The following is a 510,000-nucleotide window of genomic DNA, read 5'->3' as shown; positions in this document are numbered from 1 at the left end:
AAATCTTAACACAGACCACTCAAATACATCACTGATCGTTTTGTTATTTAGTCATAAGTTGTATGCTATCTATGATTCTAAGGTCTTTGCGCTTAATTGGAGAACGCAAATTGTATTTGGGGTCCACTCCTAATACGTGAAAATCTTTTGGTTTGTTGTTGGGGGTTTCTTAAATGATGTTGATTGATCTGTTATACCACCACAGTACCTCTGGATAGAAAAATCAGCTACCTAGAAAAATGATGCTTTCTCCTTCCTCAAATAACCATGTGGAATGTAAGTTCCCTAAGGACTGGGGCCATCTTGTTTTTGTCTTTTTGTCCTTCACGCCTGGCACAGTGACTCTGACTCGTGCACGCATAAACACCCAAAGCCTCTGTGATTACATCATTGTCGGGAAACTCTCAGTGTGGGAACTCACCGGAGTGACACAGACTGCAGCTCATCTATGATTTAGTAGATAAATCCTCAGTAATTGCTTGAGGCACACAGAGTGAGCAGCCCACAGTCACACAGCATCACATTTGAACCTGTATCTTCCTGACTCCAAGCTCAGCAATCTACTATTTAGGCCAACTAAATATTCGTTGAATTGCTTGATGATCAATCCTATGACTGAGCCCAATGAAGGATGATTTATATATCAATGTCAATTTGAAGTGGAAGGTTCTGGTCTATTCAACAGTTTTATTAAAGACTTCAATGAAGGTACAGTCAGAAGATTTTTCCAACTTTCAGATAACAGGAAGCTGGAAGGAATCACTAATTGCTTGGATGAGATAAAGATCCAAAGATCTAGACAGGCTGGAATAGTCTAGAAGAAGCTGACAAAATGAAATGCTCTTTCTTTTTAAGGCTCTGGGACTGAAGTCAAGAAGACCTGAGTTTAAATCCAGATCAGATATTCATTAGTTGTGTGACACTGGATAAGTCATTTAAAACCTCTGTCTGGCTTAGTTTCCTCATCAGTAAAATGAAATGGAGAAGGAAATGACAAACTGCTCCAGGATCTTTGCCAAGAAAACCCCAAATGGGGTCACAAAGAGTTGGACATGACTCAACAACAACATGGAATATACACGCTAAAAGAGATGCCCAATTGCCCTTAAGATAATTTTGCGTTATCATTATATTTTAAAAGCATATTAAAAACACACTTCACACCACCCCATAATTTGACCCTTTCTTCTTCATGTGACCCCAAAGTCCTGAAACGGATCCATTTTCAAGTTACCTAGTTTCTGATGGCTCTGGTTTATTTCCATTGTGACAATGCAGTGATTACCACACACACACACACACACACACACACACACACACACACACACACACACACACTTGTTTCCATTTCTTCCCCAATCCCTCAGCTCCCATGACATAGTAATTGTCTCTGACGAGGAGGAGCTAAATGTGTGACTAGGCAACTACTCATCCCCTAGCACACACATAGGCGTGTCAGGGGACACTCTTGGGACTTCACTCTATGGTTGGCCTTGTTGGCTTCATCCATCAGGATGCTGAGATTGAGATGTGCTTATGTGTCTCAGTCCTCTGGCTCCCTCTCCTCCCCTGCCCCTTACCCCCCCCCACAAGCCAAACTTGCTTAATCCCTATGTCCCCATGGAGACCAGAGAGCTTCACTAAGTGTGGTAGCACCTCTCTATGACCCTAACCCAAGTAGAAGCTCCCCTCTCGGTTCTTTTGTTGTTGAAATTCCTTTAAAGACAGGTAACTAACACCTTTCAGTCCTTAATTAAAGGGAAGGCTTAAACTGTAAACACCCTTAGGAGAAGCCGCACAAGGTCTTAAATTCATAGGAAGGCATAAAATGACTTCTAGCTCTGTAAATATTGTCCAGTCCCCCCATCCCCTAGGAGAACGCAAAGCTTTTTTGCCTTCAAGGCTTTGAATCCCTAACACTGTGCTTTCATATACTAGATGACTGGTAATTTTTTTCTTAAATTGAATCAAATCTTTTCTTGAGGACAGACCATACCTACCGTACATACAAACAGATCATTTTAATGTTGCAAGAGAGCCTAATCCCTAGCCAAAGCATGATTGCCCCTTTTTATATATTATATATAATATATCATATTATGTATAGTATACAATATAAAATATTTATATATATAATATGTGTATGTATACATATATACACATAACATAGACATGTGTATATAATACACATATAGATATATATGTATGTAGTCTGACAAGCAGCCATTCAGCCTCTACTTGAAGATTTTCAGTGAGCACTAATAAATATTAGTTGATTGACTTACTGATTGACTGATGGAGAACTCATTGATTTCTGAGGCAACAAAATGGCACAGTAGGTAAAATCTCTCCCTGGCACCCTGCTTCCGTTTCTGTGCCCTCTAGTTCCCCTTCAGGGCCCCTTGTGCCCCCAGGGCTCTCCTGCTGGGAAAAGAAAACAGACAGCACCATCTTACTATAGTGCGAGGGAATTTCAGGGAACAAAAGATAGTAATGGAGGACTGGTCAGAGAGGACCCGGGCCTGGCAGTGGGCAGCTGCCTGGGCATCCCAGGACTACCTGTCTCTCCCCAAAAAGAGGCTTAAAGCCACCAGGAAAAAGACAACTCAATTTAGGCCACATGTGTATACTACTTTAAGCTTTAGAAAGCAGCTTTACATGTGTCATTTCATTTGAGCCTCACAAAATCCCTAAGAGGGAAGTGCCATTTTTATCCCCATTTTACAGATGAGGAAACTGAGGCAGACAGAGGTAAAGTGAGTTATCCAGGGTCACCCATCAAGTAAGTGTCTGAGACAGGATTTGAACTCAAGGCTTCTAGTACCCTATCCATTACGCCAGAGGTGTCAAGCACCCAGGTCCTACTGCCTACAGTGCTCCCTGAGTGTGGCCTGAACAGATTAAAATGTAATTGGGAAATATTTAACAAAATTAAAATAGAATAAAACTTTTTTTAAGGACAGCTAGGGGGTGCAATGAACAGAATTCCAGCACTGGAAGACTTCTCTTCCTGAGTTCAAAACTGGTCTCTGACACTTATTAGCTATGTGACCCTAGGCAAGTCACTTGACCCTATTAGCCTCAGTTTCCTCATCCGTAAAATGAGCTACAGAAGGAAATGGCAAACTATTCAGTATCTTTGCCAAGAAAACCCCAAACAGGGTCATGAAGAGTAAAGACTAAAACATAGACAATGTTAATGTGTGGTTTTCTAAGTCAATATGTGCTGCAGAATCCTTCTGTAAGGCTTAATGGCCCATTTCTATTTGATATTGGCACTGCTGTATTATATCACTTTCTTTTCCTTAATACGAAGTCACAGAATATCTGTGCTTGCTCTGAAGAGGCAAGCAGGGCTCCTCTATTCCATCATCTCACACAGCTAGGACCAGGCTCACCAACTTCCTACCCATGTGGTTTGGCAGCCCACCATCCTATCCCAGGAGTGGGCCTTCATTGGCCACTGCCCCTACCCCACCCCGGACACTCACTGTAGGTGAAATCTCATGAGTACAGGTGATGGGGTTCACTGAACTCGGATCAGTTTTCAGGCATTCAACCAAGGCTATAACATATTATTCCCTATTATTGCTCCTGTTTAGTCCTCTCCTATGGCGTGACCCCATCACCGCAGAGTCACAACCTTCTTTATCTCTTCCCCTCCACCAGAATCAAGTCTTGGGTTGAGCTATGACCTTTAGCTCCTTCTTTCTTTTCTGGCACAGGTTCCAGGTACACACCTATTTGGTTTCTGATCAAAATCACAAGACCTTGGCCGCCACCTCCCTCACCAACCCAACTGTTTTCCTCTTGCCTTTTCCTAGGAAGTTCCACAACCCTTTTGAACTTTTCACATAAAATTTACAAAAATATACACCATCAAAAATCAGAATTAGAAGGGACCTCAGAAGGCTAGTCCAACCCTTACCTGAAAAAGAATTCATTCTATTATGTAGTCAATAAGGGATCATTCAGCCTTAACTTGGGTAACTGCTTACTCTTTCCAACTGCACTTACTGCTAAGGACATCAATACACGGCACATAGTAGGTGCTCAGTAAATGCTAGCTGACTGACTGCTCCTGCTGTTTCTGAGAAACTACCCTAGGATATCATGATTGGCTCTCATCATTAGGATTCCACTATGGCTTCCCATGGTAGGCTGCCATGATGGGTTCCTGTCATAAGCATGTTCAGATGAAAGCAGAAGAAACGGGATAACAGCAGGAGGAGGAAACTCACCCAATCTCACCACCCTTGGACCTCTAGTAGGACTGATCAGTGTCTCAGAGCGTTAGGAAAAAATATCCTCAACATGCTAGACAATTTAACGCTTTAGTTTTAACTTTAGTGCCTGATGAGGACACCATTCACTAACTGGTGACTTCCAGGTGTTTCATTATCTTTAGTCATATAATCTGAAGGCAATGGAGCCAGAATGTTGACACTGAAAAAAGAACAATAGAATACTACTACCTTTTAAAATTTTTTAATATTTTATTTTTTCCAATTACATGCAAACACAATTTTTAACCTTTGTTTTTTACATTTAGTTCCAGATTCCCTTCCACCTTCCCTCTCCTCTCCCCTCATTGAGAAGGCAACCAATTCAATAAAGGTCATACATGTGCAGTCATGCAAAATATATTTCTATATTTGTCATGTTGTAAAATAAAACAGACAAAAAAACAAGAAAAATAAAGAAAGTAAAACAGCAATATGCTTTGATCTTCATTCAGATGAGTTCTTTCTCTTAAGGTAGATAGCATTTTTCATCATAGTTCCTTCAGAATTGTCTTGGAATGGGACAGCTAGGTGATACAATGGATAGAGTACTGGCCCTGAATTCAGGAGGACCTGAATTCAGATCTGGCCTCAGACACATAACACTTACTAGCTGTGTGACCCTGGGCAAAGTCACTTAATCCCATTGCCTAACAAAAACAAAAAAACAAACACAATTGTCTTGGATTGTTTTATTGCTGAGAATAGTTAAGTCACTCATAGTTGATAATTATATAATATTGCCGTTATGGGATATAATATTCTCCTGGTTCTGCTCACTTCACTCTGTATCAATTCATATTTCCCAAGTTTTTCTGCAACCATCCTGTTTGTCATTTCTTATAGCACAATATCATTCCATCACATACCACAGCTTGTTCAGCCATTCCCCAAAAGATGGGAATCTCCTCAATTTCCAATTCTTTGCCACCACAACAAAGAGCTGCTATAAATATCTTTGTACATATAGGTGTTTTTCCTAGTAGTGATTTTGCTGGGTCTAAGGTATGTGCAGTTTTATAGCCCTTTGGGTATAGTTCCAAATTGCTCTCCAGAATGGTTAGATCAGTTCACAACTCCACCAACAGTGTCTCAATTTTCTCACATCTCCTCCAATATTTGTCATTTTCTTTTTCTGTCATATTAGCCAATCTGATAGATGTGAAGTGATACCTCAGAGTTGTTTTAATTTACATTTCTCAAATCAATAGTGATTTACAACATTTTTTCATATGACTATATATGATTTGAATCTGAGAACTGCCTGTTTGTGTCCTTTGACCATTTATCAATTGGGGAATGACTCATATTCTTATAAATTTGACTCAGTTCTCTAAATATTTGGGAGATAAGGCCTTCATCAGAGAAACTTGGTGTAAGTTTTTCCCCAGTTTTCTGTTTTCTTTCTAATCTTGGCTACAATGGTTTTGTTTGTGCAAAATCTTTTTAATTTAATGTAATCAATATTATTCACTTTACATTCTGTAATGTTCTCCATCTCTTATTTGATGATAAATTCTTCCCTTATCCATAGATCTGACAGGCAAACTACTCCCTTAATTTGCTTACGGCATCACGTTTTTACACTAAACCATGAACCCATTTTAACCTTATTTTGGTATACAGTGTAAGATGCTGGTCTATACCTAGTTTCGGCCAAATTGCTTTCCAGTTTTCCCAGAAGTTTTTGTCAAATAATGATAGCTCGTCACAAAAGTTTGGATCTTTGTGCTTATCAAACATGAGGTTACTACGGTCATTTCCTACTGTGTATTGTGCACCTAACCTATTCTACTGATCCACCACCCTATTTCTCAGCCATTACCAGATTGTTTTGATGCTTACCATCTTGTAATACAATTTGAGATCTGGCATGGCTAGGCCACCTTCCTTCGCTTTTTTTCATTAATTCCCTTGATCTTCTTGACCTTTTATTCTTCCAGATGAGTTTTGTTATTTTTTCTAGCTCTATAAAATAATTTTCAGGTAGTTTGATTGAGATGGCACTGAATGAGTAATTTACTTTACACAGAATTATCATTTTTATTATGTTAGGTCAGCCTACCCATAAGTAATTAATATTTTCCCAATTGTTTAGATCTGACTTCATTTGTGTGAAAGTGTTTTGTAACTGTATTCACATAGTTCCTGGGTTTGTCTTACCAGGTAGACTCCCAAGTATTTTATATTGTCTGCATTCCATTTTAAATGGAACCTCTCTTTCTATCTCTTCCTGTGGACTTTGTTGGTAATATACCACAAACTTTTTGTCAAGAAAAGTAGCTTTAGTGTCAGAAACTTGATCACTAACTTGCAAGCTGAGCTTACTGAGTCACACCTTTCTGGCCTCCATATCATCTGTCCACTGTACCAATGTGGAAAATATAAATAGTCCATGTTGCAGAAATATTGCGGAAGTATGGGGAGGAGATTGGACACTTGAAGTAAAAAGCTTATTCAGTTTTCTGTCATTGCCTTGCTCATTATGGAGTGAAATACTGAGTTTATTTGACCCCATATTTTGGGATTCCTGAGCCTGAGATCCTCTTCAGAGATAATGTCAGCTTAGTGCTGGGGTTCTTAACCTGGGCAATGTGAACTTGTCGGGTCTTTTTGCCCCTGATGTTCTTGGGACCCTCAATTTTATGTACTTCTTTGTGCCTTAAAAGACTAGGTATTATCTGAACCTTGTATCCCTCTCCAACATCTGGACGTTGGATTGTCCCAGGGCTGAGAGGCAGAGGCAGAGACAGGTGCTTCTGTGTATGTGGTGAGAGAGATTGGTAGACATTGGGAATTCAATGGATGCAAAGTGACGCAGAGTGGGTGCAGAAGAAGGGAATGTGTTGCTAGTGCGGAGAGAGGGTTTGGCTGATAGTAGAGAATAGGCAGGGAAGAACTGTTGAGACAGCAAGCGGCCAGTTCCTGGAATGGACTCAAGGAAAACTTTACCAGTCAGGTCTATGGATAAGGGAAGAAGCTGATGAGGCAGACAACATGTGAACAAAACAAAATAGAATAGACACAAGGAGGGTGGGTGATCAGGACAAAGTTCTGGGAGGGGCTCCTGCTCCTGGCTCTCCCCTTACCCAGGCAGATTCGTTCTTAACATATGGCTATCCCACCAAGTACAAGCTCTTGAAGTATCTACACATTCAAAGAATAGGTCAACCTGTTCTGTGGGTGGAAAATCCTTACAGTCAACTGCTAGACACTTCATCCTCCATCTCTTTCTCTCTTCTGCATGTCTACCATTAAGAAACTCAGTCAACACAACAGCCGTGTTTCCATTATCCATCTTACTGAGCCATGGAGGTGGCCACATCTACATGTCACCGTGGCACAGAACCAAACAAAAATTAACAGCCAATGTTTTTAACCAAAGCCATTCAATTATACCCACTTAAATCTGATACATCTGTTCCAGAAAAGGTCACAGGTCAATTTCCCAAATTCTGAGTGATTTGAGAAGATCTAAAGGATTTCACAGGATTCAATTTGTATTGGATTTCAGCATTTAAACTAGTTGGAACTTCCAACAGCTACAAGACTGAAAAGAGATGAGATGCAAACTATTTAGTTCAAGATGAAAATTCACTAAACATAAACAACTAGAATTAAGAATAAAGGGGTAGATTTTTATCTTGATCTGGAGGTTAACGACCCTAACTCCTCTCTAGGATTTTGTCTACCATCCCCCTAGCTGGGGACCTTCCTTCTCTTACCCCTCTCCTTTACCCATCCCTTTTGTCTTCCCCCATTAAAATGTGAATTTCTGGAGAGCTAGGGTTGTTCTTTCTAATTGTATTTAGAGTCCCAGCTCTTAGTATAGTGCCAAGCACATAGTAAGTGCTTAATTAATGCTTGTTAACTAAGTGACTGAAGAGGGAAAAGGGTATGAGAAAGAGATTCCATTTTTACTTAGGTTCTTTGAATCTCCATGTCCACAAAATGATTAGAATATAAACAGCCTACGGGTTTTTCTTTATACAGAAGTGGAAGCAACGTCGATTGAACATTTGTAGTTGATTCTCCATGTTTCAGTAATACATATTTAATTTCCTACGTAATCTAGATAAGTTTTAAAGCGTTAAGGTATCATTGTTTTCAAAAGAGTTTAATTATTTACTCTGGGCTTTGGATTTCCCATCACATTTAAATTGCTGTATCATAAATGACATGTGCCAGAGTAATGATGGGTTGAAATCTTCCCAGAATGCAAGCGTTATTGGTAAACCTGGCTTCCATAGCATGCAATGGAAAGCTAGAGGTCCCCATCACTTCCCTATCCAACAAATGTGAGATTTCATTAGCGACCTTGCTTTCCTTCATTCCAAAAGCTTTTGAAGTGCAGTTTCTTGAATGACTTTCAAATGCTGTGATTTATTTCTGTGCCCGTAGCATATTTTACAATGTAAAGATGATTATGAAGGTTTAGTATTTCAAAATTCACAATTGAGAGGCAAACGTGTAAAAGCCAAACAAGGTAAATTGATGTTTGAAACATGAACCCTAGAAGCATAATTGCATCATTTTAAAGTCTTAAGGCTTTTTATGCTATTTGTGTAAATAGTTAAAAAAAATTTTTTTAAAGACCAAAATCTTTGTGAATCAATATAGCTTTCAATTGACATTCTGGCATTCAACATTTTTAGAGGTGATAGAAGCAGGGAGGTATTAAGTCAAAAGCCAGCCTCATTCAAGAAAACAGTAATTTTACAACTGCCTCAATGTTAAAACTTTTAAAGAAAGGCCCTTTCTGGCTCACCTGGTCACACATTGTTGCTAGATTTGTAGTTTCTGATACAATCGTAGCATCCTAACTTCATACCAAAGCAAAGAAAGTTGGCTCTCCTCAGTAAAAAGCCCAGAAATTTCCCAATGTGAAGTTCCTCAAGCTTACTGTATGAGAGAATGGACGCTCCTTTTCGTTTATTTATTTTGAATGCTGTATTTGAATACTGTTTGGGCTTCTTATATATCAGGTTTGTATTCTCATGCTCTGACTCATAGTAACTATTCTCTTTTTATGGAATTAATTTGCACTAAACATAAACTATAATTAAAAAGGGATAAATTAGGGGGGGAAATAGGGAGAGTCAGCCTGGGCAATGGAACTGGTGCTAGACTTGGAATTAGTAAGACCTAAATTCAAATGCAGCCTTGGACTCTTCCTAGCTCTGTGATCCAGAGCAAGTCCCTTAACCTATTGCCCACTATGTGCCTAGGGGCAGCTACAGTGCCAGGCCTGGAGTCAGGAAGACTTGAGTTCAAATCTGGCCTCAGACACTTAACTAGTTTGTGATGCTGGGCAAGTCAGTTAACTCTGCCTCAGTTTCCTCATCTGTAAAATGAGCTGGAGAAGGAAATGGCAAACTACTCTAGTATCGCCAAATGGAGTCACAAAGAGTCGGACATGACTAAATAAGAACAATTGAAATCACATGCTGGAAGCTGTGCTTAGCACTGGAGATTCAAAGAAAGGCAAAAGGCAACCCCTGCTCTCAAGGAGCTCATAGTCTAATGGAAGAGAAAATACTCAGACAGCTATGTCCCGAAGAGATACACACAAGATAAAGAGGAGATAATTAACATGGGGAAGGCGCAAGCATTAAGGGGGATCAGGTTTCTTATAGAAGGTGAGCTTTTAGCTGAGACTGGAAAGAAGCTCGGGAAGCTGGGTGGTGGAGACAAGAAGGAAGAGCACTCCAGGCAAGAGGGCCACCACCTGAAACTGGGAGATGGGAATCACGCTCAAGAAATGGCAAGAAGCCTGTATTGTTAAATCAAGGAATATTGGGGGCAGGGAGGATGTAAGGTATAAGAAGACTGGAAAGGGGTAGACAGGTTATGAAGGGCTTTGAAGGCCAGAGAGAGGATTTTGCAGTTGACCCTGGAGGTGATAAGGAAACACTGGAGTTTATTGAATAGGGGGATTATAGGATGATACCTGAGCTTTAGGAAGATAAATTTGGCAGATGAGTAGAGAATGGACTAGAATGGGGAGAAACTTCTGCCAGGGTAATCAAGCCATCGGCTATTCCAGTATTCTAGCTGTACTGGATATACAGTGGATATAAAGTGATGAGGGCCTGCTCCTCAGTGGTGGCAGTATCAGAGGAGAGAAGCAGCTGTGTACAAGAGTTATAAAAAAGGTGAAATCTACAGGCTTTGGCAACTGATCGGAGATGGAGGGGGAGAACGTGAGCAGTTGAGATGACACCTAGGGTTTAAGCCTGGCCAGGTAGGAGGATGGTAATGTCCTCTACAATAATGAGGAAGTTCAGAGGTTCAGAAGAGGGAAGGAATTGGGGGAAAAGATGAGTTCCACTTTGGACAAATTGAGTTGGAGTCCAGTTTGAGATGTGAGTCTGAGGTTTAGGAGAGGTTAGGACTGGATAAGTAGATCTGAAAATCATTAACATAGAGATGATCACTGAACTTATGGGAGCTGATGAGATCAGCTAGTGAAGTAGTATAGAGGGAGTAGAGAAGAGGACCCAGGACAGAGCTCTGGGGAATACCCACTATTAGTGGGCATAACCTGGATGAAGATCCAGCAAAGGAGACTGACGAGGAGGGGTCAGACAGGTAGGTGGAGATCAAGATAGACTACTGTCATGGAAAACGAGAGAGAAGAGAATTATCAAAGAGAAGAGAGTGTCAGAAGTGTCAGTGTCAAAGGCTTCAGAGTCAAGAAAGAAAAGGATTGAGAAAAAGGCCATTAGATTTAGCAACTAAGAGGGCATTGGTAACTTTGGAGAGAGCAGTTCTGGTTGAATGAGTACGTCAAAAGCCAGACTGTAGATCTAAGAAGAGGGTGGGAAGAAAAGAAGCAGAAGTGTCCATTGTGTACAGCCTCAAGTAGTTTAGTCACAGAAGTAAGGAGATATGGGACGATAATTAACAAGGATGGACAGATCAAGGGAGTGGCTTTTGAGATGTTTTTCAGTCATTTCAGTCATGTCCCCTTCATGACCCCATTTAGGGTGCTCTTGGCAAGGACACTGGAGTGATTTGCCATTTCTTTCTCCAGCTCATTTTACAGATGAGGAAACTGAGGCAGACAGGGTTAAGTAACTTGCCCAGGGTCACATAGCTAGTACATGTCCGAGGCTGGATTTGAACTCAGAGCTTCCTGACTCCAGGCCCAGTGTTCTATCTACTGAGCCACTGGCTACCTCCTGGTGAATATTTTTGAGGACAGGGGAAGACATTGGTATGTTTGTAGGCTATGGGGAAATAGTCAGTAAACAGGGAGAGAATGGGGGTGATCGAGAGGGAAATCTGCTTGGAGAACATGGAATGGAATGGATTCTTTTGAAATATAGATGGGATTGTCTTGGCAAGAAGGGCCACCTTTTCATGTGAGTCAGAGGTTAAGGAGCGAACGTGGCAGAAGGCATCTGACGACGTGAGATGAGGAAGAGAAGAGATGGATAAGCTCTCAGTAAATGGCCTGAACTTGTTTTGTTTTGTTTTGCTAGCCAATAGGGTTAAGTGACTTGCCCAGGTCACAGAGCTAATGAGTGTTTTGTGTCTGAGGCTGTATTTGAACTCAGGTCCTCCTGAGTCCAGGGCCAGTGTTCTATCTACTGAACCATCTAGCTGCCTCCTCAACTTTTTTTTTTTGTTTTTAGTAAAACATGATGCAAAGTTCTCAGCTGAGTGAAAAGGAGAGGGGAAACCTATGGGAAATTTGAGGAGAAATGAGAAGGGTTGGGAGAGCTTATGCGGAGAGTGAGCCAATCAGGGAGGGGTAAAAGGATTGCTTTTCTGCAGTGAGGACCCCATTGAGATTATGTAGAATAAACTAAAATCTCGTCTGTAAAATGGGAATGATTAATAACACCTGCTGCTCAGAGAGTTGTGCGGATCAAGTGAAGTAACATGTAAGCCACTGTAAGCACCAGCTGTAATTATTATTTTTAAATTAATAATAATGTATATGTAGCCAGGAACCCACACAGTATTTTATATCATATTTCTTCCCCTTGTGAGTAGGAATACTAATGAATGTTTGTGTCATTCTAGATCAGTGATTCTCAAAGCGTGATCCAGGGACCCTTGAGGTCCCCCAGAAGACACTTGCAAAGGGTATGTAAGGCCAATACTATTTTCATAATAATATATTTTAATTTCAAGTATGATAAATATTAATCGATAAAACCCACCTAAACAAAAACTCTTTGTTGGGGGGGAAGTCCTTAATAATTTTTCAGAACATAAATCCCGAGATAAAAAAAAAATTGAGAACTGCTGGTGAGGTCAAAGCTGGGCTCACACACAGCACGTACCAGAACATGAAGTATGAAACCAGGAAGCTGTGAAATCAGAACTAGCCTACCATTGGTTTGATATTAATGGCACCAGGTGATATTCGCATTTCCAGTCCCTAGAGAAAATCCTGGCAGCAGCAACGGGCTTGTGCAGCGCCTAGCAGCCTTCTCTGTACACAGTAGGCACTTAACAAATGTTTGTTAAATTAAATCGAATTAATTTTTTTCTTTTTTAGTGAACCAGATCCACAGGAGAATTCCACTATTTCACCTTTCCCCTCTCTTCTGTGCCAACTTAGGAACTGCGGTCCAAGACCCTGCAAAATCCAATCAGACTTAAACCAAGGGCATCTGGGACCATATGGGACAATCTGCTGCCTTGGCAGAGATTGAGGACGTACCCTGGTTTTTTATCTCTGTTATTCTTTTCCCACCATCCTGCCCTACATTTCTAACTCCTAGTTCTTTGTGTGTATGCTCAGCCTGGACCATCCCTCCTAAGTTGCTGTCACCCTAAGATCTGTAGCAAATTTTGGTGCCAAAGCACCTGGTCTGGTGTATACGACAATATCCTCACCCTTCCCATGGGATTTGCATTTGCTGATTTCACTGTTTTATAGAATATGTAATTCTACAAAAAGGTCATTTTTGAGGTTTTTTTTAACGCTCCTTTGTTTTCTTTCCCTCCCCCCCAACCCCCTCCTCCTCTATATGGCACACAGACCAAAAGGAGTGGGCAGAATCAGATCTGAGAGCACGATTCACTGAAGAATAGAGTAAGAAGAAGCAGTATCGTGTTTAGAAGCAGCCTCGTGGGTAGGGAGGGTAGGTGCCTGCTTGCCCACATGAAGGCGTTTAAGGGATGGGAATAGCAGGCTTACCCAGAATGATGCAGTTTCAGAGTGGAGACAAACCGTGGAGATCACCCCCTTCATTTTACAGACAACACACCTGAAAGGCACATTATTTGTTCTAAATCATGCAACTTGGAAATTTCAGAATTTGACAACGCAGTACAGGTCGCCTTATTTTAAATCTGCTACTTTCTCTACTCTCCCATGCATCTCTTCATACATTCTTCATCATTTCTTTGGATCAAGACATTACATTCCTAAGTTCCTCACTTAAAATGCAAACACCCCTGGTGAGGTAATAGAAAACTCAGCTAAATAGGGGATCACCTGTAAAAGCAGAGATTGGGCAACAAAGGAATGGGAAATTGATAAAGTAGAAAGTATACACAGAAGATACTGTTGAGAGAGAGAAATCAGGTTCATGTGGGACCTTTCACTTGGAGACCATGGATGTCCAGGAAGGACCAAAAGTGTGTATGTATATTTGTAGGGGGTGTGTGTGTGTGTGTGTGTGTGTGTGTGTGTGTGTGTGTGTGTGTGTGTTTTGCTCATGTTGGGAGGCCAACAGTGAGACAGAACAGAGGGCCAGAAAAAAAGAAATGGAGGAGTTGCGAGAAATATGTCCTGCCTCAGGCTCCTGGTATTTTAGTACTGCTAATTATTCCATTTATTTGCTCTTTGCTTAATATTTACTTGTCATGTAACTGGCTCAATAATTCAGCAAACCCTCAATCTACTACATACAAGGCACAAATGATGACACAAAGAGAAAAATGAAATAGTGCTTGCCCTCAAGAAGCTTACATTCTATGGTGGGAATGTTGCCTATTTAAGGAAACACAAGGCTTTTTGAGGAGGAAGCAGGCACTAAAAAGTTGGAGAAGTCAAGGAAAGCTTCAAGGAGGGGGTGGGGAGTACATGGGCTGTGGTAGGCTATGAGGTCATTGGTAACCTTTTAGGAAAACAGTTTAATAGAAGGGCGAGGTCAGATGCCAAACTGTAAGAGCTAAAAAGTGAAAAGATGGTCAGGAAGTAGAGGCAGTGGATATAGATGACTCTAGGACTTTATCAGTGAAAGGGAGGAGAGATATAGCACAAAAACCTGAGAGGATGACAAGATGATTTGTAGATTTTTAAAGATCTGAGAGTACAATTCACTCTTTGCTCTAAGGAAAAATAGCATTAAGAAAAATAAGCATAGTATTTAGGTAGGGAAAACTTGAGTATGTTTGGAGGCATCAGGAAGAAGTAAATGGAAGGTGTGAGAGAGAAAGACAGAGAGACAGATACAGAAAGAGATAGAGAGACAGAGCCAGAGAGCCAGAGAGACCAAATCCCAAGTTTGGTCAAATGAAAAAGAAAATGCCCCTTCACACCTGCCTTCTTCCACGTGATTCCTACTCTTGTTGTTGATGAGGCATTTTTTGGTCCTGTCTGACTCTTCATGACCCCATTTGGGCTTTTCTTGGCAGGGATACTGGAATAGTTTGCCATTTTCTTCTCCAGCTCATTTTACAGATGAGGAAACTGAGGCAAACAGGGTTAAGGGACTTGCCCAGAGTCACACACCTATAAGTGTTGAAGGGTTGCTGAGTCCAGGCCCAGCGCTCTATCCATTCAGCCACCTACCTCCTTCCCAAAGAGAAATTTGGTTGTGTTTGTTTCTGGCCAAATAACTTGGTAGAAGAGTTCCAGGAGCCAACCCCAGGTTTCCCAGGTTTATAGGGTTTTGTATTTAATGGTGATTCATGTGAAGCAGCACACCTGGAAGAAATAACCAGCAGATTCAATGAATTCCATAAACATAAGGAGTACATATAGAAATATCCATAAAACTTTGGTATGCTGAGGAATCCCATTTATTCCCCAAATGGCAATATATCTGTGGCATAAGAATATACCGCATTGTACAGTATTAGCATTTCCTTAGTTTATCCCACGATTTTAGACTGAAAAGTCATTTTCATAATGCTGGTGATTGTCTCCTGGAAACTTCCATTTGAGGAAGCTCCCACACCAGCCGAGCTTACTTCAAGTGTCATTTAGCCCTTGACTCCCCATATTCCTTCTGGACCTTGTACCTGCAGGGGTACCTCTCCACCTCCCTTTTCAGCTACTTTTTTATCCATTGTCTTCCCCATTCAAATATAAACTCCTTGAGGGCAGGGACTGTCCTGCTTTTTGCTTGTAGTTGTATCCCCAGCCCTCAGCACAGTGCCTGGAATATAGTAAATACTTAATAAATACTTCATCTATCTATTTATCCATTTATCCATCCTTTTATTTTTCATCTATCTTTCTTCTTCATCATCTATTTAACTATCAATCTTTCTGTCTATATTTCTTAGGATATTTTCACACCGAATGTCAGTAGAAGTTCTGATATCTAAATATCAGCTGAAGTCCTTCTGGTTGTCAAAACAAAGAATAATAGACTTAGTCATAGAATGATTTCTTTCTAAATTTGGCTGTGGTGTCTGGTCTGTTAAGGCATTTCAACACGTTCTGCAGCTGCCAGGATGACCCCAGATGATATCATCCATTAGATGAAGCCATCCCACCATGGTAGGCTGAAAGCCCTGGGTCAGACCCAGGGGCTAACCTCAGCACAGGTCAGCACAAAGTCAGTGACCCTCCAGCAGTTCCTCAGTCAGCACTTCCTTTGCAGGAAGCAGCCTGATGAAACCTCAGCTCCCAAGAAGGACTGCCAAATTTGGATTCCTGGATTCAGAACCAAAAAAAGAGCGGTTCTCCAGAGCCACACTGGAGCCTTTCTGCCCCCGCCCTCCATCAGCACCAGTGTTTTAAATGGCAACTTGACTCACTGCTCACCAAGAAATCCAGGGCCTGCTATATCAAAGCTGGCTAAAGAGCCTCTCTCTACCTCCAGGCTCCTGTTTCAGTCACTGATGCCCAACATGTTGATAACAGAGCTTCACAGAGGCAAGAAAAACAACTTCTCCAGTGTGTCTAATTGTGCATTACAAAGACCCAAGGGAAATGTCTTCCCAATTCCCCTTGAACTGATGATTCCCTGAAGGATCAGGTCTGTAACTTATCAATCCTTTAAATTCTTCTTCTCTTTTTCATAGGGTATCCATATTAAATTTGAGTGGGTTTAAATTTCATAATACATTACGTTGTTCCTTCCAGTCAGGCTGGTAAAGATTACGGTCTGCGTAGGCCCTGTGTTTTCTTACAATTTTTAATCATCTCTCATTTTCTTCTCCCACCCCATCCCCCTAGCTCCTTCCAGCTTCTGTTACATTTTTAAATCACCTACATTTCCCCCCATATATCTCCTTCTCCCCCTCCCAGAGAGTCATTTTATACAGCAAATACTTTTTCAATTTTTAAAAAATAATCTATTTATTTTTAGTTTTCAACATTCACTTCCATAAGATTTTGAGTTTTAAAATTTTCTCCCCCTTCCTTGTAATCTGACATAGGCTCCACTTACACATTCATATTAAACATATTTTCACATTAGTCATGATGTATAGAAGAATTAGAACTAAAGGGAGGAACCACGAGAAAGAAGAAATAAAATAACAAAAGAAAAGAAGAGCAAATAGTATGCTTCTATCTGCATTCAGACTCTGTCGTTCTTTCTCTGGATATGGATAGCACTTTCTATCATGAGTCTTTTGGAGTTGTCTTAGATGCTTGCATTGCTGAGAAGAGCCAAGTCTGTCAAAGTCAGTCATCGCACAGTGTGGCTGTTACTTTGTACAATGTTCTCAGGCTTCTGCTCATTTCACTCAGCATCAGTTCATATAAGTCTTTCCAGGTTTTTCTGAAGTCTGCCTGTTCACCATTTCTTACAGCACGATAGCAAATATTTTTTTTTAAAGAAAAAGGAAAAGAGAAGAGAAAACATCAGTAAGGCAAATTAATACATCAGAGTAATCTGAGAATATATTCAATGCTTCACACGCACAGACTTCCCCAGCTCAGCAGAGGAATTGGGGGGAGATGTCTTTCCAATAGCTTATCTTTGAAGACATGATTGCTCTTTGTAATTTCCTAATATACATTTTAAAAAATTGTTTTGTGGTTGCTTTTCTTTCCATTCTCTCTGTTGCATTCCTTGTGTAGATTATTTTCCTGGCTCTACTTCATTCACTCTGCATCTGTTCACAGAAGTCTTTTCACACTTCTCTGTACTCTTCACATCTGTCAGTTCTTACAGTAGGATCATATTCCATTACATTCATGTGGCACAATTTGTTTAGCCAATCCTCAAATAATGCAGTCCACCACGAAGGGAAGAACGTTCAGTCATTTTTCAGTCATGTCTGACCCTTCATGACCCCATTTGGAGTTTTCTTGGCAGATACTGGAGTAGTTTGCCATTTTCTTCTCTAGCTCATTTTACAGATGAGGAAACAGGGTTAAGTGACTTGCCCAGGGTCATACAGCTAGTAAGTATCTGAGGCCATATTTATTTTACAGATGAGGAAACTGAGGTGAACAGGATTAAGTGACTTGCCCATGATCACACAGCTAGTGTATACCAGACTTAACAATAGCCTACTTAACAAATAGGCTTTCAGTGATAATAGGAAGAGTCCCCAAGGAGTTTCTCCCCTGCCTGCTTGGTGGCTCTTGAAATTCTTTTAACAGGAATAATAATAATTATAGTAATTAATAATAGTAATAATAGCTAGCATGTGGCATTTTAAGGGTTGCAAAGCTCTTTATGTGGTATCTCATTTGATTCTTACAGTAACCTTATGAGGTAGGTGCTATTATTATCCCCATTTTACAAATGAGGAAACTGAGTCTGAGAAAAATTAAGTGACTCATCCAGAGTCATGTGGTTAGAAAATGTCTGAGGCAAGATTTGACTTCAGGTCTTCCTGATTTCTGGTTCAGCACTCTATGCAATTTGCTACTTGGAGGGGCTTAAAATAATTTAAATACCCCTGGGAGAGATCCATATCACCTAGATTCACTCTGAATCATGAATGACAGACATAAGGTCTTTTACTGAGAACTGCTTTCAGGTGCAGAGAAGGATGGGGAGTGGGGGGCTGAAGGAATTGGGAAAGGTACACAGAAATAGAAAGTTGGGGTACCCTGAAAACAACCTTTGCTCATTCAACAGCTTTGCTCAGTGCCAGCTCTTCTCAGGGATACTCCTTATTTGGAAATCCTCTGGCATTCAGTGACTATTCTCTGCATTTCAGTCAAGTATCTGGTGGAAAAAGCTTATATAGAGGCTGTTGTGATTAAGCATCTCAGCAGCAGAGAAGGGGGTTGGCTCCCTGCCTCCCCCCACCCACAGCTCCCCATGACCCTCACTGATCTCTGTTTCAAGTGAAACTCCTTGCTATCAAAGATGTATTTGTGCCATATACACCTTTTCTAAGGTGTGTATAAGTTCATTGAAGAGAGTAACACGATGATTCATTACATGAGACAATTGTAATTGTCTTTCATGTAATGTGATTGTCATGTTTCTGTAGAAAGCCTTCCCCTGGCTGCTTCCTAATTCCTGTTTTATTTTTGCTGCAACCAATCAGAAGGTGACAAAATGTCACCAAAGCCATGGAATTTCGAAGGGTTTCTTCAGTGAAATTTCCACAGCATCCTTGAGGATGCTTTTGGAGAAACCTAGTAGTTTGAAGACCTTTTGAAAAACAAATCCAAGGAAATTGGTTTTATTGCCCTCCTTTTTCTTCTTTGAAATAGAAAAGTCATTCAGTTTTCTCATGCTGTTAGCTCATCAGCTCAGCCTTGCACTTTAATGTTGCTATACATGTACCCCTGCCTTTGAACCAAACTTTATTTGCTTCACAGCAAGTCTCCATAGTGGGGGCTTTGGCCTACCCCCAGGGAGTGTGTGATCAATGAATCAGAAGGTGATTTTTCATCACCTGTAGCCGAGACAACCACACCTATCCTTATCCACTAACATCCTCCCCACTCCAATCCTGCCCTTCCATGCAAACTCCCAACATCCTGCACAGGATGAATCCCAGAGGAGTTCTTTGCTCCTTTGCTAAAGTGAAAACTAACTTGCTCGACTGTAGGCGTTATTGAGTTAAGTAGGTGGTACAGTAGACAGAGCACTGGACATAGACACAGAAAGGCGCGTTTTCCTGAGTTCAAATCTGGCGTCAGACACTAACTAGCTGTGTGACTCTGGGCAAATCACTTAACCCTGTTTGCCTCAGTTTCCTCATCTATAAAATGAGCTGAGGAAATGGCAGACCGTTCCAGTATCTTTGCCAAAAAAAACCCCAACAAACCCAAATGGGGCCATGAAAAGTCAGACTAGACTGTCCAACAACAAAAGGCCTTATTAGGGTCATTCATGCTAAAAGGTACAGGTGACTTCCTTCCCCCATCACTCTGAGATCCTTACCTGGAACTTCTTAAAAGGCTACGCCCAAGTTGGCTGAGCATCAGTACAGACTACAGCAGTTACTCATGCCTCGTTAATGCCACAGATCATACTGTAAGCAGCTTTCTGGATGAAGGTCTCCCTCAAGGCTGCGTTTTCTCAATATGCTCATTTTGGAAGCCTGATGACTCCAAACACAAAATGAGCCACCCAAGCAAATGCCATGAGCCTTGCCATTAAAGGATAAGGAGACCATTCATTGTATTTCAACTCCCATTCGCTGGCCTTTGCTTCTTTCCAGCTTCCTCATACACAACACTCCTTACCTGTTGAAATCTTCCTCTTTGTTTGAGGCCTAGCTCAGGGGCCACTTCTTCCAAGAAGCCCTCATGCCCCTCTCTCCACTACTCCCACAGCTCCACATGAAAGTGGTCTCTCTCCCCTTCAATTTCCTGAGAGGTGTTTTCTCTGGGTGTCTCCTGTGCTCCCATCACATTCTGCCTAGTTACATATTCATTTTCGTGGATATCGTTTGGTACAGTGTTGAGGGTTAGTTTGGAGTCAGAAAGTCTAAGATCAAGTCCCATCTTGTGCTACTTCCTATCCATGTACTTTGAGCAGTCACTTAACATCTCTAGAGGGTGTTTCCTCATCTGTAAGATGAGGGTTGGCTTAGAGCCTTGGTCTCCAAAAGTAGGATATGTGCATCCCAGGAAATGGCAAAGAGAATCCCTGCAGTGGATGCTTCTATGTCTGACCGAGCTCTAAAAGCTCTGCAGAGCCTGCTTCAGCCACCTTCACGGCCTTGGAACACATTGGGGCACATGAGGTGTTCAAGGAGGGCTAGGACCTCTGGTGTGAGGGCTTGCTAAGCCCTTTTCAGGATTGCTCATCCACCTTTCGGCCACACCTACCACCCAACTCTGACCTGTGACTCCAAGAAGCTGTAGCATGTACAGCAGTCACATCTTGGTAAAACTATTTCAGTAGAAGGGCTGAACCAGGTTGAGGGTAACCATTGGGCCTCAGACCCATTGGTGAGTTAGGGGGATGTTTACCCTAAGCATGTGAAGATGTCCCCTAATGAAAATTTTGTTTCTTTTGTCTGTTTTGGTTTTTGGTAAGGCGACAGAGGTTAAGTGACTTGCTCAGGGTCACACACCTAGTAAGTATCAAGTGTCTGAGGCAGGACTTGAACTCAGGTCCTCCTGACTCCAAGGCCAGAGCTCTATCCACTGTACCACCTAGCTGCCCTCCAATGGAAATTTTGGAAGAAAATATCGGAACATTGATTTCTAATCATTTTTATCTAAAAAATATGAATCGACACTATACTTGTGGTTTCACTGGCATAGGGAAAACCCCATATAAATGCAGGTCAGCCCCTCTGCAACTTAAAGAGAGTTGCCAGGAGCACTGGGAGGTTAAGTGGCTGGCTAGTCTGTTAGTGGCAGGACTCACACCCAGATCTTCCTTGCTTCGAAGTTCATTTTCTAGCCACTACACCATGTTGCTTCTCTTTACTAGTCTTTAATATGGACACTGGGACCATCACTTCATATGGAACATAGGATACGTGAAGCATCCCCATAGAAAAGTGGCACTCGATAAAACAGAAGACGTTGATGGTGACAACCATGTTATTACGTATATGGATTATATCAGCTTGTTCCAACTAATCTCACCCTCCCCTATGGACAAGTGTCTTAAAAAGACTTCTGCAAAGAAACCACAGATTGAAGGTAACACCAACGATGCGAGCAAATAGAATAAGAAAGTGAAAGAGAAGACAACTACTCAGTGTGAACTCTGTCAGCTCAGTAAGAAGGATAATGATCTCGTCAGGTCTAAGAAGGTGGTTCAAAAAAGACTGAAATTATCAAAAAGATTATTGGAATACGCGTTTACATCCAATGCATATTGTAGCTTGAGATCTAAACTAACAAGCATCATAATAGCAAACTGTCGGAAATTAAGGGGTTTGTTGCCAAAAATGAAGCGTGTCACCTAGAAAAAGCCTTCCATGCTTACGGAAACAACTGGCTGACGTCAGGGAAGAGAGACATTTACTAGCTGAATTTCCACAAAAGACCTTTGCATCATCGGTGGACTGAAAGTGACTTTCGTGATACAGAAAGCACAGTCAGTGATACCTTTCTTCCATTTGCATATACATATCCTTGCAATATATCTTTAGTGGTTATAGCCACTAAAGCCAAGTATGGCAATACACTGGACTTTAAAACTAAGCCTTAGAATTTCTGTATCACAGTGTGATAAACCAAAATTTTCCAAAAATACGAAGGCATATTAAATCACATCACCCTCATAAAAACGTTATTATACCCATCTATAAATAAATTATGTATAAATTATACACATCTGCTAATATATATACACATTTAAAATGTACACAAAAAGACATTTTAAAAGAATGAGATAAATATGAAACAAAGAATACTGCTAAAATAATTTTATTAAATAAGTTTCATTAACATAATTATTAATATTTCAATGAGAGCATAATGAGTTCTATACCATTAATAAATAAAATAATTTTATAACATTGTTCATGTTATATATCCTTTTAAAAATTTTAGTGAACATTTTATAATATACTTAGTGCATGGATATAGTAGCACATGTTTATAATTTATTATATATCATTATAACATTATTATATTTAGTATTAATTTATTATTATAGATATAATACATTACTTATTACCTCAATTGAGATAATATTTGTAAAGTACTAAGCACAGTGCCCGGCACGTTGTAGGTGTTATACAAATATTTATTCCTTTCTCTATAAACAAATATATATATATTTCTATAAACACACATATATATACGGTACGGATAGATAGGTAGGTAGGACATACAGAGAGAGAGAGATGTGGCTAGATAGATGGGTAGATAGATAAAGATGTAGTTCAAAATTATTTTTACTGGTGGGATACATAATCAAGTCATTAACAAAATGTGTTGATCTCCTACTATGTGCCAAGCACAGAACTAATGGGATACAAAGAAAGGCAAATATAAAATAGCTCTCTGGAAGCTCACAGTGTGATGGAGAGACAATATGCAAACAACCAAATACAAACATGACATAGGCAGGGTAAATTAGAGACAGTGTCAAGGAGAAAGGACTAATACTGAGGAGGACTGAGAAAGGCTTCTTGTAGAAGCTAGGATTTTAGCTGAGATTTGAAGAAACCTAGAGAATCCAGGAAGGCAGAGACGAGGAGTGAGAGAATCTCAGGCACGGGAGAGAGTCAGTGAAAATGCATAATTGGGGCAGCTAGGTGGTGCAGTGGATAGAGATACCATCCTGGAGTCAGGAGGACCTGAGTTCAAATCCAGCCTCAGACACCTGACACTTACTAGCTGTGTGACCCTGGGCAAGTCACTAACCCTAATTGCCTCACTGAAAAAAATATAGATAATCAAAAAACCTTTGGAGACTACTGAGCTAGGTAGCCTTAAAGTCTCCTTCTTGCCCTAAATCTGTGCTCCTATGATTGCCCTATTAAATTATAAGCTCCTTGAGGACAGGAACTCTGTAGTTTTTCCTCTTCAAATCCCCAGCACCCATCACAGTGCCTGACACCCAGCATGCAATAGATGTTTGTTGAATTGAATAAGAGAACTATTCCAATCATTTTAACAAATATTTATTAATTGGGTGCTATGTTAGGCATTATCCTTGGTTCTGGAGTTACACAGATGGAAACAAAATAGTCCCTGCCCTCAAGAAAAGGAAAAGGAATAAACATTTATTAAGTACCTACTGTGTGCCAGGCATTGTGCTGAACAGGATACAAAGTATATTTAAAGGAATTTCAAAGAGAGATCACACCTCTATAGAAATTGGCAGCCAGTTATACTTTGAAGGAAGCTAGGGATTCTATGAGTGTGGGTTTAAATCACAGCTATGCTGCTAAATATTTCTGTGACCTCGAGCAAATAAACACCTGACTTTTCAGCCTCAGTTTCCTCATAAACAGTGTTGCTGTAAAAAAAAAAAAAGCACCTTATTATTATTCATACTGGTCATCTTCAGTTGGTACAAAAGTTTAAATTGAATCAGCTGGCTCAAGATTAGATAACTTTCTTTGAACTCTGTGAAGTAGATGTGGGAGTCATTTCCCTTTTCTCTGCTTCTCCCATTTAAGTGATGAGAGAGCAAGAAGGTTGTTTCTACCTGAAGGCTTACATGGCAACGAATGAGACTTACAATTGGTGGAAACTAAAGGGGAAAAAGTAAAAGAGCCAGAGTGAGGAGCACGCCAGGTTGTGTCCAGAGGGGGACTGACTGTTTCTCTCCTCAGGAGTCTAAGGTTAACCATGAACCATGAGGTTTCTAATACCGTCTATCATGAGCCCCCATCTGGTGCGCTCCCCCAATATTAATCAACAAAAGGCAATTTATTGAGAATATGTAGCAAGAGCAGCAATTACAAGCAATCTCTTCAAAGGTGAAGGGAGGAAGACAGGGAGGCATATTCTCCCCTTTTATACACACTGAAGGTCCCTAGTGAAAGTGAGCTCAAACTTAACGTACCATGCTAAGTTATAAAACATGTCTTCAAAATATTATTTTAAGAACAACTTTAAGCAAATAAGTTATTTTGTCTATTATAAACACCCAAATTAACTATAAAGGACATATGAAGAAAGATGCTCTCTGCATCCAGAGAAAGAACTGATAGATAGAATAATGTATAGAATAATGTTACACACACCCGTGTGTATATATATGTACCAATTTGTGTCTAATGGTAGCCATCTCTAGGGCTGGGGGAAGGGAGGAGGGAAGAAAAAGAAGAAATTTACATGATAATTTTATTGCATATTTGAAAGGAATAGCAAGTTATGCATGGCAGATTTGTAGTTTCATGTACAATCATCTTTTTTATTTTACTAAGTTATGGAAATGCTTGTTTTATTCCATAAATTAAAAATAAAATTTAAAAAATAAAACATTCCCTCAAGCCAGGTTAATAATCTTCCCATTGACAGACTTGGCTCAAACTTGAAGTTCATAAAAAGCAGCCAGGTGGACATATAGAGAAGCAGCGGGGCAACTCTTGGCCCTAGGCATCCTTTCTGTCCATCTTGAGTCCCCATACACCACACTAAATTTGCTTCTGGGTGCAGTTTCCCTGCTAGACAAGTCACCCCATTGTTCAGTTGGGCCAGCTCTTTACAGGATTTGATATCTCATCCGACAGGTCAATCCACTGCTGGGCTGGGTCAAGAAGATCATACCTCATAGCTGGCTCTCCACCAGACCCATCTACTGTTGTTATTGGCTCCATTGGTTTCTGCCGGTGACAGACTTGTCCACTCAAATCTCTCATATGCACGTTCAGTTCTGTTTCAGCAGTCAGAAGAGTCCTCATCACCACAGTACCAGCGTCTCTGTCACTCATGTCTAGAAGTAGACTGTAGGTGTAGACCAAGCCTCGGAGTGTTGTGTTAGAACCAGGCGAGAAATATAGAGCGGACCCTCACTGACTAGGTCTCCTATTACATTAGTTAAAATCAATGAAGTGTCAAGTTCTTTTGAAAAAAGAAATGTAAAATATATAGTCATCCTGGGTAACTATCATTATTAATAATAATGACAATAGACTGTGAATTAAGCCAATACAATGTCAGAAAAACACAACTGAAAGGTTCTACCATGTAGCAGCCTCTGTAGTGGGGTTTATTGGTTGGTATAGTGCCTCGTAAAGAAACTATAGTGCAATTAGAATAAGCAAATATGCATCAACTTTCCTATACATGGAAATAATTCATTACCTTTTTAGGCATCTTGGATGAGAAGTTAAAGATTAGATGAGACAGGAATCTGGCTTCTCCTAAATCAAGGCTGCCTCCAGGTCAGGATTGGGGTATACTGGTGGTGTGGGGTACGGGACCTGGCCTCAGCCTTAGTCTCTTTCCAAATATACTGTAGGTGGGATGATTTGAAGGGGTTTTTGGAGCGAGGATGAGAAGGGCACCTTTTTTTTTTTTAAAGGATTACTAGCTTCCTGTGTGGCTATTTTTAACCCATGACAGCCCAAAGAAAAAATGAAATATTTGGCTGTCCAGCAATGATAGGCATTCCCTGCAGCACCTTCTTGAGGGAGTGAAGGCGCTGCTGCTGTCAGGAACAGGGAAAGCCATGACTCACACTGGGCAGGAAACAGTTGTCTCTCCTGCTGCTGCTGGGCGGTGCCTTACAGTCCCTTGGCAAACAGGTTGCTGTCAACAATATGACTGCACAAAGACAGAGTTTATCTGCTGTGCTTCTTGGGGACAGTTGGGAGAAGAGACATCAGCCGGGGAATTAATCAAATAAACAAACAGGAAGGCAGTCCTCGGTATGGAGGCCATGGGCCGGCAAAGTCAGGCTATCTCCTTGGGGCAGACCAGGCAAATGATGACTATGCATTAGTGAGAATAGTTCAGATTTACCAAACTTTGCAATTCACAAGGGCTTTTCCTCACAACAACCCTAGAAGCTGGGTGGTGCAATGATCTCTATTTTTTGGATAAAGGAACTGAGCTTGAGAGATTAAGTGACATCCACAATAAGGAGTGAATCTCAGGCGGGAACCCAGGTCTCCCACCTGATTCCAAGTCCAGTGCTCTTTTCACTACCACATGATGCCTTTAATTGAGGCCATACAATGTGAACTTTCTCTTTTTCTGTCTTCTTTATCTCAAAATTCTTTGACATCATCTCCCTCTGTCTCCTCCTTTTCCCCAGCTCTGACAAAGAGGTAACCCTTCTTACCAAGGGCAACCCCTCTACTTATGCATCTCTTATCTTCTCCAGCAGACTGCATCCTAAATGATCCCTGCCCCACCAAAAATCTTGGACCCTTCCCAATCAACTGATTCCTTCCCAGTTGCCTTTAAATGTGCCCAAGTATCTTCCACCCATTAAAAAAAACCCAAACCTTCTACCATCCCCTGAAGCCGTCTTCCTCTATCTCTCCTCCCTTTTTCATCCAAATTCCTGGGAAAAAACTGCCTACATCTGGTGCTTCCACTTCCTCCCACTCCTCAGTCTTTTGCAATCTGGTTTCCAATTGCATCACTCAACTGAAACTGCCTTCACGGAAGTTATCAATGATCTCTTCGTTTCTACAAGTGATGCTCTTTTCTCAGTCCAGCCAAAATGCCCAGTTCTCTGTTCCCCACACACTATACTCCATCTCCCATTTCCATGGCTTACTATTGGTTCTGCTCCCTTCCCCCATCCTTGAAAGGCATGCCTTCCTTACCTCCTCCTCATAGAGTCCTTGTCTTCCTTCCACCTTCAGCACCAAGTCTTTCCTGATCCTCCCAACTCCTAGTGCCTTCTCTCCCAAACTACAGTACCTTATTATTTTTGTACCTTTTTTGTACAGTATCTTATTAATTAGTTTGTATCTGTTTGCATTTATTAACTTTATGTTGTATATATTTTATATATATATATGTACATATATATATATATATATATATATATATATATATATATATATGTCTTCCCCATTAGAATGTAAATTCATTATGAGTAGGGATTATTGTATTCTTCGTACTTGTATCCCCATCACTTAGTGCAGCCCCTGGTACATAATAGACGCTTAGTAAATTCTTGCCGATGATTATTGATTGATTAGAACTCTAATCAATCAATAATCATCGGCAAGAATTTACTAAGAGGAATGTGGGAATGAAGAGGGAAAAGCTTCTATAGGATAGAATAATCCTATTCCACACTATATGATTTTTATTTGCTTCAAAGGAAGTCAATCCACTCCTAGATCAGAGAATCTGAGTGAATTGTTCTCAGCGTTGAAGGCTCCTGAAATTTAATATGGTAAAATCTTAGAACTGAAATGCAGCATAGAGGTCCTCTAAATCTGACCTCCCTTCTAATATTACGTGAGAGAAATATTTGATTAATTCCACTAAGAGAAATTACATTAATGAGATTGTTAAAGAGCCAAAAGAAGGGCAATGGATTTTACTTAGATAAATACCAGTAATGGCAGAATCAACAAGCTGTTGAAATTTAGTTGGGGCTGTTGGTCCCTGATCTCAGATTTCCTGGAATTGCCGTGCCCTTTCCCCACAAAGCCAAACCAGTCAGTTAGTCAATAAATATTTTTAAGGATTTTTAGGCACCATGCTAAGTGTTGTGGATACAAAAAGAGGCAAAAGACAGCTCCTGCCCTCAGGGAACTCACAGTCTAATGGCGGAGGGAACAAGCAAACAACTAGGTACAACGTGCTATATGAAGGATAAGTGGGAAATAATTAAAAAAGAGAAGACACTAGAATTAAGAAGGGTTGGGAGAGGCTTCCTGTAGAGGATGGCATGTTAGTTGAGACTTAAAGGGATCCAGGGAAACCAGAAAGGAGAACATTCAGGGCATGGGGGACAGCCAGAGAAAATGCCCCAAGCCAAGCAATGGAGTGCTTTGTTCACAGAACAGCCAGGAGGCTGGTATCATTGAATCCAAGAGTTCACAGAGTAAAGTACAAGACACCTACAAGGATAGGTGGAGGCTAGGTTATGAATGGCTTTGAATGCCAAACAAACCATTTTGTATTGATTCTGGAGGCAACAGGGAGTCACTGGAGTTTATCGAGTAGAGGGGTGACATGGTCAGACCTGTGCTTCAGGAAAATCATTTTAGTGGCTGAATTGAGAACGGACTGTTATGAGAAAAAGAGGAGGCAGGCAGACCCAACAGCAGGCTACTGCAATACTCCATGCCATAGATGAAGAGGGCCTGCACTAGGGTAATGGCAGTGTCAGAGGAAAGAAGTGGGGGGGCATTTGAGAGACATCACAAAGGTCAAATTGACAGGCCTTGTCAATAGCTTGGATGTGGGGGGGAGGGGGCGGGTGTCAGAGAGAGTGAGAAATCCAGGACTCCTAGGTTGTAAGCCTGAGGAAATGGGAGGATGGTGTTGCCCTCTACAGTAATTGGGAAGGTGAGGGAGGGGACTTAGTGAGAAAGATAATGAATTCAGTTTTGGTCATGTTGAGTTTAACATGTTTACTGGGTGTCTAGTTTGAGATGTCTGAAAGGCTGATATGAGATTGGAGGTCAGCAGAGAAGTTGGACAGGAAAGGTAGATTTCAGAATCATCAGCATAGAGATCTTAATTAAATCCGATGAGGTCACCAAGTGAAGTTGTTGTTCTTGTGTGTCCTTCCTTCTTGAAGGAAGTGATGTCATGACATGCCAATGAATTGGATTTAAGTGAGGAAGGGCTGTGCAAAGTCACCAGCCTCACTTTCTCCTCTGGAGCCAAGTGAAGCAGTATAGAGGGAGAGGAGAAGAGGACCCAGGACAGAACCCTGAGGGACACCTACAGGTAGAGGGCATGATTAGGATGAGGATCCGGCAAAGGAAACTGAAAAGGATCAGTTAGGTAGGAAGAGGACTGGGAGACAGCAGCGCCCTTACAGAGAAGAGAGTACCAAGGAGGAAAGGATGACCAAAATTGCTACAGGGACATAGAGGGGATGAGCTCAGGGAGAATGTTGCCCAATTTTTCTTCCATTTTACTTACTATCTGTGTGATTACAGAGAAGTCATATAATGTCTCTGAGCTACAGTTTCTTCATCTATAAAATGGGATTAATAATACTTGTAGTAGAGCCTCATTGTGCTGTGAGGATCAAATAAAATTAATCAATATGCATTTATCAAGTGCCTACTATGTGCCAGGCTGCTTGAGAATAGGTATCATTTCATTCTTTGCATGCCCAAGATACATAGTTAATGCCGTTGAACTGAACTGAATAACTGACATTTACATCTTTTTTTGTGATTTTGTGATTTGTAAACAGTTAAGTGATAGGTAAATGTCAGTTATGGTAACAGTACTAACTATAATCATGATGATGAAGTATCTGTTTGGGTTCACTCTGATAGTTAATGCTTAGAAGACTTTGGTCATGGATTTGAGCCCTAGTTAGGTTCACACAAAGGAAAAACTCGATTTACATGAACACAGACTATTCCCTCTAACCTCAGCTAGTTGTTTTGTAAATATGGGGCCCTGGTCATAATGGAGACTAAACAAACAAACAAAAAAAGTAGAGGCTTCTGTACAGATCCATCATTGCTACTGCCAAAAGAAATCCCAACATAGACCTAGCTTGGGTTCATTGGCAATGCTGCCATCTTGTTCATAAGGCAGCATACTCTCCAGGTAGAGGGCTGGCTATGTTCCTTCCCTCACTTCCCTCTTGGCCCAGGCTAGAGCAGCAATCTCTCAAAGATACCTGGTGTTGACAGTGGGATTTAGTGAAAGTTAATTCACTGATACCTTCAGATCCACTATTTTATATGCAGCTCCTGGACTGTTTTCCCTTTAGTGACTTCAGAGATTATGCAAGTTCCACTTTCACCCCCACCTCTGGGGGATTCCTAATTAATCATTTCTTCTGCTGGTCCATTAATGATTGCTACAGGCTAAGTTCATAGAGGGCTTATCTTCAAAAGGCTTGTCATGAATTATTATTATTATTATTAACCACAGCAACTCATTGAAACATCTTCCAAGGGATTAAGGGAGTCCAAACTACAAAAATGGAGAGAACACCCATAATAAAATTATAGATCTTTTAAAATATTTAGATACTTTGCATCATCATTGAAGCTTTATCATGATGTAAAGGAAACCCAGGTTTCTTGAAGGCCAGTTGCTAGACAGTCTATACTTCAACCAAATTGGAATACTCATCACTCATTGATCTAGAACTTAGCACAGTCCTTGGCATGAAGTGGGTGTTTAATGAATGTCTATTGATAATAATAATGATGATGATAATCTCATTCTGTTCCTGCATACTTTTATGCATTTGCATATATGTTAATGTTTATACGTATAATATGTTTCTATATCTTAATGTTTATTGAATTGAACTGAGGAAAGGAAACGACTTTGACCAGGAGAGGTATCAAACATATGATATGGTTCTTGCCCACAATAAGCTGAGGAGACAAGACATAGATATGTAAAATAGAGGACGAAGAAGTCTAGCTGTTGGAGGAATAGCCTATAGACACGTTGAACCTCTCTAATGGTGACTGCAGGCATGGTAAATTAAAGAAATTGCAACAATGGTTCCCAATCTGTGGGCCACAGACCTGTAAGAAGCCAAGGAATTCTTTTGAGAAGTCCATACATTTATAAAGCTACAAAGAACTGTCATTCTTATTTGTATTTTACTCTAATAAAATATGTAGCATGATTAATAAAATAAATAAGTAAATATACTTTCATTTATTTATTTTTAGTTTTCAACATTCACTTTCATAAGAATTTGAGTTTTACATTTTCCCCTCCCTCTCTTCCCCCTCCCCAAGACAGTATATAATCTGATATAGGCACTGCATATACATTCATATTAAACATATTTTCACATTAGTCATATTATATATACTTTCTGAAGAGAGGATAGAGAGGGAAAGACAGAGACAGAGAAAGCATTTATTAAGAGGTTACTATTTCTTAGGATCAAATCATCCAAATTTAAGAGTTGAAATAGCCAAGAAACAAAATACAGGCTTAAAAATTATGTTATTCTCCTTAAATTCTCTAAGTGAAAGATCTCAGAAATCATGGACTTGTGTCAGCATCAGTTAAAACCTTAAGTATGAGTTCAAATCCGTTCTCAGACATTTAGTAGCTGTATCACCCTGGGCAAGTCACTTTACCTCAGTCTGTCTCAGTTTCCTCAATTGTAATATGGGGATCAACCCCCCACCCTCAATTTCCAGGGTTGTTGTGAAAATCAAGTAAAACAATATTTGTAAAGCTCTTAGCCCAGTGTCTGTCACATAATAAATGCTTGTTCCTTTTCCTTCACTGTCAGGTATTGTGCTAAGCACCGGGATTTGAATGCAAGACAGTTCCTACCCTCAAGGGGTTTACATTCTTATGAGAAGACAACATATGAAGGGGACTGGGGAGGGAGGCCTGGAGCTGGGCAAAATAAGCCAAAGCTCACCTATCTGAGCCCAGGGTGGTTTCAGGGGAAAGATTCAAATTTTGAGTGGGGAGGAAGTAGAGGAAATGGCTGGAGAGCAGGTTTCAAGATGGCTAGGAAGTGAGGTGGAGGCCCTCCAACACTCTAGGGCCCCCGATTTCCTCCTGTAATGTTCCCAGGCAGCTCTTTGCTAGATAAGTTGTCTTGAACAGACACGTTGCTCTGCCTGGCTCATTCTGGTCTGCTCCTGCATGGTCACATTGCTCAGTGTGTCCAGTGGGCTTGGCTCTGGGGGCATATTGTTCTGCCCATGGTTACTCGTGGTCTCTACCTCCCACTTTCATGTAGGCAGAATTCCTTGGTAAGGACATTCTAGATTCTTTCAGAAAGAACCAGAAAAATCCTTACACTGGCACCATTGAGAAGCCTCTCCCTTTCTGTTCTCTCGGAGTCTTGGTTTCTAAGGATTGTCTTCTGCCAAATGTCAGGGTTTGCACTTCAGATCTCAAGCTCTCTCATCATCTATGTATTATTATCATTATTATTCAAATGTAGGTGTTATTATGATTAATGAAATACAAATTCATTTAGAAGCATTACTGAATTCATAGTTAACTTTCTGTTGTGTTTCCTCAATGAATAGAGACTAATAATGCAATTATTATCATGTGGAAGGCCTGATTTTATTTTATTTTTTACATTAAAAAGGGATCCTAATGCTTGTCCATCAGTGGCCATCCCATGGATCATATGTGGGAATAAGTCTTCATCCTGGCCCTTCCAGTGGACTCCTTGATAAAGGGCATGCCTATTCAGAGGAATCTGGGTGGTTTCCATGTGTATCCTTCTCCCCATTCCAATTCCCCAGGGGCTGCATCAAAGTAGCTTGGTCACTGAATGAGAAAGTAGATTTTTTAAAAAGTAGGTCTGCTCCCTCATGTTTTCTACTTCCCATCTGTGAATCTCCTCGGTATTCTTTGATCTTCTTCCTCAGACTTCCATGGGAGTGTGGGGGGAATATCCTCCCCACACCCCCAGATCCAGCAGCTATGGTGACTGCTTGCCCATGGCAGGGAGAGCATATGCTGTGTAGGTGAGATTGGGATATCAAGGTAAGCCACTAAGAGGCTGCTCTGTTTTCTGTTTCTTTCCCTAAATACAAGAAACTGAACAGTGGTCCTGAAAAGATGTACTTTTCCAGCTTGTTGTGAATCTTGAGTTCCTTAGACTTCCCTTTGGGAGGTATTCTCTGAAGCTGCAACTTCTCCGAGAAGATGATCTCTGACAGGACCATGGCTTACTTGGATGGCAGATCAGAGATGAGTGCCTGGGGAGCAGTCCCACAAAGTATTTCAGGTTTTATTGCTTTAAGTTTCATCAGGAGAATATAATAGGAATGACAGAACATTGGATCGTGTTTTAAGTGTTGATCAATGCATAGTCATGTCATTTGTATTTCAAGCATTTCTTTCGAGGCAGAGGAAATAAATAGCTCCCCTATATCTGACATACTTTATATATTATGTACCTTTCCAGAAGGGATCTTATCAATCCCTTTTGGGGCCACTCTTAACATGAGCCAAAAATAAACTTAGCTGTGTGACCCTGGGCAAGTTACTTAACCCCAACTGCCTAAGGAAAAAGAGAGAGAGAGAGAGAGAGAGAGAGAGAGAGAGAGAGAGAGAAGAGAGAGAGAGGAGAGAGAGAGGGAGAGAGAGAGATTTTCCCCAAGAGAAATGGATTCAGGGTACAGAATGATATATATTTTTTCAAACACGGAGAATGTAGCAATTTGTTTTGCTTGACAGTGCATATTTGTTACAAGGATTTTCTTTTTCTTTTTTCCCCACTTAATAGCATTCTATTTTTTCCAATTACATGTAAAGATAGTTTTCAACATTCACTTTGATAAGATTTTGAGTTCCAAATTTTTTTTCCTCCCTCCCTCTCTTCCCTCCCCCTCCCCCAGATCTGATACAGGCTATACATGTACGATCATATTATATATATTTTCACATTAGTCATGTTGTGAAAGAAGAACCAGAACAAAAGGGAAAAACCAAGAGAAAGAAAAAAAGAGAGAGAAAATAGTATGCTTCAATCTGTATTCAGACTCCATAGTTCTTTCTCTGGATACAGGATTTTCTTTTTCTTTTTTAATGGGAGGAGGAGGGAAATGAGAGAGAATATAGATTTTTGTTAATTTTAAAAGAAGAGATTTTCTCCAAGACTCCAGCGTGGAACATCATAAGCCAGAGAAGATGAGAAAAGCCTGACTCTCCTCTTTGGAGTCAATGTCTCTCAGGATTGAGCCCAGTCCATGTAAGCACTGAGCTAGAGCCCCTTTGTGGGAGGAGTATCCCACCACCCCGGGCCACTGAAAAAGTGGAGAATCACTGTTCTACAAAGACACACTGGAGCCCAACTTGAGATAATATACGAGGGAAACAAGAGAACACCAATCAACTTAATAAGTGGCAGTCAGATAATACCAAGATGTAGAGACATTTGTTCACTGGCTTGGAGGTTGAACGAAATGGTCTCTTCCAACTCTAGGGTCCTATGATTTTCTGATAGATGATCTATAGTAAAGTCAGTCCAAAGAGGCCAGGTAACAAAAAGGCCGGTCTCTGCCAATAGCAGTCCCAGCTGCTTGACATAGGATGGATTGCCTATCTTTGAGAAGGGAAAGACATCTGGTTGTGTCTTAGTCTATTCAACAGTACTACTGTGTGGGGATGATGACACCCACTGCAGCAGCATTTTCAGATAGAAAGAAAATAACAAAAGATACAGACGCCACAGACTCAGCAGCTATGCACAAATGCAGAGGTAAGTGATATCAACACAGTGATTATCAACTGGATTCAACAAAGGGCAGCTATAGGTATATATACTTTCACTTAATTGTATTTCTGGGATAGGAAGATCACAGCTTTAGAACTGGAAGGGAATTTGAAGATCATTTAGTCTAATCCTCTTGTTTTACAGATCAAGATGCTAAAGTCAAGAAGAGAGATTAAATTACTTGCCCAAGATCACACAGGTAAGAAACATCAGGAGTGGGATTGGAACCCAGGTCTTGAAAGGCAGCATAGTATACTGGAAGTAGGGAAGATTCAGGTTCAAATCCTGCCTCAAACTTTATGAGCCATTTGACCCCGTGCAAATCACTTAACCTTTTGATGCCTCAGTTTCTTCATCTGTAAAATGAGGGGATTAGACTCAATGACCTATAAGGTCCCTTTGAGCTCTAAATCTGAGATCCTCTGCTTCTTCTAATTCAGCGCATGAGCTGCTATACAATAAGATATAATTGTTCTCACATTGTGATCCTGCTTGGACACAAGCCTTGAGAAAAAAGCTACAGTTGTTTAGCACAATACCTGGTTATGGGTCTTACGTATCTTTTTCGGAAGATTACAAAGAGAACTCACTAAAGCCCAAGTAGAGAATAGCAGGAAATAAATCCATATGAAAACCCCAGGTAGGAGGAAAGACAAATACTAAGCAATCACAGGCCAAAGTATGGCTTTGAGAAATAATTAAGCCTCAGAGGAAAAGCAAAGGAAATGGTAGCATTCTCAAGACAGGAATCTCACTGCCACCAATTAGCAAGATCAAGTCATCCACAGCTAAGAATTTTGGAGATGAAATAGCCAAGAAACAATATACAGCCTTAAAAATCATGTTATTCTCCTTAAATTCTCCAAGTAGGAAATCCCAGAAATCATGGACTTGTGTCTTTATAACAATAAGCAGCCAGCTAACACCATGAGAATTCAGCTGGGCAACTTTTCTCTGCGTAGACATTCACTTTGCTGACTTCTGAACGGCTAAGTTGCCTTTTGGTTTGGTTTTTAATAGATGCAGACATATGGAGAATCTTACAAAAAAGAAGAGTTTTGTAATTCAGCTGTGTCGTTTGGTAGGTTTAAGGTAACATCAGAAATGCGCTTTTGAGACATAGTATCAGAAATGCACTTTCTGGGGCTCCACATGCAGTTTTAAGATAATTCCCTTTGGCTTTGGTGAACTCCACAATAAATAGCTCCCCTTTGAAGAGGTACTTTGTGGGCTTCCGCACTGTCTGTGACCACACCTAGTTAGCATGTCTCATGACTGCAGTCACTGTGTCATGGAACTTAAATGGATGATTGTGATGCCTTAGTATTCTTGAGCTATAGTATTTGAAAAGATAAAAAGTATAAAAATATTTTTAAGTCACAACTTAGATTTTTTGGTAAAGTTTTTTTTTAAACCCTTCTTCAACTGCCTTTAAATTACAAGATAAACCTAATGGGAAGGAACATCTACAGTATAATGAAATTTGAGTCAATTATTCAAATTATAGTCCTGTTGCTTATGTAACCAGAAGCTCAAAGCTTCCTTGAAAAAAAAAAAGAAGTCATAAGACTTTCTTCATGAGTGGAGATTGATTAACTCAGTCCTCCATAACTGAGTGAGGGGCAGAGTTAGTGAAAGTTTCAGAGAGGAGAGATCTTAGTTTCTGGCTCCGAACTTCAAGAAAGAAGACATGTAGTTCCAGATTCTAGAGGTCTCTGAAGGGAGAGACTCTGGGGAAAAGCCCTCATGTAGAGGAGCTGACACTATGCTCGTGTCCCTATCCCCAGCTTGCTACGCTAGAAATTTTTGGAGAATTTCCCTTTGGGCAAGATCCTGTACTCTCTCCAATGGTTGAGCTGAGATACTTCCAAATGGGAGATATCATTCACTCTGTACTGTACCTTTTCTGATTTCTATTTACTACTGGCTTACATAGATGGGTATGTTTGTTACACATTATGTGCGGTCTTTGTGTAACTGGCATTTGCTGGGAAGAGGGTCAAGCCTTGGAAAATTAGTTTGGGATGTTCCTTCCCCATTAATGGATAGTGATCAGGAATTCAGTTTGAATCTAAAAATTATTTTTAGCAGATAGACAAGATTTGTGAGGGGCGTGGATAGTTTAGTAGATACAATCCTAGCCTTGTACCTCTTCTCTGAGAAGAGTAGAACCTTTGGTACCAATGTCTTATTTCTCCTTCTGGCAGCAAAGTCTCCCTTATAGGAATGTAGGCAGAGAAGACTCAGGAGATATCTTTTCATGACTCCTCGAAAATCACATCTAAACAGACCCAGGTGGACACACATAAACTACATAATCAACACACACACACACACACCACACACACCACACACACACACACACACACACACTACACTTATTACCTGTTTGACATTAGACAAGTTATTCTCCCATCTTGGATTCAGTGACCTCATCTATAAAATTAAAGAGTTGTATTAAATGATCCTTATGGTGTCTTCTAATTTTTAAATCCACTGTTTCTGGCATTGTTTTCCCAAATTCTGCTGTGGAGAAGGAAGAGAAATATATGCTGGGATATGTTGCTAGGGGGAAGCCGGACAAAGGTCATCAGCTTTCAAAATGTCCTAGCCAGCACAGCAGCTACTACTTGTGTGCAATAGAGAGGCTGCTTGGATAAAGTTAAAACTGTTTCTTGATCATAGCATGTCCCAGTCTCTTTTCTATTTGAGAAAGTACAGCCCTGGGAAGAATTCTGTCGGTCAGGAGATATGATAAGACCTAAGAATATAGGGGCAGCTAGGTGGCACAGTAGATAGAGCACTGGCCCTAGAATCAGGAGGACCTGAGTTCAAATCCAGCCTCAGACACATAACATTTCCTAGCTGTGTGACCCTGGGTAAGTCACTTAACCCCAATTGCCTCACCAAAAAAAAAAAATTACTATCACAGGCTTTCCCCAAGGCAGTCAGTCCAGACTTTCCAGAAGGGCTGTTATATTAAATTGGGTTTCTAGGCATAAGTTCGGTGATAGTTGAAGTTAGAGTCTCAAAAGAAATAGTAGAAGTCAATTTAGTTCAGATCGGTTTAGAGAATAATTCTGTTAAAAGAAATTCAAAAAAGAGTATAGCAAACAATAAGTAATCAATAGAAGGCTTATTTTCAAATATATTCCTCCTCTCTCTTACCTAGAAAGTCATCACCTGTAACGAAGAATAAAAAAGAAATAGAGGAAGAAGAAAAGTAGGCCAGCAAAACTGACCCGCACATCAACTGAGTCTGACAGGATAGTGAATGTTTTGTTTCCATAGCTCCCACCTCAGCAAAGCAGGAAAGCTGCATTTTCTTATCTCTTCTTTAGGAGATAGACAAGGGCTCGACTAGTGGAGGTCCCTTCCAAATCGGAAATTCCATCATTCTGATTATGAAAAGATGTCAAAGGTCAGACCTCATCTCAGCCCAGACTCTGTACCTTCTGGAGTAACCTTGTCAAAAGCAAAACTTCTTAGTCATTGACTGAGCTATCCAAGGAAGTCATAGAGCACTTCACATCCATTGATTGAGGAGGCTGAGGGAGTCAAAGAAAACTCAGAGCTATAGCCTTATCTGCAGAGGAGAGACTTATTAACCACAGTGTACACACACACACACACACACACACACACACACACACACACACACACACATACACACACCCCTCCCATACCCAGTGAAAGGTGGAGGTGGCTAAAAGAATTGATGAAAGATCTGTACCCACAGCTTCCTTAGTGTATATGGTACCAGGTAGTAGGCATCCCTAAAAATAGCTAGAGTTGGCGACCAGCTGGAGCCTAGAGCAGCTCCTGGCAGAAAAGTAATGGAGAGCACAGCCTGGCCAGGAACAGCATATTCTGAGCCATCGGCAGAGAAGACATTAGCGCCCTTGAAGCATCAGTAGCATGAGCTGCCCTTGCATATAGCAAGGTGCACATTCTTTCACACAGATGCCTAAACCACAATATTCTGCATGAGTGTATGTCCCACACTTAATTCCTTTAAAGATCCACTTGTCGCAACACGTATGTATTTATTTGTGAAAATGTAAATTCAAGATTTGTGAGGAAGAATGTTATACCATATGTTATATTATTCAGTAATTTTTATTACTTTATTTGCATAGCTGTCAGGGGGCAGGGTGGATAGAGAGCTAGCTATCAAACCAGGAAGATTTGGGTTCAGTCCCCCTTCTGAAACATATTGGTATGTGTGACCCTGGGCAAGTCAAGAACCTCTCTATTTTCTAGACAGCTCTCTAAGACTATGATGCCAACCTGCGATGGTAAAGGGAATTTCCTCACCTAGTAGTTCCCTAACCCAGTGAAAGCACAGGTCCAGTCCCTATCACTATTTATTTGCATTGCTATTTCATTAAGATCCCTTTGTTAAGAACTAAGTGTGTTCTGTGGCTAACTAGTAAAAGTAAACGACATTGGTAGGGGCTCATGAGCTATGGTATAGTTGGAATTCTGACCCATAAAATACCTACAACCTAGAACAGTAACTCAGGGGAACTCAGTAAGGGTCTTCCCCACAGGCAAAACTGAAATATGGCTAACTACAAAACAGCCTAGAATCTGTGCACAAAACCACTATGCAACCATCTGGAAGAGTAAGTAAATGATGCCAATACACTCATCTCTAATTCTGAAAATTTGAAATTTTATACATGGGTAGATAATGACAAGATATCCCAACCTATTTGTGAGTTGGAGCTACTTTTTTCATTTTCCCGAAGCCTTGAGATCGTGGAGAAGATGAAGTCCATGACTGAGTCTGGGGAAGCTGACAGTAAATTCCTTCAGCCAATCTGGACATAGGGATGACCTTGCCAGCTCTACGTCCCTCTCTCAAGGGAGGAATGGGTGTCAGTAGCAACAAGCTTACTTGGCTATTTACCTCTTGAGATCTTTTTTGGTTCATTTCTGTCCCCTGGCTGGGGAGAACTATGAAATCACTAGCATTTCAGGCTATTTGTGCTCAGTGCTAGAATGTGCATCCTCGGGATATTTCAGACAAAATTTTGCAATGTGAACATTTTTGCAAGATGCTAAACAATGATTTGAGTCCCCACAACCTAGAACTCTCAAAATTATTTTAGATCACACCTGAGAAGTAGCTATCACAATATCTGTCCTTTCCAGTTAGCACAGAGCAATAGGAGTGACTGGAAAAAAAAACCATTTGAAAAACACATTACCTTCTTTTCAATTAACCTTTTCCTGTTAAAATCAATAAACCAAATATTGCCTTTAGACTTCTAATCCAAGTCCCACTGAGTTTGACTGAATGAAAGATGTAGAACTTAATTCCAAGTTATCTGAAAACCATCTCCTCTTTTGTTTTTCTCCAAAGAGCAGGAATTAGGAAAAGGCATTTTTCTGCAAAATATCTTCCTTTGAAATCCTTTTTACTATGTTGTCCCAGGCTTTTTAATGAGACACAACATAGCAAAAATGAGACAGTGGGCTCTAGTCCATTCCTGTCTTCAATCTTCTCTCATTTCACTCTGCTCAAAATATCTCCTGTCTTTTCTAATTATTCCTTTCTTCCATTTCGATTTCCATGCAATCTTTCTCATGTCCTTGTCTATGAAAGGTCTCAAATATTTGCTTTAAAAAAAGAAGGGCTTTAACAATTCCTTAAGAAAGAAGGCGGAATAGTGGAAAGATGGCTGGTTTTAGCATTGGAGATACCAGGTTTGAATTTGGGCTCTTCTACTCACTACCTGCAGAACCTTAGGCAAATTACTTCCCCATGTCTCCCATAACAAGTGAGGAGTTAGTTAGACTAGGTTGTTCCTGATATCCTTCCAAGCTTTAAATGCATACCCTCTCCCCATGCCAGATATTTCTCCAGTGATGGTTGCATTGGGTGGGGTTTGTAGTTTCCAGCAGCAGCCACTGTTTGCAGGGCTCCTCGATGCTATAAAATCATTTAAAAGCATCTGGAAAAGTAGGTGCTTTGTTCTTTTCTCCGATTGCTGGGCCCAGGATGAGAAGTCTGCTGTGGTTTTGCAGCTTATGGCAATGAAAGCCTCATTACTTGGGCCTTTGTTTCAGCAACTGGCTCAGACTCTGACTCCTGGCTCCCTCCAACCTTTGCCCTGAGCCAATGGCTTCATGTTTTCTTTCTATCTAATAGTCTGTAAGTGAAATGACTGTTACATTCAACAGCACCTGCCATATTGTTGACACTCATATAGACAGTTAAAAATGGCAAACAAAACTTTATGGAAGAAAAGACTAACAGTGGTTTGGTTTTTTTTTTCCACCCTATTGGTCAATGAGTTTGCATTTACGGAAGAAGTAACTTCACTCGGAAGATAGGTAGTAAGCTCTATTGCCCATTCCCCTCCCCCATCCTGGCCCTATCCCAGGCATCTTTGCCCAGCCCTAGGCTTTTGACTCTTAAAGTTGATCATCCATTTTTCTTATTTGCTTTGGAGCCGTGATTTCGCCAGGATGAGGAAGTTTCAGTATGGAAGCTTCCTCCAAAGAACAAGACTCCAAATTTGTAGCCAATTTGTAGTCATTGACATGATAGCACATGTATAAATTATATCAAACTGCCTACCATTTTCAGAAGAAGGGAAGGGAAGGAAACCTTGGAACTCAAAATCTTGTAAAAATGAATGCTAAAAATTTTCTTGATGTGTAGTTGGGGAAAAAATAAAATGCTGTTCAAACCACTTCGTAGACATTGAGAGATGCTGGGGGGGGCATTGAAAGGGTTAAGTGACTTATTTATTGGCACCAAACAATTCCATCTTCTATTCAGATTCACACCTCTGACTCCTGGCCCAGCACCCATTTCCAATCAATCTCCCTTAGACCAATGTGGCAAACACCCAAGTTGGAGACAGAAAGCATTAATGAAAAAGAAATCTAGGTGAATAGCAAGGAAATAGCAAGAATATTGTGTTCCTTGGCCCTCATCCCAGGCAGCTGGTGGCCCAGTGAATAGAGCACCAGGCCTGGAATCAGAAAGACCTGCATTCCAATCTAACCTCAGACACCTACTAGCTGTGTGACCCTGGGCAAGTCATTTAATCCCTGTTTGCCTCAGTTTTCTCATCTGTAAAATGAGAATAATAATAGCACCTGCTTCCCAGGAGGATCAAATTAGATATTTGTGGTTTAAAAAAACACTTAGCATATAGTTGGTGCTATAAAAATAATTATTCCTTTCCCCTTTCCCTCTTCTGGAGCACTAGCCTCAGTTCCTAATTAACCCTTCTTGAGTCGGGATAAGGAAGGGAAGGAACCTGTCTCTGTCAACACAGAGCAGAAGGAACTGGGGTCAGGCACAGGTGCAGGGACAGGTGCGGCACTATCATTCATTCATTCAACAAACCTTTATTAAGTGTTTACCGATACCAGACATTAGGCACATAAAAACAAAAATGGTCCCTGAATAAGAAAGAAAATTTTCAAAAATTGGCTCTCTAGGAAGAATGTATGTACCACACACTTTTAGTGCATCATTAACTGCATCATTACCATTTTCTCCATCACTTAAAATCTAGATGATCAGCAAAACAATAAATCAAGCCCTGATTTGTAGCATTGGCAGATTTCCAAGGTGTAAATGCTCACAATGAAAATTTAACAATCTGCTCCCCATGAACCAGCAAACTGACTCCAGCACACTCCTGACCCAAATCTAGAACTTGTAAAGAGTGAGCAATGTGTAATCGGCATATGGAGGCAGACAAGTTTTCAGTGCCAAACAAAGGAGTTTGTATCCTAGAGGTAAATGGGACCCCTAGCCCAGACCTTCCTAAGCCATAAAATTCTTGAGGTTTCTTTCCCTGGGGTCCTACATCGTCTTGGGGCCAACTGGACTCTACTCTGCAGTGTTTATGTACTGACCACAGCTTCGCATAATGGCTTTACTGACCTCAAGTTGCCCTATTACTGTGCCTACCTCTCCCTCATTACTAACATTGACCGGCTGAGAACCATTTCCATATGTCTTCATCTCTGCTCCACTATGCTAGCTTCTCCTCTTGAAAGCGTATCCACCTTATCCCACTGCAAGACTCCCACCCTCCTTTAAACTGAGTGGGATGAGGCCTTACACAGACTCTTGGGAGATGAAGTTTAAAGCCTCTTGCCCAGGGAAACAACTCTTCACCCTAAAATATTTCGGGAACATGGTATCCCAGAGAGTTTCCCTATATGTGTCTTGATGTATTCAACCAGAATTGACTTTCCCTTATGTTTTTTTTACATTGGTAAAATAGCCCAAGCAAGTTTAATTTTTGTTATTGTTGTACCTATTTTCGTTTTGTCTAGAAAATAAGCCTGATATTTTTTCCCTTTCAGGATGTGAATTAAGAAGCCATTATTAGTTTGGCTTCTTTCCTACCATTAATGGAAAAGGAATTTGTCTGCTACATGACCTTAATTTACACAGGGGACGAAACTGATTGAAGCTTCTGCTTTCCAAAGAGAAGGCTAAGGAGGAAAACTCTAACACTCTAGCTAGGGTCCTCTATCCTGCAAATTTCTGGAATAAATTCTTTCTTATAAAGAAGGAATTCTAAGTTTTTCCTATGATGGCCAGTTTGAACATTGACTTAGGCCTGGCATGGTTATAAGCTTCTTATAATCCAGTATTTCAAAAAGAAAAACTTTCTAGGGAACCAGTTAAACCAGAAAGAGAACTCCTCAGGCACTAATGTCCTTCAGCTCTCCAGCATCACTTTGACAGCACTCCACCAAAACAGCCTTTAAAAATTCACTCAGAAAGACAATTTAAAGAAATCAAGAGGCACATGAAGAAGGGCATTATTTTTTGTCAATGCCTACAAATTAGAGCTATAGACATATGAGGAATTGATAGCTACCCATATTAGTTAATTTAAGGGATGACATAAGGTTCTACAAGGCCAAAAAATTTCTCCCATCTGCTATTGTTTATCCTTCATTTTCAAAATAGACCAATGACATCATGACACTAGTGATGCCTTGATTTACAAGTGAATTGGATTTAAGTGAGGCCCAGTTGCACAAAGTTTCAGCCTCATTCCCTCTTCCAGAGTCATTGAGACAACTGGTGATGGCCCAGGGTGCAGTGGTTGACCTTGGCATCTTCTATTTCTTACTAAGCTCTAAGCGCTCCATAGCTCCAGCTTCAGGGGGGGGAACAAATTGTTCTCATCCACCCGTTCCACCAGGAGAAGTCTTCAGGTGCTTGGGGTAGGCAACCCCCTAGCTCATCAATGGGTTTGAAACCTGCAATAGAGAATAGCAAATGCTTGCATCTGGAATCATTTCTTTGAATTAACATATTGTCTTCAGAATGGAATCAGGACAGAAAGCAACATTACAAAGAAGGTAACATTTGCCTGTGTTTCTCCCCTGTAATTTTTTGTATATAGTGTCATCCACCACATAGGACCCCTAGCACAGCATTCTGTCCAATGCCATCAGCACTCCAGGCTTCAGACCTCCCTAGCTAGTCCCTACTCTGCTTGACTACCCCAATTTAACTGTTTTGTTTCCTATTCCTTTAGGAAACTAATCTAACTTAATCTATACTAAAATATTCATTTATTCAATAAACATCTGTTCAATTCCATTATTTCATGTGTAGTACACTGAGCTAAGAAATAGGGACATACCCAGCTTCCTGATTTTGCGGAAGAAACTAACCATTGGGGTCAAGTGACTTGCCTAAACTTACATGGATAGTAACTGGCAAAGTGGGTTTGAACTCCAATCTTTTGACTCCAAATCCAGTATTTGTTTGATTTCCAACTGAGATTTGATCAATTCCTCCTTCTGGTCCTACTATTATACAGTCCTTAAAGCCACATGAATAATTTTAAGTCCTCCTGAAAGAAAGAAGAAAAGAAAAAAAATAGGGGCATACATGAATAAATAAGGTAATTTTTTATAATCATATTACCCTTCCCAAGGTGATATTCGCATATTAACAAATTCAAAAGAATTAATTAACTTAATTCAAAAGAATTTCAGGTACCTTCTGAGAGAAATATTTTGGTGTATGAGGGTCTTTCCCTTTCAAATCATCACATTTAAGCAGTCACCAAATCCACTTACTCTTAGGGTCAACTCCATCCACATGAATATGGAATCATGCAATTTCCAATCATAGGAGAAATTTCTTTATTAGGGCTAGTGCTTATTTTGGGATGGATGTGACAGCAGAGAGATCGAAGTGTCAGCAAAGTAGAAGAATGGGCAACCAGGTTCTCAAACTTTGTAAATGCATTTCCAGCAGCATACTCAGCAGACCCTTAGGCCTGGACACCAACTTAACCCCTTCCCTTGCCAAAAGCTTTTAATTCAGTGAATTGGAGGATTTTTTTTCCCCATGGGATTTCTGACTTTTTAATCAGTCACTCAATAAGAAGGTCTTTATTAAGAGCCTGCTCTGTGCTCAGTTCTGTGGTAGGTGCTGGCGAGCAGGGCGTCTTTGTTGGATTGTAATAGGAAATTAGGTTGAATAATAGGGCAAGCCAGATGTATAGAGTCCTGCCTGCCTTCAAAGATAAGTAAGGGATTTTAAACTTGATACATTAGGAAATAAGCAACAAATGATGGTTTTTCCACATAGAAATGAAAGGAACGTTAAGAAAATTAGATTCTCTTTACAGAAATTTGTCTTAACTACTGTCTTGTGGTAGTTAAATATTCTATAGAGTGAGGGCAAATTATACAAAGGATAGGACTGGACTTGTAATTTCTTTTCTTCTTTCTTTCTTTTTTTTTTTGAGGCAATTGGGGTTTAATGACTTGCCAGGAATCACACAGCTATAAGTGTCTGAGGCAGGCTTAGAACTCAGGTCTTAGGGCAGCTAGGTGGCACAGTGGATAGAGCACTGGCCCTGAACTCAGGAGGACCTGAGTTCAAATCCAGCCTCAGATACTTGACACTTACTAGCTGTGTGACCCTGGGCAAGTCACTTAACCCCAATTGCCTAACAACAAACAAACAAACAAACAAACAAAACCAACTCAGGTCATCCTGACTCCAACATCAGTGCTCTATTCACTGTACCACCTTGTTGCCCCTGGACCTGTAATTTCAATGGTATAAGGAGCTCCCAGGTAAGGAAACACCCTCTATCAATGCAAGTTGACATCATTTCTTCAACTTAAAGTCTTAGAGAGTTGACCAGAACAAAGAGGGTTTAAAGTAACTTGCCCAGGATCACATAGCCAAGCTGTTTCAAAGGCAGAACTTGAATCCAGGTCTTTTGGTTTCAAGAGCAACTGTCCATAAAATCATACAGTATTAGAGCTGGAAGAGAAGCAGCAGGTATAGGGAACAGTCAGATGGTTTTGTAGTCTGAGGACCTGGGTTCAAATTCTGGCTCCTGATGATTGCTTATTGTGTGGCCTTGGGCAAATCACTTAATATCTATGGACCTCAGTTTCCTTACCTGTTAATAAGGGGGTTGGGCTCAGTGATTTCTGAGATCTCTTCTAGTCCTAATCTATGATTCTACTATGGGGACTGGAAGGTCTTCTCATCCCACACATGAAGAATGAGCCTCCAAGGAACCTTATGTAGTCACATAAATCCCATGGTTTTCATTTTTGGCTCAAGACTGATAAGTAGCTAGCTAGCCAGATATGACAGATAAATAAATGTTCACATTTCTATAGTGTTTTAAGATTTACAATACAAAGTACTTAGCAATTTCTAATTGAATACTAAACTAAAGTTTCTGAGGCCCAGCCTTATCCATGATCTTTTCTAGGGTCAAAAGCCAAAAGGTTAATTTATCACTAGGGAAGATTAAAGCAAAGGAATCAGCTTCACAATAGTAGAGACAGATAGACAGATAGTGGATACACATCGAGACAGATACACACAGATATACATATATAAAAATTTATATACACACACATACAGTCAAAATTAAACTTTTGTGGGAGTAACATTCCTAGAAAATAGCACAAAAGTAAAAAATGTGAACATATGGGAAATAGGAGGTTAGATTCCCACAACCATCAAAAACTGTAATATTTTGCCAAAGATTGCTGAAAATACACTTTTCTGCATACAGTTCTTTATAACAAAACATTAATTCTGATAATATGCACTTTTCTTAACACAGTAACCATGAAATAACCCTCAAAATGCAATACACAAAATAAAATCGGTAACATGCAAAACATTTTTTCTCATAGTAATTCCCTAGAATTCTATGAAGCTTTGTGCTAACACCTCAATTAAAAAAATTTTTAAATTAATTTTTAAAAATTTTTAAAATTATTTCAGACAAGATTCACTTTTTGTAACAATTGCCAATTGTTACACCGAATTGGTGAGTGACAACAGCTGCAGATGTTCCTGTGTGAAGTTTATCTAATACCTTTATTTTCTCACTAAATCACATCACTGACTTTGCATGCTTGGGTTTAGAGCGCAAAGGGCTTGCACTATGCTTTGGAGGCATAATTGCAATACAAAACTTGAGTTTCAAAGGCAAACAGTGAAAATACACAACAAATGCACAGAGAGCCCTTTTTTTAATTTTTTATTTTTTTGGCAATTGGGGTTAAGTGACTTGCCCAGGTTCACACAGCCGGTGTCAAGTGTTTGGTCTGAGACTGGATCCTGAGTTCAGGGCCCGTGCTCTATTCACTATGCCACCTAGCTGCCCCAAGAGAGCTCTTTTTAAGGTAAGATGAACAAGACAGTGAAGCACCTAATAGGATACCAGCCATTCCACATACTCAAACACATTGGGCCTCTCCATTTTTCTCTATGACATATACTGTGAATCTGTAGTTGCCAAAACAAAAGTGAAAATAAGATTACTAATAAATCGTGAAAATTAAACACACAAATGTTGAAGATTGAATATTCATATATATATATATATATATATATATATATATATATATATATACACATATATACATATGTTTTCTCTAAATCTACTAATTATCTTTTTTAAAAAAATCCCCACAAGTCATGAGAGAGAATGTAGGAACTAAGTTATCCAGATATATATAGTAGATAAAGAAAATACAACTCTAGTTATGTTTAATTATGTGAATAAACTAAACTAACAACCCCATTGAAGGTCAAGTTATTGCAAAGATATAAAAACTGAACAAGTGTGGGGCAGAGACGCATGTGATAGAATTGTGAAGCAGTTGTAATCTATGAAGCAGGGCCTCTGGAATGTTGGAGAAGCAAGAATGTCGGTAATCAGTCCATGAGGACACAGAGGCATGTGCTGGGTGAGCCAGACCCCACCCATTTTAGCCACAGCACACAGCTTGAAAACAAAAGATATTCTCCACTTGGTCAAATGATAGTTTGATCACATAAGCTAATAAAAAATTTCCTTAAAAAATATAATATCAAAGATGATTCTCTAAAATTCTGAAATTGTGGGAAGATTTTTCTTAACTAAAAAGGAGGATGAAAAAGCAGAAGTCAAATCACTATTAAATTTTACTCAGACACACTGTCAGCCGCCATCCTAAAACAATTGGTCCTAGGGAGGGTAATGTCATACATCCTGTAGACACTCAACAAAGATGGATCGATGGTGAGAATAAAAATTCAATTCAATTCAAATCAACAAACATTTATGAGGTGCCTATTATGTGCTGGGTAAGAAGACAAAAATGAAACAGTGCCTGCACTCAAGGAGCTTATATTCTACTGAATGAAAAAGAGAAGGATAAAAATATATAGAACTCCCCCTGTGGTCTCATTCTTCCAATCCCCACTCACGTTGGCAGGTTGGATGCGCAGAGGGTATCTACTTCTCCACCCCACTTTCCCTCCACAAGGTTCTATTAAGTAGTCTTGAAGGGCTTGTGCTTCCAATTCTGTCTCACATCCGGGATGCTTCCCAGTATCAATCAACTAGTTAACATTAAATGAGCTCTAGCAATGGGATATTCTTCCCAGGAGAATCAGCTCAAACTTAAAAGTACCATGCCAGTGACTTATACATAGAAAATGTCTGGAGTCCAGAGGTGCCTTGTAACTCCTGGCTCTAGGAGGTATTTTCTCCTTCTGGAGTCCATACCAGATTCAATAAGGGACTAGTTGCTCCCTCGCTCAGCTAGATTGGCTCCTTACTAAATGTGTTATCTGAGCTGACGATGATGATGATGATGATGATGATGATGACGATGACGATGACGATGATGATGACGATGATGATGACGATGATGATGACGATGATGATGATGATGATGACGATGACGATGACAATGATGATGATGATGACGATGACGATGACGACGACGATGATGACGATGACGATGATGATGATGATGATGATGATGATGATGATGATGATGATGAGCAATCTACTGCGTTGAGTCAAATAGGCCTTTTAACTTCTATGATCATGCTTCATTGGACCTGACTCCTGTTACCAACTCTAGTGGCTGATGCGAGGCTCCTCAAATGACTTTGATAAATTTCCAGGCCTCACCAGTCACCCTCCAAATGATCAAATGAGGTACTATTTGTCAAGCACTTAGTGCAGTGTCTGACACCTAGTAGGTGCTATGTGAATACTAGTTATTCATAGCAGTAATAATATTATTGTTGTTGTTGTTAAAGTTCACCCTTATCTTTCCTTTTAGGATATAAGGGACACATAGGATTACTGTTCTTGTAACCAAATAATAGACATGGGTGCTGTCAGTCATATATTTGGGGCTTCTACTGAATATATGTGTAAATACATACATCTGTGTATATATGCGTGTATAGATACATATGTGTGCATATATAAAAATGTATATGTGTATATTTTGTATCTTCGCATCTCCATATCTCATAGCAGGTGCTTAATAGATGTTTGCTGAATGAATGAGTGAAGAAAAGCGTCACAGCCTGGAGTCTGCACTGGGTGTAGGATTCAATGCTAAGGAAATAATTCATGTTCACAAAACATAAATTATGGTTAAGGCATGACATAATGGTTCTTCTAAGCTCCTAGCTAAAGACTTCAAATAGCCTAGAAGAATTTTCTGGAAAAATTAAAATATTAGAATAAAAATAACGATAATAGCTTCTAGAATTTATAAAGCTTTTTAAGGTTTACAAAGTGCTTTACATTTATTATCTCATTTGATTAGACGCTATAAATGAAAGTCTCTAAAGATGGAAGCAAATGTGGCATAGAACACTGAAAGGTGAAGACATTCTAAATACCGTTGTGTTTCTTGGAGGCTGGCTCCTTTTGGACCCATTCCTGGTGTTCCTGGTGTGATCTAAGGGATCCAGACTCCTACTCAACTGTAATCCGAAGGATCCAGGGGGAAACTGGGCTAGCCAAATCAGGAATTCAGGTTCATTGCATCAAAGAAGGCCCCAGATTCCAGCCTACTTTGTGACCCACCCTCATGGGGACGTTCTAGACCCACTCCAGGCCAAGAGACATCTTTGAAATTGGCTTGATTTTATCGAAGTACTTTATACAGGGAATGGTCTGGGGCTGGGTGGGGTGGGAGCAGGGATAAGCAAGAGACTTTACTAAGGTTACAATGGCATAGATTATACCCTGAGTTTGGGGAAGAGTTGTCAGACACACAGCCTGTTTAGGCCACAAGAGGGAGGCAACATTTCTCAGCGCAACCAGAATCAGATCAAAATATAATTGGGAAATATTTAACAAAGTTTTAAAAAAATACAATAGAATATAGACGATGTTAATATGTGGTTTTCCAAGCAGGGATCCTTTTGTATGGTTTAGTGGATCCCATTTCTATTTGAGTTTGACCCCCATGATCTAGAGGACCCAGGTTTAGGAACTGGTTTGAGCAAAGGGAATATGGCTAATGGTTTATCACCTCAATGCAATCTATTATTGTTCTAGGTACCCAGTAAAACCTTCTCAATCAATATTGTTGATGGGTTAACTAGACAGGAGTCCTACCCTGCTCAGCTTACACAACTAAATGGTATCTATTGTCAAAGTTCCAACTGTGACGGATGTTCCCTAAAAGTATGACAAGTTCATTTGTTCCACCAGCAGAAACAAAATATTTGGAGTATGCCCAGAAAACTGCAATCACAGTCAGCCAGTCACTCTAAAAATGGAAGTGTTCCATCCTGAATAAGTTATGAAAGAAACTAAAAGAACAGCTCATGGCACTCAACCTCTAATGTCATCAAGAATATAAAACTATTATGATGCTGGACCTTTGAAGGAGAATTGAGAATTTATGGCAAGTCTATTAGAATGTTAAATTTTTCATTGCCTGTGCTCCCAGGGCCCTTTGTCAACTGAGTGAAAATAAAGAAAATGTGGTCATCACATCTGTAGCCACTTTTATTCAAGATCTGGAAGAGAAACTTTTGGACCCAAAAGAATTTGTGTCTGACTGGTATGCTGAGGATGGAGCAATTATGATTTGATTTAAATCCTATTCAGGAGATTCTTTGAAAAGACAGCATTTGGTGGGGAGCTACTGACTCCTGGGGTACTATTGGTAAAACATTTTTAGTATTAAAGAATCAGACTTTTTTTAATGGAGCCCAAAAAATAGTGGACAGAGAATCTGACTTTCAAGGGACACAGAATTCCCATGAGATAACCTATCAAATTATTTTATACTGTGAGTAAAGCTTTCTGTGAAATTTCTTTCTTTAAATTTTCTTTATTTCTATTATTGCCTATTTCTTCATTTTTCACTATCTACTTTATGGCAAGAGTAGCTTGGGCAGCCCTTGGAGGGTGAGAAATGCCTAGAGGTAGCTCTCCAATTTTTTTTTGGTGCCACTTTTCGATGAGCTAAAGCCTCCTCAAGGAGAATCCTTTTCTAACAGCTGTCCTGCCCAATGACAAGCAAGAGGAAGAACCAAAGGACCAGGGGTCATGAATGAAGGGAAGGGGACATAGTCACTATGTCGCCTTTGGTTTCCTTCCACCTTACTCTCCCATTGTCTATTATAGATTGGCTTATTTTAGATCAGAAGAAAAGGAGCGTGGCATATTTTGATTGGATAGGGATGAGGTTGGCCAGCACATAGCTGGAGTCATGGACAGTTTGCCAGGCATTTCCTGATTTAGTAAATCATGTTGCCTCATCTGATCATAGTCTTTAAAGTGGGCGCCTACATGGGCTCTAACCCATGCATCTTAGCACACCTGAGAAGGAGACCAGGTACTAAAATCTCCATGGCAGCTACATTTTCATCCTTCACCCTCTCCTACCTTGGGTACAATAGCCAGATCCCAACTGGAGCTATGGATACCCAAGAAAAGAATGCCGTAAAATAGTTCTCCTCCATCTTTATACTAGGAAGCATGAGGAAATCTATAATGCCTCAGCCCTACATTACTACTGACCCAAGACCTAAAGTGGAACTAATATTGTTTATTAAATAGTCTGAGAAAATTAAACTTCCTGTGGCTAACAAGCTCCTCCTACTTCTCTCTCCAAATCCCTACAGTTGAAAGTCAGACTGCCCTATCCTGGTACTGCTCCCACCTTCTCATCCTCATCCACCAAAGCCCTACTCCCTAGCTTGCTCTGCTTTCCCCCTCAATTTAGCCTTCTGGAAATACAGCTCATTTTTAAAAAAAAATTTTTTTAAATTTTAAACAATTATTTATTTTTGACATCATTTTTTTAAAAAATGTTTTGAGTTCTGAATTCTCTCCCTCTTACCCCTCCACTACCCATTGTGAAGGCAAAAAAGTGATGTTAATTGTACATGTGAAATCATGCAAAACATATCTCCATATTAGCCATAGTTCAGCTCAATTTTGAACAAACTTCTCTTAGCCTTAGTCTTTCTCTCATACTCATAAGGAGGTATCACCACCTCCTTAGAGGTCTTTCCTGATCCCCCCCATCATTGCTACTCTCTGCCTTTTGAAATTAATGTATGTTTACTTTGTATTTTTACTGCTCCATATATATGCTATATCTCCCTAGTTACCTCAAATGACATTTTATATATATGCACATATATACATATATATACATACATGCACATATATTATATAGTATATATATACATATATTTTATATATATATATATGTATATATTACCTTGTAACCTTTAAAGTACTATGTAAAAGCCAGTTCTCAATAAAAAGAGGAAGTATTTTCTTCTTTGTATCCTAGCCCCTGGCACAGTGACTGGCACACAGCAGATGTTTGATAAGTGCCTGTTAAATGAATGGATTCTACCCTCAAGCACCAAGTAAAGATCTCTTCCTTCACCAACCTCATAGATAGGATTTTTAGATTAATTACATCAAATTGGTATCATAAGAGCAATGGTTTCACTGATAAGTAGGAAGTCTAAATGATACTAAATGATATAGAACTAAAAGTACTATATACACAAATGGGGCCCCTTAAATGCCCCTCTTTTACTTTGGTCCTTACTACATGGACCAGAAGAGTTGCAATGATGGTTGATGCTGGACTGTAATCTTATGCCAACTTTTGTCCCCAGGTTAAACACCTAGCGTTGTTCCTAGTGTATGGGCCCTCCCCTTAAACGATATAGAGGGAAACAGAGCAGAGGAAAGTCTTGGAAATTCTCAACTACATCCTATCAGGAAGTTAGCTTTTAAAACCCAGTCATCCCCCGTCTATAATCACGTTTTTCTTTTATTCTGGCCATGTTTGTTGATAATTTTCCCGGATGATTCAGTGGATAGGCTTTTATTTTTTAAAATGTATTTAATTCACCCAATTCTCCTTGCTACATAGGACCTATTTTCAAAATCCTCCTTTCTGTTCTCACTACAAGGGTATAGACCTGATATCTTACTTAATTTGAGCCTTCTTCATTAATATCCTTCCTATTTCTAAAACTTTTTTGTCATTGGAACTCACTAAAAAAATCTAAGCGAGAAAGGCCAAGATCTCAGATTCCCTTATTATTATTATTATAGAATTAGCCCCAAATTAATGGCTAGATTTCTGTTTGATTGTGGCAAAAATATAGCCCATTTAAAACTAAACAACTTTGGTATCAGTGGCTTTACTTTAAGCTAGAATTTTGAAAACATGCAAATCATGGGAAGTGTTAGACACTTCTTACTTAAAGTTTAACCTTAACTTTACTTAAAATTTATACCAAATATCTCACAGCATTGTCTAGGCAACCAAACTTTGAAGAAGCTATATATGTGGAGGTAATATTGCATCTGTGAGCCTTTGGTTTTTGTTCAATTTTAAGAATTTAATCTAATAGCATGTAGGGAAAAATCATTAGCCGTGGGAACAATGTTCCATTGTACTAAGTTAACTGTACATATTACCAGCAGTGGCTGTTATTACATAAAATTCCAGAGGCAACCTCCACCATGAAAAAAAATTACCCCAAACAAAAAATAAACAACAAATCTTAAACTCAAAGACACCAATCAATAATTCCTAAGTGCACTGCTAGGCATTAAAGGCACCAGAGGAGAGAAATATTTAAATCGTGATTTAGTAACGTCCAGTGTTTTGTTATCCAGCGCTTTGCAGCGGTCTACAGCAGTCATTAAGCAGGCTAAATATCAATTGGAGGACCTTTGTAGCCAATCAATGTGCAAGTTTGAATTTTATCACTCATCAAATGGCAAAAGTTTTATTTTAGCTTGTCATCCCCAGTTTTTTCACACAAATCCTTTGATGCTGCCAAAGAAATGTCGCTATGCTTTAAGAGTTCTTAACTTTTTTTGGGTCATGGACCCTCTGTTGTAGGTCCCTTTTCAGAATATTTTAAAAAGTATAAAATACATAGTACTACAAAAGTTAGCGAAAATAAAGACGTAATTTTTTTCTCCTATCCAAGTTTACAGAGCCCCTGAAATCTACCCACAGACGACTTGGGCATCTGTGGACCCCTGGATAAAGAGCCCATGTTCTACTGAGATCACAGAGGCATGGATCATTTGACTGGGATCACATCTTTAACAAAAATATCAAAGTTTCAATAATAGGAAGAAGTAGAAAAAATACATTTGCAGCAGTCACTTTGAGACTCAAGAATGTGCATCTCGGTGATGAATCACACTTGCTACATAGGGACCGAGGCAATGTTTGATACTCTTTTTGCCTACCACAATCAGCCATCTTACTTGGATTAAATCCAGAAGGTCATACTTAATCATTCTTCCTGAAATTTCTTGATCATCCTTCCAATTAATGAATTCAACAATTACTGACTGAGAATGAAAAGCATTCCAGGAATATGAGTTTGACAACATGGATGCCCAAGTACCATATGCCATGGGCATATGGGCAGTGTGTATAGTGTATACTCAGGTACACCCTAATAGCTCCAACAATTATTTTGGTATCTTGTTTTTTAAGTTCGCATTTTTAAAGTAAACTTAGCTGTTACTTTTAAAAATTAATTTAAAATTAAATGTTAAATTAATTAAAATTAAGTTTACTTACATATTGTTACTTTGGTTTACTTGATGCATTAAAAATAAGGTCATTTATCCTTCAGTATTCAATAAATGTTCATTTTTAAATGTATGTAATTCCTTGAGAGCATATCCCAATAAATTGTGCTGCTCAAAACATTTAATAGCAAGATGTCTCAGAACTTAGTTTTCTTGTCCAACTGATTCCTTGGCAATATACTAACTCACAGATTTTATAGAATCTAATGATGCAGATATTAACTCATGCATGTCCCTTCATCTTCTGGGCATGAGCCTTGGCAAATCCTCCGTAAGAGGCCCTTTAACTTTCTAAGGGTCTTCCTCTAGTTCTCTTGACATCGCATATATAGCAATGGAACACACAGACTGTCCATCTATCCTTTGCTCTTAATTGATTTCATATGTGTGTGTAAAATTAATATTATATAACTTACATATAATTTGCAATATGTATATACACATACATGAATGTGTGTGTACATATATGTGCAAAGCAAGCTGTTTTTATATATATTATGTCATTTGATTATACTACATATTTTATATGTATGTATTTATGCATGTGTGTGTGTGTGTGTGTGTGTATATATATATATATATATATATCAGCATACCTTTTTTAATGGCCACACATATCTCTAATAATAATAGTATCATTTACACAGTTTCTTCTAATTAATTTTTCATTGTTAATATGTCATAGTCTATTCATGCCCACTTTGTGTCTGTTCACTGCCATATACATGGGTCACCCAAAGCATTAAGTTTGTCTTGTTGTGTGACATCTCCATGAGAGCAGAACAGGGAGATGGATTGAGAGAACAGAGGATAGCTGGGCTGGGGGTTTATAGGAAGAATGAAGAACAGTTTTAAGCAAAGGGAGAAAGTGGGAGAAACAGAAGGATCAGAGACTGTCATCAGAGAGGGTAATTTCAGAATTCAACATCAAGGAAGTAGAACAGTTTGGAGCAATGATAAAGTTGAGGGTAGTATTACCTTTGTGGTTGGTTGAGAAAGTGTGAAGGAGGAAGTTATAGAGGTTAAGAGCCTGACAAGCTGAGTGGCTGTGGCATTTTTTTAAATAATTAACTTCTTTATTTTTAGTTTTCAACATTCACTTTCATAAGATTTTGAGTTTTATGTTTCCTCCCCCTTCCTCTCTTCTTCTCCTCCCCAAGACAGTGTGCAATGTAATGGCATTTTTAAGGGACATACATATACATATTGAAGTTACCATGGATCAAGGCAGAAGAGGGAGTGAAGAGGAAGATTGTGACCCAGGTAGCTAATTACTTGAGAAAGAAGAAAGAGTGACGTGGAGGTCAGTAGGTGGAAGCATCTGATCTGGGCACGTGACACTCCCAAAGAGAAGAGGTTGCTGAGTGAATGATAGCCACGGAGTATGGAAGTGGTAATGAGAAATAAGGAATATATTGACTCCTGGTGGCTTAACAAATCAGGGGACATGAAAGAAATAGTCACCAGCACTAGAAAGAGGGACATGTAATGAGGAATCTTCAGAAGAAAGTCAGATTTCCTTAAGTGTCTAAAGATGGAAGAAATGTAAGAGGAAGAGATTTAGAATAAATGCATGTCAATGATAGAACAGGAGTTCCAGAAAGTGTTCCAGACAGGGACATCAGACATAGATGAAAACAGAAGGAGAGGCGGCAGAGGAAAACAGCTGTAGAAGGTGACATTGAGGTATAAAAATTAGGACAAGATGAAATTCACAAGTTGTAAGAAAGGAGAAGACAAAGGATTCAGAAATTTTAAAACTAAATGGATCCCAAGGTTTTCATTAAAAATTTGGCTACAATGATAGGCCAAATCAAGTAAGAAGAAATATAGGAGCTAAGTTGTTTTTGTTGTACAGTCATTTCCAACTCTTTGTGACTCCATTTGGGGTTTTCTTGGCAGAGAAACCACCAGAGTGGTTTGCCGTTTCCTTCTCCCCCTCATTTTACAGATGAGGAAACTGAGGCAAACAGGGTGAAGTGACTTGCCCAGGGTCACACCGCTAGTAAGTGTCTGAGCCTAGATCTGAACTCAGAGAAATGAACCTACCTGACTCCAGGCCTGGTGCTCTATCCACTGAGCCACCTACCTGCTCTGTAAGAGTCTATGCTTCAGTTCAAAAACCACTTTTACCAGTACAGAGGTGGCTCGACAGCAATAGTGTTAGACATAGAGAAAATACCCAACAAATATCTGATAAGTTCAATTGATTTTTACAGCTTTTACAGCCTAATGCATTGAACCTCACTTTTTTAAAAGGAAATTTGTGCGTGTATTGTTTGGGTCTGTCTATAATACCTATGTAATAACACAAGTTCTCCATAGAAAGTAACTAAGTCCACTCATTAAGTGTCAGGTGACTCTTCAAAATCCTTGCAGGTGGCTGGGGAATGTGTGATGACAGCATATCTGCCAGCCATCTTCTTGTGCAGCCAAGTGGAGCAGTGGGGCCTGGAATCAGGAAATCTTGAGTTCAAATCCAGCCTAAGATACTTACTAGCTGTGTGACTGCAGGCAAGTCACTTAACCTCAGTTTCCTAACCTGTAAAAGAGGGTATAATAATAGCATCTACCTCCCAGAGTTATGAGGATAAAATAATGTTTGTAAAATGCTTTGAAAGCCTTAAAGTACTATGTAAATGTTAGATATTATTATCAAGCTTATGGTGCTTACACTTGAAGGCATCACATATCATAAATGTCATGGCTTTGGATTTTGATTACAACATATAAAGATAACCACCCAGTCATGACCTTGATCTCAGAAAATGTTAGTTTTCTTGTTTCTGCATGAAATAGTGCTTTACCATGGGGGGGAAAATAACATAGCTCGTATAGACTTGCTGTTGTAATAATATTGTATCATCCATTAATTAAGCTAACAAAACAAACTGGTTTGCAGGTATAGTGTCTCAAAATGCGAAGTATTTCCCTGTTAGAGATTTCCTGGTGTTTTATTGTATATTTGCACCTTAGGTATCCTTGAATGTGGAAATATCAGTTTTTCTTCTAGGATAAAACACAAACTTCCCCACCTGGCATTTAAGGCCCTCGGCAATCTGGCTTCCACCTACTTTTCTTAGCTTATTTTGTATTAATCTACTTTGCAAACTATGTGTTTCAGCCAGACAAGAGTACCAGCTGTATCCTGATCATGACACTCCATTTCCTATTTCTTCATGGTCTCACAAGCTATCCTAGTCATGCCTGTGTTAACACAAGTTACCCTGGTCCTCACCATCTGAAAGACAGTGTTACACTACCACCATAGTAGAAGAGAAGATGGACTTAAGGCTAAGCTTTTTGGATTCATGTCTAGGGTGTCCCCACAATGGTGATAATGTAACAAATAGAAGAGCATGAGAAATGGATCCCAATCCCTCCAATGTCCAGGTTCTAGACTCATCATTAAACTCAGTCTAGATGCAGTGTGTGGGACTGGAGCAGGTGGTCTCCTTAATGGAAAGGGAGCAGGTAAACCCCCCAAACCCCAGGGTTCATTATTGTTAAATACAGATAAGGAAAGTGAGGCTCAGGAAGTTGAAGTGACACGACTAAGGTTACACAGATGAGTCTCAGAGCTGGATTTCAAAACCAGGCCATCTGTCTCCAAACACAGAACTTTTTCTACTATACTCCCCATTTTTGTTCATGGTGCCATCTTTCTGTGAGTCACATAGCCTCAAATTTTTTTTCTTTCAGCCAAACACAAGGTTTATTAGAACATCCACCATATTGGCCAGACTCAAGGAATCTGAACGTTACTGAGCCATTGGCTACATTTTAAGAATCTGAGCCAATCTCAAATTTTTTAGTAATCTTCAAAACTCTTCCCCTTGTTTCCATCTCTATATGCCATCATTAAGTCTTGTTCATTATATACTTTCTAATATACTTTTCAATTTTTTCTTATATTCATTCTTTTCTTTTCATTCCCTAACATGACCCCTACCTCACACCATCATTTTAAGCCCAAACTACTGTAAAAGATTCTGAATTGGTTTTCCTGCCTCTCATTGCTTCCCTCTCCCATCTATCCATCATCGTGTTATCTTAATCTTCTTAGAATACCACTTTGGTCAGGCCATTCCCTCTCTTCTCAAAAGCCTTCACTGGCTCCCACTGCTTACAGAATTGGAGCTTCGACTCAAAGGAGCCAAGTATTCAAAGCCCTCTGCAATTTGGTCCCAGCCAAAATTTCCAGTCTCATCTCCAGCTACTCACTTTCCCAAGCCTTCTTCTCCAGCTCTCTGGTCTACTCAGAGTTTTCCTGACACAAGCTTTTAGTCAAGCCATCAAATGACCTCTGCCTTATTCTCTTGCTAATTAAACTTTAACCATCCATTAAGACCCAGTCATCACAGAATCTCAGAGTTTTAAGGGACCTTGGAAGACACATAGCCTAACTCTCATGCTCCCTCAACTATGAATGCAATAAGTTTCCAAGCCTTGCTGCTTCCCTCCCACAACATCCCTTCCATTCATCACCTCTTCTCCACTCACAGTCAGCAGTCTAATGAAGACTCTCATCAGCTCTCATGTGGAAGGTTGCTTTAGCTATCCAATTAGTCCACTTGCCTCAAGGGTCTCTCCTCTTCAATCCATTCTTGGCAGAGCTGCCAAAATGATTTTCGAAAGCACAGATCTGATCTGAAGTGCATGTCACTTCCCTCCTAACTCCAACAGCTCACTATTGCCTCTAGGATCATATATTATCTCCTTTGACTTTTAGAGGCCTTCACAACCTGATCCCAACATTGTCATATATTACCCTCCTTCTCAGATGCTGTGGTGCAGCCAAATCGGCCTTCTTGCTTTACCTCAAATACATCACCCACCAATTCTATGCCTTTGCAGTGTCTGTATCTCATGCTTGGGACACGCTTTTTCCTCATCTCCACCTCATAGAATCTCTTGTTTTATTCACCTGCTTATTCATCACCTTCAGCAAGAAGCATTTTCTGATCCCTTCAGCTTCTGGTGCCCTCCTGTCTTCCAATTTACCTTACATTTATTTTATATATACTTATTAATGTACCTGCTGTCTCCCTTGGTAGAATGTAAGCCCCTTGATAGCAAAAACTATTTTTCTTTTGTCCTTGTAACTTTGTTACCTAGCACAATATCCAGCACGTAGCAGGTTATTAATAATTATTCCTTAACTGATTCTCATCCCCACTTATAGAAGGGAAATGTGCCTAGAAAATAAAAGGGTTTGCTCATGGATTTGCAACTAGCAAGTTATGTCTCCATGGTTTGAAAATTTCTCTATTTTCAAAAAACTCCCAGTCTAATAGTGGAGACACGGTGGACAAACTAAGACGCATGTAAGTATGAGCAAGTAGATAAAATAATTATGCAAGCATATTAGTGGGAAACAGTAGGTCAAAGAGTATGTTTGTGGTTTGAGAGATGGGTGGGGTTAATTAGATGAAATTTCCTAGATAATATGGACCTTAAAATATGGAAAGGAAGAATTTGGTTTGGAGGAATGGAATTTCATTGAAATACTTCAAAGGAATGGTACATCCAAAGCCCCAGGCACTAAAAAGGAAGGCATTGGAACCCAGCATTTCACTACATTGCTACATGCCTACATGATAATGCTATAAATATCAGCCTAATAATATACTATAATTATACCTAATAATATACTATAATTGAATTATGTTATAATACAACAGTAAAAACAACATCAAAAAGAAGAGAAGGGCTTAGTTATTATGATGCTATCAGTCAAAACCAAGTTTTTACCTTGCCTTTAAAATGAATGCATATATACACACATTTATATATAAAGATGGATAAATACAATTTTGTATGTATAAGTAAATCTCTATATCATATGTCTATCGAGTCCATTTTTAAACCTTGATGTTCTCTATCAAAACAGCTGCACCCAGAGTTGTCAAGGAAGAAGAGAAAGGCTAGATTGTTTGGGGGAAATTGCAAAATTCCCAGTCTTTCCATCACAGGAAAGGTCCATCTTTCCAATGCAAATTTTTTTTTTATCAGTGTTACTGTGCGGCAATGACACTAGGAACACCACACCCTCTGAAGATCTAAAGGTAAGCATGACACAGAAGACACTGAAAAGGCACATGATAGATGTGAGCAGGCTGCAACATATAGCCAATAAAGACAGAAGCAATGGATGTCATCAAAGAATTGTAAGACAGAAATAGTGGGTGGGAAGGTTATGTGGTGACAGCAAGGGATGGCAGGTAGACAATGAGAGTGATCCACCAAGAAGGAAACTCTCAACATGGGGAGAAAACAAGAAAGGTCTCCAGTGCATTGGGTGGATTCCCAAGGGAAAAGATGAGAAAAGTAGCACAGGGTGGGCAAAAATGGATGAGTTGCGATCAGCATCTTTCAAGGTAACTCCTGAATCTATAAGATTACAAATCTGCTTGAGTATTTTAGAGTATTTTCTATGCAAGTTTCATCACAAGATTGGACTCAAGTCAATTTAAATTTTCTGCCACACCAATTCTCTATCTACTAATGTCACAGAGAGGATGTTCTCCACATCTGTGAAAGTAGTACCCACACCAAAGAAACCATAGGTACCTGATGTCATGAAGTAAGTATTCCCTTCTGGCAATACTACACAGAAGAACAATATAGAATAATTAATGTCAAAACAACCAAAAGGCAACAGAAGCATGTAGAGGGGGTACACATGGGACACCATATATTCTCAACAATGGCTGGTGCATCAGTTATACAGCAGACATCATCAAGGATGCGTGTAGCTCAAGTGTTAGCTCCTCAAACAGAAGGATTGTTGCGTTTGTCATATTTGTATGCTCAGCACCTGGCACAGTACCTGGCACATAGTAGATGCTTGTTGACTGACTGCTAGGAAGGAGGACTGGGCCTGTGATGTATCATGAGTGAAGAATAAGAGATGGAAGACAGATAATTTTTTTCCAGACACTACACACCACAGACATTACTGAGGGTGGAAAGTTGCTCTTAGAAGCTCTGCCCATTCCCCAGGTTCTTTCCCTTCCATGGAAGGACTTACCTATTGATTAGAAGGTTTGTTTTTCACAGTTAGTAGAGCTGGATTCCAGGAGTGTCCTTAAAAAAGAACCAAAAAGGACAGCTTGCTCTAAAGCAAAACATCAGCACCAGCTAAAATGATCCATCCCTTTACTATAAGAGCTTAGTATTGTTACACCCCTTGACCCTAAGGCTCCCAAAGAGCAAGAGGACCTTCTTTCAGTGAATGTTGAAGACTATTACTAGGGGTAATTTCAGCTTACAAAGAAACTACCCCAGCACTGAGGAGGTTTTCCATCAGCATCTGAGATAGCTCTTATATCAAGAAACTCTTGGGCCTCGCAAAGCAAGCTCTAACTCAACTCTTTGAACTTCTCCATCAGTAATTAAGACCAGAGATGCACACCAAGAAACATATGTTGGAACTCTTCTTATTAGAACAGTTCCTGGCTATTACGTCCAAGGATCTAAAGAGCTGGGTATAGGATCTTTTCTCAGAGAGGAAAGGGAAGGCAGTACTAGAGGATTTGGAGAGAGAAACTGATGAACCAGTTTCATGTGCATGGACAGGAAGTGCTCTTGGAAGAGATGGATGTCATCCATGAGAATAACTGTCACAAGTGTCCATCTCAATCCCAGGAAGATCTAATTGAAGTGAAAAACTTGGGAGCTCTACCCATTACAAGAGTGGTGCTGAAACTAAGACTGAAAGTACGGAGTCAACTGGGAAGGAGGAAATTTCTGAAGATACGGAATCAATTGGGAATATCTCTAGATGCCAAATTTAGTGTGTCCATTTCCTGGGGTCCTGTATTCAGACAAGTGTTTGAACCTGAGGAAAGATTAGAATGACAACCCAGAAACCTTGGGGAATGGGGTGAGGGAGGGGGAAGATAACACAAATGTGATCCATGTGAGAAGGTTTCAGACAAAGCTCAGACCTTAATAAACACAAGTGAATACCCACAGGGCAGAAACCCTATCAATATAATAAAAATGAAAAGCTTCATTTAGCACTTACACCTCTTTGGACATGAGAGAGCCCAGATTGAAGTGAAATCCTACAAACGTAATGAATGTGGGAAAGATTTCAGTGGTTGAGCAGGCCTCATTCAACATCAGAAAGTCCACACTGGAGAGAAATTCTATGAATGGGATGAGTGTGGGACAGTCTTCTCTGTGAATTCAGCCATCAGAGAATCCATACAAACATGTTCTATGGATGAAATCTACAAAAACGAGGAGTGTGGGCCTCACTGGACAGCATAGGACCAAATATAGAGAGAGATTTTATGAGTGTCCTGTGGAGGAAAAGCACTGGTTACCATTGCAATTTCATCTGGCATCAGAGTAGCCACCTGAACAAAATGTATTTCTTTTAATATGTCAGATTGTTTGTGCATGGGTAAGTAGTATTTTTAAAAGACTTATGTTGTCTTTACATGTTACAGAGAAAGAAAGTTATTTACCAAAAAAAAAAAAAAGAAAGTTATTTACCAGTAGGCCTTGGTACTTCACAATATTTTAAGGGGGATGAATAGCTTTGGAGACTTCTGCTCCTCCTGCCTTTAACCTTCTCTTCCAAGTTCCATTTGTTCTAGGGCAGCTAGGTGGCGCAGTGGATACAGCACCGGCCCTGAAGTCAGGAGGACCTGTGTTCAAATCCGGCCTCAGACCAAACACTTGACACTTACTAGCTGTGTGACCCTGGGCAAGTCACTTAACCCCAATTGCCTAAAAAGCAAAACAAACAGATGGACACCATGCGTAAAGTCAACACGTGACATGGGCTAAGTCACTAACTTAGCTTCTCTGGCTTCCTTCTGGTCTCAGTTAAAATTCCTCCTTTCTGCTAGAAGCCTTCCTCCTTAATTGGTTGTACAGTCCTGAGATTATCTCCAATTTATCTTGTATGAATCTTGTTTGCACATAGTTTTTTTTTTTTCATGTTGACCCACCCATTAGATTGTAAACTCCTTTAGGGTAGAGACTGTTTTTGCGTGTGTTTGTATCCCCGTCACTTAGTACTATGCCTGGACATAGAAGGCACTTGTTGACTTGAAAACTCTCTCTTGCCTGAGTTTCTCCTTCTGGAAAATGTGGAAAATAATCCTAACACTACTTATTTCAAAGTTACGTTGTATGAATAAACTGAAACAACCAATAGGAAAGAAATAATGAGGGATGGACAACCTAAGTGCTAAAATGATGTTCATAAAATATTAAAAGAACCAAAGAAAAATTTCTTGTGTTTTGGATGGATCTGTGGGAAGACTTGACCCAGGAGTATATAAGAAGAGAAAGTATGCGAAACCTGCAATATGCATTAACAAAGGAGTACCTCCATGAGATCACGAGGCCATATCTACCTGAGGAAATATTTGATGAAAGGTCAATGTTATGAACTGATAATGTGGTCTGAAGGTAGCAAAGGTGAAACACTTTATACAATTAATCGGTAATCATTTATACTTCAAAGAGAATGAGTTTTAGGTCCTTCCAGAGGGCAGATTTGATAAGGAGGAGAGATCTAAAGGGCATAGCGGCATCTGAGAGGGGAAGGAAAGAATATTTAGCAGACTAATTCAGTTATGTTGAAGTATTGCTGGCCACACTTCATCTTCCCACCCTGGAGAAACCTGTACACTAGGTCCCATTCCCCTGATTGGTGGCTACCTACCCTAAACACTCTGTAAGGAGGGTGTCAGCCATGTTTCACCTCACTCCCAAGTTGGACTTTCCAGACTTCTCCTCTCTAGCTGTCTTGTTCCACTACCCCCTATTATATCCCCTTTTCTCTTTCCACTTCCCCTTTATCTACTATTGTCTTTTACCATGAGAACATAAGCTCCTTGGGAGTAGGGATCATCTTGTTTATTTCTGTTTGTATTCTCAGTGCTTGACATAGCGCCAAATAGTACTAAAAATTTTATCTAGGATGAGATGAAAAAACAAAAGGGGGGGAGCATGAATTCTGCAAAACTCAGAACTCCATCAAAAGATCCAGACAAAAAGGAATTCTGACTGCAAAGAAATGTGCATGTGATTCCAACCTTGCAATTGTTTATAAAAGAATCGGTTACGTCAGAGAAGCATCAGCAACTGCTCCAATTGCTCCCCCGAATCTCCATTCTTGACTCATGAGGCCTTCTTCTTCTGTGCTGAATCAGCACTTTTAGAAACAGAGGCTCCTGACTGACGGCCACAACCTCACACAGCTTTCACAGAGTTGATTCAATTCAATGAGCACTGAAGAAACACCTTTGCTAAAAGTTCTGAAAAGTTATAGAAATGCTGTTCATTCCAACCTGATCAAAACTTCTGTAAGTGGTAACAGAGAAGCGAGACACTTTGGGGATGAGTGTGTGGAAAGCTTAGATAACCTATTTGTATACCCTGTACTATAATATGAAAAAAAAGTCTTACCATAAGGGAAAAATCTCATACCTAGCTTTTTAGTTAATGAGAGGTGTGTTTTCTTTCTTTTGGTACATATAATACATATTCGTTTATGGGGAGTTGTCGAGAACCATAATTCACCGATCACATAATTCTTTATAGCAAAAACATTGGCAAAGATAGATGATACTGTCAAACTACCTAAACAAGTTATTTTAAAATTGATCAGCATAATCAATCGGAGAATGGCTGAACAAGTTGTGGTATATGAATGTAATGGAATACTATTATGCGGTAAGAAATGACATGGGGCAGCTAGGTGGCACAGTAGATAGAGCTCCGGCCTTGGAGTCAGGAGGACCTGAGTTCAAATCCAGTGTCAGGCACTTCCTAGCTGTGTGGCTAAAGGCAAGTCACTTACCCTCTGTTTGCCTTAGTTTCCTCATCCATAAAATGGGAATAATGATAGCACCTAACTCCCAGAGTTGCTGCTAGGAACAAATTAGATAATAATTGTAAAGTGCTTAGCACAGTTCCTGGAGCGTAGTAGGCACCATATAAAATGCTAACTGTTATTATTATTATTATTATTATTATTATTATTATTATTATTGCCTTACTTTCTTATGAGCACATAGCTTTATAGCTGGCAGGAAATTTTTGCTCTGTTTATTTTTCAGAAGCAAAGTTTCAACATTACCTCTAACTTTACTAAGAAGGAGGGGGTAGAATTTGATGTTTACTTTGAGATCCAACCTCTGCATCCTTCCATATCATGTTTCCCACACTTAAAAAGCTTTAAAAGAATTCTTTGGTGAAAAGGGGCTCTCTTACACATTCCACCTCCTTTGGAGTTCCTTCATTGTTAATATTTTAAGGGCTGATAGTCTTGTGACCTTAAGGCAACTGCCCTCCTCATTTACTCAATGCATTATCACACACCCAACTCACATTTATATGCTATTCAAATGTGTACAAAGCACTTTCCTCTCTATTACCCTGTGAAGCCGGTAGTTCGGGAAAGTATTACTGTTCCAAGTCTACAGACGAGGCTCACCAAAGGTCATATACTAATAAGGGCCAAAGCTCAAACCCTGGGCACTTTACTAAGTCCAGGCACTTTCCCAGGCATCAGGCTGACTTTAGCTACAACCCATGGGTGTTCTTTACCTAGGAAGGGTGAAACAAAGATGAAGCAAAGATGAGCTTTGAATATGCCACTGGTTATTCAGTGGAAAACTCACTTTTTCTAATTATTTGGAGATAAAGGTGAGGAACATGAGATCAGCCACTTAAAAAAAAATCTAACAAAAAGAAGTGGGTGTTAAAAGAAAGAATTAAATTGTGGGTTGGAAGGTGCTTCTTTGTTTTCTCTGACTGAACAGTGGTATAGTATTTTCAAAATAACATCAATTCTGCTTCTTTATTCTGCACATGCTACAGATGTGAGTTTAAATTCCAGTTATCTGTGAAATGGATGATGAACCTTTTAAGAGATCATTTGGATTCTACAAAAAGCATACAGTGCTAAATTAATATGATTCATTCATATTTATCAAGCACCTACTGAGTGTACTGTATTGTGCTAGGGGCTGGGGAAGACCTCCTTCAAGGACCTTACACTTAAGTGAAGGTGATAAGACATGTAGAGAAATAACTATAACACAAATTAACATATCAAAAGTACATAAAAGAAATACAAAGTACCATGAGTGCAGAAGTCTCAGCAGAGTTTTAGTAGTTGGAAAGGGCTGATAACACCTTTACAAGGTAGCTTGTTAGGCACGCAAGAGGAATATAAGTTGTGCCTAAAGGTGTGGGAACAAAACTCTTCCAACTCTGGATTTTCATTGAACCCAATCCATTTAGCAGTGGGGCCTAGAATATTTCCTGCTCCCTAGAAAGCAGGAAAATCTGATCTGAAACATGAAGTCAAAATAATTCTGTTTCATTTTAAAACTGAGGTCAACCTATGTTGAACCTTAGCCACAAGAGTCGATGTTGAGTACAACATATAAAAACAGGCAGTGAGGAGAAACACAGAGACAGTGTGGACTAGTGAGCAGATTGCCAGACCTCACATCAGAAGGACCTGGGTTTAAAACCTGGCTCTTATGTGACCATAAGGAAATAATTTAACTTTTCTGTGACTCAATTTCCTCACTGTGAAACAGATACAAAAATAACATTTATGTAGTGCTTTAAGGTTTGTAAAATACTTTACATGTTATTATATTTTATAACAATATTGATGGTACCTACTTTACACAGTTGTTGCGAAACTTACATAATAAAATATAATAGGATTTATATTGATCTTCAAGGTTTGCAAAGTGTTTTATAAATATTATTTTATACTCACATCAACCCTGGGAGGTAGGTATTATTATTATCCCCATTTTATAGATGAGGAAAATGAGGAAGACAGAGGTTATGTGCCTTGCCCAGTCTCCCACCTAATTAAGTGTTTTGAGGCTGGATTTGAATTCAGGTCTTCCTGATTCCTGGACCAGCACTCTGTCTATCTAATAATGTGTATAAAGTGCTTTGCAAACTTTTGAGTGCTATGTTAAAGGTAGTTATTATTCCCATTTCCTGGTGATATTTGAAAAAAATCTGTTCTGATGCCTCATTGTTGCCGCAGCTGTAACTCAGGGTTCTTGAAGACTAGAACAGTGGAGCCCGAGCTTTGGTAGATTTCACGAAACTGAAAAGGTTTTTACCTTTAAAGAGACAGCTGGGGTCATTTAGACAAGAAAGATCACTGTTTTAAGTCAGAAGACCGGTATTTGAATCTTGGCCTTGCCACTGATCATATGGGTACCTTAACCTTTCTATGCTTACTACCCACTTCATAGGGTTGATGTAAAGAAAGAACTTCGTAAACCTTTAAAAATGTATAAACAGAGTTGCTACTATAGTCCCAGAAATAACTGTGGTTATTGTCTGAAGACCAGCTCATTGTGAAGGTGTTCAAAACCAGAGCCACCAGGTGATGCTCAAAACCAGAATCATTAGGTGATGAAATTATTTTTAGCCACAGAATTTAAGAATGTTGTCTGTTAAGATATAGAGGGATTGCAGTTTGCCTTGGTAGACTGTGCAGGTAGACCTGCACTGATAAAGTCAATTTCTGAGATCTTTGACATACATATTTGAAATTAAATAAGATCGAATGTTTTAAATGTTTTTTTATTAGTATAGCCCATATTACATTCAACTCTATTCATGGGATCTAGTGAGTTCAGCATGGGGTATTTTGGATGACAAATGTATCCCACCTGGCTCAAGCTTCCTGGGTAACCTTTAAAATCATCTGAATTCAGTTTATGCCAGGCTAACAGAATAGACAAGGCGTTTAAATAAATGAAACAATCAGGACTACTACAATTAGCAGAGGAAGAAGGAAAACAATCTATGCACACACATTCTGGGGATCAGGGTCTCATTCCAAATGCAGAGAGTGTGGGAAACAATTTACTTTTTGAGACTAGTTCTCTGGGGAGGGAAGGGCATGTATATCTCTTTTGCATGGTTGGATGGAAGGGTGGAGGAGAAGATTCACTCATGCAATGTCTGAATCCCTGGACTCACGCATGGCATCTGCCACATTCTGTCTTCTGCCCAATCACAGCAGGAGGACTTCTCTCTTTCTCTGTTCTCTTTCTGGTTTGTTCTGGGCAGCTGGCAAGCAGGCTGCATTGCTGTTGTCCATCCTGTGCCAGGTTCCACAATGATCACGTCTCCTCTTAGATTTCCGTAGCCCGTCTGTTGGAATTGTCCTGTGACCAAGGTGGACAGTGTCACAGGAAGTGAAGTCTTAGGAACTTCATCCAGGGCCAAATACTCTTAGGATCGTAAATCTGGGTCTCAAAGAGCGGTGGGGAAACGAACAATTAGTTTTCACAGAAGCATTGTTTTGAGAACCAGGCCCAATTTGTGTGCCAGAATTTATCATTTTTGTCTTTTATTTTCAGATACATTCTTCGAGAAAGATTTCTTCCAGTAGAACGCTGACATACGTATTTGAAATTAAGACTGAATAGTTTTTAAATAGTTATTGGTATAACTTACATTGTGCACAACTCCGATTTAATGTGAACTAGTGGGTTCATCCTATCAAGTCCAATCCCTTCATTTTATATATGAAGAAACTGACATGCAAAAAGCTAAGTGGCTTGCCCAGGATTACATGACTAAGTGTTGGAGAGAGGATTTGAACCCACATGTTCCTGGCTCCAAATTCAATCCCTAATCCATGACATGTGAGAAATGATGTCCTTCCCTCAGATGTGTCCTCTGTAATCTGTTTTTTTGGTTTGATTTGGTTTGGTTTGGTTTTGTTTTTTGGCTAGGCAATGGGGTTAAGTGTGCAATCTGTAAGATGAGGAAGTTAGAACAGATGAACTCTAAGGTCCTTCCCAACTCTAGATTTATGCATTTATGAATGTGGGGTATATAAGAAGGATCTTGTGTCTTTCGATTTACTCAATTGCTTTCCCTTGGAAAGTCTGTTTTTCTATTGGTTTTTTAAAAATTTATCACTGAAACAATTTTAATATTTCTTGGAAAATAAATTACTCTGTTTCTAAATGTAAAAACACTTATAAAACTCTTTATAGTAGGAGTTCTAGGTTGCTGTGATATTTTTAAAAAAATCTTAATTTCACCAATCCTCAAGATCTTCCCAAACACAAACATCTGAATAATCAGTAAAGTCTAGAATTCACACAGAGGTTCTAAACATTTTCTTTGTAGTACTTAAAAAAAAAAACCAAAACCCAAACCAACTGAAATAGCATTAGCAAGCAAGATAGTTCAGATCAAGTCTAATCTGACAAACCATTCTTTAATCTACTTCTGCATATTGATTTGCAGATTCTTGATACATACTGTACTTGGACTTTGGTAAATCACATTCTTATTCTCAGCACATTGGCAATAACATGGGGGGAGGGGAACCTACCTCTGTTTGAATTACAGATACTGCATACAGAATTTCCATTTTGATTTTCTAAATCAACATTTTTTAAAAGTTCCATTTACTCACTTACAATTCTATTTACATTTGAGTATAGTATAATTTTTTTTTTAATTCTCCAAAAGCTAGATTGCTAAATGTATGGTACAGATAAATTCTATAGAAGATTACACTTTCCTACGCAGGTGGTTTGGGATGGGTCTCCGTACCACAAGGAAAAGAAGAGTCTACAATCTTCCATTTGGTTTAGGCCATATAATATGTTGTATAACTTATTCCCCCACTCTCTCCAAATTAAAATTTGAGGACTGATTTATCAAATCCTCTTACACTGATCAAATAAATTGGAATTCTCCTTTTCATTTTGTAAGTAAATCAAGAAGATGAGTCAATAAGAGTCACTTTTGCATTTAATAGCTTTGTTTCTGTTGTTGACGTGAATGAATAAAAAGGTTTTTCAATCTAATAATGCCCCAGACATAAAGCTACAACTCTTAATTGTATGAGTTTAATATCCTCTTATTGACAATGTCCCATAAATGAAGACATACCTTCAAAAACACAGGCCATCCATTTCTATGGTTATGAATAAAGTTTTTGGTGCCCACTTGGGCACCTAAACTGAACACCAACAAATGAGGTGGTTATAACATTGTTTTAATACTAACATTATTCAAGTATAACACTTAAATGAAATATTTCTAGCTCAAGGATCTTGAAAAGCACCATAGTTCCATTTACAGAGTGTACACACATCTTTGACACAGTAAATAATGATTATTAAGGTGTTTGTGCAGCTGAAACTCAGAGGTAAGGCTGCAGTTGCCCTGATTAAGGCAGTACCCTTCTGCAAAAGGTTTTAGATTGGGCTTGTTAAAACATGACTATGATTAGGATGGCAGTAACTTTGCCTCCCCATTCCTGAAATAGTCTCCGGTTTTAAACCTTTTCATAAAAAAAAAGCTGCATAGTGAAAGACAAGACCTCACAGAGAGAACTCAACTTTTGGTAACTATCACACCGGCGGGTTTCCAAAGGAAGAACAGAAGTGTTAATGCTGTCTTTCTAAATAATCTTCTGTTTGACTTCTAATCTTTCAGTGCCACAGCACTGAACAGAACTGAATAGGAAATGGGTAATGATGACACAAGAAGGCCCTGCCCAAAGGTTCGTCATCATTAAAGTAAGTATGGAGGAGAAGCCTAGTTTAACTACCAGTTAGAAAAGCTGGAAGTACCAGTACATTGAGAATGTGTCCCTAGAAAATGGAAATTCATGACGTTGTCTCCTTTGCTTCCTAACCAATTCATTCAACGCTGGAGTTTTTGTTTGTTTATTTGTTTAATTTAGGGGGGGGAAATTGCTACTGCAGTAATGCTAGATTTGGAATTGAGTAAAAGGGATTGAATAGTCATTCTTACTATATTCATGTTAAAAGTCCTTAGAGACATAGTCTAGACAGGCCCCTAAATGGACAAGGTGTCAGAAATATTCACTTCAGACAGGGCCACCTTAATGTTCAATCTGGACTGTTGCTTTAGCAGTTGATTTAGAGTGAATGAAATGGCGATGGGGAACATCTATGAACAAGTTTGCAGGGGGAGGTGTGGTTATGAGGGTCATTTACAAAATAAAGTAAAAGTGTAGAATTTAAATAAGTTGTGTTTCTTTTTAAGCAGAATGACCCAATGAAGCTGATCAAATCTGTCAAATCATACTGTATGAATGTTAGAACAAACTACACTTCTTTTCACTTTCTCATTTATGTATATATCCTTCCATATTATAAAGGACACTGTTGATAATGGGTCCTTCATAAACAAAAAGGAGGCTTCAACATAAGCTTTGACATAAAGGATTCAGAATCATGATCCATCCAGTTTAGTTTTCAATCTGAGAAGCTCATGTTATGTGGAGGGCATGGTCATCCTTTGATCAATTTCAAAGGTTAGGGAAAGTCCCCAGAACTTCCCTCCTTAAATTAATAAGTATTTCTTCAAGTTTTATTATGTCTAGTACTGGTAGGGATAATAAAATTCATAAATTTAAAACACTGTTCCTGCCCTCCAGATTATAATCTACTTGATGCAGAATTATCACTTGCGAAACAGTGAGGAATTAAGATGAATCATTATGACTATAAGTGTAATAGGTATTAAGAGAGAAATCAGTATGCTCGGAAAAGGATTCAGAAAGGAGGTGGGCCTAGAGCTAAGGAAGGGTAGGATTTAGATTTGTTGTTGTTCAGCTGTTTTTCAGTCATGTCCAACTCTTTATGACCCCATTTGGGGATTTTTAGCAAAGATACTGGAGTGCTTTGCCATTTCCTTCTCCAGCTCATTTGATAGATGAGGAAACTAAGGCAAAGAGGATTAAATGACTTGCCTAGGGTCACACAGCTAGAAAGTGTCTAAGGCCAGATGTGAACTCAGAAAGATGAGTCTTCCTGCTTCCATACCTGGTGCTCTAGGTACTATGCCACCTAGCTACCCCAGGATTTGGACAGGCAGAGGGAAAGATAGAAAATAACCATGGCAGCATAACCTAAGCACAGGCACAGAAGTTTGAATAAATCTGATATGTAGGGGACATAAGGAGGATCCTGGCTTGGCTAAAGCCTAAACTGAACTGATTATCTTTCTCCCCTAATTGCCCATCCCCTTCCAACTTTCCCTATTACTGTCAAGGGCACCATCCTTCTAATCACCCAGGCTCAAACCTAGGTGTCATCCTTGACTCTTCACTCTCAAGCCCCATATTCAACCAATTACCAAGTCCTGTCCTTTCTACTTTCATAGTATATGTATATCCCCATCTTTCCTCTGACACCTGCCCAACGAAGGCCCTTGTCACACCTCATCAAGCCTATTGCAACAGCCAACCTAGGTTGCTGGGTGTATAGAATTCAGGGAGCCGGGGGAGACTGGAAGGGAGACCAGTTTAGAGGCATGAAATGTGGGGGAACAGCAGCTGTGGGGGAGTGGAAAGTGCCCTGGATTTGGAGTCAGAAGGGCTTTACAAGTTTGGACAAGTCTCTTAGCCCCCTCTATAAAATGGGGATAATTGGGTAATGGACTAAATTGTACTGCCAACTATAAAGCACTCTACAAATGTCACTTGTTATTTGAGCAGTAAGGAGTGAAATGGAGAGGAAGGTATGAATTCCAGAGAAAATTCAAAGGAAGAAAGAATAAGAATGGATCGGAGGTTAGGTACAGATTGTCATTACTTTATGAATAGATGGTATTCCAAAAGTTGGCTTATAAATTAGTTGTTTGGAACTCAAAACCCATTTTCCCATAGGAACAGTATTATAAATGGTGGTGAGGTTCTTAAGCCAGCCCATAAAAATATGTTTAACTCTGTAGTGTGCCAGAAGCGTAATACTATTTAAGCTATACTTAACTATCCCTTGTAATATTGTTTCTATGTAAAAATGAATTTTGAGCTGTAATAACTATTTCAAAGATGGAGGGAAGGAGATGAGAGAGGTATAGGTGGTTTATATTCTCCAGGGTACCAATAACTACTTTCTACATCAGCCTAAGAAAACACTACTCAAATCAGAGGACAATAAACCCCTTGGAAAACAAAGACCTCGGATAAAGATGTACCACAAGCTTTTTTTACATTTCATTCTCAAGTTGAGTATTAACAAATTAGGGATGGGGGAAGAAGGAAGAATTAAAGACCAATCCAAACTGAGAGCCCGAAGAAATAGTATTATCTCTAATAGAAACTGGGTCATTCTGAAGGGAGTCATTGGCAGCGGGGCAGGGAGAGATGATAACCCATGTGTATAAAGTCCTTTAAGGCATAAAGTCTTTAAAGCACTTGTCTCACAACAACATGAAGTATTTAGTAAATATTATCATCATCTTTGTTTTAAAAAAGAGGAAACAAGAGGCTATGAGAGAAAAAAAAAGAGGCTATGGGAGGTTAAGTGAATCACCCAGCTATTGCTTATCTGAGATGAGATTTAAACTTTCAAGTCAACACTCAAACTCTTATATCACATTGCCCCTCTCTGAGTTCAGAGAATCTCAGTGAATAGAATCAGTGTAGGAGGCTTGCCAGGGATTGGGGACTGGCTAAACAAACTATGGCACATGGATGTAATGAAATATGACTCCACTGTAAGAAACCTTTAATACGACAGATACAGAAAAGCATGAGAAGATTCATATGAAAGAGGGCAGCAGAACCAGGAAAACAATATACACAATGACTACAACAATGCAAATGACAAGAACAAAAACCCAAACTGAACACTGTATAATTAAAATGACCAAACCTGGTCTGGAAAAAAGGAGATAGAAAATACACCTCTCTCTTCTTACAGACTTAGAAGTCTATGGGTATGGAACAATGCTTCTGTTGTCAGACTCAGGGGATGTGTCAATTTTGCTGAACTGTTTTTGCCCTCTTTTTAAAAATCCTTTGTTGAGGATCAGCTAGGTGGCTCAGTAGATAGAGCTCAGGCCTTGGCATCAGGAGTACCCGAGTTCAAATCCAGTCTCAGACACAAGACACTTACTAGCTGTGTGACCCTCATAAGTCACTTAACCTCGATTGCTCACCAAAAAGAAAAAAAAATCCTTTGTTAAGAGGGACGGCTCTGTGGGCAAGGAAGGGGGAAGGCTGTATTCAGAAATAAAGTTGATTAAAAAAATGCTTTGATGGTGAGTAGCTTCCTTAATTAACCATTATGGACCTATTTTTTTTCTTTTTAATTCCACTGATGAGGTGATTTCATCTGCGTAGTGAGCTCCTGGTGAGTAACATCCTCTATCAGTGCAGATCAGGGCCTTCTGGGTAATTTAAGAGTCTCAGAATGTTGCCTGAGGCACTGGCAGGTGATGTGACTTTGCACGGGTTTACACAGCCAGATGTGTCAGTGGCAGGATTTCAACCAAGGTCTTTTTGACTTCAAGGCTGGCTTTCTACTACACCACCGTGTCACAACTACACTTTATTTGTGAGAAACTTTTTAAAAACTGATTTTACTTTATGCCTCTAGCCCACTTGCAGTGCATTCCATAAATTTATTATTCCACAGCATGACCTTGTGACTAGAGAACATCCAGAAAACCTGGATTTAAATCTTGGCTCTGATGTTTCCTTACTAGCTATGCAATACCAGCAAATTACTTACTCTCTTTGACCAGTAACTTCATCTGTACAATGGGAATAAGACCTATAGCAGTTTGCTTACAGAGTTGTTATTGTGAGGGTCAAGTGATATATATATATATATATATATATATATATAATATATATATATATTATATAATATATATATTAATATATATATATATATATATATATATATATATATATATATATATATATATATATATATTATATATATATATATATATATAAATGGTACTTATTATTTGTGCTAACTCATCCCTGTTTTTCTTTATGTTTCTTTGGCAATCATCTTCATTTTACCTACAATAGGGTGCACATATCTTTATTTTTGCTCTCATTTTCCTTCCTTTTTTGTTTTCTTACATCCCTGATCTGGGCCTTTTCTGACACCTCCCCCTAGGACTGGAACATAAAGGCACAAAACCTTCAAACCTTTCTTTGCTCCAGAAATCCTTATCTGATGAAGGGATGCTTCAACTCTTCCTCTCCCTGCTTGGAAAGGAAACATTTTTTTGTACAGTCTTTGATTTAAACAAACTATAAAAAAGTGATGTTAACTGGAAGTGACCCCTAAACAGAAAGTTATGTGACTGGGTCAACTGCCAGAAGGAAATGAATGACAGTGAGTCCTACCTAGAGCTTTCTTATGACCTGCTGCCCCCTCCATGAATAATAACAATAACTAACATTTATGTAGTACTGTAAGATTTGCCCTGGGTCACTCCTACCGCTCATCACCTTCACTCCTACACACATGCTGCTGAATGAAGATAGAGAAAAGCACACAACTATTCTGTGTTCACTACAAATTTGTTACACAATCTTAATTGGGCCCTCACTGCTGCTAGGCAATCCTCCTATACCCCCTTATCAACTCACTACCCCAGTAGTGAGTTCTTTTTGTCCCTCCTCAAACCTCCCAAAGTTCTCCCTCCCCTCACCGCCTCAGATGAGAACCTTGCCTCACATTTTATAGAAAGAATTGAGGCCTTTTACCATGAGCACCCTCTTCCTCATCTCCTATCACTCGAATGACTTCTGCCACCATCACCTCCTTCACTCCTGTCTCACATGATGAAGTGGCCTTACTTCTTAAAAGGGCTAATCCCTCTATTTGTTCCAGCGATCTTACTCCTTTCCTTTTCCTCCAACAGACTGCCCCCTCTGTCATCCCCACCCTGTCACTTATTTTCAGTCTCTGTTACTGGCTATAACCATGCCCATATCTCCCTCATCTGAAAAACCTTCAGTTGACCCTTTCATCCCTGCTAACCATCCCATAAATTTTCTGCTCTTTGTGGCTAAACTCCTTGAAAAGGCCATCTACAATAGGTGCCTCACTTTCTCTCCTCTCACTCCCTTCTTAACCCCTTACAATCTGGCTTCCACCTTTATCATGCCACTGAAATGATTCTCCCCAAAGTTACTAATGCTCTCGTTGCCTTTTCTGTACTCTCATTCTCTTTGCCTCTGACACCTGTTGACCACTCTTTCTTCCTAGATACTCTCCTCTCTAGGGTTTTGGAATGCCATTCTCTCCTGGTTCTCCTCCTACTTTTCTGACTGTTCATTTTCTGTCTCTTTTGCTGGATTCTCCTCCAGGTCATGCCTTCTAATTCTAAGTGTCCCTCAAGGTTCTGTCCTAGGCCCTCTTCTCTTCTCTATACTACTTCACTTGGTGATCTCATCAGCTCCCATGGATTTAATTATCATCTCTAACCTGATGATTCTGAAATCCATCTGTTCTGCCCTAACTTCTCTGCTGACCTCCAATCTCACATCTCCAACAGTCTCTCAGATACCTCAAACCATATTTAATGTCTAGCCAACATAGCAAATTCAACATGTCCAAAACAGAGCTCATCTTTCCCTTCCTAATCCCTCCTCTGCCTGCTACCTTCCCTATTACTGTAGAGGACAAGAATATCCTGCCAGTCCTTCAGGCTCACAACCTAGGAATCATCCTGGACACTTCACCATCTCTCATCCCCTACAACCAAGCTGTTGACAAGGTCTGTAGGTTCCACCTTGTAATCTCTCTTCTGACACTGACACACTCTGGCAAAGGCCCTCCTCACCTCACATCTGGATTACTGCAACTGCCTGCCTGAGGTCTTTCCCCACTCCCATCCATCCTCCATTCAGCCACTAAAATGATTTTCCTAAAGCACAGGTCAGATCATGTCACCTCCCTACTCAATAAACTTCACTGGCTTCCTATTGCCTTCAGAAGCCAATACAAAATGCTCTGGTTGCCTCTCATAAACTAGCCCCTTCCTACTTTTCCAGTCTTATTCCACCTTACTCCCCACCATATACTCTTCCATCCAGTAACACTGCTCTTCTGGCTGTTCCACAAACAAGACACTCCATCTCTTGCCTCCAGGCATCCCTCTCTGGAACAGGATCCCATGCCTGGAATGCTCTCTCTCTCCATCTTCACCTACTGGCTTGCTTAAGTTCCAGCTAAAAACCCACTTTCTAAAGGAGGCCTCTTAGAACCCCTCCTTAATTCTAGTGTCTTTTCTGTGTTGATTCTTATTTTCCCTGTACATAGTTTCCTTGTTGCCTCTCCCATGACTGGGAGCTCCTCTAGAGCAGGGAACATCTTTTGCCTCTCTTTGTATCCTCAACCTTAGCACACTGCCTGGTGCACAGTAGGGGCTTCATAAATGTTTATTGACTGATATTTGTTTTCATTTGATTTGATCCTCACAATGAGCCTGAGAGGTAGGAGCTGTTATGTTCCTCAATCTACAGATTAGACAACTGAGGCTTGAAAGAAGTTCAATGACTTGTCCAGGATCACACAGCTAACAAACATCAGAGTTAGGAATTGAATTCAGGTCTTCTTGAGCACAAGTTTAGCATTCTATCCATTGCCCCAGCTATTTTACTTATTCTTAAATAAAAAAATATTATTGGTAAAAAAAATCAAATTAAAAAAGTTCAGCTGTTCAGTTGTCATCAAAAGGTATTAATGGTAAAAAATAAAAATCAAATTTTAAAAATTGTCATCCAAAGGTATTAATGCTAAAAAAAAAATCAAATTTAAAAAGTTCAGTTGTCATAAAAAGGTATTATTGGTAAAAAAATTTTTTAATAAAACAGCTCAGTTGAGTCATAAAAAGTAGGGTATTATTGGGGGGAAAAAAATTCAGTTGAGCTATACATTTCTGGGACGTACACGACCCCTACTAGAAGCCGGGCAGGAAGAAAAGTGCCTAGGAGTTGACCAGACCGAGCCGAGGAGAGGAGGGAGACCTCTTCACGCCTGCGCCCTAGCCCCACCTTCCTCCCTCCCTCGCTTCCCGGGCTCACCGCCGCCCAGAGTGGGGCGGCTGCGCACTGGGTACGGGCCGGGGCCGGGCGGGCGAGCATTCCCAGAGCCGGGCGGGTGGAAGAGCAGAGCAGAGCGGAGGTGGCCTGGGCTGAGCGGAGCCAAGCCCAGCCTATCGTTCTCGCCCTGGGGAAGAGGCTACGCTCCTAGCTTCGCGGGTCCCTGCTTCGTCTCTGCCGCTTCCACTGCCAGGGCTGGGGACGCCGCCGCACACGCCGGACGCTTTGCCGGTCGCCGCCGCCGCCATGGCCGCCATATTGAATCGGAAGTGAGGCGGGAGGGGGCAGAGGCGGCTGCCGGCGCCGGCGCCGGAGGTTGGAGTCGCTCTTCCCGGCCGCCCCCGCCCCAGGGGAGCCCGGCCCTGCGCGGCGCGCGGCTCGGAGCGGAGCGGCTCGGTCGGCGGAGCGCGGCCCCCGCGCACGGCCCCGCTCTCTCGGGCGCCGAGACTGAGCGGCGGGGAGGGGCTCCGGGCCTCGGGCCCCGGCCGCGAGGAAGATGGCGGACCCGGCCGAATGCAACATCAAGGTGATGTGCCGCTTCAGGCCCCTCAACGAGGCCGAGATGGCCCGGGGCGACAAGTACGTCGCCAAGTTCCAGGGCGAGGACACGGTCATCGTGGCGGTGAGTGTCCGCCCTGTCCGGCCCCTCCCGGCGCGGGCTGGGGTGGGGGGGCCGGGGTGCTGGGCAAGGGGCGCTTGCAGCCTCCTTCCCTCCCACGCCCTTTCCGGCCGGGACCGCGGGATCCCGCGCCCCGAATTCCAGGGCATTCCTTGCACTCATGATCCAGCTACTTGTTGGTCCCCATTGGAAACTGTGCCTGTCACTTTTCTTCTGGGTCCAGGGGCGCGGGGGGAGGGGCTGGAAATTAACATTCCAACTAGAACTCGGCTCTGTCTGTCCCTTCCAACCCCACTGGCCCGACCCTGCACTTTCTGCTTCGGTCTACGAATATAAAGTTGTTAGCCATTTGTTCAAAGTGGCCGTAGAAGAACGGGACAGCTTGCTTTGGGAATCAGGCTGCCAGAATTTTTTAGACGAGAAATAGCGAAGTGATCAGAAAGGGATAGGTCCCTCCCCCTTCCCCACCCCCAATCTTTTTGCTCTTTGTCAAAAGGAAACTTGACCGACTTTTAAATTTTTCCTGTCGAAAAGGGTAGAATTGTTGTGTTGTATTTTGACCCAAAGGGAACTTCGCTACAAGAGATGGATCAGTTAACTGGACCTTGTTTTCATTTGATTAGTTACATACCTGAAAATGTAGCCAAGCTGTCCCTTGCAGCCCAGGCTTGGCACAAAGAAAATTACAAAGTTACTTGGTGAAAGGAAGTGAGCCGAGTAGTGCTGTCATAGTTCCTATCAGCATGAGGATGCTAGTAGTGACTAAGCTTTCTCTTGAATAAGGCAAAGACATCGAAGTTGGTTTAGAATAGTGTGCTGGAAGAAATATTTAGGAATACTTTCAATATGCTTTCCCATATGTGCGATGACCGTAAAGTGGATAGTAAGATAGTGCCGACATTGAACTGGTAAAAACTTAATTTTTGTTTTCCTGATGATGCCAGGACAGTCTGTAATGCTAGTTAATTGCTTTGTATTTTAACTTATTTTAATTTTAGCTACTGACGGAATTTTAGCTACTGATATTCCATATTTAATAACACATTTAGAGCAGTTTAATTTGGAAGGAAAATCAGTCATTTGTAGTATTTGGAATAGTGGAGAAGTTTTAAAACCTTAAAATACATGGTAAAGTGTTTTACTTCGTTTCTTTCCCCCCCATTTGGTCTTCCCAAATTCAACGTCAGAAAATGAATGACAGCTCTGAAACGGTGGCTTTTCAGTATGGTCCGGGTCTTTGGCAAATAAAAGCTGACTAGGTGCCAACAGATGGCCTGTTGAAGGACTTGATGTCAGTCTAATTCTTAATCGATAGTCCTTCCTATCAAAAGCTTTTCCTGCAAATTCAAGGAAAGAATAAGTATTTAGGCTTGACCCAGGAGAAGTCACCCTCCAGAAGAGGACACTTATAGGATCTATTACATGATAAATTAAAACCTTTTTCCTTGTAAACTTATTCTTCACATGTTATCTTCCACAGTTGTATTTGTTAATGTTAATATTTATCCTAGGATTTGGTTGTCGTAAGTGTAATAAAAATTAGGTTGGAAACCCTGACACAGTGTGTGAAGAAAAAGTTGGAAGAAACCGTTGAATAATTGTTCCTGCTAAGCATAGATGCCTTAATATTTCACTCTTACTTCAAGATTTCCTTGGTGTAAACAAATGGAACTAGGTTAGGCAGAAAACACAAATAGGTGACCCAACATGAATCAGTCATGAACAGTTGGAAACATTTGGCATTTAGATAAACTAGGAAATAATTTAATTTTGTTTGGAAAAACATACAGTACAAGGGATTGCAGAAATGCAAGTATAGCTTTGAGATTTGATTATGAGGACTTAAGAACTGATGTGTTCATTATCAGTATATTATATCGATTCATGATTTAGAGTGGCTTATTTTCTCTGGATATACCCAGGGATTTTATTTTCCTCAAGACCAGAGGGTTGCATTTTTGGTGAATTCTAGTAAATGGATTACTTTTTTTTAAGCAGGTAGTTAAATGTTTTTGTTTCTTTATTGAAAGTTTTCTAAATGTAATCATTAGTTTGCCATTCTTTTTCCTGAGTCATACTGATTTATTCTTAAACATGTCTGCACTCAACTAAATAAACTTTTATTAGTGAAAGGTACAGGAAATACAAAGACAAAAAATGGAATAGCTCTTGTCCTTTTAAGGAGTTACATTCATCTACCAAGATTGAAATATTAGAGCAGTCTGAATGCTGCTATGGAAGTTAATGTAAGAATCCTACTTCTTCAGCATTCATTTTCTATTCCTCCATACTTAAATGCCTTCCTATCCTTTTCTTAGATGTGACTGATCTGCACACAAATCAGTCTCATTTATAGTCAGTTGGTCTCTGTGTAGCCCTTGTCAGTTTCCTGATTCATCATTTCTACAGGTACAATACATATAATGGATGATAAGTTTGCTATATGAATTTAATAAAAAAGAATTAATTTGATTTTTAAAAATTTCAGCTTGTATAAAGTTGCCCTCTGAGTTTTAGGAAAACAAATAATTATAGTTCAGAGAATTAATGCATTTTGATTTTTGCCTTTATGTTTGGAAAATAAGACTTGATCCCACATAGAAACAACTTGTTTAGTCACAGAAAGTAAACTTGCTCTAACATCAATAAGAAAAACAATTCCTACCTGTTTGGGCAACATTAAGGTGGAGGAACGTGCTGGTTTGCATCACTTTAAGTAGCTTTGCTTTGTAAGAGAAACTAGGCATGCAGACATAGAGAAAGTAGGTTCCCTTAAAACAGGAAAATGAATAGGAAAAGGTACTTCCTACCTGTCGTTTCACCGATTAGGTGGAGCATGCTAGTTTGCATCACTTTGCTAAGCAGCATTCCTTTTATGGTGAATGACTTCACACCGTAGAGTCTGCCAGAACCAAGTATAGGCAGTTGTAGCTCTTGAAATGAGAGGTGGATAAAACTGATTAGGTCATCTTGGCCATTCCCTTGCCTGAGCAGAACAGAGTTGCTTCAATTTGAAGGGCTTGGTGTGGTTTTTGGTGCTTCTGGCTAGCCCAAGAGGGACATTTGATACAGTAGTAGATAGATCGATAGATAGTAAAGAGCAAGAGAGGCTTCTCTGCCTTAAAATACAGAGGAGTACCTCTAGACATATTTGTTGGGGGTTTTTTTTAACAGGAAGTCTTCAAAAAAGTTGGTTTCTATCAAAACATCAAGTAAATGGATATAAGGTTGTGATAGTTAAACCATAGTTGTGTTTTGGATTCACCAAAGTGTTGGCCTAAGTGAGGAAAACCTAAAGTAGTAGACTCTCATGTTATCTGAACAGATGATCTCTATTTAGAATTCCAGAGGAAGGCTGATTCCTTACCAGAATTATATGTTTGACTTTGTTAATAACCAAATTTGGCATTCAGTTTAGTCTGTATGGATGTGTGAGAAAGAATCATCATACATAAGAAATGTAGGATACAAACATAGTCCAGGTAATTGACCCATTTCCTTTTTTTTTTTTTGATTCCCTGTCATGTGAATTCATCTTGTGACTGAGTGCCTGTATACAGGAAATCTGAAACTGAGTATGTCTAAAGATAGGTAAATGGAAAAGTTCCATAGTATATATGTCTAAGGACATGTCTGTAGCTAAGGACCAGGTTCTAGAGTATGTGCATGTCAGAAGTTTTAGTTTTCTGTTGTTCACACTTCAGTTGGAAAGCTGTTCAAGATGTTTCAGTGATCCCCTGTTACCTCTAGGATAAAATACAAAATCTGGCATTAAAGCCCTTTACAAGTGTGGCTCCAGCCTACCTTTCCAAACTTATTTCATATTACTTTCTTTCTCATACTCTGTTGTGTTCCAGTTTGACAAATCTTTGCCTCAGGGCTGGCCCACCTCCTTTTCAATGTTTCTGACACTGTTTCTTGAGTGTATTAATGGAAGCATGCTAAAAATATACTTGCACCTAGTCTAGCATGGCTACCAGAGAAATGTTCATGTAAATATCATTTTTGAATTTTTTAATCTTTAAAGTGAGAAGTTTTAAAACTACTGAATTAGATATACTCTTCACTCCCATTTACTCCACATATCCAGTTAAGTCTTGTCATTTCTACCTTTCTATCTCTCCTCTATGTCCCCTTCTCTTCCCTCACACAATTGTTGCCCTGAGGCTGGCTTTAGTCTCCTCATTCCTAGAGGACAGTAATAGCCTCTCCTCCTTCCATTCCATCCTCCATTCAGCTGCCAAAGTGATTTTCCTAAAGCACACGTCTGACCACATGGCTCCACTTCCCCCCAGAAAAACTCCAGTGGCTTACTATATTACTTCCACTCCAAAGGCTTTTCTCAGTCCTCCCTCACTCCTCCCACTTGTAGCATTATGCTTCTGAGATTATCTTCCATTTATACTGTATATCTTGTATATGTCTGTTTATCTTGTGTATATACACCTTTTTTTGTGTTGTCTCCATTAGGATGTGAGCTCAGAGGAGAGGAACTGTTTTTACCTTTTGTTGAATCCCTAGTGCTTAGCGCAGTACCTAGAACATAGTTAATTGTTTAATAGATTCTTGTTGACTAATACACCAAACATGATCAGTAATTATAAAACTTCTTAAATTACTTTCTAATATGAAGTATCATTTATGTAAAGCCATCTAATGCTTCAAACAGGAAACTCAAGTATGGATGTGTCCTTTCTACTGTGCAGATAGCTTCTAATGCATGCCTTTTTTCCTTTCCCAAGCCACCTGTCTGCTGTACCTTTTTGACAATGTTTAGAATGAGTACAATACCAGAAGTATTTTAAACTTTAGAAGTTAAAACAATCAAGAAGACAAAAGGACACTTTTGAACAACTAGAACTTTATTAGCCATCATGGTCCCAGAGTGAAAGACTTCTGTTTCTTCCTGGTTTGAATTGTGAGGTATACTCTTAAGTTTTAATTGTCGTTTCTGTGTCTTTGCACTGGTTTTTTCACCCCCTTTTTTTAAATCGGGTTTGGAATCCAAAATGTGTTTGCTATTAAGACAGCAATCACAGATGAAGGAACCAAGTTTTATACTGGCTGATAGAGGGAGCACTTGTTCAGGCTTCCAAGAATGAGTTTAAATAAAACCCTGACTCTTGGCCATGTGATTTCTACCACTGGACCAGATTATTAAAACAAATAACATTTTTTTAAAAAATCCTGGAGTAGATAAGGTCTTCAAAACTGGGGTAGATAAGGTCCAAAACTGTCAGATTTGATCCTGTTTCATGACTTTAGTTTAAAAAAAAAAAGATATCTCCATCCTCCATTCCTTTTCATTTCTGCTGCCACTCCCCCCGCTTTGTACCCCATTCCTTACATCTGTATTTCTTGCACTTGTTTCTTAACAGATATACCTGCCTCTCTACTTTCCACCCCACATATTAGCAGATTAATCTGCCTAAAGAAATACTGTATTTGTAAATGTTTTTAGAAGTATTTCTTTAAAGTCTTTAATGGTTTTTTAACTTTTGCCTGTTGCCTACTGAATAAAATCTGAATTCCTTATTCTGGTACTTAAGACAGTCTGGCTACAATTTAACTTTTCAAAGCCTTTCCTTACTATTCCCCTAACTCTATTTTTTTCTTTTTCTTTTTGGAAAAAATTTTTCTTATATTTATTCATTTTGAACTTAAAATACAAAAAGACTAAAAAAAAATTTCCAAGTACACAGCACAGCCTAAAAAAAAAGATTCAGTATAAAACCATGCATTTCCATTTAACACTGTTTACTTTTTTTGAAAAACTATTTAATAAATACTAGATATTGTTTCCAAGGCTATACTGTTTTTCTCTGTTTCCTTCTAAGTTTTCTTTTGTTCTTTGCAGTGCAGTTCTCCCTTAACTTTATATTCTGAACAATCAGGACAACTTATTTTCTGATTGAAGTATGCCAGGCTTTCTGAAACCTTCTTCACCTCTTATGGCCCTGCCTATTGAAATCCTACTCATCTTTTAAAGCCCAGTTCAGATGCCAGTCTTAGATCTCTGATCCTTTGATGCAGATACCTCACCTTCTCCATAATGCTTTTCCTGATCACTAAAGCCAGAAGTAATTCCACCTTCCTGAGTATTCTTGTAACAATTAGTTTGTACCACTAACATAGCACTTAACACGAATGGTATTGTAGCTATTTGAATACACTTTAAAATTCTAGAGTCTAATCTCTTTAAAGACAGAGACCTGGTCTTTTTACATGTCTACTTCACAGTGCCTTGAACATAGACTTTGAATAAATAGCATAAATATAATTATAATGTAGAATAAATTATTTTAGTTCCATAGAAAACATATTTTCACTGCCGAGGTTCATTATAGCTGTAAGATTCTGTATTAAATGTATTTATTTCTTTTATTAAGGTTTTTTTAGAACTGAGAAATTAAATTTTTGTTCTGTTTATAGTGCAATATTCTAATTAAAGAGTGAAAGTATAGCACTTTTCTTTGGATTTTTGCATAGCAATACTATGAATCTATTTTTTCAAAAGGAATGTTTTAGTTGCTGCAGAATTTTTTTAATCATCAGAACAGTTCATTGTCCTTTGTTATACAGAATTGACCATAATAAATTTTTATTGAAATTTTAAATGAGCTCTAGTAAGGGATTTTTTAGAAGACTAGGATAAAACTGAGTAAATGTCTTCATGATGAAGTGAAGTATTGAAAGATCTTGAAGTATCACCAGAAACTCCTACTTACAGGGCAATATTCCTTATTCCTCATACAATCCATAAAGCATCCAAAACAAAAGAAATTCAGGGCCTATTTCACTGTCAAGTTTGGTCTGCCTTAATTGCCCTATCCCTGTAGTATTTTTATCAGTCAGTCAATAAATATTAAGCACCTGCTATGTGCCAGGCACTGTGCTAAGTGCTGGGAAGCATTTTCTATCATTTAAGCTTGACTTTGGTTAAGTTTGAACTGTTGGGAGGCCAGTGATTACAATTGTTTTGCTGAATGACTACTTGCTTTTCTTCTAGAATTCTTTAAATTTTTTTGACTTTCTCCTGGCAGAGTAGAAGTGAAGCCAAGTGAAAGTTTACTTCCTCACTTCCATTTCAGCTTTTTTACGTATATTATATCCTATATAGTCTTCATCTTAAGGGGTTAGGTTTTAAAAATTCTTTAATTTTAATTTACTCATGTTGTATCTGACCCTCTTATTATAAGTAATCAATTGACTGCTTTTTAAATAGCATAGATTGAATTATTAAATACTTGGTTCACAATAATTGCTTGTATTTATGTAGCACTTTATTATTTACAAAGTACTTAAAACAATCCAGTAAATATAAATGCAATAACAATCCAAACAATATAATTGGCTATTTTTTGGGAGGGGTTTTAGGAGTAGAAGTCTTACACTTATTTGTCTACTCCACATAGTAAGCACTGTGTAAGTATTTGTTGTTTTGATTTTTAATAAGAAAAAAGTTTGCAGAATTTTTCAAATCCAGATCCCTTCAGTTAAATGTACCCATTGGTTAATATATTGTTGATATTTTCTTTATAGCCAGGGAAGTAAGATTCAGGATATTTTGTGGCCCCTCTGTTTTGGGGAGGCAGATTGCCGAGGTTGTTTTCTAGGTAGATGACGACACATAAAGCAGACAGGTTGAAGATTCACTATTTCTTTCAGAGGTAGGAAACTATTTGAGAGGTATTTTAATTCCCTTTTCCTTAGTGAAAACATTGCGATAAATTTAAAATGTGCCACAGATGTGTGAGTTGGAGGTGTGCAGTAATAGTAATAATACCTCATAATTATATAGCACTTTAAAGTTTACAAAGTACTCTCTTTAGAACCCTGTGGAGTAAGTAATACAAATATTATGGTCACTTTACAAACTGAGGTTTGTAGAAGTAAAAGGACTTACAAGGTCATCCATTTAGTGAGTATCAGTGCTAGAATTTGATCTAGGTCTCCATTTATTATCAAATAAGACTAAGTCTTCTCTATCATCTGTTTTTTATTTCTACTCTCTACCTCCATATAAATATGGTCTTCAGTTGTGGGTCACTATTGCTTATTAGTTTTGTGGTGGTTGTCTTATTCTTCTTTGTATCTCTTACAATGGCTTACCACAGTGCCTTTCCTGTAGTAGGCTCTCAGTAATATTTGTTGAATGAATGATTGGCCAAGATTTCTAGTAGATAACAAGGAATATATTATTGTATTCCATCTTAAATAGCAGACCAAGTGGGTTTGAAAGGGCTTACTGCAAATATCCCACTGCCTTGTTTCATAGCTTCTGATGATTTCATTGTTTGCTTTGTTATGCTTAGCTCAAGTTGATGGTACTTGACATTTATATTTTTTACAGCTCTATTGTACCAGCACTTCTTTGGTTTAAATGGCCCTAAATGATTCTCTAGTTATATTGGAAGGTAGTGTGGCATGTGGAAGAGCCTTAGGGAGCATCTTGTCCAATGCCCCCAATTTACAGGTGAGGAAACTGAATTAGAGGATTATAGATTTAGAGCTAAAAGGGGTTGGACATTGAGTCCGGTCTTATTTTACAGCTAAGGAAATGGTCTTTTCCTCTCTCTGAAGAGTTGTCTTCTTAAATCATACAACTAGTGATGTTCATAATCATTCAGTAAATGATCTTGTAACTCCTAGTTTATTCCTCAGGTCTTGTTCTGCCACTGGCCTCGGGGCAGCTGTCCCAAGAGCATCATCAAATTTGGAATCAGGATGTGGGTTCACGTTATGGTTCCTTGGCTTATTAACTCTGTGACTTTAACCAATTCACCTACCTCCTCTGAGGCTGACTTTTTCTTATCATTGAAAATGAAGGGTTTGATTGTAAGTTCCCTTCTCTAAATTAATCAGTTCTCTGAATCCTTAAACTATAGCATGTGGCATAGTGACTAAGTTAATGTATCAACTTGGAAATCCTTTTGGAGAAGAACTAAAAAACTTTTTTGCTTACTATTTGAAAATGAACTTTTTCATTTGAATGTAAAATGAACTTAATCTGCTAGGTAGTTTAGTAGTTTGTTCTGTATCAATATTTATCTTTAGGTATTACAGTAATAGGATAATAATAGTGTCTAATCGCAAAAATAACTAAGCCATTTATCCTGTTTTTAATGATTTCCAGAGTCAAGTTAATGTTTATTCCCTGCTTTTCAAAGGAGTTGAAGACATGGGTGAGGACTAGGGAGACTGACAGAAAATTGCATGTAGGTGAAATATGAATAAGTAAAGTTCTACTTGGTTTTATCTCCATTAATGATTTGGGCTTATCCCCAGGGATAATGGTAGGAGTTCACATTTGTATAGCATTTTATGATTTCATAATAATAGCAAGCATTTATATAGCGCTCTGAGGTTAACAATGGTTTAAAATGCACTTTTCTCACAACCCTGTGGGAAAGTGTTCTCTCTTTTTTTTTTTTTTTTTTTTTTTTTTTTTTTTTGCAAATGAGGAAACTGAGACTTAAAGGTGACTCATCTACAGTCACACATGTATCATAGTCAGGGTTTGAACCTTGATCTTCTGAATTTAAGTGCATTGCCTGTTTCACTAATCCCTGTTGCCTTGGGAATATATAGAGGTTCAGATGACAGTGGACCAAAATGATACAATTTAGTTCCCTTTTGAAGCCAGAACACTCAGTCATGTTCTTAACAAATATCAATAGAATGAAATACAAGATTATTGACCCTTTGGATTGTTTTATATTTATGCTGAAGTAGATTGTGATCTCCAAGTTGGTTCTAGAGCTCCTTTAGCTTCTTAGGGGTCTTACAGCCTGGAGATAATCTAAGTAAACATGGAAATTCATAATGGGGGGAAGCAGGTAAGGATCATGTGAGAGAGTGTTTCTCTTGTTTTTTTTTCTTTTCCTGCCACATTCATGGTGAGTTAATACAATATAAATTCTCTAGAGAAAAATGTTGGAGGTGTATAGAACTGAATATTGAAAGATAATGATAGTTGGGTCATAAGTAGTGCATATTTTGTCACCGGTAGAGAAAATTTTGTGTCCTATTAGAACTGCCAAGGCTCATACATCTATTTATTGCCCTTGCAGATACACCCTCTTATAAGAAGTTGCTTCATGAATCATTCCCTCTAATATTCAATTTCTCCTTTGCTACCTACAAACGTGATCAGATCTTCTTACCCTAAAAAATTACTTTGGCTCAGCTTCTGTCCCCTCAAGCTGTAGTCACAGAAATCCTCTTTATAGTGCCAAGTTAGCGAGCCTCTGCAGTTGCTGTTCGTGGCTCCTTGCAATCTGGCTTCTGCTCTGTTCTCTCCAAGGGTACTATGATCTCTTACCTGCTGAATTTGGTGGCCTTTTTTGGATCCTCATCCTCTGCAACTTTGGATATGCTTAACACCGACTCTCATATATTCTTTCAGCCTTTGACTTGTATGCTAATCTTCCCCTCCCCCCTTTTTTTCCTCTCTGTTTGGTTATTCATCCTAAATACTCCTCTGGGTTCTGCTACCTGATTGACTACCCTTCAGTCATCTATGCCCTGCCCCCTATCACCTGTGAGTGTTCCACAAGTTCAAGAACTTTAAAATGCCTATCTGACCATAAGCTCCTGTCATTCCATATTTGCCTATCCTTCATGCCACTGGGACCTTTAGTCTCTTTACTCCTCAGTGTTTTCACAAATTTCACAGATTGAAATGAAGGTAAACTGAGGCACAGAGTTCTGAGCATGTTCAATTTATTGGTAAGGCTAGCAGTTACCAATAAAAGGGGTTTGTTTGTCGGTTGCCATGCAGATGGCTTCCTGATTGTATATAGTTTCTTTTTCTGAGCTTTAGTCCTTGCTCTCCAATGACTATTAGACATTTCCAATGAAGTGTTCCCCAGAGATCTCCAATTGAAACTATCTAAAATGGAATTCATTGTCTTGTGCCCCAGACCTTACCCCGCTTGCAGACTTCCTTTTTTTCTGTTGCAGGTACCATCATTCTTCAATAGTTGCTCTGTTTATCAACATTGGAGTTGTCCCCTACCCTTCCCTTGCCCCACCCCCATATCTGATTAATTATCAAATCTTGATTCTACCTCATATGTCATATCTGTCCCCTTCTCTCCACTTACATACCACCCTAATTCTGGCCCTCACCTATCACCTCTATCTTGGACTATTGTAACAGTCTCCTAATTGGTCTCCCAATTGGTCTCCCTGCCTCAGGCTTCTTCCCCTTCCATTCCACACAGCCACCAAAGTTATTTTCCAAAATCAAGTCTGACCATGTCATGTCTTCTGTTTTTTAAAGCCATTCACAGCCACCTATATTTTTAGCATCTTTATATATGATTCCCCTTTCTCGACTCTCTAATCCAGTGAAACTGGCCTTCTCTCATTTCCTCACACATGATCTTCCATCACCCAACTCCATTATTTTCCACCGGCCTTGCCTGTATATTGTATTTTGAATACCCTTGCCTGGTATTCACTCTTTCTTCCTTACTGCTGCCTCATTTTCTGCCTGAAACCTTTCCTGATTCCTAACCTCCCCCACCCCCAAATGTCATCTCTTTCTAACTATCTTGTATTTCTTCTGTGTGTGTGTTTACATGCGTTTTTTCTCCCAAGATAAAGTTAAACTCCTTGAGAGTAGGAGTTATTTATTTATTTTGTATTTGTATCACCAGCACTTGAAACAATGCAAGGCAGGTAACAAGTGCCTGTTGAGTCATGGATTCCTAAAGCATAGGTCTGTCCCTTACTCCAAAATCTCTATTAACCCTAAAATTGAAAAGTTCTTTATTTGACATTTAAGCCCTTTGCAGCCTAGTCCCAGATGACACTTTTCACTCTGCTTTCCAGCCAGAGTGACTTTTTACATAATATTCCATCTCCAGTTTCCATGCCTTTGTCTGAACAAGCTGTTCCTCATGCCTGGATGTATTCTTTTCATCTCCACTTATTTTACATATTGTTTTCCTGATGGCGTGAAAGCTCCCTGAGAGAGAAGCTGTTTTGTTTTGTCTTTGAGGCAACAGTATCAGGCACCTGATAGGTCAGTAAGTCGGTCAGCTAGCATTTTTTAAGCACCTATATGCCAGGCTTCCTGCTAAATGCTGTGGCTAAGGAGTTCACAGTCCTTGGGGGGAGCAATGTGCAAGATATAAGCAGAAAAGGTTGGTGGCAATCTCAGAGAAGAAAAGCACAAAGATTAAAGAGAACTGGGGAAGGCAGGACTTTGGCTGAGACTAGAAGAAAGCCAGGGGAGGTGGGAGATAGGAGATGAGGAGAGAGAACATTCCAGGCATTTGGAGCAGCCAGTGAAAATGTCTAGAGTAGGGAGTGTAGAGGAACAGTACAGAGGCCAAATTTACTGTATCCTGAAGTGTGTGGATAAGGTAAGGTATTAGAAAACTGGAAAGATGGGAAGGAACCAGGTTATGAAGGACTTTCAAAGCCAAACAGAGGATTTTATATTTGAAATAATAGGGAGCCACTGGGGTTCATTAATAGAGTTGAGGGGGGATATGGTCAGATCTGCACTTTAGGAAGATGAATCTGACAGCTGAATGGAATATGAACTGAATTGGAGACCAACTAGCAGACTATTGAAATAGTCCAGGTATGAAGTGCTGAAAGCCTGTGCCAGGGTGGTGCTAGTGCCAGTGGAAAGAAGGAGGCGCATATATATATATAAATAAAAGATGCTGGAAAGGTATAAATAACAGACGTAGCTATTATTGAAAGAGAATGAGGAATTGAAGATGACAACTAGATTTTGAGCCTGGGTAATTGGGAAGATGGTGATACTCTTTACAGTAATAAGAAAGTTAGAAAGGAGGGTTGGAGAAAGATAAATTAGTTTAGTTAATTCAGTTTTGGACATGTTGAGTTCAAGAAGTCTACTGGACATCCAATTCAAAATATTCAAAATATCCAATAGGCATTTGGAGATGAGACTAAAGTTCAGGTGAGAGGTTGAGAGCATCTCAAGTAGATCTGGTCATCTGCATAGAGATGATAATTGAATCCATGGGAGCTGATGTGATCAATAAGAGAAATAGTATAAAGGGAGAAGAGAAGAGGACCCAGGACAGAGCCTTGGGAGACCCCTTTAGTTAGTGGACATAACCTAGATAAAGATCCAGGAACAGAGACTGAGAAGGAGCAATCAGGTAGGAGAAGAATCAGCAGAGACCATTGCCTTGAAAACCTAGAGAGAAGAGAATATTAAGGAGAAGAAGGTGATTAGCAGTGTCAAAGGTTTCAGAGTGGTCAAGAAGGATGAAGATTGAGAAAAGGCCATTAGTTTTGGCAGTTAAAAGATCATTGGCAACTTGGGCAGCTAGATGGCACAGCGAATAGAATGCTTGGGCCTTAAGTCAGGAAGACTCGTATTCCCGAGTTCAAATCTGGCTACTAGTTGTGTGTCCCTGGGCAAGTCATTTAACCTTGTTTGCCTTGGTTTCTTCATCTGTAGAATGAGCTGGAGAAGGAAATGACAAACCATGCCAGTATCTTTGCCAAGAAACCCCAAATGGAGTCATAAAGAACCAGACACAATTGAAAAACGGCTGAACAGCAACAGTAATTTTGGAGAGATTGTTTTGGTTGAATGATGAGATTGAAAGCCAGATTGTAGAGAATTAAGAGAGTGAAGAGAAAGGGAGTAGAAACATTTATTGTAGATGGCCTTCTCAAGGGATTTACCCCAAAAAGGGAGGAAAGCTGTAGAACAACAGCTAGTAAGAATAGATGGATCAAGTGAGGGTTATTTTGAGGATGGGGGAGATGTGGGCATATCTGTAGGTAGTAGGGAAGCCTCCAGTAGATAGGGAGAGATTGAAGATTAATGGGAGAGCAGGAGTGATGGGTAAATTTGCTGGAGAAGATAGAATGGAATGGGTTCACTCATGCATGTGGAGGTTTGCAAGGGGAGGCCCACCTCTTCATGTGAAACCAGAGGGACAGAGGAGACAGTTGAAGAAGTCATTAGATGAGGAACAGAAGAGAAAATGAAATGCTGCACTGATGACCTCAGTTTTTTTTGGGGGGGGGGGTTGGTTGTTTGATTGATTTTTCCCCAGTGAAAGTCAGGCTTCTCAGCCAGTAGGGTAGGGGGGTGGGGAGCTGTGGGAGACTTAAGAAAGGATGAAAAGATTTGCAAGAATCTCTGTGGTGAGTGGGTTAGTGAATTGATTAGGATGTCAGATGATTGCCTTACCATAGTGAGAGCCCAATAGCGGTGCTTAAAAAATGCTTGTTGATTGATTTGAAATCCAATGTCTTGCCTGAGCTTCAGTCTCAGATATCTTTAATACTTAATCAAAATTTCCCCCTGGGTATCCTGTTGGCATCTTTTAACATGTCCAAAGTGTCACGGGATATTTTCACCCTAAAATCCTTCCTTCACCAGATGTCCTTTTTCTTACGAGAGAACCACCATCCTTCTAATTTCCTCAACTTTATAACCCAGGAGTTATCTTCAGTTTTTTCCCTTGCCTTTCATCCCAATCAATTTCCATATCTATTTGATTTTTCTTCCTTGGCATTTCTTACATCCTACCTCTCTCTATTACCTAGCTCAGGGGTGGGAAACCTTGGGCTTCAAGGCCGCTGGTGGCCCTCTAGGTCCTCATGTGTGGCCCTTTGACTGAATCTAAACTTTACAGAACAAATCCCCTTAAAAAGGATTTGTTCTGTAAAACTTGGACCTAGGGAAAAGGCTGCACCCAAGGACCTAGAAAACCACATGTGGCCTCAAGGCTGAAGAACCCCTGACTTAGCTACTAGTCTAATCAAGGCTTTTATTACCTGTCATCTGATCTGTTGTAATAGCTTCTTAATTGGTCTCTTTACTTCTAGTCTCTTTTCTCTCCAATCCACCCTGCACAGTTGTCAAAATCTTCTTCATGTTGGGTAAGTCTCCCAACATGTTTAAGACTTTCTTCATCTGTAAAATGAGAAGATTGGACTAAGTGGTTTCTGTTGCCCTTTTTAGTTCTAAAAACATCATGCTGTTAACCTTCTTTTATAACTTTATTTTAAAAGAAGGGCAAAAATGACATATTAATTATCATATAGAATCATAGATGTAGACCCGGAAGGGGCCTCAGAGGCTATCTATTCCATCCCTCCCATTTTACAGATGAAGAAACTGAGACCCAGGGATATTAAGTGACTTGCCCAAGGTTCGTAAGTAGTTAAGTATTAAAGGTAGTATTTGAACCTAGGCCCTCTGAATCCAGAATTAGGGCTCTTTTCACTGTACCATACTCCAAGGTGTCTAAGACCAAAGAAAGCTTTATTCTTGAAACTCTACATAGTATGTAGTCCTGAACTCAGAACTAAATTTAGTGTCGAAAGAGCATTTTCCTGAAAGGGGGGAAGGGGGGAGGACTTCACCTATTTGTGAAGCACTTAGCACAGTGCCTGGCACAAAGTAGGCACTATATAAATGTTGGCTGGTGGTAGTACTGATAATAGTAGTCGTAGTTGTAATATATGCAACTCCCTATGAGGAAACTCTTATCTGTACCTTTTCTTCAATTTATAATCTTAACAGAGTTGCCTGGGACATTGACAAGTTGTGTTTTACCTAGGGTCACAGATTAAATGTCAGAGGTGAGAATTGAACTACCTCTCCTACCTGATACTGCATATCAAATATATAGAATCCCTGTTGGGCCTGTATTACATTGAATTGTCACAAAAACAAGCAGGTGACCAGAATGAATGTATTTGTAGGTATTTGTGGTCTTAGTTCTTTTAAACTATTGGATTTAAATAAGGATTAAGTTACTGATTTACACATTTGTTATTTAAATAACAATTATCCAAGTCCTTTAGACAACAAAAATGAAATGATTGGTGGTTGAGTTTTTTCTTTCTAGAAAACTGTCTGTCTTGCTATGAAAATGAACTTTCTCTTAAAAAATGCATTCTGAGACTATATCCATTTTATCTTATTATGCCCAAAGGAGGAATATGAGCTAGAGAAGAAATATAAAACAGCTTCTGCTCTGTGTGCCTACAAAAAACCTAAAGCATTTGGCCTACTTTGGCTACCTTCTCAAAATGAATTTGTATAACTGAAAACCAGTGGTTGTTAGTGTTAATCTGTGTATCAGCATTATGGCACTGGTGTTTCAGAGCTAGGGAAAACAGTGGTTAATTGTCTCAAGTCAAAGTTATGGGGAATGTTCAGAAGCTAAAAAGAAGATAAATTTATGAAATTTCTTAATGATTTGTTTAAGTTAAGCTGGTTTGCATTTCTTGAGCAGTTGTAGGAAGCATGCAGAATAAATGGTTCATGCTGGGTGTGTAGCAATAACTCCAAAGTACAAGATTATCAAGTATAAAAATGCACATAGTGAAGCGGAAACTAAATTTCATACATTCATACATAAACATTAATGCACAATTACTGTATGTAAGATGTCAGGCACTAGAGCAGAGGACATAGCACCTGCTGGTGGGGGAGTTTATAGGCTCAGAGGGTGAGCAAAGATACAACATGCACACTATATATAGATATAGATATAATATAAGATAGAATGTGATGAGAAAAAAAAAGGATTCAGACAGAATTCTTTAGGAAAGTGTACAGAAGGGGAAAAAATTTCTTTGCTGCTGCTAGACTATAAATTCTGTGAGGGACAGGACGGGCTTAGCCATATATCTGCCCCAACCCCTAGTACAGTCATCTGTCTGTATTCAGGATTCTCAATAAATGTTTCTTGAAAGAATGAGTTAAGGAATGACTTTCAGGGCGAGTTACTTGGAGGAGATAGAACTGAAAAAATCCCTGAAAGAGAAGAGCTGTTTCAACACATGAACATGAGAAGGAAGAAAGTGTATTACAGTCATGAAAGATTATCTGTATTATGGAGTACATGGAGGTAGAGTTGGATTCTAGGAACATTTGAAAGTCTACTTTGTGGGGGAAGTATGTGTTGAATGTTGCATGAAGAGGAGTAATGTGAATAAATATAGGGAAAGTAGGTTATTGTCATTAAATTCTAAGCTAAATAGATTGTATTTTATGCTATAAATAATAGGGTGCCACTGAATATTTTGGAATAAGGGAGTCATATAGCCAGACCTGTGCATTTTGAAGGTTATTTTGGCAGCTTCACAAAGAATGGAGTGGAGAAAGAAGAGACTCATGGTGTGGTAACCAGTTAGGAAGCTTATGATAGTAACCCAGGTAGGAGATTGAAGGCCTTAATTTGAGTGGTGGCTGTGTGTGTGTGTGTGTGTGTGTGTGTGTGTGTGTGTGTGTGTCCCATTGAGTGGGTAAGGGAGAAGAAAGATGGACACAGAAGATAATCAAGTTGGTGAAATTGACAGGCATCTGATGGGAAATGAGTGGTAAAAGAAAGGAAAAATTCAAAGGTGTCTGAAATTTTGGGGCCTCAGTGACTGGGAGAAGCAAAGTGGGAAGAGCAGGAGGAAGATGAGTTCAGTTTTAGACATTTCAAAGTTGTGGGGCCAGGAGCGTTTAAAAACCAAAGGAAGACCTCTGACAATTTGGTTAGATCTTGTGTAGGAGATTTGTGAAATAAATGGTCAAGAATAGTGTAGGCTGGGAAGGCACGAAGAGATCATAGTTGAACTGTCCCCAAGACAGAGGTCTGTGTCATGCCAGTGTAACAAGCATATTTCTAGGGCCTAGCTTAACATAGTACCCTGCATTAGTAGGAACTGAATTTGAAGGAATGGGATTACCTATCTAGATAAGATCCTAGGTACATCTAAGCCTTAGCTTAGGGTAGTAGATACCAAGGAAAGATTGATGATATGTATTTGAGGACCTGCTGTGAACTCAAGACTGCCACTGTTCTAGATCAATGGTGTTAGATTAAAATAGAAACAGATTCTTTTGGGCAGCATACCACAAATTAATATCATCTATGTTGCATTGTGTTTTTATTTATTTAAACATTTCACAATTACATTTTAATCTGGTTTGGGCTGCTCAAAAGTTTTGCTGGGAGAGTTTCATACTTGTGTAGATGACTTCACAAGGTATTTTGCTTGCATCTCTTCGGTGGACTTTCTGATTAATTTCAATTTTCTTTTTTTCTTTCTTTTTTTTGGTGTGTGTTTGTTTGTTTGTTCTTCAGTCCAAGCCTTATGCATTTGATCGTGTATTCCAGTCAAGCACAACACAGGAGCAGGTATATAATGACTGTGCAAAGAAGATAGTGAAAGGTAAATATATGCCATCTATTTCTAAAAATACTGTTTTGTGTGAAGCTTCATCCTGGGATTCTTCTCACCTCACAGCCTCATTGTAATTTTTAAATATTCTTCCCAGTAAATAATCATGGAGGGAAATTGTTGTATCTTTAATGCAAAATGATGATTATTATCTTTGGTAAATATTTTATTATGTGACATTGTACAAATGATCCTGCATAAATTTGTGTAATGTCCACCACCTCAAAAACCAGGTTATGATTATAAACATAGTCCTATAGGCTAAGTTGAAAACTGAACACTTTATTTCTTACCATACTTTTTATTTTAACATTCACATCACAAAAGAGTTTCAAACGTAATAAACTAGAATTAACGCAGCACAGCAGCAGAAACAAAATTGCTAGGCAGATTTCCAACAGCTTATAGAAAATGACAGTTCTTTGTCAGTGCATGCTTCTACTGCATTATTATTTTCTTCCCAAAGACCCCTTCTGGCAGTAAGTAGGGAAGCTGCAAGGGAATTCAGCCACAAAGATGATCCAGGTGGATGTATTCCAGGCCAAAAAATTAAGTTAGTATAAGCCTAGTTGTGTTTGGTTTTTGTTTTGTTTTGCTGGGGGGAGAGAGGGTTGGGGCCAGTCTTCCTATCTTAGAATTGAAAAGAACCTTAGACATTATGTAGTGTAAACTTCCAGCGTAGGACTTCTTTCTCTACCCACCCTAACAAGTAGAATGGCCCTCTAGCCCTTGCCCAATTATGTTGGGTGGTAAGAGCTTAACTGCTTTTAAAATACAATTTATTCCATTTTTAAGACTGCACTAATCATTAGAAAGCTGAATTTTACATTGAATTACACCTACCTTTCTAACTTTCCTCCATTCATTCTAGTTCTGCCTCCTGGAGAACCCCAAAACAAATTACCTTATTCACATTGATACATTTTTAAAAATGCCTCTTCAAACTGAACGGCTTCAATTCAATCATTCTTGTGCTGTCATTTCCAGGCCCCTCTACATTTAGATTGCTCTCCTTTGCATACACTAGGTTGCCAATTTTTCTCTCAAAATGGGAGGATTGAACACAGTATTCAGGGTACCTGAGTACAGAGCACAGTGGTGCCATTACTTCTCGTAGTCGCTCTGCAATTAATGCTGCCTTTCATTGCTTTAGCAGTTTTAACAGCGACATAACACACTTGACTCACCGAGTTTTGCAATCAGCTGAAAACCCCAGATCTTTTTCAGGTGAATTCCTATCGAGTCAGGTTTTCCAAATCTTATACATATGCACTCATAACAATTGAGTTTTTAACCTAAGTGCAAGAATTTAACTCAATTTGTTGACTTAAACCAGTATGTTTTAAACTTTAAAGATTGTTTTGAATTTCAGTTCTTATTAGCTAGCTTTCCAAACTTTTCATCAAATTTCTAGCAAAATAAATTAGTGGGTGCTTAATAAATGCTTTTTAACTGATTCATGAGTGTCATATGCCTTCATATAAGTGATTTTTAAAGAATATTAGGGAAAGAGCATTGTCAGAGTCCACTAAAACCTTCCTTCTGATTAATACCAGTACATTAATCAGTACCTGGGGCACAGTTGTATAATCAATTGCAGATCTGCCTAACTGTACAATCACATAAACCAATTCATGAAGAACTTTGTCAGTGGATCGTAGATTTCGATTTGGAAAGGACCTCAGTGTTCATCAGGTCAAATCTTCTTATTTTACAGATGAGAAGCCAGCCCAGAGATGATAAATGACTTGCCCAGGGTCACACGGCTAGTATTGTCTCAGGGAGAATTTGAACCCAGGTCTTTTTGACTACACCTGATTTGCCTAGGGTTTCTGTGATATCTAGTTTATTGACACTGTCTACAAAAGAGTCAGTTTAATTTAGTATGGTTTATTTTTTGTAAACTTGTGTTGGCTCATGGTTCTTACCCCATTGTTTCCTAAAGACTCATACACTATGTGCTTAATGTTCTCCATTTTTGCCAATCATCAGCTTGGGCTTATTTTTCTGTACTTTCTGAAAGTTGCCCTTTACTCCTTTTTAAAATTAAGACATTGTTCCATACCCAGTCTTCAGACTGTTCTTCTTGATATCTCAAAAATTACTGGAAGTAGCTGTCAGATCAAATTTGCAAGTACTTTCAGCAGGTTGGTATATAATTATTCATAACTGTAGACATATCTCCCTTGAGAACTGGTCCTATTACTCCTTGCTTTGATCACAAATTTTTTAAATGGCCTTTTTTATCCTTAGCAATTGTCAGTAAACATAGTTACTAAGTGCCTACTATGGGTGAAGCACTGTGCCAGTCTAGATATGTCTCTGACTTCAGGGAGCTCATGGTCTGATGGGGGAAGAAAACACACAAAAAAGGGGGCGGGGGGAAGAGTAGGAGAGGGGAGAGGGGTGATTAAGTCCTATAGCTGAGTGGGGAATGATGAGATCGATGCCCTCCTGAAATAGAACTCTCTGATGTCAACTCCTTCACCCTCTCCAGTCAAAGGAAGGAAGGGGCTTTGAGGAGGCTTGAGTTTCAGAGGTGATATGTTCTTTCAGGAAGATGAGTTTCTGGAAACAATGATGAAGTCCAGGAGAGCTGCCAGGTGGGAAATGGTTGTTGTGAGCTAAGCACAGCTTCTTTATTTTTGGAAAATAGAAATATTATATGCTCATTAATTCAGCACAGTTTTGAGAATCTAAGATAACATATAAAAAATGATAAAGTACTCAACTAATGTAACATTCTTCTTAGATTTGTAGCCTACTTTTTACTGCCCTTGATTTTCTTGCCTCTCCTTGCATATTTTGCACATACACAACTAGGTGGTTCAGTGGATAAGAGTACCAGGCCTAGAGGCAGGAAAAGTCCTCATCCAGAGTTCAAATGTAGCCTAAGACACTTACCAGCTGTGTGAGCCTAGACAAGTCACTTGACCCTGTTTGCCTCAGTTTCCTCTCTGTAAAATGAGCTATTGAATGAAATGGCAAACCACTCCAGAATCTTTGCTAAGAAAACCCCAAAATGGGGTCACAAAGAGTCATCCACAACTGAACAACACCACACCACACAGATACCTGTATAGCAACACTGGTTTCTTTAAGTTCATTTTTTTATTAAGGGAAATACGAAGATGCCTCCATGGAACTGTCAGAAAGACTATAACAAACACACAACTCTGCATCATTATGTAATAACCATCCAGTAACCATGCAGTATAGTATGGACTATAACATAAGAAGAACATAGCACTGAGGAATGAGGAGGGACTGATTTCCAAGTGGTGAGATTAGTGAAGGCTTCATAGGAGAGTTGTACCTTGAAGGATAGGTAGGATTTTAAAAGGCCCATGTAACGGTAAGGGATTTCCAGGTAAATTGAGGCTGTGAACAAAAATGCTAGGGTGGGGAAGTGCTTAATGTTTATTTGGTATAGTGGCTACTCCAGTTTGGCTAGAACATGCTTCATGTAGAATGGCGTAAGATAAGGTTGCATGAAACTCTCCTTCTTCCCCCTTATCATATGTAACCTTGGACCTTACATCTCCTGTAACACTTTGTTCTCCTGCTTTCCAGTGCACTTAACTATAACATAGACTGACATTATTTCTGTTTGTGTCATATGTATCACCACCACCCCACTAGACTGACATTTAGGACAAGGAATGCGTCTTATCTAAACCTTGTATCTTCCCCAGTGCCTAAAATGCTCTCCTAAATGGTAGGTGCTTAATACATTTTTATTGAATTACAGGGATACTAGGTTGTAAAGTAACTTAGATGCCAGACTGAGGAATTTGGACTTTATTCTATATTCAGTAGGCCCCCAGTTGATAAATGCAAATTAAAACAACTCTGAGATACCATCTCATACTGATCAGATTGGCTAAGCTGACAGAAAAGGAAAATGACAAATCCTGGAGGGGATGTGGAAGGATAGAGACACTTACGTACTGTGGGCAAAGTTGTGACAAGTCCAACCATTCTGGAGTACAATCTAGAACTGCGCCCAAAGGCCTTTAAAACTTCATACCTTTTGACCCAACAATACCAATTCTAGATCTGTACCCTAAGGAGATCAAAGGAAAAGGACCCATATGTACAAAAATGTTTATATCAGTTCTTACTGTGGTGCCAAGAATTGGAAGCTGAGGGGATGCCCATCAGTTGGGGAATGGCTGAACAAGTTATTTATACACACACACACACACACACACACACACACACACACACACACATATAGTATATAATAGTAGTATATTAGTAGTAGTAATAGTAATGGCATAGTATATACATATATAAATGTGATGGAATATTATTGTGCTATAAGAAATTATGAAGATGTTGGTTTCAGAAAAATCTGAGAAGACTGATGTGAATTGATGCAAAGTGAAGTAAGCAAAACCAGGAGGAGAATCTGCACAGTAACAGCAATACTGCAGAGATACTCAACCATGAAAGACTTAGTGACTGATCAATACAATGATCCACCGTAATTCCAAAGGACTCATGATGTGTAAAATGTGCTCCACCTCCAGAAAGAGAACTGATACACTCAGAGTGCAGATTGAAGCATGTTTTCCTTTCTTTGTTTGTCTTGCTTTTCCCCCCAGAACATGGCTGATGTGGAAATGCTTTGCATGGCTTCATCTGTATAATGGGTGTTATATTTCTTGCCTTCTCAATGGGTTGAGGCAAGAGGGAGGTAGAGAATTTGGAACTGAAAGTAAATTTCCTTTTAAACCCAGTTATATTCAATAGGAAATCACTGAGGAATTTTGAGCAGAGGATAGACATGAGCAAATCTATACATAAAGAAGATTAATTTAGAAGTCATGTGAAGGATGGATCTTAGGAAGGAAAGACTAGAGCAGTGGTATGCCGGCACTGGCTCATATTGGCTACAGCTGATTGTTGAATTTTCACTATGAGCATTTGCACCTTAGAAAGTGGCAAATGCTGCAAATCTGGCCTGATTTATTGTTTTGTTGATTATTTAGACTTAAGAAAGTGGTGGAGAAAATGTTACTAGTGCACATGAAACTTAAAAGTTATGTCATGGGTACTTTTTTTCCCCTGAAGATTCAGTTGTTAAACAATTACTAGCACACTCTCAGACTGGGCACAAGGAGCCTCAGTAGGCTGTTGTAGAAGTAGGGTCAACTCTTTAAGGGCAAAGTCTTTTAGTTTTTCCTGATCGCTTCCCTGATCAGGACGTTTGAGTGTCTTTCCAACGCCTTAGAATCAAGTATACTTGAATCAAGTATATTTGGCATTTAAAGTATTTCACATTCTGGCTCCATCCTGTCTTTTAAGGCTGATTGCATATAATCCCCCCTCTCCACTCTAACCCCAGCCAAATTGGGTGCTGTTCCCTGAAATGGAGAGTATTTCCCACCTCCTTTGCATGCAGTATCTCCAGTGCCTGCAATGTTCTTCTTCCTCAGGCCCAGCTTTAGTACCACTCCCTTCAAGACACCTTTTCTGATTTCCCCTTATGTGAGTGATCACCTGCCCCCAAAATCACTTTGTATTGTACATTTGCTTGTGAACATGTTGCTCCCCTCAAGGGAAGCCAGTTGTCTTAGGTTTATAGCTGTATCCCCAGCATCTGGCACATCATGAGTGTTCAATAAATGCCTGTTGAATTGGATTGGTTAAGAGGCTATTTCAGTAGTCATCAAGTAGACAAGATGCCCTGAACAGGAATTGGGGGGAAGTGGGACTAATGGGGAGAGATTGCCCAGGTAGAATTGACAGGACTTCATGCCTGATTGACTCTGTAGGGCAAGAGAAGAGCCAAAGATATCTCCAAGATTTACCATCTTACTTAGGTGATTAAGCCTAGGTGACTGGGTAGCTACCTTGACCTACTCATTTAGGTGGTTTCAACTTAAAGGGCCAAGCCAGCCCGTGACTCAGGTTTTAGCAGGAAAGATATGTTTGTGTTTCATAAAGTACATTGAGAGAATTGTACAAAAATTGAATATTACAGAGAATAATTTAGGAACAGGGAATTTCATAGGACATTTCTGATTCATGATTTTATTCTGGAGCTAAAGCAAGGACAAATAAGATCTATGAAATTCCTCATTTTCCAAGCTGATAATAAAAGAATAACAATCTTAATGTTGTAGGAGAAATTTATTCCTGTTTGTAGATTTTAACATAGATCATAATATTCCTTTAATTTAACACTCATATTTGGTTATTTCCTTAAAGGTCTTATAGTAATGGTTTGGTTTTGTTCTTTTTTAGTAGAGGCAGTGAGACAGTAGATAATGTGCTAGACTGAGATTGAACATTTGTTAAATACCTACTATGAGCCAAACATTGTGCTTCTACCTTTCAGGGGCAAAAAATCAAATTTTATCAGTCCCTGATAAGAAAGAAAGGCCCTGGGTCCAATCCCAGTCCTGGCATTTACCATTTCTGTGACCCTGGGCAAATCACTTAACCTTTTGTGCATCAGATAACTCTCTAGGATTTATTTACTAAGTCTTAGATAAATTGTATTCTGCTCTGGCAAAGAAACTTCTCCACTCTCAAATCAAAAATTCTTCATATAAGTCATAAGAATTAAACTTAGACTTTGACAGGTTTATAACTTTTATATAGAATTTTAGTAGACTTTATTATATATCAACTGGTCTGAAGGAAAATTAACTTGAGTTTTTTCTCACCAAGTTATTTTGCTGGATTTAAGAATTTAGGCAGCTCTCTTAAGTGTTTTAATTATTTGAGAGTTTTTTTGTGTTGATCAGGAACATATAACATTTTCTTGCAACACTTAAAAGTAGTTCTCTGAATTTTGTTTAGGAAGGGAAATTTCCTGACATATAAAATTCTTTTTTTTTTTTTAACTTCTTATAGATGTACTTGAAGGATATAATGGTACAATATTTGCATATGGACAGACATCCTCTGGGAAGACGCATACAATGGAGGTAACAAATTGTAAAAGAAATTTTCTTCTCCTTTTTTTGAGTTGCATGTCAAGGCCATTAGTGTATTTTTTCTGTTGACAGTAAAATTCTCTTAACAATTATTTTGGATTTTTCACTACTTCTCTCCAGGAGGCAATGTATTTGAAATTATTAAAGGTTTATTTTATTAGTGATGTTGTCATAGCCACAAAATAGGAAGAATTTAGGGATCTGCTTGTGGTACAGCAGCAAAGTACAGAATTCAAATAATTTTCTTTTCTAGAAGTTGATTTTTTTAAATAATTTAGACAGTAAGTTAAGAAAAATTGATCCTTTTGGTTCCTATCAAGTGGCCCACTTGTCCCTTCTTTATATTAAGCATTTGCTGTAGTTCTTAGCAACTTTTTTGAGATTTTTGAATGTTTATATGCTAAAAGTTCATGAAGTTGTGGGGTGTTTTTTTTGCTGTCTGGCCATATTTAATAGAAACACAATTATCATATTTCTGTCTTTCCTGGTCACTGTTGATTCATTTTATTTGTAAAGGGTTTGCTCATAGATTTTTTTCATTAGTTTCATTAAACATATATAACTCATTAAAAAGTTTAATGTTTTTTGTTGTTCCATTTAGGGTAAACTCCATGATCCAGATGGAATGGGTATTATTCCAAGAATAGTACAGGATATTTTTAATTATATTTACTCTATGGATGAAAATTTGGAGTTCCACATTAAGGTAAACTTTTGAGAGATTTGTTTTCATTCAGCTTTTAGGATGATTACACTTAAAATGTACATTAAGTGGTTGTCAGGTTTGTAGTTGATAAGTTTTTGAAAAAATCAGCTTTAGTACTTCAGACTTACTTTGTACTTACTATACTCAGTCTTGTGTTATAATTTTTTGTGTGCATACCTTATGCTCTATTAAGTGATGGGGTTCTGAAGTGATAGCAGCTTGCACAGTGCCTCTGCGTAGACCTGGAAGAGTGTAGTCTGGTTTTGGACAGCTGCTTTTTAGTTTTGTCTTTGTCCTAGGTGGGATGGTTCCCAAACTCATTTTCAGGCTTGTCTTGTTCACTGCAACTTGCCCTCATACCAGCAGATCTGGGTTCTTCCGGAAGACAGACCATTTTCATATGTCTAAATAAATTCTCTCAAGGTCCTAATCAGAGACAATCTGTGCCACATGAAGCTGCTTCTCTGCAGATGTTTAACACTCCTTTGGGACAAATCTACTCCTGTTTTTTAACTGATAAAGCCAGATAGCCATATCATACTGGACAAATCACTCAGAAGAGAAAAAGAAGGAAGGAAGGAAAAAAAAGGTTTTTAGGCTTATTCTCTTTTCACTTTCTCTATGAATAGACTGAGAATATATATTATGGAATGTAGTAGCAATTGAATTGTTTCCCTTATTTAATCTTTGTTTTTTCCTTTAGGTATCATATTTTGAAATATATTTGGATAAGATAAGGGACCTTTTGGATGGTAAGTTGTACTGTTTCCTGTCATCATCTTTCTAGCATAATAGTAGTTAATTATGTTATGTCAGAAAGGACCCTAAAGATTTCTTTTTCTAATAGATGGAAGAGCTTTTGGTTACAGTGTATTAAAATTGCCTTAAATTATATAAAATGGCATTTTAAAATTATTCTTGTAAATTACAGTTGTGAGCCTTTTGATAACACAACTTGAGGCATATGTTTATGGATACTTTAAAAATATTGAGTATTGATGATTGTATAAATCTTTTTGTTTAGTGGTGATGGAGTAGTCTTTTATTTCCCCTCAGTGCTTTTGAAGGCACTTTTAAAATAGTGGTTCTTGTCTATTTGTCATACTGCTCAGAGGGGGAAAATTATATAGCAAATTTTTAGCTAATGTCACATTTCAGAGGATATTAGTTATCATCTGACAAATAATGTTTTCCTATTTCAGTTTCAAAGACCAATCTTTCTGTTCACGAGGACAAAAACAGAGTTCCCTATGTAAAGGTCTGTATAAAGACTATAGAATGATTTTGTAAGAGAAAGTATATAGTGATGGGAAAATAATTTTCATACTTTAAAAATATTTTCAAGGGTTGCACAGAGCGTTTTGTATGTAGTCCTGATGAGGTTATGGATACTATAGACGAAGGAAAATCTAACAGACATGTAGCAGTTACGAGTAAGTAGAATGTTTGAACTTTAAAAAAAAATCCTTTGTCAGTTGATAATTGTGTTTCCAATGTAAAATATACCATATTAAAAGAAATTATCAGAAAGGGAAATTAGTGGCTAATCAAATAATTGTTTTAAATATGTTTGTTTTCATTATAGATATGAATGAACATAGCTCTAGAAGTCACAGTATCTTTCTTATTAATGTAAAACAAGAAAACACTCAAACAGAACAGAAACTGAGTGGGAAACTTTATCTGGTAGATTTGGCTGGTAGTGAGAAGGTAACATTTTTCTTTTTTTCTTTTTTCTTTTTTTTTATATTTCTCTGGGTGTATACACATAACTGGATTGTTTGTTCTTACGCAGTGTTCTATATACCTTGTTACTTTTTTTGGAAAATATGTAAAATACGATATAGTATATTCAACCCCTATAACAATTGTTATGGGTCATAGCGTGATTAGTTTGATTGTGTGATCAACCATTGAATTTTAAGTGATATAATATAAATAATATTACATTCCATAGCCTTATTTATAGTCAGACACTTGACCTAAATATTTGGTAATGTTTTCAGTGTGGATATATTCAGGTTATATTTTGTGTGACTAAGTTCTGTTGGATATTGTGTGTGTGTGAATATGCTTATCACATAATAGGTACTTCAAAAATAGCTGTTGATAGTTATTTGTTGAAAAGTTGTCTTATTTATCAGTTAAGATGGATGAATTTCAAACTTTTAGTTATACTTATAATGTTTAGACCTTCAGAGTCCACTATTACCTGGTCCCCTTTACCTGTCCAACTTTATTCCCCTAAAACTAGGCCTCTCATCTCACTGTCATCAGTACTTTTCTTGGACATTCTTGCCTTTCTGGCTTTGCTTATGTTTTCCTTGCTCTTCCGTGCTTACTCAAAGTCTACACATTTTTCAAATATGATGTCAGGTCCCACTTCTGACACAAAACTATCCCTGAAAATGCTAACCCGTATTGATAGCCCATCTTATTTTAGTTTATATTGCTAAATCACCTAGTGAATTTAATTTAGGGTTAAATCATACATGGTGGTAGATATAGGAGTATTCTTAGAAATCATATAATCAGATCCCTTATTTTATAGACAAGGATACTAAGATTTAGAAATGTGATTTATTAGAGTTCATGTAGGTGGTTAGTGAAAGAGCTTGAGGAGTAGAGCCTGGGTCTGCTGACTGGTAGAGGTTGTCCTATATGCTGTACTGTGCTACCTTGTTTGTTTGTTTGTTTGGCTAGGCAGTGGGGTTAAGTGACTTGCCCTGGGTTACACTGCTAATGTCAAATGTCTGAGGCTGGAGTTGATCAGGTCCCCCTGACTCCAAGGCCAGCACTCTATCCACTTTGCTACCTTTTACATACACTATTTGTTTCTTATTTAATGAGTGTGTGTCCGTAACCGGATTATTAACTTTTTAAGGGAAAGACATTATCATTTGCTCTCTGTTTTCTGTCACATGCTAAGCCATATATTTGAAGCCTGCCTCCAACATAGAGGCACAATGGTGAAGTACGTGGAGAATGTACTGGATTTCGGATCTGAGACCCTGGAGTTAAATGCTTGCCTTCCTACTTAGACCTGTGTGACCTTGGGAGCTTAAGTTTAGTAGATAAGTCACATATGACTTGTGATTTATATGATTGGAGATGTTCCCAGGACCTCCCACAGTTGCTTTAAATAACCTGTCACAGCACCTAGTAAAGTACTAGGGATATAATAAGCGATCAAATATTTATTGAATCTAATTGAAAAGTTTTATAATCAATAGTATTTGATGTCATTCATGTTTTCTGAGTGTCTGATGTGGGATTAACACATGGAGTCATGAAAAAATGTGTGATGCAATGGAAAGAGTTGCTTGGCCTGGGAGTCTGGATATGGGCTCTGAATAGTTGTGGTTGGATCACTTGCTAGCCAGGTGACCCCCTAGCAAGCAGTTTTAAGTGCCCTGAGCCTCAGTTTCCCAAGTATAAAATGAGATCCTACGCATTCTTAGTTAAAAATAATGACCTTTCCCCTCTCATTCTTAATGTATCATTTGGTTTTGTGCCTCTCTGGTGCATTTATCATGTTTCTATGTGTTTTGTAATTATTTGTTATCTGTTGTGTCTTCCTATGTGATTACCCTTAATGAAATTAAGATTATCTAGACATTATTGTCAGCACTGTGAAGTGTTTTATTAAATACTGAATTTCAGTTCATTTGAAATAATTATCTGAATATTTCATGCTTAAAAGAAAGAAACCATTTTAGACAGTATTTTCTGGCCATTGTGCTGTATGTCCATAAACGTTACTTAGCACAAATAAGTTAGACATTGTCACATTTCTGCAGAAATTTGGAATCTCCAAAGTAAAAAGCAACAAATGCGACACATTGGAAAAGGGGGAAAAAAGAAAAAGGGAGAGGCTGGTAGACTTATATCCAGAGTCCCAGGTTACAATAAAAGAACAAAGTAATAAAATTTTTAAAGTATTTAAGTATTCCTTCTCAACTATGAAACACTAATACCATATCAGCAAACATTTCAGCACTATGTGCAGAACAGGGTGTAAAGTGCTCCAGGATTTCCAATTCTTAGTCCCTCTCTTGAACCTTTTAGTAGAGAGGTAGAATGCATACAGAAATAGTTGTAATACAAAATAGCAAGTATATGAGAGAGGGGCAAAGATCTCTTATGTTAGTAATAGTGTCTGCAAGTCCTGCTCTACCTTCTCCCTCAAAAAAGTCTTTTTCAGAAATATAGTATATGAAAAATGTCAAAGTAACAAGTTACAGTATCTCTAGTAAATAATTAAGATTTTGTTGGGAGTGAATATTAATGATGGGATGGGGGGAGGGAACTGTGATTTTGTAGATGTGGAGAACTCTCACTGTGGAAACTCCCTGTATGGGTACAGATTGGTAACTCATAGCTAATTTAGACACTTTGAGATTTGTCTGGGACACTGAAAGATTAAATGCTTTTGTCAGGTGGCACGAGAGATAGAGCGACAGGCCTGGAGTCAGGAAAACCTGAGTTCAAATTTGGCCTCGAACACTTACTAGCTGTGTGACTATGGGCAAATCACTTTACCCTTTTTGCCTCCTCCTCATCTATAAAAAAGAGCTGGAGAAGAAAATGACAGACCACTCCAGTGTCTGCCAAGAGAACCCCAGATGGGCTCACAAAGGGTTGGATATGACTGATAGTGACTAAAGAACAACCCTCTGAATATGTTTCAGAGGTAAGACTCAAACCCATGTTTTCCTGGCTTCAAAGCCTGCTTCTGTATGCTGTGTCACACTGCTTGTCTCAAATACCAGCAGCTTTACTTTAAAGCACATAATGTTAAACTTTATTTTTCTTGTGGTTTAATTTCTTTTTAAATTATGCATATAGGTTAGTAAAACTGGAGCTGAAGGTGCTGTGCTGGACGAAGCTAAAAACATCAACAAGTCTCTGTCTGCTCTTGGAAATGTCATTTCTGCTTTGGCTGAGAGTAGTGTAAGTGTTATTGGCTGCATTGTTGTTTTTTTTAATTTAAAAACTGTTCTTAGATATATACACAGAAACTGTGATCCATTTCTAATAATATAAATTTTATGGGAAGATATTGTGCCCTGTATAACAGTGCTCAAATATTTATTGGATGAATGAAATCGTTATCAGTTTTGGATTTCCATTTTATAGCAGTAGTGAAGTTAAACAACTACCTCATTTCAGCTCTCTCAAGTAGGCAATTGACATGAAATGGACACATTGAAAAATATTCAAGACAGTCTTGCTCTGTGGCGAGTTTTGTTAAGTACCTCATGTGCTTTATTTCAGAGCTTATGTGATCCTGAATGCCTAAAAACTATATGAACACCCTTTTTTTTTATAGACATATGTTCCCTATCGAGATAGTAAAATGACAAGAATCCTTCAAGATTCACTAGGTGGCAACTGCAGAACCACTATTGTCATTTGTTGCTCTCCATCATCATATAACGAGTCGGAAACAAAATCTACTCTCCTGTTTGGCCAAAGGTTAGTTACTGAAAATGCAAATTATATATACTCTTAATAAATATTTGGATAAATGAAGTTTGAACTTTTAAAATTTATTGTCTTAAAGCCCTAATAAAACCTTGTTATATAGATTTTTTCAAAAGCATATATAACTCAGATTAACTGACATATGTAGAATATACATATACTTTATATAATTGGTGTCTATTATTATTAGAATTTGTATTTTATATTTAAAATATAGTTGATCCAATTTGGTTAATTAAATATTACAATTTTCACCAGTTCTTTTGAAACTTAGGACTTAGTTATGACTAAGGAAAGAAAATTTAATTTTGCTAGGATGAACCAAAAAAAAATTTTGGATCAGATCATAAAATGAAACCAGTATAATTTTGACAGAAGTTGTTAACTTAGAGCAGCCATTGTGTGCTCTGGGATCAGGAGTATTTTGAATTTCATAGTTACCATAGGAGAGTCAGATCATAACATTATCATTAACCTTAAAATAGCCTAAGGTCAGCTTTGCAGGTGCTATAAAAATTGTAAACCATTCCCCCCCTCCTCCCCAAACTTCCCTTTCCCATTAAGAGCTTCTCACAGTTTGCAAACCCTGCACACTGTCACCTCTTAAATACACATTAAAATAATCCCTTCCTATTTGAGTAAACATCTTTCTGTATTCATTCTAAAATGTAGCACTTAGGTAAGAATGGGTAATATTCAACTAAGTTGTATGCACATTTTATTACGTAGTGGTAGAAGCAGTTGGAAAGTAAATATATTTGAAAATAACTAGTTCATCCCTGTTTAATTTTTTTTCCAATTTCATTAGAGCCAAGACAATAAAGAACACAGTTTGTGTTAATGTGGAGCTAACTGCAGAACAGTGGAAGAAAAAATATGAAAAAGAAAAAGAGAAAAACAAGACATTACGTAACACCATTCAGTGGCTAGAAAATGAACTCAATCGATGGCGAAATGGTAATGAAATTAAGCTATCACATTTTCATGTTGGTGAGCCCATAACTATAGAATAGCTATTTAAAGTGTTGGGGAATCCAACATTAAGGTAAATTAAAATAGAGGCCAAAGTAGTTATCATTTACATAGCTTTGAAAATGATTAGGTATTTAAGAAGAAAATGTCAGATGTTCTCATAAACTATCATTAGGCTCTCTAACAAAATGACCTAAGATAATTGAAGCAAAAAGAGTTAAGAAAAAGTGTCAAAATTCGGCTAAATGTTCAATTTAATTCAGAATTATGTGACTTATTTACTTTTTCATGACCTTATCAATACTCAGCATATCTAGTTTTCACTTGGCTAACTTTAGGGTATGATGGTCATGTCTCTACTTTACTTTTCAGTAGTAAGGAGGTAATGATTAATAGGTTAAAAACCAAAAATGACCAAGGGTCCAGAATTGTAGGAGTAGGTATATGTAGATGATTAAAAAGAAGCATTTTGTATATATGAGATTAAATAACATAAAAGGACATATTTCATAATTATAGGATTAATTACCCCCATATCAATGTCAGGAAGATATCTTCAGTTAATACACTTTTTAATTCCCTAATTTATAGTTATTTACTAGCATGACTAAATTTCGATGAGTGATACTAAGTTTTTGTACATTTATGTTTTCTCAGTATTTGGGTAGACAATTTCTGTCATTTAACAAGCATTCAGTGTCTTCTGTGTGATTAGTATTGTACTTGGTGAGGGTGAAGGTACCAAAAAGCATAAGCTATATTTATAAGCTTATGAAGAGTTTATAAATATGAAACAAAAGCAAACTACAATATATAATTAAAGGCTGAATTGTGTGATATGGAATAAATGCTATAGGGATTCAAAAGAAAGAGTGGGTACAAGAATAATTAGGAAAGCTGAAAGAACTTTGTCTTGAGCAGCGGACAGAATGGATAGATAGGAAAGCATACAAAAGGCTGTATCTTTGTAGGAGAACAATGTGAGAAAAGACAGAGTTGGGAACAACTATAATTTCTTTGCAGGACATAGACCACCAAATGTTAGAAATAATGGAAATAGATAGGTAGGGTTAACAGTAGATTGTGGGGGGGAGCCTTGAAAACCTTTGTGGCTTGGTGTGAGGGCAAAGGACAGTGTAGGTGGATAAGGTGGCAGATTAGCTTGCAAGGATTATCAGGATAGATTAAGGAGGGATGCAGTAGGAAGACTTGCTAGTAAACTGTTGGAATATTCCATGTGAAGTGATGAGAGCCTGGATTAGGGTGGTAATAATAAAATTGAGAAGAAACTTTTTTTGTGGGGGGGGGGTTTAGGCACTGGGGTTAAGTGACTTGCCCAGGGTCACACAGCTAGTAAGTTTTATGTACCTGAGGCCAGATTTGAACTCAGGTCCTCCTGAATCCAGGGCCGGTGTTCTATCCACTGTGCCACCTAGCTGCCCCAAGAAGAGACTTTTCAAAGGAAAATCACCTGGGTTTGGTAAGCTTGACTAGATATGAAGGAAAAGAACAAGTCAAATATGACTAGACAGACAAGGAAGTTGATAGGAGAAGATTGAGTTCAGTTTTGAACATGTTTGATTTTATTAGATAATCATTCCTATGTCTTATTTAAGGGGAGACTGTACCAGTTGATGAACGGTTTGACAAAGAGAAAGCCAACTTAGAAGCCTTTGCAGTAGATAAAGATATTACTATCATCAATGATAAGCCAGCAGCCACAATTGGAGTTACAGGAAACTTCACTGATGCTGAAAGAAGAAAGTGTGAAGAAGAAATTGCTAAATTGTACAAACAACTTGATGATAAGGTAGGAATTGTTCTTATTCAAGATTGTATTTCAATTTGTGCATAGTATTTGCTTCTTGATAAATTGTTTTCATTTGGATATGAATGTATTTTCAACTAATAATATAATGGTCCTTATGACTTTATTCTAAATACATCTTTTTGGTATCTCATTTCAGCTGAATTTCTTTGCTTTTATTTGTATTTGTATCTTTGGCATATGTATGATTTTGCATATACCATTGTTCAAATTTATTATATCTGGTTCTGAAACCATCCTGTCAGATAATTTCACTAAGATCAGGAAACATTTATAAAATTCCTGTTACGTGCTAGGAATTATGCATAGGTGCTGAAGATACAAATACAAACATGAGTCTCTCCCCTTGAGGTGCTTACATTGCAATGGGAGTGGGGTAGGGGGCTGACAATATCTACACGGATAAGTAAGTACAAAATATCTGCAGCATTTCAGGAGGGAGAGAAAGTTAATGCTGGAGGGAATCAAGAAAGGCCTTATGTGAAAAGTGGACTCAGCTGCACTGTAAAGGAACTAGGAATTCCAAGAGGTAGAAGATAACCTGGCAGTGCATTCCAGACGTGTGATTCCACCTGTGCAAAGGCATATAAGAAAGGGATGAAAAGTCATGTGTGGGGAATGGCTAGCAGACCTATTTGACTAGAATGAAGAAGGCAAAAGGGGAGTAACATGAACTATAGCTATAGTGAGGAAAAGTAGTAATGGTAAAGAGGGCTTTAAGTGTGCCATATTGAGCATTTGAATCGTATTTTATCTTAGAGGCAATAAGGAACAGCTGAAGATGCCTTAGTAAGGTCATGAATATAGTCAGATATGTTTGGGGAAATATCGGTTTGAGAGCTGTGTGGAAGGAACGTAAGAGGCAGGGACACTATTTAGGAGACTCAGAACAGTCCAGACCATAAAATTCTGCATCAGGGTAGAGGCTGTGTGGGTGGATGACAAGTGATGAATACAAGAGATGTTATTGAAGTGTAATCAACAAGACATGACAGCTGACTGGGTATGAGGTCAGGAAAGGTTGAAGATGGAGCCAAGATTGTGAACCTGGCTGATTGGAAGAATGGTGATAGCCAGAAATAGGGAAGTTTGGAGGAGGTATGGGTGTGGGAGAATTACAATGAATTCCGCTCTGGTCATTCCAAAATGAGATGCCTAGGGGCAGCAAGATGGTGCCTTGGATAGAGCTCCAGCCTTGGAGTCAGGAGTACCTGAGTTCAAATCTGGCCTCAGACACTTGACACTTAACTAGCTGTGTGTCCCTGGGCAAGTCACTTAACCCTGATTGCCTCACCAAAAAAAAAAAGCAAAATGAGATGCTTATAAGGTAACCAGGTTCAGAAAGCAGTTATGAAAGTGGGACTTGAATTCTGAAATAGTTGTGTAGAGTAAATTTAGATTTGGAAGGGATCCCAAAGATCATTCAGGTTGCTCTCCTCCTTTTTTATAGGTGAGGAAACTGATACCCAGAAAGGCCAAGTGAGTGCCTCAGCCTATAAGAGTAGTAGGTGGCAGTGCCAGAATTTGACTCATGTCCTCTGATTCTAAATGAAATTATCCTTTCTCAACAGTATATGTAATTTGGGAACTGTCTATGGAAACTAAGGAGATTAAGGAGTAAAGACTGTAGAGAGAGACAAGGGCCCAGTATAGAGCCTTTGGGATCGTGCATGCCTCATGAACAGGAGCAAGAAGATGACAGAGTAAAGGAGACTGAGAAGAAACTGTCAGACAGGGAGGAAGAGAACCAAAAAAAAACCAAACCACCAGTGTAAAGTAAGCTTTGAGAGGACAGAGCTGGTCAACAGAATTAAGAGCTGCAGAGAAATCAAATAGAGTTAAGATTGGGAAAAGGACGGTGGGGCTGGCAGGTGCAAGGTATCCTTGGAGAGAGTAGTTTTAGTTGTTAGTAGGAACAGAAGGTAAATTTCAGGAGATCAGAAAGCAGGTGGGAGACAAGGCAATAACTGTAGATAATCCTCTCTAGGAGTTTGGCTGAGCTGGAATATAATAGTTTGAGGAGATAGCAGAGTCAAATGAAGGTTTGTAAAGATGGGGGAAAGGCATATTATTCAGCAACAAAGAAGGAGTCAGGTTAAGGAAACCTTGAAAAGGAATGATCAAGCAGTAAGCCTCTGGAAGAGGATGATCAAAGAGGGAGGGGGATGAAGAGCACACATTAAGGGTAAAGAGTCTAGAGAGAAAGAGGCCTGATTCAGGGTTGAGGGTACAGAAGGAAAGGGGGAGGGCAGGGTAAGAGAAGATAGGAAGAGGGAATGATGAGATGGTTTTGTTGTGAGGTGAGAGATTATGGAGGTAGCTATTGGGAAGAATATAGTCGAGAGTCAGAGAAGAATAAAAGAATTACTTTCCAAAAGTGATGACCCAGTGAAGATTACCAGACAGTCTTATAGTGGACAGTCTGTGCCATTGTGTGACTTTTTTTAGTAGCATGTGAATAAAGGGGGGAAAGCTGAATGGTAGAGATAATGGAGGGTTAAATTTTGAGACAGTATGACTGACAGTGAGAGGAGGGGAAAGGAAATTTAAGAGTAGCTGATAGTTTGTGGTCACACTGATGAGCCCTTGGATGAAGGCTGTAAAGAGAAAGAAGTAAAACTAAAGGAAGAGGAGTAGACTCTGGGAATAGGAAGAGGTGGAGGAATTGAGAGTCATGATGAAAAGAGTAGCTTTAGGGGCAGCTAGGTGTTGCAGTGCATAGAGCACTGACCCTGAGTTCAAATCCAGCCTGAGACATTTGACACTTACTCGCTGTGTGACCCTGGGCAAGTCACTTAACCCCATTGCCTAGCCAAAAAAACCCATGAGCTTTAGGAGAAATGAGGAAGAGGACAAAGTTGTGGTTGGAGAGAAAATTTTTAGAATTCTAGGCATGGAAAAAGGTATTTATGGGTTGTAATCAAATCCAGCTTATGCCTTTGCCTGTGTATGGCTGATGTAGGGTGAAGTGTATGGCTGATGTAGGGTGAAGTTAAAGGTTGTGAGAATTTAGGACGTTGGTGAACTGAGAGACCAGCATATTGAGGGAATATCAGCATGTGTATTGAAATCTCTGAGAGCCAAGGCTGAGGTCCAGAGAAAAACAGTGAGCCAAATACTGAACTCCTTGAGAAAATAGAAAGGCGAAGGTGAGGAAATGATTAAGACAAGGATTTGGCCTGGCTGATAAAATTGATGGGGTGAGCCTCCAAGGGAGAGCTTACTGAGTGATGACAGTGAAGAGTCTGGAACTGAGAATGAAGAGCAAGAAGTAAGTCTACTCCTGGCTCAGTGCTTTTAAAGGAGCTTAAAAGAAAAACACTGAATATTGAAGAGAGTGGCCTGTGCCTTATGGGAGAAGACAGATATTTTTTGTTTTACAAGATAGAAAAAGTTGAACCTGTTGCAATAAAGGGGAGTTTGTTAGCAGTAGGGCAGGGATTCCAGAGAGCATAGTACAGAAGGGTATAGTTTTAAAGAGTAAGGTTGAAGTGGTGGGTGGGAATGAGGGCACAGAATAGAAAGGGGGGAGGGTAATTTTCATTTAAACTGAATCATAGAGACAGGGGGAACAAGAAGCTGAGAATTTGTCTGCATACTAAGTAGAATGACATTCCAGGGATTCTGAACTCTTACATGAGCCAAACCCCATTCTGTATCGCCTGATTCCTCATTCCCATCCTTCCCATCCAAAAGTTTGAACCAAACTCCACCCAGCCCTTTCACAGTTCCCTCTGGAATGCCTGCTCCATAGATTACAGACTTCGCTTCATCTTAAATTTTTCTCTCTCTCACTCTTGCAATCTACTAGCTATTACTGAAGCTTGGCCTCCCTTTCCAGTACAGGCTGCACCTTTACTCATTTTCTTCAGCTCACTGGTCAAGGCAGGGGAATTGGAGTACTGCTTGCTCACATTGCCGCTTCAGGTTCTCCTTCACTCAGTAACCTCATGCTCTTCATACCTTCCACTTGATCTGAATTCTAGTAAACAGCCACTAGAAGTGGCTAATCCCTCTTTTTGTTCAAGCAATCCCATTCCATCCTTTCTTCTCTAGCAGATTGCCCCTTTTGTCATCCCCACTCTTGTCACTTTCAATCTCTCCCTGTCTACAGGCTCACTTCCTACTGCCAACAAACATTCCTATGTCTCTCCCATCCTGAAAAAACCTTCACTTGATCTTTCCGTACTATCATTTTGTATCTCTTCTGCCCTTTGTAGTAAAACTCTTCAAAAGACTGTCTATACTCGGTGTCTCCACTTTCTCTCCTCTCACTCTCCTCTTAACCCCTTACAGTCGAACTGCTGACCTTATTCTACAGAAACTGTTCTCCAAAGTTTCTAATGATCTTAGTTGCCAGATCCAATGGCCTTTTCTCACCCTCATTCTCTTTGACCTCTCTGAAGCCTTCGACACTGTTGATCACTCTCTCTTCCGTGATTCTCTCTAGGTTTTCAAGATACATTGGTTCCCTTCCTACCTATCTGTCTGCTCCTGTCTCTGTCGCCTTCTAATTGTAGGTGGCCCTCAGGGTTCTTTCCTGGGCTCTTCTTTTCTCCCTCTGTACTACTTCCCTTGGTAATCTCATCAGCTCCCATGGATTTAATTGCCATCTTTATGCTGATAATTCTTAAATCTACCTTTCCTGCCCTCATCTCTCTGCTGACCTCTGCAGAGTCTCTCATCTCCAACTGCCTTTCAGATATCTCAAACTGGATGTCCAGTAGACATCTTCAACTCGATATGTCCAAAACCAAACTCATTATCTTTCCCCCTTAACTCTCCCCCACTGCTACTTCCACCATTACTGTAGAGGACAGTGCCATCCTCTCAGTTCCCCAGGCTCAAAACCTAGAAGTCATCCCAGATTCCTCACTATGTATCACCCCACCATGTCCAAGCTGTTGCCAGAGCCTGCCAATTTCATCTTTGTAATATCTTTGGAATACACCCTTTCCCTCCTCTGACCCTGACATCACTCTGGTGTAGGTCCTCATCACTTCACCCTGTGCTGTACCAATAGCCTGCTAGTGCATCTGCCTGCCTCAAATCTCTGCCTACTGCAATCCATCCTCCATTCAGCCACTAAAGTGATTTTTCCCAGTGTAACACGGCTCCTACCCCTTACTCCCCCCCCCCCCCCCCCCCCCCCGCACCGTTAAACTCATGTTATCTCCAGAATCAGAATTTACAAAATGCTCCTCCTAAAAAACCCTCTTATCTTTTCAGTCTTCTTCTGCCTTACCCCATGACGTAGTCTTCAATCCATTGACACTAGCTTCCTGACTGTTCAGTGAATAAGGGCACTTTATCTCTCAGCTTTGGGCATTTTTTTCTGACTTTCCCCTATACTTGAAATGCTCTACCTCCTTCACTCCAACTACTGACCTCCCTAGCTTCCTTTTATTCCCAACTAAACTCTCTTCTTTTGCTGGAAACCTTCCCTAACCCCTCTGAATTCTAGTGCCTTCCCGCTGTTAATTATTTCCTATTTATCCTGTATGTCGCTTGCATTATTTGTTTTCCTCTTGTCTCCTCCATTATGTTGTAAGCACCTTGAGGGCAAGGACTATCTTTTGTCTTCCCAGCACAGTGCCTGGCATGTAGTAGGTACTTCATAAATATTGATTGATTGTTTGTTAATTGACTTATTGATTGGATGGTTGATAGAGGTTATACACCCTCTATGGTCCCTGGTCCCACTGTGTCTGAGCCCAGAGTTAGCATACACTGTCACTGTCTCTAACTACCTCCGGCATAAGACCTTTTACAGTTTTTAGACCCTACTGATTAGGTCCCTCGTTGTTGTAATGAACTTATGCCACAATTCATCCCATGATTAGGGAGACTTGAGGCACACTTAGGAGATCAATTCTTGATCTGAAATCTGAGAATTCAGGTGCTATTTTTTTAAAGGAAAAAAATCTTCCAAGGGGAAAGAATAACTATCTGGGGTATAGCAGAGCTAAGATGTAGCAGCCAGCAGGACTGGGGGAATACAGGAACCCTAGAAAATAGAGAAAATCTCAAGAAGAAGAGTGTGATTGGGAGTAGAGTGGAATCGAGATTTTATCAAGAAAGTACAAAGATAGCATGGAGTGTCAATAATGTTAAAAATAGTTTTTAAAGGTACTCTAGAGTAAAAACAGTTTTGGTAGGAATAGTGAAGAGAAAAATAAAAAATGTGAAAATAGTTATATAGTTATGTTTATTATGTGTGGCCTCAATTTGAAATATTTCCATAATATAATTTTACCGTGACACTTCAATAAATTGTATAAAACCTAACACTTTTTTGTATTCACTATTTTTCACTTACAGCTTGGACTTTATAAAACATACATTCAAATCCTGCTTCTGGCACTTACTAGTTGTATGACCATGGGCAAGTCACTTAACCTCTCCTATAGCCTCAGTTTCCTCGTCTGTAAAATGAGGATAACAATCCTTATTATACCTATCTCACAGGATTATTGTCAGGATTAAATGAGTTAATATATACAAAGTGTTTTAAATTGCTATATTAATAGAAGTAATTATGGTTATCGAAAATGTTTTTTAAAAAGACTTTGGTAAAGAATAAATTTGTGTTTCCTTGTTTGTAGTATAATAAATTATACATTTATTGTAGCATGGCTATTTTTAAAAAATAGTAGCATTTGAATATTTTTCTTGAGAAAAAAATTAAACCATCTTGAATTTAAATTCATTTTTGTCTCACTTTTATGTATGGCAAAAACATTTATTTTCAACATGTAAAAAATTGGTATTTACTTGCAGTTTTTAATTTGAAATTTCAGAAAGTTATTTTTCTATTTCCATCTTACATGTGTGCTTAATTATCTTATGAACTATTTACCAACTAATCAAGATTACAGCTAATTTTTGAAACCTGTTAATAACTGATTTTTTTTTAATTACAGGATGAAGAAATTAATCAGCAGAGCCAGTTGGTAGAGAAATTGAAGACACAAATGTTGGATCAAGAAGAGGCAAGTTACACCTGCTTACCTCCCTATAAAGTTTCACTTTGTCATGAACTTAAAATTAGAACTACATTAATTCAAACCACATTGTTTAGTCCTTTACAGATCTTTCTCTTGCCTTCTCCCCTAAATCTCACTAAAAATACATTGTCGTATCTAAGCCAAGATGAATTCCTAAAGATAGAGTTGTTGCCTCCATTAATTTTTATCCCTGATTCCTATGTAATTCTGGACAAAGTCAGGTGTTTAATAAACAGGAATGAGATGTCAAAGATCAGTGGAGGGTGATACAGTTAATAAGTTACCTGGATCCCCATCTCTGTACTTTCTGCTTGTGCTCAAGAAAGTTATATGTAGGAGATTAGAATTAAAGCAGTGTGCATCTAGCCTTTTCTTGTGTTAATACTTTGATGAAAATGGCCACATATGCCCTTTGCAGCTTCTAGCATCTACCAGAAGGGACCAAGATAATATGCAGGCTGAACTGAATCGCCTGCAGGCAGAAAATGATGCCTCCAAGGAAGAAGTGAAAGAAGTGCTGCAGGCTCTGGAGGAACTTGCAGTCAACTATGATCAGAAGTCTCAGGAAGTTGAAGACAAAGCCAAGGAGTATGAGCTACTTAGCGATGAATTGAATCAGAAATCGGTAAGAAAATCACAATATGTTTTTGTTTTTCATTTTTTATCATTTGATAAATTTCTGTCTTTAATAGTTCTCACTTGACAATTATTTAAATTTCTTTCTTCCAGATAAGGCTGGGTATAATTGTACATTGATGCTCATGGTCCTAAACTCTCAATCATCAGTTCTTGCTCTACGCCAAAACCTCTTTGTCTTTTATTCTTCCGTTATTAACAACAACAACAAAAAGATGCATTAAGGTTACCATTATGTTCCCCCACTATGTCCATGTGTGGTTACTGTTAAAATTATTATTCTTTAATTTTCTGATGGGAAGAGAACTTTTTTAAAACTTCGATCCCATTTTTCAGGGTGGCAGATGATGGTAAACTAGCAAACAGGCTATATTACCAGCCGAGAAATTAATCAGTACAGTAAGGAAGGGAATTTCATTTTACTTGGAACTTCAGCAAATTATTTGCACTAGTCATTAGTATTATAACTTTTCATAACCAAATAATACTGATTCCCCATTAGCATTTAACCAGTACACAGTTTGCTTATAAAATACTCCATGTGCATATTTTAAGTATTTTTTACAACATACCCAACAAATATTTATTGATCTGTTGTTTACCATTTTCATTATGATTTCCTAGAAAGGTGGAATTGATGTAGAGTGTTATAAGTGGAAAGAATAATATAAATGCCTGCTGTTAGTATATTTCATTTTGTAGGGTAGCTACTTAACATTTTTAAACTGTTACATTTGTACAAAACAGGCAGTCTTTTGGGGGGTGGAGATCTATGGAACTCTCTCTACCAGTACAGACGGGCAACTGCTTTACAGTTTATAGTCTTAAGGAGAGTTGCCTCAGGTAATGAAGGCGTAGGTAATATTCCCAGCATCACACAGCCAGGGTCTATCCTGGGCAGGATTTGAACCCAAGCCTTCTTGATCCCAAGGCCAGTTTTTCCTACCTATACCATGCTTCCTCTGACTTGAATTATTAGGTTATTAAATTATTTTAACAAATATTTGAATTTTTTTTTAAAGGCAACTCTAGCAAGTATAGATGCTGAGCTTCAGAAACTCAAGGAAATGACAAATCACCAGAAAAAACGAGCAACGGAGATGATGGCCTCTTTATTGAAAGACCTTGCAGAAATTGGAATTGCTGTGGGAAATAATGATGTCAAGGTAAATATGATGGTCCAATCATAACTATAGTTGCCTATAGCCTGTTTTATATGGTATCCCAAAAGTCTTGGTGCATTTTTAAGCTTACGACTTTGGGTCATCATGCACGTGTGTGTATATGTGCATGCGTGTATGTGTGAGAATTCATTTCTACACTCAAAAAAGATTTGCAGACTTTTCACAGGCCTAAGAATCCTGACTGAAAATATTTTAGATTGTTGTTGAGTCATTTCAGTTGTGTCTGACTCTTCGTGACCCTATTTTGGGGGGGGGTTGGGGCAAGGGTACTGGAGTGGTTTGCCATTTCCTTCTTCAGCTCATTTTGCAGATGAGGAGACTGAGGCAACAGGGTTAAGTGACTTGCCTAAGATCACCCAGCTATTAAGTGTCTAAGATCAGATTTCAACTCAGGAAGTCTTCCTGATTCTACACCCAGTGCTCTGTCAATATGTTGCACCCTGTAGCTGCCCCATTTTAGATTAAGTCTGAAGTAAATCAGGCCATAGACTGTTAGTTAAAATAAAGGATGAGCTTATAACACCCGAGACTGCTGATATATTTCTTCAGACTTCTAATGTTCACTGACATTGCATATGTTGTCACTACTAAAACTCGTGTAAAATTTTAGTGGCATATTAAGTGGGGGAAGGGGCCGCAAAGGCTGAAAATGAGTCCATCTCACAGCAAATAACGTAAACTCGGGGCAAGAAGAATTTGGATGCTGCAGTAAGTGATGGGTTTAGACTTTGCCTCTTAGTTAAAATCCAGCTTATCATTAGAAGACCTCTCTCAATTTTAACTCAGGACCAGAGTCATTTTTTATAGAGAGCATTTCTGGACTGAAGCATTTCTACTGCATTCCCAACGAGTGGTCATCCAACTTAAATTCCAAAATAAGCTCAGTTTATACACTCCATTCCCATTGGGAAACTTCATGGGAAAAATTTTACACAATTGTTGTGCAATACTCCATTTCATTATTTTTAAAATTTTTATTGAATTAAGCTAGCATTTATTTTTTCTCCATCTCACCTCACCCTCACATTGGAAAAAGAAATATAGTAATAACAAAACCCTTATAACATACATATAGTAAAGCAAACAGACTCTCACATGGGTCATTTCCAGTATTCATCCATCACCTCCTTTTCATGAGGTGGGCAACAATTTTCATCATTAGTCCTCAGGAATCATGGTTGATCATTGATCAGAGTTAAGTCTTTCAGAATTTTTTTACAATATTGATGTTATACTATAAGTTGTTTTCCTGGTTCTGCTTACTTGGCTCTGTATCATTTCCTACAGGTCTTCCCAGGTTTCTGTGAAACTACCTCTTTGTTTCTTATACCCCTATAGTATTCCATTACATTCATATGCCATAATTAGTTCAGCCATTCCCTAATTGATGGACATCCCTTAGTTTCCACTTTTTTGCCACTACAAAATGAGATACTAAAAAATATCTAGGACTATTTCCTTTTTCTTTGATGCTCCTGGGGTATAGAACTAGTAGCAGTGTCACTGGGTCAAAGGGTATTTTTACAGTTTAGTAACTTGGGACATAGTTAGCAAGCCATTCCATAATGGATGGACTAGTTCATACCTCCGTCAGTTAATGTCCCTGTGTTTCAGCAGTCCCTCCAGCATTTGTTGTTTTTTCTTTTGGTCAGATCTGCTAATCTAATGGATATGAAGTGGAACCTCAGAGTTCTTTTAATTTGCATTTCTCTAATTATTCGTGATCTGCAGCATTTTTTCATATGGCTATAGATAGATTGAATTTTTCTTTTTAGGATTATCTGTTACATCCTTTATCCTTTGACCATTTATCAGTTAAGGGCTGCAAACAGTATATTATTAAGACTACCAGAAGTAGGAATGAAAATAAGCTTTTACCTTATCTCTGTTAACTTGTTTCTCAAATTTTGATTGCTCAGAAAGTTCTGACACAGTTATCTTGAAGCTGGAAGCCAAATTACTGTGCACTGTGTTCATTGCTGGGCATACAAATACAAATAAAAACAAACTAGACCTTACCCTCAAGAGGCATACAATCTATTGGGGGAAGACAATACACATAAGGAAGCTGAGAAGGGGAGGAAGGAAGAAGGTGCCTAATGAGGAGGTACCCATTGGAGAGCTCCAAAGAAGTCTCAGAGCGTTGTAGCTGGTGAGAAATATGGAGAAAAATGGTACTGAGTCACCTTCTTAAATAGAGGGCCCTGGAGCCCATGGCCTAGGCCTCTCCAGTCAGAGGAGACTGATAAGATTTAACTACCAGGCAGATTCAAAGGAAAAGAGATTGCTGATCAGTATTTACTTGGCTATCATTACTCTTCCCTTTTCAATAACCTGAAAATTTTGGCCTTTTTATGGTAGAGGTGGGATTTCAGAGGGTGTAGGAATCTTACTGGAGAATAAAAAAAAGTTGAAGACCGCATGATTTAGAAAGTGCTCATTGTTGGATAAGATTCCTAAATTTGAGAATCACATTTTCATTTTTAGCAGATTTCTTGTTTTAAGTTAAAGTATATATGTTGAAAAGATAACTTGAAAAATTATGGGTAGTGGTCCCACTGACTCACCAATAGTCACACACATTTCACACATGAAACTAGAATCCAGGTCACTTGACACTGATCTACTTTTTTTTTTTCACTGTGATAGTATGTAGCCTTGAAAAGCCTTCCAGATAAGTGAATATGCAAGGGATCTTTAATGTTATCACAGCAGAGTTTCTAGAGTGGGCTATCTGTCCACCAAAGCAGAAGGCCAGAATCTGTCACAAGGCAGATAAGTACTAAGTGGAGAGTTGCCTGAGGAGCCCGGGGATGGGGGGGGCCGCTAATGAATGTCAGATGGGGTTTGAGCCTAGATCCCAGTGACTCTCAGGCTACCCTCTCCATTGGCCCCACTCTGATCCAGTTTGGGGTGTATTTTCACAGTTCCTGTTTAATGGTTGGGCAGTTATTTTGATCATAGGGTTTAGAACTAGAAGAAACTTTAACATCTGTCATAACCTCCTCATTTTACAGATAAAAAATCAGACCCACATTGGCTCATGGCTTAGAGAAGGATGTGGCAGTGGCAGTCAACTCACCCAATGCCTTTATTTTCTCAATGAAGAGTCTGAGTCCCAAGGGGGTTGAATGACTTTCCAAAGGCCACACAATTATAAGTGGCAGGATTGATATTTATGCCCAAGTTCTCAGACCCAGCTGCCACTATTCTTTCACCAGGCTGGCTCCTAGGCTCATGCAGTTAGTATCAAAGTCAAAATTTGAACTAGGTCCTTCTGTCCCAGTTCCAATACTCTTTCTACATTGCTTTCCCAACAGAAATGCCCACCATTGGACTCAAACCCATGGTCTTCACATTGAGAGCCTTATGTTTTCATCTGTGAGAAAATAAAAATTCTCTGTAGAGCTCATTTTTAGTTGTGACATGAAGTCATACATTTTAGAGTTGGAAAGGATCTTAAGAAAGAATGGCTTATCTGATCCCCAGATAGCTGGCTTGTTTATTAGTTTCTACTAGATCGTAAACTCTCCTAGAATAGGCCCTGTGATTTCTGTACAGATAGTGGTGGTGCTTAATAAATATTGGCTGAATGAAGGAACATTAAGTAACTATCTGTGAATAAAAAGTACCCAAAAAAGCATAGAAAAGTTAGTATTTCCTCAAAATCATCACCCAAATCAAGGATCTTAATTTTTGTCAACATACCTCTCTAGACCAGGGTTGTGTCACGGACCCCTTTTAGTCTGGAAAAAGCTATGGACCTTTTCTTGGAAACATATTTTAAATGCATAAAATAAAATAATATGCAAAAAACCAACCAACTATTTTGAAATAAAGATGATTTTTTTTTCCCATCAAGTTCACAGACACTCTAAAATCTGTCCAAAGACCCCTCAGGGTTCTGTAGATCTTAGGTTAAGAACCCCTTCTCTAGATCCTGAGAAGCATTAAAGTAAGTCTTCATACTGAGTTACATACATTTAAGAGGGTGTGTGCTTCAAAGTAAACACCACAACCTTGCCTACATGAGTTGATGTCAGCTGTTGGAGTTACGCCACATTTTACCAAAAGTAATAGGATCTAAAAACCGTCTTATAATCTTAGAAGTGATCAAAAGTTTATTAATGTGACAAGGAAATCTGATTTTGGCAAGCTAAAACACTGTCCAGCACAATTTCCCATCCTTAACCCTGGAGTCTGGTGCTTGGAACACAAAAATTAACTTCAGTTGAGAAAATCTAATATAACATAATGCTCTTTTAGTAGACAATTACTGAGCCTCTCTGTGCTTTGCCCTGTACTCTTCTTACACAAGAAGAATGAAGTGATATGGCTTAGACACAGTTCTTTCTTAATATTCTTAGTGGTGTTCTCATAGCAACCTAAACTTCCTCTTAGTGTTAATTCATTAATAGTCTAGGTATGTTATTACAGCTGAAATTACTATGGTTATTGAAAATTTTACTCATGAAAAAAATTTAAGAGGCAGAATTGTGTTTTTTTAGGCCTGTCAGGTCTTTTTCTTAGTCTATATTCACATATTGTATAATATTGTATTTTAAGTAGTGGAAACTAGGGGAAGGAAAATTCAAGCAGGTTATAGTTTAGGCAAGTAATTTCCTTCCTTTTCAAGTATGAGAACCCCTTTTTAATGTCAGATTTCATAGACCTCTACATTCTGGTAATACTCTCCTTTGAGAAAATTCATAATGACAGAATGGAAACAGTATGTGTGTGTGTGTGTGTGTATGGATTATCCAACAATTTCTAATATATTTCATAGCAATACTGTCTCCAATCTCTTGCCTTCTCCAAACAAAACAAAAAACTTAGCAGTCACACCCCAGGTTGGGATTCTTTGAAGTTCAGAGGAATAAGCTGAGCCCAGATATGAACAGAATTTAAGTAAATGTCACATAAATTTTGCAAATTTTGCAAATATTAACTTCGTTGACTATTTTGGATTCTAATCTTCCACAAAAATATTTTGTACTTCCAATGTTTACATGAGTTTGATTTTTCTTCTCAGCAGCCTGAAGGAACTGGCATGATAGATGAAGAATTCACCGTTGCAAGACTGTACATTAGTAAAATGAAGTCAGAAGTGAAAACAATGGTAAAACGCTGCAAACAGTTAGAAAGCACCCAAGCTGAGAGCAACAAAAAAATGGAAGAAAATGAAAAAGAATTAGCAGCATGTCAGCTTCGTATATCACAGGTACATATTCTACCATGTAACTTAGAGTTCGTTATTGAAATGTCTTTATAGTTTTAATTTCAAACCAGCTTTGTTGGGAAATACTTTTGGAAAAACAAATTTCCGTAGTTTAACTGAAGTGAAACACATTGGGATTAATTCAGAGAGAATATTGATTTTTGTTTTCTCAGTGTGACATTACAAAGTATTATGACAGTTCTGAGTAGGTTACACCTCTCACTCAATATAATTCATCCTCCCTAGAGAATTTTTCACTTCCGAAAAGAAAAGGCTACTAAGAGTAAGATCTAGGAATCCTGGTTGTATACCCATTCATCCGTTCTGGAGAATGAAGAGTGATTGAAATGAGACCACTTAGCACATTCTTCAGGAATTCATTTCAATTCACTTCATCCCTCAGACACTTATGTGCAGTAAACCAATGCTAGGCACTCTGGGGACTCAGAAGATAAACAGTGTCTGGTTTTGAGGGTGAGAGGTGGGAATGAGATGAATAACAAATGTGAGCTGAAAAACAAATGCAAGAAAGTCAGGCAGTGGGGTAGGAGAGATTTGAGAAGGGAATGAAAACTTGGTGCTGGGAGAGTCAGGAGGGGTTTCATAGAGAAGATGAACTTAAGTTGGACCTTGACAGTGTTTGAAAATGTGAGGGGAGACCATTCCTTGTTTGATGATGCGGATGGGAACGTGTTGGGGGGGATAGGTGAAAGGCCAACAACGTGGTTTGACTGAGAAGAGATTACATGGATGAGAGTGGAGTGCAAGGAAACTGAAGGGCAGGCGAGAATCACGTTGTGAATGGTCTCAGATGCCAAACTTAGGAGCTTATATTTTGTTAAGGAATGGGAACCACTAAGCGAGCAGACAAGTTTGTGTGATCACTGTCGTTCATCAGGAAATTACTTTAAGAACAGTGTGAAGAGAATTTGACAACAGAGATTGGAGGCAGGAAGATCTACTTAAGAAGCTCAGTGGACTGGATGCAGCCCAGATATCTCCCACTGCCCCTCCATCTTCTATTTCCTCCCACCCTCTCTTTTCTCCCATGGACTTTCCATTAACTAATTTCTTGGGGTTCAGGTGAGGACAGGCCCAAGGTAGGGAGCACAAGGTGAGGGAATAGAGTAACAACTGAAATTCAGAAACTGCTGCAGCCAGCTGAATGTTTTGTTGGAATAGTAGTACAGACGCCAGCAAGGGCCTGTGGCTTGAACCTGATTGAGTTTGCACATAATTGTGGCCTTTGGGTGAATGTAAAACTGAGGAATTTAAAAGTGAAAGACTTTTTTACTTCTGAGCCTTAGTATTTTGCCTTTGACATTTTTCCCTAGCTTTGAATTTACAGGACAGGTTTCTGTCTGCCCCATGTGTCTTGAATGTGCAGGATTAAGTTCCTTCTGTCAGTCTGTGAAATCATCAGAAGAGGAGAGAAATGTTCCATTGGCCTCTGCTTTGATCTAAATTAGCCAGTATAAATTCAGCTTTTGACCTGATGAGAATGGAAAAAAATGTATTCAAGAAGGTGTGTTAGAAAGTCAAAGCCATTATTGCCTTTCAGTTTCTACAACTTGTATTATTTATTCATTCATGAGAAGAACCATTTGAAAGGAGAAAGAAACTGAGTTTCAAGAAACTGGAAGTTTTGTTAATGGTATGTCACTGTAGGATTATATTTTCTAAAGCAAAACCTTCTGTGTTGAAATTGTCTATAAAATTTACAAAAGAAGTAGAATGACTTCAGGAACACTCCAAGATAAATTGCAAAGGTCTGGCCTTCTGGCACAGAAACACGTGTTCTAAACCAAATGTTGAGAAGTTGAAAATAGACTGTGTTTAGGCATACTGCGTGTCACCTGAAACATAGTTATTATAAAATAACCTATCTTCCAACAATCCCTGAAGCTATCTTCATAGGACTCTTAAAGTGAATAAGTATTCAACTATTTTGGTTTATTTCATATCAGAGCTCTGGGTGCCAATATAAGAATGGATTTAAGCTGTGAGGCCTGAAACATAACTATATTAGCATTGATACTTTCATACTTGAAGAGGAAATAGGCTGTAGTTGGAAATTTATTTTATTGTAGTTGGAAATATTTCCTAAATTATTATTTTCTTTGAAGCATGTTTGTTAAAACTAAAACACAAATGTGAAATTTTAATGTAGAGTGACAAAGGTGGGAGACTATACTATGATTTTTTTTTTTTGGCTTTTAGGCAATTGGGGTTAAGTGACTTGCCCAAGGTCATACAGCTAGTAAGTGTCAAATGTTGGGTCCGAGGCCACATTTGAACTCAGGTCCTCCTGACTTCAGGGCCGGTGCTCTATCCACTGCGCCACCTAGCTGCCCCTATGAATTGACACTTAATACTGATCCAGTAGTATTTGGATCACTAGACTGATTTTAGGTTGTATTGAAGGCAAAGTGTGATCGCCTTTAATGGATATCATGCAGTCTTAAATGTGATTTTAATTGTGATGCAATTTCACATTAAAACAGATCAACTTCAGAAAAAAATAGTATGATGCACTTCAGTATACAGTCAGGGTTGCTAGTCTTTGAAGTAGTATAAACAGCTTTATTAAGCCTTATACAACTTAATACAATACAATAATTCTAAATTTTATTTGGCATATTTTTGTATTTAAATTTGTTTATGAAATTCTACAAAATGTGTAAACAGACCTGTTAAATTTACGTGATCTTCAATATTATCCTAGAGAACAAATGATGTGGTATACAAGGTTTGATACAGAATGGTTTTTATGTCAATCTCTAGTCCCTCAGCCCCCTTTGAGAAAATTTGTTCTGTGAACTTTGGATTCAGTTAAAAGGCCACATATGGCCTTGAGGCTACAGGTTCCCCACCCCTGCTCTAGAGCTTTTATTTTTTGTTTTTAATCAGCTCTTTTTTAAAATTAATTAATTTATTTTTAGTTTTGAACATTAACTTCCACAAGATTTTGAATTCCAGATTTTCTCCCCATCTCTCCCCTCCCCCAACCCCAAGACAGCAAGCATTCTGAATATCCCTTTCCCCCAATCTGCCCTCCCTTCTCTTATCCACCTCCCCTTCTGTTTTCCTGTAGGGCAGGAAAGATTTCTATACCCCATTGCCTATATGTCTTATTTCCCAGTTGCTTGTAAAAACAGTTTATTTATTTGCTTTCATGTGAGGCAGTTGAGGTTAAGTGACTCGCCCTGGGTCACGCAGGTAGGTAAGTGTCAAGGGTCTGGTCTGAGACTGGATTTGAGCTCAGGTCCTCCTGACTCCAGGACCAGTGCTCTATCCACTGTGCAACCTAGCTGCCCCGTGAAAACAATTTTTAACATTCGTTTTTTTTAAAACTTTTGAGTTCCAGATTCTCTCCCTTCCTCCCTCCCCACCTACCCTCATTGAGAAGGCCAGCAGTTTGATATAGGTTGCACATGTGTTGTCATGCAAAACACTTCCATACTTGTCAGTTGTGAAAGAAATGTGGGGGCCGTTTATTCGATTGTCTCCTTTGACCCTGTCCCTCCTCAAAAATATTTGTTTCTGATTACCCCGTCCCCCAACTGGCCCACCCTTCTATCATTTCCCCCCTCTCTTATCCCCTTCCCCTGTATTTTCCTGTAAGATAACATGGATTTCCATTCCCAATTGAGTGTGTATTTTATTCCCTTTCTGAGCCAATTCGGATGAGAGTAAGATTCACTCATTCCCCCTCACCTCTTCCCCTGTAAAAAGCTTTTTCTTGTCTCTTTTATGTGAGATAATTTGCCCCATTGTACCTCTCCCTTTGTCCTTCTCCCAGTACAATCTTCTCTCACCCCTTAAATTTGTTTTTTAGGTATCATCCCTTCATATTCAACTCACCCTTTGCCCTCTGTCTGTCTGTCTGTCTGTGTATGTGTGTGTGTGTGTGTGTGTGTGTGTGTGTATGTGTGTGTATATATTCTCTGCAACTACTCTAATACTGAGAAAGGTCTCATGAGTTACAAATATCATCTTTCCATGTAGGAATGTAAACAGTTCAACTTTAATAAGTCCCTTATGATTTCTCTTTCCTGTTTACCTTTTCGTGCTTCTCTTGATCTAGAGCTTTTAAATAAAGATTGCTGTTGGCAAGAAACAGCACCCTGTTAGTTTAGAGCTTTGTCTTTAAAGGAATGTAAATGGGATGTGTCATGGTCAAAATGTCCTCGTATCAAAAGAAAACAAGTATTGTCTCCCTGTAAGATTCAAGTAAGCAGCAATTTAATCTACTAATTCTATGGTAGTTGGGGCAGTTGAGTCTTAGTGGTAGGTTAATGAATCTAAACTGACATACAGCATGTCCTAAAGTCTTAGTGCATTTTAAAGGCTAAAACTGAACTACGTTAAGAATTTTGGGACACCATGTATAGTGTTGAAAGGGTATATAGTTAATCAGTACAGTATATATACAGTATATATACCTTCCACTATAGCTGTAGCTAATTAAAATTTCCCTGACATGTTACAGAAAAATTTCCCTTTCAAGATACACCAAAGAACCACAGTATATCTAATGTACTTATGCTTTATTTCATAACATTGTATAAATATTAGATGAAGTCTTCTGTTATTCCTAGCAACCCGATTAATTGAAGAATTTCTGTTCTGACTCATCATTGCCAACTTAAGTTGACTAAAGTAACCTAAGTACCGTTATCTTCTGGTACTAAGAAATTAAACTTTGAATAAAACTATGAACTGGAAGGGGTCAAAAAAGGAGAAGAATCTGTTACAAGAGTCATTGTAGTATAATGTAGTGTTGGATTTGGAGTCACAAGACCTGGGTTCAAATTGTGCTCCTGCCACTTACTGTGTGACTTTGGGTAAGTTAGTTGATCTCTTTGGGCCTCATTTTTCTCCTCTGTCAAACTAAAGTGTTAGACTGGATAGTCTTTAAGGTCTGAACCAGCCCAAAATCTGTTAGGTGAGCCTGAGCCATGGTAGGGCTAGAAAGGACCAGGCAGGTATGAGAGAGATTGTTGGAATAAAGTCAGCAGAACCTGCCAGTTCATTGGATCTGAGGAATCCAAGAAGAGCAGGCGTCAAAAGATTAGTCTTGAGAATTTGATCCTCACAAATAACAGAAGGGCTGAGTCTTAACAAGAAAATATGAGTTCAGCTTTAGATATCTTGAGTTTGAGGGGATTATAGAACAATCCAAATGGAGACCAGCATTGTCTTGAGTTCTTATAATTCTCAGATCATTCTTTGTCTTTTGACTCTTTTTCTTCCTCTCACTCTCTAAGATATGGTTGTCTCCTAAGGCGTCAGTCTCTTAATCCATCTAGAAAAAAATATCCTAGGAGTTAGTGATGAAATCCATGACATCAGATTTATATGTATACAAATGTCCAGAGTACAAGTTCAAAGCAAAAACGACAGCCCTAGATTTTCTAGTGCCAGCAGGCTGTGTGTGACCTCATCAGTATCACTGGAACTGAATAGAGTGACACTGAGGACTGGAATGCGCCTCTGAAAGGGCATACAAGAAAGAATTGAGGTTGGTGTGGGTGGAATAGCATTGCATGTTAAGAAGATAGAGTCATGTGATGAATCCTGACTTTGGGGGAGAGATCTTAAAAGGAAGGATGGTTAGGATCCTGTGATAAAAAAGTTCTCTTTTCTGGGTATCAGTAGAATGCCATTGAGGTTTGTACAATTCTAAAGTAAAGTTAGCCCAGAAGGGATAAGACACTCTCAACAATCAAATTATGAAGATAATGAAAAAAGAAACAGTGCTGATAATCAGCATATGCACAGGAACTCACCAATCAGTTTAGAGTTTTAAAGACATTGAAAGAGGGAAGGAAAAGCAGCTAATGGGATGAATGCAAAAGTTTGGGAGGGATTGTGCAGAAATCCTCTAAGGAGGGCTCAAGCTCAGAAGAAGCCAAGGCTGGGGGGCTAAAAACAAAAAGCGCTCTTTAGCTGCATTCAGGGAAAAAAGACTTAAAGAAGGGGGTAGGGCTGCTGCTTGGGGAGAATGGAGTGATAATTGATGACAGAAGAGTCAAAGTGGCTCCATTTGTATTTTATTTTCTTTGCTAATGAGAACAAACTTAGAAATGTAAAAGAAAAAATGGCTAATACGGAGCTGAAGCCCAAGATACTATCAGTAAGAAATAGAGCAGCAAGATACCCTTAATATTCATCTGACCAAAATGAACACCTTCAGGAACTGAAAGAACTGCAGATGGGGTTGCTGGGCTGCTTAGAGTGATCCTGGAAAGGTCAAAGATGAGGATTTGACACGGGCCAATGTCCCTGCTTTCAGAAATTAGGAGAATGCTATTGTTGTGGAAAATATGGGAAATAAAAGTGAAATGGAAATACAATTAGGAGGATACAAAACTGGTTCTAAATATTCAGTCAGAACAGTTAATCAGTAATGGTTCCTGGTTTGCTGTCAGTTTGGAAGGAGATCTCCAGTGGGAGGACTCAGGATTTTGTGCTTGGCTCTGTGCTTTTTACCATTTTAATCAATGACTTGGATATTGGCATGTATGACATGTTTATCAAATTTGCAGCTGATACGAAGATAAGAGGAATGACTGAGATTGAAAAAGATTTTGACAGGCTAAATTGAATAAGATGAAATGTGATAAGTAAGTGTAAAGATTTACATTTGTTGAAAAAATCAACTTCACAAGTGCAAGATAACAAGGGCTGGCTAGACAACAGTCCATCAATAAAATTGGGGGTTTTAGTGAACAACAGCCTCGGTGTGCTTCAGCATTGTGACATGGTAACTGTAAAAGCCAGTCTGTTCTTTATTAAGAAACGTGTGTGTGTGTGTGTGTACATATACATATAAGTAATATATACTTACATTAAGAAAAATATGTTCTTTATTAAGAAAAATATACAACTACAGATAAGAAAACCACTTAATTATGGGCTGGTCACATCTGGAATGGCACATTCAGTTCCAGGTGCCACAGTACAGAAATGGCGTTGATAAACTGAGTAACATTTAGAGAAAGGCAGTCATGCCATATTAGGATCATTTGAAGCACCTGGCAGTGTTTGCCCTGAAGCAGAAGAGGCTGGCAGGGAGGGGAGAGCAGGTTATGCCTTCTGTTGAAGAGCGTCTGTCTGGAAAAGGCTTGGCCTTGTTCTGCTTGGCCCAGAGGTCAGCGCTAGGAGCAGCAGGTGGAAGATGCAGAGGCACGTGTAAGTTTGATGTCAGGAAGAGCTTCCTGGTAATGCATCGGTGCAGAAGGAGACTTGCCCGTAGTAGAGACTGTATGTACACTGCAGCAGACTGTAGAGGGCTTGCATTAGATTGCCACGGAGTTTCCAGCTCTGGAGTTGTTCTGTCATTCTGATGCAGCAGTACTAAAAGGGGACAGGTTGAAGATGGGAAAAGCAGAAGGGATGACTAGAAGGAGCAAGGACGCACATGGAGGGACAGCTTGGCAAGAAGGACAACCTCATCTTCTGAAACAGGAAGGAAGGAGAAAGAGGATTCAAAGCTTCAAAGTTGGTAGCCTTTTCAGTAAAACAAGTGGCAGGGACAAGAGATATTGAGGAAGGGAATGGAGGTATGTGAAGAAGGTTTGAAATAGTTGCTTCAGTAAATATTGAGATGCGAACCTGCTGCAAACAATACCTAAAATCTTTTTTTGGTGGGGGGGGTGGGTTAGGCAAGGGGGTTTTAAGTGACTTGCCCAGGGTCACACAGCTAGTAAGTGTCATGTGTCTGAGGCCGGATTTGAATCAGGTCCTCCTGAATCCAGGGCCGATGCTCTATCCACTGTGCCACCTAGCTGCCCCCAATACCTAAAATCCTTAATGTGTCCATTTACTTGTTCTTCTTAAACAGAATGCTTAGGGGTAAGAAAGGGTCTTGAGGATCATAGTAAACTAGTAAAATTAACAACCAGTGATGTGGAACCATTGTCAGGAAATTATGCTCTAATGTAGGGTGACTTCTCAGGAATATTAGAATGCATAAGCCATACAGAAAAATTATATGGAGTAAAGTTAAATGGGGGAAAGCATAGTAACACCACTGTCATTGCCCTCCCTTCAAGACTACTGTTTTCCAGTTGGCACATTGGCTAAGTTCTTAAAGATTTTAAATCTGGGACTTGGTAGTTTGCCATATATATGTTTTCTTTAAAATGTATTTATTTTTAAAAGTTTTTATTACCTCTTGCTACTCCTGCCTGCAATGAACAATCAAAAAGAAGAAAAGAAAAGAAAGCCCTCAACAACAAATACTAATAGCCTAGCAAAACAAATTCCCTCACTGGCCATGTCCAAAAATGTATGTCTCATTATTTTATCATGTATTTGAAAACGTTAATTGCCTGGACTCTGATTTTTTTATAAGATGTCTTTTATTTATAAGATTCTTTTGCCACTAAAGTAGTTGAGATTTTTTTCCCCACTTCAAATCACTCCAAATATATTTTTTCTTTGAAAGCATGAAGCAAAAATCAAGTCATTGACTGAATACCTTCAGAACGTTGAGCAAAAGAAAAGGCAGTTGGAAGAATCTGTGGACTCCCTTAATGAAGAACTAGTCCAGCTTCGAGCACAAGGTATGTTAATTCCTTATTTTCCGGTGGATATATTTCTTGACTTTTGAATTATATATGTGTATTTGGGGGCTATTCCCTTCATACTAACAAACTGGAACCCCAGAAATTTCATTGCTCAGCATCCTTTTAAGTCACCTTTGAATATTGCCTTAGCCAGTCTTGAACTGCCTTTGTCTTCACTGCCTAAGCAAAGCCAAGTTAGCGATTTTGATTTTTGTATTACCAGCCTTTCAGAAATCATCCATGTTAATTCTTCCTTTCAGCTAACTTTTATTTGCACTAATGAAAGGTAGTAGAGATGGGGACTTGGTTTTTTGAAATTACATTTTAATGGGTATATGACTAATCTGGGAAGCTACTTCGTGCATAATAATGAAGTCACATTGAGGACCTGGGTCATAAGGAATTGTAAACTGTCCAGTTTCCCTATAGAGTCTTCCTGTCACATCTGTACCCAAGGCCTACTGCTGCATTCTAGGAATAAATAATTCTCAGAGCTGTCCCCTCTCAGCCTTCCCAGGAGCCGAAAGGGAACTAAGTGTTTGAATTTCAAGGGACTTTGTATATGAAGTAACAGTAATAATTTAGGAATTCAATGTGTTGACAAAGGTTGTGGTTTTACTAACTACTAATGACTCTGAGGCAAGATTTGCCATTTAGAATGTGAATAATTGAAAGGGTTTGGGGGTTGACAATTATTTCTGCAGAGAAATGGGCCATATTTTCTATAATCTGTATTAGAAATTTGCTGTTCTTTTCCTTTTCCCTGCCCAGAAAAAGTCCACGAAATGGAAAAAGAGCATCTAAATAAGGTTCAGACTGCAAATGAAGTTAAGGTAAGTTAATTTTTATGTCATCATCTTAATTTTTAATACGTCAGTGTTCGTTTTTGACCTTTTTCGTTTGTTTGTTTCAAATAAACTGTTTTAGCAAGCTGTTGAACAACAGATACAAAGCCATAGAGAAACTCATCAAAAACAAATTAGTAGTCTGAGAGATGAAGTTGATGCGAAAGAAAAGCTTATTACTGATCTTCAAGAGTAAGTGTTTAATTTTTTATTTTAATACATTTGCTTATACATTTACAATTTAATTTCAACAAAAGTGTATTTGGGAGAGATTCAGTGGGGAAAAGTAGGATAGTCTTATATAAATAAACTTAGATAGATACAGATATCTGTAACATTTTCTTTGAATTTTGGAGCATTACACAAATGCAGAAATCAAAACTGCAGGTAGGATATTTTCCTGAAAAATACACATTTGTGATTGAAACATCATAAGCTCTAGTGAAAAATTTGGAACCTTTAAGTTATTTTTCATTTTAAAATGGAGTGGTGGAATTTGCTCACTTTTCTTTTTTTAAAAGTTTTAAGAAAAATCCTGGGACAATAGAAGTAAAAAAAATTATTTGAAATTGCAAACAAGCAAAAGTAAAATACATAGAACCTATTGTCCTTACATATTATCGTTTATGCAAGTCAGTGTGTCAAAAAAGATAACTTGTGTGAATGATAATACTTGACTTTTTTTTTAATATGGAGCTATGTAGTAAAAGAGAAATCTTAGTTTAGATATTAGGAAAAGCTTGACTGTGAAAACTGAAACTTTGAAAAGTCTTAACGCTTTTCTAAGTGTATTTTGACACATTTTATAAAGCTAACATTACTTCTGTCTTTTTTTCTTTCAATAGTCAGAATCAGAAAATGATGCTAGAGCAGGAACGCCTGAGAGTTGAACATGAGAAGTTGAAAGCTACAGACCAAGAAAAAAGCAGGAAACTACATGAACTTACGTGAGTGAGAATTGTGGCAAAATCTAAAATAGGAGACTGAATTGGAGTAATGAGGAGAACCTGGGCCCAACATAAGGCTGCAGGCAAAATGAGGGTCACCTGACTGCAGGTGGCTGGAACTTGTCTCTAATGCCTACAACTAATGAGCAAGCTGGATCTGCCCCACTTGCCTGCTGATGCCATTGTTTTAGCTGACTGCTACCAGTTGTGAATCATTAAGGAGAGATTGTTTCTGTTTATTTAACAACTCACTAGCTAGCAAGTATAGTAAAGGCTTGATTATTCTGAAGTCAGCTAGGTTCCTTTGGAACTAACAGTTTGTGATCTAGAAAGCTCACATAACTAACCCTACAGTTTTCTTGCTTCTCTGTCTTGTAAGAGAACAGACTAGCTGATATCAGAGATTTATTTTAAAAGCAACTTCTAGAGTATATCATAATGACAGACCCAGCCCCAGTCACCCACATCTCATGTGTCTGTGCTACTATGCAACCATGACTAGTCACAATAAATACCCTAAGGCACCTAAGATCCTGGAGTTCTTTCTGATTCATCAAAAGAAACTTCAGTTTATGTTTAGTGTGGTTTTAGTGCAAAATAATGGTTTATCATATTCTAATTCTCTGATAATTTAGTATCTGCTTACCTCCCAGTTAACCACCTCATTCCACAACCATCATTTTGATTCAAGAACACTTAAATCAGTACCAGTTGTTGTCTTTTTGTGCACACTTCAAACAAATAATTTTACCTCTTTGCACCATTGAAGCATTTCACTTTGCTTTGGAAATAGTGTTCTGTGTATCCCATAAGTAAGAGTCTTGAACATCAAACAAATTATATTGTTAAAATGTAGGATTTTCAACTAAAATTTCTTATTCACTCTAACAATCTAGCTTCTATTGAATGAAAGATTTTTTTTCCTCTTTCCCTATTACATAAAAGCCAGGTTTTACTGAACCAGAAGATAAAATTGGTGTGTTTCCATGCACAATCTATATGTACATATTTTTTATTCCTTATTTTTAGTGTCATGCAAGACAGGCGAGAACAAGCAAGGCAAGACCTGAAGGGTTTAGAAGAGACAGTGGTAAGATAATTTGCAGTTTGGGATTTTACATTTCTCCAAAATATGAAATATTAAGTTGTAAAAATGTTTTTCATTCAAGGCAAAAGAACTTCAGACTTTACACAACCTTCGGAAGCTCTTTGTTCAAGACCTAGCCACAAGAGTTAAAAAGGTAATTTAACATCCTTGAAATTCTTGTAATGGCCATTTAATTTTATGTATAAATTTCATTCTTATACCTTTAGTTTACCTTAGTTTTCTTAAATAATTTTATATGTTTAAATATTGAAGTGATTCATTATCTCTTTGTTCTCAGAGTGCAGAGATTGATTCTGATGACACTGGAGGTAGTGCTGCCCAAAAGCAGAAGATCTCCTTTCTTGAGAATAATCTTGAGCAGCTCACTAAAGTGCACAAACAGGTAATGAAGTGGAGATAGAATGACTTGTAGAAATGCCAGTTACTTGGAAGGCTTTTATTATTTTGTCTGTCATTCAGAGGCTTTCCAGTCCCTGTGGTCAGGAATTCCATGAGACATATTTTCAGGCCCTGAGTTTTTTTCTGTTAACTACAGCATATAAACAAACTCCCAAGAACTTGAGAGGATTTGAGGAGGGGAGAGGAGGCTAATGGATAGTGATCTTTTGTTAGGAGTCTCCCTCCCTGAGGGCAGGCTAGTGAAACCGTGTAATTGTATAGCCTCTGCAGGTTCTTGAAGTTTAGTAAGCACTGATGGGTCCTCCATTCTCAGTTTCCCTTCCCCTGCCCCAAACCCCTAGTTCCCTCATCAATAAATCTTTCCAGTTTTACCAAGATGTGCACAAAAGTTGAAAGTGTGAACTGAATGAGATAGCGTTAGTTTAATAACACAACATAATTTGTATAGCTAAGAGTTGTGTCACTTGAGATCATTTTTGCTAGTTTTTTTCTTTTAAACCTGACCTGTAATTTCATTGGTGTGGAGAATGCCCAGTGAGGAAGTTCTCCCTTCCATTGCCAAGCTGCACCTGCCTCAAGCCCCGAGAGGTTAAGGAACCTGGCCAGGGTGACCACAGGATTTGTCCAGGCATCAGCCAAGGCTGGCTTTCTGTCCACTTTGCCACACTTCCTCTCTGTATGTTTTATATTGGGGATAAATGAGTATTTGAGTTCAGCTAACTGAGAAAAAGTCACCAGTAAGTGGTAGATCTGGGGTTTCGGCTCAGCTCTTCAGACCTCACAGCCAAAGGGCCCTTCCTCCTCCACCTGCAGCTGCTTTGGGAGAAATGTATGTCTTCAACTGTGCCCATGCCCGTTTCCCCTTCCTCTGGAGGAAGAGCTGGAGCAGGTTGTATGTGTTAAAAGCAAAAATGCCAGAAAATAGATGTTTACCTTTTAAGTAAATGTGGTTCATATTCTGAAGAGTAAATCATTTGCTTTGACTTACCCTCAGTTGGTACGTGATAATGCAGATCTTCGCTGTGAGCTTCCAAAATTGGAAAAACGACTTAGAGCTACAGCTGAGAGAGTTAAAGCTTTGGAGTCGGCTCTGAAAGAAGCCAAAGAAAATGCCTCTCGGGATCGTAAACGGTATCAGCAAGAAGTCGATCGGATTAAGGAAGCTGTCAGGTCAAAGAACATGGCCAGGAGGGGACATTCTGCACAGATTGGTGAGTAGAACGTGCGAAAGAGCTTGTTTTTTTTTCCTAAAACTGTTCTCTCTCTCTCTCTCTCTCTCTCTCTCTCTCTCTCTCTCTCTCTCTCTCTCTCTCTCTCTCTCTCCCTCTCTCTCCCTCCCTCCCTCCCTCCCTCTCTCTCTCTCTAACAAGGCAAGATCGTTTCATTCTCATATCTCTATGATCCTCTTATGGAATTAAATGACTTGTCAGCATGAAAAAAATATTGTTTTATGAATTGGCTAAATCAATATTCTGTTCATGTTGCTAAATGGTTCTTGGAATAATTCTCTAAAAACAATTTAAATGAAATAAAATAAAAATAAATTTATTTGATGATTGCTTTACTTTGTGAATTTTGGCAATGCTTTCCACTAACAGACTTTATATATAAATCAGTGGATTGGACCTTTAATTTCATCAGTTTAGAAATTCCTTTCAAAATAGCATGATCGAAACCTACCCCTGCCTTTTCCTACCATGTGATTTTTGTCTAGGTCCTTACATACTCCTCCATAGGGAATCCATCTAGCTTTGTGGAGGGCTTTTCTTTAGGTCTTATAATAGGGGAGGCTACCAATACAACTTTCAAGCTGTCATTCTATTTTTTATTCATAATCTTCCTTAATGATATCCCGAGTTTATTTTTTCTCCCTCAAATGGAAGAAAAAAACAAAAACAAAATTCTTCTAACAAATAAGTATAGGCAGTCGAAACAAATTCCCATATTGGCCATGTCCAAAAATGTGTGTTTTATTCTGCGTTTAGTCTATCACCTCTTCAGGCCTCTTTTATGCCAAGAGTTCTTAAGGCTTTGTTTTCACAAAAGCTCAATAATTGAGATTTAAGCTACATCATAATGTAAATAAATCTGCTATTCAGAAGCAGCATATTTGGAAAGTATGTGCTAACGAAACATTAACTTCCATGAGTTAAGGGTGGGTATTAAAAGTGAAAACCTTTTGTGGCCCTTCTGAATATCCTGGAGATAGACATAGAGGCTAATTACTCTTCCCCTTCCCATCCTCTCACAAATACTCTGTAAGTGACAGGGATCCTACCCCACCACACAGAGACCATTCCCTTATGGTCTCTAGTCTTAGGGAAATGAAATGTGAGAGTGTGGAAAAGAGGGTCCAGTTCAAACTGCGAAACATGCCCAGGTTTCACGTGCAGGAAAGGGAGAAGACCCAGCAGAGAGAAAATGCAATAGGAAGGAAACCAGTGCTGTGCACTGTCCTGCAAAGCTGGGAGAGCTGAGCATTTCATAGAGGAGGCTCCCAGGGTCAGTGAAAACAGGACATTGGATTTGATAGTCAGGAGGGGACATTTTTGAAAGGGGTGAGAGCCACATTACTAGGAGCTAAGAATTGAGTGGGCAGGAAGGGGTGGGAGGGTGAAAGTGCCTTAGTTTCAGCACAGCTTAACTTGCAGATGTAAAAGAAAGTGGTCAGGATTTTTTATTTTGCTTTTTTTCAGTTATCTATCTATCTGTCTATTTATCTATCTATCTATCTGTCTATCTATCTATCTATCTATCTATCTATCTATCTATCTATCTATCTATCTGTTTAATGCCTTCTAAAGAACTCCATTATATTACCCGTCTTACAGCTTTGGCGAACTGCCTGAAAGTAGGAGTGGAATCAATCCCAAAGAGAAATGCGGCCACTAAACCATACATAAAGATCCCTGTGGGCTGCACATTGGCTTAGAAAACCACATAATCTATGTTCTGTTTTATTTTTATTTTGTTAGGTATTTCCCACAATTATATTTTAATGTGGTTTGTGCAGCATGCTGGAGTGTTACCTCTGCAGTAGACAGTTTAGATTGTGTTTAGTTATGTTCTAATCTCTAAAGAAGATTAGTTGCTTTTTTATTATTAAAAGTCCGCATGTTAATAACCTGCCTATAATCACTATTATTAGGAGAAAGATCTAAATTTTGTATTTTCCTCCTCTAAAATATTCTCATCATTCAACCAGTAAAACAGTATTACATGCCTACTATGTGCTAGTCACTGGAAATACGGAAAAAATAAATGTTCCTGGCCCTCAAGAAGGGCCCCCAACGAGATACGTGTACGTGTCTGTGTACGTGTGTACATACGTATGCTTACATACAAACACACACACAAATATGGAGGAGGGCACAACCAGTTTAGGGAGGGGGTAGGGTGTGGACTAGAAAAGGTGACTCCCTCATCACCAGCTCCAAAGCCTTATATAGATCTGCATGTTCATTGAAGCAAAAGCCGAAGAGACTTTGAGTGCAAGCCCAGGAAACCCAGAGGCCTCAGCAGGACCCCACAGAGGAGCTGTGGCATATTTTGTTGGCACAATAATGTGTCTGTGTCTGTTTGTCACAAAAACAAAGAGGGGGAGAAGTGAGTTGATGTTACTTCAGTACTTCAAGGAACTATAGTTTCATCTGTGTGGGCTTAAATATTGAAGTTGATCCTGTCGATTTTGAGGTAGTATTAACCTATTTTTAAATCTAAAATAGTGTGTAGGTAGATGTGAAGAGCTTATCTGATTCTTGTTTTAATTCAGGGCACTTTTTTGACATAGTAGTAGAACTCCAATATTTTTTAGCCTGAACTCATAAAGACACAAAGATCACCTAAGAAAAGGATATGTTGTGATATATACTGAGGGAGGGAAAAAATCATACTGATTTAATTGCTTGAAAAATTGTGATAAATGGTGTTCAAAAGTCATTCTTTACTTTTATTTAGCTAAGCCCATTCGTCCTGGACAGCATCCGGCTGCTTCTCCAACTCATCCAAGTGCAATTCGTGGGGGAGGCGCGTTTACTCAGAATAGCCAACCTGTGGCAGTTCGTGGTGGTGGAGGCAGACAAGACAAAGTGTAAGTATTTGTACTTGCAAATTTTCTGATTTTTTTTTTTGTTTATACTATGCCCATTGGAGATCAAAGAAGAGTAGAAAAATTTAATTGAGATACTTGATTTTGAAATGTTTTAAATAGCTTTTTAAAGACTTAATAGAATCAAGATTGATAAATGAATTCTAATTTTTATTAGAGGTATATATGTGCTATAGAAATTATTTTTTTAAAACATTTTTAATAGCTATAATTTTGACTTAGACCTGGCCAGGTAATCAATAATTAGATGTTAATTTAATGATTGACATAATGTGAATGACATATGATAATAATGGACATAATTTAGTCATTGACATTAAAAAAAAGGGCAGCAGAAAACATTTCATGATGACCAGTTATTTATGATATAAAAATACATAGTCTGTTATTGAAGGCCATAGATGCTCCCCTCCTGGACCCAGCTAGAAGTGATTTCTGTTTCTCACAGAACTCTGCCTGAAGACCTCTCTTAGACAGCTACCATCATCTTACTTTTCTGACAGTTGTTTGTCTGCAGTTTTAGACTCCTTTACTATTTTAAGTGGTCCTTGAAGGGAAGGCTGTCTCCTCTAATCTTTTCTTCAAAACCCACTCCCCATTTTGACTTTTCCCTTTCCCACACATTGAGCCATTTGTCAAGTTGTATCAGTTCCACCTCCATAATCTCTCAGATGGTCCTCTTTTATTTCCACTCCCTCTCACTTCACAGAAGCTGTTATTATCACATCTGAATATTTGCAGTAACCTCGGTTCTGTTCCTCTTTCCCTCAAACCATCCTTCAATATTGATGATAGAACTGATCTGTACATGGGGAAAATTAGCTGTCTCTCCTCTTTTCAAAGCCCTTCGATGGTTTCCTATTGCCTGCCCAATCAAGTTCAAACTCCTTAGCCTAGCCTTCAAAGCCTTTTCCATCATGGGAGATGCCCTACCTTTCCAGCCTCATCTTACACTATTTCATTATCTGTGTGTTTCATTCCCCCAAACTGAACTACTTATCATCTCCCATATATGTCTCATACTGTCCTGTATCCAGGCCTTTTTTCATAAATCACACCCTTCCCTCTGTTGCTCTTCTTCTTGGACCTTACATAGGATATAATTTGCAGTTTCCATGCCTGTGCATCATTTTGCATTATAATTTATGCATTTGTTGTAGCCCATTATTAGGTTGTAAAGTCCATGGGGGCAGCAATTACATTTTATTTTTATCTGCCACCAGAACCTGGTGCTGTGCTGTGTGCATAGTAATCGCTTAATAATTGTATGATTTACAGTAGGAAACAGAACCAGATGGTATAGAGGTTCATCATTTTAGAAAAATCAGTTAAAGAATTTTGAGTTGGACTGGATTTTTGAAATCATTTGGTCTCTTTTACAAATGAAGAAACTGAAGCCCAGAGATGTTAATTAACTTGCCCAGAGTTGCACAGTTTTAGATATTCAGTTAGTTGGCAGAGCCAGTATCAGTACTTGTCTCCTGACTTGCCCCCCCAGTATTTTCTTCTCTATAATACCTTCATAATATTTTTTAAAAAATATATCATCAAATGTATCATGAATGCCTCAAATATGTGTGATTTCACTTGAATGACTCCCATCATTACCAGTCATAATCCCTCCAGTAAATGGATAGGTCAGTTGCTCCGGTCAGAAAAATTCAACAAGCCTTTGGTAGTCAGCCTTCACTGGACAAGCTCTGTGTTCTGTCCAGATGCCCCACAAAGGAGGCATCGCTTGACCTGGGTAGAAGGAAGAATTTGAATTTCAAACGGTTCTAATGTTTGTTTGCCAATACTTATTGGTCCCAATTATATACCAGTTTGGATGAGCTGCATGTTAATTTAGATTGTTTCTGCTTCCTGTTTGGGTTGGGCTTTAGAAAGCCTTGGAGGTACTTGCGCTAAAAACAGCCAGTCAGTTTTTGATGATGAACCTTACAGTGGCTATCACGTATCAACTGAACCACTCCTTCTTGAGAACACGGAAGAAGGACAATATTGTGCTTAAGTTAACTTGAATTTTTTGAACTTTAAGTGCTGTGTAATAGCAGTTCTGCCACATGAGGGAGATAGAGCCCTCTCTATACTTTAGCTATATTGGCCACATTTGAAACTCTTTTAAAATACTGGGTTCATTTTATTGTTTGTTCTGTATAGTGGAGACACCTACCCAGCCCCACTCTATCCTCCTGTCCTAAAGAATGGCTAGAAAGAAACAGTGTGAAAGTTTTTGTAGAGTAAACTGAGATCATTTTATCTGAAAAATTCTGGTGTGACTGGAACAGTTCAGACTGATTTCTTCTACTAGAAAAACAATCCAAAATCCCACTGGCAATCATCATCGTTATTACTGATTCTCTTACTGCTAAGCTATCTGTGAGTTAATTTTAACACTTCTCCCTGGATGAGGAACCCTATCGCACCTGAGAGAATGGTGGATAACAGTCTCCCTCTTTCCACTTTTGTGAGGATCTCTTTCCGCCCTCTTTTTCTCTTCATCCCATTTTCTTCTTTTGCTGTTTTTGCAGTCTATTGTCTCTACCTTTTCATTTCTCCTCTGCTGTACTTGCCAGCACACTCGAAACTATTGTCTATTCTTTCCAGTGGTTCTGAAGACTTAAAAATTAGTTAGCTTTTATTAGCTTATTTGTTTCCCTGATGTTCAAATGGTGGTAAGTAAAAGAAGTCTTTTTTAAAAGTTTGGTAAGGTGGTTATTGATACATCTTTAGAAAGTATTAGATTATTCATAAATTTTAATCTAGCTGTTTTGAAATTGTATTGTCCCACTTCATAATTACAACAGAAAATCTTTTATTTGTAAATTGAAATACTGATTTTTCTTTGCTTTTTTTCTCTTTCAGCTGTTGAAGATGATGTGTTACCAAGCAGAGAGAGCCTCATTCCATGACTATAATCTCTCCCCTGCAGGGATTATAGAATTATAACTTTTTTAAATGTAGAAATTATACCTGGCCTGTACAGCTATTTCCCACCCAACTCATCTTGCAAATTCTGCTGATCCTCAACAAAACTAGAGTGCAATTTTGGCGTCTTGGAAAATTGACATGTAATTTCAGAGCGTAGCCCTGTTCATGACACGATTTGTCTTTCATGTCTTAAATTTAGTCTGCACTGTGCCAAGTTGAATGTACTCTACAGGTTTAAAGAAGGTTTTAGTTAACACCTTCCTTCTTTTGTGTGTGTTTTCTTGTTTTAGGGAACATGGAACAAGGTTGGAGTTTAGATGTGATATTGTTTTACCACTTGTAGCACTCACTGTGTGTCCCACGGTGTGTATCAGGGCAGCGCTTAAAGACTCCTGGAAATGACATCAGGGCTAACATTTCTTTGTATGATTTCTGAAGTGTGCTTCTGAACATCATTTGGACACTGAAATCTTGAAACTGCATAACTAGACATTTCAGTTTCAACCAGGCTGCTTAACTGTTAATCTGATGAAATGCCTGTTGCCAGGTTATTTTTAGTTAAATACTATATATTAACAAGTAAACCTAAGTTTACACAAGAGAGTTGGTTTGGCAAAGGAACATTTTATGTATTGTTCCTGATTCTATACACAATATAGTTTGATGAGGTGAAAATATCCTGCTTCATTCCGGTTAGCCTACTGTCTAGCACAAAAATCTGACAGTTAATTTATCATCTCTAACATAGGAAAAGGAACTAGAAGGGTCTAGAACTAAATTTAATTTCTTATTCTCACATTATCAGTACTACATCAATGATCTAAATTTAGCCTTTGGAAATTGAGGAAACGTGAAGTAGCTTAAACAGCTAGATAATTAAGTAAAACACACTGATGCACATAAAATAGGAATTAGTTCATTTTGGTCACCCATCCTTGAGGTATGTTTTAAGATTGTTCTACACTGAGTTGTACACTATAATTTATTTCTGGTTTAGTCTAGAAATATTGGGATGTTTACTCCAAACCTTTTATATTAAATGAATCTTTTCTTTTTTGCCTTGTTTGCAAGAGTCACTAGTATATTCATGAAATAAAATGGTTTCCTTTGTTGGCTTTAGTCCGTGATTTTGTAATTAGATCTAGAGTTTTTACCTATTGCTCCCAATTCTTCCTCAGAGGATTGAAATGAATCAACAATTTCATTTAAAAGTAATATCAGTGATATGGAAAGAGATCTCAAACCTTTGCTTCTTCTAGGGCTTTTAGCAGGATTTAGGGAAAAGTTAGGGTTTGGGAGCTATTCATCAGATAATATAGGAACCCTGAAGTTCTTTATTAGGATGTTGGTGGCAAAATAACTTTTTAGCAAAGTTTTATATACAAATATTTGTATTATGAAATTTGGAGCCATTGTCAGAAGTTTTCAGACCCTAATTGGCTTATTTTTCTATTTCCTTAACTACTGTAATTTCCAGTTTTTGTAAAAATCTTGATTTAAAGGGTGAATTTATTTATTTATTTTTTTTATTAACAGCCAGAAGTCCTTGCTGTTGCGGTCTGTAGCCCTAAAGCCATTATGTTGCTTTTAGGACTGATCAAAAAAGAAGCGCTCCAAAATTCAAGATGAAATCTTTGTGTGTAGCAAGATAGGCAATTTTGCTAAAGAAGAAAATCCTGCAACATTTGTGATGAAGACAAGAGTTTTCTAAATGAAAACACCTTTGTCTTGCCTGCCTAATGGGTGCATATCTTAGTTAGATATTTGTATTTCACTTCTGACTGAAAACTGGTTTTCTCGGAAATATACATCAATGAAGCAGATTTTTTTTTCTCTTTTGTCTGTCTATGGTAGTTTCATTCCTGTAAGTAAAGTATCACGGGTCTCGGTGCTGAGCATTGCTGTGTAACAGTGCAATTGTAACTAGCATGTAGCTCAAAAACATACATTACCTTTTTATATCTTAATAATTTTTTAATTTCTAATTTTAAACCTTTTGCAGAGTTTACCAGGAATTACATCTAAATTTTTTAAAAGGAACTGCTCTTTGGTTCTGCTTCGGTAGGTCAATGGAACAGAACATTTATTTACTCTTTGTAAATGAACATTTTCAGTCTCTACTAGGACCCTGACGCAATGCTATTTCAATTTGCAGTATCCCTTTTTTGGAGTGGATTTTATTTTTATGTTCCTCTGAATTGTCTTGTTAAATGGTTTAGAAGAAAAACTCAGTGAAATAAAAGAATAATATTTATTCATGGTGATCAATTAAATTATTTGCATAATTTAAGATTACTGACTCACTACTGTGTGTAACTCTAAATTTGACATGAGATGACATGAGTGAATCTACCTGTGGAATACGTTGGCTTAATTTCAGTGCGTGAAGAAGATACATTCAAAGATAATTGGTTTGGGGAAGACGCCATATAGTTTTAATTTAACCTGCATGCTGTAAATGTATTTGTGTTTAAATAAAGAGAGACAAAAAAACCTGAAATGTAGTGACTTTATTAAAACTTTGAAATCAAGTATTCTTGTTCTGTTTTAGTAAGACCAAATTCCTTTTCTTTTGGCATGATGGCAGATTGTTCATTAATATCTTTACATTCATTTTCTAAAAATTTATTGTAGCCTTTGTGGGTAGCAGATGTTAAATATCCCTAGTCCCAGGAGTTAGAAGCTTGAAATGGATTATGCCATCAATTTTTCCTGTTCACTTCAGTACACTTTCCATTGTAAAGTTTCATTTGGGCTTAACTGACTTTATTGAATTTCAAGTTTGAATGTGGCCTGAAATTTTATTTTTGAGATCATTAGTGGACATACAAATCCGACAGGAAACCCAAATTTTAAAAGAGGAACTTGGTTTCTTCTGAATTATCTTGTCTTTACCTAGAAAAATAAATAGTGACAAGAAGGATAAATGTGCTTTTTGCGCATTGTAGGTACTCAGTGTCAAAAACCATATGGAGTCTAGGTTATGGCTTTCCCTAAATCAGCAATCAAAAGCATCCAAGTGGTCGCATCTTGCACTGCTACCCATTTCAAAGGCAATTATAAAGGTAAGTATGTGCATTTAGGGAAGTGTTGAATAAAAAGATGTGTGAATTTGCATATTGATAAGTAGAATTGGGAGATTGTTACAGGATTTCTACAGCTCATAACAACTTTTTCCAAAAGTTTCATGGAAAAAACAACCTAAACAGCTTGCTTATCAAAGCATTTAGTAAACTCTTAATGTGCTTTATAAATGATAAATGTGAGTTGTTATTATGACACCCTTTAATGATAGCCCAAGGTGACAACTAATTCAAACATTACATGGAATACAAGGAGAGAAACTATAGGGAGAAAAAGTACTCCAGCAAAAATTTAGAAATTGCTGTCAAATAAGAGTAGAAGGATGAGGGGAATTAATAGGCTTATGCCTCCAAACTGCCCAGAACTCCAACTTCACAGTAATAGTATGGCCCATTGACCAGGACAGCAAGGAGGTCTTAACCTTCTTTATCTCATGGACCTCTTTTTGGAATAATGTTTTTAAATGCATAAAATAGGATTACAAAGGAAACCAATCATGCTGAAATAAGAGTTACAGAAATATTTTAAACAAGATCATAGACCAGGCGTGAAGAACCTGTTTTAGAAAATCTTCATGAGCCATGGAAAATGTGACCCATCAGACTGTTTAGTGCATGAAGAGTCGGTCTTCCAGTTTGAGAATGGGAGCCCCAAAAAATCCCTTTTAAGCTTTTATTCTAGAAGTAGCATTTGAAGTGAGGGGCTTGCTGACTCTAAGACTGGTACTTTGAGGCAGCTAAGTAGCAAAGTGGGTAGAGCTGCAGACCTGGATGCAGGAAGTCTTCAAATCCTGCCTCTGGCAATTATTAGCTGTGTGACCCTGGGCAAGTCTCTTAACCTTTGTGCCTCAGTTTCCTCATCTGTAAAATGAGGATAGCACCTTCCTCACAGGATTGTCCTGAGGTTCAAGTGAGGTAACATTGAGTGCTTAGCATAGTGCTTGGCACATACTACCATATAAATGTTAGCTGCCATTATAGAAAATTCCACAGAATCCCTGGGAATAAACACCTAAGCACCCAACCTCCCCCCACAGTCCAACTAAAATTGGATAAAAATAGGTAGTCATGAAAGTGTTAAATCTAGGTTATTTTTTTAAATGTTTAATTATATTTTTCGATTTTATGTTGCTCTTTGTTGAATCTATGATACAACATGACTAGAGGGCTCAGACAAGGAAGAATTAAGAATTATGAAATGATAAGGTGGTAAAGGTCAACTAGTCTCTCTTCCCTCAGCTATTAATTATACCTTATATAGTGTATTTAAAAACTCACATTTATGTGAAGTACTTTTATATAGTATTTCTCTGCTTGTATCTAGAGTGACACTGGAAGCTTTCAAGTTTTCAGTTTCAATAAAACGATTAGCTGGTCCCTTTCGTACATTGTGTTGCAATCAAAGTGCAGTACTTGTAATTTCATCCTACCATCCTACCACCTCCTTGCACTTGTGCTTTTGTCTCCCATGCCAAAAATACATGAGTTCTTCATCTTTGCTTATTAAAATAGTCTTTTTATTCAAAGCTTTGCTTTGTTCCGGCACCTCTAAACCTTCCCAGATTTCTCCCACTTGTAAGTGTTGTATCCCTCAAATTTTACTAGAATATTTTCAGCTTCCTTTTACTGTATCACACTTCACTTTGCATTTATTGTACTTATTTCTGTTAAGTTTTGTGCATACTCTTAACTTTTTTTCACCATTAGATGCCCCCAACACTTAACATAGTGCCTAGCACATAGTTGAATGGAATTTACCCAACATTGTAAGAGGCAGTTCATTATGTAAGGAGGAACATACTCAGAAATTAATATGTTGCCGAAACAAAAGATATCAAATTTTTTTAAAGAATTCACTCCATTTCAAGTTAGTTTATATGGCTTTTCATCATTTTTTGTTCAATTTCAAATTGCCTGGGTTTTAAGTTTAAAAATCTTCCTAGATTAAATAATGAAATGGATCCATGAGCTCATCAATATACTCCCTTTAAGGATGCAGGTCACAGATCATATATGTGTCATCCCATTTTAACTCTTGTCGGTATTCTCTCGTAAGTTGTCCATAAAGGATACATCCAACCCACTGCAAGGACATCTTTATTCTGTAGGTACTTGGTGACCTTCAATTGTTGGCCTTTTTTCCCCTAGCTCCCATTATATGAGGACATTTTGTAGTAATGTATTTCCTAGATATCTTTTACACCACTTCTGACATGTAGTCACTGGTCAGTACTGTGCTCTAGCTATGCTATGCTCTAGCCCATCTTTAGCCAATATATTTCTTCCAATTGCTCTTCAAATCATTCACAATTGCAGTTCTTAGGAGATTGTAGTCAGGTACTCTTGGTCAAGTATTGGTTGGACTGGATGGGATTCTGAGTACTAAAACTGAAAGGCTGAAAGATGCCATTTTTTTTAAGCCATTGCTTCAATATTGGCATGTAATGGTAAGAGCACAAGGCTAGAAAAAAGAAAAACTCTGCCTGGTATCTTTGGGGAAGTCATTCAGCCCCATTAGGTGGACTTGGGTTATCTAATCTCTGCTTTCATTCATAGCCATACAGCCTCACCAGAATGTTGATAAGTCATTCCCAAATACTGGATGTTTCATTAAGTCCTTAATACTTAAAAATATTAAGTTTTGTTTTTGGTCAAGATCTATGATTTCATTGGTATAGAGAGCTCTGGTTATCTTCCCTTAACTAATGCAAGTTTAATTCTTAGAGAAATGCTTGGCACACTGAGTAGTTAAAATGACTTGCTTAGGGTCACACGACCAATTACGTGTCAGAGGCAGGTCTTCCCAGCTCCATAGCTATTTCTTCATCTACTATGCTATACTGCTTCCAAAAATTCTAAGCATTCATATCTAATATTGAGGATTTTTGAGTCTCAGTAGAAATGATACTGAAATGATGGAACTGGAAAGGACCTAAGAGAATATAAAACAACCCCTTTCCCCTCATTTTACAGATTACAAAACTAGGCCTACCTAGAAAGGTCAAGTGACTTGTCTAAAGTCACTTGGTAATTAGTGGCAGTCAGGTTTCCTGTCTAGCCCAGGTTTTGTTTTTTGTTTTTTTAGTACATAGCATCAAAGCCTTGGCTTACAGAAAGGGGCATTTCATCCTTTTAGTTTCAGGACAATTCAGAATAACAGTAACTCAAAGACCATCTAATCCAACCCATACTTGACCAAGAATCCCCTCAATAAGATTCCCAACAAATAGTAGTCCAAGCATGATTTGCTCATTGTCTTGACTCCAGGGCCTCAGCAAACTTCTATTTCTATTTTTCTGTACCGTATCTTTTCACATACTTGAAAACAGCTCCCATGGGGTATTGTTTCTCAAGGCCTTTCAATGTCCTTATTTTCCTCTGGAATCTAACTTATCACTGTACTTCCTAAAATGTGGCACTAGGATTGAAAATAGACGTGAGCCAGCCAGAGAAAGATATAAGACAAATATCACCTCCCATATTCTGGTCATTATGCCTCTCTTAGTAGAACCTAAGATCACTGTAAGCTCTTTTGCCTGCTGTTTCACATGAATGATTCGCTTTTCACTAAAACCCCCAGATTTCACTGAAAACAAGCTGCTGTCTAACCAAACCTCCCATGTGCTATACTTAGGAAGTTGTTAAAAAAGAAAAAATCCAAGTGTAGGATTCGGCCTGACTTGTTGGTATCTTTTGGATCAGAATAATGTCGTCCAACAGGTTAGCTCTCCCAGATGTGTGTCATCTACAAGTTTGGTTGTCATTCCATCTATGTTTTGATTTGAATTGTTCATAAAAAAAAAAAAAGTAGGAGCATAGGGCCAAAGGCAAATCCCTGGGGACAGTCAACTTGAAACCTTCCTCCAAGCCCAGGAATTAATGACAAATCTTTGGGCCTGGTCATTCAACCAGGAAGAGTTCTTTAATTAACAAGTTTGAGAGAAGGAGGTAGTCAAGGCTTATGGAAGTTATGGAGGGAGGTCCTTGCTGGGAAGGAGGAGTGGATTTTTCTCCATCTCAGCCAGAGTATCTAGCAGCAGATTTACTCACCTAGGAGATTGGCCATCCAAAATCGACAAGTCATTTGAGAGTTTCAGGTCCAGTCAAGCAAGCAGAGAGACATGACTAGAGAGAGATGAAGAAGGAAGGAATTTCAAGAAATGTGACTCATGGCAGCAGAGAAAAGAAAATGACAAATTGAGCTACAGATAGTGCTTGCCAAGGAGAGAAAGGATTTTGATGCCCTTCGGAAGTACCATAATTGCTGTGTGACTTGGCATACGTGTTCCCCATAGGCTTACCTCACTACAATAGCACATTAAATGTATTCCCACTCTTCTCACTGATCCTGCATTTGTGAGAATGTATATCAGGTTTCTAGGTGAAGCATCTTGTAGTCTGCTCCATTCAGGCCGTTATTTTCCCTCTTCCCCCCCTTCCCTTCAATACACTGGACACCGTCTCTGGGACTCTCAGCCTGATACATGAGTGTTTGACTCATCTCTCCCAGGCCTAGACCTCCATGCCACTTCCCTGCCACTGGGCATTCCCTGGCTACAACTCCAGCACACAAACGCTTACTTTTCAGCTCCCTCTTATGTGTTATCTTCCCCTAATAGAAGTGTTGAGAGTAGGCATTGTTTTGCTTGCTTATATTTGCATCTCCAGTACTTAATACAGTCCCTGGCTTATTGTAAATGTTTAATAAATGCTTTATCTATCTACTGTTCTTTCTATGCCATCTTAGTAAATACCTTTGCTTAGAGCTAATTGTGTCTAATGGCTGATTGTTAATGGGAAATGCACTGGTGAGGGCTCATGAGCACTAGTGAGTGAGTGTCGATCTCCAGGATTATCCCAAGAACCCAAGAGTAGTTGCCCCAACCCTGCAAACCTACAAGTTCAAGTGCAACACCTACAACATTTGGGAGGCTCATATGTTGATATCAGAAAAATCAGCATTTTTTTTTCTTTTGTTTCAGACTGAAATTGGACGATCTGTTTTTTTGGTGTGTTTTCTTGCAAGTCAGAGCAATTTCTTTTCAATAATATGTGCTTAGTTGAATTATTAAGTACCAATGTCTGCTGTATTATAGTACATATTGTGGATTTTGCATCCCCAGAATGTTGATGCCTAGGAGTTCACATTGAACACACTGCCTCAGCTTTCATCTGTAGGTTTGCCCCCTCGAGTCAGGGTGTGTGTGTATGATCTTCCCTTTGACCTTTACTGACAGTGTCTGTGGATCTGCTTTAGCATCCTGCTCCCCGAACTTTGGGGAAAGCCTCAGAAGCATCTCTGCGACATTCTTCTGCCCTCCACCTTCTTACAGGTCAGGATTCCCTTCTGCCTCGTCAGAATATTTTTCATCTTGATTTTCACTGTCAATGAGTCAATACTCCGTCAAGTACAGTCCTATAAGAATGCAAACAATCAACCCAGGCCAAAGATAATAGCTCACTCTTCCAAAGGGAGTTAGGTATGTTTAATGACATTTAGTCACTTTATTCGCATTTCATTTGATGCTGAGATGCTAACATGACCAACATGGAATGTTTAGTTTCCTCTGCATGTGCACTTAGAAACCATAGCAACCATTCTAAAATGATTTAAGCAATTCATTTTACTCCTACTTAGGGTCATGAGCTGTTTAAAAGGGCTAAGAAAGGAGTGTAACACACAAGCAGGGCAATACCAAATGAATGTCCATTGTCCCTTGGGAGATAGAGAAGATACTATCAGAATGAACTGCAGAAAACACCCACATCAACCTCTAGGGTACATTAGCTTCCCATTAAATGGTGAATTATGCATACTGCTTTCTTCGAAGTAACTTGGAATTTTGCATCCCCCCCTTCCACATGTTGCTTCAAAAATGCATTTTTATTTTATACAGATGTGGGCGAATTAGACTGAACAAAAGACATATGTTTCAAGGCCAAGGAGATGAATCTGGAACTCCAAAGGCTACTTTTGCTTCCAGCTGTCGCAGTGACAAATGGAAACATGGTTCATAAGGAGAACCCTCTCCCGTCCTTCACTAACTTCTGTCACATTAAGAAACGTGACATGAGTCACAATGGCCCACCAATTTTGACCTGCCTAAAATTTCTTAGCTTAACTCTTAGTATATTTTACATAGTAGCTATCTTTTCTTTGGACGTTTACAGATTTGTTCTGTGCTAGTGCAGAGTGGAATCAGGTTATGGAACGTTTGATCTCTGAAATATTTCTTCAGTGTTCTTATTTTACATTTTATATTTTGAATTTTGGCCAATTTCCCCCCTTTCTTCTCTAATAATTTTTTAACAATGTACTCTAGTAATGACTTAATGTAGAAGGAAACGGAGAGTGTGTATGGAGGGGAGATAGGCCATCTTGTTAATAGAAATAAAAATAAAATTAAAGCTAACATTTACATAGCACCTACTGTGTGCCAGGTATGCTAAGAGCTTTACAATTATTATCTCATGTGATCCCTCATAACAACCCTGGGAGGAAGATGCTGTTATTATCCCCAGTTTGCAGATGATGAGGAAACAGGTAAGCAGAGGTTAAGTGACTTGCCCAGAGTCACCCAGCTAGAAAGTGTCTGAGGCAGGATTTGAACTCAAGTCTTCCTGACTCCAGGCCCAGTGCTCCAACTATTATACCAACTAGACAAGTAAAACATGATTTTTTCATATTCCGTATATTCCAAGAATTTTTTTTTCAGTTACGACAGATATGTGTGCGTATGCATTCACCTAAACCTGTATTTCAGAGAACCCTTTTTTCAATTAGCAAAGCCTGAATTCTAGAGTATATAGATGGCAACTTATTATCCTCTTTGTCACTGAATCATGTGATTTCTGAGTTGGAAGGACCTTTCATGATCAACTAGTCTAGTTCTTAACCTTGCTTGTGCCAAGGGCCCTTCTGGCAGCCTGGTGAAGCCTGGAGACCTCTCCTCAGAATCATGTTTTGTTGCCTACATTCATAATTGAGGAAATGCTAAATTTTAATTAGAAGCTAGTGAAAATAATGAGGTGATTTTCTTCCCCATCCAAGTTTACTGACCTCTTGAAATCTAGCCACAGACCTCTTGGGTGTCTCCTACTGGATAGCACAGTTTGGGCATCCCTGCCCGCACTGCTCATTCCTAATGAGGCAATTTATAAAATTTCACACGAAGTGTGAAAGCTGTTACATGACCCCACCTCTGGAACTAATCTCCTGTGTCCTCCCCTCCCCTGAGGGCTATGGGAACTGCCTACCAAGATTTCTCCCCATTGGGATCTCCCCCTGCGAATAGGAACAAAGTGTTGTGACCGCTAATCCTGCTCTTTACCCAAACTTCCTTCCCTGCACTACGGAAAGATTGTCAGCTTTGTTCAGTTCGCTTCTCACACGGGCCACCACAGATCTTCTGAAGGGAGGAAAGGGAAGAGGAAGCTCATGGAAACTCATTTGCTTTTGGCCTATATGTGTATTTATTGTTCATCCTTCATTTTGAAGAGCACCAGTGACATCACTGGGTGATTCTTGACTAGTGTGTGAACTATATTTAAGTGATGCACAAAGTTGTCAGCCTCACTCTCTCTTCCAGAGTCATTGAAGTCCAGTAATAAGAACAAAGTCATGATAACTGGCAATGGCCAGGACGCAGTGGATGATCTTGGCATCTTCGATGTCTGACCAAGCTCCGAGGACTCTGTAGTGTCTGCTGCAGCCATCTTCATGGTTATTGGAACAAATTGTTCTCATCCACCACTTCTGCCTGGGGAATACTTGGAGTAGCCATCCGCCTAACTCACTGATGGATTTGAGACACGTCATTACCCTCAACTTGGTTTAGCCATTCTGTTGCAATGGTTTTACTGGGGTGTGACTGATGCGAATGCTACCCCTTCTTAGAGCCACAGATGAACACTGGGTGAAAAGGTGGACACCAAAGGTGAACAAGCAGCCTTGAAAAGGGCTCAGCAGGCCCTCCCACCAGAGGTGCTGGTCCTCCCTGAACACTGAACACACCATTTTATATTTGTATTTATATTTTGCAATCGGAGGAAGATCAGAGGTTGCTTTGGAGTCAATCAAAAAGCATTTACCATGTGACAGGCAGGGTTGGAAGCACTGAGGATGCCAAGACTGGCCAAAAACACAGCCTTTGTTCGCCCTTGGGGAGCTCACATGCCAATGGAAGTGACAATATGCAAATAGCTACATACATACAAGATGTATGCAGTGCAAAGGGAAGATCATCTCGGAGGGAATTAGAAGTAAAACTGTCCCAGGCCCTGGATCAAGCTTATTTACAGTTGAAGAAGTCTAGAAAGCTTGCTCCCAGTACAATTCACGTCAAGTTCTGAATGAAGGAACCACAAAATGTACCTGGCTTCAAATTAGCCTAAAGTGAGCTTAATTTCCCAACAATTACAGCTATTTCAAAATGGACTTTCGCCTCCCTTGGGAGACAGAGTTCCCCATCCCTGAAGAACTTTAAGCACAAACTGGATGACCACTCATTGAGGCATCTTAGCGGAAATTTCTGCTTCTCTGTTTTTTTTGCTGGACCATCCATCTCCTATTTCCTAAACCTGAGTGTCCCCAAGGCTCTGTCCTGAGTTCTCATCTCCTCTTTATATGCCAGTGTGGGGATTTCCAAAATTGTCCAATCTGCAAGAAAAATCACTGAGGCAGAGCTCTGAGACAATGGCACTTTATTTAAGGGTCCATGACCCCCCTCTAATGAAGTAGACATGAGATCTTCCTCATGATCTGAGATGCCCCCTTCCTCCAAGGCTTTAGCATTGCAGTGCTTGATACCCAGACAACATAGGTGGAGCAGACCAGAAACAAAGAGTCTTACTGGTAAGAGACCTTGCCCCATAGGGTCTACACAAAATACAGAATCCTATTGGTTAACAAACTGGCTAGTAAGCAGACATTAACAGACCTATCTCAACTTCTCAGGAGGTCCCACGAAGAGGATGAGCACACCCATGGGCTGGGCTGATAAACAGATATCGAAACACCTACATGGGCTAATGGGCTGGTAGAAAGGCAGGCCACAGGCTGGCAACCATGGTCACTCATTGACCAAGTGCTTATGGTCATCCCCCCATGTTGGGCAATAGAGTGATGACAAAGGACAGAAGGCAACAAAATTAGCTGGGGGGGGGAGGTTTCCATGTAATTGTCACCTCCTTCTTGAGGGGCTTAGTCACCATAGCAAGGAAAAACAAGGATGAAGGTCTCCCAGTTATAATAATCAGAATCCTATGATCAAGCAAGTGAATTTACAATCTGCAGTTCACAATTCTGAGGCCTACTATCAGAACTTATAATCGCTACTCCATGGAATCATATCAAACTGATTAATACTGATTACAATAAAGTAGAGTTCCAATAAAAAAGGGGTCCAATTAGCTATCTATCCCATCAGAGGTTCTTAACCTTTTTATGTCATGGATACTGACAGTCGGGTGAAGTCTCTGGGCCCCCCTTCTCAGAATAAGGTTTTCTAACACATAAAATAAAATAAGTAAGATGACAAAGGAAGCCAATTATATTAAAAATAGGTATGCCATAGATGCCAGTCTAAGTAATTTAATTTAATTTAAATAGTAATTTGATCTATTCATTGAAATTTGGTTCCCATCTTTACTTAGATGACTCCCAGATCTACGTATCAAGCCTTAATGTCTTTCCAGAATTATTTTCACATCATCAAGTGACTGCTTGGTATCCCTACCTATACATCTTGCTGCCACACCCTTAAATTCAACACGTAAAACAAAAATCTTCCCTGCTAAGCCTACCTCTCCTCCAAATTTCCCTATTTCTGTTGAAGACATCAACATCTTCCTTGCCGTCCATATTTTTAATTGGCTCTTCCCTCTCTCACTCCCTCTTCCCCTACATAACTAATCAATTACTAAATTCACTTAATGGTACCTACCTCTTGCATCTGCCTCCCCACCACTTAACAAGGCCACCATATTAGTTCAAGCCTTTACCACCTCTCACTTGGATTATTGCAATCACCTCTTCCCAATTGATATCCCTGTCTCTTTTCTCCTCCCTCCAATCTATCCTCCACATATATGCAAAATTAACCTTCCTAAGGCACAGGTCTGATCACATCATTCCCTGGCTTAAGAATCTTCAGTGACTCCAGATTGCTTAGAGAATAAAACACAAGTTTTCAATCCTGGAATTTGACACCCTGCAAATTCTACCTTTCCAGACTTAGTTCACAATTCTCTCCTTTGCAATCTCTCCATTCCAGCCAAACTGAGTTATTGGCGAGTTCCTAAATTCAACATGCCCCAACCCACCTCTATACATTCACATAAACTCCAGCTCTTAGAATACACTCCTTCACGTTTGCCTTCCCCAGTCCTTGTCTTCATTCAAGGTTCACATCAGGTGGTATCCGTTATGGGAAGCCTTCCCTGAACCATTCAGCTATTAATGTTCTCTCCTTCAGAATTTCCATAGAGCAATTTGAATGCTGCCTTTCCCCTTCTACTCCCTCCCTTTTTACCATGCTGACCTGTGTTGTATCCCCCTACTAGAATGTATGATCCTTGGAGGAAAGGAATGTTTTATCCTTGTCTTTGTAATCCTAATACTTAAGCACAGTGCCCTGAACAAAGTAGGTGCTTAAAGAATTGAATCGAATTAGGGATCCATTTCATGGTTTGTTTCTGTGCTGTGTTACATTTAAGACTATTCTTTCAGTTACTGACTGGAGCCCCTTATCTTGAGAGCTATTTGTAACTTTGTTTGCCTACTTTATGTTGACCCTAAGCCTCAAAAAGGGCAACTAAGTCTTAGGGACACTCCGGGCTGTTGTTTTCCTGGCTATCTACAATTGTTACATTGATGGAGGCTTCATGGAGTCCTTAGTGTTTCTTTTGTCCTCTTTTGTGGTTTCACAAATTCAGATTACTCTAGAACAGTTCCTCGGGTATCCTGCCGAAGCCCATCCTTTGCATGCATCCAGCCCAATAGAATTGATGAACACAGACGGAAGGTTGGCCATCTTCCATCACTGATCAGCTAGAGTCAGGAAGACCAGAGATCAAATTCAGACTCAGAGACTAGTAAGTCTCTAAGCTAGTAAGCTGTGTGACCCTGGGTAAATCACTTAACCTGTTTGCCTCAGTTTCCTTGTCTGTAAAATAGGGATAATAATGGTTTAATGTGAGAATAAAATGAGATAATAATTTTGCCATATAAATGTTAGCCATTATTATTATCAGATATTGCTATTATTATCAGTACCATCAGATTTCTCCTGGAGAAAGCCAGGTTTACCTGAGCACAAGAAGAAGGAAAGAGGGTAAGAGTTGGAAATCTAGGACAAAATGAAGTTAAACAGAGTACAGAGCTAAGAGGGCACAGTCAAAGAGGAGGGGAGAGAAAATAGAGAGGGCTAAGGTTGTGTTGAATAGAAATAAGAGTGAACATAGAGGCAACAGGAGAGCAGGCTTTCTCCTCAGCAAATGATGCCTATAAATCACAAGGAGCAGGGGGTAAGGAGGTAAGAGTTTGCTAGCCATAACACAAGGGAAATTCAACTTGTTCAACTGGTCACTCATTTAATTAGAACTGGGGCCTGGAAGGTCAATAGTGATGGAAGTCACAAAGAGTTGGACACCACTGAAATGACTAAATAACAAGAATAGAAATTCCTTAGAGATAGGAATTGTCTTGGTGTCTTCAGTACCTAACAAAGTACCTTGTACATCATAAGTGCATAATAAATGTACTTGGCATGCTTCATTTACTATCATCTTTCAAAGATGACAATTGGATTCTGCTGACAAAGAAAATAAACATTGACCATCAATTCTATAAAAAGGTAATAATAATAATAATAATAATAAAGTAATACTAATGGTATAAATGATCAAATATTTTTAAAGCATCATATTATTCAATATCTCTAATTCTTTTGAGCTTACATGGAATTAATGAAAGGATACAAAAACCTCTTTGATTTTGTAATTAACTAGATTTCCAAGGGAACCCAAGTCAAGAGAAGAAGGAGTTGCAAGGTATGGTTTGGAGTTTAAGAAAATGGACTCATCTATTCATCTATTTAATGACTATAAGTTCTCTGAGACAGAGAATGAATAAGCCTGATCTTAATTTTTGGTCTTTCCCCTCAGCTTAGAAAAGATTAATGTTTAATGAAAGAAGGAAAGGAGGAAAGGAAGAAAAGGAGGAAAAGTCCCAGCATTGTGGTTCCTTCATTGATTATCACTTTATATTAATCAACCGGACTTAATTAATCTTTAGAAAGGGGTACTAAAGTGCTACCGTAAGTTAACAAGCATTTATTAAATGCCTACTATGTGCCAGGTGCCATGCTAAATGCTGGAACAGTTGGCACAAAGTATCCCCCCAAAAAAAGTCTATGACATATTCTCCAACAAACAAAGAATTTGCAATCTTGGAGTAGGTGACGAAGGGGCACACTCACAACTCCTGTTAGCCCCTTTGCTGAAGTCCTCAAGAGCCCATTGCTATAGTTATGTTGAGTTCTTCAAAGCCACCTTTCCTTAGAGTATCAAGCTCGTCCTCTGCTCCTGGTGCACTGTGTCAGTTGTTCTGGGGACACTGCTAGGGTGCCCAATGGAAAGTCCCAAATCCCCCAGTGCTCTGAAGTTCACAAGATCTTTCTCTGGTGTGGGGGTGGAAAAGGAGAAATAGCTCTACTTTTGTTCCCTCAACCAATCAGTTCACTTTCTGGGGCTTGGCTGACATTGCTGTCTCCTCTAAACTGCTGGATGCTCAAAGGCTGGTTCTGATGGGGTGTGGCCCAAGCCAAGGTCTTTGCCCCTTGCCCCAAAGGGAATCTGGATCCCTTGTCTACAGGCCCCAGCCCCTCATCTGCCTTTGAAAGCCTTAGCCTACCTTTTAATCTCATTCAGATACCTTTCAGTTCCTTCATTATCTATTCCCATTGTCAGTTCAATCTCTTAAACATCCCAATCTCTGGGAATTCTCACCCAGATCCTTTTCCCAGACCCTTTTCCCAGACCTTCCCTGGTCACCTAAAGTATATAAGATCTACCCTGGCCCTCATTCAGGGCTGAGAATCTCAGGCTCAAAAGGCTGAGAACCTCTCATGCCCGCTCGTCTTTACGGGCGTCACCTGGCCCTAAGTGTTTTATCACTAATAAACTTTTCCTCTGGCTGAAGAAGATTTGAGTTGAATTCTTTCAGGCAGGGCCCAGTACTGTGATCTTGGGGTTCCAGCAGCTCCCCAAAACCTCTAGACCTCTTCACTTCCTGAACTGCCCTTCTACTTTATAGTAGACATGAACATAGTAGGACATGAACAAATCTCAGCTGATGCCAACAATCGGTTTGCCCCACATAGTTAAAATGCCTTTGATTGATGGATTTGTTCAATAGACAAGCCTAGACTTTATTCACACCTCCTTGGTACTACTAGTTGCTTGATTCAGTCGGAAGTCCCCACTCTTACAAATGGAAGAAAGGAAAGAGGGAAACAAGCATTCATTAAGTGCCTACTATGTGCCAGGCATTGTACTAAGAACTTTACAAATGTTCTCATTTGATCCTCACAACAACCCTGGGAGTTAGGTGCTATTATTGTCACCCCCATTTTATGGTTGAGGAAACTGAGGCAAACAGAAGTTAAGTGACTTGCCCAAGGTCACACAGCTAGTAAGCATCTGGGGCCAGATTTGATCTCAGGTCTTCTTGAATCTCCAGGCCCAGCACTCTAACCACTGTGCCAGCTAACTGCCTCTAGGGAGGCAGAAAGGAGGGGAAGAAGTGAAGGAAAGGAGGAAGGAAGGGAGAGAGGGAAGGAAGATAGAAGGACAGTTATCATAGTGGTCCAAATACAGGTCACACTCCTCCTTTCCCCTCCCCCCCAAAAAAATCTAGTTTATATGAAACCTTACTGAAGCCTATAATGTTTTGGCAAATGTTTTTCCCTTTCAAAAAGGTGTAATTGTAAGGGTATAGCCTATATGCCTTTGATTTCAAGTTCCACCAATTATATCAAATGTGACCTAAGGCAAAAGAAGAGTTGAGTGTTTTAAAACCTCATGGTAGTTTGAGGAAAGGCTTTTTTTTAATGGATTTTCAAAAAATAGTCCTTTCCTAGAGAGCTACTCTTAGAGAGCCCATTAAGAAAGAAGGCTCTTGAGGACAATGGCAGGTGGTGATTTCTTTTTGCCCTAGAAATGAGCTGAGCCCACATCACACTGAAAAAGTTGGCTCTGTTGTGCTAGCAACACAAGAACTATTTTACAAACAGCATGAAAGGAAGACTTCCCACTGCTTGGGGGGAACATTCAGCCTTCTAAATCGATGCCCCTCCTGCTCCCCTCTCTCCACCAGCATGCACCCCTACAGAGGAGAAACAGACCACCCAGTTTATTTTTTTCAAGACATTGGACTCGTAATTATTAGGAATTCTCTTCCAGTGACTACAAGTTAACAAATTATAGAAAGGAAGGAAAACCTGCCTTCTAGTTCTGTTCTGCCTTCATAGAGAGGCTTAGACTGATTGACATGGTGCCTGGAGTCGGTGAGGCAGAAAGTGCAAGCATTGTTATTCCCATTTTACAGATGAGGAAAATGATAAGAAGCTGGGAGCATAATGTCTTTAGCATGGTTAGAGAGCTGCGAAGTGCCTGAGGCCCAATTAAAATGGAGGCATCATGATTTCTTGGCAGTTACTCAGTCAATGAGCATTTACTAAGTGCTTGCTATGTGCGTGACCATTCGAAGTACTAAGGAGACAAAGAAAGATAAAAACATGGTCCCTGCTAGCAAGGAGCTCAATTTTTAGTGGGAGAGAAAACATGCAAACAATTATTCTCAGAGACAATAAGTGTATGATCAATCAGAGTTCATCTTCAAGGGAAGGCACTAGTACTAAGGGGGAGAGGCTAAGGCTTCTTGCAGAAGGTAGGATTTTGGCAAGCCAGAGAAGCCAGGAGAAAGAGGTGAGGAAAGAGAGTATTCCAGGCACAGAGGACAAAGTGCCCAGAGAAGGAGATGGGAGGGGGATGTTCTATTGTTACTTGGTCTTGGGGTACTTGGAGACAAGCCATTCCCTGGTGGATGGATAGATGGAAGGATGGATGGATGGATGGACGGATGGATGGGAGCATCTATTTTGTTTCCAGTTCTTTGTGACCACAAGGAAAGAACCCACTATGGATATTTTTGGCATTATATATATACATATATATATATATAACATATATTCATTATTTTATATGTGTTATATTGTATCATATCATATCATATCATATCATATCATATCATATCATATATTTGGCAATTTGTTTCTGCACTTAGGTTGGTTTATTTTAAACCCAACTACACAGTACAGGTTATGGGAAAGAAATCTAGAAACTTGTCTTAACAGAAGCTCATTGTAAAAAAGTCTTGGGAATTTTTGATTGAGCACATGTTCCAGTTGACCTATCAATAGGACGGAGGCTGAGAAAAAAGCAAATGCAGTTTTTAGCAATATTAATAATAGATGTGATCCAGAACAAAAGAGGTAATAATTCCACTGTGGCTGGACCCCTCCCAGCTCTGATCAAACCACATCCAGAAAGCTGTGTTGGGCACTGGGTACTGCTTTTTTTGGAAGGATACTGAATGGAACATCAGACTGATGGATTGCTATTACATTATGACTCTGCAGTGAATGGGGAGGGGTGTCAATACTTAGAAGTTTTCATTTTTAGATCACTGGCTTGAATTGAGTTCAGGATCAAAGTTGTTCATGAAGATTGTTGCCTTTCTCAGCAGATCTCCGTGGATTAACATTCCACATCATCAAAAATGTTCACTGATTTGGGTGGAGGGTCAAGAATTAAAAAATTTGAGAAAAGAGAACTACATCATCCACATTTATCTTCTTGAAGAATCTTAAAGGCAAAAGGCCGCTTAAGCGATTTGCTCAATGACTCTGCCAAGTCTTCTGGCCTTTTAAGACATTTTCAACACCACTGACATTTTGCAGATAAAGAAAACTCCCACTGTCTGGCAGATACCTTTCAACAACACTAAATTCATCTTCAAAACATAAGAATATTAACTCAAGGGGGAGGGGATGTTAAAAAGAAGCATATGTTATGACCTCTGTGAAGAAAATAGTCAATTTGCACTGAACCTTCTGTAAAGTGATAGGTGCGCCTTGCCAAAACGTAAAGAAAATCTGATAAATTTAGCAATAAAAACATTTGTTGTAACTACCAGGAGGCATTGTGGGTATTAGCTCAACTTCAGGTACATCTCAGTTAGGACTCTAAGGGCAGCTGCTTGTCAATTTCCCATTGGCTCCTACTCCCCGCCTCAACGTGATATACCACCACCACTCCCTTTGCCCCATGGTTCTATCAGTTTCAGGTTCTATCAGCTAGAAGTGTATGTATCCACCAATAAATTCTCTCAGTTCATGCACCCACCTAGTGGTCATTTTTTTCCTTCCTTTCACAGCTGTCAATCAAATACTCCCTACAACATGATCATTAATAAGCCATTTAATTCTGTTAGATAAAAGGTAATATAAACAGAATTACTTGAGTGTAACATAAATGGTCAATTCTATTCAGTCCCTGTATCAAGTCCCTCTCAAAGGCAGAAAGACCTTTAAGTGCTCTTTCTTCTCTCTGTCTCGGTTTCTGTCAATGTGTATCTCTGTCTGTCCTCGTTCACCTCTAGCTAGGACTAGTTTGGCTCCACAGTGTCCTCCAACTTTGGGGAAACTATAAATAGGAATCAATAATATCTCTTCTGTTCAGTTCTGAGCCCCCATTTTTCTAGGAAAGACTCCATTAATGACAAAAATAGTTTTCTCCTCCTGTGTACCTCACCACTTTATGGCTCCTTCCTCAGTTGCCTTTAAGCAATAAAAAACACATGGCTCAGTGGTAACACTTTACCTTGGTTTGACTTTGAAGACTTAGGAGAATAGGAGTGTAAGTAAACTGTAAAGAAATAGCAGTAAGCTTTGGGGAGAAGAAGAGGAAACATGGAATCACTGTCTTGGATTTGTTCCCCTCCCCCCTCCCAAGTCAGCAAAACAGGGATCTGCCCAGACATGTCTTAGGGCCTTGCAGGCCAGCACTGGAAAACTCATCGAGGCAGCTCTGCTCTATTTCCACGGGGATTGTTTTCTGGCTTTGCTGTCCATCCCAGCCTCTCACTCCCCTGCTCTTGGTCCCTGGTGAGGCTGTTGCCAGGGCCTTCTTTCTACTCTCACATCTGATGCAGATACACTGGTTTCAGTGGAACTTAAGCACCTCCCTCAGAGTCTCCAATTTCAGGTGGCTCCCTGGTGTCCACCCTATACCTTAGGGTGATTCCTCCCCTCTCCCTTGCCTTCTCCTCCTCTTCCTCCCCTCTTCTTCCCCTCCCCCTCCTCCCCCTCTCTCTCCCTCTCCTTCCTCTTCCTCCCCTCTTCTTCCCCTCTCCCCTCCCCCTCCTCTTCCTCCCCTCTTCTTTCCCTCCCCCGTCCTCCCCCCTCTCTCCCCCCTCCTTCTCCTCCTCTTCCTCCCCTCTTCTTTCCCTCCCCCGTCCTCCCCCTCTCTCTCCCTCTCCTTCTTCCTCTTCCTTTCCCTGTCTTTCTTCATCTCTACACTCTCAGATCTTGCTCTTCTCATGAGGCTTCTCTCCTCACTCCTCCCTTAACATTGTGTGGGATGCCACTCAAATTAAAAAACACAGAGGTATCCAAGGAGAAACAGAAAGTTAATTTATTATTATTATTATTATTTCAAATCTCGAGATTTGGGTGTCCCTCCACCAGTATGTTCTGATGAGGGGAAACAGAGTACAGGAGCAAAGGACCTGATTAAATAGCCCTAATGGATAAAGCCTCCCTTCCACCAACTGGCCAGTGCTTTGGCTCACAATCTATGGAAACAGAAGACAAAACAGAGAACAATATACACGTCTGTATTTAGCCCCTTAGTTTGCTGCGGTAATACCAAAGAAGCAATTAAAGACGTGCAGTCAAGCTAGACACTGTACTGTATAGCCAGGTCACCATGACTGAAATATAGCAGGTACAAGAGATGGGGGTGCTTCTTCAGGAGTTTCAGGCTTGGCACACTTTAACTACTGATATAACAATGGCATAGAAAAGGGGGGGGGTACTTGGGGCTAGATATCTAGTAAACTAAAACTTAGGCCTATCAGGCTACTACGCCTGCCTTGAGTCTAATACAATTTCTATTTATTCTTCTGAGAAATCATCACGGGACCCCTTACCCCACTCAGCCTTATCCCAAACCTTAATTACACTGAGGAGTCTTCACTGGCACATCCCATTCAACATGAAACAGCCTGGTTGGCCTGCCACAAAGCCCCAATGTCTCCCCAGAGGGCTGAGTAGAACACTGAGGAATTTCCTGCTCACCAGTGGAAAATGATTCTCAACTTTTCATTATACCTGGGACCTTCAGGTACTACCTTTTCCATGAAGCCTCGTTTGGTACCCAGCTAAAAGTATTCCCTTCCTCTGGAAACTTTTTATACTTATCTACTATGTGTTTGTTATGTATGCATTCACAACCTAACACAATCTGTTGTTGTTATTTATGGACACCTTAACACAGTGCCCAGAGCATTGTAGGTGCTTAATAAATGTTTATTGATTGACTGATTGATTGAGTAATTGATGTCTTATCCCTCTATGAGACTGGGAGCTTCTCAGAAGGATATTATCTTCAACACTTAGCAGAATGCTTTTTCTGCTTTCTTTTTTTCTGATGATTTCCTCATGTTAGTCTCAGTGTAGAAAACTGCCTCCACCTATGCAAATTGGCAACTCTTTTGCACCTTATAGTCTTAGAAAGTTTCCTTGGGTTCTGAAAGGTTAGTATCTTATCTAGAGATCACACAGCTATGACAAGTCAAAGGTAAGATGTGAACCCATGTCCTGTTGACTTCAAGGCTAGTCCTCTATGTCAAGCTGTCTCTGGCCCTTCTTATAGTAGGCACTTAATAAATGTTGGTTGAATTGAATTTGTCGATTTTGTTGCTGAATTTGTTATCTCTTTCAATGGACTCCCAGTAATTTCTAGCTCTCTCACTTATCACTGTAAGATGACAGCAGCTAATAGCAAGAAAACACACAAACGTGCTTCCCGTGGGCAGACCTTCACCTGAGCTAAGCTACATTATCTGGTCAGCGAATGTGAATGGGACAAAGGTGCTTCCCCCCCCCCCCCCCCGTAAGACAAGAGAAAGCAGAGGCAAAGTTCGAAGAACTAAGATCAAGACTGAAAAGAAGAAATATCGGCAAAAGCATAAGCCAGTGAATATGTGCAACTGTGGGTCTACATATAGCAAATCACCTAATTCAATAGTATAAGATTTCATCTTCATGAGCTGATTAGACTTTACTTTTAAACAAGTACTTTCCTTTCCAGACAATGAGATCAGTTCAAGACAGTGGGGACAAATGTAAAGAGTTGACTCAGAATGAGTCAGGCTGCCATTGATTAGGGAGCAGCTAAATAAATTGAGATGCAGAAATAGCAAGTAGCACATGATGGATGACCAACCGTGAATGACTTAGCTATTCTCAGCAATACAATGATCCAAGACAATTCCAGAGGACTCATGATGAAAAATACTATCCACCTTCAGAGAAAGAACTGATGGAGTCTGAATGCATATTGGAGCATACTATTTTTCACTTTATTTTTTCATTTTTTTTGTCTGCATTTTCTTTCATGACATAACTAATATGGAAATATGTTTTGTGTGATTGCACACATACACTCTATATCAGAATGATTACCATCTCAGGGATGTGGGAGGGGAAGGAGGAAGGAAAAGAATGTGGAACTCAAAATTTTAAAACACCAATGTTAAAAATGGTTTTTACATGCAACTGAGAAAAATGTTATTTTAAAAAAACAACAAGTTGAATGTGATAGAATATCATTGGACCATCAGACATGGCTATAAAGAATAGAGACAGCATGGGAAGCCTTGGATGCACAGATGCAGAGTGAATCAGTCCATCAACAGGCATTTAAACAAAACCAAGAAAACAATATACAGGCTGGCCGCAACAATGAAAATAGAAAGAACAAGAACAAAAAATCCCACAAAACTAAATGCTGTGTAATTATGGTGACCAAGTTTTTCCCCAAAGAAGTGATGACAAAATGCACCTTTTGCCCCCTCATTGGAGAGATGGGGGGCTATGTGTGCAGAATACTGCACGTCTTGTTAGATTCAATTGATGGGGTGGTTAGTTTTGCTGAACCACTTTTCTTTTCCCCCTACACCTTTTCTTTTTAATTTTTTGTTACAAGAGGTAGCTGGTGCAGGGATAGGGTAGGAGGGATATTATTGGAAAAGGTGATGGTTAAGGGTAATCTAGGATTGATGTTTGGCAGGACAGGCATGCCAGTAGCATAAGGCGACAAGATTTTCAAGGGAAGGGAACAGCATATCAGGTAAGAATTTCTGGGGCAGCTAGGTGGCACAGTGGATAGAGCACTGGCCCTGGAGTCAGGAGGACCTGAGCTCAAATTTGGCCTCAGACACATAACATTCACTAGCTGTGTGACCCTGGGCAAGTCACTTAACCCCATTGCCTAGCTTAAAGGAAAAAAGAAATTTCCAAGTAGTAGCGTATGCCACTTAAATTTTGGTTCTATGTATCTCTCTTTGGTTTCATAGCCAAATTTCTAGCAAAAGCTGTTGTTACCCACTGCCTCTACTTTCTCAAGCCCATTTCAAACACCTTACAAGGTGGCTTCTGACAACCACTTTATTGTTAGCAATTGATTGCTAAATGTAATCTCCTTTTCTCAGTCCTCATTCTTTTTGACCTTTCTGCTGCTATTGATTCTAGTAACCATTTCCTCTTCTCTTTCACTGCCCAAACTCTAGAAATAATCCTATGAATAAGTTGCCTCTGTTTCTTCACACCCTCCCCAGCTTCCTCTACATGTCTGGCAATCAAGCTTCTGATCCAACTATTTTCACCTAAACTGCTTCTCACAGAGAATACCAATGACCTCGACTACTAACTCTCATGGTCCTTCCCCATCCTTCTCCTCCTTGACTTCTCCACAGCTTTTGACACTGCTCACCACTTCTCCTTCCTTCATTTCTGTGACCCTGCTCTTTCTGTATTCTCTTCCTGCTTGTCTGACTACACCTTCTCTGTTTCCTCGCTGCATCATCCTCCATCTTCCCCTAACCATGGGTGTCCCCCAAGGCTATGTCATCCATCATCTTCTCTGCCCCCCTCTATGTACTCTCTCAGTGTAAATGATCTCACTAATTCTCATGTGTTCAATTATCATCTCTACATGGATGACTGCAAAAGCAACCTTAATATATCTTTGGAACTACAGGCCCAAATCTCTAGTCCCCCTGCTGGTTATTGTATCAGTTGTTCTGTAGACAGTTCAAACTCAACACATTCAAAGGGAAATTCATATTGTCCTCAGAAGCCGCTTCTCCTCCAGATCCTTCATTCTAGTTAAGGCCTTCATCACCTCTTCCCTGAATTTTTACAAGAGGCACCTACACAGACTTCCAGAGTTCCAGTTTCCAGTCTCTCTTTTCTCTAATCAATTCTCCATTCAGCAACAAATCGCTATGTCTACAACACAGATCCTACTAGGCACTTCTCTATTCAAAGATCTTCAAGGGTACCCTATGGCCTTTAAGATAAAATACAAACTCCTTAGGCTGGCATTAAAAGCCTTATGCAATATTCCTTCCATCTACTTTTCCAGGCTAATCATACCTTACTTCCTCCCTTCATTTACCTTCTGTTCTAGTCAAACTGGCCTGAGAGCTATTCCTCTTGGAGGGGATGAGACACAGAGAGCGGAAAGTCTTCTGCACCTTTCCTCCAATATCTGCTCCTCAATTTTCAGGGCTTCCAGGGATAATCAAGCCCTAAAGAAAATAGTTTCAGTGATTCAAACTCCTAAGATAGTGATTTACAACAGAAGGCAAACTTATTAATTTACTATGAAGGGCATACATTTCTAGTGACCAGAAATTCATGTCCCCTACTCAGGTCATCCTCTTTCCAGCATCAAGGTGTTTTGGAAGACGCTTGGTAATGCTAGGACCAGAGCACACGAAGTTGAATCATTTAGAATAGGAATTCTGAACCTGTGTGCCATGAGCTTAATTTTTCAAATATTTAAATAACTACATGTCAGCATAATTGGTTTCCTTTTTAATCCTATGAGGTTTATTCTGGCATTTAAAAACATTATTCTGAGAAGAGGTTCATGGGATTCACCAAGTTGCTGTCCAAAGGGTACATGATGCACAAAAAGCTAAGAATCTTTGGCTCTTAAGGAATATTTCTAGAGGCTATGATGGAGCCTGATGATTTATCCATGTTTCACTTGACTTATCCAGGGCCACTTTCATAGGAACCAGGTACAAGATCTGTTTTCATCTCTTTGACAAAGTACTGAATCGATTCTAAAGAATTCTTAATCTACCACTCCTCTTTTTAATTCAACAAATATTTATTAAGAACCTAATATGTACAAGGAACTATGCTAGGAAATAGGAAAACAAAATACAAAGGCAAAAATGAAAAAAATAGTTCCCGCCTTCAAGAAACTTACATTCTGCTGGGGAATACAACATGTGTATAGAATGAATGATAAAGTACAGGCTTTGTTGTTGAGTCCTCTCAGTCATGTCTGACTCTGTGATCCCATTTGGGTTTTTTGTTTTTGTTTTTGCTTTTTGTCAAAGATACTGGAGTGGTTTGCCATTTCCTTCTCATTTTACAGATGATGAAACTGAGGCAAACGGGGTGAAGTGACTTGCCCAGGGTCAAGCAGCCAGTAAACGTCTGAGACTGAATTTGAACTCAGGTCTTCCTGACTCCAGGCTCAGTGCTGTATCCATTGTGCCACCTAGCTGCTCTATATTATTAAATGGATATGAAATAACTAGAGGAAGAAGACAGCACTGACAACTAGGGGAGATAAGGACAAGTCTCATATAGAAGGTACCTTCTGAACAAGTCTCATACAGGAGGTAGCTTAAAGTGAGTTAGGGATTCCAAAAGGCAGAGATAAAAAGGAGATATGTTCTATGGGGTGGGGCTGTGCAAATGTACGCAGTCAAGAGAACTAATGCAAGTTCAAGGAAAAAAATAAGTAAAATAAGAGTTCATGAAGATGGAGTAATCTACAATAAGTCTGCAAACATTGAATGAAGTCACACAGCAAAGGCTTTAAATGACAAGCGGGAATTTTATGGTCTACTTCAGGCAATGGAGAGTCACTGAAAAGTTCTGAGAAGGGCAGCAACATGGCCGAATCCAGGCTTTAGGAAGATTATCTTGGCAGCTGTATGGAAGACAGATTGTAAAGGGGAGAGAATGGAGGCAGGATGACCAATTAGGACGATGTTCCAATAGTACCAATACAAAGTAGCCAGGGCCTGAATTAGGGTGGTAATCATGTGAGTGGTTGCAGGAGGTCTACCTGAAAAGACTTGATTACTGATAGGATGGGGGCAAGGGAAGAGAAGAATGAGTCAAAGTGATTCCAAGGATGCAAATCAGGGTGACTGAAAGAATGGTACTGGTCTCAATAAGAATACAGAAGTATAGAGAAAATGAAGGGATGGGGAGAAATAATGAGTTCTGTTTTGGACATGTTGAGTTTGAGATGATTACAGCACATCTAATCGGAGGTTTCCAAGAGCAGGCAGTTGGTGACATGGCACAAGAGCTCTGAAAGATACACAGATCTGAGAGTCATCTTCATAACGATGATGACTGGGCTTATGGGACCTGATACGATCACTGAGAGGGAGAGACTATAAGGAGAGAAGAAAAGAAGATAGAGACTTGGCGGACATCCAAAGTTAGGAGGTGGGACACAGATAATGAACGAGCAAAGGAGATCAAGAAGGTCTGGACAAACAGGTAGGAGGAGAACCACGAAAGAGCTGTGTCTGTCATCAGCCTCATTTTATCAGCATCACAATGATAAATGGCATAAGAATGTTTTAAAAATACCTGCCTCTAAATCTTAAATTTATTTTTCTTTGAAAAATATTTTCTAGCATGATACTATTTCCTTCACAACAAACTTGATGATTCCATGTATTTTTCAAAAGCAAGCACTAATTTCCATGAGTTCAATAAAAACAATGACATAATCAAATTTCATGAGCTCATCATAGAGTTAGAAGCACAAATCCCACACATGAGGATCTGCCTGCAGCTATCCTAGTCTTTATGAATAATGTTTCTAATGTGGAGATGTTTCTTAAAGAACAGAATTCAATAGTCGAGAATTAGGTAAGATGTCTGATATTAGATAAATAAATAGTTAAATTTTGCTCTACCCATTTTTCAGATTTCAGTAATTATAATACTGACCAAGACTTGATGCAAAATTGTCCTATCAGTAAGACTCTTATCTTAATAATGAATTCCAGAGTGTTTTCATGACAGATGTCTATTAAGCAAGACTATTTAATCTAGTTGTTACAACTTGTCCAAACTTGGATTGCACTGGGACTTTAGAAGATTCTTCTATCTCCTCCATAAGAGTTAGAGTACACTCATGAAATAACTGAAGGATTAATTCCAGGAATTTTGGAAGCACACACTCCTGAAATGGGGAAAAGATCAGAACCTGGGACCATGACAAATGAATGAAATATTTGCCTGTAGGCAGAAGCAGTAATCAACTTACTGGCACAAGGACTGGAGATGATGCCATCTTGACAAAGTCATGTGGTTTAGGAGGACACACATGCCTTTACTGAGGGAGGCAGAGAAAGATAGTGTTTTATGTTGGCCTTCTAAGGTTAAAAGGACAATAATATGAGCTCCCATTACATATGGTGCTTTATCCTGCACTATTTATCTATATAAATATCATTATCTCCTCCATGGGCTCCCACTCAGTAGAATGCAAACTCCTTGTGGGGAGGGACTGCTTTGTTTTATCTTGACATCCCCATCAAGCAGCAAGCATATTGACTCACATACAGTAGGCACTTGATAAATGCTCATTATTGTTCTTGTTACTTTTTTTTAGGGTTTGCAAAGTGCTTTATATACATTCTCATTTGATCCTCACAACTGCTCTGTGACATAGGTGGTTCAAGTATCATCCTACAGATGAAGAAACGCAAGAAGAGGGCGGTAAAGCATTATGGGTAAGTTCGGAGTTTCAGTGGAGAGAATGATTGGGAGATGGTGAGGAATGCTGAGGAGTGACTGGGCCGGATGGAGGCTGAGGGGGTTCCCTTCTAAATGTGAAATTCCATGATTCGATGATTTTGTGAAGAGCTGTACTAGGACTTGGAACAAAGGTTTTTGACTTCAAGTTCAGTGTGTTTGCTATTTTACTACCATCATCTGGTTTTCAGCCTCTTTCTGTACATGTAATGAATAGGTTATCTGTGGGAAAGCAGTAATAACAATACTTCACATTTACATATCACTTCAAGGTTGTAAAGCATTTTACATACATCTTCTCATCTGATTTTCACAAAACTCCTATGAGAGAGGTAGTTCAGATATTATTATCCCCATTTCATAAATGAGGAGACTGAGGCTCAGAGAAATGGCTTGCCCAGAGTCACACGAATAGCATGTGCCTGAGGAAGGCTTTGAATCTAGGTCTCTATCCACTACTCCCATGTGGCCTCATGGTGGGGTCACACTTCGGGTATTTGTTCATTCTGGTTCACACCTTATTCTTCCCTACTGTTGATACTTTACTCTTCTTCCCAGAACACACTAAATCAAATCACTTTGTTAAGCCCAACAAATACCATTCAGCAGCTGTCTACATGATACTAAACATGTGGCCATTTGGAAACACTGGAATTTTTTACTGAATTTCTCAATTTCCAAACAGATGTTTAGCATCATGTGGAAAGAGCTAGAATGTACTGTCCCAGCTTGGCCTAGATCTGAGACAGCCTAGTAAAGAAGGACCAATTCCTCACCTCTCCTTCCTGTTCCTCTTCCATGGGGCCTGCCTTATACAGACCAAGATAGATTGAGCATCTGCTAGAAATCAGACCTCAGGGGGATTCTGCAGGGTAGGGGGAGCAAATATTTGATCTTCCCATGACAAGCATTTCGATACATAGATGGGTGATGGAATATGTTCTGGGTCATTCTAGGAATAGAATTAAGCTGTCAAGGCTACCAGTGATGGAACATGTGGGATAGAGGAGTTTCTTCATAGCTTCTGCATTTGGAGAGCTCTTGGCATAAGGTAAAGAACTGAGAAAAAGACAGGTAAATTGCCATGATAGCTAGCTGTGTTCAAATGGATGGGTTTTGTTTGATTGTGGCTTTTTTAAAAAAAAATGAAAAACCTATTTTTATATCCTGGAAGATGGCTCATAGTAACAGTTTTTCATCTAATTTTAACAGAAGTTATGCAAGGAATGATCTGTAAAATAGTATATCTAGTTCTTGACCAGGGAACATTGTATAACATTCTATCAAGAGAATAACTAATATTAGCTATGTGACCCTGGGCAAGTCACTTAACCCCCTTGCCTTAAAAAAAAAAAAAGAGAGAGAGAGAGAATAACTAATTACAGGTCCATATTGGTGGAAAGGGATTCAGGAGAGTTGAGCTACGATTAAGCTTTTCAAATTCCTTTGTTCTGTTATTATTATTTTAGCTTTTACAAAGGGAATATTAACTTCAGAAGGTATAATCACAAATATACAAACTTATTCCCCCAACACGTAGGAGCCATAAGCCTCCTCCTGCCCTTGAACCATCTTGGTCTCTGGGGAGGGGAAAAGGACTAGGCCCTCAACTTAGTTTGGTTGCTATAGAATATACGGTCCCAATTCCAATTCCAACACCTCCCTTGAGCTTGTGTTCCAGGCACTCTGACTTCTCAGGGCTTAAATGGCAGGCAGCCTGGATGCACCACCACCCCTGCGTTCCTGGCTCCAACGTTGCCATGCCTGGAACTCCCATCTTGTGCACATTGGGCACCTGAAACTGAGGACAAACAATGAAGAACAGAAACAAACACCCCCAGGCCCAACTGGAGCCAGAGTAAAAGATAGAGAACGGGGAAGGATGTTCGTTCCCCGCTCCCTGGTTCAGTTCAGCTCCTGGCGTCCACTCGGAGAACAGCCAGAAAGATGGTGGAAAGCACTTGGAGGAAAAGAGAGTGAACAGCTCAGTCTCAAGGACACAGGCAGCCAATCAGGAGGCTACACTCAACCGTGTGGTAGGGGATGCACAGGACTCCCCGTGAGCCAAACTAGGCATGATCAAAAAGCCTGTCCAGCTTACATATTTCCCCCTGTTTGAGACTTGCTGCCCCTGGCAAATAGACAGGAGTGTGTTTTTTTTTTAAATACAGTCCTCATCCCCAAATTGGAATAGTTCTTGATGATTTCTGAGGAGGCATAAGCAATGTCCTTTCCCTTCTTGCTTTCCCAGTACCATACAGTTGAGACCCGAATATCATATGCAATCCCACATGTACAGATGAAAGTCAATTAGCTACAAATACAAAGTTTTGCCAGATTCCCAAACAAGGAACATTTCACAAAGTTCCCCAAATAAGCCAACAAAATAAGAAGAATTTTACATATCTCTGCTTGCTTAGACTTATTAGCTTTAGAGGGTCTTTCTCAACCTACAAGAAAAAGAAAAAGTCAAATAAAACTGGCTTCTATCTCCAACACAATCTGCTCTACCTTTATGCAACTCCCCTCACTTTTCCCCATTCCAGGCATAACAAAAAAAATCATGAAAAAGACCATCAATTCTGCCCTGACTCTCCTTACTCCCCCCTGCCCCAATCCATCAGGAAATGGATATTGGTTTCCCATTCAATTTAATTTAACAAATATTTATTGACTTTTTTAATATAAGAGATAGCTTGTCATTTTGGTTTTCCATCTAGCTTTAGAGTCAAGTATCCCCTTTGACCCATGCTAACCCAACCAGCCTTTTTTAATTCTATTTCACAGTATTTATGTTTCATAGACTCTATATTTTACCCAAACTGTTCTTCTAAGCTGTTCCCCTATCTCCACTTACCACGTCACATCACTTTCCCACACTGTCCCCCAAGGTCTCCTTTTTCATCCCTGGCTATCCAAATCCTCTTTTTCAAGGCTCAGTTTAGGTGCCGCTTCCCAGGAGACAACTTTTCTTAAAGTATTCTCTTCCTTCTCAAATTTTCCTAGAGCAGTCTGTAAGGATTTTTCCTGAACATACCCTATTATGTACTATTATATCACATTATGTATATATATGTACGTATATATGTGTGTATACACACACAAAATATACTAAGACTTTTGGAACATAGTATATGCATATATACATATATATGCATACACTTACATATATATACATGTGTATGTCTAAACCTGTGATTTCGTCGGTGGAGGGAACTCTTTATGAGGAAACTTCCTCTTTTGATACAGATAAGCAACCGTTCTGTGATTTTTAGTCTTAGACAATTGTTGGGACACTACCATCTAAAACCTCTTTGAAAAGTCTCGGCACCTTCTTCCACCACAATAGACCTGGTGAAGCTACAGCATCTGTGTGAGGGCTATGGGATGATGGGACACCATGACAATTAGCTGCTAATTAGAGCTTTCTGAAATATTAGGGCAATCATTCCAGAAAAATCACACTTAACTTTTTATGTCTGTTAAAGATGCCCCAGGGTAGCTATTAACTTCTGAACAGGGTGGTAGATCCCAGCACTTGAGTTACACTTAATTACCATTTCCATTATCATCTCTGTTTTCAGGAGGCTACAACTTGTTTTGTGGAGCTGTGTCAGACTGGCATGATGCAGATCCCCAAAGTCTCTGTGAATTTTAATTATGATATCTGGCTAAAATAGTAGAAGTGGCTGCTTATTCTTTTGTCATGCTATTAAAAAACAATTAGCTTTCAATAGAGAAAATTAGTTTTGCTAAGCAATTTATTTTTTGTATTAAGCTTTTTTGATGTTTTGAAGCTTGGAATTTTTTTTTAATGTTATAAACACAGGAGGCATTTAGAAACCAAAACATTCAAATATGTTTCAGAGTAGGGGGAGGGGAATAAGCATTTATATAGTGCCTAGTATGTGCCAGGCACTGTGCTAAGTGCTTTGCAATTACCGTCTCATGGGATCTTCCTACCAAAAGTGGGAGGTAGGTGCCATTATGATTTCCATTTTAGAGATAAGGAAACTGGGGCAAACAAAGGTGAAGGTGACTTGCCCAGGGTCACACAGCTAGTAAGTGTCTGAGGCCAGAGTGGAACTCAGCTCTTTTGGACTCAAGGATCCCTTCTATAACACATGGGAAAGGGGGCCATGTAGCTATGCCTAAAGCCCTCCAATGGAAGGCACCTATTTGGTGGCACATTCCACTTTGGGGCTGTAATTATAAGAAAGATTTTTCCTGACAATCAGGACTAGACTTGTCTTCTTGAAACTTCCTCCCCATTTGCCCTGGTTCTGTCTTCTGGGACCAAACAGAAAAAATTGAATCGCTCCAGTGAACAGAACTCCAGACCTGGAGTTAGGAAAACCTGAGTTCAACCTCAACCCCAGACACTTATCAGCTATATGACCACATTCAAGTCATTTAACTTCTATCTGCCTCAGTATTCTCATCTGTAAGGTGAGGACAATAGCATCTACCTCCCAAAATTATTAGGAGGATAAAATGAGACGGTATTTGTAAAGCACTTTACAAACTTTAAGATGCTATGTAAATGCTAATTATTATTATTATTGTAGTTTGTTGTTATTGTTAAATCTTTCAGTCATGTCTGACTCTTTATAACCCCATTTGGGGTTTTCTTGGCAGATACTGGAGTGGTTTGCCATTTCCATCTCCAATTCATTTTGCAGATGAAGAAACAGGCTAACAGAGTTAAGTGACTCACCCAGGGTCACAAAGCTAGTAAATATCTGAGGCCACATTTGAATTCAGGTCTTTCTGACTCTGGGCCTTGGTGCTCTATCCACTTTGATACATAGCTGCCCCTATTATTATTGCAGTCACTTAATGAAAGTTCATGCCCCCCCCCACATTAATTAATCATAGTTAGGTATAGTTCAGATCAAGAATGTCAAAACCAATCTGTCCAGAAAGGGAACACTTAAGAATTGGTGTTAGGTGACCAGGCCAGGGTATTGAATTCTGAAGATACCTGTCTTGAATGAGAGATCATTGAGGGTAGAAGGAGAAAATGATAGAAACTGTTTATAACCAATCATTAAAAAGCATCAAGATGTGCTGTGGAGCAGGCAATGTGGAAGTCAGCTTCTAGATGTTGGTGACAGAGCATATCAGGAGCAAAGTTTGAATTTATGTAAGCACAAGGAATGATTAGTTAGTTAATACAAATATTGGGCTGGGGTTGTGTTTTATTATGCTTCGTTAAAAAGGAAAACCAATGCATTTTTAGAATGTTTTTACAAGTAAATTTAATATATTGAAAATAAAAATTAAAAACGGAGAGAAAAAAGTACTTAGTACCTACTGGTTCTACAAGATTGCTCATGGTCAGAAGGCTGTGAACCGTGTATGTTGTTAGTGAGTGGTGTGTTGTCCAGGTGTGGATCCTTAGGTTCAGTCCTGGAAGGTTTAGGAAGGTGGAGAGAATGGACCCTGGCAGAATATGGCAGCTGATGCCCTTGGCTAGTACTCTGAGTCCTGAGATGAAAGTACACCAGATCCCTGTGCCTATCCCTGTGCAGGGATATCAGCAAGTCAGGAGTGATACTGGTAACCTTGGCAGAGATCGATATCTGACTGGCCCAGTTCTGTGTCCCCAGTGGTTTCCACTTAGACAAATGCTTACCTGAGTGGTGTAGTGCCTACAAGTAGATCCAGAGCTTAAGGAGTCATTGAGCTTGAGAATGCTTGTGTGTGAGTCCATTTCACAAGGCTGGAAACAGAGAGGTCAAGATCTGGGGGAAAGAAGGAGCAAGGAATAAATTGAGTTTGGAAAGGTAGAATATCTGAGATTACTGAGCCATGATCAGGAATGTAGGAAAATCAAAGCTTAAGGAGCTGGGAAGGCACCAGGTTTCAGGGTTATAGACTGGACCAGGATAAGATCAGAAGGCCAGATGACCAGCAGAAAGGAGAGTGGTTGGGGGCCTCAAATACCAGCTTTTTTGGTGTGTTCTTCAACTCTGAATGACCTCCTTATCCCTCCAGCATGATAGTCAAAGAAACTGGGATGGTCTTACATTCATATCACATAAGAATTTATTGAAGGAACTGGAGATGTTTCATCTGGAGAACAGAACATCATGGGATGGATGTGAGTGGAATTATTAGTCTCCAAGTATTTGAAGGGATATTCAGAGCTAGAAATGACCTTAGAGGGCTAATACCCTACCCCCTCCTCCTGTCCCATTTTGCAGATGAGAAACTGAAAAACAGGTTAAGTGACTTGTCCCAGATCACACAACTAGCAAGTGTCTGAGGCAGGATTTAAACCCAGGTCCTCCTGACTCCAAGTCTAGTGCCTTCTTATTCAAAATTTTTTCAACTATCAAGCATTATTTTCTTTTTGATGGTTGAGCAATGCATTGATCGGCGTTCTTAAGTGGTTCAGAATTGAGTTTTCTTTTTTTTATGTTGTAGCATATATTGTTCTCATGGTTCTGCTCATTTCATTCTGCATCAGTTCATAAAGTCTTCCCAGGTTTCTCTGCAACTTATGTCTTTCTTCATTTCTTACAGGACAGTAGTATTCCATTACATTTACATAACATAATTTGTTCAGACATTCCCCAATTCAGTCATTCAGTCAATTAACATTTATTAAGACTTAGTATATACCAGACATTGTGCTAAGTGCTGGGAAGACAAAGAAAGGAGAAAGACAGTCTGTGATCTCAAGGAGCAGAGATTCTCACAGTCCAAAGGCAGAGACAATGTACAAACAAGCTGTTTGCAGGATAAAATTAAAATAACCAACTAAGGGCACTTCATTTCCCCATCAGCTTTTCTGCTTGGTTTTAACTTCCAAGATAAGGTCATCACCTGAAATCTCATCATCATGGAGATTGATTCAGCTTTGATCCTCAGCTGCTTCTCCCCTTTGATTGGAGGGCTGGAGGATGGAGTGAGTGATGAATAAAGGACTCAGCCTTTTCTAGCCAACTTAATTTCCCACCAGCTGCTCTGCTTGGTTTTGACTCCAAGAACATCAGGTGGGTCCTCCTCCATCCCCTTTTCATCTTCCTTTTATGTATGGTCATCCTCCATTGATTGTAAGCTCCTTTACCATCTTCCCTTTTCTTATTTATGTCCCTAGCACAGTGTCCGGCACAATGTAGACACTCAGTAAACACTTCCTGATTTACTAACTGTTGAAGGAAGACACTAGGATTAAGGAGGATCAGGGCAAGCTTTGTGTCGAAAGTAGAATTTCATCTGGGACTTACAGAAAGCCAGAGAAGCCAGTAGGCAGAGGTGAGGAGGTAGAGGATTCCAAGTATAGGGGACAGCCAAGAGAATGCCTAGAGTTAGAAGATGGAGTGTCTTCTTAGTTTCCATAACTTTTTGCTGCCACAAATTATGTTATAAATATGTATGTACACTTGGATCCTTTTCTTCCTTCTTTGATCTCTTCGGGGTTTAGGCCTATCACTGACAATGATGGGTCAAGGGGTATGCAAAGGGACGTTATCTATGGCCATATGAAAAAATACTCCAAATTACTAATAATTAGAGAAATTAAATATAAATAAATATAGATATAAATAAATTAAAGCAATTCTAAGGTTCTACCTCACCCCTAACAGATTGGCAAAGCAGGAAAAAAAGAAAAAAGATGAATGTAGGAGGGACTATGAGAAAACAGGCACATTGATACACTATTGGTAGAGCTGTGAACTGGTCCAGCCATTCTGGAAAACAAGTTGAAACCATGTTCAAAAGGTTACTTAACTGTATGTGTTCTCTGATCTTTTTACTTCTAGCGAGGTCCTAACTTTTATTATGCATTTTGGTAGCTTGTCGGTAGAAAGGAAGACTCCCGTATCTCCAGTTTCCAAGGTTTCTTCTAGAACTCTCTTTAGAAGGGTCACTGGCAGCCCACCAGTCACCATGACAGTGGTTATTTTGGCTGGAGTGTCTCCTTTGAGTGCAACACCTTCATGTGATGCCAGTCAGGGCTAGGTATTTCTCTACATCTACTCTGTCAATCAGAACTAGAGGAACAGCGCTTCTGAACCAAGGTGGTTTCCTCAGGAGTCTATCTGGGAAATTCTTTTCAGGAGGGGGTCCAGATGGTTCACGCACACGGCCAAGAAGTTACCACTCCCTTTGGTAGCTCGTGCTGAGCATGTCTCTTCCTCTGCTTGTCACAGATTTTTCAGGGAATGCTTGTTTATTTACAGCTCATACTGAGCAGAATGCAACTGTGATCTGTCTAGCAAACAACCTCATCACATGCTTTTCGTGTGGTGAAATCTTTCCCCGACTTAAAAACAAAGCCACGTTGGAATATTCAGCAGCAAATGATACCATATGGCAGATTAGTATTTCACTCAAGGAAATGAGATCTAACATTCTAGCTATGCAGAGACGTGCCAAGGTTTAGTCTTATGCCTGCAGACTCAGAAAATTCAAAGTTAAGTCTGAGTAGTTCCGCATCAAAGGTCTACACTTTTGTCCCTGCCTGTAATTATTTCTCAGCTCTCCATAATAGAAAGTAATGAACAGCTTTACCTACAGCTTACTGGTAGGGTGTGTTACTTTTTAAATGTGGGGTTATTTTATAAACAATCTCCTGCAACCATTAATTCATTCTCATCAGATTCCAAGAGTAAGATGGCAAAGGGAAAGATTCAAAGGTAATAGTTTCATGTAATCCACCACACAGTCTGGTGTATTTCTCTACTTAAAGAACCATGATTTCATAGGCATAGGATAGAGTACTGAATTTGAGCTCAGGAAGACCTGAGCAGTGTGATGTTGGGTGAGGCACCTCGCCTACCCTCGGCTTCCTCGTCTATAAAACGGGCATAATAATGGCACCTAGATTGCCAGGCTAAAATGAGATAATGTATATAAAATGATTATAAGCCTTAAAGTCCTATGGAAATGTCAGTTTTATCATTACTTCCTTTTATCAGAGGAAATTATAAGCCCTTCACCTATTGGTTGATGGTTGCATAAATTGCTATGGCCCCAGAGGACATTTGTCACTTGATGGCCAACCTTCCAGAAATGAGCCTTTCTGCTGGAAGGGTAGTTAGTCACCTGTCTGTACTGCTGCTCTCCTATGGTACAGCCTTGGAGAACCCAGGGTTACCTCCAGGCCACAGTGAAGCATTCCCTGGAGCAAAGTATTAGTGAAAGATCTTTGCAGATCTGTTATTATTTTAACAGGTTGATTTTTAGAATCATTTAAGCCCTATAAAATTATAGTGAACTTCTATGCTGGCATAAATATGACCTACTTCAAGGAAACTGTCATATGAGATTTTAATCATGAAACAACTTGAATAAATATTAAAGTACCTATTCCATGTGTTCTAGTGCTAGGTACTGGGAGAGAGCCAAAGATAACTTGTCTATCACAGACTCCCAGGTTTATAGATTTATAGCTAGGAGGGGCTTTAGAGGTCACTCAGTTCAATCCATTCATTTTACAGCTAAGACAGGTATGTTCACATGGGTTGTCTAAATATAAAGACCTGGCTTGTGGGTAGCATGGATAGATAACTGGCCCACTCCTTTCCAAGGGAAACTGTAAATCCTTGAGGGGAGCAGGAAAAGGGCCACGGCTGGGCACTTATTCCTACCTTTGCCTATCTGTAGGCAGGGTATTGGGCTAGAATTATATCTGTCTGGCTCCTAAAATATCTATGGTCTAGTTTAGGGGTACAAATATGAGCAGGACAACGAGGTGGTACAGTGGATAGAGTGCCGGGCCCGAAGTCAGGAAGACCTGAGTTCAAATCTGGTCTCAGATACTTACTAGCTGTATGATTCTGGACAAGTCACTTAACCCTATTTGCCTCAGTTTACTCATCTGTAAAATGAGCTGGAGAAGGAAAATGGCAAACCACTCCAGTATCTTCACCAAGGGAACTCCAAATGGGGTCACCAAGAGTTGGAGACAACTGAAATGTCTGAACAACAAGGAATATGATTATAGAAGGAAAGCTGCTTCCTTGGGCATTCTTAAAGGGAAGGGTAAGTCCTTAGCTTATATGCGATAGCTTAGTCCCAGGGTGGGGAACCTGTAGCCTTGAGGCCACACGTGGGTCCTCAAGTGCGGCCTTTTGACTGAATCCATTTGAGAATCTAGAGCACCACATGTGGCCTCAAAGCTGAGGCCCCAGGTTCCCCACTCCTGGCTTAGTCCCTTCCAATAAATACGAGTTACACAGAAGTCCATCACAACAAGCAAATAGTGAGTAAATCTGTTTATCTAAACAAACTAGCACCAAGAAATCAGGGAAATTCTGCAGATTACAAAATCCCAGAAAATACACAGCTTAGACCTTGAGAGAAAGCCTATTCTCAACCTAGGAGAATCATTTGAGCAGTTTCTAGGGGAGATAAGCTGGAAATCACCTTTCAAAGGGCCTGGGGGATTTCTTACCTTTCTGGTTTATTGCTGCCACTCAAATAACCTGGCAACACCATTATATAACCTCTCCCCCATTGGAAGATGTTGTCACCAACTCCCCTTGCAAGGTTCACAAGACTGAAAGAAGAAATAAGTTATATGTTGCAGTTACAGGTTAATGTAAACAAGTAGAAACCCTATTAGCTCCAACAGAAATAACAGTATCAGTGGAGAACCCATCCTGAAAGACATTATCTAGCTCAGGCTGGTTATACACAAGCATTGAGTGGCACAACCAACTTCCGTGCCTCCTCTGATTGAGGTTCTCCCCTCATTCAGGCTGCATCTCATTCATTCATGCCTTCAGCTCTTGAAAAAACCCTTGTGTTTGGTCTTCTTGGTATGGAACCCCCTTCTGAAGCAGCGCTTCTGTTGCCTTAATTGGAGGTGCTACAACAGGTGAAGCACTTTGAGGAAATCCTCCCAGGCTAGGACAAAGGCTGAGAAAAGTCCCTAAGATTTCAACTTCAGAGAAAGCCATTTCTGCAGTGGTCAAGGCACAGGGTTTGTGTTTTGATTTCCGGGGTTTGAGACACGAAAGCTAGTCGCAAAGAGAAAGCATGTGGCTGATTTTTTCTATGAACATGGCTATGAAAAGAAGAAGCATGATGTTATAGCTTTGGGGATGGCAGAGTCAAGGTACTAGAGGGAGTGGCCAGGGATACAGGGGCTTGAGGAGGAAAATGCATAAGATGGTAAGAATGAGGCAAAGAAATCTAGGATGAAGGAGAGGTTTTTTTATGTGGTATCATGTGGGAATTTCAAAGGGCAAAGAAAAATGGCAACTAAGGTAGAGAAAGATGAAAACGAAGGGAGTGGTAGCAATGGAAAGGGGAGTTTCGTCTCAGCAGATGGCAACTCTGAATCACAGGGATTATGGGGGAAGGATATCTGACTTTGCTAGTCATAAGAAGAGGGAAGTAGCAGATGCGTAGGGCTTTCTAGGCTCCTTTGAGGACAAAAGGAAACATCTGTGCGTGGATAGCAGTATCAGCCATCTCTCTCTGCACACACTGGAGAGCAGGGTGTGGGAGGCAGCAGAGAAATCTTGTTGGATGCCTGGGTTGGTAAATATCTGAGGCCTAAGCCTGGAGTGGCCTAATTAAAATCAGGCATGGTCCAGGTTTCTTTGCTTCAGTCCATAATGGCAGAGGACGCCTAATTTCCATAAGAAATCCAGCACCTATCTGGGCTTGGCGTCTGAAGTCCTGGTTCAAGATGGGGTCTTGATGCTAGATCGTCACGGAGAAATGAGGCATTATTGTTTTTTAGATAGTTAAACAAGGTAGATTAGGTACTAGCAGGAGCGGAATCTCATCCTCCTAGACTCACTGATGGTGAAGGCAGGAGTAAGAGCTTTGGTGTCAGCAATGGCCCCTCCTGACTTGGGCATCCAGGGTGAGCTGGTGCATTGTTTCCTAGGATAATCTGGTGACAGAAGGCAGAGAAGGTCCTGTCCATGTATCTATTTTTTGAGGACCATCCTAGCTAAGAGTGCAGAAGTTAAGCCACAAAAGAGTAGCTACGAAATGATACATTTTCCAGCCATTCATGAAATGTGGAGAGGGGAACCACATTGATGGAGCTGTTAGGTAAAATGGGTGCTGGGAACAAGTATACTTGAGCTTTAGCCCAATTTCTGCTACTGAATTACTAGGCAGATTTAACCAACATAGTCTTTTATGCCTTGTCTCTCCATTTAGAAAATTCAGATGTCTTCAGGAAGTCTGTATGAATTATTTGGTACTTTTTTTTCCTTTGTGCTCAAACATATGCATCCTTCATTTCCCTCAGTCCCACCACTGCCTGACATTAGATTTTGTGTGGCATTCTTAGGGACTCCACTATTTTCATGAATTTATCACACAGAGTTGTGGATGAAGGAAATATATTGCCTCGCCCACAGGAAAAGTGTTTTTGTTAAACCCTAAAGTGCCAAGTAAATGTTAAGTTATTATTATTACCATCTCTGCTGAGCTCAGCAGCTCCAAAAAGCCATGTCTGAAGCCAAAAGATGAGGAAAGCCTAGGCTGAAGGCTACTGAACTCAGGCACCCAGGCCTCGGATTCCATCTTGCTCTTTTTCTGTGGCTGACTTCTGACTTCACCCCTGGATCCAGACTTAGCTGAGAACTATCTATCTCCACCCTTGTTTGCTGATATATGACTCCCTTGACTCTGCCCCACTTGTGTTTATCTGAACATATTTAAATACTTTTTGCTTATTAATTTCCTTGTATTCATTTCACATACATTTTACATATACCAACGTATGTACATGTGTCCTCCGCTAGAATATAACTTCCTTGAGAGCAAGGTCTTTCATTTTTATCTCCATTGGCTAGCAGGGTACCTGGCACACTGGAGGTACTTGACAAAATGCTTTCTTACTGATTAATTGATTGATTCTCTGACAGCCTGGGGGACAAATCTCTCTCTGTCTCCCACAGACATCAGTTGATAACTCTCCATTTTTAGGCTTGGCTCTCTGTATTGACATTTCTCTTGCCTCCCCCCTCTCCAACTCTCAACACTATCTCATTCTTTCCTTTAGATCTTTGAAACTGATCCCCACCTACCTCACTATAGAGGGTCATCATAAGTCCTACCAGGTCAGGCTCTACCCCTGGACCAGGCAGGGCCAAGTAGAAGATAGTTCCATATTTGCCTGTCTTTGGTGAAGGTATTTTATCTAAACTTTATATCTCCCACAGAGCCTAGCAACGTGATCTGCATTCAGTATATGCTTAATTTTATTTATGTTATTAATCAATCCATCAAATTAAGTAATTAATTTCTATTTAATATATTTCTATTTAATTAATATTATTAACGTTTAATTTATGTTTATTGAATTGAATTAGAAGGGACTTTAGACCCAGTCTAAACTCCTACTTTTTACCGAAATTTTTTCTACAACATTCCTGATATATCCATCCAGCCTTTGCTTGAACACTTTTAGTGATGGGGAATTCATGACTTCACATAGTAGTCCGTTCATTGTTGCGTGGTTCTTTTTGTTAGATTATTTTTTCATTATATTCAGTTGAAATTAGTTCCGTTGGACATGACACCCATTGGTCTTGGGTCCATCTTCTAGAACCACACAAAATAAGCTTCCTCTGTCTTCTACTTAATAACCTTTCAAATATTTGAAGGCGGCTGTCCCATCTCATTGTAGTTTTTGTTTAGATTTCTATTTCGGACACTAATTTTTTAAAGTATATTTAATCAATTTACAATAAAAATAGGCATATACATATGAAGGCAGCTAGGCAGTACAGAAAATAACAACCTGGACCTGGAGTCAGGAGGACCTTAAACTGCTATCTACCTCAGTTTTCTCATCTGTAGAATGAGGATAATAACCATATGGAACTCTCAGGGCTAAAGATAAAATAAGACCTTTGTAAATTGCTCTGTAAACCTTAAAGTGCTATATAAATGCTATTATTATTGTACATCAGTTGAAACTAGTGAATGACTCTCCTGCCATTCATAAAAGTATTTTTATGAAGTTTTGCATGTCTGTTCTATTTCTGCTCTGCATTATTTCAGAGAGATCTTTCCATATTTCTGCATAGTCTTTGTATTTTTTCTCCTTTTCAGGAATCCAGTACACCACTGCATGAATGCATTATAACTTAAGGAGATTTAATTTTTAAAATAAAGCTTTTAGGGGCAGCTAGGTGGTGCAGTGGATAAAGCACTGGCCCTGGATTCAGGAGGACCTGAGTTCAAATCCAGCCTCTGACACATAACACTTACTAGCTGTGTGACTCTGGCCAAGTCACTTAACCCCATTGCCTAACCTAAATAAATAAACAAACAAATAAACAAATAAAGGCTTTAAATAGTAACACATGAAGAAATAGGTGTTGGGCCTGGCTCTCCATGAAGCAAAAGCCTTGATTTAAAGTGTTGAGATAGGAGAATAGAAAAAGGAACCACAATCATTATCCCATTATTGATATTAACCAGTTTTCAGTCTTTAGCCATCATATAAGGACACGTGCAGATGAATCATGAGGTATATGAAGTTTGTCTTTGGCACCCTTCTCCCACAATTTGTGGGGGCAATTATGGGCTTATGACCTGAACATGTCTCTACTCTCCCAGCCCCCCACTTTCAAAATTTACTTCCATTCGTATGTAATTCCCTCAGGGCTGAGCTCAGCTGGAATGCACTCATAAACTAATGTATACTATGGTTCTAATGTCTGGCAGTGGCTCAATATCTTCTCTCTCAAGAGTATTTCTATTTCAACAAGAGATATAATACATCACCCAAAGGAATGGCTCTCTAATGGTGGAATTTCAAGAACACTTTTGGGACCTCTTGGATACTCCTCAAATCACAGCACATTAGTAGCTACCTACTCCATTTATTCGTAGGGCTGACCCTGGTGTAGTGTTAATACAACAATAAAACAGTAATTGTATTTCTAAATGCTCAGAAGTAGCGAGAATGTGAGATCTTTCTGAAGTCCCAATAGCCTTTGCTTCTAAATAAAACCTTCCAGAGTTTCTTAATTGACTGCTGCTTTTTAGATAGCCCAGGTAAGTTTATTAATCCCTGATTTCTTTTACAGTGGGAACATCCTACTCTGGTCGGACACACAGACTACGTTCAGGCGCTTTCAGAGACAAAAATCCCAACTTGAAGAAACGGAGACCGTTAAGAGACAAAAATAAAAGCAACTCTTTTATCAGGGAATTGCTATTCTGCAGATAATACTAGAATTGCATCAAAAAGGACAAATAATTGCTTCTGTTTAGAAACAAGGTATCCAGAAAACAATCTGTTTCAGAGGTCTTTTTTTATATTTTTTGGAAAGGTCTTCACTGGATACTGTTGCAGAAGCTTTTAAAAGAGACAGAATGCAGATGCCTAATGTGGCATCATTTAGGACTAAATTAAGGAATTGAACTAAAATTCAATTAAAGAATGGGAAGATTTATCCCAAAATGTACAGCAATAGGCAGTTACCAACAGTCTATAGTTTCAGATCAGAAGACACATAAACATCTTTATCAGGCAGGATAAAATGCAACTTCTACCAGATTTCTTCTTATTGTTCATTTATTCATTTACTCTAAATATAAGAGAAAAACTGTCTAAAGAACTTTTTAGGTACCAATGTCTTTGAATTAATTAATTAATTAATTTCCTTACCACGTAAATTCTTGTTTTTTTTTTGGCGGGGGTTGGGCAATGGGGGTTAAGTGACTTGCCCAGAGTCACACAGCTAGTAAGTTTTATGTGTCAGAGGCTGGATTTGAACTCAGGTCCTCCTGAATCCAGGGCTGGTGCTCTATCCACCGCGCCACCTAGCTGCTCCCCGAGTAAATTCTTAATAATCTACAACGGGCTTACACAGTCTGAGAATTTAAAGCCAGTTTTCCATCCCATTCTTTTACTGCCAAATTTCCCTCAACAACCCACAAAATATAGGTTAAGCAATATAAACTAATTTTAATATCAGTTTAAATAAAACATTATTGAACAGCAAATTTGTGGCAAAAAAATTTTTTTAATTGAATATTCCTACTGGTATCCCCTTTCTAGTAGCATAAGGTAGTAAATAATTCACTATATTGGGAATTTAGGAAATATGTGGAGTCATCATGATTTATATAAGCTCTACTCTTCTTCCTCTGAAATTTAAAAAAAATCTGCCATACTTTTTTTTGGGGGGTGGGGCAGGTGATTCTTCCTTTTTAAGCTATGTCTGTGTCTATTAAACATTGGTCCAGCCTTCCTTCCTGCCTTCCAGAGACAGGTAGGTGGTACAGTGGGTAGAATACTGGACCAGGAATCAAGAAGACTTGATTTCAAATCCAGTCACAGATACTTACTAGCTGTATGACCCTGGGCAAGTCACTGAACTTTTGTCTGCCTCAGCTTCTTCAATTGTAAAATGGGGATCATAATAGCACCTACCTCCCAGGATTGTTGTGTAGATTAACTGAGATAACACTTGTGAAGTGCTTTGCATAGTGCCTGGCACATAACAGGTACCTAAAGAATATGGGTTCTTACTCTTCCTCCTCTTTTTCTTCTTCTTCCTTTTTCTCTCTCTCTCTTCTCTCTTTCCTCTCTCCCTCTCTCATCCAATCTCTTTCTTTTCCTCAAGTTCCCATTATGAACCTTCAGCAAGTCAAAGAGCTGTCTGTGGTAAACCAACTCTCTGAATTGTAGGGTATCCTACTTGTCACAAACTGATATAGTTTAATAATCCAAGTCAAGGATCTTTGAGAACAGGGACCATTTTATCTTTTATTTCCAACAAGGTAGCACAGTTGTTGTTTGCACATGGGAGATATTGAATTTAAAGCACAACTTTAAAGCATGACTCAATAGTGTTTTCTATATAAGGCTTTTCCTTATATGTCCCTGAACCATTGTTAATTATCTTTTCTTCTTAAAATTACTCTATACAAAAAAAAAAAAAGCAAAGCAGAAGCAGAAATAGATTGGGGCAACTAGGTGGCGCAGTGGATGGAGCTCTGGTCTTGGAGTCGGGAGGACCTGAGATCAAATCTGACCTCAGACATTTGATACTTACTAGCTGTGTGACCTTGGGCAAGTCACTTAACCCTGATTGCCTAGCCAAAAAAAAAAAAAGGAAAAAAATTACTCTGTACATAATTGTTATTTACTGATCCATGTGTGTTGTATTCCTTTAGTAGAATATAAAGTCCTTGAGGGGAGAATCTTTTTCTTCATAATCCCAGTATTTGTAAATTCTTTTTCTTTGTAATCCCAAGCATAATACCTTGAACATAGTATGTTTGTTTGTTTAAATTAAATGGAATTTTCATTTTCTTCCATTCTAGGAATCAAATGGCTTCTGGGAAAAGGGATCTTTAAAAATCCCTTTTCTTCCTATAGTTGTGGTGTGTGTGTGTGTGTGTGTGTGTGTGTGTTTGTCTGGACCTGTGATTTCATTGGTGTAGGATGGGGAAGGGATATATCTGCAGTTGTTCAGCAATTTCTAGTCAAAGAATTGCAGTAGGCCCTGAGAGACGATTTGCCCAGGGACACACAGCCAATCTGTGCCAGAGGCAGGGCTGGAACTAGGTGGTACTTTCCAGGCCCACCTCCTATACATAGTTCCATTTTGCTTTATACGGGGCCCTCATCTTTGCCTTGAAGAGTGAAGAACTTATATGATTATTAGTTATCAAACCAGACAGTTGTCAGAGCTATCAGAGTTGTCAGAGTTTTCTGAGGACAGCAAAGCAATTTTAGTGGAAAAGGGGCGACTTTCCCCCAGATAACCTGGATGGCTACCCTAAACCTCAGTGGAGATATGGCTACATCTATTTGTTCACATACTTTTCTCCAGTTTGGCTGGATCTTAAAGGCCTACTACTATGTGCTTCTCAAAGGAGGTATTCACCTATGTTGAATGAAACACAAAAATATTTCAGAGGAGAAACTCAAATACAATTTCTTATCTTTGTAAATTTGGTTGACGTGATTCCAAAGTGGTGAACAAAGCAAGGCTTGCAATGAAAAGGGCAATCTTTCTGGTACTTCTCTACCTTCTAGCTCACTGTTTCCCCTTCACATGACTTCCTACCTGATTTAACAGAGATAATTGGTCCTTAAAAGTGACTTGGCCTTCTCGAGTCAGAGAAATGATGCAATTGCCCATTTCCCCTACTTCCAAGTTAGATTCGAGAGGGTACTGCCTTAAATCTCCCAGGCCAGATTCTATGTATACACCCTCTGGGAACAGGACAACTTGCAGAAAATATATCACATTTCTCTCTGAAAGTCTTCAAGGATTAGACCAGAGAATCTTGTGAGAAGCAAGAAGACAAAATAACAAACTGTTTTTGAGGCTCCCTGTCATGGAGGGGGAAACCTGAGAACAAACTATTAACTTTTCTTTTATTAAAAGCCCACAGATTACCAGTGAAGTAGGCTGACTCACAGGGCCTGAGCAGCCATCAATCAGAAGCTCATTCCCAAGTTCTTGTGTTGAGTTTCTGCAAGCCCTTGGGGCAGGAAGCCTTGTAACCTCCCTCTATCTGTTAAGTGGGAGTAATGACACATGTCCACCTTACAATGACGGTGTGAGGAGTTAATGGTGAATTATGGTGGAGGGTTCTGAAAATACACAGTGTTCTGTAACTGCACCAGGCTAATAATACCTTTGGGTTGCCATGGTGTCTCCTTGCCTTATCTGTTAAATTGGAATAATAACATTGACCCACCTTGTCTGGATAGTGTCAAGACTTAGCAATAACGATTAAAGCTCTATGGAAATATAAAGTGCTAAATAAACACAGTAATAATAACCCAGAAGTACGACAGTCACTGAAGTACTTAAGTAGGTATTTAATTAATGCTTTGTCTGATTCCATTTATACTGTTTTTGATCCCATTGAATGATTTTAGTCATAGCCTGGCATCCACTAATAAAGGAAACAGGCCTGTAATTTAAGCAATGCAATCAGTCTAATTTCCCATTGTATCTTAGGGCTATTTTTTTTCTGTATTATATACTGACAAAAAAGTTCCCCTTCCTTTTCCTTTTGCACTCTCTAGAAAGGTCAAGCGCATTTAAAGGCTGTCCTCTTGAACTTGGGCTTTTAAGGAATTTTGATACTGCAGATAAATTCCTTGAAATTATTCAGGTCAAATTCAATATTTGTCAATTAATTATTAATTAGTGATCAAAATCAATATCAAATATAATTTGACAGTTAGCACAATTTATCAAATGTGTCAGGTACTGGGCTACATAGATGCTAGGATGCAAAGATGAAAAATAACTCAGTCCCTGACCTCAGAAAATGAATGGTCAAATAGAAGGAATATATCTTATGAGCCTAAAGAGATATTGTGGTATAGTGGAAAGAATGTTAGATTTGGAATTGGAATCAGGAGATTTGAGTGCAAATCCTGCCTCAGATATTTACTAGCTATAAATGTCACTTAACCTCTCTTTGATTGCCTATAAAAAAGAACAATAATTTTTTTGTAACTTAGTGTTTTGTATTTTTAAAATTAATTAATTTGTTTTTGTTTTCAACATTCACTTCCATAAGCTTTTGAGTTTTAAATTTTCTCTCCCTCCCTCCCCACCTCCCTCCCCAAGACAGCATGGAATCTGATATAGGCTCTACATATACATTCCTATTAAACATATTTTCACATTTTCACATTTCACATGTTGTAAAGAAGAATTCTAACCAATAGAAGGAACCGCAAGAAAGAAGAAACAAAACAAAACATAAGAAAAAAAGAGCAAATAGTATGCTTCGATTTGCATTCAGACTCCATAGTTCTTTCTCTGAAGGTGGATAGCATTTTCCATCATGAGCCTTTTGGACATGTCTTAGATCCTTGCATTGCTGAGAAGAGCTAAGTCTATCAAAGTTAGTCATCACACAATGTGGCTGTTACTATGTGCAATGTTAGAACAATAATTTTTGTACCTCCTATTTCATAGGGTTGTTGTGAGGAGCTGAGTCATACACCTTAAAGACACTATAGAAATGTGAATTATCTATCACAAAGAGATATTCGTGGCATAGTAGATAGAAGGCTCATCATGGAGTAGGAAAGACTTGGGTTACATCTGGTTTGTGATCCTGGGAGTCTCCTACAAAAAAGTACTGTTCTTGGTGTTGCTGGTAATCTCCCCATGTTCCCCCTTCCCTTAATTATTTTGTATATAGTTTGTATTTACTTTTCTGGAAAAAGTACGTGTTTCTCCCCGAAATAATTTAAGCTCATCAAGGGGGAAAGGGCTGTTAGGTTTTTGCCTTTGTTATCTCTAGCACCTAGAACAGTGCATAAAAAATGCTTATTGATTTAATTTAACTTAACCTCGCAATGCCCCATGGAACTCTATGTGAAGGGAGTCTCCAGACTGAGAGTTCCCTAGATCAATGAAATCACAAGCCTTTATCAATTATGTTGTTCAGTCATTTTTCAATCATATCCAACTCTTCATGACCCCATTTGGGGTTTTCTTGGCAAAGATACTGGAATGGTTTGCCATTTCCTTCTCTAGTTCATTTTACAGATGAGGAAACTGAGGCAAACAGGGCAAAGCAAGTTGTCCAGAGTCACATGGCTAATAAATGTCTGAGGCCAGATTTGAACTCAGGAAGATGAGTCTTCCTAACTTCAGGCTGGGCACTCTATCTACTTTGATACCTAGCCTAGGACAACTATAATACAGGATAAAGTGTCACAGGCAAAGGAAACATCCAAACAAAGTACTCTAGGAATATTTGAAAGGAGAGAATGCTTCCAGTTGGAGAAGAAAGTGGGGGATAAGAGAAGGCTTCAAGAAAAGAGACATTCCTCAGTATTTTTTTTAGAAGAGATTAATCTTGTCACTTTGGATCCTATACTAAATTTGACATACAAATACATCTTATTTGAAAAGCCACTAAACCCCACAACTATTAAATGCCTTAAATGTGCTATCACAGAACTCAGAAAAGATTGCTGATCCCTTTCCCCTAGGAGAGGCCTCTGAGGCATCTGGCATTGTTCTGTTTTGTAGCCACAGTGCTTACTTGGTGATGTGAGTTATGTTTTTTGGTGTCATTTTTTTTTTTAGTTTGATCTCCATGGAAAGTGAACTCTTTCTCATCAACTGAGTAGTTAAACTTACTATGTGTTCCGACAAAAGTAATCTGGAACAAAAAACTTTTTCGTTTGAAGAATGCAGATTACAGATGATAGAAACAAATGCAATCTTATTTTTCTTGATTAAAAACAACTTCATTATACTTCCGGGAATTTCAAAATGATTATCTGGTAGTCCGCCCTGTTTTTCCAGCAGATGGCAATAACCCATAATGGGTGAGCAGGATGAATGGAATGTACACAACACTGTGTAGGGTGTGAACATTAATAGGGCTGTGAGCTTGCAATGCAGCATTATGAAAAAAAACTGAGTCTCGGGAGGAGCAGAGAATAAATAATACATGGTTAAATCTGGCAGGCTAGGAACTAACTCCAACTCCAGAAAACAGGGATCATAATTCATCTTTAACCAATTAGTGCAAATTTGAAGTAAAGAAAAAAAAACAAATTGGATAATCAATTTGTTGAAGTGGGTAGAAATAGGCTGCTTTCTGTTTTCATAATCATAAACTGTAGAGCAGCTGATGTTCAAGATGAAAAGCTGTTGATATTCTAGTAGAATGAGTCAAATTCATCAGCAAAAAGCCATCTTATGTGGATAAGAAGAGCCAGAAGGTTAAAAGAGATCTCCTTAGCAACTGAGAGAAAAAAAGAACTCTTTAAAAACTGATAAAACCTGCAGGATTTTTTTCCCATTCCATTTTAGGATGAATTGGCAGGAATTCTATAGGGAAACTTTTCAATTTTCCTCCCCAAATTTTCCACTTTCATTTGTATGTGACAACTCTAATTAAAAGTGTCTGTTTGCTTTTGGTGTTTAGCTCAATGATTTTAGCTCAATACTATATACCATCTTGCACAAATAACTCATTATAATTGTAACCTTTGGCCCACATAACTGCAGAAAAGCAACTCTGGACCCAAACTTAATCTTGAAGGTTTCTCAACCAGTAATACTTTATATTGCTCACATTTGCCCTTATTCAGAAATCCTTCTTAGAACACTAGAATCCAGCTCATTTCTAACTCTCCTGTAGGGATGTTAATTCTCTACCAGCAAATGTATTCCTGACAATTTGAACACAAAGCATATTATGAAAAGAAACAAGACTTGTATCTAAGTCCAGTTAACAAAGGCATAGTGCTGGTTGCCTGTCTCTCCAACGTTACACACACACACACACACACACACACACACACACACACACACACTCCAAAAAGGGACAAGCCAGTCCCATCAGTAGAACTGGCCATCCCGTCTCCTGGCCTGCCTCCTCTGGACTGCTTGCTTTCCTGCCCAGCTCACCAGACTGAGTACTCACTTGCTCCTCTGTCACCTGCATGCTGCCTGGCACTGACAGGCAGACAATTGGGGCTCCCACATTCTGTTTGGCTCCTCAGTCCTTGGTCAGCCTACTTGGCTGATTCTGTATTTCCAGTTGGTGTGATGATCCCAGAAACCCTTACCTTGCCTGAGTCGAGTCAACATGCATGCATCAAGCACCTCCTATGTGCCAGGCACCATGCTAAGGGCAGAGTGTGGCTGGCCTTCCATCCAGCCACCTTGATGCTTTGGGTCTATGAGTTTATGGGTAAGTGAACCCTTCCTTCTTGGTGCATGTGTGAATCATCAATATAGTCCAAGGCAAAGTTTTAGTAAGCATAAATAAATACCTTTTTTTTGGTACTTGAAGTACATTTTAAAATATATATCTTTCTAACAACTAAAGTTCTTCTTCTTTCTATTTACTCTTATCTGGAGTTAGGAAGACCTGAGTTTAAATCTAGCCCCAGACACTTACTAACTGTGCGACCCTAGACAAGTCCCTTAACCTCCACCTGCCTCAGTTTCCTCAACTATAAAATGGGGATAATAATGGCCCCTCCCTCTCAGTGTTGTTGTGAGGATCAAATAAAATAATATTTCTAAAGCACTCAGTGCAGTGCCTGACACATAGGAGGTGCTATGTAAATGCTTATTCCCTTCCCTCTAGAAATGGCCACGCTGCCCTTCCTAAATAAGACAAGAACTAAAAACATGAACAGGATCAAATGTGATTTCTTCTGTACTACCATTTTCTTCCCCAGACTAAAATAAGTACAACAGCTAGCCTAACCAGATTTTGAAAAATAGTAGTGTTCTCAGGCGGAGAGCTCTGATTTTGTTCAGAACTCAAAGGAAAGTTTGATCATCATCATCATCATCTTCTTCTCATCTTCCTCCTCCTCTTCCTCTTGCTCCCCCTTTAAAAAGGGAGCTGATCATAGCACACTTTTATAATGTATTTAAGGAAAAAGCCTTGCAACTTCTTAGGGCTTTCTCTGTGTCTGTCTGTCTTTTGGGTGGAAGTGTTGAGGTAACCGGAGACTGCAGAAAGATCAATTGCTCTTTCAAAAATAATCAAAACAAAGAAGACACATGCGGGTGTGAATGGTCCTTGGATTCAGGATCCTCAATGTTTCCTGGACTATTTGTTCCATAAAGGGGGCTCCAAAAGAAATGTCCTGGGGATCTACTGGGAGAATGGTTACCCACTGATCCCAGTGATGCTTTTATGGAATACTCCTGAACTCTCCTATTTTCAGCCATCCCAGGCACATAAGCTTTAAATCGAAGAAACAGAACTGATTAAAAAAAAAAGGAAAGAACAGACAAAATATGTGAAATGATTTCTAATTATTTCTAAAGCAGATCTTTGTCTACTCCATATGAATCCTAAATAATTTTATTTTATCTTTTTTTTTCTTCCTTGAAAGGGCCCTGGCTTTTTCTTCAGTATAAGATTAATTCATTTTTATGCTGCACTTGTCAGTGTTCCTGGTTGCTCCAACTGCTAGTTCTTTCTCCTCCAGATTAACTTCATTTACTCTGTATTTATCTTGTGGGTTCATATTGTCTTGCCCATTAGAATGTAAGCTCCCTGGGAGCAGGAGCTGGGTTCTGTTTTGGTTTTTTGGCCTTTCTTTGCATCTTCAATGCTTAGCACAGTACTTGGCCACAGTGAGCAAGCACTTAAATGCTGACTGACTATGTTGTTCAGTCATTTTCAGTCATGGCTGACTCTTCGTAACCCCATTTGGGGTTTTCTTGGCAGAGATACAGGAGTGGTTTGCCATTTCCTTTTCCAGCTCATTTTACAGATGAGGAAACTGAGGCAAACAGGGTGAAGTGACTTGCCCAAGGTCACACAGCTATAAGTGTCTGAGGCTGGATTTGAACTAATGAAGTGGAGTCTTCCTGACTCCAGGCCCCCTGACTAAAAAGGACCAGAAATCCTGTATTTCCCTAAGCAGTGGGGAAGCCATGATCAATCTGCTACTGCTCAGTTTTACTTACTTTATATTGGAGGGAGTGGAAGTCTTTAGTATGTAAAATTTCATCACATGTCCGTGCAAGAGAGTTAACATTTCCTCTAAAAGCAGATTCTTCTACAAGCCATTTCCCTTCTTACTTCTTCCTTTCTTGTACAGTTGAAACAGGAAGCTTTGCTGCAAGATGGGAACAGAAATAGACGATTCTTGGCTTCGAGGGAATCCAGTCAGCAGAACCATTCAGAGACTCTTCACCAGGAAGGAGCATTACGACCAGGCTCCAATGTGGCTCATGGAAACCAACGACTAGGAGCTCACTTCACACCTGGACACGGGAACTCAGACTGGGATTCAAATGCTGATTCTGACACTAACTCCCTTTGTTATCTTTAGTCTACTGGGTAGCCCCTAAGCTTCCCTCTGGGAAAGTGGAGAGGAAATAATACTCACTCCCCAAACTCAAAGGGACGTTAGATTATTTCACTTGAAGATGAGAGAAGGTATTATTATGTTATGTTAAATGATGTTGTTTACTAAGTCAAGAATAGAAAACTATCTCTCTTTCTTGGCAAGCTTGAGGGCCTCTGGAAATGTGGATTCCTGCTAAAAAGGACTATTAACATATTTTTTTAAAAAAACTTTAATAGACACTATTCTGACTTCTGTACTTTCTATTTTTGTCTCTTTAAACATTTCCTTTGAAAAAAAAAAACCCAACAGCTTGACCATGATTTTCGCTGTGTAGGGAACTCCTGGTGATGAATTTCCTCTCCCAATGCTGATCAGCCCCTTCTCTGCACCATTTAGTCTTAGAGAATTGTCTTGGGCAATGAGGAGGGAGATAAAGTGATTTACCCATGGTCATACAATCAGTATGGGTCAGAGACAAAACTTGAACCCAGGTTGTCCTGATTCCAGTGCTATATTATCTATTACAGAGGCAGTTAGGTGGCACAGCAGATAGAGTGGCAGGCCTGTAGTTAGGAAGACTCATCTTCCTCAGTTCAAATCTGGCCTCAGACATTTACTAGCTGTGTGACCCTGGGCAAGTCACTTCACCCTGCTTGTTTCAGTTTCCTCATCTGAAAAATGAGCTGGAGAAGGAAATGGTAACCCATTCCTGTGTCTTTGCCAAGAAAACCCCAAATGGGGTTATTAAGAGTCAGACACGACTGATTATCTCTTACATCTTTGCTATATAAGTCTAAAATTACTCATTACACAAACAGTAGACATTTCATATGGGAGAAAAAAGGCACATACATTTCCTGAGATTAGAAAGTGGGTTCAGATATACATTGAATAGATTTTAGAAGCAGATGGCAACTTAACACATTTAATCAAATCAAAATCTGTTTTGTTATATTTATATTCATAATTTTTCATATAAGCCAGGGAGACCTTATTCTATGGTGGAGACTCAGTGACTATAGTAAACTTAAGGATACAAGATCATAAATTTAGAGCCAGAAGAAATCTGGAGATGATCTAGTCTAGCCCCTTCATCTTACACATGAGGAAGTAGAAGTTCAGAGAAGTTATGGGACTTGCACACATAGACTGTAAATGGCAGAGCTCCTCTGTCTGACACAATATCTCCTTTTCATTGCACCATGCTGTCCTTGCTTTATTTCAGAAAAAGGAACAAAACTGCCGCCCGTGTTCCATTGCAGTAGCTATGAATACGACATAGGCAGGCCCAGTTATAAGGGAGGCATTTTGTTCATTATAGATAAATGACACGGATGGAAACTGCAAATTCACTAGTATATGGACACTCCCTTGTAGGTCAACAAGCATTGTATTTCCTATGTTGATTTACTATAGGAGAACTAAGGTCATCCAAAGGAAGAGAAACCAGTTTGACAGAAAGTGTGCAATCACACTTTAACAGATTGATTAATAGGAGACAAAATACACTCTGCTAGAAACTATTTGAGGAGTAGGGCTGTGGAGCAACCTGTGATTTGATGGAGAAATGTAATCATAGGCAAGGTCTCTCTTGATCTTCAAATAAATCATTTGAACTTCATGTTTTCTCTGCTTTGTTGTTATAAGTGTGCATGTGTGGAACTCCTAGGAGACCAAGATAATATGCCTTGCTAGAAAGAATGTTGATAACTCTTCTACAGTACACGAGGTCCAATAATACAAGAAATATGAAGACTACAACCCTGAAGGAAACAGGCAGTGATAGAATTGATGAGTGTGTGTATATAGAGATATGTGTATATACATATATCTCCGTATACATATAGATATTTATATTGGAATATAAAGCTATAGGAAATTATAGGAGTTACTGATTACAGATAGAGTCAAATAGCTAAAAGGTAACATTTATATAAGACTTTACATATATTTTCTCATTTGATCCTCACAACAATTCTGTGAGATAGGTTGTGAGAGATCAGGTTGTCTGCTGGGGTCATGCAGTTAGTAAGGGTATGAGGCAGTATTCATACGAAGGTCTTCCTAACTCTAAGTCCATCACTCTAACCACTGAACCACTGTACCACTGGGTCAAGAGGAAAATCGGGCCAAGAAAATAGGAATCAGTTACAACTGTATATACTAGGATGGAGAAGAATCACCAAAATAGAAAACATTGAAAGAGAATCCCACAAAGGGAAGGTTTTCTATCATATCCAAATTTCTGCTTTATTTAGTATGTATATGTTTTTAATTTAAATAGTATCATACATAAAGTTATATCCATGGATAAAGGTCCAAGAGAAATTTATGAGCAAAGAAAAGCTGTTCATTTTGAAAGCTGTTTGTGTGATAAGGTGGCTTCTGGCATGATTTTTTTGTAGAGAAGCCATTTTACTTGCACGTTTTGTTTTCTTTGTTGAAGTAAACCTCTTGGACTTAATATACAGTGGATACTCAAACATGACAGAATATGCCACAGAACAAACTCTCACCAGTATGGGGCTCCACCATGCTTTTAGGTATGACCATGATCTCACAATGACACTGCCAGGGCCAGATTCCACGATATTACGGGACAATCCCCAAAACATAGTTTTACTTTGAATTTAAATCTCCTTCCCAAAGAAACAATAAAACAGAATTGGGAACATCTGGTGAAATGAGTTGTTTTGTATTTTATTACATCTCACTTTCCTCATACACTCTTTGATGAAAGTGCAGATGACAGTAAGTTGTTCATAGTAGAAGACAAAAGGAGGAAGAGCAAAGATCCAGGTTCAGTCATAAACTAGAAACTAGTCTTTGGATGACTGAGAGTGGACTTGATAGGAATATTCACTTGGAAATTCGCCTTGGATCACAGAGCCAACACCTTGTTTTTATAGAAAGTGTCACAGAACACTTAATGACTTCATTTCTATATCTCACATAATGGTGCCTCTAGCAACGCTAAACTAGAGCATTGGTATTTTCTTGACTCACAAAGAAGGACGTGTGCCGCCTACTTAATCATCCGCATCACTTCCTGGAACACCTGGATACTTTGTAGTATCAACGAGGGTTTCCAGGGGTGGGGAACCTGCATTCTTGAAGCCACATGTGGCCCTCTAGGTCCTCAAGTGAAGGAAAGGGCTGCAGTTGAGGACCTAAAGGGCCACATGTTCTCTTAGTTCCCCACCCCTGGAACCAACTAGTTACTACCATGCTCCTATGATTTTGTCAATAGATGAACAAACAATAGTGTTCTGCGAAAGGCAGCATTTTGTTTAATTATTAAATACCTCAACACCTCAGAGCATTGAAATTAACTGGGACCCACGTGAAAAGTGTATAAAATAGAGCCCAAAATTACCCATTTCTTTCCCACACAGTAATATGTTTTATAAAGGATGCCATTTGACTATGATTGGTGATTGACAGTTTCACATTGCTCAGTATAAGTATTTGTCAACTTGAGTGAATAATAGATTCCTAGATAGACTCACAGATTGTTAGAGCTGAAAAGGGTCTTAGATCACTTATCAAAGTTGAATGGCAAAGAGCAAGCATTAAAAGATTTTCAGGTATGAAAAACAGAATCTGAGGAATGGAAATGGAATACTTTAACCATTAACCAGTGACCTGCAGTCACTAGGCTGTTCTGCCTGTCTGGTTTTATGCGTATGGTATCCAGGAGGCGTTTCTGGATCTGTGTTGAAATGGGAGATTAAGAGCTGTAATTGTGTGTCTAAGAGAGGTTTTGTCATCTGTAGAGTGACGTTTTATCCCTCTTCTTCCCAATGTCTACTGGCCAGGGTGGTAGGGAAGAAGCAACAGTGATTTCTAGAACGGATGGGAGAATGCTTCCCCACATTCTGTGCTTTTTATACTGTATATAAGAAAAGCTGGAAGGCTGGCTGATTAAAGATTGTGGGAGGGCTCATAGAAAAAAGGGCAGATTTGTGGGTTAGCTCTACTCTCTGTGGTAAGGGAGATAAACAACCACTCCATTCAGATTCTCAAATCAGGAAGTGGCTGAAAAAGTCAGATGCAGAGCTGAACTTGAGAAAGGAGAAGTCTGTGGGATATATTGGTGAAGGAAGGGTAGGGTCACTGGCTTTACACTGGAGGAAAAAAAATGCTGTTGGGTTGACACAGTGCCTTGCACCTAAGTAAACATATAAGTGGTGCTCAACAAATGCTTGTCAAATGCCTAAGTTGAATTGCTGGCAGGTGCTGGGTGGACCTGGCAGAATCTGGAGAAGGAAGTCTGGTAGTGGCAAAGAGAGAAAAGAAGAGAAAGAAGGAACAATATTGGAGTGGGACAGTAACCATTAAATCAGAGCCAGTGAATTGCTGGCCCAGAGATTGTTCCCAGACAAATGGAAATCTTGCATATAACAGATGGACAAATCAGCATGTTAGAAAAGTGCAAAATAGATAAGAGTTAGGAGACTCACAACTTTTTAGACTTGTAATTTTGAAGGGATCAACAGGAAAGACAAACCTTGAGAGTAAGAAGATTTATTACTTATGAGGAAGAGGTTACTCTGTGGTGACATACCAAAACCAGCACTTAAAATAATTGTATTCTTTCAGAGGAAGTCAGTCAGAGCTTTTTTTTTTTTAATTTGAAGAGCAAAGTTATATTTATATAGTAATCTTGTCCGGTGTACAAATGGATTTTTCTCTGCTCCTCTTCTCATGTGGGCAGCTATGCTCTTAGTTATATAGGGAAATGAGCTGCCTTGCACATGCTTACTTCAGTCCTCATCTGTCCCCCTTTCCTCCCACTGATTGCTGGCTGGGGATACTTATAACAGCTGCACTTTGCAAATTAATATAAAGACTCACCACCAAACATAAATCTCTAATCTAAGTATAGTGCTTCTATACAAACACTATTCCCATCCTTTGTCAAATTATCACCCAGAGTGGTTCTAAATGAAATAGGCTTCCTTTTAACTGGGGATGAACAATCTAAAATTAAATACTTAAATTTCTTATTCCCTCCCCTTTTCTATTTGGGGCATTAAAGAACAATTTTTTTTTTCTGTGTTTGGCAAGGTCTGCTAACACATCTGTTAGAGATATTCACATGCATCTGTTTATCTTACCTAGTTAAATGCCATCCCAGTTATCTACAGATAAAACACCACCAATTTCTTGTTTTCAAAGGGAAAAAAAGTTGCTTTTAAATGGCTTTTCCTTTAGGTTATTAATAATTTTAAGAAAAGATCATATTACATCTTTCCATATTCTTAAGCTACACACATTTGGTATATTTATAATTTGTTTATTTTTATGTATTTGTCGATTGTTTTTATGAAATATTTAATTTTGGAAACTTTAAAACCTTGCTTTGGCCATTTTCAACACCCTGAAGGAATTTTATGGTAAAACCATGGCTATTCAGAACCAGTGAAGAATGTCTTTCTGATAACTGAGTTTTCTGAATAACTAAAGGTTTGTTTACATTTATAAAGCATCAAAATGCATTTTATTTTGATCCTGCTGAATGGAAATGCCCTCTCCTAATTTCTTCAGTGGAAAATGCTAAATCCAAGCTTTTTATTAATGACGCTGTGTTATAAGAATCAATTATTATATGTGCTATAATACACTGATGCCCTTTGCTTCTCCTGAAGTCGGTAAGGCTCTCGGCCCCTTTGTCAAACAGCTGAAGATTACAGTGGTTTTCTTTAAAAACAAAAACCAAAAACCCCACCTCTTTTGTCTGCTTTCTCATTTTCCTTTCTTTTTCCATGTCTGACCCATATGTATGGCCCCTTAGTAGTTCTTCCTTCCAGTTTTCTGTTTCTAATCTGCTTTCCAATCTTACCTGTGACATACTTAATGGACTGTGAAATCCTGGAAAAGTCAGGGACCTGGGCAATTCTTTAGGACTTGCAAGATGGATAACGGCTGCCAAAATGCATTGGGAGGAAGAGTTTCACACACTGAAGAATTAACAGAACTAGACCAGAAACAATAAAAAAAATCTGTTGTGACCTAGGAAACCAGATGGTGACACTAAATAATAATAACTATCATTTATAAAACATTTTAACAAAGCACTTTACAAATGCTATTTCATTTGATCCTCACAAGAACCCTGGGAAGTAGGTATTATGATTATCAACCCCACTTTACAGATTAGGAAACTAAGTCAGGCAGAGGTTAAGTATCTTCCCAGAGTCACACAGCTAGTAAGTGTCTGAGATTGGATTCAGTCAGGACTTCCTGACTCACAAGTCCAATGCTCTATCCATTGTACCCCTGAGCTAGCTGCCTCTTGCTAGCTAGAATCATGTCTAAAATATAAGTTGAAAGGCCCAGTGACAGGGGCCTAATTTGCTAGGCAGCTAGGTGGTAGGGTGTCCGCCAGCACTTACTGGCTGTGTAACTCCAGGCAAGTTACTTCATCTTCCTTTGCCTCAGTTTCCTCATAAGTAAAATGGGGATCATAACAGAGGAGAATATGAGATTGTATTTGTAAAGCACTTGGTAGACAGCAGGTGCTTAATAAATGCTTGTTCACTTCCCTTCCCTCCTATGAATCACAGGCTTTAATGCTTGGACTTTGTGATGTCTATTTGGGCAACTCAGAAGCCTTTTTATTTATCTATATTAATTTTATTTTAATACAGTAATATGAGTTTTTATATTATTATATTCATCCACCTATCCATTTATTTATTTTTCATTCATGCATTTATTTATTATGATTGTGTTCTGATTGAGGATCTTAAGTAGCTAAATTCCAGATAGGTAAGATATTATTATGGGTGTACCATAGCTATTATTACCATATTCAAATTGGCTGTGGGGAGCAAACAAGGCTGCATCAGGGTCGCCAGGGGCTAATTGGGCATGTTTTAATATCCCAACATTTTTTACACCCACTGACATAATTACTGTCACTGGCTAGTGTTTACATAATTCTTTATGAGCTAAATTTTCACCTCTGTGCACAAGAGTGCAAGTGAGATTATCTTACCGAGTAGGAGAATGAGAAAACCTCGTTGGATTCTCTCCTAAAGGTGGATCACTCTCGATGGGGGAGGTGACCCAGCATCATGTGCAATTGCTACAGTTCAGCTGGTATTTCATTCATTTTTATATTTGGATGAGGAAGAAAGTCTTGGGAGTTTTACATTATGTATGTTGTGAAGTTAAGTATGTCAGAATAACACGTTACAATTAGTCAGGGACCATTTGGTAACTTAATAGTTATTTCCTTGATACCTATATCGAATTATAAAATTTTAGAGCTGAAGCCATGTTAGAATAACATAATTTAGGGAACTGGGACCCAGAGATGTTAAAATCATGACTTGTCCAAGTGGCAGAACTGGCATTAAAATTTAGAATTTATGTCTCTTCATTCCCACCTTTTCTTAGACATCATAGATATTTGTAGAGAAAACTTTGAAGTGAACTAGAGGGCATGGTTAATTGAAGGGGTATAAAATTAACCAAATATGGATTCAATGTTTAAATTGCCTAACTGACCCCAAAGTCAGATTCATTCCAGCGCTGGCTCTTCTCACTACCGATCTGACACGGAGCCTGTCTCTTCTCTCTGGGCCTCAGATTCTAGACCTATACAATGTGAGCATTGAATTAAATGATCCCAAGGTTTCTGTGAGTTTTAAACACGACTCATTAACTGCTCAATGGCTGTTTTATCTCATATTTGGTATGACTTGGCCATGTGACTTTGGAAATGCTTCAGATGGCAATTTTGTTATAATTATGCCTTGGTATTGTTATTATTTATTACGTTATAATCTCATAATGCCTACATTTACCTTGAAGAGTCTGCAACTGATGAAATCAATGACATAATTCAGTACAGTAGAAATAATCATATGGAACAATTGAGCACTTGAAATCTTCAGATCGAAGGTACTATGTAAATTACTATTATTGTGAGTCTATGATTATAATTCAGTTTGAGATTTCTGGAAATCAAGCCTGCAAATAAATGTAGCAAGCTTGCAAAGCGTCTATTGTGTCAGGCAAAATTGTTTACAGAGCATCTGTGCAGCATGTGTAAGCAGGAGGTAATTGCCATTACAAAGCAAGTGAACAGAAACACAGAGGAATGAACACATGCCTTCAGTGTTTTTCTAAATGTGCTTTTCTTGGCCTTGGTCAGGGGAAAACAAAAAAAAAAGGTCCATGATTTTCTAATTTTCTTATTTAACACTAATTCAAGACCCTCCAAATTTTGTCATTTCTAAAGTTAAACTGAAGTTGAATGGAAATAGAATGCAAATCCACATAGGTTTACAACATTTCTGTATTAAGCCTCAAACAAAATGCAGCACTAGAATCTTTAACATCAATTGTAATAGTGAGAAATTATTTTTCAATAATAAACAAAGATCACAACTATTTAGGTTAATGCATCTACTAGTTGGTCAAATCTGGTGAAACTTTTGCTGCCAAATAATGGCATTAGACTTGTTCTGTACTAGTTTTATGCTGTTAGAAAAGTTATCCTTTCAGTAAGTGATCAAGATGGAAGCAAAGCAAATTTAGCCTGTAACAGTTAAGAATTTTAGAACCCGATGTTGTTTAAACAAGAAGCCTGTTAAATTATAATGGGACTCAAAATGATATGGTGAGATCTTTAGTGTAGGCACCAGACATATGCTGCCTAGTGCTATTTTAAAATTAACTAGAGACAACGCTGAAAATGATGTCACTGTCCTGTCCTTTCCTCTCCCTCCTCCCTAGGTCTTTTTAAAAACAACATACTATAGAGTTCTGTATGTCTAATTCCATCTACTTTGGGTAGCAAGCAATTATTGCATGGTGGGTATAGTGGTATCACTAGAGAGTATGCTGTATGTGTGTGTGCACATATGTATACCCACACTTCGATGTGCACATGTTGTCTCCCTGGATAAAATGTAAGCTAGCTCCTAGAGGGCAGAGACTGCTTCACTTGTATCCTCAGCATTCAGCCCTGTACACAGCACGAGGTAATAAATGCTTATTGATTGACTTTGAAAGTGGAAGTAGAGTTACAATAGGCAACAATTTGTGTGTGTGCGCATTCAAAATGTTTTATTTTCAACTGAAATAAACATGTCTAACACTTAGCTTCTGGAACAGAGAAAATGCTACTATCAACACATTTCCACCAAGACATGATGTTTTGTACTAGGTCTTTGCTTTGGTGTTTGAAAAAGAGAGCCTTCTGAGAGAACCCTAAGCAACACAGAATAAAGAAAATGAAAGAATAAAGCAATCTTGTTCTGTGTGCTGAGCAACATTACTGAAAAGAGTACAGGACAGCATCAGTGAAAGAAAATAGGAGGAAAGAGGGGAACAAAGTAAGCCAGTACGATGATAAAGAGATGTTACTATATTTATGTTTATTTTGTATTTGCTTGTCTGGATCAATGCTTTTCTTTCTATATGAAAAACTACTTCAAACAACAACTCGTTGAATTTCATTTAATGGCTGGTGTCTCTCCTCCGCCTTTGCCTTCGGATGCCTCGTTGCCACTGTGGGCTCTTGAAGAGTGTGCCAGAGGAGCCCAAATTGTGGAAAGTACAAGACAATTGTAGATTTAGAGGCCATCCAGCCTAACGTCTTCATTTTACAGGTGACAGAATTGGAGCCCAGGGCTGAAATGAGTCGCCCCGGGTCATAAAGGTAGTAAGAATGCAAGATTTAACCTCTGGCATCTGACACCAGATCTAGGATTGTTTCCATTATACCAATCTAGAGAGACTTCTGACCTGGTCCTAGTGGTGGGCAAGTCTCTTATTTGAATACTGGCAGAGCTAAGCTCTTCGAAGGCTATTGCTAGAGGCGGGCTGCTCTTAAGAGTCTTTCTGAAAACTGTAATTCTCAAAAAACATTGCCTAAATTATAGAGTCTCTCATTCTGTCTCTCTCTCACACACACATCTAGTTTGCACGGAGTTGTTTGCACGCTGTCATTCCCATTAAACTGGGGTCTCCTTGAGAACATAGACCATGTTCAGCCTTCCTGTATCCTCAGCCTGGCACAGAGTAAGCACTTTTAAGAAATGTTTATTAACAGACTGACTTCGACATGGGGTACAGTCAAGCAACAGGCCGGCAGCAGGCTACTAAATCGATTTCTGGACATTTCTGTTCTGAAAGACTCAACATTTAAAGTCGTGATTGCATCCTAACGCTATGTACACCGCCCCCCCCCCCTTAGCATTAAGCACTAACTGTAGCTCTCGGGCCGTGCCTTTACACTTCAAGCCTGAGTTAACTCGTTATTGCTGACAGGGTGACAGTGTCTGTGCATGCCCACGGCTTCCCGCTGGTTGAACGAATGTGCACCTTGCCAGGCATAGAGCCTCAGTTAGTCTGGAACCGGCCCTCTCTTTCTTTATAACGTTGCACGTCCAGGGTCCCAGCCCTTTTTGCGCCCTGCTCTCACGCCTAGGACCCCTGCAGCCATGCCCCACCCCCTACCCCTCGCCAAAGTCCGACGCTGGCTCTCCCCCCCCCCCTCCCCGGGCCTCCCAAAATGCTGGGCACACACATTCCGGACTCCGGCCCACCCCGCCCCTAGGCTCGGCCCCACCCCTTCTGCTGGCCCCGCCCCGCGGTGGGGCACGAGGCGGCTACCGCTTCCACCCTCTGCCTCCCCCCCCCCCCGCCCCCGGGCACCGCGGGCAGGCTCACGTGACCCTCCCCTCCACTTCCCCTCTCGCCTCCCTCTCTCCCACCCCCCCGCGCGCGCGCCGGGCCCCGCACCCCCTCCCCTGCCCGCCCCGCCCCCGCGTCAGCGCGCTCTCCCGACGTGCCCTGGAACTCACCCTCCCTCCGAGGCAGAGCCCGGGGACGCGGCTGGGCTCCGGGCGCCGCCGCCGCCGTGTTTACTCTCCCGCCGCCGTCGGTAAGGAGCAGGGGGAAGGCCGCGAGGATGGGACGGACGGGACAAAGGGGTCGGCCGAGGGGCGCTGGGGCGGCGCGGGGGGTGGGCGTCCGGGGGACGCTAGGGGGGTGGTGGCGGTCCCGCGCTCCGGGCGGGGCAGGGGGCCGTTGTCCTCCCATTGGCCGGTCCCAGGTTTAAATGGCTCGAAGTTGTGGCTCCCTCCTCCTCTTCTTCCTCCTCCTCCCCATCCCCCCACCCCGGTTTCCTGACTTCCTGTGTGAGGGAGGGCAGCGCCCGCCCCGCCCCCGGGAGTGAACGAGCGAGTGTGAGTGTGTGCAAGTACGTGTAAGCCCGTGTGTGTGAGTGCTCGGAGGGCCGCGGCCCACCCCAGCACCTCCCCCAATCGCCCAACCTCCAGCCCACCTTGAGAAGGAGAGGAGGAGAAAGACCCCGGCGGGCTCCCGACGACCCCCCGCTGTGGAGGAGCGGCACCTGGGCGGGGGGAGCCTCGGGCGCAGCCCCCTCTCACCCCGAGCTGCCTCCCCCAGTCCCGAGGCAGGTGACAGCCCCCGGGGGGCGGGGGCAGGGAGGCGGCCAGGCCCCGGGCTATGTTCCTGCGGTTACCCGGAGCCCGAGAGCTCTGGAGCGAGCGGGTGAAGGCTTCCCCGGCGCCTTTGGCCCCGGGCCGAGAGTGCGGGCTGCGCCCGGGGCGCTGCAGAGGCCAGCCTGGATGGAGGTGCGTGGGGCCCCGGCTCCTCCCGCTCCTCCTGCTAGGACAGGTGGACCGAGGTCCCCCAGCCCCGGCCCCTTTACCTTGACCTAGGGGTGACCTTTGGGAGTTGCGTCTCGGCTTGCGGGCGGGGTGGCTTCTTGTGACACTGAGCGCCCGGGTTTCCCTTGGTACACTGCTCGGTCTGTCTGTCGGCCCCGGATCCATACCGGGAGACGGTAGAAAGGCTTTGCTGGGGGGGGCACATCCCGGTCTCCTGACGCTTGAGCCCGGCCTGGCTTTCTGATAAAGTAGACACCTTGGAAAGTTTCCGCAAATCGGCAGTGTTTCATTATATACCCACATACGTGTTTTATAAAAACCTTCAAATTTGTATAAAAGTATAATTTGCTGATTCCAGTATTAACTATATCCTAATCATCCAGAGAAAGGGAGAGGAGAGAAGGAAGTAGTCCGGTGTGTGTTTTGGTTCCGTTTGTAAGTTGCCAACTCAGCGAGTTGAAATATTTCAGTTTTTATGTTGATTTTCCTATGTACGTACATAAATGATAATAGAGAACTTTAGTAGAGGTGTAACGTTAGCAGTTTAAGATCAGCCTTTGGTGGCACAGTGAACAGGGCTTGGAACTTGGAGTCGGGAAGACCTGAGTTCATAGCCTACCTCAGTCATTTCCTAGCTGTGTGAACCTCGGCAAATCATTTAACCTCTCAGCCTCGTTTCCTTATCTGTGAAATGGGGATAACACTTAACATGTGTAAAGTGCTTTGCAAATCGTAAAGGCTGTGTGTATCAATCTAGACATTTAGGTGGAAATTGTAGAGTTTTAAAAATAATATCTTTGCAACAATTTTGAACCCATTAAATCTTACAGAATATAGATATCTTGGAGAAGCAGCTATAGCAAACATTAAAGTGTTGTACTATTCTTTTCTAGAACTTATTCTTTGTTGTTGGGGTTTTTGTGTAGGGTAGTGTTGGTTTATATGGTTTGAGGATTGAGGAGTTGAACTGAAGCAATCATTTTAGGCAGCTAGAGAATAGCGTGCTGGGCTTGGAGCCAGGAAGACCTGAGTTCAGATTCAGCCTCAGACACTAGCTAGCTGTGTGACCCTGGGCAAGTCACTTAACCTCTGTTTCCCTTAATCTTCTGGAGAAGGAAATGGCAAACCACTCCAATGTCTTTGCCAAGAAAACCCCGTGGACTGTGTGGTCCATAGGGTCATGAAGAGTCAGAGACAACTGAACAACAGATCTTTTCACAGATTCTGTGTGCTTTGAGGCTGTGTAGCTTCAGAAAATGAGGTTGGGGGGGGGTAGGGAGCACATTTGTTGGGTCAGAGAAATTTAAAAATGGAACCTCAGTATTTGTCAGCATACATCATTTTTTGGAAGCAGTCAGGGTATATTTAATCATACCACTCAACTTAGCTTTTTGGGGGAAGAAAATGTGATCATTAATAGAGTTAGAAACCTGGCTATATACTTTCTAATGGCCTTGTTATGATAAAATCTCACCTTGTGGTACCATGGGTGTAGCTTTCCATCACCTCCCTCCTCCCCCCAAGACTTCTGAGCTTCGATGTCTGGGTCTGGGCCAGGGGGGCCAGGGTGGTCAGGGTGGTCAGGCTTCGAGTCTCCTTCAAGAGATGCTGGTCTCCACTGTCCTATTTCTCCCCTGGCTCCGTTCTTTCTTCTTGTAGTTTGCTGTTCTTTGCTCTTTATTTTTAGTATGTTCTTGCCACTTATGATCTCTTCATTTGTGTCTTGCCCTTCTATTGCTGTTTGTCATTGCTGCCACCTATTCTGCCATCAGGCCGTCTGTTTGCTTGCCCAGGCACCTCTTCCAATTGTTGCTGTTCCCCATACGCCGGCTGCTAAGCGCTGCTGCTGAAGTCCACTGACTTCTTTTACCCCTTCTTTCTGCTTTGTATCCTTGTCACTCTTGTTTCCTGTAGTCAAGAAACATGTTTTCCCAGGATTCTTGGCTTTTTTTCCCTCTCAAAACAAACAAAATCCACACTATGCTTTTATAGGTAATGATGACCAGTCAAAACACTTCTGTCTAGCTACCTGACAAAGTGAATGATCACAGCATGTTGATCAGGTGGAATCTTCTAGTCTTTGGCTTTTCTCAGCCCTCTTTATTGCTTACTGCTTGGGGGAGGCGATCTTTCCCCTCCCCCCCTGCTTTTCTGGCACTTTCAGGTCTGAAATAATTATAGGAGCCTGAATAACTGAGGCTTTATTGTGGTTTTCTACTGTGTATTTAAACATTTAAGAAGATGATTATATTGGAATCTAACAGTAATGTTTCATTTATGCTGCATCATTGGGGAATGAATTGTTTAATTTTATAAGTTACTTTTTCAGATGACTGAATGTTATCCTTAAACATTTAGTCTTTTAAAAATTATAATCCTTTTATGAAAAAAGAGACTTCAAAAATGTGTTGACTTTACTGCTTCCTCAGATTTTAGTGAACATAATTTAATTTTTCATTAAAATAAGTTTTTTTATATCATCACATATTTCCCAATATATTCTTCCCCACTGTCCCTTAGAGCCATTCCTTATAACAAAGAATTCTTTTATAATTAAAAAATAAAAAGGGAAAAACAATTCAGTAAGATTAACCAACGCAAGTCTGACATGTTCTGTGTCCATAATCCCCCTGCCTCTGTAAAGAAGGAGGGGTAGAGGTACTTCCTTGGTCACTGGTAAGTCTAGGAATTATTCATATATTCATTCATTTGTTTAGTTTTGAGACTGAGTCTCCTTCTGTCCCCCAAGCTGGCAGTTTCAGAACTGATTGGCATGGAAGTTTTGACCTACTCCATTTCTTTGGACTCTGCTTCAGGGGGCTCACTTATATTGTTGCTGAATTTAGTGATTGGTTTTATCTCTCCTGCAGCTCAGAACTCAGCTTGAGCAATCCACCAGCCTCAAGTTTCACCGGCAGAGTAGGGACTACAGAGTTCTGTGCTGCTGCATTGGACCCCTAGCAAAAAAAATCAACCTTTTCTTTTAACTTCCATTGGGGCACCTGAGACCCTCAGTGTAAAGTTTATTGGATGATTAATTTCGATAAACTTTTATTGATAATGATGATAGTTTATATAGCACTGTAAGATTTACAAATTACTTTCCTTACACTCTTATGAGATAGTTCAAGTGTTATTTTACAGATGTGGAAAGAAGTGCAAAATGTGAGGTGCTGGGGGTGACATAATTAATAAGTGTTAGAACTGGGAGGCAAATCCACATCTTCTGATGTTCAAGATCAGTACTCTACCCTATCCTATCTTTCTTCAAGATATTCTGGGTCTTTGGTGCATAGACTAGCACAGTTCATTTTCTGTCAGCAGTGGAATGAAGCATATTATATAATATGTCCACTTTTATTTAGTTTATTTTGTGTTAACTCATTTGGCATGGTAAAGTATTAACAAACTTTCAGCTAAATAGAGTATAAGCATAAAGAATCATGGAGACTTGACCTCCTCAAGCTATTTTGGCAGTACATGTTCACTGCAACTTATAAGAGACAGTGCACTTCTTAGTCAGTTCATTTCAACAACACAACCATATAGATGATGAGTTCCAAAAAACAAAAGGGATATACACAGCCAAAGATTTTCTTTGGCTATACCAAGAGAAAGCTATCACAATGTCTCTAGACTCTGTCATGCTTCTCACTCTCCACACTCACCCTCCTTCTCCCCAGCATATTGGGGGAACCTGACAGACCAAATACGGTGATAATTGTCATTGAGTTTCAAGCGAAAGGGTCTTTATATTGCCCAGCATATGGACTATTTGTGCGCAACCTGTGGGATAGCCTTCCCGGTTCATATTGGTCTGATCAGCCACAGTTGGACATAATGTACATCACAGCAAATGCCAACAACATCTCCTACCTTTTTGCTGAAGAAAGGTAAACAACAGTCTGCTCTCAGAGAGTTCATAGTCTATAATGGGGGAGACAAATGCAAACAGCTATGTACAAACAAAATATGGACAAGATAAATTGGACATAATCAAGAGAGGGAAGACAATAGTATTGAGGAGGTTCAGGAAAGGCTTCTTGTAGAAGGTATGATTTCCAGTGGGACTTGAAGAAAGCAAGGGAGGCTAGGAAATAGAGATGAGGAGGGAGAGCATTCCAGACCTGGGAGACAGCCAGAGTTGGGAGATATGGAGTGTTACATGGAGGAACTTCAAAGAGGTCAGTGTCCCTGGATCACAGAACCTGTGGGGCAGAGTAAGGTGTTAGAAGACTGGAAAGATAGGAGGGGGCCAGGAAATGAAGGACTCTGAATGCCAGGTTTTATATTTGGTCCTGGAGGTGGGTGATGGGGAGCCACTAGAGTTGATTGAATGGTGAAGTGACATGGTGCTTTAGGAAGATCCATTTAATAGCTGAGTGGAAGATGGACTGAAGTGGGAAGACATTTGTGGCAAGGAAGTAATAGCTAATATTTGTATAGTGCTTAGTTCATGCCAGGCACTGAGCTAAGAGATTTACAGTTGTTCTCATTTGATCCTCCCAACAAGCCTGGGAGGTAGGTGCTATTATTATTCCCATTTTACAGGTGAGGAAACAGACTGAGAGAGAGAAAGTGACTTGCGCAGGGTCACACTGCTAGAAAACTATAGCAGCAGTGCAGAGTGAGGTGATGAGGACCTGCACCAAGGTGGTGGCATGTCAGAGGAGAGCAGATATATGTGATGTTATGGAATTAGAATGAACAGGCTTGGAAATTAATAGGATTGGGAGACATATGTGAGAGAGAATAAGGAGTTAAAGGTTTGGGGCTGGATTGTGAGCCTGGATGACTGGGAGGATGGTAGTGCTCTGGGCGATAATAGGAAAATGAGGAAAAGGGATGGGCTTGAGGGGAAAGATAAGAGTTCAGCTTAGCATTTATTAAATAAACATGCATGCTTAGATGTACTGAAATTTAGGGTGGTAGCTTGTATTATATAACAGAATATAAGCACTCCAGTCTCAGAATGTAGTATTCAAAAAATAAAGATCTTGGAGAACATTCTTCTGGATAAATAATAAATTTAACTTAAATTAGTTGACACAATCTGACTTATGTTATAGGAATATTAATTTGGTGATTCTGTAGAGGAAGAATTGGAGAGGGGAGAGACTAGAAGCAGAGGAGACCAGTTAGGAAACTATTGTAAGTCTAGGTGAGAGGACACGAGGAGTGAATTAGAGTGGTGGCCATATATGTGGAGAGAAGGGGACAAAGACAAAAGAGATGCTGTAGAGTTGGTAGATGATGGGATATAGGTCCTGGGGGAGGAGGAGAGAGTCAGGGATGACACTGAGGTTGCAAACCTGGTTGACTGCATGTGCCTTTGACAGAAACAGGTAAATTTGGAGGAAGGGTGGATTTGGGAGTAGAAGAGTTTAATGTTTAAAGCATGCTGTTTTAAAGTTATTGTTCATTTATGTATTTTCTGAGTCCCGGAGATTGCTTATTATTTGAGTGTCCATAATGTGACTGAAGATCAGCATGTCAACATCTTGTGGATCCCGTATTATATCTCTTCGATTTGTCACCGTCTTTCTGCTTGGCCATCAGTCTGGTTTAGCCGCTCCTTGTTTCTTTCCCAGACTGTGTCAGGTCTCTCCTTCTTGGTCCCCTGTTTTTAGGCTCTTGGATCTCCAATGCATTCTCTACCCAGATGCCAAATTGGTATTCCGAAAGCGTAGGTCTGACCGTGTCACTTTCTGCTTCAGTGTCTCTTTTCTGTAGGGCATAGTGCAGAATCCTCTGTTTGGCATTGAAAGCCTTCACAGTTTGACTTGGACCTTTTCATCCAGACTGATTTTATACTACTTCTCCTCACGAATTCTTTGTTCCAGTCAAGCTGCCCTACTTGGTGTTCTCTGTGTAGGATATTCCATATTCTGTCTTAGTGCCATGCTTAGACTGTCATCTTTCTTCCCCTCTATTTCTTATCAGTCAGTAAGAATTTATTAGGCATCTACTATCTATCAGGCATGGTGCGAAGTATGGGGATACAAAAAGAGGCAAAAGATAGTCCATGCTCCCAGAGTATCTAGTTTCCTTCATGGCTCAGCTCAGTGTCTTTATGTCTTTGTTTCCTTCCTTCTTTCTTTCTTTCATTTATTTTTTCTTTGTTCTGAATTTAATGACCCCCAAAAAAGACATTTCCATATATGAAGTAGAAGAGAAAAAAGGATTATATGTGGAAATGGGAATTTCTATTACCTATAGCTTGCTTTAAAAAATGTATACAATAAATTCAGTATTTTACTTGAAAGCTGACCTGCTTGTCTGTGTTTCCTTCTAAACTTTCTTCAGTTTTTTTTTTGTGTGTGCGTCTTTTAAAACATGTTTCAATGACTTTTCTTTTTTTCCTTTTTATATGGCAACCCTAGACTAGTTCTCCTTTCTTCCCTTCCCCCTGCTGAAAAAGAAAAGAAAAATGTTTGCATCTTTGTTGATTCCTTTATGGCTTCCAATTATTACTGCCTTCCACCCACCATCTCCCGATTAATTTGTGTATATTTTATATTAACTTACCTATATCTATGTTCTTAGGAGAGTGTAAACTACTTGAAGGCAGGCAGGAAGTGTTGAACTTTTGCCCTTGCATCTTCAGTGCTCTGCAGTGTCTTGCACATAGTAGACTCAGTTGTTTGTTGAATGAACAATATGACTGATGAAAAGGTTGCAAATGTAACTGATTCTTGGCCAACTTAAATTCTAAAATGATGTATCATGCTTCAGTCTCATTTTTTTTAAAATTTCAGCCTTCTGCCTATTAGTTTTCTCCCTGATAAACTTAGTATGAACAGTCTGGAGAGTTTGTATGTCTGGTTGTTACAGATATTGAGGGATGGGGTTCAGCTCTAGATTTCATTAGTGACTGTCTTCTTTCAGTCATTAAGACTTGGCCTCTTCCTCAGGATCTAGCTTCTGCTGACCAATCCTTTGAACCTTCCCTCACCCTCAGACTCATTGCTTATGTTGGGAAATCAGAATCCAACTTGTTCCTCATTGTCACTTTTTTTTTTTTGGTTAGGCAGTGGGGTTAAGTGACTTGCCCAGGGTTACACAGCTAGTAAGTGTTATGTGTCTGAGGCTGGATTTGAACTCAGGTCCTCCTGAATCCAGGGCCGGTGCTCTATCCACTGCCCCACCTAGCTGCCCCACCTCATTGTCACTTTCAAAGCTGTCTTACCACCATCACTCAGTAACTTTTCCTCCTTTGAGATTCATTCAATCCGTGTTTATCACCCAGTCAAGCTTTTGGTAACTGTTGTCTGCCAACCTCTAGAACACTACTTCCGTCTTTTCTCAATAAGTTCAGTGTCTGACTCACAGGCTTTTCCCTCTTTCCCACCTCTGGTCCTCATACTAGGGGACTTCAGCATTCATAGTGATATTCCTTCAGACATCCTATCTTCTCAGTTCCTCAACTTAATCATTCCATTGACCTCCACAGGTAGACACAGAAATGGTCATATCCTTCATGTTGCCATCAGCTTGCAAGTATTCCGCACTTTTGTTTATGAATTCTGAAATTCCTTTATCAGATCATAATCTATTGTCGTTCTACTTCAACCTCTACCTCTCATCCCCTTTACCCTGTTTTTCATTCTTACCATGGCCTCTAGGCCTTTGGAGTGGGGGAAATAGAAAGTACAAGGACTTGGGAGCCCAGGTCTCCCACTGCCACCCTCCTTCAGTCCACCTGACACCTCTGTCTACTCATGTAGCCACCACTCTAGTTCAGGTCCTTGTCACTTCATCTGTATTACTATTATCTAGTAGTCTTTTAATTGATCACATTTCTGCCTCAAGACTCTCCCCACTCTAAATCCATCTTTCACTCAGCTGCCAAGATTTATTTTCTAAAGCATAGGTGTGTCTATGTCACCCCTCTAGTTAATAAATGCCAGCTTATTAACTCACTGTTATCTTTAGAATAGAAAGTAAAGTCCTCTGTCATTAGAGAAATGCAAATCAAAACAACTCTGGGGTACCACATCACACCTATCAGATTGGCTAACATGACAAAACAGGAAAATGATGAATGTTGGAGAAGATGTTTGTAGTTTTTCTGGGCTTTTTCTCATGCCTGAAAGGCCCTCTCTCCTTACCTCTGACTTAGTTTCTCTGGCTTCTTTCAAAACTCAGCTGAAGTCCTGCCTTCTGTAGGAGGCCTTTTGTTGTTGTTATTCATAGTTTTCAGTTGTATCTGACTCTTTGTGACCTTGTTTGGAGTTTTCTTGGCAGAGATACTGGAGTGGTTTGCTATTTTTTTCTCCAGATCATTTTATAGATAAGGAAGTGAGGCAAACAGGGTGAAGTGACTTGCCCAGGGTCACATAGCTAGTAAGTATCTACGGCCAGATTTGAACTCAGGAGGATGATTCTTCCTGACCCCAGGTCTGACACTTTATCCACTATACCACCTAACTGTCCCAGACTGCCTTTACCAATGCTTGTAGCTACCAGTGTCTCCCTTTTCTAATTATTTCCACCTACTTTTTATGTATCTCATAGGTACATAGTTATTGGCCTGTTGCATACCCCACTAAAATGTGAGCTCTTTGAAGGCATTGACTGTTTTTGCTTTCTATATTTAGCATACTTTGGCACATAGTAAGAACTTAATAAATGCTTTTTTGACTAACTGAATTATTGATGAAGGCTAAACCCAGCATGAATAGGCTTAAATGCTACTTTAAAAAGCAGAGTGCCAGGAATGATCCTTTTTGCAGTGTTGCAGATGTGTAACGTTTTGAGGATGATGGGACCCAAATATAGACAGTCTAGGTAGTTGTTTTGTAAAACATTATAATAGCATTTGGGTTTTTGATAGTTCTGAGTATGGGAGATGAACATGAATGAGGGAGACGAATGTGGGTGTGGGAATGGGAGGTGCTGGTGAGTATGGGATATGTTTGAATATTGAAGGGAAATGTGGTCTTTGAGAGAGAATTACTGAGTCACTCCACTGGAGAGCATTTGTGGCTGTGGAAGAATTAGTGCTCAGCATAATTTGAAGAAGACTCTAGGGGCAGCTAGGTGGCGCAGTGAATAGAGCACCAGCCTTGAAGTCAGAAGGACCTGAGTTCAAATGTAGTCTCAGACCAAACACTTGACAGTTACTAGCTGTGTGACCTTGGGCAAGTCACTTAACCCCGATTGCCTAAAAAAGGCAATAAATAAATAAATAAATAAAAGAAGACTTTAGAACTAAAGTGAGAAGCAGCAGTTTTATATATTTGATTTAACAAAAATTGTCTTTTTTTTTAAAAAATAAAACTAAAGAGGCATTATAGCATAATGGATTGATATCTGGCCTCAGGACCAGGAAAACCTGGCTTATACATACTGGCTTTGCTACTTACCCTGGGCAAGTCACTTAACCTCTCAATGCCCTGGCAAATCTTTTTCAAAAAAATTAATTGATTGATTTTTAGCTTTCAGCATTCACTTCCATAAGATTTTGAGTTTTAAATTTTCTCCCCTTTCCTGTCTTTCCCCCTCCCCAAGACACTGTGCAATCTGATATAGGTTCTACTTATATATTCATATTAAGCATATTTTCCCATTAGTCATGATGATAAAGAAGAATTAGAACTGATGGGAGGAAGCATGAGAATGAAGTAATAAAACAAAACAAAAGGAAAGCAAATAGTATGCTTCGATCTGCATTCAAACTCCATAGTTCTTTCTCTGGATGTGGATAGCATTTTCCAACGTGAGTCTCTTGGAATTGTCTTAGATCCTTGCATTGCTAAGAAGAGCCAAATCTATGAAAGTCTGTCATTGCACAGTGTGGCTTATTAGTGTGTATAATGTTCTCCTGGTTCTGCTCATTTCAGTCAACATTAGTTCATGTAAGTCTTTCCAGGTTTTTCTTAAGTCCTCCTGTTCATCATTTCTTATAGCACAATAGTGTTCTGTTACATTCATATATCACAACTTGTTGAGCCATTCCCCAATTGATGGGCATCCCCTTAATTTCCAATTCTTTGCCACCACCAAAAGAGCTGCTATAAATATTTTTGTACATGTGGGTACTTTTCCCATTTTTATGATCTCTTTGGGATACAGACCTAGAAGTGGTATTGCTGGGTCAGAGGATATGCACAATTTTATAGCCTTTTGAGCATAGTTCCAAATCGTTCTCCAGAATGGTTGAATCAGTTCACAACTCTACCAGCAATGCAGTAATGTTCTAATTTTCCCACATCTTCTCCAGCATTTATCATTTTCCTGTTTTGTCATGTTAGGCAATCTGATAGGTGTGATGTGGTACCTTGGAGCTGTTTTGCTTTGCATTTCTCTAATCAATAGTGATTTAGAGCATTTTTTCATGTGACTATAGATGGCTTTAATTTCCTCTGAAAACTCCCTGTTAATGTCCTTTGACCATTTATCAATTGGGTAATGACTTGTATTCTTAAAAACTTGACTCAGTTCTCTATATATTTTAGAAATGAGGCCTTAATCAGAGAACCTGGTTGTAAAAATTCTTTCCCAGTTTTCTTCTTCCCTCCTAATCTTGGTTGCTTGGCTTTGTTTGTGCAAAACCTTTTCAATTTAATGTAATCAAAATTATCCATTTTGCATTTCATAGTGTTCTCTGTCTCTTGTTTGGTCATAAATTCTTCTGTTCTCCATAAATCGGATAGGTAAACTATTCCTTGCTCTCTTAGTTTGTTTATAGTATCAATCTTTATATCTAAACCATGTACCCATTTTGACTTGGTATAGGGTGTAAGATGTTGGTATATGCCCAGTTTGTGTCTTGGCAAATCTTTTAAGACTATCTATTGCAGAAATAGTGCCAGCCTGCACTGGTAGAGAGGTTTCCATATCAAGGAGTTCCATATGTAAATGAAGTTACTGGTCCAGCCCCTATCCCTAAAAATTATGATTACATAAGAACAGACAGAATTTTTGTAAACACAAGCAATGTTGATGTCCTCCATGTTTAAGAAAACCAAAGTCATTCTTTGTACTTTTTTTTTTTTATTCTACCCAAGTGTCTTATTCTTAGATTTTGGAACCCATCGTCTGTAGTTGTTTTTGTTTTTTCTTCTGCCTCTTATCTAACTCTTCTTTCGATCTTTGTCATCTAACTTCTTAAGCCCAAACAATTGAGGCCTTACTATCAATGATCCTGTTGTTCTACCCATCAATATACTTCAAAAATTTCTGAAAGTAGATACAGCGTTCCACACTTGTGGACCTCTTAGCTCTGCAAAGGAATAAAGATAGGCCATCTCCTTATATATTCTCTTTGAGGCCATGATTATTCTTTGTAATTTTACAACATTCACTTTTGATTGCTTTGTGATTTACATTGTTGTAATCATTGTGTATAAGTTTTCCCATGATTTTCTGTATTCATCATATTCACTGTTTCTTACAGTTATGTTCCTTTATGTTCATGTATCATAATTTAACTATTCCCCAATTGAAGGACACCTACTTTGTTTCCAGTTCTTTGCTGATACAAAAACAGCACTAAGTATTTTGGTGTATATAGGAGATGCCATTAATTCTTAAACATAAAACATTTGCTTAATGTTAAGGCAAATAGAAGAATAATTATAACATCACAATTATTCAGTATATGTCAAGTGCAGTAATAAAGCACCGTAGTGTACACGAATCTGGGTCTTACCTTTCTACTAGTATACATAGTGGCAGTGGGAAAGAGTGGGATTACACATAGAGAAACCTAGCAGGGAGGCCCTGAGTTTGAAAGACCAATGTGCTCAAGGCTTTGATGTCCTTGTTGCCTTCAAGAACAGTCTGGCCTGTATGAAGCTATTTTCCTGCTAGTTGCTCCCCTTTTGGTTCTCATCTCTCCATAATCAGGGTCATGCAAGACCTGACAGCATGTACGATGAATACGAGGGGAACTTGGAATATAATATTCCAAAAGTCAAAAAATATGCACTTACCCAATGTAATTTATTCTGCAAAACTCATTATAAACCTATAGTAGTCTTGGAGGAAGGACCTGTGATGGAATAGAGGACATCTGTCATTTCTCATGAAATGACCAGAGCTGAATAGGAACTTTGAAATGCAGACAGAAGAGTCAAGAGAGGCCAACCATTGTGGGTAGTCTTTGCTGCTGAGGATACTGGTTCTGTGCTTTGGATCTGAAGAGGGAAAGATTGCTACTTTAGGTGTCATGGTATAGTGAAAAATGAGTCAGGACATTTGGTTCAAATTCCTGATCTGACATTAGTTATGTGACTTCGCATCAGTCATTTAGCCTTCTAAAAACCTCACTTTTCTCATGTGTAAAATGTGGATGAGAATAACACGGCTAACCTCCCAATAGTGTTGAAAGTGTTTTGTAAACAAAAACCTCAAATATCATTGAATTATTCTGTGCTAGCATTGAAAAGGGATTCCTTATTACAAATTGGCCTATGCTTGAATTATGTGGAAATGTGAAAGCCAAAATTGACTATACCCTAGCATTGCAGGAGAATGAAATCAATAAATCTAGCATGATTTTTATGATAAAATAGGCTTTGTTATGTAAGGTTCTTGAGGGCAGGAACTTTTAACTTTCTTCATATCCCCAGAGTTTACTCTACCTTGAATATAGTAAATACTGAATAAACACTTGCTAATTAATTGATTTAGAGTGAAGAATATAAGCTCCTTACATTTGGAATTTGTTTCTACAATTTAAAAATCTCATTGTAAGTAGGAACCTTTTTTCTTGGGATGAGGGGAGGATTGTGAATAACAGGGTTTTTTTTTTCCTTTCTGTTTTCTTTTTTATGCCTCTCTTGAGTCTTTTATTTGAAGATCAGATTTTCCATTGAACTCTGGTCTTTTCATCAGGAAAGTCTGGAAGTCCTCTATTTCATTGAATGTCCATCTCCTCCCCTGAAAGATTATGCCCACTTTTGCTGGTTTGTTAATCCTTGGTTATAATCCAAGCTCCTTTGCTGTGTGAAATATCATATTTCAAGTTCTCTCATCTTTTAAGGTGGAAGCTACAAGATCCTGTATAATCCTGACTGTGGTTCCATGATATTTGAATTGCTTGAATTCTTTCTTTTTGGCTCTTTGTAGTATTTTTTTCCTTGACCTGATAATTCTGGAATTTGGCTACAATGTTTCTTGGCATTTGTAGCTTGGGATTTCGTTCAGGAGGTGATCGGTGGATTCTTTGGATGACTGTTTTATCCTCTGGTTCTAGGACCTCAGGGCAGTTTTCCTTGATGATTTCATGAAAGATGCTGTCCAGGCTCTTTTTTTGATCATGGCTTTCAGGTAGACCAATAATACTTAAGTTATCTCTCATGGACCTATTTTCCAGGTCAGTTGTTTTTCCAGTGAGGTTTTATGTTTTCTTCTATTTTTCTGTTCTTTTGATTTTGACTGATTCTTGATGTCTCATAGAGTCATTGGCTTCCACTTGCCCAGTTCTAATTTTTAACGAATTGTTTTCTTCAGTTAGCTTTTGTACCTCTTTTTCTATTTGGCCAGTTCTACTTTTTAAGGAGTTGTTTTCTTCAGTGTACTTTTTTTCCATTTTATCAATTGTATTTTTAAAGGAATTGTTCAATTTTTCTTCTGTGTCTCTTATTTGACATTTTTTTTTTTTTGGTTCCTTGTTCAGCCATGGCTTCAATCATTAAGTTGGTCCTAGGATCTTAAACCATGAGCTGGGACATGGCCCCCAGTTGTTATCTATATCATGAATTCCATAAAGCCATTGTTGAACCAGGAAGAAGCTTTATTAACTACCTGGGAAGGAAGGGTGTCCCACATGTGTGAGAGCGAGCACGCACATGAGAGAGCTTTCATTTGACTTTTTTTTTTTCCAGGCAGTTGGGGTTAAGTGACTTGCCCAGGGTCACACAGCTCGTAAGTGTCAAGTGTTTGGTCTGAGGTCATATTTGAACTCAGGTCCTCCTGACTTCAGGGCCAGTGCACTATCCACTGTGCCACCTAGCTGCCCCTCTTATTTGACTTTTAAAATCCTTCTTGAACTCTTCCAAGAAGGCTTTTTGGGCTTGAGACTAGTTCATATTCCCCTTTGAGGTTTCAGGTGTGGGTATATTGTCAGTATTGTCTTCTCCTGAATTTGTGTTCTCATCTTCCTGGTCACCAAGATACTTCTTTATGTTTTTCTTTGCTGCTTCTTGCTCATGTTATTTGCCTTTTTTCTGACTTTTAAAGTTGATCTCTGCTTGTTGGGCATAGTCCCAAGCTTCTTGTGCTGGGGGGTAGGAGGCCTGGTTACTGGTTTGGTGTGTTGGGGCCTCAGGTGTTGGCAGCTGGAGGCTGGAGGCATCTGGTAGTTTACCTGGTGCTGAGCTGAAGCTGGTGGTGGTGGCGGCGGCTGGTGTGTGCCTAGTGTTGCCGCTTGCCTGCTCCGCCACCCTGAGGCTCAGGATCTCCTGCTGGTTTGCTGAGAGGCCTCCTGTCCTGTCCTGGTCCCTTACAGCCACAGCAAGAGGGATCTTTCCTGTTAATCCCCCTAGCCTCCTGAGCTAAAAGACTGTTACCTCATCTTTCTGTTGGCTCTACTATTTCAGGATTTTTCCTGGGGCAGTATTCTCTGGGTTTTTTAAGTTCAGTAAGGAAGGGTGAGAGCCACTTACTGCTTACTCCGCCATCTTGGCTCCCAGAAGTCTGAGGGGAGGATTGTGACTTTTGTATGTTAGCATCAGTCTTGGGGGGACTTTGTGTGTGTGGTGGGTGTGGGTGGGTGGGAAGACAAGTTCAAAGCCTAGTGGAACTCCATATGGTTTATTTTAAAGATCAGGAAGGAAAGGAATAAGTATTGATTAGGTGCCTACTATGTGCTAGACATTTTATTAAGTGCAAGTTCTCAATGTGGAGGACATGATGCAATCCAGAGGAGTGTAGCTGTGTGGGAAATGAAGAGATGGCTGGCCTGGGTGCCTGTCTTAGGTTAACTAGCCTTTAGGAAGGAAGCTTTGTTCTGTATAATTAAGGGCTTGGCTTAGATGTTGTCTGAGCTTCCTTTCAACTCCAAATTTCTGTGATTCTGTAACTTAGAACATTGTTTTCCCTTGCTACAACTTAGGTGGAAAAAATCAATGTGTTGCTAACAACAGCTAATAACTGAACTCAAGAAAAGAAAATTGTTGGTTCACACAAAAACCAACCTGAACTTTTTTCACAGGCCAAATATCCTTTTATCAGTATGCTTCAGAGAATTTTTTGGAGGGGAAGACCTGGGTCCTGAGGTGGTGCTTAAAGAAAAATGGTAGGATAAAACTTTTTTTTTTAATTTTTGTGTGTTTTTTTTTAAGCTAGGCAGTGACGTTAAGTGACTTGCCCAGAGTCACACAGCTAGTAAGTGTTATGTGTCTGAGGTCAGATTTGAACTCAGGTCCTCCTGAATCCAAGGCCGGTGTTCTATCTACTGCGCCACCTAGCTGTCCTTATATAATGGGTCTCACTGTTAGGGAATTCTTTTTTCTTTTTTTTTTTTTTTCAGTGAGGCAGTTGGGGTTAAGTGACTTGCCCAAGGTCGCATAGTAAGTGTCAAGTGTCTGAGACCACATTTGAACTCAGGTCCTCCCAACTCCATGGCCAGTGCTCTATACACTGCGCATCTAGCTACCCCTAGGACAAAACATTGTTTAATGTCATGTCTGCTCACCACAAAAGTGACTTATGTCACCCAGAGATATAGTTCTTCTGTGTGTATCATTTCAGTTTGGGAGGGAGGCACAATTTGGTATATTTAGACTAGTTAAGGGGCAGCTAGGTGGTATAATGGATAGAGTATTGAGTCTGGAGTCAGGATGGCTCATGAAGCCCGAGTTCAAATCCAGCCTCGGACACTTACTGTGTCTGTGTGACCCTGGGCAAGTCACTTAATCCTGTTTGCCTCAGTTTCCTTATCTATAAAACAATCTGGAGAAGGAGATGGCAAACTACTCACAGTATTTTTGCCACGAATACCCAGATGGGTCACAGAGTCAGACATGACAAAAATGACTGAACAACAATACCAGTAAAGGCTTTAGGGAGCTAGGAAAGGGGCTGTGTATATTCAGAATTGAAGGCTGCGAGACTGTGATCCAGGTTAGGGATATATGCTGAGTGCCTTCTGAGTATGGTCAGGGGTGTAGGGCTGTAGACTTGTTGATAAAAGTATTCAGGAGCATAGACAGACGGATAGAGCAGTGGCAACAGGCATGTTACTTTTTGAATGGATACCAAAAAAATCCCCAATCAGGCAGTTGAGAAAGGAATATAAATATGCAAGGTTCAAAAGTTGTAGTCTGTTCTTAGCCCTTATCTTTGGGTGAGTTACATATCTTTACTTTGGTTTCTTTATGAATATTTACTGAATATTTAAATGAAGTTTGTCAGTAGGAATATTAGGATCATAACCTCATATTGTTGATGCATATACTCACTGGAAGAGCATAAGATTTCTTTTTACAGATTCAGAACTTAATATCCTATACAGTATTTAATAAAATGCTTAGTGATCACTTTAAAAACTCTGTGGGCATGTAAAAAAGTTGGCATACTTTAAGTAGTTTAAAAAATTTGTGTTTTTTCCCCCATTTCTTTCCCATAGTTAACATCATACACCTGAAGGACAATACTATGTTGTTTTAATGTTCTTGAAATCTTATTACTGATATCACTGTTAGACATAATGGTGAACAAATATAGATTACTTCATATCTTTTTGTATGTCAGCTGAGAAAGATGACTTACCTTAAATGAGGTGGTAGATGAATGTGATGAAATAGGAAAATTTGTTCCTGGGTAACTCTTAGGGTCTCTAGGACTGTTGGGTTTCTCTGAGGGGTTCCTGAAACCCTTGAACTGATTTGGATTCTAGGGTTACGGTTTGGGATTGTCTCAAAGACTAACAGTGACAGCGTTCTTTAATCACTGTTTGAATATTTCGTTTTAGCACTTATTGAAATGCGTTAGAACTAGTGTGGAAAGAAGAATGAATATTAGGTTTCTCAAGCCAGTTTAGTAGTATAACTGACAAGTTTTTCCATGGAAAGCTTCTAATACTTTCTAGCAGAAAACAAACTTGTCATTGGTTGAGAGTTTCCATTTGTATATAAATATGTCCAAAAAGGTGTGAAGGGGTCCTCCAGAGGGGGACAACCAAGTAAATTGAACAGTTTTCTTCTTTTCTCTTTTTTAATGATAGTGTTGATCTTTGCTCAGTTATATTAAGAAGCTTAACAGGTATATAATATATAGTGAATCATTCTTTCAGGAGACCCACATGCCCTCATTCTTCTTCGTCTCCTTCTTTTTTGGGGGGGATGAGGGCAATTGGGGTTAAGTGACTTGCCAGGGTCACACAGCTAGAGAGTGTTATGTTTGAGGCCGGATTTGAACTCAGGTTCTCCTGACTCCAGGGCCAGTGTTGTATCCACTGTGCCACCAACTGCCCCTCTCATTCTTCTTGGAAAGAAAGCAATAATAAATTCCAAATGTTTATATCCAAAAATATTGAGGACGTATGTTCCAACTTTAGGATTTGGGGCTTGATCATAATCCCAAATCCCCTCTCCATCCTTTTATTTCTAGGATAATATTGGAAGAGTCTTGAAGTGATCATATGTGTAATACTCTATTGCTGGAATTCTTAACCTGGGGTCTGTGAACTTTTTAAAAAAATATTTTGGTAGCTATTTCGGTGTAATTGGTTTCCTTTGAAATCCTGTGTGTTTTTTAATAGATTTAAGAACATTAGTCTGAGAAGGGCTCCATAGTCTTCATCAGATTTCCAGAAGGGTCCATGACACAGAAAAAAGTTAAGAACCACTTCTACCACTCCTTTTTCTTAAAGAACATAATACCCTGTGTTAGCTTATCTTCTGTCTTGTCTTAGTTCTTTAGGTGTACATAGGTATAGAATGTAGTTTGAAAGTATAGTTTCATCTTGATGTAGTATGTTATATATATTTATATGTTATACACATACATGTTTAACTTTTTGCATTTCTGGAGTTTGAGGTATTGAATTATGATATGCTTGTGTGTTTGCTAGGCTGTGCTAACTTTTTTTCCCCTTATTCTCTTTTAAAACAAAAATAGCCTTCCTGAGCCCAGACCTCCAGAAGTCATGATGTGTGTGCCTTTTTTCTGGAGAGGTGAATGATACTGAAGAAAAATGGCTGACAGAGGTGGGAGGACCATTCCAGGACAAGTTTATATTGAAGTGGAGTATGATTACGAATATGAAGCAAAGGACAAAAAGATTGTAATAAAACAAGGAGAGCGGTATATCTTGGTGAAAAAGACAAATGATGACTGGTGGCAAGTCAAACCAGATGAGAATTCTAAGGCTTTTTATGTTCCAGCACAGTATGTTAAGGAAGTCAGTCGCAAAGCACTAATGCCACCTGTTAAACCTGCAGTTGGACTACTAAATAATTCCACAAAAATGATTCAGAGATCTACAGAAAATGTGAATAAATCACCTGAGCTTTCAAGTTTTGGGAAGTCATCATCTATTCAAGTAACAGGTCTGCCTCGTGATGCCAATCAGAATTTTGGACCAAATAGTAGCCCAGGTCAGACTGTCAGTTTAGACCTTGTCCCCAACAATGGAAAATTTAACAGTGACTCACAGTCTCCTAAGATTTCTAGCCAAACTAGGACACACTTATTTGGTCACTTTTCAGGTCCAGAGTTCATTGACATAGAGAAAACCAGCTTTTCTCATGAACAATCCTGTGATTCGGCTGGCGAAGGTTCAGAAAGGATCCATCATGATTCTGAATCTGGTGATGAGCTGAGCAGTAGTTCTACTGAGCAGATACGGGTAAGCTTGAAATCATAACTGATAAAGCAGTGTCTCTGCTTCCTCAAAATGGTTATCATTTGATTTGTAAAAATTTTCTATTTAAGTATCCTTATTAGAAGATTAAGAAGAATTTGAAGTTCTCCCTGCTGTGTTCAGCTTCATGTGAATTGTGTCCTGACTTAAGAACTAGAAAAGTGGATAACCTTAGTAGCTAAGAGAATTAGATAACCATTAGATAGCACAGGACCTTATGGAAATGTTTTACTTGTGCAGGGAGGACTTACTAAGTTTACTTATTGTAAATATCTTTTTTAGGAGACTCAACCTTTCTAATTTAGGTCATTTTGAATTGTTTCTAGTACGTAGAATTTAGCTAATTATGGAGCTCCTTAGGGTTGTTACCTCATTTTGTAGATTTAAGTTCTTTTTAATGTCGTTCAAAAAACTAAAACCTTTCTCTAGCTGTTTCTATGCTTAGTAGCAGCCTATTGATAGATAGGCATCTGATAGTATTGAGTACAACTGATAGATTGAAGGAATACTTAGGCAAGTTCTATTAAAATTACTGTTGAGAGTTTTTAAAAAAAACCTAGACCTTCTTTAATTTTTTTTGAGACTTGAGTTTGTCACTTTACTTACCTGGCACATACAGAACACACTTAAAACTAAAACAAGTGCGTAAAATAAACTTAAATGAAGTTGGGCAATTAATCCTATGATCACAAATGGATTTTAAAGCTAGTGTGATTTTGTTTTGTTGTAGTAATATAAAATGAGGGTAATAAATCTCAGGCTTACCGTGTGTAAAAGGCTTGCCAAACTTGAAGATAGATGATAGGGACCGGACCCATGGTTTCATTGACATAGGGAACTCTCAGTGCAGGTTGTTACCTTTTTTGCAGCTTGCTTGTAGTCTTAGGGAGTTGCCTAGAACATTGAGGAAGTAAGTGGTTTACCCACATTCACATGGCCAGAATGTGTCAGAGATGAGAACTGAACCCAAGTCTCTCTGATCTTGTCGTTGGCTGTTAAATCTCTGATTAAAATACTGCATTTGGTAAGTAATAAGACTGTTTTGGTGGGCAGAAATGTTCCTAAGCTGACACAGAGTTTAAATTTCATTTAGTCTCTTTAGTATGATTTTATTGTGTGCATTCTAAACATTTAATTTTCTTATGTCATTTTTGGTTGGGAAAAATTGGAAAAATAATAATTTTGGAAATAAGAGCCTTTTGGTTAATTTTAGAACAGGTTCGTTACACAAAATAGTCATGTCAACCTTCCTTACTAACATGCTCTTACCAGTCTTTACCTCAGTATTTTCATACTATGTAGGCATAGATTAACATAGGCTAGTATAGTATTCCCCAGCATTTCTTAGTCTCTGGCATACTAGCGAACTTGTCAGAAGGTGTGTGTTTTCTAGCTTCATCTAGCGGCATTCAGTCCAGTGATTTGTTTATCCATACTTTATACATCCACAAATTGACTTTGCCTGACAGAGTTCTGAGTCAGTTTATGCAGTGTGTTTATCCCACCCTTTACCTTCTTTTGTTGCTTTCCAAGGTATACATCTGCTTTTCTCAGTGACTAATAACGTCTGGCTCCTGTTCTTGTTCTCCGTACCATCTCTTTTTGTTGGGCTCAAGTACTTTGATATTTATACTGATGAACTTTCTTTTTTTAAAAAAAATTTTTTATTATTTTATTATTTTATTTTGATTTATCAACAATCACTTCCATTAACTTTTGAGTTTTAAATTTTTCTTCCCTTCCCTCCCCAAGACAGCATGCAGTCTGATATAGGCTATGCATATACATTCCTATTAAACATATTTTCACATTAGTCATGTTGTAAGGAAGAATTAGAATCAATAGAAGGAAGCACAAGAAAGAGGAAACAAAATAAAACAGAAGTAAAAAAAAAAAAGCAAATAGTATGCTTCGATCTGCATTCAAACTCCATAGTTCTTTCTTTGGATATGGATGGCATTTTCCATCATGAGACCTTTGGAGATGTCCTAGATCCTTGCATTGCTGAGAAGGGCTAAGTCTATCAGTGTTAGCCATCAGACAGCATGGCTATTACTGTGTACTATGTTCTCCTGGTTGTGCTCACTTCAGCCAGCATCAGTGCATATGAATCTTTCCAGGGTTTTTCTGAAGTCTGCCTGCTCATCATTTCTTATAGTACGGTAGTATTCCATTACCTTCATATACCACAACTTGTTCAGCCAGTTCTCAGTTGATGGGTGCCCCCTCAGTTTCCAATTCTTTGCCACCACAAAAGGCTGCTGTAAATATTTTTGTATATGTAGGTCCCTTTTCCCATTTTTATGATCTCTTTGGGATACAGCACTAGAAGTACTATTGCTGGGTCAAAGGGCATGCACATTTTTATAGCCCTTTGGGCATAGTTCCAAATTGCTTTCCAAAATGACTGGATCATTTCACAACTCCACCAACAATGCATTAGTGTTCCAGTTTTCCCACATCTTCTCCAACATTTATCATTTTCCTGTTTTGTCATCTTGGCCAATCTGATAGGTGTGATGTGGTACCTTGGAGTTCTTTCGATTTGCATTTCTCTAATCAGTAGTGATTTAGAGCATTTTTTCCTATGACTATACATGGCTTTAATTTCTTCATCTGAGAACTGCCTGTTCATATCCTTTGACCATTTATCAATTGGGGAATGACTTGTATTCTTAAAAATTTGACTCAGTTCTGTATATATTTAAAAATGAGGCCTTTATCAGAGACACTGGTTGTAAAAATTCTTTCCCATGGGGCAGCTAGGTGGCGCAGTGGATAGAGCACTGGCCCTGAAGTCAGGAGGACCTGAGTTCAAATGTGGCCTCAGACCAAACTTGACACTTAGTAGCTGTGTGACCCTGGGCAAGTCATTTAACCCCAGTTGCCTCAAAAAAAAAATTCTTTCCCAATTTTCTGCTTTCCTCCTAATCTTGTGCAAAAACTTTAATGTAATCAAAATTATCAGTTTTGCATTTTATAATGTTCTGTCTCCTGTTTGGGTATGGATTCTTCTGTTCTCCATAAATCTGACAAACTATTCCTTGCTCTCCCAGTTTGCTTATAGTATTAGCCTTTATATCTAAATCATGAACCCATTTTGACTTTATTTTGGTATATGGTATAATATTTTGGTCTATGCCTAGTTTCTGCCATATTCTTTTCCAGTTTTCCCAGCAAGTTTTGTCGAATAGTGAGTTCTTATTCCAGAAGCTGAGATCTTTGGGTTTATCAAAGTAGATTACTGTAGTCATTGACTACTGTGTCTTGCATACCTAACCTATTCCACTGATCCTCCATGCTGTTTTTTTTTCTTTCTTTTTTTTTGGGGGGGGCTAAGCAATGGGGTTAAGTGACTTGCCCAGGGTCACACAGCTAGTTAAGTATCAAATGTCTGAGACCGGATTTAAACTCAGGTCTTCCTGACTCTGAGGCCAGTGCTCTATCCCTTGTGCCGCCTAACTGCCCCTACCACCACTCTATTTCTTAGCCAGTACCAAGTAGTTTTGGTGATTGCTGCTTTATAATGCAATTTAAGATCTGAAATGGCTAGGTCACCTTCTCCTGCATTTCTTTTCATTAGTTGCCTTGATATTCTGAACCTTTTGTTATTCCAAATGAATCTTGTTATTATTTTTCTAGTTCTATAAAATAATTTTTTTGGTAGTTTGATTGGTATGGCACTGAATAAGCAAATTAGCTTAGGTAGAATTGTCATTTTCATTATATTAGCTCAGCCTACCCATGAGCGACTGATGTTTTTCGAGTTATTTAGATCTGACTTTATTTGTGTGAAAAGTGTTTTGTAATTGTGTTCATATAGTTCCTGGGTTTGTTTCGGGAGGTAAACTCCTAAACATTTTATAATGTCTACAGTAAGTTTAAATGGGATTTCTCTTTCTATCTCTTGCTGTTGGGCTTTGTTGGCAATATATAGAAATGCTGATGATTTGTGTGGGTTTATTTTATATCCTGCAACTTTGCTAAAGTTGTTTATCATTTCAAGTAGTTTTTTATTTGATTTTTCTAGGATTCTCTAAGTATATCATATCATCTGCAAGGAGTGTTTCTTCTTTACCTATTCTAATACCTTCAATTTCTTTTTCTTCTTTTATTGTAAAGCTAACGTTTGCAGTTACCATATTGAGCAACAGTGGTGATAATGGACACCCTTGTTTCATCCTTGATCTTATTGGAAATGCTTTTAGCTTATCCCCATTACATATGATGCTTGCTGTAGGTTTTAGGTAGATGCTACTTGTTATTTTAAGGAAGACTTCATTTGTTCCTATGTTCTCTAGTGTTTTTAATAGGAGTGGGTTTTGTATTTTGTCAAAAGCTTTTTCTGCATCTATTGAGATGATCATGTGGTTTCTGCTAGTTTTGTTGTTGATATGATCATTTATGCTGATAGTTTTGCTAATATTGAACCAGCCCTGCATTCCTGGTATAAATCCTACCTGGTCTTAGTGTATTATTCTTGTGAGAAGTTGCTGTAATCTATTTGCTAATATTTTATTTAAAATGAACTTTCTAATAATTTGCCCATACAGTTCTTGTACCTTTAGTCCAATTACTTTACTTCTCCATCTTACTTTATCTATACACCATTGTAGATGCCATCATCTCCTAAGATCTGAGGTTTTAAAATTCCACTATGTAAGCTTCTGTCCTTTCTCCTTCTCCCTCACATTTATTCTTCTCTTTACCATCATCATGACCTTTTGTCACTTGACCCATTATTACTCTTCAGTCTGACTTCATTTCCCTCCATGCCCTATATTGAACCAATGGCCTGCCATTTTAATGCTTTCCTAGCTACTATCCTAGAATTCTTTGCCCTTGATTTTTACCATAGTAGTGCTTGTCTCAGAATCTGATATCTCTATCTCTGGGTTGAATAAAGGCACAAAATTAAATAATTTAACCACTACAAATCTTTGGTGAGGAGCCCAAACTGTTGCTCAGCAGCTCATGTAATCTACCCGTATTAACTTCCTGTCTCCTTCTCTAAGGTGCTTATTCCAAAACTTTTCTTTTCCTCTTCCCCGAGATTGTTTCTTCTCTTGGGTAAGGGGTGGGGGTGGGAATGGGGAGGGGGAAGGAGGAGGAGATACAAGTGTGTGTGTATGTATGTATATGTGTGTGTGCATGCATGAGTGTGTGTGTGTATGCTTATATGAGTTTACATATATAATATTTGTAGTAGATGATTGACTTCTTACATCACTGAAATTGAGGTTGAGATGAGATTCTTCAACACTTCTCAGTATCTTCACTGAAGAGGTCTCTCTACTCCTCTCTAAGCCAAATCTCTCTACCTGTAACCTTGATCACAATTCCTTCTTGCTTCTCTAGAATTTGATTCCAACAGTCATTCCTTTTTAGCTGTGTAGATAGAGCTCTTAGAGGTTGAGTGATTTATCTGGGGTCACATAGCTATGGAGCTTGAACTCAGATGTTCTTGTCTTTGAGATTGGCTCTATCTACTGCACCATGCTGTTTTCTCTAGAATATTGATGTTAAAGATGAGATTTTTGTTTCAGGGATAGTAAGGCTTGGGATCATGGAAGTAATTGGTAATTCCTCAGATGCATTCCAGCCTGGTCTCTTCCTGTTTAATTCTGGGCCCAAATCATTGTTCATCTGCAGTGTCTGTCTGAGTTGTATGTATTGATGGGCTGACTACCTGTGTGAGTTGTCTGTCCAGCTATATATTGTAGCATCATAAGTACTTTGTATGTATTTGTGAGATTTGAATTTTAATGTTGTAGGGAAAATTCATACTTCGGGTAGAGGTTTGGATTTGATGATCTCTAAGGTTCTAACTCTTAAGAGTCTCATTCAATTAGTACATGTTTTGTTTTCTGACATTTTTGTTGATACTTTAGCACTTAAAGCTATTTATACCATAATCCCTGCTTTTCTGAAACTCTGTAATGGCTTCTTAGACATTGTATATTATTTTTATTGCTGGTTTTTGAAAACAGCTTGTGATGTTGGAGTGTATTCATTAGCATAGGTATTACTGTGTAGTAAATGCATTATATATTTTTGAATTTGCAATACACTATAGAGCTAGGAATTTGGAAAACCTATCTGTTTAGAATTTATATTTATGAATGTTTTTGGCACAATGTTTTGTTACTGTGGAAATGAGGTCAAATGCTTAATTTGATATAAGATCTTAGGTGAAATTTTTACTGTTTTCATGGAATTGTTTCATTTTTATCAATGTCTTTCACCTGAGACTGAATATTTGTGCCTTAGAATGCATAAGTTCTGTTTAAAGTAACTTGTGCATATATTTGCTACTTTATTTGTTAAAATTTCTTAGAAGCTTATTGAAATATTTAAGTTTAAATTTGTACGTAAATTTATGCTTTAATTTTAATTATCATAATTAGAAGTTATGCCAGCTTTGTTAAGGTTTTTAGAAATCTTTCTTCACAAGTGGAAAAATTTAGTTAAGTAGCATGAGAAAAAATAGATTACTTTAATGGCTTTACAATGAAAAGCTCATCAAGAATGTTTCATTAGAATGTTGCTCATCTAGGTAGCAATAACAAAAACAATAGACGTGGTACATTTGCATTTTTGTTTTGAAGAATCCATCTGTTGTATGTAAGTGTAGAAGGTGGTTTCAGTTCAGAATGACTGACTACTAAAATAATTTACTAGTAAATCTAGTTTAGCATTTTGGCTGTGAAGCATTATTGAGTTTGAAATGTCTTGAGAGAGCCCATAAATCCTAATCTGGAGAATAGGGACATCTGAGAGGAATCGACATGATATTCAGAGTAAACGAGAGTTGGGGAAATTTTAGAGGAAAATACAGGGAATTAAGCCTATAATCGTAATGGGGCGAAGTTTGCTATAGAGAAGTTTTTTATGTACATAATGCACATAATTTTGCATATAGTTTTTTAGAGTGAAAAGTACTGCTAAGCACCTTTTTCTCAGAGAACCTCTGTGTGCATTATGGACAGAAGTAAATTTCACACTTGTCACTTCTTTGAGATATAAAATGGATAAAAATATATTTTCTTACAAAAATATATTTGCTTACTTTGGGAAATGGCTTTGTTTTGTTTAATTTTGCTAAAGAAAAATTTGATTTTTTTAATTTGTCCCAACTTGATGCTTATATACTTTCCCCTCATTTTAGCTTCATTGCCTGCCATCTTAGTGTCACAGTAATAATTTGAAGATGTTCACCCAGTTGAGGCTGTGGTAAACTAGTATTCAAATCTACAATCCTAGCAAGTAGTTGATTAAATTATCTACTTGTTCTTAGAGAAACTCCAGTCATGTCGTTATTAATCTAGGAAATGAAAATATGACAAAATGTTCTTCTACTTTTATATTTGTATGACACGTTTTTTTCAAATTTTCCTTTTCATTAAGATACCTGAAATGATTAAAAGGCAGTTGTTTTTTACAGTAAAATTTATGAAGTTCTCAAGGACTTTATCAGTTTATTTTGGTTTAAAGATAGGAGATTGATACCTTTTTGTATGTTTTGATTAATATATAAAACTGACATCCTGAGAAGTTTTACTTTTTTGTTAGTGCTGTAGAAATGTGTTAACCATTGTCATCTCTGAGTTTGTCTTGCCAACTTTGAAGCAAAACTAGGACTTTAGTAGTGGATATTCTTCCATCTAGTGTAAGAGGCTATAGTAAAGTAAATCTCTGTGAAGGATTTTGAAGAGTCTTTAACATCTCACTTTGCTTAAGATTAGCGAGGATTTAGCTAGTTCTAACAGTGGAAGTGTGAAAGTACAAAATTGCTTCAAAAATACTGATTGATTGTTGTCTTTAGATTTATTTCAAATATAAGCATCTGTTCTGACATGTGAAAGTTCTTAGATAACTTCATTAAATGTTCTTGGTTTAAGAGTTTATAGGCTTCTAGCTCTTATTTATATCTAAGATAATTTTATAAATGTTCTAATACTTATCTGTAGAGGAAATGTGGGTACTTATAGATATACATTAAGTTGCTGTTTTGCTTCAGGTAAGAGAAGGAGTAGATTGAGGGAGTCAGAAACAGTGCTAAGAAAGTATTTGAAAATATAAATACCTTTTATTAAAATTTCTGTGTAAAATGCTGGCTTCCAAATAGCGAATGGAAAGAATGTTGCACAGGAAGTCATAAGACTTGGATTCATGTTCTGACTTGGCTATGCACTAGACTATGATCTTGGTCATGTACAACTTTCCTTTCTGAGCCTCAGTTTCCTAGAGAAATGGACTAGATAACCTCTGAGTTATTTCCAGCCCTGGAATTCTATGATTTCTGTATTATTCTGCTGTAGACCCTGTACAGGTAAAGTGAAAGACTGTTGGTGGAGAGGATTGGGAAAAATCAGAAAGGGTAGTTTATTAAGAATTAATTTTTATCATGGTGAAGAGAGGAGAAAGGAGGAATCCAGCAAATGGCAGTTCTGTTTTTATAGTACAGGTATTCAGATTAGAATCTACAGATTTCTTTTGGACTTCAAATGGACTTGCCTTTTGAAGGGAAAAAGTGGGCTGTGCACTGCACAGGAATGACTCTAGTTGAAAATAGCTCAAGAAGGGCCAGATTCAGAGCACTGGGGAAAGCTAGGGTTATTCTGACATCAGTGTGACCTGATCTATCTCAAATCTGTGAGGATTGGGAGGCAGTGATTTAGATCAGGTGTAGGCAAGCTGTAGCATCACAGAAGCATTACTTCTGAATATGGCAATCTTTTCATTTCATATTTGTTTGTGATTTGGATGAATGAATGGTCTTGAGTTCTTGCTACATGAGGATTGGTTGAGAGAATTGGGGATGTTTCCTACAGAAAAGAAGACTTGGGAGTGAAAGATTGGCGGAATCATAGCTGTCTTCATAGTAATGGAAAGGCTGCTTCGTGGAAGAGGGATGAGGCTTGTTTTTGGCCCTGGAAGGCAGAAGTAGGAGCAATACATGCTGGATGACAACTTGTCAAGTATGTTGTAGAGGGAGTTCTTTTTCAGGTATAATTGGACGAGGTGGCTACTGAGGTCACTTGGGATATTCTGTAATTCTGATTCTTGGTCTTAGCCTTTTGAAGGCTTGCTTTTCATTTTATGCTGGCATATTGAATTCCGTCCTCGTCTAGATAGGAGACAAAGTCATAGGCAGACATTGCTTAACTAACTTGTGTTTTTGTAGTTACAGAAGGAAAAGGGTTCAGTTTTTGATTTTTTTTTTGGTAGGGGATGGATTTAAGCTTATGACACTGCCCTAAATTGTTTTCTTAGAGCCTATCATTTTATATCAGGCTTCTCCAACTGGTAGATTTATTGATTTTAGAAAAGTTTTATTGCTGTCTTTAACTTTAGAATGTAGGCATTTTGTGATATATGTTCTCCATTGAGAGAGCCCTCTAAGAAAAATAGGTAACCAAAATCAACTGACACTATGTCCATCTAGCAGCGTTAAGCAGCACCCTTTATTTATAGTCCCCTATTTCTATAATAAGGAAGTAGTTATGATTCATCATCTGACTTTTAATTACAGCTTGTAGTTTTACTTAGACGACTTGAATTCTAGCCTAGTCTCTGCTACTTACCAGCCCAGTGACCTTGGACCAAATCACTTAAATTCTTTGGACTTCAATTCAGCCATCTGGAAAAATGAGAAAATAACACTTGTCTGAGATGTACAAATGAAGTGAGTATGTTGTTGGGACCAATTGGTGTATAATTCAGAGCCCACTCTGATCAGTCTACATTCTGCTTTTCTCTGCAATTTGCTGAATTACCTATTAGGAAGGCTCCTACCACTCTGCTCAAGGGCTTGACTGTCAGCTTCCCCTTTCCTTCTTACTTAGGAAATTAACTCACTGTCAGCAATCTATTCTTTTCCCAAACCCTTGTTGAAATTACTGTAAAATACTCTTAAGCTTTCATAAGAAAATGAAAAGCAACTATTCACAGTTTGTTGGGGACTCCTGGCCTATGGACTTTGGTTTTTTTGTTTAAGAAAGTAGCTTTTCTAACAGATGTTTCAATTTTTTTCATTCTCTTTTTGTCTTGCTTTGAAGAATTAATTTTTATTTCATCAGCCTGCTTTGATACCTAAGGACCTTATTTATACCTAAGTTCCAGGTGACTTGGTTTGTTGGATCTTATTGTGTGTGGATATTTTGTATTTTTTAAGAGTATATGTTGCGGTTACTTTTTTTTTTTTAACAGACAAGCCACCAGATAGTTGATCGTCTTGAAACTGGGTGTTGTTCAACTTTAATATATTTGTATTAAACAACTAACATATGCACAGCACTCAGGTAGAGGCTAGGGGATACATAAAGACCTAATTACCTTCATAGAACTGTGTGTGGTAGGCATATTGCTTTGACATCTTGTTATAGCAGTTTGCAATTATATTTTTAATTAAATTTATTACATTGTCCATCTTATGTATTCTGAAGGATAATTTGTGCTCCTTGAGGAGCAGCTGAATATTATTAAAATTCTGAGGCAATTTCTCATTTCCTATTTTTGTGTATCAGCATTTTCCTTGGTATATGTAAACATTTATATAATACTTTAAGATTTCTGAAGAACTTTTCCCCAGCTCTGTGAAGATAGGTAGTACATGTATTATTTTCATTTTGCAGTTAAGGAAATTGAGGCCAGGGTATAGGTTAATGAACTTGCCTAAGGTGGCACTATATTTTAAAAATATATTTATCTTTTTTAATATATTTTTAATACATATATCTTATCTTCAGTATATTTAACTTACGAAGTTTTGAAAACTTCTAGAATGTCATTTTTTCTAATTGCTTCACTTCAGTAAAAATTAAACAGAGTGTTGTAAATATGATGGAACAAGAGTTACTACTCTTAACAAGGTTATAACCTTCTAGATGATAATTGATGATTTGTACAGCATAGATCCAGAAGTTTGAAAAGACATATTTTATGCCAGTTAAACTGAAATAGAAATGGATCCCTGGAGGCCATATTCTGACTTAGAAAGTCCCAGATTAACATTTTCAGTGTTGCGTTGTAGGGTAGATTCTTTTGTTAAACATTTCCCTATTACATTTTAATCTGGTTCTGCTGTACTGTACTTATCTGGACCATGAGTTTGACATCTCTGTCATACACTGCCATTCAGTCCTCGCAACCATTCTGTGAGGGAAGGACTATGCTAATTATCCATGTTTTTAGAAATTAAGTCTCTGAGGCACAGAGAAGTTAAATGATTTTCTTGTAGTTGTAAAGCTAGTGTCAAGATTTAAACCTGGGTCTCCTCTGAGTCCTGTTCCAAGTCCAGCACCCTTTCCATTACACCAAGCTGCCCCTGAACGTTGTGCTGACCAGGGTGGTGAGTGTGTGAGGTCAAAGGAGGTAATGAGTCTGGAGGTCTTGTGCATTTATGCGATATAAGGGATAAGCAAGCCAGCATAAGCTGACCGGTAAGGCTCTCTGAGGGGGAGAGAGAAGGTGGCATGTGCCAGACAAGTCTCAAACCTCCTCACTCCCTTTCACCACAACCTTCCCTCAGACCATGATGGAGACAACCGAGCATCCTGAACCCTGGAGCCCTAAGAATATTAGCACCTCACAGACCACCAGTCTAGAAGTCCTGATGGACTAGGGGCCTACTTTCTTTGCTGAGCACCGGCTTATCCTCAGGCAAGTAAGCTCAGGCATTTTGGGAATGGCAGCACACCTCCAAACCACTGGTCCAGCTTCCAGCCCAGCCAGCCCTTGTTGCCCTCATTGGGGAAAGCAACTCTAGTGGAGATGTAACACAGACGCTGTTTCTGGGGATGCTGCAGCCCTTGCTTCTTCAGCAGGCATGGCTACTGAAGAGCCAGAAAAGAAAATCCTCTCTACCAGAGTCTTTGGTACTGGCAAATGTTTCTCAACATCATAAATGGATGTGATTTTATTAGTGGAAGTAACATTAAAAAAGATATATTAGCGTTTTTTTTTGGCCATTGCAAGCTAAGGACCTTTCCATCTGATTTACAGCCGAAACCTTCTATATTCCTTGTCTCCCCTATTAGAATGTGAGTTCCTTGAGAGCGGAGACTGTCATATTTTTCTATTTGTATCCCCAGAGCATAGCACAGTGCTTTTCATATGGCAAACATTTAAGTCCTTTTTCATTCATTCATTCATTCATTCATTCATGTAAAATTGACAGGACTGCTCAAGTGATTGGAGTCTGAAGTGAGGGAGAATGAAGGGTTTGTACTGTGCTTTTGGTATATAGATTACAGTTATTTGATTGAAGGAAAATTAAAAAATTAAAAATGTAGGTCTCTTACACTGAACTGTAGTATAAAGTAACTATGGGCCACACCCAGTTTCCTACATTAGTTCAATCAGATCTTCCAACAGCTGTCAGAGTTTGTGTTTTGGCTTCTTAAAAATACTTCTAATTTTGATCTAAACCATGAGATGTTCTCCTGATGAAAGAAATTTAGAGTATCTCAACAGGGGCTATGATAAATCTTGGGGGTCGCTATTCAATAGTGTTCAGACAATTGGGGAGAGACTCTTTTTCTAAGTAATGCTTTTCTTAAGGAGAGGAGGTTTCTAATTGACTTGCAGTGGTAAATGTTTTCCTTGATCTCTTATGTGTAAAATCTTGAAATATCAATGTATTGTACCGTATTTTACCTCTGGACATAAAACAGCCACTTTGGTTTTGGGAAGAATATCTTCAAAGACATTTTAATTTTATTTTTCTGTGTAACTATTTTATAGGAATTATGAAACATAAGAAAGGAATAAAAGATTCATGGCACTTGGATAATTATTTCTTAGTGTGTAGCTGGTCACATTTTGTGTGAGTTGTGTTTATTATTAATGGTTTTATTCTGTCTAATTTGTAAGGTCATTGAGGGCAGGGCTTCATAATCTTATCCCTTAGCACAGTGTCCTCCAGATTTCTGGTTTTGTTGATAAAGTTCAAGTAAAATAATGGTTTATAGTGGGTCAAATTCTCTACCTCCTTTAAAATATTCAAAAAAGTCTGTGTTTTATGCTAGACCTTCTCTGTTGTGACAGTTAAATATTTAGTACTTTTTTGAAAAAAATCACAGTTAAATTGGCAAGCATAAACTGTATATACTTTATCATTCTGAATGATGTTGGAGTTGAATGCTTTAAGTTTGCCAGCCAATAAATTCTGAATTCATCTGATTGTCCTATTATCGAGCACACATCTTTTCCACAAGAATTTTGTTGTTGGTTAGTCATTTCAGTCATGTCCAACTCTTCATAACCCTATTTGGGATTTTCTTGGCAAAGATACTGGAGTAGTTTGCCATTTCCTCCTCCAGTTCATCTTACAGATGAAGAAACTGTGACTTACCCAGAATCATGGAGCTGGTAAGTATCTGAGGCCAGATTTGAACTCAGGAAGATGAGTCTGGTTCCTTACTGCAGACTCAGCACTCCACGTACTTTGTCACGTGGCTACTTTTCTACAAGAATAACCCATCTCAAAATAATTGCTAAAATTATTAACAGGGTAAAAAAGTTTTGTTTTTATTTTTAACTGATTTCCTATGTTAAAAATGAGGGGAAATAATACTTGTACTGCTTATGTCATTGGATTTTTGTGAGGAAAGTGCTTTGCATACAAAGGGAGCTTTATAGTAGACTGTTCTCTACCCAGTACCACTTTTAAACTACAAATATTAATGAAATGGATTTGACCTTAAACTTTTATCTACTGGTACCTTAATTATACATCAGAGTCAGTTGAATGTAAGAGACTAATACCTTCGGATAGGAGGAAGAAAAGAGTGCTGTAAGGAAGAAGCGTGCCAAAGCAAAACTTTGACAAACTGTCTTAGGGTTAGCCTCAGTTCCTTAAAGTTAAGTACCTTTCCTCTTAGAGTATTACCTCTAACCATCTGATAGTAAACCTGTTGTATTTTGTTTGCATACTCTTTCCACTGTTAGTAGGTAACCTCTTTAAGGATAGGAACTGTTTTTACCTTTCTTTGTATCCTCAGCCCTTACCACAGTTGCTAGCACAAAGTAGTAACTGCTTTATCATTCCAATTCCTGATACTGTATAGGTGTGTTGAATGGGAACAAGTCCTTTTTTCTTTTTAGGATTTTTTTCTTTTGTAATAAAAATTATTTGGCTTATCAAACTTGGTACTGATTATCCTATTTTATACTTTTTGACCCCTTTCAAAAATGGAAAAATAGAATTTAAACAGCACAGAAGTTAGAGTTGGAAGGGACCTCAGTGGTCATCTAGTGCAGCCTAGACCTGATGGTCATCCAGCTCTCTGCTTGGATACCTTCAGTAATGGAGAACCCCACACTTCCCAAGGTAGCTATTCTGAGTTTAGATTGCTCTGATTGTTAGGAAGTTTTTCCCAACATCAAGCCTAAATTTGCCTGTTTTTGCAGTAGGTTCTGCTCTGATAGCCCTTCAGATAATTCAGCATAGTTACCTCATCCCCATCTCCTCTTCCCCCTTGTCCCTCAGGCTAAACATTTCTAGTTAGTTCAATAACAAGGATTGAACATATTTTAATAATGTACTAGGTGTTGACTGATGCCGTGTCTGGCACCAGTGGCTAAGCACACTTCTAAACTTAGCTCTTATAATCGAATATGTAGCTTTAGATTTAATTTGGGTTATAGCTTCATCATTCTCCTACCTTTAGATTAGTGTGACCTTTGTCTAGACTCTGGGGCAACATGGCATGATTGTGAACCTCAAAGTCCAGAGAATGTAAACTGTTTTGTCTAGACCATTGGTCTCTGAAGTGGAGGCTAAGGCTTAAAACCAGTGGTGTGTGATCCATCACAGGACTCTGGTTACTTTACTTTTGAAAATATTCAGCATAGTTCCTTAATATTTTTTTTCTTTTAACTACAGAAACTTAGTCAATGATTATTTAACAGTTTATAGTTTTAAGACATTTGCAAAAAAATTCTTTGTTAAATCCTAAGGTTTTTAAAAGTAGTTGGATATAATATTGTGGACCTAGAATTGAAAAGGAAAATGGGAAAGTTTGCTTTTGGGCAGTTGCAAAGCATTTTTACTGCCTCTGAGCCTCTCGTAACAGCAAAGGACGATCTTTTCTTTTTTAATAAATTTTTATTGATAATTTTTTTTTAGTATTACCTAAGTTTTCTCTTGTTGAGTAAGGCATGAAAGGTGGGCTGCCAGAGTACTCCACTGGTGTTACTTTCTTGATGACAGGAGAAAGCAGGGAAGACCTCCAATCAGTTGGGTGGACCTCCTGTGGTAAACTTTTGGGAGGACCTGGATGAGAATTGTGCAAGATAGGCAGGCATGGATGGGTTGCACTCTGTATCACTTTGGGGGAACTCCTGAATCATTGAGGTCATAGATCCATTTGAGTACTTATAATGATGTGCTCTTAAATCTACTCTGCAGATTTTTAGTAGCTGATAATTTGTCCAACTCCCCCACCAATCCGTAATTTATTGGGAAAGAATAATTTTGATATATATGTAGAGAATGGATTTTCCTTTTCCTTACTAGAAATGTAACTAAAGTTGTATGGTCTTAACCATTTCTTTTTGCTAAAGCAATTATGAGGTAATATGTTTATGAGAAGTGTTTTTTTTTTTAAGTTTTAGGCTTTTTGGCATTGATTTATTAATGAGTAATAGTAGCATATTAGCCAATAGTTAAGGAGCTTGGAGCTATTGGACTTACCAGCCCTTTGATGGCATTTGGTCATTGGTCGAGGTGAGGATGGAGAATCTATTTTCCATAGGCATTGCTTCCCCTGGTGATGCATCCTGGGCTGGCTCCATCTGGGTCTGAGGGTAAAATAAAATGGTAGCAGTAGTTTGATTTGCCAGGCACATTCTGCCTCTTGTCCCTCATTCCCTCAGGGGACCTTGCTACTTCAGCAGATATTACCCTTATCTTGCCCTAATTTTATTTTGCATCTAGGACAGGTAACAAGAGTCCCTATTTATGCCAGATGGGGGTGACAGCCTTTCAAGAGTTTTCAGTAATTTGTGTTGTAGTTTGATTGGAGTTTTAGACTTCCATTTTATTTAAGTTAGTATATTCACTAGTAGAACATGTGGACAGAAAACATTAGTGCTCTCTGTGATAAACCAGACTCTTTGTTCCTATGGGTAGCAATTACAAGTATAGCTCTCTTCTATTAAAAGAAACAAGACTTCTTTATATGACTTTCAGTATGTCTAAGTCTGAATAGTAGCATAGTCTTACCCAGGGGAGAGAACACTGGGCAAGGAGTCAGGAAATCTGGACTGTATTCCAGACTTTGCCACAGACTTGCTATGTGATCTTAGGAAGTCACTTAGGCTGTATCTACTGCAGTTCATTCAGAGTAAATGAGCCTTCCACACCATCTGCCTCCTTCGAGTTGGCAAAGTATCATATGGGCAGGAACAAGCAACCAGACAAATGGTATTTTCCTCCATTACCAAAAGCTGGTTTGGTTCCATTTTTTTATTGGGTATGTGGGTTATAACCAGAATGAGCCTGGGGGTATTTGTCTTTGAAATCGATCGATGGCATTTTATTTTTTTTTTTTATATTTAACATTTTATTTATATTTCCAGTTATACGTAAAAAAACAATTTTTAACATTCATTTTTAAAAATTCCGGGTTCCAAATTTTCTCCCTCCAAGGAACATTTTATTAAAAGCTCACTTTAAGAACTGTGCTAGGTTCTGGGAATGCCCCTGAAGTCACAAATGGTTTTGTGTCCCCACTCTTGGGTCCTCCCTTTTCAGGAACACTCTTGAGCAGTACTGGTGTGTACCTTTGGTCTATGGGTGAGATTCAACTCTTGGGCTAATTTTGTTTTGCATCTAGGGCAGATACTAAAAGTTATTATTCCTATTTATGCCTTTTGGGGTGATGACCAAGGATTATCAGTAATTTGAGGTTTAGTGTATTGAGTTTTAGGTTGTTTCTGAGAGAAAGTGATACTGGGAGAAGAAAAGAGAGAGGTACAAAATGGAGTCTCCTTAGTAATTGTGGCTGAGACCAGACCTGTATAGAAAATATATCTATATATCTACACACACACACACACACACACACACACACACACACAACACACATCTATATCTATATCTATATCTCTCTCTATATATATGACATTTAAAAAATATTAAGAACCTCTGTTTTAGGGTATTTAAAATGTCTTGCTTTGGTAGATGGAAAGTAAACAGGTGGTAGCAAAACTGCCTTTTAATTTAGTGAGTTTTGATTTTAGGGGCAACTGATTATTTGAGGCCATTTAGAGAATTAGTATACTAATACCCTGGGCCCTATGAGTTTTGATTTATAGCTAAGCATCTAATTTTGTTAAAAACTTGTCCAAGACTATTTGAATTTTACTTTATCAACAAACTACTGTTACATAGTTTCTTTTTTTCTCCTAGAATTAGGCCATTTGGTAAATTAGAAACTCCATATAGTTAGCTATTATTTAGCATTTATTTTAAAACTTGTAGAATGTTGCAAAGGTGAATAATGTTTTTCAGAATCTCATAAATTAAAACCTTATTCTTTCAGAAACAACCCATGATATGTATATTTCATGTTTTTAGTCTTATTGCAACAATAATAATGACTAACACACAAGAGCACTTAAAGGTGCAAAGCAATTCATGTGCATTTTTTTCATTGAGTCTCAACTTGTGAGGTAGGCTGTTACAAGTATTGTTATTTCCATTTTACAAATGAGGAAACTGAGGCTCAGAGATTTGTGACTTTCTTTTGCACAAAGTATGTGTTAGAAGTAAGTTCTGAGTCCAAGTCTTCCTGATTTGAAGTGCCACATTCTTCTTTTGTTTTTTTTAACCAACTTTTTGCTTACTTTATGCATTTCAAAACATAATGAATATCTTATCTTGAAATTTGTATTTTTTGCCTAAATTAGGAAATTTAATTTCTAAGATTAAATGTGTACAAATACACATGAACAGTGAATACAGATACACTTTCAATATTTAATTATACCACTGAATTGTGTTTTCACTGGAAAAATCAATGACAGAACATTCTCTAAAGGCTTGCCTTTTTGACCATCTGAATGCTGACCTGAGTTAGTGTTCAGTCCCCTGAGGGAGGGATGACTGTTGTAATGTGGCAGTGTGCCAAATCACGGCATGCTGCCTCAACAGCATGAAACTATGAACTTAGTCTTGCTAGCTCTGTAGTAACTTCCTTCTTATGAGTTTTGTTTTCTTTGTTAACTAGCAAAAACAATTTTAAAGGTTTTAGGTTATCACTTTAAATAATGGAGCTTCTTGAAGAAATTTTCACTGATGATTTTTTAATAGTAATTTTCTTTGGTTATAAAAATCAGAATCAGACTAGCTGTGTGATCCTGGGCAAGTCACTTAATCCTGATATTCCTCACAAAAAAGCAAAAAAAAAAAGTTAGGATCAGAGTGTACACTTAGGGCTTTTGTTTTATAGATAAGGCAGTGGAGGGCCAGAGGGAGAAGTGATTTGCCTATGGTCACTTTGCTAGTAGAGTTGCAGGTGTGGCACTTGAATATAGGGATTTTTATTCAAGTTGAATTTTTTTTTTAATATCAAATTGTTTCCCAAAAGCTTAGAGGCAAAATTTGAACTTCAGTGCAACTGAAATGTCACTGGTAGGTGACAGAAATCTGAGCTCCTCTTATAGCTGACATTTACAATCAGCTCTGAGGTTCCTAAAGCATTTTACATGTTATTTTAAAAAATTGTATTTTACTTTTGATACCCTTAGTTTTTATATTACCTTTATTTCCAAATATTTCTAGAGTAATCAGTAATATCTTAATTGCCAAATCTCCTTAAAGTTGATTCTTCTAGATCTCTCTTCACCCAACACATCTCCTCTTGGATATTATCTCCTCTTTGGGTTTTTGTGACGTTCTTTCTTGATTCACCTACCTGTCTTAACCTTGCCTGTTGGTTTCCTTCCCTCACTCATCCATGTGATACCCACTAACACTTGCCAAATTTACCCTTCCTATTCTTCCCTATTCCTTCCTTTGTTTAAGGGTATCATCATCCTCGTCACCTAGATTTGACATCTCAGTGTCATCTTCTGATTCTTACCATCACTGATGTCACACGTCTGGGTTGTCATTGCTGTCCTGATAGCACTTTTCACGTAATGACCCTTCTTGACTATTCACAGTTCTGCTCTCCTAATTCAGGTCCTCATCCCTTTTCACCTAAAATATTACAAAAGCCACTTTGATCATCTTACTCTATACAGCTACCTGGATAATTTTCAGAAAGCTCAGGTCTGACCATGTCACTCCCCTATTCAGTAGACTCAAGTGAAGCCTTATCTCTAGGTTCAAATAAACACCTTTGATTGGCATTTAGTCTCTCCATAATTTGTTCAGTTCTTACAGCAACACTCCATCTTTGTACCTTTGCACTGGCTGTCCCCCATGTCTGTAATGTCATTCATTCCCTTATCACTTACGCTTACTAGAATCTTCGGTTGCCTTTAAGATTCAGCTCAGGAGCCCTGTTCTACATGAAGCTGTGCCACGTTGCTCTCCTTACTCCCCGGCTGCTAGTAGTGCTACCCCCCAAAAACCCACCTTATATTCATCGTGTATATATCATATATATGTGTGTATCTCTAAATAGAAATATTTATATATTTCCCCCTCCCCCTTTTGGAATGTAAGTTCCTTGAGGGTAAGGAATTTTTGTTTTTTGTTTTTATTTCCCTAGCACCTAACACTTTGCTTAGCACATAGGCACCCAATAAGTACTTATTGATTGATTGGATATGTTATGGTTTGACAGACTTCAGTTGGGGAACAAAAAACCCTCTTTCCACTTATAGTTATTATTGTGTATGTATATTTTTGCATATGTTGTTTTCCTGGTTTTATTTGTTTTATTCTACATCAATTCTCATAAGTTTTCCTTTCCTCCTGAATTCTTCATGTCTGTTATTTCTTATAGCACAGTAATATTCCATTTTATTCACATGTCACAATTTGTTTAGCCATTCCTTAATTGATGGGCACCTAATTTGTTTCCAGTTCTTTACTATCACAAAAATTACTGCTGTAGGTGACTCTTCTGTGTAAGAACTTTTTTAAAAACTTCCTTGAGATATATGCCTGTTAGATCTGTTACTTCATTTGATCCTCACAATAACACGGGATACATATTAATCATATCTGAAGTTTAATTTCTATATTGATCTGTACTGTTAGCACAAATTTTTGTGGTCAGTTTTTATGTAGTCAGTCAGTAAATGTTTATTAAATGCTTACTGCATGCCAAGCACTTGGTGAGGTGTTGGGGGTATAAAAAGAGACAAAAGACAAGCTGTGTTTTTCTTTTTCTTTTTTTCTTTTTTTTTTTTTTGCAATCTGGGTTAAGTGACTTGCCCAGGGTTACACAGCTAGTAAGTGTCAAGCGTCTGAGGTCGGATTTGAACTCAGGTCCTCCTGACTCCAAGTCTGGAGCTCTATCCACTGTGCCACCTAGCTGCTCCTAACAGTCCATGCTTTCAAGGAGCTTATAGTCTAATGAGGGAGAAAACATGCAAACAAATATATGCAAAGCAAGCCAGATACAGGATAAATAGGAAATAATTAGCATAGGAGAAACATTAGAATTAAGAGGAGTTAGGATTTTAGTTGAGACTTGAAGGATGCCAGGGAGTTCAGTAGTTGGAATGGAGGAGGGAGAGGGTTCTAGATCAATGGCAGTACTTTTGTCAGAGATCATTACCAGAAGGCATCAGTAAGGGAAAAAAATTGCAAATTATCTAGGAACATATTTGCCATCATATCAGAACGTGTTGCTTGAGAAACACTCCATGAATAGTATTGGACTGTTTTTTTTTTAATTGGGATCTTGTTTAATCATCAAGCTTGCAAAATTCCTCAGTATTTAAAATAACTTATCTCTGAACTAAATTACTCCAATTCCCTCATGGACTATTGTGATCTCATCGATGTAGTTATTTCTGCCAATGATCCAGGAATTTCTGCCTGCTCATCCTATGCTGCACTTACCCATGGCCTCCCAGAAGTGGACCCCCACAACGGATCCACCTGACTTGCTCTTTGTAATGTCCTTTTCACATTTTAAGGCTCAGTGTAGGGTAGATGGTAGTGTTGGAACTAAATTTATAGTTTAAAGTTAGTAAATTTTGAACCCAGGGTCAGCTGCACAAATTCAAGTTGGGGTATATGAAAAATATTGGGACGATTTAGTGAATTGTAGACTTAGGAAGAATCCTCAGTATGATGTGACAGCCGAAAGTGGTTAGACTTCATATTATCCAGAATACAGAAAATCATAGTGCTGTGGTCTTCTGGTTAGACTGCATGTAGAAGATTGCATTTATTTCTGGGCATCACATTTTAGGAATGACCTTGACGAGTTGGAGAACATTCAGAAGAGAAAGACCAGGGTGGTAAAAAAACTGGAGCCCACATGTAAAAATTAGTTGAAGGAACTATTATTTTACCTTGGTAAAGACATGGGTGTGGGACATGACAGTTGTCTTCCAAGTATTTAGTGGACTGTAATGTGGAAGAGAAATTAAACTTGTTCTGCTTGGAACTAGAGATCAGGATGATGAATCCTGGGTTGAAGTTGTCAAGAGGTAATTAATTTTTGGTTTGATGTATAAAATGACTTTCTGATGGAGCTGTCTAAAGTTGGACGAGCTGCCTCACAAAGGGAGTATTCTTGTTCAAGTATGGGTTGGACTAGATGATCTCTGAACTCCATGTAGATACTAGCCTTAGTGATGTACACTTAGTACACTTAGAATATAAATATGGAGAGAAGTGGCTCCTTAGGCAGGACCCTGGGAATCAGCAAGTATGCTGCTTAAAGGAAGCATTTTGTAAAAACTTAATTTTTAACTAAATGGTAGCTATTCTGTTAGATAGCTTTTTTAGATAGTATTGTTATTAGAAGTAGATAAGCAGTGGTTGCGTTTTGGGAAATAACATCACTTAATGACTTCTCGGTTTCATTTTAGAATTAAAATTCTTCGTTTAGCCATCTGTATTTATAGGGAGAGAAACTTTAATCTATCTAGGCTTGAGTTATTTAGTCCTGGAATTCCCAGTTTTCTATTGAAAGGAGTCAGTTACATAAGACAATGTGTTTCATGTACATTATGACTACTGAAAGTAGTACGTGGATGTTCTTAGATAAACAACTTTCCTCTTAAAGCAATTAAGGTTTTCAGGAACTGTGAATCTAAGATGTGCTACTATTTAGTAACTGAGAGACTTCTTATAGTATTTGTATTGTGTATTTATAGTATAGTTTTGTGTATCTTAAAGTATCTCTAAAGAAAGAAAGTGGAGTCTGCAGGGAGTTATATCCTATATTTGTTTTGCTTGTCATTTGTAGAAACTGTTCAGCTAGAGCTCTTTAAATTATTGCAAGGACAAGTAGAATGTTATGTTTTCATGTTTTCTTTTATTCTATATTTATCTTCATCTGTTAGTGCAAAATGTTTTCTGAACTTCTCTAAATAGTGGTAGAGCTCCTCAGCAAAAGAAGAGAGGTAAAGCATTTATTAACTGCTGATGTCAGGTATTGTGCATAGCACTGGAATATGAATACAAGCGAAAAGAAAGTTGGTGCCCATGAGGAATTTACATTCTACTAAGGGAAAACAGTACATTAAAAAAGGGAGCTAGGTGCAGCTAGGTGGCGCAGTGGATAGAGCACCGGCCCTGACGTCAGAAGGACCTGAGTTCAAACCCGGCCTCAGACCAAACACTTGACACTTGCTAGCTGTGTGACCCTGGGCAAGTCACTTAACCCCAGTTGCCTTTAAAAAAAAAAAAGGGGGGGAGCTGAAAGTTGTGAGGTGGTACAGAGAAGAGAGAGAAGGGGAGATCGAAGACTGGAGAGCCAGGAGCAGAGCCTGGAAAGAAGTGAGTATGACTGGTTAGGGTGCTTCCTGTAGAGGAGGCTGTACCCCTTGTTAGTCTTATGTCTCAGGAGTGAAGTTTTACCGTCTAGGAACATTTGACATATTCTACACTCAGCTTTGAGTTTGAGGCTTTGTTCTTCTCATCCATTCCAGTCAGGTAAGTACTCTTAACTCTTTTCTTTCCCATTCTCCCAATGTCACAAGATCTACAAGGGAGGAAATTATATCTGCAGTGCCTTAGATAATTTTTTTGCACAAATTCAAGAGATACTCAGCCTCCTGAAAGAGAATTGATTTCATGTTTTGTTATAACAACCTTGTTTTTGCAAATTAGCAACTTTTATCGTTTCAGCAGGTTATAAATATTCTTTTAGAAGTATGATTCAGCTTGCTAAAAGTTTACTGCATTGAAACACAAAGCCATATGATTCAGCTGAAAAGAGAAATATCTGATAAAAGTTAATTAAGCATTAAAGAGCCTTTTTTTCCCCTCACCCGTAGGCATACTGTTTTTCCTCTTTTACAGTGATGCCTAATTTGTCTAGCATTGCTTGGGAATGAATGAAGTGTTCTGCAGTTTTAACTTGAGGAAGCTACGAGGAAACCAAAGAAAGGTTGAGATATGAGAATCTGAGTGAATCTCCTAAGTAAAAGTACATTGGTTCCTCAGGAACCTGTTTTTGCTTCCTTCCAGATTCTTTGCTTCTAGATGGCAGAGATTGTTGCATAAGAGATATTTAGGCAGATGAGGTGTTTCCTTTCTATATATGTGATAACATAGATGAATGGTGATCCAGCTATACTATGGAGTTATTCACATTTTAAACCCCACTTGCACAAAACTGAACTCTTTAAATTTGAGGCTTCTCATTGAAGCCTCACCCTTGAAACTGGACAGTTTTTTCAATGGCATACAGAGACTTTGACCTAGGCAAAATTGTGAACAAGCAGAGTGTAATGAATGTCCTTTACTCCCTGGCTCTCCTTTTGTTAACTTACTTATTGGTGTTCTATTTTCTAAAAAAATCGTTGGCCTCCCCCCACCCCAAATTACTGGAGCTTGCCCTATAACAATTTTTAGTCTTACCTAGGTTTGATAGCTTATATATAGGCAGTCCTCAACTGATAGCAACAAACATTTATTTGTTTGTGTTTTTGACGTTCAGGTGATTGATTGCACCTAGACATACATACATACATACATATGTAACTTAATAGACTTTTCAGAATCACAATAGGGCTGAAAGGCAGCTTAGAAATCATCTTCAGTCCCCTCATTTTATAATAAGGAAAGTGAAACTCTACAACGATCAATCAACAAGTGTTTATTAAGCATCTACTGTGTATCAGGTAGTGTTCTAGGCAGTGGGCATACAAAGACAAAATGAAAGTTTGCTGTCAAGGAGCTTATATTCTAGTTGTGGAAAACAATTCGTCTTTAAATAAGTATATACAAAATAAACAGTAATTTTTTGGGAGGGGGCGAGGGGAATACTAGTACCTGGAGTTATGAGGAAAGGTTTCCTGTAGAAGGTGTCACTTGGGCAGACTTGGGAATGAAACAAGAAATTCTAAGAGGCAGAAATGAGGTAAGAGTGCATTCTAGACATGGGTGAGATCTAGAGCAAAGACCTAGAATATTATTATGTGAAGAAGGCCAGTTTGGCTGGACTATAGAGTGTGGGAAAGGGAATCACGTGTCACAAAGTCAGAAAGGTAGGTTGGGATCAGCTTGTGAAAGAGCTTCTATTTGAAAGCCATTGGAGCTTATTGAGGAGAGAAGTGATGTGATCAGATACACACTTCCAGAAGATTACTTTGGTAGTTGTATGGAGGTTGAATTGGATTTAGGAAAGACTTAAGAAAGGGAGACCAATTAGGAGACTATTGCAATAGTCCAGACTCACCTAGGGAGGGTCCCACATACAGTAGGTGTCTGTGGCTAGATTTGACCTCAGAACCTCTTGATACAGGCCCAGTGCTCTGTGTACTATGACACCCTTCTGGTCAAGTCCCTTTAACCTCTCTGAGCCTGTCTCCTTTGTAAGATGTGAATAATACCTAGAATGTTTTCCTCACAGGGTGGTTGTATATCTGTCTGTCACAAAGGTCAGAGGAGGCACTAGGGATTTGAGAACAAAATAACAGCTAACATTGGTGAATTGCTCATTGATTTATGAAATTATGAAGTAGGGCAAGTGTACCTTTGGCTCTTTGCTTGCTTGCTGGGTACGACCACAATGCATTGGGAAGGGAGTTTGCCATTACGCTTTAATAAGACACAGAAAATACAGAAACAGGCAGATGGTATGGGGACAAGGACAGGGTGGTGGAGGGAGGCAGGTAGCACAGGGAAAAGAATGGGGAGGAGGAATGTCACAGAGAACCACTCAGTCAGTCAGCCATGGATTAGAGTTGGGAGCACTTGGCAGAAGGCTGATGGTGGAGGCAGGAGTTTGAGACCTCATTTTTATCAAGTTTTGATGAGGTTGTACTAACTCTTACCTGTACCACTGTGGAGTTAGTTCATTGACATGTCTCAAAGTTGTTAGCACTGTTTGGTGCTCTGTTGGTCTTACTTAGCTGAGAACTGGAACTTATCTGAGAATTAACATGTCATAGGACCTGACAGCAAGGCCTGGATAGCTTTCTCTGATTTAGCACGTAGTCTCAGGATAGAATTTTTGGTTAATATATAATAAATTATGCTCCTTTGATTTTGGAAAGCAGTCTGTATGTGACTTAAAGGTTCCTCTTTGCAATCTTACTTCCTGCCATTGTAACTTTAAGGGCAGATAGGTGGTACAGTGGATAGAGGGCTACGCCTGGAGTCAAGAAGACCTAGGTTCAGCCTCAGAAATGTACTAGCTCTGTGACCCTGGACAAGTCACTTACCCCTGTTTGTCTCAGTTTCCTTATTTATAAAATGAATCGGGGAAGGAAATGGCCAATCACTGCAATATCTTTGCCAAGAATACCCCAAAGGGGTTATGAAATGTTGAATAGGACTGAACAACAGAATTGTTACTTTATACTAGCTACTTATAAACTGACTGACTGACTATATTGACTAGAAGAGGAGGAGTGTGGTCAGAGGGACCAGAACAAGAAAAATCTTAGCACATTTTATATAGCCAGGGTACTTTACATGTATTATCTCATTTGATCCTTACAGTGACACTATGAAATAGGGACTGTTATTATCCCCATCTCATAGATGAAGAAACCCAGCCTGCGAGAAGTTAAGTGAATATTCAGCCAGTCGCTTGGTCTGTGATGCTGGTCTTCCAGCACTTTCCGTTCTGTCACCTTGTTGTGTCTTCAGGGTGAAACAATTGCCAAGAGGGAGTGGGGCAGAGTGAAAGGAAGAATCAAAGTCATGCTGTGTAGCAATGAGTACCTAGTTGAAATCAGCTAACCGGAATTTGTAATGTACGTGGTTGGCTGAGGTGCCTGGCCAGAGTACAGCACTTGTGGTGAGGAGGAGGAGGGGGACGTGACGCTGGATTGGGAGGGAGGGAGCCACTTCTTGTTGTGTAAGGCACTTAATCTCTCTGGATTTTAGATTTCTCATCTGTAAAACAAGCTGATTGGTTTAGATGCTGTCCTGGAGCCCTTTCAGCTTTTAAGTCATCCTATAAGCCTATGACTTATTTATTGGAGAGCTTTTAAAGGTTTTTGAGCAGGGGAGTGCCATGATCTAATTGGTCCTTTACGTAGACTGACACAAATTAGGAAGCTATTGTATTGTGATAGCCTCAGCCAGAGGTTCTCTGGGTGTGATCAGCGACAGGGACAGGGACCCTTGCTGGGGCTCCTCCAAGTCAAAATCATTTTCATAACATGTAATACTAACACATTATAATTTCTAATAGTAAATATCAGTAAATATAACCCATATAAAATAAAGGTCTGACTAAATGGCTTAAGAACTAATAATCTAGGCATTAGTTAAGTTAATGACAATAAAAATGTAAAAGAAGATATTAAGAAGGAAGAAATTGACAAGATTTACCAGCTAATTAGCATATCAAAGATGACTGGGTTATTTTGAGCCTGGGTAATTTGGATGGTTAATTTTTAAATCTGTCATTACATATGATTTGAGTTCAGATCAACTGAGTGTAAGAATGGACAACCTTTTCTTCACTATTTCCATTTTTGTCCAAATAGATACATCATTGGTCTTCCATTGAGTTTTCAGTTATCTTTATCATCGATCCATTGATTGTTCTTCCTTCTATAAGACCTGCCTGTTGTCTTTTCATGTGACACTCTGCCTCCAGTGCACTTGCTGCCTTTTACTTTCTGTGGTGTTTCTCATTGTCATGAGGTCCCACAGGGAAGTATTTTGTACATCATTCTTCCCTTACATGTGGAATGGCTGAAAATTTGTATTTTGCTATGGTCAGTCACCTCCACATTGATCAGCATTGTGTTTGTTGTTTAGTTGTTTCAGTTGTGTCCAATTCTTTGTGACCCCATTTGGGGTTTTCTTGGCAGAGAAACTGGAGTGGTTTGCCCTTTCCTTCTCCAGCTTATTTTACAGATGAGGAACTGAAGGTCACACGGCTACAAAGTGTCTGAGGCCAGTTTTGAACTCAGGAAAATGAGTCTCCCTGACTCCTAGGCCTTGGCACTCTATGCACTGTGGCACTACCTAGCTGTCCTATTGAATGATTGAGGTTGAAATTAATCCAGGCAGCTTTATATTTTCTGATCCATTCTCTGTGCACTCTTGTTAACTTGTTGGATTTGATGAACCAAGTATATATATTTTTCTGACTCCTTGATCTCTCTTATTTGTCCATACAGGAACTTGTTGCAGGATTTCTTTCATGTATCATTTGTTTTTTAAGCCAGTCAACTTAGATATTGTTTTCTAAGCCAGAAACTGAACAAAGTGATTTGGAAATAGATGATACCAAAAGAAAGACTTTAACAAAAGGCTTTGGGGCAGGAAAATTTAAAGCTGATACCCTCGGAGAACAATTGTTATTAAAAGATCAATCAGAAGTGAAGACAAAGCCTCTCTGAAACCAGTCATGTAAATGAGCAGAAAAAATGATTCAGCTGACAAAGCGTAATTCAAACCTCACAGTCTTTTGGTCACACAGCCAAGAATTATGGTAATTTAAAATTCCTTTTTTAGAATATTACTTGAAGATTAATATTGTAGAGCATCATTAAACTGATAATTTATTACTTGAAATCTACATTAAATTTTAATAAAGCATATTCTTGAAACTTTTAAAAATATTTTCTTAGTGAAAAGTTGTTTTTCATTTACCATAATGTATGGAAGGTTTTGCGTCAGTTAAAGAAGAATTGTTTGCTAAAAACCATAAACAAATATGTTAGAAATCTGTGATTTCCTAAACGTGAAAAACTTCCAGTAGAAAGTCCTTTAATAGATGAGCTGTGGGAAGTTACTTTAGCCACAGAGTGGTTTGGTGACTTGCCCAATTGCATAGTAAGTTTCAAAAGCAAGATTTGAACTCTGATTATTTTGAGTCTAGGCTCAACATTTTCAACTATTTCATGCTGAATGATAATATCTAAATCTATATAATTAGAGTTTCAAATTTTAATGTTTAAATGGTTTAAAATGTGAATACCTGAGATTTTGAGTTTAAAAGTTTTTGATACTTATTAAAAGTTTATGTACTTCTTTCATCTGTACGTTTCTTGCATTTAAGTAAAAAAATTTCTTATTTGCAAAGTAATTGTTTCTAGATAGAATTGATGCAAAGTAAGAAAAATAGTTAAGTTTTGAAGTCTTTCTAAAATTTAACAACTAAGAATATTTTTTAATAGTTTTGCCCTTTTACCCTAGATTAATAGGTAGAAGATTATATTTGACCAAAAAAAAAAACCCCAAATCCAGTCATAGGAACATTGATTTAGAGCCGGAGGGAGACCTCAGAGGTCATCCAGTCCATGCCCCTTATTTTACAGATGAGGAAACTGAGGCCTAGAGAGATTAAACAGCTCACCCAAAGTCATACACATAATAAGTGGTAAAGCTGGAATTTGAACCCAAACCTGTGACTCAGAAATCTATACTCTTTCCACTTTATCCTGATTCTTCATAGTCCTATGACACAGTGATTGTAATAAGGTGGAGTTGAATGATCTGAACAGATTATTTATCAAGATCAAATATATATTGTTTGTGAATGAAATAAAATGTTTTTAAAAACACTGATTTTAATATTTGATATTTTTTGGAGTCTGTACATTTAGTGGATTATTCATAGAAATTCATAGAAATCTAAGTAAAAAATGTGATTGGAGGCCTTCAGAAATGTCAGTATCTTAGACTTGGTCGTTAATGTATACCTAAGGAATAACAGCTACTAGCAATATTAAAAAGCTGCATTTATTGGTGATAGGAGGGCATAAATCTTTACTACTAGATTCTTCATTTCACTGAAATTTTCATGTTACAAGTTAGGTAGAAGGATGTGTGTGTGTCATACTTTCTCATACAATGAGCTCCTTCAATGCAGGAACCTGTTTTAATTTAATTTTTGAATCTTTGCTAGTGTTTGTCTAGTGGTCATGTAATAAGTGCTTGTTGGAGCAGTCTTTGAATTAAATTAGCCCAAGAGAAATAAGCAGAGAAAATAAACTTTTAAAAACATACATTTTTGAAGCATAATCTAATTGTAAAAGTTTGACTTTGTTTTCTTTCTTAAATATAGGTTTCTTCAAGTTTTCCTTGTGGATCATAGGAGCCATTTAGCTTTTATCTTGAGAAGATTTAAGTAGAACAGGGCAAGTCTTTTTTTAAATGTAAATTTAGGTCATGTAAAAAAGAGCTATTCCCAATTGAGTTGTTACTTAATGACAAACATATACTATGTAAAATTAACTTCTCCTTTTTTTCTCCTCTTCCATTTTTCTGTTCTTGTATGAAGAAAAAACGCTTAGTATTTTTCATTTGGTAGTGCCTCATGGAGAGTTACATTATTGTTTATTTTAGGAGTGTTCTTTTCAAAATAAGTCATTCCTCTAAACATTGGTCCTTGGCCCTCTTCTCCCTCAGTAATCTCATGGCTTCATTTGTCACCTCTAAATACATGACTTCCAAATCTATACTTATAGCTCTAACCCCTCTTCTCAGTTACAGACCCAGATTCCCAATCTGCCTATAGGACATCTCCTACCAATCTCCTTTGTTCTCTAACACTTGAACGAGAACTGACAGCCCCATTGCCGTTCTCAGGGTTCTTGAGGGTATGAAGTCTGATCACAAGGCTTACAGTGTCCTACCTCTTGCCCTTCCAATTTTAGTAATACAGAATCCCCAGCTACTCAAACCTCAGAACCTTCCTCCTCACCAGCTGCCTTTCTCTCACTTTTTCCCCCTATGTTTTCTTATTATTATTTTCAGCACCAAATTCTCCCCTTCCCTTGCCCTGTCAAGAAGGCAAGAAATACAATGCCCATCATCCCTGTGAAGTCTCTGTTTGGCTGCCTTTCCCTCAGCCCCCATCCACCCTAGTCCTCTCCCTTCCATGTCTCATTCAGACTGTACCTGCCCCTTCCATTTTGTTATCAAACTTTCTTTCATTTTAGAAGGCTCCTTCTAGCTCCTGGCTCTCAGGCCCAAGTGACACTGCATCTCTCGTCATCTGTTTCAGTATTGGTTATATCTTCCTTCTGTCATCCACCTTCCCACCCCCCCCCCCAAATGATTGGGGTGGGGTAGAGTCAAGAAACAGTTTATATACTCCTGGCTCTCTATTGCTGCTTCCAGACCCTCCCTCTGCCACTGTCACTCAGCATTCACTCTGTCCAGATATTTTGACTTTTTTTCAGTTAATGGTCTTATAATCCTCTGTAAGCCAAGCAGCTGTCTTGGGCCCTAGCTCATTCTTCCTTCTCAAGGAGTTTGGTAGTTGGTTCTTAGTCTTCTCTGTGCCAAAACCCATTCTTATACCAAGGACTTTGAATATGCCTGATGTTCTTTGGCCTTCCAATGTCTCAGTCTCCTCAATTCTAATGACTATCTCTCACACACAGGAACAATTCACCTTTGATCTACCGTTAATTGAAAGTGTTACACTTGCATGATGAAGAATTCTGAAACTCCTTTCTCCTACCATAACTTGTCATTCCATTTTTCCTTCTGCCTCACTCCACCTAAATCTGTTCTTTCCATGACATCCAGATCCTCTGTGTGTCAGTATGTTATCAGGCTATCATCCCTGTTCCAGTCTCACTTTCCTCCATTCCTAATCTTACTCGATTGTTAACCAGTTGAATATTACATTTTCCTCATCATTATTATTATTATCTTATTATTCATGCCTTGCCAAATCTCAACCTAAATTACTTCTATCATCTGCCTCTGCCCCTACTCAAGTGCTGATGCATAGAGTCAGAAACTGATGCAAAATTGCTGACTGGATCCACTATAAATTTATTTTGTATCTCAAGAGGGCCATCACTTCAGACCATTATTTACTCTTCCCTAAGTGACTTTCTATCTTATTCCTCACATTGACTCCAAATCTACTCATCTCTCAATCCTCTCAAAATTTCACTTCCACTTCATACCTAATTGGGAAAATAAAGCCATTTACATTGAGTTCCTTCTTCTCTGACTCTACATTTCAAAACTCTATACATTATCTCCCATTCTCTTCTTTATTTCAGTCTTTGGTTAAGAGGTAGATCTAATTCTTGACAAGCCCAACCTCTCTACCTGGACCCTTGATTCATTCCATAATCATTCTCCCCTTCTGTCTAAGCTTTAATCTCTTCCCTATCTACTGTCTCATTTCTTGCTGCCTTCAAACACGCCCTCTGGATTCCTTAAAAAGCCCTTAATGGATCCTGCTATCCCTCCGTAGCTCTCATCCTCTATCTCACAGCCACACCTGGAGGAAGCTATCTACATTTTGTTGTCTCTTCTTCCTCTCCTTTTTCGTTTCTCAGCATCTTGCCATTTCATTTCTAGTCTAATCGCTAAACTGAAAAAACTCTTCCAACTAATGATCTCTAAATTGACAAGTTTAAAGGTCTTTCTTAGTCTTCATCTTTATTAATCTCAGCAGTATTTGATTTTGTTGATACTTCATTTCCTGTTGTTCCCATCCCCCGTTCCCCCCCCAATATATCTAGAATTCCATCTCTTCCCACTTGTGTGTTTTGTTTTGTTTTTTCTATATTGGATCTCCCTGTCTTGCAGGCCTGATTCCACTACTGAGTGACCCAGGAGCTTTGACCAGCTCTGTTCCCAACCTGAGTCAGTTTTTTCCTCCTTAAACAGCCTGGTAACTTGTTCATGCATTTTATGTCTTTTAATGTGCTCATGTGGCTTGATGGTGTCTTGTCTCTGAAGCATGGATTCCCTTATCCACTGTAGTTGTAGGCTTAGGTGGTAAGAGTGTTCTGAAAATTAAGCCCTCTAAGTTTTCTAGTAGTACCTCTGTAGGATGCTCCTATTTCCACTCAAGTAAATCCTAACAAACCTCCCTCCCCCAGTTTCTTGCTTTCCTTCTAATTTTGGCTGCATTGCTTTTATTTGTGCAAAAAACTTAATTAAAAATTTTTTTTAAAAAAAATTTATTTAGTTTTAGTTTTGAACATTCACTTCCACACTATCTTGAATTCCAAATTTTCTCCCCATCTCGCCCTTCACCCCATCCCAAGGCGGCGTGCATTCTGAATACCCCTTCCCCTGATCTGCCCTCCCTTCTATCACCCCACACCCACTTCTGTTGTCCCCTTCCCCTTCTATTTTCCTGAATGGCAGGGTAGATTTCTGTGCCACGTTGTCTGTATATCTTATTTCCCAGTTGCATGTAAAAACATTTTTTAAACATTTGTTTTTAAAACTTTGGGTTCCAGATTCTCTCCCTTCCTCCCTGCCCACCCAACATCATTGAGAACACAAGCAACTTAATACAGGTTATACTTGTGTAGTCATGCAAAACGCTTCCATAATAGCCATGTTGTGAAGAACTAACTATATTTCCCTTCATCCTATCCCACCTCCTCATTTATTCTGTTCTCTCCTTTGACCCTGTCCCACCTCAAAGGTGTTTGCTTCTGATTACTCCCTACTCCATTCTGCCCTTCCCTCTCTTATCCCCTACCCCCCTTTTTTCCTGTGGGGTAAGATAGATTCCTATACCCAATTGAGTGTGTATGTTATTCCCTCCTGAAGCCAAATCCAATGAGAGTAAGATTCATTCATTCGCTCTCACCTCCCCCGCTCTTCCCCTTCACCGTAAAAGCTTTTTCTTGTCTGTTTTATGTGAGATAATTTACCCCATTCTCTCTCTCCCTTTCTCCTCCCAATACAATCCTTTCTCACCCCTTATATTTTTTAGATATCATCTCTTCATCTTCAGCTCACCTTGTGCCCTCTATCTACCTGTCTGTCTGTCTATCTGTCTATCTACATACATATTTTTTTCCCTCCACTTACCCTAATACTGACAAAGGTCTTAATAAATCCCTTATGATTTCTCTTTCCTGTTTACCTTTTCATGCTTCTCTTGAGTCTTGTATTTGAAAGTCAGATTTTCTATTCAGCTCTGGTCTTTTCATCAAGAATGCTTGAAAGTCCTCTATTTCACTGAACGCCCATTTTTTTCCCCTGAAGGATTATACTCAGTTTTGCTGGGTTGGTGATTCTTGATTGTAATCCTAGCTCCTTTGACCTCTGGGATATTATATTCCAAGCCTTCCAGTCCCTTAATGTAGAAGCTGGAATAAATCCTGTGTTATCCTGATGGTGTTTCCACAATACTTGAATTGTTTCTTTCTGACTGCTTGCAATATTTTCTCCTTGGTCTGGGAACTCTGGAATTTGGCTACAATATTCCTAGGAGTTTTCCTTTGGGGATCTCTTTCAAGAGGTGATTGATGGATTCTTTCAATTTCTATTTTACCCTCTAGTTCTAGAATGTCAGGGTGGTTTTCCTGTTAATATCTTGAAAGATGAAGTCTAGGCTCTTTTTTTGATGATGGCTTTTCAGATAGTCCAATAATTTTAAAATTATCTCTCCTGGATCTATTTTCCAGGTCAGTTTATTTTCCAAGGAGATATTTTACATTGTTTTCTATTTTTTCATTCTTTTGGTTTTGTTTTATAGTGTATTGATTTCTCATAAAGTCATTAGCTTCCATTTGCTCTCCATTCTAATTTTTAAGGAACTATTTTCTTCAGTGAGCTTTTGGACTTCCCTTTCCATTTGGTCAGTTCTGCTTTTTAAGGAACTCCTTTCCTCATTAGCTTTTTGGACCTCTTTTGCCATTTGGGTTAGTATATTTTTTAAGGTGTTGTTATTTTCTTCAGTATTTTTTTGGGTCTCCTTTAGCAAGCTGTTGACTTGTTTTTCATGATTTTCTTGCATCACTCTCATTCATCTTCCCAGTTTTTCCTCTCCTCTCACTTGCTACTCAGAATCCTTTTTGAGCTCTTCCATGGCCTGGGACTGATTTCATATTTTTCTTGGAGGCTTTGGATGTAGGAGCTTTGACCTTGTTGTCTTCTTGTGGTTGTATGCTTTGATCTTCTTTGTCACCAAGGAAAGATTCTGTGGTCTGACTTTTTTTGCATTGTTTGCTCGTGTTCCCTCATGTTCCCAGCCAATTACTTGACTATTAAACCCTTTGTTAAGGTAGGGGGTCTGATTCCAGAGTGGAGAATGTACTGTCCCAAGCTTCAGGGGTTTTGTGCAACTGTTTTCAAGAGATAACTTCCAGGGACCAGTAAATTTTCAGATCTTCCAGGGTGGCATGATCAAGGGCGAGGTGTTTACTCCTTTCCTGGCCTGTGCTTTGGTCTGTGAGTGACCACAAGCACTCTTTTCTGCCTTGGAACTGTGAGAATTCCCTCTTCACTGCTGCCACAAGCTCCACCATGCTAGTGCTCCTCGCCCCAGGACCGCCACCCAGAACTGTGACCCAGATCCAAGGAAAGACAAAGCAAGAGAATCCTGCCTCTGCACCAGCAAAGAGATCCCTGCAATCCTCCTCTTATCAGCCACTTGATCCCCCCCTCTGTCTGTGGGTCTAAAACTCTGGAAGCAGCCACCGCCTTGGGGCTGCAGCAGAACTGGGGCCAGACCAAACTCCTCTCTCGCCACAGTCCAACAGACCTTTCCTACTGACCTAAGTTGTCTTTGGCATTTGTGGATTGAGAAGTCTGGAAACTGCCACAGCTGCCTGTGATTTAGTCCCCTGAGGCCTGCTTCAGGTTCACTAGGCCTGGTCTTTGCGTGTGTGCCCATGTTGAATTGTGCAACAGGGCTTTCCAGTCAACCATCCAGGTTATCTTGGACTGGAAAATTGTTTCACTCCGCCTTTTTGTGGGTTCTGCTGCTCTAGAATGTGTTTAGAGCCATTTTTGGCAGCTATTTGGAGGGGTTTGGGGGGAGAGCTCAAGCAAGTCACTGCTTTTATTCTACCATCTTGGCTTTGCCCCCATGGTTCTTTTTGTTTGTTTTGTTTTCTTTCATAACATGACTAACATGGAAATATGTTTTGCATGATTGCACACGTATATAACCTATATCAAATTGCTCACTGTCTCAGGGAGAAGAGAGGGAGGGGGAGAGAATTTAAAATTTTAAAAAGCAAATGTTAATTGTTCTTACAGCAATTAGGAAAAAATATTTAAAAAATTAAAAAATGTTATGTGCCTTATCCTAATCTGAAATGATTTTATATCTTTTATTGTATCTTTTTTTGAAAGTTTTTTGTTCCATATAGACTCCCTAACCTTGGGTGTCTTTTGAGACTATATCCTGGGCTCGCTTCTCTTCTCCCTCTACATTATTTTGCTTGATGATCTCATTAATACTTATATATTCAGTTATAATTCTATACAGATGAATCTCAGATCTATTTATCCTCTCTCCTGATCTCCAGTCTCACAGCTCCATCTGTCTATTGGGCATCTCAAACTGAATATACCATGGACATCTTAAACTCAATATTTCTAAAACCGAACCCATTATTCCCCCCAGACCCTGCCCTCTTCTTACTTTCTTCTTACTGTTTATGTTTGCTATCTCACTATCACCCTCGATTCATTATTCTCTTTCATTCCTTGAATCCAATCTGTTGCCAACTCATATTGATTCTACCTTCATGACCTCTCTTGGTCATGAAGGTCTCTGACACCACTGACACCGGGCTCTTGGCATCTCAAGCCTGGACTGTTGCAGTAGCCTGCTGGTTGGTCTCCTTTCCTCAGATCTCTCCCCACCCATCCATCCTCTACTAAACTATCAAAATGACTTTCCTAAAGTGCAGATCTAACCATGTCATCTCCCTCATCCCCCATTCACCAAACTCCAGTATCTCCCTATCATCTCCGTAATCAAATACAAAATCTTCTGTTTGCCTTTAGAACTGGGCTCCTCCCTCCTCCTCCCTCCTCCCTCCCTCTCCTCCTTCCTTCCTCCCTCCCTCCCTCCCTCCCTCATACACTTCAATCCCTACCCCCTTACTGTTATACAAGGGTTTTGTGAATTTTCACAAGCTGTTTCCCAGGCTTGCCATGCTCTCCTTCCCTGTCTCAACCTCATGGTTTTTCCTGGTTTTCTTCTTCAAGTCTCACTTAAAATCCCACCCTCTGCTCCCTTATTGTCTTATTTCCAACTTATCCCTTATATACCTTGTTTGCACACAGTTGTTTGCCTTTCTTCCTCTTTAGATTGTGAGCTCCTTGAGACCATGGACTATTTTTTTTTTTAGCCATTCTTAGGGCACAGGATAAGATATCCAGTTTTATAGTGTGGTGTGGCCTCACTGATTATATCTCTGCTGCAGACCTGGCATAAATAAGGTCATGTTCCTTTGTTGAAGTAGCAAAATAGATTTCCTTTTAAGTTAAAGGAATTCCATAACTAGAATTATGGACCATTTCTAAAGTGTAAGTCTGCATGTGTCGCTTCCCTGCTCAAGGAGCTTTAGTGATTTTTATTTTACCAGTTGGATAAAATAAAAACTCCTTTCTTTCTTCCATTTACAAAATGACTCCAGTGTTTCCTGAAATTTCTTATTATCCTTCCACACACTCTGCTTTCCAACCTATCTAGTATGTTTGCTATTCCCTATATACACCATTGCATTTCTTGTAAATATGTTTTTGTTCAGTCATTTTTCATTTCTTGTAAATATGTTTTTGTTCAGTCATTTTTCAATCTTGTCTGACTCTTCGTGACACCATTTGGGGTTTTCTTGGCAAAGATACTGAAATGGTTTTCTGTCTCCTTCTCTGACTCATTTTACAAATGAGGAACTGAGGCAGACAGGGCTAAAATGACTTGCCCAAGGTCACACATCTAGTAAGTGTCTGAGGCCAGATCTGTACTCAGGAAGATGAGTCTTCCTGTCTTCAGGCCCGGCTCTCTGTGCACTATGGTGTCACCTAGCTGCCCCTTGTAAATGTACATTTAATAAACTATCCTTCAAATCTAGAATGTTCTTCCTCCTCACTTCAGCCCCAGTGCTACTTCCTACAAAATGCCTTTCCTGATTTTCCGTAATTGTTGGTGCTTTTTCCTCCCACTCCAAAGTTACTTTGTAATTTAAAAAATGTGTGTGTGTGTGTGTGTGTGTGTGTGTGTGTGTGTGTGTATATTTGCTTATGTGTATACTTGTTTTTCCCAGTAGATTGTAAAGTCCTTGATGGCAGGGACTGCTTGGTTTATGTCTTTGTGTAGGCAATTAATTAGATGATTGTTGAATTGATAAATTGAATAACATAATCATGTTATCATTCATATGCCAAAATATTTTCATGACATTAAATTTGTGTCTTTTGATAGAACATTTCCAGTTACACAGTGTTCCAAAATAATCATGTTTTTAAGTTTCAAAGTCTTCTTAGATTTGCTGTTTCAACTTTGGTACCAATTTTCATTGATACACAAACACAGACTAAGAATTGCTGTATATTCATGGAAGCCCAGGATTTAGATCTTGAAGAGACCCTAAAGGTTATCTGTTCCTACCCTCAAAGATAAAGAAATTGAGGCCAGAGAGGTTCAGGAACTTACCTAAAGTCACATAAGTGTTATACAGTATTTTTCAAACCAGTTTTATTCAGTTGTTATAATTGCTTTGCCTAATTGTCAATTTAAACTTATCTTTTGTCTTTTACTTGACTTCTGTTTTGTCTTACCCATCTTGTACTCTTTAAAAATAGAGAATGATAAAGTCATCAAATTGTGGTTTGAACAGATTTAATGTTCTTTTGCTGAAAACACTTAATCTTTCAAAAGAGAAGTGGGGCCCGGGAATAATTAGTGGAGGAAAAGTCAGGAGAGGAGATTTCATTCCAAAGAATCATACAAGGCACTGTGTGGGTTGTTGCCAAGGAGGGAGTACTGCCTGTACGGAGGTTAATTTTTGTTTTATGTTCAAATATTATTCAATATCTTGCATATTTATTTAAAGATGTCTTATTTGAATGATTGAGTCATTTTTGATTACAGTGAACTAAGGTATTCACTATAATGTATACATAGTTTTAAATGTTACAATCCTGCTTAATTTCCTTGAACTTTCTGTCACTAAAAAAAGCCCTGAACTACAAATCAGGAGACCAAGGTTCTAATCTCAGCACTACTATTGATTAGCAGTATGACCTTGAGAAAGGCAGTGTGGTGTATTAGAAAGATTCTTGGAGTTGAGAATCTTACTGAAATCTTGACTGTACTATTAAACTTGGTGACTTTGTGCCAAGTCATAATGACTACTCTGAGCCTTGTATATTTGTATAATGAGAGAATAGGACAAATGATCTCAAGGGTTGTTCCAAGTGCATGGAATTGAGAAGGGAAAATATCCAAAATAACTGACTACAAGTATGCAAATTCAGACTTTGTTGACTGACTTTGGTGGATCTGTGATCCCCCTGATAGTGGTATACTCTCTAGTGGTGCAGATCACAGTCCATCTTCCTCTTCTCATCCTGCAACTTTTGTTGATAATCTTTTATAAACTGCCTTCTGGGGTCTTCTCTTCTTCCTGGAGTCCTCCAGATCTGTTGACATTGCATGGGTACTATTGGGACATGCAACCAGTTCACTGGTTATCTCTTGCTTTTGCTGTAGGACTAGTTTACCGTTTCCAGCTGTGGTGCCTACTACTTCTGCACAATTTCTTGTTAATATGTTGCCACCTACTGTCACTCACAGTGAGCCTCTTCATAGTTTATTAAGTGGTCCACCACTCGTTCCTTGTCCTGTGATCTGATTTGCAGTCATGTGTCATATTGAGTCTTGTCAATTCTGCCTCCACAATATCTGGTATCTATGTCTTTTTTCCTTTCCTATAGCCACCACCATAGTTCAGGCCCTGCTTCACAACCTCCCAGACTATTGTACTAGTAAGAGCTTCTTAATTAGTTTTTTGCCTCCAGTCTATCCTCTCTGCAATCCATCCCCCAAATATCTGCCAAAGGGATGATATTTTAAAAGCATAGGTCTGACCATGCCACTGTCTCTAAAAATCCAGGGAGCCTTCTGATCTCTAGGGTAAAACTCAAGCTCCTCTGACATTTGAAAATCCTTACCATTTGGCTTAAATCTACCTTTTAAGGTTTGTGTTATATATATACACTATTTTTCATGCATTCTGAGTGTCAGTTAAACTGGTGTTCTTGCTGTTCCTTGAACACATTTCATCTGTAGTCTCTACGTTGGCATAGATAGTCCTTACCGCCTAGAATTCACTTCCTCCTCACCACTGCTTCTTTTCCCTTGCTACTTTCAAAGTATCTCAAGTGACCTCTACATCAGACCTTTCCTGAATTATCCCTGTTACTAATGCACCTGCAAATTACTTCATGTTTATTGTCTTTATACTTTTTATTTACTTATTGTGTAGGTGTTGATTTCCCCTCATTTTTGTCCTTGCATTCTCGGCACCCTGCATAATGATTGGCATATAATGGGTAATTAATAAATGTTTGCTGATTTGTTAATTCATTGATGTAAAGATTGGCCTTTATTTTTTTTTAGGAGAATCTTGGGATTATTAAGAGCATAGCCTAATAATTCTTTGTTATGTATAACTGATGTTGGTTGGTTTGTGTGCACCATCCTTCCATTTAATAGCATCTTCCTTTTTTCCTGGTTTTATTAATGGCAACACTGGCAATATTGGTATTCAGTTCCTCCAGAACACGAAATTTACATTTAGATTCTCAATAGCTAGGCCACACCTGCACAACTTGGCAGTAGGTAGGGGCCGTAATTAAAATAGGCTAAACTTCTTCAGGCTGCAGATAGTTTAGGATAGAGATACACTGATGTTAGTTGGTTGCTGCGTTTTTGATCAAGAGGAGAGAATGTGCAATGGCAACTCTACATTTTTCATAGGTCTCCCAAAATCCTTTGGTAGGCTACAAGTGGCCTGCAGGCCTGAGCTGGGCAGATGTTTATAAATTAAAACATTCAATTAAAAAAACTGTTTGTGATTCTTAGCACTCTATTCTTTTTCTGTTACTGTGCTGTTGCAGCTGAAGTGGAAATAGGCCACATAGAATAGAAAGGCTTTTTTGTATTTTTCTTTCTTGAATATGTTTCCATGGTCAAATAATTCATCTCCCTACTGAAGATAAGCCTCTCTGTACTTAGCTAGGCTATCGGCCTTTAGAAAGTAGATCTGGTTTGTTCCTGGTACCATACCAGAAGTTTCTGCACCATTGTAAAGTGTGACCTTTAAGAGCCCCTAGACCTTTTTTATGTCAGGATTCGGACTTAGTAAGATTTTGTAGAAGGCATCAAATGGCAGTACAACAGTTGAAGCACCGTGAACATACTCCTGGTTTGCTCTAGGAACAAAGATTTAGATTGTGATCATTTAGTCCTTATTTTACAGATGAGGAAATTGTGAATTACCTAGGTTTACAAAGATGACAGGCATCATATGAACCCAGGTCCTCTGATTCCAAACTTATTGTTCTGTTTCCAGTTATTTTCTCAAAATATTCAGCTTTGTTTTTTAAGAAACACTGTTACAAAGCGTGTACATTGACATGAGCTCTCAGTTGGAATCATTCTTGTACAGGTTTGCTTAACTGTTTTTAAGGGAGTATGCTTTATGGTTTGTGTCTTCTGTGTACTTACCTGTTTTGTTGAATCAAAATTTTTCAATTAAACAGCAACCAAGTGTGGCAGATCTATTCTGCCAGAGTCTCAAAATATAGTTTTCAAGGATATTTTCTATGTACCCTCAGTTAAGTCTCCAGACTTTGAAATTGTACTGAAAATGCTTTGAAAAGGTTTTATTTCAGGTGTATAATGGTAGCCCAGTGTGTGTAATCTTGGTAGTATGGTACTTATCTTTATATAACAGTGCTAACAATTTCGTAAATATTTAACAAAAAGAATGTTTTATTTAGAAGTGTGCTCTTGTTTTTATTATATGTGACTTTCAAAATGAAGTCATTTGGGTATGGGTAGTATACTTTTTTCCCCTTGCAAACTCCTACCCCTTAAGTAAGATTATCAGATTTTGAAGAGTAGAGAGAATCTTCTTGATAGGCTTGTTAGAGGTCTTCTACACAGGCCACTGTGATATAGGTTAAGTTTGAAATTAACTTTTTGGAATAACATTTTGGATTATCTTTTATCCTATATTCTAATAAATAATTAGTCCTTTTATAACTGTTACATGTGTAGATATACTTGGTGAAGAAGAAAGTTTTATGAATGGGTAGTCACACCTGGATTCTTTTTCACTATTTGGTCTCCGAAAGCTCTTTTTATGGCTTTTTTTCCTCTCTGTTTGGTTGTTCGTTCCTTCGTTTGTTTGTTCGTTCATTCATTCATTTTGATTTATCAACAATCACTTCCATAAGCTTTTGAGTTTTAAATTTTTCTCCCCCTCCCTCCCCAAGACGGCATTCAATCTGATATAGGCTATACATATACGTTCCTGTTAAACATATCTTCACATTAGTCATGTTGTAAGGAAGAATTAGAACCAATAGGAGGAACTACCAGAAAGAGGACACAACACAAAATAGAAGGGAAAAAAATAGCAATTAGTATGCTTCGATCTGCATTCAAACTCCACAGTTATTTCTTTGGATGTGGATAGCGTTTTCCATCATGAGACCTTTGGAGATGTCTTAGATCCTTGCATTGCACAGAAAGGCTGAGTCTATCAACGTTATTCATTGCACAACGCAGCTGTTACTGTGTACAACATTCTCCTCGTTCTGCTTACTTCACTCAGCATCAGTCCATGCAAATCTTTCCAAGTTTTTCTGAAGTCTGTATGGCTTTATTTAAAAAAAAAATCTGGTCATGAATCATATACTCATCTGAGTGAAAGAATTGATGTTCTATTTTAAGTGATTTAGGATAGTTATCGTTACCTTTCTCTTCTGATACAAATTTTACTTGTCCTGGAGTTTACATTAAAAAGAGAGAAGGATCTGGTATATGTTGTTTGGCCAAATATTTATGGTTTGTTTTTTGTTCTTGAAGAAGACCATGGTATCAGGGAGATGATGCCATGACATGCAGGTGAATTGAATTTGAGTGAGGGAGCTGTGCAGAGTCAGCAGCCTCACTTTCTCCTCCAGAGACCTCTGGTCCAGTGGCAAGATACAGATCAGGATGACTAGAGATGGCCCAGGATGCCCTGGGAAACCTTGGCCTTTTTAAGCTAAGGTCTTTAACAAGTCTCAGTTTGACTGTGGCAAGGCCCATTCAGTGAGTAAGGGTAGGTGAGAAATGAGGCAAAGGGGCAGCTAGGTGATGCAGTGGATAGAGCACCAGCCCTGAAGTCAGGAGAACCTGAGTTCAAATCTGGCCTCAGACCAAACACTTGACACTTACTAGCTGTGTGACCCTGGGTAAGTGACTTAACCCCAATTGCCTTTAAAAAAAAAAGTGGAAATGAGGCAGGGAATGGCCTCTTTTACCTAATAAAAAAATCAGTCTGGGAGAGGAAGACCCTCAGATATCTGGCTAATGAAAACCACAGTTATATCTTCAATTTAATAAAATTATAACAAGTTTCTCTTAGGTAAAGCTTATGTAGAATTTTGTGCTCTTGGCTGACATCTAGTGGAACATTTAAAAACAGAAAATAGATTTGGAGGGCAGCAAATACATGCTCCTGAAAAACACAAATGAAAATGGAAGTAACCTTAGAGATCCTCAAGTTCAGCCTCCATATTTTGCAGATGGTAAAACTGAGGCTTAGAGCAATTAATCAGTGCACTCAACTTATGATGGCAGAACCAAGACGAGAATTTGGATCTTTAGATTCTAAATCGGGGTTTCTTCGCCTTTATGTGTGTGTAGGCCCCTTTGGCACAAGTCTGAAATCCATACATCCCTTCTCGGTATAATGTTATTTTAAAAATTCCTAATTTAAGTAAATGCTAAATTTTATTTAGACATTAGTAAAAATCGGAATGTAATTTTTTTTCCTATCCAATTTCACAGACTCCTTGAAACCTATGCAGAGACCCCTCAGAGGTGCAGTGAATTCCAGGTTACTCTGATTCCTGTTTTTTTCTACTATACCACACTCTTTTTCTATACAAACTCTTCTACTCCAGCCAAATTAATATCTTCATCATGCCCAGGCTAGCAAATTCCACTACATTCATGTTATTTAATCTTAACTGGGCCTTTGGTACTGTACAACAAAACTTGTTTTTTCTTGATTGACTCTCTGTCTCTTTCCTTTCAGGAATTATTCAAAACCTTCAATTCTCAAACCCTTATTGTCTCCTATACTTTAAATTTCTTTTAACAGATGCCTCTGCCTCCTACTTTACTGAGAAAATTAAAGCCTTTCAGCATGAGCTCCCTGTTCCCCCCTCATACCTTAAAACCTGTCTATATCTTCACATATCCTTTCCTTCTTTACTCTTGTCTCTGAGGAGAACACAGTGCCTGGCACAAAGTGAGTGCTTCATCAATGTTTATCATATAATATTAGTGCAGGCCTGTACAACCTGCAGTTCACGGGCTTGCTTATGGCCCTCTGGCACCTTGGATGCCAAAGGATTTCCTCTACATGCAGAATGTTTTCCTCTGTTGTTCACAGGCCTCCTAAAATCCTTTGGCGTGCAGCAAATGGCCTTGAGGGCCAAAAGCGGCCCGTGCCACAGGCTGTGCAGGCCTGTACTAGGGTATAAGAGGGTTGACACTTGTCCTTACCCAGGCCAGTCACTTGACAGTCTGGGCTCTCACTCCCGTCTCCTCTCTTCTCCTGAAGCTGGCTTTGGTTGATCATTGTCTCTCTCTTGCACATCCTCAGTCTCCCCATCTATTGGCTCTTTCCCTGCCTACAGACATGCTCAGGTCTGTGATAGCTTTAAAAGAAACTCATTTGAACCTGCCAGCCTCTCAAGCTATTGTCTGATATTTCTCCCATTTCATTTCTGCAGAAAGCATCATCTGCACTCATTGTTTGCATTTCCTCACTGTCCGTTCTTTGTCATATTTATACAAACACTTTTTTTGACCCCAACACTCCATTGAAACTGTTCATTTCTAAGTTACCAGCTTGGAAGTCACCCACTGACTCCAGAATCACATGGCTCTTTTTTCAATCTTCATCTTCCTTGACTTCTCTGTAACTTTTGATGTTAGCAACCATTCCCCTTTCCTTGACACACTCCTTTCCCTTGGCTTCTGTAATACTTGTCACTCACTTCCTGTCAGTTGAATGCTTCTCAAGGTCCATTGCTGGATCTTGAGCCCCACAGCTCTGTTATGGACCATTTTCACTTCTTTCTCTTCACCTCCCCTCAGCGGGCCCTGTCATCTGCAGTTGGTTCGAATGTCATCTCTGTGTAGATGACTTCCAGAGTGATTGATACAATAACAATCTTTCTCCTGAACTGTAGTAACACATCATGCATTACCCATAATGTTTTGTATGGGTCTCAGAATCTGAATTAGAAGGGACCACAAAGGCCGTGTTATTAAATCCACACATGGACAAGAATCACCTCCAGAAGAAATCCAATCACCTCCAGAGCAAATCTAAATCACAAGAAGTGATCATCTAGCGTTTGTTAGATGGGTCTTCACTTTGTTGGTCTTCACTACTGGGGAACTCACCACCTCAGGAAGTGGTCTGTTTGGCTAGCCCTCGTTATTAGGAACTTTTTCTCTATATTGAGCTTAGATCTGCCTGTCTGGAACTTCTAATTTTGCCATCTGGGACCAAGCAGAACAACTGTAATTCCTCTTCCACACAACATCTTGTAAAATATTTTGGAGACCTTTCTTATATCCTACTTCCCTAAATGGATCCTCACTCCTCAGGGCTAAATGTCCATTACTTTAGCTTTTAAATGGCATGAACTCAAGCTCTTGAAATATCATGGTCGCCTTCCTTTGGACATATTCCATCTGTAAGCTCCTTAAGGACAGAACTCTTTGGACTTTGTATTACCAAATACCTAGCATTGTGCCTGGCACATAGACATTTGATAAATGTTTATAAATAAGTCCAGCCTGGTCATAGCATACATTATTTTAAATATCTTGCTGTCACCTCTTTGCTGAAATTTTACTTAAAAATTTTGTGCTCATGTTCATTAAGAATATTGGCTTATTTTTAGTTTTTTTTTTTCCTCCTCTGTTTTTATTCTTTGGCTTGCAGATATCAAGACCATATTTGTATCATAAAAGGAATTTGGTAGGATTCTTTCTTTTCCTATTTTTGCAAACAGTTTTTATTATATTAGTTTACTTTTTATTTTTTTGGGGGGCCCTTTTTTTGGTGAGGCAGTTAGGGTTAAGTGACTTGCCCAGGGTCACACAGCTAGTAAGTGTCATGTGTCTGAGGCTGAATTTGAATTCAGGTCCTCCTGACTCCAAGGCTGGAGCTCTACCACTGTGCCACCTAGCTGCCCCACGCAGTTTGTATTATATTAGAATCAGTTGTTCTTTGAAAGTTTGGTGGACTCATTTATAAATCCATCTTGTCTCAGGCTCTTTTTTTCTCCCTTTGGGAATTCAGCTGTGGCTTGCTCAGTTTCTTCTTCTGAAATTGGATTATTTTATTTAAATTCCTTGTATGTTGCTCTGTTAGTCTGGACATTTAATATTTTTGTTAATACTCATTTAAGTTGTCATTCTTGTTGACATATATTAGTCAAAATATTCTTAAGTGCTTGTTGAAGGAATGAATGATGAATACCTAATTAAAACTGAACACCCTATACCAGATATGATTTGATTGGTTCAGAGTAAAGTGACATTATTGCAAGTTCTTGGATTATCATCATCATTTTTCTTCTTTGGACCACATTGAGAACTTCCTGGTTATTGTTTTTAACTGTCTTTCCTTCTGAACTGGCTCCTCTCCATAGTTCCTTGTTTCTGTTGAGGGAATCTTCCCAGTCATTAATTTGAATGAGATGAAGAGAGTTTACTTGTCTCCAAGAAACTTGGTGTTTTTGTTTTTGTTTTTGTTTTCACTTCTCACTAATTAAACCTCACAGCTTTATTGTTAGGTAAGATGAATTATATTATTGCAATATGTTAGTTCCACAAGTGAAGAAACAACTAGATTTGAGTAAGTAATTTGTTTATGGTCATTGAAACTGTATTTGGCAGCAGTAGGAATAGAGTAGCATCAACTAACTGTTGACTTGTTAGCAAGTTTTTTAGTTTATAGTTTTAGAATGTTAATCTGCAAAAACAATAAAAAAAATTGTGGTTTTAAATAAATTTCTAATATCATTTTCAAGATTTTTTTTTCATCATTTGCATGCAATCATAGAATTTTGGAACTAAGCCAATACCAGCATTTTACTGATTAAGAAATAGAGTCACATAGAATTTATTTCTTACTAAAGTTGCATAGGTAGCTAATAGCAGAGGCAGGGTTCAGATCTATTGATTCCAACTCCTATTTTAGTATTTCTTTGAATAGAGGAAAGCTAATAAGTCTTATCATTTTCAGTTTTATCCCTTTTTGCCCAAATTCTGAATTTTCAACATTACAGATGTTTCCAAACATAATATATGCATATTTGTTAATAAAATTACATTGTAATATTCCTGTTTTATAAATGACCTTTGGTTAGCTTTGAGTTTATGAACATAATTTCAGCCTAAAATCAAATATTCTAAATTTGTTCTAATAGCCGACTACACCGCCAAATCAAGGAAGACCAGATTCTCCTGTGTACGCTAATCTACAAGAATTGAAAATATCCCAGTCTGCACTGCCCCCTCTTCCTGGAAGTCCTGCTATTCAGATTAGTGGAGAATGGGAAACTCATAAAGACAGTACAGGACGTTATTATTACTATAACAGGGGAACACAGGAAAGAACCTGGAAGCCACCTCGATGGACTCGAGATGCCAACGTAAACAAAGCAGACTGCCAGAACTCAGGAGACCAAGAGGTAAGATTGTTTTAATCAGTCAGGCAGGGACAGTTATCAAAGCTTTCTCTTTCATTTCTTTGAAGGAAAGGAAAACGAATGATTTCCTTTCTGTAGCTATCACATTTGTGTAATAGCAAGTAATAAAATATCTGTAGCCTCAAAAGTGCTAATTATTATTACCCCTCATCATTTTATTTGTGTTGGACACTTTTCTCATTATATCTTGTCTGAAGATAATAGTTGACTTATTAGTGTACTAAGTAGATAATTTAGTAGTTATTGTTTCATAAAATTAGCTTCATTAATATGGCTTATTTTCAGAACTTGGTTACTGTCATCTTACAGCATAACTGGCTCTGAATAGTTGGATGAAACAACTTGCCCAGTTTTTTAGGATCATGGAAGACATGAAGGAGAGGCAGTTATGTAACTTAACCCACTCAACTAGATAGCGACATTACTTAAGATCAAAGGATCACTAAATAACGTAAGATTTAAGTTCCTTGAGAGCAGGGTCTAGTTTTGCTTTTCTTTGTATCACCAGTCTTATGTGCCTATGTGCTCGCCACATAGTAAGCATTTAGTAAATGCTTACTGATTGTTAAGATCTTAGGTTTGGTGCTGGAAGGATCCCAGTGGTCAATCTAGTCCAGCCCTCTAATTTTGCAGATGAAGAAATTGAGGCCCAGACAGGTTAAGTGATGTTCAGATAGGTATTAAATTGCAGTGGCACTTTCCACTGTACTGTGATGCTGTGTGTTTTAAAATTTTTTTCCTAGCTTTACATTAAAATTATTTTTTGTTTTTCTCTTTTGTTTACTGTTAGCTTATTATACGAGAGAAAATATTTGCAGTATGCTTAGTTAACAATAAATTCATGGTCAGCAGGTAATTTTTCATATTACTGTTCAAAATTAGTTTTCTTATTTATAAACTGAAGAGTTGAACGACATGTCCTTTAAGGTTCTAAAAGGTTGCTAAAGGAACTAGTTCTAAAATTCTGTGCTTCTTCAGTAAGCTTGACAATTAACTCTTGTCACCATTTTACTCTTTCAAATGCTCAGTTACTCCAGTATTTTCCTCCATTCTGGATGAAAATATGTAGTGTTCTCTCTGGAATTAAATATGTTCTTCTTTCTTTACTACTTTGGTGAAGTGGTAGGTACTCCTATTGATGCAGATTGTGATGGATGGTCTATATGTGTTGCCATGGCCAAAAAAATATTTCATCACGCCAGGCCAGTGTTTTGAGAGTGAGCCTCTTTGAAATTATCTAAGCTGGTCCTCTGACAACAGATATTACTGTATCCATATATGGAACCCTTTCCAGCTTGGGAAGACATGTCATAGCTTATATGAACATCCAGATAAGTTGGAAAGACAGTTTGGGAAGGAATTTTACCTTTCAAGGGCATATAGTGACTCAAATTCCATTTCACAAATATTAGCTAGTTTCTGTTTTAATGTTGTTAGGTAAGAATGCTTTAGAATTCATATATCAAAGCATCATCCTTAAAAGGGACGGCCTTGCTAATATAATAACCAGTGAAGCCAAATTGGTTGAAAATTCTTCTTCAAATAGGTGAACATTTCTTTTCCAGTCTTGTTTTACACAAGTAATTTGCCGAGCAAATAGTTTTTCAATTTTTACTATGTCAGCCAACCCCATCTTTTTTGAATTGTTTGAATTAGTGAAGTTCCAAATAATATTTGACTCTTACTTGCTGAAAAAGTGGCAGCTATTATGAAATGTGATTAAATAAGTCATGTTGTCATGTAACAGATAGCCTTGTCTTTTGAGTATCCTACCCCTCATCAGTCTGATTGGTTGTGTTAACAAATACTGTAGATGCCAGTATCTATTTGTTAAGAATGTGGGGAGGAGACCCAGGGCATATTCTAGGTAATGTGCATATATAATCAAGTTGGGGTTTAAAAAAATTTTTTTTGACTGTGCTTGTTTTGCAAGGTAAGAAGAATGGTCTTCTTTGCTAAGAGTGGGATGTATTATGTGATGATTTTATAGATACAAGCTTATAAAACCTGAATGAAGGTGATTTTAAAAATATTTGTTAAAAACCTATGGAACAAGTAGAGTAGCTTTTGTGCTGGGGGTGGTTTGACAGGTTTGATTTAAAGTGTGTTTGTATTGCTTTCTCAAACAATAAAAGCTGCCATTCTCATTTTCCCAATCATAATGTGACTGTAGAAAGGGCAATCCTGATGAATGAGACAACACTAGCTGTGGGAACCATCACTGTACATGGAGAGTGGCAAATATTATAGCCTGGTTGCTGCCCAAAACATTCCCGACCATGTGCTTTATCATGTTTTCCCCTTACATTTAAACAGCTGTGATAATTGAATTATTGTCTTTCTCTTGTGTTATCCAGGACTGTAGGTGCAGTTCTCATAGAGATCATTACAATATAGTATATGTGTATATGCATGCACACACATATACAATTTAAATAATATATTCTATGCTGCTTCAGACCTTAATACACACAAATAGGAAATTTTATCCTCCACTAGATAGTGTCATGTTTATCAAAAGGATTACTATTTCTAGTTGTGGCTTAGTTATTATTTTTACTCCAAATGATTCATTTCCCTTCCTTTTTTTCTTCTTAGAGAAGATCTTTATGAAACCTTTTATATTTCAAATAAAATTTACTTCTTACAAAAGTAAGAAAGGGACTTACTTAGATTTTTAAACTGTAAATACAGTTAGGGGAACTGTTATTTCAGATCACACTAGAGTCCTTCACAAGGGGGAGGGTCTTTATAGTTTTATATTCATAATTTGTCAGTTTTGTTGAGTTTTATTGGGCTTCTTTTTCTTTTCTTTTCTTTTCTTTTTTTTTTAAGCAAGGCAATTGGGGTTAAGTGACTTGCCTAGGATCACCCAGCTAGTAAATGTCAAGTGTTTGGTCTGAGGCCGGATTTGAACTCAGGTCCTCCTGACTCCAGGGCTGGTGCTCTATCCATTGTACCACCTAGCTGCCCCCTTTATTGGGCTTTCTTAAAGTGACATTTTTTTCCATGATAAACCTCAGATTCTTTGCTGCCCTATTTTTAACCTAAATTTAATAGGACCTATTTTTCCCTATTTTTCAACTTTTTGCTCTATTCTGCTTTTGTCAATGCTGTTTAGTTGTCAGTTCTGAATTTTTACCCCACCAGCTTGAAATACATTAGTTGTTTGAGTCTGCCTTTAACTAGGGAAACTTAACAATAAAAAAAAATTTTAAATATTAGTGCAGCTAATGCCTTTGCTAAATGAACATTTAGGTTTGCATTTCATGAACTGAATAAACTAAAAGTAAAATGAATTGTGTGGTAAAATAATTTGGTACATGTAAATGAAGGTAATAAACTCTGTTGCTTTCAGAAATATAGATATCTGGTAGGTCTCCTATCATTTACACTTAGTAATGTTACATGATAATATTAATAGGTAAAATATATAGAGAGAGTTTTAAGTTTTGTGCAGCACTATGCATATCTTATCTTATTTGATCCTCACATTGGTACTGTGAAGTAAATATTGTTATTATTTCTTTTTTACTGATGAGGAAATAAAGCTGAGAGATGTTAAGTAACTTGCCCAAGGTCACTCAGCTAGTAAGTGTCAGTGGCAGGATTTGAACTCAAATCTTTCTTAATCCAAATCCAGCACTCTGTCCACATGCTACCTAGCTGCCTAGTTACAGAGTAATTTTGTTTGTTTTTTAAATAGACATAAACAATTTTAATATAAGCAAAAACTGAAGATTCCATATTTTTATTCGTTTTTACTTTTGCCTTACCTATTTGGTGTGTCCTTCTGACTGGGAATTCAGTTAAAATTTTTGTAGATTCCTATATTCAGTTCAGTCCAGAAGCATTAGGAATCTAGTGTATGCTAGGCCCTGAATTTCTCTATAGAATTAGGAGAGAAATTTTTCGTTCACTCAAAACTTTCCTTCCTCCAGAGTCAAAATGTAGGATAACTTGACCCTTAAATATTAAACCCCCTGCTGGGCTAAGATGACTGGATATTTTTGGAACAGAGAAGCACAGTGCTGCCCTCAAGAATGATATTGAGGAAGGAGCTAGATCCCACAGACATCTGTAGTCCTGAGAGCATGTGTCACTGCGGCCTGCCTGCTATTCTATGTGTTGTCTGTTTTGTCAGTTGAATCCATAGTTCTTTTAGTCACAGTTCATACCTTGCCTTTGTGAAATGTGTGATACTTTAACAAAGAAGGGAGAGTTAGCATGATAGAGAGTACTGAGCATCTTTTTACCTCTTGCTGGCATTTCTAGTGGTTATGTGATGATTTCACATCTGGTAAAATTCCAGAGACCTTTTTAAATATTAGAATACTAAAATTCTTAATGTATTTTAAGTGTTGGTATATGGGAGCCCAATAATATTAGAGTGATTTAACTAATTTCTAAACATCATTTTAAAACTCTCCCAAGAAACAGGTTTTAAAATTGTATTTGTCTTGTAAGTTAATATTATTAATGAAAAATTAGTGAAAGAAAAGGAACATCAGAGTTTTTTTCAAAAGGTTGTATTATATGAATATTTGTAACTGTTTAGTTTTTTTATTTTTAAAAAGTTTTGATGTGTTTAAGCTTCCCTCAAAGAGTACTTAAAATGCTTTTGTAACTTTATGTAAACCTAAAAGAGTCTGTGTGGATAAAATTGAATTCACCAGCTCTAACTCTTCAGTTTTAAAAATATGCCTCACCTGACATTTTCTTATTAAAAACTGTATATTTATGTTCAAATTTTTTTTATTAGTGGTTTTTAAAGATCTGTCAGTATATATCTCAAAATACATATGACACTTTCCCCATACCCTACCCCATCTTCAGATCTTTCAAGCCAGATTAAGTTGATGTCTTAAATTTTGAACTGCTTCATATTCATATTGGAAGAAACAATCCTTATGTTTCTGACTATTTCTAGCTTCTTTCATCGGAAGAAAGCTACCACAGTTCTTGTTACAGCCAGTCAAACAGTCAGTGTGGTTCTCCTCCAAGGGGCTGGTCAGAAGAGTTGGATGAACGTGGGCATACCTTATATACCAGTGACTATACTAATGAAAAGGTACTTCTTTTTTTTCCATCACCTACTCTAAGTTGGTGGAATCTGTATGAAATAGCACCATAACAAGTACTATGTTGTTGATACTGTAAAATTTGCTGAAAATATTCATGACGGCAATTCTAGATTTGTATTGTTAATGGCTGTTAAAACTCAGTATAGTTAACTACAAATTCATAGTTTTAGGCTATGGCCAATTATTGTTATTACTGTATTACCAGCATCTGTTTAAGAAGATGTGCTGCATTACATTTTTTAAAAATGGCCTCCTTTTTAGCATGTTTATCAAAGTAATCTATTCTTTGTCTTTGTTTTTTTCCTGACCTTTCTTTTAGGTTCATACTATTTATGTTGTGCTTCATAAGACAGTCTTGTGCATTGCTATGATACTCCCAATTCATTTTCTGTTATACCTAGATACTTGTCATGTATTTAATTTGGGACATTGATTTTTCATGTACCGGTATGATAGGTGTAGAATGAGGATGTATCATGTGTTAACCCATACTTTAAAAAAAATTAGATCACGTTTCAAACTCATTTTATTTTGGATTTGGAAAGATCAAGTGTCTCAGACATTTAGTATTATCAGTGGCTAAGTGATTGGTAGTTATAGTTGGCAGAGTTTTTATTTAGTGATCAGTCTTAAATGTTGTAAGTGTTAATATTCAAATTTCTTTTTCCTTTACCCTCCTGTATTGTTTAAAATGGCTATAAGTGTGCTACGTTTGTGTTTTTTATAATAGTTCCCTTGACTGGTATGCGTAGGATAGGGCAGCCCCTTAGGCTAAAGGTCAGGTAGAATTGTATTGTGAATAATTATTTCAAGTTGCTATACCCTAAAATTAAAAAGAACAAAAATCCGCTTTCTTTATTATACTTTTCTTGGAATTATCTTGTTCTTTTTGTGTGTGCATGTTTCTATGTGCATTTCCACATGCCTATAGAATATAATGTTTTATAGTAAGAAGGGACCTTAAAGGTCATTTGTGCCTACCCTAGGCAGCAGAACCAGCTACAAGCAGGCCAGTTGTTACAAGTTGGCAGCTCTTATTGTTATAAAGCTTCCTTCCTAGTGAGCTGAAATTTGTTTCCTAAAACTTCCATCCATTGGTTCATCTCCTGTCTTCGTTGTAATAGAGATTATAATATTTGTAGCACTAGGAAAATCCATTCCAGGATGCCATTGTGACTCATAAGCTAGGTGGGTGACACTGAGGAAGAGAAGGGAAAAATGCACTTAACCTTTGGTATGACTTTTCTTTAGTATGGGGACTAGGTTAAATTTTTGCCATCTATGTTCCTTATATTCCTTTCATCAAATAATGGGAAAAAAATTAGGAAAGAAAAGGATTCAAGATCACGGATTACACCTCGCAACCTAAAAATATCCTTTCTCCTCTCATTTTTTTGTCTGTTACAGTGGTTGAAGCATGTTGATGATCAAGGCAGACAATATTACTACAGTGCAGATGGATCTCGATCAGAATGGGAATTACCAAAGGTAAAAAAAAAAGTTCATGACCAGTTTTCCTTTTTAAACTATTTGACAGACGTGTTCTTTACGTGTTGTTTTAAGAGACTCATTGAGAATGGTTTTTTCAGGATTAAAAATTAGCTGAAATTGCAATATATTTAATTTCTTCTAAATAGATGCGACCAAACATATATCTAGTTCCCTTTTGTGCCTAATATAAACTGTCTTTTGAAGGCCGTATCTATATTTCCATTTGTTTAACCATCTCTTATTTAATTATTTTTAAAAATGCTTTTATCATCTTAGTTTTCTCAAGTATTCCTCTACCTCCCACAGAAGTATCTTATATAAAAAAATTATATTTTTAAGGACAGAAAAAAAAAGAGGAAAAAAATCAGCATAACTGATCAATACATTGAAAAAGTCTGAAAACATGTGCAATGTGTGACACCTGTGAACTTCCCACCTCCATGAAGGGTTGGATTGTGGGGGTGTGTCTGTGTAGGCATCGACTTTGTTTCCAATTTTTTATCACATGAAATGCTGCTATAAATATTTCAGTGTCTATGAGTACTTTTTTGTTATTAATCGATTACTTCCTTGAGGTATAAGCCCAGTAATGGAGACTCTGATTCAAAGTATATGAACATTTTAGTCCTTTATTTGCATAATTCACAATTGCTTTGCAAAATAATTGTGCCATTTCACAGCTCCACCAGGAATGTAGTAGTGTGTTTATCATTCCACAACCCCAGCATTGTCTTTTGCCATTTTTTGTTACCTTTGCCAATTTGCATTCATTCAGGGTTGTATTGATTTATATTTCTCTTATTAGTGATTTGGAACATTCTTTCATGAGATTGCGAATATTTCGTGATTCTTATTTTTGATAACTATTTGTTCCTATTCTTTGATCACTTTAAGTATTGGAGAAATGCTGTTAGTCATATGTATTTATTGTTTTTATATTCTTGGATATCAAACCCTTATCAGAGAAATATTATCCAAAGGTTTTTTTCCCCGTTCAACCACATCCCTTCTTGTCCAAAGTACATTAATTTTGGCTGTGCAAAAGCTTTTCAGCTTCATGTAATCATAGTTACTTTTTAATCTTTTGTGTTAAGAATACATCTCCTACGCATAGCTATAAGAGGTATGTGATCTGCTTCTCTTTTAATTTTTTATGCTATAATCTTTAATAATAAGATTGCATACTCATTTAGAACGTATTGTGGAATGTGGCATAAGACATTGGTCTGGGCCAAATTTTTGCCAGACTGCTTTCCAGTTTTCCCAGAAGTTTTGATCAAATATGGAATTATTTTCCTAGGTAATTTGTTTTCCATTCTATCAAACATTGTATTCTTCAGTGTTGTTTTTTCCATTCTCCCTTGTCTGGTTTATTCCATTGACCTATCTCTCTATTTTTTAACCAATACCAGATGGTTTTGATTACTGCTACTTTATAATATAATTTAATGTTTGGAAGTGCTGTTCCTCCTTCATCCTTCTCTTCATTGTTTCCCTTGATATTTTAGATTTTTAATTTTAGATATTTTATTTATTTTGATATTTTAGATTTTTTTATGTTATCAAGTTCTAAAAAGTGTACATTTAGTAATTTTATTTGTATGACACTAAATGTATAAATATCAAGTCCTTATTGATAACAAGATGCTGGTGAGGAGAAGGGACCTTTCAGAGAAAAACAGTGAACCAGTCCTTGTCTTCAAAGAGCTTATAGTGTGCTGGGGGAACAATATGTTCATAGATAAAAGTACAAAATATATTTGTATACAAAGAAATTTTGTAGGAGGTGTTGAGGGGTGGCATGGAATGAAAATGGAGTGTCTCAAATGGAGAACAGCAAATAGTCCAGTGTGGCTAGAAAATAGTGTGTTAAGGGAAGTTCTGTGAAATCGTTCTAGAAGTAATCAGAGTCAGATTGGGAAGTGCTTTAAATGCCCAACAGAACTTAGATGCATTTGGGAGCCACTGACTGAAGCATTTTAAGCAGAGGAGTTAAATGTTCAAATCTGTGCTTTAGAAATATCAGTTTGACCGTGGAATTGAGGATGAATTAGAGAAGGAAGAGACTTGAAGCAGGGACATCAGAGATAGAGGCTAGTACAGTAGTTTAGATGATATGATGAGGGCCTAGGCTTGGAATTTAGAGAAGAGAGTTTCATGGTTTGCAGAGAGGTCTGCAAGTGTTGCACATTGTGCATTTTCCCACACTTTTTGGATGTGTCATTAGTTAAGCTGATATTTTTTCTTCTTTTTCTTTTTTCTTTAAAAAATATTATTTGTTATGTGAGATGGCTTTTGAGGAGGGGAAGGAATACCGGGGGGAAATTTGGTGATATAAAAATAAATCAGTAGGATACTTTGGGAAAAGAAGTTATCATCAGATGTTTAATTTTAGAACCAAAACTGGTTTTATTGTAATGGAATATTTCTGCACCTTGTCTTTCCAAATTAAAATTACGTGTCTAAATAACCAGGACTTTTGTCTGTTTTTTTTTAATTGACTATGGTGGGGTTGAATTGAGAGATGCTAGTGACAAAAAAATTTTCAAGAAGTATTTTACTGTAAAACTACTTAGTAGGGCAACTAAATGGTACAATGGATAGAATGCTGAACCTGAAGTCAGGAAGACACGCATTCATATCTAGCTTCAGACACTTACTAGCTGGGTGACCCTGGGCAAGTCTGACTTGCCTGCCTTAGTTTCCTTATCTGTAAAGTGAGGGTAATAGCTCCTACCTCCTAAGGTTGTGAGAATAAAATGAGATAATATTTGTGAAGTGCTTTGTAAATCTTTAAGTATTCTATAAATGCCAGACATTATTATCATTAAATGTAAAAATATCATAATTTTTATTTGGTGTATAATGTTATGAGAAGTTTAAAATAATAGTATAATTACATTATGGTTAGCTACATTAGTTCTTTAGCTATGTAGTTTTCTTTTGACATAGAGAATTCGTATTTAAATAAAACCCTTTGCATAGAACTAAGTGCTAATCTCTGTTCATTATCTAAATACCTGGAGCTGTTTCTGTATTTATATTGTAGCGCTAACAGTTCTGTTAAAGTAAGGGGAAAACTTCAACCTAGAAGTTCAGTAAACTATCAAACTTGTAATTTGTTGCTGTAGCTAAACACCTTTTAAAAAAAATGATTTAAAAAAAACTTTTGGAAAACACACATTATGTTCCATATTGTGCATATGTGGAGATGTGTCCTTTTCTGTAGCCTTGTTTAGTGAATAATAGTAGTGTTCCTTCCCAACAGAAGGTATTGTGAGTTTTGTTATTGTTGTTGTTTTTTAAGTTTTTGCTGCTGACCAGCCTTAGGATGGAGAAGCCCAACTCATCTACTTTATTTGGTATTGGATTGGCCATGTGCCCAGTTTGGTGAATGGAGGTTGGAGCTCGAAGTCAGAGCATCAGTCTTTCATGCTTTCATGGTGGTGTCAAGCACTACCATTACCCATTAGACGAACTCCTGTTTGCTACTTCAGAGAAACAAGCCATCATGTATTTGGGCTTGAAGAGAAAAAGAAAAAAGAACACAAGACTATTGATTATGTCTTTGTGTGTATGTTTTTCAAAGCTAAGCTAAAAAATAAGAGCCTGTCCTAGGATTTTAGATCTGGAAGGGCCCTTACAGATCATCTAATCTAGCCCCATCCTTTTACAGATGAAGAAACTGAGATTCAGACCAGTTAAGTAATTTACTTTAATTTGTGATTGTCTAATAAATTACCTTCTTGGAATACCACACGTATACCCTCATCTGTTTTTTATTATATCAAAGTACTATTTGTGTTTCTGTTATTTATAATGGATATTTTGTTTTCTTTAGTATAATGCTTCACAGCAGCAAAGAGAAATAATTAAAAGTAGGAGCCTGGACAGGCGACTCCAGGATCCAATAGTATTAACAAAGTGGAGGCACAGCACGATTGTGTTAGACACCAATGAGAAGGTAGGAATACTTGAAGGAACTGGTGAGAATTTTGGCAAGTTCTTTGTGCATGATATTATAAATGGCTTGTTTTTATCTCATGTAGTGTCTGTTTTATGAAAGTAATTTATTTACTTTGTAATATATGGTGTTCCAAAAGTCTTAATGGAATTTTAAGCTATCAAAGATTAAAAATCCACTAAGACTTTTGATATACACTGTTCTTCTGGACTGACTTTTAATTTTCATCTGTATGGTAAGAAATAAAACTAATTAATTGTTGTTCATGATTAGATTCTTATGTTTTAGTAGGTGATTTCTACTTTAGTATATTTTATTTAGAGCATTAACAATTTGCTTTGGAGTAGGTTTATTAAATTTCTTTCAGTGTCATAGAATCAATCACAGGCTCATCTGTGATTATCTTTTTTGAGGTATTATCATTGATGTGGTTAAACCAGATAGCTGATGATTTCCTTTGCTGATTGTTCATTCTTGTCTAGTTTTTTAAAAAATAAACAACACTCCTTTTTAGCCTTTAATTCAGTAGTGAATCTTTTAAAATAACATATTTGGTTATTTTCATCCCAGACAAGTTTGGACAACCGGGAGAAAAAAGAATCTAAAGTGATGGGAAAAGCAGCTGCCCTTGGGCTAGTTCTTTTCATCATTCTGAGATATGAGGCTTTCAATCTCTGGTATCGGTTGGGGAGTATGAAGAGTCATTGAGCCAGACATTAGGATAGAAAAGTTGGAAAAGTTTCTCCTTTATTCTGAGTCAGTTTTTTATTATTTGGAAGGATTATTATGAATTTTCAAACCATCATATGTATACATGTTCACATTGAATATTGGAATATCTCAAAGTCCAGTGTCATTTTGAATGAGTTATTGTTACGCATTTATCCCCACCATTAAAATCCATTGTTTGCATTGGTAACAAGGAGTTGGTTATTTAGTCGTTTTCTAGGTGACTGAAAAATTCATATTTCTTTTATTTACTTTTTATATGTTCTGTGTGTGTGTATATATATATATAGAACATATAAAAATATGTGCATATATATGTATATCTGTCTGTCTCATTAGAATGTAAGCTTCCTGACAGCAAGAACTAGTTCACTTTTATCCTCATTGCTTACCATTGTTTTAAGGATATGCTAAATGCTTAATTCTTGATAATTGATTGATTGAAGTTTGTTGGGGGTATAATACCTGCTCAGTGACATAATTTATAAGGTAGCTCAATAATGAAAATAATGAAGAGGCATAGAGATTTCTTTGATGTCTTTACTTGATTAGCATAATATGCTGTTGAATTGAGAGGAGGTGTCTCAAAATTGTGAAATTCTGGGGTTTTTGATATCATGGATTTCTTTTAGTGTCAGGGTAGTGTTATTTGAATTTGTGAAGTCATTGACAATTTCAGCCTCTAGGGTATCTTCAAAATCAGTATGTTTTTGTCGGATAATTCCACTTAATTTTGAGGAACCAGTTAGAACTTTTTTTTTTTTTAACATCGTGTGGAAGAGACTTAACGGCACCTGAGCTCCATGTAGTCAGAAGACAAAATGATCTTTTTAACCTCATAGTGTGGAATCTATAGTTAAGTATCTCTATATTCAAATTTTTCCTTAATTAGAAAAAAAATATACATTTTTATAAAAGACCTCAAAGAGGCCTTAAACCAAAAAATGTGTTTTAAAAATTCTTTTGATCTCTTTCATTTGTCTTAGTCCATATCTATTTGTGTCAGCCTGCTGCTTAGAGCAATTGCAAATAATTCTGTATATTTTGTTTTTACCTGCTTTGAATGCAGAAGTTGAAAAAAAAAGTATCTTAAATGTAGGAGTACTGAAAACATGAAAAGAAACTGTCTTACAGAGTTATATTTGTTGATGTTAGTGAGGGGTTTTTTTCCTTTATAAAAAAAGTACTTTATTCAGGATTGCTCAGTCTTTTGCTTAATTATCATTTGCTTATTGCATATGTTACTTAGCAAATGGGTACCTACTGACGTTCAGGCTTTGAATACAAGGCTTTGGGGGGTTGTGTACAAACGCAGAGAAATAGCTTTGAATATTATGACTGAAGAGTTTTTACTAAAGTTGAGTCAAAATACTGTAATACTAGATACTTGTAATAATTAAAAGAAAAGCAAATGTTAGTTTATTTCCTAATCAGGTTGCTAGATGATGTTAGCATTTTTGTTTTACTCAGAATTACCTCATCTATAAGAGGTCTTATTTTCAGCTTTCATCTTTCTAATATTTTTAATTAATGTCTGTGCACTAATACTTGATTTTAACAATTAATTTTTCAGAAATAGAACTCTGCTTCAAGCATTTGGGTGCTGATATTTGGTTTGTAGGTCTTCAATTACCTTTAAATCTCTTTCTTATCTGTCCTTTTCCATTCTTCCAGTATTAGCCTGCAAGAAAACTAAAGAGAAAAGATCTAAAACTATCAAATGGTGTTAACCCTTGGATAAAATATAAACTTCTCTAGCTTTTAAAGTGCTTCACAACTTGGCCCCATTTTAACTTTGCAGTTTCAATGGACAAAGTTCTCTCCTTCTTCAGCTCTGTGATCCAGCCTTCACTCAGGACATTCCATCTTCCTTTGCATTAGAAATGCCTCCTCTCACACCATTCCTCTTCCTGTTAAGTGCTGCTTAGCCACCTTATCTTCTGCATAAAGCATTCTCTGATCCCCCTAATTGCTAGTGCCTTCTTCCAAAACTACTACTTTTATACGTTTGTGTTTCTTAACTTTATGATGTATGACTTTTATATGTACTATTGTCTCCCCCATTATAATGTAAGCGCATTGAGAGCAAGGATTGTTTTGTACTTTGTACTGCATCTAGCCCAGTGCCTAGAACACAGTGTTTAATAAATACTTACTGATTACCAGTGAATTCCATTTCATTCAAACTTTCTTCTTTCCTCTCCTCTCTCCCTAGGTAGAAATAAAGGTTAGCTTTAAACTTTGGAGATCTCTTCCTGCAAAACTTTGCAGAGTCTTAATTATGTGCCTGTATAATCATATAGACTCATAGCTCTGGACTCTTTCCATACAAATGAGTATATTCACTTGTCCACATAACATTTTGATTAAAGCAGTACCTCAGAAATCCAGTTTAATAAACTGCATAATCTCCAGTTGTCCAAAGAACACTGTAACAGTAGTTTTGCTATATAATTAGAATATCATAGGATTATAGACTTAGAGCTAGAGGTCATCAAGTTGTGGTGTCCCGTCCCCCTACCCCAGTTTTCTTACCTCCTATCAGGCACTTTTTCTGTTACACAGTGCTGGAAGCTTTGATAGTTCATCAACTTGGGAAAATAAAGGAATATTTAAATGATATAGATGCATAGATGAAGGTTAAAACAATCACAGTGAATCCTGTAAAAATATTTAATTCTTATCGTCAAAAATTTTTGATCTGTATTTACCAAAACTTATGCCAACACACTATTAACCTGTTAACTATTAAGGCAGTGGAAAAAGGCAGACGGGAATGTCAGTAACAGAATGGAATCTAGAATTCAGAAGTGCTTGATCTCCTTTAATTTTGTTCTGTGTGAAATAATCTTCTTGAGTTATCTATAGTTTAAGGAATTGGATACCTCTTTTTAGTATTGATCAGGCAAAATGACTTCAAAGACAACTGCCATGTTTCTCCCCAAGCTTTTAGATGATTTAACTTTTCTTTAGTATGCAGTATTTTGTTTTGGTGTTAAATAACTAATACTTAAATTAAAAGTTTATTCCTTATGATTCTCCTCATTTTCTAGACTTGTAGTCATTGAAAATTGCTGCTTAATTGCAAATTTAAATGTTAATAGCACTGTGATTTAAATTTTAATATGTGTGTATGTATATGTGTGTGTGGGTGTGTGTATATATGTATATATATATTTTTTTTGATGGTTCTGGTTAGTCATATCTACCAGGTCTAGATCAGATTAGTATTGTGAATATTATTTATTAGTAGATGTAACTGACCCATGAATCCTTATAGTCTTACCTATTTTAAGTATGTTTATGAGAGATTTATGGTGTGTTGTAATTTCTCTGCAGTAATGACATAATGAGAAAGTTAAACTTGGAATTCTGGGACCTGATTTAGACCAGAACTCTAGCCACTTGTTTCATGTGTGATGCTGGCTAAGTCCTTTCCCCTTTCTGGGCTTCAGATTGTTCACCTGTAAGAGCTGAACCATACGGCTTCTAAGGTCCCTTTCAGTTTTTGGATCTCTCTACAGTCTTCTGGTCACCTCATATTCATGATTCTGATTGGCCTGAAAGAAGTCTCCATTAGTAAATATTTTTGTAAAATCTGTAGTTTAATACATTTGTTTCATAATACAGTTTTTAAGTTTTTCATTATAGAAAGGGAATTTTAAAAATGGAGAAGGAAAGAGATCCTTAGCTTTCCTTCTTTTGTTCCCTCAGTCTGATTAATACAGGAAGAAATAAAATTGTATAGCAGAATAACTTTTTGCGTTGCTTATTTTTATTTTGTAGGAATCTCCACCCTCCACAAAGCCCTGCTTTCCAGAAAATGAGTCTTCTCCCTCTTCACCAAAGCACCAAGCCACAGTTAGTATACAAATAGCCGTGAGAAGTACATTATAGTTAATTGGTTTTAATCATAAAATAGCAAGTTATTTTCTTTAAAGTACAATGCTTAGAGTGTATTTGGATCTTATGTCATGAACTCCACTGATGTGTTTAATAACACTTCTGTTAATTCTAAATGTATTAAAGAAGCAAGAAATTCCTTTAAAAATCTTGTTTGTACAGAATATGGTAGGTACATAATTTAATTTACTAATTAACTTTTTTGCTATGCCACATTCTTATTAACTCTCAATTTTTCCATAAATATAAAAAGTTATAGAGAATACTCTTAAAAATAGAGTGACTCTTTACTCCTTCTTAGTCCTACAGTTTAGAGGTGAGAAGCATTTCCTCTGTATCTGGTATGTGTCAGTGCCAACAGACAAGTAATATGACAGAGGGATATTGCAGCCTCCATGATGGCTCAGGCTCAGGCTAAACAGGCTTAAACTTTCAGTTCAGCTTTAAACTACTGGAGCTTAAAACTTCACCGAGACTCTTGAGACGTCCCATGTAAAGCGCCATCCTTTCAGATTAAAGTGAATATAGCTTTTACCCGAATATTAGTCTAGCCAGAATATTTAGATGTTTTGGATATGGAGCTGTTATAATGAACAGTTAGAATGCAACTAAACTTTTAAGGATTGAAGAGACAGTTCTCAGAAATTGTTTATTATAATAAAATAACTAAAATGCAAAATAATACAAAGGTGCATATATGTAGTGAAAATAAAGTGCTTCGATCATTATCAATTGAAGGAATCAAGGAAGGCTTCGCGGAGGAGGTGGCATTTCATGAGTTGGGCTTTAAAGGAAGCATAGTAATTAAACGAGAGAATCATAGAATGATAAAGAACATTTATCCATCCTCCTGAAAAAACTCAGGGCCACAGCTGAGATATTACTTGACCAAGATCATGTGGTCAGGGCTAAAGTGAAAAGCAGACCTTCTAGGCGTATAGAATAGTATAGGAGAAGAATAGATGTAGAAAACTGCAGCGAATGTTTTTTGGAATGAGAGTAACTCATTTTGGGGTCGTGCATGAAGAGGAGCAGTATGCAGTAAGGCTAGAAATGTAGAGTGGTCTTGGCTATCAGGCAGAGATGTTGGATTTTTATATCAGAGGCACTAAGGAACCACTGAAGGGTTTTGAGCCATGACATGACAGGTAGCTGGATGCATAGGGAAGGTTAGCCTGGGAAGAGCATGAAGGATGTCTTGGAGGAAAGAGTGTGGCTGTGAAGAAGACCCATCATGAGGCTCTTATTTCAGCATTTCATGTTGGTGTTAATGAATGCCCATAAAGGTGTAGTGGCTGTAGGAATCATGAGTAAAGAAGATTAAAGAGATGTTGCAGGAATAGGACAGATAAGATTTGGTAACCAATTAAATGTAAGAGGGAGGGGAGAGCAAAGTCTCAAAGTTAACACAAAATTTTCTAACAGTAATGGTAGTGGTGGTGCCATAGACAGTGAAATGAGAAGGAACAGCAGGTCTATAGAGAAGGATCAACTTGGTCAGTTGTGGCTTCTGGGAGACTCAGGTCCGACAATGCTTTGTCGGATCTGTGAGTATGGACCTGAGCATTTAAGGGGCATCTGCATGGAGCCAAAGAGTTGAAGGTACAGGTGTGAATGAGATTGCCAAGTTACAGACCAGAGAGAGAAGAGAACAAAGGGCCACTGGCAGAAACAACTGCCTGAAGATATTGGAAAGGAGATAATAAAGGTGCAGTTGAATGTTGTATTTCAGAAGTGAGGGAGGGAGGCAGTTTACAGAAGGAGAGTGTGGTCAGTAGCGTTGTCCAGCTCTCCAGAGGGGTCAGAGTGAAGGACTAAAGTGACAGAAGGCTTTGGCAATTTAGTTCTTTGGTGACCTTTTAAGAGAGGGCATTTTCAACACGCGCATCGTTCAGAGAATCTCCATGTTGGAAGGGGGCCTGATTAGCACTGTGACCCTAATTAAGTACATCACTTACCTCTTAGGGTGTTTGTGTTTGTGGCTGTGGCTGTAAACAGAGATGTTGAATTAAGTAATCCTGAGCTCCCTTCCAGAGGTCATCTGGCTCAGTCCTTACCTGAACAGAAATCACCCTCTATGATGCAGCTAAGACAATGGATGCCAGTGCAGAAGAACCTGTCTCCTCGTTTCACTTTTGGATAGTCTTAAGGATTAGGGAATTTTTCTTGACAACAAGCCTGAATCTGCTTTTTTCAAAATTTCTACTTTTTGATCTTAGTTCTCCTCCTCCCAACTAAGCAGAACAGGTCAGATTTCTATTTCACATCGCAACCTTTCAAATACTTAACAAAGTCTATTTTAGTAAGTACTTATTTACCACTGTGAACTAAGAAACATCCTCAAACATGAGAACATGTTAAATTTATTTGAAGAATGAAAAAACATTTATTAAGCACTTAGCTAAGTTCTGGGAATATAGGTAGAAAAGTTCAGGCACTAATCATATCTCACTTAAACTAATGCAGTAACCTTTTAACTGGTGTCTCTGCCTCAGTTTTCTCTCTCATTTCAGTCTGTCATCCACATAGCTGCCAAAATGGTTTTTCTTTTTTCTTTCTTTTCTTGTTTTTGGGAGGGGGGTATAAAATCTTTCAGTTATTGTGAGGAGTACAGGCTGTTGGTTTTAAAAAGAACTGTTGAAGGATGGATTTTAAAGTTGTGTGCATTGACTTTTAAAGTCACCGTCACATCAAGTGGCATGTATTCCTGTGTGAGTAGGACAACCATCCCCTTTCAGGGATGCTGTGGCAGTGGTGGTATCATCCCTTTGCTCAACTATCTTTTACGTTTTTGACCATGTTTTCAGATCTAACTATCTCACTTTACTCAGTATACTCAAGTGGCTGCCTATTGCTTCTATTTGGCATTCACAAAGCCGTCATAAGCTGGCTCAGCCTGTCTTTCCAGCCTCACTATCCTTCCTTCCCTTACCTTCAGTCTGGCTAAATGCATCTTCTTATTCTTCCCCACACATGGAATGCTGTCTTTCTGCCTTTGCATGGCACCTCAACACACCTTGCTTGGTATCTACTCCCTCCTCTCCTCTGTCTCTCAGAATCCCCTTAATACCTTCAAGACAGCTTAAGTACTACCTTCTACATGAAGACTTTCTGGACTTTTCCTCCTCTTCTCCTCTCCCAGCTATTATAACCCTGCCTCTGGATACTACCTTCTATTTATTTTGTATATGTTCCATATGTCCTTCTATCAAGTCTTGAAGGAAGCCAGGAGGCGGGGGTGAGGAAGGAAATAATTCCAGGTCCAGAGAACAACCGGCAAAAAGACACAGACTGGAGTGTCATGTTCAGGTTGCAAAATCATAGAGTGCCTGGAGGGAAGTAAAGTGAGAGAAGACCGCAGCAGCAGGATGTGGCCAGCTTGTAGAGGGCCAAACAGAAGACTTTTCTGTGACCCTTAAGGTCATAGAAGCCACTGGAATTTGAAGGAGGCTGGCTTAGCCAGACCTGAGCTGTAGAAAAGCACTTTTGCAGCTGTGTGCAGAGTGGATTGGAGAACTGAAGCAAGGATGCCAACCAACAGAGTATTGCAGAAGTCCAGGCATGTGGTCATGAGGGCCTACACCAGGTTGGTGATTGTGTGAGTGGAGGGAAAGATGAAGGGATGGAAATGACCAGACTGGCAGCAGTCTGTGTGCTGAGTACAGGTGAGGAGTTGAGGGTGACACTGAGAAGATACTAGGTACCTGGGAGGATAGTGTTACTCTTGAAAGTAATAAGGAAGTTGGGAATATGAGAGAGTTTGGGGAAGAAAATAGTGAGTTGTGTTTTAGACATTGACATCCAGTTCTAGATGTCTTAAGAGGCAGTTGATAATGTGATACTGGAGCTTAGGAGAGAGATTAGGGTTCTATAGATAGATGTAGGAGTCATCTGCATAGATGTTGAGAATCTATGGGAGCTGATGAGGCTGACACCTGGACTGTTGCAGTAGCTACTGGTGGGTCCACCAGCCTCAAGGCTCTCCCCACTCTGTTCCATCTTCCATTCAGCTACCAAAGCAGTTTTCCTAAAGTGTATGTTTGATCATGTTGCCCTCTTACTCAAACTCCAGGTGGCTTCCTTTTGCCTCCAGAAGCAAATTCAGAGTCCTTTGCTTGGTGTTCCAAGTCCTTCATAACCTAGCCCCTGCTTACCTTTCCGTTCTCCTTATGCCTCATACCCTCTTTGATCTAGTGACACTGGCCTCCTGGCTGTTTCACAAACAAGATACTTGAACCCTTAACTGCAGGCATTTTCTTTGTCAGTCCGCAGTGCCTGGAATGCCCTCCCTTCTCCTACTCCCTTCACCTACTTGCTTCCTTTAAGTCTCAACTAAAATCCCATCTTCTACAGAAAGGCTTTCCCTCTTAATTATTTCCTATTTGTTGTGTATAAAACTTGTTTGTACATGCTTGTTTGCTTGTCTCCCCTCTTAGATTGTGGACTCTTTGAGGTCAGGGACTGTCTTTTGACTTTTTTTTGTTTCTCCTGTGATTAGCACAGTGCCTCACACAGTCGGCACGTAAATATTTATTGATTGACTGAACTAATGGGATGTCCTACGGTCTTATGATTTAATATGACACCCTCATTTCATGAGGAAGTTTGATTGTGGTCCTTCGTAATTTGTATGGGTGGTTTTGTTACGCTAAAATTTAAATCCTGAATATGTTTTACAAGGATAAGGGAGAGAGCTGTAGCTTAAATTCTGCAAACCAGAGGTGAAGTGCTACTTTTAAACCATCGGTATGAGATACAAGTGGAAAGCACCCCGAATTTGGAGTCAGAGGATGAGAATTTAAATTCTGAATCTGCTCCTTCTTGCCTGTCTGACCTGAAGGAGATCAGTTTCCTAACCCCTCTGGGCCTTTGTGTCCTCACGTATAAAATGAGGGGTTGGCCTCTTCTTCTAAAGCGATGACCTTACGAGCTCTTTGTTGTCCAGATATAATGATTGATTTAACAAGAGTTTGTTTTGGATACCAGCCTTTTCTCATCATAAAATGTTAATTAAGAAATGTCACAGAATCATTAAATTGAAAGGAAAACTAACTGTAGTTATAGTTGCCCTTCATAATTGGGCTTTTGATAGTGTGCCTAATACTGCCTGTGACACAGACCGCCTGTCATCTTGAGCAAGTTGCTGAACCTTGCAGTGCCCCAGATAACCCCCTTTAAACTGCAGAACAATTGCTGATCTCTTCTGGTAAACTGGAGCTCCCCACACTAATGAAATCACAGGCCTGGGCTCCCCGTTATCCCCCCAAAAAACCTACCAACCTTTTTCTCGTGTGGTACATGCAATTTTTTAAAAGATTGGATTGTTTTTTATTGTTTAGCTGGAGCACAGAAATGGATGTCTGTAATCAATCTTACTCTATTCTCTAGGGCCAAGAAAAATACGGATTGTTAAATGTAACAAAAATTACTGAAAATGGGAAAAAAGTTAGGTAAGTACACTAAATCTTTGGTGTTTATGTTCTTAATATAAAATGTAAGCCTTTCTTTAAGCATACTTTTTGTATTATATAAGCTTATATAGATTTCATTTTGGTATGAAATTAATGAAAAAATTTCCTTTTGCTGTTTTCATTATGCATATCAAATCAAAGCTCAAGATGAAGTTCTAAGTAATCATGTAACTTTAAGTTGGTAGTTGAAGCTGTTCTGATTCTAGAGGATACTAAGGCAGCGCCTATTGGAAATCGTCCATATGATGGTTAATATAGCCAAGGTTGTCCCAAAAATATTGGAAAGAATTAGGTTTTATAGTAATAGACTATATTTAAAATGTTATTTTTAAACTGAAAGGACCGATTCACTTAGGAATCTAACAAATTTTCTTGTCCTCCAATGTGCCCTGCACACTAAAATTATTCGTAACCTTTGATTTAGACTGTCATCTTGTGTTCATTAGTACAGGACCTACTCCTGTGTTTGTTTCAAGGAAGGAAGGAAATGAGCATTTTATTAAGTACTTACTAGGTGCCAGGCATTGTGCTGAGCCCAGTAGATACAAATACTGGCAGTAAGAAAGACAGTCCTTGCCCTCAGGGAGCTTACATTCTAATGAAGGAAGCTAACACACAAAAGAATGAAGGTTCTCTGGGCATGGTTTTGAAGATTAGAGTCTTTCCTATTTCACAGAATCATTATTTTATGATCTAAATTAGTATTTTAATTCCAAAAGTGGAACAAAACAAAAGTAAGACTGTCTACTTTGCCATTTCACTTAGGTATATCAAAAGTAGGGAACCTTGTAGAAGTTTTGCTGAGGTTAAAAACAAAAACAAAAACCCATATCATAAGTAAATTACCCCGACTTTTTTTTTTAAAGGATATAAACATTGAGTTTCGTTGACGTGTTTTTTCTTAACATTACGGTTATTTCTGAGTGGAAAAAACAGCCTTCCTTTCCCCTGATTTCCCCTAATTGAACCTTCTTTGTAACTGAAAATACAATGATGGCATTTGACTAAGTTCTTTGTAACTGAAAATACAATGATGACATTTGACTAAGTATGCAACATTCTGTCCTAGTAATCCTCTGCCTCTGCTAGAGGGAGGTCTGTTTTATTATCTCTTCTCCAGTCCCTTTGTTAGGTTTTCAGTCTAGTGATCTTCTCATTTACATTGTTGTGGTCATTTTGTGTATTTGCTTATTTTAATCTACTTACATATGAATACATCTTCCTGTGTTTCTCTGAATTACAGTACTCATTTCTTTGTTTATGATAATATTCCATTACATTTGTATGTCATGGCTTTTTTTTTTTAATAGCCATTCTCTAATCCTTAGGCAGCTAGGTGGCACAGTGGAGAAAGCACTGGAGTCTTGAAGACTTATGTTCCTGAATTCAGATGTGTCCTCAGACAATTACAGTGTGACCCCTGGGCCAGTCACTGAACCCTGTTTGCCTCAGTCTCCTCATTTATAAAATGAACTGGAGAAGGAAGTTGCAAACCACTCTCGTGTCTTTGCTAAGAAAACCCCAAGTGGGGTCACAAAGAGTTGGACGTGACTGAAAAACGACTCAACAACAACAAAATCTGTAGGCACCTACTGTGTTTCCAGCTATTTGCTACAAGAAAGAGTACTGCTATGGATAATTTTTTATATATTAGATCTTTGACATATATATTGGATCTATGCCTAGTGGTGAAATTGTTGGATCAAGAGGTTTGGACAGTTTAGTTAACTTTTTTCTTGCATAATTCTAAATTAATATCCAAAGGGTAGGATAAATTCACAGCTCCATCAACCATGCAGTAGTGTGCTGGTTTTACCCTTCTATCGTCTATCCAGTTTTGACTGTTCCCAATTTTTCTTTTTGTCATCCTTGCTGATTTGCAGGGTGTGAGGTAAAACTGAGGGTGTATTAAATTTACATATCTTTTTACATTTACATATTTACAATTTACATATAAATTTGTTGAAGCAGCTCTTCAACATTTTGTATTTGTGTTGTTTCCTATATAAGTCTTAGACATCAGATTTTTATCAGGGATAGTTGGTGTACATATTTTACTCTATAGTTTCTCTTATCCTGTGTTCATTATTTTATTCTTGCAAAAACTTTTGACTGTTATGAAACTAAAGTTGCCTTTATTATCCTAACACTCTTCTATAGCCGTTCTTTTCTTAAGAATTTTTCCCCAAATATAGTTGTAGAAGGTACCTCCTCTTATTCTAGGATATAGATGTTGTTTACTTGTCGCAAGAAATGTGAAGATATTTGGAAATATTTAGAAATTTATGTATGTGATGTGTGGAATGCCAAGGAAAATTCCCTAAATTCTCATTTTCTTGGTTTACATGGTTAATAAATTGTTTTAAATTTTTCAACTAAGAGAGTTTAAATCATGCTCATCAGTCTTTTATGACAGTATTTCTTCCTAAGGCACTTAAACAGAAGATTTACTTCTAGGTTTATTGAGTTACAGCTTATTCTGTGAATTAAAAAAAAATCATAAATTTAAGTAGAAAAAGATCTTGGAAAATGTCGAGCTCATAATTTCATTATGCTTGGTTATTTTTTTCTAAATCTTGAATTTTGTTAGTGAATTTCAATCTTCCCATATTATGATGTATCTTGGGTATCAGGATATCTTTTATATAACTACTTAGAGGTAATATAACCTTGGTATAAGTTTGACTAATAAAATTAATATTACTTTGTTTAGATAGCATCTTTGATCCCAAAATTTACAGTGTTGCCTGGAGGATGGGAATAGATGACCTTAGAAAATTCCCTTTTGTCTTCACTTCCAAGATTTCGTAGTCCTATAAACACCTTAACTTTTCTTATATACCATCCACATATCCTAAAACTGGCACCAGCAGTTCGTATATCCAAATTAGTGTTCTAGAAATAAGAGATATGCATTAGAAGCAGAATTCAAGTTCTTAGCTCCAAAGCTGAAAGGAAGCCATCTAGTCCCACTGAGGTCTGAGCTCCCTGGGCCTCATTTTCCTCATCCTTAAAATGAGGAGATTGGACTACATGACCTTTAAGGTCCCTTCTGACTCTAGATCTGTGATCTTCTTTGATCCCTCATTGTCTATGTGAAGAAAAGAAGCCTGGGGAGATGTAGGTGATTTGCCCTGGATCACACAGGTAATAAGTGCCAGAGGGGAGACTTGAACCCAGAGCCAATGCTATTCTACTATTTTCTCAGTTCCTGTAGGCAGGCCTTTTGTTAAGGTAGAAGTTAAGTGTTATGGAACAGTGATCTGGTACATTTCACAGTTAATAAAATGGCTAGCATGACTCATCTTGTGCTGGAAGATATTGCACTGACTTCTTTCCATCCTCGAACTAGTGCCACTGCAGCTGCTACCACACTAGAGCATTCTGTAGATATAATTCTCACAATTCACTAATATTTAGAAACTCACAGGAGAGCATATTTTTTAAAAGTTAGAGCAACAATAAATTATCAAGGGAAGGGTACTAAAAATACCAATGCCAATAATAAAATAAAAAATTATATGGAAACCATTAAATATTTGAAGGCCAGTAGAAAAGCCATCTTTAATTATATTCATTCAACAAACTAGTTCAGCATACTTGAAAAACACTAACTAACATGAGTGTTTCCATATGCAAAGAGCAGAGAAAGAGGGTTGTATAAAAAACCATGAATCTCACTTGTGTACTCCATGTTGTTTTTAAAGTACTTTTATGTCAAAGCTGTCCAGCATGTCTTTCTTCCTCTGAACTTCTTTTGCTATTTCTGTGTACTTTTTATTTATATGTGTGTGTGTGTGTGTGTGTGTGTGTGTGTGTGTGTGTGTGTGTGTATATATATGTATGTATGTATGTATGTATGTATGGGTTTTTTTTTTAGGCATTTGGGGTTAAGTGACTTGCCCAGGGTCACACAGCTAGTGAGCATCAAGTGTTTGGTCTGAGGTCATATTTGAACTCAGGTCCTCCTGACTTCAGGACCGGTGCTTTATTCACTGCGCCACCTAGCTGCCCCTTCTGTGCACTTTTAAAAGTTGCTTCAGTGACACTTTTTTTTTTTTGCATCATGTTCACTATCCTCTGACCTCTAATCTCCTTCTAAATTAAAAAATAAAAAGCCCTCCTTTTTAACACATAAACATAATCAAGCAAAGCAAATCCACACATGGGAATAATGTGTAAAAAATGTATGTCTCGTCCCTCTTTCCCCTCCCCTTCAGGAGATAGGTAGCATGCTTCATCGCTGCTCATCTGGAGTCATGGTTGGCTGTCTTGTTGATCAGAGTTCTTAAGTCTGCTTTTATGCTGTTGTAGACATTGTATAATTGTATAATTCTTCTGGTTCTGTCCACTTTGCTTGACATTAGTTCATGCAAGTTTTCCCAGGTTTTTCTGAATTCATTCCTTCTGTAATTTCTCATGTAATATATTTCATTATATTCATATGCCACAATTGGTTGAGCCCTTCCTAGATTGATAGTTAATGCCTTAGTTACCAGCTCTTTGCCATAACAAACTAAGGAGCACCCCCTTTGTTTCCTTTCTTATTCTTTTTTTTTTTTGCTTTGGATATCTTTTTGTACTTTCTAGTCTTCTCCCTCTTTTATCTCTAAGTTAAATGCCTAATTTTGCTGAGTCAAATTGTATTTGCCCTATTTTAGAAGAACCAGACATGTAAAATGTCGCTCATTACCATAAAAATGGACAGAATTTTTTTTTAAATCTGTGCCTGTGATTTTATTAGTATAGGAAATTAAGTTTTGATATTCCGTCCACCTTATGTGTAATTTAGTGCTGGAGAGTTGCCTGGGGTATTGACAGATTAAATGACATTCCTATAATCACTCAGCCAGTGTGGCTCAGAGGCAGGTCGTAAGCCAGGTCTTCCTGACCCAACAACTAGTTTTTTAGCTACTAGACCATGCTGGGAAATAATTGTACTGGCATAATATTGTACTGGTATAAACAAAACCTATTGAAATCTTTGGGATTGCTCTGATTTGTAGGTTGAGGTACCTAAAAGATACCGACAAAATTCTTGTAGGATTGTTTATGCTTAAGGAAGAGGAAGAATTAGATATTCACATTAAATTTGTATGGTAAAAGTGGGGGTCATCATAATCAGGCTGTGCCTTAAAGAGAATAGGGATTTTTTTTCCATTTTATTTTTAAGTATGTAGTAAATTTAGCATGTTACCTTCAACAAAGTTCTGCTTGTTTGGTTCTTTCCTGTTTTCCTTGTCTGTTTCCTTTCTATTCTCTCTTTGTTAGTGGGATATGGGGGAGAGGAAAACATTCCCTTTCACTCTCAGCTTGCCTACCCTCCACTGAAAAAAAGGGAAACAAAACCCTTGTGACAAATACTTGATATGTCTCATTCTGCATCTTTTTTTTAATATAAATTTATTTATTTTTAGTTTTCAACATTCATTTCACAAGTTTTTGAGTTCCAAATTTTCACCCTATCTCCCCCCTCTCATTCTGCATCTTGAGTCCATCACACCTGTCTAGAGATAGGTAACATGCTCATCAGCATTCCACTGGAATCATATTTAGTCAAAAAATAATATTAGCTAACATTTCTATAATACTTTAAAGTTTCCAAAGCACTTTACATGTGTTACTTCATTTGATCCTCACTATAAGCCTGGAGATTGGAGCTATAAGTATCTCTGTTTTGGAGATGAGGAAACAAAGGGTGAGATTAAGTGACTTGCCCAGGGTCCCACAACAGTAAATGTTGAACTCAGCTCTTCTTACTCCAAGCCTTCTATCCACTGTATCACCTAGTCACCTTTGCATTGATCAAAGTTCTTAAATCTTTTAAAGTTGATTGTCTGTATAGCATTGTTGTTATCATATAAATTATTTTTCTGGTTTTGATCACTTAACTCTGAATCATTTCATACAAGTCTTCCCAGGTTTAAAGGAAATAGATTTTTAAGTCTTGTAAATGTGGGCCCCAACCTACTGCTGAGCATAAGTTCCTGATACGTAAAATTATGGACCTCTGCTTCAGCCAAACTGGTCTCCATATGGTCCCTTCAGTATTGCTTCCCTACTGTCTCTTATATGGTTTTCTCTACCTGGATTTCCTTGCCTTTCCTCTCCATGTTTTCATGGCCAAGATACCCTTTGAGTTCTGTTATCTCCATGGTGCCATCCCTGATTATGTCGGCTGTGTTTCTTCTCTGTCCTCCTATAAGTACTTCAAGTCATAGGTTCAGAGGATCATAGGTTTAAAAGGCCATCTAGTCCATCCCCTCCTTTTGGAGACAAAGAAATTTGGGCCCCCCTAGAACTTAAGTGACCTGCCTAAGATCACCCAGGTAGTAAATAACTGAGCTGGGATTTGAAACCATATCCTCTGAAATCAAGACAAGCAGTATACAGTATCATGTATACATATATGCAAGAGAGAGAGAGAGAGTGTGTGTGTGTGTGTGTGTGTGTGTGTGTGTGTGTGTGTACACACAGTAAAAATTTGTGTACTAAATTAAAGGTTTCGTTTGTTTTTGTCTAGTCCAGTGGTCAGCAAACTAGGCTAAACTCCAGGCCAAACTCACTGTTTTTGTGTGGCTTGTGAGTCAAGAATGGCTTTTACGTTTTGTATTTTTATGCCACACCTGCCACTGGTCTCGGGCATTTGGTAAATGTTTGTGATGTTACGTGGAACAGTATTTCTCAAACTCTGGGGTTCCATGAAGAATAGTTAAAATGGCAATTAATCACAAGCACAAAGTTATTCACTTTGTTGTCGTTGTGAAGAATAGGCAGTGTGACTTTAATTCTTTAGAATTATTTTCTTGATTGAAAACCAGTCATTGAATGTATCCTGTAATACATAATAACACTTTTTTTAGTATGATTTGTACCTAGACCCGTTGTAGTTAAAGTTGATAAAACTGGGAAGTTTGAAGAGACAAGAAAGCAAAAATGCTGATAACTGACTCTGAAGATGATGAAACAACTTTTTTACTTTAATTTAAAAACTATTTCCAAATGCAAAAGAGAGGCAATATCATTATTTCCAACTTCATTTTATTTCTGTTGACCCTAAAGCACATAATGTGGATTGTCTGATTTTTGAAAGTTGTTGTTCTATGAATCCAGGAAAATTACAAAGGCATTTATGAACAAAACTCTTAGGTGAAACTCTTATATTGCATATATAAATAAAAAGGAAAACAAAAAATTTAATGGAAGATAACAAGGTGAACTACCTCATACACTTATTGTTCCCAATTATAAAATTGAGGCAGCTAGGTGGTGCAGTGGATAGAGAGCACTTTGGAGTTAGGAAAACTTGAGCTCAGATTCACCTTTGGCAACCTCTCTTTGCTTCAGTTCTTTCATCTGTAAAAGAGGGATAATAATAGAATCTACCTCGCAAGATTTGTGGATAAAATGAGATAATATTTGTAAAATGTCTTGCAAACCCTGAAACACTATTATATAAATGCTAGATATTATTGTTATTAAAGCATTTATTGATGGTGTTTTTATCAGGCTAACGGATGGCCCAGTGCTAGAAAGGATAGCTAGCATATTGAATGACAGGATATTCAAAGATCTCAGCAGGCTAGAACATTGAGCCCAGATCTATTAAAATAAACTTTTATAGGGATAGAATAAAAGAGAGGTGATAATCTTGCCATACTCTGCTCCGGTAAGGGTGCATCTTGAATAGTTCAGGGCCCTACATTTTAGAAAGAAAGTTAGAAGTGGATCCTGCTTATGAAGGTCTTTAAAATTAGGCCATACAAGTTGAAGGAGGCCGGATGGCTGGACTCATAGAATTTAATTGTTAATGGTTCCATTTCATTGTAGCATGAGGTATCCACTAGAGTTACCCGTAGGAGCTGTTCATAGGAGCACTATGCTGTTCGGCATTTTTATCAGTGATTTGGATAAAGGCATAGATGGTGTGTTCATCAGATCTGTGAATGACAAAAAGGTGAGAGGCATAGCTTACATATTGGATGACAGAATCAGGATCTTGTCAGGCAAGAGCATTGGGATAAATCTAATAAGATGAAACTAAATATGGATAAATCTTGCACTTGAGTTCAAAAAAAATCAACTTCATGAGTGTAAGATAGGGGTTTCGTGGATAGACTCTAGTTGCTGTAAAAAGGTTCTGGGAGTTTCAGCAGCCTTCAAACTCAAAATGAGTCAGCATTGTGAGGGGACAGCCAAAAATGCAGTGCTGGCTGGCACTGGGAGGGAACATGGCTTCCAGGAATAGGGAGCTGACATCCTCTAGAGCAATGTCAAGCACCATGGTTTTCAAAAGACATTGACAAGCTGGAAATGTCCAGAGGAAGGCAGACAGGATGGGAAAGGGCCTTGAGTTCATGTCCTATGAAGACCAGCTATAGGACCTGGGCATCTTTAACCTGGAGAAAAAAATAATTAGGGGGAGTATAGTTACCATATTTAAGTATTTGAAGAGATATCTGAAGGAGAGATTAGCTTTGTTCTGTTGGTCCCCAGCAGGCAGAAGCAGTGGGTGAAAGTTGAAAAGAGGCAAATTTGGGCTTGATGTAAGGGAAAACTTCCTAACAATTAGAGCTGTCCCAAAGTGGAATGGGTTGCCTCCAGAGCTTAGTAGTTCCACTTCCTTGGGGGTCCTCATGCCAAGATTGAATGGCCTCTTGTTACATAGATTACAGGGGACATTTATTTTGTTTATGGGTTGGACTAGATGGTTGTTGAAGTATATTCCTGTTATTAGATTTTGTGATAGTAAAGAGGGTACTGGGTGTGGAGTTAGAGCTCGTATCCCAATCTGTCACATAATTTGTTTGGCCTTAGGTGAGTCACATAACCTCATTACTACTCAGTTTCCTCATCTGTGAAATGAGGTTGGAATAGATGCCTAGGAGAGCTCTCTCAGTTTTACATCCTGTGAAATGGATGTGGACATGATAGCTGTCCTTAATCATTTTAAGGATTGTTATTTGTTAGAGAGATTAGCTTTGTTCTGTTTGGCCCCAGCAGACAAAACTAGGAACAGTGGATGGAAGTTCCATCTATATCACCTTATTGCGGATGATAGAGTTGGCATGTAACTGTATTTATGGGGATACTGGTTACTAATCCCCTGAGGATTCTATTTCGTTTCATTAGGAGTTAAGCACCTGTCTCACAATCTTCCTCTCCATCCCAACCCCTGCCCTCATATGTGGGAATTTCAATATACATGTTGAAATACACTTAAAAACCCTGGCCATGATTAGGAACCTGAGGCCCAGAGAAGTTAGCTGACTTGTCTAAGGTCTCATAGGTCTTCTGACTACAAATCCAAACCTCTTTTAGTGTGATCCCATGAAAGCTTATCAGGGGGGAGAGAGAGAGAGACCAGCAGATCCAAGATATTCACACAAAAGATTAGACATACAGTTGATGATTATTTAGCAAAAGAAACTGAGAAAGAGCAGTCACGTGTAGAAGAAATAGGAGAGAGCTGAATCACTAAAAATGATGGAAAGCATAATTTCAAGGAGGTAATGGGCGGCAGTGTCACAAGCTACAGAAAAGATCAGGACGTGTGAAGACTGAGAATAGGCCATCCTGTTTAAAAGTTAGGAGCTCATTAGTAACATCGGAGAAAAGTTTCAATTGAACGGTAGAGTTATTGCAAGGGATTGAGAAATGAGTGGGAGCCAAGGACCTGGACGTAGCAGTGTTCATTTTGGGAAATAGGTGTGAAGAAGAAGGATGAGAGAAAATGACCTAGAGCTGAGGCTTAGTGTGTGAACATCAACTGAACAAGTTGTCAAGGGATTCAAGGTGAGCTACAGTGCCTTTTTAAACTGATTAACTGTAGAATCAAGACAAGGCCTGTCCAAACAAGTGTGACAGATAGAGAACAGGGGAAAATTGAGGAGAGTGGGGAGGTCATCTTGAATAAAGAGCAGATTTAGGAAGAATCTGGAAATTATGATCAAAGAGAATTTTGAAAAGAATTTCTCAGGCCTTTGCAATCTAACTCCCATCCTCATCTCTCAACTGAAACTACTCTACCAGAGTTAGCAGTGAATTAACTTTGTCAATTCAGTGGCCTTTTCTCAGTCTTCATCCTTTTTTGATCTCTCTCTAGTACTTGACTCTATTCACTACTCTCCTCTCCTGAATACCTCGTCCTTTCTGTATTTTTATGACACTGCTATCTCTTGGTCTGCCTCCTACTTCTTTCTTGCCAGTCACAATTTAGGACCTAACCTATGTAAGTGTATTTGACGTTATTGTCCTAGGTCGTCTTTTCTCGCTATCCTCTCCTTGTTGGCGATTTCGTTTCCTTTGGATTCAACTAACTTTATGCAGATAACTCACAAGTCTGTATATCCAGCCCTTGTCTTAACTCCAAACCTACATCAACAGCTGCCTATTGGACATCTCCAGCTAACTGTTTCTTCAGCTTTTCAGGCTCAGCATATACAGACTTCATCATCTTTTCCCCAAAGTTTTTCCCTCTTCCTTTGTTGAGGGCAGCATCAACTTAACATTCACCCAGATTGATGATTTCTGAATCATCCTGGATACTTCTCTCTACCTTGTCTCTCATATCCAGTCAGTTATTAAATTTTGTCAATTCTTTGTCCATAATATATCTGACATCTGTTCCTTTTTTTTTCAGTTACACAGACCCCATTCTAATTCAGGTTCTCATCACTTCTCATGCGGGTTATTACAATAGCTTCTTACTTGGCCTACCTGCTGCCCATTTCCACCATCTCAAGTCCAGCTTCTACATGATCAAGCCACTTCTGTGCTCAAAAAGTTTAGTGGTTTCTGTGTCTCTGGTATAAAAATTTAAACTCCTTTGTTGGGCATTTGAAGCCCTTTACAATCTAGGTACCACTTACCCTTCTAGACTTTATAATTGTTGTTCGATCGTGGCTGACTCTTTGTGACCCCATTTGGGTTTTTTTTTGGCAAGGATACTAGACTGGTTTGCCATTTCCTTCTCCAGCTCATTTTACAGATGAAGAGACTGAGGCAAACAGGGTTAAGTGACTTGCCCAGGGTCATATAGCTAGTGAGTGTCTGAGGACGAATTTGAGCTCCATGAAGATGAATCATCCTGACTCCAGGCTCAGCATTCTATCGACTGTGTCACCTAGCTGCCCTAAACTTTATAATACATTGCCACCAAAACTGATTTTCTTGCTATTCTATATGACATTGCATCTGCCATCTCTGGGTCTTTACACAGGCAGTCCCTCAGGCCCTGAAAGCACTTCCCTCTTCACAGCCTCCTAGATTGCCTATCTTCTTTCAAAACTCAACTTAAACACTGCCTTCAAGAGACCTCATTTCCCCTTCTCTCAAGCTACTATTACCTCTTACCCAAAAAATATCTCCTATGTATTTTGCATATACTTAGATGTGTACATATTGTCTTCTGTAAGAGTGTGAGCTCTTTGAGGGCAAAGGCATGCAGTAAGTGCTTAATAAAAATCTGTTTGTTTATTGATCTAAGGGTATGTCTTAGATCCACAGACACTATTATTGGACAGTGCAGGCATAATTGACACGTCATAAGAGTTGAGGTTGATGAACTAGGAGGCCCAGGGCGCTTGACTCTTGAAGTCACGCAGGATAAAGACTAGGGTTGAGGTAGAGAGGAGGAACACAGTGAGTTCTTTATTGAACAAATGGAGCTTTATAGATGTAGTAACAAGGAACTTGCACAGGGTGATATCATCTCAAAGGACTAGAAGTTACTGAGTGATACTGGCAGAGGAGTGGTCTCAGCATAGCAGTAGATGGAGCAAGAAGATAAAGGGAATTTCTGACTGTGGGCAGCTAGGTGGCGCCATAGTGCAGAGTTCCCATCCTGGAGTTAGGAAGACTAATCTTCTTGAGTTCGAGTCTGGCCTCAGACATGTACTGGTTGTGTGACCCTGGGCAAATTACTTGCCTCAGTTCCTCATCTGTAAAATGAGCTGGAGAAGGAAATGGCAAACCACTCTAGAATCTTTGCCAAGAAAACCCCAAATGGAGTCTTGAAGAGTCAGAAAAGACTGAAAAATGACTGAACAGCAACTAAATTTCTGACTTGACTGGTTGTGTGTTTATGAATCACAAGGAATAGAGAATCAAGAATTGGAGATTTTTTAATCATAGGGTAGAGGGAATGCCTACTAGGGAGAACCTTGCAAACTAAATCACTATTAAGACTCAGGTTCTAGTTAAAATTTTAATAATACTAATACCAGATTGCATTTGTAGCACTTTCAGGTTTCTAAAACTTTTTACAAACATCTCATTTTATCCTTATAACAACCCTAGGAAGTAGATGCTATTTGTTATCCCCATTTTGCAGATGAAGAAACTGAAGGGGACAGAGGTTAAGTGGGTTGTCTAAGGTCACTAGCTAGGAAGTATCTGTGTATGTATTTGAACTCAGATATTACTAACTCTAGGCCTGGCGTTCTAGCTACTTTACCACCTTGCTGTCTCTAGTGTGAAGGAGCCTTTTTTTATTTTGTTTTCCAGATATTTTTCCTCATTTAATTGCAGGGCCAGGCCAGTCCCAGACTTTGGTAGCTAAGAGGTTCCTAAAAAAGAATATTGCTGGAGAACCACATGGCTACAGATGAATTTGTAGTCTGAGCTGTTATTTCTGTTCTGAAACATTTAAATTGATGAGATCACAGATCCGTTGGAGTATTATTTTTGTTTATCTTGGCATGATCTCCATCGATTTTTCTCATTGATCTTTCAGATGAGATGTTTTTCAGTGTCTGTTCTAGCAAGTCTGAAAAAGTAATTTCATCAGCACTACCTTATAAATCCTTGGGAGAAAAATAAAGGAAATATTCTCTTTTCTAAACTCTTAATGTATAGGCTTCATCTTTCAGTAATCAGATTTCATATATGTCCAACTTTAAAATTAGGACAGCACCCATCTGAAAAGTTTGGGGAGTAAGAAAAGGCCATTATTTTGAAAGGAACCTCTGAAATTCTGAAAGCAAAATGTCTAATAAGATTATGGATTAGTTACTTAATATTTTTGGAGGCAGGGGATTTGTTAGTGATAAGAGAACAGTAGTAGAATAACTTAATTGGCCAACACATATTTACTGAGCACCAAGTATGTCTACAATGCTCTGCTAGGAAGAGAAGGGAATTAAAAAAGAAAATTTCAGGCACTATTTCTGTTTACAATGTTTTTTTAAGAGTATGAATGAGAATTCTTATCAGGTGTGTTTAATATGTGTCATTCAGATATGAAGGATTGGGTTTTTTATTGATGACAAAACAATGTCATGTATCACAGACCTGCTGTACACATTTCCTTTTTCACATGGTATACTTCTCCAAATCTGGCACCTTTTATTAGTAATCACTTATTTGTGTAATTTAGGATTGTAGACCATGTTAATATAAAGGCATATTGATCAAATAGTGAAATTACTTAAGCAGTCATAAAAAATTAAACAACTGTGCTTTAATTGGCATAAATCGGGTTCTTAAGCTCTTTTGTGTGTCATGTACCCCTTTGGCAGTCTGGTGAAACCTATGGGTCCCTTCTCAGAATAATATTTTAAATGCATAAAATATATAGGATTACGAGGCAAATCAACTATGTTAAAATATGCTTATCAAAAAATTTTAAGTCCACAATCTCCAGGTTTTAAGAACCTTTGGCATAAACGGTTATTTTTATAATTGCAGAAAGAACTGGTTATCTTCCTGGGCAGTATTACAAGGTTCATCTTTACTCTTTACCAAAACCCAAGGAAGTAGCACGAGTTGGGTAAGTATGCCATATGTCTGGTATTTATACCTTTGATTTAAAGGTATATGATATTGTACATATTTTTCAATAGTAGTTTGCAAATTCTTAATATTTATTCCTGTATGGTGGAGGAGGTCTGAATATTTGCTCTACTCTTTAATTAGAAAAATCTGGCTCTCTTTAGCATTGTAGAATAATCATATTCTTGACTCAGTACCAGGATTCTGACACTGGAATCAGTTGATATCTTCACAAGTATTTTACTCTTAATCATTAGACTAGACCTTAAGGTATATTGGTATATTGGAAGGAAAAGAGTAAACGGAGAGATAATTTAGTCTCAATTGAAAGACAAAGAACATATAGCCAGTAGTGCAGCAAGCTTCAAAGGCTGTGCATTGAGAGAATGCAGGGCAATAGTCTAATTATAGCATTTAAATGAATCTCTAATGTTGAAAGTCATTTTTGAAAGCCCCTTTGCGTGACAGAATAAGGACATTTCATTGTAATCTGAGGAATTCTAAAACCTTTTTCATGATTGCATTTAAAAAAAATACTTCAGAGGCACATAGGTTGGCAATTTTTGCATCATCTCAGACTCCTCACTCTGCAGTATCCATTTAGTTGCCAGATATTGTCAGTTATACCTTTATAACATCTTTTTGCAAATTCTGGCCCTCATCACTTATCACGTGGATTATTGCAGTAGCCCCTCAGTTGTTCTCCAACACAGGTACCAAAATAACCGAGTTGCTTCTGTTCAAGAAGCTTCGGTGTCTCCCTGGTGTGTCTAGGATACAATGCAGTCCTCTCCTTTTGACATTTAAAGCCCTTTACCGACTGGTTCCAGTCTGCTTTACCAGTTTCATTTCGTGTTACTGCCCTTTGTTCATTCTACATTTTCTGAAAACTTCAATCCGTCTCCCTCTTTTGGGCCTTTGCATAGTTTCTGCCCCATTCCTGTATCATTCATTCATTCGTTCGTTCATTCATGCATGCGTGTAAAAAGGTTTCTGTTCAGGTCACTGTGCCATGTGCTAAATAGACAAAGACGAAAAACAAAATAAGTCCCTGTGTAACTTAGTAGTTATGTCCAAATTGCTTTAGAAACATAAAGTTTCAGAACCTTGACCAGGATCACATAGCTAATATGTGTTATAGGTGAAATTTGAACCCAGATCTTCTGACTCTTTGTCACTTTGTCAGGCTGCCTTTACCTTGCACATGAATGAGTGTTTGTTGAATTGAATTAACTTTTAAAATAACATGAATTATAAAGATTATTATTAACAACTATTCATGAATCATTAAAGAGTTATTCTTCAAGCCTTTGTTTTTTTAGTATAAATGCATTTGAAATGCATATCTTTCCAACATGAACATTTCACCAATTTTTATCCTACTCAGTTACATAATTATTTCTCAGTGACTAAGTTTCTTTAAAGTTAATGGGAATTTGCGACATTGAAGGGATTCTTAGACTTTGTGAAGAAACAAATGTAGTTTGGAGGATTTGCGACGAATTTCAGTTGTCTGTATTCATAATAGACCCATATGAGCATTGCCCTGCACCAGGTTCTGTATGTGGCAAGTTAGCCCTTGGATTCTAGGATAGCATAATCTTAATATCATTATGACCTGATTAGAATCCCAAACATACTGAATGTCCCTTTATTCTTGTTCCATACTCTAATCTGATCTCCATCTACAACCAACACAATGAAATAATTCCCATTGCATGAGAATTAAAATTTTGATTTGATTTGGTTTTCAAGATAAATAGATGTTGGGGTGAGTTAAAATTAAATAAATATGCCATAATGCCTTTTTATTTTTTATTTGAAACATATAAATTTTTTTTTGCTTATGTTATTGTGTTTCTAGAGAAGAATTACACAACTCTATCTACTTCTTGTTCAATTGTTAGAAAATAAAGTAATTACTATGTTAGCGGATAGTTAGAAAGGGAAATTTAAAGAAAAATATTGAAAACAAAATTTTAAAGATTGAATTTTTAAAGGTGTTAAGAAAGACTCCTGGGATAAGTTTACGTTACTAGGTGTTGAGGTCACTGTCTCTCAATTTATCTTGATTTACTTGGTATATTGAAAGACTATTATGTGCTTCTGAAAATGAGAGAAATCAGTGAGCAGAGGCATTTTTATATGTGTAGATTCAAATAACATTTTAAATTTGTTAAAATGTTTTCAAAAACTAAATATGAATTTCCATTGCATCATGATAGCTAAAAATGTACATTGGAAATCATTGCTTAAAGTTAGGTTATTAGAAATATTACAGTGGAAAGCAGTACGTAGAATCTCATAGTATCTGGAACGTATAGGTAGCTGTTGGTTGTAGTCATGATTAGGGCAAAATTGAAAATCTTAGAATGGTTTCCCTTTGCCATTTTAAACATCTAGTATATATTTAGAGAAAGTTAAATTGGGGAAAATTGTATTCCAGGTTTTGGTATTAGTGGGCCCTTATGGATCATTTCTACAGCTCACTCTTTCTCTTCAAAAGCACAGGTATTGAGAGTTCATAGAATTAGGTTTGTAGGTCAGATTAATTCAAATCAATTCAATAAACATTTATTATGTTCAAGGTACCGGGGATACGAAGACAAGAATAAAAAATAGTCCTTGATGTCAAGGACCTTATATTCTATAGAACAAGATTTGGAAGATTATAACTTTGTCTTCTTAGCTAATCACTGATTAGATTTGTAGAGTTTGATTATAATAGAGCATGGATGTTATACTGTCACAAGATTTGATCTTTTAATCTCCAGCAGATTGAAATCCTTCCATTTTCTCCTTTGGAGAAACAGTTCTTGGGCAGTAAAAATGGGCTTATCCACTTGAGACACTCATTTTTAATTTTATAAAATCATTCTGTAAAGTGTGCCTTGTCACCTAGTCAGATGCTAGCTATTTTAAATTTAAATATTCCAGCACCATTTTAAAAAATTCCATCTCAAATTTCTAGGTGTATAAAGTAACTTTAAATTCTGTACAAGTATTAATTTTTAATGATCATACATTTCTTTGAATGTATGTATTTTTTTGTATCTGTTTGTATCTGTTGTGCATTCTGTAAAGTACTGTCTTCTGAATGTATACAGTGGCAAATTAAGAAAAGAAAAATCTTGTGGCGTGCCTCCTGGGTGTGAAAGACAAGCTCCAGAGTTCAGTTTTGTGGGTGTCATGTGTGTCTGCTGTAGAATTGTGCTTTGTCCTGTCGAGGGCCAGGGGGGTTTCCTCTCTCATGTGTCATCGTGCTGTTATGCATTGTTATTACATCATCCCTCTCTTCCCTTTTCCCATCAAGTCATTCTGCCCACGGGGCTCAATTCCGGAGCTCCTACTCTCGCTGCTTTCTTCTTGGAAAGATTCTGTGAGCCGTCGGCCTGCTGTCACCTCTGTAAACTCTGACCCCGTTTCAGCTGTCACTGTATGTGTTCTGTTGCATGCCACTTGCCACGCACAGCAATGCTCTTTTCTTTGACATGAATTCATGGGAATAAATGCAGCAATGAAATGGAGGCAATATGATGTCGTGAAAAGATTGGGAACCCAGAAACCTGGGTGTTTAGTCCCACTTCTGCCAATAACTTGCCATGTGACCGTGGGCAAGTCACCTAACTAATGTAAGTCTGCTGTTTAATCAACCAAATGAGTAGATAGATGATCTCCAAGGTTGCTTCCAGGTGCAAATTTGGTCTTTCTGCCATTCTCTGAAAAAAATGGGATGGGGAGTCCCTGGGCCTGGATGAGAAAAATTGCAAGGAATTTTGCTAAACAAATTGAATCTTTCTGGCATTCCATTTCATGTCATTTTATTCATAGTTTTGTTGCTAAAATATTTCTATTTAAATATGTCGGTTATTTCTAATCATAACCTATATATTAACAGTTTTGATTTGGGAAATTTAAAAATAATTCTGGTGTTTTTTTTGTCATGTATCTATTAATTCTCTTATCAGTTCTACTTTGAAATATATACTCTTGTGATAGGAATATAAATAGCATAGCAAGGAGGTGCTTAGTAGTTCAGGAGAAGACATGCTGGACTTGGAACCAGAAGACTTGAGTTTGACTATCGATTATGCTGTTTGCCTGTGAGACCTTAGGGAAAGGGAAGGGAACACATATTATTAAGGGCCTACTTTGTGCCAGGCACTATGCTGAGCACTTTGCAAATACTAGCTCACCTAACCTTTCTGGGTCTTGATTACCTTGTCTGTAAGGTAAGAGTTGGACCAAATGACCTCTGTTCTTTTCTGGCTCTAGATCTGTGATCCAAATAATGTGTTTGTTGAACAAACAGAATTAAAATCTTTGTTGGGACAGAGATTGGAGAAGTTGTTTAATCTAATTTGTTTCTGAATAGGAATTCTCTCTAAAACATCTGCAAAGGACCCGTAGAGAACATACCAAATTTCTGTAGAATATGGGTACAATTTTGGAAGAATGTTGCAAATCATCTTATTTTTGTTGTGGTGGTATTTTGTTATAATAAGGAGCATACATCTAGATTTCACATCCCATTCTCCCAGGCTAGACATAAGATAGATCTGAGGTCCAAAGAGGATGTCCAAGCTTTTGCTTGTGAACTAACCAATGATGAGTGCTGTGATCCCAAAGGGGAAAAAGCGGGATGACTCACGTGGGCCTCACTTCCATCTTTTTTTTTTCCTCAGCTTCTGGGTCATTTTGTATTCAGATGTTTTGTTTCAGTGGATGGTTAGAAAGCTTCTGTGAGGTGTTTCTCTGGAGGGTGCTTCAGAACTTTGGTGGTATATAAGAGTGAGCTGAAAGTCTTGATAGAACAGAGAATTTGTGAGGCCCTAAATTTTAACGATGGAGAATAAGAGAGAACAAGAAAAATTTTAGAAGGTTGTTCATTGGGTCATTTGTTGTAGCCAAATCAACAAATAATAAGAAAGATGGTTGTGATGGTAGTTGATGTAATGAGATTTTGTCTATTTGCTTTTAAGCCAGCCACAGTTCTGTTGAGTTCATTTGAACATGTGATATTTATGGAGAAAGCGGTTCAGAAAAGACTGGTTATCTTTTCAAAAACATTAAATGTTATATGTGAGCTACTTTTGTAGATTGAGAGAACTCTACAATTAGCAGTCCTGTTTGGGCAGAAGGATTTGTGGTGAATAGTTCAAGAAATTCTGCAGTTGAGCCCCAGAACCTGAGATGCGTGTCATCATTTTAGTGAACTTTGATGGTGGATATTATAGTTTGGGGCTGGCCATATCATGCCAATGCAGATAGCCTGTCTGTTTTGAGTAGACTTTTTCACGTACAGCAGTTTCTGTCAGGATAAAGCATTAGGTCCTAGAAATTAATCATTTAGTTCCACAGACTGTGTATGAAATTGTTAATGCACCTGCTCCATTTATTAGTGTGAAAATGTGTGATTGAAGAATTAAAGATACATTTATGTGGCTCCGTTTCATAAGACTATTCTTTGATCTTTACAACTCGTGAATAAGAGTCCATTTTAGTTTCATTATGTCCTTTGGATGTAGAAACTTTTGGAAAGTTGTACAAGGATAATGACAACCTACTATATATCTAACACATTGTAAAATAAATGGCTGTCAGCTTGTACTAGAAGATGAACAAAAGCTGCCATCAAGAATATTTGTTTCTAATCTAATAGTCCAGATTTATGAATGAATTTGTATATTGCATGCTTTCTAAGTCGTCGTAAAAGAAGCATGGATCTCTAACCCAAACCATCCGCATGAATTAATTTGGATTCAGGGTCTAAATAATTACATGTAGGTTAATAATTTTATTAGAAATTATTTAGCATCAGTACTATAGATTTCTTTAAAAAAAAAAAAAGAAACAGTGCCATTACCATTATTTGGATTATCATCGTGACATTCAAAAGTATAGATTAATCTAATGAAAACTCAGGGAATTTCTTTTTTAGAGGAAAAACTAACTCTCAGTCTATCTGGAAAAATGCACTTACCTGTACAGAAAACCTTAAAGACTTCTAAAAAATAGTAGTAGAAGAGGATGTAATTTAATTGAGGCTTTCTGGAATGACCAGTTTGAAAGATAAATAATAAATATATTGACCTAATTTTGAAATGTTGTTTTAAAATTTTAATATAGGAGAAGATTCTGTCTTTTTTATTGATAAGTTTTTTAGACTAATACTTTTTCCAGCCTTCCTAGAACTAATTTGGTCTTGTTTTTTATAAAATCAAACTTATAAAGTTTGGTTTTGACCATCTTATCTAGAGATATTTATAGTACTAACAAGTAAAACCTATAACTAGAAACAGTACTTTTCAATGATTTCCAGTCTTAAAAGATGATATTTCTTATGCTTCATTGTTTATCAATAGTATTGGGAACTTGAAAGAAAGTGTGACTGAAAAAGGTAAATGAGTTACTATATGAAAGTTTTGTTTCTTCTTTTCTAACTTGAAGTTTGGGAGTAATCAATCTAAGCCAGAGTTTACTGTGGACCTGAAAGGGGCAACAATTGAGTTGGCTTCGAAGGATAAGTCCAGCAAAAAGAATGTATATGAGGTAATTTATGTTTTCTAAGTACAGTGTACATCCTTGGCTATAAACTTGTCTTTTTTTAAAGAAGTTATTTGGAAAATGATAATCTTTATATTAATATTGCTTTCCTGTGTGAATGTTTCATTTTGAGCAATACTCCAATTTTCTAAGAATTCATGGTGTCAGAATCTTGGGACTTAGTTACATAAATTGTTGATTCATTCTTTATTGAGACCTCTTTTGTGGCAGACTCATCCCATCACCAACATAAACAACAAAAACCTAACAGTAACAAAAGGAATGTTCCAGTATGGTTGACCAGGACTCAGATACCTATTATTTGATGCTGTTCTATAAAGAGACAATTCAAGAGAATAATCTGAATATTGACCCCCTATCCACTTCAGGAGAAATGGTAGCAGAAAGGTAGCATCCAGTGAGAAATGTGGAGTTCAGCATCTACAAATTTCCTCTTTAGACATTCTAGGGAAGAACATAGAACTGAATTATTAATGAGGCATTGATTCTTATTTCTTCAGTTTCTTACTAAATATAGTAACTCATTTTAGATCTGAATTATCATTCAATTTAGTAGCCTTTCTACATGAGTTATTTGATATTTTACTGTATTCTGTTGTATGTAATAGGAATTTATTAAGACATAACTACAAAAACTTGATCCATTTGTTAAAAGAAAAGAATAAATATTTAGGCTTTCTAAATCCCTATTTTCAACACATTAGTATGTCATAGACATACTTTCTTTACATGACTTTATTTCTCATTCTTAAAACAAAGATATTCTGATATTATTTGTATCTTAATGTTATGTTCCTAAATAAATATCTTGGTATAAATGCAAAGGAAGATTGAATCCTTAATTCTCTGACTTGCATCATTACCCCAAGTATTATAGAATAAACAGTGTCAGCGTATTGGCAAACATAGTTGTAAAAACTATAAAATAACATAGCAGGGCATAAATTCCTACCAAAAAAACCACCTTTATATGTATGAGAGTACCTTAGTCTTTAAAAATAAATTAATATAGTTCTTCTAACCTTTTAAAACTCCCGGTTCTTATCTCTTAATCTTCTTAGATAACATCAATTAGTCAACAGATATTAAACACCTATTGTGCTAGAGAAACACTGGGGAAAGAAAGGCGAAAATGGATATAGCCTTAACTGGTGGTTACATAAAAGCATGAGTTATTTTTAAAATCTATTTTACATATTTTAAAAATACTAATTTAATTGTACATGCCTTCTCTCTTAAGCTGAAAACACGTCAAGGAACTGAACTGTTAATTCAGTGTGACAATGACACTCTTATGAATGATTGGATTAAAGTTCTTAATTGTACCATCAGTAATCAGGTATGTGTTTCATTTATGCAAATTATAACTTCAAAATTCATCTAATCTCCTCTCCAGCATCCTTAGCCACTCTTAAGTCCTCAGTGCATGTGTTCTATATGTGCTGTACCTGGACAGTGTCTTATAGTGCAACTGTTTGGCTAAAGAAAGGTGTGAGGACATTTGCCATTTAGTTCAGGAGTTCCCAAAGACCATTGAATGCATTATCATTCTCATCAGTATGCTAAATATATTTACATGATCACTCATAACCAAAAAAGTAGTTGGCTATAGTGTCGAAGTAATATGCAGAGGGGATCGTGGATAGATGGTGGTGTACTATGATCCCCTACAATCACTCACTTCATCAGAACTTAGAAAAGTACACTCTACCAGGCCATAGAGAGAATCATCATCATTCAGCCCAGGAATCCACGGAGGGGAACCTGGGAGTCCTGTGGAGATCCTGCTGCAGCAAATTGAAAGCTATGTGGAGAGGCTGAAGCATAGGCAGCTGCCCCTGGAGCTCTTTTTCTGAGTGAGCTCTAAGATGGCCAGGCCCAGCAAGCTTGTGCCATCCCTAAGTTTTGTGGCTACAGAAAAGTGAATTTGGAGTGCTCTAGGCAGATCCGTTATGGCACTCTCTGCTTTGTCCAAGCTAGGTCCAAGCTTTTCCCAAACCCTTGCCTACTTTAAAACACAGAGAGAGAGAGAGAGAGAGAGAGAGAGAGATTAGTAAAATTGAAAGCACTGAGATCATTGAATTGATAAACAAAACTAGGGGCTGGGTTTTTTTAAAAATTGAATTATACTAATAAAATAGTTAAACAATTAACTGGCTTTTGAAAACAGAGGGAGAATAAAACCAGATTTCTTATCAAAAATGAAAAAGAATATACAAAAATTGAAGAGGAAATGAAGGAAATTATCAAATTGTTTTGCCCGATTATAGGCTAACAAAATTGACAACTTAAGGGAAATAGATAAATAGTTACAGAAATATTTAATACAAGAAGAGAGACTGTTTAAATAAATAGTATTGGGGGAAAAAAAAGCTAGAACAAGCCATTAATGAGCTTCCAAAGGAATTTATAAGTGAATTCCATCAAACATTCAAAGAACTACCAAGTCTAAGGTTTGAACTATTTGCAGTGATTAAAAAAAGATAGTGCCCTTCCAATCTTTTTCCATGATGAAAATGTGTAGTCTTGAATATTATGCCTTATAAAATGTTATGTCTTGAAAACTATGATACTGTGACACTCAGCACCTCCTGAAAGGGGCCACTGGTTCCAAGAGGAAGAGGTGGAGAGAGTTCTAGTCCGCTTCTGCTAGTAACTTGCACTTTGACCTTGGGCAAATAAAGTTGTATTTTTTTTACCCTGTGAGCCTCCATTTTCTCATGTGGAAAATGAGAGGAATTAACTAGATAATTTGTAGGTCCCTTCCAGCTAACATTGTGTGACATCCTCCCCATTTGTGGGATACTATTGTTGAGTGTTACATACGGCCCTATAGAAATAAGTCAGTGCAAACCTGTCCACATCCATCCTGCTGCTAGTAGACATACATCTATCCGTATATACAAAAGGATAGCACTAAACGTTATCTAAAATAGGAAAAACAATTTTTAAAGATCCATGTGTGTTTTTTACTAATGGTTTACAGAAAAACCAATTGTTCGTCCTTTAGAGTTACAAAATAATTTAGTTCTAAATTTAATCAACATGTATATGGGAAATTTCTAATCAATAGGCCATTGAATGTGATGAAGCAGTTGAAGAAGAGGTACCAGATTCCCCAGGAGTGGAAAAACATGACAAAGAAAAGGATCATAAGGATTCTAAGAAACTACGTTGTAAGCTCATTTATCTTCATTTGTGCTTTTAAACTCATCACATAAGTTTGTGTTCCTAACTACTAAAAAAACTTAGTTTTAAAATCAAATGTATATTGCTGTATGAGGCAGTTGGGTGGCACCACAGTGTGTAGAGTTCTCAGCCTAGAGTCAGAAAGACTCATCTTCCTGAGTTCAAATCTGGCCTTAGATACTTAATAGCTATGTGGCCCTGGGCAAGTCATTTCACCCTGTTTGACTCAGTTCCTCATCTATAAAATGAGCTGGTCTCTGCAAAGAAAACCCCAGATGGAGTCACTAGGAGTCAAACACAACTGATATGACCAAATTTAATAATGCACTATGTTTTCTTTTCCAACTTTATGAAAAATATGCTGCATATTTTCTCTCTAGTTGTATAAAAAGCTGTAAAGCAAATTATCATAATACATTAGCCCTCTTTTTTCCTTAATTTTCCATAATTTTTTTCTAAAACAAATGCTTCATTTGAATCATCTTAACCTTTTTTGTTGTTGTTATTGACTTGTCTTCAAATTAAATAATTTTTTTTCTTTTCTTTTATGCCAAGACTTTACCATGATATTATAACTTTGAGTCAGTCTTCAGCCATCTGTAACCAGAGAACCTAATTGGAAGTAGTCCATAGAATGGAGATCTAGGACATCATTTTGCAATTGTGATTTGATACTCTAGAAGGAAGTATTGAGATGCTTTTATATTTTGATATCTTTTAGGTGACCAAACTTTAATCATTTAAAAATACTTTAGAATAATGTTTGGGATTCAGTATAATTTTAGCAACACTCATTTATTCCCACTTAGTAGTCACAATGGGCCTGGGTTCTTATAGGATCCAGAAAACCAAATATGGGAGGTACCTTTGCTATGACCAGTTACTTTAGCATAGCATCTGTTAGGACCTTCCTCCACTGTTTTTTCAGAATCCAAAGATCACAGATAGAATAAAGGTTATTTAAGACCATTGGCACTGACTATGAAATATTGACTTCTGGCCTTGCTCATTTTGAATTTGACCTGCCTCCTTTAACCTAAGTTTTTTTTTAAACTTTTCAAGTTCATTAAGTCATTAGAAAACGTAGTCTAGTGCATGTTCCATACACATTCTGCCTTGAATTTGTTACTTAAACTATGAATATCTAATAATGTACACAGAATGATTTGTTTTTATGATTTGCAAGTTGTTGCTAAGCTACAGGGATTAATCTTGATATTCTCTCAACTTTCCCAATTATGGCATACATAGTTATCTTCAGGAATTTTTCTTTTAAAGTTTTTTTTCCTTGGAACTGTCATAGAAATTCAGGTATGCAAGTAATATACGATGTGATTAAAAATCTCAATGATGAATGAAATGATTCTTAAAGTTTCCCAAGTTGTCCTATTCGCCATGAAGATACTTAGTTTAATTAAAACCCCAATAATTGTCTTAAGTGAAACAAGACTGCTAGTTTGGTGAGGATAAGAAAAGTAATTTTTGCCCTGACAGATGCTGACACAGAAACAAATAAAAAGTGCCATACGCAAAATAATGTTCACAAATACATTTACTTTGGGCTAATCCTGACAGTTGTTTGAATTTCAGGTTAGAAGATACTGTTTTCTAAGTACTAGCATCACACTAAATTGTGTTAGATTAAGTGAATTAATGTGGCTTATCAATTAGCTGTAAGGTTATCATTCATATTGCTAGGTGAATTGTCTAGTTTGTTGAGAAAAAAAGTTAATATTAAACACGGTTTGTTCCCTTTAAGCAATGAAAGTTTTGAGCATAGATTCTTCGGAGCAGAAGAAAACGAAAAAAAATCTGAAAAAGTTTCTTACTAGACGACCTACTTTGCAAGCTGTGCGTGAAAAAGGTTATATTAAAGGTATGTAGAAGAAAGGAGACGTCAGAGCTAGTATATCTGAAGTCAAAAAGAGGAGTCAGTCAGTGAAAATTTCTTTGTAATCATTTTTTGTGAACATCAGCCTTGTATATTTTAAAAAATATACAAGATAGTACAATAGTTGCTATAAAATAGTTACAAAATTGGTCCATGTTTGTATCCCATCTACACTCTTTTGTTTTCTTTTGTGCATTCTTTAAAAAAAAAGTTTTTTCAGTGCTCTTATTTTCATATCTGTCAGTACTCATTAAATACCCGACATGCTCTCCTTTCTTACCCCCAAGTAGAAACCCTCCCTTATAGCTGATGTATGGTGAAGCAGAACAAATCAGCACATTGACCACATAGGAGAATGCACGTCTCAGCCTCTCTGCCAAGAGGTGGGAGGAACAGCAACAGGAAAGGTCCTGACTGATACTAGCTCCACTGACAAACAGCTGGGCAAGGGATTTAAGAGGGTGCAGTGCACACATGCCTAGGACCCTCTAGAAGGTCTTAAATGAACTCCATCTTTGGTATTTGGTGACTGCACAGGGGAGTCAGAAGACAGGGAAGAGGGAGAAGCTCCCCAGGGGGCCATCCAGGGGACAGAGCTGACTCCCAGCTCTTGGAAGGGTACAGCAAGAGGAACTCCTTTAAATATTTAGCAAGAAAACAAGGTAGAGTCAAGGTCTATACCTGCCGTGCGTCACCATTTCTGCGTAAGCAGAAATGAAGGATGACTGCAGAAGGAAGGCCTAGTCTCACCTCCAGATCCCAGGGAGGACTGTAGAACAGCAGAAAAAAGGGACCAGAACCCAGCCATCCCATTCAGAATTGCAGCAGTGGCATCAGAACTGCAAAAGGGATGGACCAGGCAGAGCTCACCCCCACTTCATTCAGAAGGAGTGGGAGAGGGGGCCTCTGGGACAGAATCTCCATCCACAAACAGAGGCTGAAGAGACTGACTGAATACAGTGAAGAAATACCATGGTTTGAGAAGCCCAAGAGGTGAATTCTGAACAACTCCATCTAAGAAGCCACAGAGCCTCAGGAAAAGAATGCCTTGGTCACAGAGGTACTGAGAGTGAATGAGAGAATGAAATGAATGAAAAAAATGGAGCCAGAAGTCTTGAAGATAAAGTGAAGGGAAAATTAGAAGAGCTTAAAATGGAAGACAAAATAGAAAGTAGTCGACTTCCTGGTAAAATGGAATGGAGAGTTAGGGACTAAGCGATGCACTGAGGCAAGATGCATGGGAGTAAAACCAAAAGCCTGAGACACTAGAGCACAGAAGATATCAGCTATTAAAAAAAAAAAAGCTGACCCAGGAATCAGGTCAAGGGAGCTAATTTAAGAATAATCAGCCTCCTTGAAAGTCACAACCAAACAAAAACCTAGACACAGTATTTTAAGAAGTCATGAAAGAAAACTGCCATCTGTTGGTACCTGAGGGCAAAGTGAAAACAGAAAGAATCCACCAGCCACCTCTTGAAAGAAACCTCAAATTGAAAGTACCCAGGAATGTCTAGCCAAGATGTCAAGGCTTCCAGGTCAAAAAAGGGGAAAAAAAAAAAAGCAAGCCGCCAAAAAGGAAAGACCATGTAGTTGTGCTCAGAATCACAGCCATCAGAAAATGTTGAAATGTGATATACCAAAAGGAGAGAGGTGGGTTTGCTCATAAGGCTCTTGAGGTCATGAATTCTGAGGTGTTTCAGTGTCATGTCCCTTGACATGATTATTATGATCATTATATAAATTAATTTGCTGATTCTGCTAATTTCATTCTGCATCGATGTATACAAGTCTTTCCATAGCTCTTGAATTTGTCGTTCATTTTTTTGTGGTACAATAATTCATTATATTTATGTGCCACAATTTGTTCAGCCATTCCCTAATTTATAGGCACCTATTTTGTTTCTAGTTTTTCAGAAGCTACAACAAAAAGTGCTAGTCTGAATATTCTCGTGTGTGTGTGTGTGTGTGTGTGTGTGTGTGTGTGTGTCTCTTACTCTCCATCTTTGACTTCTTGAGGTATATACCTAATAGTAGTGTCATTGGTTAATGATCATAGTGACTAGCATTTATATAGCACTTTAAGGTTTGTAAAATACTTTGCATATGTCATTTCATTTGATCATAGTACATATACTGTTTAGTGACTTAGGGTATTTCCAAATGTCACAATTCATTTTATTCTTGGTTTATCAAATTTATGTTTTCACTGTTGTGATTAGCAGCTGCTGTGAGTCATTAAAACTACCTTTTTTGTCTGTCATGTAAAAATGGGTTTTCAGTTGAAATGGTGAATCAGTAATAAATATTGAACTAAGGTATTAGCACACAATAAATGAGGCATCTAGGTCTAATATAATAGGTCTTTTTAAAAAATTATTTTTAATTTATGGAATAAAACAAGCATTTCTATAACATGGAACAATAAAAAAGATGATTGCATATACAACTGTAAATCTTCTATGTACAACTTGCTCTTCCTTTCAAATATGCAACAAAATTATCATGTAAATTTCTTTCTTTTTCCCCTTCCATCCCCACCAACTCTGACCCTGGCCTAGAGATGACTACCATTAGACACAAATAGGGTGTCTGTGTGTGTGTGTGTAAAATTATTCTATACATATTTCTATTTATTAGTTCTTTCTTTGGATGCAGATAGCGTCTTTCTTCATGTGTCCTTTATAATTAATTTGGGTATTTATAATACTCAAAAAACTTATTCACCCAAAGTCGTTCTTAAAGCAGTTTTGTTGTTACTGTATACAATGTTCTCTTGATTCTGCTCATTTTACTCTTCATTTTTTTTGTGCAAGTCTTTCTGTGTTTTTCTAAAATTGAGCTTATCATTTCTTACAGCACAATAGTATTCCAGCACAATAGTATTCCAGCCCAATCATATACCACGACTTGTTCAGCCATGCCCCAATTGATGGGTATCCCTGCAATTTCCAGTTCTTTGTCACCCCAAAGAGAGCTACTGTAAACATTTTAGAACATATAGGTTCTTTTCCTTTTTCTCTAATTGTCTTCAGAAATAGGCCAAGTATTGCTGGGCAGTTTAATAATAACTTTTTTGGGCATAATTCTGTATTGCTCTCCAAAATGGTTGCATCAGTTCATAATTCTACCAATACTGAATTAGTGTCCCAATTTTTCCACATCCCCTTCAATATATGTCACTTTCCCCTTCTGTCATTTTAGCCAATCTGGTAGATGTAAAATGATATCTAAAGGTTGTTTTAATTTGCATTTCTCTAATCAATAATGGTTTGGAGCATTTTTTCATGTGACTGTAAATTGTTTTGATTTCTTCTCTGCAAAATTGCCTTTTCGTATCATTTGACCATTTATCAATTGGGGAATGACTCATATTTTTATAGATTTCACAAAGTTCTTTATATATTTTAGATATGAGGCCTTCATCTGATAAACTGCCTATAAATTTTTTCCCTCAATTTTCTGCTTTCCTTCTGATCTTGGCTACATTTGTTTTATTTGTACAAAACCTTTTAAATTTAATGTAAATGATGGGTCTGTTTTTGAAATGAAGTAAATGAAAATTTTTAGTTCTGAGGTATTTACTTGTTTGGAAAGCACTTGGACAAAAGGTTCACTAGGAAATAAGAGCCCACATTTATAAAATATTTTAAGGTTTATAAATGCTTTCCTCACAGCACCCTAATGGTATGTGTGGTGCAGATATATTATATCATTTAACAAGTAAGGAAAATGAGACCTTAACTAACTTGCCTAGCATTCCCCATGCAGTAAATTTTTAAGCTAGGACATATATCCAAATCTCTGATTCAAAGTCCAGTGTTGTTTCCCCACTATACTATTAAGAGTGACTAGGATTTTGATGTTGGTGAATGAAAATCAGATCTTCCCCCTTTAAGGATAAATTGTGTTATTGAAAGTTTGCCTTTAATTTTTGATTTTTATAGATTTTGACCTTATTAGTAAATTTACATTATCTCATTTAGCAGGTGTTACCTCATTTAGCTAAATAACATTTATTCTTAATTCAGTAAGAGGTCATCGAAACACTGGCACACATACTTTGATGCCAATACCTGCCAACACACTGTATTTCGTGTAGTTGTGATTTTGGATTTTGAGGATATAGATTTCCTAAGCAGACTTGATGCATGTTTGAAAACAACTCATATAATTAATGATGTCATTTTTTCACTGTACCATTTTTTAAAAAACACCTAATAACAATAAAAATGAAACTGGTTTAACTCCAGTAAAACTAACACTAGCTGTGAAAATGATACTTGTTTTATTCAGTTGAGTGTAGTCCTATCTCATCAGGAGATAAGAGAATTGGGTATGGCATTTTTGAATTGTGTTTGTGGCCATGGGACTAAATCATAAAGTTATGTGCAGCACCAAAAGAGGAGAGGGAATAAGAGCCCAGTAATTCCTCTGCAGCTCACCTGAGAAATTCGCCCTTGTAAATTAGATTTCACTATAGACAAAAGAGCTGTGCATCAAAAGTGCTCGGTAAATACATGTTTGCTGAACCAAATTGCTTTTAATACTTGAGGCAGACCCACAGAATTTGACTTTAACAATGGTTTCCATGATGTCTGGTCTCCCTAGTCCTCTCGCTGTCTCTGTCTTTTTATGTGTATAAGGATCTGATTTTACTTCTTAGAATTTTATAACTTAAAAGTACAATCCTTCACTGTGAGAAATATAAATGAATAGATATTATTGGCTATAAAATGTATGTGTGGATATATTAATTTTTATGTAGCTATGTTAATAAGGTCTTTACTCCATTGGTAGGATCTTTCTATAGGACAAGTTATTCCCCCTTCCCTATGGAAATTTATTGAGCATTTCACTCTAAGAATCCTAAGGAGATGGGGAAAAACATAAGCACATCAATAAGTCCTTTAGAGAACAATTCAAAACCACCTGGCACTTGCCAGATGATTGACATATATTCCAGAAGTCCTTTCCTTAATTGCTTTCACTCCCCCAAAAGGGTCTCTCTCTTTTCTTAGTAATAACCTCATAAATAAAGTATCTATCTGGGCCCAAACACCGTAGACGAGACCTTCAAAATCCCTTTTGTTAGCCAAGCTTTAATAATCCAGGGAGCATTCTACTCTCATATTTTCAACCCTATCCACCAATTTCTGTGCTCAAAAGATCCCCAAGTGTAGCTCTTGAAACAGAGATACAGCACATAACTCCTTGCTCCCTGCCCATCACTAACCTGGGAACCAGGTGGAGGAGAGAGCATCTCTAACATGTGTGGGAAAGCTGAGAAGGCATCTTTGGAACAGCCATAGCATAGTATCGCCCCAATCAGGATGCAGATTTGGAGGCACAGACTAGCCCCCTCTTACCTCGGGCGCACTGTTTAAAGCGCGCGCGCGTGCGCACGCGCACACACACACACACACACACACACCCCTTTGATAAATATCCTTTTGACGTGTAGGTTTTCTTTTTCTCTGTTCTTTCCTTTCACAAAAAGTGCTGCTATAAATACTTTCGTGTGTTTGAACAGTTGTAATCATTAGGAAGTACTTCTTTCTGTGGTGTGAAAATCTGCCTCCCTATAATTTCTACTTATTAGTCTGAGGCCTCTCCAATAAAATAGTGCAGGACACACACACACACACACACACACACACACACACACTACACGTGCGTGCGCACGCATGTGAACATGTGTGCATGTATATAAATGATACTTGTGATGAATTCCCATTTAAAGTGAAGCTCGATGACACCTCTCATATCTTTTCTTCCCCAGGCCAAGTACACTCACTCACTTTGATCCTCGTAAGATATAGCTTCCTGAACTATCACTGTCCTAGTTGCCCTTCTCTGAATAGCCTTGAACTCCTGGTTCTGTGAGTCAGGGAATATTATTAGAAAAATAACTGTAGGGTACGGCTGGTTGTTTATTGCCAGAAAATGGAAGCAGTATCAGGTGAAAAGCTCAGAGGGGAAAAGGGGAGAATTTAGCAGAAAATTGGCAGCTTTCTGAGGGTATGGAAGAAGCTGAGGGGAGTAGGGCCTGGGAGGCAGAGCAGTCTACAGTAGATAGAGGTAAGTACACCAGGGAGGAAAGGCTTTCTGTAAGGAAAGTGATGGTCCTGTCAGAGATTAAAGTAGTAGAATGTTGGGAAGTTCAGAGGTAAACAAAAGTTTATAAGTATTGTTAAGAATGGTGGTGCCCTAAATTTATATTTGTTTTGTTTATATTTGTGTTTCAGTTTTTAATAAGCAAAATATCTTTTTCTTTATAGAATTACAGTATTCCATCGCAAGGCATTATTCTGCATTGTTGACATGAGATCCAAACTCTTCCTCCATAGCACAGATCGTTTTCTTCCCCAAACTGTTCACATTTCATCTGAAGGCTGTTTCTTCATACACAGGCACTAGCACTATATGTTAAAGCAGAGTTCTTTTCCTACTTATATTAGAGATGGAAACATTCAGTTGTGACAGCAGCAATATCTTCGTATCTTTTTATAAGTAATACAAATTTATTCTTTTACACAAAAATCGCTTTTCCTACCCCTTTCATCATTAACTGCTCCTTATAAAGAGGGCCATAGAGAGACAATCTTCCTTAGATGGGAATATGACTTCTGAGCAAAGGTAACTGAAGTTCTTTATTTACTTTATTTTCCCTCATACAAGTTTTGTCAGAAACCTATCAACCTCTTCCCATCTGACCTGGCCTTCGTTTTATATTTCCAACAGTGTCACCTTTGTTTCTCTGCCCTTTTTATCCTCACCCAAATGTTCTCCACCATTTATCCCTTCTCAGGATTCTTATGGATTGACACACAGATGTCTGTCATCTTGACCTCCAGTGCTAGTTTGCTACCTTTGTTGCCCAGAAGCTGTTTTCTGTGACTGAATGAATGAACAATTGTTAAGTACTTACTATGTGTTAGGTGTTGGGAATATAAATACAATAATAAGATAGTCCACCTTTAACGAGCTTCTGTTCTAATAGGGGCAGAAAAGAGGAGTTGTGGCTGGGGGATGGGTGAGTAGAGCCTTTAGAGAGCTGATTGATGCACCCTTCCAGTAGCAGTGATAGCTGGAGTTGGCTCGATGCATCTCAGCTTGCTATCCACACTCAGCCTTATAATTACGGTATCAAAATGGCTGGTATTTGAGCTTTGCATCTCTTCACAACTTAATTTTTTCTTAAATGTAAATAGTATTTTGTTTTTTCCAATTACATGTAAAGACAATTTTCAGCATTCATTTTTTATAAGATTTTCAGTTCCAAATTTTTCTCCCTCTTCCCCCCCCCATGGCAAGCAGTCTGATGTGCATTATACATATAGTTATGTAAAACATATTTCCACGTTAGTCATGTTGTGAAAGAAACAGAACAAAAAGAAGAAACCATGAGCAAAACAGAAAGTGAAAATACTTGCTTTGATCTATATTCATACTTCATCAGTTCTTTCTCTGGGATGTGGACAGCATTTTCCATCGTGAATCTTTTGAAATTATCTTAGATCATGATGCTGCTGAGAAGAGCTAAGTCAAAATCATAGTTGATCATCACACAATATTGCTGTTACTGTGTACGATGTTTTCTAGTTCTGTTCGCTTCACTCAGCATCAGTTCATATAAGTCTTTGTAAGTTTTTCTGAAATGCTCCTGCTCACCATTTCTTATAGTACAATAGTATTCCATTGCATTTATATGTGCCACTTGTTCAGCCATTCCGGCATCCCCTCAATTTCCAATTCTTTGCCATCACAAAAAGAGTTGCTATAAATATTGTTGTACATGTGGGTCCTTTTCCCTTTTTAACTCTTAGAAGAAATTTTTGTTTTATTGATGAATGATTGTAATTAGAAAAGCCTTGAGAAGTTTTAAATGAAATAAATCAGTCTTTGAAAGCCTTATTATTTCCATAATTGTACTAATTTCATACACTTGATTTTGGGTCACATTGCCATTTTGTTACTGGAAGAACATTATTTTTGAAATTGCCCTTTTCTTTTGTGTTTCAGATCAGGTATTTGGTTCCAATCTTGCAAATCTGTGTCAGAAAGAGAACAGCACAGTGCCAAAGTTTGTAAAGTTATGCATCGAGCATGTTGAGGAACATGGTAGGGAAAATAAATACTTCTTAAAATAAGATAACCCTGGATTTGTTGCTTTGCAGATCATTCATCTTTGGGAATGTGTTGAGTGGGCATGGGGAGGGTGCCACCTTATATTTTATTCCAGTTGCAAAGAGAGTAGATTTAGGTTCCATGATGGCAATCATTTTGGCACTCAAAAGGATGAAACTTGACTGTGGATGGATGCATTTGTTTTAAACTAAGCATAGTACAGATAGATATTGAATAGTCAGTAAATAATTTATGGAATATGTAGTACCCTTTGAAATGGGTCTGAATTGGCAGTCACTTCAAATAAGGAAGGTGGAGATGAGGCTGACTGTGAAGGAGTGTGTTGACTGTGGCAGGTAAGTGTAGGTCATGTTACTGAGGGGAAAATGTTTTGGCATAGTTTAGCTTGTTTTGAAATTTGACATACCTCTATGTTGATTTTGTTTCTTTATATGTAAGTGTCTTGATTAGGCTTAGTAGTATTAGTAGTAGTACATTGAAGGTATCTCTTTTAATTGATTATACCAGTAGAACACCAGAAATAATGTGCACACGTCAGGTACTCAGTTCTTGCCACTTTAATTCTTGACAGTGTCTTACCAACCTTTGAACTCTTCTCGTTATAAGGATAGTAATACTAAGTTTTCCCCACACATCCTAATTGTGAAATGCTTAACAGTGGACTAAAATGTTCCTGGCAAATTTATACATATCATATTAGTTTTAAAATGCCTTAATTTGTTTGGTTTAATTGTATAAATCTGAAGAATGATCTCAGTCTAATCATAAAAGTTCTTCTGTCAAATAATTCAACTCTTCTCATATTTATTTGGTTTCCTGATTTAATTAAATTTGAAAGTCAAAACTTATCTTTTCTATGACACTATTTTCAAGGGACAGGAGGTAGGACATATACACACATATAATTTGTGTACATTTATGTTTTAAGGATAATCTCATAAATCTTATATAATAAGTTTATATATGTAGGTGTCAATTGTAATCAAGGTTTTTTTAGGAATTTATTTTGAATTTATTATTAGTGATAGCTACATTCTCAAATTTTCAAATGACCCTTTGTTTCCAATTCATTTTCTATATATCTTATTTACACATAGTTGTTGGCATGTCGTCTCCCCCAGTAGACTATAAGCTCTTTGAAGGCAAAAACAGTTTTTGCCTTTTTTTATATCCCAGATACTTTGTATTCATCCTGTAACACCGTGCCTGGCATGTAAGTGCCTAAGTGACTGAGCAGGAGTAATAAATGTTAAAATTACACTGTTTTATTAACATTAATTTAGATTATTTCTTATAAAGTTGCACATTTTGGTAGTTGTTAGTCAACAAGACACACTATTAACAGGTACATTTTTTTCCTTACAAACTAAAGCCAGTTTTTAAATGAAGAGTTGGCCAAAAAAAAATCCCATTATTTAAAGTATTTGCCTCTTAAGTTTTATTTAGGCTAATGTTAATGATTAATTTTCAAAATCAGGACAGTACAACCTGGAGAGACAAATGACCCTTTTAACATAAACCCTATGTAGAATTTCAAACACATTCTCCATCTGTCTCTTAGGTTTGGATATTGATGGGATATACAGAGTAAGTGGCAATCTTGCAGTGATACAGAAATTAAGATTTGCAGTTAATCATGGTAAGTACTGTTGTTGTACATTATGCATTGCAATGATATTTCCCATAATTGGAAATTACCATCTTTATCTTACTTCTTTAGTGTCTCCCTTCTAGCCAAGACAAATATTAATTTGGTAGAGTTGATTAAAATGATTTTTATTGAATTTGTAATTTTAAATTTTTTAATTGATAAATTTTGTTTTAATACATCATGCATATATACTCCCAGTAGCATCTGCAAACAGTTCAGTAAAATAGCATAGATGTGATTATGACTGATAGTCCTTGCAACTTTACACTTGAGTAGTTCTCTAGTTGCTAAAAAGAAAAGGATTTGTGCTTTATAAGCTAATACAGTAATTAATATCCAGTGGTTTTGAGCTGAGTTTTGTTGGCTTTTAAAGTTGTCTTCATTTGCATACTAGTGTATGTTTTAGTTTTAGTTCAGCTTTGTTCCTCTGTATCATGTCATACAAGTATGCTCAGATGTCTGAATCATTTGTTGTTCTCTGTGGTATATTGATAAACAATTTCTTCAGCCATTCCCATTATTGGACACACAGCTTGTTTCCAGCTTTTTAGAGGTTACAAACATTGTTTCTGTTAATATTTTCATATAAATAGGGCTCTTATTCTCAGTAACCTTGTTTATAAACCCAATAATGAGATCACCGAGTCAGAAGGTATGAACAATTTTGTAACTTCTTCAAATAAATTAATTCATATTCTTACTGTCTTTCAGATGAGAAATTGGATTTGAATGATAGTAAATGGGAAGATATTCATGTCATCACTGGAGCACTCAAAATGTTTTTTAGAGAATTACCAGAACCTCTCTTTACATTTAATCATTTTAATGACTTTGTTAATGCAATTAGTAAGTATAAAATGCATTAAGAAATTATAAAGAGCAGTAGTTACAAATTCTTTGCAGAAATTAATTTGTCATCTGTGCATCTTTCCCTTGTTTGAAACTTAAGCGTTTAGATTTTATAAAAGAATTTTCAAATTTCAGCAATTTCAAATATGACCACTAGGTGACACTGTATATTACTGAATGTCCACTCCTTCTCCCCCCCCCACCCCGACGGTTTTTATTTCCTTAAGAATTAACTGCAAAGTCTTCAGTTAGTTTCTGTCTTTTTCAGAACAAGAACCAAGACAGCGAGTTGGTGCTGTCAGAGATTTAATTAAACAGTTGCCAAAGCCAAATCAAGACACCATGCAGGTTCTTTTCAGACACCTCAAAAGGTAAGCAGCACCCCATTAAGAGGAGACAAATCTTAGAAAAATAAGGTGCTGTTGATGTCCCCTAAACTTAGGTTATGGAGTCTTTTGAATACATAACCACTGACTTGGAGAGTTAACTTTTACTTCTGATACTGGGAATACTCCCTGAAAAAAAAAGAGATAATCTTTTTTTCCCCTTAAGTTTAAAAAACAGCATGAAATGAACAAAATGTTATTTGCAAGATCCATACGTCTTAAAGTTAGGCCCAATTCAGGAAAGGATTCTCTAATTTAAAAAAAAAAGGGACTGAAATGCTATACTTTAAAAAATTTCTTTGAGAGTGTTTATAGCTATACATTCAAGTTGGGCTTACCCAAAATAGTCACAGATGAAACTGGGCTGAATGGCTACCTTGAGTAAATACATAGTATTTGTGCTTGGCTCAGTAACTTTCTCCTCAGTGAAAGAAATCAAAATTATTAGTTGGTTTTACAAATGAAAACTGCTGTCACCGCAATGCATTTGGAAGAAAATTTTCCTCCATTTCCTGTTTTTTTCTTTTCTTTTTAACATACTGCTGGTTCTGAAAAAAAAATTTTTTTTTTCCTCAGAGTTGTAGAAAATGGAGAAAAAAACCGAATGACCTATCAGAGTGTTGCAATTGTTTTTGGTCCCACTCTGTTAAAGCCAGAGAAAGAGACTGGTAACATAGCAGTTCATACTGTATACCAAAATCAGATCGTGGAATTAATTCTTCTGGAACTGAACTCCATCTTTGGGCGCTGAGGCTTATTGGAGATGGGACCAGGGAGAAATGGGAGTCAGAATCCATCATATTACAGATCTTTATACATGATGTATTATGTTTGTGGACCAAGGCAACAGCTCAGTGATTTTGCACTTTCTTTGGAGGGTGGGGGAAAGAAGGACGGCTGGGAGGAGGGTCGGGGGGTGTGTAGACCCTCATGTTTGTTGCTGTTATTGCAAGTTGACATTTTTAATTATTTGATTTTATTTCATTGAATATTTTGGAGTTTTATACTCCAAACATTTGTCAAAATTTAAATTTGCAATTATAGCATAGGCATATACACTGGATTTCTTGGAGAAAAAATGAAGATTAAGGTTGATCCCAGACTGAGTGGTCTGGATTTGTTTTTCCTCATTTCTAGGCTCATCACTTGATAGGATAATACCCACTATTGGTTACTTTGAGAACTCTTTCAGGGCATTTTGAGCAAAACACAATGAATCAGTTTTTGAAACCTATGTATTCCCTTTCCAGGATTTCTGCATGCAGTGGCCAGCTGTCAGTCTTATGCCAGTGCTCACAGTGGCCAGTGTAGTTTACAATTTCCCAGATATAATCCTTTGATTAAGGCTTGCTGTCTTTTACTCTGCTGCACAGCATCCAGACTGGATGTCTTAGCTGCTTGATAGAGCAGCACGCTAATAGTACTTCAGACACTGAACTCATAAGGATATCCATCAAAGGATATTTTCTGTGACATACTGGAGTTTTTCTCTAACATAAGTCAGTTGTTCAAGGTATTTCTTGGCCTACCTTGTTCGATATTCTGAATTACAGCTAATGATTCTAATTAAATGCTGACTTTGTCTACTGCCATACTGAGTTCTTGATATGACCCTGTGGTAGTGAACTTATTTGATTGTAAATATAGGCTAAAGACCTAATGACCTTCAGCATATGTATATAATTGTGTTGTATAGTCTCAAAGTACATTCTAGTCATACATTTCTAATCATGGTTATATTAGCTATAGGTAATCCTTCCAGTGAATATTAGGTTTCCTCCAAGAAACAGGCTATTATTTGGGAAAGCTAACTGTGTGCACTTTTAGATTATAATTACATTTGCAGGCAAATCACTATAATGCAAATGGTACTGGAAAAATACTGAATAGGCTTGCTAAATGGTTAATGCACTACATGAGGAGCCTTTTAGGTTATTTAATATGTACAGAATACGTTGGGAAAATGTATTACAGAATTCTAACTCTACAGTATAGTAGTGGAAGCCCATGTGTAAATTGGCTGGTTGTTGAATGGAAAATGAGATTGCTAACTTGGAGAATTTCTTTTTACATTACTAATGTAGATTGACTTGTATAATAAAACAGGTTTTGGAAGATTTTGTGACAGGGAGCATGGTCTGCTGAAGATTTTTTTTAAAAATGTATTTTTCTAGACTAACTGCTATATATATGAGATGTCTAATCTGAATAAAGAAAACTATAAGATACTTAGAGATTTTTTTCCCATCACAGATTTGCATGAACTTTATTTGTTGAACTTGCAAGCATGCTTTATACCTCAATTTTCTGTTTTTATATCAGTTGAAACTGGTATTTCCTGTGGTAAATATCACTGTTTCCCCCATCTCATACCTTATCCATTTTTAATGTCCTTATATTTTAAACTGGTCTGATTTATAAGCAGATACGTTGTATTAATTTGCAGGATGGTTTCTGTGGGGGGAAGATAATTTTTGGTGTAATCTTTCTAAAAACCTTCCACTAGAGTTAAATGGTAAAAAATAATGTGTTTGCCATTATGAACTTGTGGAATTGGTTACATAAGCCAAATTATTTCCTGGCTAACAGATAACTGATTCTTCAAAGGAAGAGGGAAGAAGACAAATCACAGCCTTGCTATTTGCAAAAATTGTATTTAATGACGCAACTGTGCTTTAGGACTCCACAGCAGTTTCAGAATAGGAAAACAATGTGAGACTTAAAAGCATTTTTTTTTCTTTCTATAGCCATAGAAATACTATAGAGAGATCAAAAGGTACAATTGTCCTGTGATTCTTGTTTGTGTATGTATGTTTTGTCTTGGTGTTCATTGTTCCACAGCTAATATCTTTTTTATTGTAATATTGTATGTACAATGAATGTCTTCTCTGTTTAATCCTTTGTGAATTAAAAATTACCAGTGTCACTTTCAGTGGTAAACCACCAAACTAGTAATATGTATTCTGACCAAGAGGCTTTCACTTAATTGTAGAAAACATACTAAAGCTAAAATCTGTCATCAGTAGAATTTCAATTTATAATCTCTTTCTTAAAATGTCAACAGAAATCTAAATTTGGTCTCACATTTTTTAAAGGCACAAAAAAAAAGCAGACTGGAAAAGTAAGATGGTTTTAAATGTATCACCAGGGAAGAAAAATGTCTTTCTTCTAAAATATTACATATATCAAAGGGATTTAACTATTTTTATCTGATAGTATTAATCATTTGGTGGCATAATACCTCAGAATTACACAAGTCCTCAGATAATAATTCTTAGGAAAAAAGCAAAACTGGAACATTTTCAAGATAATCAGGTAATCTGTATTTAAATCTGCATAGACATAGCTAAGCACAAGAGTTGTAAGGTACATGCCTGGGGACATTTTTTTGTTTCTTAAAATAAGTTCTTCTGAAATTGCAATTGAAATTTTGAAAATTTAGTTAGTAATTAGCTTTTAAAGTAAGCATTTTCTTGCCAATAATGACTGTTTCTGCAGATTCCTGCAGGCTTTAGTTTGAGGTAGCTGTGTGTGTGGTTTTTTTTTTTAAGAGTCCCACTTGCTTCAAAAATATAGCTTCAGATTGTCCAGATTCAAGTACTAGTTTCTATGGAGAACTGGAACAGAGAAGAAAATTAATTTTATGAGTACAATAGTCCCCTGAACTTTAGTCCCCAGTTCCACCATAATAAAATCTGCTTTTATAAAAACTCTTTAACCACCAAGAGTAGTTTTTGATAGAGTTAGCTTGTATATAAATTTGCCTATATATTAGTTTAGGGGGGATGGGGAGTCTTTTTTTCCCCCTTTCTACATTTATTCTATCCTAATGTAATTAATTCAGTTCTTTTACATGAAACTTTAGTTGGGAATCAAAAAGAAACTACCACCCCCAAACCTAGCAGCAGCCTATTGGAACAAGCCGTAAACTCCAGCCAAGCAGAGTCAGACACAGGGCTCTGGAGAAAGGGGGAGGTGCAGAATGCCTAATGAGGCATTGTGTGACTAGCAAAGCCTTAGGAGTTCTCCTGAAGAATCTCAATTAGCCTTCACAACTGCAGTTTTGTGGGCCAGCCATGGCTGCAGCTATATTTGGCCAGATAGAGCCATTACAAATTAGCTGCGTGTGAATATGAAGTTTTAAATGAACTCGTTCACTAAGTGGGGGAACCCCCCCCCCCAGCATTTTCCTGGTGCTCTCATCAACAAAGTACTTGTAGAACAAGATCACTGTTCAGTAAATCACTGCAACAATCATTTAGGGTAAGTCAGGCCCCTCCTTCGCCCTCTTCCTTCCCCGTTCTTTATTTCTCTTCCTCTTACAGTCAGTCCTTCAGAAGCAGCTCTTGGTGGGAAATATTTTAACCTATTTATGTTGATGACCAAAGCTTTTAGACGGTTCTGACAGCTTTGGTGTAGCAGAGATTGATTTGTTTGTCCTGAACTCTATGACTGGAAGTTCTTTGGGCAAAATCAATAGTAGCATATGCTTTAGTATTGGAGACAAGCAGGGTCTTTGGGGAGAGAGGGAAAAGATAGTAACCCTGGTATCAGTAGTGTAGGTTTCTTAGAGCTGCCAGTTGAGGGCTCATTGCCATGTTTCAGTTATCCAGATACATAATCCCAGTCATCCTCAATATCCCTTGCCCCACATAAATGGTTATCAAATCATCTCATATCTACTTGCCAAACATCTCTTCTGACCATTCTCTCTACTCATAGGGCCACCCTCACTGGTCCGGCTCCTGGCACCTCTTCCCTGGACTATTGTCTCCTAATTGGTCTCTTTCCAGTCTATCCACACAGTTTTCAAGGTGACCTACAAAACACCCAGGTCAATCTATGCCACTCCCCTATTCAAGAAACTCCAGAGGTCTCCCTATTACCTCAAGAATCAAGTAGAAATTCCTGGAATTTAAAAACCTGCCTCCAGCCACCCTGCAATAGGCTTATATATATTACTCTTCTTCATGTACTCTATTGTCCACCTAAACTATCCTCCTTATATTCCTCATAGTTGACATTCCATCTTTCACCTGCACTCCTTTTCCTGACTTGTCTTGCATACCTGGAAGCATGCTATCTTCATTTCCACTTAATCCCTAGTTTCTTTCAAACCTCAAATGGCCACTTTCTGTGTGAAGCCTTTTCTTATGCCTTCCAACTAGTGCATGCTGCCCAAATTGCGTTGTATTTTTTAAAATATACAAACATGTTATCTCAGCCTATAGAATATAAGCTCCTTAAGGGTGGAGACATTTCTTTAATCTGTCCTTAGCCCCTAGGACATAGGAGGTGAGTGATGAAGATTAATCATTTGAACCCTATCTTTATCCTCCCCTCCTTGGTATTAGGGGAGTAATAAGGGCAGTGTTGAGAAAAGGAAGAGGAAATCCAGCATAAGTCAAATGAAATCGAGGACGTTATAGAGTATTAGAGTTGGAAGAGGCTTGAAAGAATAACACTGTTCTTTTACAGGTGAAAAAGCTGAAATCTTCAGAGGAAACTGCCCAAAGTCATAGACATAGATAGTTGTAGTGACAGAGTTGTGATTAGAGAAAGGAGGGAGTGTTCATGGGAAGAAATGTCTAGATTTACTACTACTGCTACCCTAGTACTAACTGCGTTTATAAGCACCTACTATGGACTAAGAGCTTTTGCACTGCTGTATTGTGCTTTAAAAGTCTTATAAACTCTAAGCAATGCTCTTAACTAGTTGGCGTAAAAAATTGAATCATTTGACATGTATCTAAATAGAATTTATTCTGATAACTTTGTGACATTCCTCATTTTTCCTTCAATCTACACCATATATACTATTACAAATGTGCCGAAGTAAGATTCTTTCTGGGGTCTGTCTGGGTTGATGACCCCAGTTCTTAACTGAGAAGTTTTTGACAGAGAAGCAGACTGATTGCCTGTTAACCCGTCAGGCCTCAAAGGAGCTTATTTTGGGTTGTTTTCCCAGCTGATTTCCTTGGCCAGTCAGTCCCCTCCTGTGTAGGATAGGTATGAGACTTCACCTATCACCTGGCTTGCAGTGAAGGCCAAGCCATAAAATGTGTACATGAAATGCCAGTAAAAGGTTTTGAGAAAGACATGCATGACCTCCAGAAATTGTTAGAACTCTGCTAGCTCATAGCTTCTTTAGACCCCCTTTATTTGTTATTGGTTTCTTAAAAAAAAAATCTGTGAAATTTTAAGAGTCAAGCGTTGGATGCATTTTGGAAGAAAAATAACAATTCAGATCACGTTAATATCTGTGCCTAGTGTTGCAAGCCTTCGTTGGATATGTTTCTTTGGGCTGCTTAAGATCTATTTCCAGGCCTTCCAGTGGTCACAGAAGCCAAAGTTCATTCAAATAGTTTGGTGGAAGCCAGTTTGGAATTAAGGCTGAGAAGAAGCCTCAAAAGATGATGTTCTCTTTGGGGAACTTAGCAATGCTGAATTCTTACACATTTGGTACTTTCATAAATTGGCCACATCATATTTAGGAAGCTAGGTATATGAGCCTTCACATCCTGGGAGAGCCAGATTAGGGAAGGAAGATCCCCAGAATTTTATTGTCAACCTCTTGTCTAAACAGCCAGTTAAACAGAGAATCATGTATCATTCATCACTTTTGCTTTTTATTATGAATAACCCCAGGGTGTGGTGGTAGTAAATATTCCCTGCCTTCCCGGAACCCAAAACCAAGTTTATTTGTAAAGTGAGAAGACAACCAAAGTGCCTAGGTAAACTGATGATAGCTTCAAAGTATGTATTTTCCTTGTAATACTTAAAAAAGTCATAGTGAAGCTCCTGATGGCCATTAGCAGCAGGAGTTGGAAAAAAGAATGGAGCCGATGCTGTGGGTGGTATTTTACATTTTTATTAAATAATTTTTCCCACAGCTCTTTCTTTTACAAGATCTAGGCCAAATTCTTGCTGTAATGGAAAGTTCTCTGGATTTGGAATCTGCTGCTTTGCCTTCTAGCTCTACCTGTATGATGTTAGGCAAGTTTCCCTCCATTTCTCTGGGTCTCAGTTTCCTCATTTGTAAAATAATGAGGTTGAACTAGACTGCCTTTAAGGTTCTTCCTAGCTCTTCATCTATGATCCTGCATTGTTGACTTAAGAGTTACTCTTTGTGTTTGAAAAATTTCCATCTCTTTGTCTGAGGCTCTTTGTCCTTATTAGGTCCCTAATAGAATCTTTCCATTTCATTGATTTTACCTGTCAGCAAACATAGTGAGGTTTGAGGTGCTGACATGATGGGTATGCCCCTCAGCAGCATGCATTAGGCAGAGGTCCCTGGATCAGCCATGTTAATAGAAGGTGATGGTTCACAGTCACCTAGTAGTGGTACTGGGTGGTGGGGTGTGGGGAAGAGCACCCAGTAGCCTTCTTCATCTTCAGACCTACGCTGTACTGGATTATGACTAGTTTTCTGCCTGTGACAGGGAATTTCTGTAACAATTCTGCCTTGACTAGCTGTGAATGCTGGAAAATGATAGCAGTCCCTAGAGAACTGTGGTTCTATTCTGGACTGTGAGGAAACCTGCTCCTCTGTCCATTCACTTAAAGCAAGTGAAGGGTCAGCTGTGTAGTCATGGAGATTGAAGCTCATACTACAGACTGATGTTTTGAGGGCCACCTGACCTAGAGGGCCTGGGGAGTAGGAGAGTTAAAATACATAGTCTAGCTGGTGCTTGTGGGCCAGGAGGGACATCTCAGCACACAGCACATAACCAGTATTGAGATGGTACTTGTTTCAAGATTACAATAACAGAATTCTTAAATATCTCCTGGATGGAGAGCCAAAGTGGGGAAAGGGCAAGCAGGGTATATAGAAGAAATGCTTAAAGGAGACAGGGAAATACAATGTCGAGGGATAACTCGGCAATGGGAAATGAATGGTGGACAAATCAACCTGGCACATATTAAGAATTGCTGGGGTTATTACGAAATGAAGGTGTAACCAAGAGCAAGACCGCTGGGCAGAAATGCGGTTTGTGACAGGCTTTGCAAATTACAGTTTCTATGGCAAAATTAAGGCCCTTATGTGCAGGTGTGCCTTGCTTTATAAAGCAAACCTGTTACAGAGTTTTGCCAACAGAAATTTATAGAATCCTTTTAGTAGAGAGTGATCATGTGCTGTACAAAAGGATTTGCCACACTTCCTCTAAACATCAAGGGTGCAATAGTGATCTTAAGTTAGGAATATAGGCCTAGGTGTTGTTCAGAACTGGTGGTCATCATTGCTATGATGTCTGCTTTAGTGATGGCAACTGTCTGCCCCTCCAGATGGCTAGGAAAACCCAATGTGTTGAACATTCGGACTGCCACTACATTCCTGGCTTGAATGTCTTCTTTCTATTCGTAGTTGAAGCTTAGAAGAAGAAAGGAAGATGTGGAGAAAGAGGTTGCTTAGGTAGTGGCGATGAGAATATAGTGTCCCAAACCCATAGCCAGCAGTACTACCTGGACTTCTAGCAAGGGATAAGAGGCATCTAACAAAACTTGATCTAAAGAGCACTGAGCTAAATTTTGAAAGCAAATGAAAAGGAAGAGCCCGAACAAATCCATTATTGTGGCGAATGATATGTATAACACAGGAAAAAGCAATATAATGGGAGAAATGCCAGTTATTCTCAGATAAGCCTAACAGGAAACTGAATTGGGAATAATATTCTTGGCCTCAGGGATAACATGTAGATAATAAAATGAACTTGAAAATTTAATACAAGGGAGCAGCTAGGTGGCACAGTGGATAGAGCAGCCCTGGATTCAGGAGGATCTGAGTTCAAATCTGGCCTCAGACACAGGACACTTACTAGTTGTGTGACCCTGGGCAAGTCACTTAATCCCATTGCCCTAGCTAAAAAAAAATTTAACACAAGGTGAATATAATCTGTCATTGCAAGACTTGTCATGACTTGCATCTTTGCCCATTGGTTTTGTTTTTGGTGACACCTTTATTTCAAAAGAACCCCATCACTTGTGTTTCATGCCAGATTGATTTGTCCACTGTTTATTTCCCATTGCCTCCCAGTTTTCTGCAGGTATCCCTCGAAGTTTACTTCAGCAACTCTTTAGGCATCTGTGGGAATTGGCAGTATGAGTATGATGACTGGAATATAGAAATTGAAATAATATTTTATTAAGAAGCCAGATCCATTAGAAGGTAAAGGAAACTAGCATGGCATAAAAAGCTATTCACTGGCTCCTAAATCCTTGAACCTGAGTATATTCTAACTATAATGAGGAACATTTTTTAAATTTGGAATAAAAGAGAAGTTATAGAGTTCTGGTACTGTACTACAAACCACCAATCCCATACAGAGGGTATGGATAATACTTTGCAAATACAGATTTCAAAATTTGTAGTCAATTATCCTATCATTGGAAATATCCAGGTAGAGGGTGGCTACCCATTTGCCAGTAATTCTATACAGTTTTTTAAAATAAATTTACTATTTTTAACATTATTTTAATATTTTTAGTTCCAAATTCTCTTCCTCCCTCCCACTCTTCCTCTACCCACTGAAAAGGCAAGCAAAATGATATCAGTTATACATATGAAACAACATACAACATTTCTATGTTGGCCATATCACCAAAAAAAGAAAAAAGGCCAAAAACAAAAGTAAGAAAATTATACTTCATTTTGAACTCAAGAGTTCATCAGTTCTCTTTCTGGAGGCGGATAGCATTTTTTTCATCCTGAGTCCTTTGGAATTGTCTTGGATCATTATATTGATCAGAGTAACAAGTCTTTCACAGTTGATATAATACAGTACTGATGTTACCGTGCAGAATGATCTCCTGATTCTCACTTCATTCTGCATCAGTTCATGTAGGTCTTGCCATGTTTTGTTTTTTCTAAAACCATCCTGCCTTGTTAGTTCTTAATAATACAATAGTAATTCATCACAATCATATGCCACAACTATTTAGCCAATCCCTGATTGATAAATATCCCCTCAATTTCTAATTTTTTGCCACCATAAAGGAAAAAAAAGGTCTATTTAGGTCCATTTTCTTTGGTCTCTTTGTGTTAACAGACCTAGTAGTGGTATTGCTGAGTCAAAGGGTATTGACAGTTTTGTGACCCTTTGGACATAGTTCCAAATTGTTCTCCAGAATGTTTGGACCAGTTAACAACTTCAACCGCCATGCATTAGTGTACTTATTTTCCTTTATCCCTACCAGCATTTGTCATTTCTGATAGGTATGTGGTGGTACCTCAGAGTTGTTTTAATTTGCCTTTCTCATCAATAATGATTTAGAGCATTTTGTTTACATGAATATAGATAACTTTGATTTCTTTTTCTGAAAACTGCCTGTTCACATCTTTTGACCATTTATCAGTTTGGGGAATGCCTTTTATTTTTTAAAATTTGACTCAGTTCCATATATATGAGAAATGAGGCCTTTATCAGAGAAACTTCACTGTAAAAATTTTTGATATTACTTCATTGTCTGTGGTAGCTTTTAGTAAAATGTAGTTTCTCTGAGTATTTCTTTTAATTAGGTCTATTTTTGCTTTTGCTTTCTCTGAAGTTATGATTACTACTCCTGTCTTTTTTACTTCATCTAAACCCATAATAGATTGTGCTCCAGCCCTTTATTTTAACTCTGTGTGCCTCTTTCTGTTCCAAGTATGTCTCTTGTAAACAACATATTGTTAGGTTCTGGTTTCTAATCCATTCTGCTCTCCACTTCTTGTTTCATGAGTGAGTTCATCCCATTCACATTCAGAGTTACGATTACCAATTGTGTATTTCCCTCCATCCTATTTTCTTCTATTTATCCTGTCCCTCCTCGAAAGTGTTTTGCCTCTGACCACTGCCTCTCTTAATCTGTATTCCCTTTTATCGTCCCCTCCCTCTCATATTTCTTATCCCTTCCTCTCTTATATCTCTGTTGGGTAAGATAGATTTCGATATTCAACTGGGTGTGTGTATTCTTTCCTCTTTGAACAAATTCCAGTGAGAGTGAGGTTTAAGCATTACCTGCCACCATCCCTTCCCTTCCCCCCATTTTCCTCTCCACTGTACTATTTCATTAAATGTCTGTTTCCCCCCCCCCGAAGGATTATACTCAGTTTTGCTGGGTAGGTTCTTCTTGGTTGAAATGCTTACTCCTTTGCTTTCCAGAATATTATATTCCAAGCCCTCCACTCCTTTAACATTGGAAGTTGCTAAATCTTGTGGGATCCTGATTATGGCTCCATAATATTTGAATTGTTTCTTTCTGGCTGTTTGTAATATTTTCTCCTGGAGCTCTGGAATTTGGCTATAATACCTCTGAGAATTTTCATTTTGGGATCTCTTTCAGGAGGTGATCAGAGGATTCTTTCAATTCTGTTTTACCCTCTGGATCTAAGATATTGGGACAGTTTTCTTTGATAAGTTCTTGAAATATGATGTTTAGGCTCTTTTTTTGATCATGGCTTTCAGGTTGTATTTATATATGTATATATATGTAATTATATAAATTATATATATGAATTAAATTACACATATATGTAATTATATAAAATTATAATATTATAATTATAATTCCAACAATATTTCTCCTCAATTTATTTTTCAGGTCAGTTTTTCTGATGAGATAGATCACATTTTGTCCTATTTTTTTTTCATTCTTTTGCTTCTGTTTTATTTTTTCTTGATGTCTTATGGAATCATTAGCTTCCACTTGCCCAGTTCTTCAGTGAGCTCTTGTACCTGTTTTTCCACTTGTTTGGTTCTGCTTTTTAAGGAATTCTTTTCTTCAGTGAATTTTTGTGCCTCTTCTACCATCAGACCAATTCTTTTTATTTTTTTAAGGTGTTATTTTCTTCAGAATTTTTGGAACCTCTTTTACCAAGCTGTTAATTCTTTTGTCATAATTTTCTTGCCTCACTCTTATTTCTTTTTCCGTTTTTTCCTCTAGTACTGTTATCTTTTTCTTTAACTCTTCCAGGAATTCTTCTTGGGCTTGGATCCACGTAGCATTTTTATTTGAGGCTTTACTTGTAGCTGTTTTCATATTGTTGTCCTCTTCTGAGTCTATGTCTCGGTCTTCCCTGTTACCATAGTAGCTTTTTATGATCAAGTTCTTTTGTTGTTGTTGTTGTTGTTGTTGTTGTTTGTGCTTTTTTCCCCCCTATTTCTTGACTTTGAATTTTATGTTAAGTTGAGTTCTGCTCACTTGTGGGGGAAGGCACTGTTCCAAGCTTCAGGCTTTTTCATGCTTCTGTTTTTAGAGCTAGTTCTGAGAGTCTGCAGGCTTTCAGTGCTTCCAGAGTGGTGTGATCAGGGCACAGATGGGGTCACAGATCTCTTGGTCTTCCCTCTCATCTTTACCCAGGAAGGGCCCTTGCTACCTTGCAGCTGTGAGCCCTAGTACTCCTCTTGACCCTGGAACTGTGACCGCAGGACCCCTCCTTCCTTGTGAGCGACTCCCCCCCCCCAACTTGTCTCAGTGCTAGAACTGTGACCCAGAACGGCTTATGGAGAATAGCATTGCCAATCAGCACCAGTTGCACCCAGTGCCAGCAAAGGGTCTCCTTTAATCTCTTTCTGACCAGTTATCCGACCCCCTTCCAGTGGATTCTTTATAATATAATATACTGCGTGAAAGTTTGGGGAAAGATGACATCTGAAAGCACTTTTAACTTTCAGTTATGTGATCAACTGTATGATGTCTCACCAAAAACTGAAAGGAAAGTCATCTTAATTTCCAAGCTGCTTCTAGCTTTTTTAGTGGTAGATAGCTTGAAGCCATTTCTCTCTTACATTTCTGTTTTTCCTATATATCAAAAAGAATGTCATGGAGTCATTGTAAGAGGACTGGAGGGGACATTCTTAAGTCACCTAGTTTACTTTCCTGTCACCGTGTAAAATTAAGGAAAGCCATAACAGCTGTTTGTCTTTACCTAATATGTAGGAAGATTGCATTACCTCATCACCCAACTCAAGTGCTTAATGTTTTAGAAAAGAAAATATGTCCTAATATCCAACCCAAATCCCTCCTGCTGTCCTTTAAACCCATTTCCCCTTGTTTTCAGTGAGTAAGCTCTAAAATACATACCTACTAGATAGAAGACTTGTAGAGTAGAACCTACCAGGGAAGTGACCAAAAAGCATCTTCCAGTCGAGCGTGATTCAGTATGTTCCTTGCCTTCAGGAGGGAGGAGTAGTGAACATTTAACTGCTCAGGTCTTTCTGGTTCAGGATTTCAATGCTTAGAGATTGGTGACAGGAGCAGTAGATGAGAGGGGAAGATGGCACCAGGTTGCACTAATACATTCGCATGTGTGCATTGAACTTAATACGAATTAATAGATTATTTTTGTATGTTTTGCATTTTAACACAACGTTTATTAAGCTCCTGTTGTGCATGAGACACTGTGCCAACATGCTGGGGATGCTCAGATACTCAATACACAATTATCCCTTTGTGTGTGCAGCTCTTAGCCACGCACTCCCACAAATTCACCACAAGGGGTCCCCCCCAACATTCTGGTGGCTCTCCTTGCGTTCACTTGACCAGTGGAGCATTCAACTTGTCTACCTGTTAACCCCTGCTCTGGCTAAGTGGCCAGCATATCTTTTTTTTTTCTCTATCATGCATCCTCCTAATGACATCCTCTACTATTCTTTGGAGTCCTTCGATGGTTATACATTGCAGCCTGCCCACACCCACCATGCTCTCCTCCGTTGCCCCCTATGTGATTCTGGTGCTCCGTATCCCATAACCGTATCACAACACCCTAGAATATTAACATATAAAAAGATAAGCTTTTGTTCCTGGGAGAAGATCATTAAGAGAGTGTTATAATTTTCCTAAGGAAATCTATTCCACTCTCTTCTTCCTGTTTAATTTTGGACCCCACATGTCCATTAGTAGCCTCTGTTGTTGAGACACTTAGCATTGGACACGCTCTACAGGTGACAGGTATGCGTCTGGGCCTCCAAGACCTTTGTATTCTGCCGAGAGGCAGTAACATGTACACAGAGAAGTAGATACAATATTTATACAAAGTATTTACAGGAGGGGGGCGGGGGAAAGAGACTAACAATCAGGGGAATTAGGGAAGGGAAGATGGCACCTGAGATGAACTTTGGTGGGAGCTAGGAATTCCAAGAGGCAAAGACGCAGAGGCAGAGCCTTCCAAACGTGAGTCATTTGAAATGAGACTGGAGTCAGACTGTGTAGGGTTTGAGTGAATCGCCTACAGTCGTGAAGGTAGGAAATGGGACAGCTGGGATTTAGTCAGGGGTGTTCTGACTCCAGGTCCAGCTTTGATTATCCACTACAACCACGTAAACTTTCTATTCTTTCTCTCTTTTGATCCATTAGAGTGAGTTAGGCGATCTAGGAATTATCCCCATTTTATAGATGAGGAAGCTGAAGCTCTCAGAGGGAAAGCCTGTGGTCACAAACCTAAAGCAAGTTGTGGAATCAAAGGCGCTAAGCCAGAAGGAAGTTTAGGGCACTTCTAGTCCAACCCCTCTCAATTTACAAATGAAGAAAGTGAGCTCCAGAGAGATTAAGTGACTTGCCCAAGGGAAGGGAAGAGGAGTAAAGCATTTGTTTGCCAGTGCCATACACTGTGTTAAGCACTTTACAAATATCGTCTGATTTGATCCTTACAACAATGCTGCTGTTATTTTCTCCGTTTTACAGTTGAAGAAACAGACAAACAGATTAAGTGACTTGCCGAGGGTCACACAAGTGTCTGAGGCTGGATTTGAATTCAGGACTTCCTGACTCCAAGACCAGCACTCTATTCATTGTACCACGTAACTGCCAAGGTCACACAGGTAGGATTTGAACCCAGGTCCTCTGACCCTCCAAGCCAGCGTTCATTCTACTAGAGAGGTCTTTGGACGCCAAATCTAGTCTTCTGTCCATTAGAATGTTGGTACATAAAAAATAAGCCTTTGTTATTTTGCCATCTTGGGTGAGTTGAATGCAAAGTACTTCACAAATCAGAATTTTGAACCAAGAGTTGACAAAAACTGTTGGTATTGAACCAGGGTTTGAGTAGCTTCTGCCTGTCCAGCTTGTACCGTTCTTTTTTTCCTGGATGACCTGAGTTCTGAACATCGGGTTGTATTTGGCTCCTCTGTGCCCTGAGAAAAACTTTATTTGAATTTTTCTGGGACCAGGAAGCATCCCAATGGATAGATGTGTTTTCTGGAAGCCCAGAACAAGTGATCTTTGGTTCTCTTCTTACATGCAACCAAGCTCTTCTTAACACGTTCATCTCAATTTAAGAAGCACCAGGGACTAGTGGCTTAGTGCCTTTGATTCCACGACTTGCTTTAGGTTTGTGACCACAGGCTTTCCCTCTGAGAGCTTCAGCTTCCTCATCTATAAAATGGGGACGTAGCATGAAAAGGTGGAAAAAGGTCAATAAATGATTAGTTCCCAAGCAAGCCCTTCTCTCAAGTTTTCTGCAGCTTCGTGATCTTATCAGCCCCTCTATCATTAGTGTCCTCTGTGGTAGGAGGAGAGGTGTCTGACCTTGCTCATCCTTGGAGGCTGGGCCTCTCTCCTTACACACACACACACACACACACACACACACACACATACATTATTGCTGCATCTCAGAGTCTTAAAGTATTGACTAGAGTACATGGCCTATATATATCAGAGAGGAGACTTGAACCTAGGTTTTTATGGCTTTGGGGCAACTAGGTGTCACAGTGGATAGAGTGCTAGGGCTGGAGTCAGGATGACTCGTCTTCATGAGTTCAAATCTGGCCTTAGATACTTACTAGCTGTATGACCCTGGGTAAGTCACTTAACCCTGTTGATCTCAGTTTCCTCATCTATAAAATGAGCTGAATAAGGAAATGGCAAACTCCCATGGTATCTCTGCCAAGAAAACCCCAAATGGGGTCACAAAGGGTAGGACACAACTGAACAACAACAACTAATCTCTCATTTAGTGACAATGTACATCTCAAAATGGAAGCTTTCAGAAGTACCTATGTCACCTGTAGGACCTTAGGCAAATCATGTCAATTAGGTCTCATTTTCCTCAACTATAAAATCAGGGGCTTGGTCTAAATGGTCTCTAAGGCCTCTTTCAGCTCTAATCTATGATCCCAAGGACTGTATTCTGTGTGCCTCCATTACATGGGAAAGAAACCCCATCATTCAGAACATATAAATCCCATCTGAAGTGGAAGCAGCCAGGGTTGATTACAGGCGGTTAGATTCCAAACATCTCACAGAGAAGAAGGGCAATTCCAACAGAATGGTTGGAAAGGAAGTTGTCCCTGAGACAGCAGGGATGTGTGAGTCACAAACTTGCCTTTGTTCGAAAGCCCAGATGCTGAAAACTTGGATTGGTCTTGGGATCTGCTCAGACTCCAATCTCAGTCACCTTTCAGACCAGAGTTAGAAAAGGAGTTCACGCGACCTTCCCTGACAGATTACCTGTTGACACTTGAGATTTTCATCAACTTCCCCTTACACCATTACTTTGTACTTGAAGTAAGCCACACAAAGTAATCCATTTTTAAATGATTATCAATATGAGGGAAACACTTAGACCCTTTGGTGAATGTGAAAGCTGTCCAGAGGGGGGGGTCTTGTTTCAATACATTTTATCTAAATAGTGTTTACCAGGCACTCCATCCTAGTAATCACACCAGTTAATCCATGCTCTCCCCCACCCACCCAAAAGAGACACTTTCCTTTAAGGAGCTGAGACAGCTTAGAGACATAGACTAATGAGAATAGCTGAACTCTTGAAGTTTTTCACTTAGAGAATAGTGATATTTTATTAAGAATAATTTTGCTGCCAGGTAATGGAAAATAAACATTAAACACTGATGCTATCATGCTCTCAACTTGTCTAATTTTCCTAGTTCATAATGCATTGTGGCCAGACTGATGAAATCAAACCATTAATGGTAAATTACCTGTCAGGTTGATTTGTCTGCGCTGTTCATTATCTTTGGCGAGAATACCAGCTGCAATACTGGTGTATATATTTCCTTCTTTAATTTATTTGAGCTTAGCGTGGGAGTCTGAAATTCCTATATGCTACAGAGGGCGAGCCTTGGGCTGGCTATTTAAAGGAAAATGGCCATTCACTCAGAGCCTTTTTTTAGTTGTCTATAAATAAAATTACTTGACTACTATTTCTGTTTGGCTTTTCCATCCAGTACACAATAGCTCACCCCTCCATGCTGACTCCACGTGTGAAATTCACCCTCACTATTTGAAAGCATTTCTCGAGGGTGAAGCACATGGTGTTGTATTAAAATAGGGAAGGGACTGCTCTCAGAGAGCTTTTGATATAAGACAGTATTGACACACTGAGCAGGGGGTCTTTTCTGATGTCACGGACCCCTCTGGCAGTGCAGTGAAGCCAATGGATCCCTCCTCAGAGAAATGTTTTAAAAGCAAGAAATAAAATAGAAAAGATGACAAAGGATACCAATTATATTGAAATGTAGTTATGAAAATATTGAAAAACAATAACAGCAATGACCACCCCTGCCCGAGAGGAAATGGGATGTAGTGGGGAACGCCCCAGACTTAGAGTTGGAAGGACTGAGTTTGTATGTCTGCTCCGTCACTAAACAGCTGAGTGACCTGAGGTAAATCACTCCATGTCTGTGGGTCTCAGTCACCATAAAAATAAAATAAGAGGGAAAGATTTTATAATTGCCCTGAGACCTTTCAGCTCTAAATTCCTATAATCCTGTGACTGGCATGTGCAAGGTATTCAGAGAAAAAAAAATGAATATAATACACTGAGGCCAACTGAGTAAAAAATTTATATCACGTGGGGCAGCTAGGCGGCACAGTGGAGTCTGGAAGAAGAGTTTTCCTGAGTTCAAATCTAGCCTCAGACACTTCCTGGCTGTGTGACCCTGGGCAAATCGCTTAATCGTGTTTGCCTCAGTTTCCTCACCTGTCAAATGAGCTGGAGAAGGAAATGGCAAACCCCTCCAGTATCTCTGCCAAGAAAACCCCAAATGGGGTCATGGAGAGTCGGACATGACTGAAATAACTGAACGACAAACAACAACATCAGGGTAGTTGCATTTGGAGACAATGGAAGCAGGAGGAGAAATTGAGTTTTAGTTTCTGAGCCTACACTCAAAATTTGAGAAAGAGCCACCTTCCCTCCCCCAACCCCCTCATCCTTTGTTAATAGCAAAGGACTCCTTGAGGTCTCTAGCTTAGACCTCATTGCTGTCTAAAGGGAGGACAAAAATAAATTAATCATTCCCCCTTCTGAACTGAGACAGATCAAGCATGGTGTGCTTTCTTTAATCCTCGGCTAGAAGATGGAGTTAAGGATGAATCATGCCTTTTGGAATGAACTTCAACTGTTAGGTCCCTTTTTACCAAACTGGTTATATAATCAGGTACTGCAATACCCTGGTGAGCTACAAAGCCCGTCTAATGAGGTGCTAGGGAAGGGAATTACCTGCAGAGAAGGGACTTTCCATGGCCCTCGGATGTCAGGCCTTCTGATCTCCTGGCCCTGAAAGCAGGATGCTTAAAATAGGACTGGAAAACTTAAGGAAGGACCAAGGATCAATTAATGCATCAATTAATTAATTATTAATGCCTATTCACAGTATTCCTATCCGTGTTAATTATTCCTATCCATATTAATTCCTATTCATAGTATTCCTATCCATATTAATTATCCGTATTAATTATTATAACTCCCTATAATCAACATCCATGTTTAATTATTCCAAAAGGCAAAGAAAATAAGGATACTAGGATGAACATCTTTATTTCAAAGTAAAATTATCTATTTTTTGCACCAATTGTACCCTGATCTTTCCAGTGTTATTTCTAACAGCCAATGCTAGTCCTCAATCCAACGCTGACTAATACTGGTTCTGTCTCCACCATATTTCTTGTGCTCTCCTTTATCTCTGTGCCCACCACCACTACCCTCATTCAAGTCTCCATTGCTTCACATCTGGACTAACTGCTGAGCTCAGCTCATCCTCTCCCGTCTGTTCCTCTTCCAATCCAACCTTCTCTCTGCTGCCTGAGTAGTCTTTTTTTTTTAAAGATTATCAAATTTTTTTGGGGGGTGAGGCAATTGGGGTTAAGTGACTCGCTCAGGGTCACACAGCTAGTAAGTGTTATGTGTCTGAGGCCGGATTTGAACTCAGGTCCTCTTGACTCCAGGGCCGGTGCTCTATCCACTGCGCCACTTAGCTGCCCCTGAGTAATCTTAATGATCAGCTCTGTCCAGGTCGCTCCTCTTGTCTCAGAGCTATCTCTGGCTCCCTTTTATTTACCAACTAAAGGATGAATGATCCTGATATCTAAAGCCCCCCACAATCTGGCTTGAACCCCCTTTTCCAGCCCAGCTCCTACTCCTTTGCTTCACACACTCTATGTTTCATCTGAATTGGCTTCCTCATTGTCCCTCCTTTTTCTGTCCTCTTCCATTTCATCCTGCTTTTTCTCCCATTGTCCTCGCCGACCTCCATCAATCATGCAAGGCCTTACACAGGTGTCCCCTCCTCCATGAAGCCTTCTCTAACTGCCCTTTGAGGCAGTGTGGTATGTGTAGAAAGAGAGCTGATTATGGAGCCTAAGGATCTGAGTTCAAATCCTGTCTGTGGTATTTACTGCCAGTGTGACCTTAACCCGCTTGGGACTCAGTTTCCTTCTCTGAAGGAATTGGAATACATGACCTCCTCCTGCCGCGTTCTAGCTCTATGAACAGAATAGTTACCGAACAGAATAGTTACCATTTATATAGGACTTTAAGGTTTTCAAAGCAAAATTACAAATGTTAACTCTTTATTCTCACAAAAACTCTTGGAGGTAGGTGCTAATACTAATAACAATAATAGCTCTTACTATGTGCCAGGCACTTTAAAATGGTTATCTTGTTTGATCCTCACAACTACCTTGGTAGATAGGTGCTACTAATATCCCCATTTTATAAGGTGAGACTGAGGCAGAAGTTCAATGACTTTCCCAGGGTCATACAGTTAGTAAGGGTCTGAGGCCACATTTGAACTCAGGTCTTCCTGACTCCAGCTTCAGCACCCTCTCCACTGTGCCACCTAGGGGCCTCCATGACCTCCACAGTCCATTACAGTCCTTTATAAGTAGTAGATATTTGATAGACTTATATTGAATTGATTGGCCTACCGATCTGGAGGGTGAAGAGTGGATGTGGGAGGACAGCCAAGGAATGAAGCAATCTAAGTGTTCTCCAGGGGTAACCCCCTGAGGTGGAGGTCCCCTAAACATGATGCACCATCTCTGGAATCTTAAGCTTTGAGGTTCTTTGATGAACACAATCTTCTGCCTTAGTTTCCCTTCGCTCCCTTAAGCCCATGCCTATGCCTTTATCCTTTCATATTCTCCCTTATTGTGGGTTCTCTTTTCTTCCCTTGACAGCCAAAAGCAGCTAAGTAGCAAAGCAGATAGAATGCTAGATTGGGAGTCAGAAAGACCTGAGTTCAAATCCAGCCTCAGATACCAGGGGAGCCTGGGAAAATCATTTAACCTTTGTTTTAGTGAGAGGATTTCAGTAAAGAGATTGTAATAAAGGCTCTTATTCCACTGTTATCAGGAGGGAAATTAAAGTTGACACAAATAACCAGTCCTAATCACCTATTTTCACAGAGGACAAAATGGAATTGGTGATACTTTCCTGTATATCTTTGCAAATCATCAGAAAACAGTCTCATTTATACATGGATGGGGGGGGGGATGGTGTATATTCTCCTTCAGGTTCAAAATTAATGGGACTTTCCTTTGATCTAACTCTTTCTTCCTTTGTCATAATGCCAACATTATTGAAATTCTGTTCCTCTCTAAGACACAGGGACACGAGAACAGAAAAGTTACATCTGTATCAATGAACAACAGGAAATGGTGATGGATTGATTATATTTGCCTCCATACTTCAAAGGTCTGAGATGATATTGAGGAGGGTCCTCCCTTCACTGATTCTGACTGCAAGCCTTCCAGATGGTCTTTGAGAAATATGGTGGCCAGAAACATCATCAGCCTCTTCTCTTGTCCTTAGACAACATGTCTCTGGCCCACTACAGTGCAGTCTGACTCTAATTTGTACACACTTGGCATTTATTCATGTGTTCCTTTCCATTGTCCTCTCCCTTTAAAATGTAAGCTTCTTGAAGGCAAGCTTTACCTTTTTTTTTCCTTTGGCTTATATTTGTATCCCCAGCACTTAGCACTGTGCCTGACATATAGTAAGCACTTAATAAATGATTTTTTCTTCCTTCCCTAGTAAAATGTAGGCCTCTTTTTTTTAAACTTTGTGTCCCCAGAACCTGGGATGGCACCTTGCACATTGTCAGTGTTTGATCACTATTTGTTAAATTGAATTGAATTAGTTGATCTAATAATATTTTCCCCCAACCCCTTTGCCCTACCCCCAGTATCTAAGCAGGGAAATCTGAGGATCTCTGCTTTTTTCCTCCTTTTTCCCTCTTCCCCTTGATCTCTCTCCATTGTTCTCTCCTTTGTTTCTCCAGTATTGGAAGTCAATACAGCCTGGGATTGTTTGCTTCCTCAATTATGCATCAGCATCATTGACCAGGCCTGCAACCTCCCCTGGTGCTTGAGGAAGAATACTGATTAATTACTTTCTGTGTTTTCAGGAGGTGATTGGGGAAGAGGAGAGAAGGAGGTTTGTGAAAAGAAAAGTGAAAGGTTTTCTTCAAATAAAAATTATTTTAAAATAATCTCCCAGGCTCCTAATTCATCATTACAGAGTCAGATGCTCATGGGGTAGAGTGCACTGTGGGCTAGTCTTAGAGTTGGGAAATTCTGCCTCTGAAACCTCCTAGTAGTATGACAGGGGACAAGTTACTTAATCACTTAGCTGCCCTTAACAGATGTAAAGAGCTTTGCAAAGCTTAAAGTATCATACAAATGCTAGCTAGTGTTTATTTGATTATTATCATTATCTTTATCATTATACCATTCATTAGGCATCAGAGAAGGGCCTTCTATTCTGTCTCATAGTTATTTATGCATCTGTCTGATCTAGATCATAAGCTCTTAGAAGGCAGAACCATGTCATATCTATCTCTATTTTAAATAATAATCACCCACAGGTGTAAAGTTGCATTGGTGAAGTGAGTTCCCATACTTGGTGGTCCCCATGCAGATGAAATCGCAGGCCTGAGCCAAAAGACACCCAAGTACCCTTTTCTCCTTTTCTCTTCCTCTTGAACTGTTGGGGCCTCATGGTCTTCAGAGACTGCCCCTTGAGGATTCTGGCCCATTGGAAATATCCATAACTTTGGTTACGTTTGCCTCCCTAACCGGAGTTTCTCTCTTTGCTCAATTCTCTATGCAGCTGTGGGTGCCATTACATACCAAGACACACCGACTCCCCACGTCATCCATCCCTCTCTGGCCTTTGTTTGGCCTGGAGATCCCAACATTAACTACCCACAAGGAGGTCAGAATCTTCCTTAAACCCCACCTTCATATCCTTCTCAGCATTTTGGTGTAACTGCAGCCCATGATGGTCACGTAGACAGCTTGCTTTCCTGCTCATACACAATTTACTAGAGCAGTGGCGAGTAAAAGCAGCTAATAAACAATGAGCCGTGGGTGGTAGCATTAGCTCTTAAAAATCATAACTATCTCTCCAGGCGGCCTTTTAAATTTGCTCCCAGCCCTTCTTTTCATCTATAAAAGAGTGAGCTTGAGAGAGAGCCTGGAGCCTGGCAGAGGTGCAGAGTGCATGTTTATTTGGCATGGCAGGTGGAGGTAGGGGCTGCATTCTTTCCCTGATTGAGGAAGGTCAAGACTTTGTGTAGCGAAGTGTGCTCAGCACCTTTACCGTCTTGTGGGGGACCCAACCCCTGAGACCTCTGGGGGCTAAAGGGAAGTTGGCCTAGCTTGGCCTGGACAACATTTGAAAAACGTTGGTGTAGGAACAGTCACAAATATATCAACTTCATTCTGTGCTCGGACAGTTCAAGAATATGGCATGTCTATGGATACTCATTTTATTAGGGGCAGCTAGGTGGTGTCACAGTGCATAGAGTGCCTGGCCTGGAATTGGGAAGACTCATCTTCATGAGTTCAAATCTGGCCTCAGACACTTACCAGCCATGTGACCCTGGGCAAGTCACTTCACCCTGTTTGCCTTAGTTTCCTCATCTGTAAAATGAGCTGGAGAAGGAAATGGCAAACCAGTCCAGTATCTTTGCCAAGAAAACCCCAAGGTGAGGTCACAAAGAGTCGGACAGGACTGAAAATGACCAAACGATGACTCATTCCGTCGACACAATTTACAACTCTTAGACTTCAAGACTTCAAGGTCACCCTGAAGTCAGTCTGGGGATGAGTTTCTCCAGACTTAGTTTGGGGCTGAGGCTCGTGCGTCCCGTCACTAGATTATACTAAAATCTTTACAGCATAGAAGGATCACTGGCCCTGTTAAAGTGCTGGACTTGGAATCTGGAAGACTTGAGCTCAGACCCTGCCCTGGCCACTTACTGGCTGTGTGACCCTGAACAAACCACTAAATCTCTCAGCCTCAGTTTCCTTCTCTGTCAAATAGGGATAATAATAGCACTTACTCCAGGGCTGTTGTGAGGAACAAATAAGATAACACATGTTCAGTCTTTATTCGTCATGTCTAACCTCCCTTTGGGGTTTTCTTGGCAAAAATACTGGAGTAATGACTTCCCCAGGGTCACACAGCCTGCAAGTGTGTGAAGCCAGATTTGAACTCAGGTCTTCCTGACTCCAGGCCCTGCAGTCTATCCACCGCACCACTTAGCTGCCCTTAACAGATGTAAAGAGCTTTGCAAAGCTTAAAGTGTCATACAAATGCTAGCTAGTGTTTATTTGATTATTATCATTATCCTTATCATTATACCATTCATTAGGCATCAGAGAAGGGCCTTCTACTCTGTCTCATAGTTATTTATGCATCTGTCCGATCTAGATCGTAAGCTCTTAGAAGGCAGAACCATGTTATATCTATTACTATTTTAAAATAATAACCGTAAGCTCTTGGAAGGGAACTCTATGTCTTATCTACCATTGTATCTCCCTCAGGCCTACACACTAGGCATTGAAGATTAACAAATATCAGTTTAATTAGTTCGGTTTGGAAGGTTAACTCTTGAGTCCCAGCCTTCTTCCATGGAAATGCCTTTTATCTCTGGTACAGCAGCACCCCTTGCTCATGTAGAGGCAGACATTGGTGAGGACCCAGCAGGTCCAGGTTTACATGGTATGGTGTGGTTTTTTTGTTGTTGTTGTTGAGACAGTAGGAGTTAAGTGACTTGCCCAGCATCAAACAACCAGTAAGTGTCTGAGGTCGAATTTGAACTCAGATCCTCCTGACTCCAGGGCAGTGCTTCATCTACTGAACCATCTAGTGGTATGATTTCAAAGGCAGAAGAAACTCTGTAAAGTAATGATGAATTAGGAGCCTGGGAGATTATTTTAAAATAATTTTTTATTTGAAGAAAACCTTTCACTTTTCTTTTCACAAACCTCCTTCTCTCCTCTTCCACAATCACCTTCTGAAAACACAGAAAGTAATTAATCAGTATTCTTCCTCAAGCACCAGGGGAGGTTGCAGGCCTGGTCAATGATGCTGATGCATCATTGAGGAAGCAATTGCAAATCTGTAGATTTTTCTGGGCCTCAGTAAAAGTGAGGAGGTTGGATTAAATGACCTACTAAGCCTTTTCCATCTCTTATTCTTATGATCCCTCCCATGACCTTTGGCCAACCTAATAAGCTAATTTTTGCCAACATGTGAAAGGTGCTTAGCTCCCATCTCTGACTATCTTCCAGGATAACATGTCCTCCCTTCCTAGCTGACTGATCCGAGGGCAGGGAACCTGTGGCCTGGAGACTGCAGGCTCCCCACCCCTGGATTAGATCATCTTTCCTTTGGGCTCAGGCTTTTCTAAAAAATGCAACTGTCATAGGAAGAATTCAAGAATCATAGACTTCAGGCCAGAAGGGACCTGAGAAACCATTCAATCTATTCCCTCATTTTATAGGTGAGGAAAGAGACTTGGAAAGGTTAATTAGGAAAGTATTGTAGTGCAGTAGAAAGAGCTTAGTCACAAGGCTTGGGTTCAAATCCTGCCCTTAAAGCTTACAATTTGTGTAACCTTAGGCAAGTCCTGCTTTCCATTTGGGGGCTTCATTTGCTGGTGCCCTCAATCAGTCCTTTCATCTCCCAATCCTCCCTTGGCCTCCATCTCAGCTTGGAAGTCCTGGAAGGGTGACACGTTTGTTCCAAATGGATATCTGGTGTTGACCTGGGCAAGACCAAATATGTGGACAACTGCCCTCCTTCTGTCTCCCAGTGGAGAGGAAATGTGGAAGATAAAAGAAATACAGGAACCTGGAGGAGTAAAAGAATCATGAGATTAAAAAAAAGAAAAGGAAGTTTGGGAACTGCTGGCTTGGGCCAGCTCTTTAATTTCCCCCAGATGTCCAGATTTATTTCTCTTCTTTTCAGTCCGGGAAGCACAACTTTCTATCCTTGACATTCGGAGGACACTAATCCCATCTCATTGGCAAGTGGGGGTTTCCGTGCACTAAGGCTTATGAAATCCCTTCTGGAGGACTGCTGTTATGTAAATGCATGTCATTTCTTAGGCAAAAATTGTCATTGGGGCTGGCCTAGGATTGTCAGTTCCCATCCCCTCTTCCCAATGCACACATATCTTTCCAGGGCTCTATGAGGGGACCTCTTGCTTCCAGCTGACCACTCAGGACATTCCTAGGCCTGCTTTCTCTGATCAGAACCCTCCTCCTCATTCTCCCCATCCCCATCAAAATGGACACGTCCTGTATGCCGTTCCCCAGAGCACAGTGAGAAGCCACTCTTGTCCTACAAGGTCCAGTGTCCTGGAGATAGAGCACTGGGTTTGGAGTCAAAGCCCCACCATCTTCCACTTACCACTGGTGACCTTGGGCAAACCGCTGACTTTGCCCAAATTTGCAGATTTTTCTGGGCCTCAGTTTTCTCATCTGTAAAAGTGAGGAGGTTGGATTAAATGACCTACTAAGCCTTTTCCATCTCTTATTCTTATGATCCTTCCCATGACCTTTGGCCAACCTGATAAGCTAATTTTTGCCAATATGTAAAAGGTGCTTAGCTCCCATCTCTGACTTTCCTCCAGGATAACATGTATGCTTTAACACTGGCATTTAATTCAACCAATATTTATTAATCATCTACTATATGAAAGACACTGTTGGTAGGGGCTGGGAATACAATTTTTTTTAAAGCAACCCTGCCTTCCAGGAGTTCCTAGTGTATTAGGAGGAATAAGACATGAACCCAAGTTAGAATGCTAGAAGATAGAATGTGATAGGGGCGAGTTGTGTACCCAGGACCTTGCCTTAACCCTGGCTGACTATGGTGGCAATTCCAGGCCAGTGATGAAGAGAACAGAGCTGTCAGTTCCTCAATCACGGTCACATGGATCAAGGACTCTGCCCCATGCTGTTGATGCTTACAGTGTTCAGGGATGCATGAGAAGGGAAGAAGATGGCGGCTGCAATGGAAGGGTAGAATGGAAGCTCCTTGAGGGTAGGAATTGTTTCATTCTTTGTATACCCAATGCTTAAGAAGGTGACTGGCACTTTTTGTTGTTGTTCAATCACTTTTCAGTCGTCATGTCCAATCTTTTGCGACTCCATTTGGGGTTTTTGTAGTAGAGATACTGCAGTGGTTTGCCATTTCCTTTTCCAGCTCATTTTACAGATAAGGAAACTGAGGCAAACAGGGTTAAGTGACTTGCCCAGGGTCACCCAGCTAGGAAGTATCTGAGATTTGAACTCATGAAGATGAGTGTTCCTGACTCCAGGCCTGGCATCCTATTACTGCACCCTTTACCTGTCCATGACTGGAAAATAGGAGGTGCTTAATAAATGTTTATTGATTGACTTGGGAAGAAGACAGCTTCCGCTAAAGAAGACCTGAGGCTCTTAGATACCAGGTCTTAAAACTTCACAGAAGTTAAAAGCCTTCCCTTTTCACACATTCTTCCTTACATGTTACTCCTTTGGGGGTAACATTTCCTTGTGCCTGATTCCACTTGTTTGCGTAAATGATGGAAGCGTGTAGGGGACACAATATAATTTGCTTTAGATCCATCACCTCCCTAAGGCTGGTTCTCTATGTCCTCAGTGCCAGGGCAGGGAAATATTTCAAGGCAGTTTGCTGACCCTCCCCCCCCTTCTCCATCCCCCTCCCAGCCAAATGAATTCAATAAATATTTATTGAGCACTTACTGTGTGCAAATCATCATGCTGGGTACTGTGCTGGATATAAAACTGTATCGTTGTATAGGACATAATTCCTGCCCTCAGGGACCGTACAGTCTAGTCACATGCTATAAGGGTGGTGACTTTTATCAGCACATGAGGTTGGGCCTAATTGGTACAATTAGATGAGTCAAGACAGCGAGCTCACCAAGAGCCAAAATACAAAAGCTAAAACAACAATAAAGTTTCCATTGGGAAAAGCCCAGTACTGAACGCAGGCCCATGACCCTCGGAGATGGCTGGCTCCCATCGAATCTGTGGGGTGATGATTTACACACTGCTGTCTCATGAGGTAAGATTCTGCATCTGTAGATCAAAAGTGAGTGGAAAGACATATTGTCCGCTAGGCCCATGTGGAACACATTCATCTCCTGCTGGAAACCTCGCCTGGGCAGGAAAGCTGCTTTCCCAGTGAGTATTCTCAGGCCAGGAACCAAGCTTTTGCTACCGAAGCGAAGCAGAGCTTTTCACCAGACTGTAAGAGAAGCGGGATTGTCTGAGCAATGGCGAAACAGTGAACATGTTCCCCCAGAGCACAGAACCAGGAGTCGGGAAGCCTGAGTTCTAATCCTTAATCTGCCACTAACTAGCTGTGTTATTGTTACTGTCTGGTCATGTCCGGCTCTTTCTGACACCAGTCGAAGTTTTCTTGGCAGAGATGCTGGAGTGGTTTGCCATTTCCTTCTCCAGCTCATTTGACAGATGAGTAAACTGAGGCAAACAGTGAAGTGACTTGCCCAGGGTCACACAGCTAGTAAGTGTCTGAGGCTGGATTTGAACTCACTTCTTCCTAATTACAGGCCCAGCATTCTATCCACTGCACCACTTAACTGTCCTAAATAGCTGTGTGGCTCTGGGTAAATCATTCCACTTCTCTGGGATTCTGTTTCCTCCATATACAAAATGAGTAGGATGGCCTATTTGAAGAGCATAGGATTAGAGATATAGAAGGGACCCTGAAGCCCACAGAGGTTAAACAAATTACCCAAGGTCACAAGGTATTGGGTGACAGAAGCAGGATTTGAACTCTGGTCCTCTGATATTAAAGCAAGTGTTTTTCCCAGTGAACCCTTTCCATCTGAGTCATTTCAGTAGTAGGCCACAAGATGAAAAATGCACGTGTGTAGGCTGCATGAATTTTTTATTGATAGCAATAGAAACCTGTTAGCTATCCAGAAATGAAGTCTTAAAATCAGTGATTCAAAACATTTTAGTCAACTTTATTTGTCCAGAAGTCAGAGTTTTGGGCTTAGAACTAGCCACGTTATTATCAAGTCAATGACAATACTAGTATTTTCAGGGACTGAACCGTTGTAGGATGTAGTAAATCTAGAGTTCGCTCAAATCCAACTCCAAGGTGATGAATTTATAGTGGCCCTCAGTTTCAATTTCATGGAGACCCAAATGTCACTCAGAGTTTGGGTGCATAGGAAAGAAAGAAGGAAGAAAAAAAGGAAAGAAGGAAGGAAAGGAGGAAAAGTGGAAGCAGGGGGAAGGAAGGAAGGAAGGAAATGAAACATTAAGTGCCTACTGTGTACCTGGCACTGCGCTAAGTGTTTTACAAATATCTCATTTGAGACTCACAACAACTCTGGGAGATAGGTGCTGATATTATCCCCATTTTACAGTTGAGGAAACTGAGGCAAATCCGGTTAAGTGACTTGCCCAGGGTCACATAGCTAGTAAGTGTCTGAGGTCAGATTTGAACTCAAATCTTCTAGACTCTGGACCCAGCGCTTTATCTACCTTGCTATCTAGCTGCCTCGACGCAGCCAAAACATGTCCAACGTGTTTAAACTCTACTGGTATAATTCACATGTGGTGATTAATAAGGGTATATTTTGGCAAGGTAAAATCAACTCTGAAACTCTCACCTCCTCACATGATTTCCCTAACCCCCTTTGGAGGTTTTTTTGATATGTTGTCTCCCCAGTTAGATTGTAAGTTCCTCGAGAGCCTTTATATTCCTGGGGTTTAGCACAGTGTCAAGCATATAGTAGGTGCTTAATGCGTGTTCATTGATTGTGACTCTGATTTTATCAGTGTGAGGTACTCCTTGAATGGAAACTCCCTCCACCAAGGCAGATCAGACGCTCACCTATAACTATAAAGACTTAACCCGGAGCACCAAGAGATTAAAAGACTTGGCCATGGTCACACCGACAGTATGTGTCAGAGGAAGAACTTGAACTCAGAGCTTCCTGACTCCAGCACCAGCCTTTTCTCTGCTGTTTTTTAAATAATTAGATTACAAAATTTTTTTTTTAGCTCTGCCAAGCGGGCTGTACTTCAAGGCTAGGCAGAAACATATTAGACAAGCAAGGACTAGCTGTTAGTCAAACCAGGACTAGCTCATTTCTCTAAGATACTTTATCTCTCCTCCTTTTCCTTTCTTCTAGCAGTGCTTGGCACATAGTAAGTGCTTAATGAATATTTAATGGATTATTGGATTGGATTGGACCCCTCCTAGCCCAGGTGTTGCTCCGTTGGGCAGGGACTCTGCATGGGCCTCCCTCTCCAGGCTGTGCTCCACCCCTCTCTTCTTCCTATCTCCCAGACATAGATGTCATGAATTGGGCCATCTCTCTCTGCCTGGAAGCCAGGAAAGGCTTTTGAACTGAAACACAGACCTGGTTGTGTCTGTGCTGGCTATCTGTGAAGGTGGCAATTATTGGAAGGCTTCACCAGCCGAAAAGGACAGAGCTCGGGAAGCCTGTCTGGGTGAAGGTCATCGCTGGGGGAATGGAATCAATGCAGAGCAGCGGCTTTCTGACTTATTTATACGAAGCTTTCCATGCACTTCTTCTTTCTTCCCTCTGGCATCTTACAGGCACATGGGGAGAGGCCCCATTCGGAGTCAGCTGTTGTGCATCATTTGATCAGAAACATTCAGGTGGATCCTTTGCAGGGAGTGCTGGCCGAAGGGGAAAGAATTTGTCATGGGAATTTCCAAGGGGCCTTTTCATGTTTAGCATTTCCAAGATCATGTGCTTAACGAGCTCAGACCAGCTCCTCTGCCCTATGGTCATGGACTGTGCACATAGAGGAGCTGTCCCTATTGTATAAAGGGAAGGAAAAACCATTTTCCAAGCTCCAAAGCAAATCAGGAATCAATCTCTGTCGCCCCATTGTGGAGCTCTCCTCCAAGGCTGGAGGAAGCTTCTCTTCCCGTCAGCATCTGCTCCTGGGATCAAACACGTTGTGATGGATTTAATTTGTCAGATTAATGGCTAATTTCCTCACAATCAATCAGATCAACTACCCAGCAATCCAGATTTGTCATTAGGTTAAATTAAATTCAATAAACATTTATTAAGAATGGACTGTCTGCACTTATTCACTAACCACTCACTTCTTAACCCTGAAATTTAGCTTCTACTCACCACACTTCTGAAATGGCTCATCTTCAAGATCACCAGTGACCTAGCTGCCAAAGCCAATGATGGTTTCTTCTAAATCCTTCTCTATAATCTCTCTGTCTGTCTGTCTCTCCCTCTTTCTCTTTCCCCTCTCTCTCTCTCTCTCTCTCTCTCTCTCTCCTCTCTCTCTCTCTCTCTCTCTCTCTCTCCCTCCCCCTCCCTGTCTCTCTCTGCCTCTCTTCTCTCTCTCTCTTCCTATGTCTCTTGTCTCTGTCTCTCTCTCTCTCAGAGGAAGACCAGTCCTTCTTTGTCTCTTTTATGGACTCTGATGACTCTGGAGGAGAGAGTGAAGCTGGTACCTTAGCACAGCCCTGCAAGTCAAGACATCACCCTCCTGACACCATGGGACCTCTTTGATAACAAGGGACCAGCAACATCTTCCTTCTGTCACCCTTAACTGTGGCCATCCTCCAGTGCTCCCTCATTGGCTCTTCTCTCCCTTTCTCCAGTCCCCCTGGGCAATCTCATTTATTTCCATGGCTTAGAAGCTCTGGAGTCCTTTGACATGGGTTCACATCTTGTCTGTGACGTTTGATCCTGACGTTTTTACCTTCCTTTGTATCCCCAGCACCATGCTTGGCACTTAATAAGAACTTAATGCTTGTTGTTGATGAGGAGGAGGAGGAGGAGGACAAGGAGGAAGAAGAGATGGAAGAAGTGATTTAACCTCCCTGGGACTCCATTTCTTCCTGTATAGAGTGAGGGGGTTGAAGTAATTGGTCTCTGTAGCTCCTTTCATCTCTAGATCTCTGATCCATTGATCACCTCTATGCAGAAACACACACACACACACACACACACACACACACACACACACACACACCTTCTTCCCTGAACTCCACTCCCCACATTTTTAACGACTGCCTGCTGGACATCTCCACCCAAATATCCCAAAGATGCTTCAAGCTCCAATATTCAAATCTGAAATCATCTCCTTCCTCCTAAAACTTGCCTTTCCACTCTACTTCTGTTGATGGCATCGTTATTGTCCTACTCATCCATATTCAAAGGTTGGCAGTCATTTTTGACCCTGCCTTTGCCCATAACCCCCACATCCAATCAGCAGCCACATCCTATTCTTTCTATCTCCCCAGTATCTCTGACCAATCTGTCTACTCCTTTCTCCTCACACTGCCATCACCTTAATTTGGGTCCTAAATTATCTTTCACTTGACTATTGTAATGGTAATTTCTCCCCTCCCCCAATTCATTCTTCACACATATACCAAAGTAATCTTCCTAATGCGCTAACAGACCTTGTTAGTCCCTTGTATTACCTTTAATGATTCATTATCACCTACTGAAAAACAAAAACAAAACCCGAACAAACACTTTGTCTGATATGATATTCAAAGCTCTCCACCTCGTGGCTTCAGTCCACCTCTCCAGGATTTTTATCATACTAGGTACCAGAGATTCAAATACCAAAACAAACAAACAAACAAAACAAAACAAACTATCCCTACTCTCAAAGAACTTATATTCTAATAGGGGAGGCAAGAAGTGCGTCTATATGTATGTGTGTGTATGTATACACAGACTCAATATAAAGAGAATGGTAGTTTTGGGAGGGGGTGTAGAAAATGCTTCTGCTGTGTCTTGAAGAAAGAGGAGTCTATGAAGCATGGGAGAGGAGGGAACACATTTCAGGCATGAGAGATGGCCAATGCAAAGGCACAGAAACAGGAGACTGAGTGTGGTACATAAAGTACAGAGAAGTCCAATTTGACTGGATGATGGGGGAGAGAGGGGAGTGCTATCCAATAAGGCTGGAAAGATAGATTAAGGCTGGGTTGGGAAGGGCCTTAAAAGATATATATCCTGGAGGTGCTATGTGTAAGGAGTCAAGAAGAATTCCAATGAAACTGGAAGGTTGGTATTGCCTTCCAAAGAAAGGGAAGAGTTCAACCACTGAGGATTGACTGATGTGGTATATTAGTGTAATAGAATATCATCTAACCATAAAATATGAAGGAGATGAGCAAACATGGAAAGCTCTAAATGAATTGATGTAAAATAAAATCATCGAAATAAAAAAAACAGCATACACGTTGGCTCCAACAACAGCAAAAACCCAAAGGAAGTGAATCATTATTCAAAATAGGAAACGGAGCAAATTTTTTAAAAATGTGTTAAAATTCATGCTTCTTTGATAATGAATCTATGATCTCTTTAATGTGGGTGTTCCTTCCACCAATGTGGATGATCACCTAAGTCTATCTTGTGTGATTCTTGTCCAGGAGCTTCCATAAATCCTCCACAGAGGATCTACCCAAAACACTGAAGGCCTTTCTCTAGGTCTTCCAATATTTCATGCATAATGGTATCTATCTTTTTTAAGTATATTTTTCTTTTTAATCAAAATATAAATTTTATTTGGAGATTTATTCTATTTTTGCTTTTTATTATGTTTATTAATATTTGTTGGAACATTACATTTATAGTAATAAAGGGATATATTAAAAAAAGGGGGGGGAAAGAGCATTGGCCCTGGAGTCAGGAGGACCATTGCAGCTTTTGAGGAGTGGGCCAGTACCATCCTTTGTCTAGTGGGCACCTACCCCTTACTGGCTGGGAAAAAATGAAAGAAAAACACTGAACCCGGAGCTCAGCTCTCCACCTTCTGTTGTCCATTCTTTCTTTTCTCACCCTTGGAGAGCGTGCACGTGCATATGTGTGTGTGTGTGTGTGTGTGTGTGTGTGTAGCTTCTATTGTTGTACTACATTCGTCTCCAAATACAGAGTCTCTCCCTTACCCAGTGATCCATCTCTTGTAACAAAGAGAAAAAGAAAGAACTGTTCAGCAAGGATAACCAGCACAATGACCGGGTCCGCCATTATGCCCCATCTTCCACACTCATAGTCCCCCACCTCTAAATGGAGGAAGAAAGCTGCATTTTCTCCAGGGCTAAACTAGGCCTTTGTAATAATATAGCCTTCGATTTCTTTTGTTGTTGCTTTCATTTACTGTGTTAGAGTCATTGCATATGCTATTTTCTGGGTTCCATTTCTCTCACTCTGCATCAGTTCAGGTAAGTCTTCCCGTGCTTCTCTGAATTCTTCATATCCATTGTTTCTTATGGAGCAGTACTACTCTATGATATTTATCTAACACAATTGTTTTTGCCATTCCCTAATCAATGAGTGCCTTTGTTTCTAGAACTTTGATACCACAAAAAATACTACTATGAACATTTTAGTATATGTGACATCTTCCTTTTTGTCTTTGACATCCTGGGGGAATATACATACCACTGCAATCTCTGGGTCATAGGGTATGAACATTTTGGTCACTTTTTTAAATGATATTTTAGTTTTTCCCAATTATGTATAAAGACAATTTTTAATATTCAATTTTTAAAAATTTTGAGTTTCATTTTTAGTTGCTTGTTTTTTGAGGCAGTGAGGGTTAAGTGACTTGCCCAGGGTCACACAGCTAGTAAGTATCTGAGTCCGGATTTGAACTTGGGTCCTCCTGACTCCAGGGATGGTGCTATTTTAGTCACGTTTTTAAGCGAAACTCCAAACTACTTTTCTGAATATCTACACCAATACATTGCTCCATCCACAGCGAATTAATGAAACTCATCTGCTTGCAGAGCTCCAATTGACAGCTCCACTCTGATAACCCTTATATCTCTATTTCTGCTCTGATCTCTCTCCCAAACAAAAGTCCCTTCTAGAATTTCCAATAGCCTGATGGCTTTCTTCCTTCTGGATCTTCTGGATAAGTTACACCCAACAATTCTAAAATAAAACTCATTATTGTTACTCCCTACCATCTAGCCTTCCAGATTTCTCTCTCCCTCTGATATATCTTTCCCCCATTTTCTGGTGATGTAAACGTTAGAGGCTGCCTCATAGACACCTAGGATCATAAGACTTAGAGCTGGAAGAGGATTTCCAGACTATCTAGTCCAATGCCCTTATTTTACAGACTATAGCACATTCATCCCTCACCCTGCCTATTAAAATCCCTGAGTCCTATTGATTCTTCCTTCTAGCCTCTTTCATTTCTTCCTTCTTTTCCTACTGCCACCACATCAGTATCCCTTATCACCTGGTGCCTGGATGATGACAATAGTTATATAGCTAGCCTCTCTGCCTCTAGTTTTTTTCTTGTGTGTCATTGCAAGGTTAATCTTCCCAAAAAGCATCTCTTTATGCATACCACCTGATTACTCAAAATGTTTTAGTATATCCCTCACCGCTTACAGAATCATGTTAAAAATTCCTTATTTTGGCACTCAAGGCTTTATGTAAGCTGGTCTCTACTTGCCTCTGCAACTTTATCTTATTACTCTTCTATGCTTAACTCCAACCCAACTGATTTAAGCATTATTCCCCCAAACCTACCTTGGGGATTCCTACTTTCCTGACATTGCTCACGTTTTTCTTCCTCGCTGGGATCTTCTCATTCTTCTACGCTTGTCTAGATCCCAAATCCATAAGCAGCCATTTTGGCACTCAGGACAAGCATGTTCTCAAATCGACTTTCTTTTAGAGTAACTGAACCACCTGGTAGCTTCCCATTTTAACGAATTGATTTTGCTAACTGGATGCTAAGCTCAGCTAATTGTGTGCTGAGGAAGGAGTGCAAGTGCTGCAGCTTCCTGTAAATGTTGGCACCTTGGCACAAAGCCCTGATTGCTCCACCCTAGTTATAACTCTGTTAAATCCTATCCACCTTCAAGGCTCAGCTCAATTCTTTCACTGCTCCATGTGGCCTTCCTAGGTCCAGTCTTTCATGATTTCTCCCTCCTCTAAACCCCTGGAACATTTATTATCTGTGCCCCTCACTTATTATTCAGTATAAGCAACCCTGTATGATTAGTTATCTTTTTATTGTGTGTGTCCTGCATCGTCAACCACATAAATTCCTCAAAGGCAGTAACATTCCTTTGTTATTCTGCACATCACTCTCAGTAGCTTAAAATTGTCCTTGGTAATTTGGGGTCTTTGAGCCTCAGTTTCCTCATTTGTAAAAATGAGGGAAATTGGACTAGAGAAGCAGAGTTGGTATACACTTGGAGTCAGACACCTGGCTTCAAGTCTCTGACATTTCCTACTTTTATGACCTTGGGTAAGTTGATTACCTGGGTGGGATTCTGTCTCCTCCTCTGTGAAATGAGAAGACAAAACCACCTAACCCTTATCTCTGAGCTTCTGTAAAATTCCACTGAAAACAATAAGTGATCAATAAATGTCTAGTGCCGAAGAGGACAGACAAGCAGCCACCGGCAGCAATGTTTGGGGCCCAGAGAAACGAAGACATTCCAGAGTACACGTTGATCCTGGCATGGATGAACCGTGGGGAGAATCCAGGGGAGGCTAAGATTTTGCGAAAGGATTTTGCATTTGTTCACAAATGAATTAATTTTTGGTCCAGAAAATCTTCCCCTGGCTGTCATTGCCAGGAACCGGTAGTGCAAGATCCAGCTCTTCTTTTTAAGTTCATTTTTGGAAAGAGAAAGGGGCTGGCTCTGAATGAAGCACAGCTTTAGGTCATTTGGAAGGGAAGTGCTTAGAGCTCAGACAAATCCTGAAATCAGACACTTCACGGCCACCCTGGGGCCTTTGTCATGTTAATTCCAAAGGTCTTTAAACCCTTTGAAATGTCAGTAAAATCAGTTGCCCCAGATCTCCAGAAGGTTAAACCTCTATCCAAGGTTAGAGAGGGCTGCCGGCTGCAGTCTTAAGACTCCTTCCGTGGGCAGGCTTTCCCTGCCAGATTAAAGAAAGTTTCTGCCTAGTTTCTTCAAGGAACCCGCCTTTTTTGGGGAGCAGAAGAAAGTCAGTGAATTGGGTTACTGAGGCATTCATGTAAAAACACCCAAATTCCGGATTTGCGCGTTCCCAGGTAATTGGTGAAAAGACCGTCTGGTGTAGTGGGAAAAACAGAAAGTAGACTTTGGAGTTGGACTGTGGCTCTTCCATTTCCTAGCCGTGTGACTTAGACGATCAATTTAAGCTCTTTGGCCCTCAGTTAGCCTCATCTGAAGAATGGAGTTTGATTACAAGAGCCTAGCTTTAGAATTCCTTGTTTCTATTAATTCTCCCCCTAACCTCCACCTCTGGGGTGGGGGACAGCGAAGGAGAGAAATCCTACTCCCTTGCAAATTGAACACTTATTGATTTTTATCCTGGGCAGTCTGGAGAGAGAATAAGCCTGCCGCCGCCGCCACCACGGCCGCTTTCTCTGCAGACAGCAGCAAAGAAAAAAAATTCAAATCAGCCTCCCCTTTGGTGCTGCGGCCGCCAGGGCCTGCATGCTAAACAGCGTCTGCTCAGAGTCCAATCTGTTCTGTGCCCGGCTAATGATTATTCTCCATAGAAACCCGACTGGAGTCAGTTATTATTCTGCGCTCAGGCACTTGTATCGCTCCTGTATTTATATAAGATTAAGTAGTCCTGTTAGATTTTTACGTCTCTGATTGGGGCTTATTCTAACCTCAATTAAGCCATCAGCCGGGCTTTCGCAAAGCAGAGCAAGGATGCTTTCTCTTCCCCACCCGTCCCAGTCCCCGTCCCAGTCCCCATCCCCCCTTTTTGCCTTGCTCCTTTTCTCCCGCTTTTGTAAGGAAATCACGGCGGGGATTGGTGACTTCGGGGATTACCCCGGGCCAGGCGGCCAATGGGGAGCGGCCGGGAGGATAAATGGGGTCCTTCCTCTCAGAGCTGCGGCGGCACTCGGTAATTATTGTTGCAGACAGCTGAAAGCCGCGGGGCTCCGCTCCCCCTCCTCGCCCGCAGCCTGCCCTGATTGCTGGCACAGAAAGCTGCTGATTATAAGTAAACATTAATTATGTCCTGACACCGCGCTGCTGAGGTGGCGGGTTCGGAACTTAATACTACTCTAGTCCCTTATCTAGATGGAAAAAAAGAAAATCCCCACCATGGAAGGTGCATTCTTGTTTTCGAGCTCTTAGTTAGTAGCTGCAGCAACCAGGTCGGAATGTTGTTGCGGTTTTCTTTTCTAAACCTAACAGATCTTCCTGCTAAAGTGGCTAAGGAGCCAACCCCTGCGGCTGGAGAGGAAGAGAAAACCATTTTTTCCTGCGCGATGTCACCTAGACCTCGCCTAATTGGACCTCGGCACAGAGGCACGCCGGCCCCTCTCTTGCTGGAAACCCAACTATTCACGGGAGGGAGACGCAGGGCAGAGGATGCTGGGGGTGGGGTGCGGGGGGTGGCTTCTGCTGAGCATAGGTCATTCCCGACATTCTGCCGTAAAGCCACCTAGGCGGACACACCCTTCCTGGCAGACACTGAAGCCTCGACCTCCTACGCCCATACAGCCCCTCACCCACACGCACAGAGAGCCCTGCTTCAATCCCTGCCCCACCAACTCAGAACCCACACCACACAGTCCCTCCGCCCCGCAGGTGCCCCAGATGCCCCGACACCCACAGGTAAGCTCAGATGCCCACCCACAGGTACACACCAAAACCCCCGCCTCTGCGCACGGACACACCCTCCCACCTCCACCACTAGCGTTAGTGTTAACGAGCTTTCATTCTGTTTGGGGAGTAAGGTAATTAATGCAGGTTCCTCTCCTATTCAGGGAAAACGCACAGAAAGAAATCGAATGTTTGGGCTAAGCGCTGAGGTGTCCTTTGCTTCCCATGCAGTTTCTTCTTGCTGATTGCATTACATATTGCAGGGAAATGGGCCGGTTTGATTACCTGGCTGTTCTCTCTCTTCTGTATTTACAGCCCTTCTGACCTCCGCAGAGAGGGGCGCCTAGCTAGCCAATCAAGTCACAGGCATTTCTAAAGGTCAGACCCTAGCATCTTGCTAGCTCGTTCTCACGACAAAACCTGGCACTGCTAGCTGCTCCTAAGGCGAAATGCATTCTCTCCCCACCCCACCCCCTCCCGTCGTTACTGAGAGGAGATGCTGAAAGCCAGAATTAACCCTTTCCCTTCTCCATAACCCTCGGCGGCCTGACATTGTCCTAGGAGGAAATGAGTCGTAGATGATCCTCTTTCCAACAATAGCATTTAGACCAATCTGCTCCTTGAAAGGAGAGAACTTTTCTTCAATAGCTTTTTGTCAAGACCTGTCTTGGGTCTCACCACAGGATGCCTGGAGGAAGGAAGTGCGTCTGCACCGTGTACTGCTCAGTATATTTACTGGATTATTCTCAGCACCTAGCAGAGTCTTGGCATATGGTAGGCCCCATGTAAATGTTTACTGATGGGATTTTTAATTTAAATTTCAGGGTCACTTTCCTCTTCTCTCAACTTTGTTTAAAATAAGTGCTTTTCCAGCTCAGTATACCTACACAGAATTATTTCAAGTGGAAAATAAGATGTTAAATGTGTAAATATTCTACTCAGGAGCTAGGGAGGAGGAAGACTGGGACGCAAAGAGAGAAGAGGACAGAAATATTACCATAGGGGGCCTGACTCTTACAGACTTTGCCTTTGGATGTTACAGAGAAGATGCTCCATGGGGTACAGTGGTGGGAAAGGTGCTGACCTGGAGCACTGTATGGTCCCTTGGCCTTTCTGGGCTTCATTTTCCTCCTTATATAATAAAGAGGTTGAACCAGATCACATCTAAGGTCGTCTTATGAATATATAAAAGGACCGTTGATTTCGAGGCGGAAGGGACTTTAGAAGCCATCAGATGAACCCCCTCATTTTACAGCCCAGGAACAGAGACCCCCAAGGAGCAAAGGGACTTGACCATCATTGCACAAGCTGGTACTTGGACTAAAGTCCTCCGACTCAAAATTCTGCAGGCCGATCACTCTGCTACTAAATAAACTGACAATGGATCACTTTTGCCTAGCGCACTAAATCCAAATTCCCCGATTCCGGTCATCAAGGCCCTCTACAACATCCCCATATCTCTTCTTGGGTTAGCTGTGCTCATTTTTCCATCAGCTGCTCTGGTTGGTTTTGATTCCATGAATATCACATCCCAAAACTTGGCACCCTTTGGTAACCCCTGCCCCCTCCCCAGCTTCCTTTTATGTATTGTCTTCTGCTTTAGATTGTAAGCTCCTTGAGGGCAGGAGGGGCAGCTAGGTGGCATATATGGATAGAGGCATGGGAACAGTTCCAAACATATCAACTGCCATTCTATGCTTGGACATTAAACAAGCTGGGACTTCTGTGGATACTCATTCCACTAGGGATGACTAGGTGGCGCCATAGTTCATAGAGTGCCAGATCTGGAGTCAGGATGACTTCCTAAGTTCAAATCCAGTCTGAGACACTTAGTAGCTGTATGACCCTGGACAAGTCACTTAACCCTGTTTGCCTCAGTCTCTTCATCTGTAAAATGATCTGGAGAAGGAAATGGCAAACTACTCCAGTATCTTTGCCAAGAAAACTCCAGATGGGGTCATGAAGAGTCAGACACAATTGAAATGACTCAAAAAACAATAAGGGCAGGAATATCTTTCTTTCCCTTATTTGCATCCCCCATACTTAGCATAGTGCCTGGCATATAGCAGCCTCTTAATAAAGATCTAGTAACTGACTGACTATTAAGAACATTCTCTCTTTTTTTTTCTTCTAAATTTAGGCAATTGGGGTTAAGTGACTTGCCCAGGGTCACACAGTTAGTGTCAAGTGTTTGGTCTGAATCCAGATTTGAACTCAGGTCCTCCTGCCTTCAGGGCCGGTGCTCTATCCACTGCGTCACCTAGCTGCCCCAAGAGCATTCTCTTTACCAACCATGGCAACCATCCTGTCTGTTCTCACCTTCACCTAACTCTTTCCCTTCACCTAAAACATTCTCCCCTCTAGGGATCCTTACCCCATCTTTCAGGGCCCAGCTCTCTTGGCAGCCTCCACAGACTTCTCCAGCTCACACCAACCTTTCCTTCAGCAATCAGAATCAGCTCCACCTGGTTTAGCAATTCTGGAAGTCTAGGTGGAGCCTGGAGTTTTGAGTGCAGGGTTTGTTTTTCCATAAACACAGATCAGAGCCTGAGTAGCTGGTCTCAAGGTAGTAAGGTGGCCCCAAAACACATTTCCTTTTAGTCAAACTGGTGACAAGTGTCTTGCAACTTATCTAGGCTGGTCCTTGAACAATATCATCATCAGCATCACTACCACCACTACTGCTACCCTTTATATAGCACTTTAATGTTTGCAAAGCAATGTATAATTATCTCAGTTTATTCTCACATCAGCCCTGGAAGGTAGGTGTTGTTATTATCTCCATCTTACAGATGAAGAAACTGAAGCAGACAGAGGTTAAGTGACTTACCCAGGGTCACACAATTAGTAAGCATCTGGATGATAGCCTTTGAGAACCTGGTGTCACCCCCTCTGTATACTGAGGCACTGAAAGAAGCCTTTGGTGAGGATCCTCCACTAAAGTTATGCACTTAATTATTGGACGTGTGTTATTTTTTGTCTTCCAAATTAAATTGTAAGGTCCTTTTGAGGGTAGGAGAATAATGTCTCCCACTGTGCGTGGTACAGTACTATTCACATAGTCGGTCCTCAGTAAATAGTTGTCCATTGATTGTTTCCATCAGGAGGGCCTGCCTACCAGATCAATGCCAAATGCCTTGAGGGGCTCTGATGTGTTGAATGTGTAGGATTGAGTGCTATTTCTGGGACTGCTAGAGCAACCATTTAACCTTTGTCTAAGTTACTTAATAGCCCCAGGCTTTTATGGCCCAGGCAATGCTTGAGCTGTGATAGAATGGGGTTTCCATTTTAGTTTATTGGACATAGATGGGTACACACTACGCTAGCCCGTACTCTGCCTCGATTCTTTTCTATTTGGCATCTTCACCATTTCTTGTCTGGGGCAGCTAGATAGATAAAGTAGAAAAAGTAGATAAAGAGCCAGGCCTGGAGTCAGGAAGACTCATCTTCGTGAGTTCACATCCAGCCTCAGACACTTCCTAGCTGTGTGACCCTGAACAAGTCACTGTACCCTGTTTGCCTTGGTTTCCTCTATCAGTAAAATAAGCTGAAGAAGAAAATGGCAAGCCACTCCAATATCTTTGCCAAGAAAAAGGCATGACTGAAAATCACAGAACAACAACCATTTCTTCTCTAAAGGAACAACAATCTGATAGAGAAATTTCTCCCAAGCCCCAGGTCCAGTTGATGACATGAAGATATGGTTGCTCAGTATTACTTTTCCTGACACAACAGACATTCCTGAAAAGTTATGCAAAATAACATTTTTGTAAATCAAATTCTATTTTAAATGCACAAGAGAAATACTTCTATTTAAAGGAATCTTCTAAGTTGGTACACTAAACTTTCATCACTCCGCCTTCTCCATCCTGAACACTATTCCAGGAAGGGGTTCCTTTCTCAGCCAGAAATTCTCAGAACCTTTTTAGCAAATGCTGATAGAACATTGTGTTTCCTCTGAGTATCGATCAGCAAAACTTGCACAACTTTTCTCAAGGGAGGGAGGGGTATTGCATGAGGATTTGTTGGAACAAAGGGAATCCTAGTATTTAGACTCAGCACAGAACCAAAAAAAAATCAACTCATTAATTTTGAACTTCAAGGTTTTACAAAGGACTTTCCTCACAACTGGCTGTGTAGACTTTTGCAAGAAATGGGAACTTCGAGAACTAGGATCTCCATTTTATAGATAAGGACACTGAGGCTCAGAGCTATTACAGGACCTTGCCCAGAGTGACATAACTGGTAAACGTCAGAATTGTAACCTAACCCAGTTCCAGGGATCTTTTTATGTCACCTTGACAATCTATGATGTTCTGTCTAACATACTGAACCAAAAGAAGTTAATAGACTACAAGTTTGCTGAGGGCAGGAACTGTTTTTCATTTTGTCTTTGTATATCCAAGGCTTTGCACATAGTAGGTGCTTCATAGATGCTTTGAATGGAATTGAATTTGGAAAGAACTTTCTAATAAAATCCATCCAATTTATAAAGACACAGCTGTTTTCCTACATGAGGACCAAGGCTTTACGGCCTTAGATGTTACCTATCTGCAGCCCCTTCTAACGTGACATTCCCTACAGCTTGTCCAACCCTCTCCTGGCAACGGCCTTTCTCAGGACTGACCCTGGTCTTGGACATGCCTAGGTTTATAATTGGCCTTTCCTCTTGCACAATCAATCAGATGATATTTAGTCGCCCTCAGCCTCCACACATGATCCCTACCTCAGGCAGTACGGCTGTCTCTGCCCCATCTTACCTAAGGGAGCATCATTAAACCACATGTCCCATTGTTTCACAGACTATTTTCAATATCTTATTGCCTCACCAAAGTCCACAAAGGAACCTTATTTTTTTCCACAGTCTCACTGCAAATGGCAGAGAGAGAAACTGGGGCTCTGTTCCCCTTCTGGTGACAGAAATGAAAACAATTAACTTGAGCCACCCACCCATATCTCTATATTTTCTCCCCATATATTTTTGCATGAATTTCTCCCCACCTTTATATAAATCCAACATCATCTCTGCATATAGCACTGCTTCCAGGTCTCCATCTACCCTCCTCTCCTGCCCCCCCAATGTTATCAGGTTTCCACGTTATTGAGGAGAAACCAATACCACAGAACTGTGGCATGTTTCCTATTAAGGGTCACATGACTAATAATTTGGCAAAGGTACAACCTGAACCCAGGTTTTCAGATGCCAAATCCAGGGCTCTTTCCTATTACAAAGATTCTTAATCTGGGAGCTGTGTATTTGTTTTTGTTTTTAAACATTGTGATAACTGTATTTCAATAGAATTTGTTTCCCTTGTCACCCCATGTCTTTTTTATTTTGTGCATTTAAAAACATTATTCTGAAAAGGTCTATAAGCTTAACCAGACTGCCAGAGGGGTCCAGAACACATACAAGATTAGGGATTCTCCGAACATACCATGTAACCCAGGGCATGAGCAGTATTGCTCATGAAAGTGACAGTAGCTTGGGTCATTCCAGGTCTGGTATATAGGATACCGGGGTGCTAATTTGCTGTTGGATGTTGGGCAAGTCACTTAACCTTTAGAGCCTCAATCTTCCTATCTGTCAAATAACTCCTGCTGTACCTACTGACTGTGCTTGCTGGCAGAATAAGATACGGTAACACGGGTAAAAGAAGTTGGATAATTCCTCACTCACTTGCCTGCCACTAAGAAGGAGTGGTCATCCGAGAGTTTTCTCCCACTTCTTGGTGGATGGTAAAAGACAAAACTGGAGAATGAGCAAAAATGTATTTCTGATTAGCCACAGCCCAGGGAAAGCTGAGACTGAGGCAAGACTTCTGGGAAATCACGAAGGACTGCTTCCTAGTCAGGACCTGAGCTGGCCTGGATTCCACAGTGGTTAGGAACAAGACATCAACATCATTTGGTGGCCGTACTTTTCAGGAAACACTCCAGGAGTACCCTGAGCTCGGCAAACAAGGCTTTGTCTAAAACAGGGAGACAGAACTTAAAAGTACATGTTTTTAAAACAGTCAGAGATTCTCTGATAAGGGTTTGATATCTAAGATATATGAGAAATTAACACATACACATATATATACACACATGCACATACACACATGTACATAAACACACAATCACACATATGTATATATGCACACATGTATATACACATATGTACACACATACACACATATGCACACATCTATTATATACACATACACACATACATATATACATAATACATAATCACACACATATATGTATACACGCACACACATCCATTATATATACATATACATGTATATATACAGCTAGGTGGCCCAGTGAATAGAATGTCAGGCCTGGAGTCAGGAAGAATCATCTTCCTGAGTTCAAATCTGGCCTTAGACACTTATTTTGCTGTATGACTCTGGTCAAGTCCCTTAACTCTGCCTCAGTTTCCTCATCTGTAAAATAAGCTACAGAAAGAAATGGCAAACCCCTCTAGTATCTTTGCCAAGAAAACCCCAAATGGGGTCATGAAGAGTTGGACATGACTGAATATATATTGATATATATTATATATCAATATATAGGTATATGTGAATATATAACTATATTGATATATATTTATTATATATGTTTATAAATATAAAATATTTGTATATTTGTTGATATATAATGACTGAATATATATAGAGAGAGATATATATACACATAATGTATGTACACATATACACATACACATATATATACCACACACATATATGCAAAAGCCATTCCTCAATAGATAGCTGATTAAAAGATATGAACAAACAGATCTCAAAAGAAGAATGATAAAGTATTAACAGCCACAGGAAAGTACACTACTTTTACTAATAACAAGAAAAATACAAATCGAAGCAACCCTGATATTTTACTTCATACCAAAAGATAACCAAAACGGGACAAGTCAACGTTGGAGGGGCTGTGATAAGACAGGCACACTAGTGCGTTGCTGATGTACTGTGAATCAGTAAAACCATTTCAGGAAGCAATTTGGAATTAGGCAAATAAAGTGACTGAAATGTCCATACCCTTTGACCCAGAGATTCCATTGAGGCCTTTACCTCACTGATAGAAATAAAGTCCAAAAATACACCAAAATATTTATAGCAGCATGGTTTTTTTTGTAATAGCAAAGAACTGGAAATAGTAGATGCCCATTGACTGTGGAATGGCTAAACAAATTGTGGTACATGAATGTAAGGGCACATTACTGTGCAGTAAGAAATGATGAACGTGACAAATACAGAGAAGCAAGGAAAGATCTACGTGAACAGATGCAAAATGAAGTGACTAGAGCCAAGGAAATATTATACAGAATGAGTACAACAAGGTAAACAGAACACTGCCTCTCCCACACTGGTAGGAACTCGGTGTATCAGTGTGTGCCCCCAACAGCTTGAACCAAACTTGCTTAGGAAACGCATCGAGCTTGTATCCCATCTTTATTTCCTCCATCCATCCTGTCATGGCTGCCAAAGTATTCCCAAAGAACTGTGTTATTCTTTTACCCAGGAAGCTCCTGGGGTACCCTATTGCCTCTAGGGTAAAATCTAAACTTCTCTTTGTGACATTCAAAACCCTTCACAATCTAGTTTCCAGCTCTCTTCCCAATTCACTGCAGGTTATTTCATTTCACCAGCTAGGTGGTACAGCGGATAGAGCAGTAGGCCTGGAGTTAGGAAGAGTCCTCTTCATGAGCTCAAATCTGGCCTTAGATACTTACTAGCTGTATGACCCTGGGCAAGTCACTCAAGCCTGTTTGCCTTAGTTTCCTCATCTGTAAAATGAGCTGGAGAAGGAAATGGCAAACCCCTCCAGTATCTTTGCCAAGAAAACCCCAAATGGGGTCACAAAGAGTTGGGCACCACTGACAAATGACTCCACAACAAAAACGGTCTGGGCAAATTGGCCTACCTGTCATTCTCCAGTCTCCTTGCCCTCGCAAGGCTGTCTGCTATGCCTGGAGTGCACTCATTCCCTCTTCATCTTCAACTCTTCCGGTCAGCTCAAACTCCACGAGACCATTCCTGATCCTTCCCTTCCACCATAGTACTTTGTATGTATTTTGTTATGCATGTCTTTTGTATACCTGCTGTTTTCCTGTTATCATAGTTCTCTGGAAAATAGGGAGATCATATGTACCCCACCAATAGAATGTAAAGTCCTTGAGGACAAGGACTTTAATTTTTGCCTCCTTATCCTGGGCCTAGCACAATAGCCTGAAAATAGCTGGTATTAGAATCAAGAAGACCAGAGTTCAAATCCTTCTACAGATACTTACTAGCTGTGAAACCCTGGGCAAGTCACTTAACCTCTCTGAGACTCAGTTTCCTCATCTGTAAAATGGGGATAATAGTGCCTACATCACAGGGCTGTTGTGAGAATAAAATGAAATCATTTATGTAAAGTGTTTTGCAAATTTTAAAGCCTACACTAATGCTAGCTAGTATTATTAATATAACCATTATACAGAATAATAAAATTATAGTAAATAACACACTATAAAATGTTATTATATAATAAAATAATAAATACTATTGAATTTAATTGAATATTTTCAGATTCAGTCCATAGCAAATCTATCACTGTCCTAGACAATGGAAAAGGAATACCAAAGTTGTTCCAAGAACCCCTAGTTTCCTCTCTCCCATCTTCCGTTTCAATACTTCAGGAATATGAACAGTAACTCTTCTAGCGAAGATGCTAAGCCAGGGGTGGAGAACCTTCAGTCTCAAAGCCACATATGGCCCTTTAGGTCCTCAAGTGGGGCTTTCAGATGGATCCAAACTTCACAGAACAAATCCCCTTAATAAAAGGATTTGCTTTGTGAAATTTGGATTCAGCCAAAGGGTCCCACTTGAGGACCTAGAGGCGGCAGATTCCCCATCCCTGCTCTAAGCCAATGGCCAGCTTCAAAAACCAGGCCCTTTGGTTGTTTTTTTTTGGGGGGGGGAGCACTTTTCTTGCCAAACTACTTTAAAGACTAGGATTTCCATTGGATTCAATGTTAATTACCATTAATGGGATGGCTTATTTCTTGTCTGTGGGTCAGTACCAGGGGTCTATGGGGCAACTAGGTGGCAAAGTGGATAGAATACTGGACTGTGGAGTGAGGAAGACTCATCTCCCTGAATTAAAATCTGGCCTCAGGCTATATGTCACTTAGCCCTGTTTGCCTCAGTTTCCTCATCTGTTAAATGAACTGGAGAAGGAAATAGCAAACCACTCCAGTATCTTTGCCAAGAAAACCCCAAATGGGGTCACGAAGAGTCTGGCAAGACTGAATGACAAAAACAACTGAAATGGGGTTGTAAAGAGAGAACACTGAAGTTAAAGTCAGGAAGACGGGCTAAAATTCCACCTGACAATTACGAGCTGTGAAACTACAGCTGTTCTTGAGGTCTCTGACCTTCAGTTTCCTTATCTGTAAAATGGAGCTAATAATCTCGGCAGTCTTCCTCTGAGAGGAATGTGGTGAGTCTAAAATGATAATAAGCTAAACACACAGTATTTTAAGGTTTGTAAAGAACTTTATGCGGGCTATTTTGTTTGTACCTTACCATAACCCATGAAGTAGGTGCCATTATCCCTAATTCATGGATGAAGAAACTGAGGCTAAGGAAGATTGAGAGTCTTGAAGTTACTATGTGTCTTCGGCAGGATTCACACTCAGGACTTCCTGACTCTAAGTCCAATCCAGGCCACCTAGCTCTGTAAAGTGCTTTGTATTCTTTCAAGCCCTATAGAAATCAACGCCAGTTATTATTTGTCGGGCCAAGGAATCCGGGCAGCAGGGATCCCATTGTGAAGGTGAAGCCCTGATGACCCAGAAGTCAGGAGGCAGTCTCTGTCCTGACCGTTAGGCCCCGGCTAAACAGCAGCCCGAGTGCGCGGTGCGGGCTGGGAGGCACCAGGCAAAGCTAGAGGAATGTTTGAAGGCAGACAGAAGGAGGAGCCCACGGGCAAAGGAAAAGCGGTTTGAGAAACTTGAGGCCGGCGATAAAAATAGCGAAGAAAAACAGCCCTACGCAACCGGAACAAAACCAAACCCGCCAGGAAACTGTAACCTCTCTCCAGGGCAGGATGGAAGGCGGCTCAGGAAGCTCTGGGGCAGATAAGGCGGTCCCAGCCCTGGAGATGGGTGGGTTTCGCTCCCGGGGACATGAACCTCGGCTCGCCTAGGCGAAGCCGGGAGGAAGGATGCTGGCTCCTGGGCTAACTTCCCAGGGCGAACGCGGGCCGTGCTGTCCATCCCCACAGTAGCCCCCAGGCGGCACAACCCCGCCTGACATCAAAGCTCACTCCGGAAAGCTGGGCAGGGGCTGCGCAGGTGTGATAAAGTGAAGCCAAACAAAGCCCGAAGGCGGGGCGCAGGGCTGTGCGCCACGAGACGCAGGGCACCCGGCGCGGGGCGCACGGAGAGCGGGGAGCTGGCGATGCCCCCGGGGCGGAGCGGGAGCGCGGAGCTCTAGGAGGAACTGCGTCCAGGGGCGTGTTGAAGACCAGAGAGCGCGGGCTGGAATCTAGGCCTGTCTAGAAAATCTATTATGAAAACGTGTGCCGCGCTGGGCGAGTTAGGGTAGGAAGGAGACAGGGAAGACAGGAGTGGCGCTGAGGGGCTTTGGTGGGATCCTGTTTGCAGATGACCCTTCAGCTAGACATCCCAAGGATTGATTAGTTCTGAGGAAGTGCTGTCAAGTGGCAAAATTCTCAAGGTGATTTTTTTCCCCTGCTGACACCGCCTTACGTGACTGAAACCGGAGAACCGTCTGAGCCTTGGATCCTTGCTTGGAGCGCGCTCTTGGCAGGCTTCATGGAAGCCTGAGGTGCCGACACTCCTACAGTGCCGACCCGCACACCAGCCCCCCATCCGCCAGAGGCCTGAGGAAGGCCCGGTACACCGCACGCCTGAAGTCAGCCTCTCTACACCCAGACTGCCCAACTTCCCCAAACCCCCGGACTTGAGCAAATGTGAGACTCTGTTTAACTGTCACTTTCCTCTTCCCAGTCCCCACCCCAAATAGTCACACATAAAAACAGACACACTTGAATACAGAGACACACAAGTGCGGCTAGTTACGAGGTATGCACGTGGTCTGGAGATGCGCGTGGTTACAGAGCAAGGGTTTTGAACCATTTTAATGTCATGGACCTCTTCTCAGAATGTTTTTAAATGCATAAAATACATAAGGTTAGCAAAAAAGCCAATTATGCAGAAATGCAGTTATCAAATTACCAAAAAACAGTTTAATGGCATCCACATTAAGAAACACTTAGGCACACCTATGCATGGATGCAGAGATAGTTATACACAGAGTACAGCTACAGAGACACACTTGAGAAGCAATGGGTCAGATTTATTGGGGAGAGGGGGGAATAGGAATCAGAGGAGATACCGAAAATGGAAGCAGGCTCAGGTGGTCGGTGTGAGGGCAGGGGTGAGAGAGGAAGATGGTTGGGAGAGGCTCCATGAAGGGTGGGGATGCGGAAAGGAGAAGGGTGTAAATGAAAAGAAACTGCCTACTTCACAGTTTGCCTTCAGCCTCCTCCTAGGGTCAAGGGAAGGAATCAGCCCCTGGTGCTAGGGCAGGAAATTGGTGAGGAGGATGTGGGGTTGGGAAGCGGGTGGTGTAGGGAGGGAGGATACAGGTTGTGTGATGGGAAAGGCAAACATAAAGGAGGTGAGTGGAACTGGCAAGAGCAGGATGGATGACCTGAGGATGGGAGAAGGCTGCCTACCTTTTAACTCCACCTTAGTCCTTATAAACAATAATCATTGTGAACACCAGAAGAATGGCCAGCACACTGATGTCTGGCTGCCCTAATGGGACTATAAATAGAGAAAGAGGAAAAATGACAGTTTCTGGAAGGTTCGGCTCTCTCCCAAAGACAGAAACACTGTGGTGTCAGGTCTGAAACTGCAAAGGCAGGTTGCAAGGTTCTCTGGGAAAACAGAAACTTCACAGGTATCACAAAAACTGCCAGAAAAATAAATCCGGGGGAGCATTTCAAGCAAGAGACTCACTCAGTCTTCTCAGTTACCACTATTCAAGACAGACATGTCTGCCCAGGCTGGGGTACTGCTCCATATTATCCCTTTCTGACAGTGGCCTGATCCTGGTTTGAATTGAAAACAGATAGGAAGGTCCCTGTGTAATTATTCTGTTATAGGCAGAATTGGATTTCATGGGTCCAGTCCAGTATGCAAGATCAAGAGTTCCCCAGAGGGAGGGACCAAACTTGGGTGTGGCAGGAGGGAATGATGAACTCTTAGGGACTTTCCCCAAAGAAGAATTCCCCCTCCACCACATCGCTAATGGTTTGAACATTACTGATGATGAGGAATTCACAACCTAACTGCCCTATTACATTATGGGACAGTTTTAATCACTAAAAAGATTTTTCATTAAATCTGGACTAAACATCTCTAAGGTCCCTGTCAACTCTGAGCTTCTGGGATGTTATGAACCTACTCAGAGTTTCTTTGTGTAGACCTTTGGCCACCTGTGGCCCTCCAGGTCCTCAAGTGCAGGCCGAAGGTTCTCTACCCCTGGTGTAGATGAATCTATCCAATAAAACGTCTTCCTACTCTATTAAAAGTTATTGCTTGTATTGAGCCCAAATATGTCTTTCTGTATCATTGATCCATTGGGCCCCTCTAGGCTGCATTTACACTTTCTTCCTTAGGACAGCTATTCAGATATCTGAAGATAGCTATGATGCTCTACTTTCCTAAGGCTTTTCTAGTCCTTCCATCCTCATTTTTTTCAACCTTTAATGACATGATTTCTGGACCCTTCACCATCATGGTTCCCTTTCCTCTGTGACTTAAAGGTGATAGTGCCTCAGCAATAGAGCCATCAAATTCAACCCTCTGGTTTTATAGATGAGGAAAATAAGACCCAAAGAAGGTAAGTAACTTGTGTTGGGTCACACAGGTAGTATAAACATCAGAGGTAGGATTTGAAACTAGGTCCAATGGATAGAACACCATGACTGAAGTCAGGAAGACCTGAGTTCAAAGGTGACCTTAGACATTTCCTAGCTGTGGGACCCTGGGCAAGTCACTGTACCTTAGTTGCCTTGGTTTTCTCATTTGTAAAATGAGCTGGAGAAGGAAATGGCAAACCATTCTAGTATCAGTGCCAAGAAAACCCCAAATGGGGTCAGGAAGCATCAGACACCACTGATTCCACAGATGATGTATCATGTGGACTGTTAGTACTAACACCTAGAATTGAAGACAATACTCCAAATCTGGGCTGACTGACATAAAGTACAGTGGGAACTGAAGTCTGCCCTATATTTCTATTAATGGGATCTAAATGGCATTAACTTTTTTGCAGCCACATAACTTTATTGACTTGTATAAATTTGCAGTCAACTAAAACTCCTATTTTTTTGGTTTGTTTTTACATAAATTGTTAAACCATGTCTCCCCTATCATGTACTTGTTTTTGATGAATTATCACCCTGGTTGGATTGCAACTGCAAAGAAGGCTGGGAAAATTCTCATTTGGAGTATTTAGGGGCATCAGGTTATCACTGTTTCCTCTATCTCTATCTAAAAGTGAAGATTACAAGTTGTGCCCCCCAACAACACACACACACACACACACACACACACACACGCACACACACACTATGAGGCAAAGCAAATTGGACTCTACATGAGATTGAAAGATAACCTTTGTTTCTGAGATGATTTCTTGAGGTGGGAGGAGCACCCAGGAAAATGGTAAAAACACTTTATTTGCATAGCTTCATCTTTCCCCATTGGGTACTTCCCCTTACTCATCCCTCCTCTCTTTTCCTTGCCGTGCTCAGGCTACAGGACTGTGTACCCTGGCTCCCCAGAGGAGTGACTGCCTGAAAGGGCCTTGAAGATTCTTTTCCCACTTCCAGCCCTAAAAGTCTTACCTGCCAGCCAGGCAAGGATGCCTAGAATTCTAACATTAAAAATAGATTCCTTTGGAATAAGTCAATTGTTAAAATGCAAGGTAAAAAAGAGTCAGACTAGATGACCTCAAAGGTCCTTTCTAGCTTTTAAAAAAATTCATATAAACATTACGAGTGTATAATATGTATGCACGAGGGCTGTTGAAAGATATAGGCATGGTGGCTTGGAAGGTTTTGGTCTGAAGTTTGGCCTAGCTCTGTAGAGAGGGGAGCGAAGGATAGTCTGGCAGGCTGTGCCAGGAGGGACAGGGATGTGTCATGGGCACTATGGAGGTCTGGTGCTCTGCCCTTCATACTTTGAGAGAGATATAGGGCCAGAATTATATCAATGTGCCCTCCTCAAACATTGGTAGACTGACAAATGATAGGTTCAGAACAAAAGCCTCTCCCTTAGTTGCTTCTTAATGGGGAGGGTAGCCCTCAGCTTCTGTTTTCCAGCTTAGCTCCTTCCCACCAAATACTGGTTGCACAAAAGACCATCACAAAGAGTGAATATCAAGTAAACCCATTTATCCAAGCAAAACAGTAAACAGAAGTTGAAGAAGCTATGTACCTTATAATTATATAAATTATATATCTAGCATAAAATATATTATTATATATTATATTAATATATAATATAAAACACACAATTATATATTATATATTAATATATAATATATGATTATATAATAATAAAATACATTATTAAATAATTTACAATACATATATAATATAATAATATATTATATGTGCATAGATTATGTATAAATTATAATATGCCAAAGAATATGTAAGCATGAATGAGCTCTTCAGCTGGTAGCATGGTAAGATCTGAACTCAAACCAGGAGAGGTTGAGAGAACAATCTCACCCAGAGAAAATCCATCCTCAGCAGTCTCAAGAATTTCAAGAAAGTCCGGGGACGTCCTGGGGCCTAAGCATGCTTGATATTTCCGAGGCTCTTTCTCTCACTACCTCCATGGAATGTCCCCTGTCCATATGTCTTCCCAAATGTTCTCTGGAACCAGCTCATCATTTCCTCCGAGAATCAGAAATCAAAGCTTCTGTGGATGCAGCACAAGGCTGCCTTTTCGCCCATGCCTACTTGAATGGGAGTCAGGTTATACCAGATGTTATTGTTGTTTGCTCAATATCAGGAGGGGGATGTCTTGACTTGAAAGTGAATTGGAGGGGCAGCTAGGTGGTGCACTGGATAGAGCTCCAGCCTTGGAGTCAGGAGGACCTGAGTTCAAACGTGGTTTCAGACATTTTACACTTACTAGCTGTGTGACCCTGGGCAAGTTACTTAACCCTGATTGCCTTGCCAAAAAAGCAAAAAAATTTTTTTTTAAAAAAATCAAATTGGATTTAAGTGAGGCAAAAATGTGCAAAGTCACCAGCTTCATGTTCTCCATTCTAGTCATCTGAGTCCAGTGGCAAGACATAGGTCAAGAGGACTGGCAATGGCCCAGATGCAAGGGGAGACTTTGATCTTTTCGAGCCAGGTCTTTCCCAGGTTTCAGCTGGTCTGAGGCAATGCCCATTAGATAATTAAAGGCTAGGTAAGAATCGAGGCAAAAGATGGTCTAGTTTGACTTCACAAAAGAACCAGCCTTGGAGGGGAAGACCCTCAGAATTTCTGGCCAGAACAGAAACAGTTGCTATTTACACTCACTCTGAGCCATCAGAATCCAAACAATCACCAGCTATTAACACTTTTAATGAATTAGCTTATCAAAATCTGAGTGGAAGACTGCCTCTAGGGGAATGAGTTAGGAAATAGATAAGCTTTGACAGAAGGAGTGATGGGAGAGAGAGGTCTAGAGCTAAGGCAAGTGTGGGTGGGACACCGTAGCTGTGAACTCTGGGGGAAAGTTGAGGAGGCTGAGCATCCTCCAGAGAAAAGAGGGTGACCAAATCAAAATTATAACTACCTGGGCCCCAAATTCAGAGGGCTGCAGCGTGCTTTAGCCAATGTTGGCCCTGCATGTGTTTCTGGACACTTGCTTTGCCTGTGACATGTCCCCCTTCCTTGGCTTTCAGTGATGTGAGTAGGGTAGCATCGGGAGGGCTGAGGGAGCCAAGCAAGTTCGGGCAAAGGATATAGGAAGAAGAAAGAATCCTTTCTCTTTTTTCTACATTGATCACTTCTAACATTCTATTCTCTAATGGGCTCCTTCTGGAATATTGAAAAAGGATGCCATGGGTACAGCTAAGTGTTTTTTTTTAAATTTTTTCTTTCTATTAAAAGCTTTATACTTGGTATATTAAAAATATATGCTCCATGTACTTTGGCACAGCCCACAACTAGGGGAACCCGGCTTTGAAACCCCAGAAATCCGTGTCAGGGTGGGGCCTCTAGGCACTGTTCCTGGCAGGCAATGTGGCCTTGGCTGCCATTAGGGCTTGAGGAGAAATAATGGAGGCATGATCATTTTGAGAGTAAGAAGAGGGATTTATGGTGGAAAGCTGTTCAGTTGAGTTTAGATTAGAGACAGAGGCATGGAGACAGTGCCACAGGGAGAGGGCAGAAAATAGAGATGCGGTGGGGAGGGGATGTTCAAACCTGTAACTAGGGTGATGGGACTCAGGCTTTGCCTCAAGGAGATGAATTTAGAAGGTGCTGTCAACACTGCTGCTTCAGTAAGGCAGAGGGAACAGAGAGCATTGAACAGCATAAAAAACCCAGGTAATTTAGGAAGCTACCCGATGTCGTGGGGGGGCGGGTGAGCTCCTGCCCCACCCCGTCTTTGCTCTGTCTCCGCCCCCATGATCTCTCCCGCAGCTCCAGCCAGGGTCGGCCTCCCAAGTCCTAGGATAGCGCCTGGTGAATAGTAATAGTAATAGCTAGCATTTATGTAGCACTGGAAGGTTTGCACAGAGTCTTAGGAGTGTTAACACTTGCTTATTGATTGAGTGTTTCCTTCCCCTCCCCCGCCCCACTCCCACCTCCATCAGCTGTGGGTCGGTTTAGCCTGGCTCGCCCTGGTCTGAGTTCAGGGTACTTGCCTTAGATGTAAAATGTCCTAGTTGTGGCTCTGATGACAACACCCCCTTTATCTGGCTGCTGTGTAATGCTCACCGGAGTCCCTTCCCCATCCCTCGCTGAGCTCACGAAATGATCATATATTTATGACTCTGCTGGGGGGGTGGGGGGAGTGGGGGGGAAAGAGGGAAGATTTCCTCAAACCTCTTGGTTATCGGAGGGCCAAACGGATAGCCAATAAGAGGAAATGCAAATGAGCTGAGGCAAAGAGAAAGTACAAGCGGTCCCACGGTTTCCCAGCTCTGGAGGGGTCCCTCCCTGCCCAGACCTGGAGGGGAAGAACGCTGCTGTGGAGATAGACCAGGAGGGGCAGCAGCCCGTAAGGTTTGACTGTCTGGGAATTTCTCAGACAGCATCTGATACGTTTCTGAATCAGCGGAGCTGATGAAGTGGGGGGAAGGGAGGGTAGGCGGCTGCCTGAATTACAGAATCAAGCTAGACTTGGAAGAAAGTGGGTAGGAATAATTACGAAGGGCAGAGATGAAAACATCCAGGCAGCGGGCATGGGAGGCAATGGCCATCTTATCAATGTGTCGTTTAGCAGGGGCTTAAGGAGGGCTGGGTCCCGCCCCTGCGGGGGTTTTAGATTTTGGTTCAGCGGATGTGTGCTTGGGTACCGTGGTTATCCAGGGCAAACAGTCTATTGCCACTTGGCCTGGTGTGGCAGTGACTGATAAGACTGGGCCATGGGACTCAATTGGTTAAGAGAAAAGCTGTCACCTATTCTTAGTCATGAGGGGAAAGAGATTTCTACAGAGTACCTGGCACAGAGAGATGGTCACCCTCCCTGGTAACCCCATTATACTTTCCTAGAATTCCAGCATCTTTCCATGAGCATTCTGGGAGCTTGGAGGTAAGGGACGCAGGGGAAGATTCTGCAAGAGCCGGACACAGGGTGACTTGTCACCAGAGGCTGAAGTAGGGCATTTTGCATCCATGACAAATGCCACAAATTATGACCAGGACAAACAGCAAATCCTTGCTTTTAGCACCTTCCCCAGTGAGGTCTAGGGATTGGGGAGGGGCAGGGACAAGTGCTCTGCTTCCTCCCAAGACTGGGGTAGGAAGGTAAGTCCTGGCCAGACAAGTCAGTCAAATTAAGTTCTTTCTGGCAGAGCTAAGGACCACAAACTATTAGATTCCCTGTCCCCTTCCTTCCCCACCAACACCAAACTGTATCTATCAGAAGGAGGTGCCAAACTTTATTTGTTTATTTATTTTTTACTGCCAAGCAACTTCAAAGAAGTGGCCAATCCCTCAGCCCACAGAGGAAAAGAAGATCCTCAGAGCCCACGGCACTGAATCACAGAATCTCAATGATGGAAGGGAAATTTGAAGTCATCTAGTTTCAACTTCTACCCACTGGCCAGGAGAGAGGGCAAAATCTTTACCCAGGCAGGGGCTGGGGAGCTGTTGGGCTATACCCAGGGACTGAGGAAGCCAGGTCTGGGATCTCTGGGGAAGTTTCCAGACCTTTGATTTAGAGCAAGTGTGGGATATCCCCCTCCCCATCTGCCATTTCCTCCCCTGGCTAGGTGCTAGTTCGAGTGAATTTTGGGCACTTGATAAATATCTCATCAACTAATCAACCCTCCCCACCCCTTCCTACCCCTGCCATCTGCAGGTGGTGGCAGACTTGGCAGAGGAGAGGAGATGGGAGAGCAGGTTCCTACTGATGACTTATTAGGACACCCTGCTGGAGCTGACCCAAGAAAGTGACTGTGCATGTGTGTACACATGGGGACTTTTAGGGAAGGGACACCCCAGGCTGGAATTAGGGTGGCAGTGGGGAGTCCAGGGAGGGACAGAAGGCCAGATGCCTGTCAGTAACCAGTTCTATTTCTTAGGGCAGTTTACTCAAAATACCTTTCCTCTTCCTCCTGCTTTTCCTCCTCCTCCTCTTTTTCCTCCTTCTCCTCCTCCTCCTCCCTGGAGACAGCAGCTGAAGGTGGGGGTGGGGGTGGGGGAGGGAGATCACTGAAAGGAACAGGCTGCTTCCACCACCAAGGAGAGCCAATGCTTGGCAGGATTCCCAAGCTGAGGCTGCATTGACCAACAAAGACCCCCATTCCTCCCCCCTTACATCTTCCCACTCAGCCCAGGTGGCCGGGGAAGCAGATGCCTTGCCTGAGAGGCTCCCCACCATGACTGTGCCCCTCCCCTTGGCCTCCTTCCTTTCCCCCTTGAAGTCTGCAGGAGGTAATACTCACTGGGTAGGCAGTGTCCCAGACCAACCCTAGCAGAGAGATTGCTTGCCAGCTGTTGGGACCCTGCTCCCCACTTGACCTTGGTCCTTGCCTTCTACTTGCCAGGTGTCGAGCTCTCACCCTCTGCAGCTTGGATTTGAGAGGCTCCAACTAAGAATGAGGCAGGAAGTAATGGGGGTGAGGGAGAGGGAAACAGGGTGGGAAGAAATAAGAGCCGTTAGATTGAAAAAAAAAGGAGTATAGATGGATACTCAATGAATTTGGAACTGGAGAGATCTGACAGATGATTTAGAAGTCAATGGATTGTTATAGTCTTGGACGAAGATGTAAGCTATACATACACTCACATATATACATATGTATACATGCACACATGTATGAGTATAGACATACTAGAAAAGACCTCAACCATATAGTCTGTTCCTAAAGTCTATAGAAAAAATAAGATGCACTATTCCTAGAGAAAAATGAATAACCAATGGGTAGCTTTCATGCTCCATGGATGTCTGCACAACATCAAGAGATCTAGGGTAAGCCCCATACTCCTCCAGTGTTGGGCTAGAAACCTATGGAGGATTCATGGCAGAACCATGGACTGCAAGTCTCATTTTGGAGGAGACACTCACATGGATGAGATCGAAGATCTATCACTTTATTGAATGTACCCAGCACCTGGTACAGTGCCTCACATGTAGGAAACATTTAAGAAATATTGAATTGAATTGAACAGAGCCAAGCCTATTTGTGGAAAAGTACCTCTGGAGGTTACGGACAGTGCGGGAAGACTTTTCCTTACCAGCATAAAGAACTATACAGATGGAATTGTATGATAAGATTATTAATAATCTCCCATAATATTTATATATCATGTGGTACATAATAAAATAATGCCTTTAATCATGTCTTTAATAAAGGCAAACTGGCTCTTCATAGAATTAAGACATTATTATGCTGGAAGGGAACTCAAGAAACCATTGGGTGCAGCTCTTGGCTTTCTGGCCAATGACCAAATGACCAAAGCAACCAGGGTGAATTCTCCTCTTGAAGATCTCCAGGGTACAGCCACCTCTGGTTGCCCATTCCCACACTTTATCACCCAGATGGTCCTATTAAAATCACTTCTGTTTTGATTTAACTTAGTTTCCTTTTGTCTGGTCATTCATGAGGAACAGTAAGTTAGCCCTTCCTCCCCTCCTAAAACTTTCCAGCTATTTGAAGGCTAATCAAGTCACTCCTTGATGACCTCTTCTCCAATTCTATTCAACTCAACTCAGCTTTTACTCTAAGTACTAGTATGATAATGTTTTTAGCATTTTAAAGTATAAAAACTGCTTCTTGCTTGCATCATCTCAGGTAGGTACTATTATTACCCTCATTTTATAGATGAAGAAACTGAGGTTGAGAGGTTAAATTACTTGCCCAATGGGCAATGGGATTAGAACTCAGGCATACTTGGCTCCAAGTCCAGTATCAGGGGAAATTGTTTAAGGAGAGAGAAATCCCACTTTGGTGATATTCTTAAGGAATTAATAATAACAATAATAAAAATAATAAGTCATTTATATTGAGCCTTAAGGTTTGCAAAGAACTTTACAACTATTACATCATTTTATCCTTAAAACAAATCTGGGAATCAAGTGCTATTATTATCTTCATTTTACAGATGAAGAAACTGAGGCAGACAGTGCTTAAGTGACTTGTGCTGGGTCACACAACTAGTAAGCTTCTGTGGACAGATTTAAATTTATTCCAAGCCCAGCACTTTATCTACTGTGCCATCTAGCTGTTTCTGCTAGTTTATAGGCTGATAACAGCCCTATCTCTTCTCTCAACCTCTCTGGTTGCCCAGCCATCTGCAAGTCAAGTCTTTCAAAGTTGGTGCCCAGTGGTTCTCATAGAGCTAGTTCTGAGGCCTGGGAGGCCTTTTCCCTGCTTTTGAAATCATGCCAGTGTCCATCAACTGGGAAATGGGTGAACCAATTTTGATATATGAATGTAATGGAATACTGTTGTGCCGTAAGATATCATGAAAGGGTTAATTTCACAGAAATCTGAGAAGACTTGTGTGAATTGTTGCAAAGCGAAATAAACAGAACTAAGAGAATTATTTATATTCTAACAACAATACACAGGTAAATACACCTTTAAAAGACTTAATTACTATTAAGTCTTTAATGTAATGACCAACTATGCATAAATCCAGGGTATCCATGATGGAAGATGTCTCCACCTCCTATTGGAGAAGTGATGGACCCAATATACAGAATAATAAAAAGCTGGACATGGTCTGGATGTGGTCAGTGAGGGAATTTTACTATACCTATTTGTTACAAGGGTTTTCTTTTTCTTTTTTCTTTTTTTCCCCCCAGGGGAGTAGGATAAAAGGGAGAAAAAAATAAATGTTTGTTAATTTAAAAAATTTAAAATAGAAATAATGCCAGTATAAGACTGCCTACTCTCCCAGTTCCTAACTGCAGCAAGTTCTGTCTCACTGGGAAGACAACATGAAGTGACAGCAAGAAGGACGAATTGAAGTGAGGGGAGGACAGGACAGGAGAATGTCTGCTTCTGGGGCTCCTTAGGTCAGATTTCCAACCTACCAACTAACTAACATGTGAAACCATGTCTTTTAGTCTGAACTATCGTGTCTTCTGCTTGGTCTAGTGCAATGATATTAGTTAGGGGTTGTAAGCTATGCTTTCTAGTAGAGGTGAAACCAAAATGTACCTTGAACCTGGGGTAGCTTTTCAGGAATCCTGTGTGTGAGGGAGTTCCTTGGCTATAATAGGTGATCCCCCAAAGACAACATCATTATATAAAATCTCTTTGAATGGTGAAGAGATAGAGGCACTGCAAAAGTAATTACATAAATGTATTGTATAGTGATATTTACTGTGGAGGTTTTTTTGAACAATTGTTCTCAATGCAAACAAGGATATCTTACTCATTTTTATTTCTACTCTCTGTCTTCATCATTTCCCAATCTTCCCACAATATGTCATCTTTACTACCATCTATTGCATAATGAAAGCATAATTATGAGCTTCAGTTTGTGTAAGCCAGATTTTTTTAAAAGTGTGACCTGTGTTTTGATCAATAAAGGAATTCATTACCAGACTTTGAAAAACACCTGAAAAATATTAGAACGGTTAAGTATTAAGCCATTCTAGACTCTGGGAAAGAGTGGGTCATGTTAGGAGAGATGGTATTGTTGTATGACCGAAAGAACTCTGGACTGGGGGTCAGATGATTTAGGTTCAAATCCTGGCTTTGCCACTTATTATCTATTTGACCTGAGGTGAGTCACTTAATCTTTTTGGGCCTCAGTTTCCTCATCTGTGATGAAGGGTTTGACTTAATGACTTCTAAGATCTCTTGCAGTTCTAAATGTATAAGTATGTGATCTCTAAGGACCTTTCTACCTCTAAATCTGTGATCTTAAATTCTACCTGGCTGAACATTGGAATGATTTGTCTATTATGAATGTAGCCTAGTCAGTTAAAAACTTCAATCTGGGAAAAGCAGTCAGGTCAGTTGTTGTGTATAGCAGGTGATCCCTGATGTGACAACCTAGAGAGGCTTGAATATCTCTTCATTGGCTCCTGGCTTCAAAAGTAACCTCATTATCAGCTGGCCTCTCCAGTTCTCTAATGGGTAGAAGTCCAGTCTATTAGTTCATAGTATTTGGCTTCCGTATTCCTCTTTCTTTTTGCAGGATTCAGCTCCACACATGAGTAGGTTAGAGCTTAAGCTACAAGCACTACAGCTGTTCTCCTTGAAATCCATTTTTTGTTTTTGTTTTTGGTAATAGCTTGCTCTTCTCTGACTCAGTCACCAAATGAAAGGGTGCCTGCTGGCCTGTGGAACAACCTTGGGGTGGAAAGCAAGGGCTTTCTTCTGATGGTCCTGTCATTGTCTTCTAGCATGGGCCCACTCTAACTCTAATATTAGGATATTACTGCTTCCTATAGAAACCACAGTCCAGGACCCTGGAGACTACCTATGCCCTACAGGTGCAGAAGAGGTGGAGAAGAAGAAAGCAAATATTTTGGACATGGATATTTTAAAGCGGTGCTTGCAGAGTTGCCCTATGTCAAAGGTTCTTGATCTCTAGATCAGGTTTTTAAATTTTTTTGATAACTTTATTTCAATAGTATTTGTTTTCTTTGCATTCCTATATATTTTATTTTATGTATTTAAAATGGGATTCTGAGAAGGGGTCCATAGGCTTACTCAGTCTGCTGTAGGCGTCTATGACCCCAAAAAGGTTAAGAACCCCTGCTTCAGATGGTTGTCTGAGTAACAAAGGGAATGCTTCTAGGCTTCCTTTCTCCCAATCAACCCCAAGGGGAAGAGTTTTCTCTCCTCAAAAATAAGCACATGTGCTTCAAAAGAATACCTTTTTTGGTGGTGCCAGATTGTGGTCTCATCAGGGACAGCCTACCCAGCTGGCAGTAAGTGCCATGAAGACAGGGAATTATTTCACTCTTGTTTTGCATCCTCAGCACTAGCCGGGCAGTGCCTTGCCCATAGTAGGCACCTAATAAATATTTGTTGAATTGACTGGAATGTGCTTAGTAGGGCCTGCTTATTATCACAGCCTTAGGAAGACAAGACAGTCCTCCTGACTCGGATGACATACTCTAGAGTCCTGGTTTGAGTACTTGGCCTTGAGTAATCATCCTACTATTTTGGACACGTGGTGGAAATGCAAGTGAAACAGGCTTTGTTTGTGGGCCTGAAAGAAGAGATGGAAGAGGAAATCCCATGAAAGCCACAGCTGCTAGAACCATTATCTCCCTTATCTTCTACCTCTCTAGAAATTCCATGCTTTAGCTGTTCTAGCTTCTTGGATTTTTAGGGTCTGTTACCATTTTCCTTCCCCTACTTCCTCTCCAGTAGGAAAGGAGAGAATACTTAGGGAAGAGAGGGGATTGTTGAATCCCTGAACCACTGAAGTCATCTTGGGATCATAGGCTCGAGTTGTAAGGAGCCATCTCATTTAATCCCCTCATTTTATAGATGAAGGAAAAGGAGGCCAGGAGAGATTAAATGACTTACTCAGAATCACACAGGTAGTGAATGCCAGGGCTGGGATTTGAACCTAGTTTCTCTTCTGACTCCACATGCAGCACGCTAACCTTCTTACTGCATCAATAGTTCAATAGTCCTATCTTTGAGCTGTCTTAAATTCTGTCAGTCTCCTAGGCTAGGGAGCACTCTGCCTCTTCAAGAATTTTTTTTGCTTTTCATTAGACCTTTCTCTTGTTTCTGGTCTCCCTAGAAAGCTTTGGAATAAAGGTTGAAGGGAAAGGGGGGAAAACGAACAAGGTTCTTCTCCACAAAGCATTTGATGTAGGACAGAAATAAAGCAGCTTGCACCCCACCCCACTCCGACTACAAACAGATAAGCTCTTTGGGATCAGGGAGAGAGAAGGATTAACCCTGTTTATTTCTGTTTCTGAAGATAAAGTCTTTTTTCCTCCCCACTAAAATAGTGTTGGGCTGGGATAAATTCAGATCAATTCAATGCAAGAAATATTTATTGGCTAGCCACAGGTGAGGCTCAAAGGGCTCAGGGAATACAAAGAGGAATTGGATGTAGTTTCTTGTCTTAAGAGAAAGAAGACCTGTACATAAATCAGTAGGGCAGAATGTGGTAAATGACATCGGTGTTAGACATGAGTGCTACGTGGGGCACAGGAAGCTGAGCTGTCTTCCATCTGGGATGATTGGGGAAGTCATGGAGGAGGAGACGTGTGAGGTAACAGGGCCTTGAAGGATAGCAGAATTCTGGCAAATAGAGCTGGAACAAGGGTATGCTGGGTAGAGGGAACAGCATGGAAACAGGAAAGTGGAGGACCTGTGTGGACGATGGCAAATGATTAGTTTTGGTTGGAGCATCAGGTGCATGAGGGAGATTAATGGGATAAAATATTGGAAAACTAGATTGGAGCCAGATTACAAAGTCTTGAAAACCAGACTAAGGATATTGGACCATTTTTTTAAGCACTCTGGAGCCTAAGAAGCATCTGAGCAGTGAAGTGACATGAGAGGGTAGAATTGCTCTTATAACTCTGATAAGGAGAGAAGAAAATTCATAGAAAACAGAATCAGAAGGGAACGCAGGGGCCATGCAGAGCAACCCAATCTGAATAGAAGTCCCCTCTACAACCTCTCCAAAAGAATGGCCATCTGGCCTTTAAAGACCTCCAATGATGAGAGCTCACTGCCTTGTCAGGCAGGCCATTCCATTCTTGGATGGCTCTGTTAGGAAACACTTCCATATACGTATACACATACATATACACATGTATGCACACATACATATACATATATACACACATAAATATTTATTTATATTTGTGTGTGTGTGTGTGTGTGTGTGTGTGTATATATATATATATATGTATGTATATGGAAGAAGAAAAATATATATGGTTTTTTTCTTTCTTTGTACTTAGCACAGTAGTAGGTATTTAGCAAATGTTTGTTGACTTGATTTGGCTTGGCCCATATGTGCCATGGCTAGAAAGATAGATATTATCTGAATTACCCCATAAAGGAGATTTTAATTTTCTACTTTGCAGAGAGGAAGCCGAGGAGCTTTCCTGCATCATTGGTGGCCTAGTTGGCAGGATCTGATTGGGCAATCACTTCTTCACTATCCTTTCTTCACTCTCCTATTTCCAAGAGGGGTATTGGGCTAGAATTATATCTATTGTACTTCAAATATTTGTAGTCTAGGGCTATGGTGTTCTTATAGGAGTTCAGAATAAAAACCACTTTCCCTGGTCACTCAGGAGAGGGTCACAGCTCTTTCCAGCTGAGTTCCCTCCCATCAAATGCTTGTTACACAAAAAATTGTCTCAGATAGGGAGCAAACCCATTTACCTAACCAAACAATAAACAGAAATCAGGGAAGCTACACAGATTTGAGTAAGCAGAAGAAAATACTAAAGAAGTGAGATAAATCTCAGCTCATCCAGACAGGATACAATCTCACAGGGGAAGTCCATTCTTAACAGTCTCTGGGGGCACAGATGCTGGGCACAAGGGCCATATTAAGGGTATGCCTTCTCCCCTATGTCTTTTCGTCTACTTCAGTTAGCTATTCTGATCTTGCCAGCCTCATCTCTCTTCCCCATCTCTCTCAAACTTCATGTCTCTTTCTGCTTCTCCAGAGTCTCTCCACCAGTCAGCAATCCTGTCTCCTTTACGTACAGTTTATAACAATGTCACTGGCTCAGATGTCCTCAGCTAATTGTGCATCACATCTCTGAGCTGTGTCACAGGCTGGCCTTCAGGGAGCGAGCTTCCTCAGATTTGGGGTATTTATCCTTTTTGGCACTGAAATCTTCCTTTCTGCATCATCACTCCTCCATCTGCCTTGTCAAGGGTCTTGCCATGGGGCTGCCCAGGCACCTAGAAAACCAGTTCCTTGGGACTGAAAGAAGGAACAAAGAGGGGAGCCCAGCCTCCTGCTGCAGTTTTTGTTCAGGGGTGAGAGGGGGAATGGGTCTGAGAAACTTCCTGGGTTTTTGTGTTTGTCTATCAGAGAAGACCAGTGGGAAGAGAATGAAGCGGCTATACTGACTTCAAGATTCTTTGGATGTATGTGGGCTCTTGCAGCTGGAGAGGAAGTCAAAGGAAGCTCAGCTCCTCCACTGAGCAAGGCAGGCAGCTTGGGCTGGAAAAGCAACCCAGATCTTTCCCACGCTGCCCCAAAAGCAGCTGTCCACCCCCACCCCCACCCCCAGCTCACAGGGAACACTAACTAGTCCAGCTCCTCCGCTGGTGGGCATAGCTGTAGACAGTGCTGCCCTCCTTTTCCTTCTTCTTGACTCACTCTTCCTGCCCGCTCCAACCCTACAGCCCAGACGGGGACCCTTGAGGTCACAACCCAAATTGAAGAGCCAGGCCTGGAAGCCTGATAGTCCAACTGGAGCTAATTTGAAACCCTATTCAGCCTCCCTATTCTATGGGCTGTACTAACATCTCAAGGTACAGGGAATGCGTTTGTGGAAAATGGAAACTTTGTTCTGTTTTTGTTTTTGTCTTTTAAGAGAACTCGGCCCATCTCCAGCGCCATGGGGAGCGACTACTGTTCTACAAGTGGCTGTTTCATGTCTCTATGACAACATCTGGTTGCCTTGGTTGGGAGACAGTAATACAATGAAGCTACAAAGAGGGAATTTTTGGAAATTGGTAAGGTATAGGGGGTGAAATGGATAGCACTGGGCCCAGAGTCAAGAAGACCTGAATTCAAATGTGAACTCAAATACTTACTAGCTGTGGGACCCTGGGCAAGTCACCTTCCCCTATTTGCCTCAGTTTCCTCATCTACAAAATGAGCTGGAGAAGGAATGGCAAACCACTCCAGTATCTCTGTATTGCCATTTTCTGCATCACTTTCTTAATTCTTTTTTTTTTTTTGGTTAGGCAATTGGGGTTAAATGACTTTCCCAGAGTCACACAGCTAGTGAGTGTTATGTGTCTGAGGCTGGATTTGAACTCAGGTTCTCCTGAATACAGGGCCAGTGCTCTATCCACTGTGCCACCTAGCTGCCCCTACTTTCTTAATTCTTGACAATTAACAAAGCAACAAATCAAACCTTGATTTGTAACATTTGCCTGTTTCCAAGGTATAAAAACTCACACTGAAAATTAACAATCTGCTCTCCAGCTGCTTCTAGCATATCCCTGGGTATAGCAAGAAAGATGCCTATACATGGACTGGGAAGGAGGCTTTGACCTTTGGCTTTGCACTTGCTAGCCATTCACCCTCGGACAAGTCACTCAAGCCTGTCTGAGCCTCATCTACTCCCACTATGAGCTTGGAAGCGACTTCATCCCTAAATTTTCTCATCTATAAAATGGAGATAATAACAATTGCATTATTTACCTAACAGCACAGCGATGAGAAAAGTACTTTGTAAAACATATCCATGTGAGCTATTACAGGATTAATTATTCATCACTGTTGACACAAGTCACAAGATCATACTATTTAGACTGGGAAGGACCCTTAGCTATCTAGCTCGATCTCAGTCTAACAGATGAGGAAACTGAGGTCCAGGGAGTGTCTAAGCGACTCCTCTGAGATCGCACAGGAAGCAAGTGGCAGAGCCAAAGATTTGAACCCATTTGGAATCATCCGATCAAATTACCCCCCCTTCTCCCCAGAGCAGGCAAATTTTCTAGGTCAAACTGTACTCGGAAGTGGCTCCATGACTTAAGGAAGAAGGCCCCCAAGGGTATGAGCTTAAGCCTTCCGTAATTACTAAACAAGGTATCTGGGAGGCCGGAGTTCAGAGGGGCCAGAATTCATCTGTAAGCCAGAATGAGTGGCCTGTGTGAGGACAGATCTGTGAGCCATGAGTCCTGTTGGTGATCACAGCTGGAGTTCCTTGGAAACAGAATTCACATCTGTCAGTCTCAAGGTTCCCTGGCTCAGTCCCTTAATTTTTTTTTTAAGAGTGCACGACCTTGGTCCCAAGGGCTGCTTCACAAATGAGGCCCCAGGATAAGTAGTTTTTCTCTCTAAAGGAGAAGAGGCCAAGTAAAGTTTCAAATCATGTTCCGCCTTTTGCATTTTAGGAGAAAACCTGTATCTCCATTTAAAACCTCCTCTTTATAAAAACCAGGCTGCCTAAATAGGACGGCTAGCTTTTTTTGGGGGTCGGGCAGGTCTGGTAGGGAGGCCTGATGATTACAATGACAGAATCAATGCAAAATAGTCGTTCAGCAGCCCTTGGGGATCCCTCTGGGGTCCTTTGATTTTTCTTTCCCCTGGGGATGAAGTGAATCCAAATGAAGATTCCTCTACACACACCCCCTCCCCAACCTCCCTGCTGCTTTTCCCTGGACAGTCCCTCTCCCTGCTTTCCTTCAGAGTGAAAACACCCAGTTGTCAAGGAAAATCCAGCCCTCATAGTAAAACAAGGTATGGGGGGGGTGGAGAAGGACGGGGGGAGTACAGGATGTTGTCTAATTTCCAGGTATTCTTATAGGATTTTTACCTCCCCCCCTTTTTTTTTCTTCTTCAGAGCTAGGGTCACAAAGCTGCTTCTAGGGTCCACAGACATCTTGCTTTACTAATTGCTGCTAAAAGGGCCTGAGAGGGATTCTCCCATCTTGAGGGGTGAAAATGCACCCCCCACCCCTCACCCCAGCCCTTGACCTTGACCAGCAGCTTGGAGATTGCTTGGTGGATGGGGGAGGGACAAGGGGAGAGGCAGGGGTGGGACAGAGGTGGGGGAGCCCTAGGCCTCAGACCGGGTCTGCCTGGCTCGCTGAGCCGCTCTGTCACTCACTGAATGGGCAGACTATAATGAGTCAATTCTCCTGCCCTCTGCTATTTAAAACAACAGGTTCCTTCCTGTTTCCTATGAGCTGACTGAAGCTTCTTCTGTATCAGGAGAAAAAAAACACACCCACCCAAATAAAGTGGCTCCTCTGAAACTGAATGAACTACACATCTCTGTCCCTCTGGAGTACAAAGGCTCCTAACTGTTTTATCTGTACAGATGGTTTTAATTTGGTGTTAGTAGTGAGGATCTGTAAGCTGAGGTTCTAAATACTTGGTGTATTAAACTCGGAAAAGCAAAACCCTCCCCTTCCCTCCCCCTCCCACCTCCCACCCCTGCCACCAAGCCCTAGCCCCATCTTGCATGGAAATATTAAGAACCAGGACTTTAGCTGCATGTTAATTTCTTGCAAAAGTATTTACATAGTCAAGCATTAGCTCTGCTCCAGGAAGGATGAGAAGGAGCCTGATGACCTCCAGGTCAATTTGGAGGAAACTAGCCCTTTACTCTTCCCACCCTGGAGCAGGGAGGATGCCTTGAAGACACTTTCTGTGTTCCCAGGCAAGTCCCTGTGCCAAAACTCAGAGTTTGACTTGCTTGGCCCAACCCAAGCTCAGTGTGTCTTCTTTCAGGAAAGGATGGCTAGGTACAAATGGACGGTGGCAGTCCAAGTAACATTTTGTTGTAGAAAGAGCAGCCTGGACGGGAGCTCCCATTGGGAACATCTCCAGTGAGGTGTTGTTGTCTAGGGGTCTTTCTTGCCCAACAAAAGGGCCTCAGAGTACTCTAGAAGAAGAAACATTTTTTAGAACAACATAGTGATTGAGTTGGTATACCTTGATAGCGTCTGTGAAAGCTTCACTAACTTCCTGCTTTTTCTGGCAGACCAGCCATATAATTCCTGGGCTGCACATGGCCAGTAGCCACAGTGAGACAGGGTTCCTGCTCTGCCCTGGGTAGATTTGCAGAGGGTGGGGCTTAGGGGTCTCCCATTGGTTTACAGCAGTTTTGAGACACCTACTTTGGTCCTGAGCCTTCCTGCCTATATTGCTTTTGGACCAGACCTGAGATTTCACTGGTATAGGGAACTGCGAGGAACCTCCTTTTACCACTGTGGATTGCCAACCTATCTGCCCAAAACTAAGTCACCTCCCCAGATATTCCCCAGATTGTTGGGACGTGGCAAAAGCAGGCCCGGGACCCACATCTTCCTGACGCTGAAGCCAGTTCTCTGACCACTTTGCTATCTTTCCTCTTACTTTTATTACTACAACTAATGCCACTAACAATAATAACTCCCATTTCTATAACACTTTGTGGTTTTTTAAGCACTTTATTTTTCCATTTTCTTTTTTTAAATTTTGAATTTTTTTAATTTAATGTGGTCTCAAGGCCACCTGTGGCCCTCTAGGTCCTCAAGGATAGCCCTTCACAATTGGCCTGCTTCGTCCTCAAGTGCAGCCCTTTGATCCAATCCCATTTAGTGGAATTGTTAGATGTGGATTTGGTCAGAGGGCCGCACTTGAGGACCTAGAGGGCCACATGTGGCCTTGAGGCTGCAGGTTCCCTACCCCTGTACTAGGTGCTAAGAACTTTTTCTTTTCATCAATATGAAATCGGTTTCCTTGCAACTTCTGTAACTTCTACCCATTGCTCTGAGTTCTGCCCTTGAGGGCCAAGCAGAAAAAAGTTTAGTCCCATCTCCATGTGACAGTTCCTCAGATACTTGAAGGCAGCTACCATGTCACCCCTAAATCTTCTCTGGGCTAAACATTACTAGTTCCTTCAATCTCTTCTCCTGTGGTATAATGGTGGTGGTGGTGGGGGGGCTTCATCCTCTTGATCACTTTGGTGTTTTTAAATTTTTATATTCTTCTCCTACTCTCTTCTTAACCTCTTAAATCTGACTTTACAGTGTTATCATTCTACCAAAACTGCTCTTTCCAAAGTTACTAATGATCTCTTACTTGCCAAATCCAATGGCCTTTTCTCACCTCTCATTGTCTTTGAACTCTCTGCAGCCTTTGGTGCTATTTATCACTCTTCTCTCTGGCTTTTCAGAACATCACTCTCTTCTGGTTCTCCCCCTACCTATCTGATGGCTCCTTTTCTTTCTCCTTTGATGAAGGATCATGCCCTTCAACCACAGGTGTCCCTCAAGATTTTGTTCTGGGATCTCTTCTCTTCTCCATCTATACTACTTCACTTGGTGATCTCATCAGCTCCCATGGATTTAATTGCCATCTCTATGTTGATTCTCAAATCTACCTTTCCTGCCCCAGTCTCTCTGCTGATTTCCAGTCTTGCATCTTCAACTGCCTTTCAGACATCTCAAATTGGATATCAAATAGATATCTTAACTCAATATATCTAAAATAGAACTCATTTTGATCACTTTCCTTTAAAAGTTCTGCAGGTCATTAATGTCCTTCTTGAAATGTGGCACCAAGAATTTGAATACAATAAAGACAGTCTAAGGTGGGAAAATCACCTGTTGCATTAGGTCCCATTAGCATTTGCCTTGTTATGTTTTTGACCTTTTAGTCCATTAAGACCCTGGAACTGGATCAAATGAGGCCCATACTGTGGAAGACTTGCCCAAGTTCACACATTTATTTGCAGTTAAGTAGGGGATCTCAAAACCCTACCTCTGATTTCCTCTATGCTCTGTCCCTTGGAATATTAGAACACCCATTTGGGGTGATGAGAACCCTGAGCCTCAAAAACAATGGGAACCTCCAAGTCACAGATCTGCCTGAAGTAGAAATTTGCATGGCCTCCTATGCTTTTTCTCCTATCCAGCCTGAAACCAATCTTGTTGACATTGATTGATTCCAATGGGAAAAGTCCCCATCCTAGGGAAAGATTTGTGGTGGCCCCAGGCTACCTGTGGAAGCAGTGCCCCACAGTGGGAGGGGCAAAATCTGTAAGCAGTTTATTTGTTAGTGGCCAATTTTATCTTTTCCCTAAAATTTTTGGTTTGAGGCTAGAACTCTTCTTTCTCCACAATTAAGAGTAGGGAGAATTTTTTGGGATCAAGTCACCTCTTACCATTTTCCTGTCAGCACAAATCTTTTTCTTTCAGAGTCTAACTGAGACCATCAATTTTTGCCTCCCAGTGCAACTCAGCTGATCAAGACAAAGAGAGAGAGAGAGAAAGAGTGTTCAGGGCACTAATTCCTGTGGGCTGTGATCTTAGGATGGCAGAGGAGGACACTTTGGGGAATGCCATCACCTTGGCTGGCGAAAAATGAGGAGAAGATGATCTGGGGCATAGCTTTGGCAAATCCACCATCTTGTAGTGCCTTATTTTAATGAATTCTTTTTCCCCCCTGCATTGTATTTATTTATTAATATTTATTTTTTTCCCATTTACAGGTAAGAACAAATTTTAACATTCTTTTTTTTTTTTGGAATTCTGAGTTCCAAACTCTCTCCCTTCCTGAGAAAGGAAGTACTTTGATATAAATTATACATGAGCTGTCATGCAAAACATATTTCCATATGAGCCATGTTACAAAAGAAAACACAGACAAAAAAAACCCCAAACCAAGAAAAAGGAATTAAAAGAGTATGCATCAATCAATCTGCATTCAGACTCTGCCTAATGAATTATTCTTGCTGAATTCAGTTCTAAGCTCAGTTGTTTCTTAATTCTAAAAGGAATACAAGCATTGTCAGCCTTATAAATTAAAGCACCCTGGGACAAAACACTGTTTACCCTGTACTAGTTACAACTCTACTCTCTGTCTGTCTCTGTCTCTATCTCTCTCTATCTCTCTCTCCTTCCTTTTCCCTTTCCTCTTTTTTGTCAGTTTCTTTCCCCCTCTACTTTCTCTCTTACCTTTCTTATCTTATTCCTTATCTCTCCTACCTCTTTCCCAGCCTTCCTCTTTTCTCTCTCCTTTCTTCTGCTTTTTTCTTTATATTTTCTTCCCTCCTTTTCCCCTTCTGCCTCTGTTTTCTCATACCCTGCTTATCTCCCTTTCTGTCTCTTGCCTTCATTTCTCCCCCATAAATTTAGTCCTTATGGGAAAGTTCAGCATTAAATCGTTCTAACGCCCCATTTGGTTGTCCCTAAAGAGGCAGCAGAAGAAGAAACAAGTTCTGTGCTTCCCACTGAATAGAGCCCCATAGAACTTGGCCCTATCCTATGTATTTATGTCCCTGTCTCTGTTTTTACTTAGCCATTAAAAAGTATGGTTGGTAAGGAGTTTTTAAGAAGCACGACAGTCATGGAAAACTTCTGGGTGGGGAAGTCACACAGAGCCTCACCCAGGGAGGCAGAGGCCACATACTTGGCTCTGAACCTGGGAATTTTCCACTGTGCTAACAAATGCATTGTCAAAACAAGCCACAGGTAGGCAACCCAAGGAACGGGTGAAAAATGTGACAGAGAGAGGTGTGATGACAGTTGTGTTTTCATAATGCATTCATCTGCAGGTACCTGAACAGCTGTTATACATACTGGGATTTTCTGCTGTTTTTAAAGGCCGCAAAGTTCACCAAAGGTATTACCCCTCATAAGCCACCCGTTGCCAGAGCTCTTTCAGGGGTCAGCATCAGAACTGGGGGACTTTGCTGGGGAGACTAAGACCTCTGACAGTGCAAAAAGAAACACAACACTTGTTGAATATGGAGGCTGGAAAAAACTGCTAATGCCCAGGGAGATGCTGGTATGAAAACAGCGGGCAGGCTATTCCTCATTTAGAAATCATTTGTATTTCTTCTGCCCAGGTGGGTCATAGCAAATGCTTTCAATAAGGGCACGTGGCAGCCCAGGGCAATGCTTCCTGGGGAAGATGGCTATGGGATTGTGCCTTGATGTGGCATCTTTTATATGCTAAAGAAAGAGCTCACAGAATCGCAGGGTCTGGAAAAGTGAAGGAATCTTAACAAGTATCTAGTTCAGCCCATTCATTTTACAGATCGATAACCCGAGGCTCAGAGATGGTTCTGTTTTGCTGTTGTTGTTGTCTTTTCAAGGAGGCTAATGGTCACAAAGGAAGTAGGCAGTAATGCAATGATTTGAACCCAGGTCTTGTGATTGTAAGTCTAATTATTCCCCCAAAAAACATTTGCAAACTGATGGCATCCACTGGGAAGAAATCAGGACTTTCTGGTCCTGAGAACCACCACTCTCTCCCCACAGAAGCTGAGCAAGGACTCCAGGAGTATGAACTGGGACTCTTCCTAGGGATCACAAACGAAAGATCAAATATTTTCTTCCCAGTCCCATTTCAGTGAGTGCTAGACAAATTATGGGAGAATAGGAAAGCTGAATAAGACTTCTCTAGGGACTCTCTGAGGATTAAGAAGTCAAGAATCTCAAAGGAAATAACAACATAAATACATAAACAAACCTATACATACATACATACATGCATACATGCATGTGTGTATATATACATATGTGTATATACATGTATATGTACACATATATATGTATACACACACACACACACACACACACAGTGCTAAGCACTTTTCAAATGTCATCTCATTTTATCCTCAGCAAACCCAGGAAGTCAGGTGCTGTTATTATCCCCATTTTAGAGATGAGGAAAGTGAAACAAAAAAAGGTTAAGTGAGATGCACAAGGTCACACAGCTAGTAAGTGTCTGAGGCTGGATTTGAACTCTGGTCTTCCTGACTCCAGGCCTGGCTCTACCTAATGTGCCAGTAATTGAAAAAAGTGTGTGTGGGGGGGGTGTCTAGTACCATCAGATCTCAAACTATAATGTAAACCTGTAAAATAGTCCATCTCTGAAATTCAGGAATTTTCCCCAGCTGCCCCTCATGCACAGAATGTTCTCCTTTCTCACGTCTGCTTCTTGGCTTTCTTGCCTTCCTTCAAGTCCCAGCTAAAATATCACCTTTTCTGGGAAGCCTTTCCCAATATCTCTTAAATTTCAGTACTTTCCCTCTGTGAGTTAGTTACTATTTATTCTGTATATAATTGTTTATATGTAGTTCTTTGTGTATTGTCTCTCCCACTAGACTGTGAGCCCCTCAAAGACAAGAACTGTCTTTTGCTTTTTTTTTTGTCTCCCCAGCATTTAGCACAGTGCCAGGCACATAGAAGTCATTTAATAAATATTTATCGACTGACTATTACTGGTTAAAAAATAGAGAGGTCAATAAGTTGAACAGTACATAGGTACATATTGTGCTACAAGCTTAGTAGCCTAGTGTTAGTTAAACTCAAAGACCCCAGCTGCATGGGGATAAAGTATCATTAACAGACAAAAACTTCTGGGAAAACTAGAAAGCTGTCTTGCAGAAATAAAGTCTGGGCCAACATCTCAGCCCTTATACTAACATAGACTTCAAATGGATACATGACTTAGACATAAAAGGTCACATTATTAACAAATTAGAGGAAGAAGGAAGAAATTATCTTTTGTATGTATGGAGAGGAGGAAGAGTTCATAACCAAATAAGAGATAGACAAGATCACAGAAGATAAGATGGAAAATTTTGATTATATAAAATTTTAAGTTTTTGCACAAACAAAACCAACAAAGCTATGATTAGAAGGGAAACAGTTAAATGAGGAAAAATCATTTCAGCAAGGTTCTCTGATTAAAATTTCCTTTCCAAGATATATAAGGGCTATATTCAAATTTATGAGAAAAAAAGTCATTTCGCAACTGGTAAATGGTCAAAGGCAGTTCAAAGGGTAGAAATCTAAGCTTTTAACAACATAAAAATGTTAATAATTAGAGAAAAACAAGTTAAAACAACTCTAAGATTATATATATATCTATATATATATATTTCTATATCTATATCTATATATATAATGTCAGATCAGCAAGGTTGATGAAAAAGAAAAATGATTTGTTCAATCAATCAAAACACATTTATTAAGCTCCTGTTAGAAGAATTTCTGGAAAACAGATATATTAATGCACTATTTGTGGAGTTGTGAATTGTTCCAGCCTTTCTGGAAAGCAGTTTGTAACTATCCCCACCAAAATCACTAAACTATGATGTGACCCAGTGATTCTAATACTAGGCCTGTATCCCAAAGAGACAGAAGAAAGAGGAAAAGGACTATATATAAAAATATTTATGGCAGCTCTTTTTTGGTGGCAAAGAACTGGAAACTAAATGGGTGCTCAGCAATTGAGGAATGGCTAAATTATATGAATATAATGAATGTAGCAACTCTGCTATAAAAAATGATGAAGGGGATGATTTCAGAGAAACGTGGGGAGGTTTTTATGAACTGATACAGAGTGAAGTGAGTGGAACCAGGAGAACAATATATGTAATAACATTTTAAAAATGAACAATTTTGAAAGATTTAAGAACTCTGATCAACATGGTGCCCAACTACGATTCCTGGAAACCAGTGATAATGAATACTACCCACCTCTTGACAGGAAGATGGTGGATTAAACATGCAGAATGTGACGTGTTTTTGACATGACTAATGTGGGAATTTGTTTTACTTGGTTATACATATTTCTAACAAAGGTTCCCCTCCCCTGGGGGAATGTGGGAGAAAGTGAAAAATAAGTATTTGTTTGTTGAAAAAAATTGTTCATTTAAAAAGAATGGAAGTTATTAGAAGACGGTGTTGTGTGAGAGATCTGTTGTAAAGAGCATCTTCCCACCCTAGTAGTACTATGAATGTGCACCTAAGTATGCTCCTGGATGGCTGAAACAGGAACAGTATTTTATAATTTTTTTTTCAGTCATCAAGCATTTATTTTCTCTTCCTGCTCTCTCCTCTGCTACTGAGAAAAAAGAAAAGAAAAGAAAAACAAAACCCTGGCAACAAATTCCCATATTGGCTATGTCCAAAAATATATGTCTCATTCTGCATTTTTAATCCATTGCCTCTCTGTTGGGAGGTGAGCAACATGGATTGTCACTGTGTTTCTAGTACCATTATTAGTCTTTGAGCTGGTTAGAGTTCTTAAGTCTTTCAAAATTATCGATTTTTATAATGTTGTTACTGTATAAATAAACAGGAACAATTGTAATTGTCAATATGGTTTCTGAGAGTGCTGATATCAAAAGGTTTGGACAACAGTGACAGACACTTGGGGCCCAAAGGCCTTTCAGGGCAGGAAGTTTGATGGAGGGCAGAAGAACCATAGATGATTAGTGACTGGGGATGAAGGACCAAGATGCAGAAAAAGGAAGCACTTTAGGAAAAATATGAGGTGAGAATGCCTTTTGGTCCCAGTTGAAGGAGCTGCAGGACAGGTAGAAAGGACATCAGCTAAGTGGGCCCAAAGAAGTTATAAAAAGCTTGAAAAGTGAGGGAACAGAAGGAAAACAAAACCCTTGTGATGTATATAGAGTCCAGCAAAACAACTTGAGGGAAAGGGGGAAAAATACTTACTAATTGAAAAAAATTAAATTTTGACTTTTTTTTTTTTAAAGAAAAGTAAGGGAGCAGATTGTGAAAGTTGATCAGGGGTTCCTTTTCAAGGAGATTGTTCTGTGTAGGGGACAGGGAAGGATTACCCTTTGGGAGGTCAGGGGGTCCCACCTGACTTTGAATATAGGCAGGGTTCTTAACTGGGGTTTTGCTAACTTGTTCGTTTAAAAAACCTTTTGATAACTATATTTTAATATAATTGGTCTCCTTTGTAATCCTATTAATTGTATTTTATGCATTTAAAAATGTCATTTTAAGAAGGGGTCTATCCAAAGGCTTCACCAGACTGGCAAAGTGTTCATTATACCAAAATGGCTAAAAATCACCAGCCCAGGGAAATTGTGCAGAATGATTTGGCTTTCTTGATGACCAGGAGATTGAAAAGAGAGGCACAGTCAAAGGTAGAGATATGTAATGAAACTGAAACTGAAAACTGAAAAATGAAAATGAAAAACCTGTGAAAACCTGGTTAACTCGAATCTCACTGCATTTAGCAAATCATGTGTGCCTGGAACAAGACCTGTGATTTTATCAGTAAAGATTTTATCAGATAAAGATTTTATCGGTATCTTTGAACCTGCTTTACAACTCATACTCAGAGAGTTCCCTGGAATACTGAAGTTAAGTGACTTATCCAAGGTCACACAGCTAATATGTGTCCCAGGCAGTGCTTGATTCCCTCAGTAGCTCTCTATGCATTATTGCTCACTATCTCTTCAATTATTTCTCTGCACATCGCATGTACTACACTATTTTCTTATATTGTGTTCCCCATCAAAATGGTTGACTTCAGCATGTGTTTTGTAGAATATCACTGTAGGATGACTTTGTAGAATAACTCCTTCCATCTTTGGGAGGCGGTACGAAAAAAATGACCAGTGGTGGCATGCTAATAAGCTTTCTGTCTGGGAGTGCTGGGGTCATGTTTCATCATCCTTTTATGATAACCATCCCACAGAGAAGACTATAGCCCAATAATCCTTCTTTGAGGTCCTGGGAAGGAGAACAGGGTTTGAGAGGTAGGATATAAAACCAGAGATTTGAAAGAGGTGACAGACACTGAAAAGGGGTGAGATTAGAAGCGTAAGGCTGGAAGCGGATGAAAGTTGAGGTCCCTGGGAGAGAAAGAGGGAAAGGAAGAAGGCTTGGTATCGAAGGGAGTACGTACACTTCAGTGATACAGGGATGCAAGCTTCTTGCATCTTATATCAACCAGCTTGTTTCATACTCAGTCCTTTTTTTTCCCTCAGTCCTGTAGGAAAACATGTGCACTCATTCCAGAGGCTAAAAAAGGCAAAAAGGAGAAAAGAAAAAAAAACCCAACACAGGTTTTGTCATTGCTTTCTGATGTCATGCCTTCTCCTATTGAAGGTCTTCCTCATGCTGTCTCCCGCTAGGACACGGGTCGTTGCTCAGTAGCCTGAGACATGGAAAGTTATCCCCTTAGCAGTTTTTCTTCCCCCTCAAGAAACCCAGAGCTCTTCAGGATACCTGGAAGCCGTCTAGAGCTCTCATGCCTGGGTTTGCTGCTACTCGGTTTTAAAAGCTGTATTATCATCTGCCAAAGAGGCCTGAGTTGCCTCCCTTCTTCTGGCCTCAGTTTCCTCTTTTGTAAAATGAGGTCGATGATCTCTGTGGTCCCTGCTCAGTGTAAATTCTAGCATCTCAAGCCTTTTTGGGCCTCATTCTTGAAAGCCTCTATCACAGGAATCTTCTTTCCATGTCTATGTTTAGGGTTCCCCTTTTCCTTACAGGCTTCCAAGCCATGGTAACCTCTGTCTCACAGTAGATCCAAGACCCAGCTCTTTCCCCTTCCCTTCCCAAAATGACAGCTCTTCCCTTCTCTCTGCTCTTTGGAAGGGCCTCTCTATTTTCCATTCCCCTTCGACTTCAATTTCTGGCCTTTCTGAGAAGTTGCTTGGCTTAGGGGAGAAAATAAGAAACTGAATATGTAATTACTTCCTTAGGAATAAGGAAGACCTGGGTTCAAATCCTGCCAGACGTTTAATGACCTGTGCCTCAGCTTTCTCATCTGTAAAATGAAACTGTTGGATTTGATGACCTCTGAGGTCTCTTCCATCTCTAAATCTACCATTCCCTACTCAGTAGTTTCCCCTGAATGAATTCTACAAAGACTCTCCAAGGTCCACCCCTCTCCCCGCAAAAAACCCTTCTCCTTAAGGTGCCAGACACCCAATTTCTTTTCAGGACCGATGTAGAAAGTAGAAAGTCTGCAAAGCCAAAGTATTAAGATTTTCCATAGTACTTGGCAAGATCCCTACCAAGAGAGACTCAACAGAGAGGAAATCTGTGTTTGCTTGTCATGCCTTCCAGTCCCTGAGGATTCTGGCAGAACTGGCCTTTCTCTCAGTTCCCTCACCTTAGCTTTGGCCAAAGTGAATTCCACCCTCCCCAGTCCCAGAGGACCCTGGAATAATGCATTTCCCATCCTTAGAAGCAGCCCAGACTGCCTGGGCTCCTTGCTGGGCTATTGCAGAACCAGGGGAGGAGGAGGGCAGAGAGCAGGAAGGAGATGAATGAAAAGATCAGTGGGGGCCTTGGCTTGGGATCCCCCATGCCTCCCCCCCTTTGTTGAGTTTAAGATTACGTGCCTTGAGCCAGCTTTTCAATGGCCACTCCCTTCTCTACACCATCAGTCTGGTGCTTTCCCAAAGAACCCTTTTGTTACCTCCTTTAGACCTCTCCTATTGGACCAGTCATATTTGCAAAGATTCCCTGTAACGTGTGATATTGGGCAGGTGGGCATTGCTAGGCTTGTTTGGGAAAGAAGGGTACACTATAGAGTAAAGGTGAGACTTTCTGCATCTTGAATGCCTTTCTTCAATTAGAAAAATAGAAATGTATACACAGACCAAAACTTCCCTTCCTTTCCCCTTCTTCTTCCCCGCTCCATGCACAATATTTAAGGCAAGTCTGAAGGATTTTGTTTTGAAAGCTGTTGCCTGCCCTTGGGTCAAAGCCAGGGGAAGAGGGGGGTAGAAGTACTCAAGGGACCCCTCACATACCCACACCCTCCTTCCTCCATGCTTTTTCTTCAGGTTTCCCTAGCGCTGAGTATCCAAGCCCTAAAGAAGTTCGCGGATTTTCTTTATAACTCCTGCCAATGCCATTTTAATTATCTTTACAAAAGAAAGTAAAGTCAGTTAACCTAGAGAAGAGTGGCATGTACTTAAAATCTCTTTAAGGGCTGGAGAAGGAAGGAAAAAATGCCTCCTACATGGATTTTTTTTTTTAATAAACATCCCAATAAATAACAAGTGTCTCAGCCTACGGCTATAAATAACATGTAATGTTTCCACTCAAGATTTACACGAGAGATTGGGTTGGAAGGAGCCCCCTGCCTATTCCTGGCCTTTCTGGCAGGTCCAGTAGCATTACCTAAGCCTCATTGTTCTGAGCTGGGGTACTTGGGTATTGAGCTCAGGGTTTGTTTTTTTGAGTCAGATCCTTCCCATGTCCAGTTGTTCCCTGCCCCCACCCAGGCAAACATTCTTCGCAGCCTTTCCCGTAGGTCTACACCTGACCGAGAGGCTGATCTGTTATTGGTTTCCTTCCTGGTGAACTCACCCAGCCCAGACTTCTCCAGTCCCAGAGCAGCAGAACTGGGGATCTGCACTCGTACATGCACTGCTTGTGTGTGTGGGCACACACACACACACACACACACACACACACACACACACACACACAGCGGCTGAACAGATGTCCTCCCTCTATTTGGGTAATCTGTTTTAAAAACAGTTCATATTCACCAACTGTTTGGATAATAATTGGCCAAGTCTCTTATGATGATTTTTTTTTGGTCACTTTTTACTCAGACAAGTGCTGTTCAGCAGAAAATATACATGATAATACTTGAAAAGCATATTGGTATTATTACCATTGTCCTTATCAAGAGAGGCACTGTTGACTAGTGGAAAGACAGCCACTCAGGAAGACCCAGATGAAAATCCTGCTTTTAACACACACTGGTTTGTTTAACATTGAGTGAGTCATTCAACTCAGAGCCCTGGAGAACTCTTTAAAACTCTTAAGTTGCTGAGGAAGGTGCCAACTTGTACTGGTGGAGTGTCTTCCCTCATCTAGGAATTCCCTAACCCAGTGAACTCATAAGTCCATCCGCAATCCCAGCTTTAACTCTATCTTCACCAAAAGTTAGGATTTTATTTTTTTTAAGCTACAAAATAGAATAAAACCTTTTTTGCTCATCTTGGTCCCCTTGGATGTAACTACAAGTTCAAATGGAGAAGTTTTTCAGAACTTGGGAAGGGCTATATGCCTAAGTATTTGTTTGGAATATTACCTACTCATCCCTTCAGCACGTCAGCTTGAATTTAGCATCCTCAAAAGACCGTAAGATAATATATTTGAATTGAGAAGGAACCTCAGAGTTCACTAGGTGCATCTCCTTCACTTTACAGTTAAGAGGATTAAAGGACTTTCCCAGGGTCACATGGCTAGCAAATACCTTAAACCCAGGTCTTCCTGACTCCAAGTCCTGTGCTATACTGACATCTTCATGCTGCCTCGGCTCCTAGCTACTGCTAACCCTTCCCTGCAAGTCAGAAACTCCTCTTGATTTCCTTATCTGTGAATGGTCTGTTATCCTGCTTGAAAATATCTACCTTATCTTTGCCTTCTCATTCTCCTTGCTGTCCACTTCCAATCAGTTGTCGCCAAATCCTCTTCAATTCTTCCCTCACATGGATTCTGAAGTCCATCTTCTCCTTTCTATTCCCATTGCTACCACCCTAGTTCAGACCCCATCACCATCGTGATAGCCTTCTAATTGCTCTCCTTGCCTCCAGACTCTCTCCCATCAATCATTCTTGTCCATTTGCCATCAGAGTAATCTTCCTAAAGCAATGCTCTGATTGGATGATTTGCCTATTTAAAAACCATCGACAAACTTCCATTGCCTGGAGAGTCAAATTCAAAGTTCTCAAGCTTGGCTGAAGGACCACCATAATCTGGTCCCAATTTACCTTTCCAGCCTTAGCCCTCACTATTCCCTCATGTGAATTTTACCTTCTAACCAAACTGGGATACTTACTGTTTCCTGAGCATGCCTTATGGTTTCCCTTTTCTTTTTTTCCTTTTTCTTTTCTAATTTTCAAATTAGTCATGTTGTAAAGAAGAATTAAACAATAACAAAAAAAAAGAGAGAGAAAATAGTATGCTTCCATCTGCATTCAGATTCCAAAGTTCTTTCTCTGGATGTGGATAGCACTTTCCATCATGAATCTTTTGGAGTTGTCTTAGATCCTTGCATTGCTGAGAAGAGCTAAGCCTTATCAAAATCAGTCATCACACAATGTGGCTGTTATTGTGTACAAAGTCCTCTTGGTTCTGCTCACTTCACTCAGCATCAGTCCATACAAGTCTTTCCAGGTTTTTCTGAAGTCAGCTGCTCATCATTTCTTATAGCACGATAGTTTCCATTACATTCATATACCACAACTTGCTCAGCCATTCCCCAATTGATGGGCATCCCCTCAATTTCCAATTCTTTGCCACCACAGACAGAGCTGCTATCAATATTTTTGTACATGTGGGTCCTTTTCCCATTTGTATGATCTCTTTGGGATACAGACCTAGTGGTGGTATTGCTGGGTCAAAGGGTATGCACAATTTTATAGCCCTTTGGGCATAGTTCCAAATTGCCCTCCAGAACGTTTTCCCTTTTCTTGTGCCATTCTTTCCGAATGAAATGTTCTCTTCCTTCATCTTTGCCAGACCATGCTTCAAGACCCTGATGATTTCATCATCAGTGAAGCCCCCTCATCCAGTTCTTCCAGCCAAAGGAAATCTCTCCCTCATCTGAATTCCTACAGCACTTCCTACAGAATGTAAATTCTAGGTCTTTTGGCATGTAACCCATATTTCTTTGTATTATTGTTAGCTGTTTAAATATCACATCTCCCCTATTACAGTATAAGCTCCTTGAGGGCTTATTCATCTTTGGAGTGCCCCCCAAACACGTATTATAGTAACTTTCATGTAGTAGGCACCCCTCCCCCCAAAAACTTGGTGAATGAAATGAAGAGCTTAGCTTGGATTTTGGGTTGTCCTATTCTGATTTTCCCCATGGTCTTAAGCACAATCCATCATTCAGTTAACTACTCATCAACATTCATAAGATAACTAAGAAATGCCTCTGAACTAATTAACTGAAAGATTGAACTAGAGCTTTGATAATTTAGGAATATGTCATGTGTCCCTTAGTTACTAAGACAGTTCAGCCTCAGTTGCTGACATAAAGGTGATTGAGTGGACAAAACCCACAAAAGATTTTATTGGAGATTTATAATCTGATGGCTATAGTGTATTTGGTAGATGTGTCTTGAGTATGAGTAGTATGTAAAGTCCTCCATTACAAGGTAATAGCAAAAATATCTGCAGAACAATGAACAAAATTACTTCCAATTTTCTAGATAATTATAGGAAACCCTTTTACCCTGTCAACAGAGGGTCACTATAAGATCACCAGGAGGTGCCTGGAGAGCACATCGTGTCATGACCTATAAGCATCTCAGGCAATGGAAACCACAGAATCATGGTGCTATTTGAGACCTGGAGACCACGTAAGCAAGTCCTCTGCCTCCAAGTAGGCAAATCCCCAAACCATTGGAAGAATCTTCAATGGTTCCCTATCACTCTAGGATAAAATACAAAGTGCTCAGCCTGGCATTTAAAGTCATTTACAGTCTAGCTCTAGCCTATCCTGATTTAATTTTGGCACAGTGGATAAGCATTATTTCTGAGTTCAGATATATTGGTATTATTACTAACTTTGTGATCCTGGGCAAGTCACTTAACCTCTGTCTGCCTCAATTTCCTCAACTATGAAATGGGGATAATAATAGCACCCAAGTCCCAGAGTTGTAAGGATGGGATCCTTGTAAAGATATTGTAAGGATCAAATGAGATACTATTTGTAAAGTACTTTGCAAACCTTAAAACGCTGCACAGCTAATAACTATTATTATTCTTAATTTATTCTCCTTCACACATGAGCTATTCTAACCGAAAACAACATGGTTGCTGTTTTTCCGTGCACAACATACCGTAACCTGCCTCCTTGGCTTTGCAAGGTGGTCCCTCTTGTGTCCCTCCACCCTCTGCTTCTTATACCACCTCAAGGCTAAGCTCAGGTGCCACCTCTTGGACAAGTCCCTTTCTAATGCCCCCAGTTTTTTGTGCACTCTCCTTGAGATTATTTTCTATCAGCTCCACATTTATCTGTGTATGGGTTATGTCCCTCCCCCACCTCCCTCCCACCCCAGTCAAATGTTCTTGAAGACAGCAACTATTTCACTGTTGCCTTTGTAATCCCAGAGCCTAGGCACGTAGTGCACAGAGCACCTGACATAGGAGGGAGGAGGGAATAAGCATTAATTAATTAATTAATTAATTATTCCTACTTTGTGCCAGGCAATGTGCTAAGCAACTTTTACAAATATTCATTGGATCCTCACAACAACCCTAGAAGGCTGGTGCTATTATTATTATTATTATTATTTTAAAGTTTAGTAGTATTTTATTCTTTTCCCAGCTACATGTCAAGAAAACTTTTAGCTTCATTTTTACAAAGGTGCTATTATTATTCCCATTTTACAGTTGAGGAAACTGAGGCAAACAGAAGTTAAATGACTTGCCCAGGGTCACACAGTAAGCACTTAATAAATGTTTGCAAGATCAGTGAGCTAGGGGCAGCTAGGTGGCCTAGTGGATAGAACTCCTGGCCATGAAGTCAGGAGGACCTGAGTTCAAAATTGACCTTAGACACTTGACACACTTACTAGCTATGTGACCTTGGGCAAGTCACTTAACCCCAATTGCCTCACCAAAAAAAAAAAAAAGATCAAATGAGTTGATAATTGTGAAGCACTTAGTACACTTCCTGGCACATAGTAAATGCTATATAAATGTTAGCTATCATTATTATTACTATTATTATTAATTGAATTGAAATCAATGATTGCATAACTTGTTTTTAAAGTCCTTAGAGGGAAAAGAAGAAAGCATAGGCAAAGGCAGTCCTGCCAGGCAAATAGCACAGGTTCCAGAGTCAAGCTAAGGGCTTCCAAAAGTATCACGATCTGCCAGTGTCATGCAGAGCGCCACAGAGCTGTAGGTCCAAGAGCTGAGAAAAGAAGGATGCAGGCTGGATAAATGGACATCAATCAGTCAATTAACAAGCATTTATTAAGCACTAACTTTGTGCCAGGCACCGTGTTAGATGCTGGAGATATGAGGACCAAAGGAGCTTGTATTCTAGTGCATGATGCAACATGTTCACAGGTAAGTAAATACAGAATATCTAAAAAACAAATATGGGAAGGCAGATCTAACAACTTTGGGAATCAGAAAAAGTATCTTGAAGGAGGTGGCACTTGACTTGATTTTTGCTTATTTTTTAAAATATATTTCATTTATTTTGTTAAATATTCCCCAATTGCATTTTTAATAAATTCTTTAACATTCATTTTTCAAAATTTTGAATTCCTAATTCTCTCCTTCCTTCTTGCTCCTTCCCCACTCTTTAAGAAGGCAAATAATATGACATTAATTATACATGTGAAGGCATACAAAACATATTTCCATATTAGCCATGTTGTACAAGAAAACACATATGCATATACACAGAAAAAAAATAAAGTAAAAAAGTATGCTAAAATCTGCATTCAGAATTCATCAGTTCTCTCTCTGGAGGTGGACAGCATTTTTCATCATGGGTCCTTTGGAATTATCATTGAATTGATTAGAGTTGCTAAGTTTTTCATAGCTGATCATCCTTACGATATCGCTGTTACCATATACAAAAACGTTCTCCTGGTTCTGCTCACTTCACTTTGCATCAGTTCATATAAGTCTTCTCAGGTTCTTCTGAAGCCACTCCCTTCATCATTTCTTATAGCACAATAGTATTCCATCACAATCATATACCACAACTTGTTCAGCCATACTCAATTGATGGGCATTCCCTCAATTTCTGATTCTTTGCCACCACAAAAAGAGCTGCTATACATATTTTTATATATACAAAGATCAAAGAAAAGGGAAAAGGACCTGTATGTATAAAAATATGAGCTGCTATACATATTTTTATACATACAGTTCCTTTTCCCTTTTCTTTGATCTCTTTGAGATACAGACTTAGTACGGGTATTGCTGGGTCAAAGGGCATGCACAGTTTTATAGCTCTTTATTTCCAAAGTGTTCTCCAGAATAGTTCACAACTCCACTAACAATGCATCAATGTCCCTACTTTTCCACATCCCCTCCAGGATTTGTCACTTTCCTTTTCTGTTCTGTTAGCCAGTCTAATAGGTATGAGATGATATTTGAACTGACCTTTGAAGGAAGCTAGGGGTTTCCAGGAGTCACAGGGGAGGAGATAGAGTGTGGGCAAGCATCCTATACAACAGCATGGAAGCAGGAGATAGAATGTTCCTTGTCCTTTGCGGGGAACAGCCTGACTAGAGTATGGAGTGCTTGAAGGAAAGTGATGTGTAGTCAGCCTAGATAATTAGTCTGGAATTGAATTGTAAAGGGCATTAGATGCCAAATAGAGAAGTTTGTACATTATCCTAAAGGCAGTGGGGAGCCTCTGAAGGTCCTTCAGCAGAAGAGCAACATGGCTGGACCTGTGTTTTGGAATGTCATATTGGCAACTGAGTGGGGAACAGATTAAAGAAGGGAAGAATCCAGGCCTAGAGAGCCCCATTAGAGGCTTTGGCAGTAGTACAGGCAAGGATGGTGAGTTCAGAGTCGGGGAATGATTCAAGACCCCAGTGGAAGTAGGCAAGTGGACAGATGTCGATGCTATTCTCTACAAAGTCTTCAGCTCCACTCATACACTTGGGACTTGATCTCTCGGTGTCTGTTTGCAGGAATTGGAGAGGTAGTCTGTCTTTCTTGCCCAAACCACATTTTGCAGCAAATGTTCTTTAAATGAATAGTTAATTATAAACATTACCTCCACACTACTAAAAGGTGAATACAAAACTCAGTACACAACTCACATTTATTTTGGTGGGATTTATTGAGGGATATAAGTCCTTATAGATGGCTTACAGCCAGCCAGGTCAGAGGGATACCAATACAGGCAGTGTGAAAGCATCTAACAATCCTTTGAGTACTTTCAAATGAAAAGCACCCTCCCCTGGACTGGCAGAGTTTCTTCTGATACTCTATAAGACTTCTTCAGGCTGATATAAATATCGGTATCCATGTAAGGGTTGTAAGATGTCTTCAGCAGCAATGCTATTAGAGACCGGATTGCTCTGGCTTAAATAATGAGAAAACTGCACTTCAAACATTATTCCTTGTCAGAATGACACCTTCTCCCTCTGCCAGCTATTTAGAAGTTATTGAAGATTTGAGCAATAACTGGCAAGGTAACTGGTAAATGATAACTTGCCTGAACCTCTGGCCAGGGTTTTCTGAGTGTCCATTGGCCATGGCATACAAGTCTAGCTCACGGATGATCTTTTCCACAACTCATGATTAGTCTTTGAGGCAACTTACCCTTTGCACATATTCAAGATCCTCAGCAGCCATAAATGTGAATGGCTCCTTTCTGGGGAGAAAACCTGTGATGGGACAGTTGTCCTAACTGACTTAGAGATGCTATACAACATGTCCACAATCCAGTAACATTTACAGTCAATAGCACTGGGAGATGGCGTTTTTCTCAGAATGGGAAGTTTTTTCCACTTGAATACTAATAAATATCCTGGGCATGACCTTGACAGAAGTTAGAATGAAGGAGGGGAGTGGAGAGAGGGGTTAAACTTTTTGCAGTAGTTAAAAGAAAAGGGAAAAAACCCCACTTGTTCTACTTTTAGCATGTAGATTTATGAGGCTGCAGGTGGTTATACTTCAAAGAAAATCCTCAGCAAAAAGGATTACAATAATATCCATTCTTGATAGAAAAGTTTCTTCTACTTAGGAAGGGATCTCCCCAAGGTTCTCCAAGATTGTGCTTTGTTTTATTACATAATAAGTAGTAGCAATCTCAACAACAGTAATACAAGCTTGGTCCATCACTTAGCTTCCCTTCTACAGGCAGAGATTTGTACATTAGTGGCGCCTCAAACTGTGGGTAAGTTATAGCAATCAATATAAGATACTGAAAAAAAAGGCCACCCAGAATATGTTATAAGGGTTTTTCGTTTGTTTGCTTTCAGGGGAGGGCCACATGCTGTGGCTTACTTTCTGGGGAGAGGGAGGAAAGAATGGCAAACTTCCTTCAGGGTGGGATATAACCACTGCTTCCCTAACGGGCGCAGGAAACTAGTCCTTTCTTTATTCTACGCAGGACTTGCATTTTCATAAAGCCTGTCCTTTGTTCTATGCCTCGTTAGTTTGTCGCTGACAGAGACAAAACCAAACCATCGCTCGGTAGGAAAGAGCTAGAAATTGTCAAATTCAGGTGTTTACTGGGTTTCCCTGGCTGGGACATGAGCTAAAGAGTATTATGACAGAAGATATTTCAAAACTGAACCCAATCCTTGTGGACCCAGAGCTTCGGTAATCACCCATGGGATACATTTTGGGATTCAACAACTTCCTTGCCATATTTAATTACTTTTTCTGTCAACAAGGTTTTTTCCTAAATCTAACCTAAACCTGTGTCCTGTTTAGTTTTCTGTGGAAAGGAAGAACAGCTGGTCAGTCTTCTCATAAGTGCTTGTATGTTTGTGAAAAGTTAAGTAAGCCCTAAGCCTTCTCTACTGCAGGCTAAATAGACTCAACTCTAACCTTTCTTGGTTGACCCTATTTCCCAGAAAGGTTCAATTTAAAAAAATTCTTTCAATTGTTGCACCTGACACTTAGATAATATATTACAATTTCCAAAATATATACATTATTCCATTTGCTCCTATGAGGGAGGCTGGGCAGGTATTACTGTCCCATTTTACAGATAAGTAAGACCATAAAATTAGGGTTAATTTAGCTCCATTTTACCAAATGAGGAAAATGAAGTCAGGTGACATTAAGTAACTCTCCTAAGGTCACCAAGATGGAGACAGAGTCAGAATTTGAAGCTAAGTCTCTTATTCATTATATCATACTGCCTCCCAAGTGATGTGAGGCTCAGGGAAATTAAAAGTCTTGACCAAGGTCGTATGACAGCTAAATGATATACTAGAGTGGAAGGGAAGAGAAGAGAATAAGCATTTATTAAATGCTTATTATGGGCCAGGAAGTATGCAAGTAAGATCTCATTTGATTCTCACAACAATCCTTCTGGGTAGGTGCTGTTATTATCCCTATTTTATAATCGAGGAAACAGAGGTTAGGTGACTTGTCCATGATCACACCACACATTTGAACTCGGTCTTCCCGATATCAGACTAAATGCTGTTTCCACTGGGCCACCTAGCTGACTTGGAGTCAGGAAGACCTGATTTTGAATTCAGCTTCGGACACTTACTAGCTGTCTAACCCTGGACAAGCAACCTTTCTTAGCCTCAGTTTTTTTACCTTTAAAATGGGGATAATAATAGCACTTACCTCCCTAGGTTGTTCTGGGAATCAGGAGACACACACACACACACACACACACACACACACACACACAGAGACAGAGACAGAGACAGAAAGAGAGAAGGAGGGAGGGAGGGAGAGAGAGAGAGAGATCTTACTTTGCAAGCTTTAAAACCCTCTATAAATATTATTATTATCACTAGAGCCCAGATCTCCTCATTGGGCAGCTCAGTGCTCTTTCTACCTTAGTACTCTTTTTAATATCTTTTATTGCTCTGCACTGGACCACCTTCCATTTTTGTATATTCATCTTACAACTTGAAGACCAAACTTTGGGCTTGTTATTCTAAGGGTCTCACCAAAGCCAAATACAACAGAAGGATTGCTTCCTGATTTCTTCATGCCTGTACCCCACATGGAGTTGTTTTACTGTTAAATCCAGGTTATTTCATTCTTTAAACAGTATTAAATCCTTTCTGCCTGACCCTGTCAGAGGGCGAATCCTGTATCCCCTTTGCTCTGTGCCCACCAAACACGTAGTTATCTAGGTGGAAATCAGCACCAGATCTGAGATACTGTAATATTCCTTATTATGTGGGGGAATGATTTCTTTGAAATCCAAATGAATTTTAAAGTAGAAAGTTCTCAAGGGGGATGGAAGAGGAAAAGAGGCAGGCACAGGGTCTGTTCACTCATTCTATGACTTCTCCCTCTGTCTAGGTCTGGGCTATCCTTTATTATCAGTTCACAGAACCATTCTCATCTCATTGTCTGAATCTGAGTTAGGAGGCAGCTGGGTTGGTGCAGTGGATAGAGCACTGGGTCTGGAGCTAGGGAGAGCTGAGTTCAAATTCCCCCTCAGATATTACTAGCTATGTGACCCTAGGCAAGTCACTTAATCTGTTTGCCTCAGTTTCCTCATTGTAAAAACAACCTCTCAGAGTTGTTGTGAGGATCAAATGAGATCATAATCATAGAGCACTTAGCATGGTGCCTGACACATAGTGTGTGTTATATAAATGTTAGCTGTTATTATTATTATTACTATGCCACTAACTCTCTTTGTGACCTTGAATCTAGTCCTCTCAGAGCTTCTTATCATCTTCGATGATCTCTGTGGTTCCTTTGGGCTCTAACTTTCTACGATTCTGTGACAGCATGAGTTCAGCTGGGACTCCTAACTCAGCGATTAACCACAGTGTTGGAATAAGGAGGGTGGGGCAGTGGTAATAAGTTGCACACATTTAATCTGGGAAGAAGGCATGCCATGTAATGTTTCTTGGCATGAAGTGGGGGGGAGGATAGAGGGCTGGCAGACTGGCCTTTTTTTTTTTTTTAACCTGAAATATATATCCTGTCCAGAGCTCTCTGTCCACCAGGGAGATTTTTCTAAAAATCTGACATGCTTTCTGCCCATTGTGTCCGAACTGTTAGCTACCCCTTGGGGCGACCCCTAGCAGGAAGCAGCTGGCCTTAGTTGTAGACAACTGATCTTTGCCAGATGAAGGCCCTGGGGATGTTTCACTAGTCCCTTTGTTTCCTGTCCTGGGGAAACTCTGGTCCCTCAAAGAAACCGTCATTGACCTCTTCCATCCTCTCTCCACCAAACTGCTGCTCAGGAATCCTGACAAGATATTTCTGTGCTTGGTGCAGTTATGTGAATGGAATTCTCTCCCCACAGGGAACTGACAGGACCTAAGTCTTTCTGTCTTCAAGGATGGATCCAAAAGCCATCTGTTTTCCCAGAATCTCTACCCAAGTGACTGCTAGGGGTTCCCTTGAGCAAATCGAGGAGCAAAGTGACTCTAACTTCTATTATTTCTCCTTATTCAGAATGCACTCCAGGTGAGAGCCTTTATTGTCTTTTCAAAATCTTTATTGTTTTTATTATTTGAATAATCTCTCTGGACTGCATCAAGAATGTATCTTACTCAGGACGCTTTTTGCAAAAGGTTTCCTTGCAGATTTTAAAGGGCTTGGGTACTTGGGGGTGATCTTTCTGAATGATGTCAATGATCTGGGCCCCTGGCTTTGTGCATAGAGATTCATGGAGCTTCTGCTCTTCTTCCTTTCAATCCTCCTAACAATAGTATCAAAATCCCTAGGCCAAAAAATTCAGCATCACTTATTCATGGATTAATCTTTGAAGGACATCCTATTAGATACTAGACAAAGTAAATTCCTCAGGCACTGGACATGTGGTGGAAAGAGAACTGGGCATCAGAAGACCTGGGATCATGGGATCGTAGCATTTCAGAGCTTGAAGGAAACCTAGAGATCTTTTGGTACAGTTACGTCATTTTACAGATGAGGAAACTGAGGTCCCATGATAACTAGCCCAAATAGAAAGGGCAGAGCTTGGATTTGCATCCTTCTTCTGACTCCAAATTCTGAGCTCAAATACTGGATGGATGGCTTTAGTTTCCTAATTTATAAAATGAAGTGGTTAGATGAGAGGACCTCAAGGTCTTTTTCAGTTGAAAATCTGTGATCCTATCTCTATATCATATGGGGTGTTATAAGCGTCAAATGAGAGAATGGATGAAAAACACTTTGTAACTATGAGTCAACTATTGATAGTTGGGGAGGTGATGGACTCTGATATTCATGAACTTGCAAGGGATGTTTGGAAATGTAAAATCCTTTATGGGGTGGGCCTGGAACAAAACTGTAAAGAAAGCTTTCTTTGGTGACCCTTCCCTGGGGCTCTCAGTCCTGTTTTGGAACCTCCTTGTTCCCTTCTCAATATGCTCAATGACCTCATGGTGCCCAGCTTGTCCAAGGTTCATCTCTTCTGGCTCTGATCTTCACCACTTCTCACTCCTCAGGAATAGCCTAGAATATGACTTTCCCCCCAAGTTCATTCCAGTTCTGTAGGGCCCAGGGCTCTGTGGGAGCCATGAAAGTTATTGGGGACTGTGACCTTATTCTCCCCTACACAAGCAAATGCTGGTCTCTTAAAAGCAAACATTTTTTAAAGCTTCATTCAAACATTTGAACATAGCTGAAGTGGCCATCTAACCCTCAAGTGCCATTTTGGAGTGGATAACTGTCCAACTTCGGAGAACATTTTTGTGTTTGTCTAATTTGGTTTATGACAGAGAATCCTGGACTTGGGAATCAGAAGACACAGTTTCAAAACCCCAATTTATCACTTATTAGATATATATCCGAGGACAAGTTCCTTTACATCCCTGAGCTCAGTTTCCTCATTTATTATTGTGAGAAAAGTTCTTTGTACCTTTTAAAGTTCAATATTGATGTGAGCTGTTATTATTTATGAAGGAGAGGAGAGTTTGAGGACTTGCTAAGAGACCTGGGGTTGGATATATTTTACTCAAGGCCAAATATTGAAAAGATGCCTGGGAGATAGTCACGAAGGCAGAATCACCACTGATACAGAACCCCTGGAGCCCGAAGCAAATGGGATGCAGAAAGTACCAGCTTTCATCGGGAGTCAACGAAAGATCATGCAAGTTTGACACTGGGTGAGAGTGTTCTTTGTATTTACAGACCGTGAACTGTATCTTTCTTTGGTCTGGGAGTTGCAGAATATTCTTTTCCTCCTAGGCCGAGCCTCCACATTCCTGTTTTCCTGGAGACAGTCTTACAAATCTGACTAATAACTCCTATTTCATTTCTCCAAACTCCATTAGAGGGAAATTACAATGAAGGCCAGAGACTCACCAGGTTATTCATGAGAAGACCTTTAGTTTCCCTAAAATGCCTTTTAGAGGGTTGGATGAATCTCTTAGTACAAGATCTCACCTCACCCTTACCTCCTACCCCATCTCCCAACTCAGAGGCTTCTTGGCACGTGGCTCTGTATATTCCCCAATGCTGCCACAGAGCGTGAGTTATCTTTACAGGAAGAGGCAGAAATTAATATGTCAAGTGAAAAAGACCACGGCAGGGCCTGATGAAAACCCAGGGACCCTTTACTCCTTGTCAAAGTTCTCCAGAGTCACAAACATACAACTCATGGCATAAAAGACTGGGTCCCGTTTTCAGCAAGATGCCAAGGGTGGAGCCATGGGGAATTTACAGACTTCCCTTCCCTTCTTGGCTCCGCACGTTCAGCCACCACAAGGGACCCCAACGACACATGTGTACTATAGATTACTTTAATAGGACAGTTGCAGACTTGGAAATGGGCACTTACCCTCTCCCTTCATTAGTGTATAAAAAGAATGCTGATTTCATTCATTTTGCTACCTCCCAGGCAGGGAAAGCTGAGGTCAACTTTGCTCAGCTCAATGTATGCCTATAGAGGAAGCTGATTTAAAATAATGCCTTATTTATTTATTTTTTTAGATAGTTTTTTGTTTGTTTGTTTGTTTGTCTGGTTAGGCAATGGGGTTAAATGACTTGCCCAGGGTCACACAGCTAGTAAGTGTTATGTGTCTGAGGTCAGATTTGAACTCAGATCCTCCTGAATCCAGGGCCAGTGCTCTATCCACTGTACCACCTAGCTGCCCCCAAAATAATGCCTTATTTTTATACAGCACTGGATGGTAGATGGGACGCGTTTTTTTTTTTTATAGCAACATTGTGAGGTAGGCATATTCCCATTTTATGGATGAGGAAACTAAGACACAAAGAAGTTTGCATATGGTCATGTAGCAACTCGTGGCCCAGTGGACAGAATGCTGGGTCAGGAGTCAGGAAGACCTGAGTTCAAATCCAGCCTCAGACACTTAGTGGTGGTGTGACCCTAGGTGAGTCACTTAAAAAACTGTCTCAGTTTCCCAAATGGGAATAATAATGGCACCTACCTTGCAGAGTTGTTGTAAAATTATATATTTGTAAAAAGCACTCAGCATAGTGTCTGGTACATAGAAGGTACCACATAATGCTTATCCCTCTTCCCTTTCCCTAGTAAGAGCCTAGTAGGACCTCAGGCCTCCTGGTTTTTTCTACCATGCATTCTCCCTCTGATGTACATACTTGAACATTATATGTAGATCTCTCTCTCTCTCTCTCCCTTCCTCTCTTCACATGCACATATTCACATTCACATGCATATATTGAATCATAGACCATATGGCTAGAGGTAGTAGGGATCTCAGTGGTCATCTAGTCCAAAGGCCTCTGAACCAAGAGCATTTGTATTACCTGCCTCACAGGACTGTTGCAAGCAAAATGCTTTGCAAAATTTTTAAGTGCTATTTTTCGGGGGATGGGGACATAAGATGTTCTAGTACGGAAACTTCCTCCGCTGGTGAAGATCTTCAATTCCTCTAAAACTTAAGGTCTTAGAGTTACTTGAGGCAATGAGAGGTTAAGAGACTTGCTCATTGTTAGTATATGTCAGAGACAGGATTTGAACGCAGACCTCCCAGATTTTAAAGCTGGCTCTCTAGATGCTACACCAAGCTGCTTGTCAAAGTGCTGTAGGTCATGTTATACTGGCATTCCTCCACCCCACAGAGGCATAGGAAATGGACACTAGCAGAGGCCAGATTGAAGATCTCCTTCTAGGTGTTACAAAGGGACAAACTGCATTACATCTCTGTCTTTGGAAATGAGCAGAATCTTAAAGGGTCCCACAAACATTTTCTCTGCAGGGCCACAGCAAGAAGAATCAGGGAGAAAACAACTCACTTCTTCCTTCATTTATACATTTGGCTGTTACTTTTCTAGGCTGAAAAGAAAACTTAGGATGAGAGTATGGAGGGCAAGGAATTAATTATGTGCCCCCTAAGGGTGTTAAAAATCACTTGGGTCTTGCTCAGATTGCAGGGTCACCAGTATTTTCTCCCAGTTTCCCTCTGGGATGGTCTGACCCTAACTGATCTCTGGAGTCAGTGCTGGAAAGGAGCCCAGATTTCTTTCTTTTCTTCCTTAGCAATGGCCTAGCCTTCATTCCCTCCTCTCTCTTTCTCTTGGGAGTTGGATGGAGGTGGTAGAGGTGATGGTTGTGGCTGGAAGGGGTCTGCCTTTTGGTTGAGGTAAGGGATGAATAACCTTCTTTATAGTCTTGGGCATATACAACAAATAACTGGTGCAAGACTGAAAACTTTAGGAACAATGAAAGGAAGGCCTAGTCCTCCTCACTGGAATTCAGGGCCTTTTTTTTTAGATTCCAGTGCTCCTGCTTAACTTACCTCCTCCTCAGAGACCTTTGGGGCAGAGAAACATGCTCTGTCCTAAGTGGCTGGCTGTGTTTCCTGCAGACATCACAAGCCTCCTATGCACGCTAATCTGGCTGTACTTCCTCAGGATCTGAGCAGAAAGCAATTTAGAAATTAAGAAGGGGTAGCTTGGGGTGAAGGAGGGGGTGGGGAAGGACAGTTTTAGATGGTGAATTTGCTGATTTCCCAAGGTGCCCAACACCCTGTTTCAGAATGACATCGAGGCACTGTCCATCCTGGAGGGATGAGGTCTGAGGGTAACAGCCTGATTATAATCCTAGGTCTCATATACTTATAGAATTTCTTATTTGAGAGAATGTTAGAAATCATCTGATCCAACCTCATACCTAATGCAAAAATCACCTCTATAACATCCCTGATGTCTGCTTGAATACTTCCACTGATGGAAAACTTACTACCTCATGAGGCAGTCTACTTTATTATTGAACAGTGCTAGTCGTTGGAAAGTTCTTGCTTATATCACATTCAAATCCTCTTTCTTGTACCAATTGGTCCTAGGACTGCCCTCTGCAGTGGTATGGAATTATCATTGGTCCAGATTGTTTTAGGGCAAGGCTTTCTAACACTTCCACTCTTACATCATTTGTCAGTTTCTCAATTTGCCACAGCAGGAGGTGAGAGTAAGTGTGTGTGCAATGAATGACAACAAAAAGTGTGTGTGTGTGTGTGTGTGTGTGTGTGTGTGTGTGTGTGTGTGTGTGTACTTTAGCAAGAAGGCAGAAGGGGCAACTAGGTGGTGCAGTGGGTAGATCCCTGACCCTAGAGTCAGAATGGATCCAAGTTCAAATCTAGCCTCAGACACTTACTAGCTGTGTGATCCTGGGCAAGTAACTTAACTCTGATTGCCTCCAGGGGGGAGAAAAAAAGATAGAACATGCTTAATTATGATAATGAAAAGCAAGAAGGAAGCAGTTTGGTTTAGTACAAATTATACTGAACTAGAAGTAAAGGAATTTGGTTCCTAGTCTGTGATCTACCATTATTTCACCTTGGGAAATGACTTCCTCTTTCTAGGTTTCAGTTACCTCATCCATAGAATGAGGTGGGGTGGGGGGACGGTGGAAGGGAGTATAGGACTAGATGATTTCTCTGCTTCCTACTCTGAAATTTTAGGATATATATTCACAAAATACAAGTTAATAACAGTCCCTCAGCTATCCCAAGAGCCTGGGGTAATGTTATATACCCTCCCCCTAAATCAAATGTATTTAAATATAAATAGAGGTGTCCAGTCTGCTATAACATATAGTCAGGGGTGTACTAGAGCCAGCTCTAACCTGTTCCCAGAGCTGATTGTTAAATTTTCAGTGAGAATTTATACCTTGTGATCCAGCAAATGCTGCAAATCAGGGCTCAATTTATTGTTTTGCTGATTGTATAGACTTAAGAAAATGATGGAGAAAATGTTATTAATGCAGATTAAACTTAAAAGTGTGTCATGCATACCTCTTCCATTGTTTCTTGGAGAGCTAGTTGTTCAACATTTACCAGCACACACACACACACACACACACACACACGTGTATATATGTATGTATATATGTATTCTATATGTTCATGTGTACATATGGACAGTACATCTAATTGTACCATCACATAGTTCATGGCTTCATTGAAAGGCAGCACACTAGAATGAAAAGAGTACTGGGTTTGGAGTTCAAGTTTGGGTTCAAATCCTAGCTCTTCCAACTTAATATTTGGGCAAATCACTTAACTTCTCCATGCTTGAGTAGAGAGCTGATTCTCTCTAATTTAAGCTTCTAAAGCAAAGGTTGGACAACCCACTTGTTGGATTTATTATAGATAAGTTTTGCTTAGGTATAGGATGACTAGACCTCTGAACTGTTTTCCAATGCTGAGTTTCTCTGTGAAACTCAGAATGTAGCTCCTCTTTCCCAGAATTCTTCCTCAGGTCCTATTGATTATTCTTAATTATACTCTCTTATATAAATTTCTGGTCTCCCCTAGTACCTAGTTCAAACCTGCATAAAAAAAGATTCTTAATGTTGCAGTTCTGTTGGTACCAGGGGTTACGAGGCATGATATGATGGAAAACATACTGGGTTTAGTCAGAGGACCTGGATTTCAATCTGTTCTTTGTCACGTACTAGATGTATGATGTGAGGTAATGTGCCTAACCTTTATGGATTTCTTCAACCTGCAAAATGAAGGGGTTGAACTACATGGCTTCTGAGTTCTTCCAGCTGCAATTCTCTAAGCTTCCAGGCAGGGCTTACCAGGGTTGGTGATGGTGATGAGAGTATTAGTATTACTAGGAAACTGTTCTCTACACAGACACAGACACAAAGACACCCACACAGACACCCCCACACACACAGAGACACACACACACACACACACACACACACACACACACACACACACTCACTCACTTTTGATCTAAGTCTCTAGCCCCTGAGACTCTCAGTTACTGTCTTAGGTCTGAGAACAAACCAAAAGGGAAGAAAGAAGGCACTCTTTCTGAGGGGAGGAGAAAAGAGACAGAAAAAGAGGAATGGGACCAGCAAATACATATGATCACTGTTCAGTAAAAGCCCTGACAGGTTTGTAATAAAAAATACCAGGGGCTCTGGTGCCAGTCATTTCTACCAGTCGGGATAAAAAGCTGTCATTCTCCGTAAATCTTCCCAGCAGTAAGGTGTATGCATCAGCTCTGTCTCACCACATTAGAATATATTGCACCACGTGATATGATGGAAAGGCATGTAAGCAAATGGGAAATGATGCATGGAACAGGCATTTACCCCCTGGAGGTAAAAGCTGGTTGAGAGAAGAGAATATTCCCAGACTTTGAAGAGGATGGGAAAAGCAGGTATTTGGATAACTGAGGTCTGTTCTTCTGCCCCACCCCCACTTGCCCCTCACTCCAAGGAGAGTTCCCTTTCTCTCTGGTGGTCAGGTCTTAGAGGTTGATTGAGAAATAGCCTGTCTCTTCCTCTCCCTCCGTTTATTCCTCCTTCCCCACCCCCATCACTAAGGGAAAATTCATAAACAAATAGGCAGTTGCTACAGCCTAGAAAACTTCCTCCAGGGATCCTCCAGCAAAAAGTATCTGGACAATAAGAAAGCTCAGGAAGGCCAGGCTGATATTTAAGGCGCCTCCAGAGATTACAGGCCCTTTAGGGCAGCTTCCTTTGTAAGTGGGATCTGGTATAACCCAAGATGCCACATGAAGGGTTTGGCCCAGCTTTCCAAAAGAACACAGAGATGAGATACTGTAACGTATGCACATTTGGGCACTTAAGGAAAGGAAAACACACACACACACACACACACACACACACACACACACACATCCTGCAAACTGAAAACAGAGAAATCCATTTAAAAAATACATGAGTCTACTTTTGCCTTCACCAGGCAATGAATTAAAGATGACAAAGAAAAAAAATGTCTCGAGGCTTGCTTTGTGTGTGTGTGTGTGTGTGTGTGGGGGCGGTGTTGAGAGGTGAAAAGAAGGTGCAGGGCTGATAACAGGCATAAAAAGTTTTTTTTTTCCTCTGAGATGCTAGCATTGCTATAGCTTATTAGGGCCATGATAAAGAGGACTTGAAAACAGCCCACTGCCTGATACCTAACCACCCAGGAAGGGTAGTCTCTTGGGCAAGAAAATCAGGGAGACTTTGCTTATCCCATTATAAAACCAGAACCAAAGTTAGAACCCCCAGGAGCCATCTGCCCGACTTGTTGCAAACGGGAAAAGGATGAGTCCGACATAATGTTAGCTATATCATGCTCCTCTTTCCCAGGGCTGGAGTGGAACGGGACTGGCCGAAGGGATAGGGGCACAGAGCCAGCAGAACTCGGGAGATGAAATACGGCCTGTGAGGTACGAGGCGTTGCTCAGCATTTCTCTGAGACCTGTTGTGTGGGCCATTATTTACAGCCCGAATATTGTATTTGGTTCAGAGGAGCTCTCTGGAGGGGCCTGGTCTCTATTAGATTAGAGTCAGAGGTCTCTAATTGCAGGGAGTCAATCTCTGGGACACATTCTCTAAACTAATGCCCTGGATTTATTGCTGCAATAAGGGGAATATTGAGAGGCCTTCAAACTTAATACCATTAGCTTGACCATGATCTACATAGCGCACCAAGCCTCTCTGGAGACCCGAGCCTCCCCTTCCCCACAAGAAAGCCATTCCACTAGGGCCCTTTGATTTTTCTCCCTCCGCCCTGAATGAAGTAGGCTGCGTAGTTTTGTTTAAAGAAATAGCTCTGGGCTGAGGCTACAGCTGGCCCAGCCTCCTGCTGGCTCTCCTTGACAAGCTTAGGGCAGCTGCTTGGATTCCAGCAGGTCACCCCTCTTGGCCTCGGCCTGCGTCGCCCTGGGCAGCAGCCCTCTGTGCAAGGGGGCCCGCCTCCTCCAGGACAGGGCAAGGGTTCCCACATAGAATCTGCCCTGGGAAAAGTCATTCTGGCTGCCCTCGGGGGCAAGGAGTTGGGCTCCCAGAGAATGCCTGGCGGTCACATGGCTGCAAGCGCTCAGGGCCTCCAGCTAGAGTGAGGGCATTTGGAAGCAGTTTCTTTGTGTCCAGCGGAAGATACCAAAGTCCCCCCTTGGAGAGGGAGAGCCATCCAGATGGGGCAAACCATTTTCCCCCGGAAAAACCTTCCTCCCACCCTGATGGGCTCTCAGGCACAAAAGTTCTTTCTTCCCATGCAGTAAGTTGTGCACGTTACAACCAAGAGTGTACGTCTCGCTGGCGAGGCCTGTAAAGGAGGCTGGATTCAATTATTTCGGTTCAGAGCTCTTCTTTGTGGGCTGATTGCTGTGTGAGCATCTGCCATTGTCTGACATGCAGGCCTCAGGCCTGGGAGAAGCTGCCCCTTTGCAAACCCAGGGCCTGGCCAGGCCCAGCCAAGCCCAGCCCTGGGCAGAATTATGTAGAGCACTCTGTCTATACACTAAATTGGCTCCCACCTGCTCTGAGACCTTAAGCTTAGGCTGGTGTCACTGGCTTATAAATAGCAGACGGCTAATCTAAGTGCTAAATTAAATTAGACTTAAAATATTCACATAGTCAACACCTGGTTTACTGCTAATGACAACTAACAACTCCCACATTAATAAATGTTCATTTGGGGTGACCGGTCTTTTCTCCCCTCGCCAGAGCTGCAGTGGGGAGATGGATGAATTTCCCCTCCCCTTTCCCTGCCTGCACTCTCCCACCACCTCCTTCCCCCTCCCCTCCCCAGCTCATTTGCATGTGGCTCTTCCTCTCTCTGAGCCAGTAGCTGGGTGTCTGCCTGCTCTCGGTCCTGGTCACATCCCAACTGCACCACTAGTGCCTCCTCAGGGATGCTCCTCTGCTTCCCTAAGTGTGCTACACCAGGCCATCCTTTATATTATCCCTTATGTTGTCGCTATTCAGTCTTTTTCCAGTCTTGTCTGACTCTTCGTGACCCCATCTGAGGTTTTCTTTTCTTAGTGGAGTGGTTTGCCATTTCCTTCTCATTTTTACAGATGAGGAAACTGAGGCAAACAGGGTTAAGTGACTTGCCCAGAACCACACAGCTAGTAAGTGTCTGAAGCTGGGTTTGAACTCAGGTTTGCCTGACACTAGGCTCTGTTCTCTGTCCACTGCAGCACCTAGCTGTCTTATTTTGTGCTATTACTGCTGCAGAAAAAAAAACCCTAAAAACAACTTTTTTTTTCTTACTTTCTACCTCAACCACAATTCTGGGATGTCATTCACTCCTTCAGGAGAAATCTCATTTCTTCCCCTTAACTTTCAGGTCACGTCCATTCTACCTTTTTATCCTGGTTATTTTAGTAAGTACCTTATCTCCCCTATTAGAATAATCCCCGTGAAGGCAGAGAATGATGATAGAATCATATTTATAGAGTTGGAAAGGAAGGGAATAAGCATTTATTAGGTTCCTACTATGTACCAGGCATTGCGTTAAATACTTCACAAATATTATGTCTTTTGGTGCAACAACGCTGGGAGGTAGGTGAGATTCAAGTCCAGGTCTTTGGCCCCAACTACCATTCTCTTTTCATTATGCTGCATTGGCCTTAACAGGGATTTCTAAGCATTCGTTCAATTGAAAATGTGTACATGTACACATGTGTATATAATATGCACCTATGTCTATATCTATGTCTATATAAAATTCAATACATCAAGGATTGGTGTTTTTGCTGGGATGTGTACTAGGTGGCAAAGTGGATAGAGCTCTAGGCTGGGAATCAGGAAGACTCCTCTTCCTGAGTTCAAATCTAGCCTCAGACACTTACAAGCTGTGTGACCCTGGGCAAGTCACTTAACCCTGTTTGCCTCAGTTTTCATGAAGAGTCAGACAGGACTGAAACAACTCAGCAAGAAGTACTCCTCTCACAAAGGCAGACTTAGATGATAGTGTGAGAGTTGCTATCTCCAAAATGTTAGTCTCTCCAACCTTAGCTAGGCCAATTCTTACACAACAGGCACACTGCCCTAAGGCACAATGATCTGGAAGGGAAAGGAAGGGAGGCCAAAGGTCATCTAATCCAATCTGCACTTTACAGGCAAGTAAACTGAGACCCAGTGACTTGGCCAAGGCCATACAGAGGCAGTGTTTAATCAAAAGATATAGGATCCTCATCTTAGTAGTGCAGGAATGATGTGCAGGTCTCCTCAATCCTTCCAGCGAAGGTGTGTGCTCCTCCAGGGAAGCTCGCAGAAAGAGATGTCCATCTCCTTTTGGCCATGTTTCAAGGCAGCAGTATAGTTTGAAGCTGCATTTTTAGCTTCTTTTTGTAGCTTATCAGTAAAGTTTCACTTTTAATCTGTCCTTGAAGGTTTTGGGCATCTGCTAGAGATCACAGCAGAAGTGGTTGAGCTTGCGAAGGTCATTCTGAATTCATGACGTGTCTTTTAGGTGGCTCAGCTTTTCAACAACCTTGGGAGTCGGCTGTTATTTGGTGGAGAGGAATGTTTCCAGGGCAGGTGTCCATGATTATTCTGAGAATGACCTCCAGGAAGCTGCTGTTATCTTAGGGCTGGATGGACTGAGATATCCTGCATAGTAAGTCTTCTGACCAAAATTACAAAGGGGGAGAAAGCTGTTGACCTGTTAAGAGGCAAACTGAGAAGTTACAAGCAGTGATGGTAAATTCTTCAGACAAAACTAGTAAGTTAACAGTAACCCAAAGGGTTACAATTAGGGGTATGGTAGAGCCAACTTGAACAAAGGGCTGATTGGCAAGTTTTCAGGGTGAGTTTATGCCTCAGAACCTGGTAAGTGCTACAAATCACAGCTTCATTTATTGTTTGCTGATTGTCTAGACTTTAAGAAAGCGATGGTTAAAGTGTTAATAATACAGATTAAATTTAAAAGTGTGTTGTGGGCACATTTCCTCCCTTCTCCCCACCCCTTCCCCCCACAAGCTGTTGGTTCAAGATTTACCGGCACACCTTTGGTTACTATATATCATACTAGATACAAGTGTTTTTATATCAACAATGGGGAATTTCCTAAAATGAAGGCTACATTGGTGGTTTCAGTATACAACAAGGCACAAACAGATCCAACCTCTTACAAGGGCTCGGTCTATATAACATGGTCTTGTTTCTGCAGGTAGAAATTCATACGTTTTGAATTTTGAGGTGCCAGCTGCAGTCACACAAGGCACTAGCCAGTAAAGCCCTCCCCACCATAATATTCTCTTCCTCCATATTCTACCAAAGCTTTACTGTGGTTCCTCATTTCTATGTGGAAATTATCCTGGGTTTCTTCTCAGCATCCTCTGTGTAATCTTGGGAAAGTTGCTTCACTACTCTGTGCCTCAGTTTCCTTACTTGTAAATGAAGAGGGTTGGACTGGATGATCTCTAAGGTTCCTTCCAACTCTGATCCTTTTGACTCTAAGTTCCACTAAGTTGAAAGGTTTGGGTCTGGTGACAGACTATATGTTGTTGGAGGACTATCTTAGTTAAGGAAATGTTTACTAAATTATCCTGCCTAACTCCATTTGTACTATAGCTCAATCGCTGAATGACAATATCAGGGTGAAAAACAGATCTGATAAAATGAGATATAATAGGGTTAAATGTCAAATCCAACACTTGGGTTAAATAGAAAACTAATTGCATTTGTACCAGGTAGACAGACAGACCTGGGTTTGGGGGGTGGGATGGGGTTAAGGCACCCTAAACGGATGGGTGACAATTTGTGTGAGAAGAAGCCCCAAAGAGTGGTAATGGACTGCATGCTCAATGAGTCAACAGTGGAAACCAAAATAAAGCAAATGGGACCTTGGGCTGTCTTTGTTGAAGTATGTGGTCAGAATGAGGGAAATGAGGGTGGCTCTGATGTAGTCTGTTCTGTCAGACTACATCAGGAGAACTGTGTTCAGATCTGGGTGACACATTTCAGGAAAGTCATTTTATAAACAGGAGTGTATTCAAAATCATCCCGCAGGATTATTGGCTGAAGGAATTGGGTATGGTAAACCTGAACAGGAGATTTTGCTAGGGACAATATAACTGCCTTCTGGTATTTGAAGGATTAGGTTGTCTCACTCGTCTACAGCAGTTCTAGAAGGTGGAACTAGGGAAAATGAGTAGAAGTTATAGAGAGACATTTCTTCTTGAAATGAAGGAAAAAAATCCCAACAATTAAAGTTGTCCAAAAGTGTTGCCTTAGAAAGTAGTGAGCTCCAAGTGAAGGTTGAAAACTAAAAATAAATTAATAATAATAAAAAAATAGTGAGCTCCTCATCACTGGAAGTCTGTAAGCAGAATCTGGATGACTATTTATTGAGAATGTGTTAGAAGGGATTCTTTTTTAGTTATGGGTTGCATTAAGTGAATATTGGCACCCTTTTGAATTCAGAGAGTCAGAAACTCTGAAAGTTTGGAGAGGCTCATTGCCAGAAAGCCTTTCTCCAAATAATTAATTTTTTTGGCCATAGCAATTCATGAAATAGTCTAACAAGGCATAAAGTAGCTGTAATTTTGCAAAAGTGAAAGATATATCCTAACTATTTAAATAATGGACCACTGACATATTGAAGTATTCTAACAGAATCCAAGGAATATAATGAAATTAATAGAGGTCATTGGAACAATATTATGAACCTGGAAATGTGTGGATAGGCTTGAAAAAAAAAGTTCTCCTGAGCCTTGGGAAAGAGACAGAACTCCCCACTTCTGATTATGTCCTTCCTCCCTCAGTCCCACTCCCCCCTTAAAAATGCAAGTCTTGCCCATTCTGTAAGACCCACACCAAGTCTTTATTCTTCCATCAAGTCTTCCCACAGGGATATCTCCCTCCTCTGTACTCATAGCACTTACTGCCTGTATGACGTAGTTGAAAATTAATTATGTAAGCCCTTATGATGTCTCTTAAAATGTTGGCTTTTCTTGTTATTTAATTTTTCATGTGATGTATTTAGACTTTGTGTTCCCTGCTAGAGACTGAGAATATTTTATACTCTCTTCAATTGAGGGTTTGGTAATTAAAACCTTATGCATAACTTCACAATATCATAGAAGTTTAGATCTAGAAGGGACCCATACAACTCCTTTATTTTATAGATGGGTTTAACTGAAAGCCAGAGAAATTAATTGACTTGCCCAAGGTCAAACAGCTGATTAGTGGCACCAAGGCAGGATTAGAACTCAGATTTTAAAAGCCTTCTTTCCCCAGGCTATTCCTATGCCTCTAGCAATGCTCCTAGCACTTAGCACATTATTCTAGCAATGACCTCTGCAAGACTGCTTGTGTATGTATGTATGTATGTATGTATGTATGTATGTATGTATGTATGTGTGCATGTTAAGTTCCCATCCTCTATAGCTAAGCTTTGGTCCCTATGGTTGAGTCACTCTGAGCTGTAATGGAAAGCAGCATTATGGAAAATCCTGTGGTTTTAGAGGGGATGGGAGTGGGAGGGGAAGGCCAAGTGTGTCCTCATATTCCAGGAGAGGAAAGTAAGCAGTTTTGAAAGGCAATTTTGAGGATTGAAATATAAAACCAGAGCTGGCCCTAGGTAATTATAACAAGTCATATTTATATAGCACTTTATGGTTATAAAGGACTTTCCATAGATCATCTCATTTCATAGGGTATGATTTAGATCTGCAAAGCACCTTAGAGGTTATCTAGTCTAACCTCTTCACCTTCCAAAGGAGGAAACTGAGACTCAAAGGGTTAAGTGGCTTGTCCAGAGCCAAGCAACTATAAGAGGCATTTGGGTCCCAGAGCGAGGTCTTCCAAGATAGTAGATAAAGTTCATTTTTGGCTTCCACCTATGCTCATTTGGCCAATCCCTACTCTCCCTCACGCCCAACTCCTTCCCAGATCCCCAGTTTCCTTGTGGTTACTTAAGCTGCACCCCCCAATTGGGTTTCCCTTTCCCTTTCCAAATCATCCCCATCCATCAAAACCCTGAAGTCTCATGTTCTCAGGGCAATGGTAGCCAACTAAGGGGAACCTGATTCTCTTCTTCATGCTAAGGCGTTCTGTGCCCCACCCACTTAAGCCAAACAAGAAAGTGAAAGAGGGTCAGGGGAAGTCACGGTGCATTTGGAAGCATATCGGACTTGGAGTCCGAAGTCTTGATTTAAAGGCTCTGCTATGAGAGTTTGGGCAAATCATTTCACATTCTGGACTTTAGTCTAATCAACTATAAAATTCTACAGGTGAATGATTTGATGTCTCAGATTTTTCCCAGCTCTGACATTCTATGACTTAGGAAGGGTGTAAAGGGAGGGGGAAGGGTTTGTATAAGGGAAGATTTTAGATGGGCTGGAGTTTTGGTGCCTCTTAAAGAAAGCCATACAAATGACGTGAGGCTGGTCCTTTATGAAGATGGTAGAACTGAGCAATACTTACGGAGGCTGATGAAATATTGACCTAATGCCTGAGGAAGTGGAGTTCAGCAACTTTTTCCCCATATGGGACTCTGGCCAGCATAAAGCCCACCCAAGCTCATGGGTACTCTGACAAGTGTTTCTAATAAACAGATTCAGGTGGGATTAATGGAATACTATTTATCTCTGTGGCTTCAGAGCAGAAGTATTTAGATAATTCAGTGGACATCAAAATGTAAACACCTTAACATTTGCATTTCTTCCAGGAAAAAGTATCTCTGTGTGTGTCTATGCATGCACATATGTGTGTATGCATGTATGCATATGTGTGTACATATATTATCTACTTAGCAGACTCCTTGTCTACATTTGTCAGCCCTAATCAGACAAACCCTGATAGGTTTAGATTTAAGCTCACTTAAGTCCCAGAAAGCTCTTCAGAAGCTGTCATCAGACTTGTGAAATTGGAGGATATTTAACTTGTTGGTTAAGTACTTAACATTACAAATGAATGCAAAACTGTCTATCAGTTGGAGTGTGACTATGTTGGCAGAATTGGAAGTTTCTGCTTTGGTGATAATGAATGACCTAACAATCCTCCAGCCTCAGTGCGGCAGCCAGGGCTCCTTGCCCCCCACCCCAGCTCCCTACCTAAGCCTCAGGAACTGTTCATTTCAGCTCATTTCTCTTTGTGAGGAATTGTTGATGTTTGGAGATGCATTGGGGATGGATAAGAAAGTGAGCAGAATTAGAACGATACGCATGCTTGTTTTTGCTTCTATGATTAGATATAAAATAACAATGACGAAGGAATATTATAAGGACGCAGGTGGAAAAGCTGGTGGGGGGTAATTGGGGGAAGAAACAGAGCCATTAAGTTGTTATTGTTAGATTATTATTCTGTTAAATTTTACCGGCCTCTCTGGAAGGCAGCATGGCATAATGAAAAACATAACATTAGGCATAGAGACTGGAAACCTGGGTTCGGATCCTGCCTCAGACATTTAATTACCAAAGCGCGTGATTGCGAACAAAGTATTTAACTTTTCAGAGCCTCAATCTCCTCATCTGTGAAATGGGAGCAATAATCCTTATACCAACCACCTCACAGAGTTCTTTTGAGGAAAATGCTTTGTGAAGCTTAAAGCTAAGTAAGTGGCTTTTGGTGGTGGCCAGAGAACGCGGTGTCTGGCTTTCATCATTGTAAGGACCTCCTGGTGAGGAAACTCCTAACAACCATAGACTGACAACCAAGCTATAACTTACTGCCTTGGAGAGATGCATGGGGCACAGAGTGGTTAAACACTTACCCACGGTCAGATGGTCAGTATGTGTCAGAAATGGGCTTTGACCCCCAATCTTTCTGATTTTGTGGCTACCTTTCTAGCAGCTGCGTTTCATCATATCTCAAAATGTGAGTTATCAATAGGCAAATAGCTTGAAGTTTATGGTGTTGGTTGGGATTTTATGGCAACATGTATATAGCAAGTCACTTACCTTTCCTGGGCCTCAGTTTCCTTATCTGTAAAATGAACAGATTGGACCAGATTGCCTCTGAGGTCTCATCTAAGTATAAATCTATGTTACTATTGTCCTCATTTTGTTTGCTTATCTTTGTCTCTGTCTTTCTCTGTGTGTCTCTGTCTCTATCTCTTTATCTTCTTTCTAAGACTAGGTCAAAAGGGCCAGGCTGCCCATGGGCAGATCTCATCACCTATTGTCACAGTAGCCTTGCCCTAATCTGTTTCTGACTTGGGCCAATTTGTTTCTCCTTAGGCAACCTGGTGGCCTCCAGCTCCCTGGGGCTCATCATATCAATGCAGGACTTCATGTGTACACCCAATCGCCTCCATCCACGATAGTTCAGAACCTCCAGTCCAAGAGATCCACTAACCTCAGCCTCTCTGGTAATAGGGATCCCATGCCTGCCTATTTGCTTATTTGCTTGTATTTGTTGAGATTGTTACTAAGTTTTTGAAAGCACCTACTATGCACAGAGAGACACGTTAAGTACTGAGTCTACAATTAAGATAATAAGACAAAGTACCTGTAATCAAGGAGTTTCTGAGGGGGAAACAATACATGCACAAAGAACTGAGACACAGGGGAAAGAGTGATTAATTACAAGGGAGAAATTCAGGCAAAATGCCATGAGGAATTTGAGGTAGGAGAGATCTCTTTTAACCCGAGGATGGTATCAGGGAAGGTGTCATGGAGGAGATGGCTTAAACGTAATGGCAAGAGCCCCAGCAGATCTGGGAGCAACTCTCAGCTCTTCTGCTTATTACCTGTGGGAATTTGGGAAAACCACTTAATCATTTAAGCCTCAGTTTCCTCGTATGTAGAACAGATAGAGGGTTCTGTAACTAGTGAGCACCTAGACCAGAACAGTTGCTGTCTCTCCAATGCTCAGCCTTAACTGTCCTGTGCATCACTCAGCATTAGAGGTAACAGTGCAGCTCTTTTAGGCTCTCATAAAGCTGACTGCCTCTTCTTCTTAGCTCCTTCCCTTTGTGAATGGCATCTCTTTTTACTCCTAGAGCAGAGGGGAACCTGTGGCCACATGTGGCCCTCTAGGTTCTCAAGTGTGGCCCTTTGACTGAATCTAAACAATCCTCGAGGCCACGTTTGAGGACCTAGAGGGCCACAGATTCCCCACTCCTAGTCTAGAGGTTCATGTTCCTATTAATCAGATAGCTTGCTACCTCTATCCTACTCTCTCCTTCATCCCAATCTCTATTGTTTTCTAATTACTCTAGTTTCTGTGAAGGTTGTTAATTGAATTCATAAAAGCATAGCAAAAAAGCAAAAGACTCAGGGTCAGCATCAATGCTTAGCCACACAATCACAAGCTTTAATTTCTGAATACAAACCACATCATTCTGCCCTTCAAATACAGACCAAAAGAGTAAAAGTCGGAATGTGGGTAGATCCCTTACTGAAAAAGACATAGAATCTGCAGCATCTGGGATTCACTTTAGCTTGCTTGTCATGGCAACCGGGCTCATTGAAGCCTCCAACTCATTTAGGCTCCATGGCAGTCCTGGATCCAGCTCTGCTTCCAGAAGACTCCAACCCTGCTCTGTTCAGTACTATGGCTCCCATCTTCCTGCTTTTTAGCTTGTCTTGTATCAACTACCTGTACTTGGATCTGGATGATGGCCAGAAGTTCAGGAGTAGAGTTAGGTGTTTGAAGAAAAAAGTAAAGGTCTAGAATAGCATTTGGAAAATGTGCTAGAAATGAGATGATTGCACACGTGTAATCGATGTCAAATTGCTTACCTCCTCAATGAGGGAGGGAGTTGAGGGAGGAAGAGAATTTGGGACTTAAAATTTGAAAAAAAGTTTGTAAACTTGTTTTTCACGTGTAATTGGGGAAAATAAAATATTAAATGAAAGAAAAACAAAAGTCAATGAGAGATGAATCAAAGGATTATTGTAACAATGAGTGCTCAGTTGAAATTAGATTTTACACATCTGTAGTGGACTAGTCAGGGCGATTTAATGATTTTCTTCGGCAATATGTGGCTGCTAGAGAATAGAAATGGAGTAGAAGGAGGTAGATGACAGGAGTTGGAGCAGCTAGATGGTACAGTGGATAGAGCACTGGGCTTGGAGTCAGGAAGACTATCTTCATGAGTTCAAATCCAGCCTCAGATCCTTACTAGCTATGTGACCCTGAGCAAGTAACTTAACCCTGTTTGACTCAGTTTCCTCATCTGTAAAATGAGCTGAAGAAGGAAATGGCAAACCACTCCAGTATCTTTGCCAAGAAAACCCCAAATGGGATCATGAAGAATGGGCTATGACTGAAAAAATAAAACCAAACAAACAAATCACGCCTGAACAATGACAGGAACCAGCCAGAGTTAGGGTTGTCCCTGTGGAATGGAAAGAAGAAAACAGGGTCATGGTTCTAGAGCTGGAGAGGTCAGCTAATCTAAGTCCTTAATTTTACAGATGAAGAAACTGAGGTTCAGGAGACTGATTTGCCTCAAGTCCCATGATTAGTAAGTAAGAGGCAGGGTCCGAACCCAAATCCTCTAAGCCCAAAGCCTGAAGTCTTTCTGCTGCTCTTCATGACACTGTCTCTCTCGGAGGGACAAGGCATTTAAAAGTAGAAAACAAGGGGCGTGATTGAAATAGGGAAACCTCAAGGTCAAGACTGGTTAGGGAGGGAAGTGAGGCCAGAGTAAGCTCAATAGATTGGAAGAATAGGGAGGAATAAGAAGGTCAAAATGAAGGTCAAATACAGGTATAGGTACAGAAGGTAGGAGCAGGAGAGGAGAGAAGACAGGAGATTGGGGTTGGAGTGGGAAATTTAAGAGTTTAGTATCCTGGAGCTAGGGCAGCTTCAAGAAATGCTAAGATCTTACAGTATAGAAGAGAGAATACCGAATCTGGAATCAGAAGATCTGTGTTCAAATCTTGGCTCTGCTACTTAAAACTTATATGACCTTAAGTCACACAAATCACTTTACCTAAGTCTCAGTTTCCTCATCTGTAAAGTGAGAGTGTTGGGTGAGATGATCTCTAAGGTACCTTTCAGCTCTAAACCAATGGTCCTAGGATCCTAGTATCTGAAAAAAAATATGGTGCTGGAGTTCTGAGCACCATAGATTTAGTTCCAGATGTGGACCTTAGAGGTTATCTAGTTTAACCCTTTTATTTTATAGTGAAGAAACTGAGGCCCCTGGGAGGCTAAGCACCCAAGAGGTCCAGGGTCACCAGGGAAATGAGAAGTTTTCTAGAGACAGGATACCAGATGCATTGCCAAAGTGGAAGATTAAATTGGCAGGGGAAAATTAGGAAAGAAGGATGTTCAAAAGCAAAGCCTATTATCAGAGACATAGATCATGAGGTTGTACATGGTTTTGTTTTGTTTTTTGGTAAGACAATTGGGGTTAAGTGACTTGCCTAGGTCACTCAGCTAGTGTCATGTGTCTGAGACTGGATTTGAACTCAGGTCCTTCTGACTCCAAGGCCACTGCTCTATCCACTGCACTGCCTAGCTGCCCCTAGGTTGTACACATTTTTAAAAGGCCCCCACCAAGCATTTTCTGAGCAGCTAGGTGGCCCAGTGGATAAAGTGCCAGCCCTGGAGTCAGGAGGACCTGAGTTCAAATCCAGCTTCAGACACTTACTAGCTGTGTGACCCTGGGAAAGTCACTTAATTCGTTTGCCTCAGTTCCTCATCTGTAAAATGAGCTGGAGAAGGAAATGGCAAAACAGTCCAGTATTTTTGCCAAGAAAACACCAAATGGGTCACAAATTGCTGGATACAACTGAAATGGCTGAACAATAAATCAAGCATTTTTCTGTTCTGTAACTTAGTGTATAATAGTTGCTCATTTGCCATGCACTATAATTTATCTTCAACATAAAAAGGCAAAGAATTTCAGGTTGCATTTACCCTAACACAGTGAAATGAGTGGAAGGAATTTAGGAGATAATTTGCCTTTAGGGAAAAGCTACCAACTATGTCTGCATCAATCTGAAGCCACCCAAACAGTACCACTTCAGTCCCCAAACAGTCAGATTCACTGCTGGGTGTCACAGAGATAAAACATCTGCTTTTCCACACTTTACAGCTGTTTGCTTTGGCAGCAGAGAGATGCAGACGTTGACTCAACTCACTTGAAAACTGTTTTAGCAGTGAAACAAGCTTTACCTGTGTAGATGCAGGTTAAGCATGGGGGAAGGGGGAGGGGAAAAAACCAAATATGCAATTAATTATTTTAAAGGCAATAGTCACTGGGACTGTAATTTGGATTAATGAAGTCAGCAAATGCCTTTTTCACTCTTTATTGTTAGCATTTCAAAGATTCCCTCTGAAGGAAGAAGATATTTCCTAGCAGGATCTAGTAATAAACACGAATTACCAGGAAAATAAATCAAGAGTAAGAGAGAGTGGCTGTTATTGTTATTTTAAAAAGGTTTTTATGGTTGCAGTCTTCTGGGCAAGAGATAAACCCAGAAACATAAACCAGTCTGAGCAGCTGTCCTTGGAAGAGAAGGAGAAGACGAGGAAGCTACTTTGCTGATTGGAGACATGATTTGCATCTGTATTTAGCAAGCATCTAGAAATATGTTGGAAAACAACTGAAAAGCTGTATGACCCCTAAATTTTGCCTGGCGGCATGTTCTTCGAATCTTGTTCTGCTCCAGTTCCCCAGCTATTGGATTCACCACAACCTTAGTGAGTGTCTTTGATTCACGCTAGTTCAATGACCTGACACAGGACTTGGTAATGAGTGCGAATAATTAGTTACTGTCTAGTCATGAGGGCAGTGATGGCACCAGCTCTGTCCAGGTTTTAGAAGAAAGGGACAAATTAGCTTTCTGTTATGCCAGAGAGTGGCCAACTTCCTTATGTTTTATCAACAGAATGTTTAACTAAGCCTTCCCTCATTCGGATAATTGTCTAGACTTGTGTCAAGTTGTTACCACCTTATTTCAGGGACAGCTGCTTTAGGTACAATGTAATTCAACAATTACAAATACGCTTCAAGTTGAAAGGGAAGGGCAGATGAGCTGGGCAAATATTGAGATCCGGAAAGGGAAATGCTAGCTTGCTTTTAGATTGGGCTTTAAGGTTTACAAAGCCCTTTCTACATAACAACTTTATGAGATAAGCAGTAAAAGCAATATTGCTTTGATTTTACAGAAGAGGAAGCTGAGAATGAAAGAGGTGAGATAGAGAGTCCACACTGGGAACTCAAACCCGTGTCCTGGCTTTCCACTAAATGTGTATTTGCTTCTCCTAGTCAGGATGAAGTTGGCGTCTATCTTTTAAAAAATATTTTATTTTAAATAATATTTTGTTTCCCCCCAATTACATGTAAAGACAATTTTTAACATTCATTTAAAATTTTTTTAAGTTCCAAATTTTCTCCTTCCTTCCCTCACTTTCCCCCTCCCTGAGACAGCAACCAATTCATATAGGTTATATATATGCAATCATGCTAAACATATTTCCATATCGGTTCATGTTGTTGAAGAAGACACAGACTAAAAGGAAAAAAATGAAAAAAAAAAGGTGAAAAATAATATGCTTCAGTTTGCATTTAGACTCCATCAGTTCTTTCTCTGGATGTGGATAGCATTTTTCATCATGATTCCTTTGGAATTGTCTTGGATCATTGTATTGCTGAGAATAACTAAGTTATTCACAGTTGATCATCATATAATGTTGCTGTTGCTTTGTACAATGTTCCCTTGGTTCTGCTCATTTCACTTTGCATCAGTTTGTGTAAGTCTTTCCAGGTTTTTCTGAAATCAGCCTGCTTATCAGTTCTTATAGCACAGTAATATTCCATTATAATCATGTACCACAACTTGTTTAGCCATTCCCCAATGGTTGGGCATCCCCTCAATTTCTAATTCTTTGACACCACAAAAAAAGAGCTGCTATAAATATTTTTGTACAAACAGGTCCCTTCCCTTTTTTAAAACATTTCTTCGGGATGTAGATCTAGTAGTGATATTGCTGGATCAAAAGGTATTCACAGTTTGATTGCCCTTTGGGCATAGTTGAGTTGGCATCTATCTACAGATGTCAGCTGTCACTGCTTACCCTCTGATCCCCTTGGTCCACTCTCCTTCACTCGGCGCTCCAACTAAGACCTGACATTCTTTTCCCCTTGACCTTTAACAAAGATCCCTGTTAAGCTTCTGGTCAGCTCCACTTCAATCTGCTGCTGTCAGTTCCAAGGTTCACCTGGGCAGCGAACAGAGACTCCTAGCTTTGACAGACCCTCCCCCCCAAATTCTCTCTCCAAATCCCCTTGTTAAGTGAGGTGAGTTTACTATTAGGCTTGAGGCCAGTGCTTAACCTGAGTATAAAAAGGCAAGAGAGCTCCTGAGTAAGCCACCTGTTAAGCCACATGGTACCACGTGCTGTTTGAAATGCTTGACAGCTATTTTTAGAAGTCAACTAATCTAGCTTTAACTACCTGATCTATCCACATCACAATGTTAGCTCTTTGGTTTTCACCGGGAGAAACAAAAACATGTAAATAATACTTACAAGATACAGATTAAATGCCAATGCAAGTATTGGTTGCAATAATTTTTGTGTTAAGACAATGATAGTAGCTCATGAAATAATCCTTTCATATGATAATGATGTTTAGTGGTTAGAGCCATGGGCTTGTAGTCAGAAAGACCTGTAAAATCCAAATCTTAACTCTGGAACTTACTAGGTGACCCTGACTAAGACACATCTCTCTGAGCCTCAGACAACCTCCTAGGACTCTCTACTATTTCATGTTGTAATTCCATGGGTAGAGGAACTTTGGACAACCATAGTTCACTCATGAGGCAATCATAGATCCTTTGAATATATTCACATTGACATACATTATTTCAGTTGGTTCTCCCCAAAACCATGTGAAGCAAGTAGGGCTGGTATGTTTATTTCTTCTACTTTACAGATGGGGTGGTGGTGGAGAAGAACATTCAGAAAAAGATATATTTCTCTGAAATCTATGGGAGATATTTACAATGAGCCATCTTTTCAATGTACTTGTCACAGAACCTCTTCCTGTTTGTTCTATACTTAATGAAGGTCTGCCAGGGGATGGAGAATTTGATCCTATCTCAGGAGAGCCTGGGATATATTAACTTTTTACTCAGCAGCATCACATCTGAGCATCATTCCTACAATTTCCTGGGGATCTCAATTTTTATTGGGGCCTAGAAAGCAATTGCTCTTGCAGCCCCAGCGTGGATGTGTGATGTCTCTATTTTTGAACTCATATCAATCAGTTATCCCACTCCACGTATTATCTATCTAGCACTCTACTAGAGTCAGCTAGTGGTGCAGTGAAAAGATTACTAGACCCAGAGTTAGGAAGACTCGAATTCAAATCTGGCCTCAGATACTTACTAGTTGTGTGACCCTATGGAAGTCTCTTAACCTGTTTGCTTCAGTTTCCTCAACTATAAAATGGAGATCATAATGGCACTTATCTCTCACTGAATATCAAATGAAATAATATTTGTCAAAAAAAAAGCACTTAACAGAGCCTGGTACATAGTAGGCACTATATAAATACTTATTCCCCTCCCTCCTCCACTACTAGGTACTTTATTAAAAAAAAAATGAAAACAGTAACCCTGCCATGAAGGAATTTATAATAATATGCAGTATTGCATTTCCTTTTCCTTGGCCCTGCCCCATACGACATAGGAAAGTTGTGTATAGTCTATAATCATACTATTGGTATAAATAAATGATATAAAATGATAACTTGACATAAAAATGACAATTAAAGTACCAAAGACTAAGAAAGTAGTAATAATGAAAATGAATAAAGCATTTAATTTAAAATGCAAGAAATGCATAGGAAATATATTTTATAAAGTAACTATATAATTGTTTTTACTTATATAGGGTATCCCAAAAGTCTTATTGGAGTAAAACTGCACTCTCTATTTCCCTATTCATCTTTCAAAGGGATCTCATTTTAGGATATGGCCTTGGGGCCATTTGGGACTATATTTTGGACCAGTCTTAACTAGGAGAATGAACATTAAAGTTAAATTCCAGCTTATGGACCATTCCGACCTTGTGATTTGAGCTGCCTTTAGTAGTTGAAGAGATAAGTTGTGAAAGTGAACATAAGACAGTGCATAATTATGTGCTGGTTGTTGATACAGAGTCAATACTATAGACTCTAGGTTGATGGAGTCTAGAATGGCTTAATGCGGGCTGGAAGAGTGAGGAGGGGCTTCATGGAAGAAATGGGACTTGAGCATCTCAGAAGAACCATTTCCACATGCTATAATGGAGTGCAATGTCCCATTTTTGAAGAGGGGTTAGTCTCCTTTAAGCTTCTCAAGGGCTGCAACTATACCTATTCCTTAATACACCTCCTATTCTTATGAGTCAGGTAGGTGTGTTGTTGATATTTGTTGATTGACTCAGGTAACAGTTGTGATTCTCAGATGATAATCCTACTCAATTGTTAGGCCCCTTCCAGGCTCAGCTCAACTTGCAGTTAGCTTTGTTTTGATAGGCAGCATCTGAGAGCTCCTTAGACATGTAACCATGCTTTATAATCATATCTAAGTATTCATTATTAAAATATATATTATATAATATGTAACTACACACCATGAAGTTAAGTAGCTTGCCAGGGATGTGCAGTGTGTGTGTGCGTGCGTGTGTGTGTGTGTGTGTGTGTGTGTGTGTGTGTGTGTGTGTGTAATGTTTGTCAGAACAGAACTTGACTAGTTCTCTAACCACCACGACACACTGGCTCTGTACCCAGGAAATTCTTTAAGATTACAAATGGCAGAATAGGCATACCCATGTAGACAAATAACTGTCCAGAGAGTTTGGTGAGGGTTGGGGGTGGGGGTTGGAGGAGTGGGAGATGGAAATATTGTTTCCCATCACAGTTACCAGCATAGAAAGAATGTTTTCTCCTCTCCATGGTGCTGAAGACTTTGACCAAACAAATGAACGTCTCAGTTAAATTCCATCTTATGGACCATTCTGACCTTTGTTTTGAGCCTGGTTCTTGCTCTTTTCTGTCTCAACATGAACATACATTTTAACTTCCCTTTCCTCCTCATTCTCATGATTCAAAGAACCTTAGCATCCTCCTCCATCCTCTCTTCCTTTGCTCCAGACTTAGTGGATGACTGGCTCTTTTTGCCAACTCCCAAAATATACATAACCCAGCTCTCATTTCTCTCCTGAGCTCCAGCCTAGCATCTCTAACTGCTTTTTGGAACATCTCTAACTGTGTGTCCCATAGGCATCTCAAACATGTCTAAAACACTCATCTTTCCTCCTAAACTCTTAATTTCCCTATTTCTATCCAAGGTGTCCAACAATCTTCCAATCACCCATGTTGACAACCTAAGAGTCATCTCTGATTACCACTTCTTCCTTTTCCTACCCACAACCAAATCTGTTGCCAAATCTGGTCAATTCCACTTTTTCAACATTTCTCACATTTCCATCTCACTACTCTATTCACCTAGTCCACGTTTTTATCACCTTTCTCTCAGGCTATGCAATAGCCTCCTGGTTGATCTCCCTGTGACCCATGGCTCCTCTCTGTAATTCATCTTCCATATAGCTGCTGAATTAATATTCTTTAATATTTGTACATGATGTTCTCCTGCTCAAGAAGCTTAAGTGGCTCCCTACTGCTTTTAGTTTAAAATGAAAATTCATCTAAAGGCCCTTCACAGTCTGTCTCTAGCACATTTTTTTAAGGCAGTTGGGGTTAAGTGACTTGCCCAGAGTCACACAGCTAGTAAGCATCTGAGGTTAGATTTGAATTCAGGTCTTCCTGACTTCAAGCCTGGTGCTCTATCTACTTCACCACCTAGTTGCCTGTCCAGCACACCTTTTCAGGGGTTATTCCTTCCCCTTAAATTCCTTCCCCATACATTCCTTACCTTCTATACTCTTTGCTACAGCCAAACTCACTTATTAGCTGTCCCTTACATGACATTCCATCTTCTTCCTCTCTGTTTTTGTATAGGCTGTCCCTTATGCCTACAATATTCTCTCTCCTCACTTTGGCCTCTTGGAACCCTTGACTCCTTTCTGGGGCAGCAAGGTACCACAATACACAGTTTTATATTTGGAATTAGAGAGACCTGAGTTTAAGTATTGCCACAGATGCTTACTAACTATGTGACCCTAGGCAAGTCACATAACATCTTTCAGCCTCAGTTTATTCCTCTGTAAAATGAGAAAAATAATAGCACCCACCTCACAAAGGTTTTTGTGAGAATCATACAGGTGTAAAGTGATTTGCAAACCTTAAAGCTCAATTATTATTAATATTATCAAGGTTCATCTTAAGTGCCAGTTCCCTTCCTTATTTCTGTCAGTCATTAGTGTTCCCATTCTCTACCCCTCACATCACTATGTATTTATTCCTAATATATCCTGTTTTACTCTCTATGAATTCATGGAATCCTCATCAGTTGAATGAAAGCTCTTTGATGATAGGGACTGATTTGCTTTTGTATTTGTATTCCCAGCAACTAACACAGTGCTTGGCACATAGTAGGCATTTAATCAGGGCTTGCTGATTGTTTGATTAAGTTGAATTGAATCTAAGATGTAGTAGTTTGCTTCTGTTTACTTTAGATAATCATATTCTACTGTGTTACTTGTCCTCAGGGCATCTCTGGCTTGCCTTCGGGTGAGTTATAGAAACTGCCCTTGATTCTGGCCCACGTTCAACCCAGTTTTCCAACAGGGGACTCTAAAGGAGACTGACATCCCACTTCATAGATGATAAGTATACATCAGGGCAACAAACTCTGAGGCTGGAGCAGCCATAGACATTTATTAGCGCAGATAAGTTCTTTTATTGAATTAAGAGGGAGCACTTAGAAGGAAGACCCTGGAGAGTAAAACAATTAAGTAATTTTAAAACATTTGTCTTTTGTTAGTTGGAGAGATGAGACGTTGTGGCAGTCATTTTGATTTCCCTTCAGTGTAGTAATGGGGAAAGGCAGTAGCAGAATCAGAGTGAATCTCGTTGATACTATGAAATTATCTAAAAATTCCAAGCAAATGGTGCTCCGAAGTCACAAATAGTAGAACTTCGAGAGAGAAGAATACAGGAAGGATGGAGTACAGCATTCTGATTAAAAAGATTTTTTTGTGTGTCATTAACTGAGGAGTTTGACCTCTTAAGCACCAAAGCTTAAAAAAAATGATCAAAGTGTTTCTAAAAACCCTTCGCCCATTTTCCTGCCTTAGTAAATAGAGCACACTAAAAATAATTGGATCCTTCTTTGATGAAAAAGGGTTTTGCTCTACTAAAAGTCATCGTTATGAGCAATAATTCTCATAGACACTTTCTGCCTCTGTGACCTTATCACAGCAAGCCCTGAGTCTCATCTGTAAAATGAAGGGGTAGGGCAGGGTCCACACTAGTAATCCCTGCTGCCAGGGAGGCTGAGGTTGGAAGAGCTCTTGAGCTTAGGTGTTCTAAGCTGCAGTGGGCTAAGCCAATTAGGCATCTACACTAAATTCGGCATTTATATGATGAGCCCCCAGAAAGATAAAACTCTAGTGCTGATCATAGTAGGTTCTGCGCTTCTAGCCTGAGTGAGATAAGGAGACCCAATCTTTTTTTTTTAAATGAGAGGGTAGGACTAGATGGACCCTAAGTGTCTTGCGTCTCTAAATCTATGATCCTACAATCATTTGGTGCTATGACTGTATAAAGCCTAGGAGTCTGAGACAAATGTGAACTGATTCCAGTACATAACACTGGGCATTGGTCCATTTAAGTGAGATTGTCTAAAACTTGTTTCTTTGTTACTTCCATTAATAAAAAGGGGATAGTAATATCTGTATTACTACCTCATTGGTAGTATGAGTAACTACTTATAAGGTAGTCACAAAATTCATGTAAAGTGCTTTGCCACAACCTTAAAGCATTATGTAAATGACAGTCCATAGGGCAACTATGGGGCACAGTGGATAGATTGCCAGCCCTGGAATCAGGAAGATCTGAATTAAAATTCAGCCTGAAACACTTATTAGCTATGTGACCCTGGGTAACCCAGTTTGCCTCAGTTTCCTCATCTGTAAAATGAGCTGGAGGGGCCATCTCCAGTTGTCCTGATCCATTTCTGGCCACTGGACCTGGATGGTTCCGGAAGAGAAAGTGAGGCTGGTGACTTTGCACAGCCTCCCTCACTCAAATCCAGTTCACTTACGTGTCATGGCATTACCCCCCTGATGTCTTTGAGAACGAAGGACAAACAACAACAAAATGAGCTGGAGAAGGAAATAGCAAACTATTACAGTGTCTTTGCCAAGAAAAATTCCAATGGGGTCATGAAGAACTGAAATGATTGAACAACAAAAATGACACTTACTGTCATAGGTAAGCTTAAAGCCTGGGGGGGTGGGGCAGGTGGTACTGTTCTGTGGTTGTGGTCATTATAGTGATCTTATTCTCATATTTATTTGGTGAGGTACTTATAGAAATGGTCTGAGGACAATTATTTGCCATTATTCTTTTATGTTTAATGTCAATATTGTGCAAGGGGGTAAAATGATGATTTTTTGTGACTGAATAAGGGTATTGGAATACAAGCTCATCTTCTGTAGGATAATGTGAGGCATCTTTGGGACAACTCCAGTTGTAGGCAGGACAAGGGGGAGTGACATGCACCTTGTTCTGTTTCTACATGGTCTTAATTTCTTCTTATAGTTCTCTTTATTTTTAGAAACCTCTCATTAGAGGCAGCTAGGTGGAAGAGTAGATAGGCTGCTGGACTTGAAGCCAAAAAGTCTGGAGTTCAAATCTCACATAAAACATTCACTAGATGTGTGTCCCTGGGCAAGCTACTTAACAGCTTTCAGCCTTAGTTTCCTTATCTGTAAAATGGGCATAATAATAGCACTTACCTGCTAGGATTATTGTGAGGATCAAATGAAATGTCAAGTAAAGTCAAATCAAGTCAGCAAGCACTTACTATGTGCCAGGCACTGTATGAAATGCTTGGAAATACAAGGAATACAAGAAGAAGGAAAGATAGTCCCTGACCTCAAGGAACTTACATTCTAATGAGGGAAGACAACAGATAAAAGGAGGTTGACAAGCAAGGAGAGGAGGAAGGTAGGGGCAAGGTAGGGAAATTCCAGAGTCAGAAAGGAAACCTGGAGAGGAATGAAGACATGGCTGGCCTGGGTACGTTCCTTAAAATGGAGGTCCTATGAGGAGGTAGCCAATCAATCGTCAATTAACATTTATTTATTTTTGCTTTTTTTTTTTTTGGTGAGGCAATTGGGGTTAAGTGACTTGCCCAGGGTCACACAGCTAGTAAGTGTTAAGTGTCTAAGGCTGGATTTGAACTCAGATCCTCCTGACTCCAAGGCCAGAGCTCTATTCACTGCGCCAGCTAGTTGCCCTTCAATAACATTTATGTGTCAGGCAATCAGAGGAAGGCTTTAGGGACAGAATGTGCTTCCAGTGTGAGAAGTCCAGGGCCAGAGTGACCTTCCCAGGGTGAGGAGGCTTCTGTGGAAGACCAGAGAGAAAGTCCAGAGGGTGAGGAATGAAATATAAGTAACATATGTAAAATGCTTTACAAAACTTAAAGGACTATATAAAAGCCAGCTAGTTTTTATTCCATGTAGTTTGGAAATAAAAGTACTTAGTAGGGTGACATCTAAGAAAAATATTGGTCTTAAATTTTTATGGATCAATGATATATATCTTGGTGATTATGGGCAACAGTTCTGTCTCTAGGAGTGACAGTTCTGTATATTATTATCATATTAATATATGAATAACAATATATTAACATTGGCATTAGTGTCTTTTATTTTAAAAAAGGAAATAAATCATCTAATACCCTCCTTCCCTAATTCTGGCTCCTTGAATCTTCAAGTTAAATAGGCAATTGAGGTTTTATGGCAGTGTCTGAGAAGAAGTGCTGTTAAGAAGGTGATAATTGTCCCATTCTTGCATTGACACAGATGAAAATTGGAAGAAGGGGAGTAGAGTGAGAGGCAGACCAGATTTCATTCCTTAATTTTAAGCAATTAGCAAGTATCAAAGAAATTCAACCCAAAGTCCTGAAATAGAGGGAGGGAATTCCAAGGAAGCTTTTAATTGTAACCACCATGAAAAGTCATGTGACTTTAAGAAATCTCATGGTTGCACAGTGGTAGCCATTATATTCATATCTTACAATTTGTTTAGCTATTTCTCAGTTGAAGGAAATTTAGTTCATTTCCAGTTCTTTGCTTCCCCCAGAACTCTGCTATAAATGTTTTGCTATCTATGGGACCTTTCTTTTTGTCAGTGACCTTCTTGAGGTGTAAGCCTGTCAGTAGAACCTCTGGGTTGATGGGTATGGACATTTAGTCATTTTATCTATGCAATTCCAGATCACTTTCCAGAATGACTGTACCAATTTGCAGCTACATTGTCTTTCATAATCCAACTGCCATTGATTATTCCTATTCTTTGTCATTTTGCAAAACCTCAGGGTTGTTTTGATTTATATTTCTTTTACTATTAGTGATCTGGAACATTGTTTCATAAGGTTGTTAGTACTTTGCAACTTTTCATTTAAGAACTGGTTGTTTATACCCTTTTGTGCATCTAAAGTTTATGGCTCCACTTTTTGTTGTTTTTGTCCTTTCTATTTATATTATTATCATTGCATATATTGTATTTCTGCTTACTTCACTTTTTATCAGTTCAGTTACGTCTTCCCATGTTTTTCTGTATTCACCCCACTCACAGTTTCTTAATTTAACATTTCATTACATTCACGTACCACAATTTGTTTAACCATTCCACAACTGATAGGCATCTACTTTAACGCAAAGTAATTTCAATAGGGAGAGATGGCTAATAATTGGAGCCAATCGGGGAAGGTCTTGTAGAGGAGGTGGTATCAGGGCTGAGGGATTGTAGAAGGCAGAGGTGTCAGATAGAATAATGGCCAAAGCTGTTGCTATTTTCACAGAGAAAGTGAAATCGATGACCATAGTAGGTCATATCCTAAGTTGGGCAGCAGTAGGGGGTGTTAGAGCAGGACACCTGAGAATAGCAACTGTTTTGGGTGCATGAGGGCATTTCCTCTTTCCCTACCCCTATTTATCCCTATTCTTCTCTCTAATTTCCATTCCTGAAAGCGTTCACATTAAGTTTCCATATGTATTATTTAGGAACTAACAGCCATCACGCGAGGCCCACTGGTGTTAACTGAAGACCTGCATTCCATTCCCAATACTGCCCTACTCCCCCCACCCTAGTTATGCTATGACTAAAAGGATCTTTTTCTTTAGACAAGTCAAATTAGGCATATGTCTCTGTTTCCACTGGGGACACTACTGAGAACCCAACAACAAAAATTAGCTGTGATGGGCCACTGGTTGAAGAGATTAGTGTGGGTGCCTATATTTGTTCACATTTTCAGACAAATTTAATATATTCTTTTTGAGTTGCAGTAATGTAAATATGATCAATCATCTTTTAAGTCTGGGTGTTTAATCACAAAACAGTCTTTTATAGGTAACATTTTTCTATTTGATAAATGATTGAGATCTTCTATATTGAGCTTCCTCTTGGTGTTTTATTTTTTTTCTGTAATGAGGGAACTCCTGTCCCCAAGTCACAGATGCTTAAGATGGATGAGATAATGATAATGTATGATGATGCGAAGGCAGAGGTATTCAGCATTTATTTTGTTTTTGTCTTTACTTCAGGGAGAATTTAAGCTCTTGAGCACAGAAGTGATTTTGGTTTTGCCTTTGTGTGTCTAGGATCTAGCAAGTGTCTGGCTCATTGCAGGCATTAATAAATGTTCTTTGAGTTAAATTGATTTGAATGAGAATGATCTTTGGACTGGAAAGGACAGAATAAAAATAGCTAAAAGGGACTTGATACCCCAGAAGAGGAGGGTGGGGAGTAAGAGAGTCACCAGTCCTTGATGGACTATAACTTAGGATGTTAACAAAACTAGAAGATGTTATAGCTGAGGCATGGTCAAGATCTCTATAAAATTGTAGCGTACAGCAGAGGTGGCACAGGATTGAGGAAAGGCAAATGTCCTGAATCTTTAAAAAGACAAGAACATGGTCAGTGACCTTGCAAGAACATATTATTAAGGAGATGATTAGTGAACATTATTAGCAATGCAGCTAGGTAGTATGGTGGGTAGAGAGCTGGAGCTCAAGTCAGAAAGACCTGAGTTTGAATCCTGACTCAGACAATTCCTAGTTATGTGACCCTGGGCAAGTCATTTAATCTCTGTTTGCTTCAGTTTCCTTAACTGTAAAATGGGGATCATAATAGCACCTCCCTCACAGGGTTGTCATGAAGATCAAATGAGATAATATTTGTTAAGTACTTAGCACAGTGTTTGGCAAGTGGCAGGTGCTGCATGAATGCTATTATTGTTGTTATTATTATAATACATCTAGAATAAGAAGGAATGGTCCCAAAGACACCCTGGCTGCATTAAGAGCAAATCTCTCCAGCCTAAGTTCACTTCACATTTTGGCAATTATTGGACTATGAAAACAAGGGAACACATTTTGGCTAGATTGTGGCTAAGTGCTTGACGAATGCACTTATGCAAAAGATGAACGAGGGCTAGATTCTTACTATAGGTAGACAGCCAGAACTGGTTGAATGGCCATACCCAAATTGTAATCATTATGGTTCCATGTCTCCTCGGAAGGAGATCTCCAGAGTGTGCACCAGGGATCTGGGCTTGGTCTTATGCCATTTTATCAGTGACCGGTGAAAAAAGGCATAGATAGCCTGTTTTTCCAAATTTCCAAATGATACAAAGCTGGGAGCAATGGCTAATAGAATGGGTAAGAGTGGGCATTCCAAAAGCTCTTGACATCTAGTTGAGCTGAATTGAATAAGATGAATTTAATTGAGATAAGTGAGTTCAAAATAGGGGAAGCATGGATAGATGGTATGATAAAGATCTGAGGATTTCAGGGGACTACAAGCTTGATACTAGTTAACAATAAGAATCAACAAACTTAATATGGCAGCTAAAAAAAAGCTAATGGAATTTTAGGCTGCATTAAGAGAAGTACATTTGAATAGATTTCTTATAAGTATACTTATACTTAAAGTATAAGGGAAGTATTCATCAAGAGACATACATCTAAGAAAAAGGATAGTCTCACTCTTTTCCGCCCTAGTCAGGTTCCATCTGGACTACCGTGTTTAACTCTGGGTGCTATGTTTTAGGAAAACATCGATAAGCTAGAGCGTGTCCAGAGGATGTTATATATACCAGGATGATAAAGGGCCATCGTGTTGGCATTGGGGGACAGAAGTGGGAATGCATAGCCTATGGAAGAAATATTTCTGGGCCTACATGGTAAGTTTCAAGTACTTAGAAGGTTGTCATATAGAAAAGGGAATAGATTTGCTCTGCTTGGACCTGGGGGGGAAGAACTAAGAACACCAGGTGGGATTTACAAAGAGGCCATTGAAGGTGGATGTGAGGAAATGCTTCCTAAATATTAGAGCTGTCCATACCCAGAAGGGCGAGAGGTTTTCCTTGGCTTGAGGTCTTCAAGCAAAGTCTGGATGACCACTTGTCAGCAGGCATTCTTTTTCAGGTATAGTTTAGACTAAATAGTCACTGAGGCGCCTTCTGATTCTGAGGTTCCTCAGTCTTTTCACTCTTTAAAGTAATACTAAAATGCAGGTTGGCTTAACCTTGCGTGTGGGTGTGATGGACCCCTTTGGCAGTCGGGTGAGGCCTATAGACCCCTTCTCAGAATCATGTCTTTAAGGGCAAAAAATAAGATGCATATAAAGCAAATCAATTATAGTGAGATAAAGATTTAATTTTTTTCCCATACAAGCTCACAGACTTGAAATTTTCACAGGGACCCCTGCGTGGGGGGTGGTCTGTGGACCCCAGATTAAGAACCTGGATGTAAAGTATTCAAGGTTATAGAGTAGAGAAATAAAAGAATCATGACTAGAAGGTATATTTCTTGATTCTGGCTTAAGGTTTTTCAAGACATCATGTTGTCCTTTATCTTTATCAAAAGTATTTTTTAATAAGTAACTATACTAGGTAAGGTCTGTTAAGTGCTTTGAGTTCCTTACCACATTTTATCTTCAGAAGATCTGCAGTTTCATTGGGCTGAGAGCTTCCTCAATTAAATAGTGCAGATTGCAAGCCTGCACCAACTTTATGAGTTGACTGTGGCCAAGAAACAATCATCACCTTGAGGCCAACCTCCTGGTGCGTGCTTCTCTCTGAACTTCTCTCTAGGCTGGTTCTTTACTGGAGCAAATATTGGTAGACCCAGTCAGAACTTGTGCTCAAGGGTTTGAGGTCCAAATGAGATAATGGATGTAAAAAACTTTGCAAACCTTTACAGTAGTATGTTTAATAACCAGGCTCTCAAAAACAAAAAACCACAACTATGAACATATACTTTTACATTTAATCTGCTTTATTAAAGCCTACAGAATAAAGAAAAAAGAACAAATCAAGCCCTGATTTGTGGTGATGCCAATTTCTGAGGTATAATGTTCACACTGAAAAAATTAACAATGGCTGCCCACAAGCCAATTGGAGGCTGGCTCCAGCCTCTTTCCATTGGCCTAACTTTCAGGAACTCAGAATCATGGCCAGCAGTGGTGAGGCATCTGAGAAGGACTCTAATTGAGGCGTAGAAGATGATATTAAAGAAACACAATTTCTCACTGCTATGCTGGATCAGACAACTAAGGAGGAGTCTGATTTCATTATCTTTTCATCTTGGGCTACTACTTTCTTGTACTGTATATATAACAGTAGCTGCCTGCTACTTCCAGTCAGAGGCCACCATGTGACTGGATATTTCCTACATATATTTGGAATATCACTTTGCACTGGGGCTCTTCGGTGAATGGTAGTTGATTTAAGCAGTGCCAAAAGAACCAGTCAAAAAATTTAATATTTGAATCCAGTCAACTGGCTAGCATGGAGACAATATCATTTAGCTGGTTTTCTTTTTTGGTGGTGGTTTTTTTCTTCTTCACCAAATAGATTCATTTTTAAGTGAATTAACTTAAAGAAGAAAGTTTTTTTGTTGTTTTTGTTTGTTTTATTTGTTTTTGTTAATAGACTCAAGGCTTGTTGTTTCCTGGAAATTGGTTTTCCTTGGGTAGGACCTCTCCAAGTGATATGCTTTTCACATGGGATTGATATAGGAGAGTGAGGAGATGTAGGACAAACATGCTATAAAATGTCTGTCAATTTTTATCTTCTTGCTGGCTGACCAATCTTTTCTCAGTACTGTACAAGTTTTTCTTTTTCTTTCTTTCTTTCTTTCTTTCTTTCTTTCTTTCTTTCTTTCTTTCTTTCTTTCTTTCTTTCTTTCTTTCTTTCTTTCTTTCTTCTTTCTTTCTTCCTTCCTTCCTTCCTTCCTTCCTTCTTCCTTCCTTCCTTCCTTCCTTCCTTCCTTCCTTCCTTCCTTCCTTTCTTTTAAAATTTGAGATACATTTTTCTTTCCTGAAATTTCCTCCACTTTTAAAAGAAGCAATTTTTTAATTTTGTAGAATACTCCTTGAATATATATATATAGGCATACGACTTTGACACTCTCTCCTTATAGTCTTATTAACCAGTAGACCACACAACCTTATATGCCAGTAGCGACCAAAAGACCTCATTGATCTTATGTTTCTAGTGCCCAGGGCATTGCCACTTACTTCGTTGAATAACCTTGGGCAAATCATTTCATATCCCCGGGCCTCAGTTTCTTCATCTGTTAAATGAAGTCATTAGACTACGTGGCTTCCAGAGTTCCTTGCAGCTCTCAGTCTATGAACTTGGTGCCACTTAGTATACATTTAGCAAATGTTTGCTGAATGAAATTTGGCTGACCTGGTATACCTGAGTTGACTTTCTAAAAAGGGTAGAAGTGAAATGTTATTAGAGCTAAGTCCCAATTAGTGCAAATAATGAATGATTCTAATTCACACATATTTCCATTGGGCTGGAACCAATTTCCTTATTTCACATACTTACAATGTTGATGTCGCAGGATTTTTAAAGGAAAATGTGTGCTTCCTCAAGCGATCAGGGAGCTAGACCTTCAAGTGAGAATATTCTAGATTGCTAGAGTGTGAGACTCTTAAAGAAGATACAAAGAATGATTCAGATAAACTACAAATAACAGGTCATGGTTACATTAGAATAAAGCAAGACTAGGATTTCGATAATTACTGTGAGGGAGTTACAAGTTTCTTCTAAGGCACAGAATACCTTTGAACACAGAGGGAACCACCCACCCAAAGTAGAGGGACAGGCTAGAATATTGGAAGAACTTATATTTGCCAGAACTCGAGAAAAGGGAGGAGGTCGTAATAATATTCTGTGTTTGGCTCCAACATTTTAGTTAGTTTTCCCAGTTGGAGAATATGCAAGTATTGGTGTATTTAAAGAGGAAAAGTTGTATGAAAGTGCCCACACAAGAAGCATTTCAGTCAATTTGGACTTGCAGTTGACTTTGTCATCTTTCTGCTCAAACACTCTCTATTGTCTTTATGATAAAAGCCCAAATGCTCAGCGGACATGTCAAATACCTCACAATCTGACATCAACCCACCTTTCAGCTCATTTTCATGTGACTTTCCTTCACACACTACCCATTCCAGCCAAGTTGTTTGGCATTCCAATTTCCTCTATGCTTTTGCACAGACAACCTCTCATGCCTGGACTTTATTTCTCCTCTCTGACTTGGTTTCTTTCAAGGTACTGCTCAGGGGGTACTTTCTCGAGGAATCCTTCCCTGATCTCACCAGTTGTGAGTCTCTTCTTCTCCAGTAACCTTGTATTTGCTAACCTGTATGTTGTCTTCCCTCAGTAAAATAATGATGATTGATATTTACAAATTGCTTTGAAGTTTGCAAAGCAAATGTAGAATCATGTCCCCAACATGATTAAACCATGAATACTTTTTGACCCAGCTATAGCACTACTAGGTCTATAATTCAAAGAGATCAATGGAAGAAAAAAAAGACATTTATGTGCAAAACTGTTTATTCTAATCCTTTTTGTAGTGGCCTCAATCTAGAGAACAAGGAGTGCCCACCTTTACCATTTGTTTACCACCTTTGGCAAAACAGTGATTTTTCATAAATATAATAGGATATTATTGTGCCATAAGAAATGATGAAATGGGCAATTTCAGAGGAAACAAGGAAGTCTTCTATTGAGCTGTTGTAGAGACAACTGAGCAGAACCAGGAGAACAATGTATGTCATGACAACAACATTTTAGAGTAGAGTAACTTTGAAAGACTTTAGAATGCTAATCAATACAATGATTAACTATGAGGCCGAGGACTGAAGATGAAACAGGCCAAAGAGGTGATGGAGAAGAAGATGTACAGCTTAAGAAATGGCCAAGGTAGGGGGCAGCTAGGTGGTGCAGTTGGTAGAGCACCAGCCCTGGAGTCAGGAGGACCTGAGTTCAAATATGACCTCAGACACATAACATTTACCAGCTGTGTGACCCTGGGCAAGTCTTTTAACCCCATTGCCTAACCAAAAAAAAAATGGCCAAAGTAGAAATTTGTTTTCTCAGATTATGCATATTTATTATAAGAGTTTTCCTTTTCTTTTTGTTGTTCAATGGAAGGATGTAGGGAGGAGTGATAATAAGTGCCTGTTTGAAAAACAAGTTTGAGAAGCACTTTACAAAAGTTGCCTACTCAACTGGTCCTCTCAAAAAGCCTGGGAGGTGGAGGCAGCTAGATGGCACAGTGGATAGAGTGCCAGGCCTAGAGTCAGGATGACTCATCTTCCTGAGTTCAAATCTGATCTCAGACTTTTAAAAAAACAAACCAAGACCAAAAATCCTGGGAGGTAAATACTATAGATCCCATTTTGCAGATGAGAAAGCTGAGGCTCGAGGGAAATTAAGTAATTTGCCTATGGTCACACTGCTAAAACCCAGTTTTCATGACTCCAAGTTTAGTCCTGGGTCCACTGAATCACCAAATATAAACTGTTTTCCTGTTATTTATTTATTTATTTACTTACTCATTCATTCACTCATTCATTTGTAGCTCCAGCATATAACATGCAGCCCTATACAGAGTAGGCCCTTAAAAGCTGTTAGCTGGCTAAAGGGACTCAGTCCAGGATATAGTTGTACATTGTGAACCATTGTCATGATGACATTTCCTGTTCTCTTCTTGCTTTTTCCCCCCTGACTCCATTCTGAATTCCCTGGCTTTGGGCCATTGCTCTGGACTCCTTCCTGGCCTTCTGCCTGGCCCCTTGGACTTGGCTACCAGTGAACTCTGGCTTGACCCAGAAAGGCATCCTGTTTATTCCCCCTATCATGACTTGAACCACATCCTCTTAACCCAGTTCAAATTCATGAGAAGGCCTTGGAGGGAATGACTCCAAAGTTGGAAATTTCAGGTGTTCTGATCTTCTGTAGGGGGTGGGAGTGGGGATATTTGGGGGCCAGGGTGACTTTCCCCTAAGCCCTTCAAATTATATCCCATGGAAAGCCTATCTATGCTTACTCATAAGACAAGCTTGGTTGCCATACCAAGTTGCTCTGGCATAAATAATATTCTTCACACCGCTGTCCTTCTATCACTGAAGAAACAAGAGATAGTGCCCTCACGTGCCTGTCTGCAACCCAAGAAGGGCAGAACCGATTCCTTTCCAAGAGGCAGGAAATAGTATGTCAGGTTGTAGATGCATTTTAAAGGAAGCTGGCAACAACACGGAAGCAATATGATATCATGGGAAGGTCATTGGGTTGTGTGTTAGCAGAGCTGGATCCTTGCTCTGACTTGGCTATAACTAGCCATTCAGCTAAGAGTAAGTCATTTCCTATATATGGTCTTTGATTTCTTCATTGACAAAATGAGAAGATTAGATTAGACTAGGAGTTTTAAAATTTTTTTGTGTTCTTCTGTCCTTCTGGCAGCCTAGTGAAACCTTGGTGATATATTATTGAAAATAATATTTTAAATGCATAAAATAAAATATATAGGATTGCAAAGGAAACCAATTATATTGAAATGAAGATGTTATTTTTGTTTTCTATTTGGGTTTTGGGGATCCTTTCCCCCCAAAAAACCAACTCTATCCACTGACACTTTGGATGTTTGTGGACCTTAGGCTAAGAACCCCTGGATTACATGATCTCTAAGATTCCTTTGAGCTCTGACATTCTTTGATTTTCTGAAAATCAGATGAGGCTTGGGGCAAAGAGAAAATCTGATTAGTTCACCATACCACGGGGACTTGTTTGACTCAAAAATTTGAGAGGCTTTAAGTAGTTTGCCGAGTGTTGGAGGCCTGAGAGCTTATTGGGGAGAAAGGAGTCAAGAAAAGCAGGGCATAGGGGAGGGGAGGGATATCCACTATCTCATCTCTGTAATCTCCATGATCAAGGGGTTATGGATAAGAACTCATATATCAATACTTCCAGCATCACCACAGTCAGGGGATGAAAAGCAGCTTTCCACACATTCTCACCCAGCCCCTGCCAAAGTTCAAAGCATGGCACCTGGAATGCAATACTTACCAATTAGCCACCTGCCAGGAATTCTGACTGGCTCAAGGAACAGAAAGAAGGCAGATTGCCTGCCTATGTCTGCATCACAGAGTAATTCTGGGAACTTAGTGATACCATCCAAATCTAACATTTGGCAAAGCCCAGCATCACTTCTTTGGTGTGTTGTGGGGGGAGGGAGCTCTTCCTGTCCTGTGTAGGTATATGGGTGTGGGGATGTAAGTGGGGGCAGTGGCTGGTGCAGGCGGGGGGAACCAGTGGCTGTGAAATCAATAGTCTGTAGAACTGATGACACTGAGAAGCCTTGGCAATGCTGCTCCCTGGTGTGAACACTAACAGGATGGTTAGCTCCATTCCAAATTGCATCAATAAAGCAGTGAAGTTGATCTGGCGCACAGAGGCTCCTCTAAGAGCCGGCAACACTGAGGTGGCCAAGGGCTTTGTAACACCTGCAGCCCTGGCTACATCTGACCAAGGAGGCCCCAGCCCCATTGACATCTTCAGTTCTGAGAGCTGAAGTCTTCAGTCTCAGTGGTCCCTGAGTTGTGGCAACTAGGTGTTGGGAGATTGGGGTGACAGGTGAGCCAAACCAGGGCTGAGAAGGAATAGTAAACATCATATCGAGGGGCAGACCGGATCTTGAAGCTTTCCAGAGTTAAGATGGAGGTAGTAGGTGGGGGTGGTCAGAAGGGGTCAGAGAACACAGTCCTGGAAGTCCAGGTGAAGCAGTGGGTCAGAAGTCTCCAGCAGCCTTTACAGAAGCATTTATTTTAGCCACTTGTTGGCACTCATAGTTGTTTTCCTGCCTATTATATCTGAGATTGTACATTTTCAGAGAAACAGGGACAAGAACAATTTACCAATGACATGCAGATAGATGGGCGATAATCAGCACTGATGGGTAGAGGTGGAGAAGTCATTCCTTCCAGAGCCATGACTAGCAATTTTGTTACCGGGGCAAGCAACACTTAGATCCAATAGCTTAGTGTTACAATTCAAGGAGGCTGGGAAAGGACAAAGACAATGAATACAGAGAAGTATAGAAAGACTTCTATGAACTGATGCAGAGTGAAGTAATCAGGGCCAGGACAACAACATTGATAATGGCTACAGCGAGATAGATGGAAAGAACAGTCACCACAAAACAATCAAAACTGAATGTCACAAAATTATAAAGAGCGAACTTGACCCCAAAGGAGAGAGATGAGAAGGCACCTTTCCCGTTCTTCCACAGAAGTCAGAGTCCATGGATGTACTAGAACATCAGATCTTTTTTTCAACATGTTGATTGTTTTTGCTGAGTTTTTTCCCTCTTCATCCTTTTTTTATATTTTATTTTTAAAAAATTCTTTGTCATAAGAGATAGCTCTCCGGAAGAGGAAAGGGGAGCGATACCAGGAGAAATCAAGGCCAGATTTTAAAAAAAGGATTATTAATAAAAATATACTTTTTGAAAAACCCTAGAACTGGTAATCATGGTCAAGACAGTTGAACAAAATGAGGAAACACACCACTATGGGTTTACGGGTCATCAACCTCTTCAGCAACTGGAAGTTTGGTCATTCTGGTTGGTTACCTTGGTTATGTCCTGAGACCTGGAGCACTCCAGATCTTCTGGCTGTCCTTCAGACTCCTTTATTTGAAACGAGGTCCTGCAAAATTTCTTCCTTTGGCTATCCGATCTCTACAAATCTCCCTGGGATTATTCAGAGACAAAGCAGCCTACCCAATTTAAAAGAAAGATTAAGGCTGTTCTAGGATAACAAATTTAGCAGAAGCAAGAAACAATCAGGCCCCTGGACCTGACTTGGAATTAAGGAGAGGTTGCGTGTTAGCCCTCGCACTCCAGAGTGAGGAGGGCTCACCTTCTCCACCCCTACCACTTCAATCCCCCATACCTCATTACCATTGGTTTCCACCGAAGAGGTCAACATGGCCTCAGAGGAAATTCAGCGCTGCACCTGGACCTCTTCTGTCTCTCCTCAGACAAAACATGGGGACAGCCTGTATCACTTCTAGCCTGTTACTTCAAAGGTTTTTTTTTTTTTCCCTCTGTTGCATTTGGACTCTGGGTATATTTAATGGGGTGTGTTAGAGCAGAACAGTCCGTAACTTGGGAGCTTTCTATCAAGATTAAACAGGTGCATAATCCTTCTTTAGCAAGGCCTGGCAGCTGTAACAGCTGGAATATTTCCCTTCCCAATACGCACTCCTGGTCCTCAGCTTTATCCTCCGGCATTTCTGGTGGTGGCTCTCAGCGGCTTTCTTTGGTGGGGGGGCGGCCAAAGAACTGTCTGATTGATTTCTTCCCTCTTGCAGGGAAAAGCTGCCCACCTTTAAGAAAGCGTCCAAGGCAAAAGCCAAGAAATGACTTTCCCATCAGCAGACACCCCTTCTCCCCTCATCACGTATTGAAGTAAATTCTGAGAAGAAATGCTGGGAGCCTTCAATAGAGAGTCTCTCAGCTAAGCAGAGCCCCCTGGAATGATGGTGAATAGTCTCCAACCTTGGATTCTGGGATGCTCCCCAACCTCTCTTCACCAGCCAGCCCATGTCCTGTGCAGGAACACCTCCGAAGCCTCTCTGGGGTGGGTGTGGCTGCTCGTCTGGCCTGGGCCTCTGGATCTTTTTTTCTCTTTTTTCTAGAAGAGTCTCATATCATCTTCTAATGTAAACAATATTGTAAGAGAGTCCTGACAGCCCCGCAGGATTTCCATTGGGCAGTGATTGATGGGCCCACGGATGGAATTGCAGGGATCCTGCATCAGACACACCTCTCTCCTGGCTCTAAAACTGACCCTGTTAGCACAGTCTGACTTGGATCATTTGTCTCAGAAGTACCAGGGGATTTTCAAACAGCTGTGGATCCAACCATTTCAAACGGGAACATATTTCTGGTCTGTGGTAAGAATAACACACAGCGCGTGAGCTTGAGAAGCTAGGCCTCCGAATTCCTGGAGCATTGGGTGGGGCAGATGCCTTCTGGACTATACGCAGGAGTCCCCAAGCAGTCCCTTTTACACATGGGGTCATTTGTTCCTTCTGTCCTTCCTTCACCCTTTCCCCTAAATGGTAATCACCATGCCAAGCAGTGTCAACACAAACTAACAAGTTTAAGTGGAGGAAATATCTGCTAATTCCTCTTTTGTGTATTCCCAGCTGACTAGATTTCTCTAAGGCTGGGCTGAGGGCAGGGTAAGGGGTTGCCATCTTTGTTCCCACTGGTGGCTGTGATTCAGCTTCCCGGCCAGACCTGGGCCAGCCTGGGCCTCAGATCCGAGGAGATACTATATAGCACAAGAGCAAAATGCTTTTCATTTTCTATTTCTCTTCCCTTTCTCCTTTTCCTCTCTCTGTCTCATCTATTTCCCTCTTTTTCTCTCCTAATTTTTGTTTCCTTTCTTCTCTCCCTTTTTCTCTCTCTTTTCCTTTCTTCTCCTCTCTTTCATGCTATCTACAAGCTCCTGTGCCCTTTCTCTCTCCAGTCTTTCCCTGTCCCTCTCTTCCTCTCTCCATCTTTCTTTTCCTCTTTATCCTCTGTTCTTTCTCCTCTCTTTCTTCATTTTCTCCCATTTGCCATCTCCCTTCCTTCCCTCCTTTCTCCACTCCCTGTATTTCCTGTTTCCTCTTCTCTTCTCCTTTTTCTTTTTAGTGGGATTCTCTCCACTTGCCCTCCCCAGGGATGCCTGGACCTGAGGAGTGATGAGTTCTGACCCCAGCCATGTGGCTGGATCAGCCTGTGCTGTTAGTATTAAAAATGCAAACGCTGAAAAGTCAACGGGATATAGCAAGAGCAAAGCCTCCCGACTTATCCCTGTGCACCCAAGCTTGGAAATCATTACCACGGGAACAAGGGCTGGACTTCTCATTTACATGGCCTGTGTCTCATTCAAGCAAAAGCTTAATGAACACAGCCTGGCTCCCTCCCTGGCAGTGACTCAGAGGCCTCAGTAATGAGGCCGCCTGGCTCCTCTTAAGAATCTGTAAGAGTTTTAGCTCAATCGCATCTGACTGCTCAGGTAAGTGAGAGGCCTATATGCATTGCCATGAACTCCACCGTTGGCCTCCTCAAGTGCTCTGGCTAAAGCATTTGCTCTCTGCCTCTCCTCCTCAAGCCTTGGGTGTCTCAGCAGACCCTTGGGATCTGCTCCATTTGTGTTCCAGATGGGGATGTGGGAAGCCAAGCTAGAATGCTGTAAATGGATTAACGTGAGGGAGGATGGGGGGGGGGAGAGAGAGAGAGAGAGAGAGAGAGAGAGAGAGAGAGAGAGAGAGAGAGAGAGAGAGAGAGAGAGAGAGAGAGAGAGAATAAAGAGAAGGGGCGGGAAGCAGGCAGAGAGAGAAAGCAGGCATAGAGAGAAAATGGAAGGAAGAGAAATGAGTAGCAGTGAGGGGAGGAAAGTGGCAAATGGAGCAAATGGGAGAGAGACTGAGATAGACAAGCAGAGAGATAAAAGAGGAACAGAAGTGAAGGCAGGTAGAAACAGAGAAGAAGCAAATGGGAGACAGACAAAGGCAGAAATAAAAGAGAATAACAGAGAAAGGAGAGAGGTAGAAACAAAACAAATGAGGAGGAGAGACTGAGATAGAGACAGAAAGAGATAGAAAAGATAAGAAATAATAACAGAACAGGGCAGAAATAGACATGGAGAACAAATCAGAGAGAAAAACATGAGAGAAAACAACAGAAAAGAGAGAGGCAGAGACAAAAAAAAGACTCAGTAAGAGAGAGAGAGACAGAGGGCAGATTTAGAGCACTGCCCAGGGCCTGGGATGCTTCCACCCTCCTGTCACGTAAAGTCAGTCACACCACCTGAGGTAGGAACACCGTGGAAGAGCCTAAAAGGCTGTATCAGATTGGAGCAGTTCAGTCAGGGCCGCCAGGCTGGGACTGGGTGTTTCTCATCACTGAACTGCCAGGTGGAGAAAAAGGAAGAAAAGCCCTGTTGCCCTGGCTCCCTTCTTCCTCCTTCCTCCTCCTCCCCGTCTCTCTGTCTGTGATTTCTCCAAATTGGGCTTTGTACACAGGGCCCTCCCTCCTTTGTGAGCTGGCTGGGCTCTTTCATTCCTCCCAGACAGCCTGGTTCCAGGAGAACTAGAGGCCGACCTTTAGCGTCCATGTGAGCTTCGCCAGGCGGACAGCGAGTGAGCAGGGCAGCCAGCAGCTTGTGAAAGGGCTCCCATGTATAGCTTCCCTGCCCTGATCCAGGCCATAGTTGAATCAATGCCATTGTTACCACTTAGGGAGACTTGCAGGTGGCAAGGCTTTCCTGGAGACATGCCCAAAGAGAGTTTTTTTTCCTCCTTCAGTTGTATTTCTGGAAAGTCGGGATTGATTATCCCAGCTGGTCAGACAGAGCAAAGCCCCACTAAGGCAGAGGCTATGGGTCCAATCCCACCTAGAGATCAGAGTTAGCCATGCAGAGCCCAGGAGTTGGCAAAGCCCCACCTTCCATGCCAAAGATTGTAGGCAGAGTCATCTTCTTTGGCAACTATACTTCCTTCCATCTGTAAGACCTGCTTCCAACCTCAGATGTTGGCAGCCATCATATGTGCCCCTTTCCCACTTGTAAATTGGTGGCTGGCATCTCCTGGACTGACCCCCTGCCCCTCATTCCATCCCAGCAAACAGCAGTTACCAAATACCATCCTTCCCCTTGACTCCTTTGCCCCCCATCACTGTACACTGTCATTAAGAAACTAGTTGTACCTTGGCACAGCACTTTGAAAGGTCAGAGGGGTATGAAAGTTAAGAGGAGGAAGTCATTACCTTCGGAGGAGGTGGAAATGTGAACAAATGTTTCATAGAAGAGAAGTCATCTGAGCTGAGGCTGGAAGGAAAAGAACATTTCAGTAATCAGGAGGTGGGGGGGATAACTGGGGCTAGGGAGTCCTTTTAAGGGATGGGGTACAATGTGTGCGAATACATAGAGGTAGGAGAAGATGGCATGTGGACTAGAGTCAGATTGTTAAATCATTGACTTGAAGTCAATCAGGGTGAGTTGAGTAGCTGTGCCATGATTCTCGGCCAACTGGGTTTCCACTAGGCTGCCTTTAGAATGGGGAGATGACATTGAGGGTTGGGAGGGAGGATGTCTTAAATCCTGGGAATATATTGGGTGCCTCTAAATCTGGTGGGGTGGGCATTGGGGAGTGGGACTCACAGAAAGGGAAGTTGCAGTGACAGCTGTCTTTAAATGGCTCGTCAGGCATGGAGAGATGTTGATACTCTGTGTTTCATACTTTGAGAGACCCTCTAATCTCAACTTGTAAAGCATCTCGGGTGTAAAGACCCTTGATGGGGGAGGGGAAGACCTGGCTCTGCTGTGCTATCTGGCGAAAGACACTTTAACACCTCTACCTTAATTTGGGCTTTCCTCCAGCTTTAAAAATTCTAACCTGGAGGAGCCACTGAATTAAAATCAGCACTTTCACTAGATGTGAAAACGGACCCTAAAGCACGCTCTGCAGGCTCTTCCTAGTCAGGACTGCTAGCTTAATCCTTCCATTCCTTTAAGCTCCAATTTGAAGGAAGAGAAGGGATTGTTTTAGTTAGGTACCCCCTAACTCTAATATTATAGTACATCATTTAGTAAACAGTTATTCCAGGTTCAAATTATCCTGTAGGTCTGCATTTTAACAATAGCTTACAAGCACCCACTAATACGTTTGCCTTTTATAGACAGAAGACACAGTTAGTTCAAATCAAAGGCATTTAATGAAATTGCGTGATAATAAAAGTAGCAACAAAACATTTCTCCAATAAGCCCAGGGCACACTCACCTACAGGGCACACACCAGGTCAATGAGAGGAGTGAACACACCTAGAGAACACAAGTGGAGAGGTATAGAAGTGAGGCAGGGCACACATGTGAAGGGATGCACATAGAGGAAACATGGCTAGGGCGCAGAAGGGTAATTCATGCCTTGGATAGGGATGTATTCAAGTGATATGATTGTCCTAATACTGGTATTGTCACTACTGGACATTTTCCCATTGTATTCTCCGGACACTCTGATTTAAGATAGATGAATTACTATTAAATGCTCTCATGATTTACATTCTAGACCACCAGAGTCAGGCAGAATGGTATAATGAATGAAAGCAGATTTGGAGTCAGGAGTGAGACCTGGGTTCGAATCCTGCCTCAGACATACAGTAGCAATATGATAGCTTACTAGCTGGGCAAGTAGCTTAGTCTCAGTTTTGTTATCTGTAAAATAGGGATAATAATAATACCTACTTCACAGGGTTATTGTGAGGATGAGACAATTTACTTAGAGCGCTTTGTAAATCTTAAAGCCTTATGTAACATTTCTACAAATAAAATTAATATAAATTAATCTTAATATAAATAAAATCACTGGGACTGAACCGGTGATTTTACTGATAGAGGGAACTCTTAAGGAAACCACTTCTCCCACTGCAGATCAGTGTTACCTTCTTTGAAACATATAGAATTAAGAGAGGTACAGCGATGTCCCTGGACCAAATAACCCGTGTGTGTCAAAGTGGGGACTTGAACTAAGTCTTCCTAGCTCTGAAGCTACTGCGCCATGTGGCTTCTGTCTGTCAATAACAATGGTCGTACAAGGTCAGCTGAAATCTTACACACCTGGTTCTTCTTGCTGTTCAGTTATTTTTCATTTTTTTGTTTTCATTTTTCATGACCCCATTTGGGGTTTTCTTGGCAAAGATACTGACTGGTTTGCCATTTCCTTCTCCATTCTAGCATTTATCAATTCCTTCCACGTGCATTTTTAAAAATTTTTTTTAGTGAGGCAATTGGGGTTAAGTGACTTGCCCAAGGTCACACAGCTAGTACATGTCAAGTGTTTGGTCTGAGGCCGGATTTGAACTCAGGTCCTCCTGACTTCAGGGCCAGTGCTCTATCCACTGTGCCTCCTAGCTGCCCCCCCATGAGCATTTATTAAGCACCTACTATGTGCCAGGCACTGGGGCTACAGAAACAAAAGGGAGATAGTCTCTGCTCTCAAGGAGTTAATTCCATCCACAAAGGAGCTAAGAAAATTCTCTAGGAAGCTGGCTAGGAGAACTGTGAGATTATATGCAGTAAACTTTTTGGAATGTCCGACGCAACCGACATTTACGAAGTACCTACAATGTGGTACAGCGGAAAGATTGTTAGATTTGTGGCCAGAGGACCTAGACTCACATTCCAGCGCTGTCATTTACTTCTGCAATCTTGGCAAGTCACATTACTTCCGTGAGACTCAGTTTCCTCATTTGTTAAAACGAGGGGGTTGGATCAGATGACTTCTGTTTGGGAGACTGGGGGTGGGAAGAAAGGATGATAAGATGCTTCCTTTACCCTTGAGAAGCTTATTAGCCACTGAGGGTCTGTATTGCTTTTCCCAAAGGCAGGAGCCTAGAAATTAACCTGGCAGCTGCTTCCTTTGGAAAGGGAGGTTTCAAAATGAAAACTATTTATAGGCATCTGATTTTAGCCCTTTCATTCCTTAGATTGTTTTTATTAACTTTGTAGTCCTAGACAGCACACTGCAAGCAATCCCCTCTTGCTTTCTCTTGCACTGTCTGGCCTGATCCCCTTTTTCTTTCTATCTGCTCTGTGTGCCCTCCCCCTGTGTGCATGGCCTGCTGCCTCCTGGCCTCTATAGCCTTTTCCTAGGCCTGTGCGTTTTCTTCTGGGTAAGTGGCTCCTCGGTGCCTGAGACACGCAGCTGTCTCCTCAAGCTTGTGTTTCAGATAAGGTCATGTTTTAGCAAAGCGTTCCCCTCTTTGGGGCCTCTTTGAAGCTCACCCTTTCTAGATGCTTAGATTCCAGGGCTCCACAAGCAGCAGAAAAGGTGCCTTTGTGACTCAGTCAGGGGCAGATCTCTTTGTCCACTGATATCCCAGAATGCTGCTGCTGCTGGAGCTGTCATATACCTGTGAGGGGCTGACGAGCATAAGCCCAGCAGTGCTTAACCACAGACACTCAGAATGTTGTTTTTGTTTTCTGGCCAGCCCATTGCTAGGCATGGTTTGTAACTCTTTTCTTGTTCTTGGAGACTGTCGGACTCCTTTATCCCAGTTACTACCCCTTCCCTGACTCCCTAGTTGTTCTGTTTGGTACTCATTCACAGAGATACTTAGGGTTGCTGGGTCCAGGCCTATGCCTCGGGACTGGTCTTTGCCCTAGAATGGGGCCAAGTACACAAAGAAGCTGGTTAGGACTTAGGGTTGGGAATGCTAGGTTGTAAGGTATTTCTGTTTGATTAGCCTGCTATCTCTCTGCCATATAACTTAGGAGTTTGGCTCAAAATGTGACCTATCCCAGGACCTGCCACCTAAAGATTGAAATGCCTGTGCAAAGAACTATTAAAATGTTTATTTGTATGATAAAAATTTCTTATTGACTATATATGTGCATATATCTTCTTATGGATTAAGTATATATATATATATACATATACATATATATATATCCATAGATAATTATGTATATATGTATGTAGGTATGTATCTATTATCTATTATCCATCCATCTATCTATCTATCATCTATCTATCTCTGCATCCATCCATCCATCCATCCATCCATCCATCCATCCGTTTTTTATATCAAACCTGTGTTTTAGGTAGGGAGCTCCCAATTAAGAGCTTCCTCTACCAATGGAGTTCACTATTGTTTTGCAGTTTAGGGACATAGGATTATTGATCTAGGGCTAGAAGGGACCTCAGAGGCCATCTGAGGTTTAACCCTCTCATTTTGCAGATGAGGAACTGAGGCCTAGGGCAGTTCAGTGACTTGCCCAAGGTCATGCAGGTAAATGTCAGAGGTTAATTTTGTTGAGGTGGATAAAAACATAACAGTTTTGGGACAGACTGAATCCTAGGTTCATGTTTGCCTTGCAAATACCAAAGGATGGCTTTTGCCAGCTGCTTGGCAGAAACATAATTTCTGTGGACAACCCAGCATTTTTTATTTGTTTATCAAGCATCTCCAGATACAGATCTAAACACAAATGAGGTGACTCTGCTCAGGACCCCAACCTTTCAGTTTCCTTCCTACTTTTGGCTTTTTATTGTTGCTGAGTTTGTCAGTCTTGTCCGACTCTTCGTGATCCCATTTGTGGTTTCCTTGGCAGGGTGGTTTGCCATTTCCTTCTCCATACAGATGAGGAAACTGAGGCAAACAGGGTTAAGTACCTGAGGCTGGATTTGAACTCATGAAAATGAGTCTTGCTGATTCCAAGCCCAGTGCTTCATCCACTTTCCCACCTCCAGCTTAGGATGCTGGTATATTTAGCTTTCACCTCATACCTTGGCTTAACTGTCTGCTGCTGCTCAAACTGCAGTAAGTAAAATAACCCTTTTCCCCAAGTAAGTCATCCATCTGCTCATAGGCAGAGCTTATCTGGACTACCTGAGAAAAGGCCACTGAAAGGTAGTGAATACCAGGGCAAGTCCCCTTGATCTGAACTTGTTAGAAGCTCAGAGAAGAGGCACCCCTTTACACACCACCCTATCTTCTCCTCCTCCTTCTCTCTCTTTTTTAAAAATGATAACTTTTTCAATTAACAAGCACATATTCCCCCCCTCCCTTCACTGAAGAAAAAGACAAGCAACATTAGTATAACAAAAAACTATACATATATATATGGTCAAGCAAAACCAATTCTAGCATTGGCCGTCTCCAAAAATGTATCTCGTTCTGTATCTTGAGTCCTTACCTCTCTTTCAGGAGGTAGGAGGTGTTCTTCATCTTTGGTCTTCAGGAACCATGGCTGGTGATTGCCTTGATCAGAGTTCTTACGTCTTTCTGGCCATCACCAGTCACCTTGACTTTTGTCTTGCCACTGGATTTTGATGACTCTGGAACAGAGAGTGAGGCTGATGCCTTTTGGAAACTCTGCCTCATTTAAATCCAGTTCACTCAAAAGCCAAGACATAACCTTCATGGTGTCATTGGACTGCTTTGATACTGAAGGACCAACAAAAACACATCTTTCAAAGTTACTCACTTTTATAATGTCCTTATGATATAAATTGTTCTCCTGGTTCTGCTTACTTTGCTCTGCATCAGTCCACGCCACTCTTCCCAGGTTTCTCTGAAAACTTTTTCTCCATTTCTTACAGTACAATAGTATTTCATTATGCTCATCTACCATAATTTGTTCAGCCATTTACCAATTGATAAGCACTTCTCCCTCTCAACTCCCCTTCTCTGGCTTTGTCTCTTCTCCTTTCTCCCCATCTGTCCTTGTTTTTTGTCTGTTAACTGTTCTCCCTCCCCCACTCAGAGGTGATTCTCTAGAAATCTCTAGAAATCCATTGAGATTCTGGAAATGGTCTCTTTTGGAAAAAGAGGTGCGACTCGCCCTCCTTAACGCAGTCTCTTTTTCTACTATCCTACTACCCTCCAGAGAGGAGAATGACCCAGACAGTCTGGCAGCTTTCATGGACTTCTAGAGAGAACAGTGCCCCAGGGAACATTGGGGTGGATCCAGCAGGTCTAAGAATTGAGGAAATGGATGCAATTTGCAAAGCTACAGGCAGTATACAACAAATGTCAAAGTAGGACCATCAGCATGCTGCCAGACAAAGATGGCTACCACACATTTATTTATATTACCAAGTACAAGAAAACCCACAAGACAATTTTCTTAGGAAGATTCTGTTTCCTCATGGTGGTACAGAATTCAGTCTGACTTTTCTGCCAGGGCAGGTTTCTGTAAACTTTGCACCAGAGACTCATTTTCTTCTTTTGTTTTTAATATATTTTTATTGATATCTTTTGTTTTTCATTCCCTAGATTTCTCCCCTATCCCTGAAAGCCGTTCCTTATAACAAAGAATGTTTCTAAAGAAGAAAAATAGAAAAAAAAATCAGTAAAACCAATGAATACATTTAATAAATCTGACATTAGATGTGATGTTTCACAACCAGGGCCACCTCTCTCCCCCCACCCCAGGTTAAGCAAGGTGCCCAAGAACGCACTGGCAGATTCATTATTCGAACCCAGGTTTTCTGACTCCAGACCGAATACTTTTCCTTCTGCACCTAACAGCTTCACATCAATGAAATAGTTCCTGCTTCTCTCTCCAGTAGCTTACAATCAGGGAAACACTGTGTATTCATATAAAATATACAAAAAATAAATGCAAGGTCATTTTGCAGGGGGAGGTTGTTGGGGAGATCAGCACAGGTAGGCCTCATCTAGCAGGGGCCGTTTGAGATGAGCTTTGAAGGAAACCTGGGAGAAGAGGATTAAACCATATTTAAAACATTTTAAATGGGTCTTCCAGTTACTCGACTGGAATATTTCTCTCTCCCTTCCAAAGCCCAGTAAGTTCTCTCCCTTTTGGGTGGAGGGAGAGGAAAAGGAGCTGAATGTGGGTCAGTCTCATGCTCCAAGGAGCTACTGGTCAGATAAAATGGTATCATTGCTGTCGTCTGCATGGAATGAATGTGAAAATGAAAGGGGCTTCAGCTGTGGCTGGGCAGCAGACTCCCTTCCTGCGCTGCTGTGCCTTAGGACAAAGCTATCAAGGAGAATTTAGCATTCTACAGGCCTTACCCTCTCCAGATAGACTCAGGCCCTTTCCCAGTTCTTCCCAGCCTGGCTAGCCTGCTCTCTTGGTGGGTGGGTGCTCTGGGTTTTCCCAACCCTTCTTCAAAAGTCCCTGCCCTGTTTCTTCAAGGTCTTTGATAGGTATTTAGAAGATCAGGTCCTTTGAGCAAGGTTAGCTTGCTACCAAAACGTCTGGCTTGTTACCTCTCATTTGCATTTCAACTGGACCCTCAGCAGCTTAACTGGAAGGTGGAATTGAAGATGGAAGATGGGAATTTAAGGAGCCCAGCAGGGTCTGGGGTGGGGGAATCACTTTGGGAAGGATCCGTAGCTCCCCAAAAATATACCACGTGGGGGACACTGGTTCTCTCCCTAAATGGGCATAAATTCTGCCCAAGGGATTGCACTACTTCTCAGTAGATAATAAGCCTGGAAGGCTGCCAGAGACAGAGGGAGGGAACTCGGCCATCAAGATCCTGGTCAATTTCAATGTCGAGGCTGTGATTAGGCCCTTATTCCTGATCCTGGGGCTCTGGTCCCAGACTCCTTCCTGACTCCCCCCCTCTGCTCCACAGGAGCATCTCTGGCCTTTCTGCTGCTCCTCACACGTGAGGTTTCATTTTCCTGCCTCACCTTGGCATTGGACATTCCCATGTCTGGAATGCAGACCCCCACCCAATCCTCCCAGAATCCCTCATTTCCCTTACAGCTCTTCTCAGGTGCCACCTTCAGGTACGACGCCTGTCCTCTTCTCATCCTCAGAGCCGCTGCCACCTTCCTTCTTTATGTTTATCTGGTATATTTTTGGTATGCTTATTTATGTAAGTCTGACCCCCCAGTGGAAGCTCTTGCTTCCTTTTTGTCCAGGAAATAGAAGACATTTCATGAACGCTAGCTGATTGATTGCCGACTCGAGGCTTAGGTTCCCTGTCTGTCACGTAGAGTTCTCTTTCTTGATCTGTCTGTACAATTTTGAGAAACCTTCACCTAGGGCACCTCTTCTCCCCCACACCCACTTCAGCTGGGAGTGGCGTCTACAGGCCTCCACAGGCCCGACCGTTATTCAAGGTTGTGCACATTATAACATGTTTTTCTTAAAGCTTTGCATCATAATTGCTCTTGTATCATGAGTTCAGTCGTGACCCCCTGCAACCCCTGCATGCACCACTCCATAACAGGAGCACCTGATTAGCCAGAACAAAAGCTGAGAGGTCTTTGGGCATCTTTATTGCTGGACCAAGGTTGTCCTTCAAGGGTGAGGACTTAGTCATCTTTATACCCCCCCAATACCTAGTACAGAGCCTCGTACATAGTTATTTTCCAATAAAAGTCCACTGAACTATATTTGTTTCCTTTTCTGCCCAGGTAGAATCTACCATGTGACAATGTTCTGACCCAGCGCTGGCCTGTATAGAATAGATCACTAACGTAAATGTCCCTTGACTCAGACATTCCACTGCTAGGCATGTACCTGGAGGTACAAAACAGAAAGGCCCCATATACACTGAAATGTTTATAGCAGCATTATGTACGTGTGTGTGTGTGTGTGTGTGTGTGTGTGTGTGTGTGTGTGTGTGTGTGTGTGTGTGTTAGCAAAGAACTGGAAACAAAATAGATAACCCATTGGCTATAGAACAGCTAAACGGTTGTAGTATATAAGTGCTGTAGGAAACAGTACGTATGGGCTAGATGACCCTTTTCAGCCTTAATTTTATCATCTTACTCTTCTGTAAAATGCGATAGTAATACCTGCCCAGCTTCTGTCATGGAAGAAAATGGGGTAATGCATGTGCTTTGAAGATTGTAATGTGCTATGTAAGTATAAGGTATGGTGATTGAAGGAATGCACAAAATAAAACTTTTCTGGGAAATAGAGTCAGCCAAGAAAGGTTAGAGTTGAGTTTGTTTAGCTAGCAATGGACAAGGCTTGGGGCTTCCTCAAGTATTCCCAAATGGATAAGCACTTAGGAGAAGACTGACCACATCGATATAGCCTCCTAGTAGGCAGTGCTATTTTCTCCACCACCTTTGGCATATCTTCCTTCTTTTGAATACAGCTTACCAAGCATTCTGCTTGTCTGCATTCCTGGGATCCATTTCTGAGCCCCCTCCTCTACTCCCATCTACTCTAAGGGCCTCTCACAGGGTATATCTGTCTTGCCTTCCCAGCTGTAAGGAGATGTGTGTAACTCATCCACATGTGAGAGGGCCCGTCCTCTGATTTCACAAAGTCTCTGATCTCTCACTCCTTGGTGAAGTCCTAATTGATTAATCTAAAGCCAGTTTCCTCTCCTCTCCCCCAGAGCTGCTGTCTTGCCCAGCCATCATGGCGCCCAGATCACTGAGGCGATCCGCCTGCTTTTGGGGTCACACCCTGGGCAGTGACGCTTGCGTGGAGACCTGTTGTTGCGTCCCAGTAGGATCATTGTTTCCATGGGATTACCTTGGGTTGCTCTCAGGTTGACGCATGATCCCCACTTTTCTACCAGATTTCCCTGCCCAACCCCCATCCTCTCTAGCATCCTCATGTGTCATTATCTCACATTTCCTATATTACACTTTTCAGTTCACACACCCAACCAAATTCCTCCTGATGGATGCTCATTTTTCAAAATTAGTATTTATTTATTTTAAACATTCTCTTTTTTTAATTGAGTCTCCTTGATGAATTACAAGATTGTCAAAGACAAGGACTCTGTATTTTAAAAATCTCTGTATCCTCCTTATCCTGCCTTATCCATAGTAGGTGCTTAGTAACTGCTTGGTGGTTTGACCGCCTGGTTTCTATTGTTGTTCAGTCATTTTGCAGTCATGTCCAGCTCTTCATGACCCCATTTGTTTTGCTTTGTTGTTGCTGCTGTTATTGCCTTTACAAAGATACTAGAGAAGTTGCCATTTCTTTCTCCAGCTCATTTTACAAATGAAGAAACGGGGAATAGGGTTAAATGACTTGCCCAAGGTCACACAGCTAGTACGTGTCTGAGGCTGGATTTGAATTCAAGTCCTCCTGACCCCAGGGCCAGCACTCTATCTATTATACCACCTAGCTGCCCCAGTCCATGTAGTTTTGAAAAATACCATTTGTAAAGCTGTGCTCAAGCTTAATATGCCTGATGTTTCCAGATCTAATAAAGGACTTATATGCTAAACAGGCTATACCTCTGACCTGTAGGAAATAATTCAACAGATAGATAGGATCCTCAAATGTTTGAAAATCTCCATGAGAACTGCTAGAGGTGATGAGATTACCCCGCTGTACATATGACATACAAAGACCTCACTCACCACTCCCTAGAAGGTAAAATGCCTTGGTCTGGCATTCAAGGTTCTCTACAAAATGGCCCTAATTTACATTTTGCTTTCATCATCTATTACCCCCTCTCAGGAAATCTCTGCTCAAGCCAGACACGTACCCCATGCTCCTTACTTCCTCTGGACCTTGCCAGCTCTAAAACTTCATAATTCCTTGGCTAATGATGTCTATATATGGCCCAAACACTGGGAGATGATAACACCTTACATTTACATGTGGTGCTAGAGAGTTTTCATGGTTTTCGTATCTGTGGTCTCATTTGATTCTCACAGTCATCCTCCTTTCCAGATGGAGAAGTCATTACTACTCCCCCCACCTCACCCCCATCCATTTTCTATATAGGAAGAAGCTGAGTACAAAGAGGATTCACAGAATTACCCAATGTCATGAAACTAGCAAGGGCTGGCATTGAGATTTTTTAATTCAGGTCTTTTGACTCCAATTCAAGTGATTTCCACAGGGTAACTTCATTTTCCATGGAACCCTGTGAGTCCATGAAGATCTAACTATGTCTGGCTGGTTCAGGGAAATTGAATTATACACTTAGCATATGCAAAGTTCTACCTTTGTGTCCAGCTGGGGAACTATCAAAATGACCAGGGGTGATGGCAGGATGGGCAGTGGAATGGGGAAACAGAACCCGGCGCTGGTAGAGTTTGGAGATCACCACATCCCAGTCTTTGGCTACTTTACCCCTATCTAGATGACATCATAGGCATTTCTCACAGGGTGAATCACATCTATTCCCAGAACTCTGGTTTCTTCTCTTCCCTTATAGTTTTGAAGTAGGTATATGATTAAGGAGAAGAACCACAAGACTTCATTTCCCATGAAACTTGGGATTTAGAGAACAAACGTTTGTTGGGAGCAATTTCCTGGACTACATTTTCCAGAAGGCCATATTTCTAGGGACAGAATAGAAGTCTTAGCAGGTGCTTCTGATTAGTGGGGGGGTGGAGTCTCCTCATAAGTGTGAAGCTTAAAAAGTGGGGCAGCTAAAGATTGAAGAAGTCAAGAGGGAGAGGTGAACTACAGGCTACAGCTGGAGCAGGGAGACAGAAGGGGAGCATATGGAACGCAATAATCAAGATATTGCCAAACCCAGGAACCCTGGAAGAAATCTTCCCTGGGGCTTCAGCAGATTGCTAGATGGTCCCAAGGGGTTTCAAGCAGTTATCAGCATGATCTGAGACATTTGCCTGGATCACTATATACAAGGCAGAAGTGAAGAAGCTAAGCTTTTACCACTGGGCCTTGAGTTTTTAAGAAAATGCATGTTCCCCCCAATACATGGAAAGGATTACAAGGGGAATTAGATTATAATTCCCTGGAGTGTACCTGTTTGCATCTGGTTAAAAAAAAAGAGAGAATTAATCTGTAACTTGGTTCTCTCTTGTTATTTACATTATGCCTCTGTCTTAATTAAATGTTTTTGCTTTTGGGTTTATGGTTTTCATGGTCTGTTTGATAGAAAATTTTGCCATAATTGCATATCCAGATACCCCAAACAACTCATATTGAGTCTAGGGAGTAAGTGAGAGTTGCCAGAGTCAGATTTCTTGGGGATTTTGGAGGCCCAGGAAGGTTTGTAGAATGGACTTCTTCAGCAAGAAGCAGCACAGAGGGAGAGAGAGAGAGAGAGAGAGAGAGAGAGAGAGAGAGAGAGAGAGAGAGAGAGAGAGAGAGAGAGAGAGAGAGAGAGAGAGAGAGAGAGAGAGAGAGAGAGAGAAAATCCCACTTATTCCTGTGCTCTTATATTCCAGGATATTGATGGGCCAGACTCTGGGACTCCACTGTAGCTTGTGTTTAAATAACAGCTATTTCCTACCTCTTAAACATCTGAGCATTTGGTGAACCAGAGTAAATGTAGAACTCTGGACTCCAAATCACTTCTCTGAACTGCCTCCCTGATTCCCTGATTTCAAGGTAAATTCCCTTTTCTAGGCTTCCTGGAAACACAAGCTTCTGGGGCTTCTGGGAGAACAAAGGGAGGAGGGGGTGGGGGTGGAAAAGGGAGGATTTGAAGGAAGGCAATAGGATCTTAGAGTTCATGTACCCAGACAGTATCAATCTTTTTTGGTCATGGACCCCTAAGATAATCTATTGAAACTTATGGAACCCTTCTGAGAATCATGTTCTTAAATGCATAAAATAAAATGTATAGAATCACAAAGGAAACCAATTAGGTAGAAATGCATTTATTAAAATAAATGTTTTTTTAAAAGTTCACAGACCCCTGAAGTCTATCCCCAATCTAATTCAACTGCCTCACTTAATAGACCAGGAGACCCTGGGCCAGAGAGGTTGTGACTTCCCCAAGGTCATGTAGGCATTAAGGAGCAGAGGTGGGATTCAGAGCCTTTGATTCCAAATTCAGCCCTCTTTCCAATACACCACAATGCTCTACCCTGGCTTCATTCATTGAATGAAAGGGCAAAGTGCAGCATCAATCATAGTCTCAGTGGGATGGGAAAGTCTCCATTCTGATTGGCGGCAGCAATGGAAATTCATTCTCCCTATCCACACTGGGTCCCTCACGGGCCACCTGATCTGTTCGGGGCTTCTCATGGCAGGAAATGCCAATAACCACATGGGATTCCTGGCTACCCCTCCCACAACTCTGTTCCTACCAGGCAGTGGCTGTCTTTCCTAGGTTATGTTATGCCCCATAGGCTGGACCAGGGTGCCATCCTGCCCTTGATAGTTGTTCATGTAAGGCAATTTAGCTGGAGGAGTCAAACCTGGCCTGCCCACCTGCACTACAGTGAGGGCGGGAGCTGGGACAGAGTTTCATCCTGACCCCAGCTGGTGAGCAGCTTATGCCTTGAAGAATGAGGATTAATAACCCTAGTAATTTTATCCCAGTCAGAATGTAACTACAGATGCGGTTTATTGGGCCAAACAGCTAATCCTTTCTGCATTCGGTTCAGTTATGAAATATGATGCCTGGGGGCTGTCAAAGGCAATATTTCCTTATAAGCATTGGGCTGGCCCCTTGGCATTCTCTCCCTCTTCCCTCCTGGCGAGAGGAGGAAGCTTCTTGCCCACTTTGAATTGTTTCCTGCCTGCTAGGTGTTCTGATCCCTCAGTGAATTAGATTGGGGGTGGGAGGGAGAAAAGAAGGAAGGATGGAGGATTGAGAATCTAGCAGCCGTTCTTGAAAGTGATATGTTTGAGAAGCAGATAATGAGGTTTTTGTTGTTATTCGCTAAGGGTAGTTCGTTTGGTGGGCATGAACAGAGACTGGGAGAAGAAAGTATTTTTTGCTTATAGGATAGGGTTAGGGGATAGAAACTGAACCCAGCAGTACCCACAGTGATTGGATCTATGTAGATCTAGATAGATGTTGAAATATGGGACTGGGAGTCAGGGACAAGGACTCTTGACCTGTGATTTCATTGGTGTGGAGAGCTAATGGGTGAGAAATCCCTTCTACCAATGCAGGTTGGCATCTTCTCTGCAGGAGTTGCCATAGGGCAAAGGAGTCAAAGACAGGTCCTAAAACGTAATTGGGAAGTATTTGACAAAAATTAATAAAAATACAATAAATCATAAATAATATCACATTTAAAAACTAAATCAACAGATGGTCCACAAGGATCCTCATGTATGGATTACTGTTCAGTTGTACTTGATTCTTCGTGACCCTGTGGACCACTGCACGCCAATACCATCCAGGAGGTTTTCTTGGTAAGGATACTAGAGTGGTTTGCTATGTCCTTCTCCAGTGGACTGAAGCAAAGAGAAATTAAGTGACTTGCCCAGGATCACATGGCTACTCAGTATCTGAGGTCAGATTTGAATTCAGGTCCTCCTGACTCCAGGCCCAGCACTCTATCCACTGAGCCACCTATCTGCCTTCATCTATCTATGGATTAGTGGCCCTCATTCTATTTGAGTTGGAAGCCACTGGCTTAGAAGACTGAGAGGCATTGACCTTGTTAGGGTCACCAAGACAGGATTTGTCAGAGACAGTCCTCGAACTCAGGTCTTTCTAGCTCCTAGATGGATTTTCTACCCCTTATACTCTACTGCCTCTTTTCTTGCTGGGAATCTGAGATGTTTGCTAGTCCTCGGAAGCAGGGAAGAGAAGGAGGTTGGGGAAGGGAAACAACAGCAGGTGAGGTGTGGGTGCAACAGATTGGGGTGATTTCCCCTGGAGATCCTAAGCCAGGCCACTTCAGTTAATCAAAGGCTGCTGCTGCTGAGAGAAGATGAAAGGCTTTCTGAGGCCAGGATTTCCTCCTTGGGCTGGAGCTCAGGGTTTGTAACTGAAGAAGCTGCTCCCTTGCAGCAGGAATGTGTGAGTCTGGGTGCCGATGAGGCTCCCCTCACTGCTGAGAACGCCAGTCCTCGGCACAGAGGACACTAGTTATGGGCCTGCAGGGCTGGACGATGCGGTCAGGGCAGGACCTGCCAATTCCCAGGAACATGCTGTTCAGGGGCAGCAGGCCTCTGTTAATTCCTACCTTCAGGGCAAGAACTCCAAAGACCCAGGTTTCCCCATTAGCCTCTGGGGTTCCTTGGCCAAAGTAAGGGAGTGCCTTTTGACTGGGGATGGCCACGTGGGGAACTGCACAGAGAAGAAAATTCCAGAACGAAGAGCAAGAGAAGGAAGCAGGAGGCTTTTCTGGGGACTTTCTCAGTCTTTGGCAGCAAGGAATTCTCCTGTCAGTTTGGTCTCCCTCCTGTTCACCACTTCAGCGACCCTTCCCCTGTTACCCCAAGGTGATGGGCACACCTGATAGTGCTGGTCATCCTGACCCAGCTCAGGCCCTGCTATGATTGGCCCAGGACCAATCACTAACAAGGCACAAGGTATGGCTCATGTGAGGGCAAGGGCATTGAGCCCCTGCCACTTCCCCCTTGATGTATGACTTCAAAATGTCCCACGGTCTCCCCTCACCCCCTGCATTCTGCGTGGTGAAATACCACACACGTGCAGCCATTACTGCAGTGCCAGGCCTTTGCCCTGAGTGGGTGAGCTCATTTTCAGATCATTAACAAGGACCAACCCTCTTCCCTTCCCCACTCCCTCCCAATCTCCCATTCCTTCTTCCTTCCTCCCCCTCCCTTTCTTTTCAATTCCAGGCTCAAGGGGCAAGGGAGGTTAAATAAAGCTCTGGGCATTCCAGAAATTGAAACAAGCAAATAAACAAAAAAAGCAAATCTACCCCAGGGTCCTTGGAAGAGGTTTAGAGGAGAAGTAGCCAGTAAGTACTCTCGCTGATGTGGGAGCCCTAGGCTGTCTGTCCTGTCTGCCTCTCCATCCAACTGGACACCACATTTGCCAACAAGCTGGAAAGCTTGCAGAAGACCAGGATGGTGAAAGGGGACTAGAGACCATACCAGATGAGCTTTCTTAAAGGAGCTGTTGATGCTTAGGCTAGAGAAAAGAAGACTTGAGTCGGGGGGGGGGGGCATGAGAGTTTCGGTTCAAGGGCTTTCCCATGGAACAAAGGCCCTTCTTTGTTAACACCAAAATTCTACTGCCGGTGTGTGGCTTAAAGTTCTGGAAGAATAGTTTTTGCTAGATTATTGCCTTCCTCTCCGTATCTCGAGTCTGAAATCTCTCTCCACTTGGATCCACCCTCTGCCTGGCTGCCAAAGTTATTTTCCTAATGTTTAGGTCTTCCTGTGTCACTCCTGATCTCTATAAACTCTATGGCTCCCCATTATTTCAGACAACATAGCTCCCTTCTACCTTTTTAGCCTTATTGCATGTCATTTACACTTTCATTTACACTATAGTCCAGCCAAATTAACTTTTTTTCCTTCCTTATAAAATTCTATGTTCATGCCTTTGCATCGGCTGTCCCCTGTGCTAAGGAATTCACTACTTCCTAACTGCTGCCTCTTAGAATCTCAAGTTTCCTGCAAGGCTTAAGTCAAATGCTACCTTTGGGGCACCTAGGTGGTGCAGTGGATAGAGTGTCAGGCCTGGAGTCAGGAAGACTCATTTTCCTGAATTCAAATCTGGCCTCAGATACTTGCTAGCTTTGTGACCCTGAGCAAGTCACTTAACCCTGTTTGCCTCAGTTTCCTCATCTGTAAAAATGAGAAGGAAATGGCAAACCACTCTAGTATGTTAGTCAAGAAAACCCCAAATGGGGTCACAAAGAGTCAGACACAACTGAAAAAATAACTGAACATGAACCTGGAGCCTTTCCTAATCTCCCCAGGGGCTAGTGCCTTCCCCTTGCCCTCCCAATTACATTTTGGGGGGGTATATACCTACAAACATCTTGTCTATGCCAGCTCTTTTTTAAACTCCTTAAGAGAACAGAGACAGATGGTTTTACTTCTAGGCATCTAGCAGAGTGCCTGATACATAGTAATTACTTTGTAAATGCTTGTGGAATGTTTATCATTCAGTAGGCAATGGAGAGGTATGTGGTGGGTGTGACCAAGTTGCATCATTATAAGGAATGGGGAACTACAAGGAAGGATCTGAGGTAAGGATGGGATCAAAGAATAAAAGGTAGGAATAAATTTAGGGAGATGGGCTGGTGATGGGGCAAGAGAAAAGGATGACCACCAGTACCCTCATGATGTCAGAAAAAATGGAGAAACGCCCTGAGTACTGGGTAGATTCCTACTGGTGAGCTCATGGAGGACGTGGGTAAGAGTAACACAGGATGGCAGGAAGAGATGGGTTGTGACTTACATCGCTGGGGTGAATAGCCTCAGAGGTGATGCCCCAGCACCCCAGGAACCTTTGACATCAGACCCTGAGGTCCATTCTAACTCAGTAATTCTGGGTCAACCTCTTAAACTGGAGAAAGCCCTTAGATTTAAAAAAAGACTTTAAATGCTCTGTCTCTACAATCGTTTCCCCCCTTTCTTCTCCCTCTCTCCCAGAAGTTAGAGAAGAATATTAGAACCCAGTGTAATGGTCAACTGCAAGCCTTTCTCTCTCCTCAGTCGCATCTGGGCTTTTAGAGACCACAGCCCTTACAGGTTCAGCAAGGGACAGGGGAGGTTTTGCAAGAATGGGGTAGGTAGAGTGAGATTGTTGGGCATGTCACTAAGACATCAGAATTGGGGTATTTACTTGGCCATAGAAATCAGTTTTCCTTAATCAGTAAATATTTGTTAAGCACCTACTCTGTGCCAGGCACTGTGCTAAGTGCTGGTGATATAAAAAAGAGGCAAAAGACAGTTCCTGCCCCCGAGGAGCTTACAATCTAATGGGGGAGACAACATGCAAACAAATATATACAAAACAAGCTATGCACAGGATAACTAGGAAATAATGAACAGATGGAAGGCACTAGAATTAAGAGGAGTTGGGGAAGGCTGCCTGTAGAAGGTGGGATATCAGTTAGGACCTCAAGGAAGCCAGGGAGGTCAGGAGACAGAACTGGGGACAGCCAGACAAAATGCTGGGAGCTGAGAGCTTTCTTTTCCATGGGAATCACTGAATTTCCAAATGCAGGGCAAATTGGAATGAGGCCTTCTGGGTTCCAACTGAGACAGAGGCAGAGAAGTAGTGGACAGTGGTGTACTCCTGGCTAATGATGCCAAGGTCTTTATCTGGGCTTCGTTCCTGGTTGCCAGGGCTTTGAGGCCTTGAGAGTTTCACTTACCATTGTTTCTTGGCTTTTCCTGCTGACTAATTGGGCATCATTCAAAATTCTCTCTTAAGCCTTAGGTTTTCCTTTCTCTATATGTCTTCCCTCTGGGATCTCATCTGCTCTATAATCTCTACCAGAGTGCAAAAAGCACTGGATTTCGAATCAGAGGGCCTGGGTTCAAATCCTTGCTCAACTACTTACTTGGGCAAGTGACCTTAGATCTCAGTTTCGTTATTTGTTAAATGAGAAGATTGGACCAGATGATGCCTAAGATCTCTTCCAATATTAAATCTATGACTTCAATTCAATAAGCATTTATTAAACACCCGCTATATCCCAGGCATTATACTTGGCTTTAGGGGCATAAACTAAGAATGAAATAATCCCTGACCTCAAGGAACTTACATTCTTCTCTATGTGGGATGACTCCTAAATCTACATCTCTATCCCCTCCCCAAGTTCTCTTTCAAGTTCTACCCATGTTTTCAATTGCTTGGTTATCATCTCCACATATCCCACAGGCCCCTCAAATTCAGTAGGTCCAAAAGCAAGCTTAGGCTTTTCTTCCTCAAAGCACCTCCTCCAGCTGATTGTCATGTCTTTGTTAGTAGGCTCGCCCTTCTCTCAGTCTGCAAATATTAGGATTATCTTTGATTACAGAGACACACGGGAGGCACATGGGAGGCCAGTCAAGCTACTGCCAACAACTCAGCCACCACCCTTCCTTAGTCCCAAATGGACTCAGTCCAGTGTTTGGCACATAGTAGGTGCTTAATAAATATTTGTTGACTGAAGGATTGATGCTGAGCTAAAGAGGCCAGGGAATATTAGTGCTCTTTAGACAACTAGCTTTGCTTCCAGAGCAGTACCCACAGCCATAATTCAGTGGGGCAAGCCTTTTGGAGAAGGGCCATCCATTCCCACCAACTGTGTAACCTGAGAGAGAGAAGAGCTGGCAGGTGCCAGGCAAGTCAAACCACTGGCCCCGCTTGAGCTATCCTCCGTGCCTAGAATTCACTACCTCCTCCCCACTGTCTCTGGACCACTCAGACTCCCCTGGAAACAGTCCAGGACCTTCCCAGTGATCCTATAGGACAGCAATCCTTCTGGAGTTCCAATAGAGCCACTGCCCCCTCTGAACCAGAAAAGAAAGTTCTTGCCCCACCATCTTGGTCTTGCTAAATGGTTTAACCTCAGAGATAGATGAAGATTTTAACAGTGGAAGTAACATGAAAGAAAATGTATTACCATCTGCTTCGCTACAGCACCCTAAGGGACATTGGGATTTTCCACTGGACTTGCAAATGAAATTTCCTTTCTGGGTTGCCTCCTGTTTGGATATGATCTTGAAAGCAGAGATTCTTTAGTTTTTCGGTCTGTATCTCCAGTTTGGGCATAATATTTTGCACACAGTAAGTGTTTAATACATGCATTTTAATTCGGTTTCTCAGACCTACTCTCCCTCACTTCCTGTGTCCAATCTGCTGTCAAGTCCTGCTGATTCTTCCTTTGTAGTAGTATCTCTTGGGGCCATTCCTTTTTCTGCATTCCCTTGACCAGTCCCCTAGTTCAGGCCTTACTACTCCACCAACTGGCTTGCTGCTGGCCTCTCTGTTCAATCCATCCTCCATGCTATAGCCCTATTTACTTTTTGAAAATAGCATTTTGATTATGTCACTTCCTTGTTCAACTTGCTTCAATTAAATTCACTTGTTCTCAATTGTATAGAAGATAAAGTCTAAAGTCCTTTGTCTGGCATTCAAGGCTTTACACAACCAACCTTTCCATCCAACTATATTACTACTCCCTAACACATATTTTCCATATGCTGGCCAAAATGGTCAAAACATTCTCTGTCTGCCAAATGCATACGGCATTCTCCTACTTCTTTGACTTCATTTGATTAATTTTCCCCAACCTGATAGGCTCCCCCTGATTCTCTTCCATTTATCTAAATCCTAATATCTTATGAGGTCAGATCAAATTCCACTTTCTCCATGAAGGTTTCCCTGACAATAATTCATATAATTAGAATGGGAAGGTCCCTTAGAGATTCCCAGTCCAACATCACTATTTTACATATGAGCAAACTCAGGTCCACGGAAATGGAGCCATTTCCTAGAGATTGTAGTTAGCCGTTGGCTGATTGGGACTTTAATCCGAGTTATATTATGTGAATCCTCTTTGTAGTACAACACAGTGTTGGGCATCAGAATGCCATCCTAAGGCTCTCCTTCATGTCCATGTCAGCATCATGCAAGTGCTCCAGGAGAGTTTAAGGAATCAGAGAGCTCGGTTAGCAGGAAAGTCTCCCTGAAGGGGGTAGGGCCTGAGCTGAGCCTTCGAGGGAGGCAATGATTCTAAAAGGTGGTTGAGTTCTTCAGCATTTTATCTTTGTGTGGGTAACTCTGAGAAGGGTTCATTTGCTCCCCCACTCTTGGGTGATGTCCACATCCGTAACCTTGAATGATGTAGGAAAGGATAGGGCAGGGCAATTAGGTGGCACAATGGGTAAAGCACAAGCCCTGGAGTCAGGAAGACTCATCTTCCTGAGTTCAAATCTGGCCTCAGACACTTAGTAGCCATGTGACCCTGGACAAGTCACTTAACCCTGTTCACCTCTGTTTCCTCATCTGTAAAATGAATTGGAAAAGGAAATGGCAAATAACAACACCAGCCATAGTAAAACACAGTATAGGATAGGATAAGATAATACATAGTAGAGTATATTATAAATAGTATAGTATTATATATAACATACACTATTAGATAGCACATATTACACTGTAACATATTATAATATAGCATGGTATAATATAATATATGTGGTATAACATATATGTTATGGCATAGTATGGTATAGTGTGATATGGTGGGATGGGATGGTATAGTATAGTATGGTGTGGCATGATAAGGTAAGGTATGGTATAATATAATATGGTAAGGTGAGAGATGTTGCTTGTCCTTCGTTTTTGAAGAGGACCAATGACATCACAAGGTGATGTCTTGACTTGCAAATGAATTGGATTTAAGTGAGGCAGAGTTGCACAAAGTTATCAGCCTCATTCTCTCTCCCAGAGTGATCTATGTTCAGTGGCAAGACAAAAGTCAAGATAACCAGTGATGGCCCAGGATGTAGTAGATGACCTTGGAGTCTTTGATGTCTGACCAAGCTCTAAGTGCTCTGCAGTGACTACTTCAGCAGCCTTCGTGGTCATTGGAACAAACAGTTCTCATCTGCCCATTTCACTGGGGAAGTCTTCACGTGCTTGGGATAGACATTCCCTTAACTCACCGACAGGTTTGAGGCCTGTAGGTTACCGAACTCTTTTTAGGGCTGCTCATCTACCTTTGGTCTCCACCTGCCACCCAACTCATCACCGGCGGCTCCAAGAAACCGTCGCATGTGCAGCAGCTGAACCATGGTAAAACCATCTTGGCAGATGGGCTAAACTGGTGAAGGGTAAAGTATGGCATGGCATGGTATGGTATGGTGTAGATTTAGAGCCAGAAGAAACCTTAGAAGCCAAGTCCACACTCTCATTTTACAGATTAAGAAACTGAGGCACAGAGTGGTGAAATGCCTTTCCAGGGCAGGTAAAACTAAAAAGTGTCTGAGGTGGGACTTCTTGACTCCAAAATCTAACACCCTGTCCCTGAGATCTGGGGAGTCAGGATAGTCCAGTGGAAAGAGAACTGGATTCGGAGTCAGGGAACTGTGTGACCTTGAGCAAGCCTACCTTTCTGGCTCTCTATTTCTTCATCTTTAAAATGAAGCTCTAAACTGATCTATGACCCCATGACCTGTTTGTCAGGAGTGCTGGAGTTCATCTGTCCTCTCCAGACTTCTCGAGCATTTAGGCCAAACCCTTACCTATGGTCACCATTTTTTTTTTTGGGCTGTTTTCCAGATACTTGGTTGTTGATTTCCTCCTCATGCTTTGTACTCATGTCTAGAGGCAGACAGCCATCAGCTGGTGACCCCAGAAGGCCCTATTTGTTGTATGGTGAGATTAAACCCTGTCTTAGAGAAGTTCCCTTTTGGAAAAACCACACTTGCTCATAGCTGATTACAAGAAAGATGCCGAGCCCTTTACCAGCCCTGGATGCCATATGGACCCATTGGAGGTCTCCTGAGAAGGGCTGCCTCCTAGAGCCAGCCCTTGATTCCACTGAGGCTCCTTTCACTGCTGTAGATTCCAATGCCCAGTCCACTTGCTTTGCTCCTACCGTTGCCCTTTTCCAAAGTGCCTTAAGACTATTTTCGTAAGCGCTGCTCACAAATGAATTCCACAGACTAGGCTCACTTGATAATTGGTAGCTAACAGATGGCACACTTGAAGGTGTCTAGTTGTATTATCCAGTTCACAGACCAAAAACCTAGATTAGGTCAAAGCCTTGACAGGTTTGGATATAAAGGACCTTGTTCACGTGGTGTCTGCTTCCTTATCATGGAACCAGCCAGGGGCCTTCTTATCGTGACTTTGGAAGGTGGGAATGGGCTGACTTGTACTCGTGTTTGGTGAAGCCCAAGCTATTCCTTAGAAGAGAGGGAGCCATAGAAGTTCAAAGTCTGGTCTCTCTTTCCCCCTCCCCCTCACTTAGGGACATGGCCAAAGATCAAATTGGGCATTCACAGGTCCAAGGTCATTAAGGAAGGGAGAAAGGAAACTAGCATTTGTTGTTTTAAACTGGACTTCTGATTTTGTTGGCATAGGACATTGCCTCTACCAATATAGATAGGCAGCTGTTTTATGACTTCTAGTCTTAACAATTTGAATGGGGCACTGAGATGTTGAATGACTCACCCAGGGTCACACGGTCAGTGTGTGTCAGAGGGAGGATTGTCCTAACTTTAACACTGGTTCTCTATCCAGCCAGGCTGATTCCTACCTGAGTCAGAGAATGTTTTATGATAAATTCTGTTTTTAAAAATGTATTGATGCCTTTTGTTTTTGTATCCCAGTCATGTTCAGATAACATTTTCTACTCCCATTGTAGACTATTTTAAGAAATCTTTTAAAAGAAACTCAATCAATCAACAAATATTTATTGGGTGCCATTTTATGATCCCCCAGCTCATGTTTTCATGGCTAATGAAATTCTTCAAAGGGCTTTTAACAAATAGGAACAATATGTAATTAGCATATTAATTGTTAAAATGAAGTTACTTACAAACTATGGTTTTTGTTAAGTAGGGCCACAAGGGCAGAGAGGCATAATCAATGTAGAGCTGGCTTTAGAGTCTGGAAGGTCTGGGTTCAAGGCTGGCTGTGTGACCCCAGGGCAAGTGACTTAATCTCTTTGTGATTTAAGTAATCCTCTAAACCCATACATTGCAGAGAACATGATGGCCAGCAATGGTGGAGGGATTTCTTCCTATGGGAATCCCCTATCAATGAAATCACAGTTCCAGTCCCTGTCCCTAAGTAGGTCCCACAGACCTTTCCCGAAATCTTACTCATATAATTACCCCTGTCCCAATCTTACTCATAATATAATTTTGTTATATGAGACACCCTACCTGCCCCCAACTTATTTCTTTGTATGGATTTTCATGTGTATTTAATACCAGCTTAGCCACCAGGAATTCTTAACCTGGGCCTTTTTTTTTAATTGGTTTTTCTTGGTTAGTCATTTTCAGTCTTGTCCAACTCTTTATGACCCCATTTGGTGTCTTCTTGGTAAAGATACTGGAGTGGTTTGCCATTTCCTTCATGAGCCCATTTTACAGATGAGGAAACTGAGATGAACAGGGTGAAGTGACTTGCTCAGGGTCACGTAGCTAGCAAGTGTCTGAGGCCAGATTTGAACTCAAGATGAGTCTTCCTGACTCCCGGCACCCTGGGCTCTATCTACTGCCACCTAGCTGCCCTGGGCCACCTAGCTATAACTATTTAAGATGATTGGTTTCCTTGGTAATCTTATGTATTTTATTGTATTCATTATTACCCTTCCCCCAGTCTTACTCATAATATTTTATTTGACAAGACATTCGCCCTTCTTATTTTTATGAATAGATTATCATGGGTAAACATTAGCTTGACCATAGTTCTTAACCTTGGGGCTACAAACTTTTTTTTTTTAATTTTGAGAACTGTATTTCAATATAATTGGCTTCCTTTGTAATCCTATGCATTTTATTTGTTCATTCAAAATATAATTCTTTTTTCCAACTTTTAAACATTTTTTATTTAAAAGCTTTGAGTTCTAAATTCTATCCCTTCCTCCCTGCTTCCCCTCCATCCCTGATGGTAAGCAATCAGATACAGGTTATACATGTGCAATTATGTAAAACCATTTCCATGTCAGTCATTTTGTACAAGAAGATTTGAATAAAAGAAAAAAAGAAAGTGAAAAATAGCATGCTTCAGTCTATATTCAATCAATATCGGTTCTTTCTCTGGAGGCGGATAGTATGCTTCATCATTAGTCATTTGGGATTGTCTTGGATCTTAAAATATAATTCTGAGAAAAGGTCTATAGACTTCACCAGACTGCCCTGGGGCGTCCACAACTCAAAAGGTGCTAAGAAACCCGATCTAAACTGCCAACGTTTTCAGTGGCTTTACTGCAAACACCTAATTGCCCGATCTACATACCCCCAGTCTGCCTAGCTGAGCATTCCCCTACTGTCCAGGGTGGTACAGAGGAAGGAGCAAATGGCCTGGGAGTCAGAAGGCTTAGTGTGAAACCTAGCTCCTGTCCCTACTAAAGCATGAACCTGGTCAAGCAATTTCACCTTTCAGTCCCTTCTTTTCCTCATCTGTGAATTGGGATGAATTACATTTGCATCAGTCAACCAGCCAGGAACACTTTATTAAATCCCTACTATGTGCCGGGCACTGTGTTGAGCGTTGGGTTGTTATAAGAACAATGATACATAGAATCAAAGACATAGAGTTGGAAAGGATCTTAGAGTTGTTCAGTCCAGTCCTTTCATTTTGTGAATAAAGAAACTGAGGCACAGAGGTTAAGTGACTTGTCCAAGGCCAAATAGCTAGTAAGTGGCAGAAGCCAGGCAGATGCTCTGACTTCAAAGCCAGTATCTCTTCCATTACACCACTCTGACTCTCATCTAAATGCAAGCAATTATGATCCTAATGAAGGGGACATTTCTTTCTCAGACAGCATTACTGTTCTTTTACCCTGGGCTCTTCTGTGACCCAGTTTCCATAGGGTGACCTGTATCAGCTTTTTTTTCCCTTTTTTTTTTTTACACTTGGAGTATGAAGAAGGAAATAGATTCTGGGTTTGTATATTGAATTATAGAATCATAGATTTAGAGCTGAAAGGGACTTTTGAAGTCATCTAGTCTGACTCCTTCATTTTACAGGTGAGGGAATGGAGGCACAGACATGTGAAGTGGCTTGCCCAATGTGACCCAGGCAGTAGATGGCAGGGCCAGGATGTGAATCCAGTTTCTCTGACTCCAGCCACATCAGTCTTTCCACTGTCCCCACAAAGTGGTTCATTCTGTTCCTTAACTAATTGTGTGACTTAGCAATCGTCTCACTGGGTCTTGGTTTCCCCATCTGCAAAATGAGCAGATTGGACTAGAAGACCTCTAAAGTCTCTTCTAGATCTAAGCAATCCTTGCTCCAGTGGGGAAACAGGGCAATGATTTGCCCCAAAGTCCATATGCGATGATTCCATGAGTTGAGACCCTCCAGACAGATTCTCAGACATGGCTTTGTTTTGCTCTTACTCCTGGAGACAGTGTCTTTTTCTCCTAGCTCCTCTGATCCTTTACAATTCTTTTTTTTTTTTTTTTGCTAGGCAGTGGGGTTAAGTGACTTGCCCAGGGTCACACAGCTAGTAAGTGTTATGTCTCTGAGGCTGGATTTGAACTCAGATCCTCCTGAATCAGGGCCCGTGCTCTATCCACTGCACCCTTTACAATTATTTTCAATGAATAACTCTTATTTATTCCTTTTTAAAATACCAGAATCAGTTCCTATTATCCACTTCCCCACCCATTCACCACAAAATATAACAAAATATGAGCAAAACCCCCAAGTCAAGCAGATGCCTCTGAGTGTACCTACGACAGTCTGTCCATAATCTTCTCTTTGTAAAGAGGAGGGAGAGATGTTTTCTTTTCTTATTTTTTCTTACGGAAACAAAGTTGATCATTGTAATTAACCTGATCAGGTTCAGCACATTTTAGAGTTGTTTTTATTTACATTATTATAGTCTTTGGCAGCTGCATTGAGGTCAAAAAAGCATTGTATTTGGAGTTAGAGGGAACTGGGTCTGAGTCTTGGTTTTACCGATGACTACCTATGGGACCTTGGGCTTAACCCTCTGAGTCTCAGTTTCCTCATCTGTAAAAGAAGGGTATAAGACTGATGGTCTCTAAGGTTCTTTGTGGTTCAAAATTCTATGATCTGATGAATTGACAGCTTAGTAAGGGAATAAAACACATACAGAGAATAATAACCAGGGTGACATAAATATGTTAAGTGAATTCAGGAACTACAAAAGAGGGTGTTTTCTGAGGACTGGTGGGGAAAAGGGCTCCCCTGAGAGTGATCAGGAAGGAGTCATGGAACTTGGTTTGTCTTTGGAGAATAAGTCAGTGCTGGTTGCGGTTGAGAATGTCTATTGTCTTGGCCGAAGAGAAGACTGAGGATGGTAGATCACTTGAGTCTGGGAGTTCTGAGTTATAGTAGTTTAAAGCCTATCTAGTGCCTGCACTAAGTTTGACACCAAGAGGACCTATTAGGTTCCTAAGAAGAGCAAAGGAACCCAGGTTAGAAAAGCGGAGCAGATTAAAGCTTCCATGCCATTCCTAGTTGGGATCAGGCTCTTTAGTGGTCACTGCATGTCTAGCCTGGGTGAGATAGGGAGACCTACTCTCCCCACCCAAGAAAAGGTAAAGAATTCAACAGGTGAAGAGTGGGAGGGCGCACACTTCTGTAATGGAGAACAGAAGGAAGTAAAGCTCAGAGGTGGGTACATGGAAGATGCGCTGGGTTGTTGGAACTTGCTAAGACACACCATGGTATATTGTCCAGCCTTGGATTTACCTCGTCAAAGCCTTGTAGAGTTCATGAAATACTCAACCCTGACCCCCAGAGGGAAAAAGTGAGGTGTCCAGGGACAGAATTCTCTTTCACTTCCGCTACTCCATTGGAAAGGTCAGTTTTGCCCTCTTAGTATCGCTTTTCCTGTTATTGTTTTATCCTCCTGACCCCCTGCAGTCATCAGGGAGGTGGTCACCTCTCCTGGGAAATCAGACCTCAGCAGAGAAGAGCTAAGGTGGCATAGAAGAAGCCATATCCTGGGAACAAATCCTGGGTTCTAGTTTTACCCCTGCCACTTTAATAGTGTGATGTTGGACAAGTTACTTCACCTCGGTGAATGGGGTGGGATGGAATGGGTTCTAAGGTCCTTCCATCTCTTTTATTCTATGAGAATCATGAATGTTGATCACACCAAAGGAAGCTGCACCTCCATCAGTCTTTCTCCTTATTTTGGGAGGGGGAAGGGGAGACTAAGGAAGAGGATTGGGGATTGGGGAGGGAGAAAGGTGAAGGAGGGGATCAGAAAAAACCCCCAAACAAACCAAAACAAACCTCCAGCTTTTCCAGGAACCTCTTTGGTGGCTTAACAGCTCCCAACATACTTTTCTTCCTTCTCTCAGAGAGAAAAACCATGATGACATCTCCTCTCAGCCTCCTTGCCTTGCTCCAGAAGCAAATGAAATCAGAGCCTGCCAATTCAGGGAAAGTCTGACCCTGCCCTGAGGGGACAAGTGTAATGATGATTAATAAGGGTGAGGATAATGGGACTTTGTGTCTGCTGGGAATTATCTCATTCACCCTTATGGCATGGGGGCTTGCAAGTGGATGGGGGTGGGAAGCACAGGCAACTATCTGGGGTTCTATTCTCATTCTACAGATATAGCACAGAGGGCTGGTGACCCAGATAGCCAGAGAGGACCTGAGAACAGTTTCTCTACCCTGATATCCTTTACTACCCAGAAGTCTGTTGTGTGAGTTAAGCTCTTAAAACCTATGATCTCAGATTTTTTTAAGAGCTGGAAAGGCTCTTAGAAAATACCCAGTAGGATCAGAGGTTAGCAGCTGGAAGGAATCGAGTTCCACCCACTCATTTTACAGATTAGGAAGCTGAAGCCCAGGGTGGCCAAATGACTGGCCCCAAATCTCCCAGGTAATATCATGGGTGGGATTTGAACCTGTGTTCTCTAACTCAAGGGCTGGTTTTCTTTCCACCCCCTCATTATGAGGATCTGAAAACAGAGACCCAGAGAAATGAAGTCTCTTGTTCATATCACCTCAGTGGCCAAGCTGGGAGGAGCACCCAGGTTCCCCACGAATCATCATTTCATTATTGTTCAAGCTTTTTGTGGCCTGAGAACAGGACCTACGCTTATTTCAGTTTGAGAGACTGAGGAAGGTAACGAAGCTGTTACCAGTGCTTTGGGCTGGTAGAAGGCTACTGAGGGAATAGGAAGACAGGGCAATGATCTAGGAAGGAAGGATGCTCAGTGGTAGGGAAAGAGACTTCTCAGGTAGGATTTAGTCTGTGGGGCCGGGGCAAGGGAATAGGAGACAGCTCATGGACTCTTGTCTTATGAGAAGGAGGAGTAGGCTATGTATGGTCTATGCCAATGGTTCTCCAAGTAGGGCCCATAGACCCCTGGGGGTCCCAGAGACCCTTTTAGGGAGTCTGCTAGGTCAAAATTGTTTTCATAACAATAGTAAGACATTTTAATTTCAAAAATACAGTAAATATTGGTAGATATAACCCACATTAAAAAACTCTTTGGGGACTCCTCAATAAGTTTTAAGAGTATAAAGGGGTCCTGTGACCAGAATGTTTGAGAACTGCTGGCCTGTGATATGAGCCTGAAGGAAGGAAGCATATAATATTATGGAAAGTGTGCTGAACTCGGAGATAATTCAGTTTGAGTCTGGGCTGTGTTTCGTGTCGCCTTTTGGGGCCTCAGTTTCCTATCAAGAAAAGGGTTGGAGAAGAGAACCCAGGTGGCTTCTCATGTAATATAGAGGACATTCTCCTAGGACTTGGTGGTGCAAGTGAGTCAGGGAACTACTGGGAACACCAGCGTTCATGTCAGGGGATTCAGGGGAACCAGAAAGTGGGAATGGGGCTGTGGGGCAGATAGATTATGTGGTGTGAGTGGGTGAGGGGCATGAGGAGGGAAACTGTATTAATATGGGAATAGTGGTTATAGTAGCAGTGGCGGCAATATTAGCTGTGTGACCCTGGGCAAGTCAGTTAACGTCTTTGAGAGGAAGTTAATCATTTGTAAGATGAGGGAGGGGTGAATTTGAAGGCTTCTAAGGGTCCTTTCCAGGTCTAAATTCTAATTTTCCTAGATCTATCTGTTTCCCCTTCCCTCTCTATCACAGTGAGTCAGCTGTTCACAAGAATCTGGGTTGGGTGTGTATGGGTCATGGAAGCCCACACACGGATACCAGAATTAGAGGAATAAATGATGAAAGGTTGATAGGAACCAGCTCCGAGCCATTTCTCTGATTTGGACCGGCTGAGCTTATTTCTCATTTCCCATTGAGAAGCAGGCAACTCTTTAAGACTGTAAATGGAAGGACAGATGCTGGTCTACATTGGTGGAGGGAGTAGTCTCACTGGGACAGAGAGAGATGGAGACACTGAGATAGAGACACAGAGACAGAATCAGGGGACAGAGATAGAGCAAGATGGAGACAGAGAGAGACAGAAAGATGGTGAGAGACAGAGAGAACCAGAGACAGGGACAAAGAGACAGAAGGATCATCTTGTAGTGGACATTGGGAGGACAAAAGGTGGCATCTGCCTTCCCAACACCTCCTGCTGTCCTAATTCTCAGGTTTCACAGCTGGAATCTGCTGAAGTGAAAGCTCCCTCCCTCTGCTACTTACTGCTCCTGTTCTGCTGGTACCATAAACTCCCAACCAATCGGTCGAGGCCATGCTCATGTCATTTGGGCTTTTTTTGTGATGCTTTTTGCTCTCGCTTTTGCTTCTACCTGTCTGGCTGCTCCTCAGTCTCCTTTGCTGGACTGATATTCACTTTGCTCCCTGACTGTGGGTGTACCCCAAGATTTGGCCCTGGGCTCTTTTTTTTTCTCTATATATACTCTCACTTGATGATCTCATCAATTCCCATTGTTTTAGCATCTCTATGCATCTCTAGGGACAGTTAGGTGGCCCAGTGGAGAGAGGTGGGCCTGGAGTCAGGAAGACCTGAGTTCAAATACAGCCTCAGACTAGCTGTGTGTGTGTGACCCTGGGCTAGTCACTTAACCTCTGTTTGCCTCAGTTTTCCTTAATTGTAAAATGGGGATACTAACACCCACTTCTCAGGCTTGTGAGGATATAATATTTGTAAATGTTACAGGCACAGTGCCTGGCACATAGCAGGTGCTTAATAAATCCTTATTTCCTTCCTTCCTTCAACGAATGATGATTCCCGGAACTATATATCCAGCCCTAGTCTTTCTCCTAAATTCCAGTTCCATATCACCAACTGTTTGTTATCTATTTTGAACTGGATAACCTGTAGGCATCTCTAACTCAGCATGCACAAAACAGGTTTTTCTCCCAAACTCCTTCCTTTTCCAAATTTTCCAATTTTTGTTGAAGGTATCACCATGCTTTCAATTAATCCATGTTCCTCACCTTGGTGTCATCATTGACTATTTTTTCTTACTTACCACATATATCCAATCCAATTTTATTATTTCCATCTCTCCAACATCTCTCGAATACATCCCCTTTTCTTGATTCACAGCTACTATCTTGGTTCAGACTCTGATCCTTAGACTCTTCCTTCCTTCCTTCCTTCCTTCCTTCCTTCCTTCCTTCCTTCCTTCCTTCCTTCCTTCCTTCTTTCTTTCTTTCTTCTTCTTTCTTTCTTCTTTCTTCTTTCTTTCTTCTTTCTTTCCTTCTTTCTTCTCTTTCTTTCCTTCTTTCTTTCTTCTTTCTTTCTTTCTTTCTTTCTTTCTTTCTTCTTTCTTTCTTTCTTTCTTCTTTCTTTCTTTCTTTCTTTCTTTCTTTCTTTCTTTCTTTCTTTCTTTCTTTCTTTCTTTCTTTCTTTCTTTCTTTCTTTCTTTCTTTCTTTCTCTTGCCCAGGGTCACACAGCTAGTAAATGTCTAAGGTCAAACTTGAACTCAGGTCCTTCTGACTTCGGGCCAGCACTCTATGCACTGCAACACCTACCTGCCTCCAGCACCTAGACTATTACAACAGCCTAATTAGTCTCCTTGCCTCAAATCTCTCCCACCTTCAATCCATTCTCCATACAGCTTCCAAAATAATTTTCCTAAAGGGCAGGCCTGACCCAGTCATCCCCTTACTCAGCAAACTCCAGTGGCAGCCTGGTTATCTTCATGATCAAATGTAAATGCCTCTGTTTAGCATTTAAAGAAGGAGCTAGGTGGAAAAGTGGATAGAGCACTGAGCTTGGGGTCAGAGGACCTGAGTTCAAATCCAGCCTTGGACACGTTCTAGCTGTGTGACCTTGGGTAAGTCACTTAACCTCTGTTTGCCTGTGGAGAAGGAAATGGCAAAGCACTCCAGCATCTTTGCCAAGAAAACTCTTCGAACAGAGGTTCAGGGGTAGGCTTGAAAGGACTGAACAACAAAAAGTCTTTAGAGCTCTTTACAGTGTAGCTCCATGTTATCTTTACAATCTTGTTACCTATTACTTCCCTCCACACACTCTGGAGTCCGGCCCAAGTGACCTTCGTGCTGGTTTCCTACAAGATGATGTCCAATTGTTTCCACTGCAGGGGGATTTTTCCTGGTCCCTTCTGCCCCTCCCCCACCCAAAGTTTTCTGGTCCGTGTTTTGTGGGCACCTATAGATTTATGTTCTCCCTTCTACTAGAATGTGAACTTCTTGAGGGTCTAGCACTCCCAGGGCCTAGCACAGTGCCGAGGGCATAATAAAATTACACACTAGTTGAGTGATCTTGTTGAACTCACAGAAGTCTAGCTCTCTCCAGAGGATACCACATTCCTGTTCTGAAATGCTGGTAGCACCTTCTCTTACGCCTGCCTTGCCTTCACACGCATGCGCTGAACCAGGAGTGAAAAACAAAGTCGTCCTCACTCCTCATGGATATTTCTATTTCTTCTGCCAGCTCCCTCATGAACCTCTTCTCCTTTGAGGTTCACTCCATTCATCCAGGCCACCTGGTCCAGATCTTGGTGGCTGTGTTTTCTTGGCCTTCAGATCTCTCTGCCTCCTCTCTTGAGATAGTCAGTACCTCATGCGGTCCTCTCCTACACTTCAACACCTGCACTCAAACTTAGGGGCTTCATTGTGCACATTGATATTTCCAAGGATGACCTGGGGTGGCTAAGTGGCACAGTGCATAGAGTGCTGGGCCTGGAGTCCCTGAGTTCAAATCTAGCCTCAGACACTTACTAGCTGTGTGACCCTGGGCAAGTCATTTAACCCTATTTGTCTCAGTTTCCTCATCTGTGAAATGAGCTGGAGAAGGAAATGTCAAACCATGTCAGTATCTTTGCCAAGAAAACCCCAAATGGGGTCATGAAGAGTCAGACATGGCCAATCAAAATAGGAGTCGGCTTCAGTTACTCACTAGGTAGACATCCTTTGGACCTCACTATCACCTACAACCTCCATGATCTTGAACTCTGAAAGTCCCCTTTCAAATCACAGTATCTTTTTCACCTCTCCCTCTGGCTCGTTCCTTCTAAATGACTTTTCATCCTCAATTCATACTTCCTCCATGCCTCCCTATTCTTCAAGACCACCATCGCCCCGGTCTGGTCTCTCTTTTCTCCATTAACACTCTGGATGCCATAAGTCAACCAGCTCAGCAATGCTTTGACCTCAGCCCTTGGGTACCTCTTGTTGATTACCATTCCCGCTCTGCCAAGCTTCAGCCTTGGTAACCCCCCCCCCGCCCCGCATCAGTTTTCTCCTTTTATTCTTCTCCTATTGACTCACATTCCTCACAGCACAATCTTTTCTTTTCACCTGAAGCCCCTTGACACTCCCACTCCCTGTCTTTTTGTAGATGACCCAGATTCCTATTTTAGTGATAAAATCAAGGTCATCATCCATGAACTCTCTTATCTCTCCTCCTCCAGAACTGAAAACCCATCTACATTTTCATTCTTTCTGAGCAAAAGGTAGCCTTTTTCATGCCAAGGCTCTCTCTGTGTCCTTGATTTCATCCCCTCTGATCTCTCTCATGTTCAGTCCTTCCTCATTTATGGATTCCCACCCCTCTTCTATCCATAAACATGCCCAAGTCTCCCAAATCTTAAAAAAATTCACTTGATTTTACAATTTCTCCAGCATAACATCCTACATTTCTCTTTTCTTTCACTGACAAAATTCTAGGAAAAATTTCTCCCATCATCATTCCTACTTCCTCACTAACCACTCCTGGAACTGCTGCTTCACAGGTTATCAGTAATCTCCTAATGCTCAGCCCTGCTCCCAGTCCTCAACCTTTGACACTGTTGATCACCCCTCCTTCTGGGTATTCTTTCCTTCCTTAGCTTCTCTAATACTGTTCTCTCCTGATTCTCCTTCTGCTGATTCTCCCCATTCTTTTTCGGTCTCCATTTGCTAGATCATTATACATGTCTTACTTCATAAACACAGGCTGTGGTCTGGGCCCTCTTCTCATGTCTTTCTCCATCTTCTCTTTTGGACAATTCATTGGCTCTTAGAGTTCCAGTTTGAGATGATTCTCAAATCTACATAGCTAACTTTAATCTCCTACATTTTGGTCTCTCCTCAGCAGCTGCCTGCTGGTGATCTCTTCTTGGGTGTCCTATAGGCATGGCAAACAACATATGCAGAATAGAATTTCTATTCTTTCTTCCTATACCTGCCCCTCACCCTCCATCTTTTGAGGGTACTACCCTCCTCCCAGTCACTCAGGATCATAACCTCAGAGGTACCCTTGCCTCTTCTCTTTCCCTCTCCCTCCATACTCAGTTTCTAAGTCTTGGTGGATTCTACCTTCAGGATGGCTGTTGTATCTGACCTCTTCTCCCCACTCACATATCCATCATGATTTTGAGGCCTTCTTCAGCACCTTTCTCCTGGATTATTGTTATAGCATCCCAATTGGCCTCTCTGCTTCTGTTTTCTCCCCTTTTCAATCTTTCCTCCAAAATCATCTTCCCAAGGTCCATAGTTGACTGTCACTGTTCTGCTCAAAATTTTTCAGTGGCTCTCCATTGCCCATACTAAAATGCAAGCTCCTTCACCTGGCCTTTAGAACCCTCTGTTACACAGCTCCCTCCCACTTTTCTAGCCTTATTTCATATTGTTCTCTCTTCTCCATAAAATTACAGCAATCTGGTCTATGAGCAGTTCCCTGAGCTTGATGCGCCATCTCCTTAATGTGCATTGACACAAGTTATCTGCTGTTCTTGGACTTCATTTTTTCCTCACCTCCACCTCCCCAAATCTTCCTCTTCTGCCTGGGAAAACCTTTCTGATTCCCCTCACTTGTTAATGCTTTCTCCTTCTTCAAATTATTTTATATTTACTCACGAGGAAGCTACATAGAACAGTGGATAGAACACTGGGCCTAGAATAAGGAAGACCTGAGCTGAAATCCATTCTCAGACACTTACTAGCTATGCAAATGTGGGCAAATCATTTAGCGTTTGTCTGCCTCAGTTTCCTCATGTGCAAAACGAGGAAGATAGCACCTACCACTCAGGATTGTTGTGAGGATAAAATGAGAGAATATTTATAAAACATTTTGCAAACCCCAGAGGGCTAGAAATGCTGGCATTTTATTATTATTATCCTCATCTATGTTGTTTCTCCCAGTAGAATAGAAGCTCCTTGAGGACAAGGGTTGTCTAGTTTTTGGTCCTGCACTTAAGTACACAATAAATTAATTAAACAGCATGGGACTTGATGCAAGGTTATTAGGAAGATCCTCTTGCCTCTCAAATATCACCCGTATTCACATGCCCGGGCATTTGAAATTCCATAAGCAGATATTCATCTCTTTGGGTCAAACTTTGTCCTTTATTAAAATGTAAATACCTCTTATTATAGGAGGGGTAATTGTCTCTATACAACAGAATGAATTAGTTATCAGGTTGTTTTTTCTCTGTGGTTGATTCAGGGAATTTGAGGGTACTAGGGCCTTCCCTTTACCATCGGGGCTCTGTTCAATAGTCTCATAGGAATATGGATAGAAGGAAATTGACCATTTTTCAAGGAATTAAAACTATTACCAGCAAGACCCATACAATTGCAGTGAGACTAACTGGGAGTGGAGAGGATGGGTTTTTTCACTCCAGTGGTTGTCAGACATCTCTCAGGGCTCTTTTGTAAAAAATAATATCTTTAATCATCTGTAAAAAGATAAAAAAAAATTGAACTATCAGTAGTCCTAATGCAAGACATAGCTTTTGGCTCCCTCCATGCCGCCTAGCTCTCTCTTCTGTAAACTCTAAGCACTGTTAGTATAAAGAGACAGGGCCTCTGAATTAATTTTCCAGTCTTGGCATGTACCTGGCAGGGCCTGCAATTGGGAATGTAGACCCTTAGGGACTGGAATAAACAGGCCGTTTCTTGCTTCTTCCAAAGCTGACTTTTAGCAAGTGGCTTCCCCTGTGGCCGGCTATCATGTTCCTATAAAGCTTCTCCCTTGTCACCTGTGAGTTTAAATTTAGCTGATGTTTTTCCTTACACTTGGGGAAGTGTTGACTTCATGCCCTTTGGGGTGAGGGTAGGTCTACAAAAGGTGTCTTCATTTCTTTCACAGTGACACGAAGCTCATGCTTCTGCAAGTATTTCTGATTTTGAAAAAAAAGGAGAGAAAATGACTTGTTTACAAGAGCAGTGCTGGATTCTTCTGCCAAAGGAAAAAATAGTAGACCAGTGCTTCGAAAACTATGAGCTGTAGACCAACTGGGGCTGTGACATTATTGCAAAGGGTCCAGGAAGCCATGAATAGGCAAATATACCTTCTATAACCAAAGGGTCTCACATGTCTGTGATAATATTTTTCAAGTACGTAGATGCTATTGTAATAAATTTATAAATAGATACTATTACGATCAAATTGTAAATTGATGCTATTGTGATTAAATTATAAATTCATCTTAAAATAGTACTGAATTCATAGTAGCTTTCTGTTAACATTTTTTTCAACATATTTTTTCAATCAATAGATTCTAATAGTATAGCTATTACCATGTGGGGTCATGATAAAATTTTCAATCTTAAAAAGAGGTTCTCCCACCAGAAAGGGTTGGGAACCACCACTCATCCTTCTGGGTGATTTGTCTGTTTTCCTCTACCCTATTCCCAGAAACCCATCTATTATCAAGGCAAGTCAACATGTCAACAAGCATTTATTAAGCACCTATTATATGCAAGGCACTGTGAAGAAACTTTCATGGGGATGTATCTTTGTGACAGATAGTCTCAGAATTGGGCAAAAACGATGTCTCTTGGTACCTGGGGTGTTTGGGACCATAGGAGGCCATGGGATTAGTGGTAATAGCTCATTAATTGAAGTCACAGGGCCACAGGCCAAGTGTGAGCAGTGGGATTGTCACATACCTCGATGTTGCCTTCTCTGCAGCCCTGTTACTTTTAAGGCTACTGGCTTAGACCTTCAGATTGTTCACTTAGATACTAATGATCCGCTTGACCAAGAATCTTTGCTGGTCTGAATCATTTTCCAGAGAAGGTCGTTCTTTGTGAGTATGGAGAGGAGGGGGGAGAACTGATCATGGAGCTAGTAAGGAACAGATGAATTTGCTGCTGAGGCTAAGGGAGATGTCAGGGTAATTGCCTGGGAGTTTTATTTGGTGCCCACTAGCCTGCAGCTAGAGTTCTGTTTATTATTTCTTATTTATGCTGCAAACCAGCCGGCCTCCATGGGGTAGAAGTCCTATTTGTCCTCACAACTGTTGCCAAGGTAAACAAAATAACAGAGAAAGTATGGATTAAAGTGGTCAGCATCTTAGATCTGGGGCCTTTGGGGGCCTTGGAAGAGGTGGCTGAATAACGCATCTCCTGGGTGGGCCTGCTGGCAAGTGAGACACAGGTGGGGGTGAGGTTCTTGGGTGTGGGTGGTGAGTGAATATCCTATGGACAGTAGAGAGAGCTGTGTGCTAAGAAGATGAGGACAAGTGGGAGCCAGAAAGCCTAAGCCTAGCCATTTGTTATCTGTAATTAAATTTAGCTAATTTCATTCTGTGGCACAGAGCCAAGGAATCAGGGTTCTCAAAAAATGTTATTATCTCATCCCCTTTTGTGAAAATGTCATCATGGTTCAAATGCAACTGGAAGAAAGGACATTTTTGAGATGTTCCTGGTCCCATAAATGGGTTTTGTTCTCTTCCTTCAGCAATAAAGTCGTTCTCATGTCAGGGCCTCGAGGAGCTGATTTAGATGAAATGTTACATTTGTACAATGATTCGATGGACAGACTAGAAAGTGCTTTCTCTGGACAAATATAAGAACTGAAAGTGAGCAGCTAACTGAGAGATCAGACAGACCTGAGCCCTCAGGGGGCCTTGGCAATTTCTGTTCACAAACTAATTCTGACCATTGCTTTTTATATGTTTGCCCCTCTGGGGGAACAAGTTAGAAAAATGGAGACGTAAACCCAAGACAGGATCTCGGTTTTAGGAACTATATGCAGTGTTGAGGCCAATCACAAAGAATGTGTCTGTCTGAAAACTTTTGTCAGCTGCCATTTTGTTTCAAAAAGGAAGACCTACCCACCCATTGAACCTATCACATATCTTGATACTGATTACAATGACCTAAAATTGGTCCAAATCAGTCATTCTCTTGAAAGTTATCCTGGGGTCAACACAAGATGCCAAGCAGTTGAGTTGAAACAGAGACCCTACTTTATTTGGATTTTTGAAAGTTGCTTCTTCATTTTCTGTTTCCCACCAGTAATTTCAGTTCTTTGGCCTCCCCTTCAGGAGCACACAGTTCACAGCCTCATCCCCTCTGCAAGGTATCAATTAACCACCAAGCATTTATCAAGTGCCTTCTACGTTGGGCATAGAAAGTACAAAGACAAGAGTGATTCAAATGCTTGCCTTCAAGGAGATTACACTCTATCATGCTCTGGCCTCCATTTTACAAATATCTCACCCCACCCAAAAGCAACTTGTGACTAACTTTCTTTCAGAGAACCATTTTTCTAGTGTTTAAGCTTCATTCAATTCTTTAACCAGAGTCTAGGAAGAATTTATTTGATTGTCCCCTGTATAGCATCAACCTGGTTCTAATAGACTACCAGAAGGGAGGAAGCTGTCCTATGTTACATCACTTCTCAAGGTTAGACAAGCAAACATGACATTGCATTACACTTATAGAAACCAAGGAAGTTTTTTTTTAAAAAGAAACAAATGAACCTAATTGACATTTTAATGGGTTGATTGCCATTAGCCTCCAACAATCTGGCCTTGAAGAGTTGATTACTATAGCTCTGGTCTTGGACAGTGGGAATATGGTAGATGGATGGAAGATTGGCCAAACCTACTCTTCCTACTCTCCTTTAAATCTTAGCTGCCATTCCATACCCACTGTGGACCGTTAGACACCTCCTCCCAGGTCCTATCTTCCTATTTTAGGGGTGGGGAGGAGGGAACGGTCTCTGATAGAATTTCACATAGTGAAATGCCTGGGATCAGTGAATCAAGGGGAGCAGCACATACTGGCTGCCTCCATGTCCTTATCGTAGTAGACTCAGCCCCTTGCCCTCCCTGATTCCTGTCTTCTTCTGAAACCCTTCTTCACTGTTAGCAAACTTCCTTCATCATAGGTTTCTTCCTCACACATGACTTCCATTTTATCATGTGCACTGCATCATAGCTTTCTGAAGATGCCATGTCTCTTGTTACTCTCTCTGAAGCTCAATGTTCCTTTTCTTCCATCCCCTAATATACCTTGTCCCACGGCAACCCACTTCACTTTTGCAGAATTCTGATTGTTAGGAAGCTTCCCTTATATCAAGTCAAACTCTGTCTCTCTGGAGCTTTTTCCTGCTATTCCGAGTACGACGGGAACAAGTCCAGTATCCCTTCCATGTGGCATTCTCACAGATACTCAAAGACAGCTATCACATCTCCTTTCCCTTCCCCTATCTTTTCTGTTCTCCAGGCTAAACATTCCCGGTTCCTCTGACAGATCCATTAATTACTGCTCTTTTCACTAATCCTGAATCTATCTAATGCCCATCATTCTCTCTTGTCTATATCAGCACAAAAAGCTTTGTCAAATGCTTAGTTAAAATCTAGGTAACTATAGCCACAGCATTTCCTTGTTCTATTAGCCTGGTAATCTTGTTAGAAAATAAAATGATTTTAGTGATTATTGGCCT

The 510,000-nt window shown here is 39.8% G+C and overlaps 3 protein-coding genes and 1 pseudogene across 22 annotated transcripts; 3 read left to right on the top strand and 1 right to left on the bottom strand.

The window, feature by feature from the left end:
• Window positions 1-78,926: 78,926 nt before the first annotated feature.
• KIF5B (kinesin family member 5B) lies at window positions 78,927-149,147 on the top strand. 2 transcript variants are annotated; one of them, XM_020990469.2, is made up of 26 exons: window positions 78,927-79,541; window positions 97,646-97,733; window positions 104,613-104,686; window positions 105,297-105,401; window positions 106,105-106,153; window positions 106,604-106,659; window positions 106,747-106,834; window positions 106,987-107,111; window positions 110,250-110,354; window positions 110,734-110,879; window positions 111,697-111,845; window positions 113,477-113,670; window positions 120,612-120,680; window positions 121,114-121,320; window positions 122,354-122,497; window positions 127,551-127,736; window positions 136,189-136,306; window positions 137,081-137,142; window positions 137,237-137,346; window positions 138,000-138,101; window positions 139,131-139,191; window positions 139,271-139,342; window positions 139,487-139,591; window positions 140,603-140,819; window positions 143,566-143,698; window positions 146,582-149,147. In XM_020990469.2, the coding sequence occupies exons 1-26, from the start codon at window positions 79,416-79,418 to the stop codon at window positions 146,586-146,588; spliced, it is 2,898 nt and encodes a 965-aa protein (XP_020846128.1). In that variant the 5' UTR covers window positions 78,927-79,415; the 3' UTR covers window positions 146,589-149,147. The 2 variants fall into 2 exon arrangements, with proteins under 2 accessions (XP_020846128.1, XP_020846126.1); XM_020990467.2 differs by having other exon boundaries at window positions 78,928-79,541; window positions 127,548-127,736.
• Window positions 127,773-136,177, top strand: LOC144456749 (cyclin-G1 pseudogene; annotated as a pseudogene).
• Window positions 144,035-210,874, bottom strand: LOC110211258 (uncharacterized). Of its 7 annotated transcripts, none has more exons than XR_013485817.1 (5): window positions 199,349-199,787; window positions 185,362-185,466; window positions 180,589-180,697; window positions 153,781-153,855; window positions 149,139-149,542 (listed from the first exon to the last, which is right to left on the bottom strand). XR_013485817.1 is itself a non-coding variant. In XM_078152191.1 (5 exons), exons 1-2 carry the CDS (start codon window positions 210,796-210,798, stop codon window positions 185,459-185,461), a joined length of 246 nt encoding a protein of 81 aa, XP_078008317.1. In that variant the 5' UTR covers window positions 210,799-210,874; the 3' UTR covers window positions 149,139-149,542; window positions 153,781-153,855; window positions 180,589-180,697; window positions 185,362-185,458. The 7 variants fall into 7 exon arrangements, 6 of the variants coding, with proteins under 6 accessions (XP_078008303.1, XP_078008310.1, XP_078008317.1 ...); XM_078152191.1 differs by lacking the exon at window positions 199,349-199,787 and adding an exon at window positions 210,561-210,874; XM_078152177.1 differs by lacking the exons at window positions 149,139-149,542; window positions 185,362-185,466; window positions 199,349-199,787 and adding exons at window positions 144,035-145,459; window positions 210,561-210,874.
• ARHGAP12 (Rho GTPase activating protein 12) lies at window positions 210,551-356,159 on the top strand. Of its 13 annotated transcripts, none has more exons than XM_020990473.2 (20): window positions 210,551-210,640; window positions 229,464-229,942; window positions 230,054-230,193; window positions 277,256-277,519; window positions 282,468-282,608; window positions 284,029-284,109; window positions 287,954-288,076; window positions 292,592-292,666; window positions 298,097-298,158; window positions 311,869-311,950; window positions 315,266-315,388; window positions 318,403-318,504; window positions 319,760-319,858; window positions 321,593-321,695; window positions 323,468-323,584; window positions 331,622-331,720; window positions 333,309-333,386; window positions 334,110-334,244; window positions 334,516-334,618; window positions 335,210-336,883. In XM_020990473.2, exons 2-20 carry the CDS (start codon window positions 229,540-229,542, stop codon window positions 335,382-335,384), a joined length of 2,505 nt encoding a protein of 834 aa, XP_020846132.1. In that variant the 5' UTR covers window positions 210,551-210,640; window positions 229,464-229,539; the 3' UTR covers window positions 335,385-336,883. The 13 variants fall into 13 exon arrangements, with proteins under 13 accessions (XP_020846132.1, XP_078008277.1, XP_020846129.1 ...); XM_020990471.2 differs by adding an exon at window positions 226,555-226,638 and having other exon boundaries at window positions 210,556-210,640; window positions 229,464-230,193; XM_078152151.1 differs by lacking the exon at window positions 335,210-336,883 and adding an exon at window positions 355,455-356,159 and having other exon boundaries at window positions 229,464-230,193.
• Window positions 356,160-510,000: the final 153,841 nt, after the last annotated feature.

Source organism: Phascolarctos cinereus, unplaced genomic scaffold (assembly GCF_003287225.1).
Source record: "Phascolarctos cinereus isolate Bilbo 61053 unplaced genomic scaffold, phaCin_HiC Scaffold_1;HRSCAF=81, whole genome shotgun sequence".
NCBI classification, from domain to species: Eukaryota; Metazoa; Chordata; class Mammalia; order Diprotodontia; family Phascolarctidae; genus Phascolarctos; species Phascolarctos cinereus.
This window is presented reverse-complemented; position numbering and strand designations above follow the sequence as displayed.

Bases quoted from the DNA above. Each gene is read 5' to 3' on its own strand.
- KIF5B (XM_020990467.2), top strand. From the start codon at position 79,416: ATGGCGGACCCGGCCGAATGCAACATCAAGGTGATGTGCCGCTTCAGG. The intron at 79,542-97,645 runs GTGAGTGTCCGC...TTTGTTCTTCAG, and splicing joins AGGACACGGTCATCGTGGCG to TCCAAGCCTTATGCATTTGA. The intron at 105,402-106,104 runs GTAAACTTTTGA...TTTTTCCTTTAG, and splicing joins ATTTGGAGTTCCACATTAAG to GTATCATATTTTGAAATATA.
- LOC110211258 (XM_078152177.1), bottom strand. From the start codon at position 210,798: ATGGGAGGACAACGGCCCCCTGCCCCGCCCGGAGCGCGGGACCGCCAC. The intron at 180,698-210,560 runs GTGAGTTCCAGG...TCTTTCCCCCAG, and splicing joins GGCTCTGCCTCGGAGGGAGG to ATCTTGACCTCTCTGTTTCC.
- ARHGAP12 (XM_020990470.2), top strand. From the start codon at position 229,540: ATGGCTGACAGAGGTGGGAGGACCATTCCAGGACAAGTTTATATTGAA. The intron at 230,194-277,255 runs GTAAGCTTGAAA...TTGTTCTAATAG, and splicing joins GTTCTACTGAGCAGATACGG to CCGACTACACCGCCAAATCA. The intron at 315,389-318,402 runs GTATGTGTTCTG...TCTAACTTGAAG, and splicing joins ACCCCGTTTCAGCTGTCACT to TTTGGGAGTAATCAATCTAA.